This window comes from Felis catus, chromosome B3, assembly GCF_018350175.1.
Source record: "Felis catus isolate Fca126 chromosome B3, F.catus_Fca126_mat1.0, whole genome shotgun sequence".
Classification (NCBI taxonomy): domain Eukaryota; kingdom Metazoa; phylum Chordata; class Mammalia; order Carnivora; family Felidae; genus Felis; species Felis catus.
This window is the reverse complement of record NC_058373.1, coordinates 87473091-87990628: the sequence shown is the minus strand read 5'-3', so window position 1 is coordinate 87990628 and position 517538 is coordinate 87473091. Positions and strand designations below refer to the sequence as shown.

The window sequence follows — 517538 nt, the reverse complement described above, 5'->3', positions numbered from 1 at the left end:
GCTCAAAAGACATACGAAAAAATTTAATTAAAAACAAAATATGGGGGCGCCTGTGTGGCTCAGTTGGTTAAGCATCTGGCTTCGGCTCAGGTCATGATCTCACAGTTCGTGGGTTCAGGTCCTGCGTCAGGCCCTCTGACAGCTCAAAGCCGGGAACCTGCTTCGGATTGTGTCTTCTTTTCTCCTTGCCCCTCCCCTTGCTTGTGCTCTGTCTTTCAAAAATAAAAAAATGTTAAAAAAAAAAAAAGCAAGAAATCTTAAAAGCATTTATGAGACCCCAAGGAAACTGCTTTCAACTTAAAGGCAGAAGGTGAAAGAGTTTTTGCAGGGACAAATACCAAACAACTCAAATACTGTATCTGAGAAATGAATCAAAGGAAAAGAAATGAGATCCATAAAAATATCCCTAAAGAGAAGTAAGCATTGTATGCACGATAAAATTGATGTTGTGGATTGTTGGACCAGAAAAGGAAGAAGCCACAGGCACTGAACTTTCCCTTTTAACTTAAAAATCAGGTGCCTTATATATACCATGAGAAATGTTTACATATGTTCATCAAAACACATGGACAAGTATGTTGGTAGTAGCACTGTTCATACTGGCTTCAAACTGTGTGGAAACCACACAAATGCCCATCAAGAATGGAATGGATACACAGATTGTGGAATATGCACAAAGTGGAGTAATGCACAGCAAAAAAAGATAATTACAAACTGCAAAATTAATGAACCTCACAAACCTAATGTTGAACAAATATAAAAGAATCTGTTTATATAAAACATAAAACAGGCAATAACCATTATCCTGATTCCTAACAAAATGCCATGTTCATAGAGTGGAAGACTCAGTGGGGTCGATTCCCAAATTAGTCTGTAGATTCAAAGCAATTCAGTCAAAATCCCAACAATTTTTGTGTGTGTGTGGATATTCAAAGGGTGACGTTGAAATTTATATGAAAAAGCAATAGGCAAGAATACCAGCAGAGTCAAGTAAAGCAAGGTGGAAGAATCTGCTCTATCTGATATTAAGACTTAATATGAAGCTAAGGTATGCAAGACAGTGGTATCAACTCAAGCATAGAATAGACCAATGGAACAGATTAGAGAGCTTAGAAAGAGAACCATGAATATATGGATACTAGATATAAAAGATGGTACTGCAGAGTAATGTAGAAGGCACAAACTTTTCAGTAACTGAGATTGGGCAATTTTACATTCACCTGGAAAAAAGAAATGAGAAATAACCCCAAAATCACAGCATACACAAAAACCAATTCCAGGGAAATAATCGAGTTACATAAGAAAAGGTAACACAGCTTCTTAAAGATAAAATATGAGACTATTTTCTTGACCTTGAAATGAGGAGAGGCACTTAATTTTTTAATTTTTTTTAAATGTTTATTTATTTTTGAGAGAGAGAGAGAGTGGGGAGAGGGCTAGAGACAGGGAGACACAGAATCTGAAGCAGGCTCCAGGCTCTGATCTGTCAGCACTAAGCCTGACACGGGGCTCTAACCCACCAACTGCGAGAGGAGAGGAATTTTAAATAAGACACATAAGGAATTAACCATAAAAATATGGATAAACTTAACTTAATATTATAATCAAGAAATCTTTTTTAAGTTTATTTGATAGAGTGGGGGAGGGGCAGAGAGAATCCCTCTGAGTCCACGTGGACAGGGCCAACAGCACAAAGCCCGATGCAGGGCTCGAACCCATGAACCATGAGATCAAGACCTGAGCCAAAATCAAGTCAGATGCTTAACTGACTGAACCACCCAGGTGCCCTACAAATTTTTTTTTTTTTTAACTTTATATATTTATTTTGAGACAGAGAGCATGAGCAGGGAAGGGACAGAGAGGAGAGATAATCCCAAGCAGGCTCAGTGCTGTCAGCACAGAACCGGATGTGGGGCTCGAAATCATGAAACTGAGAGAGATCATGACCTGAGCCAAAATCAAGAGTCAAGACACTTAACCAACCGAGCCACCCAGGAACCCCTAATCAAGAAATCTTCTTAATCAAAAAAAATACCATTAAAAAAGTGAAAAGCCAAGCTACAAAGTAGAAGATATTTGCAGTGCATATATTCAATAGACTTATTTCCAGAATAAATACAGAACTCTTAAAATCAAGAAGAGACAGTCCCCAAAGAGGATATCTAAAGGTTTTTTCAAAAAATGGAAAACATAACCACATTAGTCATCTAGAAAATCCACATTAAAAAATATGTAACTTGTGACCTAGTGATTACACTCTTTAAATATACCATATATCCATGCATATGTTTACCAAGACATGAATGTTCTATAGCAGACTTGTAAGACCCTAAAATTGAAAACAATCTCAATATCCATATACTGGTGATAGATATTAAGTGACATACAAAAATGAGTCACAGAAACATGTGGGCAAAAGAAGTCAAAATTCAAAATACATTATGATCTCATTTATATAGAGTAAAAAATAGGAGATGAAAAAATAAACCAATGTTGAGAATGCATGAATCACTTTCAAAACTATGAAGGAAAGCAAGTATATGACTACCATAAAGTCAGGATAGCATTGTATAGAAGATAAACTGACACACTGTAAAATTTTGAAATTTGAGCAAACATTGATTTGAATCTGGGCAGCACTAAACTCCTGTCAAGAGCTAGGGGAAAGGCTCTTATAGAGCAGACAGGAAGCAAAGCAAGGAAATTATTTGATTGGCTATAGCTAAAGCAATTACCTTATCTGTGAAAGCCAAGTTGCTGTTTGTGATTGGCTGTCTGTAGGTTTTTCAATTTCCTAACCTTGAGGCACCTCAAGGAATTTACTCTGTTTTAGGTTTTAGTTTGCTGCAGTAGGCTGCCATGGATTAGCACTTCCTTGTTTTTTTTGTTTTTATTTTTTTTTAACGTTTATTTATTTTTGAGACAGAGAGAGACAGAGCATGAAGGGGGGAGGGGCAGAGAGAAAGGGAGACACAGAATCGGAAGCAGGCTCCAGGCTCCGAGCCATCAGCCCAGAGCCCGACACGGGGCTCGAACTCAGGGACCGCGAGATCGTGACCTGAGCTGAAGTCGGACGCTTAACCGACTGCGCCACCCAGGCGCCCCTAGCACTTCCTTGTTTTAGTACGTGGTCATGGTAGGGCAGGAAAGGGAGGGAGAAATCATTGGAAGGGATTCTTGGGTCCTGGCAATGTTCTAGTTCTTCACCTCAGCAATTACATAGGTGTTAGCATTCTGACAATTCATAAAGTTGTATATGGTGTCTGTTAATCTCAATAAAAGAGCAATCTGTTTATCCATGTATGAGTCAGTTACTTAGGAATACATTTCCCAAATGATATCTAAGACCTTTATGGAAAAACATTAAAGGAAACTGAATAATGGAGATATTCATGTTCCGAGTTTGGGTCACTCCTAACCCACTCATATCCACTATCCCCAAACCTGTTCATTCTAGTCCTCATCTCAGCTAATGGCAATTCATTTCTAGTTGTTCAGGTAAAATCTTTACTCATCCTGACTTCTCACAACCACCATAGTCCACCAGCATATCCCCTGGGAAATATCTTTACCCAAAACCTGATGACCACTTTTACAACTTAAACATCTTGGTTTAAGTCATTATATTTTGCCTAATTATTGCAATAGTCTTGTTTCTGTTCCTGCTCTTGGCCCTATTTCATCTTTTCTCAGCACAGCAGCCAGAGTAATTCTGTTAACATAAATTTTATTATCACTTCACCTAAAACTCCCTATAGACTTTAAATGGCCTGTAATGCTTTGTACCAGCTGCTCACCTACCCCCATTACCTCTCTGAAATACTTTACAACCTTTCTCCTTGGTTACTCTGCTCCAGCCATAATGGCTCCTAGCTGCATCTTGGTTCACTGTTTGAAACCAGCATACTTTATGTGCTGGAAGAGACGCAACTAAAGTTGAAAAGACAGATTGAATCACAGAAGCCATGTTAAGGACTTGTCGTAATTTACTTATAAATTGCCTATAATGCACAAGGCCCCATCCTAAGTATTTGAAATAGAGCAGTGGGTTAAAAATTTTAAAAACCTTGTTCTCAAGCGTGCATTCAAGTGAGAAGCAAATAAACCAAAGTCCAATGTTAACTATATAATGGTAAATGTTATGAAAATAAAGCAAGCGGACAGGGATGGCAAGTAGTGATTTTAAGAAAATCAGAGTACTCAAATGGCAATAGGAAGCAGTTGTAGGCATTGGAGTATCATTTTTTGGAAAAGATAATGCTAGGGGACATAAAAATATTTAAGAAATTTTCAGATTTCTCAGGTTTATTTTTTATGAAGTTGCAATCCTCTTCAATGACTTATTAGTACGAAGATCCAACCATGTAATTTGTTTTCTAGGCTAAGTGCTTTAATGGAATTACCTCAAGAAGGAAAACTGGTTAAGACTTTACTCAAGGATTTAAAGTTCTTTTGGGGGGGGGGAGGGGGGGCGGGGTACCTGCGTGGCTCAGTTGGTTAAGCAGCTAACTTCGACTCAGGTCATGATCTCACGGCTTGAGTTCAAGCCCCGTGTCCGGCTCTGTGCTGACAGCTCAGAGCCTGGAGTCTGCTTTGGATTCTGTCTCCCTTTTTCTCTGCCTCCCTTGCTTGCTCTTTCTCAAAAATAAACAATAAAAAAATTTTTTTAAAACGTTTTAAGTAATTGAACCCCAAAACATTTTAATGACTTGTTCTGACAAACACTGGTTCGTATTACTTCACCATATAATCATTAGTAGCTTTACTTTCAAATTTATGTCAATTTATAATTTACTACTTTGGTGGGATTTAACGTAATTACTAAAGTGTATTTGTGTATTTACTGGAGTTCTAGAAATAGTGCATAAATGAGCCCTATTTGGAAATACAACTCACTGAAGATCAATCTTCTATGTGCAAACCTTGGGATTTCAGTTAATCAAGATGTTTCCTAAACAGCTCCTTTGATGTCTCCAAACTAATTTCAGTCCTTAGTCTTGAGCCCTATCCATCTTCTGCTTCTAAATTTTCCATTAACAATAATTTGTAACATCTAACAGGAGGACCCCATTATCTCTTTTCCCTAGAAAACTGTCGTTACTTTTACATTCTTCTTGTATCTTTGTAAGGAACCAATTACATGGTTCTCTGAAAATAAATTCCATATAATTTCACTTCTAAGGACAAAGCATTAATTGGAAACATCAAAAAATCAAAGACACCCCCCCCACCACCAAAAAAAAAAAAAAAATCCTTCAGTTTTAAAAATGAAGTCTTCCAGGGGTACCTGGGTGGCTCAGTCAGTTAAGTGGCTGACTTCAGTTCAGGTCATGACCTCGTGGTTCACAAGTTCAAGTCCCACATTGGGCTCTGTGCTGACAGCCCAGATCCTGGAGCCTGCTTCAGATTCTGTGTCTCCCTCTCTCTCAATAACAAATAATACATTAAAAAAAAAAAAAAACTTCCAATTTAGAAGTGCATATCACTAGTTGTAAAATTTAAAATGGAATTCTTGGGGTGCCTGGGTAGCTTAGTCAGTTAAGTATCTGACTCTGATCTTGCAGTTTGTGAGTTTGAGCCCGCATGGGACTCCACGCTGACCACCTGGAACCTGCTTTGGATTCTGTGGTCTCCCTCTCTCTCTGTCCCTCCCCCTTCTCTCTCTCTCAAAAATAAGCGTTAAAAAAAAAAGAATTTAAAATAGTATTATATATATCAAAATTTAAGATAATTAAAAATTGAAATTCCAAAGATCTTTTTCTCTCCATGCATTACAGCCCCATTACCACTTTCAACAACCGAGCTTAAAGCCAAAATTAATTCCTGAAAAGCATCATGACAAGTGTTCAAATTTTCCAGGTAAAAATGAGTGAAAACTTAATTTTTACAAAGGATCTTAGTACATACAATTATTTTAGATTCATCTAATAAGGATTTTAAGAACCAGGTTACATTTACGGTCATCCCTTCTAAATTTTTACCAACCTTTTCCTTATCATGTTATACAGGATAAAATTTATACTGCATCCCAGAAATTATTAAAACCCCCGGATGAAGTTACTCGGTGGAAACTAGCCCAGGAACGCAGGTAGCTAACTCTGCAGTTTCAAAAGTTCTACTCACTTACTGCTTAATAATTATTCCAAGAAGGGATTTTTTTAGAGTACTTGAATATGTCCTCTCATATTTTTACAGTGCTGGAAATACTTATTGACGTTTTCACTGTCACCATTTACTTGTCAAGGGAAGAAATAATATTCAGTCAAGCCTAATACTAGTCGATGTTATGAACTCAAAGGCCATTTGCAATTAAAGTGCTCTCTTGTGTAAAAGCATCAAAAAGTTAATACAAGTACTAGTCTTAAGCAGTCACACAAGTCTAAGCCACATTTATTTGCACATGTATAGTAATGGCAACAGATACTCCAAATTCATACAAATTGATAAAACAACAAAGTTAATCACTTGGTACACTTGTGTGTTATCTTGCTTACAGATTCAAGTGTAGATGAACTTCCTTCATTCTGTAAACTTTCATACAATACTTAAACAAAAACTCTTGAAAACACATATTGGCATGTTTCAGTTAGAGCCAACACAAAAGTTAAGACAAGACCACAAACTCAAAAACCAAGTTTAGAGTATACTTTTCTACCTCCCTCCCCTACAAAGTGATTATTTTCTTCAATAGATGTATATGCTATATCACACAAGTAGCCATGGAGACAAAAGAATGATGCTCCCATAATCATGAAGAAAATGCCAACCAAATTATACTGTTTTAAGTTATCTACCAAATATATGATTTATATATGAGAAACAGGGGGAAATACTTAGATTAAAATAACAAGGGAGATTAGAAAAAGATAGTAAATGACTTTGAGAACTATGTTCCCCCTGAAAACTGCAAAGATCTGACTTTGACAACTCAAAATAATCATCTAAGGCAAGTAAAAGTGAAGAAACCTTCAAAGACATTCTAATCACGTTCAGTATCTAGTGATAAAAGCTGAAAATGATATCAAGAGGGTATTTATTATACAAGTGTCAACGAGGACATCCCAAAACTAATGAAAGAAATGCACATTTATTTCTACAAAAGCAAAGTATGGTACAGAATTAGAAGGGAACAGACTTAAAGATTTACCTATTAAAATATACAGATTCTTACTGAAGAGTATAGGATTATTTAAAAAAGATGACAAGGGATGTTAATCTTTTTTTATTATTATTATTTTTACATATTTTGGAACCTCACATAATTTTGATAAATAACTCTTACAAAATTATGCAAAAAGTACAAGAATGTCTGGTAAACAAACAGTCTGTATTTTCCAAAAAGATTTTTTACAACATGCAATTCTTAAGGCAGCATCCTCCTTACAAGGAAAGGTAATCCTTTTACTCATCAAGAAATCTTCTGCTGCAAAGAATAGGCTAAGAAAGCCTGGCTTCTTCCATTAACGCCTTTTGTCTTTCCTGTCTGATTTTCGGTCTCTTTCACTTCTTGAAGATCTTTTGCCTGATCGACTACTCTCTGATATAGACCTCTTTCTGTCGGACCGAGAATTCTTATCCTTTGATCCTTTTGTATCTCTACTACTACCACCTTTCGAAGATTTGTGACTTCTTTCTAGTCCTGATGTATCCCTTCGCTTCCGATCCACGCTCCTTCTGTGCTTTCTATCTCTATTATGTCCCCGGCCCCTACTCCGACTTCTACTCTCACTACTACTAGTAGTGCTGCTGCTACTGTCTCTGCTGCTGCTGCCGCTGGTGCTGGAGCTGCTACTGGAACTACTTCGACTGCTACTGCTGCCACTGCTGGAACTGCTTCCACTGCTGCTACTGGTTGAGCTGCTACTGGAACTACTACTGCTACTGCTGCGACTTCTACTCTTGCTGGTTTTATTTCTAGCTCGACCTCTACTTCTGCTCCTAGTTTTGGTTTTGCTCTTGCTCTCTGGATGTACTGTTAAGACTGACTCTACCATCACCTCAGTGAGTTTTACAGATTCCACAGGAAACTCCTTCCTTTCAGGTAGTAAATGCCCTTGCTCCTGAATAACCTGAATTGGTGGCTGTAAAACAGCTAATGGCAAAGTCTCAGGATGAGAAAGAGGCTGAGGTTGGAGTACTGCTTGGGGCTGGGGCTGGGACTGGGGCTGGGGCTGGGACTGGGGCTGGGGCTGGGGCTGGGGCTGGGGCTGGGGCTGGGACTGGGACTGGGACTGGGGCTGGGGCTGGGGCTGGGGCTGGGACTGGGGTTGGGGCTGAGGCTGGGGCTGGGGCTGGGGTTGGGGCTGGGGCTGGGGCTCAGGCTGAAGCTGAGGCTCAGGCTGGGGCTGAGGCTGAGGCTGAGGCAGGGGCTGGAGGTGAGCTACAGGCTCAGGCTGAGGCTCAGATTCTTTCTCTTCTTTCTCCTCAGGCTCATTTTCCATTTCTAGAGCACAGGCATTCTCTTTCATGGGAGAAAGAGATTTACATTCTTTATCTGGCTCAACTTCAAATTCCATTTCTGGCTCCAGTTCTTTGCTAGTTTCATTTTCTGAAGGTTCTACACTTTCAACTTGATTGATTTCCATTACCTCCTGCTCAGTAATTACATTTTTGACACTCTCAACCATCTCTAGCACATCCATAACTTCGTCAGGTTGACTATCCTGCTGCTTCTCACTTTCCCTTATCTCAGTTTCCTCCTCCATCTTGACCTCCATTTCCTGTTTTTGTTCCTCCTCCTCCTGTTCTTTCTCTGCATCACTATGTACTATACCTATTTCCTTTTCCTCTTCCTCTCCTGCTTCCTCTATTTCTACATCATTGTGCTGATTACCTGTCTCCTCCAACTCTTCCTCTCGCTGAGCCACCTTACCCTCTTCTTGTTCCGCCTTCTGTTCTTCATTACGCACCACCTGATGCTCTTTTTCCTTCATTGATTGTCTTCTAGGCCTAGCCTCCATTTTATTTATTTGTTCTGCAAATTCGATGCGTCTACCTTCAAATAAAGCTAAAGGGTAAAAACATACATGTATAAATAATTAAAAATCCTCAAACTCACAATTTGACACTTAGTCACAAACTGTCATCAAGCTTTATCTAAATGTCTTTTTGTAAAGACATAATGACACAAGACTGATTATAGCAAGCAATTACAAATTGACATAAAATGACACAAGCAAAGATCCCCCCAAAAACCTATTATCAGTAGGCAACTACACATTATCCAGCTGATGGAAAAACAAAACAATTTTTTGCCATTTTACTTCATGCTGGATGAGAAATAAATTTTGTTTGAAATACAATCATTTTTATGCTGTCATATCATGCATTAATTTTTCTGATCCCAGAAAAACACTAATCATCTAATCACCATCTCAGCAGTGTCTATCCTTCCATGTGTGCTCTATGGATTACATCAATGTTCACTTTTGTCTTGCTTCATTAGCATTTATATCTGGCTAAAAAGAAATCCTCTCATTCAGACACCTAAGAAATCTATGTAAATACTGCCTAAAACATGGTAAGTTTCAGGTTAAATTCCATCATAAATCAAACACTCCTGCTTCAAACCCATTACGATCTCACAGAATCTTAAAAAAAAAAAAAAAACTACTGATACACAATTACAGGAAACATGTATACGTTGAGTGTATCACCTTATTCGTTAAGAAAATTTCTCTATCTCTACATGTACACTTACCATTCATTTTTCTCTGTGACTCTTCTATTAATTTTTGGGTAGCTGGACACATTCTTCCAGGAATATAGAACAAATGGGGCTTTGTCTTAGTTCTTATATATTTAATTATCTTGGCATTATGCTCATTCCATTCCTCTTGCTAAAGAAAAGGTAAAAGGTCAGGTTTTTGTAAACATGAAGGATTACCAATCTTAGAATTCCAATTCCGAACTACTACTCACCAGCTGCGCAAGCTCAACCTTCTGTTCTAAAAGCCGCAGTTCTGTCTGTTTAGCACGCCTCTCTTCAAACAGTTCTCTCCTCTCATTTTCAACTTGTTTTCTTTCTTCTTCTGCCTGCACTTCAAGTTTTTGTTCAATTTCCTGGCGCCTCTTTTGCTGAAAATAAGCGATAATCTTTAACAACTTATTACATATCGTGATTATATGAAACATTACAATTTTACTAAGTTATCTGTATAGGTTTCATATTTGCAATTCAGGATACCAGCTAATTCAAACTTAGTACTTAGCATTTGAAGCTAATCCCAATTTCTCTTTCATGAAAGGCAGACTGAAGCCTTTCCATTTAAAAATTGAAATGCCATGGACATTAGCCATACTATCAATCACTGTTCCATTTAACATAACTTTTAAATAAGGTTCTTTCATAATTAAGCTAAAAAAGAAGAGCACTATCTTTGTAAGTTATCTTTAGTTATTCTTTCTCCCGAATCAAAGAATGTGACAGAAGGGACATCCTATTTTCGAACATGATGCTTTGAAGCCTTTTATATTCTCTAGGGAAGTTAACATATAAAAGCTATAATAGAACTTTATTAATCTATAACTGAATTGTTATCTCCCTTTCCACCACAGTTCTCCCTTGAGAATAACTTGGGTGTTCAACACCAAGGACACAGTTTTGTAGGTTTAATAAAACAAAAACTTCTAGCAAGATTGCATAGTTAAACAAACTGTGGAAGGCAGGGAATGTTTAGGCTTTTACTTCCAGAGTGCTATGTGGAATTAGCGAACTACAATGCTGATTGAGTTCCACTCCCTTGTTTGAAAGAAAGTACTTTGGGGCCTAAAGAATGACAAGTCTTCTTCAAGACCACAAAATAAGACTGTTGTAGAGCTGGGATCAGAACCTAATTCTCCTGAGTCACAGACCAAGGCTCTTGGCTCTATAAAGAGAAGTTCATTCTGTTACTTCACAGGACCTCAAAAAGAGACCAGCTAAAAATATAACAAATTCAGAACATTTTACAAGTTTTTTTCTCAGCTTCATTTTAGGCTTACAATTCAGTCTCAAGAGCATTTCCACTCTTTTCAAAACATGTAATAAACTACTTTGATAACTTAAAGGAAGCAAAGGAAAATTGTAAATACCCTTTCAGTAGCAACAGTGGATTCTTGTTTAAATTTCTGAAGAGTGCCCATCAACAAGCCAAATATTCGTCGGTTCCTAAAGAACAGAAAGAAAAATTCAATTTCAGTAGGTTCCACTTTTAAGCTCACCATTTCCTAAAAGAAACATACTACAGGCACTTGAACAATTTTTAAAGATAAATTATCCTAAAATTGCATTATTTGACAGGAATTTTCTCACATATAAAAAACTAAAGATACCTTTGCTTTCCCTTTTCATCCATATTTTGATCCTGGATAAGGTCTCTACGTGTGCGTTCTTTGGAGGTAGCTACAACTGAAGACTGCAAAGCTGGCTGCAGGAGAAAACAAATCTCAGTAATTTAACAAGCATATTCAAGGGTGCCACTCCAAAACATACTAAGATGGTATAGAAAGTCTTTTGATCTCAGTTACCTTTTTAACATCATCATCCTCTGGGTCGCTTTCTTGGCGTGATTCTCTTCTTGTCCGACGCTCCCCGCCCAGCCTAACATAGGAGAATTTTAAAGACCAAATTTTAAAATTTGATTTAAGTGCATACCAAGGTCAAGTGATTACTTTTATTATGACTTATTTCTAGAAGTCTCATTTCATCAGTCTCCATCCCATTCTACTCTATCCTCTGGTAGTAAAAGGATAAAATGTGTCACCAATGCTTAGTCCAAATATTGATATCCTGTGTTTCTCAAGTGGTTAAATTTTTATAGTACAAAGCAGAAAAGTGGCACAAACTATTTTCTCAATCTTATTCTTCTCATGATCTTTATTTTGGTAAAATGTCTGTTATTGTTAGTGAAGAACTGAGTTCTGAGGGACATCGGCTTAGTTCAATCAAACGTAAAGGGAACAGAATCAAGGGAAGTGGTATACTGCTCAACTCTAACACAACTGAACAGTATTTATTAAATACTTAAACTTACATGCTACCTCAGAAAAGAGCATACAAGAATGTCTTCGGAACCTTTCCTCCAACGTACCTAGTGACTGCCCCTTCAAGGTCTCTCTGTTTGGCTGGGGGTCCTCCTCCACTATCTGAGAATCCACGCCTGCAATTAAAAACGTGCAACAGAAAACACTTGAAATTTAAGATAAATGATATTTCCCTTTAGCAAGACAATTTGAGTTTTTAAAAAAACCCTTCTAATTATAGCAACCACAAACAAGCATTCACTCCAAGATGCTTTTTAGCACTATTTTAAAAACCACAAAAATAAACCAAGTTTACACATAGCTGGTAGTTAATGTATTCTTCAGTCTCTAGTTTTACATATAAATGAAGTTCCAAGACAAGTACACGGAAAACTACAGCTGATCACAGCTTTAAACAAAACACAAACATTTCTAACATTGACCCTACCACGAATCTTTAGACCAACACTTAATTTAGTATTAAGTCTGTACGATCTTGGCATGTAAATTAAGTCCTAAGAAAATCTTACCTCAGCAATAAACTACCACGTCCTCTACCTCCACCAGGACCAGAAAGGGCCAGCAATCTGGCTTGGATAGGCCTAAAAGATATTTACAAACCAGTAAGAAAACCATGTGGACTTACTTAATGTTACCCCACATTCCACGGATGCGGTACATCATAGAGAAAAACGACCAGAAAGGTTCAAATAACACGGTTTCAAATACACGTGCTTGAAACCAGACAGGAAATACTATTTTAACTCCCTTGTTTTTTACAAAACCAGCATCACAGGAATTATATTTCCCTCATTGCCACTACCCATTAATAAGCTTGGATCAGGCCCGAATTTCGCCAACTCCAAGGAAGCTGCACGTGGGCAAAAGCCTGCGGGGGGAGAGGCGGCGGCCCGCGTCCCAGGAGGGTCTCTGGACCAGCACCAGGCCGGGTAGCCGCCGGATGGGGAAAGGGGCTTTGTGCTGCAGTTCCCGGCCTGCAGGGCCGAGGGCGGGAATCGGCAGCCCAGGCCTTCCAACACGGCAGGAAGCCATCCGGCATGGCTAAGACCCACTTTCCTTCCTCGCGCACCTGAGCCCCGAAACCTACGTCGAGGACCTGGGAGACTCCTCACCTCGTCCAGGACGGGGTTCTCCCGCCTTCCCGGGAACAGGCCTCGATGTTCTAGTCTTCTCAAGGCTGGCCGCCCTTCCCGCCCCCAATTCACCCCAGCTTGCTAGCTATCTCTCGGACCCGGCATTTCTCATCCACCTCTTACCTCACGTCATTCGGATCCCGTCCAGTGAGCTTGCGAATATTCTCATCCACGTTCTTTAGGCTCTCTTTGGCCTTTTCTAGCTGCTCCTGCAAAGTTCTCACCGCGACCGCCATCTTCTCTCTGCAGCAGGCTTCCAGACTGCTCTACAGGCCGCGCCTGGCTGTGTCGCGCTGCGAGACGCGAGAGAACTGACAGCAGGGCCCAGCCAATGACTATAGGCGTTGTTTTTCGGCCTCAACCACTCAGCGTCCGGAAGGGGGAGAAGCTGACGGCCTCTGTGGCTCGGGGCCAATGAAAAGTCTTCTAGGTGGTTGCCTCCCTCCCCAATTAGAAGCGGGTGGTGGGGCCCCACTTCTAGCGCAGAGCAGGGGCGCGTTTGAGAGTTCCTGGGTCCTCGAAGACGCCGGCTCACGGACCTGCTCTTGTGGCGCGGCGCGCAGAGTTTTCCAGCCCTTTTAACCTGTGATATGACGTGCTCTGTATCGTTTTAACCACCTAATCACATCAGTGAGATGGAGGCGAGTCTATTTAACCCTCTCCCCAGTAAATGATCAGATTAGGAAAGGGTGCGGCCATTCTGTTGGTGCGCATGCCCAGAGAGGAGTTGGAGGGGTGGCGCAGTCCTCCCTTCATTGGATTAAACCAAAATGAGGGAAGCAAAAAATGAACATGAAAAATCATTAATCGTAATAGCTAACAATTATTTTGTTCGATACTAAATGAAACGTTTTACATAACTTGTCCCTCACAAACCAAAAGCTTGAATAAGCTGCCTGTTATTACTGATAAGGAAATTGAATCAGTAGATAACTGTATGTCTAGGTCACGCCAGCTGAGAATCAGTGTCTGATCAGACCCTCTGCAAGGGTATACTAGATGAAAATACGGACGAAAAGACTGCAGGTATCTTCTACACCCGGCCTATACAACTGGTTTAAGATGGGGTCTGGAGTAGTGGCCCTATTGTTAGTTGTGTGTGTACGACAGTGTCCTCTAGCTCGTGGTTCTGCTCCGTGTACAGAGCCAACATGAGAACTGTTTTGTTCCAGAAATACATTTACAAATTACAGCTCAGAAAACATTTCCCCAAGAAACAGTGTTATAAATTACCTTGGTTCTCATCGTCTATTAGCCGGGCATCAACCTTGCACCAAGCATTAGACAACACTATTTAACTCTAGTTACCATTTTAATTCGTCTCTTTAAAAGCTCCTATTGAGCATCACCAGTAATCCAGGCTCTGAAGATAAAACCTAGAACAAGATCGCTGTGGTTCCTGCTTCTGTGGAGTTTGTAGGCTCTTCAAGGAGCAAAAATCATTCATGTAACTCATTCACTCATTTAATAAGTATTTGCTGAGCACTTACTATGTGCCAGGCACTTTTCTAGGTACTTTCATAGTGTGCAAAAAGATCTTTGTCTTCAAGGAGCTTGGAGACAGACAATAAACATAAGTAAATTACAAAACATGTTAGAAATGGACAAGTGCTATAGGAAAAAAAAAAAGTAAAACTGGGTAAATGGGATAAGGGTTGATAAATAAGAAATTAATTATGGCTGTAAACATACTTAGTCTCCAATGATCCTTACTACAAGGCTGTGTAATAGATTGAACATGAAGCATAAGATTGTGGTAATAGTAGATCCTAACCACCAAATGTAACAATGTTTACATGGGAAAATGCTTTTATTTTATTTTTTAAATATTTTTTGGGAGAGTGCAAGCGGGGAAGGGACAGAGTGGAGGGGGGAGAGTATCTGGAACAAGCTCTATACTGACAGTAGAGAGTCCAATGTGGGGCTCAAACTCAAGAGCCCTGAGAGATTGTGACTTGAGCTGAAGTCGGATGCTCAACTGACTGAGCCACCCAGGTGCCCCCATGAGAAAATGCTTTTAGAGGCAACCAAAAACATAGGATCTGTTCCTACTTCCATAGGACCTATTACTAGGATTCTAGACAATTCAACAATTGGTGGTGATGAAGGGAGAATGCAGTCAGGACATAAGGGACCTGATTTCATATATGGAAATACTAGTGCTGGAAAAAGTAAGATTATGGTTGCAAAACAATCTTCGAAATTCACTACTATTGTTAAATAACAAAAACTAAACAATAAATTTTAAAGATCTAATTAGCTTTATTAATTGATTCATGAATTGGGCAGCATCCCATCTGGCAAGCAGAGGGGGAGCTCCAAAAGGCTACAAAAAGAGAAAGATTTTTAGAGGCAGGACAAGGAAGTCATAAACAAAAAAAGGATTATTTGAGGTGAGGTCACCTTCCTTTGGGGACAAAAGGGCTTATAAAGTGGCTTACTACATCTATCTTTGGGGGTTAGAGAGGGCCTCTGTGACAGATTACCTTATTGGTGCCGGCCAGAAATATTCGTAACTGACCAGTTAAGACTACATTTCTGGTGGAGGTAAGCTCCAGTTTGGTGAGGGGCCTAACATAAATGACTCCATTTTGGGCCTGTGGTTTTCTTTCTAACAGTGTTTTCAAAGGCTTAGGTGGAATTTTTATGTGATCCTCTAAAAACTGATCCAGGGGCACCTGGGTCGCTCAGTCAGTTAGGCTTCTGACTTGATCTCAGCTCAGGTCTTGATCTCAGGGTCCTGAGTTCAAGCCCTGTGCTGGGCTTTGGACTGGGCAGAAAGACTACTTAAAAAAAAAAAGAAAGAAAGAAAGAAAAAAGCTGCCATAATTCTAATTATGGAACATGATCTTAAATATCTGTGGAAGAATATGGAGAATTGAGAGGTTATTGTTAACAACTTGAGAAAACTCAGTATGTTAATTTGGGGGAAACATTAATTGGGGGAAAAAATCTTCCTTGTGAATTACTAAGTAAAGAAAACAGTCACAGGCTAAGCAACACTTTTAAGCCAGAATTTGCCAAAATTTAAGAGGTGCACATGATCTAGCTATGTATTTGCATCTGTGTAGTAGTTAAATCCCACATCTGCCATAGATTCTTATGAACTACTTCTCACAGTGAAGTTGCTTTTTTTTTCTTCTTCCTCCTTCTCTTCTTTTTTTAATTTGTATTTCTTTTGAGAGAGAGACAGAGAGCATAAGCTGAGGAGGGACAGGAGAGAGACACAGGATCAGAAGCAGGCTCCTGGCTCTGAGCTGTCCGGTACAGAGTCTGGAACCACAAGATCATGACCTGAGCTGAAGTCCCACTAGCCAACTGAGCCACCCAGGTGCCCCTGTATTTTGTTTCAAGTACGTCCTGTTCTTTGCTTACTTCATCCCGTTTGACCCTTATACCCCACTCCCAGTAAACTTCCTTGTGGCCATAATGACTCTAAATCTTTTTGCATACCCAGGCTTAATCCACAATGGATTGGGCTAATTTCTCAATATATCTAAACTTTATAGCCTGAAAAATGATTTATTCTTTTTTTTTTTTTTTTTACAACTTTTCTCCCTATTGAACATGTGGCAAAAATAAAAGCTTTTGATGAAGCTAATTGTCAGTTCTAACACATAGCTAGGTAACACACGGACGGCAGCGGGAGCTCCTTTTGTTTTCTTTTATGCAGCTCCCTCTCTCCCCCCGCCTCCGATATCGTCTGGAGGAGGAACCTTTACCCTATGGGGACGCGAGGAGTTCAGCACGGAAAAGGAACTCTGTGATCATAGAGCTGGCGGAATGCCGGGGTAGAGGCGACCGGAAGTTGGTTTTCGCCCCCCGTCCAGGGGCCGGATAGGGTCTCCGCTGACTCCGTTTGGTTCCGGCTGCTGTCAGATTCCGTCGTTGGGCCTGAGGGCTTGTTGGCCCTGGGGTGGGCTCGCCCCGGTACCGGCCTCACTCTTGTAGCAGCCTTGGGGAAACGGAGCGAATTCCTGGTCTCCTAGCAACCAGGGACCGGCTGTGGACTGAAGGAGCTGCGGCGCCACAGTGCAAATCGCTCAGGCGCTAGCCGGAACCCTTGAGCCCGGCCGAAACGGGAGCCTAAACTCTGCGCTTGGAAGAATAAGCAGGAAATGGCGGACGAGGCGTTGTTTTTGCTTCTACATAACGAGATGGTTTCTGGACTGTACAAGTCCGCGGAGCAGGGGGAGGTGGTGAGTTCTCCCACAGGCCCTTGAGGTCCTTTCGCGGTGACACTTTTTGTTTCTTCTCAGTTCTTTCCTTCAATCCCTGTTCTATCGCCACGCAAAACCTCCCGAAGTGTAGACAAACTGGTCCACCTCCAAGTATCCTAAGACTAGAACCTGTGAGCTGTCTTCAGTCTTTAATCCTCTTCTCTTTCGCATTTTCTGTTTGACACTTTTTTTGGGTCCAGGCCCATATCTGATTCCTGCAGGTCACAATATTTCTTACTTTTAGCCTTGTTGCTACCATGATTTATGGCAGGGTTCATTGCAACGCTGATTTTGGCACCCCTGCTTAATTCTGTCACTTCCAACACTACCACTGGTCATACTTGAGAATCAACCCCTATCCCCTCTCCGTAACCCTCAGTATTCACGCTTCTCGAAGACAGAAGGCTAATGAGATTTAAGATTAAAGGAAAGTTTGCAGGCGTTACTATAATTAGGAAACAAATTTAATTTTAAAAAATGTTATCTAGTGCCCTTATGTGTCAGAGGTGGTTTTGTGTGTTGGGAGTATAGTAATGAACGAAACAGTGACTCCATTTTCCTGGAGGTTACCTCTAATATGTGGGAATCCTCATTCATTCACTGATTCATTCAGAAAATATTTATCAGGTGTATTGTGAGCCTGACACTGTGCTAGATAAGATCATAGTTACTGGGGAATAGGGGTTCAATGAATAATTAATGTATTGGGTAGTAATTAGGAATAGAATCATGGAGTTGTAATGATTATTAAAAATGAGATATTCCTAAGTCATGCTCAAGTCAGAAGCTCTTTGTATAATGCTGCTGATAAAGATGGGTGGAAAGTGGGCAAAAGTAAAGGCACAGATGTATGAAAGAGTGTGGTGTATTTATGCTTAAATATTTCACTGTGACTAAATTGAATGATTGGAGAGTGAGAAGTGTTAAAAGCTGAAGCTGGAAGGAGTCCTGTATGATTAAAGAATTTGACCTTCTCCGTGGAGAATTTTTAAAGAGGGGAAAGACATGGTCCATTTGCATTTTAGGAAGATAATCCCATGTTTAGGTTAGAGAGAGAGGATCTTTGTAGTGAGAAGAGTTGTTAATTCAGGGGTCCAGGCAGGAGATGATGAAGATCTGAATTAAGACAGAAGAAGAGAGAATGGTTTGTAAAATAGGAGGTAGAATCTCAAGGACTCAGTTAAGTATAGGAGTGAAAGCTCAGCGTGGAGTCGGCTTGGGATTTTCTCTGTCTCCCTCTGCTCCTCTCCTCTGCTCATGCATTCTCTCTCTCAAAAAATGAAATAAAATAAGTATATAAATAAATAAGTAAATAAGTAAAATAACATTAAAACAAAATCTTGGGTCATGAGTTCAAGCCCTGTGGATCTGTGCTGAGCATGAAGCTAAATACATAATTAATAAATAAATAAATAAATAAGCAAATAAACAAACTACTTTAAAAATAAATGAATAGGGGCGCCTGGGTGGCACAGTCGGTTAAGCGTCCGACTTCAGCCAGGTCACGATCTCGTGGTCCGTGAGTTCGAGCCCCGCGTCAGGCTCTGGGCTGATGGCTCAGAGCCTGGAGCCTGTTTCCGATTCTGTGTCTCCCTCTCTCTCTGCCCCTCCCCCGTTCATGCTCTGTCTCTCTCTGTCCCAAAAATAAATAAATGTTGAAAAAAAAATTAAAAAAAAAATAAATAAATGAATAAATAAGCAAATACACAAACTACTTTAAAAATAAATGAATAAACTAATAATACCTTTCTTTGCTTATTGCACTTTGTTTATAGTAAGGAATTGAAAGTACATATAAGCCAAAAGGATTTTTAAAAGTTACGTAGCATAGGTGCCTGGCTAGCTCAGTCCATACAGTATGTGATTCCTGATCTCACGGTCCTGAGTTCAAACTTGGGCTTGGAGCCTGGTTAAAAAAAAAAAAAAAAAAAAAAAAATTAGGTGGCTGTGAAGACTAGAATCCATGTTGGAATCTAGGTGTATGACGGTTCATTGTGTTAGTGTCTCTACTTTGAGTGTATTTCAAATTTTTCATAATAAATGTAAAAAAAAGACATGTAATCCTGACATTAAGCTGTAGTTTTTATATACCTTTTCAGAGATGAAGTCATTAAATTCTGAAGTGAAATAAAGGGGGGTGCCTGACTGGCTCAGTTGGTGGAGCACGTGGCTTTTGATCTCCGGGTTCTGGGTTTGAGCCCCACATTAGGTGTAGAGATTGCTTAAATAAATAAAATAAATAAACTTTGAAGTGAAATAAAGGAAAGAACCAGTAGTTTTTACCCTTCAAATCAATGATTTTCAAACTATGCTTGGAGAGGAATTTAATTGTTAAAAATGGCATAATTGGACATTTACCAATTTATGGAGAATAGATTTTTTAAAAGGTTAATAGAGAATAAAATATTCTCAAGTTTAATTTTCTTTAAAAATTTGGTACCCACTAGTGAGCGTTCACAGATGCCAAAGTGAATGAACAAGTAGCAAAATTAGGAGGTATTTACTAGGGCATAATTCAAAAGCTTATGTGATCATAGAATTTGAGAATGTCTACATAAACATAGTTCCTGCTAATCAACATACTCTTGGGTGATTCTACAAAAAAGTATTGTTCCACAAAACTTATGGGTTACTTATTCTACCTGAGCATGCTTGTTTGTTCTCACCTGAACATGTTTTGAAATGAGTTGGAGAATAACAGAAAAACGAATGACTGTGATAGTATATTTGTGTGCAGAGCATTATGGCAGCATAGGACCCAAAGGAGTGTCAAGGAAGGCTTTTGGGAGAATGTGATACTTGAACTGAATTTAAAGGATGTATAGTCTGTGGAACAGCATGTGCGAAGGAGTGGATGCGCATGGAACTCTGGAGTTGCTGCAGAAATTTCAGAGTGGAAGAAGGAGAGATGTTTGTGGATATATGGCTGTTAGTAAATCTGGTTAACCAGGATCATTTAAGGAAAGACACATAATGCCATGCTAAGGAGTTGAACTTTATTTTGAAGAAAGAGGAGAGGGTGTTAAAAGGTTCAGTAGAGAAATAACCTGATTTGTTTTTTAGAAAGTCTATATCAGAAATATAGGAGGTAAATCAAAGGAAGAAAAAACTAGAGACAAAGAGGTAATTTGGAAGGCATTAACTGGAAACCAGTAGGGAAAAGAGAAGGGCTAACTTAAGTAGTAAGGATAGAGAGAGATGGATTTTGAAAGCATGTAGATAATAGGCTTCGTAGGACTGCAGTGCGTGTGGAAGGTTGGGAATAAAGAGGTAAAGTAAATGGCAGTTTTCTGGTTGGGGTAACTAGATGAATAGTGGTTCTTTTAATGAAGTTAAGGAATTTTAGAGGCAGCACAGGATGAGGACATTAAAATAATATCATTTTGAATATGCCTTATTTGAGGAAACTGTGGGATTTCTAGATGGCTCTGTCCCGTGAGGTCTGTACTATAAAAGTACAGATTTAGTTGTCACAACCTCATTAGTAGAATACATGGTTCCTTAAAAAAAAGTTGAGCAAATAATGAGGCCTATGGAAGTTTCCACTTCCACTAAGAAGTGGAAACAGGCTCCATTATATAAATATCCATGCCATCTTGGAGCTGTATTCTAGCAGAGGGTGGGGATAGAGGGACATGGACAATGTGAAATTAGTAAAGTATATAGTATGTTAAATGATGAAAGAAGTTCTTTGGAGACAAATTAAGCAGAGAAATGGGATAGGGCATCAGTTATCACCTACGTGGGGCTGGAACTCACAACCCTGAGATCAAGAGTCATATGCTCTACCCACTGAACCAGCCAGGCACCCTACTTTTAGAGGGCTTTTTAAAACACAGATTACACTGGGTTTCAGAATTTGCAGCTTTTGATGCTAATGTTGCTGGTCTTGGGGCATGCTTTGAGAATCATCAGAATAGAGAATTTCCAAAGGGGAATAATTTAGTTTTAAAGAAGATAGTAAAAAAGAGCCTCACTGATGTGGGTGGGTGGGAGGATGGGTGAAATAGATAAGGATGATTAAGAATATATTTATTGTGGTGAGCACTGAGTAATCTATTAGAATTGTTGAATGATTATATTGTACACCTGAAAAAGTGGGGCGGGGCGGGGGGCTGGGGATGGACCTCATGAGATGGTGACATGTGAGTGAAGACTTGAAGCAAGGGAATTGGTCATGTGGATATCTGGAAGAAGAGTTGCCCATGCAGGAACCCTGAGGTGGGAGCATGCCTGGCATATTCAAGGACAGTAAGAACACTGTAGCTAGAGCCCATGTGAGTGAAGAAAAGTAGAAAGTTGAGACCTGAGGGGTAGAGAAATCTGGATTGTAGAGAACTTTGTAGATGATCCAGAGGATTTTGAGAGTCTTCAGCATAGCGGTAGTATTTACAGTCTGAAGACTGGATGAGATTGTCAAAGAATAAACAAAGCAATTGCATGATTTCTGACATAGGATGGTGGGATCATCAACTAAGACACATTGAGGACTGGAAAGCTTGGATGACTCTAAGAGACATTTTGAAGCCAGGAACAATAGAATTTAATGACTGCCCAAAGGGAGTGACTGGTGGAAAGGTGATACTTTGACTTCATTTCTATAACTGAGGAGAGAAGAATAGTTGAAAAAGGAAAAAAAATGTGTAGAGGGAGTAATTAGGCAGAGGCTTTGGCGTTTCTGAGAAGTAGTAACAGTTCCCTGTTTACCTTATTGCCTTATGAAATGATTAGTACTAAGATAATTGAAATATAACTTATAATTCACTTTTTCTTAGAATATTTTAGTAAAAAAAGTATAAGTACTTTTATATTTTTAGTCAACATCTTAAAACAATTTTTGAATACTGATATTTTGGTATTCTAAAAATATTCAAAACAATTATTTTTTAAAATAGGAAAATGGACGCTGTATTACTAAGCTGGAAAACATGGGGTTTCGAGTGGGACAAGGATTGATAGAAAGGTGAGCAGTATGGATTTGAAAATTTTCTTCCAGGTAGGTTATAAACAAAGATGATCCATTTCAAAAGATTGCATAAAATTTGAAGTACTTTAATTTTAATTTCTAAATTTTATTTATCCTGTGTTCTTTAACTCACAGATTGAAATTTCTCTTTAGTTCTGATGCCATTTTAACTCGGTTAAAACTTTTAATATCAGAAGAAAATATATATTTGTATTTTAGACTTTTTTCCTAAAAACTTTAGTGTACTATCTAAAATCTTGTTGCATTTTTGGGGTGCCTGGGTGGCTCGGTTGAGTGTCCGACTCTTGATTTTGGCTCAGGTCATGATCTCACAGTTTGTGGGTTCAAGCCCCATGTTGGTGCTAGGCTGACAGCGTTGGGTGCGGGGCTGATATCTTGGAGCCTGCTTGGGATTCTCTGTCTCCCTCTCTCTCTGCCCCTTCCTTGCTTGCGCTCTCAAAAATAAATAAGCATTTTTTAAAAGCTTATTAAAATAAATAATAAAATCTTGCTGCCATTTCTACTTAAGGTCTAGTAGGTTCTTTAACCTAAATGGATTTTTGTTTAAATGCAAGGGATGGAAATTCTTTAGAGTCTATGTTAATGTATGTACTAATTTTTCAATTTATAGATCCAGTCTTAAGGTCTTATTCCTTTCTCATTATTTGAATAGCTGAACTCTGGTTATATTTTATATAACAATACCGTGATTATGCCCAGCTTTTTTTTTTTTTTTTTTAATGTGCTAGAATTAATTTTACTTAAAATTGCAGCTTGCTATTAGACTAATTTTCATACTGTAATTGCATAACAGAATGTAAATTGAGATGAGATCTCCTTTGCTTGGTGCTTATCACTTTGTGACCATCAATAAATGTTCAGTGCTGTTCTGGCATTTCAAAATTAGTGAATAATGTGACCCTCCTGCTTTCTTTGGAGGAAAAATACTGATTACTTTTAGTTGATCTTTTTAGGTTTACAAAAGATACTGCCAGGTTCAAGGATGAATTAGATATCATGAAGTTCATTTGTAAAGATTTTTGGACTACAGTATTCAAGAAACAAATCGACAATCTAAGGACAAATCATCAGGTATTTAGGCAAATTAAGGCCTATTTTTTAAAGTCCTTTGACTTAATATAAATGTCCTATTTTAGTTATTATATAAAACTTAAAATAATTTCTAGTCAACTTTGAAATGTTTCTCTTACATGTTATTAATACATCATTTTTTTCTCTAATAGGATACAGTGTATAAGAACAAATAGATAGTTATCAGTAATGATAGCTGTTTCTTTCCCCCAAATAAAAACGTTATCTTAAGTTTTAAAAAGTAGCAGAATGTCAGAATGATAAAGGTTTTAGGATTTGGTTCCTTAGTTATCATTACTTAATGGTGATTATATGTAGAACCACAAATAAATCATGTTTGTCTTTAGAGTAATTTCTGATGTCTAATTTATAGAGCATATTTAAGTAACTCTTGCATTATTTGTTGCATTGTTGGTCATTTTTCTATTAAAATAATTTGTTAAATAAAATTTAATAGATTGGGGCACCTGGGTGGCTCAGTCGGTTAAGCTCCGACTTTAGTTTGGGTCATGATCTCACAGTTTGTGAGTTCGAGCCCCACATCAGGCTCTGTGCTGACATCTCAGAGCCTGGAGTCTGCTTCGGATTCTGTGTGTCTCTCTCCCTGTCCCTCTTCCTCCCTCCTTCTCTCTCACTCTCTCTCTCTCTCTCTCTCTCTATGTCCCTCCCTGACTCACACTCTGTCTCTCTCAAAAATAAGTAAACATTAAAAAAAATTTTAAGAAAAAAAATATAACAGATAAAATTTAATAGATTGCGTGGAAAATTATGCATTTAAATAGATTTATAAAACTCAAGGAAATATTTTAGAGTGGATTTGGCATTTTGATTAAATATTAGAAAATGAAAATAATGTATCTAGTAGTTACCAGTACTTTTCATTTTTTTATATAACAATATTACTGTTACCTTGTAAGTATTGAAATGCTAATGAGAGGAAGTGAATTTGGTTATTGGCTTTCTAGATATGAGCTAATAATATATAACTGTTAATTCCACCTGGACATGTATTTCTGATTCCTTTGAGTTCTTTAAGGGTAGGATCTATCTTTTGTATCTTTGTATCTATAGTATCTTAAATCTTTCAATAAATATTAGCTTTATAAAGTTCTCAACAATTCTTCAGCCTACACACTGCAAAACTCTTTCATTTAAAGAAATTTGACCAATGGAAAGGAGAGTTTTAATAACTTAAAAACTCTTAATTGTTGTGAGGAGAAAATTTTTAAGGACTACAGCATACATTGACTCTGGATGTTTTTTCTGTTTTTGAAACAGGGCATCTATGTACTTCAGGACAACAAATTTCGTCTGCTTACTCAGATGTCTGCAGGAAAACAGTATTTAGAACATGCATCTAAGGTATTTATTGGAATAGAAGATTGGGATTTTCATAGGGAAGAGTATGATGTCAACCACAACAGAGTTTTGAATTTAAAATAAGTTTTAAAGTTGTTGTTTTTCTTGTTTAAGTGCTTTTCTGTGATATAGGAGACAGGTGTTCATCATACTAAAATAATCTGTATTAACCAATAGCTGAGTAGGCTTATGATGACTAATGAAACACTATAACAAAATGCCATTGAAATGTAGATTAATGTTAGATTCTTGAATTTAGCATAGGTGTATCAGAAAAGATAGTCAAACTTATAAAACTGGTATTAACTGTGCAAAACTACTCACCTGAGTTTATATTTATAATATCCTTTAGCTAATTAAAAATTTTTTGAGGGGCGCCTGGGTGGCTCAGTTTGGTTAAGCATCTGACTCTTGATTTTGGCTCAGGTTATGATCTCCCAGTTCATGAGATTGAGCCCTGCATCGGGCTTCGTGCTGTCAGTGCGGAGCTAGCTTGGGATTCTCTCCCTCCCGCTCTCTCTGCCCTCCCCTGCTCGCACCTGCATGTGCACTCTCTCTCTCAAAATAAATAAATAAACTTAAAACAAAAACTTTTCCCTGTTATTAATGTGTTTCTAAGAATACATTTTTTGTATTAAGTATATCTGTGTTTCTGTGTTTTGTCTAGTTTTTGTTTTTCAATCTCAGGTAGGAATCAATAAGTAGATCAGCAGATATATTAAAGCTGACAAGTTTAATGTAAGGGTTCTTTTGAGATGATTAAAATATCTGGGGCAGTATGAGCTATTATTTATCTGTAAACATTTATCTGTATATAAATTATCTAACAACAGCATTATAGTTATAGTGGAAAGAGCATGGAATTGGAACTAAATAAACCTAAATTTTAAACTATGCAATTTACAGTTTTGTGACATTGGATAAGTTATATAACCCCCTTTGGACCTTAATTCCCACATTAATAAAGTTGGTTATAATAGTACCTATATTATTAACAATCTCTAAAGTCCTTTCCAGGTCAAAATTTCATGACTCCAGATTTAATTACTGATCAGTACCCATTTATGTAATTATAACATTATCTATATTATTCATAGATATATTGTGTTATTGGCTGTCATGCAGTACAAACATGTGCATAATCAAAAATTCCTTGGACAGTTTATTTTTTGGTTCCTGTTCTTATCTGGCTTTCTGTGCTGTAGCTCAGCCCCATTCCCTTTTTTTTTGTTTCCATATGACAGAGTTTCCCACATTGGTACTGTTGAGATTCTGAATGGGATAATTCTTTGTTATGGCAGATTGGCTGTAAGTCTTGAACAAATCAAGATTCTTGGTTGTAGAAAGCAGACACCAACTCTGATTGAATAGGGGAAAGAAACATACAGAATTGATGAGAAAGCTCAGAAAGCAGGCAAGAACTGTAGAAGGTTAGGGCAGCCAGAAAGACAGCCCAAGTCACTCCTCAGGCAGGGTCTAGTTAGAGTCCTTTGCACTAACAGACACAAGCCACGTTTGCTGCCTCTAAAACTAATTCTAACCTGTTTCCAGGTTGTTTTTTCACTCATTCTAGATTCAGAGTCTGTGACTGGAGCACCCAAGTCACGTGTCCATGGTTTAGTTGCCAGGAAGCTGGGAACTTGTTTTAACAATCATAATTTTCAATAACTTAAAAAATTCTTCCACTACCTTTTTTTAAACAGCAATGACTTATTAATAGGAAGGCTTGACTCAATGCCATATTTATCAATAGCATTGCTTTCTTAGTAAATCCTTAATATTCTTTACATTTTTCTTCCTTTCAGTATTTGGCATTTACCTGTGGCTTAATCAGAGGTGGCTTATCAAACTTGGGGATAAAAAGTATTGTAACGGCTGAAGTGTCTTCAATGCCTGCCTGTAAGTTGAATTCACATTTCTTAAAAATGTGATTATTTTTAGTGATTATTTTTCAAGTCTGGTGGTTTTTGTTTGTTTGTTTTTGTTAACTTAGAGTTAACTTAGAGGAAATTTAAAATGCTAAAACCATTTTGTTTTACTTTTACCAATTTTAACATTTAATGTAGTAATATGTAGCATCCCTATATTCATATTCAAAGCTTTTAAAATTTATAATGGTAACAATTTAAGAAAGTAGGCTAAAGTAGTCCAAATTTATAAGACAGCTTAAGTGATGATTCTTAACTTTTAAAGGAAAAATTTCTGCATTATTCTTTTAAGATAGCAAATTGCCCTATAGCATTGAAAATGTCTTTTTTAAAAAGTTTTCTAGGGGCACCTGGGTGGCTCAGTCGGTTAAGCGTCCGACTTCGGCTCAGGTCATGATCTCCTGATTCATGAGTTCAAGCCCCACATTGGGCTCTCTGCTGTCAGCGTGGGTCCTCTGTCCCTGTCTCTCTGCCCCTCCCCCGCTCATGCTCTCTCTCTTTCTCTCTCTCTGTCTCAAAAATAAACACTGAAGTTTTCTAGAGTACATCTATTATATATAAAGCTATATAAAGCCAACTAGTCTTTTACTGCTAAACTCCTTTCCAAAGATATTTTCACCAGAGCTACCAACCAATAAAATTGACTTGAGCACCATTGTATTTCCTTTTTATTCACAATGATAATTAGCAGTGAAATACCCAAAAGGTAGGAATCACAAAGAGGAGAAGCAGACACCTATCTATTCACAGAACAAATAATCACCTCATAAAAATGAAATTTGCTTTGTTGAGTATTGTGAAAAGTGTGGAAAGTTGTTTGACATAGCAGGTTTCTCCATTGAAACTACTTTCTAATAGAACAGAAAATTGATGTTTAAGCTTGTTTTCTTTGTACCTAAGTCAAGGAATGATTTTTCATTTTTCTTTTTTTTAGGTAAATTTCAGGTGATGATACAGAAGCTCTAAAACATACTGAAATGCAAGGCAAGGCTTCAACAGTGTAAAGAGATAAATTATTCGTGTATAAAGTATTTCAAGTAGTTGGACATTTGTATTGATACAAGCTATTTGCTAATTTATGTAATGAAAGATGCACTCTTAACCAGGAGTAAGATTGTATTTTATTAATTTAACACAGACCAAGTTAAAGCGGATAAAGACACATTCTACCATAACATAGATTTTACTAAAACTGTTCAGAATGAAAACCTGATTTCAAACAACTAAACCCCAAGATTTAGAATCCTTATTTTAAACATTCATATTTGCGCAGACTGGTATGTATTTAACCACAGATAGAAAAGCAAAACTCAGGGTTTGATAAATTAGCATTAAGAAAAGTATGCATCAGGGGTGCTTGGTTGGCTCAGTTGGTTAAGTGTCTGACTTTGGCTCAGGTCATGATCTCGTGGTTCATGAGGTTAAGCCCTGCGTTAGGCTCTGTGCTCACAGCTCAGAGCCTGGAGCCTGCTTCAGCTTCTGTGTCTCCCTCTCTCTCTGCCCCTCCCCCACTAGCACATGCACACATGCTCTCTCTCTCTCTCTCAAAAATATAAATAAAACATTACGAACTTTTTTTTAATTTAAAAAAGTATGTATCAGAATCATTTCTGTAAAAATGAGCACATTTCAGTTTTGCTTTATGAATTTATTTTAGTTATTTAAGAAAAGCAAACAGTACACTAAATTAAACATTTTTTATTTTATTATAATTTATTTCTATTAAGAATTTTTATGCCTATGAAAATTTTATTATATACATTGTGTATTATGTGTGTGATACATATATATACTGTATCTAACCACCTAAATTGCAAAAAAAGTTCATTTTACTTTAACAGAATTTAGTCCTTAATTTTACTTTTAATAGAATTCAGTCCTTGAGAACTCCATTAATGTAATTAAAGTGTAATATAGATTAGTTTAAATGTGAATTCAGTGACTCCAGGGCCAAAGACTATTAGGCATTTTAGGAAGGAATTTTATACTTAACTCCTGTTACAGTTTTGACTTTCGCCTTTTTTCCCCATGTGTGGAAGGACTGGTGAAGGTTCTAACATCCTTATTTTTATTCCCTAATTACTATTTCCCAAGAGCAGAGGGGTGGATAATTGGCTTAGTCACACCAACATTCATTGGACTATGTCTATTCAGTGGGTTGGGTCAGTGCTCATCTAGTGTGTCTATCATCTCCTCTTCCATCTGATAACCGAGAGAAGACAAGCGTGAAGATGAAAGTCATCACATTGAGGATAGCACGATGCATCAATAGGAAGCACCTTTATTGTGTTTCTGAATTAACCAATCCTGGAACTGCTTTACCTTTGGACTTTTTGTTACATGGGATAATAAATTCCTTATATTGTTCAATCCACTTTTGGTTCTGTATTTTGTTACTTGTAGTCAAAAAGAAGTCTTCTAGCTGAGGCAAGGAGAGAGTTAGTTTATACAAAAAACAATATAGGAGAATTGCATTTCTTTTTCTCTCAGGAAGGGAGGGAAGAGAAGAACTTAAAGGTTTACATGTAAAATGATAAAACCATAAAGTATTAAAGAAGATATTAGTTTTATCATCTTGTAGTAGAGAAGGACTTTTTAAAAAATGTGCAGTGTTATAAAGGAAAATAGTAAAAAAATTAATAACCTCTTCAAATGCTGTTAGGAAAATTGGATATCCACATGCAAGAAAATGAAATTGAATCCTTACTTTACACCATACATAAAAATTTACTCAAAGTGGATTATAGTCTGATACTTAGGACCTGAAACCAAAAAACTCGTAGAACAGAGGAAAAGCTTCATAATGTTGGTCTCAGCAATATTTTCTTGGATTTGACACCAAAAACAAGCAACAAAAGCAAAAACAGACAAATGGCACAACATCAAATTTAAAAGCTGCTATACATAAAGGAAACAGAGTGAAAAGGTAGCCTATCGAATGGGAAAAGTATTTGCAAACCATGTATCTATAGGGGTTAATACCTAAAATATATAAGGAACTCTTATAGCTCAATAGCAAAAAAATAACCCAATTAAAAAATGGACAAAGGACTTAAACATATTTCTCCAACGAAGATACACAAATGGCCAACACGTATATGAAGAGATGCTCAGTATCAGTAATCACCAGTGCAAATTGAAACCGTAATATCACCTCACACCTTTTAGGATGGCATTATCCAAAAAAATTTTTTTGCAAGGATGTGCCCTGTTAGTGGGAATGTAAAATGATATAACTCCTATGGAAAATACTGTGGAATTTCCATTAACAACTAAAACTGGAACTGCTGTATGATGCAGCAATCCTGCTTGTGACTATTCAGAAGATTGAAATCAAGAACTTGAAGAGAGATTTGAACTCTCCTGTCTCTTGTGTTATTCACAATAGCCAAGAGGTAGAAACAACTTGCCCTTTAACAGATGAATGAATAAAGAAAATATGGTATATACATTCAGTGAAATAACATTCAACCTTAACCAAAAGAAGAAAGTCCTGTCATATGCCAGCATGGATGAACCTTAAGGACATGCTTAAGTGAAATAAGCCAGTCACAGAATGACCAAAAAAAAAAAAAAAAAGGTTATCGCTTTTATGAGGTACCCAAAGTAGTCAAATTCATAGAGGCAGAAAGTAGCATGTTGACAGGGCTGGGGAAAGAGAAATTAGGAGTTGTTCAAGGAGTACAGGATTTGTTTTATGCAAGATGAAAAAGTTCTAAGATCTGTATTAACAATGTGCATATAGTTAACAATACTGTAAACAAAAATTTAAGAAGGTAGATTTCATGTTAATGTGTTTTAATTTTTTTACTGCAGACAGAACTGTTGACAAAAATTTTAAAAACTATTTGCATGGCAGAAAACACTATTAAAATGTTAAAATAGGGGAAAATATAGTGCATACCATATTTGCCATAAGTGCACATCCGCCCTTTAAAAGAGCACATCAATGGGGCACCTGGGTGGCTCAGTTAAGTGTCCAACTTTGGCTCAGGTCATGATCTCCCAGTTCCTGTGTTTGAGCCCTGCATCGGGCTCTGTGCTGACAGCTCAGAGCCTGGAGCCTGCTTCAGATTCTGTGTCTCCCTTTCTCTGCCCCTCCCCTTCTTGTGCTTCTCTCTCTTGCAAAAATAAATAAACATTAAAAAAAATAATAAAAGTACATCAATTTAAAACACGGATATCCTTGGGGCGCCTGGGTGGCTCAGTCGGTTAAGCGTCCGACTTCAGCTCAGGTCATGATCTCACGGTCTGGGAGTTCAAGCCCCGCATCGGGCTCTGTGCTGACAGCTCAGAGCCTGGAGCCTGTTTCGGATTCTGTGTCTCCCTCTCTCTCTGACCCTCCCCCATTCATGCTCTGTCTCTCTCTCTCTCAAAAATAAATAAATGTTAATAAAAAAAAAATTAAAAAAAAAAACCACGGATATCCTTTAATGTGGCAATTCCATTTCTATAAATTTAACCTAAGAAAATAAATGAGGGTAAATGTGGTCAAAGGGTATAATCTTGTTATAAGATGAATAAGTTCTAGGGATGTAATGTATAACATGGTGACTATAGTTAACAATACTGTATACTTGAAAATTGCTGGGGATGCCTGGGTGGCTCACTTGGTTAACCATCTGGCTCTTGATCTCAGCTCAGGTCTTGATCTCCAGGGTCATGAGTTCAAGCCCTGTGCTGGGCTTTGCACTGAGCTTGAAGCCTACTTAAAAAAAAAAAAAAAAAAAAAAAAAAGTTGCTAAGAGAGTAGATCTTAAGAGTTCTCACCACACACACAACATTTTGTTAACTGGAGTAAGTGGTGGATGTGTTCACTATTGTAATCATTTTGCAATATATATGCATATTAGTCCAGCACACTCTACACCTTACACTTAAAAGACAATGTTATATGTCAAATATATCTCAAGCTGGGAAAAATGAGTAGGCAAACTTGTATGTATAAGGATTTTCACTAGTTAAGTGTACATTTTTTTAAAATGTGTTATTTATTTTTGAGAGAGTGCAAGCGGGGGTGGGGGCAGAGAGGGACAGAGGATCTCAAGTGGAATTTGCGCTGACAGCAGTCAGCCCAACATAGGGCTAGAACCCATGAACCGCGAGATCATGACCTGAGCCAAAGTTGGACACTCAACCAGTTGAGCCACCCAGGTGCCCCTAGTTAAGTGTTCATTGATGACACTTGATTAAATTATGGTACTGGCATACAAGGAAATACTGTGCTGCTGGTGAAAGGGAGGAACTAGATCAACATATATTTATGTAAATGAATGTTAATTGGTATTAAGAGAAGTTTGTTACAGGATACTGCGCATATAATGTATAAATATACGTGATACTATCAAAAAGACTGGAAAGTTACAAGTAAATTGTATAATAAATGGAGATTTTTACTTTTAGCTTTATATTATTTGAGTTTTAAAGTAATCATCCCACAATCCCTAAGTCAGGAGGGCTAACTAGCAGAGGTCTTTGGTTAGGGAGAAAGACATTATGGAGGGTGCCATCTGGAAAGAGGATTTATTGTACATCAAGATGCCCAGTGCCACAGAGAAGAGACCGTTTACTATGTGGAAGTCAAGCCAGTGATGCAGACCATGAAGTATTTCAGCCATTTGTGCTGAGGAACCATGTAAGCTGTTGTTTTCTCTTTCAAAAGGGGGAACCCATGGGTTATCAGTTATAGATCTGCTAGCAGAAGGAATACTTCTCCAGTCTCACCCAAAGTTGTACTGAGCCTCATCCAAACTGCCCCTTTTGGATAATAACCCCTTCTTTGAAGCAGTTCTTTATTTTATCTATCTATCTATCTATCTATCTATCTATCTTTTGAGAGAGAACACAAGTGGAGGAGGGGCAAAAGGAGAGGGAGAGAATCTTAAGCAGGCTCCACACTCACTGTGAACCTGAGGCTGACCTCAATCTTAAGACTGAGATCATGACCAGAGCTGAAATCAAGAGTAGGATGCTTAACCGACTGAACCATCCAGGTGCCCCTGTAGCAGGAGTTCTTGGGAGGAATGTTGAAGGGGAAAACTCTCAGGACCCATATTTGGGATGGATGGGACAGTGGTGAAAACTCATTTCCTCATAGTATAGGGTTTGTTTGTTTTTTAAACTTTTGGGGGCCAGGGACTCCTATTTGGCAGTGTGTTGATGTTTATGAACTCCTTCTCATAATGTTTTTAATGCACAAATAAAATACATAAGGCTACAAAGGAAACAATTGTACTGATATAATGTTATCAAAAAATTATTTTTTTTGAGAGAGAGCACAAACAGGGGAGGGGCAGAGAGAAAGAATCCTAAGCAGGCTCCGTGCTCAGTGTGGAGCCTGGTGCGGGGCTCAGTCTTATGACTGAGATCATAACCTGAGCTGAAGTCAAGACTTGGGTGCTTAACCACCTGAGCCACCCAGGTGCACTTCAAAGTATTTAAAATGTGATGTAGGGGCGCCTGGGTGGCTCAGTTGGTTAAGTGCTCAACTTTGGCTCAGGTCATGATCTCACAGTTTGAGTTCAAGCCCCGCGTCGGCCTTTGTGCTGACAGCTCAGAGCATGGAGCCTGCTTCAGATTCTGTGTCTTCCTCTTTCTCTGCCCCTCCCCTGCTTGCGCTTTGTCTCTCTCGCTCTCAAAAGTAAGTAAACATTAAAAAAAGTGCGATATATGTGCTTTATGTTAAACAAGGCAATATTTTTAAAATAGAGGCAAGGGATGCCTGGCTGGCTTAGAAGAACATGTGACTCTTGATTGTGAGTTTGAGCCCCATGTTGGGTGTAGAGATTACCAAAGATAATAAACAAACAAACAAACTTAGAAATATATATATATATATAGAGAGAGAGAGAGAGAGAGACAAATTAAAATTAATTTTTATGTGAAGACATCAGAATGACAGCTGTTGTTTAGCTTGCCTAAGAACCTGTGTAGTAGTCTTGTGGCTCAGGTCCTTCCATTTATAGATCAGTCATACCTAGGTAATACCAGAAAGTAATGCAGATATTTGTGAAACCAGAGTGAGAACACACAACTACAATGTTTGGTGTTGGCTTCCAGGCCTATAGTTAGTTGGCACCAGAAGCTATAGGCAGGAAATCTGCAGTCAGACATGATCTAAAGGCAGGTTTTATAACTACTGTATTCTGAACTACTGTGTAAATATTCTGAAACATCTGCAACTACACTTTGATATGAAAACATCTAGGACTTCTGATGCTAACTAACAAAGTCACAGGTATTGATGAATGATACTATGGTTTGTTTCCTATATTTATAACTGAAGGAAATGCTAAGTAAAAGGAGGATAGTAAAAATAGAGATGTAATTTTTTTCCTTTTCAAGTTCATGGGCTCCAGGTTAGAAACCTGCTAAAAGGGATAAAATCATAAGATTGGTGTAAACATTGAGATAATCTGTGTAAATAGCACAGTGCCTATTGTGTGTACATATGGAAATAAAGAATAAAAATATCACACAGAATGTTTTGGTTTATAAGCCTTTTGCAATTAGAAAGTGGCTTAGATTTCAGTATCCTTTTGCATGACTTCATCTTAATTAGAGTCATCAAGGGCCCTTACTGAGTAGCATACCTGTTTTAAAAGAGCAGAAAGTAGAAAAGTGTATCATATGAATGACAAACTATGAGGACAGCATAAAGTGTTTAGTCAGTGGCTTCTACTAACCATAATGACACAGCTTGAGTCCTTGTGTCTAGCAATCAAACCTTGTAACTGGAGATGTCATCAGAACTTTAGTCCATTTGGGCTACTATAACAGAATACTATAGGCTTATAAGAAACAGAAATTTATTTCCCACAGTTCTGGAGGCTGGGAAGGCCAAGATTAAGGGACAAGGAGATTCAGTGTCTGGTGAGTACCTGCTTCCTGGTTCACAGATGTTTTTGCTTGTGTCCTTACTTGGCAGAAGGGCACTAGCTAACTCTCTGGGGTCTTTTTTATAAGGGCACTAATCACATAATGAGGACAGAGTTCTCATAATCTAATAATCACTTCCCAAAGACCCTGCCTCCTAATATCACTTTGAAGGTTATGATTTTAATATATGGATTTTGGGGGGACATAAGTATCCAGTCCACAGCAGGACCCAATATGCAGTGACAAAAGGAAACAAAATCCTAGAGCCAACGTTGCCTGGTGAACTGTTTCAAAGCTCTACCAGAATATAGCTATAGGATGGGAGTTCACTCAGGCCCTTAGACTGATTGCAGAAACTGGAATTGGCACAGTTTTGGGGGTCATCAAATTTTAAGAAACTGGACAGAACCTACAAAAGCTTTTCAAAATGCTCTTTGAAAAATGAGCATTGTGATCAAGTATATTTTGGAAATCCATCCTCTTTTGTAGATCTTTAATGCACATTAATGACATTTTACAGGTTCTGAAAACCTCAATAATCAGCTTAATTTTATTTTATCTAGTACTTGATCACAGTACCATTTTTTTTTTTTTTCAGAAACCCTAATAGCTCACATAAATCAATATTCTGGCGTCATTTGGGAAACTTTTTTTTTACAAATTTGATGGGAATTTGGTAACATATATAGGCAAAATATAATCTTGGCATGAACACAGGTCAACTTGACCTGTCTCAATAATTTCTAAAGCATTTTTCTTTTTTTTTTTTAATGTTTATTTATTTTTTGAGAGAGAGAGAGAGAGAGAGAGAGAGGCAGAGTGTGAGCAAGGGAGGGGCAGAGAGAGAGGGAGACACAGAATCCAAAGCAGGATCCAGGCTCTGAGCTGTCAGCACAGAGCCCAAAGCGGGGCTCAAACTAACAGAGCAGGTAAGGGAGGGGCAGAGAGAGAGGGAGACACAGAATCCAAAGCAGGCTGCAGGCTCTTGATATGTCAGCCCAGAGCCTGACGTGGAGCTCGAACTCACAAATTGTGAGATCATGACCTGGGCCAAAGTCGGAGGCTTAACAGACTAAGCCACCCAGGCACCCCTCTAAAACATTTTTTTATCTTTGTCCCCAGATGCTAGAACTGATAACCTGAACCACTTTTAATCTAATTCGGCCTCTAACTGCTTATTCTGCTAAAAGATACAGATGAAATAATCTTATTGTTAGAAATAGAAATGAAAATAATTTTAATTAAAATATCACAATTTAATAAACATATAATATCCTACTGAACAAAAGAAGTAATCTTTTATGTGGGAAAAAATTATAGGTGCAATCTAATTTACTTTGTCACTGCTCCCATCATAGACATGATTAAACTACCATTTGGTAGCTGTAATTTTCAAAGTACCTCTAAATTTTATATTTTGGGCACCTGAGTGGCTCAGTTGGTTAAGTGTCCAACTTCAGCTCAACTCACAGTCTCATGGCTTGTGGGTTTGAGCCCTGCATCGAGCTCTGTGCTGACAGCTCAGAGCCTGGAGCTGCTTCAGATTCTGTGTCTGCCTCTCTGTGCCCCTCCCCTGCTCATGCTCTCTCTCTCAAAAATAAATAAATGTTACAAATTTTAAAAATAAAAATAAAAAAATTCACATTTAAGATGTGTAATTTTTCAGTAAGCTTAAGACTTTCTTTCTTTAAAAAAAAAATTTTTTTTAACGTTTATTCATTTTTGAGAGACAGAGACAGGGAAGGGCAGAGAAAGAGAGGGAGACAGAATCCAAAGCAGGCTCCAGGCTCTGAGCTTTCAGCACAGAGCCCGATGCGGGGCTTGAACTCACTTAACCAACAGAGCCACCCAAGCGCCCCTGAACTTTAAGGCTTTCTACCTAAGAGTTGGGGAAATTTTTCTCCTCAATTTCTCATTAAAATCAAAGGTACTTTTAATTGTGAAAGGCTTGATAAACACTAAAGCTATATTGGTAGTCTTCTTACTTTATTCTTAGGACATGAGTGGTTTAAAATGTCTTTAACTTTCATTTGTCTCTACACTCCTGAAAAATATCCTATGCCAGATGAGTCCTTATAAACATGAGTTCTCAGTTCACTATTAGAGATTCTGTGGCTTGCTGGAAAATAGAGGTGTAACTAAATTTATACCACTTGTCTTCTGCACACGCAAAATTGCCTTTTTTAATCTAGTCCATAGGAATTCTGTTCTTCTGTGAGCAGCATGTGTAGCAAGATGCTCAGCCACTAGTTATAGAAGAAATGTAAATTAAAAGAATAATTGATATTTCAACTTTATTAAATCAACCCCCAGCCCCTCACCCCCTAAGCATCAAATCAGCAAAAAATGTGAGGCTGTACGCTGGTAACTGGGGTATAGGTTGGAAATCTAAACTCTTTAATGTAGACAGTGCTGGCTCCCTACCCAATATTCACTCTCTTTTCTAACAGAACCCCCATTTTTGGCAGGCCTGACAGTGTTATCAGCTAAAAAATTATACTTTCCAGCTTTTTTTATAATTAGAAAATTTTATAGATTGCTGGCAAATAATACATAAATTGAGGGTTTCTTGTAATGTTTTGCTCCCCTGATATAGACAAGAGGGAGTGGTGCCATTTTATTCTTTCTGGAATCTAGATATGAGGCAAGAGATAAAGCAACCATATCATGACTAGAAAGATGAAAGCTATTAAAATTGATGAAAGAGAAATCTGGACGTAGTCCAGGGCATTTAAGATATCGTAGAGCTGCTTTACCAACCCTGAACTTGTTACACCACAATTATTATGAGAAGCAAAAGTAAATCCCTAATTTTTAAAGCCTCAGTTCAGTTTTCAAATGCAGTATTAACTGATAAACTCATTACTGGCAACCCTACTCTTGGCAACTTCTGGTCAAAGAAAGGAAAAAGTTTTATACATGAAGATATTCATGGTAGCATTTTCTATATGGGATTAACACTGAAAACAGATTAGATACCCAACAATGAGAGTGTTTAAATTATGGTAAAACACAATTTGGATTATTAGGCTATAATTTAAAAATCAGCTAAGATGTAACAAGATTCAAATACAAATTTTCTAGTCAATTTGTAACTCGTGGCAAAACTACTGGTAGCTTGGTCCACAGGTATTTCCAATCCCCTCTTCCTTTCACTCCCCTGTCCCCCCCCCCCCTTTTCCTTTTCTACCTCTTACTGGAAAGACTGGAAAGGCTTACAATTTTGCTTCCCTACCCTTCTCCAAGCTACAGGTGATCCTGTTATACACTGTGGCCAACAGATGAACACAAATCTGCTGTGAATTTCTGGAGAAGGTTTTGCCTTCATGACAAAAGAATCAGATGTGAAAGGCTCTGACTCCTTCCCCCTTTTTTGGTCCTGAGTACAGATACATTGCCTTGAACTGCAGTGGCCATCTTGTTACCACAAGGGAAAGGCCAAAAGATTCTCAGAGACATTGGTATTGTGGGATCAATCATGGAACCAATGCTAATAGCCATCTCCTCTAGCTCCTCTAGACTTCTTGTTGTGTGAGAAAAATAATCCCCTACTGAAAAGCCATTGCTACTTGAATCTGTTAAAGTAGAAAATATTCCTAACCAACAAAGAAATAGATAAAATATACATAAATTATAAGTGATATGAATAAGAGATTTGACAGACAAAATGATGTGTTAAGAAAAAGTATTATTGAAAATGATGTTAAAAAGTTAACAAGTTAAAAAGAGAGTGAGACAGAGCGTGAGCAGGGGAGGGGCAGAGAGAGAGGGAGACACAGAATCTGAAGCAGACTCCGGGCTCTGTGCTAATAGCACAGAGCCTGATGAGGGGCTCTAACCCACGAACTGTGAGATCAGGACCTGAGCCGAAGTTGGGCACTTAACCGACTGAGCCACCCAGGCACCCCAATCAAAATTATCTTAATTCTAACAGTAAGGACATTTATCCATTATCTTTTGTCAAGAGTCAAACAAGATTTTTTTTTTTAATGTTTATTTATTTTGAGAGAGAAATAGAGAGGAGTGGCAGAGAGAGGAAGAAAGAGAATCCCAAGCAGGCTCTATAATGTCAGTGCATAGCCCAATGTGGGGCTTGATCACACAAACTGTGAGGTCACGACCTGAGCCAAAACCAAGAGTTGGACTCAACTGACTGAGCCATCCAGGTGCCCCAAAAAACACATTTACAAGAAAAGTTCATGTGTATATATGTAAAAACACAATGAAACAGCTCCTCTGTACAATTTACCATACAGTTTCTGTACAGGATGCTTCACCAATAAATGGTACTCAATTTGTTTTAAAAGCATGTGATTACAGAAAACTGTTTAAACTATTCATCAAAAACTCGCTGGGATTTTCCAAAGATACTTTGGATATTCAAAGCAATGCAATTTATCTTCTGAATATCAAGTTGAGATGCACAGGTTATGATGAAGATCCTTCAAATAGTGAAGATACTTGAGTTGTCACTGTATATCCTCAGACTCAGGCTGCCTTCATCACCAGTATCTTCCATTCCTGAGAGATCAACTACATCAAGATGGTTCATCAGCTAAATCACGTTGGTCAAAATACCTAATAAAGAATTTAACGTACGTTTAAAAAATGTTAATAGCACTATTTGTAATGGCAAAACACCACAAATAACCCAAATATCCATCAATAAGGGCACTGGTTGAATAAATAACAGTACATCAACACAGTGGAAGACTATGAGGCTTCTGTAAAGAAGGAATGAGGAAAATACCTACACTGCTATAGTGCAGTTTCTAGGATTTAATAAGTGAAAAAAAAAAATGCAAGGTACAGAACAGTATGTTTAGTATGCTACATTTGTGAGCATGTGTACAAATGCAGATATATTTATATATACTTGCTTATACTTTTAAAAAGAAACAATGAACGATAAACCAAAAATTTATAATAAAATGGAAAACTAAGGGGGAGAAAGGCTAAAGACGATAAAGGTGAATTCTAAAATATTTCAAATGTATCTTGAATTAAAATTTTAACTTTGGAATAATGTAAGTATTTTATGTAATTATAAAACAAGATAAAAATAATCAAATGAAACAAAATTGCAGTAGAATGAAATATTTTTTACCTTCACTGGTAATTAAACACAAGTAAATAAAAATAATTTATATCTTTTTATTATGAAAATGGAAATATTTATATTAATTGAAAATGCCCAGTGTTGAATAGGAGATGGGCGGTCTCACTGACACTTTCTGGGAATACAGAAAGGTATGAGTTTCTGGAAGGGAAACTATTAATAAATATCTGTTTTAAAACTACATGCCTGGGTGGCTCAGTCAGTTAAGCATCTGACTCTTGATTTCTGCTCAGGTCATGATCTCACGGGTTGAGTTCAAGACCCACATTGGGCTCCATGCTGACAGTGCAGAGCCTGCTTAGGTTTCTCTTTCTCCCCTCTGCCCAGAGCCTGCTTAGGTTTCTCTTTCTCCCCTCTGCCCCCCCACCTCAAAATAAATAAATAAATAAACTTTAAAAAAAAGTACATGCATAAATAAATAAAACTACATGGCATGCCTATCAACTTACTTCTAGGAGTTTGCCTTCAGGAAATAATAGGATCTTCACTGAAGCATTACTTACAGAGAAAAACTAGAAATATAGGGAATTGTGGGGCACCTGGGTGGGTCAGTCGGCTGAGCGTCTGATTTCAGCTCAGGTCATGATCTCATGGTTTGTGAGTTTAAGCCCCACATCAGGCTCTGTGCTGACAGCTCAGAGCCTGGAGCCTGCTTTGGATTCTCTGTCTCCCTCTCTCTGCCCCTTCCCCACTCACACTCCATCTCTCTCTCAAAAATAAATAAACATTAAAAAAAAATTTAAAAAAATAGGGAATTGCGATACATATAATATTGTTTCTTTACACCTTAATTTACTCTGCTTGAAAATGAAAACAATAGGGGCGCCTGGGTGGCTCAGTCAGTTAAGCGGCCGACTTCGGCTCAGGTCATGATCTCTCGGTCTGTGAGTTCGAGCCCCGCGTCGGGCTCTGTGCTGACAGCTCAGAGCCTGGAGCCTGTTTCAGATTCTGTGTCTCCCTCTCTCTGACCCTCCCCCGTTCATGCTCTGTCTCTCTTGGTCTCAAAAATAAATGTTAAAAAAAAAAAAGAAAATTAAAAAAAAAAAAAAAGAAAATGAAAACAATAGTCTCCATTAATAACACTATTATAAAGCAAGGAGCCAAGGGTTACTTACCTGCTAACCAGGCAGATTAATAAATTCAAAGCAGGAACCCGCTCATCATCTTTGCTGTCCTAAAGGGAAAAAAACAGAAAAATGTAGAGTTCGCCCTAATATTTCTGAAGCAAATTTGCTTTTAAGACGTAAAACATGAAACATTTATTAGATAATAGTAATAATCACACGGCAATAGAAAACCTCAAAGAAAAAGGATAAAACTATAGAATTAATAACCCTTGAGGAACATCTAACATGATCTTTTGAAAAAAGATCCTCAACAGGGAAAAGAAACAGTTGAAGGCTCAAAGGAGAATAACTTGGGAGAGAGATCTTTTCTTGTTCCAAGTAGAGGAGCAAAAAAAAAAAAAAAAAAAAAAAGGAGCCTATATCCTAACTAGACAGTAGTGAAAAAAAATTATATAAAAATGTGTTAAAGAGCTTACAACTGAGGAGTGAAATCCTGGCTTCTAAATTAAAAAAAAAATATATTTTTTTAATGTTTATTTATTTTTGAGAGAGAGAGAGAGAAACAGAGTGTGAGCCGGGGAGGGACAGAGAGAGAGGGAGACATAGAAACTGAAGCAGGCTCCAGGCTCTGAGCTGTCAGCACAGAGCCTGACGCGGGGCTCAAACCCACGAACTGTGAGATCATGACCTGAGCCGAAGTCGGACGCTTAACCACTGAGCCACCCAGGCACCCCTTCTAAATTAAGACATACCAGAGGGGCATCTAGGTGGCTCCATTGGTTGAGCATCTGACTTTGGTTCAGGTCGTGATCTCACGGTTTGTGAGTTCAAGCCCCATGTCGGGCTCTGTACTGACAGCTCAGAGCCTGGAGCCTGCTTCAGATTCTGTGTCCCCCTCTCTCTGCCCCTCCCCCACTTGTGTTCTGTCTCAGTCTCTCAAAAATAAATAAATAAATGTAAAAAAAATAACAGACATACCAGAAACCAGTTCAGGTAAGGGTTCTCAATTGTAAAGAAGGTAGTTGCTGAACTGTATGTTTTATAAAGTGGTCTTACAGAGTATAAAATTTATTCATTCATTCATTCTTCATTTTAAGATTTTTTTAAAATTACTTTTTTAAAGTTTATTTTGGAGAGCTTGTGTGTGCACGAGCAGGAAAAAACGTGGAGAGAGAGGGAGAGAGTCCCAAGTAGGCCCTGTGTTGACAGTGCAGAGCCCCATGTGGGGTTTGATCCACAAACCATGGTGAGATCATGACCTGAGCAGAAATCAAGAGTCAGACACTTAACTGACTGAGCCATCCAGGCACCCCAAGATTTTATTTTGTTAAAGTAATCTCCACACCCAACGTAGGGGCTTAAACTAACGACCCCACAATCAAGGGTCACATGGCCTGCCAACTGAGCCAGCCAGGCGCCCCTGATATTTATTTTTATACATTTCAAGATATAGTCACAATAACCTATTGAGTAATGTTGTAACAGACATATCCCATGTTAATTCAAACTCAGGACAAACTTCCATGGTGTTAGTGTACTCAACTCTATGTGTCAAGTGCTATATGGAACAAAGCTAAATAAAACCTACTACTTGCTAATAGCACAGAAGATGAAATATCTGTATTAACTTTAATGAAAGGAAAAATGTGCTAAGTGCCCGTAAAAAAGATACAAAGTATACTGGGAAAATAGAGGATACAGAGATTCTTCTTAATTGTTAGGATCAGGGAAAGTATCATAGAAAGTAGTGGAATATGAGGCGGCCTGGGTAGCTCAGCTGGTTAAGCGTATGACTTCGGCTCAGGTCATGATCTCAAGGTTTATGAGTTTTAGCCCTGCACTATTAGTGCAGAGCCTGCTTGGGATTCTCCCTTTCTCTCTGCACCTCCCCGGCTTGCACTCTCTCTCTCTCAAAATAAATCGATAAAAACTTAAAAAAAAAAGCAGGAGAATATGAGCCAGATTGTAAAAAGTAAATGGTATTTAGATGCAGAACTAGAAGCCTGAAAAGGCACTTCTGTAGAGGAAATAAATTCTAGGAACAAAACATGGGAAATATTTACTGAGTATTAGTAGCAAGTACATTTGGCTTGGAGTACAGGCCATATAAGTTAGTTTGGGCCATAGCATGGATGTTTAATAAAAATATTTTGGAGTAGTCCGTGGAGAACAAGTATACATTTTGTGGAAGGGAAAGAAGGGATGAAAGAAAAAATTACAAATGGGCTTAATCCAGCATAAAATTTATTTATAATGCTGCAGGCATGAATTAGTTAAGCATATGACTGGAGAAATTCAAAATAATCATTTTGTCAGAGACTGTTAGTTGACCATTCCAGCTTGTGTCCCCTTACTATTTAGCAAATGAAGCTCAGTTTTAGCTAAGGACACTGCCACCAGCTAAAAGTAAACATTTCCAACAGTTCCTTATGGCCATGTGACTAAATTTTGGCTAAATGAGCTATATAGCCAGATGTGCTTGTGGAACCTCTGGGAAACTTTATTAGAGGATACCTTTTCTTCTTTCTAGCTTCCTAAAAGCAAATAATATAGTGGCTGAAGCTCCAGCAGCTGTCCTGGATCATGAGGTGAGCTTGAAGATGGAAGCCACGAAGCAGAACTGAAAGGCCTGGGCTACTGCCATCTTAGATCTGATCTATCCACTTGTAGACTTTCCTTATTTAAATTTTTCTTTTTCTTTAAGTAGGCTCCACACAGAGCCCAATTTGGGGCTTGAACTCATGACCATGAGATCAAGCCTAGAAGGTAGACAATTAACTGATTGAGCTACCCAGGAACCCCTTAATATTTATTTCTTTTAAACTTGATGTAAGTCATCTCTACACTCAATGTGGGGCTTGAATGATGACCCCGAGATCAAGTCACATGCTCTTCAGACTAAGCCAGCCAGGCACCCCCAGACTTCTTTTATCTGAGAAAAAAACAGTTCCATTTTGTTTAACCTGTTATTTTAGGCCTATTTTTATTATGTGCCTAAATCTAACCTCCACTAATAAAATATTCCACATTTTCCTATTTCAATGGGATCCTTTTTATCACCATATAAATTGAAGAGTGCTTTCAATTTGAAATAGTAAGTTGTAACTTACCACTAAGAGTCTTACTTCAGAGCACCTTCTTGCAAGCTGCCGAATCAGTGAATGAGCCTCAGGTAATAAAGGTTTTTCAAGACAAGCCAATAAAGCATAAAGCCACCTTCCCTAAACAGGATTTTAAAAGGTAGTAAGTAGCAAATACTACACTATAAGTTTAACTTAAAAATGTCCAATGTTGTGTCTGGTTATTTGCTATGGATAACTTTATGTAACATTTAACTGTATTATGTTTGGATACAGACAACAAAGGATCATCTAGACAGCCAGCTGATCTCTTTTGTATCCTCTTACTAGAAACACAGAACATCAGACACTTCAAAATACCCTTAGCCCTAAAGAGTTCATTTCAGAGGTTCTTACTATAAATGAAGTCCTAATTCATGACCAGAAAACTACATTAAGGAGTGTGTAAGTCCATGCAAAAATTAAGATACATTTTTTCCTCTTCCGTCCATAGACAGATACATGAATAATTTTATAATTTTATAACTCTGTCCCCTGTGTCTATACAAAGGAACTATACTCTAGATGAAATAATGTTTTGATACTTCTATACTTCTATTAAGTACCATGGCAAATGAAATCTATCCCCATCCTCTTTTAAAATGGTTTTTTCAGACCACTAAAAATAAATAAAATAAAATAGGTTTGTTTTCTTTTCAATTACAAAAGGAATATATACTTAATGCAGAAAAACTGAAGAATACAAAAAGCACAAACAAATAAACCTGCAATCCCACCATTCAGATAAAATTTTTTGCTAAAACTTAAAAAATGTTCATCTTTTTCCTATTTACACATACAACTTTTAAAAGATAAAGTTTTATCATTATTGTAACATTAATAGTGGGGTAATAACATTTTGTTACCATCTCTTTTACTTGCAATACATAATAAATATCTCCCAACATTGTTAAATGGGATTAATGAGGGAATGTTATTAATCTCAACATAGCACTTATATAAATACTCTTTAACCAAGTACTTATCATACTTTCCTATCATAGATGGTTTATTCTTTCTTTCCCCCAAACTCTGTGAGGTTATAATGATAGATATTATACCCCCAGGACTCAGTCTAGAGTTGGAACACAACAGGAGCTTAATTAAAATATTTGTGAAATGAATGTTCCATTTTGGATGCACCAAAACTTACTTAGCCAATTTCCTATTATTGAGCACTTAAGAGGTTTAATTTGTTGCTGTTATATAAAAAATAGTGTGATAAATATCCCTAAAATAAGTTTTAGAGCATTTCTCATTGATTTCTTGGGCTAAATTCCTAGAAATAAAATGGTGGTATCAAAGCGTATGTATGTTCATAAAGGTTTCTGAGATATAACCACTAAATTTTACTCCATAAAAGATGTATCCAATTATATTTCTACCAGCAGTGTATATGACAGAGTTTAATCTGAGCAATACATCACTTTGAAGAAACGTAAAGAATATTAGAACAACGGTTACATAGCAATTTATGCAACAAAAGTAAATTAGCTCCTCAAGCAACCCCAAAATCAATAAAACTTTTTCCTAAACAAAAGATTCACATCTAGGTTTTTTTAAATAAATAGTAAGTGGAATTCTCTTCTATATCAAAAAAGCTATTGTACATTTAAACTTGACTCACATGTTCAGCACCACATTTACTATATATAGCTGGCATTCAGGTATTCAAATGGTGCTTAAACCTCTGATTGTCTAAGATTTATACTGAGAGGTTCCTTTTTTCAAAGGTCAGCAAACAGTGAGCACACTGTGGCAATACTAAAACATAAAACCCACCACAAAATAGCAAAAAATTTTCCTTAATACTTTTATATTTGGATGAAAAATGAGGCTGTATTTCTCAAAAAAATATTAAAGTAATCCCAAGTACAGAAATTTTCAAAAAGAGTTCCATTTTCCTTTTGTTAGTATATGATAAGCAAAATTCATGATCTAGGTTTTTACTTTAAACACTGATATTCTCAATAGGAGTGTTCTGATGGTATGGTTACTTGGATACAGAAATTGAACACTGTTGATTTAAGAGACAGTTACTCAAAGTTAGATTCAAAGGATTAACTAGGTTACAAGTTAGTAAAGCAGTTGTCATTGGTTCAGAAACACTTCGATGGTTCCTCTGGCAAATACAGTTACTTTTTGGTAATATGCTTTCACTAATTAATAGGAAAAGCCAAACTTACCACCCTCTTCAGTGAGTAATCTTTAGAAGTTAAAAAAAAAAAAAATCAAAAAAAATCTTACAGCACAGAGTTAAAAAAATAAAGATTAAAGGAAGAGAAGGAAAACAGGTCATGTAATACTGCTAAAAGGTCACTATCAGACAGAAAGAATTGATACAGAATTTAGAGTTCAATACACAGATGCCAATGAACAAGTAACACGAATATGAACAAAGTTTTCTATTGAAGGTATAGCTAATATACTAATGCATGGGAAAAATATTGTTTCACTGACACTGAAAGAAATATAAATTGTCTTTAATTTGAAATACTACTATAAATTCACTCAATTTGAAAACAGAAATTATAAAATGTTAGATTGAACCATACTGAATTACTGATAATCAAATGTTTTTAAACTACAGAAATAGCAATTGCATATGGTTCCGGAAAAATAGAGTTGCAGGGAAAAGAAATAAGAATCCTTTGCTGATGGCATTCTTAACTAGTTCATTCCTTTTGGAAAGCAATCTGGGAGAGTATTACAAATGCTTATAAAACCTTGACCCAATAATTATATTCTAGCAATATCCTAAGAAATTGACAATTAAAATGAAATTAATATAAATGTTTATAATTTAGTCATGATTGTAAAATATAAGGAAGAACTCAAATGATCATAATGAGAGAATCAAAGTAAACTATAAGGCATTAGGACAATGGAAATTATGTGAATTATATTATCATACGGAAACATATATATGTAATATGAGCTAAAAATTCCAGAATAATACGTTAATTATACTATGTAAAAGACATGTTTGAGCACTGAATCAGAAACAGTGATTTATTTTTTAAATTTTTGTTTATTTTTAATTAAAAACATTTTTTTAATGCTTTTATTTATTTTTGAGAGAGAAGGACAAAGCCCGAGTTTGGGGAAGAGCAGAAAGAGTGGGAGACACAGAATTGGAAGCAGGCTCCAGGCTCTGAGCTGTCAGCACAGAGCCCAATTTGGGGCTCAAACTCATAAACCGTGAGATCATGACCTGAGTGAAAGTCGGACGCTTAACCAACTGAGCCACCCAGGTGCCCCAACAGTGACTTATTTTGATTTATTTTTTAGAAGCAGTGATTTTAAACATTGTTTTCCCCTTAAGAAAAGTACATGTAACATAGCAGAGACTTAAAAGAATAAAATACAAAAACAAAAAATGAAAATCTAGTGATAAAGGATATCACCATCATACTTATGTAAGAGCCTTATCTAAGCCAGTTGGCTGAATGGCAAGCTTAGAAATTTGTACACTATATAATGTTGGTTTATCTGTTTCTCCCAGACAGATTCTAAACTTCTGGAGGGCAAAGATTATATCTTATGCTTTGACAGGGAGCTTTGGAGCCTCAGGTACACTCTTTTACAAATATCTTTAACTATAAAAAATATATGTTTCTAAAAATCAAATCTAGCTTCAAAGGACAATAAAATTTCTTACTAGGGGATTAATGCAGATAATTCATTTATATAATGCCCATCAAACTGACCCCGTTTTTGAAGGTGAAAAATGAGCTGTGAATATAAAACTATAAAGTAGAGGGGCCATTGAAGCGTAGTTGTTAAGAGTATAGCCAGACTGCTGGGGTGTGAATCTCTGTTCTGCTAGTTATGAGATGTGTGATCTTAAGCAAGTTACTGAATCCTTATGTGCTCCAGTTTCCTTATCTGTAAAATGCAAATAACAGCTCATAGGTTACTGGAGGACTCAAGGAGTCACTATATTCAAAGTTCTTAGAGTAATGCCTGGCACATAGTGCTTGGTATTATTGTTGGCATTTACTATTCTTTTGTGGATTGGATTTCATTTGAGAAAATGTATTTCAAACTTTGTTAAGCCAGTCAAAATGGGACCTCCAGACTGGATGCCAGTTTGTGACTGTTTGTTACTACACTGACATGAGATATGTTGCTTCTCTCAGGATATAAATCAACTCTTTAGTTGACTTTTTCTAAGGCAAGTCTTTTTTTTTTTTTTTTTTTTTAATTTTTTTTTTTTCAACGTTTATTTATTTTTGGGACAGAGAGAGACAGAGCATGAACGGGGCAGGGGCAGAGAGAGAGGGAGACACAGAATCGGAAACAGGCTCCAGGCTCTGAGCCATCAGCCCAGAGCCTGACGCGGGGCTCGAACTCACGGACCACGAGATCGTGACCTGGCTGAAGTCGGACGCTTAACCGACTGCGCCACCCAGGCGCCCCAAGGCAAGTCTTTTTCAACAAAAGAAGTAGCATGTTGATTTGCATGCTAGCATAAATTACTAATTTCAGTGCAAACAAACATAGTTTACATCATACACATAATTATACACAGGTATGATACATACACCTATACATAAACATGTTAGTCATATCTCATATATGAAATAAGTATGTATAATTTTGTCTGCATTATTAAAATAAAAAGAAGCAATACTACCAATTCTGGAGTAAAGTCTCTTTCTCCAAACCAATTACTCAGATATTCCAAGACACTAGTTACTGTTGCCTAAAAAAAGGAGAAAGGGGAAGTGGAAGAAATGAATTAGTAATAAAACAAAGACAAGCTCAACATGGGTTTCATTAAGTTTAGTTAGAAAACAACTCTGATATTTAAAATGGTCCCATTCTTTAGACTTCCAGAGAAAATTATGACTGTAGTTAGTAATTGGTTAGGTGGCTCACTCAGTGAGAAGACTTTTTAGACAAATATTCTTATATACTTTCAAGTATCAACATCTTGGTTTAAATCCTAGGATTTAGTTTGTAACTACTAATTTAGTTTACAAATACTCAAAAAATTCCATGTGCTCTTAAAAAAAATCTTTGCATAAATACCTTCAAGTTATTTTCATTAAGTCAAAGTAAAAATATAAAAAAAAAGTTACTGTGGAGAAAGATCTGTTTTAAAGCTATATAGACAGAATTTATTAAACTGTTGAAAATATTCTCTCGCTTATTCAAGTATAGTTGGACACTGAGAATGACTACTACAGCATTTAATGCAAATGATCAAGTAAGTGAAACTGTTAGCCAGTATATGATTTACAACAGCGTATGACCCTTAAAAAAATTTATCTTCCAAGGGCACCTAGTGCTATGTGAAGGCAAAACAATCAAAATTTTTACTTGCTCTTTAAGTATGTAATAGAATTCCTCATCCTAAAAGACTGAAGAACCAAAGTCCATTTTTCTCCCTTTTTGTCTAAGAAATTATTTTATTCTTTTTCTTTTTAATTGTTTTTTTATGCTTAATTTTGAGAGGTAAAGAGAGACAGACCTTAAGCAGGGGAGGGGCAGAAAGAAGGAGACAGAATCCGAGGCAGACTCCAGGCTCTAAGCTGTCAACACAGAGCCCAATGTTGGGCTTGAACTCACTAACTGCTAGATCATGACATGAGCTGAAGTCAGAGGCTTAATCAACTGAGCCACCCAGGCGCCACTGTGTATTTCATAGCAATTTCACCTTCATTTTACTTCAAATCCCAAAATCTAAGACTTATAACTGAAATGTACACAATTGAATAGTTTAGCAAAATGATTTAGCATGAGCTCTGGAATTAGGTCAAACTGGGATTGAATCCCAGTGTTGCCATTAAATTTTGCTGAAAAACCATCTCCAATTTTGTTTCCTAATCCATAAAAGTTGGATATTAATAATAACTCCCCATAAAGGGTTATATTGGTGATTAAATAAGAACTGTTAAAGAGTTTAGGACAGGATCTTACATATTGTAAGTGTTCAATAAATATATTCATAATACTTTCATACACATTGGAAATAAAAGAATAAATACATCCTTATTATGGATTTTACCTGATTCATTCTGCTAACAATACTAAGCAAGGGAGGAAAACCAATCTGAAAGAAAAATGAGACTGAAATTTACTAAATGGTATTATAAAGGAGGTATTGAAAAATGTTTTTCAATTTGACTACATAAATTTAAAGATAATGATTTTAGTAATTAAAATGTTAAAATATGAAATTTCTTAAAATGATAATATGAAAAAATTGATACTATGACAATAACATGTTGTATACACTTTTTCAAAACCTTCAGCTAAAGCTAACATTTTAGGAATTAAAGGTACTTGACTTAGAGTGATTTTTTTTCAAACCTAATCTGATTCAGTTAAAAAAGTACACTGAAGTTTAATGCTGGGATCCCTCATTATGAAAACAGCACTGATTTCTGAGAAAGTTAAGAGGATATGCATTAACTCTGCGCCCTTAAATGGTTCTTTCACATGATGTATTTTACTTGTATATATAAGTAAAATAAATACAATAAATTTTAATAAGTTTTAATTGTCAAATTAAAATACATTTTGAAATGTAACATACATTATGGGTATTACCCAGAAGAACAACAGATTGTGTAAGAAACAGTGTCAAGATAGCTAGCTTATAGATCTGAATTTACTTATACCCCTACCACCGTGTGTAAGAGTGCCTATTTTCCCAACCCTTGTTGACACAGATTATCAAATTTCCTTTGTCAACGTTAGCTGGAAAATAGCAGCTCAGTGGACTTACATTTCTATTACAAGTGAATGCGGGCATCTTCTCATGTAACAGAAATTCATATTTTTCTTTCTGTGAGCTACTTATATCCTTTGCCTTTTCTGTTTTAATTGGGTTCTTAATCTTTTCATGATTTTTGGAGATTTTACATTTTTTGGACCAATTAGTTTTTGTTGTTTTGTGAAGTGTTGTTAACACTTCATCTCCAGAATATGAAATCTACTAAGTATTTTTTTTAGGTTTATTTATTTATTTTGAGAGAGAAAAAAAGAGTGCACGCATGCAAGTGGGGGAAGAATAGAGAGAAAGGGGGAGAGAGAGAATCCCAAGCAGTCTTCCCACTGTCAGGGCAGAGCCTGACGCAGGACTCAAACTCAGGAACCGTGAGATCATGACCTGAGCCACAACCAAGAGTCAAGAGTTGGATGCTTAACCAGTCAAGCCTCTCAGGTGCCCCTGAAATCTACTAAGCATTTTTAAGCATCTGTGTCATGTTTTCCTTTGTTTCCCTGACGACTCAAAACTCATAACCCAGGCTAAAAAAAAGCCCTGGGGGCACCTGAGCGGCTCAAGCATCCGACTTCCACTCAGGTCGTGATCTCACAGTTCTGAGTTTCAGCCCCGCATTGGGCCTTGCACTGAAAGCACAGAGCCCACTTTAGATCCTCTGTCTCCTCTCTTTGCCCCTCCGTTGCTTGCACGCATGTGCACATGTGCGTGGTTCTCTCTCAAAAATAAAAATAAACATTAAAAAGAAAAAACAAAAACCCTGAATTTTATCTAACTCACAAAATTATCACATAGCTAAAACCTAAGAGATAAGAAGCCCACCTAAGAAAGGTCACAGTACACTGTTTCAAAAACTGGGTTGCACATTTTTAAGTTAAAGAGCCACCTAACTAAGTCATAGGTTGGCAAACATTTTCTGTAAAGAGGCAAACAGTAAGTATTTTAGGCTTTGCAGGCCACACACGGTCTCAGTCGCTTAGTATTATAAAAAACAGTCGTAGCTCATTGGCTGCACAAAAACGGGCTGCAGACTAGATTCGGCCTAGGCTGTAGTTTGTGAAGTCTTTATGTTAAATTACACACCAAAATTAGAACACTTTTGTTTTGTGTATCCACATATCACCTACTTGTACATAATCGATTCCAGGACCTTCACTTGTAGCTGGTCCCACAGCCCCTTCAGCACATAACCTTTCACCCAGACAAAATTTTTTCCAGCCTTCTTCATCTTCAGACTTTGGCTAAAAGAAAAAGAAAAAAAAAAAAAAGGAATTTACTTATTTCTATGTATTTTTCTTTTACTGAATAGTAAAAAAAGAAGTGAGGTCCTCTGTATTCCCACAACTTCAACACAAAGATATGGTACCTGTTATGGGCTGAATTTTGTCTCACCAAAATTCGTATGTTGAAGCCCTAACTTCCAGTATCTTAGACTGTGACTGTATCTGGAGACAGGACCTTTATAATGGATTATATTAAAATTTTTTTTTTCAACGTTTATTTATTTTTGGGACAGAGAGAGACAGAGCATGAACGGGGGAAGGGCAGAGAGAGAGGGAGACACAGAATCGGAAACAGGCTCCAGGCTCTGAGCCATCAGCCCGGAGCCCGACGCGGGGCTCGAACTCCCGGACCACGAGATCGTGACCTGGCTGAAGTTGGATGCTTAACCGACTGCGCCACCCAGGCGCCCCATATAATGGATTATATTAAAATCAGGTTCTTAGGGTGGGCTTTCATCCAATCTGACTACTGTCCTTATAAGAGGAAATTCAGACATACGAAGAGGCACTAGAGATGCTTGTGCACATAGGAAAGACCATGTGAGGACACAGCGAGAAGACGGCCATCTGCAAGCCAGAGAGGCCTCAAGAGGAGTCAAACCTACTAACATCTTGATCTGAGACTTCACAGTCTATAGAGCTGTGAGAAAATAAATTACTGTTTGTTAAAACACCCAATCTGGAGTATTTTGTTATGGCAGCTCTAGCAAACTAATACAGTGCCCAAGTGTTACACATTACGTGGGACATGTCTAGTTTGGATCACACTTTAATGGACACTAACAAACAAGAGTAGGCTCAGAAAAGGGTGATAAAGATGGAAACTGGTATGGAAAAAAACACACTAAGGATGTTTATAAGAACAAAGGATGTTTATACCAGGGAAAGAGACAGGATGACGTACTTCACATACCTGGAAGGGCAGTTCAAAGAAAGAATAGGTTTATACTACACCATCAAATGTAGGACCAGTGGGGAGAGGCATTCGGCTCAATGTAACCACATTAAGAAACAATTTTTATTTGTACATATCAACTTGCACATTACTTTGCATAGGTACAGTTTTTCCCCCTGAGGATAAATAGCTTTCATTAGAGTCTCAGGACAGATATGAGACCCCGAAAAGGTCTATTGTACTAAAACAATGTATTTGCCCTTTCCATTATTCCATTAGGTCAGAGACTATTTCTGCTTCAGGTAACACTGAATAATTCCCGGATTATTAACTACAGCAGGTATTTTATAATAAATGATTGAATAGATCAATAAATGTTTATATTTACATAGTTGCTTTAAATGTCAGACTGCTTTAGACATTTTTCATTTCATTATTTACGTAACGATTACTTTTGCCATGATGAACATGTTATTGCTATTAATATTCTACTGTTTTGATGGACCAGAATTTATTCAATCAATTATGTTAGGTCATTTACATTTTTGACAAAATTATGTTGTCATAATGTTACTGATGCAGCTTCTTTTTAAATTAGTAAGCATGTACCCTAAAGTCCTGATGCTGAGCAAGAAAAAAAAAATCTACTCATCTACCCTTCCTCCCCTACCCCCTTTTTACCAGGAGGCCTCACAACGCAGCAAAAGGCTTTATAGCCAAACAAACTTCAATTTGAATTTCAGCTATCCCTTTTATGAGTTAAATGACTGTGGGCAAGTAACGTTAGTTCATTTCACACTTTTCCTAGAGCAGAGCTTTCAATTGGTATGGAGAAGAAAGTAGAGTCTATATAGTGAATCTCTCAGCTTTCAGCTGGTAGTCCAAGGCTATGCAAGCAGCCTCCTCCATTTATCCCAATGTGTCACCATGTAAAAGACATTAGGAAGCACTGCCTATAGGAAGCTTCTAAAACCTGGAATCTACCAGCTACCTGAAACTGTGAGCAAAACTGTGTGCTGGGGCACACAATTTTCTCCTTTGAAGATAAATAACTTGCGTCTGATTCTCAGGAAGAACATGAGACTCCCTAAAACATTAAAAGTATTGTCCTGGAACAATGTATCCATCTCTTCCCCAACTCCCCTTTTTATTCAGTATTCCAGAGAGAACATATTTCCTGAAGAGTTTAAAATTATATCTAAGTTGATAAAGCACAGAAAATACTCCTTTGTAGTATGCATGACGGGCTTTAGCAAAATGTCTGTGGTATGGCACCATTACATCATTGAATCTTTTTGTAAATACTGAAAATATATTTATTTTATTTCTTTAAAAAATATATTTATTTTCTAAAAAAGCAATGTCTAGAAGAACTCTTAAAATTTGTAGAGGCCTAACAATACCTATCCAAAGCCTCTCAAGACGCTATGGATTAAAACTGTCATAAAATAACAGCTTGCATTACTGATTCTATATTTTTAAGACCACCAATATAATGGAATTGTTTCTATTAATGGTCAGTGAAAAGGAACAAAAATAATATAGGTTAAGTAGGTGAATCTTTAAAGACTGGCAATAAATAGGAACCGTCTCAAATAGGTACACATTGTACAACTTAAAGAAACTTACATACCATGGTCACATTACTGTCCAACTGTTGTGATTTCCAGTGACTTCTATGTCTGATCACACTCTGAAGGAAGAAAAGTTAGACAAGTGATCTCCAGTGAATGGATAACTAAAAAGAAATCAGCTGTGCAACATTCTAACAATCCTGAAATTTGGAAAACATGTTTCAAACTGTATTGTCTCTAATAATTATTATTTGGTAATTGATTCATAAATATTTTAACTTCATCCTTCAGAATAATGAATCTTATTTTTACAACTATGGTCTAAGAACAGAAATAAATCTTGATGGAGGAAGGGAGGGAGGGGAGAGAGGTTTAATTTGGTTTAAAAAAATTTTGTTTTTCAACGTTTATTTATTTTTGGGACAGAGAGAGACAGAGCATGAACGGGGCAGGGGCAGAGAGAGAGGGAGACACAGAATCGGAAACAGGCTCCAGGCTCTGAGCCATCAGCCCAGAGCCCGACGCGGGGCTCGAACTCCCGGACCACGAGATCGTGACCTGGCTGAAGTCGGACGCTTAACCGACTGCGCCACCCAGGCGCCCCTAATTTGGTTTAAATAAAGTACACTTACCTGTCGAACAGATGAAAACTGTGCCACTTGTTGTTGTTGCCACTGAAGTGTGGGAGAATATCCTTCAGGAGCAGGCTGGCATCCTGAAAGCTAGAGATCAATTCATAAATATTACAGTAAATGTCAGTGGTATAAGTAGAATCTCATGCCTCTGTAAAGTAAAAGCAGAATCAAGATGAAGAGTAATAAAGTAGATGATGAAGACCATATAAGAAAAATACTATACTTTTTGCACATGCAAAACATAGGCCTTTCACTTTACTATTTATGTTCAAATTTAAACATTAGTAAACGGGGAGCCTGGGTGGTTCAGGCTATGATCTCATGGTTCCTGAGTTTGAGCCCGGAGCCTGGTTTGGATTCTGTGTCTCCCTTTCTTTCTGCCCCTCCCCGACTTGAGCGCACGCGCTCGCTCTCTCTCTCTCTCTCTCTCTCTCTCTCAAACACACATTAAACATTAGGAAATGATCCTTGCATAGTCACTTCAATAAGAGCAATCTGGAATGGTTCATAGTTGAAGTTTCTAAACTAAGAAATATTATATGAGTCCTGAAGATATAATCTAGTCCTATCTTTCTATAATAACAAAACTGTTTGGGGCGCCTGGGTGGTTCAGTTGGTTAAGTGTCTGACTTTAGCTTAGGTCATGATCTTACTGTTTGTGGGTTCGAGCCCCATATCAAGCTCTGTGCCGATAGCTCAGAGCCTGGAGCCTGATTCTGATTTTTTGTCTCCCTCTCTCTCTCTGCCCTTCCCCTGCTCTCCCTCTGTCTCTCTCTCAAAATAAATAAACATTAAAAAAAAACATTAAAAAAATAACAAAACTTTGGAAACAAATAGATACATCACAAATAAAGGATTTTGGTATGGGTAGAATGTTCTCAAATAATTTAAGACACTTGACTTTACAAGGGCTACTTCAGCTTCCTAAGACAGCACAACAGTTCAAAATTAATCACATACTGCCTTGAAATAAAACAGTACGGCCACTTTTTAAAAGCTAAGTATATAAGACCTTCTCTTCCATCAACTAAAAACTTATAAATAGGAATGATATGAAACATTACAGTATCTAAGTTAAAATTTCCTGATTATAAACATCAGATAAAGAAATTACTTAGAACATAAAAGGAAAAGGACTTATCACAATTTACAAACTGCTGCTTTCCTTTGACCTTAGATTAAATAGTAAGTTCCCAAAGAGATCTTCTGTGACTACTTTATCTTGTTACTTATTGGTCATTATACATTTAATTTTCTTCATAGCAAGAGTCACAATATATAATTATTACTTTGCTTGTTTGCTCTCTGCCTTCCTCAGGAGAATGTAAACTCTGCTAGGGTAGGGATTTTTCTGTCTTATTCTCTGTTGTATTCCCAGTGAGCGGCACAACCTAGTTGCTTAATTAAAAAATATGCTGGATATGTGGTGCCTGGATGGCTCAGTCAGTTAAGCGTCTGACTCTTGATTTCAGCTCAGGTCATGATCTTGCAGTTCATGAGTTCAAGCCCCATATCAGGCATGCTTGGGATTCTCTGTCTTCCTCTCTCTCTGCACCTCCCCTGCTTTCTCTCTCTCTCTCAAAATAAATAAACACTTAAAAAAATATTCTGGATAATATAAATGAAAAACATGTTCAAGGTGTTCAAGTAGTTAGAAAAATGTAAGAAACTTGAGTTTCTATTCTTAAAAAACAAAACCCAGTCAAATTCAAAACATGCAAACTATACATAAGATTAAACACCAGTCCAAGAATAATTATGAAGACAACTGGGAAAAGGTTCCCTAAAAATAAAGGATAGTGTAAGTAACCTATTTAAAGAGTCCTTTAGGATTGGATCACCTCCTTAAAATATGATCAGTAAGTCTTCATGAATGCCAGGGTTACTGAAAACCTCTCTGGAAGCAGTAAATGCCAACTGTCCTTTTGGGGAAAAAGTACAAGTTAATGTCTAAAGTCACAGGGAGTAGTCAAATCTTACATATATCATCAGAGATACTGTGGGATACCATAGCATTGATCTTTCAATTCCGGCGGGGGCGGGGGCGGGGGCGGGGAGGAAGAATCCCCTGCTGGGTAATATAACTTACAGAAACATTCACACTTTGCTTCCTTTTCAACTTCTTTGGGTCAATTTGAGCTACCACAACATCTGGGCATTGAGCTGCTTCAATCCTACAAACAAGTAATAAATTCAAGAAATGTGATTACGGCTGTGCTTTGTTCATGTGTAGTAAAACAAGCGATCCATTTCTACAGTTCTTAACGAAATTAGAAAACAAAGTTCAGAATTGCAATTGAAGTACTAAACAATATATTTCTGAAATTAACTGGACTGAAAGCAAGGAATTTAAGAGCACCAAACTTGACACAGGTAAAACTCGCCCATATAAAGATATAATCAAGCGATCCTGATTCGACCCTACCTCGCGAGAGATTGGGGACGGCCACAGAGGCGGGGGCAGAGCGCTTTATCACATTTAGGGGGCAGAGAGGACGACCAGCCCACCCTCAAGGGTCAGATCACTCACTGGACCCGCCTCAAGTATTCCTGAGGCGTGCTCGGGGGTACGGAGGGATCAAAACTTTCTGTCAAGTCGCAGGGCTCCACTGGCAACAGCCGGGGCATCAACTCTTCTACTGCAGACTCTGCTGGTATCCACGCCATGGTTTTTAATCCAGCAGTCCCATCCGGCGCATGCGCCAAATTTAGGTCACGGCGCAGGCGCAGAAGTAGGCACCTTAGGCGCGGAGTTGAGGGAGGCAGGGCTTAGGGGGCGTAATTGTTCTTGAGGAAGCCTGCGGATTGTCCAAAGGTTAAGGTTTCGGTAGCGTAACGAAGACTGTGAATTTCGTTTCTTGCAAAGATGGTTCTGAAGTATTTCTTCCTGTTTCCCTTTGTTGTCTCTTATAAGGCGAGGGTAAAGACTGAGGATTATTAACCTTTATGCATCTGCAGTAATGAGGGATTCTTGAACTTTTTTGAGTTAACGAGCATGTTACTGTAATTACCATTTATTGAGTTCCAGATTCTTTTCTGTTTTAATTTTTTAAAACGTTTATTTATTTTGAGAGAGAGAGAGACAGACAGACAGACAGACAGACAGAATCCGAAGCAGGCTCCAGGCTCTGAGCTGTCAGCACAGAGCCAGATACCCGGCTGGATCTCAGGAACCCCAAGATCGTGACCTGAAGTCCGATGCTCAACCGGCTGAGCCAGCCAGGCGCCCCCAGATTCTTTTTTTTTAATTGTCTTCAAGAAACTTTTTTCTTTCTTTCTTTCTTTCTTTCTTTCTTTCTTTCTTTCTTTCTTTCTTTCTTTCTTTCTTTCCTTCTTTCTCAGCTCTAGATTCTTAAACTCCTGGTAGACACGTCAACTATATTTACTCATATAATTTTTACAGCAGTCTTTTGAAGTAAGTGATATTATCCAGGTTTTGTAGGGGAGGAAATCAATGCAAAGAGGGGTTAAATACTACAACTGTGACTTTCTCCCGAAGAGAAAGAGCCATTTCCAACCCAGATTTATCTGATGCCAAATGAATGAAAAATTAATTTTCCAGAGAAATTTCTTGTGCTTGGTTACTTGAAAGATCACTTTATATTTGTCTGAAATGAATGTTAGTCCTTGAGTAGCCATCACTTTCTTCTTCTTTTTTTTCTAGAAAGATCCTTTGCTTAAATAAAAATAGTGAAAGGATAAAGCTAATGCCAATACTCAAAAGTTGCCACGATTAATCTTAGAGCCAATCTTGTGAGGTAGGTACTGTTATATCTCCATTTTATAGGTGAGGAAACAAGTCAGAAATGGATTAAGTAACTTGTGCTGGGTAACAAATTCCAAGAAACAATGAAAGTATTATATTTCATTCCTTCTAAACAAGCTCTGAGTGAATGCAATTGACTTTTATTTTCTAAGATTTATGTTTATTTTTAAGGTTTTTTTTTTTTTTTTTTAAGACTGCTGTTAGCTTGCAAGCAATTGATTTCTTCTTTTTTTAAATGTTTATTTATTTATGTTGAGAGAAAGAGTGCTTGCACGTGCATGGGAGGGGGAGAGAGAGAGAGAGAGAGAGAGAGAAAATCGCCAGCAGATTCTGTGCTGTCAGTTCAGAGCCTGACGCAGGGGCTCCATCTCACAAACCATGAGATTGTGACCTGAGCCAAAATCAAGAGTCGGACACTCGACTAACAGAGCCACCCAGGTGCTCAAGGCAACTGGTTTCAAAACCAGAGCGCAGCTTTCTCATTTGAAGATAAAGTCAAGACACACTCCTTAGGTTAAGTGCTGAAGAATTTGTACTTCTTTTTTTTTTTTTTTAATTTTTTTTATTTAAATTTCTTTTTCAAATTTTGGGACAGAGAGAGACAGAGCATGAACGGGGGAGGGGCAGAGAGAGAGGGAGACACAGAATCGGAAACAGGCTCCAGGCTCCGGGCCATCAGCCCAGAGCCCGACGCGGGGCTCGAACTCAGGACCGCGAGATCGTAACCTGGCGGAAGTCGGACGCTTAACCGACTGCGCCACTCAAGTGCCCCAAGAATTTGTACTTCTGAACAGTAACTAAACAATTGGGAGACTGGAAACACATTGCTTGGCTGCAGTCAAACTAGAATGTTATTTGGTTAAAAATGTTACTGATTTTGTAGTAACTTTGTATGGTGACAGATGGTAACTACATTTATGGTGGTTAGCATTTCAAAAGAACAACAATTTTTTTTTTTTTTTTTTTTTTTACTGATTTTGTAAGAGACAAACTTAGAGGAAAATGTGGAGACTTCTGTCCCTAAGTGTTTTGGTAATAATCAAGAAAAAATTAGAAACAGTAAGTAATGACTTCATTTCTGGATTTTCTCACAATTTTTTTTTTTTTTTTGAAACTAACTTGTTAGGAATTTCCACTCATTTTTTGGAGAAAAGAACAAGTGATTACCTAGAAGACTAACCACCAGTGGAACAATGCTTAACACTGGACTCACTGTGTAAGTATGTGGCAGAACCACGCATGGAGGAGGAGAATAGCAGAATGGAACAAAGGTTGTCCTGGGAAATAGTTATTTTCCAAAGAAGAGGTGAGTAATTAAGTACGTGAATGAATTGAAATAGTTCTAAATTTTTGTTTTATTTTTGATTGATTGATTGATTTTTTTTTTTTAAGATTTTTTTTTCAACTTTTTTTTTTTTTTTTTTTGGGACAGAGAGAGACAGAGCATGAACAGGGGAGGGGCAGAGAGAGAGGCAGACACAGAATCGGAAACAGGCTCCAGGCTCCAAGCCATCAGCCCAGAGCCCGACGCGGGGCTCGAACTCATGGACGGCGAGATCGTGACCTGGCTGAAGTCGGACGCTTAACTGACTGCGCCACCCAGGCGCCCCTAATTATTTATTTATTTATTTTGAGAGAGAGAGAGAGAGAGAGAGAGAGAGAGAGAGAGAGAGAGAAAGAGAGAAGGAGATAGTGAGCAGGGCATGGGCAGAGAGAGAGGGAGAGAGAATCCCAAGCAGGCTCCACACTGTCAGCACGAAGCCTGATGCAGGGCTTGACCTCACAAATCGTGAGATTATGACCTGAGCAGAAATCAAAAGTCAGACGTTTAACCGACTGAGCCCCCCCAGGGGCCTGTAAAAATTTAAATACATAGGAATGAGTTCATTCAGGAAAGAGGAAAGTAAATTAAAAATTTATAAGAGTTGCTGGGCCTAATAATTAAACTGACATAAGAGTGATTAACAGGAGAAAAGCATTCAAATTTTGTTCAGTATTTCTTACATGTACGTGGGGCGCTTCACAAGAAAAATCAAGACCTAAACGAGTCAGGACTGAAAGCCTATATAATAGGTTGCACAAAGAGTAGTACATTTTGAAAAATGTAACAAGACAAAGGGGTCTGGGCTGGCACAGTTAATTGCGGGAAAGTAGGAAGATAAGAGTTTAGTTTAACAAGGTTTGTTTGTACATGTTTATCTCGGCTTCAAGTCCCCCTGTCTCTGGTGATAGTCCTGCTGGTATAGGAAGGTTACCTTTCACATGAGAGTTTTATTTCCTGCTTTCAGGAAGAAAAAGGAAAAGGAAGGTCAGAAGGTCCTTCTTGCATATGCTTTTTAAAAAAGTGCCTTTAAGGGGGCGCCTGGGTGGCGCAGTCGGTTAAGCGTCTGACTTCAGCCAGGTCACGATCTCGCGGTCCGTGAGTTCGAGCCCCGCGTCAGGCTCTGGGCTGATGGCTCAGAGCCTGGAGCCTGTTTCCGATTCTGTGTCTCCCTCTCTCTCTGCCCCTCCCCCGTTCATGCTCTGTCTCTCTCTGTCCCAAAAATAAATAAACGTTGAAAAAAAAATTTAAAAAAAAAAAGTGCCTTTAAGTGCCAAAGTGGCATATTTGGGGGTGGCATGCTCTGAACCCCTATTCTACTTAGAAGAGGGACATCCTATGAAATTGGTTTGGGGTGCATATTTGGCTTTCTTTGGTTGGTTGATCCTAAATTGAAATCAGGGGAAAATATTAGAAAAGCTGTCAACTGTTAATCAAGTTCTGGGACAATTATTATGAGGTTTTTGTTTGGCTTCCTGGATTGTTGCTAGAGATAGCCATATGACATCCTACAAGTCTGACTTCTAGGCTGCTTTCCCTGGCGGGTTATCGTAGAATAATAGGTTGGTTTCCTGGGATGGTTGCTGCAGATTGTAGGTCAGAGTCCTCTATTTTTATATATATGTGGTCTGGCCGTTGCCCATTTGTATATTCAATCTCAGCAGGTAGAGGAGTTTTTTCAATACCTTATTACTAGAAGAAGTAGGTCATGTTGGAAAAATTGGAAGGAGGTCAATATGGCTAATGCCTAGAAAGTAGGGAGTGAATGGACCTGGACAGGGTTGTGAGAAATGTAGCTGTTTATAGTTACGCATGGGGTACCTTCTTGCTGTGTGCTGGGGGCTATCAATGCCCTCCAACCAAAGACTACCGGAACACTCCTGTAGTCACATGATTATGTGACTAGGGTATGTCTCAGTAAAAGGATGCTAATACTAACTTATTTATCGTAGGATTGGGGCCTTGGTGATTTGGGGATGGTGGAGGAATTGAGGATAGTTTTGAGTCTGACTGCTGCTTAAAAACCTGTGGGTGAATTTTCGCGCCTGACCGTAAGCAGTTAAAAAGGCTTTACCTGGTAGGCTTCACAGGGCAAAACTGCACTCCTGCACCAGCTTGGTGCACAGCCAGTGCACTGCAGTCTCTGAAGGGAGTTGCAGTCAAAGACTCAGTCCCACCTGGCTGGCCTTGCTGTTGTGCATAGTTGCATTCCTAGCCAGGTGTTCCCATTTGGAGGTCTCCTTATCAGGAAACTTACCCACTCTGTCACTATGTAGTACGTTTCCATTCCTGTCACCCTCTCCCCTTCCCCCCTCCCCAGACAATGGCCCTGGTTCCATAAATCTGCAGAAAGCTTTTGTTGGGGACTCCCTCAATAGTGAGATAACCTCCAGGTTTGCACGGATCCACCTGACCCTCAACCAGTGGGAGAGTTGGTTCCATGGGGTAATGGGACAGACTCTTTCGCTTATACAGTCATAGTAAGTAATTAGAGGCTTCACTGTTATTTCCATTTTGGCTCATTTTTGTTTTAATTGCCTACTCTGACATCTGGCAGCTCAATTCTCTCTCCAGCTCATCTAAGCACTTGACAAATTCTGTGATTATGCATCTTAATCATTTCTTATATAGAAGGCAGAATGAAAAAGGGAAGCTAATGCTATAATTGGTAAAGAAATACCAGTCACTCAAAATAGCCAGTTAGGGAGGTATTTGGTCATTTTGTGGTTTGGACAATCTTCCTGATTTGTCTGAGTTCAGACACGTTTACAGAGTTGTCTTGTTTTTGTCTTGATCCTTCAGGGACACTAAGTGACCTTGTCTGATGCTGGTGTGCCGTGAATTGTTTTATATTTAACAGGAGAACAATATGGTCTTGCTGTGGGTGCCAGGACAGCTCCTAAAAACACCTAGGCCCAGTTGATAAAGCCAAGCCAGTTTCAGGCTCTTAGAAGCTGCTTTTCTGGGCGCCTGGGTGGCTCAGTCGGTTAAGCATCAGACTTTGGCTCAGGTCATGATCTCTTAGTTTGTGGGTTCAAGCCCTGCATCGGGCACGGTGCTGACAACTCAGAGCCTGGAGTCTGCTTCAGATTCTGTGTCTCCCGCTCTCTCTGCCCTTCCTCCACTCATGGTCTGTCTCTGTCTCTCTCAAAAATACATAAACATTTTTTAAAAATTAAAAAAAAAAAAGTTCCTTTTCTTTCTCAGGACTAAATGTTCTCTATAGATTATCTCATTTAATCCTTACAATATGTTGTTATCCTAAGTGGCAGGTTACTGTATTTATCTTCACTTTCAGATGAAGACACTATGGAAACTCTGGAAACTCAGGAAAAGTTATGTGACATGCCTAGGTCACCCAACTAGGAAGTGGATGCAGTTGAGATTCTGTTCTGCGTGGTCAGACTTAAGGAGCCTTTGCTCTAAATCCCTATTTTTCACAAGATACAGCTCAATAAAAGTTAGTAGCTAAATAGAGACTTAATGACCAGAGCAGAGAGAGGCATAGAGCCGAGAGAGGCAATGAAAAGATAAATATAAGGAGTGTGTCTTAATATACATCCTCTGGACATGAACAGTCTCTTTATCTCTCTGTCTCTAGGTCTCCATCTCTCATTCTCTTTGAGAATGCTGTCCTCCACCTTTGGGGTACAGATCCACAAAGAAGACTACAAAGCTAACTTGATATCAGAAAATCAAGTCAAGGACTAGTTTAATTATAGAACCTGAAACAAAACCAAAACTTTACTCCTCTTTTAAAGTAAAAATACAGGGGTGCCTGGATGGCTCAGTCGGTTAAGCATCCAACTTTGGCTTAGGTCATGATCTCACGGTTCATGGGTTCAAGCCCCACATCAGGCTCTGTGCTGATAGCTCAGAGCCTGGAGCCTGTTTCAGATTCTGTCTGTCTGTCTGTCTGTCTGTCTCTCTCTCTCTCTGCCCCTCCCCTGCTCACGCTCTGTGTCTCTCTCTCTCTCTCTCAAAAATAAACATTAAAAAAATATTTTTAAGTAAAAATACAAACCCAGCTTCTTCCTTTTGAAGTAGAAGTTCCCTTTTTTTGCTACATGAGTTTTAATAATTTTTATGTTCTTTACTAATCAAAATATAAATATTAGGTAAAAAGAAGGGGCACCTGGCTGGTTCAGTTGGTAGAGCACGTGACTCTTGATCTCAGGGCTGTGAGTTTGAGCTCTGTGTTGAGCATGGAGACTACTTAAAAAAACAGAATAAAATAAAACAAAACAAAAAACAAAATAAAATAAAACAAAACAAAACAAAATAAAATAAAATAAAATAAAATAAAATAAAATAAAATAAAATAAAATAGGGGCACCTGAGTGGCTCAGTGGTTGAGGATCTGACTTCGGTTCAGGTCATGATCTCACAGTTTGTGAGTTTAAGCCCTGCATCAGGCTCTCTGCTGTCAGTGCAGAGCCCGCTTAGGATTCTCCGTCTCCCTTTCTCTCTGCTCCTTCTCTGCCCACGTTCTCTCTCTCAAAGATAAATAAGACATTAAAAAAATAATAAAATAAAATAAAAACCCTGTGTATTTAAAAAGATATCCATTATTTGTTTCTTTGTGTCACTGTAAATGGTTTAAGAGTACATAAAAGTAATAAAGAAGATGTGGTTTATATATACGATGAAATACTACTTGGCAATGGGAAAGAATGAAATCTGGCCATTTGCAGCAATGTGGGTGGAACTAGAGGGTATTGTGCTAAGTGAAATAAGTCAGTCAGAGAAAGACAGATACCATATGTTTTCATTCATATGTGGATCTTGAGAAACTTAACAGAAGATCACGGGGGAAGGGAAGGGAGAAAAAAAGTTACAGAGAGGGAGGGAGGCAAACCACGAGAGACTCTTGAATACAGAGAACAAACTGAGGGTTGATGCCAGGTGGGGGAGAGGGGAAAGTGGTGATGGACATTGAGGAGGGGACTTGTTGGGATGAGCACTAGGTGATGTATAGAAACCAATTTGACAATAAATTATATTAAAAAAAAAAAAAGAGTAGAGCGCACCTGGGTGGCTCAGTTAGTTGAGCGTCTGACTTCGGCTCAGGACATGATCTCAGTTCGTGGGTTCGAGCCCCGCATCAGGCTTTGTGCTGACCGCTTGCTCAGAGCCTGGAGCCTGCTTCAGATTCTGTGTCTCCTTCCCTCTCTGCCCCTCCCCCACTCACGCTTTGTCCCACTCTGTTTCTTAAAAATAAATAAATGTAAAAAAAAAAAAGAGTAGATGAAAGTATTTCCTTTGTTTAGCTTGATTAAATAAAACTCTTAGTAATCATTCTGGAGTTGGTCAGAGTGGCAGAATGAAGTGATGTTGGAGTATAATGCTGGTAGGTCACTCTGTGGAAGAGAAGCACTTGCTGTTTGAACAAGAGCTGGAAAGTTTAAAGGCAAGTCTTGTCAGCCTTTCAAGGTGAAAAGACAGCCATAAAATGAAAACGGTGTTGTAGGTTTTAAATGAACCTCAGCACCTTGACCTGGGATGTGCAATTTAACCTCTCTTATCTTTACATTCATTGTCATGTACAGGGATTAGACCAAATGATCATTAAGGTCTGTTTGAATTTAGAATTCCATAACTCTCCTGTGTAATTTATTAATTAGCCTTATTTAGTATTACTATATCTAATGTGATTGTAGTAATAGTGTGTGCATACTAGAGCACCAGACCCATAATATCCTACATATGGACTTGACACCCTATTGATGCTGAAAATTCAAAGTTAGAACAATCTGATTATTGTTTTTCTAGTGAGTACTACAAAAAGAGTTGGCCAGTGCCATGTAATGTCACCATCTGAACAAATGGAAGAGAATCCATGTTAAAAAAAACCGCAAAGTGCTTCATTTGTACTAGGAAATGGATTAAACCAAAAAGAAAAAGTACAGGTGAAAGCGCCATCTGGTGGTAACCATGTAAAATTCCAAGAAATTTATGATCTATTTCACTTGACTGTCTTTGAAGTTCTGGCTACAATCTTCAGTTTAGAAACATCTGTGGGTTCAGAAGTAGGAAGGAAAATACTGGTTGTTACACATTAACTAGTATTTAAGGTAATTAATGACTGAAAACAAAGTCATAGGGTGTTTAGAATACTTGATCCCAGATAGTCCCTGGAAAAAAAGTTCCAAGATCAAATATCTTTGGGAAATGCATTTAAATCCTGCTCTTAAAGGTTCACAATAAATGTTAGCATATTAAAATCCCTGACAAGTCAAAAGACCAAGTTTTTCATAATTTAACTGTTGTTTCCTAACTTTATTTGACTATAGAACCTCTCTCTCTCTCTTTATTTTATTATTATTTTTTTAAATTTTAGAGAAAGAGAAAGAGAACACATGTGGGAGCATTTGGGGGTGAGGGAGGGGGGAGGGGGCAAAGGGAGAGAGAGAGAATACCATGCAGGCTCCATGCTCATCTCAGAGCCGCATGTGGGGCTTGATCCCAAGACCCTGGTATCATGACCTAAACTGAAATTGAGAGTCAGATACTTAATTGACTGAGCCACCCAGCCACCCCTCCCTGTCTCTTTGTAATATTCTCTGGCATTTTGAAAAATGCCAGTTTGAGGAAGTAATGATCTTAGAGTATTGGCTTTTAACAAAGACTTTTGTTTATTGCAGCATTATTTGCAATGACCTAAATGTCCATTGATAGATGAATGAATAAAGAAGTGTATATATAAGTGTATGTGTGTATATATGACTCAGCCATAAAAAAGAATAAAATATTTCCATTTGCAACAAAATAGATGGATCTAGAGACTACATAATGGTAAGTGAAATAAGCCAGAGAAAGACAAATACTATATGATTTCACTCATTTCATTCATATTTCATTTATATGATTTCACTCATATTTCATTCATATGATTTTCAGAAACAAAACAAATGAACAAAGAAGAAAAGAAACCAAAAGACAGACTCTTAACTATACAGAATAAATTTATGGTTAACAGAGGGGTGGTAGGTGGGGGGATGGGTAATATAGGTGATGAGGCTTGAGTACACTTACTGTGATGAACACTGACTGATGTATAGAATTGTTGTATCATTATATTGTGCCCCTGAAACTAATATGACACTGTATGTTAACTACTACTGGAATTAAAAAAAATGTTTTTAAATAATGAAAATAAAAAGGAATTTTTTGGGGGGCTTATGTCAGGTTTTATATTTTCATAGTCAATTTCAAAACATTAAAGTGATGATTATAATTTATAATTGTTTAGGTTATCATGCTTATTCATGAATATTTAAGGAACAATCATTTTGTGTCAGGATCTGACAAAGTGCTGTAATGAGAGCAAACAATTGCAATCAGTTGCATGTTCGTAAATGTTTAACAAATATCCTTCAGATTCACAGATTAACCTCAAATGCCTTGGTCCAGGAATGTCTATAGTTTAGTTAGAAAGCCAGAGAAGGTTGTTTTAGGAGAGTCTCCCCTTTCTCCAATTCCTAGTCTGACTCTCCTTTCTAAGGAGCTCAAGAAATTTTCCTCTCTCTCTCTTTTTCTCTCTCTTCTTCCTCAACCCAAAACCTCTTAACTTTCAGTATACCAAGAAAAATAGTCTTCACCATTTACAAGCTGGGTCTAATTGACTCTTTTTAATTTTTATATCTTTATATCATTCCATGAATTTATACAAATTAGAGTAAAGGGATATTCAGTAAAGCTGTTATAAAAAGAGTAAAGGGATAATGGAAAACAACTTTATTGAAAATTTAAATAAGTAAGCATAGCAAATACCAATTTTCATTCCATATTTTCCTTTTTTTAAGTTTTTTAAATTTTTATTTTTTCATTTATTGTCAAACTGGTTTCCATACAACATCCAGTGCTCATCCCAACAAGTGCCCTCCTCAATGCCCATCACCCACTTCATATTTTCCTGGTTTTGAAGACATATCCAAAATGGGCAATGTCCTCTGAATGCAACTAACAGCTTATTGCCTGTGATACATGAATCTGGAACATACCTATCTTGTAAACAGTGATTGCAGATTTCAGATGCATCACTACTACATCCTAGCTAATTGTTACTTCTGGTTCTTCATGCATTTGTATCATCGAAACACAGGACTTGAAGAATTTTTTGAGACCTCAAAAGGCTCATAATTTTGTTGAAGAAAGGACAGCCATCTTTGCTCCCTAATTGTAAGACTTTTGTATTTTTGGCTTTATAAGTAATCAACCTAAAGAATTTTTAATTTCTAGGTTATCTATTTCCTTAGATATCATCTTGTATATACATAGCTGCCATTAGCATTTGTCTACTTAAGAATCATATTAAGTAAATTTATCCACATAAACATCATAAAAGATGAAAGAAATACTATAATATGTGTTCTTAACAAAATGAGATGGTCCAGATTTTTGTTGCAAAATATTGTGTAATCAAGTTATCCTTTTGAATGAATAACTGGATGAAAATAACATATTTTTTTGACCTTAGAAATAATGTTAACACGATGATCCTTGAGTTTGAGAAATTCATCTAGGAGATGGTAATCCAAAGATTAACAGTCTAAGATTTCACAGTCATTATCAGGATCTAGATTGCTGTTCTCTGTCTCTTGGCATTCATCTTCCAAATTCTGAATTCTCAACTATATTTATTGAAAACTAAAAACATGTACAAAGGTCTTGAAAAATGCTGCAGTACTGTAGGCATTGCAAAGAGAAAATGCAAGAATGATAGCTTACTCCACTATTGTATCGTCTTGGGTAATTCTATCATTTTTCTGGTTTTCTTATTATTTTAGTCTTTTTAAAAGAAGAGTTGGAATAATTGATGAGTAAATCATTTCATGATGAATTAGCAGAATGTTTCAAGATATAGGAAAAATAAGATCACTAAGATCCCATAATGTATCCTAGATTTACAAGAGTCCAATGGACTCATAAAGCAATTGCAAGTTTTATTCTATTTAAAAAAAAAAAAAAAAGCATCTGACTCTTGCTTTCGGCTCAGGTAATGATCTCATGGTTCGTGGGTTTGAGCCCCATGTTGGGCTCTGTGCTGACAGCATGGAGCCTACTTGGGATTGATACTCTATCGTCTCTCTCTCTGCCTCTCCCCCTTCACTCCCCTCTCAAATAAATAAATTAAAAAAATTATTTTCTGTGTTCTTTGGAAGATCTCTAAGAGAGATTAAAAAGTCATTAAGTATGGATTCTGACATATAGAACTCCAAAAAAAAGAAAATTCCAGAAAACTAAAGTTGGGTCCAGTAGATCTTGATACTGTATCTGATGGTTAAATGCAAACCAGTTCATCTTAAAGTACATAAAAACAGATCTAAATGAATTCATTACCCATCCTAACATCTGTTTCATTGTAACAGGGAACAGAGGCTTTTGTTCAGCTAAGAACAAGGGAGTTATGACTTTTTAGTCTTCACTGAGCTGCATGGTGGCAAGACACATTTCTGGGGACAATGAAATGAATGAAATTACCGAAGGTACTATATTTTGGTTTATTCCTCACTGAATTCCAAGATCCCCATGGATCCTCTCTTCTATGTCTATTGGTTCTTGGATCGTGTTTCTTTTTGTGAATGTCCTTATTCTACTTTTATACCATAGTCCACAGCTGTTTACTTGCTGTGCTTTCAGTCAAGAATCCTCATTAAGGTAGCATCCTGAGCTCACCTTATTTGCAGGCCTATGCTAAATTTTGTGGTTGTTTTTTTTTTTAATTTTTTAGTGTTTATTTTTGACAGAGAGAGAGAGAGAGACAGAGCACGAGTGGGGGAGGGGCAGAGACAGAGGGAGACACAGAATCCAAAGCGGGCTCCAGGCTCTGAGCGGTCAGCACAGAGCCCTACGCAGGGCTCCATCTCACAGACCAGGAGAGCATGACCTGAGCCAAACTCGGACGCTCAACAGACTGAGCCACCCAGGCACCCCTAAATTTTGTTTGATTCCCATTTCCTCCTCAGAATTTTATTCAAATTTGAAAGACAAAGTCATCCTCTTCTACCTTACAAAACAACCTTAGCATACACTTTATAGGCAGAAAATACATGTTTGGTGCACATCTTATTTCTCAACTATAATAAAGAACAAGGATTTGATCTTTTTTCCAACTCCTTAAAATGCTTCGAGGGCTAAGCCTGGCAAGGTTTTAGGTGTAGTCATGTCTGGAATTAATTCCATGAGCAACCTCACTTAGGGATGGGGTGCTTGAGATCCCCAAGCTGTAATGTCTTTCCAACCCGTTTCTGTCTCTCCCATTTTGCTCAGCTCTTCTTTGGGAAAGAGAAGCAGAAAACGCATAAAGATGAATCAGCCAGAGATTGCAGTAGTGGGGAGGAGAGGTGGCCGATGTAGTGTAGGAGGGAAGAGGTAGACTGTCTAGGAATACAAAAATCCAATGTACAGGCCACGGATTTTGGCCTGTTTTGCCTACATCAATATCACTAGCATTGCTACTGTACCTGGCACATTGTAGATGTTCAGTAAATATTTGTTGCACTAAGTGAACAAACGAACTTCTCACTTTGTATTTTTTTGGGGAGATGCGGTTTTGTAGTCCTAGGAATCAACCAGGGCCCTACAGGTGAGGATGTCCTCCTACTGGACGTTGACTGAGCGGCCGCAGAAGGTGCCACTCTGGCCTGCGGCCCTCCGGGAGTGGGGTCGGCCGCGGTTCCTGGGAAAGGATTCAGGCGCTCCAGTTCCGCTGGGGTCCCTAGCCCTCTGGCGTTTCCCAGTCGGGTTCGTCTTGGTTGTCCCCGCCCCTCAGGCTCCGTAGCCTCCCTTCCCTCCAGTCTCTTCTCCTTCCCCACCCTTCACTCGGCTCCGCCCGGGTCCCGCACTCTCACCATTAGTTCCCTCCCCTGGTAGCCCCGCCCCGGCTCCGTCCCCGCCCCTTCCACCTCCCTCCTCTCCCCTCGCGCCCTATACCCGCTCGGTTCTGCCCGGTCCCGCACTCTCCCCTTAAGTTCCCCGGCGCGGCCGCCCCGCCCCGCCAGCCCTTGACGTGGCAGAGGCGGCACCAGCCATGTTGGCCCAGTCGTGTTCTGCGCGGAGGCCGGGGGCGGGGCGGCGCCGGCCCTGATCGAGTGCCACGGCTGCTCCAGCTCGTCGGAAAGGACCGATTTTGCTGGGCGGAGGTTGCAGCCGGCGCGGATCTTGTCTGGGGGCACGGTGGTAGGGACTGACTTCTGGGGCGCCTCCTCCCGGCTCCCTGGAGGGGCCGCGGGCTCTCAGCGGAAAGCGGGGGAGGGGCAGCTGTGCGGCTGTGGGCCGGCGGGAGGGTGGGCCGGGGTCTCCGGGATGGTGCCCGCTCTGCCTTCGTGATACTCGGGAACAGGTTGGACGCGCCTGCTGTGGCGAGCGGGCTCTGGGGGGCAGCCTTGAATCCTGACCCCTTCACCCTGTCACCAACCGCTCTGCTTCGTTTTTCCGGGGCCTGGGGGCCCGGTCCCCTCACCAAGCTCCCTTGGGTAAGGTGCGAAAGATAGAAGTCGGGTGAAAAAAAGGTAGTTCATCATCTCGCCCAGCGCCCACTCCCGCCTCCCGGGCGATCTGCCTTCCTTACTCCAGCCTATCACCGGTTCTGGACCCTTGGGCTTCTTGGTTCTTACCTTGCTGGATCTGAAGTGCCCTAGACTTTGAACCCAGGTGACTTCGTCACCGGTAGTTCGGCCTTGGGAGTCAAAGGGGATAAGGAGAATTAATTGCCAGGTAAAGCTAACGCCTTAGGCCTCAATTACAAGTGGAGTTCAGTTTTCAGATCCGATCAGTCTTTTCTGTTGTGCTAGTGTTTTCTTCCCGTTTTGGTGGGAAGGGAAAAGCATGGTCAATCTACATGTAACCCCTAGGGTATGTTGAATTCACATGAATTTCTTCGACCTCCACCCTGCAAAGCCATGTATACCTAGACAAACTAACTTGGTTAAAAAAAGTTTTAGATTTAAATATACATGTTAAGTCTCCCTTCTCTCTCCTTTTCAGTAGCCTGATTAACATCGTTTTGGAAGTCTGATCATTTTTATTTGACTCATACAATTTTAGAGTTAGAAGGGGCCTTGTAGTTTCTAGCCTAAGCCCCTTATCTTTTTCATGAGAAATTGAAGATCATAGAGGTTAAGCTCTTGTCCAAGATCATACAGCTATGGAAAGCAATTGAAAACACTTTATTGAGGTTTTTACAATTGAAAAGTAGAGAGGCACACTTAATTGTTAAATACATCTGATTGGAAGAAACTCAAATTTTACTTGCAATTGAGGATATTTTTCATTTAGAGTCTATAAAAGTGCTCTAATATTGAAAAATTCCAATTATTTATTGAATAAGTGAAGCTTTTAAAAATACTGTGGGCATGTATTTGATATGCTAGGTTAAAGAGACATTAAGTGTTTTGCTTCTTTGCTTTTAGTTATACCAGGAGAAATTAATTAACCAAAGTAACTCCCACTCACAATAAGTTGTGCTGGGAAATGACACATTTCTTTAGAATGGTCTTTTGTATTTGTACCACTTAAAAAAATATGACTACTATATTAAATCTCCATCCTAATATAGTGTCTGAATCATTTTTATTTGTCTTTAACATAATTTTAGGGGAGAGAGTGCTGATCAAAATGATATTTTATAAAAAGCTAGTTTGTAAAAAGAATTTATTTCAGATATGCCATTGTTGGATATGGGGCCCAGCCTGGCAGGTGTTCTACTAGAAAGCTATCTAGAAATTAACACTAGAAAAAACACTACCTAGAAAATCTAGAATTAGTGATTTTGAAAAGGCACAATACCTACTGTGGAAAGGTGAGGGAAGTCAAGGAGGTGTTGTGCATGGCCATGTCATTGGACCAGTTCAGAAGAAACAGGTGGGACTTTTTAAAAAATAATACTGGAAAGTGAGAATGTATAAAATAAAACAGATGTTATTTAGTGAGCATATATGATCTTAGAGCAGAGAGATTGAAAGGAAAAAGTGAGGAAAAGGAAGTTAATTGTGGACAAAATATCACACAGGTGGTATTTAGTGTGTCATAATAAAAAGTCAGGATGTGGAGTTAAAATCTGGTTATTGTGTGTAAATGTCTTTATGCTAAGTCTCATGGAGCCTTTCTCTACTGGGTTCCTTGATCGAATTAAGTAAGCCCTATTGTCCTAAGATGGTGGTCCTTAGGACCACTTTAGACTCTTAAACATTACTGAGGTTCTAAAAAAAAACGAAAAAGAAAAACCACACGCCTGCCTTAATAGAAGACAGGTGGATTTTCATATCTATTTTTGCAGTCAGTCTATTGTGATATGTTTTTATACTTGAATTGTATGAAAGAAATCTGGCTTCACATAGATATGTAGTTGGAAAAAGGGGTATTTTAATAGCTTTTTCAGATAATTCTGCATATTCTTCTTTAATACTACACTGCAGGGGCACCTAGGTGACTCAGTGGGTTAAGCGTCCGACTCTTGATCTCAGCTCAGGTCTTGATCCCAGCCCTACAAGAGGTTGAGTTCGAGCCCCACGCACACCCAGTGCAGAGCCACTTTAAAAAAAAAGAGAGATACTGCACTACAACTTGATGGTTTTAACTCATAAATCAAGGGTTAATAGCAGTGTGAAATTTGAAATCTTAGAAATGAACTTTTTGCACTCTATTGCATTAAAATTCATTGGTCTGTTCTGCACTTTGAATGGGTCTTTACTCATGCATGGATCTTTACCTGTGCATGATTTTGTAACATCATGAATTGATCATTTGGGAGATTTTGCTTCACTGAGTAAGGTATATTTTCTAAATGTGGACATGGTTCATTATATAATAGAAAAATCACGATAATAACATCACTGATCTCAGAAAAATCTTTACATATTAGCAAGCTGTGAAGCTCATGGTAGTGGACCCAAGGTTTTCAAAAATTTTGATATTTGCTTGAAAACTCAAATTTTTTCATTGTTAATAAATACTGTCAATTATTTTCCAGGTTACAGGCTCACTTCAACATTATTGAGAAAATGTATGCCACATAGCTAACTACTAGTTATGTACCAGTTTTGGAGAATTGAGAAAATAGTCAAAACATTTTTTTGTATTTTTGTGGTTCAGATAAAAAACCCTGATTGGTCTGGTATTTTAATGCTTTTTGGTGATGCATTTTAGATGACATAGATTATACATGCAATTAGGTAATAAACAGAAAACTTCATTTACTTAACATTCTGTAGAAATTATGGGAAGGATTGAATAGTCCCGGAATTTATATTCACATCTGTAACACAGAAGCTATTGCTAATCTGCAGACTATGAAGCAGGCTCCAGGCTCTGAGCTGTCAGCACAGAGCTCGGCACAGGGCTCAAACTCCTGGAACCATGAGATCATGACCTATGCCCAAGTTGGATGCTTAAATGACTGAGCCACTCAGGTGCCCCTGTTTCTCCTTTAAAACTGAGGTGGGGGGGGCGCCTGGGTGGCGGAGTTGGTTAAGCACCCGGCTCTTGATTTCAGCTCAGGTCATGATATCACGGTTTGTGAGATTGAGCCCCATGTGGGGCTCCGCACTGATAACTTGGAGCCTGCTTAGGATTCTCTCTCTCTCTCTCTCTCTCTCTCTCTCTCTCTCTCTGTGTTTCTCTGTGCCCCCTTACCCCCTCCCTGCTTGTACTCTCATGTTGTCTCTTTCAAAATAAATAAATGAATGTGAGAAAAATTAAAAAATAAACAAATAAAACTGAGATTGGCATGTAACACACCTCTGACTATCCCAGATCTTTGTTTTATCATTATTTTTCAACACCCACATTTTCTTGAAAACTCATAGTCTCTCTCTCCAAACTGCCTTCTATATTTAGTTTAAAGATAATCTTTTCTAAACAAATTTAGTTACCTTAGGATTCCTGTTTATCCTTATCAGCCTTTGAAAACTCTGTGTCTGCTTTTGATTAGTGTAAAATTCTCTAGTTGTGTCTGAGATTCTGATAGGAAATAGTGTTTAATTTTTCTTTTTTTTTTTTAAACTGAGGTATGTTTAATATATAACATTCTTATTTCTTTCAAAGAAAAGAAAATTCTTAGCTGCTAAGGTAGTCATATTTGTTGAGCTTCACTTTTTGGAATTTTTATTATCAAATCTTTGAAAAATTTTCTAAAATTAAAATTATTGTATTCAGTATGTTTTTTTCAAATACCTTTTCTTCTCTCAGTTACATTTTAGAATCAGTTCCTTATCCTATTGCTGTTCTTTGCAACTTCACCCTCCATGTTGGCTTTTTTGGCATCCTACCTTCATAATTCTTCAGTTCTTTTTTTTTTTTTTTTTTTTCCAACGTTTATTTATTTTTGGGACAGAGAGAGACAGAGCATGAACGGGGGAGGGGCAGAGAGAGAGGGAGACACAAAATCGGAAACAGGCTCCAAGCTCTGAGCCATCAGCCCAGAGCCCGACGTGGGGCTCGAACTCACGGACCGGACCGCGAGATCGTGACCTGGCGGAAGTCGGACGCTTAACCGACTGCGTCACCCAGGCGCCCCTATAATTCTTCAGTTCTTGATGTCCTTCATCTCTCCTACAAATCTTTTGGCCAGCCACCTAACACTTGAAACTCTCTGTCCTCTCAGAACTGTGTATTTTGCAATTTCCTTCCATCACTGATCACTGCTGAAGTTTGAGATTGTGAGATAGAACTGTTGCCTAGGTAGGAAAGGTGGCATTCTCGACAGGCAGTAAGAGAGTAACAAGATGGAGATGTCTCTTGATACTGGGCCCGAACCAGAGTGGCATCCTCTTCCCCCTGCTAATAAATGTAAATGATTATATTGAAATTGTATATCTCAAATTAGAGTTTAAAATGCGCTCCCACTTTCCAAAATAATAAAAAAAAAATGCCCTCCTAAATTGGAATATTAAAAATATTCTGGGTGAGGGGCACCTGGGTGGCTCAAGTTGGTTGGGTGTCTGATCGGTTCAGGTCATGATCTCATGGCTCATGAGTTCGAGCCCCACATTGGGCTTTCTGCTGTTAGCATGGAGCCCGATTCAGATCTCTGTCCCCTTGTCTCTCTGCACCTCCTCCACTCATGTGCTCTCTCTGTCAAAAATAAACATTTAAAAAAAAATTCTGGCTTAATTTTCTGCAAAAGAAGTTAAATGGCATATAAATCATAGGGAACACCACTTATTAAGCATTTTATTTATTGTGCCACAAATACCCTATATTTGCACAATGAAAAAATTACCTGTCTAAAACAGAAGTATCTAGTTTTAGAAAAATCTTTTTGTTATGCACTGTTAAGCATTCACTTCTAGCAAGTTTAGTAGAAACTTGTCATTTTCTACATACAAAACCATATGAACTTTAGAATTTAATGGTTTCAGTAATCTGTTCATTAGAATAATATAACTTACAAGGCTGATATGGAAAACATAGGATCTAAATTTTCTCCCATTTTTATCTTTGTTTCTTATACACACTTAAATAAATAGGACACATATTTCATTATTATTATTATTTTTTGCTCTGGCTTTTTCAAGAATGAATAAATAAGGATAAAATACCTCTTGCTGGGCTTAAAGAGCATTGGGTTCTGGAGGGTGATTTATTTTTTTTGTTATAAGTGAGGTTATTGTTGCTTGCTAATTTTTTTCCGAGATGAATACTTTTATTTCATTTTGATTTCTTGTGGATTAATATTGCTGAACATGGGAAAAACATTTATTTTAGATTTCCTTACGAGGATTTTTAAACATCTTAAATTTTGTCACAGAAATAAGAATCAGGCTCTACAATGACAACCTATTTGGAATTCATCCAACAAAATGAAGAACGAGATGGAGTCCGATTTAGCTGGAATGTTTGGCCATCAAGTCGACTAGAAGCTACAAGAATGGTTGTTCCCGTAGCAGCCTTATTTACGCCACTGAAGGAGAGACCTGATTTACCACCTATTCAGTATGAACCTGTTCTGTGTAGCAGGACCACTTGCCGTGCAGTTTTGAATCCTTTATGGTAATTAAAATATATTGAAACAATTAATGTGGCAATATAATTTATTTTTATTATTATTATTTTTTTAAGTTTATTTTTTTTAAGTTTATTTTTGACAGAGAGAGAGAGACAGAGCATGAGTGGGGGAGGGGCAGAGAGAGGGAGGCACAGATTCTGAAGCAGGCTCCAAGCTCTGAGCTGTCAGCACAGAGCCTGATGCGGAGCTCGAACTCACGGACCGCGAGATCATGACCTGAGCCGAAGTCGGGCACTCAACTGACTGAGCCACCCAGGCACCCCTGTGGCAATATGATTTAAAAATGTAGTTTCTTGTTCATTTATATAAAAATGTCTTTTTTATTTATAGTTATTTTTTCAAATTAGGATAGTCAAATCCAAAGAGCTGTACAATTGAAGGATATTCTAGGTGTAGTGAGTTGATTACAGACCAAATGTAAAATTGTCACTATATGAACTGTTAGATCCAATCACTAGTATATCTAGATGCTGTGTGTCATTAGACCCATCTCATGTCATTAGAAAAGTCATAATTGATTGGTATGGTGTTTGAATTAAAAATGTTACAACTTCTTATAGCATAAACCAGAATATCTAGAATCTTCCTTTATTCCTCTTTCCATTCTGTCTCCCCACCCAATCCGTTAGCAACTTAGATTGATTCTGCCTCCAGAACATTACTGATTCTGTCTCCTGTATTCAGTTGCTGCTAGTACACTCTACTGTAAGATACACCATCTCTTTACTGGACAATTTCATTACCCACCTAACTGGCCCCCTTGTTTCCATTCTTGTCTTTCAGTAGTTTATTCTCTATCCAGACGCTAGAATGTTACAAATGGATATCAGATTATTAAAATCCTTCAGTTTTGTCTTATTATACTTGGAATGAGAAATCCAAACTGCTAGTTAAGACTTACAAAACCCTATGTGTTATATCATCCATTTCCCTTATTGTTATCTACCTTATACCTTACCCTCTTTCTGATCCTTGAACATACCAAATTTATGCCTATCTTGGAATTTGTATAATAGCTGTATATTCTGCTGGATTACTCTGCCCCTAGATTTTCCTGTGACCTGTTCCTTTTCATTTAGATCAAATTTCAATTGTTTATTTCAGAAGGTCTTCTTTTAAAGTAGCCATCCCAGGGGACCGTGGTGTCTCAGTCTGTCAAGTGTCTGACTCTTGATTTCAGCTCAGGTCATGATCTCGTGGTTCCTAGGTTTGATCCCCACCCCACCCCATTGGGCTCTGCGCTGACAGTACAGAGCCTGCTTGGGATTCTCTCTCTCCCTCTCTCTCTGCCCCTCCCTTTTCTCTCTTTCAAAATAAATAAATCAACTTTAAAAAATAAATAATGTAGTCCTCCCAAACACACTTTCACATCCTGCTTTGTTATCTTTAGTCTCTTATTGTCACTGTCTGAAAGTATCATTTGTATTTTTACATCTACTTTCTTTTTGTATGTCTTTCTGTTCCAGAATAAGCTCCATGATAGCAGGGACCTTTGATCTCTTGTTTACTGCTGTATCACCAGCACCTAGGATAATGGCTGGTACATATTAAGCATTGAATAAATACATTTTTGAATTAAATGAATGCTTTCTAGATCTGAGTGTAGAAATCACTGAATCATTTGAGAAAAATTATTTTTACTGATATTTGCTATATATTAAAAGTAATAATATGTTCATTTAACTGAACATTTGTATATACAGTTAAAAATATGAGTTCTTTTAGAAAGAAGTTAATTTTATTAAAATTAGGATCATTGTACAATGGAACTGAAACATGAGCTCTATTGTATCTTTTCTTAAAACAGTCAAGTGGATTACCGAGCAAAACTCTGGGCTTGCAACTTTTGTTATCAAAGGAATCAGGTAAGAAACCCCCCAATGCAGATGTTAATGCTGTAGTACTGGTCTTAATATGTAGAAAAATGCATATTTTAAAAAAAGATGAAATAATTTTTCATATGATGAAAAATAGTTTTTAGTAGTTAAGTGATCAGAAAATTACTTGCAGTTTAAAATTTCATTCTGGCAAATAATTCATTCAAAATGTTCATTGTTTTCTCTCTGTAGTTTCCACCTACTTACGCTGGTATATCTGAATTGAATCAACCTGCGGAGCTCTTACCTCAGTTTTCTAGCATTGAATATGTAGTTCTGGTAAGAACATAAATCCTTAAGAAAGTCTTAAATATTCAGCGATTTACTTTATACCAATAGAATTGTTAAATTGAGATGACTTAAGGGCATTGTTCCTGATTCCCACATTGAATTGATGGAGCATTTCAGAGATAAGAACTGTCCTATTCAATTTGAACAAGGTAATTTCCCTGTTGTAGTTATTTAACAGGTGGCTAGGATATTGGGTGGTGTGGTGTGATTTGCTATACTGAGTAGATCAATAAACAGTACACTCTCAATGTTGCTGTGTGGTTGGAAGGTCAGTTCACAAATAGTTAAGTTACTATGATGCTAGAACCTGATGATATATCCCCAAGTCTAACTGTTAAAGTTACTTTTGCATTGGTCCTTGTTAAGAAAATCATTTTTCTTCCCTTTCTGGACAGCTTTACTTAGTTGTTTACGTATTTAAGTAGTAAAGTAACGATGTCCTCTGTGATTCTAGTAGAGAAAGCAGAGCATGGTTCACGTGCGCCAGGAAGTAGCTTGTGCAGCCTAGCTAGTTCCCAGTTCTCTTATGGTCTAATTCAGGTTGAGATCTTTATTGTTTTGTTTTTAAGCTTTATAACTACTGTTTCCTTATTTTAGGAGAAATAAATACTTGTTATAAGAAATGAAGCCTTATGCAGTTAAACAGATCAAAGATGAAAGTCTCCTTTATGTAATTATAAATAATGTTTTTAAACTTAATTTTTCCTTTGATATGTCTCATATATCTCTCCGTGCATAGATAACTTCTCTCATTTCTGAAATGATTTTATTAAGATTTCATTGTATGAATGTATTGTAAATTATTTAGTCCTCTACTAATTATCCTTGTATATTGTGCTGACTGTTAATACATTATTTCCTAATTATTACAACATTTTTTAAAAGCGTGGTCCTCAGATGCCTTTGATATTCCTCTATGTGGTTGATACTTGCATGGAAGATGAAGATTTACAAGCCCTGAAAGAATCTATGCAGATGTCATTGAGTCTTTTACCACCTACAGCTTTGGTTGGACTTATTACTTTTGGGAGAATGGTACAGGTTCATGAACTTGGATGTGAGGGCATTTCAAAAAGCTACGTGTTCAGAGGAACAAAAGATTTGTCTGCCAAACAACTGCAGGTAAACAACAAGAATGGTAGTTTCAGCCTTATCTGTGGGCATCACTCCATAAATGTCTATAAATGCCTTCTGGATTTAAGTTTCTAGAAAATATTTTTACTGTGAATGACTAATATAATTGTATTATGACAAAGGCTTTATTTAACGTTGACATCAGTTTTCTTTCATTTGCCCTTGAATTATTGTTATACAGATGGAAGACCCCTCACTTTTTCTTTTTTTAGTTTTTTTTTAAGTTTATTTATTTTTGAGAGAGACAGTTTGTGCACACATGTGAGCAGGGGAGGGGTAGAGAGAGAGGGAGACACAGAATCCAAAGCAGGCTCCAGGCTCTGAGCTGGCAGCACAAAGCCCATCGTGCGGCTCGAACTCATGAGTGGTGAGATCGTGACCTGAGCCGAAGTCAGACGCTTAACCAACAGAGCCACCCAAGTGCCCCAAAGATCCCTCACGTTTAATGGTGAGACTGAAGGTGTTTTGCTAGAGATTTGAAGGGCTAATGGGAGAGTCATGCTGAAGACTGAGGGAAAGCAACCACAGAATATTAGCTTTTGTTTTTTGACATCTCATTTAGGACCTGAACACTCTTACTATGTTTGGCAGGGGGAGGTATTTTAAGTCTTGAGAGTTGTATGTATGTATGAACCAAGCGTACATATTTTTTCATACACTAGGACAACATTTTTATTTTTGGAGTAAATTGAAGCTTTATCTTCCAAGGCAGAGAGGTTATGTGTGACTTACTAGGATCATCTAGGGATATTTTCAATTATATATATATATATATATATATATATATATATATATATATATATATATATATGTTTTGCCCAGAGATTTTGCTAGACCATGGGAAAGTAAGTGAACGTGTGCTTGTTTTGGGAGGCTGTTGAGAGGGTAGGATTGTTCATGTAAGGCATTTGAAAAACTTTATAAATGATTCTGATACAATCTTGATAAGAACAGTTACCCTGGAAGATGGCAGGTAAGTCTTGCATAAAGTAGACAGCTAGGAAGTCAGACTTTGGAGCATCCAGGTATCCCAAATGAAAAGGAAAAGAAGATTTTGAGAACAATATTAAATGATTCTAATTTGAAGCTTAGCAGACTGGGGTAGTAGTGCTGCAGTTAACTGAGATAGAAAGTAGTGGAAGAATTTGCAAGTTTGGATGGGGAGGATGATGAACAGTGAATAAGATCACGAATAAGGTTTGAGGAGGTGAAGAAAATTAGAGTTTGCGCTCTTTCCAGAGGTTTGTTGAAGGTAAGGAAGACAATAGTGTGGGAATTTGAGAGAACCGAGTTAACAGGTTTAGGTTAGGAAGGGAACTTGAATGTGTTTATACATAGAAGGGGAAGAGAGACTAAAGAGGGTGAATTGAAAGCAAGAGTGAGCTGAGCTTTCAGAGGACATGATAGGGATGCCTTCAGGAAGAGAGGAAGCAGAGTACCTTGGAGAGGAGGCTCATCAGTTTCCATGAGACAGGACAGAAAGTGGGTAAGTTTAATCTTTCTGTGCCTTAGTTTTTTTCATCTGTGGAAGAGTTAATAATAGTGTCTACCTTATACAGTGGTCATGAAAATTGAATGGATTGTGCCTGTAACTGTTTGCTATTGTTATTTTGAAGCTACAAACTTATTTAAAGTTCTGTAGTGTTACTTCTGATTGTAGAGTACATTTTACTTGAGTTATGTTATTGCATATGAAACACATAAGATACCTGCTTTTTTGTTGCAGGCAATAAATGCCTACAGACTAAATTTTTTCCTCCATTGAAATGTTTTTATTTTATTTTATTTTATTTTATTTTATTTTATTTTATTTTATTTTATTTTTTTGCCATCTTTATTCAAATATTTCACGGCAGTTATATTAACAATTACAGTAAATGTTCAAAATTCCAGAATCCAAATATGAAATAATTTACTTCAAACTAATGTAAAATGAAGTCAAATGCAAAATGTCAATTTAATACAATTCTGAATTAAACTATAAACTCAAAATAGACTGTAGTTGATGAAGTCTATTTAACCTACAAAGTTGATCAGGAGGTCTCCCAAAGTCTAAATAACTGAATGTACAGAATACTAAAGATGCAGGTATAAGCCCAAATTCAAGCTTACAATGTGATTACAAGTAATTATTATAATAACAGTGGCATTCAGCTATGGAACCTGACACCGAAGATACCTACTGAATAGCACCATAGCTGAACCAGCTTAATCAAAAAATGGGAAGATATTATCACCCCACTCCCTAAAAATAAAATCTAGGAAACCTACAAATACATTGGCATATGAGAGAAATCAAGTCATGAAAGGACATTAAACAAAACTAAATCACAGGTGAGATTCAAGCTGAAAAACACAACTCTACAGCCATTAGTTTCAACCCTAGTGCAGTTCCATCATCTTCAGAAAGTTCCCATGCATTAACTATTGTTGGGCTGCACTGTGATGAAATGTTTTTGTTTTCCTTCTCTATCCATTTGGTTGAAAAGAGCCTGGTCTTTGCTCCCCAAATAGTCCTGAATTCAAATCTGAAACTCTTCTAGTTGTGTAATATTGGGTTGATCTCTGCTTGTTTTCTTATCCTCTGTGGAAAAGGGTAAATAATTCTTACTTTACCAGGTTACTATTCATGCTAAGGGAAATAAGGTAAGAACAGTCAGTATAGTGTTAAGTCTTACAGGGCTTTGTGGCAAACCCTGGCTTAATATCTTGCTGTGCAACTTACTAGTTGTGTAACCTTTAGCAGGTTAAAAACCTTTCTGAGTGTCAGTTTTCATTTATAAAGCAGGGATTAAAAAATATTCTTCATTATTATTCTGTGAAGAAATAGTATATGTGAAGAGTTTAGCACAGAGTCTAGCACGTAGTAAGTTCTTAGGAAAAAGTTGCTCTTCCTGCTAGGAGTGTAGGAAATACAGGATTAGTTCAATAATTTTTTCTTTGCAAATCTTTAGACTTTCTGATTTTCTGTTGTATATACTTTTATTCTGTTACTTCGTGACCAAGATTCAAGAAAACTTCAGTAAAATAACATTATTTTCATGTGTCTAGAGAGGAATTTTGTACACTTAAAAATCAAAACAAAACTGGTTAGGAATTAAGTCAGAAAATTAAGTATAGACATACATATGTATATCTTATAACCCCTTTTATACGATTCCATGTACCTCTCCTTTATAACATTTAATACAATTGTAATTTTATACTTTTTTAGCTAATGATTTTATTAACTGCTGTCTGTTTCACCAGATCTTAATTTCATAAGGTCATGGGCTATATATATATATATATATATATTTTACCATTAGATGCCTGGCACATAGCAGGTACTTGAAATATAGTTGCTCAAAGGGATGGATGAATACAAGTTAAGAAATACAGACATTCATGTGGGGCGCCTGGGTGGCTTAGTCGTTAAGCCTCCGGCTCTTGATTTTAGTTCAGGTCATGACCTTACATTCATGAGACTGAGCCCCATGAGATGAGACCCGTGTCGGGCTCTTTGCTGACAGCACGGAGGCTGCTTGGGATTCTTTCTCCCTCTCTCTCTGCCCCTCCCCTGTTGGCACTGATGTGTGCTCTCTCGCTCTAAATAAATAAGATAAAACTTAAAAGAAGTACAGACATTGATGTTACATAGTAACTTTTTGACTCTTAATTAGAAATAAACTATTTCTGAGCTAGTATCCCTGTTTGCTCATATAGCACCTTATACTTTGTTCTCTTATGCTTGTTATTTCCTTGCATTGTTATTGTTTACCTGAGGGTCTCGCTAACTAGACCTTTTGCATTCTAAGGAAAGAGACTTTATGTTCTTTGTTTTTGTGTTCCTCATACCTAGCACAGCATTTTGCATATGGTAAGTAGTTGATACATCTTTGTAGGAGTACTTAAATGGATATCACAAAAATAATCTCTTTACAGGAAATGCTGGGACTCTCTAAAGTACCCGTGACTCAAGCTACACGTGGTCCTCAGGTACAACAGCCACCTCCTTCCAATAGGTAATTATTAAATATGGCAAAGAGAATTTTACAATTTGTGCAGCTCTTTTAAGCATCCTGTACCCTTAACTGGAACATAGACATTCAGTAATACTATATTGTTATATTTTTAGGAATATAAATACACAGCATTAGTACATCTTCTAAAAAGTTGAGGCAGAATCATGCCACTGAAATGGTTGGTGTCTTATTATTACAGTGTTAAGGACTTTTTTAGTTTTGATATATTCCTGATCTCCTGTTTTTAAGTTCATAAACTAGTTGAAGGCAGCCAAACAAAAGTAGGGCCTAAAAAACTTTTCATTTAGCCTTAGAGGTAGTTTTCCCCACCCCAAACTTACTAATCAGAAGTAGTATTACTAAAATTGAGTTGACATATCTTCTCATAATTATTTCAGTAGCCCTAAGGCTGACTAACTGGTAAATGAAAGACGTAGTCCTGATATAATACTTGGTGTGAGTGTTTCACTTACAGTGGTTGTACTAAAACTTTGGTTGTGGACCAGTAGATAGCATCACCTGGGAACTTGTTTGAGATGCACATTCTTGGGGCCTACCTCAGACCTGCAGAAACAAGACCCTGGAATCTGTTAAAATGAGTCCTCCCACCAATTCTTATGCACACAAAAGTTAGAGAACCATGGGTCTACCATGTATTCAAATTACTTTTTTCTATTTCTAAAAAAGGAAACAGTTTGTTTCTTACAGTCTTACCCATAAACATTTATAAATGACTTTTGATTTAATTTTGTTTTGCAGATTCTTGCAGCCAGTACAGAAAATAGACATGAATCTCACAGATCTTCTGGGAGAACTGCAGCGAGACCCTTGGCCTGTACCACAGGGGAAGAGACCTTTGCGTTCCTCTGGGGTGGCACTTTCCATAGCTGTAGGACTACTTGAGGTAGTGACAATAGCTTTGTTTTGGAATGTAAACGTGTATGTTTGTGTATCAGTTTTATCTACAAGGCAATGTTGAGTGAAAAAATTAGGTCATTAAGACAGCAAATACTTAAAATTTGATCTGTGGTATATTTTTTTTGTGTATAGAGATGCATCTGGAAGGGTGTTTGTTCATCCAAATGTTAACATTGGTAGAATAAGGGGAATTTAGCTTTTAAGTAGAATTTGAAAATTTTACACTACACATACCTTAGCTTTATAATTAGAAAAGAGACTTTTAAAAAAAAGCTTTTTAAAAAATGATATGCTATCAAATTTACAGAAAAGTTGTAAAGAACATTTTTCCCTCTGAACTATTTAAGTTGCTGACATGATGTTCCTAACCACTTGAATACTTTAGTTGTTTCCTATGAATCAGGATATTTTTGTATATAACTACAATATAATTATTAAAATCATAATATTAACACTGATACATTACTATCACCTAGCTTTCAGATCTCATTCAAGTTTTATAGATTATTTCAATAATTTCTTTTACTAAAAAGAATCTTATTAAAAATTTATTTTACTAAAAATACACTCAGAGACATGTATTTAGTGGTATGTCTATTTAGTCTCCTACAGTGTGGAACAGTCCCTCAACTTTTCTTTGACTTTCATGACTTTAATGCTTTGGAAGATTCAGGCCAGTTATTTTATAGACTCTCAAATTACTTTTGTTTTGATATGTCCTCACAATTAGATTCAGGTCTTATAGCAGCAGGACTATCATAGAAATAATGCTGTGTTCTCATTACACCCTGTCAGGTGGCACATGATTTTCATTGGCCCCATTCAAGGTGATATAATCACCATGATCACTTACTAAGATTGTGTCTGCCACATTTTTCCACTGTAAAATTACTCTTATTTCCCCTCCTTTTGTAATCAATAAACATTAGAAAATGAGTCTTTGAAACCAAGCAAATATCCCATTCTGCATAAAACTTTCAGTTTATTTATTTATTAATATCATTATGGAGTTTACATCTCCTTCTTTCTGTGTATAATTACTTTGTTCCACAGTTAATGGTATTTATATAATTATATTAGAAATACTTTGCAATATCCATAAGCAATTGTTGGACAAAAATACAGAGCACATTTTTCAAGTTACATTATAGCTTCAGAAAAGAATGTAAATGATACAGCTTTTGCAATCCTGTCTGTTTTGAGTCCTCAAAATTTCTAGTCTACTGATAGCACTCTTATTTTTCATTTATGTAGTTATTTATTTTAAAAATTCTACCATTTTTCTCATTTCACTTTGGAAGAAGGAAAGGTAGATTGGAATACTCAGTCCATCATCTTAAACTAGAAAGATAAGCCATGCATATGTTTTAAACATAAAAAAGAAAAATAGAATTACAGCAGTAAAACAGGAAGATGTCCCTTTTCTTACTCCTTCTCTACTCCTTCCAGTCTAGGACTGGTTAAGCAGGAGCAGCATCCTTATTTATAGGAATCAGGCTTATAGATTATTTAAAACAAATTTTTTTTAACATTTATTCATTTTTGAGAGACAGAGCATGAGCATGGGAGGGGCAGAGGAAGGGAGACACAGAACCCGAAGCAGGCTCCAGGCTCTGAGCTGACAGTACAGAGCCTGACGTAGGGTTCAAACCCATGAACTGTACATCATGACCTGAGTCGAAGTCAGATGCTTAACCAATTGAGCCACCCAGGCACCCCATATGAATTATTTTAAAGCTAGGAAGGCACTATCATTTAAGATAAGATTTCAAAAGAAAGGTATTCAAATACCATGTGTTTAAATTTCATTTTAAACATTTGATTATTCTTGGATAATTTATGCTTTCTTGTTTTCTAGAAAGAATATATCAGAATTCACTTTTAGAAATATATATCCTTGTATCTTCCTTTAAACTCTTTTGACAAGTTACTTTTTTCTGATAGTGTACTTTTCCCAACACTGGTGCTCGTATCATGATGTTCATTGGCGGTCCAGCCACTCAGGGGCCTGGAATGGTGGTTGGAGATGAATTGAAGACACCTATAAGATCATGGCATGACATTGAAAAAGACAATGCCAAATATGTTAAAAAGGGAACAAAGGTAATTTGGTTAAGTTTTTTGTTTTAATAGAAAAATTTCATTTGATGGAAGAGGAAGAATACACATACTTTATAATAAGAAATCTGATATTGTGAAGTCTGATGCTGTAACTACTGTTCAGAACTGGAGAAATAGTCTCTTTTTTTTTTGATAGTTTAAGTTACAATTTTTCTGGTTGTAAATATTTAAAGACTTAATAGTAGCACCAGTAGGTAGCTCTTTTTTTTTTTTTTTTTTTGTGGTTGTATTTTTTTTTTTTTTTCCCAGTAAGTGTCTCTTTAAAGATTACTCCTGAGAGAAACCCTGTGTGCCTTTTTTCAACGTTTATTTATTTTTGGGACAGAGAGAGACAGAGCATGAACGGCGGAGGGGCAGAGAGAGAGGGAGACACAGAATCGGAAACAGGCTCCAGGCTCTGAGCCATCAGCCCAGAGCCCGACGCGGGGCTTGAACTCACGGACCGCGAGATCGTGACCTGGCTGAAGTCGGACGCTTAACTGACTGTGCCACCCAGGCGCCCCGACTGTGTGCCTTTTTTGATATTCATGTTAAAGAATATCTTTCCTGCTTCAGGAAAAATTTCTTGAATTTTCCAGTTTTTCATTTGTAAGAGGCTTCCTCTAGATATGTATTTTGTTCAGAGGGTGAATAGTCCATCATTGACTTATGAGTTGTTTTCTGTTCATGTAACTTTAGTTTTATTTGAGTTTGTGTTAGTACATTTTCACTTTTGACTATTGGCTCCCTTGAATTGGTTCTGCTGTTAGTGTTCCTTTTTAAAAAAAAAAAATTCTCTGGAGTTTACAATTTTAGTTTAGTTGTACTATATTAACACTTCTTTTTGGTAGTCATAATATTTTTAAAAGTGTAAATAATAACATAATTTTTGTCACTATTACTGGATTTTTTTCCTGCCACCAGATTTCCCTTTTGAGGTTGGAAGTTTTCTTAGAGCTTCAAAAAATGTTTTGTATTTGTTTATCTTACAGCTTTTGTTAGTGTTTTTCTGTATTTTGGTGTTTTTGTTATCTGGGTGTGGACTCAGCCAAGAAAAAGAGTTCTGTGTTCCTCTTCTACTATGTTTATGTATGAAGAGCAAGATATTTGTTATACCTTTTCTCCAAGTTTAGCTTAATTTAGGAGTTTATTAGAATGCCTTAAAAATGTGAAAGTGTCAGACTTATAGAAGTTATTGTATCACTTTATGAGGAGTTTTCTATTATAGAAAATTAGAACATATCACACTTAAATTATTATGGGTTATAGTTTTAGTATTTTTTTAGGCCATTTTGATCTCTTTATGGGAAAAATGATTTATAGGATGGTTGAGTTTATACATTGATTTGATTTGATTTAAAAAATCTTTTGTAGCATTTTGAAGCATTGGCTAATCGAGCTGCTACGACTGGTCATGTTATTGATATCTATGCCTGTGCGTTAGATCAGACAGGTCTCCTGGAGATGAAATGCTGTCCCAACCTTACTGGGTATGTATTTAAATTTTTGTAGTTTTTAGGATTATAGGCTAATAATTAGTTTACAAAATATAGACCAATAATGACAGTTTAGGAAAAACAGCCATCATTCTACCACTCCAGGACAACTCTTAACAGTTTTTGATATTGCTTTCAGTAAAGCTCACTTTACATTTTTTTCTAAAATTCAGTTATAAACGCACAAGTTCTGTTTGAAAAGTTCATCTTGATGTCCTGCAGTCATTGTTTTATTATTGTAGAGCTTTTTGAGCTATAATTCACACACCATAAAATTTACCCATTTAAAGCATACAATTGAATGTGGGTTTTTTTGATCTGTTCACAGGTTGAGGAACCATCACCAAATTTAGTTTTCGAACATTTGCATTACCCCAAGAAGTAACTGTACCCATTAGCAGTCAATGCCCTTTGCGGTTTCCTTCTCCTTCTCTCTCAGCCTAGACCCCTAATCTACTTTCTGTCTATAGATTTACCTTCTCTGGATCTTAGGGAAAAACCATTTCATCTTTCACCATTAAGTATGATGTTTGCCGTGAGTTTTTTTTTTTTTAATTTTTTTTTTTAATGTTTATTTTTGAGAGCGAGAGCAAGCGAGAAAGACAGTGTGTGTCAGGGAGAGGCAGAGAGAAAGGGAGACACAGAATCCGAAGCAGGCTCCAGGCTGTAAGCTGTCAGCAGCTTGACACGGGGCCCGAACTCACGAATTGTGAGATCATTGACCTAAGCTGAAGTCGGACACTTAACCGACTGAGCCACTCAGGCTCCCTGGCTGTGGGTTTTTGTAGATGCCTTGATCAGGTTGAAGGATTTTCTATCCTTAGTTGAGGATTTTGTCATAAAAGGGTGTTAGGTTTGGTTAAATGCTTTTTCTACATCTATTGAGATGATCACATGGTTTTTGTCCTTTTTTTATTAATATGTTGTATTACAGTGATTTTTTTTTTTAATTTTTTTTCAACGTTTTTATTTATTTTTGGGACAGAGACAGAGCATGAACAGGGGAGGGGCAGAGAGAGAGAGGGAGACACAGAATCGGAAACAAGCTCCAGGCTCTGAGCCATCAGCCCAGAGCCTGACGCGGGGCTCAAACTCACGGACCGCGAGATCGTGACCTGGCTGAAGTCGGACGCTTAACCGACTGCGCCACCCAGGCACCCCTACAGTGATTTTTATGTGTTAAACCAACCTTGTATTCCTGGGATGAATCTCATTTGTGAATAATACTTTTTATATATTGCTGGATTTGATTTGTTAATATTTTTTGAGGATTTTGCGTCTATCTTTTTAAGGGATCTTGATCTATAGTTGTTTTATTTTTCTTCTTGTGATGTCTTTGGTATTGGCATCAGGGTAATACCGGATTCATAAAATGAGTTGGGAAGTGTTCCTTCCTCTTGCATTGGTAAGCATTACTTCGGGGATAATTTAAATAGGCTTTAAAAAACTCAATTAGGGGAGCTCCTGGGTGGCTCAGTAGGTTAAGCATCCGACTTCGGCTCAGGTCGTGATCTCATGGTTCATGAGTTCGAGTTCCACATTGGGCTCTGTGCTGACAATGCAGAGGCTGCTTTGGGTCCTCTGTCTCCCTCTCTCTCTGCCCTGCTTACACTCTTTCTCTCTAAAAAATACAGGGGCGCCTGGGTGGCTCAGTCGGTTAAGCGTCCAACTTCAGCTCAGGTCATGATCTCACGGTCCGTGGGTTCTAGCCCCGCGTCCGGCTCTGGGCTCATGGCTCAGAGCCTGGAGCCTGCTTCTGATTCTGTGTCTCCCTCTCTCTCTGCCCCTCCCCCGCTCATGCTCTCTCTCTCTCTGTCTCAAAAATAAATAAACGTTAAAAAAAAATAAAAAAAAAATAAAAAAAAAATACAAAGACATTAAAAAAACTTAATTATGTATGCCAATTCATTTCTCAGGTTTATTTATTTAATTTTATTCATCTAATAAATATTAATGAGCACTTACTATGTATCAAACTGTTCAGGGTATTGGATATACACAATGAACGAAACCTAAAAATTTACCCTCATGGAGCTTATCTTCCAGTGTAGGAGTGTTCAGTGTAATTTTCTATTGAACATGTTCTCTGTGTTGTCCCACTGAAATCTGGTGAGTGTGACTGAGGGACTGAATTTAAAATTTTAATTTTAATTGATTTACATGTAAGTTTTTGTATTTTCTAATTAAAAAAATTTTTTTTAACGTTTATTTATTTTTGAGAGACAGAGATAGAGTGTGAGCAGGGGAGGGATGGAGAGAGAGGATGGACACAGAATCCAAAGCAGGCTCCAGGCTCAGCTGTCAGCACAGAGCCCGATGCAAGGTTTGAATTCATGAACCACGAGATCATGACCTGAGCCAAAGTGGGATGTTTAACTGACTAAACCACACAGGTGCCCCATTTACATGTAAATTTAAATAGCCGCATGTTTGGATACACAATTCTAGTGAGAGGAGATGAGACAAGTAAAGTAGATAGGATGTCAGTAGTTAACATGTTAAGGAGAATAATAATGCAGGAAATGAGGTTTGCAGTTCTAAAGGGGTGAGAGGGAAGGCCTCATTGAAGATGAGGTTTTAGCAGAGACCTAAGGAAATGAGGTAGTGAGCCATATGCATAGATGAAGGAAGAGTGTTCAAACAGAATAGCAAGGGCAAAGTTGAGAACATGCATAGGGCGTTTGAAATATAGCAAAGAGGCCACGGTAGTGGAGTGAGGTGAGTGAGAGGGACAGATTGTGATGGTCTTTTGACTATGGTAAGGGCTTTGGATTTCACTTTTGTTTTTTTACTTTTTTTTAATGTTTATTTATTTTTGAGAGAGACAGAGACAGACCACAAGCGGGGAAGGGGCAGAGAGAGAGGGAGACACAGAATCCAAAGCAGGCTCCAGGCTCCAAGCTGTCAGCACAGAGCCTGACGCGGGGCTCTAACCCACGAACTGTGAGATCATGACCTGAGCCAAAGTCGGATGCTTAACTGAGCCACCCAGGCGCCCCTGGATTTCACTTTGAGTAAGATCAGTAGAGGAGTGATATGATCTGTAATGCTGTAAAAAGGATCATCTGACTCCATTTACCTTCAGTGGTGAATAGGAATGCAGGAATACCAAGTGGTGGCCGAGAAGTGGTTGGGTTTTGGATATATTTAGAAGTAGAAGATTTGCTGATAGATTGGATCAGGGTTTGGGGAAAACTGAAAATCAAAGGAATTTACTGGAAGGATTGAATTGCCTTTTATTGAAATGACTAAGACTGAAAAGAAGAGTATTTGGGGAGAAGATTAGGAGTTTAGTTCTGAACATGTTTGGTTTAAGATGCCAGTTGATATCCATGAGATGTTGAGTAGGCAGTTTGATATTATAACATAGAATACAGAAGATAGATCTGGGCTGGAGACATAAATGTGGGAGTTGTCAGAATATGGTGTGTATGTTTGTTTTTTTTAATGTTTATTTATTTTGAGAGAGATAGAGTATGAGCAGGGGAGGGGCAGAGAGAGAGGGAATCTCTAGCCGGCTCTGCTCTGTCAGCGCAGAGTCAAACATGGGGCTTGATCCCATGAATCGTGAGACCATGACCTGAGTGGAAATCAAGAGTTGGATGCTTACCCAGCTGATCCACCCGGGCACCCCACTGGCGTTTTTTTTAATAGCAGTAAAAATGGATGAGATTGTAAGATTTAGCAATCTAAGAGCAGTGCAAGTTGACTTAGAGTGAACTAGAAAAAGAACAGAGGGGTGCCTGGGTGGCTCCGTTAGGCGTCCGACTTTGGCTCAGGTCCTGATCTCATGGTTTGTGAGTTCAAGCCCTGCGTCTGGCTCTGTGCTGACAGCTCAGAGCCTGGAGCCTGCTTCAGATTCTGTGTCTCCCCCTCTCTCTGCCCCTCCCATGTTCATGCTCTGTCTCTCTCTGTCTCTCAATAATAAATAAACATTAAAAAAAAAAAAAAGAACAGAAAGAGAGGATTGGAAACAGCTGGTAGAGATTACAAGTTCTCAAACTTTCATATGTGCAGATCATCTGGTTATCTTGTTAAAGTACAGATTCTGGATTTGCTGTGCATAGGATGGGACTTGAAATTCTCCTTTTCAGACAAAATCCTTGCTGATAATAATGTTGCTGGACCAAGGGCCACACTGAGTAGTGAGGTTATAGACAGTTATTTCATGGAGGTTGGTTGTGAAAAGGAAAAGATAAGTAGGGTGGTGTAAGTTGTCTTTAATGTAGGATGCATATCACCAGGTATAGTGATAACATAGATCATCATAGATGATGTTTATAAAAGTAGAAAATCTAAAAGAACCTATTTACTAACTGTTGGAATTAATATGTTAAGTTGTCAAGACTTCTAGATCAAGGTCGTTGTACAAAATTCAACTATATTTTTGTATACCAGTGACAAATATAGAGAAAACAACATTTAAAAAGATATATAATATATAATAACATCAGAGATAACATAAATCCAGTATCAAAAATAAAATTACCATTAATTAACTATGCCATATCAGCTTTATTCTTTTGCCTATTTTAATTTTTATTGTATTGTTTGAAAGCTACTTAAAATATTTTAAAAATATGAGCAAATTTATGTAAATGTTTGTATGCATATGAGTTTATGGGTGTATCTATCCACTTTTTGTAGAACAGGAGAAAATTCTACATATCCTTATCCACTTTGCATTTTCACTTATATTCTAGATAGTAGTCTACAGCAGTATATTACCTCATTGTGTGGATGTACCATATTTTACCCAACTAGTCTTTAATAGATGGTCCTCTGGATTGTTTCCAATCTTTTATAACTAGTAATACTGAATACCCTTGTGCATATATTTGCTTTTTGTTTTTGTTGCCAGAATATTTTTGGGATAGATTCCTAATAGTGGGTTGGCTAAAGAGAAACCACAAGTGTAATTTTGTTAGATATTGGCAAATTCCCCTGTGTTGAGGTTGCATCATTTTGCATTCCCACTAGCAGTGTATGAGGGTAACTGTTTCTACAGCCTCACCAACAGAATATGTCATCAGACTGTGATTTTTGCTGATCTATTAGAGAAAAAATGGTACCTCAGAACTGTTTTTATTTGATAGTTAATGTTTTTTAAAACTTAAAAAAATGAGAACAGGTACATGCTTACTAAAAAAATTTGTACAGTACATGTACATAGTGCTTAAAGTGAAAATCGTTCCACAGCATCCTCCTATTCTTCTTCGCTAAGTTTCATGATCCTGTTATGTCTGATGTGATTGATACACACAGACAGTATATGCATATATATACATACACTGGTATATATTTGTTTTCAAGAATGAGAATGTGTGCTGGAGAACTGGGTGGCTGGCATGGAAGAGACACATTTGCTACTGTATACCATTTTGTATCTTTTGAATTTTTGTAGCATGTGGATGTGTTATCTATTTATAAAAAATAATGTTAATAAATTACTGAGAACAAATGCAAGTGTTAGGGGCACTCAGATGCTCTCAGGATTGAGATTATTTGTAGGGTGAAGATATTCTCATATATTTGAGTTTTTAAAATTAATGGTAGTAGAGTACATTTAGAAAGTATCTTTAAAATTTGTTGGTAGTATTGAGAGGTAATTTACTTTTCTGGTTTTAACACATAGGCCCAGTACTTGTGTCACATATATTATTTTTTGTTCTTTCTGTGCAGAGGATACATGGTAATGGGTGACTCTTTCAACACTTCCTTATTCAAGCAGACTTTTCAAAGAGTTTTTACCAAAGATATGCATGGACAGTTTAAAATGGGCTTTGGTGGTACATTAGAAATAAAGGTAAGCATCAAAACTTGACATGTGTGGTATGTTATTAAAAGAAATTTGTAGTCTTGACCATAATATTTAAATATCATTAATCAAATTCAATATAGACTTTAAAAGTAGAGATTTTGTTTACCAGAAAAATGTATCATCATTAAATGTACATGAAATTTTACTTGAGCATTTACAAATAATTATTGAAAAAGGAGATACTATATAGGTAAAATTTCCTTTAACTGCTTTTTCTTTATATAGGATTTAACTTTTTAAGTGTGTTTTTTCTTTTTTAGTGCTGTATTTGCTTCTGTGAGTGCTAGATTTATTTTATTTTGGGAATCAGTAACTGAAGAGAAATCTATTCCATTTGGATAATCAGTAATTGTTTTTTTTTAAATTTTTTTTTTCAACGTTTTTGTTTATTTTTGGGACAGAGAGAGACAGAGTGTGAACAGGGGAGGGGCAGAGAGAGAGGGAGACACAGAATGGGAAACAGGCTCCAGGCTCCGAGCCATCAGCCTAGCCTGACGCGGGGCTCAAACTCACGGACTGCGAGATCGTGACCTGGCTGAAGTCGGACGCTTAACCGACTGCGCCACCCAGGCGCCCCAGTAATTGTTTTTTTGATTAGTAGGTTGTTGATACTATTTACTTCTTTTTTTTTTTTTTTTTTTTTTTTTTAGAGACAGAGAGTGCGTGCGCATGTGTGTACATGTGGGCAGGGGAGGGGCAGAGACAGAGACTCCTAAACAGGTTCCATGCCCAGGACAGAGCCTGATGCAGGGCTCGATCCCACAACCGTGGAATCATGACCTGGCCCTAAGTCAAGAGTCAGGTGCTCAACCAACTGAGCCACCCAGGTTCCCTGATACTGTTCACTTCAAATTTTGATTTAAAAAACCCAAAAGTTTAGTGTTATAAAAGCGTATTACAAAATCATTGACTTTGAACTTCCATTAAATATTTCTTCGTAATCTTTTTATTTTATTGAATGCTTGCTATGTGTATAGCATTAGGCAGGGAAATTATGAGGATCTCAAGGGATATATAAGGCACAGTGCTTCTTAAGAAGAAACTTAAGTCTTGTGGAACCTGCCTAGCTGTCAGTGGAGCATGTAACTCTTGATCTCAGGGTTGTGAGTTCAAGCCCCACATTGGGTGGGAAGCCTACTTTAAAAAAAAAAGAAACTGGGGCACCTGGGTGGCTCGGTCGGTTAAGCATCCGACTTCGGCTCAGGTCATGATCTCGCGGTCCGTGAGTTCGAGCCCCACGTCAGGCTCTGTGCTGACTGCTCAGAGCCTGGAGCTTATTTCAGATTCTGTGTCTCCCCGTCTCTCTGCCCCTCCCCTGTTCATGCTCTGTCTCTCTCTGTCTCAAAAATAAATAAACGTTAAAAAAAATTAAAAAAAAAAAAGAAACTTAGTTTTGATAGATAAAATTAACATTTGTGATAGAATGAAATAACAGTAGATTATAAAAGTCCTGTAAAGGTTTAGGGAAGAAAAATGAATGTATGCAGGACACAATTTATTCTTGGTGATAAAAGGTTTTATAGTGAGTTACAGTGGTTTTGAAAGATGGCAGAATTTAAGTTCGTTGAGGAAAACACATTTTAGTAGGATCCCATATGAGGAAAGGTAAAGAAGTGAGAATCAGCGTGGTATATTTGGGGAAACTTCCCAGTGAGAGTGGATGGTTTGTATTGCAGTGTAAGGGAAATAGTTTTAATTATGTGGTCAGTTGTATTTTGGTGATGCATGTGTAGCCAGAAGAAGCCATTGTAAGTTAATAAAGAATACTGTTTCAGGTAAAATTTGTCTGACAATGGTATTCGGTTTGTCAGGAAGAAGAATCTCGAGTAGGAAAAGTGAATTAGGTTTTCTAATTTTCTTAGATGGAAACTAACAATGGCTTAAATTTTGGTGTCAGAGATTGGAAAGAAACCAATCTTGGTGACAAATTTTCTACAGGAGGAAAAACAGAAGATAGTGTTTAAAGATTAGAATTAGGATGTATGAATTTTGGGTATGGGATTATTTTGAATTGAGGGTGAGATTACCAAATGGAGACTTCCTATGGGCAGCTGGAAATAGAGTATTGAAGTTAGGTCAGGGCTAGATTGTAAATTTGGGAGTTATAAACCTAGAATTGTCCACTGATTTCATTATTGTTATTTTTTTAAGTGTATTTATTTATTTTGATAGAGAGAAAGAGAGAGCAAGTGTATGTACATGCACATGAGCAGAGGAGGGGCAGAGAGAGAGAGAGAGAGAGAGAGAGAGAGAGAGAAACCTAAGCAGGCTCTGCACCGTCAGTGCAGAGCCTGTTGTGAGGCTTGATCCCACGAACCATGAGATCATGACCTGAGCCAAAATCAAGAGTCATGCACTCGACCAACTGAGCCACCAAGGCACCCCTGATTTATTATTATTATTATTATTTTTTTAATTTTTGTTTTTAACCTTTATTTTTGAGACAGAGAGAGACAGAGCATGAACAGGGGAGGGTCAGAGAGAGGGAGACACAGAATCTGAAACAGGCTCCAGGCTCTGAGCTGTCAGCACAGAGCCTAACGTGGAGCGCGAACTCACGGACTGTGAGATCACGACCTGAGCCGAAGTCGGACGCTCAACCGACTGAGCCACCCAGGAGCCCCTATTATTTTTAACATTAGTTTGTTTTCATTAACCTCTGGGTTGTAAATGTGGAAGGGTGTCTTTATTCTTTTTTTTTTTTTTAAAGAGCCAGAGAGAGTGTGAGCATGGGGAGAGGGGCAGAGGGAGGGAGGGAGGGAGGGAGGGAGGGAGGGAGGGAGGGAGAGAGAGAGAGAGAGAGAGAGAGAGAGAGAGAGAGAGAGAGATACTGAGAATCTTAAGTAGTCTCCATACTTAGTGTGGATCCTGACATGGGGCTTGATCCCAGCCGCCCCAGATGTCTTTATTCTTATGTACTTATAGTTGAATGTATATTTGAACTTATCTTTGAGGACACTAAAGTGTTCACTGTATGCTTATTTTGCAGACCTCAAGGGAAATAAAGATTTCAGGAGCTATTGGACCCTGTGTGTCTCTCAATTCTAAAGGACCTTGTGTGTCTGAAAATGTAAGTCACCTTTAATTTACTCTAAAAAGAAAATCTAGTTAATTCGAAGGACAGACCAACAATAGATTTGGAATGACAGCCTATAGTAATCCTTTCAAAATTATTGTGTCGGCTAAGTTTTTCAGTAGAATGTGGTTCCGTTTCCATTAGTATACATCTGTTTGTGGTTGCTCTTTATGCATACTCTTTTTACCATCTACCACTAAATTAAAACCTTGGTGCTGTCACCAGTCTTTTGTTTTTTTATGCCTAAGTTATTCCTTCCCCCAGTGTGCCTAAAAAACCCAACAACTGTGATTTGGAAATTTGGAGACTTCTGAAAGTCAAATCTGAAATTTTTTTTGTTAGTAGGATTTCCAACAAAGTAACCAAATTAGCCAGATTTTAGTTTCAATTCCTTTCTTTTTTGTTACCCATCTAGTGGATGTATAGTACACTTTAAAATGGTAGAATTATGTACCTGTAGAGAGGATGATGGAGCAAATAAGGTGAGTAATCATCTGTAAAGTGTCAGAGTTTAAAAATTAATTTTAAGCAGTTTGCATGGTAAAAATTCTTATCTAAGAAGTTTTTTTGGGAATCAGAGTGTTTGATTTATGGAATTCTGATCTAGAGAACCTGTATTCTATATATGCATATGTTATGTGTTAAGTCAATATCTCTTTATATCAATGAAACAGTTGGATAGAAAGATAGTTGTAATTACTTCATTAAATAGTTTATACTGTTAAAGTCTACAATATTAAGAACTTGTATCAATATTTAGAAAGAATTTCAATTGTTTTATAATTTTGTTGTGTAAAAATTACTTGATTTTATTTCATGATAAGTTTATATGACTTTAAAAATCTTAGACTTTTAACATTCATTAAATTAGTTAGACACCTGAAATTTAGTTTTTCTTACTGGAGTTTTTTCTCCCCTTTTTACCTTAATATATATTATAGTAATAAATTGGGAGCACCTGGCTGGCTCAGTCGGTGGAGCATGTGAATCTTGATCTTGTGGTTGTGAGTTTGAGCCCCACCTTGGGTATAGAGATCTCTTAAAAATAAAATCTTAAAAAATTGTGTTCTCTAGCTTTCAAAAATACTATGTTTTTTTTTTTTTTTTTTTTACAGGAGATAGGAACAGGTGGCACTTGTCAATGGAAGATATGTGGACTCAGTCCCACTACAACCTTAGCCATTTATTTTGAGGTTGTCAATCAGGTATGACTTTTTATCTTGAAGTACTCAATTTAGGCCATAAATATTTCATATTTTTTCTAATAGTAATTATGACCTAGAGCTTATTCTGTTTTGGAATTTTTGTTTGTCATTTTCTGTTTTTCAAGACTAAACTCTTTGGTGAGAGGATAAACTATAATAGAAAGAGATGTTAGGGAAACCTGCAAATTCCCAGCATTGGACAACCCAACTTTTAGTCTCAGTTTTCTTGTTGTTGTTGTTGTTGTTGTTTTAATATAAAATTGAAGACTAAATAAATCTTAAATTCTGTTCTAGCTATGCATTTTTGTAATTAGGCATCTAGCTCCTCCTGGTTGTCACAAGGTATATAATGATACATGAAATCTCTACAAGAAAGTTTAATATGTCAAAATTCATAAAAAAGGATTGGAAGGTAAAGATTGCAGTACTTGAAAAGATTTTTTTTTTCTGCTGCAGGAAGAAGTTATCATATTAAAGAATGATATAATGTACAAATTACTGACTTACATATTAATAGTTTTTAGGCGTAAAATGAACCACAAAGTATTAATAGCCTTCCTAAGACATGTACAGGCATTTTTTTTCTTTAAGCGTCAAAATATGTGAAAAAGAGTTGTTCTTACCAAAAAAAAAAAAAAAAAAAAAAAAAATCAAAAAAGCAAGAATGCTAATTGTCAAAGGTCATGAAGAAAGTTTCTCTTATTGACCACTTGCTATTTCTTTCTGAGGACCATTATTCCATTATTATATACTACTGTTGGGCTTTTCTCATTAATAGTTTTCTGTTAGTCACCTCTTCATCAGGTGATTATTTTCCTAAAAGTTGTGTTTTCATTTTTCGTAGCGAGGGGAGGAGAACTTGCTTCAATTTCTCTTTATCCAATTACTATTAGACAAAATTGCCTTACTTATGCCTTTCTGTATCTCATCATTTCTTTATACTTCTCCCTTCATTTTGTTTCATGTCCCTCTGAATTACATATTACTTGCAATTGATATCATAGCTGGAGTCATGTCTCTATCCTTCATCATTTTCCCCCTTTCCCAGGTCCATTTCTCTTATGTGGCAAATCATAGCTGTTTGGTATGCACTGGAAACAGGCATCCCTCTGGTCGATTTTAGAATGAATTTCATTAATGCTAGGGTAACTATATGATAAGACTGTAATAGATTTTGCTTAGTTTTTACTCTTATTTTTACATAGCATAATGCTCCAATTCCTCAAGGAGGGCGTGGTGCCATCCAGTTTGTGACTCAGTATCAGCATTCAAGTGGACAGAGACGCATCCGAGTGACCACCATTGCTAGGAAGTAAGTTGTATTTTTTAGAGATTTAATTTACGTATCAAAACTATCCTGGGTCATGCTTCCAAACTGGGTTTCTGTTTTGAGTGACATTCATAATTATAAAATGAATATTTATAACTAATAGCATTTTATTTCTTTTTAATTTAGCTTATTTGCCAGAATATTCATTGTTAGGATCTGTAAAGCAATTTAAAAAACTACTCCTAAGACATATTCTTCAAAATAATTCCTTTATTGGGGCACCTGGGTGGTTAAGCATCTGCCTTTGGCTCAGGTCATGATCTCACAGTTTGTGGGTTAGAGCCCTGCGTTGGGCTCTGTGCTGACAGCTTGGAGCCTGGAGCCTGCTTTGGATTCTGTGTCTCCCTCTTTCTCTACCCCTTACCTGCTACACTCTGTCTCTCTGTCTCTGTCTCTGTCTCTCTCTCCAAAATAAATAAACATTAAAAAAAAATTTCCTTTATTTACCATATTTCTCTGAGAGGAGGAGAAATGCTAATAAACATCCTATTATAGGCAATAATAATATGTATATACATACCTCATATAACACAATAATCAATAGCATTACTTTTCAATTGATGATAAAGTTCTTAGCTACTATTATCATTGTATGTTTTTTCAACTCTTATTATAATGTCATTTAATTCATTTACCAAATCTTCATTCAGTGTCTTCTTTGTGGCATAGGTAATTTTGGGGCAGGGTATGGAATGCAAAGGACTTGAACATACTTGGTCTGCTATATGATATGGAAGAGTCCAGTCCTCAACCTCTCTGTAGTGAGGGGACAGTGTTTTTTTCCTTCCAAGTTTTTGGAGACTGATACTTGTAAATACACTAAAAATGCATTACTAGAAAATGAAATTTAAAAAATTCACAATGCAGGTCCCTATTTTTATTATTAGACTTATTAGACAAAAAATTATTTTGTTAAATTGCTTAAAAATTAGTAAACATATAGTCTCAGTTTCTGTTCTTACCACATGGTGAACTGATACTAGGTTTGTATACCACACTTTGAGTAGCACTGGTTGAGACCACAAAAGGTGAAGTCTCTTAACAGTTAATATTATAGGGTAGTATTTTGTGTAACAAAGCCATGTCCTACATTTATTAATGTAGTTAAGTTTCCAAGAGGAAGTGATTAGGCATGACAGATGCCTTTTCTTGTTCGTATCTATATGATGTATTCTCTGAATAAGACATATATTTGGTGACGTGTTCTTGCACAGCATTTGCACAGAGAACAGGTTGAACTGAACCTATAGCCCCTCTGTTTTCTTATAAATAAATTATTTCTCAGCTCCTTTGATAACCCCTCTGTATATATTTGTGACATGTAAAACAAAGGGAAGATCATTTTGGAATAAAATTAGTCAGGAAAGGATTCTTAGATGAGGTGTGTCTAGAAGCAAACCAGTTTTTGGTCTATTTCTGTTTGTCTTGAACTTGATTGTCTGGGTAGGGAAAGTGTTGATCAGTATAAACTTACCTGATTTAAGCATGGGTTAGAAAATGAACACAGAGACATCTGAAGCTCTCATTTTATTGATCTGTATTTATACTCTAGCTTCATTCCTGAAAATCATGAGATTGTTTTGGTGAGTGATGGACATTAGCTTTATGTTTGAACTGAGTATTGGTTGTATGGTCTGTTACTTATCACAGGATTATACGTAGATTTATTTATTGTCCTCCTCTGTTACCTTGCTTTGACTTAAAATCCTGCATCAGTGTCAGGGGAATATATTATTCATTTGAGCTAAATATCCCAGCTGACTAAGCATTCACTTAGATTTGTTAATACTTCACATCAGGAACTTGGAAGTTTGATTCTTGGCAAACATGTCAATTTATTTATGCCCCTCAACACACACACACAGACACACACACCCACATGCACACACACGTGCAACTTAAATTGGACATTCAGAACATTTACTTAAGGAAACAACTGGACATACCAAGTTGAGGGATATTTTACAAAGTTACTGGCTTAGAATTGTCAAAAATGTCTTGGAAGGCAAGAAAAGCATTAGTAACCAGTCCAGATTAAAGGAGACTAAAGAGATGTTACAACTAAAGCCAATATGTGATTCTGGATAAAATCCTGTGTCAGGAAAATATTTGCTATAGAGGATGCCATTGAGACAATTCGAGACATTTGAATATGGTTTATGTATAGGATGATAATATTAAATCCATGTGTAATTTCATGAATTGATAATTAAGGCTATATAAGACTATAAGATACTCTTGTCCTTAAGAGATATATACTGAAGTGTTCACGGGAGAGGGTCATAATATCTCTAACTTAATCTCAAAAAGTTTGGCAAATGAAAAAGTATGTTTATGTATAAAGAAAGAGAGAATGATGGGGCAAATATGTTAAAATGCTATCAATTGATAAATCTAGATGATGGATATATAGGAATTTATTCTACTCATAGCTTTTATGTGTAAAATATTTTTAAAATGAAAAGTTTTAAAAAGTTAGATAACAACCCAGTGAAGAAATGGGCAGGGGACCCAGGCAGGAGCCTGGGTGGCTCAATCGGTTGAGTGTCCAACTCCTGGTTTCCGCTCAGGTCATGATCTCATGGTTCTTGGGTTCAAGCCCTGTGTCAGGCTGTGTGCTGGCAGCATGGGGCCTGATAGGGATTCTCTCTGTCCTTTGTGCCCCTCCTCCTGCTCACACTTTATCTCTTTCATTTCTCTCTCTCAAAATAAATAAACTTAAAAAGGGGGGGTGGTGGGCAGAGGAGTTCCTGGGTGGCTCAGTTGGTTGAACATCTCTGACTCTTGATTTTGGCTCAGGTCATGATCCTAGGGTCATGGGATCCACGACTGATCCACACTGAGTGTAGAGGCTGCTTAAGATTCTTTCTCCTTCTCTGCCTCTCTCCTCCACTCGTGCTCTCTCTCTCTTTCTGGAAAAAAAAAAAAAAGGCAGAAGATATGAATAGACATTTTTCCAAAGAAGACATGCCGATGGCCAATAGAGACATGAAAAGATGCTCAACATCATTCATTATCAGGAAATACAAATCAAAACTATAATGAGATATCACTTTACACCTGTCAGATGGCTAAATTTAACACAGGAAACAACAGATGTTGGTGAGGATGTGGAGAAAGGGGAACCCTCTTACACTGTTTGTGGAAATGCAAACTGGTGCAGACTCTGTGGAAAACAGTATGGAGGTTCCTCAAAAAGTTAAAAATAGAACTACCCTACAGTTGAGAAATTGCTCTACGAGGTATTTACCATGAGGATACAAAAATACTGATTCGAAGGGACACGTGCACCCCGATGTTTATAGCAGCAGTATATACAATAGTCAAATTATGGAAAGAACCCAAATGTCTATTGACTGACAAATGGATACAGATGTGGTGTGTATACATACAGTGGAATATTAGCCATCAAAAAGAATGAAATCTTTCCATTTGCAACAAGATGGATGGAGTTAGAATGTATTATGCTAAGTGACATAAATCAGAGAAAGACAAATACCATATGATTTCACTCATGTGAATTTAAGGAACAAAACAGATGAACATAGAGGGGGGAGAAAGAAAGACAAATCATAAAACAGACTCTTAACTATAGAGAACAAACTGAGGGTTGGTGGAAGGGAGATGGGTGGGGGATGGGCTAAGCGGGTGATAGGCATTAAGGCAGGCACTTGTTGAGATAAGCACTGGGTGTTATATGTAAGTGATGAATCACTAAATCCTACTCCTGAAACTAATATGACACTATATGTTAACTAAATGGAATTTAAATAAAAACGTGAAACAAACAAGAATAGGTAGTCTTTTAAGAGAAAGGGAGTTTCTTGGAGACATTTCATGGGTTTATATATTTTTAAGTTTTTATTTTATTATTAATTTTGAGAAGAGACAGAGACAGCATGAGTGGGGGAGGTCAGAGAGAGGGAGAGAGAGAATCCCAAGCAGGCTCTGCGCTGGTAGCACAGAACCTGGTGTAGGGCCTGAATCCATGAAACTGCGAGATCATGACCTGAGCTGAAACCAAGAGTCGTACACTTAACCACTGAGCCATCCAGGTGCCCCTATATATTTTCAGTTTGCACAGAATTTATGAGGCCATTGTAGAGCTATATATCATGTATGTTTTGGTGCTATTTATGTCATTATGTCTCACCCAAACACCCATCTTTTCAAATTAACTTATCCTATTTTCAATAATCAGCACTTATTTTTTCTTTATTTATTAGTAATATGATTTTAGGGGCCTAGGCGAGTGTACTTGTTTAAGTGAGCCATGTGAAAGTGAAGAACTCAGGTTCCTGAGATACAGTCAAAAGTTACCCTATTTTTCATATAGAAAACAACTTTGACCTGGAAAGTTTCGTTTAAAACTAGTTGTAAGAATTACAGTGAGGAGGGGATATTGGAAATAAGATAGATTTTACAATGTGAACAAACTCTTTAAACTTTATTTTAAGAGCATAATTTTTAATTTATAGCTAAATAAGATTTAATTCGTGAATTTGCATGTGCTTACTTGTCAATGTAGTTAAAATGTCACCTTTATGTTTCAGATTGCAGCAAGAGAATATCATGGTCATCTTAGTTGGGAAAATGCTGATTTAGATAATTTTGGTTTTAGTTCTTTAAATTAAAATTTTTTAATTTTTTAAATTAAAATTTAAAATTTAAAAATTTTTTAAATTAAAATTTAAATTAAATTTTTTAAATTAAAAATTTTTTAAATTAATTTTTTTAATTAAAATTAAAGTTTTTTAAATTAAAATTTAAAAAATAATGTAAACCATTAGTATAACCACCAAGTTTAAATTACTTTAAAAATAATTTCAAAATTGCTGGTTCTTATTCTTTTACTGATTCTCATTCTTTTTTGCCTCTTGCTATTTCTCTAGACTGAGATACTTAACAGTTGCCAGTCATCTGGAAAATATTAAAAAATTATTTGTCTACTTGAAAAAAATTAAAAATAGAGAAAGAAGGAAGAATTTTGAATATGTTACTGCCTAAATCTTGGGGGGATGACTTCTTGCATCTTTGAGTCATGCAAAAGTGGTCTAGCTTTTCAAAAATCTTTAAATTTTTCTAGACTTGCTTAAAGTGAGGTACTTTGGAATTAGAATCAGCTGAAGTATTACAAAACTCTGTGAAACATTAGACAAAAACTGTTGCTGGGTCTCCCCAGGATTAGTTTGACTGGATTGTATTTATAGAACATGTGAATTTAATAGATTACTGCTATTTTATGTGTAATAGCAAATTAATCCCTTAGACTAAAATTTTTACTAACATTTAGCATGGAAGGAAAAGAATACATAGAAACTATAATTGTATCATTTTTTCCATTAATTGAATTAAATACCAATGAGAATATAATTTTTGATAATTTTTAGTTTACAGTTTAGTAAATGAGTTACTTATTTTTGTTATATTTCCATGTTTCTGCCTTTGAAATATTGAAGAAATAAATTTTCTTTTTTTTCCTTTTTAAAAATTTATTTTATTTTATTTTTTTATTTTTAAAATTTTTTACATTTATTTATTTTTGAGAGACAGAGCACAAGTGGGGAGGGGCAGAGAGAGAAGGAGATAGAATCTGAAGCAGGCTCCAGGCTCCGAGCTGTCAACACAGAGCTCGATGCGGGACTCGAACTCACAAACCGTGAGATCATGACCTGAGCCGAAGTTGGGCGCTCAGTCAACTGAGCCACTCAGTCTCCCCCTCTTTTTTTTTTTTTTTTTTTTTAAAAATAAGATAGAGAAAGCAAGTGGGAGAGGGGCAGAGAGAGATGGAGAGAGAGAGAGAGAATCCCAAATGGTCTCTGTACTGCCAGTGCAGAGCCCAATGCAGGCCTTAAACCCACAAACCAGGAGATCATGACCCGAGCCAAAGTCGGAGGCTTAACTTATTGAGCCACCCAAATGCCCTTGAAGAAATACAATTTAAAGTCTGATATAGAGACTTGAGTATCTATGTGCACATGTGCACATTCACACACATACCTGTGCTATTTTATTAGTTGTAAAAATCTTAATGTCTTAAGGAGTGTGTTTGGAGATTTGTCTTTATAATTACTTTAGAGGACTTGGGGTGCCTGGGTGACTACGTCAGTTGGGCATCCCTTCGGCTCAGGTCATGATCTCGCAGTCTGTGAGTTCGAGCCCCATGTCCGGCTCTGCACTGACAGCTCAGAGCCTGGAGCCTACTTCAGATTCTGTCTCCCTCTCCTACCTCTCCTCCACTCACACTCTGTTTCTCTCTCTCAAAAATAAAATAAAAACATAAATAAAATAATTACTTTAGAGGACTTTATTAGGTTTGGATATATTTTTCTGAAAAATAATGCTATACTGAAACTGCTGTTAGTGATTTTTTTTTTTTTTAATTTTTTTTTTTCAACGTTTATTTATTTTTGGGACAGAGAGAGACAGAGCATGAACGGGGGAGGGGCAGAGAGAGAGGGAGACACAGAATCGGAAACAGGCTCCAGGCTCTGAGCCATCAGCCCAGAGCCCGACGCGGGGCTCGAACTCCCGGACCGTGAGATCGTGACCTGGCTGAAGTCGGACGCTTAACCGACTGCGCCACCCAGGCGCCCCTGTTAGTGATTTTTAAAAAAAATTTTTTTTTCAACGTTTTTTATTTATTTTGGGGACAGAGAGAGACAGAGCATGAACGGGGGAGGGGCAGAGAGAGAGGGAGACGCAGAATCGGAAACAAGCTCCAGGCTCTGAGCCATCAGCCCAGAGCCTGACGCGGGGCTCGAACTCCCGGACCGCGAGATCGTGACCTGGCTGAAGTCGGACGCTTAACCGACTGCGCCACCCAGGCGCCCCAATGTTAGTGATTTTTAAAATGTTAATTTTCCAGATGGTGTTGGAATTTTGAAATATTGGAGTAATTTTCTGCATCATTTTAATTTAAATCTGTGTCATAGTCAACTATGATATTGTGAATATAATAATGCAGCGCATTTCTATGCTTTCTTCTTGGCTTTAGCTGGGCGGATGCTCAAACTCAAATCCAAAACATTGCTGCATCTTTTGACCAGGAGGCAGCTGCCATTCTTATGGCCCGGCTGGCAATCTACAGGGCGGAAACAGAGGAAGGACCAGATGTACTTAGATGGCTAGACAGACAGCTCATTCGACTGGTAAGATGGAAACATGGTGCTTTATTCAATCTGTATGTTTTTGTTTGTCATAAGTATTTGTTGCTGATAATCTCTTTCAACATACTTAACACTTTAACTGCAAGACTGTATGAGGGATACCTATTCAACTTGCTGAGAAAGGCAGCTTGAATGAATAGTAAGTACCTTTATGTCTCCAACTGAGCTAAAATACCTTTTTCTTTAAAATGAAAGAGTGACAATCATGTAACCTATTCTTTTTCTTTTTTTTTTTTTTTTTTTTGGTGGGGGGTGCTGGTATCACATTTGTTCCAAATTTGATCCTAAATTATTGTGACTGTTTTTTAGTGCTTATTTGCATATTTTTTCTTCATTGCTATGGTTTTAGTTTTCTGTGTTTATTTAAGAGAAGTTAATTGGGATATAAAAATTATACACTTTAACGTACAAAAATATGGGTAAGTTTTGATTATCTGGATCTATGTTACTAAAGTATGTCTTAGTAAAGTTATTGATAATGATGGTATATTTGGGTTTTTGACACGGCAGGAACCCATTATTTACAGTATGACCTAGAATGCTTAATTAAGTTCTGTTTTTTTTAAAAGTTTTTTAAAAAAAATATTTAATTTTGAGAGAGAAAGCATAAGCAGGGGAGGGGCAGACAGAGAGGGGTACACAGGATCTGTAGTGGGCTCTGTGCTGACAGCAGCGAGCCCAACATAGGGCTTGAGCTCACAGACCATGAGATTATGACTGAAGGTGGACGTGCAACTGACTGAACCATCCAGGTGCCCCAATTAAGTTGTATTTTTTTTTTTTTTTTTTTGAGACAGAGAGGGATAGAGAGCAAGCAGGGGAAGTGCAGAGAGAGAGGGTGAGAGAATCCCAAGCAGGCTCTGTGCTGTCAGCACAAAGCCTAATGTGAGCCTTGATCCCATGAACCATGAGATCATGACCTGAGCTGAGATCAACAGTCAGATGCTTAACTGCCTGAGCCACCTAGGCACCCCAATTAAGTTCTGTTCTTAATACCTCGTTTTTACTCAGCAAACTCTGGCCTATCATTTTAGTCAAACACCCTGTTGAGAACTCTCTCTGCTAAGCTATCAGATTTCTTTTTTTTTTTTTTTTTAACATTTATTATTGAGAGACAGAGAGAGACAAAGCATGGGCAGAGGAGGGGCAGAGAGAGAGGGAGACCCAGAATCTGAAACAGGTTCCAGGCTCTGAGCTGTCAGCACAGAGCCTGACGCAGGGCTCGAACTCACAAACCACAAGATCATGACCTGAGCCGAAGTTGGACGCTTAACTGACTGAGCCACCCAGGCGCCCCTAAGCTATCAGATTTCTGTTTCTAGCAGGAGTTTTTTGTGCTCTTTGTTTAGATTTTTGTGTAGTTTTTAACACATTCTTGAGTGAATTAGTCTTTGTTTAATAAGATCAGAGGGGCGCCTGGGTGGCTCAGTCAGTTAAGCGTCTGACTTTGGCTCAGGTCACGATCTCATGGTCCATGAGTTCGAGTCCTGCATCAGGTTCTGTGCTGACAGCTTGGAGCCTAGAGTCTGCTTCAGATTCTGTCTCCCTCTCGCTCTGCCCCCTCCCCCTCTTGTGCTCTGTCTGTCTCTCTCTCTCTCTCAAAAATAAAACAAAATAAAAAAATAAAATAAAATTTGTCATTAAGTAGCGTCATCCAGAACTTTTTTTTCATTTTAACTTCAAGAGTGTTTTTATACTAGCACCTCTCTGTGAAGAAAACAGTATAACAGCATCAGCATGTCTTTTTAAAAAAATTTTTTTTTTTCAACGTTTATTTATTTTTGGGACAGAGAGACAGAGCATGAACGGGGGAGGGACAGAGAGAGAGGGAGACACAGAATCGGAAACAGGCTCCAGGCTCTGAGCCATCAGCCCAGAGCCCGACGCGGGGCTCGAACTCACAGACCGCGAGATCGTGACCTGGCTGAAGTCGGACGCTTAACCGACTGCTCCACCCAGGCGCCCCCAGCATGTCTTTTTAAAAGAGGTAAAACCTCTCATAGAGTCAACCATCAATTGGACACCATCAGTACAAATACCAACACAGTTCTTCTAAGATGAACCATTGTTTCTAGATGGGAAGATAAAATATTAAATATATTTTGACTTTTGCTAGTTTAGGACAGCAGAAACATTTTCTTGAATTTCACTATCATTTAGCAGTTAGACATGACATTAGTGAAATCAGTTGACTCATCAAACTGAATAGAGAAGCTGTTATATTTTTAAGTGGGCTTCATACCCGATGTTGGGCTTTAACTCACGACCCTGAGGTTGGGAGTCTCATGCTCTACCTTCTGAGCCAGCTAGGCACCCCCTTTCCTGAGCCTTTTCAATGAAGGTGACTTTGTTTTAATAAACACTTTTGTTGTTTGAGAAGAAGGTATTTGACGTAATCAGCACCTTTATTTGCTAAATGGCTGTGATTTGTAGGAAAGTGCTTTTGCATTTTACTAGAACTATTTCTGAATTTGTAGGTTATCAAATATGACATAAAATTTAATAGTACAACTTGGTTATCAGTCCACATAAAACCCACTGATAAGTAGCTTTCATTGTAAATATAGATCTTTTCTGTGTCCTTTGCTGCACGAGTGTAGTGAAATGACTCAGCAGATTATAATTCTTTAGAATTCTTTGTGGGCTTATGTCTAGAGTCTTTTTCTTCTATCTTATACCTGAACTTCAAAATTTGCTGCATTGTTTGACATACTTGTAAAACAGAAATACTATAAAATATAAAACAAAATGGCCTTGTAAAGAACTAAATGAGACAGTTAAACAAAAATTACAAAATTACAAAAACCTAAAATTATAATTCATGTCTGCACATTCTGCAGTTTTATAGCATTACAATGGCAGTGCAGGGCTTTTAGGGATAGAGAATAGATGAGTCATGGCATGCTGAAAATTTTACTCTTCTGTCACACCAGTATAGCTTGTCTCTTCCATTTTTTTTTTTAAAATTTTTTAACATTTATTCATTTTTTAAGAGAGAGAGACAGAATGCAGGCAGGGGAAGGGAAGAGACAGAATCCGAAGCAGGCTCCAGGCTCTGAGCTGTCGGCAACAGAGCCCGATGCGGGGCTTGAATTTGTGAACCTGAGATCATGACCTGAGCCAAAGTCAGACTCTCAACCAACTGAGGCACTCAGGTGCCCCATATCTTCCTGTTTTTAAAAACATATTTATTTTGAGAGAGAGAGAGCATGCATGTAAGCAGGGGAGGGGCAGAGAGAGAGGGAGAGAGAGAATTCCAAGGAGACTCCATGTGAAGTTTGATGCAAGGTTTCATCTCAATCGTGAGAGCATGACTAGAGCCGAAATCAAGAGTCAGACGCTTAAATGATTGAGCCACCTAGGCACCCCTAGCTTGTCTCTTCCTATAATTCAGTTGGCAAATGTGTGTAAGAGAAAATTGGTAGAGGTAATTTGGGAAGGAGAGGCTGGCATTATCAGGCTATCACCCTGCTTTCTGGGCAAAATAGCTTTCACCAGTTATTGGTGGCCTCCCTTGTCTTACATCAAAAACTGGAAATGGAGTTCTCCAAGTGAGCATAGTCCTACTGCATAGTGCCACACAGGACTGTAAGATGGCTAGAAGAAATTGCTAATAGGATTTAGAAAACTGTCCATCATCGTGGCTGGCATTTTATGGTATGCAGAGTTCAAACACCAATTTTTGGCAAAATCACAGTCTCTTATAAACCCCTAGTGACTAAAAGACCCTTATATGTGGTAAATGTGGTGAGAAGGTGATCTTTACATTTTTCTTTGATTGAATATTAGCATACAGTTGAAGTGAAGCTTCAGGTGATGACCAATGAACCTTAGTTATGGAAGCTAAACACTTTTGTACTGATTTCGCACTGCTTAAATTTTAGCTGTAGCAATTATAACAAATAGAGAAGGGGTTAGTAATACCTTTTAGGTACTATACTTTTGTAAATTTTTGCTAATAAAAAAAATCTATGAAATTATATTAAACTTCTTGCCTTAATTTGGCATAGTGAATATAATTTTCTTTTTTTCTTCATGACTCTAATTTTTGCTAAACATAAACATCTTTTGGGGCACCTGGTTGGCTCTATCAGTTAAGTGTTTGACTTAATTTCTGCTCAGGTCATTGCTCTCACGGTAGTGACATCTGAGGCTCTTAGCTAGGCACGGAGCCTGCTTAAGATTCTCTCCCTATGTCCTGTCTCTTTCCTGCATGCAAGCCTGTGTGCATGCATTCTCTCTCAAAAAAATAAAAAAACCCGAAAAACAAAACAAACATCTTTAAAAAAATTTTTTTTAATGTTTATTTTTGAGAGAGACAGAGTGTGTGGTGGGGAGGGGCAGAGAGAGAGGGAGACACAGAATCCAAAGCAGGCTTCAGGCTCCAAGATATCAGCACAGAGCCCGACATGGAGCTTGAACCTGTGAACCGTGAGGTCATGACCTGAGCCAAAGTTGGATGCTTAATTGACTAAGCCACCCAGGTGCCTCGAAACCCAACATCTTTTTAAAAAAGACTGTTTTGTAGATAATGGGGCAATGTATGGCCAGATCGGTGCTGTACCACAATTGCTTCTGACACTTTTACTGTAAGTCTTTGCTTCCCTTTGTCAGCATCACTTAAGACACTGGTATCAACATATGATTTGTTGCATCCATCCTCAGTCTCTTTTTGAGTCCATCTTATTTATGCCCAGCTTCATGGATTTGTTTCTTACCTTTTTTGTTGTTGTTCCTTACATTTTTGACTCCTGACCTTCTCTACTGAGTGACATCCTTTTACAACTTAAACTTGATATTTGACTTTTTTTTTTTTCTCCATTTTAGACTTTTGGTTTACCATTAACAAGTGTTTTGTTAGTTATTTTGAAAATAATTGTATTCAGTTCATCTGATTAGATTTGGCCTAGGAAATGTCTCTTATTTAAGACTCTTGGGACTTTCCTACTAAATGCTACCCCAGCCAAATTTTTTCTTAACATTAGTGTGACAAGGCACTTTAGATGTGTTTTAAAAAAAAATTTTTTTTTTTAACGTTTATTTATCTTTGAGACAGAGAGAGACAGAGCATGAATGGGTGAGGGTCAGAGAGAGGGAGACACAGAATCTGAAACAGGCTCCAGGCTTTGAGCTGTCAGCACAGAGCCTGACGCGGGACTCGAACTCACCACGAGATCATGCCCTGAGCCGAAGTCGGCCGCTTAACCGACTGACCCACCCAGGCACCCCTAGATGTGTTGTTTTTAAAGATGACCACATTTCTGGGGTGCCTGGGTGGCCCAGTCAGTTGAGCGTCCGACTTCAGCTCAGGTCGTGATCTCACGGTCTGTGGGTTTGAGCCCCACGTCAGGCTCTGTGCTGATAGCTCAGAGCCTAGAGCCTGCTTCGGATTCTGTGTCTCCCTCTCTTTGCCCCTCCTCCATTCATGCTCTGTCTCTCTCTGTGTCAAAAATAAATAAACATTAAAAAATTAAAAAAAAAAAAAGATGACCACATTTGTCAGTACCATTTTCTTTTTATTTTTTCTTAATTTTTTTTTAAACGTTTATTTATTTTTGAGACAGAGAGACAGAACATGAATGGGGGAGGGTCAGAGAGAGAAGGAGACACAGAATCCAAAACAGGCTCCAGGCTCTAAGCTGTCAGCACGGAGCCCGACGTGGGGCTCAAACCCAGGAACTGTGCGATCACGACCTGAGCTGAAGTCGGACGCTTAACCGACTGAGCCACCCGGTGCCCCAGTACCATTTTCTTATAGAGGTTAGACTTTGACCATTAGGGTCCTTTTATTTGTATGCCTTTATGCATAAATAATTACTGAATTAAAGACAGAACTAGATATCTTGCAAGTGTTATTTTCCTCAAGAAAATTATATTACTGTTGCTTTATCTGCCTGGTTTTATTAACTCTTGAATAAGTTAGACCATGAATCTTTGATACACTTCCTTTATGCTTCAATCTTTTTTTTTTTTTTCCCATCTATATTTGTATTTTGGTTAGGTTGTATAGGACTGCTCCTCATGATTCCAGTAATTAATGCTAGGGCACTTGATAAATGTTCAAAAAATTTTTAAGAAGTGGGGCACCTGGGTGGCTCAGTCGGTTGAGCGTCCGGTCATGATCTTGTGGTCTGTGAGTTCGAGCGCTACGTCAGGCTCTGTGCTGACAGCTCGGAGCCTGGAGCCTGTTTCAGATTCTGTGTTTCCCTCTCTCTCTGCCCCTCCCCTACTCATGCCCTGTCTCTCTCTCTCTGTCAAAAATAAATAAACTTAAAAAAAATTTTTTTTAAGAAGTAATGCAAAGGGGCGCCTGGGTGGCGCAGTCGGTTAAGCGTCCGACTTCAGCCAGGTCACGTTCTCGCGGTCCGTGAGTTCGAGCCCTGCGTCAAGCTCTGGGCTGATGGCTCAGAGCCTGGAGCCTATTTCCGATTCTGTGTCTCCCTCTCTCTCTGCCCCTCCCCCGTTCATGCTCTGTCTCTCTCTGTCCCAAAAATAAATAAACGTTGAAAAAAAAATTAAAAAAAAAAAAAGAAGTAATGCAAAGATTAGAAATGTATGTATATATATATATATATATATATATTATGCAAGTTTTATATTGTTGTCTGTAGTATAACCTATACAACTTTAATCTATACATATATACTTATACCCGATACATACTTTATTTAGGTTGTATATATAGTTTATACTTTAGGCTATATTTATCAGGAAATAGGTTAATATGCATTTAACCTGGAGGCAGAAGGACTTTTAACATGAAATAAAAAGCAGGAGCATTAAATAAGAATATTAAGAGATGTATTAAAATGACACAAAATCTGTGTAGTAAAAATACCATTAGCAGAATTTAATGCCATCTTTTATGTATGATTTGTATGTAGGACATATTCTTTACATTTGGCAGAATGTGGAAATATTCATGTATATGTGCTCTTATAAATCAATAAGATTTGGGCAAAAAGAGCAAAGGTCATGAGCAAGGAATTAGCAAAAGAGGGAATACAAGTGACCAGTAAACATATGAAAAAATTATCAATCTTATTTATAATCAAAGTTAGAAAATAGAAAAAGACAACAATATTTGTCAAACTGGTAAGAATTAGAAAAACACAGTAATGCTTAAGAATTGGTTAGTATTCAGGGAAACAGCATCATAGCTTGTAGGTTTGAATTGTACAACTTTTATAAACATTTGTATAACCTTATATGTAGAAGGTAGCTGGTGACATATATCAAAAACTTAAAAACTTCTTTTTACCTAGAAATTCTACCACTAAGAATTTATCCTAAAGATCTAACAGGATAAATATATATGCTAATAGTGAGGGATTAGATAAGATTGTTATGGTGTATATTTTAATGTAGTGGAATGCTAGTCAGCTTTTAAAAATGAAATAATAGATTATATTTAGTGATATGAAAAATGGTCAATGGAATAATAGATTATATTTAGTGATTTACAAAATGTTAATAATGCAAGGAAAATTTTGGACATAAGTCTCAAACATGCCCTACTCTGAAAATTAGCCTTGTGGATATCACTGGTTACCCAAGTATAACAACAATGGGCTCCTGGCTGGCTCATTTGGTAGAGCATGTGACTCCTGATCTCGGGTTATGAGTTCGAGCTCCATGTTGGGCATAGAGCTTACTTAAAAGAAAAAAAAAGATTTCTTAGGGCAGCTGGGGTAGCTCAGTCAGTAAGCATCTGACTTTGGCTCAGATCATAATTTCATGGTTTGTGAGTTCAAGTCCCACATCAGGTGAGCTCGAGCCCTGCTTTTGGTGAGCCCCACTTATCTGTCTCTCACTGTCTCTCACTTGTGCCCTCTCTCTCTCTCAAAAAAAAAAAAAAAAAAAAAATCCAAACATTTGAAGATGAGTGGTTACTTCATTGGAGCAATATGTTGTTTGCTTCTCAAATTCAAATGTATTTCTTTAGTTGTAATTATTTTCTTGGTAAGTCTATAAGTAATATTCAAATTTTATCCTATATCAATTATCTGCCTTCTAAAGAGTAATAGCTTTTTAAAAATAGAAAACATATAGGCAAGAGGGTTGTTTAGCTGTGTGCCAGGGAAAATATTGCTAACACATTTTATTTTATTTAGTGTCAGAAATTTGGAGAATATCACAAAGATGATCCAAGCTCCTTCAGATTTTCAGAAACTTTCTCCCTTTACCCTCAGGTGAGTAGATAAAAGGTCCATGTTCTTTTCTTAGTGTTGACAGTAGCATTGGGTCTCATTTTTCCTGTTGTATTTTATTACTCATCTTATAGGACCTGTTGTATTGGGTTATTCTTTTGGTAATGTTGTAAGTTTGGGATAGCTAAGAAATCACTATTGTGCTTGAGTAGTCAGTGAAAAGTATATAGTATTTTTTTTTTTATACCCACCCCTAAATGTATAGTATTTTTATGATGGCCTTGAAAATATTCATCTGTTTGTGGTGAGTAGAAATTTACACTGGAGTCCTAGTGCGGAGTAGAATCAGATGTCAGGCAGATTAACTTTCAACTTTCCATCTAATATAAAGGATCTAATTACAGTAGTACCAAAAGGAAGTAACTTTACTGGTCAGCTAGTCTTACAGAACAATCTGATATACCAGGTAAATAGAAAGAGCTGATTTTATGTATCTTAGGGAAGTTTTTCCATTTGGGTAGTTGAATCTACCTGTCTTATTTTGATCGATATTTAAAAAAGTCTAGGTTGCTTATTTATATGATGAATAGCATAGATAACAATTATTCACCTGAGTTCTGTGTGAAGGGAACTTTAGGAGAATAAAGATGGCTGACATGGATCCTCCTTTCAAGGATCTTTCAGTTTGAAGGGTGTCATTTGAAATATACCTAATGCAGAACAGAAAGAGAGAAATGCTATGAGAGATATGCAAAACTTAAAGGAAATTTAGAGGAATCCTTCCAAGTGAATGTTGTGATACACCTTTATAGAAGAAGAAGCATTTTAGCTCAGTCTGGAATAATGATTATATTGAGATGTGGAAATTTAAATTTTGCCCATGAAAACTTTGCTTAAACCTTCAGCTTTCTTTTCTGAACTACTCTTATTAATATTTTTTTTGAACATTTTTTATTGATCTCTGGTGTAGAAACTTGTTGTTTATGCAGGGAGACTTCCCTAAACCTCTGGTTGCAGGTTTGGAGAACTAGCAAAAGGCAGAGTCTAATTTGTTTTAAAGCAGACAGAACCGTTTCTGATTTGGGAATCCTTAGGCCTATTAGTAGCAGAAACTAATAGGAAAGAGAATGAAGGCATTAGCCTAATAAGTATTTGACTGAAAGCCATACACTTTCCTTTTTCTTCTCTCCTAACTCCAAACCTTCTCTTTAGGCTTTTGAAAGTTGATAGATCTCCCAAGAGATCTGGACATCCCATCTTTTCCCCTCTATTAGAAATAGCAGAGGGCCCAGAAATAATTTTTTTGGGGGGGTTTCAAAGCCTGATGGTCTTCCAAAAGGTGGCATAGCTTACATTTAAAGAAGGTCTTTATTTCTAAAATATTTACCTCCAAATTTACCAATTACACATTTCTGTTAGTAAGGAATGGCTAAAGTGGTGAGGGATGAGAGAGCCTCTCAGTGACTTCTGATCACTGAAAACAGAAAAGGAATGAGAATGTCACTGAGCTGCCTTTGCTGGGAGAGAAGCGTGGACTGAGTCCCAGGCAGGAGCAACACACAAGCACTTGGGCCCTGAGGGCTGAAGGAAGTTGGGAGGAAACTCCAAGACAAATGAGAGTTCTTTGGAGAGCTGATTCTGTTGATTGTATCTGAGACTTTTATTCAGGCCTAACTCTTCCCCTTTTGAGCTCTTTAATATGAGGAGTGGGTAGAAGGAAAGTGAAAGGAGAAAGAAGTAATGAAAAAAAGTCTAGAGAATGTTTCTTAGGGATGAGGAAGAACTTAAAAATGTGAATATATGTAAGTCCTTTTCTTTGTTGTTTTTTTTTTTTTTTTTTTTTTTTTTTTTTTTTTTTTTTTTTTTTTGTCATCGCTGACCCTTCCCAGTACTTTTGGGAGCCCTACAAAAAGTAGAAAATCTGTTAATCTACTTTTACTCTTGGAGTCTTTTGATGGTGGTAAGGAATAGTAATAAAAAAGTTCGGAGTTGTGGCCAAAGACATGAGGAATAAAAACAAAGGATGCTGATAATGCACGATGTAGTATAACTTAGACCAGAACAAGGAGTTTTTTGTTCCTATTTTTGTTTTCCTTTTGAGTCACCTCTTTTACTTTAATTTTTTTATTGTTTTGTATATACATACACACACACACACACACCTACACACATATTTTTAATTAGCTTATTTTTTGAGAGGGAGAGAGTGCACATGTGAGCTGGGGAGAGGGGCAGAGGGAGAGAAAGAGAGAATCCCAAGCAGGCTCCATGCTGCGTGTAGGACACCGTGACCCTGAAAGTATGACCTGAGCCAAAATCAAGAGTTGGACACTCAATGGGGCGCCTGGGTGGCTCGGTCGGTTAAGCGTCTTACTTCTGCTCAGGTCATGATCTCGCGATTCGTCAGTTCGAGCCCCGCGTCAGGCTCTGTGCTGACAGCTCAGAGCCTGGAGCCTGTTTCGGATTCTGTGTCTCCCTCTCTCTCTGCCCCTCCCCCGCTTGTGCTCTGTTTCTCTCTCTCTATATATATATATCAAAAATAAAATGTAAAAAAAAAATAAAAAAAGTTGGACACTCAACTGAGTGTCGTCTTGTTGAATTATATTTTTAAATAACTGATAAAGATCATAGTAAGATTCTGAGGAATACAGTTTAGAATGTTCTTATAACTTGTTTTATTGTGTTAATAGTTATAATCAGATGCTTTTGTAATAGTAAACTGTTGCAATAAAATCAGTAAAACCTATCTCACATGTTTTTTTCTTGTAGTTTATGTTTCATTTAAGAAGATCTCCTTTCTTGCAAGTTTTTAACAATAGTCCTGATGAGAGTTCATATTATCGTCATCATTTTATGCGTCAAGATTTGACTCAGTCTCTAATCATGATTCAGCCTATTCTGTATGCATATTCTTTTAGTGGACCACCAGAGGTAAGAGAAACAGAAAACAAAAATTGGTTGTTGCTGTGATGTGTCATCAAAAAGTGAAAACAATTAAGTTTTTCTTGGAATATAGTTACTACATACAAGAATTTAGTTTAAGAAGTTATGTTACATTATTCATATATTTGCAGATATTTATGAGTGCTTATTATATGCTAGATTGCACTAGGAAATCATTTAAAAAAATAGAAAAATTGAGGTGGAAGAAACTTTTAAGGTCAATTTATGCAGTTATTTGATTGATCAAATTCTGTAGGGTTTATGATTGTTCTCATATCTTTAACAGTGCCCAGAGGTAATGATTCTAGAACCTGTAGCTTATTCCAGGGTTTAGTGTCTGACAGGACATTCTGTCTGAAGAAAGCTTCTTGCTTAAAATGTCATTTTCTTGTAGCCTCTCTTGAACATGAGATACAGTTGATTATAAAGATGTATGCTTAGGTGATGATAAAGTTATCCGTGATAAAGCTATGCCATTCCTAGCAAACTGTCCCACTTATTTTAACCTATTATCAAATAAACAGTTTTTTCTATTTTGTAGCTAATGTCTGTTTTACCACTTAAAAGTATATAATGACTATATATGAAAATAATATTGAAGAATGGTCAGTATAAAGAGGGTATTTATAATATCTCTTGATTCATGATCTCTCGTGATGCCTCTATATACTGTTTTGTAAAAAATAGTTTATAAAACATTCTATTTTGTTACTATAATTTTTTTTAGCAGTTTGTCATAGTTTCTACTTTTCTAGAAAATATAAGGTGTTAATGTGATGGTCTAGTTATTTATTTGGTCTTGTAGTTCTTTGAATCAGGAAAGAAAGTTTTAGAGATTTTGTTTCTAATTTCAGAGTAATATATGTAAATTTAGATACCTGTAAAATGTAGATTACTGTTTAGAAGAAATTTGGAATCCCACCATCCCTATTACCTGCTGCTGTTAAATTCTAACCTTGCCATTTAATCCATGAACGCCATTAGCTTCATTTACTTAAGGCTTTGCTTTTGGAGTTTTCCTCCTTCCTGCATCATCACCTGCTGTTCCTCTGGATCATTCTCATTAACATAGAACCCTAAATAGCACCCACGTTAAAAACCAACAAACAGAACCACCTTTGGCTTCACATTTTTTCTAATTGCCACCTCATTTCTTTGGTCTCAGTTGCAGCTAAACTCAGTAAGTTACCTGAGTAACTGTATGATCTCACCTCACATTCTCTTCTCAACCTAGATTATTCAGATTCTTGTCCCTAACATTACACTGAAACAACTCTTACCAAGCGGCTACCAATGTCCCACATCTTGCCAGAACTCTCAACAGCATTTACCTAATGAGGATTGTCCTTAGAAACCTTTTGTCCTAGGCTTCTCTGACACCTGCAGTACCTACTAGTTTTTCTCCGAATCACTGCCTGTTCCTTCGCCGTCTCCTTTTGCTGACTTCTTCCTTTCAGATCTCTTAAGCATTGGCATGCTCTAGGGCTCTATCTCTGGATTCTTCTCTGTCTTCCTTTCTCTGAGTGATACAGTATAATCACATAGCTTTAATTACCATCTTTATGCATGTGATACCCAAATATATGTCATTAATTGTGGCCACTCCCTTTCATTTTCTATTTAGAACTATTTTTCTGTCTCCAAATTTCCCCTTTCCCAAGCTTTTTGTCTGTCACTCAGTGGGGTCATCACCAGACTTAGGAGTTATCCCTGATTTTCTCTTGGCTTTACTCTGGTTTTCTATTGTTACCTTAGTTGTTGTGATTTCTCAGAAAATTAAAATATACTGTAAGAATTCATGAAAGCAAGTTGTCTTAAGTTGTAAGGTAGAAATTTAAAGTTTTAAAAATATTTTGGAAAGATCTATTTTGTATCTTTAAATAATTTATTTTTCCATCTTCCTCTTCTCTCATTGTTTTCTTCCATTAGCCGGTTCTTCTTGATAGCAGCAGTATTCTTGCAGATCGCATTCTTCTCATGGACACGTTCTTCCAGATTTTGATTTACCATGGTGAGGTAAGATTCCATAGCATTTAAAGCTATGCATGTATGTGCAATAAAGTCTTTTTATTTATGGAAACTTTCCCCTCTTCACTAAATGGCTACTGTTTCCTCTATCATAAACTTTTATTTCCATTTTTATAAAATAGGTTTAAATATGATTTTTCCTACTACAGGTTTTTAGACTTCATTTGCAGTTTACCCACCTGTGGTTATTTTGTCCATTTGTCTACATATGATTCAACAAGTGGATTTTACACAAAGCATAGTATTGTGAAAGTAAGGACATTGATGTAAACATAGGAGTATAATACTTTTGATTTTACCTGAAGACCTCAAGAGGAGAAAAGTCTGCCTTTGTCAGTAGGCAGGCTTTCCCTTTCATTATTTCACATAATCATTTAAAAAGTATTCTGTATGATGTGTATAAAGCACTTTATTCTTAAAAATATTCCACATGATCTAAAAACTCATTTAAAGCATAAGTGAATTAAAATTTATACCTTCTCTTAATTGGAATGGTAAATTATTGAAAAGAGAAGAATATTTGAGTAGTCAGTAAACTTTAATTCAGTTCTGTAGCAGAGGTCTGTTCATTCCTGCACTTACTCACTCAGCAATAATTAAATGCTTTCTCTGTGTAAGAAAGTACTGTTTTCTGGATGCCTTGAAAGAGATTCGTTTTTCATAGACCCACACTCAAACTTCTAGTCTAGAATTATAGTAACTTGTGCAGATTTACTTTTCCAATTGTTTTAGTTGTGATTTTAGATTTGCACTGTAAGAGTAGAGGTGTTACTCAAAATATCCTTTTGAGTAATATTATCTAGACCTTTTAAAAGATTTACTGATTATTGTTTTTAATTGATATCAGTACTAATGTCCTTTAATTTTTAAGAATAATGCCTATTACATGACAGAGTGAAATATTTTGCTTTTGTGTGTGTGTGTGTGTGTGTAATTTTAAGTAGCTTGTTAATGTAATTAAAGGAGAAGTCTGAAATGCACATGACTGTTCCTCTGTTAACTACAAAGATATAAAGTGATGCAGAGTATGTATTGACTGATGCAGTTAAGTTAGAAACCAAACCAAATTTAAATTTTTGGTTGATTTAATCCCATGCTTTTTGGAGCCATTACCTTAATAAAAGAATTGACTCAGATGCTCTTTCCAGGCATATTTATAGTGTTATTGCTATTATTATTAAAGTTTTATGTTTTCATGTCTTGCTAGAATGTAACTCCATTGATAAAGATTTTATAATAGTCGGTGATTAATTTTGAAGTATCTGGGAAGTCTTCTGTTAGCAAATTTTCTGGTTTATTACTTCTTTTTACTTTTAAAGGAGAAGTAACCTCATTTTTCATGTATTTACTCAAAAATACGTAGTATTAATTTAAAACCTGAGATAAATGAAATAATGATCTATAGTTTTCTTATTTTCTGAAGATTAATTCCTTTGTAAAAATCTCTTAAAGATTTTGAATAGGTAAGAAATTAAAAGTAATAATTCCTTTGATTGTTTTAAAATTAGACCATTGCACAGTGGCGCAAGTCAGGATACCAAGACATGCCAGAATATGAAAATTTCCGCCATCTTCTACAAGCCCCGGTGGATGATGCCCAGGAGATTCTTCACTCCAGATTTCCAATGCCAAGATACATTGATACTGAACATGGAGGTAGCCAGGTAAGTACAGTTAATTTGCTTGTTGCTAGTTTTGTAATGAGTTGTTGCTATTTGCCTTCTGACTTTAATTTGAATAGACTGCTTCCCAAAGCAAGTGAAAGAGGGAGGAGATGGATAGGAGGAGGTTTACAAGGGAAAATATGCTTGCTTTTTGCCTTAGCTTTGAGTGCAAAGCAGTGGTTATTGACTCGTTACCTAAAGCTAGCTGTTTCTCCCATCTTCTGCTACCAGCCCAGATTTAATAACAGAGCCAGGATGGTGTTATGGTGGTTTGTCTGCTTTAGCTGAGCAAGAACAGCAAGTTGGAAAATAATTTAGTGTACCTTTTTCAGTGTAATTTTCTTTAATCTGTGTATTTAATGAAAAAGTCTATGAATATGAAGTTTATGGTAACAATTTTTTTGTTTTCTTCATTCTGTCGTTTCAGTTTTCTAGAAAATGTCATGTAATAGGAAAACATTATGATATTACAAAAGGCTTTGTGGTTTTTAGAATTATTAGGATTAAATAAGATACATGTACATATACACATGTACATATATGTGTGCATATAGCCTTTCAGAAGGCTAAGTTGAAGACCCCTTAACATACACTCTTTTTTTTTTTTTTTTAATGTTTATTTATTTCTGAGAGAGAGAAAGTGCAAGCAGGGAAGGGACAGAGAGAGAGGAAGATACAGAATCCAAAGCAGGCAACAGGCTCTGAACTGTCAGCACAGAGCCCAATGTGGGGCTCAAACTCATGAACTGCGAGATCATGACATGAGCCAAAGCTGGACACCCAACTGACTGAGCCACTCAAGAGCCTCCTCCCCTCCGCCTTTTTAAATTTAATTTGAGGTTGAGAGTAAGTGGGGGAAAGGGGCAGAGGGAAAGACAGAGAATCTCAAGCAGGCTTCATGCTCAGCATGGAGCCTGATGTGGAGCTCAATCCCATGAGCCTAGGATCATGACCTGAGCCAAAATCAGGAGTTGGATGCTCAACCTACTGAGCCACCCAGACACCCCCATACACTTTTTTTTTTGTTTTTTAACTTTGTTTTTATTTATTTTGAGAGAGAGAGCAAGCAGGGGAGGGACAGAGAGAGAGAGAAACAGAATCCCAAGCAGGCTCTGTGCTGTCAGCATAGAGTCCGATGTGGGGCTCAGTCTCATAAACCATGAGATCACGACCTGAGTAGAAATCAAGAGTTGGACACTTAACCGACTACGTCACCCAGGTGCCTCAGGTGCCTCTGTACACTCTGAAAACACTTTTTACTTCTCCCTTGTAATTTTGTTAGAATTATAATAAAGTATTTATAAATTATTATAAGTTCGTTTCTCTTCTCCTTAAAGGCAGGGATCTTGCTTCATTTATTGTTGTATCCGTAGTGCCTAGTGCAGTATTATAAAGTAGGTGGTAAATATCAGTAACTATTATTCAGAAATGATAGCAGTTACTTTTAGGATTTTATTATATTTATAATAGGAGCTACCACGTATTGAGAATTTGCAAAGCTGATAGTACTTTACACACCTTATCCCATTGGACCCTCCTAACAATTCTGTTGTTACCTCCATTTTACAGATAATAAAACCAAGACTTAGGTTACTTGTCGCGAAGGAAACACAGTAAATGGAGAAACTGGGATTTGAATCTAGGTGTTCTGACTCTAGAGCCAATTTTCTTGTGTTAAGTTGATTACTCATAGAGTAGAAAATGATTTTGTGTGGTACTAAATTTCAAAAGATAGGACTGCTTGTGTTCTTCCAATATGAAATTATATTCATGCCTGGTTCTCTCATCAATGTCTTACCATCTTACCATGTATAGTGCTATTTTCTGCTTTTATTTTGGTTATTATTTTTACAATGATATGATTTAATAGATAGATGGTTAAAATGTTAGGTAACTTGTCTTATGGAATAGCCTGCAGTTTAAAAAAGTTTGAGAGTCATTGTTTAAAGAATGTGTAGGTCACTTTTTGGAACTTCAAACCTCTGATGATGTTTCAGACCAAGTGTTTAGTAAAATTGACACTAATCTTGTCCTACTTGTTGCACACATAATTTTTATATACTGAATTTTTGACTAATTTATTATTTGTTGTTACGAATGTATGATTTAGAGAGAAGAGGGTATATTTATTTGTAACATGTAGTGGCCTACATATTTCCAAAATTAGTTCATTTTTAAAAAGTTGCCTTTTAATTAAATTTTAGATCACATAATGTATTTGTTTGGCTCATATTAACTAAATCTATTTTTGATGGATGTTATTTCTTCTTTGCTTTTAAGGCCCGTTTCCTGCTTTCAAAAGTCAACCCTTCCCAGACTCATAATAATATGTATGCCTGGGGACAGGTAAGTGTAAATAGTGGATTTGGGAAATTATTTCTTTATGTATTTATAGTTTGTCATTTTAATGAGAACTACACATTTTCCTACATATTTGCTAATGATTTCTGTTGCAAAAGTAATGAAAAAATGAGTAGAAAATCGAATTAAGCATTTGGTGGCACCATAGAAAATAAAAAGTAATTATGTCAAATAGAATTCCTTCATATCCCAAGTTTAGTACTACACCCTTGAGACAAAAAGCAATATAGTGTATAAGATAGGAAGTGATGATTTAAGCTAATACTAGGACATGAACTACAAAAGGGCCACACATAGTAAGTTGGAGAGGTCAGGGATTGTAGTTGAATAAGAGTGGCAAGAAGCCTGGAAATCATTGTTAATATATTTTAATTTTTTTAAATGTCCTACCTCTTGATACAGTATATCAACATTTATTGAGTGTCCAATGTACAGGATTCTGTATTGGTACTTTAGAGTACATAGTGATCATCCTCTTTTTTTTTTTTTTTTTTTTTTTATGTTTCAGGTTCTTATTTAAATTCTAGTTAGTTAACATACAGTGTAATATTTGTTTCAGGAGTAGAATTTAGTGATTCATCGTTTTTATCATCCCTGCTTTTTTTTTTTTTTTTTTTAATGTTTATTTATATTTTGAGAGAGACAGAGACAGAGCGTGAGTTGTGGAGGGGCAGAGAGAGAGGGAGACACAGAGTCTGAAGCAGGCTCCAGGCTCCGAGCTGTCAGCACAGAGCCTGACACGGGGCTTGAACTCACGAGCCATGAGATCATGACCTGAGCCCAAGTCAGACACTTAACCAACTGAGCCACCCAGGTGCCCCCTTGATCATCCCTGCTTTTAAAGAGTTTGTAGTCTAGTATTAGGAAGAGATACATATCTGAGTAATTAAAATACACGAGTCATTATAAGATGTTCTTTTAGAAAGATATAAAATATAGAGGGTTTAGAGAAGGAAGAGAGGAAGAGAGCACATGGTGGCAGCAGGAGACAGTGTGTGATAAGAAAAGAGCTCAGGAGAGGGGACATTTCCTTATAGAATGGTTACTATTTGAAGAAGTAGAAATTGTATGAGGAAGGGAATTCAGGTAGAGGACAGTAAGGTACAGGGACATATAGGGATGAATAGAACAATAAACTGGAAATGTATTGTGCAGTTAAATTGTAGAGGATTTTGAATGCCAGATTGAGTGCTGAGGAGCTGAATCTATTGGTAAGTAATAAAACATTACTAAAGGCTTTTGGGCAGAGGAGCAAATTTGAGTCTTAGAAAATATAGTTGAATCTTAAGATTAATTGAGAACAGTCTGTAGGTTGAAACTATATTTTGAAGTAATCCAAATGAGGGGGATTGAAGGCAAGATAGTGAAAAGGAATAGATTTTGGTGATATTTTAAAAGTGGAACCAGTGAGATTTGCTAGAAGTTGTAGGAAAGTAAAAGTTAGTCTAAGGCAAGATCGCTAAATGCAAAATCTGAATTCTGATTGGATTCTAGATTAGAGAAAACAGCTATAAAGAACATAAATGGGATGATTTGTATCCCATTTGAATATGGACCATATATCAGATACAGGTATAATATTAAATTTCTGGAGTGTGATTCTGCTGTTGTGGTTATATAGGAGGGTGTCCTTGACCTTGGGAGATATATCCTGAAGTGTTTGGGGGTGGGGCACCTGATTGGCTCAGTCGGTTAAGCATCCGACTTTGGCTCAGGTCATGATCTTGCAGTTCATGCATTTGAGTCCCGTGTTGGGGTCTGTGCTGACAGCTTGGAGCCTGGAGCCTGCTTCAGATTCTGTGTTTCTCTCTCTCTCTGCTTCTCCCCTGCTCATACTCTGTGTATCTTTAAAAAATAAATAAACATTTAAAAAAAAACTGGGGGTAAAATATCATGAAGTGTTCAACTTACAGAAATGATTCAACAAAAAAAAAAGGAGAGGAAGAATATATAGAAACAAAGCAAATGTGGCAAAATAAAATGTTAATCAGTGAATTTAGGTAGAATATGTGGGTGTTCATTGTACTTTTTTCTCAACTGTTCTGTAGGTTTGAATGTTTAAAAAATAGTTGAGGGAGGGGCGCCTGGATGGCACAGTTAGGTGTCCAACTTCGGCTCAGGTCACGATTTCGCAGTTTGTGAGTTCGAGTCCTGCGTCGGGCTCTGTGCTGACAGCTCAGAGCCTGGAGCCTGCTTCAGATTCTCCTTCTCTCCTTCTTTCTCCTTCTCTCTCCTTCTCTCTCTTCCTTCTCTCCTTCCCTTCTCCCACTTGTGCTCTGTCTCTCTCTATCAAAAATAAATAAATGTAAAAAATAATTGAGGGAGTACAAGGTAAATGTAGGGTTTTAAGCCTGGGTAACTAGGAGAACATGTGCCAGTAAGTGGGAAGGTAGAGAGAAAACGTTTGATTTTAGGCACGTTGAGTTTGAGGTAACATCTAGATGGCCAAATTGAGCAGGCTGTTAGAAATTTGGGTTTGGTGATGAGGCAAGGATGTGAAAGTTGATCATGGACAAGTTATATTTAAAGTCATCAGTGTTACTTGTCCAAGGAAAGTGCAGAGAGGCAGAGGAAGGATGAGATAAAACCTTGAGGAAGTACAAGTGGTAGGAGTATTTTATAAATAATCACAGAGGTGGGAGGAAAATGAAAAGAATACTATACCATGGCATAATAGGTGAGGGGAGGACTTTATAGAAAAAAGAAGCAAGAGAGTTAACAGATTCTGAGATGCTGCAGATGTTTGAAGGAGGGTGAGGGTAGATGGATTTCAAGGGTCATTTGTGGCCCTGGTAAGCAGTTATTTTATTTTATTTTATTTTATTTTATTTTATTTTATTTTATTTTATTTTATTTTATTTTATTTTATTTATTTTTTTAATGTTTATTTATTTTTGAGAGAGAGACAGAGTGTGAACAGGGGAGGGGCAGAGACAGAGGGAGGCGTAGAATCTGAAGCAGGCTCTAGGCTCTGAGCTGTCAGCACAGAACCAAACGTGGGGCTCAAACTCATGAACTGTGAGATCATGACCTCAGCCCAAGTCGGACATTTAACTGACTGAGCTACCCAGCACCCCTCTGGTAGGCAGTTTTATTTTATTTAAAAAAAAAATTTTTTTTAACGTTTATTTATTTTTGAGACAGAGAGACACAGAGCATGAACGGGGGAGGGTCACAGAGAGAGGGAGACACAGAATCTGAAACAGGCTCCAGGCTCTGAGCTGTCAGCACAGAGCCCGACGCGGGGCTTGAACCCACCGACCGCGAGATCGTGACCTGAGCCGAAGTCAGACGCTTAACCGACTAAGCCACCCAGGCACCCCTCTGGTAGGCAGTTTTAAATAGTGGTTGAGTAGAAGATAGATTGTAAGGAATTAGTGGGTGCTAAAGAAGTGGAGGTTGTAATTGTAAATGGTTCTTTTGCAAATTTAGCCTGATTTTAAGTAATAGGATAGAAGGTTGATTGTTATTAGGGTAAAGGCACGGAGTTTATTTGTAGACTAAGTATAAGATGCTGACAAAATAACAGCTTATAACAGCTTATAGATATTTAAGATCCTCAAAAGCAGATCATGTGATCACAAGCACGATATGGAGTTTCAGCATTGGTAAGGAGGCAGGACATTTATTTCTGCAAAAGCAAATGGTATGAAGGGTGATGACAGAGAAGGACATTGAGGAGAGAAAGCTCACATTGGGTAATTGCCTATTTCTTTTCAGTAATGGTGAATTATTTGCTAAGAGTGAGAAATGCTAGGGGTAAAGAACTAGAAAATAGAAAAGATGTTAAAACAGCTATCAGGAGGGGCGCCTGGGTGTCTCAGTCGGTTAAGCATCAGACTTCGGCTCAGGTCATAATCTCGCAGTCTGTGAGTTCGAGCCCCGTGTCGGGCTCTGTGCTGACAGCTCAGAGCCTGGAGCCAGTTTCAGATTCTGTGTCTCCCTCTCTCTCTGACCCTCCCCCGTTCATGCTCTGTCTCTCTCTGTCTCAAAAAAAAAAAAAAAATAAACGTTAAAAAAACAAAAAACAAACAGCTATACGGAATATAAGAAAGCAACAGCAGGTAAATAAGAAGCTTTTACCGCAGTGAGGGGCCACTTTATTTACTATTAATTTCTGTAGCTTGCTTCCATTATGTTCTTTAGCCATGCTTTATAGTTCAGGCATTGCATCAAAGATGATAGACTTTGGGAGGTGATTTAGCACTTCAGATAAGAAAGATGGACACATTAAAGGGAGTGCAATAATTTAGAGCAATGTTAAATGACTATGAAGTTCAGGCTGGGTAGAAAATAAATGAAGCAGTGATTAGGATGAAGATGCCTTCCGTTTGAATATAGAGGTGCCTCAATATTTTGCCCTCATTTCTCTGCATACACTCTTCTTCTGGGCAATTGCATACATCCTGTGTCTTCAGCTTTCATCTGAGGCTAACTTACAAACCTCTCCCTTTGGTTTGGCCTCACATTGAGCTATAGACTGTTACACATCACTTGAGTTTCCTGTAGACATTTCATAAGCTGTGTGTGCCAACTTGAACTTCTCTTTCATACCATCTTGTTCTGCCTGACTTTCTCATTTTTACAGAGGGCCCCACCATATCTCATTTCCCAAGGCTTGGAACTGTAGTCATTTGCATTTTATTTTCTCCCTTCTGTCTCTAACTATTCACAAATGGTTGGATCTGTTTCCCTTATCTGTTCCCTCCTTTCCCGGTCACTAACTGAGGTCAAGCCCTGTTACTGTTCACATAGACTGTCAGTGCTTCAGCCCTTTTCTTTCCATTTTGGCACTGGCCAGAGTAGTCTCTGTAATGCAGTTCTTGGTCAGAGTACTTCCTAGAAATCTTTAATCTTAAATAACCCCTTATGGAATTACATATAAACTCTTTATAAGACCTTCTTTTGAGGGTCATTTATGGCATAATCCAAATAAGTTTTCCCACTTTTAGCTACTGTTTAGTCTTATTCCACTTTGAATATACTAAGCATGTTACTCTCTGTGTGACTTGTCCCTATCACCACTTGTACACATGGTAGCCATCCATCAAGGCTGAGTTCAAAGTTCACTTACTCCTTGAAATTTTTTCTGTCATTGCATGACTTGATTTGTATACTATCTCTGCCCCTTCATTCCTTATTTTCATCCATTAAAAAAAATTTTTTTTTAACATTTATTCATTTTTGAGAGTGAGAGAGACAGAGCATGAGCAGGGGAGGGGCAGAGAGAGAGGGAGACACAGAATCAGAAGGCTCCAGGCTCCAAGCTGTCGGCACAGGGCCCGATGCGGGGCTCGGACTCATGGACTGCGAGATCATGACCTGAGCCGAAGTCAGACGCTCAACCGACCGAGCCACCCAGGTGCCCCTCATCCATTTCTGATGGGTCTTATCCCTCCCGTTAGATTATAAGTTGCTTGGGAGTAATAGCTATGTCCTTTTAATTTTTGACTTTCCACAGTACTTAAACGTAGCATGTATTGAGTATTACAGATCTGGGCAGGAGAACAGAGATTAGAGTATGGGAGCTTTGTGGAGGTGTTCAGGAGTTAAGGAGCATTTATGATATAGATAAATAAGTTGAATCCATGGTCTAAAAGTTCTGAAAGGTAAGGTTTTTATAGTGAGGACAGGAGCTCACTCTCGGAAGATGTAGAAAGAGTATATAGCACATGAGAGTAAAAAATGTATGCCCATATAATGGATATACATATACATCATCAGTATCACCCTCTACCCCATTCCACTTGCTGTAGAACAAAAAGCCAACTATGACGTGGAATTTTGGAATACAGAATGTACCATAAGTCAGCCTTTCCATTATACTTTAGTTATCTGAGTACTGGTTTTAGTTCTGGATCTCACAACTAAAGAGAAACTTGTTTAGGGAAAAAAGTTGCAAGAAAACAGGAAAGTAGCACCAGTTAATAAAGTTCATGAAAATGGTGATTAATCGTCAATATGGAGAAGGGGAGGTTGAAGGATACTTTAAAATAGTATTTGTCGGGTCCCCTATCAAATGCTCTGAGGGGCCAGGTGACTAACAGATGAGTGAAGCTGTATGAATATAAGAAAATCTGATACTCTCATTGTGAAGAGGCAATACCTGGGGTCAGAGGGCTCATGGGAAGGATACAGAAATCCTTTTCCAAAGGGGGTAACTGTTCCTCCCCTCCAGCTGATTGTTGCCATTCACATAATTTAGTTAACAAAATGTTGTGAGCCCACATTAATGCAGACCAAATAAAATATATCTTTGTAGCTTAATTTCTACATTAAAAAATATAGTTTAGGGGCACCTGGGTGGCTCAGTCAGTTAAGCGTCCAACTTGGAGTCAGGTCATGATCTCACAGTTCATGGGTTTGAGCCCCGCATCTGGCTCTGTGCTGACAGCTCAGAGTCTGGAGCCTGCTTCGGATTCTGTGTCTCCCTCTCTCTCTGCCCCTCCACTGCTCACGCTCTGTCTCCCTCTCTCAAAAATAAACATTTAAAAAAAAATTTTTTTTAATGTAGTTTAGATCATGTAAATAATAACTTGCTTCTTGCTTTTCTGGGTTTAAATTACAACATGGGGGCACCTGGTTGACTCGGTAGAGCATGCGACTCTCGACCTCGGGGTCGTGAGTTCAAGCCCCACATTGGGCATGGAGCCTACTTAAAAAAAAATTACAACATGGAGATGTAGTTGGTAGACTTATAAAGAACTTGTTGAGCCGTTAAACATGGAGAAACATCATTCTGGGCTGGTAGTTGAAACCTCTATAAGTTTTCAAAGTCTTCTCTTTGCCTTTTCTTCCTTGTGTATTACAGAGTTTAATACGTGCTTGATATGCACGGTAAGACTTGGTAAATATTAGTTTTTCTTGTTATCAATGGGGAAAAAAATTAAGTCTCTCCCTAAAGATATTTTAAATAGGAAAGAAAATCTGTTTTAAACTTTGAAGTTTAATTATTCTAGCCTGGAAGCAAAGGCATTAGAGGCATAAATGAGAGCCCTAAGGTCTTTCTTGACCTATGATTTTTGTAAATTATGCTAATATTTTTATAGATATCATAACTAATAAATTGAATCTATGCTGTTTTAGTTACTGTGCTAAGATTTTTATGCAGTCCTATTTAATCATCAAAACACTCTTATGAGGGAGTACTATTAACTGTATTTTTCAGAAGAGGAAAGTGAGGCTTATATAGCTTAAGTAACTTATCCAGGATCACATAGGCAAATTATGGCAGGTCTGGATTTGACTCTAGGCCTTTATGACTGGAGAATCTGAATTTTTAATCATTAAATTAAATTGATGATTGCTATTTAGGAAGTTAACTTGGTAGCCAGGCATTTTACTAAAAATTATACAATCTTACACTTTAGTTTTCTTTTTGTCAGAAATCGAGTCCCCAGTGAGTTTTATCTATGGATGGCCTGAAGAGGGCACCACAGCAACACTGTTTCCCCATTGCTTGTAGTGCTTCATATACTAAATGATATAAAGTTTAGATCTTTCTGCCTGAACCTGGATATATTTTAAGGAGGAAAAAGGCACAGTTGAAAAATTAAGATCAATCAGCTGCAAGTTTTTGATAAGTTTGAGGTGACCGTTACTATTTATAATTTCAAATAAGATCTCTACAGTATATAAATTAGAAAATTGATATATATTTTGCCTTGACCAGGAGAAATAGATCTGAGATTGGGTGAATTGAGGTGGAAAATGTGTAAATTGAAGAAAAATCAGGAATAGTTGCAGAAAGAAAAAATCCAAGAGCTATCAGTTATTACTAGTCTAAGTCATATTTTTGAGACCTTTGCTTCTCTGTGTTAACTGTGAATGTTGAATAAGGAAAGATATTTCAGTGTTATAAAATAATAGGTTTTTCAGAAAAGGTAATAATGATAATAGTTGAAACATGTATTCCTGTTGTGTGTGTCAGGTATTCTGTTTCTTTATACAGTTGAACTTATTTAATCATTATAACAACCATGTGAAATAGGTCCTGTTATTATCCTTATTTTAAATATGAGGAAACTAAGACACAGAGGGGTTAAGTAACTTCCTCAAAGTCATACAGGCAGTAAGTGGCTGAGCAAGGAATTGAGCCCATGCAGTCTGGCTCCAAACTCCAAGCTGTTAATCCCAGTGCTATTGTCTCCCTTCCTTAACAAGTTTTAAAATTCTTATAATTAGCTCATGAAAATACATAATAAAATGGACTTTTCTTTATTCAGCAGAAGTTATGGCAGGTCTGTGGCTATGCCAGACTAGAATTTACAAGAGCTATAAATTTCCATCTTACAGTTGATCCTCACTTGCTGATCTCTGAAAATTACCTAACTACTTTGTTTTAGATTTTTTATATTTACTTATAAATGAGAACTTGAGTGTTAGGTGAAAAATTTAAAAATCCAGATATAAAATCTAGAAAACCTTTTTTAAAAAAATTTTTATTTATTTATTTTGAGAGAGACAGAGAAAGAAAGAGCAAGTGGGGGAGGGGCAGAAAACGAGAATCCCAAGCAAGAATCCTGGGGTTCAATCCCAGGAACTGTGAGATCATGACTTGGGCTGAAATCAAGAGTCAGATAGATTCTCAACTGACTGAGCCACCCAAGCACCCCTAGAAAACCTTTTTCATTATTAGTGGATTGGATTACCAGGGTCATTCTGTCAACACAGTTTTTATTAAAATAAAGGATAGGAATTTTCCCTAACTCCTGTTACTTAGAACCCACAGAGATCAATTAAAGTGACTTGAATGAAAAGTTATAAGAATAGTTTATTTTAAAAATGCTGTGTGGATGCCTGGGTGGCTCAGTCAGTTAAGTGTCTGACTTTGGATCTGGCCATGATCTCACAGTTCATGAGTTTGAGCCTTGCATTGGGCTCTCTGCTGTCAGCACAGAGCCTGCTTCAGATTCTCTGTCCCCTTCTCTGTCTGCCCCTCCCGCACTTGTTCTCTCTTTCCCTCTCTCTCAAAAAAACAAAAATTTAAAAATAAATAAAAATACTGTAAATATTCTTCCTTCCAACTGGCATTTCTGTTAAAATATGTGCAGTTTTTTTTTTTTTTTAAAGTAGGGGGGAGAGGGCCAGAGAGAAAGGGAGAGAGAATTTCAAGCAGACTCCATGCTCAGTGCAGAGCCCAACGTGGGGCTTGATCCTGGGATTCTGGGATCATGACCTGAGCCAAAATCAAGAGTCAGATGCTCAACTGACTGAGCCACCCAGGTGCCCCCAAATATGTGCAATATTATTTTCCTTATTTTTCTTTTTTTTTATTTGAGAGAGAGCTTGTGAGCAGGGGCGAGGGGCAGAGGGAGAGGGAGAACAAGAGAACCTCAAGTAGGCTCCATGTTCAGCACAGAGCCTGACATGGGGCTCTATCCCATGACCCTGGAATTATGACCTGAGCTGAAAGCAAGAGTGGATACTCAACCAGCTGAGCCACCCTGGTGCCCCGAAATATGTGCAATTTTATTTTTTTATTTTTATTTTAGAGAGAAAGCGAGGGAGCACAAGCAGGAGAGAGGGAGAGAGGGGGAAAGAGAGAAGAGAGGGAGGGGGGGGGGAGAGAGAGAGAGAGGGAGAGAGAATCTTGAAAAGGCTGCATGCTGAGTGTGGAGTCCAGTGCGGGGCTCTATCCCATGACCTTGGCCAAAATCAAGAATCAGAAGCCCCAAATCAAGAGTCAGAAGCTCAACCGACTAAGCCACCCAGGTGCCTCTCAAGTGTATTTTAGTAGGCAGCAATAATCTCACCAAGAGAGATTTATTCCTTAGTAGTGATAAAAGCGGCAATACAGTCAAGACAAATGAGCACTTACTTTAGTACTATAAAGATTAAGTTGGGTCTGGAGCTATTCTGATTCTGCGGTGCAGATCTGATGCTGACCACTTACTGGTAATGCAGATTCTGCAAGTGAAAGGACATGGTTCAGAACAAGACTGCCCCCAACTTCAGATGCCAGCTGCAGGTGGGATCCCAGGTTCCCTGTACTTCTGACCAACTAGCTACAGATCTGTGTGTGTGTGTGTGTGTGTGTGCGCGCGCGCGCGTGCGCGTGCGTGTGTGTGTGTGTGTGTGTGTGTGTGTGGTTGTAGGGGGTGGCTTCCCCACAAGCCCCCTCTCAGGTTTGATAATTCCCTAGAACAACTCACAGAACTCAGGAGAGCACTGTTACTTATGATCACAGTTTTATTTTAAAGATTACAAATAAGGATTAGCGAAGAGACCCACAGAGTGAGGTCTGGAAGGGTTCTAGATAGAGCTTTTGTGCTCTTTCTCTGTAGAATCAGGATATGTCTCCCTCCTAGCATTGACAAATTTGTTAAACAGGAAGCTCCACTGAGCTTTGGTATCCAGAGTTACTTGTTTGTTTCTTTACTTCCAGCCAGGATTGATTGAATCTCCAGCTCCCTTCCTCTTTTCCCTCCCTTCACCTCACTTCCCTTCCCTAGAGGTCAGGCTGTCTTAAATCCCCCCACCCCACCCTCTAATCATACTGATCTTTCTGGTGATTGGCCCTCATCCTGAGTTATCTCATCTCAAAGCGTAAACTCAAGTGTGATCTGAGGGCTTATGAATAACAAAGACACTATGTTTTCAAAGACACTATGTTAGGAAATTCCAAGGAATTTCCCTCTCAGGAACCTGGGACTAAGTAAGGCCAGTCAGATTCTGTATTATACAACTGGAGCATAGGCATTATTCTGCTTACAGTGATTTTCTTGTGATTTATTTATTTATTTATTTACTTATTTACATTTTAAAAAATGTTTATTCCTTTATTTTTGAGAGAGAGAGAGAAAGAGAGAGAGTAGAGAGAGTATGAGCACACATGTGCACAAGCCGGGGAGGGGCAGAGAGAGAGAGGGAGACGGGATCCAAAGCAGGCTCTGTGCTGTCAGCACACTCTATGTTAAAACTGCTATGTTTTAATCATAGCAAATATCTTTCTTTTCTTCCAGGAGTCTGGAGCACCTATTCTCACAGATGATGTTAGTTTACAAGTGTTTATGGATCACTTGAAGAAACTTGCTGTGTCAAGTGCTGCTTGAAGTGCTAAACATATTAAGGACACTTAAGATGAAATAATACTTCAATTTCCTTTTTCAGTTTATCTGTGGAAACCAATACAGGTATCTCTCTAGACTCTTTGTATTAGTATGGTTTGAGACATGTGGAAAAATGTTCACATTTGTAGAATAAGCTGGAATATAAGAGCAATAAGAACAAATTTATTTTGCTTGCCACAGTATTATGGCTGGTTTTAGAAATCTGAGGTCTTTATAACTTAATTATGTTAAAGAGTTGAAATAGAGTTGGCCTTGCACTACAGAGACATAACTCATTCGTATATTGCAGAAAAATACAAAGTGGCACTGAATGTCCTTGCTGACTTTTTGAAAACTTGTTTCTTGATTTTAACCAAGTAAGCAAAATCATTGACAGTAATGATAAATGTGAACATTTTTGCCTATTCATTGAAATATATCTGTGATTTTCAAGCACTTATGTATACACCTTTTTCTGTACTTATTCTGTTAAGGCAGATTTATTTTTATGATGATTTGTTTAGGAATTATTTGACTTTATATATGGTAATTTTCATGAAGATAATTTAATGTTTTTGGTCATTTGGAAAAATAGTTTAGAGATGGAAAGTTTTTTGGGGTAACAATCCCACAACTGACAAATGTGAAATTCCCATAAAATACCCAACCTATGTAATGAGACGTGATAAGTTTTTTAAAAAGGGAGATAGAAAATAAACCATTTTGTCAGAATGCGTTTTAGGAAGGCTTTGCAGTAAAATAACTGTCATCACTACTAAAGCAAATTTGGTTTTTACTGCATGGTTATGTTGTTTCCCCTTGTTTTTCTGAGGTAAATTTTACATTATATCCTTCAGTATTTTAACACTATTTTGGGAGTTTACATATTATTTCTTATTTCTGCTTCCATATTGTGAAATGTATTAAGTTCTTACTCAAACAGTATTATATAATATTTTGTTGAATTATATCATGTGGTGATGCTCAGTTTTATTTTGATTTATTCATTAGTATAATTCACTTTTACCTTTTAAAGTTTACTTGTAGCAAATGTTTACATTGCTAAAGCCAGATATGTTTGACAATGAAATTTATATCAAGTACTGCAAATAAAAGGTGGTGCTATGATAAATGCTTGGAAGGACAGTTTGATGATTGTACTTGCATGAACACAATCGTATGATAAAACAGAAACTTAAAAAAAATGTTTATATGTTGTATTCAATTAAATAAATTGCTCTGTTCCATTTTATTTGAATTGAACTGTGCTAGGCCTAAATACCAATAAAATATACTTTTTCCGTGTTTTCCTGCTTATTTCAAAGTCTAATAAAGCCTGAGAAGCCTGATGTAAAATTAGAGCAATTATAAAATCTGCTATGAGTAGATTAAAAAGTATTCATTTTTTAAGAATAGCTTTATTGGGGTATAATTCACACACCCACACAATTCACCCATTTAAAGTGTACAGCTCAGAGGTTTTTAGAATATTCAGAGTTGTGTAATCATCGACCACAGTTATTTTAAATGTTTTTATGTATTTTTGAGGAAGAGAGGAAGAGCACAAACAGGGGAGGGGCAGAGAAAGAGGGAGACGGGGGTGTGAAGCAGACTCTGCAGTGACAGCAGAGAGCCTGATGTGGGAGTCAGACTCACAAGCTGTGAGATCATGACCTGAGCCTAAGACAGATGCTTAACCAACAGAACCACTCAGGTATCCCAACCACCATCAGTTTTCGAGTATTTTCATCCCCCCCAAAGTAGTTGTTTTGGCTATAAGGAAATTGTGTTTTGGAGTTAAACACACTTTTGAAAGCCCCTGTGATGATGATACATGTTTATTTGTGTGGCCCCTTAACTTAAGCTCTTTAAGAATGCATTGTTACTCTCGAATGATAGAAGTCAGTACTTACCCTTTACTTCTAACTCAATTACACAAGCTGAAGCACCTTTGTATTGAAGGGATAAGGGATAAGGAGGAGCAAATGTATCATGCCCTTTCAACTTGACATTTAAAAGAAATAACCTGGGATCTGTTTGTGTCTAATTTAGATATTACTAAATTATTAGCTATTTAACTTGATTGTTGAAGAACGAAATGTTTAACCCTTTTAATGAAATTTAGAGAGAATAAAGAGCATTTGTGAACTCAGCAGCAGCACTGAGAAGCTCCAGTAGGTCCAGAACTATTTTGTATTCACTGTTGAGCCTACTGCCCCCTAGTGGCCTTACCTCTAAAAACAACTTTAGGGGCACCTGGGTGGCTCAGTTGGTTAGGTGACTGACTTTGGCTCAGGTCACGATCCCTCAGTTTGTGAGTTCGAGCCCCGCGTCGGGCTCTGTGCTGACAGCTCGGAGCCTGGAGCCTGCTTCAGATTCTGTGTCTCCCCCTCTCTCTAGCCCTCCCCTGATCACGCTCTGTGTCTGTCTCCCAGTAATAAATAAACATTAAAAAAATTAAAAAACAACTTTAGACCTCATCTGTGTAGTTTTATTTTGTTGTAACAACATAAATTTATTCTTTTGTTGGCTGATTCCAAAAGTGAGCTGACATTTTCTCTATCCAGTTCCCCACTTGATTGATAAACTTGCGTCTTATATTCCCTACCTCCACAGACTGCATCTGAGAATGTGCTTGTCCAGGCCAGAAACCAATGAATCATTACTCTCTACATCATTAGTAACTATATTCACCAGTTCAGCCTCTCTAATAATCCCCCTAATCTATTTACTACTCTCTGTTTTACTGCTGTTCTACCTTCATCGTATCTTACGTGGTTGGGGCAGCAGCCCCCTAACCAGTCTACTTTCCCCAGTCTCCTCCACCCCTCTCTTCAGTTCACCGAAATACAAATCTGATGATGTCATTCCCTTTGCCCTAATAATAAAATCCAAATACTTTGATCCAGTAATATTACATACTACATATCAATTTGTTCCTAGATCTCCTTTAGAAAAATAGCACAAGGGCGCAGATGAAACGATGTGCAGTATTGGAGAGAGGTCTCTAGTTCTACCTAAGCATTAGTCTTAGGTGTAGTGTTTGGGAATTATATAGTGACAAAAGCGAATGCATTTTTCATTAACTGTTACAAATTAAGTGCTGTGGCTTATTGCACTTGGTTTTATTTTAAGTGAAAATAATTTTTCAGTTATTTTTCAAACACCAACAAATTAGGATTATTTGCTTTCTAATGCTCATCTTTCCATTTTATTTTCATTTTCCATGTTTCCGATATACATGCATGCATATTGTTTATACTCCCACATGCTTGATTTGCATTCATCTTGAGCATTTTATCAAGTAATTCAGATGGTTTCTCTTGCTTGCTTTTTAATAGTTTATGTAGTGAAATTAAAACACTTCATCCTTCCTTTCTTTAACAGAAAAACAAAAGTTGATCTAGATTTAATGTATTATTATCTGATGAATATAATAATCACTATACAATACTAGATATGGAATAATGAAGTTACATTACTAAAGAAATTCAGATTTTTTTTCTTTCCCATCTATGGATTATACCGACATAAAGTCCAATAATTTGGGTTGAGGATGTGATACTGGGAAGTTGGGGGTTTTTTCCCTCCTAAGGAAACATTAAAAAAAAAACAAACCCGAAAATATTAAAATGTCTCAAGCATTTGGAAGATGGATGGAGATGTCAATTTTAGGCTTAATCAACATAAAATTAGCTATGTATTTTTAAAAGTTAAGGATAACACAGATCAAACCAATGAAACTTTCAAACCAGATCATGTAGCTTCCAAACCAGTGGAAGAAAAAAAGCAATAAAAGCAATCTGATCATGGGGCACCTGGGTGGCTCAGTCAGTTGGTTAAGTGCCCAACTCTTGGTTTCGGCTCAGGTCATGATCTAACAGTTTGTGGGTTCGAGCTCCATGTCAGGCTCTGTGCGGACAGCTCAGGGCCTGGAGCCTGCTTCAGATTCTCTGTCTCCCTCTCTCTGCCCCTCCCCTGCTTGTGCTCTCTCTCTGTCAAGAATAAATAAACATTTAAAAAAATTAAAGCAATGTGGTAAAAAAAAAAAAAGGCAAGAAAAATGAAGGTAGCAAAGGGAAAGCATGGTAAAAGACAAAGGAAAAAATACTGGATTAATACTTTTTAGTGTATTTTATTAAAATTGAAAAACATTTAATGGTTTTTCACTGTAATGAGCAAAATCATGTACTATTTGAAGATATAATATAGCAAAACTTTCTAAGTAAATTTGATATTTTCACAAATTTCATAAATTCCTAAATTCTTAAAACTTTCTTCGGGATTGATGCTAGCGACTTTCGAAAAGCTTCTTGGTAGAACAATTTCCACTATAGTATGTAAACTAGAAAATTGAAGATAAATTCCTATTACATTTGGTAAAACCCTCTGAAGTTTTTCTTCTTTCACAAAAATGAGAGCAAGTGGCTGAGTGATGGTGCATATTGACATTTGATCCTTTGGTTTCGAAGAAATGTCCAGTTAGTTATAGATCAAGGCATTTGAATATTGCTTACTTCTTTTGACCATGTAGGACAAACATCTGTTACTTTCATGGTGTTCTTTGAAATTTGATTCTTCAGTATAAATGTTTATTTTCTTATATTTTGTTACTGCATATTTGTCTTTTCTACAGTTTCTGTGTGCTGATCTAAAGCTTAGTGTTTGTTTTTTTAATTTTTATTTATTTTCAAGGGAGAGAGAGAGAGAGAGAGAGAGAGAGAGAGAACAAGCAGGGGAGGGGCAGAGAGAGAGAGAGAGGGGACAGAGGATTCAAAGCAGGCTCTGTGCTGACAACAGAGAGCCCGATGTGGGGCTCAAACTCATGAACCATGAGATCATGACCTAAGTAGAAGTCAGGCACTTAATCCAACTGAGCCACCCAGGCACCCCTAAAACTTAGCATTTTAATGTAAATTGTTTAAGCCTGGTTTAGACTGCAACTATTTTGAGTTTTGATTAATGTCATCTAAAACTTTACACCAAGAAAAATTTCTAAATTGTTCCACTGATGTAATGATTTATTTTATTAAAACATTTTTTTCATGTTTATTTATTTCTTTTGAGAGAGAGTGGGGTGAAGGGCAAAGAGGGAGACAGAATTGCAAGCAGGCTCCATGTTGTCAGCACAGAGCCCGATGCAGGTCTTGAACCCATGAACCGTGAGATCATGACCTGAGCAGAAATCAAGAGTCACATGCTTAAGTGACTGAGCCACCCAGGCACCCCAAGAAGCATAATTGTTTAGTTGTTTAATGACCAAGCCATCTAAAATTTTTCTTCTCATGAATTTCAGGGAAGATTAGATGTTATAATCATATATTTACTACCCAGGAATGTAGAAGTAGTTTCAAACTTGAGAAATTGTGGAATTTTGGAGTTCAAAGCTCCACTGAAGTCAAGTCCTACCTCTTTATCCAATTCAAGAAGTCCCTGTCAAAGCCCCAGATTGTTGGTCGTCTGACCTCTGTCAAGTACTTTCAGTGACAAGTAAAACATGATAGCTGTAAATTGCTGAATCCTGCAAATGACTTAACACGTTTAAAGATAATGTTAGTGAATTGGGAACGAATAACATGTCACATACCAAAACAAACCTTGACCAGAATTTGATGGAGAATATTTAAATCTGTTTTATACAACACATTCTGAGGAACTGTGATCATTGACCTATAAAGCCATCCGGCATTCTCTGATATTGTCATTAAAAGAAAGCAGGGCGGCCTATAATGCAGGAGGTGTTTGCCAGTTTAGAAAAACTGCTTCCAAGCAGGACATCGTGCACCCACCTTCTAACAGAGCACTGTGTGTTTTCCAGCCGCAATAACCAGAGTATTTAAGTAAAGAAACGTGCATTGCAGAGCCAAGTGGTGTGAATCTGTTTTCCATAGGAAATGTGGCTTGCTCTCCTGGGGAAAATGCTGTTTTCTGCCCTGGGTCCAGATAATGCTCAGCTGCCTTAACAGGCAGAGCAGTCTCAGAATGATCCTTCTGTATATGTTTAACCTATTCTGGGAACTGCACTGTTTGTTTTGACAAAGTAGGGAGATCCACAGAATCAACAATTTTTGAAGAGGTTAGAGATTTTTTAAAGAATAACAAATTTGGAGATTGCTTTTGAGTTACAGTAAGGATGTCATTTTGAACTGTGATAAGTATACTGATAAAAGAACCTCTAGAAATGAAGGGTTACATTTCACTTTATTTAGTGCATTAGAGCAGATAGTTCCTGTCTTCAAGGCAATTTAAAAATAACTTAATCTGCAAAGGTTTAAACATTAATCTTCATAAAATCCTTGTGAGATGCTGATAGGTCAAATACTTTGCATGTTTGAAAACATCTGTGAAGAAGTAAAATTCAACAGAGATGTATCCTACAGCAGTACTTCCCAAACTTGAACATGCATAGGAATCACCTACAGATAATCAAAATGCAGATTTTGAAGTAGGTCTGAAACTGAGTCTGAGGTTTGGCACTTTTAACAAGTTCCCAAGTGATACCAGTGTTGCTTTCTGGACCACAATTTAAATAGCAAGTTCTGCTAAAAGCAACATTTTCAGCTTCCATACAAAGAAGTCCAACAGTCAGTTGGAAATGTGCATTCTGGAATCAGGAGACTCAGGTTTTGGAACCATAAGCATAGAGTTTGATAGCTGAAGCTATGAAATTAGATGAAGTTCTTTTATTAATTATTTACTAAGTGCTAACAAGGTATGTAGGGAGCACAGGCAGGCAGTCTTCCTCTGTTGAGCATGGATTATGCCATCATGTATGGTCTCTTGCAACGTTTAATTCTAAAATTCTATTTTTAATGAGAACATTAAGCCAACTGATTTATCAAATATATCTTTTTCAGCAAGGAAGTATTTCTATTAGAAAAGCTATCAAGTTACTGAAATATTAATGGTAGTACAATATCATGTGACCAAAGAGAATGTTTTCATTGAATCCCGGGTTTTGATAATACCCAGAATTAGGTTCTGTATTTTAACAGGGGTTTTGAGAAAATAAGATCCTAAGTAATAATCTGTGAAATGGCTTAATTAACAATTGCCTTTAATCATTTTAAGGATGATATGTTCCATTTTTTAGGACCATGAGATAGATTGCTAAGACATGTTATGAAGTGTTCTTAATTAGGTATGTTTATTATGCATGAGGGTAGACATGGATCTTGCCAAAGTTAGAAAAATAAATTTGATAGTCTGAGCAGACTTTAGACCAACAGACTACAGTTTTGTGTATGTTCTTGTCTTCTCATCTTCTCATCTATTTACAGTGAACCTTTTGGATTTACTTATTGAACGTCATACACACATTTGACATGGCTTGTTGTAAATGACTCTAATGATTAGTTTCCATTTGGAGTCTAAAGTCCAGCATGGTTTCAGGGAACTAATGTTTTGTTATTGCAGGTTCTCTGGCAGGAACACTCAGCACCCACTCATAGCACTGTGCGAACTCAGCCTATACCGGTGACGGCTACATCTGCTTCTCCACCTGCACCTTACAGTTTTATTTATTTATTTATTTATTTATTTATTAAAAAAATTTTTTTAAATGTTTTTTCTTCATTTTTGAGACAGAGAGAGACAGAGCGTGAGCAGGGGAGGGGCAGAGAGAGAGGGAGACACAGAATCTGAAGCAGGTTCTAGGCTCTGGGCTGTCAGCACGGGGCTCGAACTCACAAACTGCAAGATCATGACCTGAGCTGAAGTCAGACGTTCAACCGACTGAGCCACCCAGGCGCCCCTACAGTTTTAAGTTAATAGCATTTGTTGTCTGTAAAACTTAAGAATCTGACTGTATCTAACGAAGGAGAGTAACTGAATTGAAAAAACTCTCCACCTTTCTGCAAGACCTTCCATAAAATCATATTTCTGTGGAATGATGTGGGGATTTCTTTTGATTAAATAGATTATGAAGCTGTGATTGTCAGAGATACATTTAAATTTGTCCAGAGAATACTTTTATTTATTAAGAATATAATCACAAAATGTGTTTAATAATGATGTAGCTATGATATATGTTATATATGGCTCAGTTTCTGTCATAGTTAAAACCCACTTACAACTTAAAACCTAAGGTTACCACTACAGAGGAAGAAAACCAAATGTTTTACATAGTGTATGAGACATGTCAGTCACCATGCCTGCTACACCCGAGATGTCCTCCCTCTTACAGCCCTCTGCTGAGTTAAGCAGCCAACCTCAGTCTCTTCCCTAAACAAAGGGATGGGATCAAATTTTCTAAAGGCACTCCTAAAAGTTGAATAGAAAAATCCAGAGAACAGTAGCCATTCTGTAATGAGAAGAAAAATGATAGAAAAGAAACAAAATGTGTGGAACATTAAGGTTAAGATCCATGAAGTCCAGCTGGGGAATGGTTCCTAGATTGCCTTGAATCTTGCAGAATTGCTATTTCTGGAATCCTTTCATCCTGATTCCCAAATGTGCCCTTACAACAAATCCCCATTATGTGAGAAGAATTAAACTTATTGGTGAAACGAAGATCACAGTGACCATGATAAATTTACCTTTTGACCTGATATTGCAAAGAATAGGGATTTGGTATTCATGAAACTAATCAGAGGAACTGAGAGTGTGGCACATTTGGATACAGTCCCAGGAGTCGTAGTGTTTTATCTGCCCATCTGGTTTAGGGGTCTTTCTAACACTATCCAGCAGGATTACTAACTTACAACTTTCTGAAGACAACAAAAGCCTTAATGTCAATGAGTAACAGGAGTTATATATGATTCACTCCACATCTTTGTAACTAGTATATTGAATGAGTAGGATCATGAGCCATAAGTATGAAAGCTACTGTAATTTGTGTCTGCCTGTCCCTTTAAACTTGTTCAGCGTGTGTAGTTTCCCACCCCTCAGCCACCTAATGGAGACTGTAGCTGGCTGATCACTTTTAGGTTACTCCCACCAAATGGACTTAAAGATCACTCTAAGTCATAGACATAGTCCCATTTAACAATGGCTAGGTCCTGTGCTAGGTGGGAAGCATGCATCACCCCATTTATATTTCTGCTTGATGGCCTATCTTACAGCTCACTCTGGGATCTGCTATCTATGTTATCTGGACATCTTCGTCCAAGCCCTTTGTTACGCACCCACAAGAAGAGTATGAATGGTATGCATAAAGAGAATCCCACTGTCAGTCTCTGGTTCTTCTCTCACAGATACTTCTTTTTTTTTAATATTATTTTTTAAATGTTTATTTATTTTTGAGGGAGAGAAAACGCACGAACATGAGTGGGGGAGGGGCAGAAAGAAGGGGAGACACAGAATCTGGAGCAGGCTCCAGGCTCCAAGCTGTTAGCACAGAGCCTGCTGTGGGGCTCAAACCCATGAACTGTGAGATCATGACCTGAGCAGAAGTCGGACACTTAACCAACTAAGCCACCCAGATGCCCCTCTCACAGATACTTCTTAATCAGCATGTCTTGGGAATGGGTCTGTTTTCTGATACATTCTTTGCCCAGATTTTTCTCCTGAGTCCCACCCTCTCAACTCTTCCTCCACACTCTATTTCGTGATATACAGTTCTTATTGTTATTCCTAGTTACAGGATTTGCTTATAAACTGCTCAAAGTAAACCTTAACAGCTGAACCTTCATCAACCAATTCTTTTTTACATTTTTTAAAATGTTTATTTATTTTTGAGAGAGAGGAACAGCATGTAAGTGTGGGAGGGGCAGAGAGAGAGGGAAACACAGAATCTGAAGCAGGCTCCAGGCTCTGAGCTGTCAGCAGAGAGCCCGATGCAGAACTCATGACCTGAGCTGAAGTCGGATGCTTAAGACTGACTGAGCTACCCAGGTTCCCATTCATCAGCCAATTCTAATGAAAGGTTATGCTTGCCTTTAAAATGCTGGGCAAAGCCATCTGCCTGCTTTTCTTGTTAATGAGGAAGGTGACACGAGGCAGCAGCTCTCTGCACAATGTTGTGTGGTTCTGGTCTTTTCTGCCTGCTGGGTCTACTCTACTGGGTGGGGATTCCTTGTGGGCTATAACCACAGGAAGTCCCTCCCTGCTTGGAGTCTGGGTTAAAAATGGACACTTCTTTTCACAACTCAATGACACCATATGTAGCATAAATGTTTCTTGGAAGTTGTAGCTAAAAAGTAACTCAGAGATATTACCATTCAATCACTATATTATATGTAATAGTATGTAGGTTACATAAGCCCTCAGAGATTAGAGATAAAAATGATTTATACAGTAGTGCTTTGTGCTAAAAATATCAGTTGCTGATGATTCTAGAAAGTTATAGAACTAACCTAACAGTCAGATATCTGTAGGGAGGAAGGCATATTTAATATTTGCCTATCAATGAAAGATTTTTTATGTGTTAGAGGACTCATACAATAGAGTATAATTGTCATTTATTTCTGAATCCTGTGACTTCATAAAATTAATAAAGTTTTATTTCTAGCAAGTTCTTTACTATTAAATTTTTAGAAGGATGTGAGACAAAACTTGTCAAGAGACAAAAATGATTCTGTGTTCTTTTTTTCTGTTGAGGAATGTGTCATTACATTTCTCTGTATTATTTTCACTTTCTATTATTTGTGGAATTGCTGAACTAGTTCTTGAATTCAGGGAACACTTTAATTGACTCTGATTTTTTATATTATTAAGCCTTCAGTGAACAAAGGAGAGAATCACTAAAGGAAGAAAATAAATAATAACATAATAAAAACAGCAAAGGGAAGCATTTCAGAGAAACACGTTAGAAAATGCTAAGGATAGGGGAGCCTGTGTGGCTTAGTTGGTTAAGTGTCCGACTTTGGCTCAGGTCAGGATCTCATGGTTTGTGGGTTCAAGCCCTGTGTTTGGCTCTGTGCTGACAGCTCAAAGCCTGGAGCCAACTCCAGATTCTGTGTCTCCCTGTCTCTGCCCGTCCTCTGCTTATGCTCTGTCTCTCAAAAATAAGTAAAAACTTTAAAAAATTAAAGAAAAAGAGAAAGTGCTAATAATAAATTTCAATCGAGGGGAATATTGCTTGGAGTCACTAACACTTTTTAACCTCAGGGGGGCAGTAGCTACTACATAACTGAAAACAAATCATGCTTTAATATCTTCCTCCTGCACTTTAAATTCTGAACTTTTCTAGTTCTTTATGTGATTTTTTTCCTATCAACACCCATGCTTTAGTATTTGTTTTCTGAAAGCTAATACCTACTCCTGTCTGAAATAATTGGACCTCAAAAGTGAAACATAGTTTGTTGAAAGTGTACAAAATTGGAGAGATGACTTTAGTTCCATATCATGCATGGCAAGCTTTCATAATCGGAGTTCCCAGAAGAAAATTATAAATATATGACATTTTTTATTTGCTTTGTAAATCAATTCTTTTAAAAACAGTGATTATGGACTCTATAACACAATAAGAGAGGCTGCATTGATATTGAGGTCACACATTATCCTAGTATCTCCAGATGTGACCATATTTTTGACCTATAATTTCTTGTAGAATATTTAATATTTTGACCATATTTCCATTCTTGTCATAACCTAAATATACATTTAAAGTATGATGATAGTTTTTTTCTTTTTTTTTTTTAATGTTTATTTATTTTTGAGAGACAGACAGAGCACGAGTAGGGGAGGGGCAGAGAGAGGGAGACAGAATCCAAAGCAGGCTCCAGACTCTGAGCTGTCAGCACAGAGCCTGACATGGGGTTCAAACTCACAAACCCTAAGATTGTAGAGGCCAGTCACACACGGAGAGTCGGGACACCGAGACTTTTCTTTCCAGGAAGCAGCTTTATTTGTGCCAGCACAGGCTCATCGGGCTAAGACCCCAAAAGGCTGAGCCCCAAGTGCAGTGGGGTGTTGTCTTTCATACAATTTTTACTCCTTTGTCTCCCAATCAGTCTGAATGGGCAGTCTATGTTACAGAGTCATGAGGAATGCCATGCATGCACACATAGCCAGGTTACCTTCCCTTGTCTTGAGGTTTTCACCACATTCCTTAGGGAGGGGCTCTATCACATTCCCCCCTTTGATGCTCAGATCCCCTATCTTGGGTCAAAGATCATCTTAGTTTAGAGATTTCCATAACATCATCACATGCGTGGCAGTTTTCTTTTTGACAATTACCTCAATAAGGCTGGAGACAGACCATATAACCAGGGGAGCCAGGCAAGGTAGGATTAAGCAAGGCCCCCAAATCAAGAGGATAATACCTGTGGTGGTTTTGAATCCCCTGAGTGTTGAAAACCATCCTCCAAATACCTCCCCGGGGTTCCAACCTTTCCAGGTCTGGACTAGGACATGAGCAACCGTTCGCATTCCATCTGTGATCTCCTCTAAGACTTTTCCTTCATCATCTATCTGTAGGCAGCAGTTGCTCAGATTAAATTTTCCATAAACTCTTCCCTCAGAAGCAAGCAAGCAATCTAAGGCCCAGCAATTTTGATAGATAGCATTGTGCATTTTGGTCTGCTGCTTGGCTAGTAAGTTAAGAGCTCTGGCAGTTTCATCGGGTATAATTTCTGCAACTGCTTGCAGTCTGATTATGTGGTTTAGCGTGTAAATGGGAGTGCAGTAGCCCCAGGAGCAATCCTCTGCCCAGGTGGCAGGGACATAATATTGGATTATATGCTCGGGAGGCCATTCATCATCTTTCCAATCGCCAGTTTGTAGGGCACGTCATTTCCATTGAGTCTCCCTGTCCCCATACACTTGGACTCCCAACTGTTCCCCTCTGGCAAGTGGGAACAGGAAAAAAGATGGACGAATAGTTCTCAGCACACATGACCCTGACCTGAGGGACGTACTGTACGGGCTGTCCTTCCACATATCCAGTATAGTCCACCTGGGGCCCACCACTTGATGGCTGCATTGAAATTGTCCCAAGCCTTTAGAGATCAGAGAAGTTAGACAAGGGGTGGGGATCTGGCTCAAGGAGATCTGGGGAGCCCCACCATTGGGTTTCCCAGACAGTTGAGTTATAAAATCTTTGGCCTAGGCATGTTAAGCTTCCAACATAAATGGTGAACTTTCTTCCCCATTGGGCAAGGCAGTTTTTCCCAATAATTGAGGTTTTGAGGAGCTAAGCCCTGGTAGTAGGACTGGGGTATTCTGTTCCCTTATGTGGTTTGCAAGGATATAATTCTCTAGCCTTCCATGGCCATTGACTTCCCATGTTGGTTCCCCCACATACATAGCAAGAAGAGATCTTCAGAATCTGGGCTATAGTCTCTGCTAGGGCTAGAATCAAGTTCCTTGCTGTGACTGAAATGGGAGGGGGCTACTTCTTATTTCTTCATAGAAGGAGTAGAAGCCTTGATGGGACACGGTTGGATGGGTGGTAATGACTCTCTTGAAATATAGCACAGTCCCTGGGTTTCTCCCTTGCCCATGAATCCAGATGCCAATTCGGGTGCCCCTTTGCCATTTTTAGTCTCCTGGGTTAATGATGGTAAAATTAACAGGTTTACAGGCTTTTGATTGACAACCTGATGTAGTGGTCCCCTTCTTAAGGAGCACTGTTGTGCCTTCTTTTTCCCAAGTAGCCCATGAAACACAGCTTCAGCTGGGGCATAAAAACTCAGGTGTATAGGCACATAAACCGTTTTCCTCACACACGTATTTGTCATTGAGTGGGTATTCCCGCTCCCAATCTAAGCCTCTGCATGGTATATCAAGAGTCCTTGGGCCCTCTATGAAAAGTGCCCACTTTTTTCATATGACAGATGCCTCTGGGCCAATACCTATAACCGCACATACATCAAACAGTATTGATACCAGTCATTTGGGGTTAATAATTTGTGTCTGACTGACCAAAGCCCACCCTCCCCCCACCTTAGGAGGATCGGACTTCCAACCAATCTTCACTAGGGGAGTATTGTGGGTCAAAGCAAGTGTACTGACTCTCCCGTTGGCAGGTAGAATAGGTGGTCTTATTGTGTCTGCAGGTCTCCAGGACTTTTCCTTGGCATGACAAGTGCGTATGATATAGTAAGGTCCAGGTGACTCCCTGGCCTGACCTGGTTATGTGAATACATGCATCACAAGAAGAGGAATCTAGGTCTACAGAAGGGGTCCAGATTAGAAGCAACCAATACCAAATGAAGCATCCTATCTATAAAAGGAAGGTAAGTGCTAACAGAAACCTCTTAGAACACTCCCAGCTAGGTGGGGCGGCCTCTGCCAATCCTATGGCGGAAAGTAGAGCAAGAATCACAATAACAGTGAGACACAGGGGTGGTGGTGCATCACAGTAAGGAAACAGATATAGAAAATAAGGACAGTCTGTTTGTTTCACTGGACCATCGATTCTTCAAGCTTCTGTGTGTAGATTAGTTAGCTTCTGCAGTCACTAAAGCAGGGCTGCAGTCTCCCAGAGCCTCTGGAGTTGCAGATTGCTTCTTCTGTGTGGTCAACTTGCATGGTGTTAATGGATGAGGAATGCACTCCCAGTTTTGAGATGCCAGCTTCACTCTGCTGTGGTGAATCCAGGGACCTACTTTGGCTACATTTACTGCAGTAGGTGTGGACAAAATAATAGTGAACGGGCCTCTCCAGAGGGGTTTTAGGGGTTGGACATTCCACTCCTTCACCTCTACAGCATCTACTGGTTAAAGGCGTGAGCAGCTGTGGTCAGACTCACAGGTAATCACTCCCTAACCCAGTGGTGTAAGGTGGTTAGGGAGAGCCAAGGGCCTGCATCTGTTGCCTTAGGGTTAGATTGCCTATCTCATTTAGATCACCCCTTATGCCCTTGATAATGGGGGGGGGGAGGGCATCCATAAAAGGTTTCATAAGGGGAGAACCCCATCTACTTAGTGGGGCTACACCTGATTCTTAACAAGGTGATTGGCAACATCTGGTCCCAGTGTAGGTGGGTTTCCTGACATAGTTTACTTAATTGTAGCTTCAGGGTTTGGTTCACTCGTTCCACCTTCCGGGAGCTCTGGGGTCAGTATGCCATGTGTAACTTCCAGGTGATCTTTAACCCCTTTGCCACCAGCCACACCACTTCAGCCTCGAATGCTGGCCCGTTATCTGATCCCATAGTGATAGGGATCCCAAACCGAGGAATGGTTTCTTTTTCTTTTTAGTGTTTGTTTTATTTTTGAGAGAGAGAGAGACAAAGAGACAAAGCACGAGTGTTGGGGGGGGGGGCAGGGAGAAAGGAGACACAGAATTGGAAGCAGGCTCCAGGCTCTGAGCTGTCAGCACAGAGCTCGACATGGGTCCTGAACCCACAAACCTCAAGATCATGACTCGAGCTGAAGTCAGAGGCTTAACCAACTGAGCCACCCAGAGGCCCTGAGGAATGATTTCTTTTAGAAGAAGTCGGGCCATTTCATGTGCCTCTTCTGTGCAAGTAGGGAAGGCTTCCACCCACCCTGACAAAGGGCACACAAAGACCAACAGATATTTACAGCTTCAGACCTCGAACTTTCCTCAGGGAAGCTCAGTGAAGTCCACCATCATATTTTCAAATGGGGCTCCCCGGACACTCTGCACCCCAGGGGCACCCTTGGGTCCCTGACGTGGGTTAATCTGGGCACACATTTCACATTGCTCACACACGGCTCAGACAATGCTGGAGAGTTGAGGGATGTAGAAATGTCGGCTCAGTGTAGTCTTGAGAGCTGTCCAGCCAGTATGGGTTTCCTGATGGAACTGCTTGACAAAAGCTGGAGCCAGGGCCTTAGGAATTGCTACTTGGCTGTCTTCAAATTTCCACCATCCACCTGGGAGGTAGCTTCCATTTTCAGTCATAAAACAGGTACTGTCATGTTGTAATTAGGGTCCTATTCTGCCAGTGGACTAGGGAACAGTGCGGCGGCTAAAGCTGCTGATTCTGTTTCTTTGGAGGCTGCAGGCTTTGCCTCTCGGTCTGCCTTATGGTTTCCCTGTGCAGCCGTGGTGTCTCTCCTTTGATCTCCCTGACAATGCAAGACTGCCACTCTTTTAGGGGCCCACACAGTGTCTAAGAGTTCAAGGATTTCCTTATCACATTTTATGTCTTTTTCTCCTGAGTTTATCAGACCCCTCTCTTTATATGTGTGTGGAGGGTGGTGAAGGTATACTTAGAGTCTGTGTATGTATTGACATGTATGCCTGCCACCAGTTGGAGGGCTCAGGTTAGTGCGATGAGCTCTGCCTTCTATGCCAAAGTCCCCTTTGGTAGGGGTTTGGCCCCAATGATAGAATTCAGGGTCACCACCACCCTGCAAGGCATTCTCCCTCTTTCACAAAACTGCTATGTCAGTGAAATACTCAGCGTCAGGGTCCTTGAGGGGCTGGTCCTTCAAGTCTGGTCGGCTGGAGAACACCTTATCCATGACTTCGATGCAGTCATGGTCTGGTTGATCTGGCCTGACAGGCTGTAGGGTTGCAGGGTTTAGGGTTCACTACTTCTAGGTGAATGTGTGGGTTCTCACATAGCATTCCCTGATATCTGATCATCCAGGCATTGGTTAGTCAGTATTGTCCCTTGTATTCCATTGTCAATATTGAATGTGGCATTTGGACTGCCAATTCTTGTCCCATAGATAACTTGTCATCCTCAGACACTAAGAAGGCCATGGCTGCAAGTTCCCATAGGCAGAACAGCCAGCCTTGGGCAACACAGTCAAGCTGCTTGGAGAGATATACCACCGGGTGATGCCATGACCCCAACATCTGGGTTATGACTCCCACTGTGATGCCAGTACATTCATGAACGTACAAGAAGAAAGACGTGGACATGTCTGGGAGCCCGAGACCAGGCGTGTTGGCAAGGGCCCATTTGATCTCTTCAAAGGCCCTTTGCTATACTTGCTGCCATAACAGAGGTTCCCACTCTCCTCCCTTTGTGGCCTCATAAAGGTGTTTTGCCAAGACTGAGAAGTTAGATATCTAGATTCTACAGAAACCTGTGGCCCAGAGAAACTCCTGAACCTGACATCGGGTTGATGGGACCAGGATCAAACAAATGGCCTATTTTCTCTCCAGGCCGAGTAGGCGCTGCCCCTGGGAGAGGTGAAAGCCAAGGTACTTTACTTTCTTTTGACAGAGTTGGGCCTTTTTCCTTGATACCTTATAGCCAGTTTCCCATAGGAGGGTAAGGAGCTGCCTATTTCCTTCCACGCAGTCCTCCTGAGACCTTCCAGATGCAGTAAGTCATCTATGTGCTGAAGCAGGACACAGCCATGTTGATCCACTGGGAAGGCTCTTAGGTCTGAGGCTAATGCAGTGCCAAAAATGGTGGGGTAGTTTTTGAACCTCTGAGACAATCTGGTCCAAGTCAACTGGCTCTTGTCACGATTTTCAGGATTCTCCCCCTGGAAGGTGAAGGTCAGTTGATTCTGGGGGTGGCGGGGGGGAGGGGGCAGGTGGATGCAGAAGAAGGCATCCTTGAGGTCTAGGCATGTGAAGGCAGCTACAGCAGGGATAAGACCCAAGAGAGTGTATGGGTTTGGGACAACCGGGTGCAGGGTGATGGTGGCCTGGTTTATTGGGCGCAGGTCTTGGACTGGGCGATAGTCATCAGTACCTGGTTTCTGGATTGGGAGGAGAGGCGTGTTCCAAGATGATTGAGAGGGTCAGAGGATTCCGTATTTTAGAAGTCTTTCCAGGTGCTTCTGTATCTCCACCTGTGCTTTACAAGGGATGAAATATTGGTTTTGGTGGATTGGCCCTGACCCTGGCTTTAGTTGTACAATTGCTGGAGGTATGTTCCAGGCCAGTGCTGGTGGGTTGTCCTCAGCCCACACCCCCGGTACTCTTCAGAGGGAAGCTCAGGTCCCTGTTGTGGCTCCTCCATGAGACTGTAGAGGTGCCATTCTTCCCCTTGGGGAATTGTGAGAGCCATAATCTTTTCTTCCAGTTTTCTTAGAGTCAGAGCAGCTTGTCTATGGGAGTTGAAAGTTATCTGGGCCTGCAGCTTTCCCAGCAGGTCCTGGCCCATTAAAGCCACGGGGCAGTTGGGGAGGTACAGGAGTTCATGGATGACTTCATGGCCGCCTAAATTGCATCAGTGAGGCAGCAGGAAAGGATGGTGTGTCTGATTGCCCATGGGCCCCACAATGGTGGCTTGTTTCTGTGAGAGGGGGCCCATGGGTTGGGTCATCACCGAGTGACTGCCCCAGTAGCTACCATGAAGTTGATGGGTGGCCTCCCCACATTAATTCAGACCATAGGCTCTTGGGGGCCTTAACAAAATAGAGCCTGGTCTGTGCTATCCCTCCTCATAGTCCTCCATGGTGGCTAGCCCCACAAAATCATCTTCAGGGGCCCCATGAGGCTGTGATGCTGGTTGGTACTGGCCCTGGACCACATGGCCTCTTTCTTTCTTCTTGGGGCCCTGCTGAGAATTACCCAGCCACAGGGGGCACTCAGTTTTCCAGTGGCTCTCCTGATGACAATGAGCACACTGGTTCCGTTCTAACTTTGGTCCTGGGTGAGATGATCCTCCCCAACGTTCCCCTTTTTGGCACCTTTGGGGTGCCTGTCCCTGTGGGGCACCTTTCCAGGAGCATTCTGACTGCTTTACCAAGGCAACAGCTAACAAGTTTGCCTTTTTCTGAATCTTCTTGTGTTCTTGCCTCTGCACTGCCTGATCATGGATGACAAACACCTGAGTTGCTACTTCCAGCGACTGACTGGCATTCATGCCTGTGAAACCCTCTAGCTTTTGCAGCTTGCACTGGATGTCCCCTTCAGCCTGACCTATGAAAGCCACAATGACGATTGGCTGGTTAATGAGTGCCTCTGGATCAAGAGGAGTGTAGAGATGAAATGCCTCACTTAGTCTCTCATAGAACTGGCTCGGGCTCTTCTCAGGTCCCTGGAGCACTTCTGATGTTTTATTCATATTTATGGCCTCCCCCCCCCACCCCGCCTTTCTTCATGCCATTTAGAAGGGTTTCTTGATACTGTTCAGTCCATGTGAGCCCTTCATATGCACTTGAGTCATTTGGGTCCTATTTGGGGCCCTCCCTAGGGAAGTGAGCCTGAGCATAAGCATGAGTGTCTAGTGTCCCAGCTGGGGCATTCTCCTCTAACCATTTTAGAGCCACTTGGGTAATTTGCGGATACTTCTCCATGTTAAAGAGGGTCAGGGGGAGTTGCTGGGAGTCCATTTGAGTAGGTTTATGGGTTTGAATTATGGACTGCATTAATTCAATCATAGCCTGGGGCTTCTCCTATAGGAGGGAGTATGGTGCTTCTAATTTAGGAGGTCCATAGTGGTAAAGGGTTGGTACACAAAAACACTGGACTCCTCGGATCTGGTCTTCCTGATCATAATAGATGGGTCCCCTAGTTTCCCTCAGTGGCATCTGTAGGGCTCCCTGGTGTTGCTGCAGGGAGCGACTGTCTTCCCTGGCCTGATCTTCTAGTTGCCTTCCAGCAGGGGTGTATGCAGTTAGGACCCAGTGAGCCAGTCACGTCCAGAGAGGCTGGTGGTGCTAGAGGAGGCAAGGCCTCAGGACTAGGGGCAGGCTCCGGTGGGGTTTCAGAAGCCGGGGCGGCTGGAGGTGCAGGTGGCAGTGAGGGGTACAGTGGGCAATATGGTGGTGGGGTCCCCTCAGGCTCTCCCCACAGTATGGGTTTTTCAGGTTTTGGCCGGCATTTGGAGGAAGCCGTGACATGAGCCATTATAACTTTACAGTTCTCTTCAATACAGACTTTTAGCCAAGGCGACCAGGATAGGACCAGGTCTTGCCAACAGTCAATATAAGGATATTGGTCAGGGTGGCCTGGATCCCCCACAATGACTCTGAACACTCGGCCAACGAGTTCATTTTCTTTTTTTTCTTTTTTTCTTTTTTTAACTTAAAAAAATTTTTTTTTTTTAAGACAGAGAGAGACAGAGCATGAACAGGGGAAGGGCAGAGAAAGAGGGAGACACAGAATTGGAAGCAGGCTCCAGGCTCTGAGCCATCAGCCCAGAGCCCGATGCGGGACTCGAACTCACGGACGGAGAGATCGTGACCTGAGCTGAAGTCGGACGCTTAAACGACTGAGCCACCCAGGTGCCCCCAATGAGTTCATTTTCAAGTGGGCCTTTGGAAGGCCAGCTTACCAAGAACAATGGCCAATTAATTTCCCAGAATGTCCGGAGCTTTCTGGGAGGTTTTTTTTCACACTATAATCTCCTGAACATCCCTTTTTGAAATTCCTCAACATACACTGTAGGGGAGTCAGTTTACTCTGCTTTCTTCCCCCTAACGGACAACTTACGTGCACAAGAGAGGAAAAGGGGGAAGGGAGGGACTAATTTGGAGCGGACGCACACGCGCTTCGGGCCGTTTCCGGCTGCTCTCCTCTCAGAGGTATTTCAGGTGCCTCTTAGTATTGACGGGTTCAGTATCAAGCCCTGCCTCGGATAGACTGCGCGGGAAGTCTGACACCGCCCTAAGCCATATGAGGTTGCCAGGGAACCGCGGACCAGGACTCAACACTCGCTTCGGCTCACTGGTCAGGTCAGAACTTTTCTGCTGTTGGTTGCATTCACACACAGCCACACAGTGACTCCATCCCGCTGCCCAGTGCCCAGCGCCTTAGCGTTGTGGTTCCGGTTCCCTACTCCGGCAACCCTGGCAGGTGGTCAGGCTCCTCTTCTGCCTCTTAGGGGCAGGTCTGCCCAAACGATCCTGGGTGCTTACCAGTCTGATGGGCGGTGCTCCTTGAGGTGGTTCCTGGGCTTCACTGGGTCCCTTTGTGCACCTGGGTCCTTGCCCCAGTGCGCTGGGAGGGGCTAGTCTACTATGGATCAAGCGGTCTGCTGGCGCCAGGTGATATTGTCTCTCCCGGTGCCCCAAGTTTCATACCCCCGCCACAAGGGAGGTGAAACACCGTCTCCACTTCCGGGGTGAGCCCCCATGAAATGTAGTGGCCGGTCACACAGAGTCGGTACACTGAGGCTTTTCTTTCCGTGCCAACATGGGCTCAGCATGCCAAGACCCCAAAAGGTTGGGCCCCGAGCACAGCGGGGGCAGAGGCAGGGGTTGCCTTTTGTACAATTTTTGCTCCTTTGTCTCCCATATATGGTAACATACAGTCTGAATGGCGGTCTATGTTACAGAGTGGTGAGGAATGTTGCGCACGCGCACATAGCCAGGTTGCCTTCCTTTGTCTTGAGGTTTTCACCACATTCTGTAGGGAGGGGCTCTACCACAAGGTCATGACCTGAACTGAAGTCAGTCGCTTAACCGACTGAGCAACCCAGGCGTCCCATGACCGTCTTTTTTTTTTTTTTTTTTTTATGGAAAAGCACAACAGCCATAATCAGAGGAATTTGTGTCAGAAAGTTATATTTTATAGTGGAAGATCCTAAAATGTTAAAAACTCTTTAACTTGTATTCAGTTTCTGTGCTTGAGTGAATTATCATATGAGTGGAGATCTTCTATGGGGATAAACAGCTTTGGTAAATGTTAGAAATAGTGCATGTTTCAGCTATTTTCTTTTTTTTAATTTTTAGTGTTTATTTATTTTTCAGAGAGAGAGACAGAAGGAGAGAGAGACAGAGTGTAAGCAGGGGAGGAGCAGAGAGAGAGAGAGGGAGACACAGAATCTGAGACAGGCTCCAGGCGCTGAGCGGTCAGCACAGAGCCGGATGCGGGGCTCAAACTCATGAACCCTGAGATCATGACCTGAGCCGAAGTCAGAGGCTTCACCGACTGAGCCACCCAGGCGCCCCTGTTTTAAAGCATTTTAAAGCATTAACTTTTGAGTATTTGCTCTTATTTCCAGTTGAGGTAATCCAAGATAGTTTAGTTTCAGAGATTTTTTTTCTTCTGTTATTTTTTTTAGAAATAATAATCAGATATGTTTTCATCTAGCAAGGAAAAGAAAACAGATATAGTTCATATCTTATTTTATTTTATTTTATTTTATTTTATTTTATTTTATTTTATTTTATTTTATTTTATTTTATTTTTGAGAGTGAGCACGAGTGGAGATGGGCAGAGGGGGAGAGAGAGAGAGAGAGAGAGAGAGAGAGAATATTACAGGCTCCACGCTTACTGTGGGTCCTAACTCCGGGTTCCATCCCAGGACCCTGGGATCATGATCTGGGCTGAAATCAAGAATTGGAAGCTCAACCGACTGAGCCACCCAGCTGCCTCTAGTTCATATCTTGTAAGGAAAAAAAATCAACTGATGTTGACTTTAAGCACAAATGTAGACAGCAAAGTATGGCAGAGTGAGATGTTTAGGGGCATGGACACTACATGGGTTCAAGTCCCAGTTTTGCCACTGCCTGGGTGAATCACCTTGGGCACATTGTGCAGCCTCTCTGGGCCTGCTTCCTCAGCTCTGAGATGGGGACAATCATAGTACCTACCTCATAGGGTTGTGTGAGGATTAAGTGACAGTGCTTGTAATATGCAGTCAGGCCTCCCAAGACAATGATGACAGCCAACACTTACAGGGCATTTAATAAATGCCAGCCAGTGTTCTATGTGCTAAGGATAACCTCTGAGACAGGCACTATTATTATTCCCATTTTGCCAATGAGGAAACTAAGGCACTGAGTGGTTAAATAACTTACTCAAGATCACATAGCTACTTAGTGGTGGACTAGAGAGCCCAGGTGGTTTGCTCCAGAATACTTGCTCTTTTTCTGCCCTATTCCCTGAGGGTGGCTAAAATTCCTGTGGAACTTGCTGGAGGTCAGGGAAGTGTGTTAGTGGAGGTCATTGAGAGGGTTGAACTGTGGGCTGGCCCCAGGCAACTGGAGGCTCTTCACCCCCTCCTTGTCCTTGTAATGTAAATTCCCCCTGCCACCAGCACCCTTCCCTCTTTGTAACACAGCCTTGATAGAGGTTGACTGAATCCAGTCAAGGCAGCTGCAGAAACTTAAGATTCTGGCCAGCAGGTGCAGAGATCTACTTGTCTTAAGGCCGCCCTAGATGAGCCTCCTAAGTAAGTTCCCTTGCGTCCCAGTCCGGAATGGCCTGCCTCTTTTTTCAGTCTCTCCTTGTCCTCTGTGTATGGTGGCAAGTTTACAAACCCACAAAGGGTCATTCGATCATCACAGGCTTCTGGCTGGAAGGATATCCCATTTGGTCTTGGCCATCAACCTTTTCCTAACTGTTGTCTCTATAACGGGTGGGCTGTTTCTCTTGGCGATGCTTGGAGAGACCCTGGTTATGAAGCCCTGCTGACCAGACTCCTACCTGCTCACACTGGTCCTCCAGCCCTTCCCAAACTCAAGCGGGTCCACAGTGGCCACTGGCTGTGGGCCATTGCCGCTGTAAACTGAGATGACCTCTTGCTCAGTGTGCTGGTCTTCAGGTACCTTCTGCACTCTTCGTGAAGGGGTTTGAAACTTCTTGTGGCTCTTTCCAGCTCCTTGCTCATACCCAGGTACTCGCTGTTATCTCTGGCCTTCTCCATACCACTATCTATATAGTCACCTTTAGAACAGAACTCTAGGCAGGAACAAAGACTCAAGCCTCTTTTGACTGGGGATTTACACTTGGATCTCTACTACTTATCCCTTCCACCAAGCACTTTGATGCTGGCTAGAGACACAAGGCCTCACACTCATGTCCTAACTCTGCTTCTTTTACTACTACCCATCTCCTACTTTCCTCTCCCTCTCTTCCGAGGCTCCTGATTTCTTTATTTTTAATGGAGATATTGTCTGTTCCCCCAGTATTATTGCCACTGGCGTTGTCACCACCACTGAGAGTATATAACACAATCCCAGACCCTGGTACTATGTCAGACTTTTCTGCAGGGTGGTAGGCTGGATGTCATCAAGAAGGAGGGCAGATGGGAAGTACTTGTGTTCATCTGTGCAAGACGAGGGATTCTTGGAGGAAGGTAGTAGAAGTGGTAGGACTACCTGGGGATTGGTTGTGGGAGGGAGAGGAGACAGGCAGCCTGTGCTCAGAGTTACCTCACTTCAGCTAGAAGATTTGCACTTCTTTATTTTTTACCAACTTTCCTGAGGTATGTTTGACATGTAAAAATTGTATGTGTTTAAGGTGTGCAACTTGGTGTTTCGATGTATGTATACATTGTGAAATGATCACCACAGTCCAGCTATATAACTTATTCATCATCTCTACCTAGTAACCATTTTGTGTTAGTGTGTGTGGTGAAAAGACTTAAATTGAGATCCTTAGCAAATTTGAAGTATACAATGCAGTTTTGTTGCAGTTTCCTTCTTAACATTTTTTTTAATGTTCTGTTAATATTTTGAGAGAGAGAGTGTGAGCAGAGGAGGAGCAGAAAGAGGGAGACAGAATCTGAAGCAGGCTCTAAGCTCTGGGCTGTCAGCATAGAGCCAGATGCGGGGCTCGAACTCACAAGCTCTGAGATCATGGCCTGAGTTGAAGTCGGAGACTTACCTGACTGAAACACCCAGGTGCCCCATTTTTTCCTTCTCTTTTAAGGCTGATAATTGTTCATTGTGTGTGTAATATATATAATATTGAATGATTATTCAGCCTTAAAAAAAAGAAGGGTCTCCTGCCATTTTCAACAGTATGGATGAAACTGGAAGACATTATGCTAAGTGAAATGAGCAGACACAGAAAGCCAAATATTGCACAATACTGCACACTTTTTTTTTTTTTAAATTTTTTTTTCAACGTTTATTTATTTGTGGGACAGAGAGAGACAGAGCATGAATGGGGGAGGGGCAGAGAAAGAGGGAGACACAGAATCGGAAATAGGCTCCAGGCTCCGAGCCATCAGCCCAGAGCCTGACGCGGGGCTCGAACTCACAGACCGCGAGATCGTGACCTGGCTGAAGTCGGAGGCTTAACCGACTGCGCCACCCAGGCGCCCCTATTTTTTTTTTTTTTTTAAGTTTATTTATTTGGAGAGAGAAAAAGTGTATGTGCAAGTGGGGGAGGGGCAGAGAGAGAGGGAGAGAGAGAGAATCCCAAGCAGTTTCCATGCTGTCAGCATGGAGCCTGAGCAGGGCTCAAACCCATGAACTGCAAGATCATGACCTGAGCCAAAGTTGGACACTTAACTTACTGAGCCACCCAGGTGCCCCACTGCATACTTAGTTTAAAGATACTTTCCCAGTAAAGCCTTTTCTGACTTTCCATGGCTTGCTCCATAGCTACCTGTACACAGTTGCCTATATATATATATTATTTTATTTTATTTTATTTTATTTTATTTTATTTTATTTTATTTTATTTTATTTATTTTATTTATTTTTATTTATTTATTTTTTACTGTGTCTGTCTTTCCCACTAGAATGTGCTGCTGTCCCTATTCAAGGCAGTTATTTTTGCCCAGTTTTTGTATTCCCAGGGCTTATTAGATTGCTTGGCTCATAAAAGGCTATCAAATATTTGTTGAATGAATAAATGAATGAATGAACTAATGAATAGACTTATCAGGGTAGTAGGTGTTATTTTGTGAAGGATTATGGCCAGCCCTTGACACACAAATTCCCTGAGAGGCACAAATGGAAAACACCTGGATCCTGCAATGCAGACAAGGGTATTATCTTAGAGCTGGTGCAACAAGAATGTTGAGGCGTGCAATCTGAACATTAGGGATTGGCATTGGCTTCTTGAGTAGCAAATGGTGTTTCTGGATTTTAATGTGTCTGAGGCATTAACAAATCAGGGAGTCCTCCATTCTATGCTTCTCTGACCTGGTGAGCTAAAATTCCAGTGTGCCACCATGGAAAGCAGGGAAGTAATGGGGAGCTGCATCTAGCCACCTGCATTTTAGACAGATACTCTTTGCACTATTTGCTGTGTTGGGAGTGGACCAAAATAAAAGCAGCTTAAGCTACTTGAAGTCTTCCATCTTGCAAAACCTCAAAATTAAAGCAGGCTTCAATAGTCTAGTCTAATTTGTTATTGTCAGTTTTTTTATGATTTTTGCTAAACTAACTGGTTTGAAACTGTATTTTATTGTTTGATGCAGATTTTCAAAATTTTTAGTCTTGTATTTAAAAAAAAGTTGTCCTATCTCAATTCCTGATCCTCTGAGTACTTCTGTCTTTGCTTGCTGATTAAAATCAACAGAATTTTGTCCATTTTATGGGTTTTTTCAAAGAGCTATCTTTGGGGTTATTTATCAATTCTGTTTTCTTATTCATTACTTTCTTCTTTTATTAATTCCTTTTTTGTGCTTACCCTTGACTTGTTTATTGTTTTCTTATAAATTCTCAGTTCATTTATTTTAATGTTTTCTTGCTTAATATTTAAAGTGTTTATTAATATTTTTGTCTGAGTGTCTCATTGGTGATATCATATCCTTTTATATGTAGTGTTCTCATTTTGGTATCTCTCAATTGATCCTAATCATAGCTTTCATTTTTTTCTTTTACTTGATAGGTTTATAGGAAGTATATATATCTATTATATGTATATCATATCCATGGCATACATTATACCGTATCTCTGGTGTACATATCCATTAACTTGGGCTTACTATGTATTTCTTAAAATATCATCCTTGTTTATTTTTTGCCTACTTGATTTCTCAGGATAGAGACTGTGTCAAAGTCTCCTGCTACTCCTGAGATGCTGAAAGTGTATTCTTGTATTTCTGAACACCTGTTTCCTGTATGTGTTTCAATACAATCCTAGTCAGCATAAAAGATTTGACTGTTATGATGGTATTAAGGATCATGTCACTTATTAATATAACATGATCCTATTTATCCCATGTAAGGCTTTTGGCCTTAAATTCCTCTCTTAATTTGATATTAGTATTTTCATCGTTGCTTCTTTTATATTTGTCTTTGTCTTTCATACATTTTCCTTCCCTTTAACTTTTATCTCTTTATGTCACTTTGTATTAGATAGGGCTCTTAAAGACAATCTGCAACCCATTTGACTATAAGACATTTGGTTTTACTTTTCATCTTGTTTCAAGTTTTATTTTCCTTTTTTTTTGTTTTTTTTCCATTTTCATTATTTTGAAGTATGGATCTCATTTTCTTTGCTTTTTATCTTCCTTTGGAGATACTCACACACATATTTGAATTCTGCTCGTGGTACTTAGTTTCAAAGTTTTTCAAAAGCATTCTGCAACTTACATTTCTCTACCATAAACGAGTAGAACTATATCTTTGATTACCACGGCAGAGTAGTTTCATCTACCTTCCACCTTCTCATTCCTCATTGTCCCTCACCCACCCAGTTTTTCTTAATGGGATCTGGATTTTTACATCTAGATTATTGTAAAAATTTTTCAACGTTTATTTATTTTTGGGACAGAGAGAGACAGAGCATGAACTGGGGAGGGGCAGAGAGAGAGGGAGACACAGAATGGGAAACAGGCTCCAGGCTCTGAGTCATCAGCCCAGAGCCCGACGCGGGGCTCGAACTCACGGACCGCAAGATCGTGACCTGGCTGAAGTCGGACGCTTAACTGACTGCGCCACCCAGGCGCCCCTAAAGTTATGTTTTGATATTGCTTTAGTTTAGTTTTTTTTTTAAACCTATTTCTGCAGTATTTAAATTAAACATAAAAATCCTTTTGTGTTATGATTCCCTCATTTTTAACTTCCTTTTAGGCCTCTTCTCTTGGTTATTTGAAATTTGTCTTCCAATATGTATTTTTTTCCTCTATGTATTTTTTAAAAGAATTATACATGAGTGGGTATATTTTCTGAAATATTTGTTTTATTGCTTTCCCAAGTGTGAGACAACTTGGTTGCACATAAAATTCTTGGATCAAAATGAGTTTCTCCTTAAAAGGTTTAAAAGCTTTTTTCCAATGACCGTTGGCCTTGAATCTTACAGTACATCGTGTTTTAATCCAGAGTTGGGAAAAATAGGTGGTAGTGTGGTGTAATGGTTCAGAGGACTGACAAGAGTACCTCGCAAACAGGGGTTCAAGGCTTCTATTTACCACTTATCTGCCTACTACTTACCAGCGTTAGGATATTGGAAAAGTTAGGTCTTGGTTTTCCCACTAGTGTAAAGAAGGAAACTGATGTTGAGATTAACCTCACAGAGTTACTGTGAGGATTCAGTGAGTTAATTTATATAACAGCCTAGCATCTGTTATCATTTATTTGATTTCCCATTCTGTTTCATTTTGGACTTCTTTTTCTGGGGATATCTGTTGTCTAAATTTCAATGTCTTCTTTCTTTTTCCTCCATGGTCATCATCCCCTCTCTCATTGCTTTCATCTTTGATCTCTACCTCTGTATTTTATGAGTATATAAGTTTGCCTTCATTTTTTTTCTTTTATCATACCTGCCTTTTCTCTCAACCTAGATTGAATTCTGCTAATATGTGTCTAAACCTTTTTAAAGTTGTGAAATATGAACATACAGAAAAGTGTCTACATCCTAAACGTACAGCTTGAGAAATTATAAGAGAACAAAGTGGGTACCAAGTCAGGTTGAGAAAGAATATTATAGCATTCCAGGGTCTCCACACAGGCTTCATCTCAGGCACAGACCCTTTGCTCCTGTCAAATGTCCCATACTTCTTTTTTAATTTTTTAAAAATGTTTATTCATATTTGGGGGGTGGGGGAGAGTGTGTGGGGGAGGGGCAGAGAGAGAGGGAGACACAGAATCTGAAACAGGCTCCAGGCTCTGAGCTGTCAGCACAGAGCCCGATGCAGGGCTCGAACTCACAAACCATGAGATCATAACCTGAGCAGCAGTCAGATCATAAACTGAGCCACCCAGGTGCCCTAGATGTGCCACACTTCTGATCTTAACCACTGCCTTACTTTTGTTTTTTAATAATTTGACTACCTACGTATGCATCCCTAAATATCATAGCATTTCAACTTCTAGGGGCACCTGGGTGGCTCAGTTGGTTGAGAGTCCAACTTTGGCTTGGGTCATGTTCTCGTGGTTGGTGGGTTCAAGTCCCACATCAGGCTTTATGCGGACAATGCAGAGCCAGCTTTGGATTCTTTGTGTCCCTCTTGCTCTCTGCACCTCCCCACTTGCACGTGTGTGTGTGTGTGTGTGTGTGTGTGTGTGTGTGTGTGTACACGGACACGCGCGCCCATGCTCTCTCAAAAATAAGTATTAAAAAATTAAAAAAATGTTTCTGTCTGGCTTCTTCCACAGAGTATGTGATGAGTGCTGTGGTGAGTAGTTTTAGGTTGCTCATTTTCACTTCTGAAGAGTATTCTATTGTTTGTGTGTACTAACATACTATCCCATTTACAGTTGGACAGTGGGTTGTCTTTTTTTGCTAATGCAAGCAATGCTGCTGTAAACATTCTAAAAAACTTAAAAAAATAAAACTGTATATATTTAAGCTATACAATGTGGTGATTTGATATACATTTACATAGTGAAATGATTACTACAGTCAATCTAATTTAACATATCTTCTATACTTACATTTTTTGTATGTGATTACAGCATCTAAAATCTACTCTCTTAGCAAATGTCTGGTATTCAATATAGTATTAACTTGAAGTGTGTATCCTGGTGCCCCTGTGACATTTCTTTGGATAAATATTAGATCTAAGAGAGGGTTTATTGGTCAATAGGGTATGCATATGATTAGCCTAGTAGATATCATCAAACCATTCACCAAACAGTGCTGTGTGCCATAGTGCACATAGTGATTTCCTTAAAATCATTTATCATTTTGCCATCTCATTTCAGCCTGCTCCTTCCTTGTCCCACTTCTTTTCATTAAATCCTGTGTCTTTTTTATGTTTTCCTTAAAAAGCTAATCAGAGTTTGGAAAATTTCTTCTGGAGTATAAAAAGAGTTTATTTTTGGAGGTTAGTTCTTTTTTTCTTCGTCTCTTACATATTGTTCTCTTTTTCTTTATCCTGTGATTTCTTCCCATAGACTCATGTTGGTTTTTCTTCTTTATTTTCCTTGAACAAGGTGAGATGAGTCCAGACTGTATTTATCATCAGACAGGGTGAGTAGGTCCTTTGTTATTTGCACTTCACTCATATCTCCCACAAAAACGTATAGATGTCTTGATATGGTCCAAAGATGTTTTGATATGGTCTCTTTTCCAGAAGAGATAAATGTTTTTAATGGTTTCTTTTTCAGAGAAGGGCAGGTTAATGCACTTGAGCCTTCAACTTTACTTCCCATTTCTTTTTAAAAATTTTTAAATGTTTATTTATTTTTTGAGAGAGAGAGAGAGCGAGACAGACAGGCAGACAGACAGACATACGCAGACAGCAAGCCGGGGAGGGGCAGAGAGAGAGAGAGAGGGAGAGAGAAATCCCAAGCAGGCTCCCCACTGTCCATGCAGAGCCTGATGTGGAGAACTCACGAACTGTGAGATCGTGACCTGAGCCAAAACCAAGAGTCACATGCTCAACTGACTGAGGCAGCCGCTCAGGCGCCCCACCTAACTTCACATTTGTAAGTAGGCATTTGTTTAACTGACACACCATCTATCTCTAATGCTTGATTCTGTGATATATGAAGCATCGTAATACATAAAAACTATCCCCAGCAGTCAAGTTACTATGGCAGAAGCCACCAGCTGCCACCGAACCCGTGATGCATCTTCTTGCAGCTCTGTACGCATACTTATCACCCACAACTTCCTGGCATTTGCAGTCTCTGCTTGGGTAGAGATTTGGGGGAGTAGGGTGGGGAAAGGGAGTATTGGGGTGATATTGTATTTGGCACATGGAGAATCACCTAAGGGAGCATAGAGGGCAGTGACCTTTTTCTCTGGGTTACATTCTTTTGGACTCTGAGTCAGTGAATGGAAAGTGGGGGTGGATAAAAATATCTTTTTTGAGTTTGAGGTGAAGCTCAAGCCCTTGTGGTAATGTGGGGGAGGTGGGTTAATGGTTGGGAAGGGGCCTGGGGGCACCTTCGGGGCAGCCGGTAATCTTTCTATTGATCTGGGTGCTAGTTACACAGATGAGTTTAGTTTGTGAAAATTCAGTATATCATTTAGGATACATGAGCCTTCCTGTATCTATATTACACTTTAATAAAAAAATCTTGTTGCTTGTGTCAATAAAAAATGTGTATTTTTTTTCCCCTAAGTGGCTTCTTTTTCATGATGCAAACCAGAGTATGTGGCATGATGAACAAATAGATTTTTCTATTTGTGCATTTCCAGAAGTCTTGGACTTTGTTTGATTCCACTAAGATTCAGGCACAAGGTTATTGATCACTTAGTTATATGTGTGGTGGGTTTTGTCTTATATTTTCATGGCTATTTCAGTGCAAACATAGGAGCACCTTTATGGGAGGATGTTAACCATATTCCACTTTGGCCTGGGAGGCATAACACATTACACATAATTAGCAAAGTAGAGACACATGAAGGCAACGTATATAGTCTTAAACCTGAACCGTATCAGCTTGAAACATTATAGTAAAGAAGCATTAATATCTGTGAAGAATCAAATCTAAATCTATCTTGTCATTTTATGGGATAATGGTACCAGTTTTAGGATGACTACTGAGATTTTTAAAACTTACCTTTTGAGCTATTTAAACTAATTTTATGTCTCAGCATAAAAGCAGATTGATGACATCTAGTGAATTGACGATGTCAAGATAGACAATCCACGTAATTAAAAATGTATCCTCTTTCACATACCATTAGTATCATATGTACCCTGAGGAGTAAAAACTACTAGTTTTTCCTGCATTAGTTATATTTTTAAATGGACCAGGACAGTGTTTTTCAAACCTGATTGTGTATCAAAATCAGTTTAGGGAGCTTGTAAAAAATCTATACTTAATTGCTGTCACACCCAGACTTACTGAGTGTGGTGTGTAACTGAGATACTGAGATAGTATACCCATGGGTGTGCCTGGATGTGGTATGCATTTTAATGCATTGGACTTGGGTATACGTTTTCTCTTTCTGTTTTTCTAAGACTCTGAAATACTATCCTTATATCTACAACTGGCCCAGAGGGATTGTTGGGTCTGGTCTTCTGGTCCTAAGGGCTCCTTGCATAGACTGTCCTGAAGGGAAAGCAACTGTCTTTCAAGAAGGTGTTGTTGAGGGGCTCCTGGGTGGCTCAATTGGTTGAGTGTCTGACTCTGGATTTTGGCTCAGGTCATGATCCCAGGGTCGTTGGATTGAGCCCCTCATCAGGCTCCATGCTGAGTGTGGAGCCTGCTTAAGATTCTCTCTCCCCCACTCCCTGCTTGCTCGATCTCTCTCCTTAAAAAAACAAAAAAAAACAAAAAGAGGGAGTTGTTGACATTTTGTAACAATTTCAGAGTTGGGATGGATTTTAGGGAAGAGGAGGCAATGTGAGTCCAGTAATATCATGCATAGGGAGCTGAAACTTGAGTGTATGGGGTCATGGAAGAAATCTAAAATCCCATGGAAAACCACTGTTAAAACTGGGGCTGTCGATTACACCTCACTGGCTACAAGTGTCCATGAGGGCAGGTTGATGGAATAGAAACAACAAGGGCATTGTAAGCACAAAGTTTAATATTTGAATCCAAGTTTTTACACTTTATAACTGTTTGACTTTGACCAAGTTAATCTACTTGTCAGAGCTTCAGTTCTTTTCATTAAAAAATGAAGGAAAATAATATCTACCTCATTGGGTTGTTGTTGAGAAAATAAAATGTGAATATGAACATGCCTTGGTATAGGGCCTGGGACATAGAAGGCTCTCAAGAAATATGTTTTTTCTCCTTATCTATGCATTCTCCTTCTTTTCAATCCACTCTTTATGAGTTTTTAAGAATTTTTTCAGATGGAGTGAATGGGATTTAAAATTTTTTTAATTATAATTTTTAATTTTATTTTTAGAGACAGAGAGCACGAACAGGGGAGAGGGGCCGAGGGAGAGAATCTTAATTAGGATCCATACCAAGTACAGAGCCCGATGCAGGGCTCGATCTCATGACTCTGGGATCATGAACTGAGCTGAAATCAAGAGTTGAATGCTCACCTGACTGAGTATCCAGGTACCCTTCCCTAAAAAAATTTTTTTTTAAATTGAGGTATAATTGATATGTAACGTAACAGGTGCATAACATAGTGATTCAGTGTTTGTATACACTGAAATTATCACCACAATAACTCTAGTTACCATCTATCTCCATAAAAGTTATAAAATTTAAATTTAAATTTAAATGTTTTTATTGTGATGAGAACTTTTAAGATTTACTCTTAGCAACTTTCAAATGTGAAATACAGTGTTATTAACTATAGTCACTATGTTGAACATGAAATCCCCAGGACTTATTTATTTTACAACTGGAAATTTGTACCTCTTGTTCCCCATGACCTATTCATTTTACCCTCAACCCCCTTTCTTTCTGACAACAGCTAATCTGTTCTCTGATCTGTGAGTTTTGTTTTGTTTGTTCATTTGTTTTGTTTCTTTTTGAGTTTTTAATGTCTCGTTTGTTGGTATGGTAGTTTTGTAGCAAAAGTAATAAAAAAAAATAATGAATTTCATTCATTCATTCAACAAATATTTTTCAAGTACCTGTTTCAGTTATCCATTATTGTATAACAAATCCCCAAATTTAGTGGCTTAAAACAATAAAAAGCTCAGTTTTCTTATAGTTCTGCAGTATGGGCTCGGTTGCAGAGTTTGATTGATCTTATTGATGGTCACTCCTGTGGCTCACTCAACTTGGTGAGCAGCTGAGGGTTGGACTAATTTGGAACACTGGGATGACAAGGGCCTCCTTCCCTTCAGCAGAGCAGCCCACCTTCTTATATAGTAGCTCAGAACCCCCATGGGCTCAAAAGTAGAAGTTCCAGATCTTCTCAAGGCTTAGACCAGGAATTGACAGTGTCACTTCCAAGTCTCTGATTAGAAGCAATCATGTGGTATATGTCCCAATTAAGTGGACAGGGAAAGTACATAAATGTGTGAATATTGGGTGTTGTGATTCACTGGGAGTTACTGATGTAATAGATTGTCACAATGGCTGTTGCTGTGGTAGATATTGACAAAGGGTCAATGATACGAGGAAACAAAATTGATGTAAAAAGGTTACATTCTAGTTGGAAATGAGGTTAATATAGAAGTACTTATAAATAATACTGAATTAAGGCTATTAAGTCCTTATACAATTGTCAGATCTGTGCTGAGAGAAGAATTCTGTATGGAGATGGAGTGCTTGAGGCAAAGTCATGGATGCACGGTGAGTGAGGTGGATTCTTGAGAGATGGGTAAGAGTTTCTCTAAGAGGAAGGCTGTGTACTTCAACAGTCATTAAGCTCTGTGATAGTTCATACTCCACACCTGGGATGTTTGATGTCCTTTCTGAACAGGTGCTTGGTTTTAGAATCTGTCTAGGCCACCCCCATTCCTCAGATGCCTTCTGGCTTGTTAGGTGGAGCTTAGCTCAGGAGGGAAGGAGACATAGACATATGTGCAGCAAGAGCAAAGAGGATAAAGCTTGACAAAGCAGGGCAGGGATGAAACTACATGTTATTTTCAGGCCGTGCTACCTTCAGGGGGACATGCATTTGTATCTTCTGCAGGGATGGTGCCTGCATTTACATTGTTGGAGTCTTTCAAAGGCACAACAGCTAAGGTTATCTTCCATTCTTAAAATCCTGTTTGCCTCACAAGATAGGATTTTAAGTTTGAAATTCTGTTCTTGCAAAAAGACCAATAGTCTCACTATTGTATAATTGTCTTTATGTGTATTTAAAAATTTCAGGCATATCAAAGATATTTTGAACTCCTAAAGGGCCTGACTTTACACACAAAATCTGTCTTCTTTTCCCCCTTCTTAGTGTGTGGACTTTGGGTGGAGCTGATTTTGACCCCTGTGCCAGAGGTGGTGACCCTGTGACTCAGGGCCGGGCCTCTTACCAATAGCCTCAGGACTTCTTCCAGAACTTTGGGGAAGAGGATCTCTTTTCCTGGGTCTCCAACTGCTAGGATTATACAAAGTACCTTGTGGGGAGAGCTTGCCTGGGAAAGAAACCGCAGAGGGAAAAGCACAGCTGAAGGGATGGAGAAGGAGGCAGAGATCCTGATGACACTGATAGAATGTGTGGACAGAGCTGGCCCTTAATTCTTTCTCCTTCCTCTTATGGGAACCAATGTGGGCCATTTATTAGAATTCGTTCTTGTCAGTGAAAGAGAAGACCATATAGGCCAGGGTGAGTGGAAAGACAGAAAGATGCAGGAGGTCAGAGAAGAGCAAGATCAGAGGCAGCCGATGCGACTGGGAAGATGTAGATGTGGTGGACTTAGCTGGACTCAGGAGGATGGAGATGGATAGGTCTGGTGAATGGAGAGAAAGAAGGGCTGAGGGAAAGGGTGTGAGAAGAGAAGTGTCTTCCATTATTGAAAGACAAACGATCACATGTGAGAAAGAGAGGAATAGGTTAGAGCAATCTCCTAGTAGAGTCAAGTCTTGCAGAAACGGAAGTGAACTAGACTTCCTCTCATCCCAGATATTTATTTATATCTTCAAATAGTTCTTTTTTTTTTTCTAAGTTTGTTTATTTATTTATTTTGAGAGAGGGAGAGAGAGAAAGCAGGGGAGGGGCAGAGAGAGAAGGAGGAGAGAGAGAATCCCAAGCAGGCTCTGTGCTGTCAATGCAGAGCCTGGTCTCGGCTCAAACTCACAAAACGTGAAATCATGACCTGAGCCAAAATCAAGAGTTGGATGCTTAACTGACTGAGTCACCTAGGCGCCCCGTGGTTCTTTTTCTTAATAAAGACGTACTCAGTTTCTCTTAGAATACTATTTGGAGAGAAAAATAAAATGCAAAAAGAGAAAGCAGTTATTAACGAAATCTTCCAAAGAGTAGTTTGGTTAACCACAAAAAGAAAAAAAAAATGCTTTGCTTCCATCTGGGTTAAACAGGGTACCACTTCTGGTTTCAGTGCAGTCAGTTCTCACAGATCCAATAATATCAGATCTGGCCTTTAGCATTTGAAAGGGGAATTTGACCTTTAAGTTTGAAAGGAAATGAGAAACAAAGGGATTACATAATTAAAAATCTGTTTCTGTCTCTTAAAAGCAATTCAATTTAGGTCAGGAGCCAACAGTCTTCCTTTCCTTCTAATTGTTTTACCTTGGCTCCGGGTACCCTGTTCTTGTTTCTCCTGTGAATAGCTCATTAGTGTTGGGCAGATGTTCCCCTTGGGTGCACTGTGTTAATGGGGAAATAATGGAGGCAGCATTGTCATCCAAGAGAAGTTAATATTGGATCCAAAATAGAACGATGAATGAGAACATGTGCCTCCTACATGCCTGTTAGCAGCAAACTCTCAACTGTGGTTTATTTTGTATTTGACCTTGGTAAACCTACCATTAAGAAAGATGAGGTGAAAATATATGAAATGTATGGCTGTATCCTTCTACCCTGGTCATCTTCCTTTTAACATTTGAAAAGAAACGAGGTAGATATATATATATATATATATATAAGAAAAATCATGCAGATGGATATTTGAATATAACTGATATATATATCAAGACTAAACCACTAAACCCATCAGTTAGGCACAATTCTGGGAATACATGATAAGTCACTGAGAAGTACAAGACTAAAAATTTTGTTTTGGACTAGGTAATACAGTTACAAGTTTCAAACATCAAAAAATAAGAGGTTTATCCCAGTCCCCCATCAGCTCAGTTGGTTTTCTCACAGGTGAACACTGTTTTCTTACTTACCCTTGGGATAACTTTTATGCACGTATGCACATATAAACCAATCAAATGTATCTTCTTTATTTCCCCTTCTTTTGTGAACAGTTGGTTGCATACTCTAAATTTTCTGCCTCTTCATTTTGCTTTTTCACTTAATACATGTTGGATATGTAAAAACTGATGATTTTTAAAGTGCACTAGATGTGGACTCTGGAAATTTGTGTACAAATCTTATCACTGTATTTAGGGCTTAATATTGCTTACTTTTAAAAAGTGATACAGTAAAAAGAAATAAGTAAATGCTGGATAACTACTTAAATGATCAATTTCAGCCATAGCTACTCAGTTTTATTTTTGGCAGGTTTTTTTTGTTTGTTTTTTTTGTTTGTTTTTTTGTTTTTTTTGTTTTGTTTTTTTTACTTTTTACCCATGTAAGTCATAGTTCTTATAGAAAAATTAGAAAATAGAAATAAGCAAAGAGAAAGAAATCATCCATAAGTTTTGTCTTTCAAAAATATCCATTTATATCTTGGTGCTTAATCAAATCTTTCTTCCCTTTCCCTTTTTTTCTGTGTATACATACACACATATTCAAAGATACATGCAAACAAACATATTTTAAAAATGAGATCACATTATACTTCTAGTTTTGTAACCTGTTTTTCTTACTTAACAAGTTTCCATGTCAGTGAAAACAGGTCTATCCCATAACTTTAAGTCACAGCAGACTATTTCATTGTATGGATAGTCCATAATGAATATTTAACCAATCCCCTGTGGTTGAAGAGTTCACCAATTTCAAGTGTTTGCTATCATAAATGACTCACATTCTAACATTTTTACAAGCTTAATGCCTTATTGAGAAATTTTCAGATACTTTGCCAAAAGATACTATACCTCTGATCTCTCCTCTCCTCTCTTCTACCCTCCCCTCCATCCCCTCCTGTGTCTCTGTGTCCTTTTTTTTTTTTTTTTTTTTTTTTTGGCAGGGGTGGGGGGTGGGGGAGTTTCCATCAATAAGGTATTTAATTCTGTCCTGGTAAGATAATGGGCCTAAATCAGGGTGGGCAACTGACAAAGAGTGTAAGAGGAGGCTTTAACAGCTGGTGGGAGAAAAGAGAGGTTTCTGCCTCTGTAAACTCTCCATGGGCATTAAGGTGGCATATAGCCCTGCCTCTGCAACGCTTCCCATATAGTATTTTTTTTTTTGTTGTTTATTTATTTTTGAGAGGGAGAGAGAGCTAGCACGAGTGGGGGAAGGGCAGAAAGAGGAGACAGAATCCCAAGCAGGCTCCACACTGTCAGCACAGAGCCCAGTGCAGGGCTCCAACTCATGAACTGCAAGATAATGACCTGAGCTTAACTGACTGAGCCACCCAGGCACCCCTAGTGTTTCTGATATAGTATTTAATACAGGATTTTGGGGGGATATAGTATTTTAATGAGAGTTCACTGGTATCAACACACAGCCATGTGAACTAGATATTTAGCCTCCCAAGGTGACTGCTGTTTCAGCGTGGTGTTCTGTGTGTGTGTGTGTGTGTGTGTGTGTGTGTGTGTGTGTGTGTGTGTTTGCATCAGAGTTTCTGGGCCCAATTCTCCAGGATTTCTCAATTAGTTCACAGTATCTGTGAGCCCAGGATCGCAGAGGAACAAGACAGTCACTGATGATGAGCAGCAGTCAGGGTGCTTTTCGTCCCATTGTGATAACTCTGGTCTTCATCTCCCAAATCATCTGGCCTTAAGTTTCGAGATTTGGGATGTTATTTCAAGCTGCAGGTTGTTAAAGTAAAAAATAAAAAAACCCTTTCTTACCTCCAGTGCAATTAATAGATGTCTTTCTTGTTAAGTAGTTCAAAGTCTTCCATATTTCCTTTTGAAAAAATGAAAGAAGTATTAGGTTACACAAGCCGGAGTGATTGATACTCAAGGCCCTGTCTTTCTAACCATTTTAATGTGGCATAACATTTCCTAAACTACACTGGAGCATGAGAATTCTCTGGGGTCTGATTTTAAAGGTGTTCAGGGCATTCTGATTAGATAGCTTGTGTTTGCTCCTCTGGACCCACTTCCTTTGGCTTTTCTCCATCCAGCTCCAGGTCCCAGGAGGGTGACCTCTATTAACACTTGAAAGAGCTCCTCTTCCTCCTGGCTTCTGGTTGGGTTCAGTCAGTAAGAGGTTGGAGGGAGGGCAATTGGGGTACTTCCCTGCTTAGCTTTCTTCCTGCAGGCCACTGTGAGTGGTGGGAGGTAATAGCTGAGGCTAGTCTCAAGTATTGAACTATCCATTGTGCTTTCCCTGCCACATCTTTGTAAAAAAAAAAAAAAAAAAGTTATGGGTTGAATTGTATCTCCTTAAAGTTATTGAAGTCCTAACCTGTGAATGTAAGACCTTTGGAAATTTGGAAGGTCTTTGGAAATAGGGTCTTTACAGATGATCAAGTTAGATGAGGTCATTAGGGTGGTCCTTATTTCAATGTGACTTATAAAAAAAGGGTAATTTGGACTCAGAAACACACACACACACACAGGGAGAATGCCGTGTGAAGATAAAGGCAGAAATTCGACATAAGCCAAGGAATATCAAAGATGGCCAACAAGCCACCGTCGCTGGAGAGAGGCTTGGAACAGATTCTCCCTCACAGCCCTTAGAAGGAACTCTCCTTCCAGCCTCCAGAATTGTGAGACAATACATCTCTGTTGTTTAAGCCACCCAGTTTGTGATACTTTGTTATAACAGCCCCAGGCAAATAAAACAGGTCCTTTATTAAGTTCTCTTCCAGTTATCCAATTTGTATGTACTGCGTCTTTTATGTGGGGCTCTGATTCTCATCCTATGAGATTTTGAGGTTTTGGCATAGATCAAGGAATCTATATGTTGACACACACCCTAGGTGACCCTTAGGATGAGGTTTGGGGAGTCTGCTGAACTAGATAGGGATATAGGCTTTGAGTCAAACTCACCTGCATTCTGAAACTGGCTCTGTTTCTAGCTGGGTATGCATGAGTACCACTCTGAGCTTCAGTGTCATCTGTAAAGTCCTTATTACTTCTATCTAATTTTGTGCCCTGTTCCCTTTGCTTGTTCTGAACTGGCCACCTGCCCACTTAGAGCAGACATTAAAAATATTTGTATGCAGATGACCTCTACATGTGTATATATAGTTCTAGACTTACTTCACATTTTAGCTACAGTTCTGAATTTCCAGTTGTTCCCTACAAGTCATTGATATCTGGTAATAGCTATTTCCCTAATTATTTTAGTGGGTTTTTGTATCGCTGTCATTAAAAAAAGCAATTATATCATGTGCTATTGTGAATTTAAAAATGTTAATTCAATCTTTTTTAAAACAGGTGGCAGATTATTTGGCAGGTCCAAATAAATAAAACAACCTATTGATTGAATATTTTCATTTACATCTTTCAGTATCACCTCAAACTCAGCATGCTTAAAACTAAACTCTTTAACCTCTTTCCAAATTGACTTCCTTCCTGATTTTTTTGAGATCCTTTAGTTAGTGACACTATTATTTTTTCAGCCAAACGAGTGAGAGCCTTTTAGTATCCTTTGGTTCCCTCTCTTTCCCCATATACCTTCATACCATTAATTATTTAAAAAAAATTTTTTTTTAATATTTATTTATTTTTGAGCAACAGAGTGAGACAAAGCATGAGTGAGGGAGGGGCAGAGAGAGAAGGAGACACAGAATCTGAAGCAGGCTCCAGGCTATGAGCAAGCGGTCAGCACAGAGCCTGATTCGGGGCTCGAATCCATGAACTGTGATATCATGACCTGAGCCGAAGTCGGACTCTCAACTGACTGAGCCACCCAGGTGCCCCCATACCATTAATTATTATGATTCCATTGCCACCAGACTCCTGACTCTTATCCTTTTCCACTTTCTTTAATCACATCTTGGTAGTTTCTCTGAATTCTGCCTCTCTTCCCTCCCAAGCTCCCTGTAGTTTTCTAGAAGAGAAATAGATCTGGAATTCTCTTTAATGACTTTTCCTTTTCCACAGAGTTCCAGCTCTCTGACCTGGTTTTCCAGGTCTTCCTCAGGCTGTCCCCCTACCCACAATTCCAATCTCATTTCTTCTGTTTTCTCACATGCATGTTTTTCTCAGTCAGATTTATCTATTTACTTGTTTCAAGATGCTGTCCTTACTTTCTGTGAAAATAATTCACTGAATTCCTTTAATATCTTCTCTTCCTTTAAGGGTATCTGGAAGGGCTCTTTTTGTAGATGGCCCTGTCCTAGACCTAATGAAGATTTACAGAATGAGGTAAACATGTTCCTTGACCTTGAGAAGCTGTTGGGAAAATGAGGAGAAATGGATAGAGTTCACCTCTTTGCTTTAGCTGTCTTCATGATCAATGTTTGTTTTGACTAAGTCAATTTTATGGAGCCTGGAACTGGTGGTTAAAGACCAGATTGAATACTGCAACCATGTTATGTATGTCCATTTGTATTTTTCAAGTTGGCTGGGCCAGGGGCCATACATTCTGTGTGGTACTATCGCTGGGGTTAAACCTATATATAAGTCATTCTTGAAATGGGTTATTATTCTTCATAAAGATTTTTTTTTCAGTATAAAACAAACACTATGGCTTTATCACAACACAAGAAAACATGAGTCACAAACTTACAGTCCAAAGACAGTGATTATAGACCTAGATAAAGTTTTTTTAAAAATTTTGATGCTGTCATTTATTTTTTTCCACTCACCATAGCAACTAGAAAAAAACATTAAAACAGCAGCAACAAGTCCTGTATTTATCTTTGGGAACTAATTCCAAGTAGAGCTTTTCATTGTTCTTTTTCATAGCACTTGGTTGTTTCTTCATTATTTGCAATACTGTATTTTCTCAATTCTCATTTGTTTCTCTCATGTAAATTTCATAAGGGCAGTGGATGAATTTGTTTTGTTCCTTAGTGAATCCCAAGAGCCCACCACAGTGCCTGACTAGAGTTGGTCTTCTGGAAGTTCCCTACCTCCTTTCTCCTTGTCAGTTGTTTTTAGAAAACTGTAGTAACAAGAGCTTAACTCTGCCGAAATTTTTGTCTCTATCTGAAATAAGGTAGCTTTCTTTATTTTTTTCACCAGGATGCTTACAATCTTACTTGATATTATTTTCAGTTGGTTATTATAGTTTTCTTTTTTATTTACCCTTAAGGGGATGTGTTTGAGGTAGCCTTGCATTTAATTTTTGTATTTCAGTTTTAATATTAAATATTATACTCATAATGCATTTTTTGGAATAATATAAATACTCATTTTTAAAAAGGAATAAACTAATATACTTTGTTTAAAGCTTAAGACATTACATTTTTGTATTAGTCATACATTATGTATACATGTATGTATTAATGTCTTGAGATGGACTCACAGGGGATTGTATCTGCAGTAAAACCCTCAGGGACATGCTGTATATTAGAAATATAATTATACTGCTAAACTACAAGCAAGTGTATTCTTTTTCAATCTAACCAAGTATGGCTCTCAGCTTATAGTTTTCGTTTTGTTTCAAGATGCATTTGTTTCGTAAAGACCTCAAGGAATTATACATAAGAAATGGGTTTATGTTTTGTTGCTAAAGTATGATCAGGCCAAAAATTACATGTATCTTAGTGATGCCAATTTATCTATTCAGGCATTTTTAGTTAGAGAGCATTAGAGTTTCTGAAAAAACCCTTCCAGACGCTATAAAATAGAATTCATCTTAAAAACCATATTGTTGATACCACTGTTCTCACATGTCTTTTACACTTTGCTTACCTGTCATTTACACTATTAACTCCACTGAAGCATGTATGTAAAAAAGCATTTTCTTTTTTTTTTTTTAATTGGGATATAATTGACATACAACATTATATTACAAAAGTGCATTTCCCATATGAAAATCTTGTACTACCACACTAGTAGTCACTTACCTAGTTACTAACATAACATGTGACTCTCACATTGTTTTTCTTGAAAATTAGCTTGATGGATTCATTTTCAAGGATTATCAATAATTTGGGGTGAATTACAAGCTCCCACTGAAATAGGTCTTTATACATTGGAATCTATTTTTCTTGACAAAGAATCTCTCCTTAATGGGCAAGGATTAACAGGTAAGACCACCCAAGACCCCAGATGGATCAGTGTTGCTCAGTGGCTAGAGGCTACTGAACAGCCAAAGATGCACTTGGTTGGCATGAGGAAAACTGCACAAACCTTCCTCTGCCCATCCCTTCTTTAGTTTGGTCCTGATTTTCTATGTTACCTGACACCTGGCAGGCACCCAAATATTTGTCCATTGAATGAGTACATTCAGTAATTAGAGAGGAGCTTTTTAAGTTAATCGTAGACAATAACAAAAAAATAAGTTGGTAGAAACGTGTCCATTAATACTATATACCAGTTACAGTAAAACCTTGATTTGTGAGCATAATTCATTCCTGAAACATGCTTGCAATCCAAAGCACTTGCATATCAAAGTGAATTTGCCCATAAGAAATAATGGAACCTGAGATGATTCATCTCCCCAACCCAAAAATATCCATATAAAAATGATTACAATACCTTAATATAATACAAAATAATAAAGAAAATACAAACTATAAAGAAAAATAAAGAAATTAACCTGCATTTACCTTTGAAAATCTTCTTGGTTGGTGTGAGGGAGAAAAGAGAGAGGAAGGTTATTGTGTAAGATGACTTTGACTATCATTAACAGAATCACTGTTATCTATTGGTTCAATGGAATCTTTTACTGCATGGGCACCATTGTATATGTTTGCATGAATGTTGACTATAGTACAACATTAAATACAGTCATATACTGTATTTAATGAGCTGGCAATAAGGCAGCACAGGAAAGGGTCTATATCTGCAGGCAGCCTGACCTAGAATTGAAGCAAAGCATTCCTAAGCTTACTCTTGTATGGAAAATCAAAGGACTGTCCATAGGTGCTTTGAAGTGACAAAAAATACACTAGTGTCTGTTGTGGGCACCTTCCAACATTCTGAAAAATCACCGATTTCTGCCAAATACCGAGACCCAAGACTGAACGTCTGAACATGAGAGACAATCACCCACAATCCTACAGTGAGAGAGGAAGAGACAGAGAGAGAGAGAGAGAGAGAGAGAGAGAGAGAGAGAGAGAAAGAAAAGAACCATTGGCTCAGTTGTGATCATGCGATGTTCGGTGTCACATACTACTTGTCTTGCAAGACATTGCTTGTTTATCAAGTTAAAATTTATTAGAAATGTTTGCTTGTCTTATAGAACACATGAAGAACAAGTTACTTGCAATCCAAGGTTTTACTCTGTATTCAAATAAGGTGAAGTTGTCTGGAGGCTAAAGGGAGGTGGCATTAATATTTATTTTCTCCGGGTTATTGGAGATACAGTCCAGTAACTGTCAGGGACACGGTGGAAAAAAAATCTAGTGCAAAGAGATGGTGTCAAAGTATTAAAAGGATGTCTCTTTCACTTCCCCTTTCTGCTGCTTTTCATTGGTGCTAACCAGTGATATTGGCAAGGGCCCTGGCATGGGACCCCGATGGCAGTATCTGAGGTATTATCTCGGAGCCTAGCTTGTTGTTATTGATTGTGTAAATTTATTTAATCAGGTAGAATTTATTCCCTAGTATATTTACATAGGTAGTTGTTGAGAAATAATAAATAATTTATCTTACATTTTAAAATGATCAGGATGTAGTGTCTTATTTGCATATGAATTCTGATTATATATTGTGGTGGTTGCCAGGCTTGTCACTGCAACTAACAGCAGTAATCTGGGAAAATATTCTTAGGATTTTAATATTAAACCAAGAAATTAAAACAAAATGATCCCTAGGGCATGAAAAGAGACCCTAATGTCCCCAATGGGTTGGGTATAACATGATTTTTGCTCTTTGACTCTATACATAGCAGTTGCTTAAACAAATGGATGCTGTTTTTATTTCCAAGTGCTCAATTTTATTTATTTATTTATCAAAAAAATTTTTTTAAGTGTACTTATTTTGAGAGTGTGTGTGAGAGAGAAAGAGAGCAAGCAGGGGAGGGGCAGAGAGAGAGAATCCCAAGCAGGATCTGCATCACCAGCACAGAGCTGGATGCAGGGCTTGAACTCATGAACCATGGGATCATGACCCAAGCTGAAATCAACAGTTGGTTGCTTAAACTGATTGAGCCAACCAGGTGTCCCCACGTGCTAAATTTTAAATTGCCTTTGAGCTATACAGTTACAGTCTCAAAAATAATATGGTAAATATTTGTACATTTTAAAAGAATATTAACATTTCTATTTTCTATTTAAGAGAAGGAAATAAAAACAAGCCCCATTACTTGTGGGAGAATTACTCTTTTTTTCTTTAAAGATGTTTTTTGCTTTTTAATGTTTATTTTTGAGAAAGAGATAGAGTGCAAGCAGGAGAGGGGCAGAGAGAGAGGGGGACAGGGGATCAGAAGCAGGCTCCAGGCTGATAGCAGAGAGCCTGACGCAGGGCATGAACTCACGAACCACAAGATCATGACCTGAGCCGAAGTCAGACACTCAACTGACTGTGCCACCCAGGCACTCCTAGAATTACTCTTTGATTACATCAAACACTTTGGGACTGTTTATTAAATTACTATTCAGGCTCTTATTGGTTGGAAGAGGGCAGAGGGATATAGTGCATCATTTTAAAAGAAACCATAGTGACTTTTGATCTTGGGTTGTGCACAATGGTTTACTCTTACTTCACTTGGCTACTGCTGTCATTAGAAGTGCATACTATCTTTTGAGTAAAAAGACAATTATAATCATTTTGATGTATATTGATTTGCCCAGAAGATGTTAATTTTTATTGTAGCCTAGATATTGAGAGGAGAGAATAAACCTGTGGAAATAGAGGTAGTATTTAAAATAAAATTCTTAAATTCACTGATCTCAACTTGTCATTCTTATTTGAGATAATAAAAAGATACCTTAGGGAAGAATGCAGATTCTGACTAATGATTAAATCTGAAGGCAGCACGGGGCAGGGGAGTTTGAAACTCATATCATTTTATTATTGTCAATAGCAGTCACAAAGACTGACAAGAACACCTAATAGATACCTCCTTCAATAAATTTATGAGCTAATCTGAGTTAATCTTTGTAAAATCCCATGAGCCATCTATACCTGGACACTATACCAAGCAATTCATAAGAGGCCACATGGCTTTCTCATAATTAGAAAAGAGTTAGAGCCTGGTGTATTCTATGCAATCATAAAAAAGCCTCAATTCACTCTTCTGTGATTAAAACTCCAAGATATACAGAGAAGGAACAAAAAGCTCTATATTGGAATTCTCCAGCATGTTTAAGAATGAATTGAGTGGCTCAGACCTAAAGCCATCATACACAACATTGATTAATCAAAACACAAATGTGAACAGGTCCCAGGTTGTTAAAAAGAATCTGACAGCACCGAAACTTGGCTGAGAGGATTGGGCACCTTAACTAAATTATGAGGCAGGCAAAGTGTGAGACTCAGTTTCCCTGTCCCCAGAATAAGGCTTTAAGATTTAGATGATCTGATAATTATCTTTTAGGCTTAAAATGCCATGAGGCTATAATTCTAAAATTTAGGGATTGTCTATTTCCTTGTCTCTAAGCTGTCTTTGGAGCACCTCCCTCATCTACTAGTTGTGAGCCTTTTCACCACATCTCAGACCTAACTAAGGGGACTCACTCAGCTGTGTCTCTTACAGGCTCTGTTTTGTTTTGTTTTGTTTTGTTTCCTTCTGTACTCTCTCCTCTCATGTATCCTTCACCTTCAGGACCTCCTAAACCAGCAACCTAATTTGTTCAAATGATTATTCTAATGTGTTACCTCTAACCTGATATATTTGCATTTATAGAGGGATATTTTCAAATGTTCATGCACTTTTTCCCTTATTTTGTTTAGCCCTTGCAGCATTAAGATTAGACAGTGAGGTTGAATCCTATAGTGCCAAGGGAAGGAAGAATACCAAGAAACACAGAGAGAAGAAAAAGATCTCATTGAGTTTCTATCTAGATTGAGCAATGACAACAACAGCACTAGAAACATAGATACAAAATTCCTGGATTTTAATTATTTAATTTAATTTATTTAAACAACAAGTGCTAGTTTCTGCTTCTGGTAATTGCTTAGTAGCCTCTATCAGAATAACCCTTCCACAAATAACTATAAATTTTGCATAAAATAAAAACAACCATCTAAAGACATCAGGAAGCAAACCAAAGTAAGCACATATCGTATGTATTTTATGTGGACTTTTGGAGGAAGGGAGCAGTACTGAGTGGGTTTCCAATTTCTTATAGGTTTCAGTCTGAAGCTAAGTCCCAGTTGTCACAATAGAAAACCAAACATGGATAGAAACCCTATAGCCTGAGTTTAAAGTTTGCGGCAACCACAGCAGTTGAAATGCAAGGGGGTAGTTTTTGAAAAGAGAGAGCTGTGGAGAGGGAGCCCAAATTCTTCCTATCAATTGCCCAAATGTCTGAATGAGCCCTGAATGACACACATGTGGGAAGATTCCAAGCTTCCCAGCCAAGGCTTAAAGAACTGAGCTGAGCTTTCTGAGCTTGAATTCAACCTAGTTAACTTTTTGTGAAATAAACAGACAAATGAAAACAAAACTCTTTGGAGAAACATAACAGAATTCATTTTTTTGATGTTGAAATTGAACAGTATATAAAAATACATAGAACCTCTTTGTGCAACTTAACAAATTGTCCAGTTTAAGAAAGAAGATACTGCTAGTAATTGAGAATCTTTTAGCATGCTCATTCATGATCATAGATCCCTTCCTTCCTCCTAATGGTAAACACTACCTTGATGATTGGTTGTTTCTTTTCTTCTTTTTTTTTTTTTTTTAAATAATTTTACCACCTACTATAAGAGCAATCATACCATAATTACTCTTATACAAGGGCCACAATTACAGGCACACACATTTTTATAGGATGGCATTGCTGAGTCATAGAATATGCATGTCTTTGCCTTTCCTGAATAATATCACAGTATTTTCCAAGTAGTCCTACTAATTTTCATGCCCACCAGTAGTATATGAAGGTTTCTGTTGTTTAAAATCCTTGACAACTCCTTTTTTTGTATCAAATTTTAATTTTCTTGCCAGTAATGCTCACAATATTTTGCAGTCCTCATTCTCAGCTGATGACTGTCCTGTTTCTCTGAGAAAATATAGTTGGAATAGACACGCCACAGCTCACAATTCACAACTTCTACCTCCCCATCTGCATCACTGCCCCTGTACATGCATTTTCTCCTATGCTTATGGAGGAATGGTCTCTGCTGTTAGCTGTAGCAATCATCCCACTTGTGCCCTGGATCCATTCTTTATTATCTATGCAAGGGCATTGAATTCTGTCCTCTTTTTCCTGCATCATCATTTACCCTTGCTCTACGATAGTTTCCATTTCTGTTTCTCCCAACCTAAAATAAATAAAATAGTGGTTAACACAACGGACAGCAACTGCTCCACCTTTCTGCTTTTCTTTACAGCAAAACTATTAAAGAGTTGTCTCTTCTTGTCTTCAATTCCTTACTTCCCATTCTTAAACTCAGTACAGTCAAGCTTTCTTCCCTACTATTTCACCAGAACTTCTCTTGTCAAAGTCACCAACTGATTGCTGGATCGCTAACTCCAGGGTTACTTCTCAGATCTGTCAGCGGTATTTGACATTACTTTCTTTAATTTTCCAGGATACCTTCCAAGTTTCCTCCTACTCCACTGGTTATTCTTTCTTGGTCTCCTTTGCTGGTTCCTGCTCTTCACTCTAATCTCTTAACATTGGATACTCTGGACCTCAGTCCTTGCATTTCACCTTCATTTTTTTTCCCTCTCTGTTGGTGAACTTACCCAGTCTCATGGTTTTAAACAATATAATTAAGCTCATAACGCCCAAATTATATTTCCTTTCTGAATCTGTTCAGGGAACTCCAGATTTGTTTATTCACCTGCTTACTTGACCAATTTTCTTGGATATCTAATAAATCCCTTAACATGCCCAAAAACAGGCTTTTGATTTTTCTTAGAGTTCACATAACATTTGCTTATTGCAAATTAGAAAAAGATGTATCTTTCTCTAGACAGATGCTGCCTGTGTAGGATGCACTGCTTTGGCCTTTTTTGCAGCTTCCCTTATCTTTCTCTTCAAACTGTTCCCACAGGTTTTCATTTCAGATAATAGCGACTCCATCCTTCCTGTTGTTCCAGTCTAATATTTTGCAGTTGTCCTCGACTTTGTTCTTTTTCCCAACCACATCCAATTAACCATTAGTCCTGATGAATATAGAAGGTTGGATAAGGGGGAAGAAAATTCTCGCCAACGGAATAATGTGTCAAGACAGGGAGCCCAAAGAGCAGTAACACATTTGAGGAGGTAGTGTAGCTCTTGAGCCTTGGCAACATTTTTCATGCTATGCCTTTTGCCTGGAATGTCTTCTTTTCCACCTTGCACAGTCCAGTGCATGTTTTACAGCTTAGCTCAGATAGGATCTACTCTATTGGAACTTCTTTAACACTGTCTTTTTCTAATTATTACTCTTTATGTCAGTTTGGTTTTGCCTTTGTTTTCTTATCTGCACAATGGGGATAGTAATATTACTCGATTCATAGAATTTTTATGAGATTAAATTGAGTTAATACTTGTAGGTTGCATAGAACAGTGCTTGGCACATGGTAAATACTAATGCTTTTGATAATGCTGATGATGTCACTGTCTTCCCAGTAGATTGTGTGCTCCTGAGGAGTCAGTGGAGTTACGTGGTTTATCTTTGAATACCCAGCATTTAACATAGTGCTAAGCACTTAGTAGATGATTAATAAATATTTATTGAAGGGGTGGATTCATATTACAAGTCATGCAGATGTGGTTGTGGTTGGATCCACACAGATACATGGAGGCAGCAGTGGTACACTGGAAAAAGGGCTGGAATTAGATTTTGTGGCAAAGTTCTGGCTCAGACTTTACCAGCTGCGTGCATTTGGGCAAACTACTTGGCCTTTCTGAACCTAGTTTCTTCAGCTGAAATTAGGGATAATAATATTTCAGGATATTTAAGAATTATTTGAGATAATGTACATGACAGTACTTGGTAATCTATAGCTCATGATACTGTAAGGTTTTTTGGTATTCACATTTGTAATTCAAGGTATATCTGCTATAATTACAAAGAAATGAGACTTGTATAAGTAAACCAAGTTGTATAAGAAAACCAATCTTGTTATTTTATTATTTTATTTTATTTTATTTTATTTTATTTTATTTTATTTTATTTTTTTGGAGAGAGAGAGAGAGTGTACGAGTGAGAGAGAGGGGCAGAGGAAGAGAGAGAGAATCTCAAGCAGGTGCCACATTCATCATGGAGCCCGATGAGGGACTCCATCTCATGGCCCTATGATCATGACCTGAGCCAAAATCAAGAATCAGATGCTCAACCTACTGAGACACCCAGGCACCCCCAATCCTGTCATTTTATACTTGTCATTGTTATATATGTATGTGGATCTTTTTACTCTTTGTAAGGGAAGGTGATGTGTGGCTAATGATGACTTTTGCAAGTATAATGGAGGTTGTGAGAACATTTTTTTTTTTTAATTTTTTTAATGTTTGTTTTTGACAGAGAGAGAGAGAAACAGAGCATGAGCGGGGGAGGGGCAGAGAGAGAGGGAGACACAGAATCAGAAGCAGGCTCCAGGCTCTGATCTGTCAGCACAGAGCCCGACGCGGGGCTCGAACTCACAGACCGCGAGATCATGACCTGAGCCAAAGTCCGATGCTCAAGCGACTGAGCCACCCAGGCACCCCGGCTGTGAGAACATTTCTATAGTCTGCTCCCAGAACGTTATTTTCTGGCTTGCTTGAGTCCTCACAGTTGAAGTGAACAGCTTTCTGCAATCAGCTTCTTAGTCTTCCTCTGTTTTAGAAAATCAGTTTGTGAAAGAGAATGTATAATCACACAGTATATTGAAACTAATTTGTAGAATTAAATTAAAAAAAATTATGAGTTGGTTAATAGTTTTTTATCAAAATGAATTGCTAGGTGATTAAATCCACACTAAAACCCTTGACATTCAAATAGCTTTCTCTTAGGTGCGTTTTTATCAAGGAGATTGTGTGCAGTGATGAGCAGCCATCAGCGTGAAATGTTAGTCAAACAGAACTCACATCTCTCACTACGGTGGGTTGGCTGTCTGTGCTGATATTTGGCAGAAACTCTTAGCTGTCAGGTCTATTGCAGTCCCTGAGCCAAGAGGGACTGCTCAGTCAAAATTTGTTCTTGCATGTGAAGCTGTATTTTGTCCCATTTATTAAGGGTTTCTTCTGTGTCCCTCTCATAAAAGTACAGAGAAGAACTGTTTTTGTATTCTGCTGCTATCCATTTAAACCAGCCATGCTGAAATGTAAGAAGCCTAGTTTCTTTGTCAGAGCATTGATTACATTTCAGGTCCTGGATATTGGTGATCTGTCTCATCATTTAGTGTTTAGCAACATTGCTGAACCGCTTCGAGGAGCCACGTGCATCATCAGTGGCAGCTGCAGATCTCACAATCATACTGAAGCTTGTGCATAATTGGTTTGATCTGAAAGATGTGACCCAAACTTGACTGCCTTGCAGCTCTGTATTTTATTACTTGTAAACTTATTTTCAGATTAACTGTTGCTACTAACTGTAGCTATGACAGTCTCATGAACATCTCAGTGTTGTTAGAATGACTCTCAGTTAAGATTAATTTATTTCTTGGGGCATGTGGGTGGTTCAGTCGGTTAAGCACCTGACTCTTGATTTCAGCTCTGGTCATGATCTCATGGTTCATGGGATTGAGCCCCGCATCAGGTTCTGTGCTGATAGTGTGGATCCTGCTTGGGAGTCTCCCTCTCTCTCTGACCCTCTCCTGCTTGTGTGCTTTCTCTTTCAAAATAAATAAATAAACTTAAAAAAAAAAAGGGTTAATTTGTTTCTTCATTTTACTCAAATGAATTATATAGAAGGATCTCTATTTTATATAAGAAAACTATATCTAATATGAATGAATATATAGTTTTATTTATTTATCTATATTTTAAAATGTTTATTTAAATTGAGAGAGAGAGGCAAGGGGAGGGGTAGAGAGAGAGAGGGAGAGAGAGAATACCAAGCAGGCTCCATGCTGTCAGCACAGAGCCAGATGTGGAGCTCAATCCCATGAACCATGAGATCATGACCTGAGCTGAAATCAAGAGTCAGATGCTTAACTGACTGAGCCACCTAGGTGCCCCTGTAGTTTTATTTTTTTAGTTGAGCCCAAGTTCTCATATACTCTGAATAATTCAAATCTGTGATTGGGAAAGGCAATTGACTGAATTGTGTCCCCCCAGATTCATATGTTGAGGCCTTAACCCCCAGTGTGACTGCATTTGGAGATAGGGTCTTGAAGAGGGTAATTAAGGTTAAATGAGATCATAAGAGTGGGGCTCTAGTCTGACAGGACTGGTGTCCTTGTGAGAAGAGGAAGAGATACCAGAGCTGTCTTTATCTCTGTGTGCACACAGGAAAAAGTTCTTACGAGGATAGAGTCTGACATGGTGTGCTTAGACAAAGATGAACAGCTTCATGGGCTGGAGACAGGGACATATGAGAGGATGTGGTGGGAGGTGAGAAAGTTAAGTTTGTTTTTTGAATAACTGGATAACCATGAAGGAGCTGGCTACTTGGCTTACTACCTCTTGTATTATAAATCCTGATCATGGAGCAAAAGGAGCAGAAGTGGGAAAATCCTTGGACTTCTTAAGGAGGGTCAGGGCTAATAGTCATATTATATTTGCATCACAAAGGCTATTGGGGTAGCCTCCTCGTAATTAAGACCTGAAAAATTAAGATTCAGGTAAAACATGAAGCATTTCCCACAATCTCTAATAGATGTATTGCTATATAGATATTAGATATGTTTCATTACGTGATTTTTGGCTCCTTGGTTAACAGTATTTGAAAACCAGCTTGAGAGTAATGTTCACAGCACCGCCCAGATGGCTGTATTCATTAATCTTGTTACTGTCAATGAAAGAAGTGCTCATACAGGCAGCTTTGCTGAACCATCGTGAAAATGTTCCTTTTCCATCTTCTTGAACCAGCAGGCTTCAGCATGATGTGTTGACTGATTAATGCTAGTCTAGGCCAAGCCAAAGTCATGTACAAAGCAGCCAGCTCTCCTCTGAATAATCAACTCTTATTTAGAAGGAAATACAAAGTTGTTTAAAATTAAACACTAACGGGAAAGTGGTGACAGATGTTTAATTGGTTGCTTTCTTGTCCCTTCTTAATGTGTGACACGCCCTCATGAGAAAGGTTAGATGGATTGAATGGAAACAGCCACTTAACTATCTGCTCTCACACTCATGATAATATTCACTCCTCATTTCTTTTCAATATGTCCTCATTTTATTTTATTGTATTTTACTTTATTTTACTTGATTTTACTTTACTTTACTTTACTTTTTACTTTACTTTACTTTACAGAGAGCATGCAAGCAGGCAAGAGAGGTGGAGAGAGAGAGAGAAAGAGAGAATCCAGTGGGCTCTGTGTTCAGTGTGGAGGCCGACACAGGGCTTGATCCCATGACCCTTGGATTATGACCTGAGCCAAAATCAACAGTTGGATGCTCAACCAACTGACCCACTCAGGCCCTCATTATAAAATTTATTATATTTTATTTTATATTCTCCATTTCTTATAATTTTTCAGTATCTGATTATAAACAAGGAGTTACTGTCCCCATATATTCATTACTGGTTGGAAAGATAGTTTTGAGTGAACTTTATATTTATCACACAGGAAATGTGGAATGCTGAGCTTGGCCCAACCTTGAGAATTTCAAAGAACTTGTTTCTTTTATTCTAGGCTCTTCAGATACCTTGACTTGCTCACACCAAGGTCTATTGCAAACACACAAGCATCTAGGCACCTTTCATAGAGCTCATATTCTATAGTGTTAATCAAGACCTTCACAAGTTCTCTTCTTGCTTCTACCTTCCATTTCTTTCTTTCTTTCTTCTTTAAGTTTATTTATTTATTTTGAGAGAGAGACAGCGTGAGCAGGGGAGGAGAAGAGAGAGCGGGAGAGGGAGACTCCCAAGCAGGCTTCACACTGTCAGCACAGAGCCTGATGCAGGGCTCGAACTCACAAAACCATGAGATCATGACCTGATCCAAAACCAAGAGTTGGACACTTAACCAACTGAGCCACCCAGGCGCCCATCTACCTTCCATTACTGATCTACCCCCATCTCTGAAACCCACCTTTCTAACTATGCTTTTGGCATAATTTGGTATTTGCTCTCTGGCTTTGTGCAACAGTGGCTGCTAGTAAGGTTACACTCAGATCTTCTGGCTTGCTTTGGAGATGTGTGAACAGAGAAATCAATGTTCTAAAGGTAGCTGCTGAATGGGGGTACATATATACAGTATTGAGCAGAGAACCTGCCACAGGTCATGACATACACTTCAGTGAATGGCAATTTCCTGCCATTTTCTATCCTTAGCATTTTCAGGTATCAGAAGAAGGAGATGACAGGAGGGAAGTTGAGAATTTTAGGCTATTTGCTAGATGGAATCAGAATTGAGAAGGGAGATTTTGGAGTGTAGAGTTAACATTTTTCTCTCTCCTTTGATCCATCATAAGATCTAGTTTCATGTTAGACCTTCCTCATAGGCATGGTGGCTGAGGTTGGGAAACATGGGTTCAAATCCAGATTCACTGGCTGTGTGACCTTGAAAAAATTATTTAATGCCTCTGTGTCTCATCTGTGAAATGGAGATAATAACAGTACCTAACTGAGAATTATTTAGAGGAGTAAAAGGCATCACATGTAAAGCACCTAGAAACAGATCTTGGTGCTTAACAACTGCTTGATCAAATTAGCTATTAGTATTGTTATGATTATTTTGCCGTTCTCCGCAAAAAAGCATCTGGCATTTGGGGTGCCTGGGTGGCTCAGTTAGTTAAGTGTTTGACTTTGGCTCAGGTTATGATCTCACGGTTTGTGGCTTTGAGCCCCACATTGAGCTCTGTGCTGACAATATGGATCCTGGAGTCTGCTTCAGATCCTGTGTCTCCTTCTCTTTCTGCCTCTCCCCCTCACTGTCTCTCTCTTTTGTCTCTCTGTCTCTTTCAGTCTCAAAAATAAAATAAACATTAAAAAATTCTTTTAAAAAGGTATCTGGCATGTAGCAGTGTTATTATTACTAACATTATTATTGTTACCCATATTAGTCACTTCCTATAGGTAGGACATAGATTCAGGGTATAGTTTTGTGCATTTTTAGCCTTATTTAAATGGCACGTGTGTTTGTTCATAAAGACTGCAAACTCGCTCTCATTTGAGCTTTTATTTTTGCCTTTTTCAGAACCACCAGAGGCTGTCTCCTAGACAGGTGAAGTCACTCATCTCTTTGCAGCTGTGTGCTGAGACTTGGCAGCCAGTATGTAAGAGACCCTTGGAGGAGATATGTCTTGTATCAGAATGAAATTTACAACATGATGCCTTGACTACTGATGCTTTGGGCTGACTCACTTTTTTCCTCAGTGACTAACTCCTTTAGTTACTCCTTCCCCTACCTATGGATTGTCTATGTGGATTACTGCTTTCTTGCCTCTGTCTTGCTGTGAATTGTTTGATTCCCGGGTCTGGCCTGATGGAATTTCATCTTCCATTCCTGGGTTCGAGGAATTGGATACTGCTTACCTTGCTGACCTGGAGGCTAGTCCTTGTGTCCTGATTTTTGATTCTTACCTGCCCTTACATTACTGATGACCTCCGAGTCTAAACATCTTCCTGGTTATACTCAACCATCACAACCAGTCCTGCCCAAGAGACAAGAGCCTTTCCTGAAAAATTGGTGTGGCTGACATACACCATGTCAGGTAAGTTTGCATTTGGTAGTTTGTTCTAGAGGATTCCGAGAAAATTCTATGCCTCGCCTCCTATGGTTCATGTGGTGTGGGTCAGTGGGTATTGTTTAACCACAAGTAAAACGTGGGTTTGAATTTCTGTCCTTGAGACTGGATACTTCCACTGTGGGGGTGGGGTCAAAGAACAGTTCAGAGTGATCTGCTGAATCCATACATATTCTTTGTCCCAAATGGCAGGCACTTTTTATTTTGTTTTCTTCAACCACAAATCTGTGTAGCACTGCGTGATTTTCAACTTCTTGAGAGAGTAAGTTTTTGTTTGTGTTACAAACTCAGAGTCCTTGATGACATGTTGACAGGTACTGGAAATGATGGGATTGGAGAGCTGACAGGTGACTCATGCATATGGATGTCTTCTGTGATTATACATAGCAATTTATCTGGGGTTATTTATGGTAGCATTGTCATGGCGATCAATGAGCAGTAAACAAGGCTCTCAAAGCCACAGGCAGGGTTTTTACAGCCTCTGACCAACTGTGTTACCTCCATTTTAAAAAGCAAGTTTGATGATTAGCTTATTGAACTGAAGAGTCTTAATATAATTCTCTTTTTTTCCCATAAAACTTAAAAATCATGATGAGCTACAGAAAGTCTGATGAGATGGAAAAGAACTGAGTTTGTGGTGGAAGCCAGAATTCCAGGCTTCACTGAGTGGTTCTATGACCTCGGACCAGTCACCCATTTTGAGTCTTAGTTTCTCCATTCTTTTTGGGGGCTTAATAGTGTTTGTTCTAGCATAATTCATGAGACTGTTGTAAGGAAGAAATTAAATGATGAATATGAAAGAGTAGTACAGCATGCCCACGAGAAATAAGCCTGCACACAGCATTCTGTGAGAGAGGCTGTGCATCTGGTTCTGCTCATTTTAGGCACCAGAATCTTGACTTCATTGCTCAGGAATCCATATACAGTAATACTTTGAAAGGGAGGTTCTTAGCTTAGATTTTAGGAAGATGACAAAAGGATTCCATGAGAATGATTGAATCTATACTTCCTAATGAAACCATATACACTCGACTCTCCATCAGCTAAATGATGGTAAATTCAATACTATACAGGCTATACAAGGATCCTCTGGCAAATCTAGTTCTTTACACTAAGCAGCTGATAAGACCAATTCCTCAGTGTGTCAAATAAGATGCTGTCAGGTCTGTTCTGCGGGTACCTCTGTTTAGCTATCGTTAGCTGATACCTTCTGTATTCTGATCCTGGTGGAATTGACTGGAAGTTTTCAATTTATCATTTTTTCAGGAATCATTTCTAGTGGCATATTTTTCAATCTCTGATGATGTGATCGATCAAAGGTCACTTTGCTCATTATTTTGATTTAGAAACTGTTTCCTTCTCTGTAAAATGCTGCTTTTCCAAGCTGTGGAAACCCAAGATTTCTGCAAGTTAGTGAGTCTGTAGAAAGGAGGCTTTTAACTAGAGAGACGAAACGTTACCTTGGTGAAGTGGATAAGCTACTGTGTGCTTTCCTCATCCTACATGAAGATGCACCCTGGGTCCTCTGGTTCATATGGGTGGGGGACCTGCCAAGCAGAGGAGCTATGAATTCCCTCACACTCCTATTTGTATTCTCTCCTGTATTTGGGTTCTCCAGAGAATCAGAACCAATGGGATCTCTATCTTTATCTCTAAGTCTATTTCTAAGTCTAAGTCTATCTCTATCTCTATTTCTCTCTCTCTCTCTCTCTCTCTCCCTATCTCTCTCTTTCTCTCTCTATCCTCTCTCTCTCTCTCTCTCTCTGTCAAGATATACCTCAAGCAGAAAGAGAATGAATTAGCTTTTCCTCTAACTTTTTCTTTGATCCACGTCCTCCGTAGATTGAATGATGTCCTACACTAGAGAGGGCCCTCTGCTATACTCAGTTCAACAATTCAAATGCTAATTGCTTCTAGAAACACCTCCACAGACACATCCAGAAATAATGTTCTACCAGCTATCTGGGCATCCCTTAGCCCAGTCAAGCTGACACATAAAAATAACCATCATACCTTCCAGTTCAGTAAGCCACAGCATTACATCCTAAACCCTGCATTGGTCCTGTGGCTGCTCCATAACTTGGGCTTGACTTCTGCAATTTAAAAGTTGGGTTTCTAGTTGAGCCACAGAACTCAGGACTCTTCAACTTTTATTAAAGAGTCCGGATGAGTGCCCTCCCAAGCAGTAGTCCTGGCCCTGACCTTCCACAGTTGCCAATACTGGAAATGGATTTAAAAAACAAACCTCTGCCTGCAGTTCTTTTTCTGACCTGAATTTGCTCTTTTTCCTGCACTGGTCTGTGTATGTCCTCCATGAGGTTAGAGCCTGTGTCTGTTTTTACGCAACATCATTTCCACAGAGTCTATCATGGTACAGAAAAAATAAATGTACAAATGAGTTGGTTACATGAAAATTACAAAAAATCCAGTGAACATATAAAAATATATTAATATTACACTGATAATTAAACACTAATTACAAATCACTTATTAATTAAGTTGCATATAATGTTGTGATTTAATAGAGGTTATTAAACTAGATGACTCGAATTCAGATCTTAGCTCTGACTTAATAGCCGATGACAATTTATTAGCTCTTAAAACTTTGATTTCATAAGTTTCAAATGAAATGATACAGGTAAATGCATAGCAGACCATTTGACAAGTAATAATTTCTCAATGAATGCTAGTTTTAATTTTTGCATTATATCAAACATAGAAAAGAAACACTTTATTTTTCAAAAAAAAGATAAAATACTTAGTAGCAAATTAGTGTGTGTGAAAATTTACATAATCTTTTTGGAGAAAAAAATTGGCAATAAAAATCAAAAGCATTAAAATGTGCTTATTCTTTGATCATATATTTTCATTTTTAGGAATTACTATAACAATAATTAGGCATTTCTAAAAATATGTATGCAAAGAATTTCTGATAACTCTTATTTATAATTATCAAAAGGGGACAATTAAATATTCACCAATAGGTGAATTTTTTAGGTAGGTTTTTAATATTACCAAATACATGTATTTTTAAAAAATGTTTGTTTATTTTTGAGAGAGAGAGAGACAGAGAGACAGAGCACGAGCGGGGGAGGAGCAGAGAGAGAGGGAGACACAGAATCTGAAACAGGCTCCAGGCTCTGAGCTGTCAGCACAGAGCCTGACGCGGGGCTTGAACCCACAAACTGCGAGATCATGACCTGAGCCGAAGCCAGATGCTCAACTGACTGAGCCATCCAGGCGCCCACAGATACATGTATTTTTTAATGGGAAAACCCCCATAAAAGGCCCAGTGGAAAAGCAGACCACAAACAGGAAAAATATGGTACCATCACTACTCAGATGTCCCTTGTAAACGGAATATATCTAAAACCATAGCCCTGATTAAGTGTCCAACTTCGTCTCAGGTCATGATCTCATGGTTTGTGAGTTCAAGCCCCATATGGAGCTCTGTGCTGACAGTGCAGAGCCTGGTTGGGATTCTCTCTCTCCTTCTCTCTCTGCCCCACCCAACTTGTGGGCTCTCTCTCTCTCTGTCTCAAAATAAAAAATTTTTTAAAAAGCCCTACACTTGTGATTGTTTTCAATGTTTTCTTTTCCCAGTGTTCTTATTTCTGTAAGTTACACCATTTAGCTGAAATCCTTTTTCTTCAGAGTACTTACACTCCATATTATATAGTTATTTATTATCCACTTCCATTATCAGTATGTTAGTTTCATGGGAGCAGACATTTTAACTCTTATGTTCATAGTAGTATTGCCAATACCTAGAACAATGACTAGCACATAGTAGGCAATCAATAAATATTTGTTTCTTTAAATTGTTTTTTAATGTTTATTTATTTTTGAGAGAGAGAGAGAGAGACAGAGCATGAGTGGGGGAGGGGCAGAGAGAGAGGGAGACATAGAATCTGGGACAGGCTCCAGGCTCTGAGCTGTCAGCACAGAGCCTGACACGGGGCTTGAACTCACGAGCCGTGAGATCATGACCTGAGCCAAAGTCAGACGTTCAACCGACTGAGCCACCCAGGTGCCCCAATAAATATTTGTCTCTTAATTGCCTGAATGACTACTTAAAATGCATTAACTAGAAAAGGATGACAAAAATGTTACAAGTGATTAAGTCTTGAAGGCAGAATAGTAGTATTTATTTGTTTGTCTGTTTTTTTGCCCTGTCTGCAGACAAACTTATCCCGGGTTCTAGGGCATGTGGCAGCCGTTTGGGTTAGTTACTGGTATAATGGGACTGGGGCTGAATTCGACTTCATTATGGTAATGGTATTATTTTTAGAGCTCTTCTATATTTTGCAATTTTCTGTCTAGTTAGAAGAAATTAAAATTGATATAAAGAGCCTAACTTATAAATCTACTGAAATAATGTACACTATTGTTTTTAATGGTCATGATGAAAAGCAGAGAATGAAACTGAATAGTTTGCTATATCAGGTCTGTATTATTAACATATCAGCGGAAGATCAATCAAATTAATCATAAAAATTGACAGCCAAGAAAATCATTAAGGTCAACTATAATCCCAGTGAAATAACTCCTGAGATGGCAGTGTACTGTTCTTAGAGAAATCTTGCTTCATAAAAACTGAACCAGTACTCTTTTTTTAATTTTTATTTTTATTATTATTTTTTTAATGTTTATTTATTTTTGAGAGAGAGACAGAGCACAAGTGGGAGAGGGACAGAGAGAGAGGGAGACATAGAATCCAAAGCAGGCTCCAGGCTCTGAACTGTCAGCACAGAGCCTGATACGGGCCTTGAACTCGTGAACTGCGAGATCATGATCTAAGCCAAAGTCACACGCTTAACCAACTGAGCCACCCAGGTGGCCCTCTTTTTTTTTTTTTTTTTTTAATGTTTGTTTATTTTTGAGAGAGAGAGAGAGAGAGAGAGCGAGCACGAGCAGGGGAGGGGCAGAGAGAGGAGACACAGGATCTGAGGCAGGCTCCAGGCTGTCAGCACAGAGCCTGACATGGGGCTCAAACTCATGAACTGTGAGATCATGACCTGAGCCAAAGTTGGAGGCTTAATTGATTCCCAAGCACTCCTGAACCAGTACTCTTAAAACAGAATCAAAGATTATTCAAGTTTAGGAAACTTTAGTTCTAAAAACTTCCTTTGTTCAAGTTTATTTATTTTCACCTTAAAGTGAATTCAATTTTTGTTTTTTTGATTTGAGAAAAATAGTTAATGCTCTTTATGAGATTGAAATTTCTGTTATGGTGCATGAGACCAAAACTGTCCTTTGCAGACCTTACATACACCCCACAAAGTATAGGATATTTTTGTAAATTCCTTACCAAAAGCAGTCTTTGCAGCTCTCTTGATATGATAACAACAACAACAAAAAACCAAAGACATCCTCTCATCCTGTTTTCTGTGTTTTCACACTGTTTTCACACTGTATTATAAGTTCCTAGTGGGCTAACAAAATATGATTTTGTTATTAACCTTGGTCAAGTACCATGCACATCTCTATGCTTAACAATGTTACCTTTTTAAAAGAAAAAAATCTCTGAAGCCATGGAGATGGGAAAGAAAGAATAATTTACAAGGAAGAGTGCAAAACAATTTTCCTTTCATAATGCATTATTATTGCATAGTATACCCTGGGGTACTAAATATGAAACAGCTTTGATGATATATGTTTGTTAGTCCAACAGATAATGGCATATCCCTTGCTATACTTAACAAGAGGTACAATTCATTTTGATAGTGTCACTGAAGTAATATTACCTCCAGCATTAGAAACATGATGTTTCTCTGAGCATATGCAATTATTTTGTAGAAATCAAACTACCAAATATGGATATTATGAGATAGTTTCTATCATGTGCCTAGTAGTTTTTAAGATTCAAAAAAAACCTCGTTAAAATGGTGGAAAACGTGCATATTTAGTTATTAGCTAGCATTTGGAAATACAGACTGTAGGTGTTAGTGATAACGCTTGGGGCTAATTTAGGTGCAATTATGGAATTTTTATTACTATTTCTTATTGTTCAGAACACATTTTGTCAAATATTTATAAAACAATTCTAATAGGGCCAAATAGGCTTTATTATTTTATTCCTTCCTTCCTCCCTCCCTCCAACCCTCCCTCCCTCCTTCCCTTCCTTTCTTCCTACATTTCTTCTTTCAGTAGATATTTATGGGACACCTACTATGTCTTAAGTGCTATGCTGGCTTCTGGGAATAGAGTGGGGAACCCAACAAATATGGTCTCTCTTCTTGTGGAACTTACAAAGCAGAAGAAACAATTGTTCATTGATTCAGCGTGTATTTATTGGGCAGCTAATGTGCCAGACACACTGCAACAGTGAAAGCTACAGACAGGGCAATGAGGTGGAAAGCACTTGGTATGTTCCAGGAACAGTAAGGAGGCTGACATAATCAATAGATTGGATTGGAAACAGAAGGGAAGCTGTAGCAGTCATCTAGGTGAGAGATGATGGTGGCTGGAACTAGGGCAGTGGTAGAGCAGATGGGGAGAAGGGAACAAATGTAAAATCCACTTAGGGGTAGAATTGACAGGGATATTCAGAGGGTACCCTCAAAATATTAAGGTCGTTAACTTTGCTGATCCATCAAAGTCTAGTTCACATCTGGTTTTCCATAAATGTATCCCTGATAATTTAGAGCTAAGAAAGACCATTATTCATCACATATGGGATTAGCTTTATGTGCACTGTAATAAGTATATACTAGATTTTGTTTTGTAACACTTATCCACTAGCTTATTAGCTTTTGAAACTTTGTTTTACATAAATAAAATATAAAAAAAGTATAAAATTTATAAATATTTTATTATATAATATATAAAAATATATGTATAAAATATGTATTATATATAAATATATAAATATGCATAAAATATGTAAATGTTTTATTATATATAATTCTAATTATAGTCAACATGGGTCAGTAAACAATTAGGGATTTGGTAATGATGCTCTTCTCCTGGAAATTTATTTATTTATTTATTTTTTAAATTGGAAGTCAGTTCCATTACATCCTGGAACCACTTTTATTTTTTATTTTATTTATTTTTTTTTTCAATATATGAAATTTATTGTGAAATTAGTTTCCATACAACACCCAGTGCTCATCTCCAAAGGTGCCCTCCTCAATACCCATCACCCACCCTCCCCTCCCTCCCACCCCCCATCAGTTTGTTCTCAGTTTTTAAGAGTCTCTTCTGGCACCACTTTTAAAGAGATCGTTTGTCAGGACACAAATCATATAAGAGGAACAGAACTAGGACTTCCGGAGTAAATCATTCTATTTCCTCTACAGCTTTTATCCTGTAAGTCTTTTATTTGGAACTTGGATAAACCATCAGATATCCCTAATATAGTACAGAGTCATAGCACTAAGTAGACTTAAGAAAAAGAGGCTTTATTAACTTCATCTTGCTTTTTGCTTTGTGGGTAGACCTTTATCATAGTTCCTTTGTCCTTGAAATCTTTTTTGGACCTTATTCTATACTTTATGGAAAGTAACAGAAGAATTAGTCCCAAGAATTATGAGCATAATCTCATGAGCTTTCAGCAAGACAGTTTCAAAGTGGGTAATACTGAATTCTCTATTTCAGCAACAACATTTTATCTTCTGTTGAATCTTCATCTCTGTGATTTGCAATGGTAGTCATTATATAATATGATGGAAAAAGAGACATGGCCGGAGATGAGGCCAAAGAGGGATGGATCTTGACAGATTGGAACTAACTTCAAAAGAGGAGAAAATTGATTTGGGGTTGTATCAAGTGTACTTGGAAATAGAGGGTGTAGTCTTTATCCCACGAGTATATGAGTCTTCATATATCACTAAGTCTCTTGGAAAAAAATGGCTACTACTGCAGAAGTGCTTGTCAGGTCAGATTTATCTAACATGGTATTTGTTGCAGACTTTTATTCTTATAGGTCAATGTGGCATATGAATCCATCTTTAGTCTGTGTGTTTTAAGGCCTTATCTCTGTAAAAAAAAATTGGTATTAAGGTGACAAAGTTTGTAGAGCAAGCCTTGGAGAAAGGTATGTGTCATTCAGCTTGATTGTTACTAGAATGTAGATGCAGGACTTCCTATTGTGAGATTAATGAAAATACCACCCGCCATTGCTCACATTACTGGGCAATTTAATCTGTCCATAAGGGAGGGGAGTAAAATTCAAAGAATAGCAAAGAATGCTTAAAAGGATTCATTGGAAATGATGAAACAGTGGGACTTCAAAATGGAATCATAAGGTTAGATCTGTAAGAAATCGTAGATGCCATTTAGTCTTGTCTTTTCATTTTACTGAGAATCATAAATGGGGACAAAATCTCCTTTTCCCCGGAATCATAATCCAGAATCACCTGTTTTGGGACTTCACCGGTAGATCAGAGCTGTGATAAAACTCAGGAAGGGTCATGACTCCCTTTCTCCTCTTCTTTCTGTCACACTGATCTATCTTGAAGTTGAAGCCATTACTTATAAAACTATCTGTAAGGTGCCACTTTATCTGACCTATTTGCACCCTCTCTGCTTTCTGGTGAATTTAATGATCTCACAGAGCCACAGATATAGCAGCTTATGTTGCTTCTTAACTTTGTCATATTATTACTCATTCCTGGAGAATTCCATGCCCTTTCCCCGCCTGTTAGTCTGCAGTCTACTATAGTTGACAGTCTACTCAGCTTGGTCAAATCCCATTTCTGCCACAGAGCTTTCCCTGACTGTTCAGCCATGACAGATTTATGGTTTCTGAATTTCTTAAGTCCTTACAGTTTATAAAAGTGGATCTCAAGTCCAGCTACTTTTTAAAAATCAACTGGGGAGGTTTTATTTTTTAAGATTTGAAATTTTATTTTATTAAAAAATTTTTAATGTTTATTTATTTTTGAGAGAGAGAGAGAGAGAGAGAGAGAGAGAGAGAGAGAGAGAGAGAGAGAGATCGTGAGTGGGGTAGGGGCAGAGAGAGGAGACACAGAATCCGAAGCAGGCTCCAGGCTCTGAGCCATCAGCACAGAGCCTGATGCGGGGCTGAAACCCACAAACCGCGAGATCATGACCTGAGCCGAAGTTGGACGCTCAACCGACTGAGCCACCCAGGTACCCCATGATAAATGTACTCTTAATCCCTTTTACTTATTTCACCCATACCCCCACCACCTGCCTTCTGGCAACCACTAGCTCGTTCTCTGTATTTGAGTCTACTTTTTTGTCTCTTGTTTGCTCATTTGTTTCTTACATTCACATACGAGTAAAATCATATGGTATTTGTCTTTGACTTATTTCATGTAGTATACCCTGTAGGCCCATCCATGTTGTTGCAGGTGGTAGGAGTTCATTCTTTTTTTATGGCTGAGTAATATTCCATTATATCTATATCTATCTGTATCTATATCTATCACATCTTCTTTATTTATCTTTTGATGGTCATTTGGGCCACTTCCATAATTTGGCTATTGTAAATAATTCTGTAATTACCATAGGGGTGGATATCTTTTCAAATTAATGTTTCATATTCTTTGGGTAAATACCTAGTAGTGGTATTACTAGATCAGATGGTAATTCTACTTTTAATTTTTTGAGGAACCTCCATACTGTTTTCCACAGTGGCGGCACCATTTTGCATTTCCACCAACAAACAGTACACAAGGATTCTCTTTTCTCCACATCCTCACCAATAATTGCTGTTTCTTGTGTTTTTGATTTTAGCCATTCTGGCAGGTGTGAGGTGATACCTCATTGTGGTTTTGCTTTGCATTTCCCTGATGATGAGTGATGTTGAGCATCTTTTCATGTGTCTGATGGCTATCTGTATGTCTTTAGAAAAATGTCTATTCTGGTGATCTGCCCATTTTTAATCAGACTATTATTAATTATTATTATTATTATTATTATTATTATTGATTTTTGAGCTGTATAACTTCTTGATATATTTTGGATATTAACCCCTTATCAGATTTATCATTTGTAAATATCTTCTTCCATTCAGTAGGTTGCCTTGTCTTTTTTGTTGACGTAGACCATACTAGTAAAGATGCAGTAAACATTTGCTGAATGAATACACTTGATAACATGCATTTATGAAAGTGAGACTGGGTTAGAAGATTTAAGGAATGACAATAAAAAACTTAAAAAGGAAGAAATGGCTTTAAAGATGAAGAACAATAAGGATAAAATTTGGAAATAGGGTATGTAGTCCATATAGATCAGACATAAGCCCAAAGGCCTTCAACGTTAGCAGACTGCCTAAGAGAGTGAAGTCCAGATAAGACTTTAGTCAGTGACAAGGATTCTGGTGGCCTGGGAAGTATATCCTAGCCTAGAAGTGTTCAGATCCATTATGAAACAATCACAAACCACTGTGCTGGCAAAAACAAAACAAAACAAAACAAAACAAAACAAAACAAAACAAAACAAAACACCACTTCTAAATGTAGAGCAGAATTCTGTTCCTGCTGTCCATTTGCAAGTGATGATACCATACAAATTCTATGGAAATGCAGTTGTAGTCCTTCCAATTACTTTTTTATATGTTAAAATGTGTGGTATAAGTCACAGAAACTGCACTGACCAAGGGAGTTTGGCCTTTTGCGTTCTGGAAGAGTCTCTTCCACTGAACCATCTGTGACTTTGGACCAACTAATTAGCTGTTGTGGGTCTCAAGCCATTCATCCTTTGGCTGTAGATAAAAATGTCACTCCCTGGAGTATAGACAGATATTTTTAACTCTCCAGAGTAAAGGTGCTTATAAAAGTTAAAAATAACTGACATGAGGGGTGCCTGGGTGGCTCAGTCCGTTAAGTGTCTGACTCTTGATTTTGGCTCAGGTCATGATCTCACGGTTCATCTGTTCGAACCCTGTGCTGGACTTTGCATTGACAGTGGGATTCTCTCTTTTCTTTCTTTCTGGCCCTGTGCCCCGTACTTGAGTGCTTCTCTCAAAATAAATAAATAAACTTAAAAAGAACTGATATGGGGGCGCCTGGGTGGCTTAGTCAGTTGAGTGTCCGACTTCGGCTCAGGTCAGGATCTCGCAGTTCGTGAGTTAGAGCCCTGTGTCGGGCTCTGTGCTGACAGCTCAGAGCCTGGAGTCTGTTTTGGATTCTGTGTCTCCCTCTCTCTGCCCCTTTCCCACTCATAAATAAACGTTAAAAAAAAATTAAAAAAACTGATATGATTCTATAGAGCATTTAGACTTCTTAGAAAAAAGTCTCTTTGTATGTGTATTTTATTTCTCCTTCTTTTTTCTGCCTAAAGAAAAGTAGACAAAGCTTCAACCATATCTCTTATTTTAATCCATGTCCTATCCATAAGAAATGCATAATAAATGTATTGATGAATTACCATGCAAGCTGAGAAGCTGCATGCTGGCTTGCTTGAGGATTCAATTAAAATTAAGCAGTATTATTTTGAATAATCAAATGCTGTTCTGAATAAGTAATTCAAGTAAACAAGGCAATTAGTAAAAAGTGATGGTGATGAAGTTGAGTGGGAGCAGTTCTTATATATATATGAAATATAACTTTAATATATGTTTTAAATATAACATCAGAATTGAAAAAATAATAGCTTGTTGGAATGGAAAAGTTTATATTGGAATTAATAATTTCCCCAAACAGCTAAGAAGTCCTTTAAAATTTTTTTTTTTACATTTCATTTATTTTTGAGAGAGAGAGAGAGAGAGAGAGAGAGAGAGACAGAGCACAAGTGGGGGAGGGGCAGAGAGAGGGAGACACAGAATCTGAAGCAGGCTCCAGGCTCCGAGCTGTCAGTACAGAGCCCGATGCGGGGCTCGAACCATGAACCATGAGATCAAGACCTGAGTCGAAGTCAGTTGCTTAACCGACTGAGCCACCCAGGCGCCCAAGAAGTCCTTTTAGTTTGCAGTCAATCTATAACCCTCCTTGATAAAACAGGTTTAATACAGTTTATAATGCTATATTTGATAATAATGTAAAAGACTGTCCCTGTCCAGTAGCCAGGTCTAGAGCTAATATGAAAGTTAGGACTGCGCCTATACCACATTAAACAACTGTATGAAAAACAGTCCAGGAAAGCATTCATGTGATAGCTAAGTAATTTAAACTTCCATTCTCTTCTCCTCTGTCTCTGTTTCTGTTTCTCTCTTTCTCTTTCTTGGAATTGGCTCATGTAATTGTGGAGGTTGGCAGGTCCCAAAACTGCAGGTAGGCTGGCTGGCTGGAGACCCGAGGAAGAGATGATCTGCAATTGAAATCTGAAGGCTGCCTTTTGGCAAATCCCCTCTTCTTTGGGGAGATCAGTATTTTATTTTATTTTATTTTTTATTTTATTTTATTTTATTTTATTTTATTTTATTTTATTTTATTTTATTTTATTTTATTTTATTTTATTTTATTTTATTTTATTTTATTTTATTTTTTATTTTATTTTTTATTTTATTTTAATTTTATTATTAATTAAAAAAATCTGAGTATAGTTGACACATGATGTCACATTAGTTTCAGCTGTACAATATAGTGATTCGATAATTCTGTATGTTATGCTAGGCTCACCACAAGTGTAGCTACCATGTGTCACCATACATGCTATTACCATTTACTATATTTCCTATGATGAACCTTTTATTCCCATGACTTATTCATTCCATAACTAGAAGCCTGTATCTCCCACTCCACTCCACCCATTTTGCCCAATCCTCTACCCTCATCCCTTTGGCAACCACCAGTTTGTTCTCTGTATTCATAGGTCTGGTTCTCCTTTTTGTTTATTCACTTGTTTTGTTTTTTAGATTCCACACATAAGTGAAATTTTAGTATTTGTCTTTCTCTGACTTATTTCACTTATTTCAAATAACCCTCTAGGTCCATGCAGGTCAGTGTTTTCTTTTTTGTTTTTTAAGGACTTCTGCTGACTGGAGACCCATCTACATTATGGAGGGTAATGTGCTTTACTTATAGTCTGCTGATTTAAATATTAATGTCATTAAAAATATCTTCACAGAAACATCTAGAATAACATTTGATGAAATATCTGTGTACTATGGCCTAGCCAAGTTGACACATAAAGTTAACCATCTTAATATGCTATGTATTTTTGTAGCCCTCCTTCAAATCCTTGTTGAAATGAGGTGGGGTATAAAATGTACCTAAAGTTAAACATGGTCTATTTATAGTTATTTCTAAAAGCATTACCTAGTACTACTTTTGGTTTCTTTAAGCCCCACCCTGGCTTGTCTGGGACTGCTATTTCTTTATCACTCTGGCATTGAAGAGCTCTATGCTGCCAGAGAGAAGCAAGCCTCAGTTGGGTGTCAGCACATTGGCTGTCGAGGGTGAAGGAAGAGGGTTTTCAAGGCAGTCACCAGTAGTTTGGGCTCTTACTCATGCTCTCTGGGCATCGGGTGGAAGTGAAAATACCTGACAGGCAAGACTGTTGTGAAGATCAACTACAATTGCCCACCTTGGACATATCCTTTGTTTTGAAATTGCTATTTTCCAACCCTGCATCATAATGTAAAAGTTTACTCCCTAAATGAAGCTGATCTCATCTATAGGAAAAAAGAGATTCTTGGCTTCTGCCTTTTCCTTTTATTGCCACTCTTCGTCTTATGTACCTCTGCTTAAGGAAAAGGGGTCAGTAATTTGGCCACCCCATTGCTGAAATGTTGCCAACTCTTGGTATATGCACAGCATTGTGGAGAACTCCCAAGGCTCCAATTGCTTTATAAAACCTTAAAATCACTCAGTGATGCTTATCAACAGCTAATATTAATGGATAACGATGAAAACCACAGATGTCTTCCCAGAACTGACAGCATAAAATCAATCGAGTCTGAGCGATCTTTCTTTTTTTGTTGTTGTTAGGAAACGTCAAAAAATTATGGAAGTAAAGTAAGCATATTTTTTCAACTTTTATCTTATAAATTTTTTTATATTTTGTAGCATTAAATTATCATGCCTACCTGTTGTACATTAATAATATCAAATGCAATTGGTTGAACTATATTTGAGGAAAATAAAACATCAGAAAAATTTTGAAAATTTTAACACATTTTTAAATTTAAAACTTCATTTATAAATGTTTTTATAAGGCAGCCATAATATTGCTAAATAGGCTGTAGAGAATATGATAGAGTTTTTTGGATTGTGTGGGCACCAACCATTAAACCTTCGGCTTTCACTATGAAAATTAACACTACAGTCTCATCAGACATGCACAGTGAGCTTCAGGTCACTACCCTGCTGGGAGCTGAGAGAGGAATTTGTGGTATACATTCACTGTGGACTCAATAAATGCTCATGGCCATTTTGTTTTTGGTTTTTAGTTGGAGGTGAGAAGTTTTTGCTGAACAGCTTTTGGTTGTTCAGAATCAAACTCCATGTCTGGATAGATAGTAGTAAACATTGTATTCTTGGAAGTTTTCTGTTTAAATTTAACACATGTTTACTGAGCTCTTATTACATACAAAGCTTGATATTCTGGGCTGGAAATATGGATAGGATACAGATCTGTCCTTCAAGGAAGTTAGTATTTCGTGGGAGATAATACATGCATTTTCTTAAAAAAATTTTTTTTAATGTTTATTTATTTTGAGAGAGACAGAGAGAGAGAGAGAGAGAGAGAGAGAGAGAGAGAGAGAGAGAGAGAGAGAGAGAATGAGTGGGGGAGGGTGGAGAGAGAGGGAGACACAGAATCTGAAGCAGGCTCCAGGCTCCAAGCTGTCAGCACAGAGCTTGATGTGGGGCTCGAACTTACTGACCATGAGGTCACAATTCGAGCCGCAGTCAAGGCGCTTAACTGACTGAGCCACCCAGGTGCTCCAAATATTATCTTTTTAAATAGCTAATACCAGAATTATATTTAAGAGAGTGATTACTTTCCATGAAGAAGAATTTACTTATCTGCTTCTGGAAGTATATAAGCTTTTATTCTCAGAGCTGAATGAAAGAGGCTAAGGGTCCCATTGTTCATAGTGCAGAGTTCCAATTTATTCCTCTGTTTTAATTATACTTCAGTGTAGATTTACATGGAGCACAGAGCTCCTCCAGTTCAGCCTGTCCAAAACTAAACCTGTCTGCTGGAAGGAGGGGACCTGGGTCTCTACCCTTAATGCAGAATTTCTATAAAGCCTTCTATTGTTAGCACTGTGCCACACCCCACCTATGAGGCAGGCTTTGTTTCTCATTTTTGAAAATTTCTTGTTCATCTGCTTATCAGCATCCAAGATTTGTTGACAGTATTTATCGTCATTTCCTTTTTCAGGCTCTTTAGTATTTTGGTTTATTAATGTTACTTCCTTTACTTTTATGTTTTGGGCTTTGGGGAAGAAGCAGAGGTAATCACTTGCACAAGGATTGTGTACAATTACCTATGCTTAACCCTGTGAGATCTTTGAACATAGCACTGAGAGACCTGATACCTTTGTGGCATTGCTCCCAGACCACTGCAGATATGGTTCTTGGCATATCTCATTCATGCTATACATTGACCCAATTGGAAGTTTACTATTAAATACCACGTGCCAAATTCCAGGTCTGAAGGACATTACATCACTATGTGGGGATCTATGTGACATTATTATAACCGAATCCAAATCTGTCTGCCTCATGCACAACAAAGTTAATCACTGAGACATCAGATTTGCAGCAAGGAAGGGCTTATTTGAGAGGCAGCCACAGGAGGAAACAGGAGAGCAAGACTCAAATCTGCCTCCCTGAAGGAGAAAAAAGACTTTATAATCATGGGGGTTGCGATTACATACCTATTGAAGAGTGGGGAAATGTGACTAATTGTGAGGAAAGCGCTTGAGCAAGTGTATATGTAACATACATCCCATGTTCACTTTGGTGTGGAGACTTAACATCAGAAAGAAGCAAAATTCAGCTCCTCACCTAGGGAGGTTATCAGAGGACAAGGAGAAGGGGCTATGGGCATTCTCTAAGAGCTGGTATAAACTGGGTGGGGTCTTGGGCTCATTATCTCAGGTAAGGAGTACAGGGCCCTGCTGGCCCATAGGTTGGAACCATATTAGTTGACTTTGAGTCCAGGTTTCTGCAGAGATACTGAGTAGATTTATTAGTGGGGTCCAAAAAGACACAATAGCTGATTAAGCAGAAACAGTTCTCTGGAAAACAAATTTTAAATTTCCTGCTAGTTTACCTCATTAACCTTATGGAACATAGTTTCAGTTCCCCGTAAGTTATGATCATTCTTCAGTCTTGAAGGAATGGGGATGGTGTCCACTCTGCCTGCTTTCCTTATCTCCTCTGGTAAGGTAGGTTTTGGGTAAAGAGCAGTTTTGAAAATCTTAGCTATAAGCAAAATTGCTTTGATGATTAACATGCCTACATACAGGGCTAAGCAGAAGTTCTTAATCGGTAGATCACAGCAGCAAGGGAAATAGAAGCAACGTGCAGCCAGACATGCTAAGTTTCTCCCTGTTACATTATATAGCATAGGGCCTTCCTATATTTGCTAAATACTTGAAGAGCAAAGTTGTATCCCAACTGGGATATAATATCTGAATAAGACATGCAATTAGACTGTAAGGAGTCTAGACTCCAGGTACTCTGCTCGGGGAGCTAAGCACACACACAAGTAATGATAACACAACAAAGGGAATGCTAAGTGCTCTGTAGTAGGTATTGGGAAGGTACTCTGAGAATTCAGGGGAGGGAAAAATTAATTGTGATGGAAAAGACATGAAGATCAGAGATGAGTTGGCATCTGACCTGGAGCAGAAAGATGAATAAAAAGGGCATTTCAGGTGGAGGGGAAAGTATCAAAAAAAGAATTGGAAGCATGAACATTTCAGTATTGCGTTTACCAAATTCCATTGATTGTAAGATGCATCTATTGGAAAATACTCAACAATTTTATATATTAGGAAAAAGCCCAATCCCAATTAATACATTGTATGATTTTTTTCTTCATAATTTTTATTTCATGCTATTAAGAGTGCTTTCAGATTTATGTAATGTAGATTTTATCATATTTTATTCTTGTGCATTTGTAAAAAGGAAAATATAAACAAAATAATATTCCTAATAGGTTTTTAAGTTCAGAATCTGACTCTTCTGAATCACTGTTCCATGTAGAATTGGTAATATCCATGTTCTTCTACACAGTGTTATCCTTGTGCTTTTCAGTGCATCAGTGAACGGGGTGCTCCACTTGTGTCTTTGGAATTTTATTCTAAGCAACTGGACACCTAATCTATACCTCTTGACTTTATTAGGAGGCAGCAAATAGATACCTTGATCTTACCAGAAGTGTTAACTGAATATTTTCTGATAATGACCAGGACTCATACCTTTTATTTAAATGATCCTCATTTAATTTGTTGGCTGAAATGTTGAGGAGTTGCATGTTGTCTGGTCATCCCACTAAGAATAATAACTGAGTTCTTGTATGTGTAGGCAATGACAATTTGCCATGACTGGCCTGGCTGGAAGTGGTTATAAGATGCTGTTGATATAAGGCATACATCCTGACTTTAGAAATGTTAATATATGAAAAAACTAAATTGATGAGGTACAGTACTATGATTTGGCATTAAGAAATCATTTGTGTAATTGAGTAATAGCTATCTCCCTCAGCATTCATAAAGACAGAGTTGTCTTGTTCAACATTAAATGCCTAGAGCCTAGCATGGTGCCAGCTCAAAGCAGATGGGCAATAAATATTTATGGAATAATGAGTAACGGATGGAGAAGGACAATTAGGTCTTTTTGTCTAGAGATACTCTGTCCAATATGGTATTCACTAGTCAGATGTGGCTATTTAAATTTTGATTAATTGAAATGAAATAAACTCAATATTTAGATCTTCAGTTGAACCAGCAATATTTTAAGTAGTCATTAGATACAAATGGCTAGTGGCTACTGTCTTGTATAGTACAGATACAAGACATTTGCTTCATCACAGAAAATTCTTTGGGTAGGTCTGGTCTAGAATATAGGGAACATGAAGGAGAGTATTGGAAAAGGATGGAATGGGATTTTGGAGATAGGTAGTGATCTTGGGAAATTAGACAAAATGAGGCTCAAACAATCAGAACATGAAAATACATACTTGGTATATCCTTAAAACAAGGTGCCTTTTTTAAAAACTGAATTTATCAGGTGCTAGAATACTGCAATTCTCCATGTATCTTCCTAGGCTTTTCTTAGATCCTTCTATATAGCAATAAACAGACAAATAAACTACTATAACTGCCATGTGGCCATGCAGTATTGTAGTTTGTAAATTGCAATCGTCAACTTGTGCTTTCTCCTGTGATTTAGTCAAAAAACTTTTAAAACTTCTTTAGGTAGGGATGCATGTATGGTAGAATATTTAGAATCCTCTGGCCAAGTTAGAGCAAAGAGGGACAGAGTGGAATATTGTGGTTTTGGAAAATTCAGGGAACCCACTGAATATTTGTATCAGGAAAAACACCCAGTCCCTCCCTCCTGAGTAGGGAAAAACCTCTTGTGTCTTTTCCTGTGTCTCTCCTTTACCCTCACACTACTACTGCACTCACAACACTTCTGGGACAAGATGTGTATGGGGTTTTCCCAGACCAAGCAATTCTGTGACACTCACTGGTGTCTTAGAGTTTAACTCAGTTATGATACTATCTATCTCTCTGGACATAACATAAGATCCCACAGGTTGAGAGCTCAGTCCCACAAGACTGCCCTCACTTTAGATGCCAATCTCAAGCCCAGGTTGTCACCTGTGCTTCTGGCCCATTGGCTATACCAGAGATTCTCGTGATCCCCTCCTCAGGTTTGATTAATTTGCTAGAGTGCCTCAAAGAACTCAGGGAAACACTTACCTACATTTACCAGTTTATTAAAGAATATGAAAAAAGCTACAGATAAACAGCCAGATGAAGAGATACGTAGGGTAAGGTCTAGGAGGGTCCTGAGCACAGGAGTTTCTCTCCCCATGGAGTTGGGGTGTGTCACCCTTCCAGTGTAGATGTGTTCACCAACCTGGGAACTCCCCGAAACCTGTGGTATTGGGTTTTAAAAAAAAAATTTTTTTTTTTTAGCATTTATTTGTTTTTGAGACAGACACAGAGCATGAACGGGGGAGGGGCAGAGAGAGAGGGAGACACAGAATCGGAAGCAGGCTCCAGGTTCTGAGCCATCAGCCCAGAGCCCGACGTGGGGCTCGAACTCACGGGCCGTGAGATTGTGACCTGAGCTGAAGTCGGACGCGCAACCGACTGAGCTACCCAGGCGCCCCTGTGGTATTGGGATTTTTATGGAGGCTTCCTCCTGTGTAGCTTCTTGTATTAATTCCGTTTCTAGCCCTGCTGTCCTTTCTGGAGAGGTGGGGAGGAAGAAGGAGCTGAAAATTCCAAGCTTCTGATCAGGCTTGGTATTTATGGTGACCAGCCAGAAGACATCCAAGAGCCCACCCAGATTTGCCTCATTTGAACAAAAATGCTCCTTCAGCTCTTACCACTTAGGAATTTAGAGTAGTTCTATCTTATCTATGGTTTTGCTCTCCATGGCATCAGTTATCTGCATTCAACTGTGGCCCAGAAGCAGATAATCTTCCTTCTGACATATTGTCAGAAGGTCAGTGGTAGCTTAACGCTATGTCATAATGCCTGTGTCATTCACCTCACTTCATCTCACCACGTAGGAATTTTATCATTTCGCTTCATAACAAGATGGAGAAGGGTGAGTATAAGATGTTAATAAGATATTTAGAGAGAGAGGAAGAGATGAAATTCACATAACTATTACAGTATATTGTTTTAATTGTTCTATTTTATTTTCAGTTATTATTAGTATCTTACTGTGCCTAATTTATAAATTAAACTTTATTATAGGCATGTAGGTATGGGAAAAAACATAGTACAGATCTTCCTTGACTTATGGGGTTACGGCTCGATAAATCCATCGTAAGTTGAAAATACTATAACTGAAAATGCGTTTGATATCACCTAACCTAAGGAACATCATAGCTTAGCCCAGCCTAACTTAAATGTGCTCGGAACACTTACGTGTAACATACAATTGGGCAAAATCATCTAAAACAAAGTCTATTTTGTAAGTGTTGAATATCTCATGTAATACATTGAACACTGTGCTTGAAAGTGAAAACCAGAATGGTTGTGTTATTGGTTGTTTGCTCTCGTGATTGTGTGACTGATTGGGAGCTGTGGCTGCTGCTCAGTCATGAAAGAATATTGTACTGTGTATTGCTAGCCCGGGAAAATGTCAAAATTCAAAATTCTAAGTAGAGTTTCTACTGTTTTGCACCATCTTAAAGTAAAAAAAAAAAAAAAAATCCTAAGTCAAACTATTCTAAGTCAGGGACTGTGTGTTCATATAGGGTTCAGTACATCTGCAGTGTCAGGCATTCACTCAGGGTCTTGGAACACATAGCCTGCAGGTGAGAGGGGCTACTGTACAAGGATTTTAGGAGACTATGTCAGGGACAGGGTCAAAAACCAAATATTAGAACAAGAAATGCTCATAGTGCTCTTATTCACTTAGGAAATTTACAAGGGTTTTAGGAGCTTTGTGCCAGGAACTGGATCAGAGACCACTCTATGTATTTTGTCATCTCACAATACTTCTCTGTGTAGAATTAAGATTTACTTTAAAGCTGAATGGTTCTGTAAGTCATTTTTTTGGTGAATGCTGAGCAAATTTATTATTCATTGTTGTTTCTTTATAGATAGAAAACATTCTTTTTCTAAATTAATTATAAAATTAAGACCCGTCTAAAGCTTAGCTAACTTTTTACACCATATACTTTGGAAGATTTTTATCTATTGCATTTCATGGGAATGTTCCTTGTGATAATTTTCATACGGATTGAGGCACCAAATAAAATGAGAATTTCTCTTTTTTGTACTGAGTGGGATGTAATCAATTATGCCATGCGTAGTTCAGCAACGAAATAGCAGGTTTCTCTGAGTTTTTACTTGGGCAGAGCATCAGCCTGACCTTGGGGTTAAGAGCATGAACCATGGAGCCTAGTGGTCTGGGCCAAATCCTGACTCTAGGAGCTGTGTGTCTTTGGATAAATCACTTAACCTCTCTGTGTCTCAGTTTCATTCTCTGTAAAGCGAGCGAGGATGATAACAAAAATACTTCTCTTCCATGATTGTTGTGAAAATTAAATGAATACATATACTCATTAAATTAATTTATTAAACACAATCAATCATGCTTAGAATAGTACCAAGAACAGAGTAAGCACTATTTAAGTATTTGTGATTATTTTCTGATCTCCTTCCAAGTGACTTCTACCAGGTTGTGCTTCCAGGCTGCAGATCATAAGCCCCTGTGGAATGATTGAGTGTCTTTTAGTCCTGTTCTTTTTCATTCCCTTCAGATGAACTTCTATCTACTCTAACCACTATTTCCTATACCCTTTGCAGAGAATCGAGCCTGGAAGTTAGCAGGTTTTATTTTGATGGTTTTCTGTAACAGGATATTATGGCTAACAGTGTAGCTCACTGTTGTTATGGGGGATGGTTTGACATTTGTAAAGTGAGGTACAGGAATATCAGTTAGGAGCCCACATAGTGTCTTTGTCAGAATCAGCCAAACAAAATTCTAGACAACTGGCGTAGATAGGGAAGGACAGAGAATCATCCTGGGCAGGCTTTCCACCTTTCTCTATTTTAGCGTGAGCGGTTATTTACATCCAGAGTACATGGCACTCTGTTGATTTTGTGGGTAAAAATGCTAAAAGGGGAAAAAAATGTGGAGCCGTTTTGTTAGAGATGCTGAATCTAAATTGTACTATCTCCTTGATTTAGTAAGTCTGTCCCTTTTACTTAGTGATTATATAATAAAAACTTGTAAAAATATTTAAAACTTCTGGGTAAAGTTATCTAAACACACATTTCATAAGTTCTTTATCGAAACAGAAAACGTAGTGGTGATTGCCAGAGCCTGGGGGAAGGGTGCTGTACGTTGCAACTGCCAAGTGGATACAGGGTTTTATTTTGGGGTGAGAAAGATGTTTTGAAACTGGATAGAGGTGGTGTTGCACACATTGTGAATGTACTAAGAAGTCACTGAATTGTTCATTATAAAATGGTTAATCTTATGATGTAGGAATTTCACCTCCATAAAAAGAAAGCAAAAAAAAAAAAAAAAAAAAAAAAAAAGAAAGCAAGCAAAAACCCAATCCACAAAATCTTCGAAGTTCCAACTTCCCCAAGCCATGGCCTCACAAAACAGTAGCCCATTTGCTTAAGAAGAACACAGAACATAGCAAAAAGAAGGATTACCTTGTTGTTCTTTAACCTTTAAAATTATTAGGCGTGTTTATTACTTTGCAGGAGCATGACACTGCTAGCTATGAGGCTTTCTGACTGTGGGTTTTTACTGACCTACGGGAGTGTCAACAATCCTGTTCTCTCATGTTATCTGCATAGTTTTCATGCACCTGTGTGTTGTTTGAACTGAATAGAGGATATGTTGATCTTTATAATGATAGATTTCATTGTACTACTATATTCTCTTAAAGTTGGCTTGTGGTACATGGGTTTTAATAACTTTCACTATTCAAAAAATTTTTTTAAATGTTTATTTATATTTGAGAGAGAGGGAAAGAGATGGAGCATGAGGAGGGGGGGCAGAGAGAGAGGGAGACAGAGAATCTGGGGCAGGCTCCGGCTCTGAGCTATCAGCACAGAGTCTGAAGCAGAGCTTGAACTCATAAACTGTGAGATTCTGACCTGAGCTGAAGTCAGATGCCTAACTGACTGAGCCACGCAGGCCACCCCATATCTTTCACTATTCAGATGTTTTGGTTTGGTATTGCTTCTTCCCTCTCTGATGTTATGAGTATCTGTTTGTTTAATATGAAAAATGTATCAATGGCATTTATCCATTTGGTCTGATCAAACAAGGACTCTTCCTGTAGCAATAGACAATTGTGAAGTGGATGTAATATCTAAGCTGAGTTGATGTTGGTGATTTGTATTGGCTCATTTTAATTTATGGGAAGATATAATAGTTCATAGAAAAGATTTTAGCAACTAAATTAAAAAATATAATCTTTTAAAGCCTCATGGCTCTGGATCCCTGGGTCTACCAAATGGGCTACACAGATGAACAGGGTTTTTTTGCAACTTAATGGTCTGTGTTGAAGCTGCAATTTATTGCCTCCTTTTTTCCTATTCAGCTGAAAGTATTTCTGGAAGAGCAACAGGTGTTTTACTAAAGCGTTTGGCCTACTGCCACAGTCCATTTGAAAAAGGGGCTATGAATACTTGAGTGTTAACCTCCTACTCAATTTACATAATCTAGGGTTAAATTTAGCTCTGTCACCTCTTGGCTGTGTGATTTTAACAAGTTACTTAAACCTAATCCTCAGGTACTACAGCTTTAAAATGGTGCTAACATGGGAATGCAAGCTGGTGCAGCCACTCTGGAAAACAGTATGGAGGTTCCCCAAAAAACTAAAAATACAACTACCCTACGACCCAGCAGTTGCACTAGTAGGCATTTATCCACGGGATACAGGTGTGCTGTTTCGAAGAGACACATGCACCCCCATGTTTATAGCAGCACTATCAACAATAGCCAAAGTATGGCAAGAGCCCAAATGTCCATCGATGGATGAATGGATAAAGAAAATGTGGTATATATATACAATGGAGCATTACTCAGCTATCAAAAAGAATGAAATCTCGCCATTTGCAACGACGTGGATGGAACTGGAGGGTATTATGCTAAGTGAAATTAGTCAGAGAAAGATAAAAATCATATGACTTCACTCATATGAGGACTTTAAGAGACAAAACAGGTGAACATAAGGGAAGGGAAACGTATAATGTAAAAATAGGGAGGGGGACAAAACAGAAGAGACTCATAAATATGGAGAACAAACTGAGAGTTACTGGAGGGGTTGTGGGAGGTGGGATGGGCTAAATGGGTAAGGGGAACATCATTGTTGCACTCTATGCTAACTAATTTGGATGAAAATTTTAAAAAATAAAAAACAGAATTAAAAAAAATAAAATGGTGCTAACAGAAGTATCTCAAACACAGGGGTATTGCTCAGATTTCATGCAGTAAGTATAAAGTGCTTAACACAGCATCTGTCAGACAATTAGTGCTCACATTATTGTAGTTGCTGTAGTTATTACTGGTCTACTAAGAAGTAGATCAGTATTCCAGGCCCACCCTGTTGGCCCTTCCCTATTTGGTAAGAGATCTGGACATTTTAGCCTTGGCTGTGAAATATTTGGCACTTACCTAGAAGTCTTTCCCTGTTTCCAAATTAAAGAATTTCGAAAGGTAAGGTGTTATAACTGATCCTTCTTTACAATGTCATTGCTAGCTCAGAGGAACAATTTATTCTAAGTATGCAACTGAAACTAATATAGGCAGTAATCGCATGTATCAGAAGTTAGTCTTATTCTTGTTAGAGAAGAATGGAAGAGGAGGCTTTAAAACTCTGGTTTCTGGAGTTATCAGGTTACTTTTTGCTATTGTCATTTTTCAGCTTTTTAATAGGGGATAGAACTTACAGAAGCCATTTTGTGACCTTGGGGAAGAAAGTCCTATACCAAGAAATGCAGAGCAAAAATATAGAAGGACCTGGGTCCTTGGTGAATACCAGCTCTGTAGAGATTTCCCCCAAGACTGTGGCATGAAATAAGAAAAGCACTTAGATGATTTAGGCATCTTGTACTGAATGCAATCTTTTTTTTTTTTTTAAATGCATTCTTAATATCCTCAGATGTCTTCGAGTTGCATTTGATAGATGCACTGAAGTGGTACAATGGCTTAATTCCATGGAATTACTCTAATGATGGATATATTGCAGAGAAACTTTCTCAGACTTGGTGTCCTTCAACCTTTCATCCTGTAGCTGACTGCTGAAGGATTGAACTAACCCTCTGTCGGTACCAACCCTGTGATTGCCTGTTAACGTAGCTGCATTTCTATGCTGAAGACTAGCTAATGAAACAGGGATTCGGTTATAAAGAGTATGAAAAAGAAAACAATACACATTTTCACGCAAAAAGAATCTTCTTGTGTATTCAAGCAATGTTTTTTATTGAGATATTTAGCTTGGTCAGTAGAAAGTCCAATCCTTTGTGGTTAGGGACATTAAAATTAAGTGTTTCCTTTTGTGACATTTATTTTATGTCACTGGTTCTGTTTCATCAGCTTTTTTCTTTGCACTGCCCAGTATCAGGTCACCATTTTGCTCCAGAGGCCCCATTGTGCTCTATGTGACTTGTGCCCCAGGGTTTGTATTGCAGCACTGATTCTTTTGTGGGAAATGATAGCTTTTGCCTTGAAAACACATATTACAAGGGCTTTTCTTAAAGTAGTTCTCTTCTTTGCTTATAAGGCAACAAAAGTGTCCAATCTAGCATCTGCTGGTTCCACTTACTCAGTATTTTTGGAAATGGTCTGTTTTCTGGCAAGGATGCACATTAATCTTAGTCAAGTGGAGCTTTTTGTATCTAGGCATCTTTAACTCTTTAATCATTTAATCAAATGGTTGGAAAGAGTATTGATTACACCTTCTAGCCTGGAGAAAATTAGGAGTCTATCATGGTTTCTGGTGGGTATTTCTCTTAGAATTGTCTTCCATGCTGCATTTTCGATGCTTTCATTGCCTGTTATTCTACTTCTCATTCTTAAGGTAGACAGATTTGCTATATATTTTATTAGAATAAAATGAGACTCAAGTAACTGAATTTCTAATTATTGTGAAATATTTCTTATTACCTCGTGTGATTTTCTCTTTTTTTCTACAGAGTAATTGCCCTAACTTGTCAAAACTATTGATTCTTTATTAGTGTTCCTTGTCTGTTATTTAACCTTAAATAACATGCATCTTTTCTTGTTCTCTGACAGCAAATTATTCCCCTTGTACAAGCTTTGTTCAGCTTGCATTTAGCTCTTTTTTTTTCTTGTTCCTGCCTTCTATACATCAAGTTAGTGAAGAGCTATTGGAAAGAACATAATGAGTTATACTGGGATTCAATTAGAGGCTATTTAACATGCTATACCTCCCTATTTTGACAAATTTATTGCATGTGCAATAATAAATTATTATTATACAAACGTTAATATGCCATTTTCATATATTTGAAAAGTTAATTTTTATGTTATGGAGAAATCTCAGGGTAGTTCCATTTAGTAAATATTAAAGCTTTTATTGAACGAGTATCTTTTACCTCATAATAAAACTATAATGTTTCCCAGTTGTCATTTTAAAAAAGTCTCAGAAACAAACAAATTGATGGCTTTTTATGTGTGTTTTGTATTAAGAACATTTCAGAACTGCAGCTGAAATCCTCATCTTTTCAAGTTTCATTAATGCTTTAATTTTAATATTCTTCACTGGGCATCACAGTGGACAAGTCTCTGAGTGCTAGGAGACAATTAACAATTTACATTTGTTTAACGAATTTGGAACACAATGCTTTTTTTTTCTTGTGCTGTGGTTATGCAACTTTGAGCTCTATATTTCTTTTTTTTTTTCTTTAACGTTTATTTATTTATTTTGAAAGGGGGCGGGGAGAGGGAGAGAGGGGCAGAGAGAGAGGGAGAGAGAAAATTCCAAGCAGGCTTGCACTGTTGGAGCAGAGCCTGACACGGGCTTGAACTCGCAAACCATGAGATCATGACCTGAGCGTAAGTCAGATACTTAACTGACTGAGCCACCCAGGTGTCCTGAGTTCTATTTTTCATACAACTCATTAATACTTACCATTAGTAGTAGATCCTTTAAAAATAACACATTTTAATTATAAAAGCACATAATTAAAATGCAAACATAATGAAGAAAGATAAAATCTTAATCCTACCACTCAGACATAATGGTAAATTTATTGTGTATCCTTTTTAAACATTTTTTTAAAGTTTATTTATTTATTTTGAGAGAGAGAAAGCAAGTGGGAGCAGGGGAGGGGCAAAAAGAAAGGGAGAGAGAGAATCCCAAGTAGGCTCCATGCTGTCAGCACAGAGCCCAATATGAGACTCGATCCCACCAACGGTGAGATCATGACCTGAGCTGAAACCAAGTCAAACGCTCAACTGACTGAGCCACCCAGGCGCCCCTACTGTATATTCATATAATGTAATATAATATTATTAATATAAAATATGCATATTTTCACAAAGATGAGATTACAGTTTTTTTGTTTTGGATTCATATTTAAACACAGTATACATCTTATCAGTCATTCTTTTTTTAAACGATCATTAAAAATAGGAATTAAAACTTTTTTTATTTCTTTAATAAAAATACATGTTTAATGTAGAAAAATGAAGAAATAATGGAAAAATATACAGGGATACATTTTGGTATTTAGGTTTATATCTTTCTGAGCTTTTAAAAGTATGTATATATATAAATGATGTATTTTAGGTTCTGTTTTATACATATATTTTCAGTAAATTGTGTCTACATTTTTATAACTATAAACATCTAAATCGTAATTTTTGACTGGGCAATAATCGCACTGTATAATGTACCATCATTTATTTACCAAAACCTGTGTTGAATAATAGGTACTTTTTTTTTTTTTTTTTTGCTATTATTCACATTGCCTCAGTTGACCTTGCTGAACATACATGTTTCAACACTTGTTCAATTTCTGCAGGGTAAATTGTAAGGCTTTTGATGGAGAGTGCCAAATTACTCTTAGAAGGGTTGTACCAGCTGACACTCTTTCCAGCGGTCACTGAAGCCTGATTGCACACACTCCATGTGCTGACCATACATCACTGGGTTTTTCAGGCAGAGTTCCTTTGACTGGAAGTAATGGGTACCAGGAAATGGTATGTGTTTGATGTAGCTTCGTTTCAAATCTTGTTTCTGTTGCTCACTAACATGTTTTAAAGCTCTCTGAGCTTCCATTTCCTCATCTGTAAAATGCAGGTAATAACAATATCCATCTCATAGGGTTATTCTGAGGATTAAATGAGATGGTAGATATAAATGCTTTTAGAATTATCTTTGACACATAAAAAGCAGTAAACACACCCTGGCTGTTTTATTACTTACATAGTTAAAATGATGTGGTGATATATTGGTTTGATGTTGTCATCTTGCTGGTTTGTATATTGTGTCCTCTTAATTCAGTTATAGACGAAGAATTTTTTTGTTGTTTGATTCTTATCATCTTAAAAAAAAACATACTATAGTGGCATGGTCAATTAGGTGTCTGACTCAGTTTCAGTTTAGGTCATGGGCTTGAGCCCTGCGAAGGCTCTGCACTGGGAATGGACCCTGCAGAAAATTCTCTCTCCCTTTCTCTCTGCCCCTCCTCCACATGCACAAGCGTGCTCTCTCTCTCTGAAAAAAAAAATAAACACACAAAAAATAAACATAGATTAAAATAAAATCATATTATATATCTGTTTTATTTTCTAAATCTTGTAACAGCTCAAAACAATAAAATTCTGACTTAAGATATGAAATGTAACAATACTGTAAGGAGAAATCCTGCATGCCTTATACAATGAGCTCCTAAGGTTAAACATCTTCAGAAAAGCTAATTAATTCAGGGAAAGAAGAGCAGCTGGAGAGCATTTCCTTTGTAAAATTTTAACAACCATAATAATACTTTATTTGCAGAGTATAACTATGAACTCTAGGATCTAACCCCTCACTCTAAATACCCTGCAGCACTGCAGAACAATATGAGGTAGTTGGAGAGTGCTGAGAAGTAGTCACTGGCAGACTCCTCAGGCACAGAAATTGGTGCAGGTGGGGTGACTGTTTTCACAGCAAATGTAAAACCGAGTCTTTAGTGGAAAATTTCAAAAAGAAACAAAGAATAGTGCCATCCTTGGATGCAATACCGGCAGTAAAATACTTGGTTTTGAGAGTGCCAATCCAGTCTGGGAGAGTGCTCTGTTATCAGGAGTGCTATCTTTGATGTGGACAAAATGGAATACTCCAGAGAGAAAAGCAGCCATGAGAACTGAAGTCCTATCCATCAAGGAAGAGTAGAAGGCTCCTAGAGTGTTCAGCTTGGATAAAGGATTTATGAGAGTCACAATAATTGACTTAAAATAGTTGAGAAATGAGATGTGGCCTGTCTTCTTGGGTGATAACCACACAAATGGACAGAAGTTACAAAGAGGCAGGTTCTGGTGATTCAGGTTCTGTTAGCACTGATAAGGTAAATGGCTTTAAATATTCTTTGAACAGAGCCACACAAGTTATGGTGTGTGTGTGTATGTGCATGTATTTAATATTTATTATTCTAAGGAGGTAATAGATTCAAGAGTTCTGAGGAATTTGTGGATCTAGTAAGTTGCAAGCCTGCTTAATTCATAATTTGTGAACTGTTCAATTTTCTCATTTGAATGCAATCTCTTATTTCCCTAAACACAGGTATATTAGATTCTCCCTCCTCCTCCCTCCCTCCCTCCCTCCCTCCCTCCCTTCTTTCCTTCCTTCCTTTCTTCCTTCCTGCCTTTCTGCTTTCCTTCCAACAGCTTTGGGGACATTGGTAGCGCTCTATTCAATAAATGACAAAGTCTATGCTGAAGTTAGTGCAACTGGCCCAAGGCCCTGGGGTAGAATAGGGGAACCTCTGTAAGCACTTCTTGAGCACATAAGGCTTAAAAAAAGAAAAGAGTATTTACCAACATTACTCATTACCAGCATGTCCTATGGAGACTAAACAAGGAGTTCTGCCTCAGACTGCATCTGGGCAAGCCCAGCACCTAGCACAATGTCCTTGGAAAGTAAACACTCAAGAATATTTAGTGATGAGAAGGATGGGGAGAAAGAGAAAGGTCATGATGATGGCCATTGAGGTGGTGGTGTAATGGTGGTTATTTCATAGTGATGACGATCAAATCACTTTGATTTTATTGTCCCCTTATTTTTGAAAATTTAAGGAGTCAATTTTATGTGTTATGGTAGAATTAGGAAAACTTGGCTAAAAAGCATAATTCCGGAACAAATTTTCAGTTTCCTTTCAAGCAGTAAGTTCTGTGAAAACTCAATCCAGTATTTTATTTGATAGTAGTAGTCAGTTTCACCTTTTTTTTTTTTTTTTGTGAATCTTGTACCCTTGTCAAAAGGGTTTGGGTGTCAAGAATTGGGTAGTGCTTAGAAGTGCTACAGCAGGCCTGACTACAAAAGTTCAAATTGAAGGACCCCGAGAGGTAATGAAACCAGAATTCTGATAAATGAGACACCTTAGTTATCAAACCAAGCAATACCTAGAGCCCCACCCCCACCACCAGTTTCAACACCCAACGAGTTCATTTGTTCCTAGATTCCAACAGGAGCTCAATCAAGGCTAGTTAATTCCATTCTGAATATCTTAGTCCCTGCCCTGAAGAGCAAGTCCATTGTGTCACCTCTGCTTTTCCTTTAGGTTTGCTCTTCCTTTCCTCCCTCCCGGATCATCTTTCCAGGGCCCTCTCTTCCAACACTTTCAAACATGCTCAGAATGTTTAATGCTAGCCATAGCATTAAATATCTTGACCCTAATAGAATTTCATACCCAGAAGTGGAGTGCTGCCCTGAAGACATCTGAAAAAAATGTGACACTGGCTTAAGATTGATTAGTGGGCAGTGAGAATATGACTGGAGGCTGGAAAATGAAGATCCACCTAATACGTTTGGTAAAACACTTGGAAGATAGGTACCTGCACTACCTTGGAAGGTAGACATGTGTCTAAGGAGAGTATTACTCCATGGGGAGAGGTTGGAAAGGAAAATGTTAATGGTGTGTGTTGTTAACTACTGGGTGCATTTGTCAAGGTATTATACAAGAAAGAAATGAGCTCAGGTGTGCAAACAGAGATAAAGGGGCATAGAGAAACACAAGTTTCTCTAACACACTATTTTAAGTTTCTTTAAATAGCTTTCTTTAATCCTCACAAAATCCTATGCAACTTCATTAACTATATTTTACAGATAAGGAAAAAGAGGCCTAGAAAGTAAATAATTTGTCCAAGATTATCTAGTAAGTGGAAGAACTTGGACCTGAAGCCTTGCTATTTACATTCCCAAATTCATCTTCCTAACAATGCATTCTGGTTAACCCCAGAATTCATTAACAACCCTGGCATCTGGAGGTTCCCCAGGTGGCTCAGTTCGGCTCAGTTCGATTAAGCATTTGACATCGGCTCAGGTCATGATCTTGCGGTCCATGAGTTTGAGCCCTGCATTGGGCTCTGTGCTGACAGCTCAGAGCCTGCAGCCTGCTTCCAATTCTGTGTCTCCCTCTCTCTCTGCCCCTCCTCCACTTGTGCTCTCTCTCTCTCTCTCAGAAATAAATAAACATTAAAAAAAATTAAAGATAAACCCCTGGCATCTGAATTACAATATTCCTCTCTACCACTAACTCCTGTCCATTTGGGTATTTTACAATATTCATCTGGAAAATCCCTCCAACTCCATTAGAGTTTTCTTGACATTCTCTATATAGTGACTTTTACCTCCACACCACTACAGGATTTTACCACAAGTTCTCTTATCAACCTTTCTCTACCCTCAAAAAACTATTTAACAGCCAGAATTCCATTTTGCAAGCATAACCACAAAATTTCTTCCCTCCATAAATACCCCATTTCTAATATTTATGCTCTGATCCTCCCAGTTCCCCGCCCCCCCCCCCCCCCCCCCCCGGTCTATCATCCCCCACCTGGCTTCTTTATACTATTTTTTCCCAGTCTATCTAGGACCTATACTATCTAGTGAGTAATTTTAATTACTCTCTCCCCAGAATTTTCAACTCCCTTGCCCTCTGTTTTCTATCGCATCTGTCTATCAAACTTGCAACTCTGGACCAATATAACCATCTGCCTTCTAAACTCATCCGTTGTAGAAAATTGAGCAATTGTGTTCATTGGGAAACTCTAAATTACGGCTTCCAATTATACCAGTTGTGAAGCTATGTGTCCCTCGGCTCCAAATCCATCCTTGTATACTCTGCTGAGAGATATAGGTGTTTCTCCGGGAGCTGGGACCCCGCAAGCTCCATTTTTCCCGTCCTATAATTGATCAGTAATGAACACAATGGAGCTTGGGCATTTACAAACCTTTTTGATACTCCAACTCCTTTCATGGTAATAGATAATCTCATTATTTCATTCCATCATTTTTGAAAATTACACGATAAAGTAATATTGTGAAGTTAAAAATCTTATTTTAGATAAGATTATTAAAGATCGCAGTATCTTTTTTTTTTTTTTTTTTTACTTTTTAAAATTTGAGTACAGTTGACACACAATGTTACATTAGTTTCAGGTGTCCAACTTATTTGACGAGTTTATACATTAGGCCACTGTTCACCACAAGTGTAGCTGCTATCTGCCCCATTACATTGCTATTACAAGTCATGGAGATAAAAAGCACAGCATAAGATTGCAGTATTCCTAATGCACTCTAAATGTAATACATTTAAATGTAACGCTCCGAAAGCATTTAGATGTATTTAGCAAGAAATATATACTGTTCACTTTAAATTGATAGAGTATGGTTTTTCCTTTTTTTTTTTTTTTTTAATTTTTTAAAATGTTTTTATTTATTTTTGAGACAGAGCACAAGTTGGGGAGGGTCAGAGAGAGGGAGACACAGAATCTGAAGCAGGCTTCAGGCTCCAAGCTGTCAGCACAGAGTCCGACGTGGGGCACGAACTCACGGACTGTGAGATCATGACCTGAGCTCAAGTCGGATGCTCAACCGACTGAGCCACCCAGGCGCCCTAGATAGAGTATGGTTTTTCAACAAATAAGTTAAAAATGACATTATTTGTGTTTGACTTTTAGGATAAAAAGATATTTAAATATGGATTAACTTTTAAAAGTTTGAATGAATCTCAAACTTTTAGAAGGGTTGTAAGAATAGGACAAATAACTTTTACCTCCCTACCCTTGCAAGAACAAGACATGATATCCTATCACATTGTTTGGAGGCATCTGAAATGGGAGAAAATGTGTGTGTGTTTTTAAAAATCTGATGTGTGGATTTCTTGCATTCTGTGCTTTAAATGAAAAGCGATTGCTTTATTTTGTATCTTTTTTGTGTTTTGTTTCCATGTGACGAAATGCCAAAATTTCTGCCTGCTATTTTGTAAGCACTTCTCGGCAATGCTGTACAGGTGTGGATGAGCTTTTTTCCAGTGAATTAGAAAGCAAAATTTAATGTAATTGTCACTCTATTTCATCCTCATAACTTTGCTTTTACAGTATTGGAGACGTTTTGAAATTCTAGATAAGAATTTTTATCATATGAATGCAATTTAGAAAACTGAAAAAGATGACTTTGAGGTGAAATTTGAGAATTATTATCACTTTTATACTCTTTAAATTGGGTGTTAATGCTGATGTTCCTTAAACTTCCTGCATTTAACCAATAGTCCATTATAGGTGGAAATCAACCAGTTGGCTAATAAAAATAAAAGTCCTGTGTAACTGTTTAGTGGCAACATGAACTCTGGCAGCTGGCTGTGTTCAGCTGTGTGGGAAACTGGATATGGGTGTGTTCTTTGGATCTCCGCTTACTTGAATCACACTTGGAGGTCCCTCAAAATGCTATTTGAGAAGGGGAAATATTAATTCCTTTCTTAAGTTTTTTTTAAAAAGTCATAATTTAAACATGGCTTTATTGCTTTCAATGACATAAACCCTGTGGAACACTCTGTAAGCCCCTGAATGCCTTTTGGAATCTGAGAAAAAGTATATTTGTGCACAAATGCACAGAGGTTTTGCATATAACTTTAGGAGGTTCATACACGCCAGGTTAAGCCCCTTTAAAAATTTGCTTATAGTTGTGGTATTGTAACTGAGGTTAGAGACTGTAACAAAATGATTAATTCCAAATCAGTAACAGACCAGGGATTCACTTTCATTTTTAGTTTTTTCTTTGAGAAGAGAGTTATGGTAACTGATTTACATTTGAAAACACAGCTTAATTTTGATCACCTTCAAGATGAAAAACCTTTGATTAAAATGTTTCAACCAAAACTATTTCAAAAAAGTGACTTCAAATTGGGCCTTAAGTTTTCTGTTTTACAGCAAGCTGCATAAGTCAGAAAGGGGGCCAAAATTTTGTGCTTTAGGGGCAGTCAGGTTCTGAATGTATGCCTTTGTCTTATGATTTGTGATGGTGAGCATCCTGGCTTTTAATAGTAATAGAGTGATTTGTTGGTTATCCAATTTCAAATGAAAGTGGCTTTTGAATTCTACCTGGTGAGCTGATCAATTTGAGATATACTGAGCAATACGGAGAAAAGGCAGATTTCAGATTTGTCTATAGGGCCATTTGGGCTTTGTATTGAGAGCCATGAGCAAAAACTAGTCCATTTGGGAGTGCCAGTCCAAATTGAAAACTCAGGGAAAAGGCTGATCTCAGCTTAAAAATCAGCAAAGCCAGTTATTGAGTTCAAAGACAGTGAGATAAAAAATAACTAATTATGAAGCCAAGTCTTATGGATTAAATAATTATATAATAAAATGAGCTTTAATTAAAAAGGCATATAATTTTACAGCTCAATAAGCATTAAAAATGTAAAATTTGGTGTGCCTGGGAGGCTCAGTCAGTTAAGCAGCCAACTTTTGATTTTGTCTCAGGTCATGATCTCATGACTTGTGAGATTGAGCCCTGCATTGGCCTCTGGGCTGATAGTGGAGCCTGCTTGGGATTCTGTCTCTTTCTCTCTCTGCCCTTGCTTCCTCAAAATAAATAAATAAACATTAAAAAATGTAAAATGAGCCTATTATTTTAAATAATAAGAATCAGCAATAGATCTATTATGTGCCAAATATTATTCTAGGTTTTTTGCATATATTATCTAATTTTTATGATAGTTTCTCAAGAAAGAATTGGGTTTACCGTTTTATACATGAAGAAACTGAGGCTAAAAATTAAAAACACAAAGCTAGGAGGTGGTACAGCAGGGATTTGAACCCAGAACATGCTGGTGCGACTCCAAACCTAAGTGATTTCCGCTCTCTGGGTTGCCTCTCTATAGGGCCTGAATGGTAAATTCTTGGCATTTGTATTAGAATTAGTCAGGTCAGTATTGTTTGTATTGTATTAGTTAGCTTACAAATCTTAGTGGCTTAACACAGTAGGGATTTATTTCTCATCCATGTAAAGCTCAAAGGAGGAGATGCTCTAGGTCATAGTCATCAGACCCATTTTTTTTTTATTTTTAAACATTTTTATTTATTTTTGAGAGAGAGAGAGAGACAGCACATGAGTGGGGGAGGGGCAGAGAGAGAGGGACACACAGAAGCAGGCTGCAGGCTCTGAGCTGTCAGCACAGAGCCTGATGGGGGGCTCGAATCCACAAACTGTGAGATCATGACCTGAGCTGAAATCGGATACTTAACCAACGAGCCACCCAGGCACCCCCATCAGACCCATGTTGATGGTGGTTCTGCCACCTTCAGCCTGCAACATCTTCTGAGGTTTCTAGAGGTGTTGGTATTGGAGCTGCTAGATTTAGCAAGCTAAAACATAGGAAACTGTTGGAGGAGGTCATCCAGATGACATGACTTCTAGGAATGCACATCCTGTCCACCATTCCCAGAGTGGGAAACTTTCTCAAGGATGCTGCCTGGAGAGACCAATGTGTTAAGACCCTCTGGATGGTATATGTGACCGAATCCAGTCAAGGCCTTTATATGAACTTTTAAGATTCTGGCCCACAGATTTGGACCTCTACTTGTCTTGCAGCTGCCTAAGACAAGCCTGTAAGTTAAGTTCCCTTGTTTATTAAACATACCACCTACCAGTCTGGAGTGTTCTGCATCTTTTTTGGTCTCTTCTTACCCTCTGTGTATGGGGGCCAGTTTGTCAAACAACAGACACCAGTTAAATTTGAATTCCAGGTAAATGAAAAATAACTTCATGGTATAAGTATGTCCCATGCAATATTTGGGACACTTAACATTTTTGGTGCATCTTATTTGCTAAATCTGGCAACCCAAATGTCAATGCCCCAGATATAAGTATGTCCCAAATATTGTATAGGACATGCTCACACTAAAACATTTGCTGTTTTTCTGAAATTCAGGATTAACTGTGTGTCCTCCATTTTATCTGATAACCCTAGTTGACATCAAATAAAAGATGGGGTGGCGGGTGACCATAGAGAATCCCTTCGGAGTTTTTTATGGGCTGGGTCTGAGAGTGACATACATCACTTCTGTCCCTACTCCATTGGTAAGTATTACAGATTCACCTAGATATAAAGGGGGTTAAAAATGTAGTCCCTCAGTGGACATTTACCAGCATCAACATTATGCATGGAAGGATGGCACAAACTGTAGACAGCTTACCATCTCTGCCTTAGCACGTGAGCAGGTGTCACATGTCAGTTTGTAGGTGGGCCTGGGTCTGTACCTAGAGGCAACATATCACAGTGATTGAGCACTTTGTCCTGACAAATCTAGACTTAAACTGCAGGCCAGTTTCTAACTAGCCATAGGGCTTGGGCAAATTTCTTTACCTCTTTGAGCTTCTGTTTCTTCACTGATCAAATGGAAATAATACAGAAGATCCTTAGAGAGTGTTTATGAGGATTAAATCAGATAATCCATGTAAAGTACTTTGTACAATGTCTGGGAGCACATAATAGTAGCTACTTCGTCTGTGAGTCACAAAATAGAAGTATTTGTCAGTCTATTTACTTCATGTCTTTTCTGCTTCTAATCTTTTATGATGGCTAAAAGAAAATAAATATTACTTTTTAAAAATGAATGATAAATAATGAGCATGCATTACTTATCAGATGTAAATATTTACCTAGATAGTCTATTCATGCACACACATACAAATTATTACCCTGACTTGTCACGGCACTGCCTTCTAACTTTTTCTGAGCACGCTTGGTGCTTGGAACTAAAATTATGTCATTCTTCAGAATGATGGGTCTTATGCAGACTTATCTGTCAAGTAGCCAGCTGTGTTATGACAGGTCATTCAGATTCTTTCCCCTCTCACTTTAATTTACTTTCTGGAGAGAGATGGCTGGCAAGGTTTAAGCAAGCATGATAAAGACTAATTAAAGAGTTGTTCCTCAAATCTCCTTGAAATTAGAGGTTGATTCACTGAAATAATTCATATTTCAGAACCTGAAATAAGCAAAACTTTGAATCTTAGCAAGAAAATTGAAGAGCTATATGGATTACCCAATTCTTTGCTGTGGAATTGTGCAATTGAATTTAGAATATAATAGAATTTGTGTTTCCAATAAAATCAGCTCAGAACAGCTTCACATCATAGAACTAAATTAGACCGTAACTCCCTCTAATTAGTTTGGATAGTAATATTTTTAGTCCTTAATCATACCTTTTAGTGAAGAATTCTGAAGTCCTTAGAATAAAGTCTATTGTCCTATATCCTTGGGGGTAGATCTTGAGAGGGGGTAGTTAACATATACAATGATGAGTTATTGGAGCCACTTTATAACTGTTACATTTAAATTTTTGCCAGCTATTGGAGCTACCTTGTCATATTACCCCAGAGTGCAAAGACAATAGAGGGAACATTACCCAGGGGAACCTAAAGAGGTATGAGCCAGGCAGAACTGGATGGTGCAAGCACAGGGACTCACTGGTCTACATTCACCAGTCCCTCCCACTGTTGCCTAGGACATCTGCATGATACCTTTTCTTTTCATTAAATGGACCGGAAAATGGATGTTATGGAGAACCAACAGAAGTGGATAGGGGAGTGGACTACTTAAAATTACTAGAATTGAGTCAGGTGGATTTCGCACAAGTTACCCACTTGATTGCATCAGCCTTCCATTTCATTTTCCAGAATCTAGTTTGTGAGTTTTTTTTTCAATATATGAAATTTATTGTCAAATTGGTTTCCATACAACACCCAGTGCTCATCCCAAAGTGAGTTTTTTTTTTCTTAATTGAAAACTTGTAAGTGTGGTATCATCTAACAGCTCATATATATTCTGAAACATCTTTAATGGTAGAACATGTGATAATGATTAAATATTTCATTTTCTGGAAACTTCATTAAGGTTGTGGATATCCATTGCACAGATATCTCGTGGGGGCAGTAGATGTAAATAGTAGGACAAACGCTTCTCTTAGATAATTTATTTCCTGTATCCACTCTCCCCTACTAAAGAACCAGTCAACATTTAGAGATCAATTCTTCATTATGTGTAAAAGCCTTTGTCACTTTCCTTAGTACAGTCTTCAAATCTGCCTCCCCATGATAGATCCTGTCTTCTAGACTGAGACAAGAAAGGCTATTATTAAGGATAGGATATTAAGGAAAGGATATTATTAGAGTGTCATTGAAGTTTGGTTGTGGCACTTTCGAAAGCAGTGAGGCGATGTGGATATTGTGAGGCGATTGGAACATCCTCAGGGAGATATTTAGATGGAATCTCCGAGGTTATGATTCAAATCAAGGAAAAGAAAAGTGGCACAGAAATTATTCTTTGATTTCTGTTCAGTTTAAATATGAGGACAAGCTTATAGAAAGCATTGTTTACTTTGAAGTTAAAGGCCTGAGTAGAACAATGGGACTTAAATCTCTTAGCAGTGACATTTTCATCGATGACATTAAGAATTTATTGAAAACCTAAAGGGCACATAAAAACAAACTAGGGAAAAGGGGGAAGGGAAGGTATCTGTGGGATAGGGTAAAGAGTATTTTGAGGATGGGAACAGCTTGGATCATGCGGTTAGGGGTTCTTGAGGAGTGGCAATGATCCATACAGATCTACATGGGAATAAAAAGACTGAAAATTAACCAGGTGGCCTTCTTTGTTCCTATTTTCTAAATAAGTTTTATCTTCCAGATATATTTAAGCAGTAGGTAGCCATGTTGAGAAGGGAGGAACCCTGGCTGATAAATGTGCTTAGTCTTTTCTATTTTGTTGTCATTGAAAAGTTGAATTAAACCACAGACTCTGGGCAAACCATTTTAGTATGATTAAAAACATTCATTACATTTCCCTCCTAAAAGCAGCTTCCCTAAAGCACAGAAAAATGTTAAAAATGCATTCGCATTAAACTCTGATTCTTTTTTTAAATTGGAAAACATGAAAGTGCATTAAAATATTTTCCCAGTGAACAGTCATTAGAGTAATAAAGGAACTTGCTGGTGATGAATGTCTAGAGGGAACATGACCTACCTCATCTTTTAGTTTTCTTCTCATAAAAATGACATTTGGTGATAACCCAATTATGATTGCAATACAAAGTTTACAGAAAGTAAAGTCCATGGACACTGAGGTTGACTTGACCTCAAAGTAATAACTCCACAGTTCTACATTTCGTGAAAAGGAGGAAAAAACCTTTAAGTATATGACTACTTAGAACTTTTCCATAAGTTATCTTATATTTTTGTGTTTCCTGTTTCTTTTTGTACCGTTTTATTTCTTGGTAGCACCTTTACTAGAAATCATTCAGGCAAAGAAAGGTTAAGATGTAAAATAGCCAATTTTCCCTCAGGTGTTAAAAGTTCTGATTAAAGTTTTAAGACTGGTAAAGGCTGAAGCTGTTTGCTAAAATAAAATTTGATCTACTCCTAGTCTGTTTCTAGCTATCATTAACATGATGTCCTTATCATCATTATAAATATTTTTGGGGTATTATAACATGTTATTTATATGGCATTTTTTTAGTAACAAAATGAAGTAAGGTGTGGTTGCTGTCCTAATTACAATTCAGCTAGGAACAGTTGTTTACTGTTGGATTTATAAGTGCTATTGGTTAAAGTAATATCAGCTAGTATGAAATAAACCCCTTGAAGGTAATGAATTAACACACTACCTGTTTTTCTTTCTTTCATGTGAAGTCCAAAGTACTTTCTGTGGTAAATAGAATGTCACCACCCCTACCCACAAAGATGCCCATGTCGTAATCCCCACAGTCTGTGAACATGTTACCTTACATGGAAAAGGGATTTTAAAGATGTTATTATGTTAAGGATCTTGAGATGGGAAGATTATCCTGGATTATCTGGGTGGGCCCAGTGTAATCACAAGGGTTATTAAAAGGGAATGAGGGAAGTAGGACAGGCTCAGATGCCATGTGACCAAGAGACTAACATACTGTGCTGCTGGTTTTGAAGATGGAGGATGGGTCCATGAGCCATGCAGTTGGCTTCTAGAAGCTATAAAGGGCAAGAAAATGGAGCCTCCAGAGGGAACATAGCCCTGCTGACCCATTTTAGGACTACAGACTCCAGGAAATTTGGAGAATACATCTGTGTTGTTTGAAGCTGCTAAATTTGTGGTAATTTGTTGCAGTGGCCATGAGAAAATAAAATAGCTTCTATGGTCATTCAGGGAGCCAGTTTCTTTTCTTTTGATGTCTTCACCAGATACTAGGGCCTGGAGTATACTGCATTTAGCCAGTGGGTGAAGAAAGAGAATGAATGAGGGTAGTGGGTGGTTTTTATGGACCAGGATAAGTGGCAAACACAATTTTTGATCACATTCCATTGTATTCACCCATGCAAAGGTGTCATACTAAAATTCTCCCTTCTACTTTATGATTTCCTTATCAGTCTACCACTTTATGTCATTATAGGACATTCCTGTCCATGAAGCTCCTCATGCTAGATATCTGGTACTCATTTTTGATACCTCCTTCTCTCCTCACCTTCCACATCCAATCTCTTACTGAGTCTTAATCATTCTATCTAGCCTCAAATCCATCACTTTTCTCCATCTCCACTTGCCACCATTCTCCTCCAAATAGCCATGTGGCTGCACCCAGTATAGTTGTGCATCTAGGGAGAACATGAAACCTGTTTGGTGATAAGTAGTCTGTTTTTGCCATGGGTGCTAAACTGAGTAATCAGCTAATGGTCATTATCTCTTCCTCATAGCCATTATCTGATATAATTAACATTACTTAGTTTTTCAAAGTGCTGAATATTGTGAGGCGAGAATATGGTGGTTTCCTCATTTTTCATGGGGAGCTAAAGGTCTGTAGTGACCTCAAGCTCTTTGAGATGAAGACAGAAAACAAATAAAAAAATACATTCATGCCTCTAATGGTAAAACAACTTGACTGATACAAGCCAGAAAGCCTGGGGTAGAAGTACACAAATTCAAATAATGATGTTCATAATCTTTATGAGAAATATTTTTGCCTTAATTTCTTAGCACTATTGATGAGCTATGCTGAGCCCTGAACATCAGCCTTGCTTACTGCTTTCTTCAGTGTGGGGGAAATTAACACCATGGGGAACACAGGAGTAGATGTTGTGAGCCTTGAAATATTGCCTTGCTACAATTACCAGATGAGTTTGCTCTGGATACCAGATGGTGCTACCTCATTTGTATTTTTACAAAAGTGCAGTTCTTTTATTTTTTTAAACAAGAAATAGGGATCATATTGGTCCCAGAAAAATGTAAAAATTGTTATATTTTCATACAATCTTGCCTCATCCTCCTATGTCCTATAAGCCTTAATACAACATATATATTTGCATATATATATGAAGATTTTTAAAATAATACTTTGTTTAAAATATTCCTATATTTTTCATGTCACGAAGTAATATGTGCTCATATGAGAACATTCAGAAAATATAGATAAATAAAAAGGCCACTATCCTGATTTAGAAAATGTTAACTATTTGGTGCACATCCTTCTGTAAAAATATATTGATTCATAATTCTCAGGAGCTCAGCTTTTAAAATGTTCTCACCTGTACCCAAGATGCCATAATGAACAAAAGTTCTTTTTAGATTGTATGACCTTATCAAACACTTCTCTCTGCCTCATTATAAGACATTCCTATGCACACAGTTTCTCATGCTAGATCTCTGGTAGTCATTTTCGGTTTCTCCCTCTCCCTCACCTCCCACACCTAATCTGTTGCCAAGTCCTATTGATTCTCCCCATCTTCATTACTTTTCTTCATCTGCATTGCCACCACCTGTTGATTAGCCTATTTCTTCCTTGCTGGAATACTTTTCTTTCTCCATATCCTACCCCTTGCTCTCCCAAGGCTACTTTCTTGTTCATCATCACCTTCCTAATAACTTCTTGCCCTGTAGATTTCATTTTTTGATATCATTTCTTTCAGGAAACGTTTTCTGATAAACATATCCAGACTAGATATGGTATGTCTTCTGTATGGTTTCTTTCTTTTTTTTTTTTATTATGAAATTTATTGTCAAATTGGTTTCCATATAACACCCAGTGCTCATCCCAACAGGTGCCCTAAATACCCATCACCTACCCTTCCCTCCCTCCTACCCCCCCATCATCCCTCAGTTCTCGGTTTTTAGGAGTCTCTTATGTTATGGCTCCCTCCCTCTCTAACCATTTTTTTTTTTTTCTTTCCCTCCCCTATGGTCTTCTAAGTTTCTCAGGATCCACATAGGAGTGAAAACATATGGAATCTATCCTTCTCTGTATGACTTATTTCATTTAGCATAACACTCTCCAGATTCATCCATATTGCTACAAAAGGCCATATTTCATACTTTCTCATTACCACGTAGTACTCCATTGTGTATATAACCACAATTTCTTCATCCATTCATCAGTTGATGGACATTTAGGCTCTTTCCATAATTTGGCTATTGTTGAGAGTGCTGCTATAAACATTGGGGGTACAAGTGCCCCTATGCATCAGTACTCTTGTACCCCTTGGGTAAATTCCTAGCAGTGCTACTCCTGGGTCATAGGGTAGGTCTATTTTTTATTTTTTGAGGAACCTCCACACTGTTTTCCAGAGCGGCTTCACCACTTTGCGTTCCCACCAACAGTGCAAGAGGGTTCCCGTTTCTCCACATCCTCTCCGGCATCTATAGTCTCCTGTTTAGTTCATTTTAGCCACTCTGACTGGCTTGAGGTGATATCTGAGTGTGGTTTTGATTTGTATTTCTCTGTTGAGGAGTGACATTGAGCATCTTTTCATGTGCCTGTTGGCCATCTGGATATCTTCTTTAGAGAAGTGTCTATTCATGTTTTCTGCCCATTTCTTCACTGGGTTATTTGTTTTTCGGGTGGAGTTTGGTGATTTTGGATACTAGCCCTTTGTCTGATATGTCATTTGCAAATATCTTTTCCCATTCTGTTGATTGCCTTTTAGTTTTGTTGATTGTTTCCTTTGCTGTGCAGAAGCTTTTTATCTTCATGAGGTCCCAATAGTTCATTTTTGCTTTTAATTCCCTTGCCTTGGGGATGTGTCAAGTAAGAAATTGCTGTGACTGAGGTCAGAGAGGTTTTTCCCTGCTTTCTCCTCCAGGGTTTTGATGGTTTCCTGCCTCGCATTCAGGTCCTTTATCCATTTTGAGTTTCTTTTTGTGAATGGTGTCAGAAAGTGGTCTAGTTTCATTCTTCTGCATGTTGCTGTCCAGTTCTCCCAGCACCATTTGTTAAAGAGACTGTCTTTCTTCCATTCTTTCCTGCTTTTTTTTTAAATTTTTTTTTAAACGTTTATTTTTGAGACAGGGAGAGACAGAGCATGAACAGGGGAGGGTCAGAGAGAGGGAGACACAGAATATGAAGCAGGCTCCAGGCTCTGAGCTGTCAGCACAGAGCCTGACGCGGGGCTAGAACTCACGGACCGCAAGATCATGACCTGAGCCGAAGTCGGCCACCTAACCGACTGAGCCACCCAGGCGCCCCAATTCTTTCCTGCTTTGTCAAAGATTAGTTGGCCATACTTTTGTGGGTCTAGTTCTGGGGTTTCTATTCTATTCCATTGGTCTATGTGTCTGTTTTTGTGCCAATACCATGCTGTCTTGATGATGACAGCTTTGTAGTAGAGGCTAAAGTCTGGGATTGTGATGCCTCCTGCTTTGGTCTTCTTCTTCAAAATTACTTTGGCTATTCGGGGCCTTTTGTGATTCCATACAAATTTTAGGATTGCTTGTTCTAGCTTTGAGAAGAATGCTGGTGCAATTTTGATTGGGATTGCACTGAATGTGTAGATAGCTTTGAGTAGTATTGACATTTTAACAATATTCTTTCAATCCATGAGCACGGAATGTTTTTCCATTTCTTTATATCTCCTTCAATTTCCTTCATAAGCTTTCTATAGTTTTCAGCATACAGATCTTTTACATCTTTGGTCAGGTTTATTCCTAGGTATTTTATGCTTCTTGGTGCAATTGTGAATGGGATCAGTTTCTTTATTTGTCTTTCTGTTGCTTCATTGTTAGTGTATAAGAATGCAACTGATTTCTGTACATTAATTTTGTAACCTGTGACTTAGCTGAATTCATGTATCAGTTCCAGCAGACTTTTGGTGGAGTCTATCAGGTTTTCCATGTATAGTATCATGTCATCTGCAAAAAGTGAAATCTTGACCACATCTTTGCCAATTTTGATGCCTTTGATTTCCTTTTGTTGTCTGATTGCTGATGCTAGAACCTCCAACACTATGTTAAACAACAGCGATGAGTGTGGAAATCCCTGTCGTGTTCCTGATCTCAGAGAGAAAGCTCTCAGTTTTTCCCTATTGAGGATGATATTAGCTGTGGGCTTTTCATAAAAGGCTTTTATGATGTTTATGTATGTTCTTTCTGTCCCGACTTTCTTGAGGGTTTTTATTAAGAAAGGATGCTGAATTTGTCAAATGCTTTTTCTGCATCAATTGACAGGATCATATAGTTCTTATCTTTTCTTTTATTAATGTGATGTATCACATTGATTTGCAAATGTTGAACCAGCCCTGCAGCCCATGATGAATCCCACTTGATCATGGTGAATAATTCTTTTTATATGCTTTTGAATTTGATTTGCTAGTATCTTATTGAGAATTTTTGCATCCAATATTCATCAGGGATATTGGCCTGTAGTTCTCTTTTTTTGCTGGGTCTCTGTCTGGTTTAGGAATCAAAGTAATGCTGGCTTCATAGAATGAGTCTGGAAGTTTTCCTTCCCTTTCTATTTTTTGGAACAACTTGAGAAGGATAGGTATTATCTCTGTTTTAAATGTCTGGTAGAATTCCCCAGTGCAGCCATATGGTCCTGGACTCTTATTTGTTGGGAGATTTTTGATAACTGATTCAATTTCTTCGCTGGTTATGGGTCTGTTCAAGCTTTCTATTTCTTCCTGTTTGAGTTTTGGAAGTGTGGGGTGTTTAGGAATTTTTCCATTTCTTCCAGGTTATCCAGTTTGTTGGCATATAATTTTTCATAGTATTCCCTGATAATGGCTTGTATTTCTGAGGGATTGGTTGTAATAATTCCGTTTTCATTCATGATTTTATCTATTTGGGTCATCTCCCTTTTCTTTTTGAGAAGCCTGGCTAGAGGTTTATCCATTTTGTTTATTTTTTCAAAAAACCAACTCTTGGTTTCATTGATCTGCTCTACAGTTTTGGTAGATTCCATATTGTTTATTTTTTCTTTGACCTTTATTATTTCTCTTTTTCTGCTGGATTTGGGGTGTCTTTGCTGTTCTGCTTCTATTTCCTTTAGGTGTGCTGTTAGATTTTGTATTTGGGATTTTTCTTGTTTCTTAATTGTTTATTTATTTATTTTTTAATTTTTTTTCAGTTTATTTATTTTTGAGACAGAGAGAGACAGAGCATGAACGGAGGAGGGTCAGAGAGAGAGGGAGACACAGAATCGGAAGCAGGCTCCAGGCTCTGAGCCATCAGCCCAGAGCCCAACGTGGGGCTCGAACTCATGGGCCGCAAGATCGTGACCTGAGCTAAGTCGGACGCTTAACCGACTGAGCCACCCAGGCGCCCCGGGATTTTTCTTGTTTCTTGAGATAGGCCTGAATTGCAATGTATTTTCCTCTCAGGACTGCCTTTGCTGTACCCCAAAGCGTTTGGATTGTTGTATTTTCATTTTCATTTGTTTCCATATATTTTTAAAATCTTCTCTAATTGCCTGGTTGACCCATTCATTCTTTAGTAGGGTGTTCTTTAACCTCCATGCTTTTGGAGGTTTTCCAGACTTTTTCCTGCGGTTGATTTCAAGCTTCATAGCCTTGTGGTCTGAAAGTATGCATGGTATGATCTCAATTCTTGTATACTTATGAAGGGCTGTTTTGTGATCCAGTATGTGATCTATCTTGGAGAATGTTCCATGTGTACTCGAGAAGAAAGTATATTCTGTTGCTTTGGGATGCAGAGTTCTAAATATATCTATCAAGTCCATCTGATCCAGCATATCATTCAGGGCCCTTTTTTCTTTATTGATCCTGTGTCTAGATGATCTATCCAATGTTGTAAGTGGAGTATTAAGGTCCCCTGCAATTACCACATTCTTGTCAATGAGGCTGCTAATGTTTGTGATTGTTTTATATATTTGGGTGTTCCCATATTCACTGCATGGACATTTGTAATTGTTAGCTCTTCCTGATGGATAGAGCCTGTAATGATTATATAATGCCCTTCTTCATCTCTTGTTACAACCTTTAATTTGTAGTCTAGTTTGTGTGATGTAAGTATGGCTACTCCAGCTTTCTTTTGACTTCCAGTAGCATGATAGATAGTTCTTCATCCCCTCACTTTCAATTTGAGCGTGTCCTCAGGTCTAAAATGAGTCTTGTAGACAGCAAATAGATGGGTCTTGTTTTTTTATCCATTCTGATACCCTATGTCTTTTGGTTGGTGCATTTAGTCCATTTACATTCAGTGTTATTATAGAAAAATATGGGTGTAGAGTCATTGTGGTGTCTGTAGGTTTCATGCTTACAGTGATGTCTCTGGTACTTTGTCTCACAGGATCCCCCTTAGGATCTCTTGTAGGGCTGGTTTAGTGGTGATGAATTCCTTCAGTTTTTGTTTGTTTGGGAAGAACTTTATCTCTCCTCCTATTCTAAGTGACAGATTTTCTGGATAAAGGTTTCTCGGCTGCATATTTTTTCTGTTCGTCACATTGAAGATTTCCTGCCATTCCTTTCTGGCCTGCCAAGTTTCAGTAGACAGATCCATCATGAGTCTTATCGGTCTCCCTTTATATGTTAGAACATGTTTATCCCTAGCTGCTTTCAGAATTTTCTCTGTATCCTTGTATTTTGCCAGTTTCACTATGATACATCGTGCAGAAGATGGATTCAAGTTATGTCTGAAGGGAGTTGTCTGTGCCTCTTGGAATTCAATGCCTTTTTCCTTCCCCAGTTCAGGGAAGTTCTCAGCTATGATTTCTTCAAGTACACCTTCAGCACCTTTCCCTCTCTCTTCCTCCTCTGGAATCCCAATATTGCATACATTATTTTGCTTAATTATGTCACTTAGTTCTCTAAGTCTCCTCTCATACTCCTGGATTTTTTTTATCTCTCTTTTTCTCAGGTTCTTCTTTTTCCATAATTTTATCTTCTAGTTCACCCATTCTCTCCTCTGCCTTTTCAATCTGAGCTGTGTTTGCCTCCATTTTATTTTGCGCCTCATTTATAGCATTTTTAGCTCCTCCTGAGTGTTTCTTAGTCCTTTGATCTCTGTAGTAATAGATTCTCTGCTGTCCTCTATACTTTTTTCAAGCCCAGAGATTAATTTTATGACTATTACTATTATTTTAAATTCATTTTCTGCTATATTGCTTAAATCATTTTTGATCAGTTCATTAGCTGTAGTTACTTCCTAGAGTTTCTTTTGAGGAGAATTCTTCCGTTTCAGCATTTTGGATAGTCCCTGGAATGGCATGGAACTGCAGGGCTCTTCCTTTGTGCTGTCTGGAGTAACTTGAGTTGGTGGGTGGGGCCGCAGTCAGATCTGATGTCTGCCTCCAGTCCGCCGCTGGGGGGCCACAGTCAGACTGGTGTGTACCTTATCTTCCCCTCTCCCAGGGGCAGGACTTACTGTGGAGTGCTGTGTCCTCTGTCTGGGCTACTTGCACACTGCCAGGCTTGTGGTGCTGCTTCGATGGGATCTGGCTATTAGCTGGGTGTATCTGCAAGGTGCACAGGGGCGGGTGGGGCAGACTCAACTCGCTTTTCCTTCGGTGGTCCTCTTTGGGTGGGGCCCTGCGGCACCAGGAGGGAGGCAGACCCCTCAGAGGGATGGATGTGCAGAAGCACAGCGTTGGGTGTTTGCATGGTGCAAGCAAGTTCCGTGATGGGAACTAGCTCCCTTTGGGATTTTGGCTGGGGGATGGGCGAGGGAGACGGCGCTTCCCAGCACCTTTGTTCCCCGCCAGGCTGAGCTCTGTCCTCTGGGGCTCAACAACTCTCCCTCCCGCTCTCCGAACAGAGCTGTTGACTTATAACAGTCCAGATGTTAAGTCCCACTGGCTGTCAGAACACACTCCGTCCAGCCCCTCCACTTTGGCAAGCCAGACTCGGGGGCTCTGCCTTGCCTGGTTGGCTGGCTGCCCCTCTGCCGCCCTGGATCCCTCCCACCAGTCCGTGTAGTGCGCACCGCCTCTCCACCCTTTCTACCCTCTTCCGTGGGCCTCTTGTTTATGCTTGGCTCTGGAGGGTCTGTGTTGCTAGTCTTCTGGTGGTTATCGGGGTAGATTAGGTAGATGTGGGTGGAATCTAAGCAATCAGCAGGATGCGGTGAGCCCAGCGTCCTCTTTTGCTACCATCTTCCTCCCAGGAAGTATCCTGTATGGTTTCTTAACACTATATGTATTTCTCTATTATACTGCTTATCACCACGGTCCTGCATTCTGTTCACTTGTCTGTATTCCTCACTGTGTTGCTAGTGCTTAGCAAATGTCTGCCCTTACATGTCATTGATATACATTGTTGAATGGATGGATGCACATAGTAAGAAATGGGAGTAGTTTTGGCCTCTGAGAGCCATATAGATTTTTGAGTAAAGGAGTGATACAGATACACACGACTTTAGAACTGGTAGTATTATAGAAGACAAATTGAGAAGACATGAGATAAACCAAAGAGTATCACTAGGAGATTGTTGCCAGATCTAGAGTGAAGTAATGAGCACATTGACTCTTGTTATTGGGAATAGAAAGGTATGAATACGAGGACCTTCACATGAATAAGCAAAGACCTGCTCTTGGTCACTCTGGGGTTAAATAATACAAATAGAACTGTCAGGGGTCCAGTGGCAATTTCAGGACAAGAGGTGATGGGTACAGGCTGAAATAGACTTCAAGAAAGAAAGCTAGAAGAAGATAACTAAAGGTAGCTCTCCTCTTCCCCACCACCTGCAGTGGAGTCTTAGCTGAACTTAGCTGAACTTAGCAGAACTTCTGGTTTGGTTATGTGAACTTTTTTTTTCCCAGGGGAAGGGGATCTTACTTCCCCTCAGGGAAGTATATCTATTCTCCTAAGAGGTGCTCTTTGGTTTTCTTAGCTTGCATTTTAACGTGGTCTATTTGCAGTAGCAATATAAGAAACAGAACATAACACAATCTGTCATCTAAAAGTTGCAAAACAGAGCCAGGGGGTTAATTTCTGGTGTTTGCAAATACGGAGGAAATACTCCAAAAACAACATATGTATTTGTATGTGGGTCATACAGTGGATCATGATTATAAACAACAACATTTTTGAATAAAAGGAAAAAAAGATGTCAACACAGAGCTGTAATTACTGAGCAATATTTAAAGTTGGCTGACTATATTCAATACATTGCTATATTCAAGTAATATAAATGTATACTTGCATGTTCAATATATTATATTGGTGTATGTGGTGTGTGTATGTAAGAAGTATAAATACTATATGATTCCAGTCGTACATAAATGGGATCTAAAAAAATAAACAAGGGATAGAATCAGAACTGTAAATACAGAGAACAAACTGACGGATGCCAGAAGAGAGGGGGACAGAGGGTTGGGTGAAATAGGTGGAGGGGAGAGGGAGATACAGGCCTCCAGTTATGGAATAAGTCACGGAAGTAAAAAGCAGAGAATAAGGAATACAGTTAATGATATTGTAATAGTGATACAATGGGGCAGACGGTAGCTATACTTGTGGTCAGCACAGCGTAATGTATAAACTTATCAAATCACTGAATTGTACACCTGAAACTCGTGTAACAGTGTGTGTCAACTATACTCGAATTGACAAAAAAATTAAAAAAAAATCTTTGCTCTCAGGGAACTTATACTTTGGATGAGGAGATAAGCTATAGACTTATGGAAGTGTAAATAAAAATATAAGAGCAACTAATTTAATGTATGGGTGTATGATTACTTAAGGCTCTGAGTTCTAGGTAGTATGCAACTCAAGAGGAATTAAATACAGCAGAGGAATTTATTATAAGGAGACAGGAACATATCACAAAAGTAGGAATTCAGGAAAAGGGGCTGGAGAGAATGGGAAAGCCGCTCTTCCTTTCTTTGTCTCCCCGCCTCTCTAGCTAGTCCTACCACTGACTCATTTTCTGAGGTACTCTGTGGTGCTCAGGTTGTCATGTTGCTGACTGGCTCCTTGATTCCAATTCCAAATTTTCAGTTGAAAAACGTGATTATGCTTATTTGTTTGAGCATCCGTCCTTAGTCTAACCAACCATGATTTGCACAACCGTGTAATAGAAAGAGAGCTAGGAGGGCTCAGAGAGGCCATTTTCAGAGAACATGCCCATAATAAGTAAAAGTTTTTTTAGGGGTATCTGTCCTTATTTTACCTCTAGGAGGTTGGCTGAACCATTAGATTCTAACTGGGTAACAGTTTCCAGGGTTATGAAAACAATGAAGACTTGTCATAACAACCCGTGATTTGGTCAGAATTTCTACTTGGTGCTGTAGAGATTTTTCTTTTGAACGGATGTTTGCACATACATTAATCACAGCTATGCCTGGTTGGAATGTCATTCTGCCATCTGTCATATCAGCTAATAGTCACACTTCCTTTCCTGTATTTCAAAGCTTCCTTTGGGAGAAACAAGTCTTTGTAGGGTAGTGTAGGATTATATTTTTGTTAATAAATTAATTTTTATTAAGTAAAACAAAGACAAATCCACCAATAAAGATCAGTCTGTAAATGCTCAGGAGAGCACTGAAATTATGTTACTTATGTGTGGTTCTCTTCCAAATTTAAAAATTATTTGCATTCTCCCTTGTAGAGTTTATTTTAATATGCTGCGCTTTGTAGGAAAATATCACAAAACAGTGGTTCTTCCAAAATATGTTACGTGAAATGAGACAAAATGAACACTATGGTAGTTCAGCATGGAAAGTGTGAACACTGCAGTTGAAACACTGCAGTTCATATGTCTTGAACTGAGCTGTGTGAGAAGATTTTGGATTATTTTTAAAACTATCCTTCACATAATTTTGATAAGGAGGTAATGTGTGCAGTGAAGTGGCATATGTTCAAATTTGCTTTTGAGAAGGATTGATTTACTGATATTATGTTAGTTCCTTAACCGCTTTGCTCATTTATTACTTAAATACACATAGCCAAACTTTTTATCAGGAGAGTTTGTGAGAAATATTGACTATGGTTTTATGTAGGACACACAGGCTACAGTGATTCTTCAGTATTAGGTTAAAACATAGCAAGGCCCATGATTAATGAAAATCAAAGAATTTTTTAGAAACTTCCAATAGGGAATTTAAAAAATAAGAGATGGCTTTCATATCTATATGTTCAGAAATAAAGTCAAGCTACTCTTTTTTCATCTTTAAATGAAAGTTTAATTTTTTTAAATGTTTATTTATTTTTGAAAGAGAGAGAGAGCGCACGCACAAGCTGGGGAGAGGCAGAGGAGAGGGAGACAGAATCTGAAGCAGGCTCCAGGCTCTGATCTGTCAGCACAGAGCCTGACGTGGGGCTTGAACTCACCAGTGGTGACATCATGACCTGAGCTGACATCAGATGCTTAACCACGTGAGTCATCCAGGCACCCCTAAATGAAATCTTAAATTAGTGAAAAGTTGTTAACTATAGGGTTTAAATGTAATTGGGGAATGTAATATGAAAAACATTTTTTATTATGAAAGTCTGAGATGTATGTTGTATACAACTTATACGTTCCTGGGTAGAATGCTCATTCATTCATTTTTGGCCTGACCATAAAAATTCCAAGTGCTTACTGATCTCACAGTAAAAAATGAGAGAAGAGGACTCACAATGAGGTGCCTAGTGTAAAGGAGTGTTTCTTCTTTCCAATGGCTGTCAGGTGAGTGAAGCTGACTGGTCCTGAGCCAGGACTTTGCTATGAAGGTAAGAACTTAGTTTACTACGGCCTCAATGGCAGCAAGTTAGCTCTTTTTGTAGGCTAATAAGGATGTAAGTGGTGTAGCATGTGAGCATATGACCCATCTGCTTTTCAGATCAGTGGGGAGACTTGAACAAGCTGGAGGAACAATTGATAATCTTACTTGGTGTGGAAATCAATGCCTGGAGCCTGAGCCACACTGCATAGCATCTTTCTGGTGTCATTGGGCTACTTGCTGATGGCATCCTTCATTCATTCACACAATGTATTTTTATTCTGAATCTAGCAGTGGCTCAATACATATATGTCAAGTAAGCTGATGTGCATTGATTTAGGATTCTGACCACAGATTTAATCATACCCAAAGCTACCTAAAACAGGGGTAATGGGTAAACAGAAGCCTATGAAAAGACTTCTGAATCTCAAAATTCTGTTGTTGTGTTGTCTAGATTTTACAGTTTAGGTCTGATGCTGACACTAACTTGCCTCGGTTAATTCACAAAACATCTTGCCTCTGTTCACTTCTATGTAGAAACAATTATATTTGTTTTAGTCTTAAAAGATTTGTGATATAGTTATGCTTGAATTGTAATTCATTCTTCATATTGAAAACATATTATATGTAAGACATTTTATTAAATTCTCTGAGGACAAAAAATACACTTAATATAAGGTATGGTCCTTTCTCTCAAGAAGTTTGTGGTCTAATAATGAAATAGAGATGTATAAAAATATACCAATACCTGGCAGAATGTGAAAAATGCATATGTAACAGAATTAAGTTTAGCTATGTGAATTTATAGTTTCATAATGCCATATTTTGGAATAATTTTGAATTTTTTTATGGTTCCTTTAGATGTAGGCTATAAGTAAAGCCTGTGTGTGCACACGAGCATATGTTTACACTACTGTGCAAACAAAAAACATGTTACTATGTTGATTTGCCTTGTTGGATTCCGTGTGTAATCTAGTAGAAGACAGAAGACCTATATGTCAGTCTTTTTCTTCACCTTTCTGTGTGATCTTTGGCTTAACACCAAATATCTCTGGGCATAGATACCTCTCCTGAGTAAAAAAACCGTTCTTTAGTGTGTATGAGTGATCAGGAAAAGTATTTTGGAAATGATAAAGCTACACAGAATAACCCTAAGGGATTATTTTCCTTTGATTTAAGGTATTCTCTCTAATTCTTATGTGAGCATTTAAATATTATGAAGACTAGTTGCTTTATGATGATAAAATGTTATAGTTTGCTTTGTACAGATTAAAAAGCCATAAGTGTTTTTAATTGCCCTTAATTCTCCATGGCATGTTCATTTTCATTCTTAATGGCTCCACATGGCTTAAAATTAATTTGCATCCTTACCCAATGTCATATTATGGCTCTTTGATTACTTGGAGAAATTCTTTGACAAAGCTTAAGATGCACAAAGATTTTCTTTATGTGCATATTAATAACTAATTACAAATGACCCAAATTCTATAATCTTTATACCCTACCTCATTCCCAAAGGATAATAATATATAACTTTCACATAACGACTGAAATACTAGATTCAGTTGAAATAAAATTAATTTTTGTAAATGAAAAGATTTACAAATTCTAGGTCAAGGACAAGTACTCCTTAGTACCCCTCATTTAATGCCTGGATTTGACTTAATGCAAAGTTCTTATGTGAAATGAAGGTACATTACCTTATGCATGGTTCCCTTTGTGCTGCAATCTGACATTCCTGGCTTGCTGGGGAAGGAGCGGGCCAATCTGAGTTTCAGTAGACTTCTTTGTGTGGCTTTATTTTAAAATTGTTACATATGTTTTATGATTTTAGACTCTCTAGAGTAAAACTAATTTTTCTCCTTTACGGAGTCCCACAGACTTAGCAGAAGGCTGGATTATAACATGAAGTCTCATGTCAAATGGGAGAGGGAGCGAGCAGGTGGCTTTGGAGCCGGCTGGGAGAGAAGGCTCCTGGACTTCAGTCTTGAGAGAGGAGGCAGAATGCAGAGGGCCAAGAGTGCTAACAGTCTGTCAAACTCTGGGATAAATTAAAAGCATCTTTTCTTAGTAGGAGTCATCAATTTAGGAGAGGAGCAATTAGATGGTACCAGTATGATATTAAAAAAGCAATTCTCACCCTTAATCTGAGAGTCAAACTAGAGAAGGAGAAAAGTGATATTAAACTAAGCAGCTGGGAATTGTTCAGGAGCAACTCTGTAGGGTAAAAAAAAGATACTCATCTTCTTTTAAGGAAGAGGTTTTCAAGCTTTTTCAACACCAAATTCCTTATTTCCAAGTGGAATCTTACATGGCTTCCCACGTTCCCTCTGAATCCCTTTTATTTAAGAAATAGGTAAATGGAGAGCTGCTGCACTTTGAAGCAGGGATGGGAGCCAAGCTTCATTCGATTTTCATCCCCACAGTGGCCCCTTGGATAACTACTGGAGCTCAAGAGTTGCATAGACCATAGTTTGAGAACCACTACTTCAAGTTATAAAGAAAAAGAAATGTTTAGACATGGGAATTACTGACTATAGAGCTTTGGTCGTTTCATAGCTTCCCTGAACCTCAGTTTTTTTTTTTTTTTATAAATCTATAAGTTGGGAATAATAATACCTACTTCAAATGGTTGTTGTGAGGGTTAAATTAAATGAGCTAATGGATTCAAAGTGCTTAATAAAATGTTTGACACATTGTGATTATTAAATAAATGCATCCATGATGCAGTTCAGCTTCATCAATCAAGACGGTTTTGAACCTTTTCCTTCCAATTGGAATAAACCATCATGTGTCCGTTTTTAAGTTGTTGTCTCTCCCAGCTCCAAACCCCTCATCCTTCTGTACCTTGTTCTGTGGCGCTGAGGCTCAGAGTCTATAAACCACGTTTCAGCTTGATCAGCAGTCTCCATGTCGGGCTCTGCCAACAAGGGGTGCCTGGGAGTCTGGAGGAGGGAGAAGGGACTTGCTCCTTACTGTAGGGTTCATGTGCACTTTCCAGTTTTGCCAGGGTCATTCTTGCCTCACTTTATCCAGGCAGCAGCAGTTGAATCCAGCTTCCAGTTTCTCTGACACTGGCAGGATTAGCCTCATCCAACACCTTCAGAGATGCAAGTGACAGGCAAGCAGTGTCCCTCTTCAGAGGTCTGGGTCCCAGGCACACCAGACCCCTCCAGGCTTCTAAATTTTAACAATTCCCATCCCTCCCCTTTGTTTCTCCAACTCTAGGGGGTGGGTAGTGGCTTCTTGGTAGTTGTTACGTGATACCTTAAAGTTCTCTCTTTGCGTTTTTAGCTGTTCAATACATAGTTAACAGTGACCTATACTGAATTCTCTCTATTAAAAATAACTAGTGTGGTGTCTGTGGCTTAACTGGAACCTGACAGACACTGACACCCACTCCCTCCTCTGTTCCCTTACTGGGATTTGTTTTGTGTCCCAGGTGCCTTCATAATTCACGGGTGCATGAGAGTCTATATATAGAGCTGCCTACTGAATAATTCAACCTGAATATCTCTCTCCAGTTCCCACACTCAATATTTCCCAATCTGGACTCATTATCTTCACTCACTGCAACACCTGAAGTTTCTCCTTTCTCTATATCGGTCAGCAGCATCAATGTGTGCTTTTAAATGAATTGATTGCACAGTGCTCTAAACTTGATCTCTACAGCAATTGAAAATGCTAACAACACCTTGGAACTTCAAGTTACTATACTACCTGAGCCAAATTTTGGTGACAGCGATATATTAACATGATTCATTTTAGAATCTGAATCTTAAAAATCAGAAGAGATGTGCTTGGTTAGGAATTGGGAAACCCAGGTTCGATTCCTTTTACTTCGTATTAAGTTTTACAACTCATTAGTCTTACTTTCTCCCTCGGTAAAATAGGGTTAAAATAATTTCTCCTATATATGTTAAAGAGATATCTGATATATACATGAACATATACATTAGATAATATATCTGCAAGTTATTAAGATGGAGCCAAGCATTGTGCTAAATTTAATATATTTTAAAGACCACCCTCCAATCTAATTATAACAGATGGGCTCAAAGTACTAACTATAAGAAAAGCTTGATCTTTTAGACTATTCCACTTAACATAAAAAAATCCACATCAGTAATATTGACCAAAAGTTGAGAGAGTTTGAATTACACAGTTATTAAATAATTATTTAACATAATTGTGTTTTTTGAGAAGCTATTTCTGTCTTGCATAACTATGTTTGAAAAAAGGAGTCTTTGGTATAAAAAGAATGATGAGGCCACTCATTTTTACTGGCATAGAATTTGAAGGGGTGGGGGGAAAAGTTATTTTATTTCTAATATTGAATGAGTGAAGGGACAGATCAGGTAATGAATTGTAAATTATTTCAGTTTTCATGCTGGATCAATGTTTGCTACCACTGAAATTTTTCTTGACTAATTTTAGTTTTGAGAAAATTAGAATTGATTTACTTGTAATGTAGAATTCAGAATGGAAACAACTAGAAGCTATGCTGAATAATAAACTAAAATATAGATTTCTTGTTCCAATATTTAAAAGACCTCACTTTTGAAGAAACAAAGTGAATGGTGGTTAACCTAATTTCTTATCTAGGTGGGTATGAATGATATCTATAATGTGGCAAGAAAAACTTGATACCCACAATGTGCCCGGACAGAATAAAAAAATTCAATAAAACCCGAATGGATGCCAGATCATTCTACCTTTTAGATACACACAGGAACTGAAATACCATCAAAAGAACTACATTCTGCAGGCAGTGAACCAGTTATTCTTATTGGAGAAACAAATAAACAACTACATAAATGTCTTCTTTGAGTAAATGGGCAGTTGAATTTTGATGATTTAAACAGCTTTTTCCTCAGTTAAAAATGTTATGGAATAAAGTTTTGAGGAAACCATATAAAAATAATAAAAATACATTTTCAGCAGATCCAAGCACTTACTTTCAGATAATGAGATGTTTGGTTTTCTTTATTGAGGTTCAGACTCCATCTGAATTGTCATATCTTGGCCTCTAGAAATTTTCAAATGTGTGAGGATTTCTGAGCATATGTATTCATCCCCTTGTAGCATATTTAGCTATAAAGAAATGCCAGTCATCTAACAAACATTTATGAGATCTGCTGTGTTCTGGAAGCTGTCCTAGGTCCTGGGATGGGGTTGGGGCTAGAAGATAGGGAGGAGATACAAGATGATTAAGGCACCCTCATCAGATTGCATTTGCAATGAAATGTGAGAACACTAGAATTTCATAGCTCACTATGGTTCTTAAGGGAAAAGTGAAAAACAAAATGGAGATAATTAGAGTGGGAGTTTATTGTTTTTCATGTTGGTCACACTCTGACTACAATCCTATTGATTTTATATAAGCCCAACAGAATATGTCTAGAAGCCATAACTTAGAACAGTGTGTATGGATCTGTCCATATGTGATAATACGTCAGTAGCAATTACCAATTCTTCTTCCTTTTTGAGTAAACCTTATGGAAACAGTTAATGCCATTCATGTCATTTGCAGCATGGTAGATGCTGGTGGGTCTCACTACCTGAAGTGAACAGCAACCTTAAGGTCACTGCATGATAGCATGGCTAGTTGGGTTAGAAGTGGTTCTATCCTTACAAAAATACTAATCCAAAGAGATACATACACCTCAATGTTTATAGCAGCATTATCTATGATAGCCAAACTATGGAAGCAGCCCAAGTGTCCACTGATTGATAATGGATAAAGAAGATATGGTTTTGTGTGTGTGTGTGTGTGTGTGTGTGTGTGTGTGTGTGTGTGTGTGTGAGTGAGTGCCACCAGGGAATATTACTCAGCCATAAAAAAGAATGAAATCTTGCCATTTGCAATGACATGGACGGAGTTAGAGAGTATTATGTTAAGCCAAATGAGTCAGTCAGAGAAAGATACTGTATGATTTCACTTCTATGTGGAATTTAAGAAACAAAATTAATGAGCAAAGGGAGAAAAATAAGAGAAAGAGAGAAAAAGCAAGAAACAGACTCTTAGTTATAGTGAACAATCTGATGATTACTAGAAGGGAGGTGGGTGGAGGTATGGGTTAAATAGGTGATGGGGATTAAGGAGTGCACTTGTTTTGATGATCATTGGGTGTTGTATGGAAATGTTGGATCACTATAGTGTACACCTGAAACTAATATTGCATTCTATATTTAACTAATTGGAATTTAAAACCCAAAAACAAACAAACAAAAAATAAGTGGTGCTATCCTGCTCTATTTCTGCTGTAAAGAGTGAGGTTGCTCTTTATTTTATTAATTTTATATACTTATGCTTAAAAATAAAATAAGGAAACCAGAAGCCAGTGTTTGACTTTAGTATGCCTCCCTTGGGGAAACTTTTACTCATTCAGACATCCAACACTAGTCAAGTAGTGAAGCATCATCTCACACAGGGGAAGACACACTGGTACCAAACACTGAGGACATAATGCTGAAAGACTTGGTTCTTACCCTCTGAGAACATGGATTCTAGTGAGAGCTATATATTTACAATGTGGTAAGTGCTTATTGCAGAATGGCTTCTGGACAAGTTGTCTTCTAAGAAGTTACTTAACTCATTTATGTGTTTGACCAAACTCAGCACTCTTTCCACCAGGTGCTTGACAAAGTTGCAAAACAACTAGTTGACTTGGTGGTATAGAGAGATCCACCTCCTGTTTGCCCCTTCTGATCAGGACAGTAAACTTTGAGGGTCAGCCAGTGCACCACCCTGCCAAGATAAAAGCATTTAACAGAAGGCAACTCTGCTGTGTAATCTCTCTCCCTCTCCCCAAACTCCAATTTAGGGGATGTTAGAGGAGGAAGGATTAGAAATAATCTGAGTGGGAGAGCTTTATGTGATCAGGATTCAGACTTCTTCATAATACTCCCCATTTCCTTCCTCCATTCACATACCAGGCTGACTCCTGACTGGTCCTTTTGACCTCAAGGCCATTATTCCTCAGCTGTGGGGTAGAATGAAATAGGCTTATCTCTTATCCATTAATTTCTCTTTAAGACATAGAAAGAGACTAATCGCTCAATAGAGATAGATTAGGTTACCAAAACCAACCTAATTTATTTTTTGTCAAGTCTTGTCCATAGGTTCAGTGTTTTCTCATCAGATTCATATAATGTCAATGTGTCTTTTATTTCTCTTTCAAATAAAATGATATTAATAGTATCTGATGAGAAAAATTTCAAAACACAGACTGACGCTTTCCTTTCCTCACCTCCAAGGTGAGATCGTTATCCAATAGAGCTTTTAAGACATGTCTATACCTTGTTAAAGTAGACTGTAACACATTTGCTATGGTCTGAATGTTTGTCCTTTGTTCCCAAATCATATGCTGAAATCCTAACTCCCAAAGGTGATGGTAAGTGGTGCCTTTGGGAGGTGATTTGGTCATGATGGTGGAGACCTCAAAAGAGACCCGGAGAACTCCCTTGACCTTTCCACCATGCGAGGATACAGAAATTTGCAACTTAGAAGAGAGCCCATACCCAACCTCAATCTCAGGCTTCCATTCCCCAAAACTATGAGAAATAAATTTCTGTTGTTTATAAGCTACGGAGCCTGTGGCATTTTGTTACAATAGCCCAAACAGGTTAAGACAACCTTTCTATTGTAACAGTAATTAGAAACAATCTTGGAATGTATACCTTTATTAAAGTCTTTATCTCTCAGTATTGCAGAATGTGTCTACTTAAGTTTTTTGTCTGTAGACTCTATGCTTCATGAGGGCAGAGACTATGTCCTATGTATCTACATAATTCCAGTGCTTGTTACAGTGTCTAGCACATGGCAGGTTTCAACATTTGTTGAGTGAAGGAGTAGATATTAAAAATTGTTTTCTAGTTATGGAATGGAATTCCGTTGTATGATTTTTGTTTGATGTCCAATTTTGTACAAGTTGTTTCTCTTGTCTGAAAGATCTGATAATGTCATTTTATAATCTTTTGATTAAATCAACTTTACAGCATTTCCTTTCAAATATATCAGCTTATTATTCTGTAGTTCAGTCATCTCTCTCTGGGTAATGAGGAGCTCTGAACTCTAAGGGACAAGAGCTCTACATAATTCAAATGTATTATACTTGAAGCAAAGTTTCTTTCCAGGTTAAAAATTATATTGGATTTTTTTTTTAATCAAGTGAAAGTTAACAGTGACATTCACAGGAGAGTTTTTGTTCCCAATACAAGTCTTTGGCTTTCATTTATTTGTGACCTTTTTTTTTTTTTTTTTAATAACATCAAGTAGATGATGACCCTTTCAATGAGTAACTGGGGAAAAAGAAGTGATGAGGCATACATGAAATGAGTTAATACAGATGGGGTAGGTGATACACTTATGACATTGATATTACCACTGTCGCTCTAAACATAATGATTTGAGGTGACCTATTAGTATTGATGGTATTTACTCACCTACAGGCTCCTAGTAAACATAGAATAGTGAGCCATCAATACCCGTGTGTGAACTTCCTTAGGGAATTTTATTTAAATGGCCAGTTACCATTTACTATATATTGAAATGGTTGCTCATAAGATTTGGAAGAATTTTTTCGCTGTAAAGATAATAAACTTTTTCAGATGATTGCAATGGGCAAATCAAGTTAATTGAATTATACCCTTGGTATTTAATGTCATAGATTAATTTTTATGTGTAAACAATTATTAGGTTTAAAAGTTATTCCCCAAGTTATAAAATGATACCCATTTGGGAAATTTTCCTTGATTAAAAGATCTACTTTTCAGATCAGATAATCAAGGGTGTATTTCATAAACATTAATATTTTTCCAAAGTGACTGGCCACTGAATTTTTCCTCAAGATTCAGAAGAAAAGTAGGAAATTCATAACTCATCCAGTGACTAAGTATGAAAACTGCTATCCATGTAAAATGTATTCTCTTGCTATTATGTCTGTATATCTAGTCTAATGCTAGACATTCATTATGTCAACTCATAGAGAAATGAGTTGTCTCTACTCTGGCTTGGATAATTATATTTAGGTGGAGGAAAGAAGAGAGAATCCTGGGGTTTGTAAGTATTGAGCTAACAGGTAAAGTCTTACTTCCCATTTCTTTTTCAGAGCATGAGAGAAGTTACTGGGATAAAAATAATTCACTAGGAAAGTAAGCATTTTAATAAAAATGCAAATTATTTTAGCATTAGTACTAAACTTCAGATTAGTTAAGTATGGCAGTGATTGATGAAAATGTCGAGTACTGGCAAAAGTGTTAGTAATGGAAAATTTTTTTCAACCTGTCTGCAAGACAACAATGCATTATTACCTAAAAATCATTTCGTTAAAGGTAAACATTTATTTTACTCTCAAGATTCATACTTCATGTAAAGTCAAAGTTGAAAATACGGTAATTAGTCTCAGTGGAATTTGTGTCTCTGCTTTCATAAAGGTCGTCTAAATTTTCCCAGATGTTATGATTAGTTTTCATTATTGCATTTAGCTTATCTTTCTTTCTAGTTCCTCATTTTCTCTTTTCTTATCTTTCCCTGTTTTATCAGAATAAATTCCATTTCTCATGTAAGGACCGAGGAAAGATTAGAATTACTTATAATTGAAAAGTTTGATTTGAACCCATTCTCTCTTTCTCTCTTTGGCTGTGTGCCTCCATTTTCTGCCCGTTCAAAGCTTTGCTCAGGTTACTTTTGTTATTTTCTTTTACACTGAGCTGTTTGGATAAATGAAATCTCAGCCCCGAGTCTTTCAAATATTATTCTTTCAAATATACCTCAAACCTTCTGAACATTGGTCTTTGATCCCTTCATTTCTAAGCTTAATTTGTAACTGCTTTCCTCTTGTACTTTATTATGGATGTTAATGGCATTTTTGAAGTGATTTCACATGAAATTAGGATTATGAATAGAGTATTATGTTGGTAGTTTAGAGTATCCAGACCTTCCTAATTTATGAGACTATTTAAAGTGATTTTTGCAAAGGACATGCTTCAGAAAACTGGTTTATTACAAGATGAAGGACCTACTAGAGCATACTAAGCAGCAAATCATTAGCCTCCCACATACTTAATCCTGTGTGCTAATAGTGGAGTAAAGGAACTTTTGTGGGAGGGAAAATTAATGTCATTTCAAAAGCCTAGACAATATACCCAAAATATTGGGAGATTTCAGAAATGAAAACTGATTCAACATAATGATTGATCCAAACTCTTCTTGGATTAATTTATATTTTTAGGCAATGCCATTCTTGGGTTATAATATTCAAGAAGGCTACTTAATGTTATTTGTTAGTTTTCCCTTTTATTTATTTCCAAACCCATTTACTGCAATTATTAAATAAGGTTTTGTAGACCAGATTTTGTTAAACAAGTACATGTTTATTTTATCCATGTCTTATGATCAAGATCACATTCCAACCCAGCATTTATAACATATTTAAAAATACTTTATGTGAGAAATACTTTGTATTTATTATAAAAGTGTTTTTAAGTTTATTTATTTTGAGAGAGAGAGAAAGAGTGAGGAAGCAGGGGAGGGAAGAGAGAGAATCCTAAATAGGTTCTGCATTGTCAGCACAGAGGCTGATGCAGGGCTCAAACCCACAGACCGAGAGATCATGACCTGAGCTGAAACCAAGTCAGACGCTCAACTGACTGAGCCACCCAGGTGCCCCAACAATTTTAAGTACACGTCAGGGTCCTTATAAAAATGAGTTAATTTGAAGAGAGATTAATGAGGGATTCTTTACCAGGTTTTAGGGAAACCTGGAGGATTGTTTCAATAACCCCAGGCTGGTTATTGTCTCTAGGCCTTGAAGGGTGTGATGTGGAGTCTCTAAGGTGGCCCCCACTGATGCCCACCTCCCAGTAAGTGTGATGTTGATGCCCTTGTGTATTCCTTTCCTCTTAAGTGTGGGCTGAACCTAGTCGTTTGCTTTTGGTATGTTCTATTCAAGAATATACTGAAAGTAATGGAATGTTACTTCTGAGATAAGGTTACAGAAAGACTATCACTTCTGTCTTGCTTGGTGTCTCACTCACTTGCTCTGAGGGAAGATAGCTGCCATAGTTTGAACTTTCTATGGAGATGCCCTCAAGATGAGACTCTGAGAGGTGCCTCAGTCCAACAATCTGTGACACCATATGAGTGAGTGGAGAGTGGATTTTCCCTTACCTGAGCCTTCAGATGAAACCACAGCTTCAGTGGGCACCTTGATTATAGTCTTGTGAGAGACCTTGAGGCAGAAGTGCTCAAAATCTGTGAGATAATAAGTGTTTGCTATTTTAAGCTGCTGAGTTTTGGGGCCACTTGTTATGCAGCTAATACAGGTGCTTAGGGTACAGAGCAATTACTCAAAACAGAGAGGGCTCTGTGGAGATCTCCTGTTAGGAGCTATGGCTTTAAGTCAAGGGTTACATTAAGTTTTTAGGAAATTGGGAGAATAAATGTCCCGACTTCACTTCTTGTCTTTGGGACCTGCTGGAGCTCCCTATTTGCCAGACCCAGTCAGAAGGCAGGAGGCAAAGGAACACTTTGATGAAGTCCACATAGGTCAGCCTCTCATGGCTTGGAGAAGGGGAGAGGGAGGGAAGGGATGATATGGAAGATATGTAGTACATTCAAAGACATGGACTCTTTTGTACTAATCATTCAACCAAAGAAACCATTACTATAAATGCAATTGCAATCCTCTCTGCCCCTCCCTGAGCACAATCTTCTCCCTTCACCCAGAGATAGTCATAATCCTAATTTGGGGGTTTATCATAGCCATGCAAGTGTTCACTATGTCTGTTAATTTAGGTTTCATGATCAGAGTGGACTGCAGTGTCACGGGCATATGGTAGAAAAGTGTTTTATCCTTTAATACTTATATGTTTTTATTTTTGGCATACAGGATTGCTTATCTGTGTGCAAAAAAGGGGTCCTTCTCAACCTATGCTGGCTCAGCTGAAGAATAGCACTGGTCTGTGTTTTGTTTTGTTTTTTGTTTTTTTGTCTACAGCAGGGGTCAACAAGATCCAAAAGATAAATATTTTAGTCTTTGTGGGCTATAAGTTCTCTGTGTGTCAAACTATTCAACTCTGGCATCATGGTGGAAAGCAACTATAGACAATATGAAAGTGAATTGGTATGAGTGTATTTCAATAAAACTTTATGTACAAAATCATATGGCAGGCTGGATTTGGCCCATCAGAAGTATCCTTGGTCTACAGTATTCCTGAAGAAGTGGGATTTCTTGTCAAGAGATGACAGTGGGATTAGTCATCTTAGTGACACATGGGCACTCCGAGGGGGTTAGTTTGATCATGAAATCATAAAAAGGTCATAGTTGCATGAGGTAAGCAGCTCTGCTTAGGGACTCCTCTAAAGGTGGGGAGGGACAGCACCAAAAGAGGGAGGTAGGCCAGAACCTTTAGGAGGAATTGAGCACTGGGAAGGAGGAGGGAATGCATGGAACAGAAAATGTAGTGCTGGCTCGTGTTGAGTCAGTCAGAGTGGGCAGTTTGGAGAGTGTAACAGCACAGCCAACACAGTGCCAATGGGCTGAGGAGGAGTGATCGTATGGGTAGTAGTTTGGGTGAGACATCAGCAATGTGTTCCAGAGCACAGTGGCATTGAGCATGGTGCACTGTGGGCAGCACAGAGTTGAGTGATTCTGTGACCACAGGCAGCAACCACAGCAGTTTAAGGCACCATTAAGCAGACTCCTTGAGAGGCCTGGAGGGGAACGAGCCTGGGAGGGTATGTTTGTGTGTTGGGAGAGGTGGAGGGGATGAAGCTCTGTAGAGATTTTGAGCTATCAAATTGGACCTAAACAACACCTCCTGCACCTAAATGTGCAGGGTAAGTTCACTGTATGAGGTCCTGGGTCACATGAAGATTGTACAAGTGGCTAGTTTATTTTTCCTTACCTGTACTTCCTAATATTTACCTACCCTGTATGCACATTTGCTTCTGTCTTTTCTTTTTAATTCATGGTTCAAAAACTTCTATGAAACACAAATCATAATATATTCTGAAATAAAACAAAGGAGTTCCATAATCAAAGTTTTCTAAACAAAGACATTTCTCTCCAAAAGAAGAACTTAGTTCCTGGCTATAAGATACTAAATTATTTTAGCTTTGTAGCTAATAGCCAGATTGTGAGTTCTTCTGTTGGAGGAAAGTGCTTTGTTTAGAAAAATAGTTTGGCAAGCAGTTGGGAGTAGATTGGCATGGATTGGAAGGGAAAAAGAAATAGTTAAGATGATATGCTTATAAAATAGACTACATAGTTTAAGAGTAGAGAAAAGCCCAGAACAATAGAGAAGAAAGCGAAGGTGGGGGATAAGGAGGAAGAGAGACTAGGCAATGTGTCAGAACTCTGGAATATATATAACAGTGTGGCCAATGAAAAATTCCTGGTGGAGGGATGACTGGGGTACTTTTGCCAATGTCTAATCTTTGACTATAAGTTGTTTGCATTGCTATCATGTAATACTGCTTACCTCTAAAAGCCCTGAGGAAAGTCTTATATTTCTTATTTATTTATTTGATACACTTAAATATTGTGAAATGATTACCATAGTCAGGTTAGTAAACACCTCAATACCTCACATAATTACCAATTCTTTTTCAGGTTCAGAGCCCTTAAGATCTACTCCGTTAGCAACTTTATTCACCTCCCACCCCCACTTTTATTGAGATATAATTACATATAATATTGTATAACTTTAAGGTGTACAACATAATGATTTGACGTACAGTTATATTGTGAAGTTACCACAATAAGTTTAGTTAACATCCATCACCTCAGATAGTTACATAATTTTTTTTCTTGTGATAAAAACTTCTAAGACTGGGACACCTGGGTGGCTCAGTCAGTTAAGTGCCTGACTCTTTTTTTTTTTTTAATGTTTTATTTATTTTTGAGAGAGAGAGAGAGAGACAGAGTGTGAGTAGGACAGGGGCAGAGAGAGAGGGAGACACAGAATCTGAAGCAGGCTCCAGGCTCCGAGCTGTCAGCACAGAGCTGACGCGGGGCTCGAACCCACGAATTGTGAGATCATGACCCCCGCGTCGAACCCACGAACCATGAGATCATGACCTGGGCATGAGATCATGACCTGAGCTGAAGTCTGATGCCCAACCGACGAGCCACCCAGGCGCCCCAATCATCCGACTCTTGATTTCGGCTCAGGTCACGGTCTCATGGTTGGTGAGATTGAGCCCTGTGTTGGGCTCAGTGCTGACAGTAGAGTCTGCTTGGTATTCTCTCTCTTTCCCTCTCTCTGCTCCTTCCCCACTTGTACCTACTTTCTCTCTCTCTCTCTGTCACACACACACACACACACACACACACACACACACACACACACACAAATAAACATTAAAAAAAAAAGAACTTCTAAGGCTACTCTCTTAGGAACTTTCACATATATACTATAGTATTGGTAACTATAGTCACCATGCTGTGTATTAGATCCCCAGAACTTATTCATCTTCTAACTGCAAGTTTGACCAACATCTCTCCATTTCCTGCAACACTCAGCTCTTGATACTCCTTATTTCTATGAGTTGAGCTTTTTAAGATTCTGCATATAAGTGAGAACATACAATATTTGTCTTTCTCTGTCTGACTTATTTCACTTAGCATAATGCACTCAAGATCCATTCACGTTGTTTCAAAAGGCAGGACTTTCTCATGGCAGAATAATATTCCACTGTATATATGCCACATCTTTATCCATTCATCCATTAATGGACACTTAGGTTGTTTCCATGTAAGTCTTGGTTATTGTGAATGATACTCAATAGACATGGGGGGTACAGTTATCTTTTTGTAATAGTGATTTTTTTTTTACCTTTGAATATATATCCAGAGGTAGGATTGGTGGATCATATAGCAATTTTATTTTCAGTTTTTTGAGGAACCTCCCTACTGTGTTCCATAATGGTTATACCAATTCACATTTCTACCAAATGTGCACAAGGGTTCCCTTTTCTCTAGCACCTTGCCAACATGCGTTGTTTCTTGTCTTTCTTTTTTTCTTCTAAGATTTTATTTAAATTCAAGTTAGTTAATATGTAGTGTAGTATTGGTTTCAGAAATAGAATTTAGTGTTTCATTATTTACATATAACACCCAGTGCTCATCCCAACAAGTGCCCTCTGTAATGCCCATCCCCCATTTAGCCCATCCCTTACCCACTCCCCCCAACAGCAGAAATCCTCAGTTTGTTCTCTATTAGTTAAGAGTCTCTCATAGTTTGTTTCCCTCTCTGTTTTAATCTAACTTTATTTTCCGTTCCCTTACCCTATGTTCATCTGTTTTTGTTTCTTACATTCCACATATGAGTGAAATCTTATGTTATTTGTCTTTCTCTGACTGACTTATTTTGCTTAGCATAATACACTCTAGTTCACCCACATTACTGTATATGGCAAGATTTCATTCTTTTTGATGGCTGAGTAATATTCCAGTGTGTGTGTGTGTGTGTGTGTGTGTGTGTGTGTGTGTGTGTGTGTGTACACATACATGTATGCAGACATATCACATCTTTTTTTTTTTAAGTTTATTTATTTATTTTGGGAGAGAGAGAGGAAAGGAGAGAAGAAATCCTAAGCAGTCTTTTTGCTGTCAGTGCAGAGCCCCATGCAGATCTGGATCTCACGAACGATGAGATTATAACCTGAGCTGAAACCAAGAGTGGGGTGCTTAACCCACTGAACCACCCAGACTCCCCTATACTGCATCTTCTTTATCCCTTCATCAGTCAGTGGACATTTGGGTTCTTTCCATAATTTAGCTGTTGTTGATAGTGCTACTATAAACATTGGGGTGCATGTGCCCCTTTGAATCAGTACTTTTGTATCATATGGATAAATACCCAGTAGTGCAATTGCTGGGTCATAGAGTAGTTTTATCAATAACTTTGTGAGAAAACTCTGCACTGTTTTCCAGAGTGACTGTACCAGTTTACATTCTCACCAACAGTGTAAGATGGTTCCCTTTCTTCTCATCCTCGCCAGCATCTGTTGTTTCCTGAGTTATTCATTTTAGCCATTCTGATGGTTGTGAGGTAGTATCTCATTGTGGTTTTGATTTGTAGTTTTGATTTTTATTTCCCTGATGATGAGTGATGTTAAGCATTTTTTCTTGTGTTAGCCATTTGTATGTCTTTTTTAGAGAAGTGTCTATTCATGTCTTCTGCCTGTTTCTTCACTGGATTATTTACATTTTGAGTGTTGAGTTTGATAAGTTCTTTATAGATTTTGGATACTAGCCCTTTATCCAATGGGTCATTTGCAAGTAAATATCTTCTCCCATTCCATTGGTGGCCTTTTAGTTTCGTTGATTGTTTCCCTCATGGTGCACAAGCTTTTTATCTTGATGAGGTCCCAATAGTTCATTTTCACTTTTGTTTCCCTTGCATCCAGAGACCTGTCTAGTAAGGAGTTGCTATAGCTAAGGTCAAAGAAGTTTCTGCCTGTGTTTTCCTCTAGGATTTTGATGGTTTCCTGTCTCACATTTAGGTCTTTCATCCATTTTGAATTTGATTTTGTGTATGGTGTAAGAAGGTGGTCCAGTTTTATTCTTCTGCATGTTGCTGTCCAGTTTTCCCAACACAATTTCCCAACACTCAGCCATTTATTAAAGATACTGTCGTTTTTCCAATGGATATTCCTTCTTGCTTTGTCAAAGATTACTTGGATATATAGTTGTGGGTCCATTTCTGGATCTCCTATTCTGTTCCATTGATCTATGTGTCTGTTTTTGTGCCAGTACCACACTGTCTTGATGATTATGGCTTTGTAATGCAGCTTGAAGTCCAGAATTGTGATGCCTCCTGCTTTGCTTTTCAACATTACTTTGGCTATTCAGGGTCTTTTCTGGTTCCATACAAATTTTAGAAGTGTTCTGGCTCTGTGAAAAATGCTGGTGTTATTTTGAGAGGGATTTCACTGAATATGTACATTGGTTTGGGTAGTATAGACATTTTCACAATATTTGTTCTTCCAATTCATGAGCATGGAATGTTTTTACATTCCTTTGTGTCTTCTTCAATTTCTTTCCAAGTGTTCCATAGTTTTGAGTAGTAGATCTTTTACATCTTTGGTTAGGTTTATTCCTAAGTATCTTACGGTTTTTGGTGCAATTGTAAATGGGATTGATTTCTTGATTTCTCTTTCTGTTGCTTCATTATTGGTGTATAGGAATACAACTGATTTCTGTATGTTGATTTTATATCCTACAACTTTGCCGAATTCATAGATCAGTTCTGGCAATTTTTTGGTGTACTGTTTTGGGTTTTCCATGTAGAATATCATGTTGTCTGTAAAGAGTGAAAGTTTGACTTCTTCCTTGCTGTCTTGGATGCTTTTTATTTCTTTCTGTTGTCTGATTGCTGAGGCTAGGATTTCTAGTACTATGTTGAACAACAACAGTGAGAGCGGATATCCCTGTGGTGTTCCTGGCCTTAGGGGAAAAGCTCTCAGTCTTACCCAATTGAGGATGATATTAGTTGTGGTCTTTTTTATATGGCCTTTATGATGTTGAGGTATGTTCCTTCTAGCCCTACTTTATTGAGGGTTTTTGTTAAGAAACGATGCCATCTTTTATCAAATATTTTTTCTGTATCAATTGAAAGGATAATATGGTTCTTATTCTTTCTTTTTCATGTGGTACATCATGTTAACTGATTTGTGGATATTGAACCACCCCCACAGCCCTGGAATAAATCCCACTTGATCATGGTGAATAATTCTCTTAATATACTGTTGAATTCGATTTGCTAGTATCTGGTTGAGAATTTTTGCATCCATGTGCATCAGGGATATTGGTCTGTAATTCTCCTTTTTATTTATTAAAAAAATTTTTTTAATGTTTACTTATTTTTGAGAGAGAGAGAGAGAGAGAGAGAGAGAGAGAGGCGCAGAGAGACAGAGGGAGATACAGACTCCGAGGCAGGCTCCAGGCTCCCAGCGGTCAGCACAGAGCCTGATGTGGGGCTTGAACTTTCTACTCCAATCTTTCTACTCTAATCTTTATTTATTTCCCTTCTTCTTCTGGTTTTGGGCTATAATTGCTGTTCTTTTTCCAGCTCCTTTAAGTGTAAAGTTAGGTTGTATATTTGAGATTTTTTCTTCCTTTTTTATGAAGGCCTGTGTTGCTATATATTTTCCCTCTTAGGACCATCTTTGCTGAACCCCAAAAGTTTTGGACTGTCATGCTTTCATTTTCATTGGCTTCCATATATTTTTTATTTCTTCTTTAATTTCCTTGCTAATGGGTTAGCAAGGAATCCTTTAGTAGGATGTTCTTTAACCACTATGCATTGGTGGTCTTTCCAAATTTTTTCTTGTGGTTGACTTCAAGTTTCATAGTGTTGTGATCTGTAATTATGCATGGTAAAATCTTAATCTGTTCGTATTTGTTGAGAACTGATTTGTGACCCAGTAGGTGATCTATTCTGGAGAATGTTCCATGCGCACTCGAAAAGAATGTGTATTCTGTTGCTTTAGGGTAAAATGCTCTGAATATATCTGTTAAGTCCTTCTGGTCCAGTGTGTCATTCAAAGCCATTGTTTCCTTGTTGATCTTCTGCTTAGATGATCTGTCCATTGCCGAAAGTGGGGTGTTAAAGTCCCCTACTGTTATTGTATTATTATCAATGAGCTTTTTAAAAGTTTATTATTAAGTGATTTATATATTTGCCTGCTTTCAAATTGAGGGCATAAATATTTACAATTGTTAGATCTTCTAGTTGGATAGACCCTTAATTATGATATAGTGCCATTGTTCAACTCTTGTTAAAGTATTTTGTTTGAAATCTAGTTTGTCTGAGGGGAATCTGGGTGGCTCAGTGGGTCAAGGGTCTGAGTGTAGCTCAGGTCATGATCTCGTGGTTCATGAGTTCAGGCGCTGCATCAGGCTCTGTGCTGACAGCTCAGAGTCTGGAGCCTGTTTGGGATTCTGTGTCTCCCTCTCTGTCTGCCACTCCCCCATTTACGCTCTGTCTTTCTTTCTCTCCTAAAAAAAATAAACATTAAAAAATTTTTTCTTAAAAGTTAAAAAAAATAAAATCTAGTTTGTCTGATAGAAGTGTGGCTACCCCAGCTTTCTTTGGCGTCCATTAGCATGATAAAGGGTTCTCCACCCCCTCACTTTCAATCTAGAGATATCCTTGGGTCTAAAATGAGTCTCTTGTAAGCAGCATATCTATGGGTCTTGTTTTTTTATCCATTCTGATACCCTGTGTCTTTTGGAGTATTAGGTCCATTTACTTTCAGAGTAATTATTGATACATAAGAATTTAGTGCCATTCTATTACCTGTAAAGTCTCTGTTGCTGTAGATTGCCTCTGTTCCTTTTTAGTCTTTGTTGCTTTTGGTCTCTCTCTCCTGCTCAATGGGTCCCCTTTAATAATTCTTGCAGAGCTAGTTTAGTGGTCATGAACTCCTTTAGTTTATGCTTGTGGTAGAAACTATCTCTGTTATTCTGAATGACAGCCTTTCTGGATAAAGTATTCTTGCCTGCATATTTTTCCCATTTAGCACATTGAATATATCATGCCACTCCCTCTGACCTGCCACATTTCTGTGGACAGGTCTGCTGCTAACCTTATGTGTCTACCCTTGTAGATTAAGGACCTTTTGTCCCTAGCTGCTTTCAGAATTCTGTCTTTATTCTTACATTTTGTAAGTTTCGCTATGATATGTCTTGGTGTTGTCCTGTTTTTGTTGATTTTGAGTGGAGTTCTCTGTGCCTCTTGGACTTGAATGCCTATTTTCCTTCCCCACCTTAGGGAAGTTCTCATCTATAATTTGTTCATATAAACCTTCTGCTGTTTCCCTGCTCTTCGTCTTCTGGGACTCCTATGCTATGGATATTATTGTACTTTAAGGAATCACTGATTTTCCCAAGTCTGTATTCATGATCTAATGGTTTTCTTTCACTCTCCTTTCAGCCTCATTATTTTTCCATAATTTTATCTTTCTGTGTCACCTATTCAATTCTCTTCTTCCATCCTCATTGTAATTATATACAGTTGGTTTTATCTCATTACAGCATTTTTTATTTTCGCTTGACTAGTTTTTAGGTCTGTTTTATCTCCACAACAATGATGCCATCTATGCTTTTTAAAGCCCAGCTAGAATTCTTATTACTGTTGTTTTAAATTCTTGTTCAGATATATTACTTACATCTACTCCAGCAAAAGGCACAGACTTCCAAAACCTCAGGATTTCAGCTTTACTATTTGCAAAAATTTGTGATTGTCGGTTCCTCACAATTCCCCCATCAGTGGTTTTGGGGGAGTGCTTTTCTTTTTTCTTTTTTTCTTTTTTTATTTTTTTGTAATATTTATTTATTTTTGAGAGAGACAGAGACAGAGCTTGAGTGGGAGAGGGGCAGAGAGAGAGGGAGACACTGAATCTGAAGCAGGCTCCAGGCTCTAAGCTGTCAGCACAGGGCCCGACGTGGGGCTCAAACTTATGGACCGCGAGATCATGACCTGAGCCGAAGTCAGTCGCCCAACCCACTGAGCCATCCAGGTGCCCTTGGGGGAGTGCTTTTCTTATGTGAACCCAACATGCCACTTTCTTTCCTCCTCTCTCATCTGTGAAAAGGGCTTCAACCCTTCTGCAGCACCGAGGCTTTTCCCTCCCTCAATTCCCCTCTCTGCACCACGTACTTGCCATATTTTCTCCCTCAAATTTTGTAGAATGTTCTCTTAATCCTTAGGTTGATTTCCTAGGTGTTTCAAATGACTTGATGTTTATCTAGCTGTGTTCAAGGGATGAGACTAGCCCAGGGTCCCCTACTATACTGCCATTGTAACTCCTCCTACAAACACTTCTGTCTTTTTGATAATAACCTTTTTAATGGGTGTGAGATGATATCTCATTGTAGTTTTTGATTTGCATATCCCTGATGATTAGTGATGCCAATTATCTTTTCAAGTACCTAGTGGTCATTTGTATGTCTTCTTTGGAAAAAAAAAAAATGTCTGTTTAGGTTCTCTTCCCACTTTTAAAATGGAGGTTTTTTTTGCTACTGAGTTTCTTACATATTTTGGGTATTAACCCCTTATCAGATAGATGGTTTGCAAATATTTTCTTCCATTCCATAGGTTGCCTTTTTATTTTGTTGATTTCTTTTCTATGCAAAAGCTTTTTAGTGTGATGTACTTCTACTTAGTTTTGCTTTTGTTGTCTGTGCTTTTGGTGTCAAATCCTCTCCAGTACATCCAGACTCCTATTTTGTGGTGTACCAGTAGTGTGCTGGAACTTCTCCAGTGGACACTTGGACTTCCTCAAAGGCTGTCTTGTCCACGGATAATTGTCTAAGACAGTGTTTAACAGGGGTTCCTGATGGTGGTGGAGAGGGGCTGAAGCTCGTCATGGTCCCCTGTGGGATTCACAGCCAGGACCAAGGTCTGTATACCTTCTGCCTGATGCATAGGTGGGAAATCTTTTGGCATATGGTGCTGGATCCAACAACTCCCACAAAGGCAGTTTTGTTCATGGATTGATGCTCAAATTGTTACTGTTGAGGGATGCCTTATGTTGCTATATTGCTATTGCTGATGTCACTCTAGGAAAGTTTGATATTTCTATAGAGCCCTGTTTGGTCCTCTTGTGGGAAGTGAAGGGCACTTGAAGATGCGTGGCAAGCCTCATATTCACTCCTCTGCTGATGCCATGAAGAAGAAGAATGTTATATGAAGATGGAGAGGGGTCTAGGAGTTCCAGTGATAATCAGATGTGAAACAAATGTCAGTCCTTGTGAAACTGATGGTTGACCCAGATAAGCAGTGAAGTGTGGCATGGAGCCCTTTTTATCAGATAAACCAGAAGAAGGCAAATATATGATACCTGGTTCTTGATCACATTCACAATGCCTGTTTAAAAATTTTTGAGAAGTCCTACAGTAAAAACAATAATAATAGTGAAACCTGCTTAATATTGTTTAATCTAGAATTTTCCAAATTTATTTGGATCTGTATCCCTTTTCTGATACCCACTAACATCCTATAGGACTAATGTTCTAGGGAACAGACTTTGCCTTTAAAACATTTATCTAGTTGTGATTAAACCTTCAATTAAAAATAATCTTTAAAATATATTTTATTAGAGGTTTTTGAAAGCTACTGATTCCTTTGGAAATCACTTCTAAGAAGACCAGACTTTGAATTAGAAGGGAACATGTACATCATCTTGACAGGAGATTGACAGGGCTTGATAATGGACCAGGAGTGGAGAGTGGGGAAAGAACAGAATCAGCTAGTGCTCAGGCTGCGTTGAGGTGCTGGGCTGATGGTGAAGCATTTCCTGGGATAATGAAGCTTGGAGAAGGGGCAGGTCAGGGCTGGCATTGGGTTAGAGTCAAGCTAAAAAAATCCAGTTTTGAACATGTTGATTTGGGATGTCTATGAGGCCTCCCAATTTGAGATATCAAATAGATAATAAGATATGTGAGCCTTTAATCAGGAGAGCATGGGGCTGGTAGGTTGGCCGGTTGATACTCAGAGGCCTGCGAGAGGATGAATTTGCCTAGTGAGAGAGTCTAGAGATAAAAACAGAAGAGGGCTGAATATTAAGCTCAACATGAATCTGACATTTAAGGGTTTGGTGCAAGAGGTCTTCCTGCAAAGTCCAGAAAGGGAGCCTTGTAAGATAGCAGGAGACAGGAGAAAATGAGTGCATCCAACAGAAAAGGATGTATCAAGAAGGAGGGAGAAGCCAGTAGGATCAAGAGCAGCTGAGAGGTCAAATTAAAAGCAGGGAACAAGAAATGCCATTTAACTTTGTTCTAAATGAGGGACATGCTAAATGATTTAATGCATGTACTTCTTTTTTTTTTTTTTTTAATTTTTTTTTTCAACGTTTATTTATTTTTGGGACAGAGAGAGACAGAGCATGAACGGGGTAGGGGCAGAGAGAGAGGGAGACACAGAATTGGAAACAGGCTCCAGGCTCTGAGCCATCAGCCCAGAGCCTGACGCGGGGCTCGAACTCCTGAACCGCGAGATCATGACCTGGCTGAAGTCGGACGCTTAACCGACTGCGCCACCCAGGCGCCCCTTAATGTATGTACTTCTTACAAAAATTGTGGGAAGAAATTATTCTATAGATGAGGAAACAGAAATTATGTATCATATCCAAGGACAAATGCCCAGTTAGCGGTTACAGGAGTTAAGACCAATGTCTCTATTCTCTAGGCTACTCTTTCTTCAGAGATCTCCATTACAATACTGTGTTTGCATTTTCCTATGGGTGATCAGCAAGTCTTGATAGCTCATATTATAGAGGATTATAATTAACTCTAATTTCTTAGCCTATTGCCTCTACATTTTTGACCTTGTGGTTCCTTGATGGAGGGTGGGAAGAGACAAGATATTTCCTGTAAAGACTTTTTGGGGAAGACTGACTAAATAGTAACTCATTAAAAGAAGGTTATAAAATTTAAATGTAGGTGACTCCATTCTCTATTAACACAGAAAAACTATGCTATGTCATAGTTCATTCTGAAGTTTATTGCCACAAATATTGAATAACACATGTTATGACATGATATTGACATCCCACTTCCACCAAAACTCAGGTACTAGAAAATTTATGCAGTGCTGCCAGTCAAGCCACAGTTCTTCATATAATTCTCAGCAGGTGTTGAAAAACTGATGGACTAAAGCGTAGTCCAAATATTCAATGGTAGCATTGAATATTTGAGCAAGAAGGAGCTCTTTCATGTAGCCACACTATTCTAGAGGTATTTAAAACTTGGTTTAAAAAATGAGTCTGACCTCTTTACATATTTTTCTTATGGGGTCTCAGATACCGCAATATAAATAGTTCTGGGGTGGCCAGATCGACTAGTGTTTGGTACGACTTCCCAGTTTTTTCATAGGTAGGCTGTGAAGTAAACAATTAACAGCTGGTTATTCCTGTGTGTGCAGCATCATTTGATTCGACTGTGAATTGTTCAATTATTTCCCAGATGAATATATTTGGCTGCTAAGCTGTGGATTTTTATAGAATCAATTAACTTAAGATTCTACTACCCAGCAGGCTGAATACCAGGGTATCACTTCAGTTTTGTTTTTATAACAAAAACCTTTTGTTCAAATTTCAGGGAAGGAATATGGAAGAAATGAAATTTTGGCTCTACAACTAGTATGTTAGGATCAATTGTTTTAAAATAGCACAAACTGGCACATAGTGGAAGCTCAATAAATGCAGTGATCAATGCTGCTGATATTAGGGAGAGCTTTTAGCATTTAGATGGCTATCTTCCACTCTCCCTAGGAAAAATACCTCCTGATTTGAGCCGTGCTACTTATGGCTCCCAGATGCAGCTGCTCTCATTCTAGGAGAAGCAATGTAGTACAATATTGGGAGCAAGGATTTTGCAGCCAGACTGGGCTTGAATCTCAGCCTTTTAGAATAGCTATGTGACTTTGGCAAGTTACTTAACCTTTCTGTGTCTCAGTTTCGTCAGCTGTAAAATGAGGATGATGATACTAATAGTTCCCACCTCATAAGGCTGTTATGAGGTTGTTATGTCTGGTACATAATAAATGAAGTCCTGGGGAACTTACAGTCAGTATCCTAGCTTGGAGTTCCTTTATCTCAATTTCATTGTCTGTACCTTCATCCTACATCTGGAGCTTACTCTCCTGGTCACACCTTGGATCTGGTCACCACTAGGAACTCCTCTGCTTTTGAGCCACTGCCTTTTGACCTTTTAGCTGTCTCACTTTCTAAGTTTCATCATGTTCAATTCTTGAATTTGTGAAGACTTCCAGTTCCCTGACATCCCTTTGCCTTCTGAGTAGCATACCACTACTGGATTAATTTTTTCCCTTCCTCCATGTACATCTTTTAAACTTCTCTGGCCAGCACCTTCGACTCTCTTGTCTATCTGCCATGCAGTGTCAAATGTTGGATCAATTCAACAGAGAGTCTTCTCTGGTTTTATTCTTGGGCTGATGAACCTCAATAGAAATCCAGAGCATTGTGGATGGATGTCATCATAAAAAAATTAGGGTTTCCAATCCTAAGCAGACCAGAAAGCCACCAGGTGATTCTTCTAGGTTCTTGTATTCAGCTCGCTTTTCTACTCCCTGTATCATGTTGTTACAACTTTTACAACTTTCATCATGCTTCCTACTCTAGACCTTTCTCCTCACCAGAGCTGAGAGCAATGAACACCCTTAAAACTTCTACCACTGACTTTTCAGAATGGTCTTTGTCTGCACCTGTATTTCTCTTCACTCCCTTCTCTCAGGGTTCAAGATTAGTTCCTCTACTGACATTGTGGATCTCTCCTGCATGTTGAACCTCTTCTTCTCCTCTAATGCTGTTTTAAAAATAAAACCTCAGGACCCTCAGTTCCCCTCTGGCCTTAGGTTTCTTTGTGAAGCCTGGCTGGATTATCTTCAGGTCCTCATCTCCCATTTATTCCTTAGCCTCCTGCAGTTTGAGTTCTCTCGTACTCTACCAGTGATCTTTTTTTTTTTTTTTTTTTAATACTTTGGATTTATTCCTTATCTTACTTCACCTCTCTGCTGCATTGATAAAGACTTCTTTCTTAACACCCTTTCTCATGTGTTCTTTCTCATTTCTGGTTTTCCTCATACCTTCTGGCTGCTGATTTAAAAAGTCCCCCATGGACTCTTATTTCTCTCCCTGCTTCTTAAATGATGGTGCTCAAAAGGGTTCGTTTCCCGTCTTCCCTTCTGACTCACAAGCTCTATCTATATAATGTATTCTACTTAAATTCAATCCATAAATCAAAGATTCCCAATTTTATACCTCTAGTTCCATTCCCAAATTGATCATGTGATTCCCCAGACTAAAACTCAAGCTTATTCTTAGTCATGAATCCAAAGCTCTTTGTGGTCTGCTTACTTCTTTAGCTTTATCTCTTGATACAATTTTATTCTAGCCACATCTAATTCTCCAAGTGCAATGTGCCATCCCACTGCTTTGAATGTCTTTTATACCCTTGTTCACCTAGGATTCCCACCTGTCTGATACAATTTGGCTCAGTTGTCACCTACTTTGTCAAACTCTGACTCCTCTCCTGCTTCTAGATCAATCTGGTAATGCTTCTGTTTTGCAGTATCCTGTTCACATGTCTCGTATATATCCATCCATTGCATGGTAAGTATTAACATGTCTGCTTGTTCTAAGAGAGCATGAGCAGCTTGAGGCAAGAATTTAACTTGTGATTATTTTTAATCATGTCTGTCTATATAGCTCCAATGTTATATAGAGCACAGAGTCAGGTACAGGGTAAGGAAATAAAGATGTTTATTGAACAAACAAATTAGTGGTGCTCCCTATCATTCCAAGTGTTATCACCTGCATCTACTTTGCCCACCATGGCTTGCCACTACCCTTAAGAATACTGGCTGCAGCATTTTCAATGAACTGTAGAGGATCTAAGCACAAAGGGTTTTAAACTTAACTGGGTCTAGAGAATAATTTTGTACACATTTTAGGGAGATGTGTGTATGTTTGTGCAATTAGTCATAAGATACAAGGCCTGTCCATGCACCAAGATTCTGAAAGACATCAAAGGAAGGTTACTGTAGTGAAGGTTAAATTGCTAGCCTAAAGAGAATTAAGCAACAGGTCTAGCAAATTCAGCATAAACACTGTTGGCTTTATCTTCTGATTCTAAATGGTTTCTGTGGGATTTTTTTTTTTTTTTTTTTGGTTGATGTTGACACCTTGAGAAATCTGTGCTTTTTTCTGGGGTAGATGGGCTTCTGAGCTTGTGCATACTGCTGACTTATTGAAGGGGTCAAGGTGCAGGCATGGGCTGGCCATGCCTCTAGCATTAGGGAATTGCGTAGTGCCTTACACATACTTCATGCTCAAAATGTATGTGCTGAGTGAATAAATCAATGAATCCATGAACGTTTTGATGGCACTTGTAAAGAGCAAAGTGTGGTGACAGGTTGTGGCCCATGTTCATGAAAGTTTGGTCCACGTGTGGCCTTTGGCTCGCCTTGATGTAAGTGAGGATTCTTCCCCATAGCAGAGAGCTCTTGAGAGAGCATGACTTTTAACCTCTGGGCTTGCCTTCTAGGAGGGTACAGGTTTTCTCTTGTGTAATCAGGTACAGGCTCATAAAGATAATTGACCACATGTTTTGCCATCTCATGTTCTACAATCTAGGGACAATTCAGTTCCCTTCTTACCTCCTCCTGGCCCATTTCTTTTAGAGAACAGGAATCTCAAGTAATTTAAATGGGGTATTATCTGAAACAGACATCAAATACATTGAGAAAAACACAAAGGAAAATATATTCAGTTTCTAAGATGGTGTCATTAACAATAAAGAAAATAAGCATTTGAAGTAATGCAGTTAGATGAGAGGCTTTGTTTTTATTTAAATAATCCATGTTTTGTCAGATTTTAAAAAATAACCTCTATTCCAATATATCAGAAAAACTGAATATTAGATCACTACAAAGTTTTCCGTCCAGAAAAGCTTGTAAGATTTATTAAAAAAAAAAAACAAGCCAGAAATATTCAGTAATTAAATAAATTCTCGACTGTATTAAGTGACAAGCAAATTTACTAACAGAGGCAATTTACATGGAAATCAGAGAAACAATCAGCCTAACATTGCGTTTCACTATTTTTTTTTAGACAGAAATGATTAAACATGTAAATTCAAATTTAAATTATTCATAACTACAGTAGCGGCAGTATTAGCTTCAAGCATTATTAAAAGGAAATGTTTTAGTAATTTGATAGACCATATATTAAATTTATGATAAATCAAAATGTTTCAAATCTTAATATGAGTTTTAGACCCCAAATACTGCCACCTACCAAGTATTGCCACCAAATATTCTACTGTTATATGGTCTCTATATAAAGTTTCTGAATTTTTAATAACACAGTGAGAAAATTGGAATCTCCCCAGACAGATCTTTCTTTGTGAAGAAATTTTCCAAAAAGGAAAAAAGTCCAGAAGCAAAATTAGTGCTGTCCTATCCATCAAGGTTAATATTTTCATACATCTGTTTTTTGTTTCAAAATTAAGAGCATAGGCTACTTCTGTTCCAGTTATAACCCCAAATAGCTTTGGAAACAAACCCAAGTTTATGTAATAATCCTGAATTAGAACTGTAGTGTCTAGTTGGTTGCCACAGATGCACAGGTGGAGTGTATTCACTCATGTTTGCGGAGTAAAAACTAATCTATTATGAATTTAGCTTAGGAAATAAAAGACTTTACATATTGAACATTAAAAATTTTAACATCATTAATGCCTTTGTCTTGTATCTATCATATGGTCAATGGTCACACGTCCATTCAGATTGCTTTCTAATTAGCACACCAAAAGATTGATTTTGTGTAGTGATCTAATCTTCATTGGGAGATCCTAGCACATCCAGAGGGTATTAATGTTAACTCTTAGCCTTGGGGATTATACTATGTACAAATATAGATGATCATTTTGTTATGCTTAACAAAACTGTTGATGTACAAACTGGCTGAGGGATGAAACTAGCTATAGATTTCAGAGATGTATCAGGTAAATAAATATTTAAGTTGAAAACAGAAGTGTTACTACAGGCAAAATACTCTGATTTGCCAATTAACGATGGTTGTTTTGTGTTACAAAGACATTAAACCTGACATTTCTACTTGTACTGTTCATGCTGACCTGTGTTCATCTGAAATATTCAAGTAATAGATGTCAAAATTTTATTTTTATTTTTTCCTGAACTGAATTATGAGGACAGCAGCTCCTGCTTTGTATTTCCAAATTACAAACCTATGGCTTCACAGGTGAACAAATCAAGTGATGGAATAGTGACAGCTTGGACCTTCGCTGAATTTCTAGAGTGGGAGCTTCCTTTGGTTTATTAGATGGTTTTGTGCTGGCTTGTAGATTGCATTTTGTGCTACTGTGTACTTGAAAGAATGACTATCTTTCTCAACTTGCTTGTTGGCTAACAGGAAGTAGACAAAATTTAACTTAACCAACAAAGTGATTAATTTTAAAGGTTACAGGAAGAACTTTATGTGTGGAATAGTTAGGAATAATAACAGGAAGGAGTTTAGGGGGAAGAGTACAATTCATGATTATGGAGGTATAAGTTTCTTGAGGAAGAGATGATTAACAAAAATAAAAGGCTACACTGGAAGCATAAAAATTTACAGGGTCTCTTACTTTTGAATCAAGCAATAATACTGAAATTTTCTTTACCTAGCCACCTATGGCCCACAGAGCTGAAGAAAGCCATGTAGGAAATTCACACAAGTGTAGCAGGAAAAAAAATCTTGTTCTCTGGGGTGACAAAATGGGACACAGTTCTTGGCTGGCTGTTTTGGGTTAGCAGAATTTGGTGAAAGGAAGTTTGAGCTGCTAGGAAAACCTATGTTTTTTTCTTGAAAAGCTTATTTTTTCCCATGAGAATCCATGAAGTGAAAATTGCTACTTTCACCTACCCTCTACAAAAATATTAATAAATGCCATTCTGTTAAATATTAATTAAAATAGTACTCATTTGGGGGGGCCTGGGTGGCTCGGTCAGTTGAATATCTGACTCTTGATTTTAACTCATGTCATGATCCCAGGGTCGTGGGATTGAGACCTGTGTGGAACCTGCTTGAGATTCTTTCTCTTTCTCTCTCTTTCTCCCTCTGCCCCTTCCCCCACTTGTGCACTTTCTCTAAATTAAAAAAACAAAAACAAAACACTTGTTTGATTCATAAAAGAGTTGAGATAAAGCTCTCACCCTGTCTTTTGGATCTGTTAAAGTATATAGGCAAATTGGATTCTGTAGGGGTTGTTATATTCATTTATTCATTCACTCAGCATTATTTCTTGAAAAGTAGGTACTGGGAATGTCATGATGAGAGACTGTCTGTTTCCTTGGGAACGCACAGTATAAAGGGAGAAGACAGATATATAAACAAAAAATTGAAATACAACGTTAGACCTCTGCTTGAAGTATGTACAAGGCAGTTGGGAATGATTGTCAGGGAATGATTGAAACTTACATTTTTAGAGGAGACTGAGGTATTGACAGTTAAGCTAGATCTTCAAAGTCAAAGTATTTTGCTGGATGAAAAAATGGGCTGGAGATTCTAGGCAGAGTAAAACCCTGGAAACATGGAAAGGCTGATGGGTTAAATGCTGTGACAGGGTCCCTTTCCCCCTTCTTATGGAATTGCTTCTTGAAAGATACATGATTGAAGCAAACCTTTAAATTATGGAATGGGCTTCCATTATGGAAGAGAGCAGGAAGATTTGTCTGGTTATAGGGACCCATCTGGGAGGTTAAAGTTTCACTGGGAACAGCAAGGAGGTACCTAAATATTTGTTGCTTTGAGGTTGTTGAATTTTATTTGCCCAAGTAGAATGGAAGAAAACAGTGCAGGATGATGTCTAGGAAGTAAGGAACGAGGCATTTGGGGAGGGTTTGGGTCCTTAATGGTTTGTGAAAGAGATTATCAGGACCATATCTCTAAAAGAGAAGCAATTCAAATGCCAAACATCCTAGTGTTTACCAGCAGGAGATTTAGTTTGTACTGCAAGGGAGTGTGGACTTACCCCCAGAGCAAATACACAATTGTGTGTGTTTTACTCTGCTGAAGGCTCTTGAAATCAATTTCTAACCCATAAAATAGAAGTTTCCCAAACCAAATCCACTATAAAATTTATCTCTGTGGAAAGGCCATAGCTGTTACAGGAGGGCAGGATGGTAGATCAGGAGGCTTTTCTGTTTAAATATTTAAATAGATTTCTATTTGAACAGCTAAATGAAACCAAACTCACTTTCTTATCTCAATAATTAAAAAGAAAATTGCTGAGCTTTCTTTGCCAAGTGTCCATGCCATTTCCCCCGTCTTGAGCATTCTTAACGTGGTGCCTATGGTTTGGTTCCTTTTTGGACTAACTCAAGCAGTCTTTTAGCAAGCCATACACATTTCCAGAGCAACCGTGGGCCTGACTTCATTGGCTTCTTAATGAAGAACAGACTGGCTTAATGATTAATTGCCACATAAATGGGGCTGAACCGTGCCTCACCCAGCCTGCCCCTCAAGAGGACGGCCTTCTGGGGCTCAGCACATTTCCCGTAATTGGCAGCTATAGATCTGTTTCTCTTAGTGATGCTTGTATCAGAAGGTGCCTCTTTTACTTGCATGAACAGGGCAGTTTTAATCTTGACTTCCGGTTTCGTTTATTAATATTTCCCCTGGTAACATTAGCTGAGTTTTTCTGTCTTCATTTTTTCGTTACCCCACTACTTCCTGATTATTTCAGAAAAATTAGAAAAATACAGATAGAGACATTAAGAGCACCTAAAAATGTTGCCATCTACTTACCAATTACAGTCATTAGCATTCTGATATATTATTCCTGACCTTTCTGCCTACAGATCTGTGCATATAAAATATGTATGTACATAATAGAAATACACTGCAATATATATGAAACTATATCTATATCAGTATCTATACACCTACATGTACACATGAATACACATACTATTTTAACTTAATACATTATTAATGCCTTTCAAGTCAATAAATATACATTTATTTTATGATTTTGTGCAAAGATTGGCACCATCAGTTACTTGAATCTCTTCACTTTTCCCTGGGATCATGGAACTTTGGTGGCGTTAATATGTTCTATTTCTTTGATATAGTTGTGTGGTCCTAGAAAGATTGGAATAAAGCCACTTAAAATTATGGGCATAATAAAAATAATACAAATATTTAAAGCAACTCAGGACCCCTATAAACAGCTATAAAGAAATTTACCAGCCTTTATTTCCTATTGGTTATCTGGCCTATTCTTTACAAACTATAAAATGAAAGTGAACATTTTGCACTACTGGCCTTCTGTAAATAGTTTATGACTGCGTTGTTATCTCCTGTCCAGAGCTACAAGGGTTTAGAACCACCATTTAAAGAAAGGCCAGCCTTGCACAGCAGGTACCATGTATGCGCTTGTTTAAATGGACACCAGCAGAGGGCAGCGCACGTCCAGGACATAACCCACCATAGAAAAGGGCTGCTGAATGAGTGGCAGAGAGCTTTTTAACATTGCTCTAAATGCAAACGGCACACTATTTTAGTGGAACATTATTAGTCACTTTGTGAAATATTTTAAGAATTTAAAGTCATGACATTAGAGGATGGAGGTAATGCAGCAAACTTAAACATTTTGTTCGTTTAATAAACTTTTATTGGTCACGTACAAATGACACACAGTAGAAATCTATATATGAGACCAAATCTCTGCTACAGATCAGTAGGAGATGAAGATGTTGTAATTGTGTCCAAGTGCTACAACAACACTCATGCTGGATGGATTAATTCTATTCTAGAGGAACTCAGAAAAGACCCAACAGAGGAGTTACATTTGAAGAGAGTCTTGAAGGATAGCAGGTGGGGTCAGGGAGGAAGGTATGATGGGGTTAAAATGTTGGGAGCAATGGTAGGTGATTTTGTTTTCTATTACAACAGAATGTAAGCTGGAATTTCCAGAAAAGGATTCCAGATCACAAAAAAACAATAGTGAGAAAGCTGTTATTTGTTAGTGGATTTTATGATATTATTTAGAACAAGTGGCTGAAATGTAATAAATTCATACAATGCAAAAAGCACAATGATATTTATCACCAGCCACCTTCAGGTAATCACCACATTGTCACTATTGCCCTGTCTTCTGGTGGCCTCAATTAGTGAGCCAGTATTTACACATACATATACTGATTACTTGTAGACGTGTGCAGGAAAAGGGAGGTGAAAAATGTGTTTAACTGGTATCTCTCTTCATTGTTCTTAGAGCTGGTGGGCACTTGTCACAACTGATGCTTTAATCAGTGATAAGTTCCTGTGGCCTGTTTCGTGGGTTGATTCACATTCCCTGAGAGCCCATAACACTTTTGGATCTGGATGGGGTCTCGTTTTCCTTTGCCTTTTATCCTAGGGGTTAGCCAATACAACATGCATACAGACTACAGCCTTAAATGTTGACTGACTTTACCTGTAATGCCATGCTCTTTTCTTACAAAAAAGAAAATAATGCTACAGGAAAGGAGGACAATGGAGAATACATGGAGAGACTATAACTAGCTTTTCATGTGACAGGACAATCTTCAGGTTAGACCTGAGTTGTAGCCCAGAGGAATAATTTCTGGAGGAAGACAGTGTAGAACTTTCTACTGAACTACATCTTCCGTGTTTCTAGCCTTTCGAGCCGCTTGTGTAATTAACAAATGTTTATATAGAGTGGTGAAGACATTCAGCCAACTAGCAGAACTTGTGATTGTGATTATTTTATATTAAATCACTCTCTTTCTGCAGCTGCTTTAAGTCTGTATTTTGGGAGGTATTCAACAGATTTCTTAAAGGAACTAGAGTGGTTTGTGTTTATAGAACTTTACTTACATAACGTTCCTTTGTCTTTCTTTTCTTTTCTTTTTGCTTATTTGTATCAGGAAGTGGCTGGCAAGTAGCCAGGTGGCAATATTCTCTTTTGAGTACTCTTTCCCTCATTGGATAGTCACCTGCTATATAGTTATAAATGAAATTTAGGGGATCTTCCTAAGCAAGGCAGAAACCCCAGAAGCCATGCAGAAAAGATGAACATAACTGACCACTGAACTAATTAAGATCAAACCAAACTGCTATTGTAAAGAGCTTCCCCCTCCAAGTGACTCAAAAGATATAAAAGCTATTTCTCTCTCATGTAACATTTCTGAGGCAAGCATTCCAGGTGGGAGGTAGGCTGTGAGTGGACCGTGTGGTCATTCAGGAACTCGGGCTCTTTCCAAGTTGACAAGTCGCAGTGTGCCAGTTATCATTTTATTGCCTTTAAGCTCCACATTCACTTTTAATACATGCTTTCTGGTAGGGAACAGAATTCTTGAGGCATCTTTCCTTTATAGTATGCAAGATGTCAAGCTTTCTCAATAGAGGGTGCTGGAGGGATGTTGCTGGAAACCGGAGTTTTTCCTACAGCTTCTGGTGGCTGCGTGGTGGATGAGCAGTGCGAATGTGAGGATGTCCAGTAGAGTTCTGCCCCAAATGTGCACCCAGAATGAGCAGTACTTTGGCAACCTTACAGCCTCAGCCATGTCCGGTGATGATTTTCCTGAGGCCCACTTAACACCAAAACTTGTTCCTAAAGTCCTTCTGCCCACAGGGGTGCCACAATTCCCTTTGTAGTCTTGTGCCCCAGGTCCCCCCCTCCCCCTTTGCATGCCTATGCCACCAGACCTGTGTTGACTGTCTGTACCTACCTGCACTCTGGAGGGGTGCTTCCTCCTTGTCCAGTGACTGCACACCAGCTCTGGCTTGGCCAAACAAACAAAAGTCTCTGCTGTTTAATGGGCTAAATTAAATGAGGCCTGAACTCCAGCCTTGGGAAAGGAGCCCCTTTCTAAGTTTGGCCTTCACTGGATGCTCTCTCTCAGCTCTTGGGTCCCATATAGTGTTTCCTCATATCATTTATCAGAGTTTAAGAGTTCTTTATATTAAAATTCCCCCTGGACTCTATCTCCTGATTGGATCCTGACTGATACATGTGGCTTTGTCATCTCCTCGGATATTGTCCTCTCCATGCTCAAAACTGGGCTGTCTTGTCCATGTTCAAGTTCCACTTGGTAGAAAGAGGAAGAGAGCATGGAGGGAGCATGGCTAATTTTTTTTTAAAGTTTATTTATTTATTGAGAAAGAGAGAGAGAAAGAGAGAGGGAAAACGAACAAGTAGGGGAAGGGCAGAGAGAGGGAGAGGGAGAATCCCAAGCAGGCTCCATGCTGTCAGTGCAGAGCCCAATGCAGGTCTTGATACCACGAATTGTGAGATCAGGACCTGAACTGAGATCAAGAGTCAGATGCTCAACCAAGTGAGCCACCCAGGCTCACTGGGCATGGCTACTTTTTGAGGCCTAAATCTGGGAAGAGATATACACTACTCCTGTAGACATTACATTGGTGAAAGTTAGTCCCAGGTCACACCGAACTTCAAGGGAAGTACATTCTAGTCACGCATAAAAGAAGGAAGCAGAACAGATTTTGGTAGGCACCTGATAATTCCTATCACAATTATATAAAATTTAAAAATCTATATGGTAGGGGCACCTGGGTGGCTCAGTCAGTTAAGTGTCTGTCTCTCGATTTCAACTCACGTTATGATCTCATGGTCATGAGATAGAGCCCCCTAGCTGGGGATTGGGGTTGTCTCTCTCTCTCTCTCTCTCTCTCTCTCTCTCTCTCTCTCTCTCTCCTTTCCTACTTTCTCTCTCTCTCTCTTTCAAAACAAACAAATAAATAAACATTAAAAAAAACCCCTATATGGCAAAAGACCTCGCAAGCAAAGGTAAAAAAGAACCATAAACTGAGAAGAAAGTTTACATCACATATGGAGATTTGTGGGAGAGTTTTGAGAGATATTAACCAAATGCCCAAAAAAGGGTTAGTATCCTTCAAAGATCTCCCACAAATTGCTTCCAAAAATAAAACTCAAATTAGGAAACTGAAAAGGCTAACCAAACCAATAAAAAAAAGTAGAGGAGGGGCGCCTGGGTGGCGCAGTCGGTTAAACGTCCGACTTCAGCCAGGTCACGATCTCGCGGTCTGTGAGTTCGAGCCCCGCGTCGGGCTCTGGGCTGATGGCTCGGAGCCTGGAGCCTGTTTCCGATTCTGTGTCTCCCTCTCTCTCTGCCCTTACCCCGTTCATGCTCTGTCTCTCTCTGTCCCAAAAAAATAAATAAACGTTGGAAAAAAAAATAAAAAAAAGTAGAGGATAAATACCATACAGAAGATAGTTAACCTCAGGAGTAATTACAAAAGTGCAACCATGAGTTAGAAAGCACAACTACTTTCCACCTATTAGACAAAATTTACACACTAAAAATAGCCAGTAAGAGATTATGCACTCATTTCTTCCTTGTAGAAGTATAAATTATAACATTTTTAAAAAGTAGGCTATATATCTAAAAATAAATCATACAGGTAATTTTTTTACTCAGGAGTCCTATTTTTGGAACTCTGTTCCATTGAAATAAAAACTCCAGTAGATAAGAAGTTTATTGAGGTATTATTTGTAGAAGCAGAAATCTGAAAGTAACTTGCATGGGCTTCAGTAGAGAAATGATTAATTTTTACATCCATACTGTGATATTATTCAGCAGTTAAGAATGAATTCATCTTATGTTTATTGATCTAGAGTTATATCCATGATGTATCTAAAGCTAGTAAAAGTAATATGTATATTACAAAACTAAAAGTAATATGTGAAAGCAAAATACTATGCATAAAAAGATGCCATTTGTGTATAAATAAAAAACCAGGAAGTCCATGCACGTATACCTGTGCTTCAATACATTTCTATGAAAAAAAAGTATGGAAGGATGTATACAGGGCTTTCATGGGGGAAGTAACAGAAGGGTAATAGAGGAAGGATAATTAAAAAATAATTTCAAAAGTATTTGTTTGGCTGCTGATGTGAATCCTTTTCTCCCTCAACTATTTTTGCAAAAGAAAAAGAAAGAAAAAGAAAACTTGCCCCTCAACAGGTGAAGATTTCCACCCTCCCAGCCCCACAAACCACCAAGGCCTAGAGAGAGAGAGACAATCTGAGTTTCACATTTTAGTTGTAAAACTATGATGTGTTTAAGGAATGGTTAGCTTCCCAGAAGTCTGATTCACTGAAGCCCCTGGGTCTTAGGAAAGCAAATCAATACCTGTCTCTCTGCCTTGTTGGTTGGGTTTGTTGATTATGTTGTAGTATATTATTTTGCTGATAAGGAGAAAAATTAAGCATTTTATAAAAGTAGTGGTGAGCTAATTGCAGATCCAGGAATAAAACTCTCAATCTTCAGTCTGCTTTTTGGCCTAAGTTACCTTTTATTTCCGGAATTGTTGTCTTAAACACAGTGTATGTTCTTATAGGTGAAATTGAGATCATCAAAGGAATCCTGAGTCATGAAAGGTACATTTGACATTTTTCTCCTTTTTTTAAGTTAATGTTTATTTATTTTGAGAGAGAGACAGAGTACAAGTAGGGGAGGGGCAGAGAGAAGGACACAGAATCTGAAGCAGGCTCCAGGCTCCCAGAGGTCAGCACAGAGTCTGAAACGTGACTCGAACTCAAGAACTGTGAGATCATGACCTGAGCCGAAGTCAGATGTGTAACTGACTGGGCCACCCAGGTGCCCATTTGACATTCTTTTTCTTGTTATTGTGGTGGTTATAGACTTTCCTGTTTTCTAGAATGAGAAGATGAATTGTTTTGTCAAATTTTTGGCTGTAAGTTGCACACATAATCATAATAAACTTTAGGTCTTACTTGGGTGATAGTTGTTAGAGAAAACCTCTTCATCTGGTGCCAAAGAAGGACAGTTCCAGTTTTGTTTCTTACTTTCATGAACTACTGATACATAGTGATGGTTAAAGGTAGAATAATGCATGGGACGTCTGGGTGGCTCAGTAGGTTAACATCCAACTCTTGGTTTTGGCTCAGGTCATGATCTTGTGGTTCATGGGATCCAGTCCCACATTGGGCTCTGCACTGACAGTATGGAGCCTGCTTGAGATTCTCTCTCTCTCCCCTTCTCTCTCTGCCCTCCCCTGCCCGTGTTCTCTCTGTCTCTCGAAATAATAAATAAATAGTACCTTAATAAAGGTAGTATAATACTTAAGTCTGGGGTGCTGGGAGTGGACTTTCATCAAAAGCGGTATGTGGCTTCCGGGGTGCTGATAATGATGTTATTTCTTGACCTGGGTAGTGTGTTATTGTTCAAATACACATTTATGTTTTATTCATTTTTGCGTATGTGTATTATATAAAAGAAAGAGGAAAGAAGGGAGGGAGGAGGGAACAAATGACAGAAGAAGAAAGGGAATGGTTGGCTTTGACAGGCAAGTGTGACCATAGAGAGAAGTAATGGAGTTAAAAATGTTTGAGAGACAGTGGTTATCATTATGAACATATGAGTAAGCAGTATATGGCAAACATGGGAAAAGGTATTTTTAACCTAAAATATATAGTAGTACTTGATTATCTGTCTTAGCCTGGGGTCTTTAGAAAACAGTCTGAGGCCCAATCTTACATGTTAATAGTTAATTGTGGAGTGCAATGCCAGGATCAGGAGTGAGGGCAGAGAGGTAGTGGCAGGAAAGGAGGGATGGAAAATGCAATGGGACATGTTAATGAGCTGGCCAGAGCTTTGTGATGTGTGCAAAGGATTACTTGGTTTTAGGAGACATCTGCACTGAGGCTGTAGACTAACTGTGCCTCAAATTAGTCTCAGATCAGGGAGAGAAGGAGAAAAAAATATGTGCCAGTTCTCACATTTCATTAGTCAAAGTTCATTCCATGGATATCATCTGCCCTTCTCTTGTATTTTGTGCCTCTTCGTCCCTCCAGCTCTGGCTTGGGAATCTGGATTCAAAACAGCAGGGGCCGCAAAATCTGCATGAACAACAGCCCTAGGGGATGAGCAGATGAAGCAAACACCAGTCTGGGCCTTGCCCGTCTGCCCAGAGTCTACAGACTTCTGAGCCTTGACTGTGTGTGCGTGCGCATGTGTGTGTCTATTTATGAGTGTGTATGTGTACTAAGAAAATCCTCCAGTGTTTGATGCTTCAGGGGCAACAGGGAAACTGATGATGGAAGGCAAGAAGTGAGATGCTCTCAGGTCATACCTATAAGCAATAGTTAGGAACTGGGCAGCTGCTCTTGCAGCCCCGCCAGCCATGTAGGTGGAGTGCCGCAAGGAACACAGCCCCACAACAAATGCAGCAATGAACTTTCTTCTGTTGGAGAGCAAAACTTCCTATTCGTGGCTTTCAATAATGCCGCCAGTGCAAGATGATTTAACTGAGTCACTGGTCGCACTGAGCAGAAAACTTTGCCTGAGCAAACCCAGGGAGGCATATGAGAGGAGTCCAGTACATTATCTGTGTTAAAAACTTAACCTTGCCTTTTTTGTCAGCTATCCAATGCTTTTTTTTGAATAATCTGATATATATTCTAAAAATGCAAATTGATAATAATTTAATAGTGATTTATCCCCACTCACTCTTCCCTCAATTTCCTCCTAAAAGGAAAAATATATGTGATGAAAGTTGTCTTCAATTAGACAATACTTGACTACTTTTTTGTATTAATATCAATAAACGAGAATAATCCTGAATACTTCTGTAACCATTAAAGAAACTGAATCAGTAGTTAAATACCTTCCAATTAAGAAAAGTTCAGGCCCATAAGGCTTTACCTATGATTTCTGTCAAACATTCTAAGCAGGAAATAATTCTAATCTTAAATCAACTATTCCAGAGAACACACAAAGAGCATTTACTTTCCAACTCATTGTGTGCAGGTAGACTAACCTTGATGCCAGAAACAGGCAAACTAAACATATCACTAGGTTTGAGTATTTAGGTGGTAAAACTATATAAAAAAGTAAGGAAGTGGTTATCGTAACAGTCAAGATAATGCTTGACTCTAGGAGGGTAGGAATGGACTTTAATCAGAAAAGGGCATGTTTTGCATGTGTGCTGACAATGATAATGACTTTTGGCAGATTTTTCTTCCTTCACCTCACTTCTAAGTGTAGGGGTTTCCTTACACATTCTCTGGGTGGTCTCTTCTATTTCTAAATGCATATGCCCAGCCCAGATGTCTTTTCTGACCTCTAGACTCTTTTTTTTCTTTTTTTTTCAACGTTTTTTTTTTTTTTTTTTAAATTTTTTTTTGGAACAGAGAGAGACAGAGCATGAGCGGGGGAGGGGCAGAGAGAGAGGGAGACACAGAATCGGAAACAGGCTCCAGGCTCTGAGCCATCAGCCCAGAGCCCGACGCGGGGCTCGAACTCACGGACCGCGAGATTGTGACCTCGTGACCTGGCTGAAGTCGGACGCTTAACCGACTGCGCCACCCAGGCGCCCCTGACCTCTAGACTCTTAAAAAAAATTCAACTGAGTAAATTTTGAAGATCCTGTTGGCTTTATTCAGTGATTCATGAATCAGGCAGCATCCAGTCTACTAGATAGAAAGAAAATCTGAAAAGCTATACAAGGCAAGAGATTATATAGGCAGAAGGGAGAAGGAACAGGGGAGTAATACTAGGCAAAAAAGTAGATTGGTTATTGAAGGATTATTTTCCTCATAGGGGATGTCAGGGGTTTATCGGCCACATGACGTAACTAATGTTTACCAGGCAATCCCTGATCGACTGGTTTAATACTTTATTTCTTTAAAAAAAATTTTTTTTTTAGTTTTTAGTGAGAGAGTGAAAGAGAGTGAGAGACAGCATGTGAGAGAGCATGAGTGGGGGGTGGGGGGGGGGAGAGAGAGAGAGAGAGAGAGAGAGAGAGAGAGAGAGAGAGAATCTTAAGCAAGCTCCACGCTGAGTGTGGCTCGATCCTGTGATCCTAGGATCATGACCTGAGCTGAAATGAAGAGTTGAATGCTCAGCTGACTGAGCCACTCATGTGCCCCTAATATTCCATTTCTAGGAGAGCTGAAACTTAAAATTAAGTCTTGATTCGGTGACTTGGTGCTTAGCATAAGTGACTCTATTTTTGGTCTCTTGTCTTATTTTTAACAACTCACTATGTGAGCACCTTGATGACAGTTTCACAGGCATTCCAAACTTGACATGTCTAAACCTCAACTCTCGATTTCCTCTCCCAAACCTGCTTCTCCTCTGTCTTAGTCAATGGCATTATCTAGCATCTAGCCAGTTGCCCAAGGAATCATTGGGCACATTAGGAATCATTTTTGGTTCCTCCCTCTTTATCACGTCTCTATTCAAATCTGTTGTGAATTCCTGTCAGTTCTATCTCACATATCTCTTGAATATGTCCACTTCTCTCATTTCTTACCTAGATTATTCAAAGATCCTCCTGTTGTGCCTCCTGTCTTCTATCTTCTCACTGAGAATCTAGGGCTTGTCAAGTTCTGTGTTATTTTTTATGCAGCAAGTATGAAAAAATTTTAAGCAAGAAAATTGGATTATAAAATTCTCCAGTTTCCCATTATGCTCAGAAACAGACCCAAGCTCTATACTCTGTGGTATCCTATCAGACACTGCTTAGTCTTGCTCCTGCTGTGTGTGTGTGTGTGTGTGTGTGTGTGTGTGTGTGTGTGTGTGTGTGGTTTGTTTTTGTTTTTGTTTGTGCCTCTTAGTCCCTCATCTGGGACTTTCTCATTTTCTCTCACTTTGCTCCATCTGGAATGATCTTTTCCTTCAGTACCTTGAACATACTGAGGACTTTCTTGACTTAGGGCCTTCTCATCATTTATTTTAGCAGAAAAATATCTCCCCCAGTTCTTTGAAAGATTTGCACTTATCTAAGTTCGGCTGTTTTAGATTCCACAAAAAAATGAGATCATACAGTATTTGCCTTTCTCTGATTTATCTCTCTCACTTAGCACAATGCCCTCAAGGTTCCTCTATGTTATTGCAAAAGGCAGGATTTTCCTTCTTTCTCTTAGCTAAATAATATTCCTTTGTGTATATGAACACAACTTCTTCACCCATTCCTCTGTTAACAGACAATTAGGTCATTTCCGTATTTTAGCTATTGTGAATAATACTGAAATAAATATGGGTGTGTAGATATCTTTTAAATATCCTGTTTTCATTTTCTTTGGATATATACCCAGAAGTGGGATTGCCGGATCATATGGTAGTTCTATTTTTACTTTTTGAGGAACTTCCATACTGTTCTCTATAGTGGCATGCTGTCAGCACAGAGCCTGACACTGCACCGATTTACATTCTCAGCAACAGTGCACAAGGGTTCCTTTTCTCCACATCCTCACCCTCACTGTTATTTCTTGTCTTTTGATATTATCCATTTGACATGTGTGGGGTGATATCTCAGGGTGGTTTTGCTTTGCATTTCCCTAATGATTAGTGATGCTGAGCATCTTTTCATGTACCTGTTGGTCAGAGGCTGTGAGGTTGGGGGAACTGGGGAGACGTTATGAGAGGCTAGAAATTTGCAACTAGAAGGTGAATATATTCTAGAGATCTAGTGGATAGCATACTGGCTATATAGTCAACAATACTGTATTATATACTTCAAAGTTATGTTTTATGTGACATAAGACAGGTGTGAGCTAATGCTTTGGTGGTAATCATATTGCAATAATAAATGTATCAAGTCAACATTGTATGCCTTTAACTTATACAATGCTATATGTCAATTATGTCTTCATTAAAAGCAACAATATTGGCTCTCTCATCCTAAGATCTCAATTTAAATGTCAGCTCCTCAGAGAAAGTTTCCATGCCCACTCTATCTAAAGTAGATACCCCCTACACATTAGTTTCTATCACAGTTTTGTTTTGTTTTGTTTTGTTTTTTTTGGTTGTTGTTTAATCTACTTATTTGTTGTTTTCCTTTATTTTGTCTATAGCCTCCATGCAGGTGTGGGCCATGTATTTTTATTTTTATGCTTATTCCGATGTTAAACAGTGTCTGGTCTATGGTAGGTGCTATTGAACAGTAGAAGCCGATCTGTAACACATTCTTCTTTTGATCAGTAACTTCTGCATCTCTATTAATTTAACAAATGGGAACTTCCAATTTTCTTTTCTTTCTTTTTTTTTCGGTTTATAGAAATAAGAATTTTCAATGGGGACTAGTATAGTTTTCTAGAGAGTATAATTTAACAAGTGTAACTTAGATACCTTAGTGCCTTTAAAAATATTAACTTTGGCCTAGAAATATGAACATTTTAATGTTTATTTATTTATTTTGAGGTGGGAGAGGTAGAGAGAGAGGGAGAGAGAGAATCCCAAGCAGGCTCCCCACTGTCAGCATGGACATGCGGGGTTCGATCTCATGAACCATGAGATCGTGACCTGAGCTGAAATCAAGAGTTGACTGAGCCACCCAGGCGCCCCTGAACTTTTCTTTTTTTTTTTTTATTTATTGTATTTACAATGCTTCTTGTTATATATACTGGCTTAAAATATGTGTACTTGGGGATTTATGCGAGCTCTATTTTTCATTTTGAACCAGAAAGAGCAACAATCTATGGGCCCCCTGTAAGTCTTTAATCTATTTTTCATTGTCAGTAACTCCACCATCTCCAAGATTCCCCTGGACAGATGAGCTGTGCTCAGGGCTTTGGAAAAGGCTTGGCCTGTGGCATAATTGAGACTGTGGCTTGTGGCTTATTCAGCCTCCCATTATGGCTGCTTTCAGATCATCTCAGGGGATCCATACATGTGTGCAACTGAGATGTTATCAAACATATTTTGGGTCTGTTTTTCTTTTCCCATTTTCTCCTTTGCCTTCCCCCTGACCCTCAGTTTAGTGCTATAACAGCCCAGGCCTAGGTAAGAACTGGCTCTGTGCTTGCCTCAGCACACGTATACTGAACTGGCTCTGAGACTTCTCAAGCAAGAATGCAGAATCTTTGTGTAGCTGGAAAAAATTCAGTTTAACTTGGCATCAACCCCTTCTCAAACTCATGTTTTCCCTCAATCCACCTTTCCAACCGTTTTCTTTTAATGATGCCTCGCTTATCTTAGTCAACCAGGCTCAGTTATTTTTCATTTATTCTTTTTATCCCTACACAAAATTAAGTGGAACTATCAATTCTATCTCTACTAAGCTTGCACTTCTGTCTCTTTTGTTCCTTTCCTGCTCCCCCCATAGAATTTTATATTTTACTATTATTGTCATTTCTTGGACTACTGCAGTAATTTCCTAACTGGTATTCACTTTTTTTTTTCAGTTTCTCTCCTTTCCCCCAAGCCACCATACAAACACTGACCAAAAAAAACAAAAACAAAAAACAAAAAAAAAACAAAAAAAAAAACAAAAAAACTTTCTAAGCTTGTATCTGATCAAATCATGTTTTGCCTAAAAGAGGTCAATAGCTCTTTGTTAGTTATGGGTTAAGTGTGAGCTCCTTAGGCTGTCTCCTCATGATGGCATATGTCACATTGTAGTTCTACCTTCTCTATTCCATATATACCTTCAGCACACTAAAATGGGATTTCGTGGTGTTTCCCAAGCATGACCTGCCTTTCTCCCCTGCTCCGCCTTCCTTGTGCAGTCTCTGTCAATTGTCCTCCCCTCTTCTTCCATCATCTCAACTTATTAAAATCTCATCCAGTTGTTAAGGTACAGCTCAAATGTTGCTTGCTTCATGCTACTTTCTACAATTCCCTCAATGCAGCACCATCTCTGTTTCCTGTTCGTAGGCATATTAATTTCCTAGGGTTCCCATAAGAAATTATCCCAAACATGGTGGCTTAACACAGCAGAAGTTTATTGTCTCACTCTTTTGGAGACTTTAAGTCTGAAATCAAGGGGTTGTCAGGGCCACGCCCTCTCTCTCAGGGTCTAAGAGGGGATCCTTCCTTGCCACTTCCTAACTTCTGGTGGTTGCTGGCAATTTTGGTGTTCCTTGGCTTGTGGACACGTCCTCCAATCATCCATGAATCATCCATCATCCGTCAATCACTATTTCTCTGTGTGTTTTTATATTGTCTTCCTTCTATGCATGTGTCTACATCTCTTTTCTTTGAGGACACCAGTCATATTGGTTTAGGGTCTACCCTATCCCAGTATAACCTTATCTTAACTTGTTTACATCTTCAAAGAGCTTATATCCAAATAAGGTCATATTCACAGGCATCAGGAATTAATGCTTCAACATATCTTTTTGGGGACACAATGTAACCAACAACAGTAAGGGCATGTTAGTTCTCATTCTTGGGTTAGTCTTGACTTTGGAGATGCAATGAAGATGCATGCTTTAGACAGGAAACCAGAGTGAGCTCTGTGTAGCTCAGAGCTCTTTAAGCCCAAAGTGTTTTCTAGTTGCATTCTGATGCACAAGGTCGCAGAGTTTGACCTACTCCAAGTCACTGGATGGGAGAGCCAGTTGGCACCCTGTCTAGACTCCAGCAATCTTCACCCACCTTCCTCATCAAGGAGTCTTCAGGTCTGTGGGTATCTAATTAGAACTTGATCTCTCTCTCAAGGCTAAATTGCAAAACCCTCATTTCTGCCTTGTCAGCCAATTTGTCTTCCTTTTCTCTTAGCAACAATATTTTTGTACCAAAATATTGCATGTTTGTGTTGTGTTCGCTTCATGTATTGTTCCAGAAACATTTCTCTGGCCATGATGGAAGTGGAAGTATGCAGAGCTCCAGAGAGCACTTGAGGGTATTCAGAGCAGGGGACCCAGGAGGAGGTGTGGCATGTCACAAATATACTCCTTGGATGTACAGTCCAGGAAAACTGCCTCCTTTAGTATCTTGGCTTTTATCCCGACTCAGATTAACATTCTGAAAGAAAAACAAACTAGATGCACAGTTAGGTGTGTCTTGGGTATCAGAAAGAATTTATTGTTAGTATTCTTTGTTATCCATCTTCAAGAACTATTTGTATACCCCTTCTTACTTTTGAAAACTTGCTGAATAAGACCTAGAATTCTCTTCCTACTACAAAAATGCACAGTTTTATCCTTACATATTCTAGAAAAATTACACAGAAATTGGGGTATAATCATACACAAGTACATGGAAACATTCCAGTAGAAAATGAAAACGTATGTCTGATGAAAACAGCAGGGAACATGTCACTTCTTTATAATAGAAAATTGTTGCAAATAACTAAAAACTGGCTTTCACAAGTGTAAACAATGTACAAGTTCTGTTAAAATCAATGGCTTGCATTTTTTGTTTTCCTGTTCAGTGACAGTTTAACATCAGTTTAAGTTAACTTCCTGCCTATGACAAAAAGAGGAGTCACTTTATTCTGAATTAAGTATTTCCAGTCTCCTCTTTTTGGTACGAATCATTAATATTAAAGTTGCTGTTGACAAAATAAAAGCAGAACCAGGAATGGAATACATTAAAGAAAATGCTATGTTGCACGCATGATGTGGAATACTTAAATAGATGAAATAAAGCTGCTCTTTTGCAAAAAGCTATTCTTCTGTGAAGCTTAGTGCCAGGAAAAGATCAATGTCCTCTATTTTTAGTTGTCTCCATTTTGTGCCTCTAAGGAACAAAGATGCCACACAAGTCTTAATAAAGTGAGATAGTAGACCCAGTGTAGCCGTTTCCGTTTTCTTTTGCACCTCTCCCAGGCAAAATGCCCAAATAAAGACGGCTGACTTTCATATATTTGGGAGGGTAGATGACCTTTTCATAACTATCAGTTGGCTATTCAGAGTTATAGAGACCCCAGATGTAGCCAATGACCTTTATAAAGAAGGGCAGGGGAAGACAAAAAGAAAAAAAAAAGAGGTAGTGTGGCTGTTATACTTTTTCTCAGTAGAAGAAACATAACATAACTAGGTTTTGCAAGGATAATCAAATTCATTATGGGTTCACTGGCAATTCTGTTCTTTTGGAAAAATGGATGATGATGGAGTTAGTTAGGATTAAAGAAGTTCTTTTGAATTCTTAGTTTGAATTCAGCAGCCTGAATTCAGTGCTAGCTTCAGGACTGGAATTCTATGATCAATCATTTTCATTCGTCCTCTTCTGGGACTTAAATTTTACTCTCAGATTTAGTTAAAAGGTACCAGTTTTAACACTATCAAAGGGACTTGAAAATTACTTTGGAGTTTTGGGATCTAATTTAACTGAGAGATAATGGGATCCAAGACTAAAATCTAAGTGAAACTGAACTTTTTATGAGGCATGAGTTCATTTGAAATCCTTTCCTTTTGATTTTCCTGAAAATTAAGGCACCAAAATTAAGTAGAAGAGATCACAGGTGATTCTCTTGTCAAGTTCTTTGATAGAACCTTTGGATTTAAAAAAAGTTGTTGTTTCCTAATACCCCTGTGTGGTAGATGCTGGCAAAATGTTGCCCAAACCTCCTGTCTTTAGGACAAGAGCACTCATTTCCCCAGTTGCTGTGAATGTGGGCAACTGATAATGCTCAGCTGAGTCTCTGGGACTTGCCCTTGGTTGAAGTGAGGTACCTTGGCCAAGGTTTCCCCCCATCCTGGTAGGGAGGGCAACCCACATACAAAGGTTGGTCCACGTGGGATTATAAAGGCTCTGTTTCTTCCCAACACAGGATAACCGCAAAGGGACATTCTAGCTCCAGAAATTCTTGTGGAATTAGCTGAGGCTTTTGTTGAGATTGCTACAAAGTTCATCTTCTTCCTCTGCCCAGTCCTGCCCTTTTCACTCCCCTACAGGTACTGATCCTGAAAGCACATCTCAATAAATCCTTCCCCACCCACCCCCCATTCCCCTAACTCTGTACCTCAGAGTGTTCTTCCTGGAGACCTGATCTGTGGTATCTTCTAAGATTGAATAGCTTCATGCTGCATATGGGAAGGATCAATGTATACTTTCCCCAAATGAGTCTTGAGGTAAGTTTATATCAGCATCATCCTTTAAAATGGTGTGAAGTTCCTACTTGTTAATTTAATACATTATAGAAAGATACCACCTTTAGGGATTATCTTTTGCAGTTTGGTGCCTTAAGGTGTGATACCCTTATCACTTACATAGACTAGTGTTGAAACGAGAGAAATTATAAAAAGGCCATTAACTAAAAGAGTAAACACACAAGCAACAAGCAAAGGAGAGAAAAAGAGCTCAACAGCTTGTCTTATATATAGGAATTCACTTTACTTTTCTACTAAAAATAAAAAAATATTCTAATCTCTATTGCCTTATCTAGACAAATTTCGCTGTTCATAGCTTGGTGACTGGGAACTTCAACACTTAATAAACACTGATACATTTTTTCAAATCTCCACAGAATCTTGATTTTATTCATATAGACAGAACTGGTTTGATGGGATCCGGACTCACATTTGCATAGCCAACATTGTGTGGTGGGGATGCTAGTTTTGATATTCAAGATAAAACATTATGTGGAACCAACACCGCAAAAGTGGAAAAGAGAGATGTTTCAAAACAAAAATTCCTACTCCCTTTCTTCTGTGCATAATTATGCAAATAAAATGATAATCATGGACGGTCCCTTTTATTTTGACCCAGTCCACATTAGCAGTGTGCAATGAAGAATTGAGGCAATTATCTGCACGATCAAAGCAATAGATTATTCTTATCTTTAAAAGACAAATTATCATAATTATCAGTATACTTGTTTCAATTATACAGATTACTCTGTTGATGGAGATCAGGTCAAAAGAAGTTTTTTCTTATATTTTGATTTTCCCACAATCAGAAAAATAGAGAAATGCTATTTCCATTACTGTGATTCACCACAGCACAAGATCAGGTCAGGGAGAAGAAAGAACAATTGTTGGAAAAATACCTAATGTGGACATAAATTCAACGTGTTTAATTAGATGAATTCAGCAACTCACCTTTCTCTCACAAGTACACTTAACATTGCTCTTTCAAGGGGATTTTCCTCATTGGTTTGTATATCTGCTCCTGACTCTTGTCATTTGAAAGAAAAAGTTTTCCTAAACAAACCTCCCCAAATCATGTTTCTCTGGCCACTCCTCTGTCTCTGTTAAAGTTAAATATATATTATGTGTATTGTTATTATTATTTTCATTCCTAAGTATTTAAAAATATATTTGTTGCTATTACAAGAGAAAACTGTTCCTTCATTATCAATTGTTGCTATTTATCTCTGACATATAAGAATACTATTAATATTTGTATGTGTATTTTTATCTGGCTACTTTATCTGGCTATTTATTAAATCCTTCCATTAGTTTCACAAAATTTACACTTCTCTTTTTCCCCCTTTTTAAAATACTATTTCTCATGGATCACCACTATTGACTTCAATGGTTTTTATGATAATGATTCTGAAAATGTATAAGCCTATAACTCAGGATTAGCTCTTTTATCACTATAAACCTAAAGCAATTTAACAAATTAAATACATACTTCTCTTCAGAAAACCAGTAATTTAAAATTAATGTGATGTGGGATTTTTTTTGGCTGAAATTGTTGTTGACAAAATGAACATGTATTTCTAAGGTACAGATTTTATTGATATCAAAAACCTGTACTGCTGTTTGCCATGTGATGACAGTAGGCCACATTTTAAAAAAGTTTTATTATGGTGACCTATTCTTGGACATTGGGTTTTGTCTTTTCTTCTTTGTTTACAAAAAAAAGTAAAAGGAATAAAGGCAGTAATACTATTCAGAACTTAGATAGTAAATGTACTCTGGTTTAAAATAATAAATAATTCAATAAGATGTGCATATACAAATAATCTGACTTATCAAATGTATTTCCTTCAACTAGATAAAGTACTTGAGTCAGTAGAAAGTAGCAGATACCTGTCATTTCTCTGGGTCTTAGGATCCTATAAAAAAACCCTGAAGTAGAGGGATCAGTGAGAAGCTAGGTTTGTTCTAATGGACAGATACGTGTGTGTGTGTGTGTGTGTGTGTGTGTGTGTGTGTGTGTGTGTCTTGTTCACAGTATAAGACTGTTGTTGCTGGCATTATATCTTCATTATGATGATGTTTTATGTCTCTACCTTTAATGGGAAAGATGAGGAACCAAGTCACCAAGCCACAACTCAGGAAGGGAAATATGTCTGGAGTCATTAAGGATCTCCTATTCTGAGACCCGGAGGGGACATTTTAGGATAGGTCACTTGGTGACATTACTATTTCTTTCTTTTGTTCACATACTCAATATATACACCCCCCCCCCCCCCGTGTGAGACTACTTAACTCATAATTAAGTTAAGCACCTGGTGTGAGACTATTTAACTCATAATTAAGTTAAAGCATGTGAGTAGGCTATGGATAACCAAAATAGTTGCAAAAATACTGCAACTATTTTTTTTTTTAAGCACCTGGTGTGAGACTACTTAACTCATAATTAAGTTAAAGCATGTGAGTAGGCTATGGATAACCAAAATAGTTGCAAAAATACTGCATTTAGCCCACAGAAGTCATTCAGCAGCATATGGTACCAGGAGTGGAGTGGGCTATTATAGAATTATCATAGCCTAGGGTGAAATGTCTTTAGGACTTCTCTTGTTAGTGTATTGTACTTGTAGCTGTCTTCCAGGTAATTCAAGATCCTAGTTTGAGAAGCACTGGAACTGTTTCAAACTGCTTCAGTACAAATGTGTTTTTGGATTCCAGGATTAGGTATATTCATTTATTCAGTCAATATTTAGTCCCCACTATGGCTAGGCTAAGAATGGCTTCTAAATGTTGGGGATATAGCAGGGAAGAAAACAAAGTGTCATACCTAATGGAGTTGATAGTGTAGGTAATAAACAAGGAGAATAATATATGTAATATAATTTCAGACAGTGGTAAGTGGTATGAAGAAAATAATACAGAATGAACACCTGAAACTCATGTAACACTGTATATTAGCCATACTAGAATTAAGATAAGATAAAATAAAATAAAATAATAGAATAAAATAAAATAAAATAATATAGGATGAGAGTAGAGAATGACAAAAATAGTGGTTATTATAGTTAAGAGAGATCTTTTTGAAGGGATTGTCTGCTAGCCTTAGTTTTGAGGTAAAGTATGAAAGTTCAGCTTTCTCAAGGTTTTCAGTAGTCATATAGAAAGAATGGAGTGATGTATCAGGACCTGGTAGACATTTAATAAGGGAAATACCTGAACTCTTTTTATGGCTTAAGTTTTATATCTTCTCTATGTGACTCCTTAATTAATGGATGAAGAATATAAACCCTGGGGTGCCTGGGTGGCTCTGTTGGTTAAGCATCTGACTTAGGTCATGACTCAGGTCCTGATCTCATGGTTCATGAGTTCAAGCCCCATGTCGGGCTCTATGCTGACAGTTCAGAGCCTGAAGCCTGCTCCAGATTCTGTTTCTCCCTCTCTCTCTGCCTCTCCCCTGCTCATGCTCTGTCTCTCTCAAAAAATAAACATTAAAAAAATTAAAAAAAAAAGCATCTCTGGTGATTCTTATCAAAAAAAAAAAAAAAAAAAAGAAAAAGAAAAATGTAAACCCTGACGATGACTTGATCATATGCTGTGATAGTAACAGAATTAATATTGGAACAGAGATTCTGAATTTCTTGTGTACTCTGTTGAATCACACTTTGTCCTCTTTATTCTTCTCTTTTGCATTAAGACCATTAAAGTAGTCAATGTCTTTTCTTCTTCTTTCAAATTAAATGATTTTTTTCTCCTATCTTCTCTCAACTTTTCTCTGGGCCATTGTAGAGTGGATGTGGTGCACTGAAATGTGCTGGGCCTTAGGGGTTCCCACCTTTCAGTGTGCTCTCTCATGAAGAACGCTGGGTCAGGAAGACGCTTGGGATAAGGATACGGCAGATGTTTTTGTCCTCAAGTTAGGAGATGTTTTACTTCTACACCCACCAAAAGGTAGATCAGAGTTATGAAGTTAGTTTCAATTTTCAAAGCAATGTCTGCCTGAAACTCACATATTATATATATGAGTGCGGGATATTGTCACATAAAATCAAAGTTTCTACAAAATTGCATTTTGTAATGGTGCTATAACTTATGATATGGGAGTTTTGAGATTCATGGTTTCGAATTCTGTACTGTGCAGCATGAACACATGGATTCAAATGTACCAGGCGGTTCTCATTCCTTTCTAGATTTCCTTCCTCCTCTTAAATCTCAGCACTGCCTTTTCAATACTGATTAGCAGACATCAAATCTCTTGTATCACCTTTTAGTTTGGCCATCACCAATACCTGTCATGGTTATGAATTTTTTATTTTCCAGGACTTCTAGAAAATATTTCCTATAAACAGACAGGATCTTCAGTGTGTTAATGTACTCTCATAATTGCTCCCTTATCCTTTTAGAGAGAAGAGGGTGAAATTGGGCAGTAGAGGAGAATGATAAAATCTCCCTTTAATCTTATTCTCATCTGTTTTTTAAAATGTGTTAATTAAAGGGCAGTATAATACTCATTTAAAGAGAATTGAAAAAGATGTAGTTTTTAAAGTCCATTAATAGAAATGATGCATCTTGGTATTGGATCCTTTTGTGATGTGATTGGGGATGGGGTAGGTAAGGGGAATAATACAGTAAGAGTTGGAAATCTGAGTCAAGCTTTAGAATATAAATATTTTTCTCAACACTATCTTAGAATCTTAGGTTACTCTTTCTGGTAATGATGGTGCAGCCTGGATTAGACTAGTTCTTTTGCAGTTAGCAATTGAACACTGAATAAAATATGAAAAATAGCTATTTAAAGGCATGGGGAACAAAAATCATTGTTGGGGGATTTTAATAATTCTCTTTTGATAATTGTTAGACCAACTAGACAAAAATGAATAAGAATAGAAAAGATATAAAAAAAATTATTAATCAGCATGATCTAATTGATAATTCATTGGATACTTTACCCAACAGTGGCAAGATATTTATTCTTTTCAAAAGGACATGGAATAGTCATCAAGAGAAACCATGTGCTGGACCATAAAATAAATCTCAATGAATCTCAAAAGATTGAAATTTTATAGAGTATATTTTCTGACCACAGTGGATTAATTTAGAAATCAATCGCATTAAGGTATCTGGGACACTCCCCCCCGCCCCTCCATTATTTCAAAATAAAATAGCTCCTTTTAGGTAACCCATGAATCAAAGAAGAAATCACAAGAGAAAATAGAAAATATTTAAAAGTGAACAACTATGAAAATACAATATATCAAAATTTGTGTGATGTGGTTAAAAAATGCCCAGAGAGAGATTTATAGCTTTAAATGCTTGTATTAGAGAAGAAGAAATAAGTTTCTACCTTATGAAGCTATAAAAATAATAGAAAGTGAAACTTGAAGTAAATAGAAAGAAAAATAAGATTAAAATAAAATTAACTAAATCAAAAGTTGGACCATTGAAAAGATTAAGAAAATAAACTTCTAGTAAAACCCATCTAGAAAATGGGAGAAAGAAAACAAAATAATCAATATCAGGAATGAAAAAGGGGATATCACTACAGACATTTCATACCCCAAAAGGATACTATGATAATATGCAAATAGTTTATTTTAGTGGAGTACAATCTCCTGTAACTTTCTGAGAATGATGAGTAAAGGGTAATTTGTTTTTTGAAAACTTACATATTTTAAATCATATTCATGATTATTGATACTTTGGATATGGAATTCCTTAATTGAACACAATTTCCCATCGTATTTAAAAGCATTGCTTCATTTTCTTTTAGCTTTTATTACTATTAAAATTCAATGCTATTCTGATCCTGAACTTTTCTATATGATTTCTTCTAATCTGGAAGCTGTTAGGATCTGGAAGCTATTGGAGAACTAAAGTTACAAAATAATACTCCTTCGCACCAAGTGTAGTCTTTCAGTTTGAAAATCAATTATTGGGGCGCCTGGGTGGCGCAGTCGGTTAAGCGTCCGACTTCAGCCAGGTCACGATCTCGCGGTCCGTGAGTTCGAGCCCCGTGTCAGGCTCTGGGCTGATGGCTAGGAGCCTGGAGCCTGCTTCTGATTCTGTGTCTCCCTCTCTCTCTGCCCCTCCCCCGTTCATGCTCTGTGTCTCTCTGTCCCCAAAATAAATAAATGTTGAAAACAAAATTAAAAAAAAAGAAAATCAATTCCTTCCTTCCTTCCTTCCTTCCTTCCTTCCTTCCTTCCTTCCTTCCTTCCTTCCTTCCTGTTTATTTATTCATTTTGAGAGACAGAGAGAGAGAGCAGGAAGGGGCAGGGAGAGAGAGGAATCCCAAGCAGTCTCCACACCATTAGCACAGAGCTCCACACGGAGCTCAATCTCACAAACTGTGAAGTCATGACCTGAGCGAAAATCAAAAGTTGAACACTTAACTGACTGAGCCACCCAGGTGCCCTAAAAACCAATATTCTAAATTCTTGGAAATTATCTAATTTTTTTGAAAGGTTTTTTCCTGTTTGCATTGTGGATAACTCTTAGTGGTCTACTTCCTATTCATGTTTTCCTTTTCAAACTTTATGAAAGAAATAAACTAAGAAGAATTATCTTTCAGCTTTTTTGTTAAAATTTAAATTTTAATGCTAAAAAATTTTTAACAATGCTTTATTATTCTCCGAATTTTACTTTTGAAATACATAGAATGTCCTCACATTGTTTTATGACTGCTATTCGTCTTTTCTCTGAGATTATTCATAATAAATGGCTTCTTACTCTCTTTGTATTGTTTCTCTTTCCTGAGTTCCATTTTAAAGAAAAAAATGCCTGTTTTGTAGGACTTTGTCTTTCAAATTGAGGGTTTCCTCAAAAAGCTAGCGTTGCTTGCTTTACTATTTGTATTTAACAGTGAGGCATCAAGAAATTGATGGTGACACCACAAAGCTGGCCGGGCTTGTTCATTGGGCAGGGATCTGGTAGTTGATTTGGGGAAAACACCTCCATCTCATATTAGGTCTTTTTCTCTCAAAAAATTCTCCAGAAACAAATTGTCTAATTTCTTGACTCCCAGTATTCTAGGAGTTGATAGCAAGAGGGGAATCATTGGTTTAATTTTTCTAGAGTCAATCTCTAATTTCTTTTTTTTTTTTTTTTTCAATCTCTAATTTCTTGATGAAATAGGATAGGGAAAGTTGTCAGGCTGAATGGCACAGGGGAAGGGATCTGGGAAAATAACTGCTCTCTCAATAGATTTTTAGCCAGTGCTCCTATTTTCAGCCCACTCCTTATCCTCCACCCTCTGTACTAAGCTACTTCTCAAATTCCTTATGCTTTCTGGGATTCTGGAATACCGATTGGCTTACTTCTTACTGGCTTCCCAACTTTCATTTTCTCTGCTTTGCTAAGTCAGTTGCCATTGATCTACCTACTTTCCATCTTCCAAAATTATGATATCTCTTACCTATTTGTATTTTGGTGATATCTTAGGACAGAACAGAAGTAAGCATGGGTACTCAAGCCACTATGTTTGATGAGTGGCCCTCCAAACAAGTTACAAAGAAATTATTACTTCAAAAGCTTCAAGGACCCTTAATTTGCGAATAGATGGTTAAACATTTTGCAATGATAGTGGTGTAGAAATCTTATTTCTCATTGCTTATTTCACCCTCCTTTAAGTACATACTTAAGTAACACTTCTCCCTTTCTACCAGATGTCTAAAGTTCCACCTTCCTTCTTTGGGGATAATTTGCTTTTAGGGTTTGGGGAAAACTGTCCTCACAGGGCAACCAATGGTTAAGGTGCTAGATGGTAATGCAGTGAAATTTTGACCAGATATCAATAAGATCACTTGGTGTCATGGCTGTGTCGTGGTAACAGGACATTAGTGTGGAGTAAGTGCTGAGTAGTATGCCTGAGCAACTCACTTTCTAGTCAGCTTCTGGGCTTAATGGTCCTTTGTCCATCAGCCCACCTCCTGTGAGGCTTTGGTCCTTTATCTTTCTTGAACAACTTCCCTGGGATTATTTCCAGACTCTTCATGTTGTTTTCAACTTACCCACCCCCGCTTCTTCCTTTTATTCTAGAGGTATTCTTTGTTTCTCTAAAAGGTACTTCCTTATTTCTACTGTCTCCTCAAATTAAATTCTCTAGTTCTTAAGCATTTGAACTAATGGCCCCCTGATCTTTAAATCCTTCTAAGAGCTGACAGGATATATGTGTATGCTATTGGCCTCCAAAAGTGAAGAAAACCCATCAGTTAAGCTTCTATCTTGAAACAGTCTGAATGTTTACAGGTTGCCATGAACTTTTGATGACTTAAAACCATGTTACCCACCAAGTCATTTGGAGGTCTTGCCATACACAGTCAGCAATTATTTTTTTTAAGTACTAATTTTGTGCTATGAATTTTGTGCTGTACAGAAGTGAACAGGAAAGAGAGTCCCTTTCCTAAGGGAGCTGGTGTTCTAGTTTGAGAGTTAAACAATAAACACTGAGACCAAAAAAGTATAAAAGAAACATTTTGTTTTCTTATTTCACAATATGTAAGTATATCAGGTCATCATATTGCACACTGTAAACTTATACAATGCTGTATGTCAGTTACATCTCAATGAAACCGGAAACAAGTGTATCAGAGTGGAGGAATTATGTTTTCGATGTGGTAGTTTTTAGAGCAGATTTATGGGCCAGAGATCTTAGAGGAGTGGAAACACAGCTCCGAAAGAGGAAGAATAGAAGATAAATACAGAAGGTGAATATTGTGGCCACAGAGATCCAGCTGAAACCACAGATGCTGACTTCCTATTCAATCACACCAAATAAGATGATGTATATATACATTTTTACCAAATCATATTGCTGACATTTCTTGATGAGAGGAAGAGGAAAGATTGAATCTTTTCCCTATAATAAATCAATCACTAGTAAAATATAAAATGAAGAGCTGGAAAGTTCTTCCAGATAGCATACAAATGTCTTTGCAGGAAAGTGCTTTGCTATTAAATCAATCTGTGCAGTTGGGCCAGGTAATTCTCCTTTCTAAGTTGATTTTGTGGCCAAATTTTCATTATATCTTGAAGGTGGTATGTAAGTAAGACAAATGAAAGACAGGTTTGGATAACGTTAGTATTCTGGCATTATGTTCATTTTATGCAGTTAGATTCTTTTTTCCATTTAAAGACCTATTCTTAATTGTTCGAACATTCATTTTATGTCTTCAGAATTTTATTAGGAAACATTTTTGAGATAGTTTTTTTTACCATGCCATCTTGTCCAAAGTACTTGTGTTGTGTCAGTTTTTCTAACTGTGGTCAGGTGTGATGTGAAATAATTCTTCACAATAATAATGATATTCAGTTCTCTAGTTTATCTTTTTGTATATTTATAATGGGTTTGGTTCATGTGCACTTATCCCTTATTTCTCTCATCCTATGCTATTTTTTAATCACTTACTTCCCAGGGGAGCATCAAAGGAATTATCTTCTGAATCACTTGTGTGATTCAGCAAGGTCAGTTTTGATTTGGTCATCTGGGGACTGTCTATAGAGCCAGCCCAATACTTTAGGCCAATAACTACTTTGTTCTAACAGTAACAAAGGAATTCTATCTGATTGCAGTGTGGAGGAACTCTTTGAGCCAGAAGAAATGCAATGGCTGATAGATGACAGTGCTGATAGATGGCATGGTAAAGGGTCTAATGCATGCCCTCTGTAGAGCAGGGGAGCATGTACTTTTTGAGCACAAGATTTGGAGTCCTAGCAGTTTACACCTGTGCCCAGTCTTTGCCATTCACCAGTTGTGTGACTTTGGGCCAATCCTCTCCGAATCTCAATTTCTTTACTAATAAAACAGAGACTTTAATATGGCTGCTATACCATGCTGCTGTATTTTTTTTTTATATATATGTAAGACACTAGGTGTGTAGGGTAGTATAAAGTAGGAGGACAGGAGGACAAAAATGGAAAGAGATAGATCCTGTCCTAATATTTCCTAGTTTCCACACTTTCACTCAATAATAATGAAGACACTTCAAGGTTATTGGCTAAATGAAATGGGGTTCAAGATAGGTTGGGCAGTATAGCCTAATCAAAAGAAATACAGGAAGACAGTGGGCAGGGCAGTACTGTATAAGCAGTCAGGTAGCAACTTTTTCTTATAGTCTAAATTGGATTTACTAACCTAAATATCTGGATATTTTCAGTACTCTCTTATAAATCAGGTACTTTAATCTATTATTAGTACTTAAAATTTAGGTTAATAAAGGAAAAATCAAACTGGAAAGTTCCAGAGAAAAAAACATTACTTATGGGTTGAAATCAAAGACATAAAATCTTATAATGCATCAGACTCAATAGTCCCTCCCCCCCCCCTTTTTTTTTTTAACAAATCTCTGAAAGGGCTTCTCTTCTGATTTGATGGACCGTTTTTTCCTTTTCCTTCTCTATCTAAGTCTGGCACAGCACTCTGTGGTGTTCAGTGAATATTCATGAAGACCAGTTTCTTCCTAGTGGCAGTACTGCCTGTAGACAGAGAGGTTCACACTGATCACTTGTGATCTATGGGCCAGAATTTTCAAAATCAGCCTGGTTAATTCACAAACTGAAAAATAATATGTTTACACAAAACATTATACTTGTAATAGTCATATCTACAGATCCTTTTCTTTTTCTTTCAAATATTGCAATCACATTTAAAGAACGAATTTCCTGAATAATTAAAGTAGTTCACCTTTTTTACCCTGGATATTTATTAGGAAGTCAGCCTCGTATGCAAAAGGGCTATGTGTTTATTCTTTCCTTTTTTTTTTTATATATGAAATTTATTGACAAATTGGTTTCCATACAACACCCAGTGCTCATCCCAAAAGATGCCCTCCTCAATACCCATCACCCACCCTCTCCTCCCTCCCACCCCCCATCAACCCTCAGTTTGTTCTCAGTTCTTAACAGTCTCTTATGCTTTGGCGCTCTCCCACTCTAACCTCTTTTTTTTTTTTTTTTTTCCTTCCCCTCCCCCATGGGTTCCTGTTAAGTTTCTCAGGATCCACATAAGAGTGAAACCATATGGTATCTGTCTTTCTCTGTATGGCTTATTTCACTTAGCATCACACTCTCCAGTTCCATCCACGTTGCTACAAAAGGCCATATTTCATTTTTTCTCATTGCCACGTAATATTCCATTGTGTATATAAACCACAATTTCTTTATCCATTCATCAGTTGATGGACATTTAGGCTCTTTCCATAATTTGGCTATTGTTGAGAGTGCTGCTATGAACATTGGGGTACAAGTGGCCCTATGCATCAGTACTCCTGTATCCCTTGGGTAAATTCCTAGCAGTGCTATTGCTGGGTCATAGGGTAGGTCTATTTTTAATTTTCTGAGGAACCTCCACACTGCTTTCCAGAGCAGCTGCACCAATTTGCATTCCCACCAGCAGTGCAAGAGGGTTCCCGTTTCTCCACATCCTCTCCAGCATCTATAGTCTCCTGATTTGTTCATTTTGGCCACTCTGACTGGCGTGAGGTGATAGCTCAGTGTGGTTTTGATTTGTATTTCCCTGATGAGGAGCAACGTCAAGCATCTTTTCATGTGCCTGTGGGCCATCTGGACATCTTCTTTAGAGAAATGTCTATTCATGTTTTCTGCCCATTTCTTCACTGGGTTATTTGTTTTTCGGGTGTGGAGTTTGGTGAGCTCTTTATAGATTTTGATACTAGCCCTTTGTCCGATAGGTCATTTGCAAATATCTTTTCCCATTCCGTTGGTTGCCTTTTAGTTTTGTTGGTTGTTTCCTTTGCTGTGCAGAAGCTTTTTATCTTCATAAGGTCCCAGTAATTCACTTTTGCTTTTAATTCCCTTGCCTTCCGGGATGTGTCGAGTAAGAGATTGCTACGGCTGAGGTCAGAGAGGTCTTTTCCTGCTTTCTCCCCTAAGGTTTTGATGGTTTCCTGTGTCACATTTAGGTCCTTTATCCATTTTGAGTTTATTTTTGTGAATGGTGTGAGGAAGTGGTCTAGTTTCAACCTTCTGCATGTTGATGTCCAGTTCTCCCAGCACCATTTGTTAAAGAGGCTGTCTTTTTTCCATTGGATGTTCTTTCCTGCTTTGTCAAAGATGAGTTGGCCATATGTTTGTGGGTCTAGTTCTGGGGTTTCTATTCTATTCCATTGGTCCATGTATCTTTTTTGTGCCAATACCATGCTGTCTTGATGATGACAGCTTTGTAGTAGAGGCTAAAGTCTGGGATTGTGATGCCTCCTGCTTTGGTCTTCTTCTTCAAAATTCCTTTGGCTATTCGGGGCCTTTTGTGGTTCCATATGAATTTTAGGATTGCTTGTTCTAGTTTCGAGAAGAATGCTGGTGCAATTTTGATTGGGATTGCATTGAATGTGTAGATTGCTTTGGGTAGTATTGACATTTTAACAATACTTATTCTTCCAGTCTATGAACACAGAATGTTTTCCCATTTCTTTATATCTTCTTCAATTTCCTTCATAAGCTTTCTATAGTTTTCAGCATACAGATCTTTTACATCTTTGGTCAGGTTTATTCCTAGGTATTTTATGCTTCTTGGTGCAGTTGTGAATGGGATCAGCTTCTTTGTCTTTCTGTTGCTTCATTGTTAGTGTATAAGAATGCAACTGATTTCTGTACATTGATTTTGTATCCTGCAACTTTGCTGAATTCATGTGTCAGTTCAAGCAGACTTTTGGTGGAGTCTATCGGATTTTCCATGTATAATATCATGTCATCTGCAAAAAGCGAAAGCTTGACTTCATCTTTGCCAATTTGGATGCCTTTGATTTCCTTTTGTTGTCTGATTGCTGATGCTAGAACTTCCAGCACTATGTTAAACAGCAGCGGTGAGAGTGGGCATCCTTGTCGTGTTCCTGATCTCAGGGAAAAAGCTCTCAGTTTTTCCCCATTGAGGATGATGTTAGCTGTGGGCTTTTCATAAATGGCTTTTATGATCTTTAAGTATGTTCCTTCTATCCCGACTTTCTCAAGGGTTTTTATTAAGAAAGGGTGCTGGATTTTGTCAAAGGCCTTTTCTGCATCGATTGACAGGATCATATGGTTCTTCTCTTTTTTTTGTTAATATGATGTATCACGTTGATTGATTTGCGAATGTTGAACCAGCCCTGCATCCCAGGAATGAATCCCACTTGATCATGGTGAATCATTCTTTTTATATGCTGTTGAATTCGATTTGCTAGTATCTTATTGAGAATTTTTGCATCCATATTCATCAGGGTATTCTTTCCTAATTTATGGGCCAGTAGAATTCTTAGATTAAGTTTCTTTCAGAACTGTTCACAGTTTAGAAATGGACTTTATACTGGGGTCGGTGGAATCATTGCTGAAGGATCTAGAAGAACTTCATGATGCCAGCGCAACAACTAACAAGATAGTTAAAGCAACAGCTGATTATATAATCCAACAACTTATTTGACATAGTGTAGATATTACGATGCAGAGAATAAAAACTTTCATAATCCAACCATTTAAACCTGAAATTCTAAGCACTGCCTTGGGTTCAGAATGTTCCGACTAGGAAGAGATGGTTCTCTATATCCAGGCTCAGGCACATGAATTTGAAGTAGGCACAAAAAGGGGAAGGTTGAGGGAGAGAAATGGGGAGACTGAGAAAAAGACTGAGTAGGAAATGTGACTGCCAGCAAAACCAGTGTGTCTGGTGAGGTGAGATGTTAATGTCCAACAGATTTCAGATTTCTTAGTGAAACATACTGTTGAAATACAAAGCAAAGAGGTGTGAAACCTGTTGGAATTGACACGCATGAACATTTATAGTTCTTTTAAAAGCGTTCAGTGGTGCCTGGGTGGCTCAGTGGGTTAAGCCTCCGACTTTGGTTCACGTCATGATCTTGCAGTTCATGGGTTTGAGCCCCGCATCCGGCTCTGTGCTGATGGCTCAGATCCTGGAGCCTGCTTCGGATTCTGTGTCTCCCTCTCTCTCTGCCCCTCCCCCGCTCATGCTCTGTCTCTGTCTGTCAAAAAAAAATGAACATTAAAAAAAAAAAGCTGACTTCCTGGAGCAGAAGATGGCGGTGTAGGAGGACTCTGGGCTCACTGTGTCCTGTGGAATACTTAGATTCCACCCACACCTGCCTAAATAACCCAGAAAACAACCAGACGACTAGCAGAACGGATTCTCCAGAGCCAAGCGTAGACGAGAGGCCCACAGAAGAGGGTAGGAAGGGCGGAGGGGCGTGCGGCCCCACGGTCTGGCGGGAGGGAGCTGGGGCGGAGGGGCAGCCCGCCGGCAAAGCAGAGCCCCCAAGTCTGGCTTGCAAAAGTGGAGGGGCCAGACGGAGCGTGTTCTGACAGCGAGCTGTGCTGTCAGGGTTATAAGTTAACAGGTCTGCTCAGAGAGCCGGAGGGAGAGTTGTTGAGCCCCGGACAATAGAGCGAAGCTTGGTGGGGAACAAAGACCCTCGCCAGGGCCATCTCCCTCGCCCATCCTCTAGCCAAAATACCAAAGGGAACCGGTTCCTGTCACGGAACTTGCTCGCACCGGGCAAATACCCAACGCTGTGCTTCTATGGATCCATCCCTCCGGTGGCAGGTCTGACTCCCTCCCTGTGCTGCAGGGCCCCTCCAGAAGCAGATCACGGAAGAAAAAGTTAGCTGAGCCTGCCCCTCCCACCCCTGTGCACATTGCTGATCCACCCCAGCTAATACGCCAGATCCCCAGCACCACAAGCCTGGCAATGTGCAAGTAGCCCAGACGAGCCATGCCACCCCACAGTGAATCCTGTCCCTAGGAGAGGGGAAGAAAAGGTACACACCAGTCTGACTGTGGCCCCGCCCACCAACGCAAGTTATTCAAGACAGCACAGGGGAAGTGCCCCACAGTTCCGCACCACTCCGGGGACTATCCAAAATGACGAAATGGAAGAATTCCCCTCAGAAAAAACCTCCAGGAAATAATGACAGCAAACGAACTGATCAAAAACGATTTAAACAATATAACAGAAAGTGAAAATAGAATAATAGTTATAAAATTAATCGCTGGGCTTGAAAACAGTATAAAGGACAGCAGAGAATCTCTTGCTACAGAGATCAAGGCACTAAGGAACAGCCAGGAGGAGCTAAAAATACTATTAATGAGCTGCAACATAAAATGGAGATGACCACAACTCGGATTGAAGAGGCAGAGGAGAGAATAGGTGAACTAGAAGATAAAATTATGGAAAAAGAAGCTGAGAAAAAGAGAGATAAAAAATCCAGGAGTATTAGGGGAAAATTGGAGAACTAAGTGATGCATTGAAGAGAAATAATCTATGTATAATTGGTATTCCAGAGGAGGAAGAGAAAGGGAAAGGTGCTGAAGGTGTACTTGAAGAAATCATAGCTGAGAACTTCCATGATACGGGGAAGGAAAAAGGCATCGAAATCCAAGAGGCACAGAGAACTCCCTTCAGACGTAACTTGAATCGATCTTCTGCACGACATATCATAGTGAAACTGGCATAATACAAGGATACAGAGAAAATTCTGAAAACTAGCTAGGGATAAACATGCTCTAACATATAAAGGGAGACCCATAAGACTAGTGACGGATCTCTCTACTGAAACTTGGCAGGCCAGAAAGGAATGGCAGGTAATCTTCAATGTGATGAACAGAAAAAATACGCAGCCAAGAATCCTCTATCCAGCAAATCTGTCGTTTAAAATAGAAGGCGAGATAAAGGTCTTCCCAAACAAACAAAAACTGAAGGAATTCATCACCACTAAACCAGCCCTACAAGGGATCCTAGGGGGATCCTGTGAGACAAAGTACCAGAGACATCACTGTAAGCACGAAACCTACAGACATCACAAGGACTCTAAACCCATATCTTTCTATAATAACACTGAATGTAAATGGACTAAATGCACCAACCAAAAGACATAGGGTATCAGAATGGATAAAAAAACAAGACCCATCTATTTGCTGTCTACAAGAGACTCATTTTGGACCTGAGGACACTTTCAGATTGAAAGTGAGGGAATGGAGAACTATTTATCATGCTACTGGAAGTCAAAAGAAAGCTGGAGTAGCCATACTTATATCAGACAAACTAGACTTTAAAGGTTGTAATAAGAGATGAAGAAGGGCATTATATAATAATTACAGGGTCTGTCCATCAAGAAGAACTAACAATTATAAATGTCTATTCGCCGAATACAGGAGCCCTCAAATATTATAAAACAATTACTCACAAACATAAGCAACCTTATTGACAAGAATGTGGTAATTGCAGGGGACTTTAATACTCCACTTACAACAATGGATAGATCATCTAGACACATGGTCAATAAAGAAACAAGGGCCACAAATGATACATTGGATCAGATGGACTTGACAGATATATTTAGAACTCTGCATCCCAAAGCAACAGAATATACTTTCTTCTTGAGTGCACATGGAACATTCTCCAAGATAGATCACATACTGGGTCACAAAACAGCCTTTCATAAGTTTACAAGAATTGAGATCATACCATGCATACTTTCGGACCACAATGCTATGAAGCTTGAAATCAACCACAGGAAAAAGTCTGGAAAACCTCCAAAAGCATGGAGGTTAAAGAACACCCTAAAAGAATGAATGGGTCAACCAGGCAATTAGAGAAGAAATTTAAAAGTATATGGAAACAAATGAAAATGAAAATACAACAATCTAAATGCTTTGGGGTGCAGTGAAGGCAATCCTGAGAGGAAAATACATTGCAATCCAGGCCTATCTCAAGAAACAAGAAAAATCCCAAATACAAAATCTAATAGCATACCTAAAGGAAATAGAAGCAGAACAGCAAAGACACCCCAAACCCAGCAGAAGAAGAGAAATAATAAAGACCAGAGCAGAAATAAACAATATAGAATCTACAAAAACTGTAGAGCAGAGCAATGAAACCAAGAGTTGGTTTTTTGAAAAAATGAACAAAATGGATAAACCTCTAGCCAGGCTTCTCAAAAAGAAAAGGGAGATGACCCAAATAGATGAAATCATGAATGAAAATGGAATTATTACAACCAATCCCTCCGATATACAAGCAATTAGCAGGGAATACTATGAGAAATTATATGCCAACAAACTGGACAACCTGGAAGAAATGGAGAAATTCCTAAACACCGACACACTTCCAAAACTCAACCTGGAGGAAATAGAAAGCTTGAACAGACCCATAACCAGCAAAGAAATTGAATCAGTTATCAAAAATCTCCCAACAAATAAGAGTCCAGCACCAGATGGCTTCCCTGGGGAATTCTACCAGACATTTAAAGCAGAGATAATACCTATCCTTCTCAAGTTGTTCCAAAAAATAGAAAGGGAAGAAAAACTTCCAGACTCATTCTATGAAGCTAGCATTACTTTGATTCCTAAACCAGACAGAGACCCAGCAAAAAAAGAGAACTACAGGCCAATATCCCTGATGAATATGGATGCAAAAATTCTCAATAAGATACTAGCAAATCGAATTCAACAGCTTATAAAAAGAATTATTCACCATGATCAAGTGGGATTCATTCCTGGGATGCAGGGCTGGTTCAACATTCGCAAATCAATCAATGTGATACATCACATTAATAAAAGAAAAGATAAGAACCATATGATCCTGTCAATCGATGCAGAAAAAGCATTTGACAAAATTCAGCATCCTTTCTTAATAAAAACCCTCGAGAAAGTTGGGATAGAAGGAATATACTTAAACATCATAAAAGTCATTTATGAGAAGTCCACAGCTAATATCATCCTCAATGGGGAAAAACTGAGAGCTTTCTCCCTGAGATCAGGAACACGACAGGGATGTCAGTCTCACCACTGTTGTTTAACATAGTGTTGGAAGTTCTAGCATCAGCAATCAGACAACAAAAGGAAATCAAAGGCATCAAAATTGGCAAAGATGAAGTCAAGCTTTCACTTTTTGCAGATGACATGATACTATACATGGAAAACCCGATAGACTCCATCAAAAGTCTGCTAGAACTGATACATGAATTCAGCTAAGTCGCAGGACACAAAATTAATGTGCAGAAATCAGTTACATTCTTATACACTAATAATGAAGCAACAGAAAGACAAATAAAGAAACTGATCCCATTCACAAGTGCACCAAGAAGCATAAAATACCTAGGAATAAATCTAATCAAAGATGTAGAAGATCTGTATGCTGAAAATTATAGAAAGCTTATGAAGGAAATTGAAGAAGATATAAAGAAATGGAAAAACATTCTGTGTTCATGGGTTGGGAGAATAAATATTGTCAAAATGTCAATCCTATGCAAAGCTATCTACACATTCAATGCAATCCCAATCAAAATTGCACCAGCATTCTTCTCGAAACTAGAACAAGCAATCCTAAAATTCATATGGAACCACAAAAGGCCCCGAATAGCCAAAGGAATTTTGAAGAAGAAGACCAAAGCAGGAGGCATCACAATCCCAGACTTTAGCCTCTACTACAAAGCTGTCATCATCAAGACAGCATGGTATTGGCACAAAAAAGATACATGGACCAATGGAATAGAATAGAAACCCCAGAACTAGACCCACAAACATATGGCCAACTAATCTTTGACAAAGCAGGAAAGAATATCCAATGGAAAAAAGGCAGTCTCTTTAACAAATGGTGCTGGGAGAACTGGACATCAACATGCAGAAGGATGAAACTAGACCACTTTCTTACACCATTCACAAAAATTACCTCAAAATGGATAAAGGACTTGAATGTGAGGCAGGAAACCATCAAAACCCTAGAGGAGAAAGCATGAAAAAACCTCTCTGACCTCAGCCGCAGCAATTTCTTACTTGACACATCCCGGAAGGCAAGGGCATTAAAAGCAAAAGTGAACTTTTGGGACCTCATGAACATAAAAAGCTTCTGCACAGCAAAGGAAACAATCAACAAAACTAAAAGGCAACCAACGGAATGGGAAAAGATATTTGCAAATGACCTATCGGACAAAGGGCTAGTATCCAAAATCTATAAAGAGCTCACCAAACTCCACACCCGAAAAACAAATAATCCAGTGAAGAAATGGGCAGAAAACATGAATAGACATTTCTCTAAAGAAGATGTCCAGATGGCCCACAGGCACATGAAAAGATGCTCGACGTCGCTCCTCATCAGGGAAATACAAATCAAAACCACACTCAGGTATCACCTCACGCCAGTCAGAGTGGCCAAAATGAACAAATCAGGAGACTGTAGATGCTGCAGAGGATGGGAGAAATGGGAACCCTCTTGCACTGTTGGTGGGAATGCAAACTGGTGCAGCCACTCTGGAAAACAGTGTGGAGGTTCCTGAAAACAATTAAAAATAGATTTACCCTATGACCCAGCAATAGCAATCCCTAGGAATTACCCAAGGGAGACAGGAGTACTGATGCATAGGGGCACTTTTACCCCAACATTTATAGCAGCACTCTCAATAATAGCCAAATTGTGGAAAGAGCCTGAATGTCCATCAACTGATGAATGTATAAAGAAATTGTGGTTTATATATACAGTGGAGTACTGCGTGGCAATGAGGAGGAATGAAATATGGCCTTTTGTAGTAACGTGGATGGAACTGGAGAGTGTGATGCTAAGTGAAATAAGCCATACAGAGAAAGACAGATACCATATGTTTTCATTCTTATGTGGATCCTGAGAAATTTAACAGAAACCCATAGGGGAGGGGAAGGAAAAAAAAAAGAGGTTAGAGTGGGAGAGAGCCAAAGCATAAGAGACTCTTAAAAACTGAGAACAAACTGAGGGTTGATGGGGGGTGGGAGGGAGGGAAGGGTAGGTGATGGGTATTGAAGAGGGCATCTTTGGGATGAGCACTGGGAATCTAATTTGGGAAACCAAATTGGGAAACCAATTTGACAATAAATTTCATACATTAAAAAATAGAAAAAAAATAAAAAAAAAAAGCTTTCAAAATATCCTACTTTCCTTGGCTTTTGAATTTTAAGTGTGTGTGTTTGTGTGTGTGTGTGTGTGTGTATGTGCATTGACCGGGGCCAGGTGGTTCGGGAGGCTTTGTCAATAAGTTTCTAATTCTTTAATTATAAACAAAACCACACCAGAGTAATATGTTTTAATTAGAAATCTAGAACCAGAGAGGGTTATCTCAGGAAAGTGTTTATTTTCATGTCTGCAGAGCTCATAGTAAAAAGATCTTATCATTGGAGAAAACAGTGAAATAAAGAGTGTGACAGAAGTATCTAAGAGACAGTAGATACCTTGAGTAAGAAGAAGTTTGGAGAAAGTTCTCCAAATCAAAGTTGATGGTTGTTTGCAAAATATATCTTGAAAACAAATTCTGTTAATATCGGGTTGGGAGATTTTATGGCATTTCTCAGATAATAGGGTGAAAGAAATGTATTACCAGTCTCTGATTAAAATAGTGTAGCTTGTAGTTATTTTTACAGTAACCTGCTTTTACAAGTTGCAAGGGGAAAGTGAACTCACTGATTTAAGTCTGATTTTGTAATAATAAAAAAAAACATATGTTGTAAGCAATGCAGAGAATAATATAACACCCATGTTTTGCAGAGAATGCTGCAATATTGTTGCGAACATCTCTTCTACTGTCTAAAGGTCTTTAGGGTAATTCCTAGAAGTTTAATTGTGTCCTAGGGTATAAGCATCTCCAAGTTTAGTAGAGATTGTCCACTGCATTTGAAAGAAGTAATGCCAATTTATACTCCCACCACCAGCAGTGTTTGGAAGACTGAGAGATCCTCTTTCCTCACATCTTTGTCAACACCTGGCTGGCATTTATTCTTTTAGCAACTGTTTATTGAGTAGCTAATGTGGTGGTATAGCAATAAAATAGTCCTTCTCCTCATGGAGCCTTCATCCCATGGGAAAGAGACAGACACTCTACAAATGTTTGCAGGTGGTTATAAGTAAATAAGGTAAGAGATAGCAAATATAAGGATGGGATGGGAGGGGTATGGTGAGCTTTATTAGATCAGGCAAATCTTCCTAGATGAAATGACATTTAATCAGGAACGTAATTGAAATGGGGAAGCAAGTCATGTGGATATATGGGGGAATAGGGGTAGGGGAAATAGTAAGTGCAAAGGCCCTGAGGTGGGAGGATCCTTGTCTTTAAAATTTTTGTCAGTCTTAGGGCACCTGGGTGGCTCAGTAGGCTAAGCATCCAACTTCAGCTCAGGTCATGATCTCATGGTTCATGAGTTTGAGCCCTGGGTTAGGTTCTGTGCTGACAGCTTAGAGTCTGGAGCCTGGAGCCTGCTTTAGATTCTGTGTCTCCCTCTCTTCTGTTTCTTTCTCTCTCAAAAATAAATAAACATTAAAAAAAATTAAAATTTTTGTCAGTCTCATAAGGTATGAGATAGTATCCTGTTATTTTGATGTGCGTTTCCCTTATTATAAGGTTATTGATCATTCAGTTTCTTCTTCTCTGTGTAGCCAGTTTCATTTTTCATTTTTTCTTGTTGGTCAGTAGAATTTCTTTAGATATTTTAGATACTATTTATCAGTTTCCTGTGTTTTGCACATCTTTTAAAAATAATTAAAATTATTATTTCTTTGCATAGGCCATACAATCAAAAGAGTTTCTAGTAATTTGTTTCTGGAAACACACAAATCCCTATAAAGCAAACTTAAACATAGGAGGCAGTGTTTATAGTAGAAAACCTCTTGGGTATAGAAAAAGTTAATCACCTTAATAATTCTTGGACAAACCAGTAATGAAAAGAATTTGTTTTTGAAAAAAAATCTGAATTATTTGGAAAATTTTCTTAATTCTCTACTTATAAATTACTTGTATATCCACATCCTTAGAAAGAGTTTAGTCACAATTATTTAGATCAGCACAAACAGAAATACAATGTGAGCCATAAATGGAAGCCACAGATGCAATTAAAAATTCTCCTAGAGTCACATTAAAAAAGGTAAAGGGGTGTTTGGGTGGCTCAGTCAGTTAAGCATCGGACTTCAGCTCAAGTCATCATCTCGCAGTTTGTGAGTTGAAGCCTGCGTTGGGCTCTGTACTGACAGCTCAGAGCCTAGAGCCTGCTTCCGATTCAGTGTCCACCTTTCTGCCCCTACCCTACTTGCACTCCACTCTCTCTGTCTCTGTCTCTGTCAAAAATAAACATTAAAAAAAAAAAGGTAAAAAGAAACAGGTAAACTTCAATTTAGTTATTTATATCTTTTATTGAACTCAGCATATTAAAAATGTTTGATTTCAGCTTATGATCACTTTAAAAGTTGTTGAAATATTTTATATTACTTAAAAAATACTAATTCTTTTAAATCTGATATGAATTTAGTTACAGCATATTTCAGTTGGGATTAACTACATTTGAAAAGCTCAATAGCCACATGAGGTCGATGCCTACTGTATTGGACAGTGTTGCTCTGTATCACTTGACATGATACAGTGCCCTCTACCCCAGTTGTCTATGAAGTTGTATAGATCTAAAAGCCCAGAGCTTAACAGGATTCCAAAGTAGCTAGGTTAATATTTTCTCCTTGTAAGGAGTGATACATACTGCTACTCCAAAAAAAGGATTTGAAATTTGAACTGTTTTAACACTGCTGGATAAAAGTGGTGCTTGCCAAGAAAACCAAAAAAATACAGTCTGTTTTGAAAAACGTTTCTATGATATCATTTGTAAAATTAGCAAAGAATAAAGTGAAAGATTGCTTTAAGGACTAGAATATACAGATGGCCAATAAGCACATGAATAGATGCTTAACATCACTAATCATTAGGGAAATGCAAATCAAACCACAATGAGATACCACTTCACACCCATTAGGATGGCTGTTATTTAAAAAAACAAAACAAAACAACCAAACCCAGAAAACAAGTGTTAACAAGGATGTTGAGAAATTGGATCTCTTGTGCACTGCTGTTGGAATGTAAAATGTTGCAGCTGCTGTGGAGAACAGTATGGCAGTTAACCAAAATTTAAAAATAGAATTACTATAAGATGTAGCAATTCTACTTCTGGGTATATGCCCAAAAGAATTGAAAGTGGGATCTCAAAGGGATATGTGTGCACCGTGTTCAGAGTGGCTTTGTTCACAGTGATCAGAAGCTGGAAGCAGCCTAAGTGTCCACCAGCAGCTGAATGGATGAACGAAATGTGATACATACACCTGATGGAATATTACTCAGCCTTAAAAAGGATGGAGATTCTGACACATGCTATAACATTGATAACCGTGAGGTCATTATGCTAAGTGATGTAAGCTGATCACGAAAGGACAAATGCTGTATGATTTTACACATATGAGATACTTAGAGTAGTCAAATTCATAGGGACAGAAAGTAAAATGGTGGTTATCGGGGCTGAGGAGAGGGGGAAATGGGAAGATACTGTCAAATGGGTACATAATTCCAGTTTTGCAAGATGAAAACCATTCTGTGGATAAATGGTTTGAGATGGTTGCATAACAATATGAATGTACTTAATGCCAGTGAACTGTACACTTTTAAAAAAATGGTTAAATGGTAAATTTTAGGTTATGTATATTTTACCACAATTAAAATAAGTAAATTTTTAAAAAGTACAAGGTTTCTTTGAAAGCAGTCTGCATTACTATCTTTTGTCTGTTCTTTATTTTCTTTTTCCTCCATTAAAACTTATTATCCTCGGGGCGCCTGGGTGGCTCAGTCGGTTGAGCGTCCGACTTCGGCTCAGGTCACGATCTCCCGGTCCGCGAGTTCGAGCCCCGCGTTGGGCTCTGGGCTGATGGCTTGGAGCCTGGAGCTTGCTTCCGATTCTGTGTCTCCCTCTCTCTCTGCCCCTCCCCCGTTCATGCTGTGTCTCTCTCTGTCTCAAAAATAAATAAACGTTAAAAAAAAAATTAAAAAAAAATTATCCTCATTTTCTTCTTTTTAAAAGTTTTTTATTTTTTTTATTTTGAGAGAGAGAGAGAGGCAGAGGTAGAGAGGGAGAGAGAGAATTCCAAACAGGCTCTGCTGTGTCAGTGCAGAGCCCAACGTGGGGTCCAAACCCAGGAACCTTGAGACCATGACCTGAGCAGAAACCAAGAGATAGACACTTTACCGACTGAGCCACCCAGGTGCCCCTTAATTATCCTCATTTTCTTTTTTTTTTTTTTTTTTTAATATTTTTATTTTTGAGACAGAGAGAGACAGAGCATGAGCAGGGGAGGGGCAGAGATAGAGGGAGACACAGAATCTGAAGCAGGCTCCAGGCTCTGAGCTGTCAGCACAGAGCCCCACGTGGGGCTCAAACTCATGAGCTGTGAGATCACGACCTGAACTGAAGTTGGATGCTTAACCAACTGAGCCACCCATGCGCCCCAACCTCATTTTCTTAATCCATTGGTCAGTCAATGCTATTTCATATGAAAAGGGGTTACTCCTAGAAAATTCTAGGCTTCTTTCCAATAATTCATATAACAAAGTATAAATAGAAAGTCTTGTTGAAAACATACACATAAAGACTTACATTCTTTTAGCATCTTTACTGGAATTACTGTTTGCCTCACACGAGCAACTTACAGGATTTCAAAAGAGATAAATTATATAGATTTAAAAAACGTAGAAGTAACAACATACTAATAACTGATTTTTTTTCTCTTCTCGCTATTTTTAGACCATAATTTTGGTAACTTGAAATAATTATCTGATATTTAATAAGAGGTATGGTTTTGTTTTCTAGCTTATACGTTCTTTGGTAACATACATTCACATTTTCTTTTTTAGGTCCTGAATTTCCCTGAAAGTTCCCCTTATTTCATGAAGAACTTGATTTAAATCTTGGTTCTTACTCTACTTGGTCAATTACATACTCAGGTAACACTGGGATTTAGAGCCCTCTTATAAAACATTCTGAAAAGTCCAGATTTTTACTGTGTGGCTCAGAGAAGTTTCATAAAATTTAAAGCAAACATGTAAAGGTTAAACATTTATAGGTGCTCTCTGTTTTAAACAAATTTCACTATAACTTCTAACACGAGTAAGTACAAAACAAGTTAATTTTTTATCCCTCATGCTTCTTTAAAATATACTCTCTGAGGTGCCTGGGTGGCTCAGTCGTTAAGCATCTGACTTTGGCTCAGGTCATTATCTCAAGGTTCATGAGTTTGAGTCCCACATTGGGTGAGCAAGAGCCCTGCCTTGGGTGAGCCTGCTTCTCTCTTTCTCTCTCTCTCTCCTTCCCTCCCTCTAAGGATTCTCTTTATGCCCCTTGCTCACTTGCACTCACCCCCCTCAAAAAATAAAAATAAAATGAAATATACTCTCTGGAAGTGGATTTCCTCCTAAGGGTGAAATCTGAGCAGGCCCTAAAACTTTTCTTGTGACTTTAAATAATAAAAAGTCCTAGAGTTACATTAAGCTCCAGATAGTCTCAATTCAGAAAATGGAATGCCCAATGTCCCAATAATTTTCAGAATTCTTAATGTGATTTAATATAAATTCTTTTCCCTCCCCCTGGAAGGACCTAAGGCAGCTGCTGAGGATAGAGGACAGGAAGCTTTTTACTTTCTTAGATAACATCCTTTCCATTTGCTAGTTTTGGAGTGGGGAGGGTGGAGGGGTGGGAGGATCTGGATGTTCCTTCTTGTACAGACAGTGGAACAGGATGGTGGTGTGTTGTAGTGTAAGAGTCTGATGGTGATTTTGACTGTAATATAAGTGCCCGACACTAAGCTTTTGGTTGCCTAGGCATCCACTTCAAAGACCTTCAGCTCAGATAAACACAATACCAACCACACAACCAGATGCAGAACCAGGCCGTCTCACCGATGAAGTCCCTCTTTCTGGAAAGCGCTGGTTGATCTGGATAACTGACCATTTGACTGCTTGTCTTTCCCTTTCTGCTTTTTATTTTATTTTAATCTTTTTAAATCTTTATTTTTGCTAGAGACAGAGAGAGGTAGGGGCAGAGAGAGAGGGAGACCCAGAATCTGAAGCAGGCTCCAGGCTCTCAGCTGTCAGCACAGAGACCAATGTGGGGCTCACTCACGAACCACGAGATCATGCCCTGAACTGAAGTTGGCCACTTAACTGACTGAGCCACCGAGGTGCCCCTCCCTTTCTGCTTTTTAATTCCACTCTTTATATATATATATATATATATATATATATATATATATATATATATATATAATTTTTTTTAAATATGAAATTTATTGTCAAATTGATTTCCATACAACACCTAGTGCTCATCCCAACAGGTGCTCTCCTCAGTGCCCATCACCCTCTTTCCCCTCCCTCCCACCCCCCATCAACCCTCAGTTTATTCTCAGTTTTTAAGAGTCTCTTATGGTTTGCCTCCTGCCCTCTCTGTAACTTTTTTTCCCCCTTCACCTCCCCATGGTCTTCTGTGAAAACATATGGTATATGTCTTCCTCTGTATGACTTATTTCACTTAGCATAACACTCTCCAGTTCCATCCTCGTTGCTACAAAAGGCCGTATTTCATTCTTTCTCATTGCTAAGTAGTATTCCATTGTATATATAAACCACAACTTCTTTATCCATTCATCAGTTGATGGACATTTAGGCTCGTTCCATAATTTGGCTCTTGTTGAAAGTACTACTATAAACGTTGGGGTACAAGTGCCCCTATGTATCAGCACTCCTGTATCCCTTGGGTAAATTCCTAGCAGTGCTATTGCTGGGTCATAGGGTAGATCTGTTTTTAATATTTTGAGGAACCTCCACACTGTTTTCCAGAGCAGCTGCACCACTTTGCATTACCACCAACAGTGCAAGATGGTTCCCATTTCTCCACATCCTCTCCAGCATCTATGGTCTCCTGATGTGTTCATTTTAGTCACTCTGACTGGAGTGAGGTGGTATCTCAAGTGTGGTTTTGATTTGTATTTTCCGGATGAGGAGTGACATTGAGCATCTTTTCGTGTTGGCCATACGGATGTCTTCTTTAGAGAGGTGTTTATTCATGTCTTCTGCCCATTTCTTCACTGGATTATTTGTTTTCCGGGTGTGGAGTTTGGTGAGTTCTTTATAGATTTTGGATCCTAACCCTTTGTCTGATATGTCATTTGCAAATATCTTTTCTCATTCTGTCAGTTGCCTTTTAGTTTTGTTGATTGTTTCCTTTGCTGTGCAGAAGCTTTTTATCTTCATGAGGTCCCAATAGTTCATTTTTGCTTTTAATGTCCTTGCCTCTGGGGATGTGTCAAGTAAGAAATTGCTGCGGTTGAGGTCAGAGAGGTTTTTTTCCTGCTTTCTCCCCTAGGGTTTTGATGGTTTCCTGCCTCACATTCAGGTTCTTATTCCATTTTGAGTTTATTTTTGTGAATGGTGTAAGAAAGTGGTCTAGTTTCATTCTTGTGCATGTTGCTGTCCTGTTGTCCCAGCACCGTTTGTTAAAGAGACTGTCTTTTTTCCATTGGACATTCTTTCCTGTTTTGTCACAGATTAGTTGGCCATACTTTTGTGGGTCCATTTCTGGGGTCTCTATTCTATTCCATTGGTCTATGTCTCTGGTTTTTTGTGGCAATACCATGCTGTCTTGATTACAGCTTTGTAGTAGAGGCTAAAGTCTGGGATTGTGATGCCTCCTGCTTTGGTTTTCATCTTCAAAATTAATCTGGCTATTTGGGGTCTTTTGTGGTTCCATACAAATCTCAGGATTTCTTGTTCTAGCTTCGAGAAGAGTGCTGGTGCAATTTTGATTGGGATTGCATTGAATGTGTAGGTAGCTTTGGGTAGTGTTGACATTTTAACAATATTCTCCCAACCCATGAACACAGAATGTTTTTCCATTTCTTTGTATCTTCTTCAATTTCCTTCATAAGCTTTCTATAGTTCTCAGCATACAGATCTTTTACATCTTTGGTTAGGTTTATTCCTAGGTATTTTATGCTTCTTGGTGCAATTGTGAATGGGATCAGTTTCTTTATTTGTCTTTCTGTTGCTTCATTATTAGTGTATAAGAATGCAACTGATTTTTGCACATTGATTTTGTGTCCTGCGACTTAGCTGAATTCATGTATCAGTTCCAGCAGACTTTTGGTGGAGTCTATCAGGTTCCATGTATAGTATCATGTCATCTGCAAAAAGTGAAATCTTGACTTCATCTTTGCCAATTTTGATGCCTTTGATTTCCTTTTGTTGTCTGATTGCTGATGCTAGAACTTCCAACACTATGTTAAACAATAGCATGAGAGTGGACATACCTGTCGTGTTCCTGATCTCAGGGAGAAAGCTCTCAGTTTTTCCCCATTGAGGATGATGTTATCTGTGGGCTTTTCATAAATGGCTTTTATGATGTTTAAGTATGTTCTTTCTATCCCAACTTTTCGAAGGTTTTTATTAAGAAAGGATGCTGAATTTTGTCAAATGCTTTTTCTGCATCAATTGACAGGATCATATGGTTCTTATCTTTTCTTCTATTAATGTGATGTATCACATTGATTGATTTGCAAATATTGAACAAGCCCTGCAGCCCAGGAATAAATCCTACTTGATCATGGTGAATAATTCTTTTTATATGCTGTTGAATTCGATTTGCTAGTATCTTGTTGAGAATTTTTGCATCCATATTCATCAGGGATATTGGCCTGTAGTTCTCTTTTTTTGCTGGGTCTCTGTCTGGTTTAGGAATCAAAGTAATGCTGGCTTCATAGAATGAGTCTGGAAGTTTTCCTTCCCTTTCTATTTTTTGGAACAACTTGAGAAGGATAGGTATTATCTCTGTTTAAAATATCTGGTAGAATTCCCCAGTGCAGCCATCTGGTGCTGGACTCTTATTTGTTGGGAGATTTTTGATAACTGATTCAATTTCTTTGCTGGTTATGGGTCTGTTCAAATTTTCTATTTCTTCCTGTTTGAGATTTGGAAGTGTGTGGGTGGTTCACAGTTTGTCCATTTCTTCCAGGTTGTCCAATTTGTTGGCATATAATTTTTCATAGTATTCCCTGATAATTGCTTGTATTTCGGAGGGATTGGTTGTAATAATTCCATTTTCATTCATGATTTCATCTATTTGGGTCATCTCCCTTTTCTTTTTGAGAAGCCTGGCTAGAGGTTTATCCATTTTGTTCATTTTTTCAAAAAACCAACTCTTGGTTTCATTGATCTGCTCTACAGTTTTTGTAGATTCTATGTTGTTTATTTCTGCTCTGGTCTTTATTATTTCTCTTCTTCTGCTGGGTTTGGGGTGTCTTTGCTGTTCGGCTTCTATTTCCTTTAGGTGTGCTGTTAGATTTTGTATTTGGGATTTTTCTTGTTTCTTGAGATAGGCCTGGATTGCAATGTATTTTCCTCTCAGGATTGCCTTGGCTGCATCCCAAAGCATTTGGATTGTTGTGTTTTCATTTTCATTTGTTTCCATATTTTTTTAAAATTTCTTCTCTTAGTTTCTTAGGACAAATTCCTAATATCTAATTGCCTGGTTGACCCATTCATTCTTTAGTAGGGTTCTTTAACCTTCATGCTTTTGGAGGTTTTCCAGACTTTTTCCTATGGGTGATTTCAAGTTTCATAGCATTGTGGTCTGAAAGTGTGCATGGTATGATCTCAGTTATTTTATACTTATGAAGGGCTGTTTTGTGACCCAGTATGTGATCTCTTGGAGAATGTTCCACGTGCACTCGAGAAGAAAGTATATTCTGTTGCTTTGGGATATAGAGTTCTAAATATATCTATCAAGTCCATCTGATCCAATATATCATTCAGGGCCCTTGTTTCTTCATTGATTCTCTGTCTAGATGATCTATCCATTGTTGTAAGTGGAGTATTAAAGTCCCCTGCAATTACCACATTCTTATCAATAAGGTTGCTTATGTTGTGAGTAATTGTTTTATATATTTGGGGGCTCCTGTATTCAGTGCATAGACATTTATAATTGTTAGCTCTTCCTGAAGGATAGACCCTGTAATTATTACATAATTATCTTCATCTCTTGTTACAGCCTTTAATTTAAAGTCTAGTTTGTCTGATATAAGTATGATTACTCCATCTTTCTCTTGACTTCCAGTAGCATGATAGGTAATTCTCCATCCCCTCACTTTCAATCTGAAGGTGTCCTTAGGTGTAAAATGAGTCTCTTACAGACAGCAAATAGATGGTCTTGTTTTTTATACATTCTGATACCCTGTGTCTTTTGGTTCGAGCATTTAGTCCATTTACATTCAGTGTTTTTATAGAAAGATATGGGTTTAGAGTCACTGTGATGTTTGTAGGTTTCATGCTTGTAGTGATGTCTCTGGTATTTTGTGTTCCTTGCAACATTTCACTCACAGAATCCTCCTTAGGTTCTCTTGTAGGGTTGGTTTAGTGGTGATGAATTCCTTCAATTTTTGTTTTTTGGGAAAATCTTTACTTCTCCTTCTATTCTGACTTGCTGGAAAAAGGATTCTTGGCCGCATATTTTTTCTGTTCATCACATTGAAGGTTTCTTGCCATTCCTTTCTGGCCTGCCAACTTTCAGTAGATAGGTTTGCTACTACCCTTATGTGTCTACCTTTGTATGTTAGGGCCTATTTATCGCTAGCTGCTTTCAGAATTCTCTCTTTATCCTTGTATTTTGCCAGTTTAACTATGATATGTTGTGCAGAAGATCAATTCAAGTTTCGTCTGTAGGGAGTTCTCTGTGCCTCTTGGATTTCAATGCCTGTTTCCTCCCCCAGATCAGGGAAGTTCTCAGCTGTGATTTGTTCAAGTACACCTTCAGCCCCTTTCTCTCTCTCTTCTTCTTCTGGAATTCCTATGATACGGATATTGTTTTGTTTGATTGCATCACTTAGTTCTCTAATTCTCTCCTCATACTCCTGGATTTTTTTTTATCTCTCTTTCTCAGTTTCCTCTTTTTGCATAATTTTATGTTCTAATTCACCTTTTCTCTCCTCTGCCTCTTCAATCTGTCCTATGGCCACCTCCATTTTATTTTGCACTTCATTTATAGTATTTTTTAATTCATCATGACTATTTTTTAGTCCCTTGATCTCTGTAACAATAGATCTTCTGCTGTCCTCTATGCTTTTTTCAAGCTCAGCGATTAATTTTATGACTCTTATTCTAAATTATTGTTCTGTTATATTGCTTAAATCAGTTTTGATCAATTTGTTAGTTGTCGCTACTTCCTAGAGTTTCTTTTGAGGAGAATTCTTCTGTTTCATCATTTTGTGTAGTCCCTGCGGTAGCTCCAAACTGCAGGGCACTTCTCCTGTGCTGTCCGGAGAAACTTGTGTTGGTGGGCGAGGCCCCAGTCAGACCTGATGTCTGTCCCCAGCCCACTGCTCGGGCCATAGTGAGAGTGGTGTGTACCTTATCATCCCCTCTCCCAGGGGCAGGACTCACTGTGGAGTGGTGTGGCCACTGTCTGGGCTGCTTGTATACTGCCAGGCTTGTGGTGCTGCTTCGATGGGATCCGGCCAGGGGTGTATTAGACAGGGTAGTCTAGCTAGCTTTGCCCTCGGTGGTCCCCTTGGAGGGGCCCTGCAGCACTGGGAGGGGGGCAGGCCTGTTGGAGGGATGGATCCACAGAAGCACAGCATTGGGCGTTTGTGCGGTGCAGGCAAGTTTGGTGATGGGAACTGGTTCCCTTTGGAATTTTGGCTCGGTGATGGGAGAGGGAAATGGCTCTTGCCAGTGCCTTTGTTCCCCCGCCAAGCTCTGTCCTTCTGGGACTCAACAACTTTGCCTTCTGTAGGCCCCAGGGCGTTTTTCAAACTGTGGTGCCAGCTGGTATCCCTGTGGGCTCTTTGTCCCGCAGTCTTTTTAGAGGGAGGACATGGCATCCTCTTGCCCTGCCCTCCCTGCTCTCTGAGAGCAGAGGTGTTGACTTTTAACATTCTAGTTGTTAAGTCCCGCTGGCTATCAGAACTCATGCAGTCCGGCCCCTCGGGTTTTGCAGGCCACACCTCGGGGGCTCTGCCTTGCCTGGCAGGCTGCCCCTCCACCACCCCGGCTCCCTCCCGCCAGTCTGTGTAGCATGTACCACCTCTCCGCCCTGCCTACCCTCTTCATGGGCCGCTTGTCTACCCTTGGCTCTTGAGAGTCTGTTCTGCCAGTCTTCCAGTGGTTTTCTGGGTTATTTAGGCAGATGTGGGTAGAATCTAAGCCATCAGCAGGAGGAGATGAGCCCAGCGTCCTCCTATGCCACCATCTTCCCAGCAGTCTCTCTTCCACTCTTATATTTTAAATTTACCAGTAAAGAATGAACCCGTGAAACTCTAGGCACTCTACCCTTGAACCCAGTGAAGGCAGAACTTCAGGTCTGTGCTTTCTCTTTCTCTTTCCCATGATGACCTCCCTGTGTGACCCTGGCCCTGGCATACTGTGTTCCTTCCAAGACCTGTTTTTTTTTTTTTTTTTTTTTTAAGTTCTCTGGTGGATGTTGCTGAAGTAGGTCTTGCAGTCATAAGAGCCACAAAGTAGTGTGGGCCCTGGTGAGTGCTCCAGACTTTTCTAGCTGATAGCATTTCTTTTCTTTCTTTTCTTTTTTTAATGTTTTATTTATTTTTGAGAGAGACAGAGCAGGCATGAGGAGGAGCAGAGAGAGAGAGAGAGAGAGAGACAGAATCTGAAGCAGACTTCAGGCTCTGAGCTGTCAGCACAGAGCCCAATGCGGGGATCAAACTCAGGAGCCTTGAGATCATGACCTGAGCCCAAGTCACAGCTTCACCGACTGATCCCCCCAGGTGCCCCCTAGCTGAAAGCATTTCTATTGATAGGCTGAGACCAACTGAAAACTTGTGCTCTCTATGCCCAGCAAGCATTTAAAGCTGCTCCTGTGGACAGGTTTGCAAGCACTTGTAGCCTCCCTTGTGGGGCCCTCTGGCTCTGGATGCCAGGATGACCATCTCTCCGGCCCGTAGTTCTCAGGCAGGAGGGACTACCCCTCAGGCGGCCCCTCCCTTTAAGACCCCAACAGCTGTCTCATTGCCCCTCCTTTCAGGGTAGGGTTTTCTTGGGTGAGATTCAAAGAAGTGCAGACTGTTTCATCAGAATGGTCCACATCTAGTCCATAGGAGCTGGTCCCACGTTCTTAGACCCACTGGGGGAAGGCAGAGCTGTTTTTTTTCTAGATCTGCTAAGTAGCAGATCTTCACTTTCCTGTAACCAACGTTGGGCCAGCTTGTCACTCCTTGTCTACACATTTTCTGTTAGCAGCGCCACTGTGTTTCCCAACAAAACAACAAAATGACAGTATTTTGTCATAGCAAAGACTGGTAAGGCCACAAATCACTTTTTTGTATGTGATTAATTATAATTAACACAATAAAGACAAGGACTTTAAGGTAATTTCATAGTGAGATTTACCTTAATTACAAATATCTAGGACTCTCTTTAGTATGAGTTGGCAGATAAATAAATTATTTAGATGAATCCATTTAGAGAATAGGTGATTTCTATAAAACTGTCCGTATTAAGCTGGTGTCCCACTTTGTTTTTTTGTTTTTGTTTTTACATTTTATTTATTTTTGAGAGAGAGAGAGAGACAGAGCGCACAAGTGGGGGAGAGGCAGAGAGAGAAGGAGACACAGAATCTGAAGCAGGCTCCAGGATTTGAGCTGTCAGCACATAGCCTGACACGGGGCTCGAACCCATGAATCCTGAGATCATGACCTGAGCTGAAGTTGGACGCCCAACCGACTGAGTCACCCAGGGGCCCCCCACTTTGGTTTTAAATGTGCCAAGATGTTCATCTCCTAATTCCTCAGGTGGCCAGGGGAGACCTGGTACATATTTTATCATCTGTGTGTGTTCTAAAAAATGTAGAAAGACCCTGTGTTATACTTCATATTAATGAAAGAGACATTAACATGAGGGTTGAAAATAAATTAAAAAAAAAAATCAAACTTAGAGAAATTTTATTATGGGCTTTGGGCATGCAAATTGCTATTAGTAATTTCTATGATAAGTGATATCTACTGTCAACTCCTTATAAATGTCAGCAATTAACAGTGCATATTATATGCTTTTGTCATTTCCAAAGCTGACTGGTCTATACTTGTTTTGAAAATATGTCACTATTTGAAGACTTTTTAGGAAGGGAGTATAATTTGTCAGCATCAATCATTTCCAGATTTCCAGGATTTTATGTGACAGGTCTTGCAGTGCTGGCCAAAGTTTAAAGTCTCTTATTTGATGCCACATAAACTCACTCACATAGATGATTAGTAATGATCAAGTACTTTTGCTAAATCTGGGTTTATAAGCATTTGCATGCATATTATCTCATCTGGTCATGTTTCTATATTAAGTATTGGGCTAACTTTCAGCAACAATGTACAGTTAAATTAAAATTTATTTATATTTTATGGAAATGAAATCTATCTTCATCTTGCTCATGATGGTGTACATAAAATATATTTCTTCCCTTGACATTTGTTTGTGCAAAGAGATGGAAAAGGTAATGACTAAGTGTAATCAAAGTGTCTGTGTCTTCCAGTAGATCAAGCATAGGAAAAATTTTTATTTTTTAATTTACTGTTCTATTAAAAACAACTCTACATTTCTTTTACCATGGAGACCAGTGAATTACCCTGCTGGAACCCAGACCTGATTCTGATAACAATATTTAATCAGGGCTGTGAAGTCGAAAATATTCTTTCCTACCTGATTCTTCTAAGGAGATTGAAGGATTATCTGACCTCCTGTAAAATTTTAGAGAGGGGTAGAGCTCCAGAGTCAGTGATTTGGTTCTCATTAAGATTTCCTAAAAATCACGAAAGGTGGAGAATCCACTAAGCTTGGTTTGTTCATTTTCCCTTCTGATTCATTACTTCCTGAGAGAAACTTGGCTAAACAGATGGACAGAAATCACAAACCTCTGTTAGATAGAATGCTTTGAAAGTAAAAGCAAACATAGATTTCCATTTCCTTTATATTCTCAAGAGTGGCATAGAGTTTTGATGCACAAAGAAGGCTAAAATGATGTTTGTTGATTGAATGAACTAAATTTTGTGAATCCTAAGTATGCTGTTGTTAAATGATAGACACATAATGAGGTACCCTGGGTAGCATCATCGTGACATCAAATATTTCCTAAATCATGCCATTTAACTTAAAGAAATGTTTTGATGCTTTTTGAAAATGCAATTAAAGAAGTATAATTTGTGTACATGCTGATATAGATTAACATCAGTAAAAACTTTTAAATTACATTCAGTAAACCATTGCTCTATATTGTTTTCCTCAGAATGCAATAAAGATTACCTTCTTCAATTTTAACACTTATTCATTGTGTAAAGTTATGAAGTCGAAATAATTCAGCTTGGAATGTACTGGAGGCTTCACAGTTACTCTTCGGTGGTCCAAAGAGATAGTGTGAAAAAGATACCAGAAACCTAGTTCTTATTAATCAGCAATTGCATTTTCACACGTTCCTGATAGAGGGCAGCAAGAAAATTCAGAACGTGGATGACTTCTTAACATGTGTATATGAGTCATGAAGTGAAAAATATTGAAGGTTTAATGAAAGCTACGTTTACTCAGAAAGGTGTAACAATAGTTACCATCTTTCTCATAGAGTCATTAGGTTCTTAATGGCACAGAAGGCAGGTCTGGTTTTCTAGTATGGTTTCATACTTGGGAGCGCTTATCAAAATGATTGTGTCTCACTGAAGTGTTAACTTTATTTACAGGGGAAATAGGTGACACAGATGAGTTTCCCCCAGAAACTGACCCTGAAACATTTACAGGCATTCCAACATTTATTGGAAAGTGATCTGAGCATCAACAGCCATGGGGTAGTGAGGAGGCTGGGTGGAGTAGAAGGAAAAGGATCACTCCAATGTGGTTGTGTGATGGTTATTGATTTATTTTTTTAATTTGCATCCAAGTTAGTTAGCATATAGTACAATATGGTTTCAGGAATAGATTCCAGAAATTCATCCCCTATGTATAACACTCAGTGCTCATCCCAACAAGTGTCTTCCTTAATACCCCTTACCCATTTAGCCCATCCATCCTCCCACAACCCCTCCAGCAACCCTCAGTTTGTTCTCTATATTTAAGAATCTCTTATGTTTTGTCCCCTTCCCTGTTTTTATATTACTTTTGCTTCCCTTCCCCTATGTTCATCTGTTTGGTATCTTAAATTCTACATGTGAGTGAAATCACATGATATTTGTCTTTCTCTGACTAATCTCACTTAACATAATACCCACTAGTTCCATCCATGTTGTTGCAAATGATAAGATTTCATTCCTTTTGATTGCCAAGTAATACTCCACTGTGTATATATGCCACATCTTCTTTATCCATTCATCTGTCAATGGACATTTGGGCTCTTTCCATACTTTGGCCGTTGTTGATAGTGCTGCTGTAAACATTGGGGTGCATGTGTCCCTTCGAAACAGCACACCTGTATCCCTTGGATAAATACCTGGTAGTGCCATTGCTGGGTCATAGGCTCATTCTATTTTTAACTTTTTGAGGAACCTCCATACTGTTTTCCAGAGTGGCCGCACCAGTTTGCATTCCCACCAGTGGTGCAAAAGAGATCTTCTCCGCATCCTCGCCAACATCTGTTGTTGCCTGAATTGTTACTTTTAGCCATTCTGACTGGTGTGAGGTGGTATCTCATTGTGGTTTTGATTTGTATTTCCCTGATGATGAGTGATATTGAGCATATTTTCATGTATGTGTTAGCCATCTGGATGTCTTCTTTGGAGAAGTGTCTATTCATGTCTTTTGCCCATTTCTTCACTGGGTTATTTGGTTTTTTTTGGGTGTTGAGTTTGATAAGTTCTTTATAGATTTTGGGTACTAACCCTTTGGGTAAAGGATACTTACCCCTTTACCCAAAGGGTTAGTATCCAAAATATCTTCTTCCATTCTGTTGGTTGCCTTTTAGTTTTGCTGATTGTTTACTTCGCTGTGCGGAAGCTTTGTGATGGTTAATTTTATGCATCAACTTGACTGGACCATGGGGTGTCCAGATACTTGGCTAAATATTATTTCTGATTGTGTCTGTGAAGGTGTTTCTGGGTGAGATAACACTTGAATGATGGACTCAGTAAGGCAGGCAGATTACCCTTCCCAATGTGGGTGGATATCATCCATTCCAATGGAGACATGAGTAGAAGAAAAGATGGAGGGAGAATTTATTTCTTTTCTGCCTGTTTGAGCTGTCATAGTGGACTTATGCCATCAGTCCGCAATTACCATCAGCTCCCCCGGTTCTTAGGCCTTTGGCCTGGGGACTGAATTACACCACAGCTTATCTGTGTCTGCAGCTTGACAATGGCAGATCCAGGAACTTCTTGGCCTCTGAAATCATGTGAGCCAATTCCTCATAATATATTGTCATCTCTTTCTCTCTCTCATCTATTGGGTCTGTTTCTCTGCAGAACAGTGACTGAAACAAGTTGCAACGGGAGCCTCAGTTGACCCCACAGACAGTCCTGGAGCAAGGATGGTCCTCTAGAATTGGCCCAAATTCAGACACAGAAATTGGGCCATTATACCTCTGGGGAGGAGACATGATTTTGGGTGGGGTGGCTTTCTTTAGTGAGAGCAAGTCCAGAAAAGGGACTTTGTTGTAAGTACTTCAGTCCTAGAGTGGGGACCCAGGTGTCACACTGCAAGTCTACTACTGTAGGTAACCCTTCACAGTCAGTAATTCAAAAAACCTCAGCATATCATCTTTTGCAATCCTGTTGGAATTCAAATTTGGATTTCTAGAGATACAGACCCCCTTTCAATGGCTATTAGGTATGTCTTGATCATATGCTTTTTGTTTGGCATTATGCCATATATAATAATAAATAAGACCTATGACTTTCCCTGGGATGTTGACAATGTATTAGAGGAAGGGGAGTCTTCAGTGGTGGAATACTGAGCATTTCGGTAGACTTAGGGTAAGGATGGACTCATTTCCATTATGGAAGACTTGGTTGTCAGTGCTTCCCATATCCCACTACATAGATGGTTAACCCACTCTTCTTATTCTTAATGTTATCTCTGATGCTTTCATAGAAATGAAATATGTCTCTTTTGAACCCTATGAACTAGCAGACAGTTTTAACAACTAATGCTTCTCTAGAATTTTTCAGTTTATAAGGTACAACATCCCTTTGTCATTATTTGAAAATACGAAAACAGAGGCCCACAGAGGTTATATGATTTGCTCAGGTTCTACCACTAGAAAATGATGGACCTAGCATTTGCTCTTTTATTTCCCTGTATGACTCTGGTCACCTTGTGGGACTGCCAAGGAACCAAAAAAGGCCACTTACTGAGCCCATAACCACCAACCAGGTGAATCCTTCTTTTCAAGACAGCTGGCTAGTTTTCCTGGGCTATTGCAGTATTTAGTCCTATTATGAGAAAGATTGTTAGAATTTCTTTCCTTATCTTCTTAATTGAAGTATATTTTCTTTGGATGTATTTTTTAGATTAAAAGATTTATTCATACCTACTCTATTCCCCATGTTTTATTTACCTTTTTTTACAAAGTCTTATTTTCCAATATTGTAGCTTTTACCATACCCTGTTTTTTCTCTTAAAGCATGAAGATCAAACTCGAGGCCACAAGTTTTATTTTTTTACTTATAACCTTATAAAGGAAAAACCATTATCAAATATGGTTGAAAAAAATTATGGTCTTAAAAACTTTTTATTTTGAGGTATTACAGATTCATAGGCATTTGCAAGAAATAGTACAGAGTGCACTTACCCAGTCTTCCTCAGTGGTAATACCTTGTGTACCTAATAGTACAATATCACAGCCAAGTTTACCTTCTATAACTTACGTATTATGTTCTTGCTAAAAAATCCTTTTTTTTGTATTATGTGGCTAATTTATTCGGTAGTTAGAGGCAATAGAATGATTATGGGCTTTCGAGTCAGAAATAAGTTTGAGTCTGAAATCACCATTTGCAAGTTAGAAAAGTTGGTTCACTTTAATTTCCTGTTTTGTACAGTTGGTGTCAAAGAAGGATCAGTGAAGTATTGTATGTAAAATCCCTTTGTCAATCCTAAGGACCTATGCCAGTGATTGCTTTTATTGGTATATTATTGCATGCTGTGTTTGTGGGCCACACAGACAACAATTTCTTGCCCATTGTTTTAACAAGAAAACATTAAATAAAATTCTTTACATGATTTCTTTCAAAGCCATGCTGGTTATTACCTATTACCTTGTGCTTTTTTTTTTTTTTTGTTTAAAAATTTTTTTTAATGCTTATTTACGTATTTTTGAGAGACAGTGAGAGACAGAGAGAGAGAGAGTGCAAGCAGGGGAAGGACAGGGAGACAGGATGACACAGAATCAGAAGCAGGCTCCAGGCTCTGAGCTGTCAGTACAGAGCCTGATGGGGGGCTTAAACCCACAAACCATGAGATCATGACCTGAAGTTGGACGCTTAACCGACTGAGCCACCCAGGTGCCCCAGCTTGTGCTTTTTTCTGTTTTATCAATCAATTATAAAAAAAAGTATTTGGAGGAAGTAACAAAGAGTCAAAGTTAAGATCACTATTTTGCAATTTTCAGAGTTGTTTCTCTCTCTCTTTTTTTTTAAAAGATGAATAAGACATTTTTCCTTTTAAATAATCAAGGAAACCTCTTCATCTATACAGGTGGTCTTAGGTGACATAATTGGCCATTGATTTAGACATTTATCCTTAAATAGTATCTCTTATGTGAAGACCATATGATAAATATGTATCATCTCCCTATTAGCTAAGTTTATGCTGTTTGTGTGTTACAGGTTTGTTTTTACCAAAAGGACATTAAATTTTATAATAGAGGATGATGTTTCTTTTTGAATTACCTGTTATGTGGGTCCGAAGCAGATATGTAACACATCTTCAGAATTTTGCAAGGATATGGAACTTCTTGGCTTGTCCTTTTTTTTTTTTTTTTTTTTTTTTTTTTTTGTACTAACCTTACTATTCATGGCACCAATTTACTTTTCTACCCACATTTTCTTTTTATCTCCATTTCTTGCTTGCTTGCTTGCTTTATCTTGTATTTTTAAAGCCTCCTTAAATCTTTTATGGGGCAAGGTAGGGTCTACATAAATGAATAATATCAGAGTCTTAACTTCATCCCATGAAGATGTACAGACTACTCACTGTAACTGGATATGTTAGGTGTTGCCTGTGCATAGGAATTTAGTATTGTTCAAACTTGTCCACAGAGAGTTTAAAATTCATGTGCCTTAAATTGATTTTATTAAATTGATGCCCTAAAAATTCTCTCAAAGGAAATACATGTTTTTAACAGCTGTTACAAATAAGATAGCTAATTGTTGATAATGATATTATGGAAAGTAAGTAATTATGTTAAAGTATTATAATGCAATTTCACAATGCAAGAGGCTCAGCTCTATGGTAGCAAATAATAAAACTTAAAAGTATGAAGCAAACACTGAAAGATTTGTTGATTTTATGTGTTTGAACAATCAAGTTTGCCACGCACTGTTGCCATAGCGACCAAGCTGTCTATATGAAGTAAGCAACTAAATTTCATTGCTCCTTGGTGTAAAAATAGCCGTTGTTAATGGTTCTTGTCTGTGTTGGAGTGCATAATAAAAAAATAAAACATACCCCCCCACCCCCACATACACCTTTATGCAAATCCCAAGCAGAAGTCAATGGTCAGTGAGAGTGAGCAACCTTTCCAGTATTCCTGGGGCTGAAGGCTTTTCCAGCACATGAGATTTTCATTGCTAAAACCAGGGCAGTCCTGGGGAAGCTGGGATGACTGATCATCCTACCAGCCCTTGTCCGTAGTTAGAATCACAGTTTGCCCACAGGTGTACTTCATTTTGTGAAATAGAGTTAAGTTTTGAGCAGGAAAATAACACGATGAAATGTTTTGGGGGATGATATCATGTAGCCTATAGGAAGGAAAGTCTGGAGGCAGGGAGACCAGCTGGAAGGCTATTGCAGCAGCCCAAATATGAGGTAATTGGATCTAAAGTGAACTCTTACCTAAATAAATGTGCTATGTCACACACTGGTGTGTGATTATAAAATAAAGCTACACTTCCATTTTCTAACTAACATTTGGATGGGAGAAGGCCCCATTAACTTGATCGGATGTCCCCAAAAGTTGCTTCACATAGGCCTACAAGTCAGCCTATTGGATGCCACGTGACACCTATTCACACTGTCCTGGTGCTCACTGTCCAAGCCTACTACCTACCTGCAGAAGTGCTGTGCCACTGCCAATCATAAGATGCCAGTGCGCATGCTGAGTACTACCTTTGGGTTCTTCCAGAGCCATTGCTTCTTGGAGTCTTGAGCACTGGTTTGTAGAGTAGCCTGCTGTTCAGTTCTGGGCCACGCTTGGTCACTGACCAGTACAACTCTGCTGTGCCAGAGTTTCATAAAATCCCCAACTTCCTTCTCCAAAGGGGTCCCAAAGCCAATTCAAGAGAATAGGTGAGGATCAGATGCCATTCTATCCCTTCTGGGCTCTTGCCTTTCTTCCAACCCTTCTCTAATAAGACTCTTCCCTCCTCTCTGTTTATAAAGCCAAAGCTCTCAAAAACATCAGGAAGGGCAAACCAGTTAGAGTGGGAGGAAGGAAAAGGCAGACATGAGACATTGTTTACAATTTGGGAACAATAGCTCAGTCTGCCAGGATTGCTCTGCTTCCCAGACATCATTAAAGGTAGAGTGGCATTTTGGTTGGTGCTTCTCATGACCAGCAACATAGATACTGTGGGGTGGCATTGGGATATATTTTTGTAGCAACTCCTTTTTAAGAAATACACATCACCCCCTAATTCACCACCACCAAATATGAGCTCTGGTGTGGGTTAAGAATCCAAGGGCTGAATAAACATACAGCATAGGGAATATACTAAATGGTATTGTAAAAAGTGTTATACAACACTTTGTATATGACAGATGGTAGTTACGCAGTGGCAAGCCTAGCAAATGTATACATTAGTATGTTGCATACCTGGACCTAACGTAACATTGTTCCTCAACTATACTTCAAATAAAAAAAAGGAGACTCCAGGGACTCTAAGAAAGAAAGTGTTGCCTTTTATAGATTAGAAATAGAAGTAGTCTGGGACAGATTTACTCTGTTCTCTTCACCCACTGTAGATATTTGCTTTTCCTTTTGCATCATGCCTTGCCCTTGGAATTTGTCTGTTATGTTGCTGATATTTTTAATGGCATCTCCTTCTCCTCTCTATCAGTGCTCCCTTTTCCACTCTAGCAGGATGGGGCCAGCTCCTTATGTCTTTAGGTCCCAGTCCGCAAGGAAGTGAAAAATAGTGGTTAAGGCCCTGGGTGCAGACTGCCTGGTCATACATCCTGATATCTAACTTTCAGTGTCTTGATTTCCTAATCTTTAAAACAAGAATTAAAACTAGCAACTTCTTGGGCACCTGGGTGGCTCAGTCACTTAAGCGTCTGACTTTTGGTTTTGGCTCAGGTCATGATCTCACAGTTCCTGAGATCCAGCCCCGTTTTGGGCTCTGTGCTGACAGCATGGAGCCTGCTTGGTATTCTCTCTCTCTCCCTCTCTCTCTGCCCCTTGTGGATGCCCATGCTTTCTCTCAAAATAAATACATAAACGTAAAAAAAAAATAGCGACTTCTTAATTGGGCCATAAATAAATTACAATGTGTAGAGCAATTAGAGCAGTGTCTAGGCATAGTTAGCACTATGTGTTTGTTATTGCTTTTGAGCCAGTGAGGAGCTATGCAGTTTACATGCGGCAGAGACCAGTTACTGTGCCATAGATTTTGTGAGCCATAGATTTTGCAACAAGTTAGCAAACAATGTCTTCTTTTGAGTGGAAACATTGGGGTCTTTAGCAGGGATGGCTACAGCTGACGGTATGCAGGAGTGGTTTTTGTGTTACGTTTTGTCATCGCCTTTTGATTAGAAACACATGATGAACAAGTAAGAAACCCCTCTATTCTTCATTTAACAGCACCATGCTCTAATACTGAATAAATGAGACAAAAATTTCAGATTCTATAAATCAAATAAAGTAAAATTTTCAGTTCTCCAAAATCACAATTTTGGCATAAAACCCAGATATCCTAAAGCCTTACTTTTTGTGTGGGTACAAAAGAAATTCACATTATATAATCAGTAATTATATAATATAATTCACAAAAAAATAGTATTATAACATATTTCAATATAAGATAGTCATTAAATTAAAATGATATACTACAAATAAGAGTTCACATCAATGTCTTAAGTGCTGCTGGCAACATAGCCTCCTTTCAGTACAGGATGTCTAGCTCTATGCAAAGTGTCTTTTCTCAAAGTGCCTCTCATGGGTTTATGAACAAGTTTCCTCATGTTTTTCTTTTTTTATTAATTTTTTAAAATGTTTATTTATTTTGAGAGAGAGAGAGGGGGCGGGGGCAGGGGCACAGAGAGAGAGAGGGAGATACTGAATCAGAAGCAGGCTCCAGGCTCTGAGCTTTCAGCACACAGCCCAACATGGGGCTGGAACTCATGAATCCCGAGATCGTGACCTGAGCCGAAGTCAGACGTTCAACAGACTAAGCCAACCAGGAGCCCCTCTCATGTTTTTCAACTCATTAATATTTGCTATTCTGAAGGCATTTGAAACAATGTTTTATCCTTTTCCTTGCCCCACTGTCTTTCCTAAGAGAAATAGCACCCATGCCAGGAGTGCTGGCTTTTTGGCATTCCCAAACATTCAAATTCTTACAGTTGGAGAACAGCAGCAATGTCCCTTATGCTGGGGACACTGGATGTCAGTGTTGTCACTGGGTGGAAGCCATGCAGTGGCCAAAACAGAACAGGCGAGAAGTATAGCCATGCACAGAGGAAAGGCTGCTTTAATAGGGGAGATCCCTGGAGGCTCTCCTAAGGGGCTGCGAACCTTTGAATTGCATGCTGTATTCGGCTGGCTATTCTCTTCTTTCCCCAGCTGTTTCCATGCAACATGAGTATTTAGCATACTCAAATGAAGGGTGAAGAGAAAGCTCTAAATTTACTCAAGAATGGCCACCTAGGCTGTTCCTTCCTTAGGTCTAATTTAAAACTATCACATATCTCCACCATTAGAGTTGTTGTTAGTTCTTCAGTGAGTCCATTTATGTCCTAGTTAATCCCAGGGGGGAGATGTTCATGATATGGAGACAGTTTTTCCTTTTCCTGATAACCAGTTTGCACTTAATTCTTCTTAACTTCTTCTCATTCTTTCTATTTAAAATCTTTGTGGTGTTTACAGTTCACAGAAAGAGTCCTCGTAAGCTGTTCTTTCCTCAGGCAAACCAAATGTGTTAAATGACGTTATTTTTCACACAAACATCAATTCTCTTTTCCAAATTACTTTTGATGTTCTCATTGGGGCTTTGGGCAAACTGTATATTGAGGTATACCTCCACTTTACAAAATAGATGTATTTCTGAAGAGTGTGTTCAGAATTTTCAAATTGAATTCCACTGTTCCATTGACTGAGTTATGAAATTAGAATTGTGTTTCCCTGGGGGTGGAGGGAAATTCCATAATGGTCTTAATTAAAACTCTTGTTAGAGAAAAGGTGTACATCAAGGTTAGTTTCGTGTTATTGTACTGCGATGTTTCCTGGGAGTGTTAGTCTCAGTGGTGGTATATTTTGAGATTTCACAATAAAACCGGGGTGTCTCTAAACATTATGGCCCTTTGGCATAGAAGAAAGGCTTGGCTGCTGCAGCTATTTTCAGGACAGCGGCTGAGCAAGGGACTAGTTGCCATAACCGTTGGCCTCTGGCCCAGGGAAGATGGTACCAATGACCGTGGCCGCCTTTATGAATGCCAGTCAGGCACGGCGACTGCATATTTTGGATTTTTGAGGACAGCTGAATCTTAAATATTGCCTCTGTGGGAATACTTAGGCTTTCTACTATTGTTTTACTTTTGGGTTCTGAGAGATGTTAACAGTATAAATGTGAGAAAATGACACCACCGAGAAGTGAATAATATTTATTCATCAGTCTAGAGAATGTAGATATGATTTTCCCATAACTTTATTAATGTAGTTTTAGTAAATTTTATATCTAGTTGATTGAGTTTTGTTACCAAGAGACTGACTGTTTATTTCTCTTGTGTGTATATGAAAAGAGAAGAAGTAACTATATACTCAGGCACAGAAGAGAAGCAGACAGGAGGGAAACATCACAACCACTGATAGAAGTGAGAGGAAAAACTGAGTTTAGGGAACATTCTTGCTGGAAGTGCTAGATGGGAACAAGAAAAAAAAAGTGGCTGCTACTTTTCTATAAGTAACTTTCTAGTTACATTTCTCCTCATCTAACTTTTAGTATTCCACATTGGTATTATTTTCCTTTTATTCATCATTTTTGTTTTCAGTTTCCTTGTTCTCTGCCACATATGTACCCTCCTCAACTAATAGCCTTTCTGAGGGCTTGTTCGGGTTGAGTTGGAGACATTTCACCTTTCTGTATTTTATGTTTTATACTTATGAGGGGTCTTAGGCACATATTCCTGAGTATGGTCTGTGAAATTTCTGAGAAACCTTCTAGGGATAAAATAGCGATCGCTGAAGGAAAATGAAAAAGGAAAGTCTAGATGGTAAAGGGGTGACTTGGTTTGGAAAGCAGAAACCTGATGATAAGCGAAAGGGAAATAAACAAGAAATTCTAGTAGTTTGAGCCATTCATAATGGCAGTGAGTCTGACTCTGAATGGACATAGAGAAGGCTCAGAATAATCTCCCTCACTCAACTGCTGTGGGACCTCACATGCCATCAAGACAGACTGGTCCTATGGATTCATTCCATGGGCATCGTAATTTAAAATGCGGAGTTCATGGTGTGCCTGCGTGGCTCAGTTGGTTGAGCATCAAGTCATGATCTCACTGTTTGTGGGTTCAAGCCCCACGTCGGGCTCTGTGCTGACAACGCAGAGCCTGGAGCCTGCTTCCGATTCTGTGTCTCCCTCTCTCTCTCTGACCCTCCCCCACTTGTGCCCTTTCACTCTCTCTCATAGATAAATAAACAAATATTAAAAAAAAAAAAAATAAGGGGCGCCTGGGTGGCGCAGTCGGTTAAGCGTCCGACTTCAGCCAGGTCACGATCTCGCGGTCCGGGAGTTCGAGCCCCGCGTCAGGCTCTGGGCTGATGGCTCAGAGCCTGGAGCCTGTTTCCGATTCTGTGTCTCCCTCTCTCTCTGCCCCTCCCCCGTTCATGCTGTGTCTCTCTCTGTCCCAAAAATAAATAAATGTTAAAAAAAAATAAAAAAATAAAAAAAAATGCAGAGTTCTTACATGGCTGGCTCTTACCAAGAAGACAGCCATCATAAAACACCATTTAGCAAGAAGTAGTATGTTAGGGTTATTCCTTTTAGGTACATAGGATCTGGGCACTGAAGGAAATGAAGGTTGTTTTTTTTTTTTAAGTTTATTTTTTATTTTGAATGAGAGAGAAAGCACATAAGCAGAGGAGGGGGAGAGAGAAAGAGAGAGAAGAATCCCAAGCAGGCTCTGAACTGTCAGTGCAGAGTGACTGTCAGTGCCCTATGGGGGCAAAACCTTTATCTATTTTGTTTATAGCTGTTTCCTCAGGGTCTGTCATGTAATAGGTTTTCAATAAATATTTGTTGAGTGAATAAATAAATGCAATTTTAAAATCTACAAAACTTGGACTGTACTGAACATGTGTTCTGTTTTATAGCATTATATTTTATAAGCTACTTTTGCATAATATAGCATGAACATTTTTTAATACATTAAGCATTCTTCTACAGCATAGCATTTTATTTTAAGGATGCAATTTATTGCATTTAGTGGATGTGTCATAGTGTATTTAACCCCTATTATTTCTAATATTTTGATTACTATCTGAATAATATTATAATGAGCATCATCACCCTTAAACTCAATGGAGACGTTGGCCGAGTATATCTTGCTCAATATTCTATCCCAGGTGCCTAGAAAATACTTATCAATTGAGTGAATGTATAAATAAGTACATAGAAAATATCTGACTCATTTTTATTGTTTCCTAAGGTAAAAACTTAGAAGTTGAATTGCTGGTTTTATATTTTCATTTTGTCAAACCAATTAATATTGTAAATATTAATAATAATTATTAATATATAATATTAATTAGTGATACAAATGATTAATTAATAATAAGTGTCCTCTTGAAAGTGGTCACTTCGTGTTTACACTGGCGGTTATGAGGGCCTACTACTTTGTCAAAAAATGTTCAACAGGTAAAACTTGCAATTTAATTGATGACATATTTTAATTTGCATTATTGCATACCCAGAGAAGTTACATTTTTAACATTTATTGGCCATTTGCACTGCTTCTTTAATCTCCTGTTCTTGTCCCTTGATGTTTCAGACATGGTTAAAAGTCTAGTAATGAGGTCTGGTCCTGCCATTCACTAGCTGTTTTGTTTTCGTAAGTCACTTAGCTTCTCTGAACTTCTATTTCCTAACTGTAATGTGGGAAGAATGATGGTGCCTGCCTTATTGGGGCTCCACTGTGCAGTTGGCAAGGTATCTGGGCTCGAGTCAGCTTCGTGCTTATGGTACTGTCCTAACCTTTTTGTACAGCCCAGGAGAGTTGAGTTGTGAAGGAAAAAAAATTTTCTTCCTGGGGTTGTGGTAAGGGGTAAATGAGAAAAGGCATGTAAAATACATAGCACAGTGTCTGGTATAGAGTAAGTGCTAATAAATGGAGCTCCTGTTGCTGTTACTTTATCTTTGTGTTACACTGTGCTGTTCTGGGGGAGATAATCATGTTTCCCGTATCTCTGGAATCCCGGGGCCTAACAGAGTGCCTGGGATACTTGTAACTATTAGTAGTGCCTTAGCTGCTCAATGTTTGTTATAAGATGAAAGACTGTGTAAAACCTTTGGTAACAATGAGACTCTTGTCTTAGCTAATGTTTCTGTCTCTTATTTAGCTACCTGTTCATCTGGTTTAGAGTATCTGCCTTGTCTTCAAGCCTGCTTGCTCTTCCAAATCTTGACCTCGGGTTAGCCAGGTTATGGTGTAACAGTTTCATACTGCCAAACAGAATCTTCAGACCTGAGTTTTCCTAGAGAGTTATGAGCTATTGCTGCCGATGAGCTGTCTAAACGGAGAGTCAATAGAGCTGTCGTTTCATCTATTTTTTTCTGTCTCAAAGGTATTTCATTACACATAGCTTCTCTAAAAATATCTTTACTATATTTTATTTAATCACCTGGGGAACACCCAGGAGAAAATAGAATTGTATTTATCCATAAATAACCAGGAGAGGGTCTTCTTTAGAAGTAAAGTGCTCTAAGGGGACTGATAACTGATGGCATTTTCTTTGCCTCTCCAGATATCCTTTAGAGAGATGCCCTAGAGAGATGTATGATGAAGTATGAATAACATGGAAAAAAAAAAGAAACCCAAAGCCCTCAAAGGTGCTTTGAAAAATAAGTAGAGAGAGGACCTAAATTCATGAAATCGAATGTTCCATTAAAATATTTTCCTCTCCCTATTGCCATTACCCATTTAATTTCACTGTGGGCTGGTCTTTTGGGGTTTCTGAAGGTCTCAGTTTAATTTGAGACTTTGCTATGGAACCAACTAGCAAAAAAAGAAAGCCCAGCACAATGAATGCTCTGACTGCACTAATTATATTTATTGATTCCGTGTTGAAATGGTGGTCAAGCTTCCTTTTGGGAAATACTTACTTGATGGGAGAGTTCACATTTAGAGTTGACATTCCTGAATTAACATAACTACGGCTGAAATAATTTTTCTTTTTTATCATTCTTTGCCATGCCTTACTTAATCACTAAATGTTGTCTGCTCTGAGCAACCTTGATAGATGAGGGAACACGCTAGTAAATAACAGATATATTTGTAGTGCTTGCCAAATAAAAAAGAAATGCATCTTTGCCATTGCAATGTAACTGGAACAGATGTGTGAATATTTTAAAACATGGTTGATGTTGTAAATTAAGATTTTGGTCATTAGAATAAATTAAAATTTCTACCTAATCAGTTTATGATGTGGTAGAAAACAGTGTTGTTCACATGGTAACCCTCTTGACAAGTCACCAGCCATCTGGAGAAAAAACAAACACCCCTCTCCAATTAATTATTAAGATGTTTAAAAAAATATTCATTATAGAAATATTTTGTATTCAAAAGAATAATACATAAATTCTGTAATGAAGTAACGTTTACTCTAACACAGGAAATTCCTAACATAGGAAATAAACTTACTGTAAAATGGTACAGAAAATAATAGCGCAAAAGAACCCGAGTTGTTTGTCTTATTAATTAGCTGATTTATATGTAACATGCCTGGTTTCAAAAAAAGTTTTAAGAGTATAAAATGACACATTTAAACACCGAAATCAGATAGCTTTTTAAAAGTGATGAAATAGGGGTAAAAGAAGAAAGAAAATGTCTGAAAGTAGCATGAAAACTTCTGGTAAGAGGCACACATTAAAAGTGTGTTGTCCAGTTTTTTGTGAGAGGTGGGTCACAAACTGAGCGCTAAACTTTCTAGTAGCCAAGCTGAGGGAAACATCGTTAGTTACAAGATTCACAGTGTTTACAAGATGAAAATCAAACATGTTGTCCTGGAAAAGTGTAACTATTCCTGAAATGGAGCCCAGAGAGAATTTTCCCCAATTGATCCTCATGAGAGGATCATGCATAATTAGGGAACAAGATTTCACCTTCAAAAATATCCTTGCATTAAATACAGGGACACATTTCTTAAGTTATCCCTCATATAGGCCAAAGGCATCAGGCTGATGTACAAGTACCAGGCTTGCACAGGCCATGTCCAATGTGATGAGACTGTAGCAGTGGGGTGCAGGGTCCTGAGGCCACCAGAGGTGGGGCTATGTGTGTGGGGAAAAGCTTCAGTTCTCCTTGTGAGGTGTGATTGTGCAGTGCTTCCTATATTAAGACAGGCTTAAACTGAGCACTGAAATCAGAGTAGGAACACCATATGTAGACAGCCTGGTATGCTATTTTATAACACATTCAAATGATGAAATATTCATTTTGCTTTAGCTTTCTCATATTATTTTAGGTAAATATTCCTTTCAAAATAGCATTTATTCTTTTTTTGAAATTAAAAAAAATACACCGCTAGTTAAACATGTAAAAAGATAAAAGTATAAAATAAAAAATAAAAGTCACCCAGAAATAAAAATGGTTAGTGTATTCATATATTTTCTTCCAGGTTTTTGTTTGTACATTATGTATGTACATGTGTCTTTCAAAATTGAGATCATACTGTATGTATAATTTTGCATCCTTTTAAACATAACATTATATTTTTTCTCCTGAGTAATTAACATTAAAAAAAAGCTTTAAATAGCTGCATATTATGTACATTTTAGTTCATTATAATCATTTAGGTTGTTTCTACTTTTTCCTAATTAAAAGTATGCTTCAGTAAACATTCTTATACAAAATTGTTTGGATAACTTTTGATTACTTCAAAGTTTTGCTAGATATATAATTATTGAGTTAAATAATATAAATATTTTCCAATCATTTGGTAACTAAATATCAAATTGAAGTGTTTTTAGTTTACATAAAACTTGTGTACATATATATTTATATATACACATACACACATACATACATACATTCACTAAGTTATATTTGCATATTTGGGAATTTATTATATTCTTATAATAATCAAATGTATTTATTCGTAAAGCCAGATTTTTTTTTTTTTTTTTTTTTACAGAATAGAAAAGCTATCAGTAGTCCCCCACCTTATCTGTGGGGGATACATTCCAAGACATCCAAGAGATGCCTGGAACTGTGGTTAGTACAAAACCATATAATATACTATGTTTTTTCTTATCCAGGCATGCGTATGATAAAGTTCAGTTTATGCATTAGACACAGTAAGGGATTAACAATAATAAAATAGAACAATTATAATAATATACTGTAATAGAAATTATGTGAATGTGCTTTCTCAAAATATCTTATTGTACTGTACTCATTCTTTTTGCGATGATGTGAGATGATAAAATGCATATGTGATCAGATGAAGTGAGATATATAATGTAGGTATTGTGACATACAGTGAGTCTACTCAGGACACATCAGAAGGAGGATCACGGAGACACAGCATCTGAAGCAAGCTTCAGGCTTTGAGCTGTCAGCACAGAGCCTGACGCGGGACATGAAACTGCGAGATCATGACCTGAGCCTAAGCTGGACACTCAACCGACTGAGCCACCCAGGTGCCCCTGGTGTTAACTTTTTATTATTAATATTTTGTCTTCTAAATAGTAGAGCTATGGATGAATTATAAAGTACCCCTTGGGGGAATGGAATTGCATAACAGATAGGAGTTGGTCTGCATAATAGATTTTCAAGGTGATCTAACAGCAAGAGAAAAACAATCTCTTCCAAGACGGCCCTGAAAGGATCCTAGCACCTTTCAGGCAAACTGTTGACGGGCAGTAATGATGGAAGCTTCATTTGGCAAGTCCAGGTGGTGATAATCCTTATGAAGAGAAATGATGAAATAAGGCAAATGAATGGTTCAGCTAAGTACACATTTTCACTTCACATACTGCATTAGCACAGCAAAACCAATTTAATTCCTTGCACTAATGTATCTTATATACTTCCACAAATTTTATTTCAGTTTTTACATGAAGGCACATATTGAAAGAGAAATTTTGCTCCTTGGACATAATCAAAACTTATGAAATAGCAATGTCCTGAAGTTTGCCTATATATAATGCTTTCTTTGGTTCTTTGCCAGAGGTGGCTTCATAGGGGAGGTCACTTCACATGAGGTCCTCCTCCTGGTTCTCCAGGATAAGAAAGTGCTACATCTAAGAATTCTGCTCAAGAGTCAAGAGAGGTAAATAGTAAAGTTCACTTCTTGGGGTGCCGGAGTGGCAGGTCAGTTAAGTGTCTGACTTTGGCTCAGATCATGATCTCGTGGTTCATGGGTTCAAGCCCCGCATCAGGTTCTGTGATGACAGCTCGGGGCCTGGAGCCTGTTTCAGATTCTGTTTATCCCTCCTCTACTCGTGCTCTGTCTCTCTCTGTCTCAAAAATAAATAAACATTAAAAAAAAAATTAAAATAATAAAGTTCATTTCTGCACCATTGATCCCAAAAGGCTTTGAAAGTGGGAGTATTAAATATTTTGAAGGGAAAGTGAGGCTGTGGATGAGGACTCAGATTCTTTTTTAAAAATTTTTTAAACATTTATTTATTTTTTGATAGAGATAGAGTGTGAGCAGGGAAGGGGCAGAGAGAGAGGGAGACACAGAATCTGAAGCAGGCTCCAGGCTCTGAGCTGTCAGCATAGAGCTCCATGTGGGGCTCAACTCATGAACTGTGAGATCATGACCAGAGCCAAAGTCGGACGCCCAACTGACTGAGTCATCTAGGTGCCCTGAGGACTCAGATCTTAAAGAATCTTGATCCATCAGATATTTATCACCTTGGAATAAAACCTGTTTCTATCCTCAGAATTTGGAACATAATTGCTTTCAGCTTGAGAAGTCCTTCAGGATACAGTTTTTTTCTTAGTCTTCTATGCAAATATTTTCCAGTCAGACAAGGGGAAGAGTCTATTATCTGTACAAATTTAATTATAACAATACATTTTCAATAGTGTGTTAACACTTAATAAAAATATTAGCATATGAGGAAATAAAAATCCATCCAGAATATCTCTCTGATCATGTATAAATGATATTAACATACGGTATTTCTCTAAATGCAAACTTATTGGACAGCTTCCCAGAGGGAATTTATAGCCCAATGATTTCAGTGCGTGAACTCATTAGAGCATGGCCCATTACCTACTGTGCAGTGGAAAAGCCAGCTACAAATATCCCCACCCTAAGTCCATTAGGAGCAGAGTTTTAGTCTGAATTGCCTTTACAGCAAAGGCTGTTACTGAATCTAGTGATCTCAACTCAATGAACTGCTAGTGTGTTCCTGTCCCTCCAGGGAGCTGTGCATTAGAATTGTGTGAGGTCTGCCTGTTCATGCTTCAGGTCTGCTTGGCAATTAATGCCAATGCATGTGAGTTGATGCTTTACCTAGTTCTTAAGAAGGATGATTTTTCCTCTCTCAGTGAGTTCCACTTTCTCCAGTAAAGCCTGGGATTTCACATCTGGGTAAATCCATACATATACTTTAATTTTGTTTGTAATGCATTGATCCTTTCTTGTGGGAGTCAAGCCATTGTTTTATTTGCAAGAAGAAACATTTGTTTGAAAAAAAATCCTCTGTTTTAAGGGGGCATACACAAGATGTTGTTGTTTTTAAATAATTTAGTATCTTTTAATGTCATTTTCTACCTTTTGCTTTGGTGCATCCTTGTGATATTGTATTTATTGCTATGGTCAAAAGTCATATCAAATTAACATAAATTTTCCAAGTATGTACAATGTATTCAGAGTTTCCGGGGCATTGGAAGTCAGGTTGCTTCCTTTGGAGAGCTGGTAATTGAATTAACGAGGGTAGAAAAGAATAACATATATCTACAACACTAGAAACTCCTCTGTAATCAAATACTGGGTTATGTATACACTTACGTATTGTAAGAGAATAGAGATTGTCAGCTGGTGGAGCAGATCAGAGAGAACACAGTGTGCTGGGTGAAGGGAACAGTTGATCAGGGTGGGATGAGAATGGAAGGGGGTGCACCTTGGGTGAGAAACGCATGTAGAGTTGGTAAGGCTTTCAGCACCAGGATCGAAGAGTTTGGTTTTGATTCTAAAATAGTAGGAATATATTATAGGAATTAGGAGGAATATAGTAGGAATTAGGGAGATATTAGGTTTTAGGAAGATATATATGGCAGTGTTGTGTAGATACAATTTATAGAGGGAGAACATAAAGGCAGCGTGAAATTTAAAAATTCATTATTCATCTATCTAATGGTCTTTTTAAGGTGTCCTAATTTGCCATTTGGTTTATTGTGTAATCAGTTTTATGTAGGGTAAAAATATTCATTAGGCTTAGATATTTCAGAGTCTGATGATTGGACTTATTGCTTTGATTATTGCTTGAGGTTGTCTATAATAATTGTCAAAGTTGATCTATCATACTCTATATTCATCACTTTAACATCATATTTATGATTTTACCAGCACTTATTATTTTAAAGAATCTTCGATGGTTTACACTTGCTTGTGAGTGAATTTTGAGAGATTTCTGGAATCGTTAAGAAACTGTGTAAGTCAGCATAGGCTAAGTTTGCTGAAGTAACAAACAACCGCCAAATCTCATTGGCTTAACATCATAAAATTTTATTTCTGGTAAGTGTTTATTTATGCTAAATGTCTATTGTGAGTCATTGCAATGGCTGCAGTCACTTGCAGCCCTTATCTCAATATGTTCTTCCATATTTGCCAAGGCAGGAAAAAAGGAACTTGGCAAATTATGTACAGTTTCTTAAGGCTAAAGGGATACATGTAATTTTTAGTCACATTTTGTTGGCCAAGGTAAATGACCTAACTCTGCATAACTTCAAAGAAGTAGGGAAGTGCTATGCTATCATATGCTCAAAATAGGGGAAAATAGGGCATGTGTGAACATCTCTAATGACCACCACAGGGATATAACCCCTTTTCAAAGCACTCATGAGCATAGGTCTAGAAAGAATAATATCTTTCAAATGAAATTATTCTACTGAGAATTATTTCATCCACTGCTTAGGTCTATAAGCTCATAGGCCCAGAGCAAATTAGAATTTTAATGTAAATGGACAAGGTGACCCACAACAGGAGTAGAATATGATTCTCTGTTATGAATTGGTAAGTGTGAGGAAAGATTGTAAAAACTTCTTGTCATGGAGGTTCAGTATTAGATGTATACTTGTATTCTGTACATTTTTAATGTGAACTTTAGATGGTAAAACAGTTGGTATAATATATAAAAGTCATAAACATGCTATTTATGCCTATATACAGATGCATATATTATGTAGCTAACAACTGAGGGATGAATAATCAGTGATGGTGGCTCATGGTGACTATGGGTTTGTATACAGTTAACTTATATCCTGGATGACCTCTGAGAGCACAGCATGTGTATTTTTAAAGTTTTAAGTTAGAGCATTAGAATATTAGAATAGGAACCATATTTAAATTTATTCCATAATCTTTCAGTTATATGCAACATATGATTTACCATTCCTGCATAACATTTAAACTTTATCTGTTGTATCTTGAAGTTTCAAATTCCATGAAAAATCATTTTATTTGATGAAATTAGCGTGGTCCATAAGGGCTGGCTCAGAAAACAATCCAAGTGGTAGACATTCCTGACTGGTAGTGTCAGTCCCTTCATCTCCAATCAGTGTTGTGTGTTTCAATTCTTTGCATCCTTAGGAGTAGCTACTTCTCAGGAAGCTCCTTGAAACCTTCTATGAGCGCATGCAGTCGTTTGAGTGGGAGCATCTGCTAATGGGTTTGAAGTATAAACTTGTGATTTTTAGCAATTGTTTGCATATACCAAGATAGTGTAAAATATGACCTGTTTCTTTGATATGCTTTGGGTAGCCTTAAGATGTATGCTTAAATTTTTAGGAGTTAGGATTACAGTTGCCAAAGTACTATTGCTGGGGGTGGAAGAGAAAACATGGCCCTTCAAGATGGTATATAGAGGTAGCAATTGTTATTGTTCTTTTTTGTTTTTTTTAACTTTTATTTATTTTTGAAAGAGAGAGAGAGAGCAAATAGGGAGGAGGCAGAGAGAGAGGGAGACACAGAATCCGAAGCAGGCTCCAGGCTCTGAGCTGTCAGCACAGAGCCCGACATGGGGCTCGAACCCACAAACCATGAGATCATGACCTGAGCCGAAGTTGGACACTTAACCGACCAAACCACCCAGGCGCCCAGCAATTGTTATTGTTCTAATGTCAGTACATTGATATTAATAATACTAATCTCAGCGTGAGTCATTCTGTTTTGTTAACAGTAATTATGTTGGTAATGTTTATAATAGTTATGAGTTAATAAATGGTAATTGCATTGTCTATTGTATAATAAGTATTAAAAGATAATTTTATGACAAGTTTCAGAAGGAAACTGAAATATAAAATTGTGAGTTAATAACTATTAAGGATGTAAAATAAAGGGTGTTTGGATGGGTAATATATCTTATTTCGGCTTCCCTATTTTAATCTGACTAAAAATGATTGTCAGATATTGAGTAATCAGTAGACACAAAGGTATCCTAGAGTTACTGAAAACTGCAAAACATCAGTAACACCAAAAAGGACCCAATGTTATGTTATTGGTACCTTCAGTGTTTTATTTGAGCTGAAGAACTGAGATTTCAGACATTTAAGTATAACACTGTTACCTAGACTTTTCAGATTCTTCATAAGGGACTTAGGAAAATGGTTATTTTTCAGAATTGTTTAATCAACTTGAAATCTGGTGTGTTCTGTATACTTTCACAAGATCTATTAGTAATGACAACCAAATAATACATATATCTGCATAAGTATGCACACATAAGGGTGAAATGTTTTCAATCAATTTATGTTAATATAGCAAAATTGATTTTCTCCTGGAGATTTTAAACTACAAGAGGTACCAGTCTGTTTTGATGGCTTTCAGATATGCATCACAGTATGGTCTTCTGCTGTACTTTTTTTTCCTCCTAGGTTATCATCATGAGGACTCATCTCAAGGGGTCTTCTACTGATGATCTCAGCTCTTGCCCTCTGCTTATTCCCCTTTCCAGATTTCTTTCATCCTCCTAGGATGTAAGGCTTTTCTGGTAAGTTGCTTTATTTTCATTCTCTCTCAATTCACTGATATTCCTTATAAGAAGGCAATTCAGTGTATGCTGATATTTTCATGAGGGAGTGGGTGGGGCACAGAAGCCCAGGCATGTCGTAGTGCTCACAATAGGTTTGCTACCCTATCCTCTATCATATACATCCATAAAAATGGGATAGGTAAGGGGGCACCTGGGTGGCTCAGTCAGTTAAGTGTCCAACTTCGGCTCAGGTCATGATCTCATGGTTCGTGGGTTCAAGCCCCACACGTCGGGCTCTGTGCTGACAGCTCAGAGCCTGGAGCCTGCTTCAGATTCTGTGTCTCCCTCTCTCTCTGCTCCTCCCTCACTCATGGGCTGTCTCTCTCTCAAAAATAAATAAACATTAAAAAAAAATTTAAAAAATTGGGATAGGTAAGGAAGAGAGGTGTTAAAGTAACTAGATTAGGCCCGAGACAAACTTGCTTATGCTAAACCCCATGTCAATAAACCAAAACATTTTTCTTAGCTCTCCCAGAAAAGGAAGACCTAAGTCAAATGATCAGTACTTGCCTCTTCAACCCATTACCTGATCTGGCTCCAAAACTTGCCTTTGCTCTTTATAAAGAAAGTTACCCTTTTTTAACCAAACAGCAAAGCCTTGTATAATTTCCTTGTTCCTGCTCACGTTGGTTTATAAAAATTTCTCGCCTGTACAGCTCTTAAGTGCTTCTTTCTCTCAGCTACATTGGATGCTGCCTGATTCATGAGTCATTGAATAAAAGCCCATAAAATCAGTATATTGTGGAAAAACTTTCTTTTAACAGAAGCAAGGACTTGGAAGTGTTGTAGGTGGAGTAGGGACAACCAAGGACATGGAAGTGAAATCAAGATGGTCCAGAATGAGGGAATACTAGGTCACACTCCTTTTCTGTATTTTTCCAGTTAAGGAAATACATCATCTTACTGTATCACATATATTAAGGCTGAGTCTACTTACATTCAAGCAGAATATTGAGGCACTTATGCAGATGATTTAAACCAAAAAGAAAAAATTCTCCCTGTTTACTTGGATTTTCTAGATAGTGCAGGCAAACAGGTATTTTAGGTCATGAATTATGCAGAAAATATCTTCAACTCATCATTATATTTTTTCCCTGAGCTTTTCACAAATGTAAAAGGAATAGAAATATGTGTCAGAGATTTAGATTTCTTTTAGATTTATGTCTTAATATTTGAGCTCTCACCTAATTTCCTCTGGAGATATCATGGTTTTTTACGGTTTTATACCCTGAACACATAGTCATTTGTTTATTTTCTTTGGTGTCTGATGTTTGTTGTACACTTTGGGAAACCCCTTTCACATTCAGGAAGATCACTGGTCACTTATCAATCTAAAAAGAGGCAATATTTACATTCTTTAACATTTGTATTCTATACTTAAAGCTTTTTCTTTTACGGAAGTGTACCTTAGTGATTAGATACAATGTCAGGGAAGTCTAGACCATTCTAGGTGTTATTCAGGTAATGGGTTTGGACAAATGTATAATGACATATATTCATCATTAAAATATCACACAAAGTATTTTCACTGCCCTACAAATTCTTGATGCTCTGCCTATGTGTATATCCATCCCCTCCTCTGCTCCTGTCAATCACCAGTCTTACTGTTAACTGTGTCTTCATGGTTTTGCTTTAATATGTATGAATCTTAGTTACATAATATGAAGTGAGAAAAAGTCCTAAAAATTACACACAAAATGATACTCATTTTAATAAAGTTGAAAACAATTAAAATAAGGAAAAATGGAATTTTAGGAGTACATATAAATGCAATACCCTTATATAAAAGGGAAGCTTGGGAATGAGGAATATGTGATTCAGGATGATAGCTACCTTTGGTAGGAATCTGGGGATTGGGCTATGTTGGTACCATAGAGTTGATATAGGTTAATGTCAAGGTCCTAGCTTTGGTTATGGGTGGTAGATTTATAGGTACTTATTGCCTTATTAAAACTAATCAACTAACTAGAAGTGGGGATAAAAGGACAACTTCTAGTATAATTTAAAAAGTTCTCTTAATAAAGACCTGAGAAGATTTTTCTCTCAGATTGTAAAATCTGAGCTTATAAAATATTTGTTTTTGTTTTTTAAAAACAAAATAATATTAACTCAGGGCACCTGGGTGGCTCAGTCGGTTGAGCATCCGACTTCAGCTCCTGTCATTATCTCACATCTCATGGGTTCAAGCCCCAGGTAGGATTCTGTGCTGACAGCTTAGAGCCTGGAGCCTGCTTCAGATTCTATGTCTTCCTCTCTCTCTGCCCCTCCCCCACTCTTGCTCTGTCTCTCTTTCTCTCAAAAATAAATAAACATTAAAATTTGTTACAAAATTCTGTCAACTCCAAGAATTGTCTAACTGATTGCATGTTCTTTGTTTTGGCTCCTAGAAAGCTAAGAGTCAAATTTACAGGACACCCTTGGCAGTTGTACAGGAACTTATGGTATACGTTTTGGTGTCTAAGTTGTATCCTGATTTCATATTATTATTTTACATAGTTTCTCTTAGTTGTGATTTTTTTTGTCTATTTAGAAAATACCATCTTGGGGGGTATATTTTTTATATGAGCTGCCATAAATCCCCCTCAGCTAGGCAGAGGATATAAATAAATGAAAGTGGGTTTCCCTGTTTTTGGACAGTATCCAGCATCTATTGCTTAAGAATGAGAGTGATATCTGATAATGAGTTGACACATTATTCCAAGGTATTAGTGTTTATTGTGTTTTAGTTTGTTGGAAAGGAAGTGGTATATTTGTTAGGATCCATCTGGTGGAAATCTATTAAATACAGGTGTTTTTTTTTTAACGTTTATTTATTTTTGAGACACAGAGAGAGAGACAGAGCATGAACGGGGGAGGGGCAGAGAGAGAGGGAGACACAGAATCGGAAACAGGCTCCAGGCTCCGAGCCATCAGCCCAGAGCCCGACGCGGGGCTCGAACTCACGGACCGCGAGATCGTGACCTGAGCTGAAGTCGGACGCTTAACCGACTGAGCCAATACAGGTTTTTTATAATAATTTTAAGTAGCTCTCTGGAATATCCATCATTCTGTGAAAGTCATCTCTTAGTTGTACTTAGTTATATAGGTTTTAAGTTAAGCAGAGCAAATTAAACACTAACCTCAGAAAATGGTGTGAGACATTCAAGACTTGAGAAGTAGAATTGTCTCTTTCCAGGGCTGGCATATGGTCATGGACAAAGCCAAGATTTAAGTTATAGGAATAAAGTTTCGTTGAGTCTGGACTGCTGGTCCATTGAGAATAGACTCGACTATGTGTAGGAGAATATTTTCCACCCAGTCTCATCAGAGAACTGAATTGTCCAGGGTTGCTTTGTTTTAATGGTTCCCACCAAAAAGTTTTTAACTGTCTTGACTCAGAGCCACTTTGTACAAAATTAAGAAAACTAACACCTCCCGTTACATTATATTTAAAAAAGTGTTTTGGAGTAAAGTTGCTAATAGGCAATATTGTGTTCACATTCTTTGAGAAATTTATGTTTTGGAAAAAATGATTTGTAAAAATTTGCTAATGATCAGTTATAATTTGTCCACTGAATATGGTATCTTCAAAATCAGTGAATAAAATTTTTCTCTTTGATATATCCTTATAACCTTATTTTCATTTGTAATAAAAGAATTTAGCTATTTCTTGAGTTTCTCAGTCGTTTGGCATTAAACAACATTAATTGGAATGATAATTCTTAAAACAAGTAGAAGCATAGTTTTAGCTTTAAATAAACCATAGAGTTTTAGGAGATAATTTCCTCTAAGGTGTTTATATTAAGGAAAAAGTAAAAGTTTAGATGTCCATTTCTACCTCATTAGCATAATATATCAGAAACCCAGTGTAGAAAGAAGAAAACATTTCTCTAGATTCTAACATGTAAATTCCTGGCATTTCAAGACACAACTGATAAAGATTGGTTGAGAACATGTTGCTAACTAGACTAAAACTACAAGTAGTATCATGTGTCTTTTTAAAATATGTTTTATTCATTAAAACATTTTTTTAAATTTATTTTTGAGAGAGTGCAAGCTGGGGAGGGGCAGAGTGAGAGGGACAGAGGATCTGAAGTGGGGTCCGTGCTGACAGCAGAGAGCCCGATTTGGGGTTGACCTCACAAACCCTGAGATCATGACGTGAGCCAAAGTTGAACGCTCAACTGACTGAGCCACCCAGGGACCCTTATAAGTAGTATCATTTGAAATATATTTAGTTTTGTTTCTACACATTGCCATAGATGGTACCACAGGTATTTTATTTTAAAATTTTCTCTTTTTAAAGTATTTTAAAATACTTTTTATAGGTGAGGCAATATGGCAGGTGTAGTAATGAATATAAAGATGAGTAAAATATAATTCTTGTTCTTAAAGAGAGCACAATTTAGTAATAGGGGTAAGACAAACATACACGAGTATATCACAAGGATCTAGTGGCATAAGAGAAGTATAAGGTAGAAGGGTTTATCTCCAGTTTTGCTAATTATGAATAAGGTGGGCTGGATAAGGTGGGCTTATTCCTGGTTTGCTTGGGATAGTCCTAGTTTCTATCTATAACTGTATATAAGGCACCACTCTAATCTCAAAGACATTCCAGCTTGTAAGAAAAATCCTATGGTTATTCTGTTTATGGATACAGCCACATTAAAGACTGGCTTTGACGATTGGATAGGATTTCAACAGATGGAGATCTATACTATGGGTACCCTGGAGATGAACTGATTCATTCATATCTGGAAGGGTATAGACTTCAGGGAGAATGCCAAAGAAAGTGTTGCTTGGGCTGAGTGTTGAAGATGATTAGGCATTCATTGTGGGCAATGTGAAGGAGGCAACATCAGGAAAAGCACAGAGATAGGAAATGCATGTCATATCTAGAGAAGTGCAAGTAATGGATATTAATAGGTAAGTAGTGAGAAATGAACCTGAGAAAGTGGTGAGAGGCCAGGCCTTGAAGGGTTTGCATACTTGCAGGGAACTGGGACTTTATCATGGAAGCAAGGAAGGTAGTGATGGTGAGTGTCATTAAAAACTTCAGTCCAGAGAGGGTCATACTGAAGTTCGCATCCAAAAATGTGGTGGCAACATAGAAGAGAGATTGGAAATGTATGAGTTTGGAGACATTAGGACCAATTAAAAGACCTTAACAACAGTCACAGTAAGAAAGGATTAAGGTCTGAACCAAGATAATGACAATAGAAATCAAGCCATACATCAAAAGATAATATAGAAAATATATTTCTTAAGAGATTTCTCTTAGCTCTTGACCTGCATATAATTTTGCTTTTAAAATTAATTATATTTAAACAAACTTCAAGCTTCAAAACATCAAGAACTGTATAAATTTAGTTTGAATTCATGAATTTAGAAAAATAAACCTCATTTTTGTTGACGATAATGGAATTCATTTTGCCATGCCAATAAATTTAAGAAACTGTATCATTCAATGTCTTGTTCTTCATTACCAGCATGGGAAAACATAATAAATTATGTTCCTAAATTCATCCCTCATTTAACAAACACCTGTTTATCTATACATGGAAAGTGAAGTTTAGAATTATAATAATATTTGTATAATTTAGGATGGAAAACACCTAGATATTTTGGATGAAAACAGAAGTTTTGGGTTTGAACTGGTTGGATAGCATCAATTATCCCGTTTATTTTGTGTACAGTCACAGCCTAAGAGTACAGGCTAATAAAATGGGCCTTTAAATGAAACATGCTTTGATGGGAAACGCCTTGGGATCTTGTCTATTTCTTATGTCTTCTACCTGATAAATAGCTCCATATAGTACATGGGTAGAAGGAAGAATAAAACTGCATTTTCTTAACTACTCAGAGGCCATAAAAGTTTTGATATGTTCTTTTGGTTGATCCTAAAGCTGTAATACCCTTCGAGCTCTGGATGACTCATAAAAGTGCACTATAACCTTAGATTTGTACTTTCTTGATCTGCCTTTAACCAAATGGCTTGATTGCCTTTTAAATTGCTTCTTCATGACTACACTACAACTAAGCAGCCATTTGCTCTTTGTAGGATCTCAAAGAAAAAAAGCTATATGATATACGCAACACGTGAATTGTGGAATCAAAGCAATTACTGAATAATTGAAGATAATAAACATTCTTACTGAAATATCTGGATATTTAAAGAAAGAGAAGCCCTTTTCTGCTGACCTGAATTATCTGAATGATTCTTGTTAGTCTTTAAATTTTGTTGGTGTGCCTAGACACAACATAATGCTCCCTCAATGGTTTACTTTAATCTTATTTCCAAATCTCATTCATTGCTGTCTGACCATCTTAACTTCCTCATGGGACATAGGTTGTTATAAGCCTAAGATGCTGTGACTTTCCTCACCAATCTTAGGTTTTGACAATGCTTATTGAATTCTTTTTAACCTAAACGTCATTTTAATCTTATTCAAATGTCCCAGGACTTGATTTAATTATTCATGCAGTCACTTCATTTAAACAATATAAAGTTAATTGAAAAAAGCCTCACCTAAAGGGGGTAAAAAAAGCACAGAAAGTATAATAATATATACTCTTTACTGAGTATGTTTTTTATGCAGGGCTTTTTACATGAGTTATCCAAAGTAATCTTTATAGCAAGATAGGTACCACTATTACCATTTTATGTTGAGAGAGCAAAGACTCTTGCAACAGAGACTGAACCTATGACCTAGCTTGTTTTGACACTCTGCACTCCCATACACTAGACTGTACCCCAGGCAGACTTTGGAATCTATGAGAGGTGATGAAGGCTGGTTTAAAAATGTAGCTCGTGCAGTTTGTCTTATACAATCATTTTCTTGAGAAGCTTCTGTTCTGTTAATCATTCACTTATTCCAATGTATCGTCAAAAGATACATAATAAACGTTCAGTTCTGCAATGGCAAATATGGAAGGATTGTCATTTGACCCTCTCATATACCACACATAGAATTTTGTGGGATGGCTCTTGAAGTGTTTGTCTAGCAGGTTGGCCATGCGAAAGAACACTGGCTCTTATTATTTCAAAAATGGAAATAGGAAGAACCACAGGTTTCTCTAACCATTCTTTTCTCCCTTCTTATAACGGGGTCTCTTAAGTGTTTATTGGGCTCTTACTAGGATTCTAATACCTTGCCCCAAATTGCCCTATCAATAACCAACACACTGTGGAAATCTTGGAGATAATTTAAAAAATCAAATTCAGTCAGAAGCTCGCTATATAACATTTTTCCTCTCTTGTGTCTCAGAGTAGATTAATTATCAATTCAGCACTGAAAAAGATACCAGAAACTTGCCTTAATAAATATTCTGGTCCTGTTTACTGGACAGTAGATACATAAGCATTTTGGAAAAGACTTAACTGATGCACAGGACCATGAGGTATTAGTTTTTTAATGGGAGAGTTAGCACCAATACTGAAAAACATGACCAGAATCTTGACTTTAAAAAATATTGATTTTGGTCAGATTGAAGAGAGTTGATTAGACCATGACTAGTTGTCAGTATCATAAATCAGGTTTGCACTAACCCTTATTTTTTAACGGTTGCTGAGTGGATTAACATTACAGAAGTGGAAAAAATTGAGGTGTAAATAACACAGTGGAGTTTGGAAGGAATTTGTCTTGATACATACAAATATGTGGACTTAATATTTATTTCTTTAACCTTATCCTACATATAGTTCCCAGATCCATTTCAAATATTAGTTGTGGCCTGGGTGTCTGCTCTATAAAATGATAAATGTGAGTCAAATTAGCTCATTATTGCTTTCATTTTCTCCAGGCAGAGCAGCTCTTGACTGTTTATAGTTTTGAAAATTAAATATAGTTTTTATATCCCACCACAAAACCTACTCATTTTTTAGGATGATCCTACAGGATTGTTTTTATCTAATTGGAAAATTTTAGACTAGGAAGTCTTCTTTGTAACTTATATAAACTTGTAACTTATGTAAGTTAGAAGTCTTTGTAACCCGTGTAAGAATAAAGGGGAGCAAAGAGCTGAAGATATTTGAAGATGGTCATAGAAGGTGAAGAGACTGGAGTTAGCATTATTAAAAAGGAAACTGTCATTACTGTGGCCAGGAACACAGACTTAACTATGGAGAGCCAAAAGAATCACTTACAGTTTTCATCGTGTATGTTTTGTGTTGAATTGCTCCTTAGTTTAAGAGTAGATATCAAATAATAATAATAATAATAATAATAATAATAATAAAAATATTCACGGTGGGTTCTGTTTCAGACATCAAAGAATGATAATGATGATGATAATAATAATAAAATGGTAAATACTGTGTGTTCTTTGCCAGGCATATTTCTTTTTATTTTCCATTAAAAATTTTTAATTCCAGTATACTTAACATACAGTTTTATATTAGTTTCAGGTGGACAGTATAGTGATTCAACAATTCTATACATTACTCAGTGCTCATTGACATAAATGTACTCTTTAATCCCTTTCATCTATTTCATCCACCCCCTACCCACCTCCCCTTTGGTAACCATCTGATTGTTCTCTATAGTCAAGAGTCTGTTTTTTGTTTTTCTCTCTCTTTTTTCCCCTTTGTTCATTTTATTTCTTAAATTCCACATATGAGTGAAATAATATTGTTTTTGTCTTTCTCTAACTTATTTTGCTTAGCGTTATACTTTCTAGATCCATCCATGTTGTTGCAAGTGACAACATATATATATATGTATATATATATATATATATATACACACACACACACATATATATACACACACACACACACATATATACATATATATAGATAGATACACACACACACACACACACACACACACACACACACATATATATATATATATATATATATATATATATGGCACCTCTTCTTTATCCATTCATCTTTTTATGGATACTTGGGTTGCTTCCATAGTTTGGCTATTGTAAATAATGCTGCAATAAACATAGGGGTACATATATATCCTCAAATTAGTGTTTTCATTCTATGGGTAAATACCCAGTAGTGCAATTACTGGATCATAGGGTGGTTCTATTTTTTAATTTTTTGAGGAACCTACATACTGTTTTCTGCAGTGGCTGTATCAGTTTGCATTCCTACCAACATTGCAAAGTGTTCTTTTTCCTCCACATCCTCACCGACACTTGTTGTTTCTTGTGATTTTTATTTTAGCCATTCTGACAGATAAGAGATAATATCTCATTATCCTTTTGATTTGCACTTTCCTGATGATGAGTGATGTTGAGCATCTTTTCATGTGTCTGTTGGCTATCTGTATATCTTCTTTGGAGAAATGTCTTTTCATGTCTTCTGCTCATTTTGAATTGGATTCTTTGTTGTTGTTGTTGTTGTTGAGTTGTATAAGTTCTTTATATATATTTTGGATACTAACCCTTTGTCAGCTGTGTCATTTGCAAATATCTTTTTCCATTCATTAAATTGTCTTTTAGTTTTCTTTGTTGTTTTCTTCACTGTGCAAAGGATTTTTATTTTGATACAGTCCCAATAGTTTGCTTTTGCTTTTGTTTCTCTTGCCTCAGGAGATCTATCTAGAAAGATGTTGCTGCAGCCAATGTCAGAGACATTTTTGCCTGTGTTCTCTTTTAGGATTTTTATGGTTTCGGATCTTACATTTAGCTCCTTAATCCACTGTGAGTTTATTTTTGTGTATAGTATATGAAAGTGGTCCAGTTTCATTCATGTGTAGCTGTCCAGTTTTCCCAACACCATTTGCTGAAAAGACTGTCTTTTTTCCGTAGGATATTCTTTCCTGCTTTGTCAAAGATTAACTAACCATATAATTGTGGGTTTATTTATGGGCTTTCTATTCTGTTCTATTGGTCAATGTGTCTAATTTTGTGCCAGTACCATACTATTTTGATTACCACCACTTTGTAATATAACTTGACATCTAGAATTGTGATGCTTCCAGTTTTATTTTTCTTTTTTAATATTGCTTTTTTTTTTTGGCTATTCAGGATCTTTTGTGGGTCCATACAAATTTTAGGATTGTTTGTTCTAGCTCTGTGAAAAATACTGTTGGTATTTTGATAGGAATCGCATTAAATCTGTAGATTACTTTGGGTAGAATAGACATTTTGACAGTATTCTTTCAACCCATGAACATGGTATGTCTTTCTGTAATTTTGTGTCATCTTCAATGTCTTTCATCAGTGTTTTATAGTTTTGAGTACAGGTCCTTCACCTCTTTGGTTAAGTTTATTCTTAGGTATTTTATTATTTTTGGTTCAATTGGAGTTGTTTTCTTAATTTCTCTTTCTCCTGCATCACTGCTAGTGATTAGAAATGCAGTGGATTTCTATACATTAATTTTTTATCTTGAAAATTTACTTAATTCATTTGTCAGTTCTAGTAGTTTTTTGGTGGAATCCTTAAAGTTTTCTCTCCATAGTATCATGTCATGTGCAAATAGTAAAAGTTTTACTTCTTCGTTATCAATCTGGATGCCCTTTATTTCTTTTTGTTGTCTGATAGCTATGGCTAGGACTTCCACTACTATATTGACTAAAAGTGGTGAGAGTAGATATCCCCATCTTGTTCCTGACAATAGAGGAAAAGTTCTCAATTTTTCCCCATTTAGGATGATATTAGCTGTGTATATGGCCTTTTGTATATGGCTTCTATTGTGTTGAGGTGTGTTCTCTCTAATCCTATTTTTTTGAAGGTTTTTGTTATGAATGGGTGTTGTACTTTGTCAAATGCTATTTCTGTATTGAAATGTTCCATTGAAATGATCATGTGTTTTTTATCCTTTCTCTTTGATGTGATATATCATGTTGATTGATTTGGGAATATTGAACCACTCTTTCATTTTAGGAATAAATCCCACTTGATTAGGATTAATAATTTTGAAAATATATTGTAGAATTTGGTTTGATGATATTTTGTTGAGGATTTTTGCATCTATGTTCATCAGGGATATTAGCCTTTTCTTGTGGTGTCTTTATCTGGTTTTGTTATCAGGGCAATACTGGCCTCATAGAATGAATTTGGAAGTTTTACTTCCTTTTTTATTTTTTAAAATAGTTTGATCAGAATAGGTATTAACTCTTTATTTATTTATTTTTTTTAATTTTTTTTTTCAACGTTTATTTTATTTTTTTGGGACAGAGAGAGACAGAGCATGAACGGGGGAGGGGCAGAGAGAGAGGGAGACACAGAATCGGAAACAGGCTCCAGGCTCTGAGCCATCAGCCCACAGCCCGACGCGGGGCTCGAACTCAGGGACCGCGAGATCGTGACCTGGTTGAAGTCGGACACTTAACCGACTGCGCCACCCAGGCGCCCCAGGTATTAACTCTTTAAATGTTTGGTAGAATTCACCTGTGAATCCATCTGGTGCTGGACTTTTGTTTGTTGGGAGTTTTTTGATTACTGGTTCAATTCATTGCTGGTAATTAATCTGTTCAAATTTTCTATTTCTTTAGTTTTGGTAGGTTTCATTTTCTAGGAATTTATCCATTTGTTATAGGTTGGAATTGTTGGAATATAATTTTTCATAGTATATTCTTATAATCCTTTGTATTTCTGTGGTGTAAGTTGTTATTTCTCCTCTTTCACTTCTGATTTTGTTTGAGTCCTCTTGCTCACTGTCTCTTTTTTATGAGTCTGGCTAAAGATATATCAATTTTATGGATTTTTCAAAGAACTAGCTCCTGGTTTCATTGATCTGTTCTATTGGTTTTTTAAAAAACCAAAGTCACTGTTTCCTTATTGATTTTCTGATTATTTACTTATTATTTTATTTTTACTTTTATTTTTGAGAGAGAGAGAGAGAGAGAGAGAGGGAGAGAGAATGGTGGGTGGTGGGGTGGGCAGAGGGAGAAAGAGAGAATCTTAAGCAGGCTCCATGTTGAGTGTGGAGCCTGATGTGGGGCTTGATCCCACAAACTGGGATCATGACTTGAGATGAAATCAAGAGTCGTATGCTCAGTTGACTGAGCCACCCAGGAACCCATGATTTTCTGTTTAGATGATCTGTCCATTGATGTTAGTGGGGCATTAAAGTCCCGTACTATTATTGTATTAGTATAAATCACTTCTTTTATGTTTGTTATCAGCCCTTTTGTGTATTTGGATGCTCCCATATTGGATGCACAAATACTTACAAGTGTTATATACTCTTGTTGGATTGTATCCTTTATTATTATGTAGTGTCCTTCTTTGTCTCTTGTTATAGTTTTTATTTTAAAGCCTATTTTGTTTGATATAAGTATTGCTTCTCTGGCTTTCTTTTGACATCCATTTGCATGATAAATATGTCTCCATTCCCGTACTTTCAATCTGTATGTTTCTTTAGATGTGAGGTGAGTCTTTTGTAGGCAGCATATAGAGGGTCTTGTTTGTTATCCATTCCATCACCCTATGTCTTTTGATTGGAGCATTTAGTACACTTACATTCAAGGTAATTATTGATAAGTATCTATTTATTGCCATTTTGTTACTTGTTTTGTGGTGTGTTTTGTTGTTCTTCTCTGATCCTTTCTTCTCTTTATCTCTCTTTCATGGTTTGAGGACTTTCTTTAGTGATATATTAGGATTCCTTTCTCTATTTTTTACACATGTATTACTGGCTTTTGATTTATAGTTACTATTAGGTTTGTATTTAACATCTGCATATAGCAGTCTATATTGACTTCTCAAGTTTAAGATAGTTAACTTAAGATCGTTGTTTAAGTTTGAACCCATTCTTTACTCCTCTCCACCCCACATTTTAGGGATATGCTGTTATGCTTTACATCCTTTTATTTTGTGAGTCTCTTGACTGATTTTTACAGTTATACTTAATTTTATTTCTTTTGTGCTTCCTATTTTTCTTACTTTTACTTATGGTCTCTCCTTCCACCCACACTCCCTTTTAACATTTTATGGCTCGTTTAGTGGTCATGGACTCCTTTAGCTTTTGTTTGTCTGGGAAACTCTTTATCTCTCCTATTCTGAATGATAGCCTTGCTGGATAGAGTATTCTTGGCTGCTAGTTTTTCCCTTTTAGCACTTTGAATATATAATGCCACTCCCTTCTGGCCTGCAAAGTTTCTTCTGAGAAGTCTGCTAATAGCCTTATGGGGGTTTCCCCTGTATGTAACTGTCTTCTTTTTTACTGCTGCTTTTAAAATTCTCTCTTTATCACAAATTTTTTGCCATTTTAACTACTAAGTGTCTCAGTGTGGACCTCCTTGGGTTGATTTTGTTGGATGCTCTCTGTACCTCCTGGATCTGGATATCTGTTTCCTCCTTTAGATTAGGAAAGTTTTCAGTTATTATTTCTTCATATAAATTTTCTACTCCCTTTTCTCTCTCTTCTCCTTCTGGGATCCCTATAATGTGAATGTTATTATGCTTGTTGGACTTGCTGAGTTCCCTATTTTCATTTGGTATATATATTTTTTTCTTTCACCTGTTCAGAACAGCTTGATTACTTTCCATTACTCTGTCCTTCAGGTTGCTAATTCATTCCTCTGCTTCCTCTGGCAAAGATTTATTCCATCTGGTATATTTTTAATTTCATTTATTGTGTTGTTCATCTCTAATTGGTTCTTTTTTTATGTTTTTTAATCTCTGATAAGAGTCTTGCTGATTTCTTCCACTCTTAAGTTCATTGAGTATCTTTATGAGCATTACTTTAAATTCTCTATCAGGTATACTACTTATCTCCATTTCACTTAGGTCTCTTGCTGTGGTTTTGTCCTGTACTTTCATTTGGGACATATTATTCTGTCTACTCATTTTGTCTGACTTTTTGTGTCTGTTTCTCTGTTTTAGGAAAGTTTGCTATGTCTCCTGCTCTCGAAACTAATGGCCTTAGGAAGAAGAGGTCCTATAGTGCCCTGAAGTACAATGTCCCCTGTTCCACCAGAACTTGGCCTTTAGGAATGCCCTCTATGTGTGTTGTATGCACCCTTCTTTTGTATCTTGGCCACTTTTTCCTTCAGTCCAGTCATCTGTGCTGCCTCTCTGCCTGTTGTGGGCAGTAGCAGTGTTTTGTCTGTGTGGTGTTAGTGGACCAGTCTGAGGTTGTCTTGGTCTGGAATTGAGTCAGACTGGGCATTTGCCAGAGATGTAGTAGCATGAAGCTGCCAGGCACGTTGCTTGTGTTGTCCACTGAGAAGTTTTCATTGATGGGCAAGGCTTGTATTCAGATATGTTTGTGCTCATTTCACTGCTAGGGCTGCCATTTGATTGTTGTGTGTGGTTATCTTCCCCATACCCCAGGGAATGGGTCACTTGGAGTGGTTCTGGTGCCTGTTGGAGCTGGTTGCACACTGCCAGGCTTGTGGCACCACTTTGAATGGGGTCTGGCCAAGGGCATATTGGAAGGAACATGCTGCTGCTGGGACCAGCTGATTTTAGCACAGTGCATGCCACAGCACTGGGGTCAGCCTGAAAAAATCTGCAAAGCCTACATGAGTGTGATGCACAATTTTAACAAGGTATTTTGTTAAATATCTGGTGAATGATGGCACTGAACTGGTTCCTGCAGATGAACTAGTGTTTATTCTGGTGGTGGGGGGTTGGGGGTGGGAGGGAGATCATACTTGCCAACTGCTTTGTTCCTGGATGGGTCTTCCTGTGATTCTTGCCTCTCTGGGACATGTTCTGAAAAGAATAAACTACTCTCCCTTTCATGTGTTTTCCAAGTGCTGCTTCTACACTGTATCTGTGAAGCTGTTTTTTGTGCTATCTCTTTAAGGATGGGGACTCAGTTTCCTCTTGCCCTCCAGGCTCTCCCAGAGCTGAGCCCTCTTGATTTTCAAAATTACAGGTTTTAAGTACTGCTGGTTATAAGAACTCATGAAATTTAGCTCCTTTTGCTTTTAAAGCCAAATGTTATGAGTATTCATGTTCCTTGTGTGGGCTCCCCAGTGTGATAGCTCTTTGACCCCTTCTCTTTGTCTGTGGCTTCTTCCCACCTGCCCCCCTCCCCCATGGCCTTGATCTGTTTAGCTTTCCACCACATCTCAGCGCTTCTTACCCTCTTCATTGTGGCCTCTTCTCTACATTTAATTGTGTGTGGGAACTAAGTTTAAGAATTCTGTACACTTGCACCGATGGGTTAACAAGGCTTAGGGTGGAAAGCTACCACAGGGTAAAAGCGCCTAAGCTTAGTCATAAGGTAAAACAAGGCTTAGGGCGGAAAGCTGTCTCCACAGGATGAAAGTGTCCAAGACAGTTAGAGGCGGAATGCCGCTACGGGGCGAAAGCACCCAAGGTTAGCTAGTGAAAAGGGTGCTTTGTTAGCCTTTGAGGCAGCGTGCTCCAGCAATCTTACACTTTGGAGATAACAGCTACTTGGCTGTAATTGCCCACAGAGAAACACTGTCCATCTGGCGTCTGAGGCCAATATATCATTGTGGTTTAATCTCAGCTTCTAATGCCACTTGCCCCCTAAACCCTTTGCTTCATACACACACACAAATTAATGGTCACTGTCTTATTGTTTTCTTCTGCATGTTCACCATGTATGTAAAACCTTGAGAGCTCAATAAAAACAGAGACAAAACCCCTGTTTGGGGCTCTTGTCTCCTCCCGGACATTAGCTTCTCTTGTATTTAATTCTGTATCTGCTCTCTAGCTGGACAAGAGAGAAGTCCAGACTCAAAGTCTGTGACAGTTGTGGAGTTTGTTCTGCCAGTCTTTGGATAATTTTTTGGGTTATTTATGCTGATGAGTGTCATCTAGTTGTATCTATGAGACAAGGTGAGCTAAGGGTCCTCTTACTCCACCATCTTCCCAGCCTCCTGCCAAATATATTTCTAAGCCCTTTACTAATATTACCTATTAGGTAGGAACCATTATCATCCCAACTTCACAGATGAATATATATAAGGCATAGAAAACCTAAGTAAATTATCAAAGAGCATAAAAATTAGTTGATTCACCATCAAAATTCAGGCTTTTGAGTCTACAATTTGTATTTGTAACCTGTAAGTGTTAACTGTGAAGAAGACCAATTTTCATGTTAGTTTCTCTTCTCAGTGCACCTTTTGTAGAGGTGACCCCGTTAATAGCTTCCTATGGTTTCTGTTTCAAGTTTTGACTTTTATGTTTACTACCATGTTCTTTTCTCCTTACTTACCAGCTTGCCTCCTTTTTCTGTTTGCCAGTCATCAGGGAGAACGTGTGGGTTTTTCTGGTCCCAGGAGGGAGTGTGATCTGACTCCAGCAGACTTCATAGTACATTGCAGTATACTAGCATCTTTATGGGCAAGTTCATGGACTCTTCCCCTCATGAATAGCAATGTGACCTTCCTGTCTGAATCAAGGATGTATGTATGATCCTAGATAATCCTGTTTATTTTTTTAAATTGAAGTATAAGTGACGTATAACATTATATTAGTTTCAGTGTACAACGTAATGATTTGATATTTGCATACACCGTGAAATGATCACTACATTAAGTTTAGTTACCATCTGTCACCATGCAAAGTTACAATTTTTTTCCTTGCGGTGAGAACTTTTAATATTTATTCTCTTGGCAACTTTCAAGTATGCACTACAGTACTATTGACTATAGTCACTGTGTTGTATATTACATATCCATGGCTTATTTATATTATAACTGGAAGTTTGTAACTTTTGACCCCCTTCACCCGTTTTGCTCACCTCCCTTAACCCCACTCACCTCTAGTAACCACCATTCTGTTCTCTGTATCTATGAATTTTTTGGCTTTATTTTGTTTGTTCATTTGTTTTATTTTTGATTCCACATATAAATGAAATGATATAGAATTGTCTTCCTCTGACTTATTTCACCTTGCTTAATGTCCTCAAGGTTCATCCATGTTGTAGCAAATGGCAGGATTCCCTTCTTTTTTTTATGGGTGAATACTATTCTATTGTGTATACACAGAACATTTCCTTTGTCCATTCATCCATCGATGGATGTTTAGCTTTCATAACTTGGCAGTTGTAAATTATGCCGCAATGAACATAGCAGTGTACATATCATTTTAAATTAGTGTCTTCATTTTCTTTGGATAAATACTTAGTACTGGCATTGCTGTATCACATAGTAGTTCCATTTTTAAATTTTTGAGGGAACTCCATACTCTTCCATAATGGCTGCACTAATTTACATGCCACCAATAGCGCATAAGGGTCTTCCTTTCTCCACAGCTTTGCCAACACTTGTTATTTCTTATCTTTTTGGTATTAGCCATGATAACAGGTGTGAGGTGGTACTTCATTGTGATTTTGATTTGCATTTCTTTGATGTTTAGCGATTTTGATCATCTTCTCATGTACCTGTTAGTCATCTTTATGTGTTCTTTGGAAAAATGTCTATTCAAATCCTTTGCCTAATTTTTAATTGAGTTCTTTGTGTTTTTTTGCTATTGAGTAATATGAGTTCTTTGTGTATTTTGAATATTAACCCCTTATTGGGTATATGATTTATAAATATTTCTCCCTTTTAGTAGGTTCTTTTAATTTTGTTGATGGCTTTCTTTGCTGTGTAGTTTGATATAGTCCTATTTGTTTATTTTACATTTGCTGCCTTTGCTTATTGGAGTCAGATCCAAAAAAAAAAAAATCATTGCCAAGACTGATGTCAGGGGAGCTTATTGTCTGTTTTCTGCAAGAGGTTTTATGGTTTCAGGTCTTATATTCAAGTCTTCAATCCATTTTGAGTTAATTTTGTGTATGGTGTAAAACAGTAGTCTAACTTCTTTTCTTTTCTTTTTCTTTTCTTTTCTTTTCTTTTCTTTTCTTTTCTTTTCTTTTCTTTTCTTTTCTTTTCTTTTCTTTTCTTTTTTCTTTCTTCCCCCCCCCTTTTTTTTTTTGCATGTGACTGTCCAATCTTTCCAGTACCAGTTATTGAAGAGTCTCTTCTTTCCCCATTTCCCTCCTTTATTGTAAATTAGTTGAGCAGAGAATCATGGACTTATTTTGGAAACTCTATTTTGTTCCATTAATCTATGTGTTTATGTTTATACCAATACCAAACTATTTTGATTACTGTGCATTTTTAGTATAGTTTGCAATCAGGGAGCATATGTCTCCAGCATTGTTTTTATTTCTTAAAATTGCTTTGGCTCTTTGGAGTCTTTTGTGGTTCCATACAAATTTTAGGATAGTTTCTTCCAGTTCTGTGAAAAATGTCATTGGAATTTTGATGGGGATTGTATTGACTCTATAGATTGCTTTGAGTAGTATGAACATTTTAACAGTATTAATACTTCCAATCTATGAGAATGGGATATCTTTCCATTTATTTGTTTCATCTTCAATTTCATCAATATCTTATAGTTTTCAGTGTATAGATCTTTCATCTTCCTGATTAAATTTATTCCTAAGTGTTTTATTATTTTTGATATAATTGTAATGGGATCATTAAAAAATTTTTTCTTTCTGATACTTTGTAGTTAGTGTATAGAAACTCAACATATTTTGGTTGGTTGGCTCAGTTGGTTAAGCATCTGATTTTAGCTCAGGTCATGATCTCGTGCTTTGTGGGTTCAAGCCCCACATCGGGCTCTGTGCTGACAGCTCAGAGCCTGGAGCCTGCTCCAGATTCTGTGTCTCCCTGTCTTTCTACCCCTCCCCTGCTCGCATTCTGTCTCCCTCTCTCTCAAAACTAAGAAAGAAAGAAAGAAAGAAAGAAAGAAAGAAAGAAAGAAAGAAAGAAAGAAAGAAAGAAAGAAAGAAAGAAAGGAAGGAAAGAAAGAAACTCAACAAATTTTTGTATATTGATTTCAAACCCTACAACTTTGTGGAATTTATTTATTAGTTCTAACAGACTTTTGGTAGAATCTGTGTGGTTTTCTATATATAAAATCATGTTATCTCCAAATAGTGACAGTTTTACTTTTTCCTGTCCAAATGGTATGCCTTTTATTTCTTTTTCTTGACTAATTTCTCTGGCTAGGACTTAATACCATGTTAAATTTCTCTGGCTAGGATTTCTAATACTGTACTGAATACTATGGGGAGAGTGGGTATCCTTGTCTGCTTCCTGTTCTTAGGAAGAAAGCTTTCAGCTTTTCACTATTGGGTATGATGAAAACTGTGGACTTGTCATATTTGGTCTCCATTACATTGAGGTACAGTCCGTCTATATTCACTTTGTTTAGAGTTTTTATCATAACTGGCTATTGAATTTTGTCAAATGCTTTTCCTGAATCTATGGATGTAATTATATGATTTAAAAAAAATTTTTTTTAACGTTTATTTTATTTTTGAGACAGAGAGAGACAGAGCATGAACAGGGGAGGGGCAGAGAGAGAGGGAGACACAGAATCTGAAACAGGCTCCAGGCTCTGAGCTGTCAGCACAGAGCCCGACGCGGGGCTCGAACTCACGGACCATGAGATCATGACCTGAGCCGAAGTCCAACGCTTAACCGACCAAGCCACCCAGGCACCCCTGATTTTTATCTTTCATTTTGTTAATGTGGTGTATCATGTTGATTGATCTGTGAAGTGTTGACCCATCCTTGCATCTCTAGAATAAATTTCACTGGATTGTGAAATCTAATCCTTTCAGTGCAACATTGAATTCAGTTTGCAAATACTTTATTGAAGAGTTTGCTTCTATGTTCATCACAGTTACTGGCCTGTAATTTTCTGCTTCTTCCTCTTTTTTTCTCCTTCCTTCCTCCTTTCTTTCCCCTTCTCCTCCCCCTCCCCTCTCTTCCCCCTCCCCTCTCCTCCCTCCTCCCCTCCCCTCCCTCCTCCCCTCCCCTCCCCTCCCCTCCCCTCCCCTCCCCTCCCCTCTATTCTCTCCTCTCCTCCTCTACTCTCCTCTGTTCTGTAGTGCCCTTCTCTGGTTTTGGTATCAGGGTGATGCTGCACTTGTAATGAGTCTGGAAGCATTCCATTGTCTTCTATTTCTTGGAAGAATTTGAGAAGGATAGGCATTAAATCTTTGAATCCTTGGTAGAATTCACCACTGAACTCATCTAGTCCTGAGCTTTTATTTGTTGAGAATTTTTTGATTTTTGATTTGATTGCCTTAGCAGTAGTCAGTCTATTCAGATTAAAAAAAATTCTTTTTCCTGATTCAGTGTTGGGAGATCATATGTTTCTAGAAATTTATGCATGTCTTCTAGATTATCTGATTTATTGGTATATACTTGTTTATGGTAATCTCCTATAATAATTTGTATTTTTGTGGTATCAGTTGTAACTTCTCTTTTAAATCTGATTTTATTTATTTGAAGCTTCTCTTTTTTTTCTTGGTTGTGTTTACCTTTTTGAAGAACCAGGTTTTAATTTTATTGATCTTTTCTATTGTCTTTTAGTCTCTATTTCATTTATTCCCACTCTGATCTTTATTACTTTCTTTTTTCTACTAGCTTTGGGCTTTGTTCTTTTTTTTCTAGATTTTTAGGTATAAAGTTAGATTGTTTATTTGAGATTTTTCTTGTTTCTTGAGGTAGGCCTCTGTTGCTTTGAACTTCTCTATTAGAACTGCTTTTGGTGTGTCCCATGGATTTTAATATGTTAGATTTCAATTTTTGTTTGTTTCCAGGTATTTAAAAATTTTTTCCTTTGATATTTTTGAGAACCATTGGTTGTAGCATATTGTTTAACCTACACATTTTTTTTCTAGTTTTCTTCTTATAGTTGAGTTTTAGTGTCATACCACTATGGTTAGAAAAGATAATTGGTCTGACTTCAATCTTTAATTTATTGAAACATGTTCCATGGAGAATGTTCCATGTACACTTGGAATACAAATGTGTCTTCTGTAGCATTAGATGGAATGTTCTGAATATATCTATTAAGTTTATCTGGTGTAATGTTTCATTTAAGACTAATGTTTTCTTACTGACTTTCTGTCTGGATGACCTTTCTATTGATGCAAGTAGAGTGCTAAAGTCCCCTATTCTTATCATACTGCTTTCAATTTCTCCTTTTAGGTCTGTTAATATTCGTTTTATATATTTTGATGCTATGTTGGGTGCGTATATATTTATAAATGTTACATCTTCTTGTAGCATTGATTTATCTTTATGTAATACCGTTCTTTCTCTTTTATTGCAGTCTTTGTTTTAAAGCCTATTTTGTCTTATATAAGTATAGCTACCCTAATTTTCTTTTCATTTCCATTTGCGTGGAAAGCTTTTTCCATCCCTTCACTTTCACTCTGGGTGTGTTCTTGCATTTGAAGTGAGTTTCTTGTAGGCGGCATGTAGACAAGTCTTGTTGTTTTTTTGTTGTTGTTTTGTTTTAAGTCCATTTAACTATCCTATGTCTTTTGATTGGAGAATTTAGTCCATTTACAGTTAAAGTAATTATTGATAGTTACATAGTTACTAGCATTTTGTTATATATTTTCTGGCTGTTTTTTGCAGTTCCTCCTGTTTCTTTCTTCTTTTTTTTTGCTCTCTTCCCTTGTGGTTTGATGACTTTGTTTACTTTTTCAAATTCCTTTCTCATTTTCTTTTCTGAATCTACTGTAGGTTTTTGCTTTGTGCTTACCATGAGGCTCACATTTAGCATCCTATATATACAGTACATATACCAGTGATATTTTTACTTTTTATGTTTATCACTTTTACCAGTGATATTTTTACTTTTTATGTTTTCTTGTTATTAATTAGTGTTATTTCTTTTCAGCTTAAGGTAGTTTAACATTTCCTGTAAGGCTGGTTTAGTGGTGATGAACTTCTTTAGCTTTTGCTTGTCTGGGAAACTCTATCTCCCCTTCAATTCTGAATTATAACCTTACTAGGAAGAATATTCGTGGAATGTTTTTCCTTTCATTGTTATAAATATATCATGTAACACCCTTCTTACTTGCAAAATATTGCTGAAAAATTAGCTGCCAGTTTTATGGGGTTTCCTTTATATATAACACATTGTTTTTTACTTGCTGCTTTTAATAGTCTCTCTTTTTGTTCAATTTTGACATTTTAAATTATAATGTGTCTTGGTGTGGATCTCTTTGAGTTCATCTTATTTGGAATTCTCTGGAATTAGACTTGGGTGTCTTTGTTCTTCTCCAGGTTAGGTACATTTTCATCCATTATTTCTTCAAATAAGTTTTTGACCCCTTTTCTCTTCCTTCTCCTTCTGGGAGCCCTATGATGTGAATGTTAGTATGCTTGATATTTCCCACTGGTCCTTTAAGCTATCTTCATTTTTTAAAATTCTTCTTTCTTTTTGTTGCTCTGTTTGGGTGAGCTCCATGGGCCCTGTCTTCCAGATTACCAATCTATTCTGCTTCATCCAATCTGCTCTTGAAGCCCTCTACTGTATTTTTTAGTTCATTTATTTTATTCTTCAGTTTTGTGACTTCTGTTTGGTACTTTCTTATATATTCCATCTCTCTGTTGATATTTCTAATGTATTAATCTAGTTTCTTTTTTTAAGTTTATTTTTTATTTTATTTTAAGAGAGAGATAGTAAGCAAGTAGGGGAAGGGCAGAGAGAGAGGGAGACAGAATCTCAAGCAGGGTCTGCACTATCAGTGCAGAGCCTGATGTGGGTCACAAACCCATGAACTGTGAAATTATGACCTGAGCTGAAATTAAGAGTCAGATGCTCAACCAACTGAGCCACCCACATGCCCCCTCATCTATTCTTTTTCCAAGTTCAGTGAGCATCTCTATGACTATTACTTTGAACTCTATGAGGTAGATTACTTATCTCTTTTTCATTAAGATTTTCCCTGAGATTTTATCTTGCTTATTTATTTGAAACATACTCCTCTATTTCCTCACAATGATTAACTTCTTTTTCCTGGACCTTAGCTTAGATATTTTGGGGGCTCCTCCCTATAGTGCAGGTCCCAAGGGTTAGAATGCCTGCTATGGGACATGAACCCCTTGTCCTCAGGGAGAAGCTCCTGCTTTCTGAGATCCCTCTTGATTGTGGGTTTGCTGCACTGAGTGGGGTTTTGGCAAGATTGTAGCTGTTCTTCTCTTACCTATCTTGATGTGGCCCTTTTATTCTTTGTTGTAGAGTAACTAGGCCCTGTTCACTAGTTTATAGGGTTTTTGTTTTTTTTTTAATTTGTTTTAATGTTTATTATTTATTTTTGAGAGAGAGAGTGCAAGTGGAGGAAGGGCAGAGAGAGAGGGAGACAGAGAATCTGAAGCAGGCTTCAGTCTCTGAGCTGTGAGCGCAGTCTGATGCAGGGCTTGAACCCATGAACCACGAGATCATGACTGAGCTGAAGTCAGACAATTAACCCACTGAGCCACCCAGGTGCCCTTATAGGTATTTTTGAGAGGGAATTTTTCCATATGTAGCCATAGATTTGTTATGTCTGTAGGAGGAATTGAATTCAGGATATTTCTATGTTATCATTTGGACCTCACATTTCTTTATCTTTATTCCCTTTTGAGATTATTAAGGTTTAATTTTATTATGAGAGTGCAGTAAATACAACTTGCAAAATTTTGGGGATTGTACAGCTTTTGGCAGTAAAAGTAAAATATGCCTTAAGAGTGACTTCCTTAGCACAAATGATAATCATGACAGATGCTGATTCTTTCCAAGGACAGAAGCTGAAACCTAAATACAGTTTTCATTAAAACCTAAAGCATTTCACACAGCCCACCCATGCCCTGAAAAATGCAGACCAACTATTGAACATTTATAAGCTAGGAAAAGGGAAATAACATTCAGAAGCCTCTAATGAGAGTGTGTATGGTGATCCATCTGTAAATATGGCTTGTGTACAGTATAATCGCTTGGATTTGGAAGGAAAAGAAGGATTATTTACAGGCCTTTCTTTGCAGATGGTGCATGGCCGGCAAACGGATGTATTCGCATGCTATTCAGGCTATGACTTCATTAGGTCCATGTTTTTATGACAATAGGTTTGGAGCCATCTGAAGGCTATGATGAAAACAATAGCAAATTCATTTTGAAAAAAGTATGTGTTACCATATCCAATTGATGATTCCTTAATTTTGAGAATTTTCACTTGTAAATATCAATAAGAGACATGCTCCTGTTATTGCCTAATGCCCCCCCCCCCCCAACCCTTTTCGGAACTTGTTTAGTGAAGGTTATGTTCTGTAGCCCCAGCATTTCAGAAACTTGAAATCAGTGATGCGTCATGTCACTGCAGGGTTGAACAGAGTTGTAGCTCTCCGAAGTCAGTAATAACTCTGAAGCCAAAGGATGCCTTTTGAAAGGCACAAATTCTGGCCCAGAGGTGTTGGTGGGGAGATCAGATAGAGGGGATCATTTAAATAAAAGTGGGAAGACTGTAGGGAAATTGCATTCCAGATGGAAGTTGAAGGGAAGGAGAAACACCATGAAGGAAAGATCTCTGGATTGATGGTTCAGGTTTAACTGTAATTAGCTGCAAGAAAATGTCAGTTACCCTCTGTGAACTCTCTTAAAAAAAAGTGATAATAATCTGCTTATTTCAGAGGTTTGTTATGGGGACAAAATGGGTTGGTACTTTATGAAGGGGGTATTGAAATACTTTCTCATTAAATTCAGTGTGCATGAGATTGTACTAAGCACTTCAGGGGATGAAACTGAATAATACTTGGACTCTCACTTGAAGCTTATCAGGTAGATAAAATAAGCATCTAAATAAAAACAACTAGTAGGCTGCAAAATCAGTAAATTGTTTTATGTAAGTTAAAGATTGATTTTCACCATTTAAGACAGGATGCCTCTAGAGCAGTGACTCTTAAATCTGGTTGTGCATTATAATTACCAGGGAGTTTTTAAAACATACCAATGCCCAGGCCCCAGTGCCAGAAATTTTGATTTAATTAGTCTGATATACCCTGCCTCCCTCTCCTGCACATTTTCATTGTTAAAAAAAGTGCCCCGGGTGTTTTTAGTACTCCATGCTTCTCAAACTTCAGCTTCGTCAGAATTGCCTAGAGGGCCTGTTAAAATCTCAGATTGCTGAGCCCCTCCCCAGATATTCTGATTCACTAGATCTGAGGACAGGGGTGAGAATTAACATTTCTTGCTATATGGATTGTCTGCGGATCGTACTTCAGAGCCAACATGGGCTTTTGATTTTACTATGTATGCAGTCCATACATTTATTTCTTCAGGCTGAAGAACATATGTGGACACAAAAGTTCATCTTTTGGTCAAACAATAAGAATAGTTTTATTAGTGGGAAAATTAACACTGTGTGGTTAAATGAATGCAGTTATCACTTGATCAGAGAGATAAACTCACTGACAAAAACATGTCTTTGTACAAAGGATGCTTGCTTCCAAATGTGCTAGTATGAGATTATCCTTTATGAAGAGAAGGCATTATTGAGTGGACACCTGGTAAGTAATGGCATGTTCAACAAAACAGATTTTGAAAAAAAATTTAGATTTGGAAGGCAATTCAGAATTTTTTTTTTCTGGAAATGTCTTCCTAAGCAACAGAACGAATGATTCACCTTTCCAAATCCTTGTGTATCAGAATAGCTAAAGCAACACAGCATAATTTTCAGAAATAGAACCCTATTAAACTTTCACAGCCCATGTGAGATGCCAGTGAGAAAATGTGCAAAATTGATCATCGTGTCTTTATTACTTGAAGAAGGATAGAAGGGCACTCAAGGTTGATTTGAGTGTTAAAATGTATGAATTGTCTATTTCCCAAAGAGTGTAAATCCTAAATGTCCATGAACAGCAGTTATGAGAGACTCTAGGGCTCCAGTCACCTTGAAATTAGGAAAATGAGAAATTTGCCTTGCTGATTTCTTCCTGAGGATGGATAGTTGAGAGCTGAGACTGTGCAGATGTGTGGATGGAATGACATCAGTGACTGGGGAGATCTCATACTATCCTATTTTATCATCTTTTTTCATCTTAAATATGTTTTATGAATAAAAGACACGAGGCTTTTTGACAGTCATTCTTTTTTCTTGTCATGCTCCACCAATCACAGATTGGGAAAAAGGGGGGGGGGTTAAATACCTATTAAAGTCAAAATAAAGGGGAATTTCAGTAGAAAATATTTATATCTGATTAACTTCATTTTATATACAAAAAATAAAGGCAACGATGTATGTACTTGCCTTTATGGAATAGATAAACTCTAAGTAAGATTTTGTAGACTTTTGTTTCTCCATTTAGAGCTGGGTGGGTGGAGCATCTGTAGTCTTTCCAGACCTGCATCATATTAGTTCAAGATGACACTGTTTAGGGCAAGTGTATTATTAAGGATGACTGGAGATAGCTTAATAGGATATAAATGAAGATTGTGTTATATTAGAAGGCAAGCTCTGTAATACAGATTATGTGGTCTATAATGTTCAAAAAGCCTTTAAAAATACACTTAAGACAAAAAAGAAGACTACAGAAATTATCAAACAAATACTAAAGTGGCATCACAGGTACAGTCATGTTTTATCTCTCTAGCAAGTTTATAATGAGAAAGAACTAGCAGCAACAAAGTCCTATTTTTAAATAGGGGCTTTAAAAATACTTGAAAATCTCCTTTTCTGGGTTTGGTGGATACTGAATCAGACAAGTGGAGATAATAGTAATACATGTGAAGTTTGGCAGACCCTAGTAGGTCTTTATTCCTCAGACCTGGATCACTTTCTTAAGCTCGTATGTATGATTGCTGCCTTGCCAGTGTCTGGTTAATTCTGTTTGTGGGCAATTGAATTAAATGTTCTAACACCCAAAGTTTACTACAGCTCTACATTCCGTGTTTTGATTAATGGTGGCATGATTCTTGCTGCTTAAGCCCCAAACTTGATAATCTTAAAGGACTATCCCTCCTTTATCTCCTTCAAATGGCCAGTAGATTCTGTTAGATTCTACTCAAATGTCTCTTGAAGCTGTTACCATTATTCTTTCTTTAAAAATATTAATTTTGTTAAATTTAAACATACAGGAAAGTAGAAGGAAGGCAAATAATAATGATTCATCCTATCTTGTTCTCATTCATCTCCACCACTTTACCTTGTTTCCATCATCCTTCTCCTGGATTATTCCAATAGCCTCCTCATTCTCTCTGTTTCTACCCTTGCTTCTTATGTTCTGTTTTAGATTATTTTAAGATATGTCACTTCAAATAATTTCTTGTTCAAAATCCTCTAAACTTATCACACTCTGAGTAAAAACCAAACTGCTTGTAGACCCCACAAGTTTCTTTACGACAGTCCTACTCTCCTTTCCATCCTTTCTCAACCCCTGTGACCTCAACTCCTCTATCCATGCCTCTGGGCCTTGTTTGTGGTCTTGGAAGATGCCAATCATGCCCTGCCTTAACGTCTTTGTTCTGGCTGCTCTTTTTGTCTGGTGTACTTCTTCTTTAGATATCTCCATGGCTTTCTCCCTCCCTTTCTTATCATGAGGACTTCTCTGGCCATCCTCTCTGACCCTCCCCATAGAGCATTTTGTACCACCCTTGCCTGGAATGAACATATAATTAGTCATCCCAAATAGGATACTTAAAAAAATATTTTAGGGGCGCCTGGGTGGCGCAGTCGGTTAAGCGTCCGACTTCAGCCAGGTCACGATCTCACGATCCGTGAGTTCGAGCCCTGCGTCGGGCTCTGGGCTGATGGCTCAGAGCCTGGAGCCTGTTTCCAATTCTGTGTCTCCCTCTCTCTCTGACCCTCCCCGGTTCATGCTTTGTCTCTCTCTGTCCCAAAAATAAATAAACGTTGAAAAAAAAATTAAAAAAAAATATTTTAGAATACTAGATGTTTTAATGGGTTAAAAATCCAGTTTGTAGGAAGATTTTTAATGCTAATGATTTTGGTTGCTCTTCCCCCTGCTGCCACCCCTTTCCCTTATTCCTTTCTCTCCCCCTATTCCCTTTTTCCTTTTCAGATTTTTATTTAAATTCCAGTTAATTAACCTACAGTGCAATATTGGTTTCAGGAGTAGAATTTAGTGATTCATTACTTACATACAATACCCAGTGCTCATCCCAACAAGTGCCCTCCTTAATGCTCATCATCCATGTAGCCCATCTCCCACTCTCCTCCCTCCATCAACCCTCAGTTTGTTCTCAGTCTTTAAGAGTCTCTTATGATTTCTTTCCCTCTCTGTCTTTTTCTTCCCCCCTCCATAAGTTCATCTGTTTTGTTTCTTAAATTCCAGTATGAGTGAAATCATATGGTATTTGTCTTTCTCTGACTCACTTCACTTAACATAATATACTCTAGCTCCATCCATGTTATTGCAAATGGCAAGATTTCCTTCTTTAAGATGGCTGACTAAGATGGTCTATATATATATATATATATATACACCACCTCTTCTTTTTCTGTTTATCAGTTGATGGACACTTGGGCTATTTCCATAATTTGGCTATTGTAGATAATATTGCTATAAATGTAGGGGTGTATGTATTTCTTTGAAGTAATATTTTTGTATTCTTTGACAAATGCCCAGTGGTGCAGTTGTTGGATCATAAGATAACTTTCTGGGTATCTTCCATACTGTTTTCCAGAGTGGCTGTACCAGTTTGCATTCTCACCACCAACAAGAGTGTTCTCCTTTCTCCACATCCTCACCAACACCTGTTGTTTCTTGTGTTGTTGATTTTAGCCATTCTGACAGTTTATGGTTTTGATTTTCATTTCCCTGATGATGAGTGATGTTGAGCATCTTTTCATGTGTCTCTTGGCCATCTGTATGTCTTCTCTGGAAAAGTATTCATGTCTTCTGCCCATTTTTAATTAGATTATTCATTTTTCAAATGAATAAGTTTTTTATATATTTTGGATATTAACCCTTTACCAGATATGTCATTTGCATATATCTTCTACAATTCTGTAGGTTGCCCTTTAGTTTTGTTGATTGTTTCCTTCACTTTGGGAAGCTTTTTATTTTGATGAAGTCCCAATAGCTTGTTTGTTTATTTATTTACAGTTTATTTATTTTGAGAGAGAGCACACACATAAGGGGGGGGAGGGACAGAGAGAGGGAGAGAGAGAATCCCAAGTAGGCTCCACACTGTCAGCATAGAGCCTGATGTGTGGCTCAATCTCACAAACCATGAGATCATGACCTGAGCCGAAATCAAGCTGGACGCTTAACTGAATGAGCTACCCAGGCACCCCTCTGATAGTTAATTTTTGCTTTTGTTTCCTTTGCCTCAGGAGACACATCTAGAAAAATGTTGCCACGGCTTATGTCAGAGACATTTCTGCCTGTGTTCTCTAGGATTTTGATGGTTTCATATCTTACATTTAGTTCTTTAATCCATTTTGAGTTTATTTTTGTGTATGGTGTAAGAAAGTGTTCCAATTTCATTCTTTTGCCGGTAGCTGTCCAGTTTTCCCAACACCATTTATTGAAGAGATTGTCTTTTTTCCATTGGGTATTCTTTCCTGCTTCATTAAAGTTTGATCAACCATATAGTTATGGATTTATTTCTGGGTTTTCTATTCTGTTCCATTGACCTATGTGTCTATTTTTGTGCCAGTATCATATTGTCTCAATGATTACACCTTTCTAATATAGCTTGAGGTTAGAATTGTGATGCCTCCAGCTTTGCTTTTCTTTTTCAAGATTACTTTGGCTATTTGGTGTCTTTTGTGGTCCTGCAAAAAATTTAGAATTGTTTATTCTACTAATGCGAAAAATACTGTTGGTTTTTTTTTATAGGGATTGCATTAAATTTTTAAAAATTTAAATTTTTTTTTACAGAGATTGCTTTGAGTAATATACACATTTTAACAATATTTGTTCTTCTATTCCATGAGCATGGAATATCTTTCCACTTGTTTTTGTAGTCTACAATACCTTTCATCAATGCTTTATAGTTTTCAGAGTACAGGTCTTTTATCTCTGGTTAGGTTTATTCTTAGGTATCTTATTTTTGGTACAATTATAAATGGGATTGATTTTTAAATTTCTCTTTCCGCTGCTTCATTATTGTTGTATAGAAATGCAACAGATATCTGTATGTTGATTTGTATCCTGTGAATACTGAATTCATTCATCAATTCTAGTGGGTTTTTCATGGAGTCTTTTGGGTTTTCTACATATGGTATCGTGTCATGTGCGTACAGTGAAAGTTTTATTTCTTTTTTGTTGATTTGAATGACTTTTATTTCTTATTGTTGTCTGATTGCTGTGGCTAAGACTTCCAGTGCTATGTTAAATAATGGTGGTGGAAATGGAAATCCTTGTCTTATTCCTGACCATAGAGGGAAAGCTCTTAATTTTTTTTCCCATTTAGGATGATATTGGCTGTAGGTTTTTCATATATGGCCTTTATTATGTTGAGGTATGTTCCCTCTGAACTTACTTTTTTGACAGTTTTTATCATAAATTGATGTTTATTTGTCAAATGCTTTTCCTGCGTTTATTGAAATTATCATACAGTTCTTATCCCTTCTTTTACTAATGTAGTGTATCACATTGACTGATTTGTGAATATTGAGCCAGCCTGGCAATCCAAGAATAAATCCCACTTGTTTGTGGTGAATGCTTTTTAAAATATATTGTTGGATTTAGTTTGTTAGTATTTTTTGATGATTTTTTTGCATCCATGTTCATAAAGGATATTTACCTGTAGTTCTCTTTTTCAATGGAGTCTTTATCTGGTTTGGTTTCAGGATAATGCTGGCCTCATAGAATGAATTTGGAAGTTTTCCTTCCTTTTCTATTTTTTTGGAATAGTTTGACAATAGTAAGTATTATCTCTTTAAATATTTGGTAAAATTGACCCGTGAATCCATTTGGTGCTGGACTTTTGTTTTTTGGGAGATTTTTGATTACTGATGCAATTTATTTGCTGGTTATCAGTCTGTTCAAGTTTTCTATTTCTTCCTGTTCTACTTTTGGTAGTTTATGTTTCTAGGAATTTATCATTTTTTTCCAGGTTCAATTTGATGGCATATCATTTTTCATAATATTCTTTTATAATTGTTGGTATTTATGTGGTGTTAGTTGCTATTTCTCCTCTTTCATTTACCATTTTATTTATTTGGATGCTTTTTCTTTTCTTTTTGTTAAGTCTGGCTGGAGGTTTACCAGTTGTTTTTAATGTTTAAAGAACCAGCTCTTGGTTTCATTGATCTGTTCTACATGGTTTTGTTTTTTGTTTTTTTGGTTTTTTTTAGTTTCTATATCATTTAGTTCTGCCCATCTTTGTTGGTTGTTCTTTTTCTAGTTCCTTTAGATGTAAGGTTAGGTTGTTTATTTGAGATTTTCTTTGCTTCTTGAGGTAGTTCTGTATTACTATATACTTCTCTCTTAAAGATCAGTTTTGCTGTATCCCAGAGGTTTTAGATGATTGTGTTTTCATTTTCATTTATTTCCATGCATTTTTAAATTTCTTCTTTGAGTTCTTGGTTGATCAGTTCACTGTTTAGTAGCATGTTGTTTAACTTCCATGTATTTGTGGTCTTTCCAAATTTTTCTTTTGGTTGACTTCTAGTTTCATAGTACTGTAGTCAGAAGCGGTGCATGGTATGATTTCAGTCTTTTAGTATTTGTTGAGGCCTATTTTGTGAGCAAATATGTGATCTACTCTGGAGAATGGTCTGTGTACACTTGAAAAGAATGTGTATTCTGCTATTGGGGGATGGAATGGTCTGAAAATATCTGTTAAGTCTATCTGTTCTAGAGTGTCATAAACCCATTGTTTCCTAGTTGATTTTCTGTTTAGATGATCTGCCCACTGATATAAGTGTGGTGTTACATCCCCTACTATTATTGTGTTATTATAAACTACTTCCTTTATGTTTATTATTAAGTACTTTATGTATTTGAGTACTCCCATGCTTGGTGCATAAATATTTGAAATTATATAATCTTTTTTGGATTGTTCCCTTTATGATTATATTTTGCCCTTCTTTGTCTCTTTTTACAATCTATGTTTTAAAGTCTAGTTTGTCTGATATAAATATTGCTACTCTGGCTTTCTTTTGACATCCATTTGCTTGACAAATATATCTTTACCCCCTCACTTTCAATCTGCATGTATTTTTAGGTCTAAAATGAGTCTCTTGTAGGCAGCATATAGATGGATCTCTTCTTGATCCATTCCATCACCCCATGTCTTTTGATTGGAGCATTTAGCCCATTTACATTTAAAGTACTTATTGATAGATATGTTTTTATTGCCATTCTATTACCTGTTTTGTCATTGTTTCTGGAGGTTTTCCCTGATCCTTTCTTGCCTTTGTCAATTTTAATCTCTCCTTTCCATTCAAAGAGTTTTCTTTAATATTTCTTGCAGGACTGGTTTAGTGGTCATGAACTCCTTTAGCTTTGGTTTGTCTGAGAAACTTTTTATCTCTCCTTCTATTCTGAATGAGAGCCTTGTTGGATTGAGTATTCTTGGCTGAATTTTTCCTATTCATCACTTTGAATATATCTGGTCACTCCCTTCTGGCTTGCCATGTTTCTATTGAGAAATCCCCAGCTACCTTTATGTAAGTTAAGGATTTCTTTTGTATTGATTCTTTTAAGATCTTTTTCTTTATCACTATATTTTGCAAGTTTTATTACAATATGTCTTGGTGTCGGCCTACTTTTGTTGTTTTGATGAGAGTTTTCTGTGCCTCATGAATCTGGATGTCTGTTTCCTTCCTCAGATTAGGGAATTTTTCTGCTAATATTTCTTGAAATAAATTTTCTGCCCTCCTTTATTTCTCTTCTTTTTCTGGGACTCCTATAATACGAATATTATTACGTGTGATGGAGTTATTGAGTTCTCTAAGTCTATTCTTGTGTTGCATAATTTTCCTTTCTCTCTTTTGTTCAGCTTCTTTATTTTCCAGTATTTTATCTTCCAGGTCACTAATTTGTTCCTCTGGTTCTTCCAGCCTATTATTCACTGCATCAAGCCTGTTTCCAGTTTCATTTATTGCATTCTTCATCTTTGATTCTTAACTTTTTTGTCTCTGTAGTAAGGGTCTCACTGATCTTTTCTATTCTTTTCTCAAGTCTTGTGAGTGTCCTCATGATTGTTGTTTTAAATTCTTCATCAGACATGTTACTTATATCTGTTTTATTTAAATCTCTGGCCTTGGCCCTATCTTGTTATTTTATTTGGTGTATGTTCCTCCATCTTGGTATTTTGTTTAAGTCTGTGCCTTCTTCTTTGTGTTAGAGAAGCCAGTTATATCTCCTGCTCCTGAATGCAATGGCCTTATAAAGAGAAGGTCATGTGGTGCCCAGGGCTTGGAACTTCAGGGAGCATCTTTGGTTTGTGCTATGTTGTTGTGTTCTGGCCACTTTACCCTAAGGGTAGTCCTCTGCAGAGGCTCTTCTTGCCTGCTATGGGCAGTGTTTGGTCCCTGGCTGGAATGTAGTGAATTTTAACTAGGTGTGCTCTGGTCTGTTTGTGAAATGATACCTGACACCAACTCCACCAGAACTGAGGCCCTGCAGAACACTCTTGTCAGGAGATGTGGTGTTGGCAGAGGTTTGTGCTGGTCTTTCGGGGGAAGGGTCTGACTTGCTGTAACTGAGGCAAGCTTGTGAAGACTGAGAAAGAAAACTGAGAAGAGCAGTTCTTCCAGAGTACAGGGAGGTGGGGTTTGGTGTAAGCAAGTTAGGCAGCCAGTGTCTGTCCTGCAGTTTACTTCAGGTGGCTCTGTATTTATTCTGAGGGGCAGGGGAGGGAAATGGCTCCAGCCAGCTCCTTTGTTTCCATAGAGGCATCTTAATGAACACTGCCTCTCAGGGATGCACTCTGAGAAAGCAGATAATCTCCCCTCTGTGTGCCCGAGATGTTCTTCAAATTGCTGTTTCCATGCCATCTGCCCCCTGCATTGTTTGCCTGCCTTCTTTCCAGGAGTGGCGCAGTTTCCTTAAGGTTCCATCCCAGAAAGCTGAATGACCTTTAAAACTCCAGGTTTTAACCCCCACTGGTTGCAAGAACTCATGAAATACATACCTCCCAAGTTCCAAGCGAATGACTTAGGGGAGCATTCTCCTTGTGCATTTCCCTGTGTGTTTCTCTCTCTCTTGCCCTTCTCTACAACTGTGGCTCTCTCCCCTCTGCAGCACCTGCAATCTATTTCTTCCCCAAACTACATCTCTGTACTTCCTACCTTCCTTTATGTGGCCTCTTCTCTCTTTTTAATTGTGGAGTTTGTTTTGCCATTCTTCAGATCTATTTCTGGGGCATATAGGGTGACTTGATAGTTATCTAGTTGTTTTCATGGGACGAGGTGAGCCTAGGGTCCTCCTCCTCTCCTGCCATTTCCCAAATGCCCCCAATAAAAATTTTAAAATAAATGGCTGAATAAATCTTTATTCTCAAGATTCAGAACTAGTCATTGCTAACATCTTGGCATATTAGTTTTAATTTTTGTGAAAATGATAAATATGCATTATCAAATCAATGCTGGAAAGTACCCAAAACAAAACCCTAAGTCACATCTAGAAATTCCTATTTAGTAAACATTCTTGATATCTTACATGAAGATAGATAGAAGGATAGAAGATAGAAAAGCAGAACTTTAATAAAAATGAAATCATATTACTGATATCTTCCAAATAATATTTTGTTAATTTTGTTTGAATTTAAAGGTAGAAAATAAATGAGTAAAAATAATTGTTGCAAGTCAAATACATATTTCTTTAACATAGGGAGATTTTATTCTTAAATTATCTCTTTAAGACGGAAAGAAAAAAAAAGAATTTTTAGAACATTAGAGGTTGGAGTCATTTTTTAAAAACTTTATGCTTTATTTTTTTTATTTTTATTTAAAAAAATTTTTGTAATGTTTATTTATTTTTGAGAGAGAGAGAATGCGAGCAGAAGAGGGGTAGAGAGAGGGAGACACAGAATCCGAAGCAGGCTTCAGGCCCTGAGCTGTCAGCACAGAGCCCAATGCGGGGCTGGAACTCACAAACTGTGAGATCATGACCTGAGCTGAAGTCCGACGCTCAACCGACTGAGCCACCCAGGCGCCCCAGAAACTTTGTACTTTAATTTCCTGCTTTGAAAGATGAAACAATTAGTATTCTAATAGTCTTTATTACTCCTTCCCCTCCCTTCTGAGTTTTGTTTTTTATATTGCAGTTTTTGCATGGAACAGAGATAATGATTATAATTCCCATAGTTGTTTAGTATTGGTTTTATATTTAAGTTGATTCAGTCACACTACCAGTCTCTTTATTACAGCTTCTTTATTCCAAAGATCTTTATATCTATCCATCTTCTAATTGGCTAGATTTCACTGTGTGGCAAACTTTTTTTTTTAATGTTTATTTATTTTGAAAGGAAGAGAGATAGCACGAGTGGGGGGAGGGGCGGAGAGCAAGGGAGAGAGAGAATCGCAAGCTGGCTTCATGCTGTCAGCACAGAGCCTGAGGTGGGACTCAATCCCATGAACCATGCGATCGTGACGTGAGCTGAAATCAAGGACGGATGCTTAACCGACTGAGCCACCCAGGTGTCCCTGTGTGGCAAACTTTTAAAGACATGCTCATGGCTACTGCATTATTTGAGTTATATTTTTAAAATTTATAAAATATTATTTTATAATGTATATTTTTATGTTACACTCTCTTACTGAACTTATACACAGTACTTCCTTGTCTTCTGGCATTTAATATTCCAGCAGCAACCTGACATCTTTTCCCCTGTGAAGATGATCCACCCCACCCCACCTTTTGTTTGCCTGATGGTGAAGGGGTTTTTCTCTTGAAGTTCAAACCTTAACTGAATTTGTTTTAGAGTGGCATGTTTTGTTTTAAAATTTCCTGGAACACAGTGTGTTCTTTTTGTTCTGTGGACTCAGTTGTTTCCCCATTTCTAGGAAATGTTCTAATCTAACCTTTGGATGCATCTTCTGCTTTATGTGCTGAGTTCAATTTTGACACATTATCCTTGTGTTGGTTCATTTTTCTACTCCATTTCTATTAGATTTTGCCTAATAGTTTTATAGTTTTTTCTCTTAGACTTCACTGTGATTATCTTATGCCTTTTTCTATGTTAACTAATATGATTTTCAGCAGTGTGTACCCTGTTACTTGTTTCAAATTTAATTATCTCTTTTCATCTGTTTTATCAACTAGTGTTTGGGTACTTTTTTATTGATATTTTTGCTTTATGTGTGAAACAACTGTCCTATTTTTCTTCTATTCTTTGAATTATGCTTTTCTTATATCTTGGTTTCTTTCTTTGGATTTTGCATTCCTGTTCCTTGCTGTAAGAAGTTTGCATAGTATCCATGCCATTTCTTTTTACCTTTCTCAAGCTTGGTGCTCTGACTAGACAGTCTGTTTACTCTGATAAGGTACAAGTGACTTGATCCTTTTCCCAGAATATCTTGAAAGCATTTATTTCTTTTTTCCTCTCCAGACATAGTGAAAGGTATGATATATCATCCCTTTCTGTCATCTGAGGGGATGGCAAGGAAGGGAGAAAACTCAGCATTCTTAGAATGCTCAGGCTCTCTTCTTTCTCCTAATAGAGTGTTAAATGCCATGAAACAGGGTTTATCTCCTTTCCTGGCAGGGGATGTCTCATACTAGAGGTTTTGGGTCACTTTTACATTTAGTGAATAGCTCTGGAGCCTTCACTTCCAAAAGAACATTAGCACCATTTCTAATTTTCCTAGTTTCATTCATTTCTTCCCAGCAGTGGTTTCCATAATATCTTAGAAAAAGAAACTGGATAAGTATACCCTGAATTTGTGGGCACAATGAAGACATGCTACCTTATATGTGCCTTTTGCTCCAGTCAACACCTAACTTCTTGCTGGAAGCGATTGTATTTTCTTCTTATCTGTATGCTTCCACAAATTATTTTTTTCTCTCTCTTCCTCTGCCCCTCCTTTGCCATTTCCTTCTGTCAGCGACTTTTACTTAGTTTTAAATACAGAGCTCAAATGCAATAATTTCTTTGAAATTTATATATTTCTTTTTCTGCATTCCTATAGAGGTAACATATGGATTTTATCACATTAAATTATCACATATGTTTTCATATTCTTTTCCATACTAAATTCTGATCTTCCACTCCCTACAGAAGTGTACTTAATAATTGCTTATGAAGTAGGTAGAATAATTGTGTGTGAAATAGATGCGGAACATCTAGCAGAATGGAGTATTTTCTAATGTCTTAAGTGTTGAAATATATATTTAAAAAATCAATTGCGATAGCAAAGTACCTTAGTTTATTGGGCATTATTCTCAGCCTCCATCTTAATGTCACAACCACCTTGAATAAGTATTTATTGTACACGCCTTGGTGTGGCAGATCAGAACCTCTAAAAATAAAGAGGTTCCCAGATAGAGAACATATTTTCTATTATCCTTGCCATGTCTTTTAGGTCGATTGTCACTTTCTCAAGAGGCATTTATAGGGCAAATGAAATAATACCACCTTGTACCAGGACCTTCAAGGCAAGTTTCTGTGATTCACTTGGTTTGGCCACAGTGCTTGCTTACTAATGACTGTGAGAAAACATTTCTAGAGAATGGAGGAGCTCTGTGGCTCCTTGACACAAGCTATAATACAATATTTGAAATTTTATTCTTCCATCTCTTCTCCTATGAACAACATAATTAAATACTTATTTCCATTTTTAAAATTCCAGTACAATTAACATATAGTGTTCTACCAATTTCAGGTGTACAATATATGGATTCAACAATTGTGTACATTGCTCAGTGCTCATCACAATAGGTACACTCTTAATCGCCTTCATCTATTCCACCTATACCCCTATCTACCTGCCCTATGGTAACCATAAGTTTGTTGTCTATAGTTGAGTCTGTTTTTTTTTGTTTGCCTTTGTTTTTCTTTGTTCATTTGTTTAGTTTCTAAAATTCCACATATAAGTGAAATCATATGGTATTTGTCTTTCTATGATTGACTTATTTCACTTAGCCTTATACCCTCTAGATCCATCCATGTTTTTGCAAATGGCAGGACTTCATTCTTTTTCATGGCTGAGTGATATTCCATTGTCTGTGTATCACATCTTCTTTATCCATTCATTTTTTCACGGACACTTGTACTGCTTCCATAATTTGACTATTGTAAATAATGCTGCAGTAAACAAAGGGGTGCATATCTTTTTGAATTAGGGTTTTCATACTCCTTGTGTAAATACCTAGTAGTGGAATTACTGGATCATATGATAATTGTATTTTTTATTTTTTGAGGAGCCTCCATAGTGTTGTCCACAGTGGTTGTGCTAGTTTGCATTCCCACCAACAGTGCATGAGGTTTCCTTTTTTCCTACATCCTCAACACTTGTTGCTTCATGAGGTTTTAATTTTAGCCATTCTGACAGGTGTGAGATGATATCTCATTGTAGTTTTGATTTGCAGTTCCCTCCTGATTTGTGGTGTTGAGCAGTTTTTTCATTTGTCTGTTGGCTATCTATTTGTCTTCTTTGGAGAAATGCCTATGTCTTCTGCAAAAGTTTTTAATTATTTATTTCTGTGTGTGTGTTGGGGGTGAGTTGAGTTGTTTAAGTTCTTTATATATTTTGGATACTAACCCTTTTTGGGCTATGTCATTTGCAAATATCTTCTCCCATTCAGTAGGTTGTCTTTTAGTGTGCTAAAATAAAGTCCCAATAGTTTATTTTTGCTTTTGTTTCCCTTGCCTCAGGAGACATACTTAGAAAAATATTGCTACGGCTGATGTCAGAGACATTTCTGCCTGTGTTCTCCTTTAGGATTTTGATGGTTTCCTGTGTCACATTTAAGTCTTTAATCCATTTTGAGTTTATTTTTGTGTATGGTGTAAGAAAGTGGTCCAGTTTCATTGTTTTGTCTGTAGCTGTCCAGTTTTCCCAACATCATTTATTGTAGAGACTGTCTTTTCCATTGCATATTCCTACCAATTTTGTCATAGATTAATTGACTATATAATTGTGAGTTTATTTCTGGGTTTTCTATTCTGTTCTGTTGATCTATGTGTCTATTTTTGTGCCGGTATCATACTGTTTTGGTTACTGCAGCTTTGTAGTATGTCTTGAAGTCTGGGATTGTGATACCTCCAGTTTTGTTCTTCTTTTTGAGGTTCCCCTGGCTATTTTGGATCTTTGGTTGTTCCATACAAATCTTAGGATTGTTTTTTTCCAGTTCTTGAAAAATGCTGTTGGTATCTTAAAAGGGATTGCATTAAATCTGTAGATCACTTTGGGTGTTTGCACATTTTAACAATATTTGTTCTCCCAATCCACATGCATGAAACATCTTTCCATTTGTGTTGTCTTCAGTTTGTTTCATCAATATTTTATAGTTTTCAGAGTACAGGTCTTGCACCTCCTTGGTTATCTTTCCATTTTTTTAAAAATGAAATTACTCATTGGAATCTTTCTGAAACAACTACAATGAAAAAAGAAGATATATGAAACAATTACTGCATTACTGAAATATGAAATTATTTCCTGCAAGGCCTTTTGGTTATCAGAGAAGAATGTAAATTTTAAAAATACAGTTAAAAAGAGATCCTTTGTACATGGAATGAAGTGACACTCAACTTAGAGGAAAGGATATTTTTACAAATAAATAAACTGAAAAAAAACAATTGAAAGATTTTTGCAACAACATGGATGGAACTAGAGTGTATTATGCTATGCGAAATAACTCAAAGACAAATATATGATTTCACTCATGTGGAATTTAAGAAACAAAACAGATGAACATAGGGGAAAGGAAGCAAAAATAAGATAAAAACAGAGAGAGAGACACACACAAAACATAAGAGACTCTTAAATACAGAGAACAAACTGATGGTTGCTGGCAGGGTATTGAGTGGGTGGGGGGATGGGGATGGGCTAAACGGGTGATGGGCACTAAGGAGGACACTTATTGGGATGAGCACTGGGTGTTATAGGTGTTATGTATCACTAACGTCTATTCCAGAAATCATCATTACACTATATGTTGAACAACTTGGATTTAAATTTTGAAACAGGATATTTTAATTTTTTATTATTTATTTATTTAAAATGTTTATTTTTGATATATATAGAGAGAGTGGTGGAAGGACAGAGAGAGAGGGAGACAGAGGATCTGAAGTGGGCTCTGCACTGACAGCAGAGAGCCCGATGTGGGGCTCAAACTCATGAACTTTACATCGTGACCTCAGCCGAAGTTGGATGCTTAACCAACTGAACCACCCAGGTGCCTGAGTAAGGGATATTTTTAGGAGAAAATAGTCATTTCCATCATTCTGTGATGTGCAGGGCCACAATGTTAGACCACAAAAGACACTGGACTTAAATTTGATCACTAATGGGTAATTAGTATAATGTTTCTTTATTTTAATTGGAAAGTTCTTGTACTCTGATGACATTATTTAATGATTATCTATAAAAGGTAAAGGTGAGCTTCACTTAAAAAATCTGACCTTAAAAAATCAAAGCAACAACAAAAGTCTGACTTAGATCAACCAGCAGACACTACTGTGACATGCAATTGTATATAAGCTAATTTTTTTTCTAGAAAATGCTTATAGAACATAAAAATTTGATGTATTTGAATTGCATACATAAAAGAACTAGATCAAGGACACAAAATAAAACTGTGTTTCCCACAGTAAAGTGAGTAGAACTGTATTTGTTATCTTTATATAATTAATGTAGTAAAAATTAGCTTAAGGGTTTGAGTTATAAATTTTGACTGCTGTGTGGATTAGACTAGCAATTACCAAACTTGATTCAAATCCTCATATCTTTTGGGCTATGGAGATAGCCTAAGATCAAAGTGCATAAATATTTTGATTAAGCCAGTTTCCCTAATGATATCTGGAGCAATTATTTTCCTAACAGTGTAAAAAAAAAACACTTAAAACTTAACTTTTCTGATAACATAAAATATCTTAAGTGAGCCAACATTGTAACTCAGTAACACTTGTTTTTAGGCATCAATTTGGGCTACCTTTCAGATAAAACTAAGCAAGACTGATGTGTAAGTTTACTTCTTTGTTGTAAATTTGTTTGTCATAAATGTGCTACTTGATATTCAACCCAGTATTTACACTGCAATCTTTAGGAGCCAGTTAGATTCATCAATAGCTTTCATTTCTCTAGAACATCCTCACATGAAGACTAGAATGCTATTTACAGAGTAGTTTCTGCTGACTAATAACTTTGCTGTAACAGATGTCATGAAGATAAACTTAACGAGTCTTAAGTAGCCGACATTGGTTGTGTAGTAAAATGCCGTTTGGTGTCATGCAAGTGAATTTCCATTTGGAGATCTGATTTCTAAACTTTTTATTAATTCACCTTACTAGTTTAAGACTTTCTATCTTTTATTAAAAGGGTCCCATGCTTTTTTATGTCATGTTTAATGGACTGCATAGTTTTTGGCTTTTAGTTTAACCATTTTGGGAATAAAAAAAAGAATGGTTTCTTATTGTAGAAACAAGGAACTAAAGAAACCTGCTAGGCCTTAAAACACATAGTTTCTTCAGTCTCTGACACTGTGCTTCCATATGGATGTCATATTACTCACCCTGAATGTGTTATTTGCTGCTCACATCTGATTTATATATCTATGGAAGTTGGGCATGTTCCCACCACAGCCATGAATAATCAAAATTGTGAAAATTTAGCCAATAGCGTCAAGCTGTTTGGTTATACAAGCAAGGGTAAAAGAGACTTTGAAACAAATAAGCTTTTTTATTATCACATTAAATATGTATGTTGTAACATAAAATATCTCAAGGTTTTACAATGTACATACACAAGGCCCTGAAGATGTCTTTTTATATAGTACAAAACCTCATAAACTGTTCATCTGACCAAAGGATATCCATCTTCCCTTTGTGGTCCAGGGAGAGAACTGAGTGTAAGGTCGTGTATAATGCAAATGGTTCTTTCCTCAAGGCATTGTTCTCTGAAATAGTTCACCTAAATGGCTGCTTCATTTATGTAGTCACTGTATTTTCTTTGATGGATCATGATGACACTGAGATGCTCTGGGAAGGATGAGGACATTATGGCAGAACAGTTTAACAAATGTAGAAACTTCTCTATCACATAATGGATACTGGATTCAGGCTGTGTCTACATGCTTAGAACAATCTGTATGTTTTGATTAACTCGTTCAGGGGAATTGGAAATTCACCTTCATCCCAACACATTAAGACGAAAAAGACCTCTTTTCAGAAAGTCAAGAAATACTGGTTTCTTTGTGCATTTAGACAGAGCCTTGGCCTACCAAAGATATTAAACACTTTTCTCATTTCTTTAGAGCAATCTATGAAATAATGTTTTATAGGTATTTTATTCTGAAGATCAGTTGAAATTTGATTTAACAACTTTCAATACTACTTTTAATTAGGTTTAAATTAGAATTTTAGTTATAGATAATAGGGAAAAAGTGTCAAAATTAGTTTATGTCCCAATGGTAGCTGCTACCACTCATTGCAAAATTAAAATCACCTAAAACAGGACAATGTCCATCTGTCTGATTTAGCCAAACTATAAGAAAGGGGTTAAAAGAATAAAGGCCATTACTTTTACCTGGAAGCTGGTCTGATTTTTCCCTAATCCTGTGATAGTTTTAATTCTGTGATTATTCATAGATGGGGGTAAAGGAAGATGATAAAGCTGGAAAAAGAATAAGATAGTAACGGACTTGGGGTGCCTGGGTGGCTCAGCCAACTAAGTGGCCAACTCTGCTTTTGGCTCACTCAGGTTATGATCTCATGTTTCGTGAGATTGAGCCCTGTGTCAGGCTCTGTGCTGACAGTGCAGAGCTTGCTTGGAATTTTCTCTCTCTCTCTTTCTCTCTCTCCCCCTTTGACCTTCTCCTTGCTCACACACACTCTCTCTCTCAAAATAGATAAATAAACTTAAAAAGATAATAATGGTCTAATTCTATTAGAAGACATACAAAAGAAAAGTGTTTATTGTTTCTTTAAGTAATGTCTGATGACCAACTTGACTGATTACTTACCTCTTTCCCTGGCTGTAGTCCCAGCACTGAGTTGGCTAAATTTGAGTAATTGTTTTGTTACATAAACATTGTCTATAAGAAAGTTAATGTTTGAGGATAAAAAAAGATGTAATTCCAGTGTATTTTAGCATGTTTACATCCACAAATATGCCTTTATAAACAGCATATAAAATTCCTTTGCCTGTGTTTTGATTGTTCAAAAAGGGCCTACATACTTACTTGTGTCATCAACATTATGTTTTTAAGATTTATCCTTGTTGATATATGTTACTTTTACTCTTTCTTAAGGAAAGGGTTAAAAAAAAAAAAAGAAGAAGAATCAGTGCTTCTTTTCTGGAAACTTACATGCCAAAATTCCTATCTCATTCTGATGGCCACTTTCTCATTGTCTGTGTAATGAAACAGTGGCTAAGGTCAGTTAATTCATTGGGGAAAACAGTCAAATTGTTTGGAAGAACCAGAGAAAAAGCTGCAGCAGGCCTTGGCATTCTGTACTCAGGGCAAGTTTGTCCACTCCTGTCTGTTGCCACTTCTCCACATCTTCAGTTTGCTTGTTGTTCTAATCTCCCATTTGGGTTCCATAACTCACCACCTGTTACTGATGGGCAAGTTTGTTTTAGGCTAGTTGTAGCCTTATTAGCATAGGAAGAGTTCTCCTCCTTATTCTGTGCCCTAATTTGGGACTCAGGGGAGGTTCAGGGACTCCTGGGCATCCTCTAACCCTGTGATTCCCATCCATTCTGCTTTTGAATTCTTACCCCAATGTGAAGTACCAGTCACTTGGAGTCATACAATAATTGTTGGCAAAGTAGTTTTGTTATGGGTAGCCTGATATTTCTGTCTTTCTTATCAATTCCTCAATGTAAGCCAACTTTAACTGAACATTTTTTGCATCTGAAAATCAAATCAAGAGAAAGAATGAAGCAGATGACCTAAATGAGATGGGTATAAAGCACCTAGCAGTGCGTGGCATGTAAAAAGCTTAAGAAATGACAGCTATTAGGAAGATCTAAGTAAAGTCAAACGGTAGAGTTTATTTCCAAGTTTCATTTTTTTTATACTTCCAGCTTGGCTTTAGGATAATAAAGAAAGCCAGGACATTTTATTTTGTTTAGGTTAATAAAAAAAGGGGCACTGTTTTCTGACTCATTGCTCTCTCTTCCCTTTTTATTGGAGGCAAACAGGAGACCTGAGAACACTGAACCACTAAGTTCAAAGGACAGAGTGGGCAAGACGCAGAGTCAGAAGCGGGGAAGGAAACTGATTTCCTCTCTACAAAATCATGGTGAGTCCCATGACAGAGAGAGTCACCAATGGCAACTACTGTTTTGAGAAGAAAAAATATTGCTGGGGAATAAATTATGTAAGGAAAATTTGTCCTTGATTTTCTTTTCAAAAATGTGTGAGGGATAGAAACACACTGTAAATACAATAAGTTTAACTCATATTCTATGGTTTATTCTTTAAAGAACAAATATCATCTGGGACCAGGTATAGAAAAAGAATTCATTTTCATAACTATCACAAAATTTTGTTATAATTGCATACTTTCCAAGTGACCTTTAAGTTATGATAATGTTTGAAGTTGGCTTTCCCAATGGATGCGTTGCAATTATAAGGCGATAGTTATAATAGCTTAGGTCACAGGTGGAATAATTGAATATCATTAACAATGACATTTGATTATGTTACTTCATTTTTTTCCCAATGATATGTCAGGTTCCTCGTGAAACCAGAGACCATAGGGATTCATTATTGCTAGGGTTGATGGTATTGCAATTTTATAACCATGTAATAAATTAGCATTTAATACTGAGAGATTTCATCATAAACTCAGAAGATTGCTTTTGTTTTAAAGAAGACTTTAGCAAGGAGAGGCAAAAAAAAAAAAAAAGCATTTAGAAAATTCAGGAGATAAAGATGCTATCCAAGCAAATGGATCTTGGATCTTTGCAATCATTTGGTCTGTCAGAATATCACTCTCTGGGAAAAGAAACAGGGGGCGGGGGAAGGGAGGGATTAAATGTCAAAAATTACTGAGTCAAAATTCTTATGACTTCACCCATTTTGTACTTCTCTGTTTCTAGTTTTTTCACATATTTCTCTCTCCATTGTGGTTATTCTTGTTCTTTTCTAGCTCATTTCCTACACTAAAAGATGTCATAAAGTTCTATATAGAAGCAGAATTTTCTCAGAAATGCAGATTTGCATGAATATGAAAGAAAAAACATATTTATCACATCTTTCTTATTTGATTCAAAGATTATTTTATTAGGTCAGGTGTGGTTTGGGTTAGGACCTTCATAGACTGGTTGTGTGTGTGTGTGTGTGTGTGTGTGTGTGTGTGTGTGTGTGTGTGTTTTCTTTTTTTTTTCACAAAAATATTTACTAAGATCGCATGTTGACATACCATTGTTGGAATTGCAGATTTTGACTTGCCTATCAACCAGAGTCTATTTTGGGGGGAGAGGTGTTGTTTCTATTTAAAATGAAGGGAACATGTGAATCAGGTTAAAATGGCTAGTGTGTGTATGTATGTGTGTGTGTATACAGGCCTACCTCAGAGATACTGTGGGTTCAATTCCAGACAACTGCAATAAAGCAAATATTGCAATTGAGTCAAATGGAGTTTTTAGTTTCCTAGTGCCTATAGAGCTATGTTTGTACCATATTGTAGTCTATTAAGTGTATAACAGCATTATGTCTAAAAGAACAGTGTACATACCTTAGTTAAGAAATACTTATTGATAAAACATGCTGAATCTGAGCTGTTGGTTAGTGTCAGTCTTTTTGCTGGTGCAGGATTTTGCCTCAGTGTTGGTGGCTGCTGACTGATCAGGGTGGTTGTTGCTGGAGGTTGGGATGGCTGTGACAATTTCTTAAAATAAGACAGTACTAAAATCTGCTGCGTTGACTGACTCTTGCTTTCACAAATGATTTTTGTTTATGTTTATTTATTTTTGAGAGAGAGAATGAGACAGAGTGTAAGGGGGGGGGGGAAGGGCAGACAGAGAGGGAGACTCAGAATCTGAAGCAGGCTCCAGGCTCTGAGCTGTCGGCACAGAGCCCGACATGGGGCTCCAACCCACGAAATGTGAGATCATGACCTGAGCCGAAGTCAGACACTTAACCAACTGAGCCACCCCGGACCCCCACACCAATTTCTATGTAGCTTGTGAGGCTGTTAGATAGCATTTTACCCAAAGTGAAACTTCTTTCAAAACTAGGGTTAATTCTCTCAAACCCTACCACTGCTTTGTCAACTAAGTTTATGTCATATTCTAAATCCTCTGTTGTCATTTCCACAATCGTCACAGCATCTTCACCAGGAGTAGATTCCATTTCAAAAAATTTAGTGGCCATTGTAGGGTTATTAATTGGCCTAGTTTCAGAATTGTTGTGTTTTAGGGAATAGAGAGGCCTGAGGAGAGGGAACGAGATGGGGGAATAGATGGTTGGTGGAGCAGTTAAAACACACACAACATTTATTGATTAATTTTCCATCTTATATGGGCACAGTTCATGGTGCCCCAAAATAATTATAATAGTGATGTCAAAGATCACTGATCACAGATCACCATAATAAACATAACAATAATGAAAAAGCTTGAAATATTGTGAGAATTACCCAAACATGACACAGAGACATGAAATGAGCAAATGGTGTTGTGAAAATGGCACCGATGGGGGCTCCTGGGTGGCTCAGTCGCTTAAGCGTCCGACTTCAGCCCAGTTCATGATCTCACAGTTCATGGGTTCTAGCCCTGCATCAGGCTCTGTGCTGACTGCTCAGAGCCTGGAGCCTGCCTCCAATTCTGTGTCTCCCTCTCTCTCTGCACCATCCCCCCCCACCCCCGCTCATGATCTCTCTCTCTCTCGCTCTCTCTCAAAAATAAACATTAAATAAATATGGCACCAATTGACTTGCTCCATACAAGTTGTTACAAACTAGTTTGTAAAAATCTTCACTTTAAAGAAAAATGCAATAAAACAAGGCTATGTCTGTATTACTGTTTTCAGCATTATATGAACCAACATCTTGCTGTAGTGAAGGTTTTGGAGTTTATCCTTGATGAAACGTGAAATTTCTGACTTTATGGAGGCAATTACAGAATGCTTTGCATTATTGTTAAATCTAATGCTTTAATATAGAACAATTTCTCAATCTTTTACTACATACTTGTAATTCGTTTTCCTTAACAAAAAAAAAAAAGGGGGAAAAAGTCAGTGTCATCACATATGTGAGTGAATATATAATGTGACATTTTACATTTTATTTATTGGCATTTAGTCCTCTGAAAAGCCTGCTTAATTTGCTATTAAATGAAGATGGGCTGTTTCCAGAACAGCCACAACATTGTATTGCTCTAATAAGGCTTCACAGTTGTCTTATCAAGAGCAAGTTGTTAGGGGGATTTATATACATATGGAAATGTCAGTTATAGTGTTCTGATGTTTCCATGAATGTTTACTACTCTAATCATTAGTCAGTGGTTGCTTTTGGTTAGGATTAAGTCTTTAATAACACCAAAAAAATTTAGATGAAATCTTGATGAATTTGATAGTAATTGCTTATGATTCTTTCTTTTGGAATTGTGGGGTTTGACTTTTTTTGCATACTTGTCTAATGGTCCACAGTTTTAATTTTTATGGCAGATATATTCACTTCTATTATTAGTTTGAGCACCATATTAAAACCAGTTAATTATGTTGATTTTAAAATGAATTTTAAGAGTGTGAAGTTAGCTATGTTTATATCTATATGAAGCCACATTTTTAAGCATGTTGTTATCTGACCTTGACTAACTGACACCACGTAAAGATGAGGGTGATTCTGAAGTAAAATCTTAAGAGGTCATAGAAGTGACTAAGTTGGCTACCTGTAGATGTAGGCTCAAAGCCATTTTTATCTACACCAATGGGCATTTTTAAGGTAGCAGAAGACTGGGACTGCATTTCCAGAATGTGTGCGCCTTGATTGTGGGAACACAGTTCTCATAGTAACTTTAAATATCTCTATTTCCAGGGGACCCCTGGGTGACTCAGTCAGTTAAGTGCCAGCTTCAGCTCAGGTCATGATCTCATGGCTCGTTGAGTTTGATCCTCGAGTTGGGCTCTGTGCTGACAGCCCAGAGCCTGGAGCCTGCTTTGGATTCTGTGTCTCCCTCTCGCTCTGTCCCTCTCCTTGTGCTCTCTCTCTCTCGAAAATAAATAAACATTAACAAAATTTAAATATCTCTATTTCCAACAGATATTTGTACCAAGATAGAGAAGGCATTAAAATATTTTTACAATGTTTTTTCACTTGTTCATTTTAAACTGCAATTCTTAACAATTTAGGGAGAAAGAGAGAAAAAGACAAATAGGAGTGGTACAATTCAAATACTAGTAAATATGGTGTTTTGAGCATGTAGGTAGTTTTCTGGAAATATACATTTGTATTTTTTAAAACACTTTGCCAAAATTGCTGTTATCTATCAATGTGTCTATCTGTCATCCATCTCTGTTGCTCAACTGTGTGGATACACATTGCAGACATTATGACACTTCACCCCTAAATAACTTCAGCATCCATCTTATATACCATAATGCCATTGTCACACCTAAGATGATTAATAGTAATTCAGTAATATCATTTAATAAACATTTTAATTCAAATTTCTGCAATTATTTCCATAATGTCTTTTAGAACTGAAACAAATATTTTGATATAACATTTTGTCAAGTGAATTAAGTTCTCATATCCATATGTCATAATTATATTTTCTCAAAATAGTCATTGACCATTGAATAGGCTTGAATTTCCATGGCCCCAAGCCACCAACTGAACCCACTAGAATAATTTGCTAGAGTGAGAAATGCTAACTGCCAGAATGAAGAATGTTAATCAGCAACCAGCCTGACTATGATTTCCAAGGTACTAATCACTTGGAAAAGTTGCCTCTCATTGGCTCACTCTACAGATAATTACTAATTGAAAAGCAGCTAGAATAGTAAGAAGGTGTATTAGCATGTTAATAGGTCTTTGTGTCCAAAGGCTTTGGATTATAAATTATAAAGACTACATTAGCCAGATGGACAGGATTAATTAGCATGCTGATATTACCTGGCATCCTATGGTGGTTGAGGGTAAACAAAGTGACCATAACCATTTTGGCATAGTTTATTTTTTATTAAATTGCTTGCTTTGGTAGTTAGGAATAGAGTTTTATTCTGTAGTTGGAACAATGACTGAGTCAGTAATTCTGTATATTAATAACTGGCAAAGCATTTTATCCTTTTGTACCTTGGCTAAAATCAATCTTCATGTGCTTCAATTTCCTCCATTTCTAATAAGTGTAATGGCCACCATTGATTTAATGGTTTAGCCATTAATTTAACCATTTAATCTCTTCATGCAATAGTTTCATCATCTATAATATAAATAGGCCAAACCAGAAATTCTCTAAGTTTCTTTCCAGATTTGAAATTTTATGAGACCATGTAGATTCATGACCAGTAACAGATCTGGAATAGGAGGAAAAGTATGCTAAAAGCAAATGTGTTTCATTATGGCAACTGAAACCGGTAATTCCGAATGAAAACAACCTATAAAAAATTTACTAGGGATGATTTTATATTTCCCAAGTCGTGCATCTACCTTATTGGCCTCCTTAGTGGATATTCTGCCCAAGTAGGTAGATGAGTATTCTTTTTTTGCTTTCCTAGAACTGTTATTTCTACACAGATACTGTGGGAGTCCTGGACAGGACAGAAGGAGAGATTCCTGTCTCCGCTCATCAGGGAGCATGGAACACTCCTGAGCTCAATAGGAGGAAGTGATATTGTTTGCAGATTTCTTTTTTTTTTAATGTTTATTTATTTTTTTTAATATATGAAATTTATTGTCAAATTGGTTTCCATACAACACCCAGTGCTCATCCCAAAAGATGCCCTCTTCAATGCCCATCACTTACCCTTCCCTCCCTCCCACCCCCCCATCAACCCTCAGTTTGTTCTCAGTTTTTAAGAGTCTCTTATGCTTTGGCTCTCTCCCACTCTAACCTCATTTTTTTTTTTCCTTCCCCTCCCCCATGGGTTTCTGTTAAATTTCTCAGGATCCACATAAGAGTGAAAACATATGGTATCTGTCTTTCTCTGTATGGCTTATTTCACTTAGCATCACACTCTCTGGTTCCATCCACGTTGCTACAAAGGGCCATATTTCATTCTTTCTCATTGCCACGTAGTATTTCATTATGTATGTAAACCACAATTTCTTTTTCCATTCATCAGTTGATGGACATTTAGGCTTTTTCCACAATTTGGCTATTGTTGAGAGTTATTTGCAGATTTCTTTATCCCAGTGGTTTCAGTTGTACTAAAGTAAAACTGTTTGACAGAGTAAAATCTTTCTGCAATTGTGACATGAAGAGTCCAATTTGTGTTACGAGAATCCTTTCCTCAAATGTGTATGTAGCTTTGATCAGAGTTATTTCTACTATTGAACATAACGACAATAACATTTTAAAAAAAAATTTTTTTTTCAACGTTTTTATTTATTTTTGGGACAGAGAGAGACAGAGCATGTGAGGGAGGGGCAGAGAGAGAGGGAGACACAGAATCGGAAACAGGCTCCAGGCTCTGAGCCATCAGCCCAGAGCCTGACGCGGGGCTCAAACTCACGGACCGCGAGATCGTGACCTGGCTGAAGTCGGACGCTTAACCGACTGCGCCACCCAGGCGCCCCAACGACAATAACATTTAATGAACACTGTTTGACATAGGGCTAAGTGCTTTACAAAGATTATTAGTATATTATAATTAATCCTCACAAAAACATCATGACATTGCACTCTTAATAGCCTCATCTAATAGGTGAAGAAACTACAGTGTCGACAGTTTAGGCCAGTCAATAAAGTTAAGGGGCAGAGCTAGAATTTAAACCTAGGGCATGTTTTCAAAGTGCTTATTGCTATTACTGATTCCATGCCTCAGGTTACAGAAGCGTTGAAGTCTTTGCTCAGAAGCAAATACAGCTCCATGACTCCTAGAAGAGACGTAAAGGGATCTGAAAATCCTGACAGTTTTCCTTTGTCTTCCTTGCTTTTTATTATTCCTGTTGCTTGCAACATATGCCTTAGCAGCTTCTTAACTTCCCTAGTGGGATAGTTGGCAGTTTGGTCGTAGAACGGCTTAAGAAGTGGGGGGATGCCTGTCAAGGTCCTTTTAGTTCTGAATGTCTTTAACTCACCCACCCCACATAGCACACATTTGGGTTGTGATTCATACTTTAGTGTCAGCATTTAGCCTAATCTCGGTGTGATGCCCCTGACTTGTCACTTTGATGTTCAATGGTTAATAGGTGACATTGATAAGACATGTTTAAAAATCAAGTGTGTTGATGTGTTAACTTTTGTGGACAGTCCATGTTTCTCTTTTTCAATGAGGTAAGGAACACCACTGATTATGACCTGATGGGTTAGTAATTCAATATTATACTCCTGCCATGTTTTGTTGGTTCCCCAAAGCACTTTTCTCTCTGCTTTGGCTAACAGTGACTTAATAGGTAGCACAACAATTAAATAGCAGAATTCAATTGCAGCTTTCAGTGTTATTTAAAAGGCTTTTTTTCTTCTCAATAAAAATTTACCTAATCACGTGAAAAAAAGGAGGGAGTTTGAGAATTATATTTAAATAGTTATTCTGATATTATATTAGTGGTATGTCCATAAAATAGATGGGACTTCAATGTTTATCTCAGTCAAAAAACTCTAGGATCAGTCCCCAACATGGCTCTGATCCCATTGCCATATAACACTGATAACCTTGTGCATTAGTTGGTTCTAGCTACTATAACAGAAGACTGGGTGGCTAAAAGAACAGAAATTTATTTCTCACAGTTTTGGAGGCTGGGAAGTCCAAGATCAAAGTGCTGGTGTCTGGTGAGGCTCTGCTTTGTGGTTTGTACTTGGCCATATTCTTTTTTTTTTTTTTTTTTTAATTTTTTAAAAATGTTTATTTAATTTTAAAAACTTTTTTTTAATGTTTATTTATTTTTGAGACAGAGAGCATGAATGGGGGAGGGTCAGAGAGAGAGGGAGACCCAGAATCTGAAGCAGGCTCCAGGCTCTGAGCTGTCAGTACAGAGCCTGATGTGGGGCTCGAGTTTGTGGACCATGAGATCATGAGCTGAGCCGAAGTTGGACGCTTAACCGACTGAGCCACCCAGGCACCCCTAATGTTTATTTATTTTTGAAGGATAGAGAGAGACAGAGTGTGAACAGGGGAGGGGCAGAGAGAGAGGGAGGCAAAGAATTGGAGGCAGGCTCCAGTTGTCAGGCTCTGGGCTGTCAGCACAGAGCCCATTATGGGGCTCTAACTCACAAGCTGTGAGATCATGACCTGAGCCGAAATCAGATGCCCAACCGACTGAGCCACCCAGGCACTCCTGTAATGGGCCATATTCTTATACGTATCCTCACATGGTGGAGAACAGGAAGGAAGCAAGCTCCCTCATGTTTCTTCTTGTAAGGGCACTTATCCCATCATGAAGGTTCCATCCTCATGACTTAATCACCTCCCAACGGCCCCACCTCCTGAGACTTTCCCATTGGGGGTTAGGACTTCAATATATGAATTTGGAAGGGAACACAAACATACAACCCTGGTTAATTCATCTGGTTAATAATTATTAGTAATAATGATGGCTAACATGTATCAAATGCCTGTGTCCCAGGCGGTGGGCCAAAGATTTAACAAGTACTATCTTACTTAATCTTTAAATAAGATTAAACGATGAGATAAATTCTAAATCCTTGTTAGGGGTCCCTAGTTGGTTGAGCATCTGACTTTGGCTCAGGTCATGACCTCTTAGTTCGTGAGTTCAAGTCCTGCATTGGGCTTGCTGCTGTCACCATGGAGCCCGCTTTGGACCTCTGTCCACCTCTGCCCCCCTGCCCCTCTCCCACTCACACTCTCGCTTTCTCAAAAATAAACATTAAAAAAATATAAAAATAAAAATTCCTTGTTAGAAGGAAAATTATAATTAATACATAGAGTGTATTAATACATATTAATGAATAGTATTGAATGAGTGAATAGTAAAGAACTTAAAATGAAAATCAACCTCACCTGCTATTTCTTTCTACTCTACGTTCCACTCTCTCTCTCCAGGGGCAACCTCTTTTAATTGTTTCTAATTCTTTGGTTATTTATCTTAAAACTTTAGGCATATGATAATTATTATGTGTAACAAATTTCTTGGGCTCTAAATTGTATTATTTCATTTATATGAAATGTCCAGAATAAGCAAATCCATAGACAGAGAGCAGATTTAGTGGTTACCGGGGCTGGGGGAGGGGGAGATTGGAGCGTGACTGCCTGACTACCTAATGGATATGGGGTTTCTTTTCCAGGTGATGAAAATTAGATAGTGTGATGGTTGCACAACATTGTGAATGTACTCAAAGCTATGAACTGTGTAACTAAAACGGCTAAAATAGTGAAATTTAGGTTATGTGAATGTTGCCTCAAAATATTAGGTGGCACTTGGGGTGCCTGGGTGGCTCAACATTTGTCTTCAGCTCAGGTCATGATCTCGTGGTTAGTGGGTTCAAGCTCTGCATCAGGCCCTCTGCTGACAGATCAGAGTCTGGGGTCTGCTTTGGATTCTGTGTCTAACTCTCTCTCTGACCCTTGCCCACTCTCTCTCTGTCTCTGAAAAATGAATAAATGTTAAAAATTTTTTTTAAAAAATAGGTGGCTCTCTGATTAGAAAGTCACCTACATTATCCTTTAAATTATCAATGTTTAATATTTATATTATTATTTTTAAATTTTATCATTTTTCTTTTACAGTTGAAAAAATTGAGGCAAAAAGAGGTTAACTTTCCCAACATTACACAAATAGTAAACCTGAATTTGACCCCAAGTAGTGTAACTGCAACAGCCTGTACAAATAGCCACTATTCAATACTTCTTTCCAAGATGGCAGTTTGGGTGGCTGAAAGTATATAAGTGGAAAGGAAATCAGACTGAGATTGACTGTTGATTGCTCTTGCAGTTGTGTAGAGATGGAAAACTTTCTCATACATGGAACTTTTACCTACAAAATGTTATTCTTTCATACCAGCAGGATCACCCTAATATCATTAGACTGAAAACAGGAGCACTGTAAACAGAAGCCCACCAGTAGATTGAAGAAATGCTATTAAATCGAGTTAGGGATTTATTAAAGTAGAATCAATAACGTTTGGTGCATGAAGGGTTACAGTAGCTTCCTTCTAACATCTGTTTAAAGAAGTCATTTGAGAATTAAGCAGTTACAGGTTACTATTACATTTATACATGTCCTTAACTGCAAATAGTATGGGTTAACTGCATTCTGTTGGTTATCTTAGCAACCAAAGATGTACAATTGATTGGTGGTATTGACTGAATGTGTCTAATAAGTAGCTGGAAGTAAGGTGTCTCTGTTCTGTTTTCAAAAGTGATAGAAATAGCCTCACCTTTTATAATTGCCAAGGAAGGGTGTGGAAAAAGAGAACCATCCTTTCCTTCTAAGACCAGAGAAACAGTACTAGGAAATGGGTCCAATATCACCAAAGTCACAGAGTACTTAAGCAAGGAGTGGAAGCAGTGTCTCAGAAAGGGAGTGTGTTTTTCAAAAATGTTCCTGTACCTTAGCCCTGTTTTTCTCTCGGTTTCACTGTTTTATTAAACAGTCAGTAATTTGACAAGCAAATATTTATTAAGTATTAAATAGACTCCTACAGTGAAATCACTGAGCTCAGTTTTGTGGGAACAACACAGGTGTAGAACATGTATCTACCCTTGAGAAGTTTATAGTCAATCAGATTGGCAGATGCAATGTACATACAACATGAAACTTCTAGGGTCTTTTATTCAATGTAGAATTTAACTGAGATCTATAATCTGTAATGCAGGTGACAAATGCTAAGAGAATCTAGAAACACTTTTTTTTTTTTTGCTATTAGCAGAGAAGATAGTTTCTTGTTTTTCCTTCCAAGTTAAAATACGTCCCCTTACTAGATTCCTTCTCCTGTATCAGTACACCATTTGAGAGGAAATTGTGGCATAGTTTTTAGGACTATGAGTATGCATGGGGTTTGGGCCCAATTTCTGTCTTACACTAGATCTTGACCATTAAATTACTTAGTTTCATTAATAATTACTAAGTTACTTAACTTCATTAATCATTAAATGTGAGATTTCTTATTTGTGAAACAAAATAATGAGAGTTACCTCATGGAGTTTTTGTGAGGATTAGAGGAGATAATGTAAAGCACTTAGCACATTACCTAATACATGATAAACATTCAGTGATAGCTTTTACTGTGGTTAATAATGATTACATCGAAGAAATTCATAAAAATGGATTACTCCTAAATCTAACTTCAAAACTCAGCAATTGATATCATTTTGTTGTATTCTAGTCTCTGACTATATATTTGTATATAGTCATGTGTATAAATTGTTTCTTAAAAACATGATTGTAATTTCTCCATTAGCTCAAAATGTTGATCTTGCCAATGGCAAAATTTCATCTAATGTACTTCCTCAGCCCTTTGTGTACAATGGGAATTGAATAATTATTTGTTGACAAAATAAGTCCTCTCTTTAAACTTTTTTTTAATGTTTATTTATTTCTTGAGAGAGAGAGACAGACAGAGAGATAGAACATGAGCAGGGGAGGGGCAGAGAGAGAGGGAGACACAGAATCCAAAGCAGTCTCTAGGTTCCGAGCTGTCATCACCGAACCCAATGTAGGGCTTGAACTCGGGAACCACAAGATCATGACCTGAGCTGAAGTCAGATGCTTAACTGACTGAGCAACCCAGGAGCACCAGTAATCCTCTCTTGACTCTGTAATGTTTAGTTTCCTTTAGCTCTCCCCTGCTTTCACAGATAAACATCCTGAGGTGAACCTGTGATTGATTTCTGGTCTTATTAAGTTTGTCATGAATTCCTTATCCCTAATTCTTTTTCAAAAAGATTGTTTTAAGTTTACTTATTTATTTTCAGAGAGACAGAGGCAACGTGAGCAGGGGAAGGGCAGAGAGAGAGAGAGAGAGAGAGAGAGAGAGAGAGAGAGAGAGAGAATGAATGAATGAATCCCAAGCAGGCTCTGCACTATCAGAGAAACTGTCAGATCATGACCTAAGCTGAAACCAAGAGTCAGATGCTTAACCGACTGAGCCATCCAGGTGCCCCTCCTTGCCCCTAATTCTGAAGGACAAGTTCAGTCCTTACCTTCTTATTTCCTTGGAGCAATGTGGGTGCTGTTAACTCCTCCCTCCTGGAAATATACACTCTGGGTTTTATTGTCACGTCTCCTTCCTCCAATCTTAACCTTCTCCAGGGCCTTCTCTACTTTTACAGTCAAGTGACTGTAATGGGATAAATTGCATGCCCCTCTAAATTGTTGTGTTGAAATCCTAACCCATAGTACCTCGGAATGTGACTGTATTTGGAGATAGTCTTTAATGAAGTAATTAAGTTAAAATGAGGTCATTAGGATGGGCCCTAATCCTACTTGACTGGTGTTCTTATAAGAAGAACAGGCAAGGGGGTGCCTGGGTGGCTGAGTCGGTTAAATGTCCAACTTCACCTCAGGTCATGGTCTCATGGTTTGTGGGTTTGAGTACTGTGTCGGGCTCTGTGGTGACAGCTCAGGGCCTGGAGCCTACTTCAGATTCTGTGTCTCCCCCTCTCTCTGCCCATCCCATGCACATGCTCTGTCTCTCTCTCTCAATAATAAATAAACATTAAAAAAAAAAAAGAACAGGCAAGCACAGAAGGAAGTCCACGTGAAGACAGAGGGAGAAGACAGCCATCTGTAAGTCAAGCAGAGAGAACTTGGAAGAAATCAGTCTTACTGCCACCTTATTCTTGGACTTCTAACTTCTAGAACTGTAAGAAAATAGATTTCTGTTATAGAAGTCACCTAGTCTGTTGTACTTGGTTGGTTATGGCAGCTTTAGCAGACTAATGCAGTGACCTTCCACACAGTGAATCTGATTGTGTCACTCCCCAGCTTAAAGCTTTAACTATTCTCTATTAAGCTATAGCTCAGTACCAGTGTTCTTTCAATAAATTACTCAGCATTGCTGACCTGGGGCTTCCCAGTCTCACTACACACATACATCTTAGTGCTCCAACCATCCTGCAGTGTTCTAGATACTCAGCGTTCCTTTTATCCAACACACTCCTGCTCCTCATGCTCCCACGTGTTCTCTTGGCTAGCTCTGTGGATCCTTCAGTCTTAGCTTGGAGAAGGCTTCTTCCCAAGCCCTGCTGTGTTCTCCCAGCCCTTCATTTACTTCCATCTAGCACTTACCATACCGCTACAGTTGCCTGGCTACCTGTTAATATCACCCCTAGGATGTAAACTTCAGGAAGGCAGGGAAAAACATGCTCTTCACTTGTATCTCCAGAGACTGTTTGAGTTCCTGGCATACAGTAGGGTCTCAAGATTTTCTGAATGAATAGACGAGAACTTATTGCTTAGCAGAAAGTTATTTTCCTAATTCTGATGGCTAGCTTAATAACATGGGGTATGAATACAAATATTAAAGTTAGCTTAATTCCGGGGTGCCTGGGTGGCTCAGTTGTGTTGAGCGTCTGACTTTGGCTCAGGTCATGATCTTGCGGTCCTGTCCATGGGTTTAGGCCCTGCGTCAGGCTCTGTGCTGACAGCTATGAGCCTGAAGCCTGCTTCGGATTCTGTGTCTTCCCACCCCCCCCCCCCCCCGCCTCTCCCTTGCTCATTTTCTGTGTCTCTCTGAAAATAACTAAACATTAAAAATTTTTTTTTTAAAGTTACCTTAATTCTGCAGATCTGTCTTGAAAATTGTCTATTACAGAAGATACTTATTCTTTCAGCAAGTGACTCTTTCAGCAACTTGGCATTAGAAGTTTGGCACCGCACGCCTTTCAGAGGTGAAGTATAAATTTGCCACTTTGCCTATTTCTGTTGGTAAACTTCTTAACCTCAGACCTCTTCGTTCTGTGAGGTACCAGCAACTGCAAGAAAAATTAAAAATAGATATCATATATGTCTAAAATATTGTTTTATTATATTTCCTTCCTCCTCCCACCATTTCTTTCTTCCTTCCTGTTTTCCTTCCTTCCTTCCTTTTTTTCTTCCTTCCTTCCCTCTCCATTCCTCTCCCTTTATCTGTTTTATGTAGAATCCAGTCAAAAAAGAATCTGATATAAATGTGTTATTTTGGATGTGACCAACTCACCTTCTAAAACTACATAAATGGGGGCACATTAAGGAAATGAGTCCAAAAATGTTTGGTTTTCATATGGCAAATTTAACTGGTATTTTGAGCACCTGAGGAATCAACAACCAGTGTTTTTATTGGTGAAAGAGTGGGTTGATTTGCACTTAAGAAAACCCTGGAAGGGGGCTTTTGTGAACACCAATTTTGTAAAAGTCCTTGAAGCCCAGGTAACGTGACTCTTTCAGCAACTTGGCATTAGAAGTTTGGCACCGCATGCCTTTCAGAGGTGAAGAGGGCTCCGCATTAGGAATAACTGCCTGGGTTTAAAGAAATCGTTTTGGTTCTGGCAGTGGGCCCAAATGAGACGTAATTTCATCCACTATTGATTAACATGTTTATAGTTAAAACTGATTTTCTGTAACAAGCAGCAGAAATTCAGCTCAGGGTTTTTGGGTGGAATATATGTGCATATATTTAAACCTCCAGGCACAGTCAACATTTAAATTTTTTTAAGCATCCCACACATTGAGGATATTCATAAGCATCTAATAAAAGGGAATCAAAATTAGAATTAGCAAAAATATACAGACCACTGACATATTTTACATTAAAAAAAAATAGAGACCCCAAGTAAACTCCATAGTATCACAGGTTACTTAACACTTTTTTGAATTAGCAATAAAAAAAGGGAAAGAAAATAAAGAGTATCAGGAAAAATCAAACTGTTCTCTTTAATTGGAAATTAAGACAAAAGCCAAAACACCAACCTCTAAAATCTCTTTAAAAATACTCTTCTATTTATGAAAAAAATCTGGCTAGCTGAATTTTCTTTGATTTATTTTCTTGACCATGCTTGACTTATGATACCTATAAAACCTGACACGTGCTTTGGTGTTGGTTGTGTTCCCAAAGCAGAATTGTATCAGGGCGCGATGCTATAGCGCTCTGTAGTTACTATTATCAAATGCTGAATCTCATTTTAGCTATGATAAAAGGCCCCTAGTATTAAAACACTGGGTTTATAGATGATAGATGAAAAATGTATTTTTCAAACCATGGCCTTTGTGGTAGAACATGACTTGCTTACTATGGAAATATCTCCAGCTGCCTAGAAACGTTGCCTAGCAACCCCTGGAAACACAGAAAATCTAATATCATCCCTGAGTTGCTTGTGGGTAAAGGGATTATTAAAAATATCAGTTAGAAAAAAAGGACTACCAAGTTTGTTCTTGGGCACCACAACAACTAATACTTCCACGTTTAATAGTGCCTCTGTGCCCCTCTCCCACAGAATTTCAAGCACTTTGTGTGTGTTCCCCCATGAATGCTCTTGTTTCTAAGTCTCAACAGTGCAGAAAGGAGGTCATTTGAAAGGTCACGCCCTTGCCATCAGAGGATTCAGTTCTCCTTCCCCTAGCCCTCAGACCCCTTGCTGCTCTCTGCTTCAGTGAACAGCCAGCTTTAGTCGCTGCCTATTCCCACAGCCTCCAGCTTCCTTCAGACCAGGCGATTTCTGGGTGGACTACAAGTGATTTGTAGTTGGCTGCTGCCTTGACTCTGTTCTGCTGCTCAGCCAAGGCTGGGGGCAGTTTGTTCCTGGAGGAGCACCCTACGGTCCTGCCCTCTGGTCCACTGCCCTTGCTTCTGCCCACACGTTCCACTTAAGTGATGGCACGAAGCTTGGGGAGGCTCTTGCCTTTACAGCAGGAAGATATGTGTTCTGTGTTGTAAGTAGAGTAAAATGCCTGACTGGGCTCTGGCTTTACTCTGTTCAAAGTCCCCATTCTGTTCATAGGATTAGAAGATTGAGTTTGATAAATGTATTGATGGATTTTTGTGTGTGACAGTAAATGAATCTTCTGAAATTCATTTGAACAAATGAGTTGTATATAAACTGAAACTGAGTATGGCTTTGAGTATGAATATTTTCTCCTGGGCAACTTTCAAAAGCCCTTCTCCATGAGAATTTAAAGTGTCTTTTTTTTTGGGGGGGGGGGACAGAGAGAGTGTGTGAGCAGGGGAGAGGGGCAGAGAGAGAGGGAATCTTAAGCAGGCTTCATGCTCTCTGTGCTATCATTTGATTTTTTATAACTGTCTCTGAGAGGGATAGTGTTATGTCCATTTTATATCCATAGAAACTGATGCTCAGGAAGAAAGATGATTTGTTCAAGGTAGTAAGGGAAAGAGGTGTTCTTGAACCCAGTTTTCTGGTTTTCAGTTCAGTGTGCTTGTCAATAGGCACTTAGGACAAGGCTTGTCTATAGGAGAAAGTGCATAAGTGAACAGTGTGAATGAAGGTCCTTGCATTGAGAGGGCTGTACTGAAATCACGTGTATGATTTGGGGGGGAAATCACAACTTCTGTGGACATGAATTTCTTCATTTGTTGTGTCAGGAATTAAGCCAAATCATGTTTAAACTTTAAAATTCTTTAAAAAATGTTTTTTAATGTTTATTTTTTGAGAGAAAGAGCAAGAGCAGGGGAGGGGCAAAGAGAGAGCGAGAGCGAGAGAGAGAGAGAGGGAGGGAAACAGAGAGTATGAAGTAGGCTCCAGGCTCTGAGCTGTCAGCACAGAGCCCAATGTGGGGTTTGAACTCACGAACTGTGAGATGATGACTCAAACCAAAGCTGGATGCTTAACCGAGTGAGCCACCTAGATGCCCCTAAATTTAAAAATTCTTAATAAAGAATGAAAATAGCTTGGATAAAGCCACAAACTAGTTTCCATTGCTGTGAAAAACTTCCAAAGAATTAGTGATGGTGCATGGATGATTAATTGAGGAGGCAATTCCTGGTTTCAGGATCAGTCTTCATTTAATTTCTCTTCTGCTGGAGAACTAATTTTACTTTTTTGGCAAAAGCCTGAAAGAGTGGGAATATCAGTCCCAATGTCCTATTAATTTAATGTTGAGTGCTTACCATTGTCTTACCCCGAGCTAAGCACCTCACATACATTACTGGGTTAACCATTTCACCAACCCTGAGGAGGGGTTGGTATTCATTTTACAGATGGCAAAGTTGTTCAGTTTGCCCAGAGTTACACAGAAGAAAGCTTCAGAACCAAGCTGAAGCCAGGCCGGCCTGCTGCCATTCTGGGCTTTTTAATCACAGTACTTCACTGTCTCCAGCACATGGCTCTGAGGGGGACACTGTAACTGACCCATTAACAAAGAGGCCTTCATTTTAAGAATTCATTTGGGCTCAGTTTCTTTGCAGTTAGGATGGATTATGCATGAATTTACATGTATTTGACTGTATACCATCAGGACCTAAACAATATTATATTCCTTCCTTTCTCTTCCCAAACTTCCCCTAACTGAAGTGGACTTTCTCCCTGGACATACACACCCTTACATATATGCTATTAATAAGTAATACCTTGACATGGGCCCATGCATAGATGACAAGATTATATTTTATTCCTCTACTGGTCACCTGAACTAGGAGCCTGCTTATATCAGTTTTGGCTCATTCAAAGATGACTCATTGTAGTTTCAGGAAATCCTTAAGCCAAATGACTTTTACTAGATCACCAAAGCCCAGGGTTTCTAACAATATGGCCCATGGACCTCTACGTCACAGTCACTTGAAGGTGTTTTTATTAGTTGGATTTCTGAGTACTACACCTAAACCTAACGAGTCATAACCTTTGAGAAGGTGGAACCCTGGAAAATGCATTTTTTGGTTAAAATTTATATTTATTTTTTGTTTTTTTAAACAAGTTTTTAATTACAGTTAGTTAACCTAGTTTGGTATTAGTTTCAGGTGTACAATATAGTGATTCAGCAATTCCATACATCACCAGGTGCTCATCATAGCAGGTGCACTTCTTAGTCCCCATCACGTATTTCACCCATCCCCGTACCCACCTCCTTTCTGGTAACCATTGGTTTGTTCACTATAATTAAGAGTATGTTTCTTGGTTTCTCTCTCTTTTTCTCTCTCTTTGCTTATTTGTTTCTTAAATTCCACATATGAGTGAAATCATAGGGTATTTATCTTTCTCTGACTTAGTTCACTTAGCAGTATACTCTCTGGCTCCATCCATGTTGCTGCAAATGGCAAGATTTCATTCTTTTTATGGCTGAATAATATTATGGCTGAATACACACACACACACTACACACTACATCTTCTTTATCCATTCATCAATCAGTGGACACTTGGGCTGCTTCCATAATTTGGCTATTGTAAATAATGCTGCAGTAAACATAGGGGTGATTTTGTCTCTTTGAATTAGTGCTTTTGCATTCTTTGGGTAAATACCCAGTGTGTGATTATTGGATTGTAGGGTAGTTCTATTTTTAACTTTTTGAGGAAACTTCATACTGTTTTCCAGAGGGGCTGTACCAGTTTGCATTTCCACCAACCGTGCAATAAGGGTTCTTCTTTCTCCACATCCTTGCCAACATCTGTTGTTCCCTGTGTTGTTGATTTTAGATATTCTGACAGGTGCTATCTCATTGTAGTTTTGATTTGCATGGAAACTGTATTCTTAACAAACTGCTGCCCAGGGGACTCCTGAGCACACTGAAGCTTGAGAATCCCTGAGGGGCAGGCATCTTAGGCCTTTCAAAAAATTTATTGCATACATGATGCCTGCTCCCTTACTTCTCCATTTCACATCTTCCCTCCTTTCTACCTAGAGGGAAAATCTTAAGGGCCTCCTGACTCTTTCCTTCATTTATCTCTTGCTTTCTGCTGCTACCACTTCTTGCAGCCTCCTTCCTTCCCCTCATGTTAGGAAGAACCACAGTTATTCAGAGAAGAGTTATTGCTTCCTTGAATATTTGCAAAGTTTACACAGTACTTATGTATCTTTCAACTTGGTAATTGTCCAATACAGTCATTGAAGAGGTGCTGTGCATACTTCACACGCCGCTGAATTTCAATTTCACAGAAATCATCAGTCATTCTCCCTTCTGGGCTGGTTGTTTGCATCTCTGTCACCGAAAGTCACCAGACCTTGAATGTGAACACTCAAGGAAGAAGGTGTTCCGTCAACGTTGCTAGATGGAGTACAGGTCTGTCAAATTGGCCTCTCAATCTTTTTCTACTCATTTCTTTTCTTCCCCCTTTACTCTCCAACTCCCATAGGCACTATCCTTATTCATCCATGAATAACTCCTTTCTTGCATGCTTTCTCCAACCCTTCTGATATCCATGGTAACCAGGCCAGGTCTAGAACATACGCCACAAAGAGGTCTGCTTATGAGAGCCCTTGGAAGGACTAGAATTTCTATAGTCTTATAATCTCTGTGTGTGACTGTTTACATAGAAAGAAGTAGGCAACTTATGATGTACAGGGCCCTGCTCTTCTGCCATCATTTTGGTTTAATCATTTCATCTCTGGTTTCACTCAAAATGCTCATGCCTTGTAGGGTTGAGCTGGCTATTCAAAAACACTGGGGCATTAGTCTCTTTCTATCTGTTCAACAACGTAAATAGCATGTTGTAGAGTGTGTTCTTACAGTTCCTTTAGACTCTTCTGGTAGGTGGGGGTGGTATAGGGAAGGGTACTGAGAGCAACTTGGACACGTTGATTTTTTTTCTTCCTCTGGAGCATCCCAGTGAGGAGTCACTTAGGAGAGAAATTTGATTAATTTAACTTAATTTTACAGTTATTCCATCTCAAAACACTTATTAATATAGGGTTCTGTGGAACATAATCCTGTGGAATTCTCTGGGAGATGTAGCTGAAGAACCAAGGGATTTTGTTATTTAACTGGTAGATTAACCATCATTGTTGTTTCTTTGGATCTACTCCTGGGCATTTGCATGTCTGTCAGAGGACAGATAGAAGAAGAAAGGTTAAACCAACACGGCTTACAAATGGCTAACAAGCTTTTACAATTCACTTCTTAATCCAGGATCCATTTTTTACCTCATCCTGACAATCATCTATCATGTTGTATTACCTTTCCAACCATCACCCCTCCTGTGTTTCTGAACATTTTTTCTGCTCTAGCCACCTGCTGCTTCATGTTTTCTCTCCTTTATGACCTTACTTATGCTATTACCATGTTTAGAATGGCCCTTGTTTTCATCTGTCTCTTTATAAATCTTTTCCTGACTGACACCTCCCCTTCGTCTGCTTGCTTAGCCAATGAATTCATTGAATGCATGCCAATTGAATGCTTATTGTGTGAAAGACTAGGTTGGGCCCTCATGATACAGTAATAATGAAGATAGACCTGGTCTCTGTTATTACAGAGATGTGATTCTCTATCTTCTGAATCCCACCTCACTTTGCTTATACTGCCCTTACAGCAAGTGCTTTGCTTCTTTTCATAATTTTTATTTTGAAACAATTTCAAATTTATAGAAAAAGTTAAATAGTATAAGTGGCTCAAGTATATCCTTCACCCAGAAACTCCATTTTAATTTCCCTTATGACAATGGGATACGATCAAAGACTGTATTTTACATCTACTTGTCATGTTTCTCAAATCTTCAACCATTTGAGAACAGTTCTTCAGTCTTTCTATGACTTTCTATGATCTTGAAGAATTTAGAAGATTATAAGCCAATTTGGGTGTATTTGATATTTCTTTATGATAAAACCCAAAATTTTGGGCCAGAATTTCACAGAAGTGATGCTGTGTTCTCATTTTATCTTATCTGGTGACAGTTGCTTGTCGACTTGTCTTATTGCTCTTGTTAACTTTTGATCCTTTAGTAAAGATGATGTCTTCCAGGTTTTTCCACTGTAAAGGTGTCTTTCCCTTTGTAATAAGATATTCTGTGGAGAGACACCCATCCCACATTTAAATATCTACCAGTTTTAACATCTATTGATGTGTCTTGCCAGAAATAATTATTACTCTAATGGTGGGCAAATGGTGCACAAATAATCAATTAATTTTCTAATTTCACTGTTTACTAGTTGGCATTCTATAGTATGTAAGTTTGTGTGTCTGTGCACATGCATGTATTTATATTAGTGTATACTCAGAGGATTACCTTTTATTCAATGAGTTATAACTCATTACAATCATTATTTATTTTGGATCTCAAATTGTTTGTTTGTTTTAATGGAGGAGTGACATTTAAAAGTCAAATCTATGCTTTGTGTACTTTATTGTGGCTCAGATGTTGTTGATCCTAGTTCCTCTTAGTGGACAGAGGGAGGAAACCTATACAAGTGTATATATATATATATATGTATATATATATATATATATATATATATATATATATATATACACACGTGCCCATATATATTATATATATGCATACATATATATACCCCCTACACACATATACACACATTTACAACTCTATAGATTTCTCTTTATTTCTAGATATAAATTAAAAACTGTGTGTCCCCTGATACCTTCAATTCCAATCTAATACTGTAGGGATTATTCCTGCTTCCCCCTTTTCATATTTGTACCTTCTCTGACAATGAAAGGCTTGGCCCCCATTATCCTCCATATATTTACTTATTTACTAAATTTCCCAATCTTCTGACCTTAGTGGGCTCCCATCCTGCTCTGAGTGTCTGCTTGTGTGGACCTTGGCTGTCACTAGACTGCCTTCTAGCTTTCCTGCCAGGCTCACAGCTTGGGCTCATCACATGGGACAAGGAGAGGGGGTAAAAAAAAAAGTGCTTTTTAAAAAAGTGACATCTTGAAAAATTGTAAAATTTATCTCTACCTATCTCTTTTTCATACATAGATAGATAGAGATATAGATACAGATATAGATATATGTAAACTTGTTACTTTCCTCTAAAGTCCGTAAGTAAAAATGATGACTGTATTTGAGCAAACATGTTTTATAGACTTTTTTTTTTTTTATAAAAAAGGGTTAGTTTGCCTTTTTGGCTTAAAACCAAAGAATACTACTTAGAGTCATTTGCACACATGTTTTATTCCTACCCCAGGACTCTAAGCTCCTTAAGGTCAGAGGCTGGCTTCTGTCTGTTATTAAGTCAATGGAACACCTTGCACAGTGTCTAGAGTGGGACATGTGTTTGATTTGTTTTTAAAAAAAATTTTTTTTAATGTTTATTTTTAAGAGAGACAGAGACAGAATGCAAGTGGGTTAGGGGCAGAGAGAGGGAGACACAGAATCCGAAGCAGGCTCCAGGCTCTGAGCCGTCAGCACAGAGCCTGATGTGGGGCTCGATCCCACAGAGCTGTGAGATCATTACCTGAGCTTAAGTCAGGCGCTCAACCGACTGAGGCACCCAGGTGCCCCATGATTTGTTAAATTAATTACTTTCCTTCTCTCGGAACTGATCAGCTATTTTGCAGCATTGATTGAACTTATCATCCCAACATTGCATACAGGTTGCTTCAGTCTACACAAATATCTCACCTGCAATGTCTTAGGAACTGTGTGGGGAATGCAGAGCTCAGAAGTTTATGCACTAGAAAATCTTTTATAAAGTGAAGAATGCCTGGAAAGGAAAGGAAAACAGGAAAAATTGGTGTGGATGTAACAAAGGAGGCATGGTAGAGACGCTTAGTTACATAAAATTATTGGGGATATTTACTTTTTCTAGCATATGAAATTCTATGCAGTGAATAGATTCTGTTTAAAATAAAAATAATTAAGGGAGATAGGTGCAAAATTTTTATATTTGAAATTGTAACATGGAATAATAGTACATTGTAAAAGGTAAGTTTTAAGCTTAAGAATAGACTTGTTTGAGGTATAATTTCACACTGTTGGCATCGTGACTGGTGTGTGGTAGTCCTTACCAGACTTTGAGTACCTGCTTATACTATGTTCAAGTTAACAACAACTTTAGGCTCCCACTTGATTGTGGGACTGTGGCTGCCAATCAGTTGTAATTCTTATTGCCACTGCCATCTTAAAATGAATTCAGGAAGGGTCTATTTTCACCCCTCTCCTGGCCTAATACATTAGACTTTGGATCCACTTAATTTATAGTCTAGTTGGGATAGATTAAAGAAATGATGACTGATATCTGGTAACATATCAGCCAGGGTTAAAATGCAATTTTCAGTTCATTAAACTCCACAGAAAAGGTCAACCTTAATAATAATATAATCTACTAAGATAGGTTCTCAAGTCTTCTGGTAGGCTAGCTTGTGACAGAGATGTACACATTTGAGAAAAGATGACCTCATTATGCTTAAAAATCGTGTGTGTGTGTGTGTGTGTGTGTGTGTGTGTGTGTGTGTGTATGTGTGTGTGTAGAGAGAGAGAGAGAGTCAACTTGAGATTTACTTGAAAAGACTCATTTAGAAACAAGTTTAGCCTAAACAAAATATAAATTGATTTTCTTCTTTTTACTGGCATTAGTGGGACACTCTGGAATTGAAGATGGAGGCTGATCTGGTCTGTAGGATTGTAAAAGATGCATTTAACTCATGGTGTTCATGACATTATGGGAGTAGGCAGCACATTTCAAGTCCTGCTTACAAGCATAAGCTTTCTCAGAAAGTTATATATGTGAAATGTCTCTCTACAATATAATAGCACTTCCCAATCTCTCCCAATTCAGCCTTTTCAATTACCATGGGAACTCACATCTTATAATAAACAGTGGTGATCACTGTCCACTAAAGGGGAGAAGTAAGCTGTAGGTTTGTCCTCAGTTGTCTTTTGTAGTGCTCCTAAATTTTCTCCTGGATTCTTTTTTTCTTTCTTTTTGCCTTTTGAAGTCTTTTATTTTTTGTTTTTTTTTCAAGTTTTTATTTAAATTCCAGATAGATAACATATAGTGTAATATTAGTTTCAGGTGTAGAATTTAGTAATTCATCACTTATGAATATCACCCAGTGCTCATCACAAGTGCCCTCCTTAATACCCATCACCCATTTAGCCCACTCTCCCCCATCCACCTCCCCTCCAACAGCCTTTTCCTGGGTTCTTAACATGCTGGGATACAAAACCTGGACTGTTGAGCATTTAAAATTCTCTATCTGGATTAGTGCCCAAGAAAAAGTATTCACTTCAATGTATAGTATTCAACATTAAAGATATGATTTAAAACTAGGTTAATTTAGTTGTGAAAAGAATGTTCTTTTAGTGTGAAACAGATGTAGATTGTAATCTTGGCTCTGCTACTTTCTAAGCAAGTTTCTTTACCTAAGTCTCAGTTTTCTTGTCAATCAATTCAGGATATTAATACCACAAAGAATGGATGTAAAGATCATATGTGATAATATCTACAAAATGTTTTACACAATGCGTGATATAGAATAAGCATTTAGAAGTAATCGCAATTATTATAATTATATACATGTTTGTGGAAGAAAAGGAATTTCAATTTTTATTTTCGGCTCATACCCCATTCTCCAAATGAGACTGTAAGTGTTTAACTCAAAGTATTATACAAGTTATTACAGGGCAAATAATAAGCTGATATACAAAGATACAGGAAGTGAGTGGTATCAACTAATCAGTTTAAAAGGGGCCAGGAGAGGAGAGGGATGCAGGGAAAGAGCGAAGTGGGTTTAGAATATGTACTGCTTTCCTTTTTCCTTGATTTTAGATGAACAGTAGAGCTGTCCCCTTTCAATTGAAGTGACCTCTTATGGGCCTCCTTTGAAACCTTCACAGGATTCACAGGGATTCTTCAGGATTACCATTTTAAAGCTAAAGTAATCCTAATTACTAAAAAATAAAACACAACTAAACAATCCTGAACAGAAGTCTTCCGTGTACTGTGAAGAATATCATGTTTTGATACTCAGATCACTCATTTCATTTAAAGTTCCTCTGAGTTTGGGTCCTGGGATACCTGGCTCAAAGGATCAAGCAAAATCAAACTGATGCTTTCAACATGCTTTCTCTTACTGCTTTTAAAAAAGTACCTTCCTCTGGTTATAAATAAGAGATCATTTATAATTGTAATAATATTAAGAACATGGTTGGAGTATGCAATTTTGGTCAAACTGATGCCTGATAATTGAAAAAACTATCAGAGCATTTCCTTATGGTGTCACAGTTTAAAATTTACACACTAAAAAGTCTATTGAGTAGAAATCTTAGACACAGTAGATGATAATGTTAAAAACAAGTTATTGAAAGAGGCTATGAATCAATGTACTCTAACCAAGGCCATACTTGTTAGTAGGTCTGTTGGTGGCTCAAGAGGGATTTTGAATATGCCCATATATTCTCACAAGGCCAGACATTTCGTATGTCCTCTACATCTCCATGTTTCCATTTAAACCACACATCCAGCTCCTCAGAATAGGGTGTGTCTTACAGAGATCACACAAGGAAAGGTGTAATTGACCAAAAAGTATGTTGTGTCTCTTCCTGGGCATCCTGTAGCTCTTGTAACATCTCATGTCCTTTTACTAAAGAAAGAAATATTTCATTGTGATCAATACTAGTGTACTCATTCACATAATAGAAGTAGATAGCATTCAGATATAAAATGTGTATCTCTGGAATTGTAAAGGGAGAAGGAAAATCAGAGAAATACAGTGTCTTGAAATTCAAGAGGAGAGACTATTTTGAGAAGGAGGTGATAGTCAATAATACTAAGTACAGTCTTGGAAAGTGAAAGTCAAGAAAGGAAAGTGAAGGTCAAGAAAAAGCTACTAGATTTGGTGAAGTCATTGATGACCTTGAGGAATTTCAGAAGAAAAATGGTTTGGAAAGTCTGAAATTATTTTCTTAATGTTTTTTTTTTGTTTTGTTTTGTTTTTGAGAGAGAGTGAGAGAGCGAGAGAGCGAGGGAGAGGTAGAGAAAGAGAGGAAGACACAGAATCTGAAGCAGGCTCCATCCTCTGTAGCTGTAAACACAGAACCTGATGTGGGGCTCAAACTCATGAACTGTGATATAATTACCTGAGCTGAAGTCAGATGCTCAACTGACTGAGCCACCCAGGTGCCCCTAGAAAGTCTGAGTTTTAAAAATGAATGTGGGGTGTTAGTGGTGGGTTATGACAGAAATTTAAAGGTGTATGAGTCAGAACAGAAGCACTGTAAGTAGAATATTCTTTAAATAACTTTGTGAAAGGAAGGCTACATTAAATATGTTGCTGGAAAGATCCGTAGTAGCATCAAGAAAAGGCAATTACACCTGTGTATCTTTGAATACATGGGGGCTCATACCTGTGAAAGAAGAGGTTGCAGATTTTGAGAAGGGAATGTTTGGATATAAGAACTAGATCCTCTGGGAGTAAGGAATGAATCTCATTTTATACTTCCTAAACATTGAAAATAGTATCAGCATTTATTGGAATGGTGATATGATATAGGCTTTGTAAAATGATACCAGTTATGCAGAAGTCTTTTTCCCACAATTTATGACTAGAAATCAATGCTGACAGTCTTGAGTATGACCTATTCTACAAAGTTTTCTGGTTAGAAACACTTTTTTAAGCAGAACGTAGGCTAATAGAAAGGACTTGTCAAAGTTTTAGGTTATATTAGTTCACTGAGGTTGGGGTGGTTATGGATAGTTTACATCAACTTGTCATACACTGGTACCCAAATATAGTAAACACTCCCATCAGAGCACAGAACTTAAAAATGGTGCCATAAATGGCAATTCTAGGTTGTTAGTGAGGAGTTATTGCTGCTCCCAACATCCCAGTTCTACTCTTTCATTCTAAAGGGCAAATGAGTTCTGAGAGTATTTATGTTCTATTCAGATTAACTAATTGAGATTTTGGCCTTTTTCTCTAGTTGCCTATTCCTTTACTTAAAATTAATTTGTTACAAGGCACAGTGAGTTAATTAGTATGATTAGCTCCCTCATCTCTATGCTTGCATTTTTAAGAACCTTAAAGGCAAGGTACTGCTTACACAGATGATTATTTGCAGGTAGTTAATTCTTGAGTTATTGTCTTGGGATGGGCATTATCATATTATTAGCATGTCTTTCATATTTCCTGATTCTTTTGGAAGAAGCGTCTCATTTTTACATCTCATTTTAGAACTTTTATTGTCAGTAAATATTAACAGTAAGCTTCTGATCTGTCAACAACATTTTTGTGAAACCCTGCAGAGATGGTTGGCATAGGAAGAACCTGAAGCCACCTCTTCCCATGGCCACAACAGATTTACAGCTACATATGGAATAATTTCCTCTGAACAAAATCTTGAAAAATAGATGGAAAATGAAGAAAATCTTGAAAAATATCCTCCACAACAAAGGATAAAAGGGCTGCATTGAGATAGGTAGAAGAGGCAGAAACCCCCTTGCCCACATGGTGACCCACAACTGGGAGGGATCTTAAAAATAATGGAATTTTTCTCTGAGGAGCAAGGGGTTTCTGCACACATAAGGTACCCCGACCCTTGGGTCCTGCACTGGAGAGATAAGCCACCAAAATGTAAAACCAATGGAGGTGATGTCCAGGAGACCATAGAACTTGAGGGAATAGAGAACCTACTCTGACAGAGCTCCCATGCAGTCTAAGTCACCTTAGGTCCAGTGCAAAATCAGCAGTCTAAAAATGCCAGACCATGTGTGAAGTTGACTCACTTACTAATCTTAAAGTGGGTGCTAAAGAGAGGCAGGAATCTGTTGGGACTCTCTCCAGGCATGGAAGCACTGTTAGGTGCCATTTTTGCCATCTCATGCTACCTTGCTAATGCCAATGCTGGCAGGTGCCATTTGGCAATCTCCCTTTAACCTGCTAGCACAGGCGGGAGCTCTCTACCCCTTGTGCTGCAGCCATGTCACAGCTGGCGAGGCACCCTACCCCTTCCAGGCTGTGATTGTGACACCCCAGGAGCTGGAAGGCACATGCAACCCACACAGGGGAGGCCCTGGAGCACTTGGCTCCAGTGGGCAGTGAAGATTGCACTTCTCAACCCCACAGGTCATCTCCTGCATAAGGCCACTTTTTCAAGACTCGGAGAGGAAAGTATTTTGCCTAACACATAGAAATGAATACAGAGAATCAGGCAAAAGGAAGAGTAGAGGAATATGTTCCAAATGAAGAATAAGATAAAATGTCAGAGAAAGACCTTATGAAACAGAAGTAAGTAGTCTACCTGATAGAGAGTTCAAAGTAAAGGTCATATAGATGCTTTCCAAACTAGGGAGAAGAATGTGTGCATACAGTGAGAACTTCAACAAAAAAATAGAAAATATAAGAAAGTACCAAATAGAAGTCATAGAGCTGAAGAATATAATAACTAAACTGGCAAATATGCTAGAAGAGTTCAATAGATGACTAGATGTAGATGAAGCAGAAGAATGAATCATCAAGCTGGAAAACAAAATAATAGAACTTACCCAGACAGAATGGCAAAAAGAAAAGAATTAAAGAAATTGGAGTACCTTAAGGACATGGGACAACATCAAGCAGGAATACATCCGCATTATAGGGATCCCAGAGGGAGAAGAGAGAGACAAAGGGACAGAAAACTTATTTGAAGAAATAATGGCTGAAAACTTCCCTAATCTGGGGATGAAAACAGGCATCCAGGTTCTGGAAGCCCAGAGAGTTCCAAATAATATGAACCCAAAGAGTTCCAACGAAAGACACATATAATAAAATGTCAGAAGTTAAAGATAATCTTCAAAGCTGCAAACAAACATAAAACGTGTTACATACAAGGGAAGCCCTATAAGGCTTGAAAGTCAGCAGATTTTCAACAGAAACTTTCAAGGCCAGAAAGTAGTGGCATGATATATTCAAAGTACTGAAAGGAAAAAGCTTTCGACCAAGAATACTTACACCAGCAAGTTTATAGAGAATGGAAGGAAGAATTTTGTAGATAAACAAGAGATAAAGAAGTTCATCACCATTAAACCTCTTTAAGGTGAAAAGAAATGATAATAATGACAAGAAAACATACCAAAATAAAATTATCACTGGAAAAGGTAAATATGGAATAAAAGTAGTAGATTAATCACTTATAAAGTTACTATGAAGGTTAAAAGACAAAAATAGTAAAATTACTAAAACTACAATAATTAGTTAAAAGGTACTTAAAAAGATGTAAAATATGACATCAAATCTATAAAACATGGTGGAGGAATAAAAAGTTAGAGTTTTGGAATGTATTCGAATTTAAATTGCTATCAGTTAAAATTGACCATTATATATGTGATATTATATGTGAACCTCACAGTAACCACAGCAAAAATTTACAGTAAATAAACAAAAGAAAATGAGAAAGTAATCTAAACATAGCACTAAAGAGAGTTATCAAACCACAAAGGTAGACATCAGGAGAGGAAAGGAACAGAGAGGAACTACATAAACAGCCAGAAAAAAATTAATAAAATGGCAATAAGCACATATCAGTAATTACTTTAAATGTAAATAGACTAAAATCTCCAATCAAAATTGGAGAATGGACTGAATGGACTAAAAAAAACCCAACAAAACTCATCTATATGTTGGCCACAAAAGACTCACTTCAGAAGTAAGGACATACCCAGACGGAAATCGAAGAGATTGGAAAAGATATCCCATATAAATGGAAACAAAAAGAGAATTGGAGTAACTCTACTCATATCACCCAAAATAAAATAAAGACTGTAATAAAAGGGAAAGAGGGGTAGCCTCATCAATAAATGGTGCTGGGAAAACTGGACAGCGACATGCAAAAGAATGACGTTGGGCTACTATCTTACACATATATAAAAATCAACTCAAAATGGATTAAAAACTTGAATGTGAGATCCCGAACAATAAAACTCCTAATAGAAAAAAAGGTGGCAAGTTCCTTGATGTCCATCGTAGTCCTGTTTTTTGAATCTTACTCCAAAGGCAAGGGCAACAAAAGCAAAAATAAGTGAATAGGACTACATTGAACTAAAAAACTTCTGCACAGTGAAGGAAAATATCAAGATAAAAAGGAAACCTACTGAATGGAAAATGATATTTGCAAATGATATCTCTGATAAGGGGTTAATATTTAGCATATCTAAAGAGTTCATATAACTCAATAACAAAAAAAACCCAAACAATCTGATTAAAATACAAACAGATAATCTGAATAGACATTTTTCCAAAGATGACCAACAGATGACCAACAGGCATGTGAAATGATGCGCCATTTCACTAATCATTAGGGACCTGCAAATCAAAACCATAGTGAGGTACCACCTCTCAGCTGTTACTATTATCAAAAAGACAAGAATTGGAGAGGATGAGTAGAAAAGGGAGCCGGTGTGCACTGTTAAATGAGTGTAAATTGGTACAACCACAATGGAAAACAGAACAGAGGTTCCTCAAAAAATTAAAAATAGAGCTACGATATGATTCAGCAATTCCACTTGTGGGTATCCATCAGAAGAAAACAAAAACACTAATTCAAAAAGATATGCACATTCATGTTTTTTTGCAGCATTATTTACAATAGCCAAAATACAAAAATAATCTTAGTGTTCATCAATAGGTGAATGGATAAAGAAGATATGGTACCCCCCCCACACACACACACAACCAATGGGATAGTACTCAGCCATGAAAAAAGAATGAAATCTTGTCATTTGCAACAACATGAATGGGCCTTGAAGGTATTATGCTAAGTGAAATAAGTCAGACAGAGGAAGACAAATACTGCATAATTTCACTTATAAGTGGAATCTAGAAAACAAAGGAAGCAAACAAACAAACAAAAAACCAAACCAAATGCAGACTTACAGAGAACAGAGTGATGGTTGCCACAAGGGAGGAGGCTGGGGGCAAAATTGGTGAAAGGGGATCAAGAAGTACAGACTTCCAGTTATAAAATAAATAAGTCATGGAGATATAATGTATACCGTAGAAAATACAGTCAATAATATTGTGTTAACTCTGTATGGTGACAAGTGGTAACTAGACTTATGGTGGTGATTATTTCACAATGTATGTAAGTGTTGAATCACTGTGTTGTACACATGAAACTAATATATGGTTGTATGTTAGTTACACTTGAATAAAAAAAAGCCCCCAACATTTGTGTTATATACTATCAAAATATGAGATTACAAATTCCAAAGGATTTGATTTCCTATACATAGGCTTAGGGAAGTAGTGGCAGTCAGCGTTTTCAGTCATGATGTTGCAATCATAATGAATAATCGATGAATGTACTTGTGCCTGTTGAAATTTGATGCCAAGCAGAAAAGTGCACCACTAGGTGACACTCTGATCTTAAAACATGAACCAACTAATGACAATTACAAAAATGACAATGAAACTGACATCAATAGATTATTTATGGTACAATGGAGGAAGTTAGTGTGAATTTAATATTGTAAATCTGGGACATCAATTTTTAGGCTCAGTGAGGATTTTTGTTCACAAATAATTTTTTTTAGATGCTATACAGATGCTTTGTATTAGTTGACAATACTAAATCATTCTCCATATCAGCAAATTTGGAAATACTGCTAACTTTCATGAAGGAGAAAGGTATAGTTTGATTAGTCTAGGATAGGGAGCCATCAATTTAGCATTGATATCAACTTTTACTACCACACTGGGAAGGGTATTTAAATGTTCTTTTCTGGCTTGATTACCCATAAAGAGATAATAAGCTTCTCTGCCTCTCAGGAATGTTATAAGGAAGAGTTGGTTAAAATGTGCAGTGTCCTGATGGCTATAACTATTAAATATTGTGTAAAGCAATGCAATAATAGTAAAATCAATAAAATGCTTGAATGGAGTTGTTTGGTGATCAAGCCTACAAATTAAAATATCAGTAATGTGTGGTAGATAAAAGTTGTCTCTGTACAGAGTGTTTCCATACAAAGAAGGCAAAGAAAATTTCCCTGAATTGATATTTGGCTTTAAATATAGTTACTGTTTCATAAAAACCTACTTGATGACCAGACTAATCTAATTGACCTAGGATTTGTGGTGGGAGAGCTGTGAGGGGCTCTCTTCACCCAGAAGACTTCTGTGGAAGAAATCCTTGATATTAATCATCAACAAAGCCTAAGCTAATTAATGTATGTGCTTGGAAGTCTGTACCTTTCATAAGCATCTCAGAGAAATCCATGACACAAAGAAAGGTTATACCCACTGATTATGGATGATAGTGGCAATAGCTAGCATCTTATCCAAGGGTCTAATTTTAGGCAAAATGCAGTAAAATGTACATCAAAAACACTATAAAGTGTAGGAAAGTGACAAAAGTTCCACCTCAGATCTGAATAGGAATTTTGGTCATTATATGAATTGCATATGTGGTTCTATATAAAAAAAGGTGCCAAGGATTCTTGCTTCTTTTTAAAAACTATTTTTAGAATCATATCTTCCTTCAAGTGCTGCCTTTTTTGTTTCTGCCTATTCATTCTCAGAATTGTAGTCCATTTTCCTCTAGCTTTTCAGGAAGCAAGAGCTTGTGTATGACCTTTGAACCAAGTCTCTCTGCCTATCATAGTCATAATGTATTCTTCTATTATATATGGGCCAGTGGGAGAACTGCAGTTCGAATAATTCTTCTTGGCCTGGAAAGATTTCCAGGGAGAATGAATGAAGAGAGAAGATATGAATATTGGGGAATAGGCAGAACTCGCGAACTCAGTTAAAATGAAGAGACATTGTCTCCTGGAGGCCTGTGTTGGGACAGTCACAATGCAGTATGGGTAAATGAATTGGCTACATTCCCAGCCTAAAGGGAATCGGAACTTTCTCCAGTTATGGCTGGATCATGTATTGAGACACATCTAAGGGAAAATTCATACTTTCTGATTCACTGACACTGAAAAAAATGAATGCTTCCATACTATGGTAACTAAGAAACTTTGGTTGTCATCTCTATTCACATTTGAGTAAGATACTGCTCTATGACTGCCTTTAGGTTGTTCAGCGAGTTAGTTTGAGGGACCAAACTGCTGCTTCTGACTCTCTCCTGCTCAGGTGGAACAACTTTCTTGTGCTTCTTCTTATTAGGTGACTCAGCTTTCCCTCTCCTGGGCTTTTCTTCTATTATGAGCTCCAACACAGAAGAGAATTACTGGATCTGTGTGGTCCTTGGCACCTAATTATTTTCCTGTCTCTCATGCTGCTCTGATATATCTGGGTTTCCTAACATGTTTAATCACAGTTTTACTGTGAATTTAATTTACTTACATCTTACTGTTTTTTAATCAACCAAAGATTTAAAATGTAGATAATAATAGCATGTACGTACTGTACTTCAGATTATAATTTAAGAGAGTATATTCACCTATATGATTAAATTATCATTAATCTTAATGAAAATAACAATAACAGAAACACATACTTAACTTGAATTGACTACATGCCAGGTACTATGCTAAGCACTTTACATATATTTACTAATGTGATCACCACAAGAAACATATGAAGAAGATACTATTAGGGATAGAATTTAGATATAATCCAGTATTTAAAAAAGAGAAGCAAACACCTAGATATATATTTAGGAATAGCACCTTTAGTTTGAGCTGCTGTATTTCCTTATTTAGACTCTCAAGTTAAGGTCCTCTGGGTTTGCAACTGTCAGTTTATAGCTGACGATTATCTCACCTGGTTTGTCACAACCAGAAAGTGACATAAATTGCAAACAGTTTATTAAAAAATCAGGCTTTAGGAAGCAAACTTCAACACCTGGAATGACATTTGTCTAATGAGTAAGGAAAAGAGGACTTGAGAGTCTTGATGAGAAAAAAATAAATTAAGTGCAAAAGTAAATACAGTTAGCTCTGAAATGGGAAAAATCTACCTTGTAGTTAGTAGCCTTGGAAATGTCTAATAAGTATCACAGGATAACCTGTGAAAAAAGTGTGACACATTCTCTGACCCCCTGAAAAGTGTATATGTGTGTGTGTATATATATATATATATATATATATATATATATATGTGTGTGTGTGTGTGTGTGTATACATACACACTTTTTTGTATATACATGTATATATGTATATATGCATATGTATATATGTATATATACACACATATATACATATATATACACACATATATACATATATATACACACATATACATATATATATATATATATATATATATATATATATATATATAAAGAAGGGAATGGGCGTATAGAATGAAAAGGGAGGGGATACAGGTAAAAAAGGCTTAAGCTCAGTTATAAGGCTACCAGAATGCCAGAGAACTTCTAGTATAGCATTAATCTCTACTGTAGACTAATTGTAGGGGAAGGAAAGGAGGGAACTCAACATAATATTTGAATATAGTAATAGTTCCTGGATGTTCAAGAGCTATGGTAGTGCTCAAGAGCCACAGTATTCAATTAATGAAAACTCTTTTTTTGAGTGATGTTTTCACTTTATTTCACCTATATTATTTTATTTTATTTTATTTTATTTTATTTTATTTTATTTTATTTTATTTTATTTTATTTTTATTAGAGAGAGAGAGAGAGCAAGCTTATGTGTACTGGGGAGATGGGAAGATGGGGAGAGAGAGAGAGAGAGAGAGAGAGAGAGAGAGAGAGAGAGAGAGAATATCCCAAGCAGGTTCCATGCTCATTGTAGAGCCTGACGTGGGGCTTGATCTCACTACCCTGGAATCATGACCTGGGCTGAAATCAAGGGTCAGATGCTCAACAAACTGAGCCACCCAGGCGTCCCTATTTCACTACTTTTAAAAGAAGGTAAAGAAATCAGAGAGAGCTGAGATAAAAAACACAAGGTTTATTCACGAATTCATTTGTTCAACCTACTTTTTCTGCCACACATTGTGTTTGGTATTGGTGATATAGCAACAAACCCTTAGGGAACTTACATAGTATGTGGAGTTCATGGAGTTGCCATGAACTGAAATGGAAAAACTACAAGAGGGGAATGTTTGATTTGAAGTGGGGAGAAAATTAGGGGCCTGGTTTTGAGGATGCTTAGTTTGAAATTTCAGTTAGATGTCTAAGTGGAGATGTTGACCAAAGTCAGATATATGAATCTTGAGTTTAGGGGAAAGCCTATGCAGAAGATATAAACCTGGGAGTTTTTGTATTCATCAGTACTGTTTACCAAATATTTCCATTTCCCCTTCTAATATGGCTTTATGTTAGACTAGTATTTTTCTGCTCATGGTGATCATATGACTTTCTCTGACCAATTGAAATAGAGTCGAAGTATGGGTGATATGTGTTACTTCTGGATTGAAGCTATAACAGTCAATGTACAATTTGCCACAGCAACTGGAAATGCTCCAATGGTAGCTGCTTTATCAACTAGTGTCCCAAAGAGAGGACAATGTGGAGCAGACTCCCAGGCAAACTGCAATCAATGGGTAATATGGATAAGAAAGTTTATTAAGCTACTGACATTTGTGAGGCTGCGGTTGTTACCACAGCATAACCTACCTTATTCCGACTTGAATAGGAATCATGATAGGTAGGTGTAGATAGATATAGAGAGATAACAGGAAAGGGAATTTCCAGGCAAGTAAGCCTGGGAGCACTCCAGCCTTAAAAGGAGGAAGCAGCCAAAAGACTGAGAAGAAGCATTTGGGAAGTGTGGTGTCCTGGAAGTCAAAGTGATTCCCATTGTAAATATCATTGGAGAGTTTGGCAAGAAAAATTTTGAGGGAGCAATCTGCAAAAACATAATCTGGGTTTACATGAAAGCAGGAAGAAGGAAATTGAATAGAGCAAGTATATTCCTCTGTTGCAAGTTGTTGGGTGGGGTGACAGGTGGAGAGGGAAAGTAGGATCATGAGTGCTTTTTAAAAAAGATAGAAATACTGCATGACGAGTACAGATGGGAAAAATTAATGATGTAGGAGGGAGGAAAGATTATGGGAGTGCTATACTTGGAACAGAAGAGATGGCATGAGATCTAGTGCTCAAATAGAAGGGTCAGCTTTGTTGGGAAACTGGTGGTTATGAATTTAAAGTGAGATCAGTCAGCACAATTATGTGTTTTTCTTCATACTCATTCAGCTGTGTGGTTGCATGTGTAGACTAGATGAATAATTGGATTCAATCAGGCTTGGAAATGACTGACTTGATTACCATTTTAAAGTATATTAGTTGTTCTCAGTGTTTGTGGGAAATCAAATAAGAGGAATGGGTTTTAATAAAAGCAAACCCAGCCAACTAACCAACTGCTGTTGTCTCCACCCCCATCCTGAGATATTTTAGAGAAGACATTCATGGCCATTTAGAACCAAACAACAACAGCAGCCATGAAATTTTATTCCTGAAGAAGGTTGGATGATTTCTCTTTTAGCTGATCTTCAGTAAGAGAGCAAATATTCTCTGTTACAGATCCTTAAGAAAAGTGAGAAATTAGAGTCGACAATCCAAATACCAGCTGATGCTAATTGTTTTCCAATAGGAAATAGGTCTCTGTGTCTTAGTTACTTTTATTCCTTGCATATTAATCACTTTGTGTCAGTAGGCCTCTAAGAGGGCATTAAATAATGAGATAGTAATACAAACAAGGGGTTTTGAGCTCAACTCCAGCTAAGTTATTGGCACATGTTTTATATGGCATCTGTATGGGAACTCCATAATGAGTGAGATTAAGGCAATGAAGTGAGAAAATGAAAAATTCATCCAGGAGGTAAATGTCCATGGCCAAATTTCCAGTCTTCATATACATATATAACAACTTAGCATCAATGAGTTGGTTGCAGTAGTTATAACAGGCCTTTGCAAGGAATTTTAGGTTAGAAGAGGATTTGAGTTTATTATAAAGTGGAGTGTTACGATGTTTTCTTCAACTTGTTGGGGTTTCTGAGCCAGTCCCTCTGATGAGGGGAGGAGACATGACTGAAATTAGGATATCTGGGAATAGTTGGCTATTCCAGCACAGAGGCCAGCTGTGCCACACCTGTTCAGAGCAATGGGCTATTTATATGAGACGATACCAGGCAGAGAATGCTGGGAGAACATTGTTGAAACCATGCAAAGCCAAATGTTTCAAATGTGTCTTTGAGAATGGCTCATTTAATAATGATGATAAAACATGCTTACGATAGGATGTTAAGTGAAATAAACTAGGTAGCAATTTTATGTATAATATGCTTTCAACTGTTTTTTAAAAGGCATATAAAAAAAAGCCTGGGAGGAGATGTATGTTAACAGGTTTGTCTTTGCGTGATTGAAGCCTGGAGCATTAAATATATTGGGACAAATCTTGGTCAGACACTTAGGAGTATTAAAAGTAAAAATTATTTCTGTGTTTATTTCCTTTTTGATTGCATATTTTGTTTGTATTATAGTCTGTACACATGCAGTCTGCTAATAGTGATTTAGTATATGGTTATTGCCTCCAGTACTGTATTAATGATGGCAGGATATAAGTATTTAGATATAAATACCGTGAGTTCTGTTCAGAAACCTGAAGATATATGTTTGTATAACATGTAACATATTTATTGAACAAGTGTTATGTGTCACATACTCAACTAGGCATTGGATATATCAGATAATAACTAACCTCATGAACTTTGCAGTCTAATGGAAGGTATATTAGTTTCTATGGCTGCATAAGAAATTACAATACACTTAGAGGCTTAAAACACTTTTATTATCTAACAGATTCTGTAGTCAGGATAGTGGCACAGATGAGCAGGATCTATGAGCCAGGCTGTGTTCTCATATAGATGCTGACCTGGGAAAGAATCTTCTTTCAAGCTCACTTGATTCGTTGACAGAATGATTTCCTTGCAGCTGTATGATTGAGGGTGCTAGTATCTAACTTTCTGTTAGCTGGAGGCCAGCTCAATTCTTAGAGGCTGCCCTCAACTCTTTGCCATGTGGGCCTCCCAACATAGACAGTTCTGAGCCAGCTAAGGAGAGAGAATCTCTAGAGTGAGTCTGCTAGCAAGATGGAGTTGTATATAATGTAACATAATTACAGGAGTGCCATCTCATCCTCTTTGCAGGTCCTGGTGGTTAGAAGACAGCCACAGTTCCTATAAATAGTTAGCCACTGCTGTTTGCTATTGGGAGCTTATTCTGCTGGGAACACCTTGTAGAATCCACTTCAGAATTGACTGTAGCTGATGTTCAAGGTCAGTCATGGTTTGCCATATGGGGGGAGAACTCTCACTTCAAACGGTGTAGATGATTCATTTCAGAATGACCTAGTAGGTTCTCAAAGGCATGTCTCCTGGGGCAGCAGAGAAGCCCAGGGTGGAAAGACATAGCTACCTAGAGCAGCTGAAGTCAGGTGTTGTCAGGTTACAGATGTGCAATGCTGGTTACCACAGCGATGGCTGGAGTTAAAAATGTGGGTCCGCAGGGTGTGAGTTGGGGACAAGTGTTTGATGCACACAGCCAGTGAGAGGCAGAGCTGGTGGTTCAGCCTTTCAGACTTCACTGTCCCCAGCTGCCATATCACCATCTCCTGCACTTTAACAAATACCTTTTTCATATGCACTGCATTTCTTTTTTGCACTGAAATTCTCCATTTAATTTTCATTGCTTTTAGTAAAACTATTTACAGCAGTGCCTCTCAGAATTTAATGTGCATACAAATCACCTGGGGATCTTGGTAAATGCAGATTTTGACTCAGAACATTGAGATATGGACTTCTAGTCTGCATTTCTAAAAGGCTCCCAGGGGATGTGGATGCTGCTGGTCTGGAGACCACACTGTGAGGAGCAAGGTCATAAGGTAAGAACCTAAATGAAAAGGGATGATTAGGTTGTACATTTGAATGAAATGAATAAAAGACAGGTGTTGTGATGCACCTTGAAGCTGCTGACTCAACTTCCAGCAGAGCCTTTGTCAAACTTACTTGCTTTCTTTGTGGCCTGAAGGTTTATAAGACCCTCTAAATGTATTTTGAATGATGATTTGAATAATACTGTTATATAAAACCTTCTCCCAAAGCAGTTCAAAGTGCTTTTTATAATGTTAGCCATCTGGTCATTGCTTTCTGAGGGTACTAATCTCCTTCTAGGAAAACACTAATAATATACTAGTAATGTGAAAAATCAAATACATACTCCCCACAGAACGTCATTTTCTTGCTCTGCAAGTACATTCTCATTACAAACTGCATTCCCTAAACCAAAATAGCAATATTATGAGGGTGCACTGGGCCTATTGTAGTTTTGTCTCTACTTCCTAACGGGACAGATAGGGAATTTCAAAGTCCTGCATCATCTGCTAAGAAGTTTTGTTCTGGGGACGCTGTGTTTACTATTGACTGATTCAGTTTGATTAGATTTTCATTCATAGTATCCGCAATTTCAAAGAAGAAATAAATGAAGTAATCTCAGAGATCCTATCATACATTTATGTAGTTCTGTAAAGGATGTGATTAACTTTTGCAGTATGGTTTATGAAGAAGCACTTTGAAAGGAAATACGTAAAAGCATACTTCCAAGGTTTTCAGCTAAATTGAGATTTGATGTTGTAATATGATAGAGCAGATAAGGCATGGACTTGAAACAGAGCCTTAACAAAGCCATCATAGGGATGATGGTTTTTAAAAATTACTTTGATACTTTTTCTTCTCTGGGGCTTATTACGTGTTCACTTAGTGTTTAATATGCATCTATTGAGCATCCATGGTGAGCACTGACCTATCCCTAGGCTTGCAGTGGGAGACAAAATAGTTACCAACCTCATGGAAGTTACACTTGAGGGGAAGGCAGGCATAAAACAAATAGCTACACAAATACATATATGATTACTCACTGTGGTAAGTGCTACGAAAGGCAGTCCCTGGGTAGAGTCATAAGGGCAAAAGAGAGTTCATCACATTTGAAGAATTAAAAAAGCCAAGTGCTGCTAGAGCATAGTCAATGAAAGTAGCAGTGAATACTTACATAATGTGTGCAAGGTACCAGGCATGGTGCAGAAGCCTTACAGGCCATAACACATTAAGGCCTTACTACTACCTTATAAAGTCAGTACCACTCTCCTCATTTCCTATATCAGAGGCACAGAGAGGGTTAAGCGAGTTGCCCAGTGTTTCATGGGTGGAATGTTTGAACCCAGAAGGTCTTCATCACTGTCCAGCATTGCCTCAGTGCAGAGAAAAGGGGGCAGGGCCCAGCTTGGCAGCTTGATGTTCCCCTCTCTTAATATAATGTGCAGCTTCAACGTTTTAATCACCATGTGAAAGAACAGGAGGTTAACTGACTTATTGAAATACAAATGACAGTGACATAAAATAATAATGGTTTACTATATCATAAGATAACTTATAGCCCCGGTAAGTAAACTCTAAAAATGCATAGCCATCTTATCATTTCTAAAAAATTCTCCATGAGGGGTGACCTGAAGAGGCAAATAGCCATAAACTATATTCACATCTCGGCATGGGTGATTCAGGTCTTCATTTTCTGACTATGATATTAATATGCCCTTTCTGTAATTCATGGAGGATATATTAACTAATAATCCAAGGAGGAGACCTATATCTCCTTTGTATTTTCTATGGCAGGACAATGCAGCAAGAGTGTAGATGTCATGGTAGGATATGAAAAAAATGGAAGTTTATATGATTACTTTTTGTCATTCTGAGTAGATCAGCTTTGCTATGGGTTTAAGTTTTAAATAATGAATCACTATAAACTTAAAAACACTTACTAAAATTTTCATTTAATTTTCTATTTATTTCATATACATTTCCCAATGTGGAAACCAAGCCCTGGGATATATTATTGCTGTCATAGTTCTGTAAGTGACAACGCAGTGGAAGAGAACACAGCAGACACCAGGCCGCTTCTTATCATACCAAGTCATCCAGAAGGCTCCAAGCAGTTGGAGTGTCTGATGAGAAACTTGGAAAAGGATAGATAAGGCATTCTTAAGTCATAGTCTATGCTTTTCAGGGCTTTGCTTTTTGTGGCTGAGTTTTAACAAATGTCATGGTTCATTGTGGCAGGAAGAAAGGAAAAAACATAAGTAAATCACAAGCCGGGTAATATGTCTTCGAGAAGCTAAAAGTTGCCCATTTGGAGTTTTGATTATCAAAAAGTGATGGGAGTCTTGGAGTAATGTCACTTGAATTTTCCCCTTTCAGGATGGGAAACAAGGCTGAGGCATCAAATGAATTTCCTGAGGTCATGTATCAAGCTGGTAGCAGCAGAGCAAAAGCTAGAGCTCAGCACTCCCGACTCAGGCTGTGCACTTGGGGCAGGCATGTGTATGAGACATTGTGCTTTAGGGTTTCCTCTGACAAGGGCATGGAATTAGAAATACAGTATGAATTTTTTAAGGAGTACATACACCCAGAGAACACAGATATTCCAAAACTTGTGTACCTGGTTTATGAAGCAAAGATAAGGTATGATACTGGGATAACATATGAACAATACCCTACTGTTGGTCTTAAAAATAATAGAACATCTTAACCTTGATGACACCCATGGTCCTTTTCTTTGACCTAACCAGTCTTTCTAAAGACTAAAACACCTTACAAATAGTTTTCACATGTGAAAAATATTAGGGTCATTTCATAAATTCATTATGTCCTGATTTACTCTTGGCCATTAGATGTCTCCTCTTTCCTGTGAGAACCCAGAATGATCCTCTACTGGTGTACTCCTGTGTGAAGCCCACTCAGGTCCCCGCTAGAGCTATGACAAACAAGAGACTGAGGTAGCAAGGTTTGTGCAGGATTCAGGGAATAAGGGTATCTGCTTTTTATTATTGCGTTGAGTCTGAAATCATAAGCAATGTCAGCGATAAAATCTTTTCCTTGATGAGGTTGACTGCAATGCTCCCTCCACCTGTGTGTACTACTGCTCTGGGGAACTATGAACAAACTAAATCCAAGGGCAGGGAAGGGGGGCGGAATTTTCGCCTGGATAATAACATTTGCTTCTCTTCTAATCTTCAGACCTTCATGCAGAATATCCATGAAAATCAAGTAAACAGTGAATTGTACTAATATGAGAAATAATTAAGATTGTCTGCTACAAGTCAAATGTTAATGAAAAAAGTAAATTGTAACTAAAAAGCTTTCCTTTATACAATAGAAAAGTAGATATATAATGGAAAACAATCAATTGCAAAGTAATAGAAATTATAAAATATCTAGAAATAAATTTTATCCCAAATGCATAGATATATATGAAAAAAACTATAAAACTACTGAATTACCACATTAAAAAAATTTTTTTAATGTTTATTTATTTTTGAGAGAGAGAGAGAGAGAGAGAGAGAGAGACAGAGTGCAAGCCGGGGAGGGGCAGAGAGAAATGGAGACACAGAATCCAAAGCAGGCTCCAGGCTCTGAGTTGTCAGCACAGAGCCCGACATGGGGCTTGAACTCATGAATGGTGAGATCATGACCTGAGCTGAAGTCAGACGCTTAATCCACTGAACCACCCAGGCACCCTAGGCATACCATATTCTTGGTTGAAAAGATATTTCTTTCTTCTAATTTAGTCTATCAGTTTAATGAAATTCCAATAAAAGTCCAATAGAATTTAAAAGATTTCCTTTTAATTTGACCTTGGATATGATAATAACCTCTTTGGACTTTAGTGTAAGACTAAAGTGATCAATGTTTAAGACATTTCGGAATTATGAATAATGGCCTTAAAATGCTCATATATTTTAACTCAGTAATTTCACTTGTAAGAGTTTATATTAGGTAAGTAATTGGGAGAGGACCATAAATCTCCATGTCTAAGAATGTTTGTTAAAGTTTTATAAAAAAAAATTGGCAAAACACAATGAGGTATTTAGCTTAAGCACATTTTGGCATGAACATAAAGTGAAGTATTACATAATTATTAAAACCTCTATTTCAAATACTAATTAATGGAAAAAATAAATGTAAAATTACATTAAGTATTTCCATTAAAGTACACACATACATATGCAAAGAACATCTGTAGGTCAAGAAAATATATAGAAATGTTTCTAGTAGCTATCTCAGGATGGTGATGTTGTAAGGTGTGGGTTCAAATCTCACGTGCCAGCTGTGAGATCCTGGCTTAATGGTACTGTTACTTGAAGTCTTAATTTCCTCATATGTAAAAGGAATAAAATGTTTTTGTGAAGGTTGAAGTAGTTAATATATGTGAAGCTTAGCATTTACCAGGTGCTCACTAAATGGTGTTTAATATCAATAATACTATAGATTTCTGTATTTTATAAGCCTACTTTTATTATTTAAAAGCCTGAGATATATTTGATGTATAGCATTATGTAAGTTTAAGGTATACAGTGTATTATTTTGATGCATTTATATATTGCAGTATGATTAACACTGTAGCATTGGTTAACACCTTTAACATGTCACCTAATTATCATTTCATTTCGTTGCAAGAAAATTTAATATCTAGTCTCTTAGCAACTTTGAAATATATAATACAGTATTATTGACTATAATCACAATGGTGTGTGTTAAATCTCCAGAACTTACTCATTTTCTAACTGCAAGTTTGTACCCTTTGACCAACATCTACCCATCACCCCCTGCTCCCTAGCCACCATTCAACCCTCTGTTTTTAGGAGTTTGGCTTTTCTAGATTCCACATATAAGTGAGATGATACAGTTTTATCTTTTTCTGTCTGATTTATTTCTTTTAGCATAATGCCTTCCAGGTCTGTCCATGCTGTCACATTTAAACATTGCAGATTTATTAATTTCATGATCAGAAACGAATGATGAATATTACACATTTTCAAAAGAGAACATTCAGAAAGTTCAGGCAAAATGAAAAACCAATTGCGAGAAGAATTGGGAAATGAGCAGAAAACACAAAATAGACCCCATGATGTAGGAGCCTTAAGTGTACCAATTTAAAAGGGAAATAATATTTATTGAGTTATTTTTCTGTGCTTTGGGTATTGTGTATGTATAATTCAGTTTAGTTTTTGATATCACCCCGTGAGACAGGTACTATTCTTATCATCGTTCTACAGATGAAGAAACTGAGGTACAGAAAATTTAATGCATCCAAGGGTGTAGAGCAGCAGAGTGGGGCTATGAAGCAGTTTATATCAGCTTAACTACTGGTATAGTTAACTACTGATATAGTTAACTACTGATAGTACAGGCAGACTACTTTCTCAAGGTTGAATTCTGCGTGATTCATGTAGTATAAGAGCAAATGAATTGCTTAGGATAAGCACAACAATTCTTGATTCTGAGACAAGAAATACATTTCTCCTGAATGGTCTCATGCTGTTGACACTGCTCAATTCCATGATGAACATCCTCAAAAATACCCTTACAGCAGACATACTGACAAGTTTCATAGGACTGTTTATTATAATGTCCTTCAATGTGATCCTCTGGCCTTGCATTTAAGCCCAATTCACTATAAAACAAACAAACAAACAAACAAACAAACAAACAAAAAAGGCTTTTTGTTTTATAAGAGTCCATAAGAAGAGAGTGGACTGGACTTGCATTTAAGCCCAATTCACTATAAAACAAACAAACAAACAAAAAAACAAACAAAAAAGGCTTTTTGTTTTAGAAGAGTCCATAAGAGGAGAGTGGACTGGACTGATTGATGGAGGGATACTGACACACTGAGATATCATTAAAATAATTCTCTTTTGTACTGAAAAATCTTCAAAATAACTTAGAGGAGTTAAAAATGTTATGGCTTTGCCATATAGTTGAAACTCAAACAGGACTTTAAAGGGGCAAGAAATCTCCCAAGACATAGGAATAAGATCACAATTAGTTTCTACTGTTCTTCAACAATTTTGTTATGAGAAAGATTCAAAATGTAAGATGTTGACTGAAATAACTTATAAAAAATTGCATGTAGTTGTGAACTTGGAAATTATCTTGTTGATTTGCAATTGGAAAAATGATATTCATTAATTTGGGATAGCATATTGAATAATTAATTCAGTTGTCATACATAGAGTTTAGGTCTTTGTCACAAGTTGTCACTCTCCAGAAGCAGACCTTGAGATGGAGTTTGGGTTCAAGATGTGAAAGCAATGGGGATGTAGCAGGATTGTTCACATTGGGGCAAAATGGCCTGACATTTATACACATGCCTTGCTCAGCTTCTGGATGTGAGTTGCCCTGGGAAGGGTGTGATCTGGGGAGAAGCAGCTCTCCCAGCTGAGGCCGATCCTGAGGGAGCTGGCCCTGGGCGCACTCTGTTGACTGCATGTCCCGCAACTGGGCATCAAATCTTCCCTTTAAAGAGGATCTGAGTAATTAATTTCCATCCCCATACACATATGATAAAGAGTTCTCTAGCCTATTTAAAGAGATAATGGAACATTAGATTTTTGCATAAGTTTTGAATCTGAGGTAGGAAGTGACCTTGAAAAATTTGGGCCTTATTATGTCTGCTTTATAACTGTAGCCGATAATCTATTTCTTTAATCTCTTGATACACATTCAAGCTGAATGAAGAATCTTGCTTGTTGTAGCTACCTAGAAGAATGTGGTTGATTTGTAGTGTGATTAGCAGGTGTCTCAGTCAGCTTGGGCTGCCATAACAAAATGCCATAGACTGAGTGGCTTAAACAACATACACTTATTTCTTATATTTCTAGAGGCTAGGAAGTCTAAGATCTAGGTTTTGGTGAGGTAGTCTTCACTCTGCGGCCTCTTCTCTTGTCTTGTATGTAGCCGCCTTATCTTGCTGTGTGCTTATGGTGTCTTTCCTCAAAGTATATGCATGAGAATGAGAGAGAGAGACAGAGAGAGAGAGAGAGAGAGAGAGAGATTACTCCCTTCCTCTTTTTATAAGGCCACCAGTCCTTTTGAATTAGGACCCCACCCTTATCCTTAATAACCTCCTAAAGACCTTATCTCCAAATACAGTCACGGTGGAGATTAGGGCTTCAACATATCAGTATAGGAGGGACACAATTCAGTCCATAACAGTTGGTAAGCATTAGAAGAGCAATGCTTAGAACAGGGTAAGCAAACTTTTTTGGACCGTGGGCCAATAAACAGCCACTGGCCCATTTTGTGTGGCCCATGAGCTTGGAATGATTTTCCTATTTCTAAAAGATTACAAACAGATAATACCCCCAAAGAATAGTGTGATGGGCACTGTATTTGACTCACATAGCTTAAAATATTTACTGTCTTGGGGCGCCTGGGTGGCTCAGTCGGTTAAGCGTCAGACTTCAGCTCAGGTCCTGATCTCGCGGTCCGTGAGTTTGAGCCCCGCGTCGGGCTCTGTGCTGACAGCTCAGAGCCTGGAGCCTGCTTCAGATTCTGTGTCTCCCCCTCTCTCTGCCCCTCCCCCATTCATGCTCTGTCTCTCTCTGTCTCAAAAATAAAACATTAAAAAAATTAAAAAAAAATATTTACTGTCTTATTCTTTACAGAAAGTCTGCCAATCCCTGGCCTAGAATCATGACCAGACTTACTTTCAGATATTCTGGACCTAGTTTCTGCAGCTCAAAAAGTGAGAACTAGAAATTATTTTTATTGCATTCCTTAAAAGGAAGGGGTTACTCTGTATATCAGTTGAACAGGAATTATTTCGTAATTGGACAATCAGAGTGAGAGAGTCAACCCAGATGAGGCCTTTTAAATTGGTTTTCTAGTCACTTAGGGCTTTTTATTCTCTCTGTTCTGGAGAATGATGCCACATACACTTGATATGACAGATATGATATGATGTGATATGATATCATTTGATGTGATAGAGACAGCTTGGAAGGTCTGGTTAGGGAGAATGCTCAAACCAAATTGGGTTCCTAGGAGATTGGTAATAATGAGTGACAGGAATGTCAATGAGTGATGGAAGTTTAGATGATACTAGAGTAGGGAGTGTAGATGGTAGTCTAGTTAGGACACCAAGAAAAGAGGGAAGACACGAGATGAGAAACTATTGATCGTGCTGTGGCTAATAATTTCAGAAACCCAGATATTTCTTCGTGCTTTGGGTCAACTATTTTGGTGAAATTTTGCTTTGTTCCTTTGAGTCAGTGAAAAGTTACTGGAAAATTATAGGCCATTCACATTCAAAAGGCTTTACCTTGTTGGCCACAAATGGTCTGTGCTACATCGGTCTTCAGGATGTCCAGTCTCTAACACTTTGCTATCCTGGAAGAAATAAATAATATTTAAAGGATAATTGGGATTCTCTAATACAGAAAAAGAGTAACAGTCCAAATGATCTGTGACTGATGGTCCAGTCCAAATGATAATCTGTGACTGATGGTATAGTTGTAGACTGGGCCACGAAATCAAGGATGAATTAATTCATCTATAAATTCAAGGCATACTCAACAGAGGCATAATTTCAAATCTAGTATGTTTAAAGTACACATCTTTTAAAATTTTTCAGTTATAATTCCTATTTATTTTTTAGGTTATGAAAGCAACCAGGAATTCGAGACATTGACTACAACTTAGCTGAACAAGAACTTCAGTCTTGTAAAAATGTTATTTTCTTCATGGTAGAATTGACATTGTTACAGCTTTGAGTTTCATACGGTTTCACTGAACTTAAACTTGTTTAAGCTGAAATCCCCGTTGCCTGACAACCCCATAAGTGCATGCTGGGTGTTGACTATTTGGAGAGAACTCCTTACTTGATCATTTGGTTCAGTGACCTGTGTTATATATATTTTTTCTCTTCTCATGCCTTATTACCCATTTAAAATACTTTCATTAGAACAGAGAACTGTGTACATTTTGTTCTTGGGTTTTTACTCAGCTAGACTCAACTACCTCCTCCTAGAGAAAATTTCACACAAAGGAAAATGAAAACTAGCAGAAGTTTTATTTATAAACTGATATATATATATATATATATATATATATATATATATATATATATATATATATATATATATATTTTTTTTTTTTACCAGCTGGATTGCAAGGGCATTCACACAAAACGTACACATTTCTTTCTACATTAGTTATGCCAAAGTGAAGGTGCCAGAAAAGAAGCCAGCATAAACTTTCAAAATAGGGGAAAATTTACTGAATATTAAAGGTCATCTGGCAGCCTGAAGAGTTGCATAGAAAAGGTCAGGTCCTATAAGATGCAGAATGTAGAGGGTACATGCAGCTGTCCAGGTGTTTTGCCTTTAAGGATGGCAGACAGCAGACAAGGTTAACGTAAAAGACAATATATCTTGAATGTTTTGCCAGAAGAACAAACTTACCCCTATTATGTTTGTTGAACATAATAGGACTGGAAAGAGCTTTTCTAACTGGAATGTGGTCAACCATGGTGGGAGAGGAAAATGTGGTGCTCACAGTAGATGCTGCCATGCATCCTCAGCTATTTTCTTCTAACTAAAGGAAATGGCAGGTTATGAGTTCTACAACAAACAAAATCACAGGAGAGTAAAGGCTTATCATTAGCAGAAATGTCTGGTCAGTGAGAATGCAAGCTGGTGCAGCCACTCTGGAAAACAGTTTGGGGGTTCCTCAAAAAACTAAAAATAGAACTACCCTATGACCCAACAATTCCACTGCTAGGCATTTATCCACAGGATACAGGTGTGCTGTTTTGAAGGGACACATGCCCCCCCCCCATGTTTATAGCAGCACTATCAACAATAGCCAAAGTATGGAAAGAGCCCAAGTGTCCATCGATGGATGAATGGGTAAAGAAGATGTGGTATATATATATATACAATGGAGTATTACTCGGCAATCAAAAAGAATGAAATCTTGCCATTTGCAACGACGTGGATGGAACTGGAGGGTATTATGCTAAGTGAAATTAGAGAAAGACAAAAATCATATGACTTCAGAAAAAGACAAATATATGGCTTCACCCATATGAGGACTTTAAGGACAAAAGAGATGAACATAAGGGAAGGGAAACAAAAATAACATAAAAACAGGGATGGGGACAAAACAGAAGAGATTCATAAATATGGAGAACAAACTGAGGGTTGCTGGAGGGGTTGTGGGAGGGGGGATGGGCTAAATGGGTAAGGGGAATTAAGGAATCTACTCCTGAAATCATTGTTTCATTATATGCTAACTAATCTGGATGTAAATTAAAAAAAAAAAAAAAAAAAAGAAATGTCTGGTCAGGGGTTTTGGTTCTTAAAAAAAATTAGAGTATAATTTTAAAATATTGTATCCTGTGTTGGCTCAGATAAATTTTTGGTTAAGTTTTCCTTTTTTTTTTTTTTTTTTTTTTTTTTTTTATGTAAGCAATTCTCAATTGTCCATGATATTGTGGTCAGGGAAAACATGGGTAACAAATCCAAGGACAGGAAATTTTTAGTCCTTAATAGGCCCCATTAATTCTGTATCCTCCAGCATTAACCTATGACCTTCACCTGGTGATGACTGTTTCATTTCTTTTTTACTTCTTTGTTCATTAAAGATTCTTGTGGATAATGAAATAGAAGAACAGGGACAGAAGGCCTCCATGATTAATCAATGAACTGGGTAAACAGTCCTCACAACTGAGAATTTATTAGGTAGTGAAATACTGTATTTTAAGTACTGACTATCCAATTTTTAAGCCCTAACCTTGTTTTAGAGCCTCAGCCTTTAATTTTTCTAGCAAGTTGGTACTTGGACAATATAAATTCTTAGTCCTACCCAAGGAGAGGCTATTATTTCAAATCATGCAATACATTTCATGAAAGTACACATTAGTTTTAGTTTTTTAAGGGAAACAACTAGTGCCATTCCCCTCCTCCTTCATTAGGGAGATAATTACTGAGGTATCTTTTATGTCTAATGTACTGTCTACAAAATAGGTAATGAAGTTTCAGTGTCTACCAATTTGCAGAAGAGTACCTGCCACGCCTTGCATGGGGTTTGTATGCATTTACATGCATTTAACAATTTAAAAAAGGAAAGGCTCCACCAAAAAATTGGTAGAACTGATGCATGAATTTAGTAAATTTTCAAAAAAACTAACATACAGAAATCTGTTACATTTCTATACACCAATAATGAAGCAGCAGAAAGAAAAATCAAGGAAGCAATCCCATTTAATTACATCAAACCCATAAGATACCCAGGAATAAATCTAAAAAGGTGAAAGACCTGTATTTTGAAAACTATAAAATGATGGAAGAAACTGAAGATGACACACAAAAAATGGAAAAACATTCATGCTCATGGATTGGAAGAACAAATATTATTAAAATGTCTATACTACCCAAAACAATCTATATATTAAATGCAATCCCTATTAAAATACCAACAGCATTTTTCACAGAGCTAGAACAAACAATCCTAAAATTTGTGTGGAATCATTAAAAGAACCCTTAAAGCCACAGCAACCTTGAAAAAAAAAAAAAGCTGGAGGCGTCATAATTCTGGACTTCAAGTTATATTACAAAGCTGTAATCATCAACACAGTATGGTACTGGCATAAAAAAAACAGACTCATAGAACAATGGAACAGAATAGAAAACCCAGAAATCGACCCACAACTATATGATCAACTAATCTTTGACACAGCAGGAAAGAATATCCAATGGGAAAAAAGAGTCTCTCCAACAAACGGCTTTGGGAAAACTTGAAGCAACATGGAAACAAACCGGACCACTTTCTTATACCATACACAAAAATAAGTTCAAAATGAATTAAAGACCTAAATGTGAGACAGGGAACCAGTAAAATCTTAGAGGAAAACCATTAAAATCCTAGAATCCTAACTTCTTTGACATCAGTTGAAGTACCTTCTTATTAGATAATGTCTCCTGAGGCAAGGGAAACAAAAAAATAAACTATTGGGACTTCAGCAAATAAAAAGCTTCTGCACAGTGAAGGAAATAAGCTACAAAACTTAAAGGTAACTACAGAAAGGAGAAGATATTTGCAAATGACATATGAAGGGTTAGTATCCAAAATCTAAAAAGAACTTACCAAACTCAGCCAAAAACAAATAATCCAGTAAAAAATGGGAAGAGATATGAAAAGATATTTTTCCAAAGAAGATATACAGATGTCCAACAGACATCTGAAAAGATGCTCAACATCCCTCATTATCAGGGCCATACACATCAAAACTACAATGAAATATCACCTCACACCTGTCAGAATGGCTAAAATTAGCAACACGGGAAACGAGATGTTGGTGAGGTTGTGGAGAAAGGGGAACCCTCTTACACTGTTGGCGGGAATGCAAACTGGTGCAGCCACTCTGGAAAACAGTATAGAGGTTCCTCAAAAAATTAAAAATAGTACTACATCATGATCCAGCAATTGTACCACTAGGTATTTACCCAAAGGATATAAAAATACTAATTTAAAGGGATACATGCATCTTGATGTTCATAATGGCATTATCAATAATAGCCAAATAATGGAAAGAGTCCAAATGTCCATCAGCTGATGAATGGATAAAGAAGATATGGCACACACACAAACACACACCCAATGGACTATTACTCAGCCATCAAAAGAATGAAATCTTGCCATTTGCAGTGACGTGGATGGAGCTAGAGAGTATTGTGCTAAGTGAAGTAAGAGAAAAGCAAATACATATGATATCCCTCATATGTGGAATTTAAGAAACAAAAAAAAAATGAGCAAAGGGGAAAAAAGAGAGAGGCAAACCAAGAAACAGACTCTTAACTATAGAGAACAAACTGATGGTTATCTGAAGGCATGTGAGTGGGGAGATGAGTTAAACAGGTGATGGGGATCAAGGAGTGCACTTGTCATGAGCTCTGGGTGTTGTCTGGAGGTACTGAATCACTAAATTGTACACCTGAAACTAATATTATACTATGAGTTAACTAACTGGAAATTGAATAAAAAGCTAAAAAATATGAAGCGAAATAAGCACAGTAAAAAAAACCCAGTTACTGCTATGGCTAAAAAAAGCAATAAAAAAGGAAACAGTGGTTATTATGTCTAAATTTTTGTGGAATTTAAACAGCTTAGCTATAAAATGATTAAAATGAAGTGTCCTTGGAGCACTAGTTAAAAATATTAATTGGTAATAATTTTTATTTACTAGTACTGCCTTTGGAGTAGTTTGTTCTAGACTCTTCAGTATGACAGGTGCTACAATATGTCATCCTCATCTTTTAGACCATGAGCAAATGTCTGCTGTCACCTACAAATGAGTTTTTTCAACTTTAGTGAGATTCTCCTGAAAGCGACTTCTAGGGTTCTTGGTACTTGTGTACAGAATAGTGCACCAACTTAATGATTGTGTGTTCTAAATCCAGCTGATTTGAAACTCATTGTTGTATGAAAAACTGCATTGGATGGACTCCTATGTTTGTAGCTGCTCCTGCCTATTTTGGTACAATTATAATCATGAGTTCTGGGTCCTTTTGAGCTGGTGTCTTTACGATTTGAATTTTAAGTGTACTAAACTGACTGCTACTTTCTTAAAAATTTTTTTTTAATTCTTTATTTTTGAGAGAGAGAGAGAGAGAGAGAGAGAGAGACAGAGACAGTGTGTGGGTGGGGAAGGAACAGAGAGAAAGGGAGACACAGAATCCGAAGCAGGATCCAAGCTCTGAGCTGTCAGCACAAAGCCCAACACGGGGCTTGAACTCATGAACCACAAGATCATGACCTGAGCCGAAGTCAGACGCTTAACTGACTGAGCCACCCAGGTGCCCCTTTACTTCTACTTTCTGATGAAATAGTTATGCCGACTAGAATCAGTTTACATTAGACAGTCCATAGAGAATGTGTTGTTATCCTGCAAAAAAATTATACTTGCCTTAACATCAGAAGTATGTTCTCCACTAATGTGACTGTCAAAATTTTGGAATAAAGATAAAATGTAGAGGTGAATGAATATAGTTTCTCAGATCTTTGAGCCTGAGTGACATTTACAGAGCCTACTCCCCATTTCAAGAAGTTGAGGAGGGGAATTCAACTGCTCCAAACTAATAGTAATACTCCCTTAACATTTATAATCCTGGCACTTGCTACTCAAATATCAAGGACATTTAAATTGGCATTATTTTGGTTTCTAAATTAAAGAGGAAGTAATTTATGAATTTCTCTCTTGGGCTTTTTTTTTTCTTTCAAAAACCACATAGAAAGGTAGAAAGAATTCTATAATGAACCCCCATATACATCTCATCCAATTAAAACCGTATTAAACCCGTGGGTGAGTTTGTTTTACCCATCCTGGGTTATTTTGAAGCAAATTCCAGACATAAATTAATTTCTTTTTTTTTTCATTTTTTTTTTAACGTTTATTCATTATTGAGACAGAGAGAGACAGAGCATGAATGGGGGAAGGTCAGAGAGAGAGAGGGAGACACAGAATCTGAAACAGGCTCCAGGCTCTGAGCTGTCAGCACAGAGCCTGATGCGGGGCTTGAACTCACGGACCGCGAGATCAGGACCTGAGCCACCCAGGTGCCCCAATTTCATTTTTTTAAGTACTGAAATGTGTATGTCTAAAAACCCCTTCCTATTTTAATATGAAAGAGGAGCGACAGGTTATCAGTTCTAAAAAAAACCTAAGGAAGTGTTTATCATTAACATGTTTTTATTTCTCTTGGGTAAATGTAAATGCACATTAGTGGGATTCCTGAATTTTATGGTTAGCATATGTATAACTTTGTAAGAAACTTACAGATCTTTTCTAAATGAATGCAGCATTTTGCATATTCACCAGCAATGTTGAAAAGTCCCATTTGCTTCACATATAGGTCAATCCATTAGTATTGTACAGAAATGCAACGGGTTTTTGTATTTTACCTTGTACCCTAAAACTTTGCTAAATTTATTAGTTCTAACAGTTTTTTTGGTGGTCTTTAGGCTTTTCTATACATAATATCATGCCATCTTCAAAGAGTGACAATTTTCATCTTCCTTTTCAATTTGGGTGGCTTTTATTTCTTTTTCTGCTTAATTGCCGTGGCTAGGACTTCCAATACCATGTTGAATAAAAGTGGGGAGAGTGGGCATTTTTGTCTTGTTCCTGATCAGAGAGGAAAAGCTTTTGGCTTTTCACCATTGAGTATGATTTAGCTGTAGACTTGTCATGCATGGCCTTTATTATGTTGAGGTATGTTCCCTTTATACCCACTTTATTGAGAGTTTTTATCATAAATGGCTCTTGAATTTTGTCACATGCTTTTCCCACATCTGTTGAGATCCTCATGATTTTTATCCTTCATTGTGTTAATGTGGTATATCACATTGGTTAATTTTCAAATGTACCATCCTTGCATCCCTGGAACAAATCCTTCTTGGTGTAGGATGCTTTTACTCTATTGGTGGTTTGCATTCTTAAATTTATTCTAAGTAAGAATTGTGCACAAAACAGGCATATTATTTTCACACAAAAACTGGCACCGCAATAAAAATATTTAACACTTTTGCCATGAAACTCCAAAGATATTTGAAAAACTTCTCAAGATGTTTACTTTAAGTCACTGGATTCTTTAATATCTGTAGTCCATGCTTGCTCAATTATAATTTATAAAGTATATTACAATTATATTGCTCATTATACTATCCATTATGCTTATTATATATTTAAAACTTTTCTGAAAATTTTACGTTCTCCAAAAAATAACTTTTAAGTAACTTACGTAGCTCTCAGCAGTACTACTATAAAACCAAAATTGTGTTTTCAAATAGCAAGTACTCAAGCCACACCATTTCTGATTACAGATGTAATGAGCATTCAGTTTTACAAATGGCTCTCTTTCACTCCTTGCTCCTATTTTAATATGCCAACCATCACTGATATCCCAGAGTTTTCCTGTAACAGATTCATCCATAGCTTTGGGCAATCATTCTTCCTGTTTACAATTTCCAAAGTACTTTCCTGGACACAACTTCTGTCTCAGGTGAAGAGGCTAAATATTAAGCTGAAGTCTGGGCACTTTCTACTGGGGTTTTGAAAAAAGCCCATCATGACACCAAAGTCAAAAGTGTTTTGACCAACAGTGGAATATATATGAATCTACTGAGATTAGTCTGTGAAATACCAGCGTGTAATATGTTGACAGTAACATCTGTGCCTTCTAAACCATGGGCTAGTTCTCTGGCTAAAAAAAAAAAAAAAAAAAAAAAAAAAAAAAAAAAAAAAAAAAAAAAAAAAAAATGTTAGCCAGTTTGCTCCAACTATAAGAAAAGTTGTTTTTTTTTTTTATTTTAATGTTCATTTATTTTTGTGAGAGAGGGAGAGAGAGAGAGAGAGAGAGAGAGAGAGAGAGAGAGAAGAGGGGAGGGGCAGAGAGAGAGAGACAGAGGTCCCAAATGTGCTTTGCAATCACGGCAGAGAGCCTAATTGGGCTGAAACTGAAATTGACCGATGCTTAACTGACTTCAGCCACCCAGGCACCCCAACAAAGTCTTTATTTAGTTTTGCTGACTTTTCAAGTCTTCGTAGTTGATGTCTCCATATTTATAAGGTTTGGAAAAAACTACCACAATTCTTCTTGGAGCTGACCTTTTGAGGAATCCAAGGAGAAGATTTGTGAGTAGGAAGTGCCCCAGATGGTTCACTGCAAACTGTGTCTCAAACTCATCTTTGGTCTTCATATATGAGCAATGGAAGATCCCTGCATTGTTGATTTAAGACGTCCAGTCGAGGCTCTTCCTGGAGCATCCCCTGACAGAAAACATGCACCGAGTGCAGCCAGGCCAGGTCCAGCTCCTTGACCACCAGCTCCCAAGCCTCATGACCTTGCCAGCACCGGCTAGGAGCCTGGTTTGGCAGAGCTCTTGGTGGAGTTGATCTGCCGCCTCCTGGGCTTGCTGGTGTAGATGCAAGTTTGCCGCTGCTCACAACCACCCATGCCCCTAGGCACAGCATTTCGCCACATGATCAGCACAGCCTTCCAGTGCATGAGGTCAGAGTCCTTGCCTCTGTGCAGCCACTGGAAACTGGGCCCCACCCAGTGTGGCCAGGAGGGCTGCTACTATAGCCACTGGGCCGAGGGGGCACCGGTCCCAGAGCAGGACTTGCTCTTTCAATGTATTGTGGACCTGGGTTTGTTTTTACCTGGTGAAGATTTTTGGATTATGTTTATTGGGGATATTGGCCTGAAATTTTCTTCTCTTGTGGTGTCCTTGTCTGGCTCAGGTATGAGAGTAATTCTGACCGCATAAAATGAGTTTGGAAATATTCCCCCTGGTTCTGTTTTTTGGGAAGTTTGAGGATTGGTGTTAGTTTTTCTTTAAATGTTTGGTAGAACTCATTAGTGAATCCATCTTGTCCTGGCTTTCTGTTTGTTGAGATGTTTTTGATTACTGATTTAATCTCTTGACTAGTAATCAGTCTATTCAGATTTTCTATTTCTTTATGTGATAGTCTTGGTAGATTGTATGTTTCTAGGAATTTATCCATGTCTTCTAGGTTGTCAGATTTGTTGACATATAATTGTTGTTGGGAATATTTCTTGTGTTGAAATTTTCTGATATTGATGTAACCATGCTAGTGTTTTCCTGATACATCTTTTTTCATACTTTGGCCTTAAATTTTCTATGTTTAACTTTTTTATATTTCTTTTTGTTTTGTTTATTTTGAGAGAGAGAGAGAGAGAGAGAGAGAGAGAGAGAATGAATGAATGAATGAATGAATATGAGTAGAGGAAGGGCAGAGAGAGAGGGAGAGAGAGAATCCCAAGCAGGCTTCTGCTGTCATCAAGGAGAGCCTCACTTGGGGCTCGATCCCACCAACCCTTAGATCGTAACCTGAACCAAAATCAAGAGTCAGAGGCTCAACCAACTGAGCCCCCCAGGTACCCCTAACGTATATTTCTTATGACCAACATATAGTTGACTTCTATTTTCATGCAATCTGACAATCTTTGCATTTTGATTAGAGTGTTTAGGCCACTTAAAATTAATATATTTATTAATACAATGAGTATATATCTACCAATTTGTAATTTTTTTATTTGTCCCATCTGGTTTTTGTTCATTTCCCCCCTTTTTATGCCCTCATTTGAACTGAATATTTTAAATGATTCTTTTTTTCTTCACCATTGTCTCAGTTATGCTGCTTGTTTATTTTTCCTGTGGTTGATCTAGGGTATACAATGTATATCTTTATCTTAGCATAGCCAACCTTCAAATATTGTTATGCCCTCAATATAAAGAACCTCACAAGAGTATATTTCCATTTACTCCCTCATCTCTCTTGTACTATTATTGTCTTACGTTTTACTTCTACATATGCTGTAAACTCCACTGTACGTTGTTATTAACTTTGCTTTTAAGAGTCAGTTGTCTTTTAAGGTGACTAAAAATGACAAATAGGGGCGCCTGGGTGGCGTAGTCGGTTAAGCGTCCGACTTCAGCCAGGTCACGATCTCGCGGTCCGTGAGTTCGAGCCCCGCGTCAGGCTCTGGGCTGACGGCTCAGAGCCTGGAGCCTGCTTCCGATTCTGTGTCTCCCTCTCTCTGCCCCTCCCCCGTTCATGCTCTGTCTCTCTCTGTCCCAAAAATAAATAAACGTTGAAAAAATTAAAAAAAAAATGACAAATAAATTTTGAAAATATTTGCTCACATACTTAGCATTTCAGATTCTCTTTATTTCTTTTTGTAGGTTTAAATTTCTAAATAGCATTCTTCTCCTTTAGCCTAAATAATTTTGTTAATATTTCTTGTAGTGCATGTCTGCTGGCAATGAAACCCATCAACTTTTGTTTGTTGGAATTGTTTGTTTTGTCTTTCCTTTTGAAAGATATTTTTCCTGTTTTTTGTTTTGTTTTGTTGTTTTTTGCTTTTTTTGTTTTTTGCTTTCAGCACTTTAAAAATTTATTTATGGCTTCTAGAGTTTCTTATGGGACATTTTCAGTCAATCTTAACTATATTCCTCTGGATACAATGTGCCTTTTTTATGACTACATTTAATATTTTTTCTTTATTACGGATTTTGAGCAATTTGAGTGTGATCTTCTTTGGTGTGGTTTACGATTTACGATTCTTTTTCCTAGAATATGTTGAACAGCTTGGATCTATGAATATATGTCAAAACCATATGTGAAATGGTTTGAGACCTTACCCAACTTGCAAACTAGTAGAGTTCCAAGGAGTACTTTATTATTCACAGCACAGGTATTAGGTAGAGTATGAGCATTCTCCTTAGTTCTAGTTCTCACACTGGTGATGTGATGCAGTCCAGGAGACATCTGAATATTCAAGTAAGTAGTGTTATAGACAAGGTCCCTAAGCTTAGGTAACCCAAATCTTTATAATGAGCAGGAAGCATGCCTTTCCTTTGCACTAGAGAGTGGTAATATCTCTACCTTCTAAGACTGTAAGCAAACCTACCTTTTTGTCTAGAGGGAGACAGTCTATCTTCTAAGGTTGTTTGCTATGCAAACATCTTTCAAAACAATTCAGAACAAAGATAGCATCTCTGGTTGTAATGTAGGAATGTGAGAGACCCAGGGACAATTATTTCCCTATGATATATAGTTTTAATCAATTTTGGAAATTTTCCAGATAATGTTTTTTAAAATATTTTTTTCTGATGCCCTATTCCTTTTAGAACTACAATTAGATAAATTTTAGAATGCCTGATGTTTCTCCACATGTCATTTTGGCTGTGTTATTTTATTTTCAGTCTGTTTGTACTCTGTGATTTATTTTGGGTAATTCCTATTTCTATCTTTTCAAGTTTACCAGTCTTTTCTTCTGCAATATCTAATATATTATCAGTCTCTTACACTGTAGTTTTTATTGTAGAGATTTTTTTGTAATCTCTAAAATTTCTATTTGGCTGTATTTTATATCTTACATTTATGTCTCCATAATATGCATGTTTCTTTCTACCTTCTGGAACATTTAGAATATATTTATAGTAAGGGTTTTAAGACTTTTATCAGTTAATTCCATCATTTCTGTCATTTATGACTATTTCAATTGGTTGATTTTTTTTTTCCCCTGGTTATTGCTCAGATGTTTCTGCTTCTTTGCTTGCCTCATAATTTTTGATTGGATGCTAAACATTGTGAATTTTACATTCTGGAGTCCTAGATATTATTTCATCCCTTTAGGTAGTGTTGGACTTTTTTTTCTGACATGCAGTTATTTGGAATCAATTTGGCCTTTCTTTGGCTTGATTTTAAGTTGGTTAGAATGGGTCAAGAGCAGTGTTTAGTCTAGGATTATTTTCACTTCACTAGTTAATGTGATACCCTCAAGAGAATTTTATCTGATGCCAATGTATTGTGAGGTCTTTCCACTGTGGCTGGTGGGAATATAAACAATTCCTGGCCCTAGTGAATTTTGGTTTGTTACTTTCCATTGGTTCTTTTACCACTCTCATCTTCTTATTCATATATGTATGTATGTATGTTCATGTGTGTGTGTGTGTGTGTGTGTGTGTGTGTGTGTTTAGATTCAAAGGAATTGGATCACTCTGTGTATTTCTGAGTTTCTCTCTCTCTGTAGCTTTTTTCTCTATGACTGTGCCTCAGAAGCTGTAACTGCCTTGGCTTCTCTGGACTCTGATCGCTATCTCTTCAACTCATAAAGGCTGTAGGGCTTTATCTGGGTTCTCCCTCCCTGCAGGACATGAACAATTAGGCAGTGACCTGGGGGCAATGGTAGGGCTAACCTCATTTGTTACTTCACTCTTAAAGATAACTACTCTTCACTATCTATTGTCTAATATCTAAAAATTACTATTTTATATAGTTAATCTGCTTGTTTATGTTAGAAGGGAAAATCAAATCCTTTTTACTTTATTATGTTTGGAGGCAGAAGTTTGTCATTCCTTCTTAATTTATTAGCTCGGATAATTCTAAAAGAGTAAACTCCTTTCATCAACTTGGTTATCCTGAGTATAGTCTATATATAAAAGGTTAGATTCTTTACTCATTTACAAAATGACACGTTTCTTAGTACATCCTAAAGGACAGAAGTGGGTTTTTTAAGGATTATGTATTCATAATAATAGCTTTGATGTTTTAATATTGAAGTTGTTATTATCATGGATGTTCAAATTATCTCTTCTTTCACCAGTGCTAGACTCTTCAGTTTGATGCTTGTATCCTTTTGACACAATGTAATAGTCTTTGAATACTATCTTGCTTTTCTGTTATGACAAAATCCAATGTAGATGCTAAGAGACTCCTTGATTCCTTCAATCATATCTCCATGAATTTTATCTCGTCTGGAACTACTCATATAAGAACAATTTGGAGATGGACAAAACTGCCATCATTATAGATAATTATTCCACATGTTCTGAAAGTGACAATACATTACAATCTATCAAGTTCTGAAAAATGGCTGGGATATTACACAAATCAAAGGGCATCATTAGGTAATGAAATCATACAACTTTGGATAATTCAGATATGGGTTATTTTTTGGAAAAAAGGAATAAGAAAAATGGAACTCAAGATAAAACTGAATGGAAAGATGATTATAGAGGGACTGGGAAGAGTGGCAGAAACATAGTTTGAAGGAATGAAATTAAAAGCAGATATATAATGCAAAGGGTATGTTTAAAATGGTAGGCAGATGAGGCACCTGGGTGGCTCATTTGGTTAAAACATCCAACTTAGGCTGAAGTCATTCATGATCTCACAGTTCGTGAGTTCAAGCCCTGCATCAGGCCCTGTGTTGACAGCTTGGAGCCTTGAAGCCCGCTTCAGATTCTGTGTCTCCCTCTCTCTTTGCCATACTCCTCTCACACTCTGTCTCTGTCTCTATCTCTCTCTCAAAAATAATAAATAAACATTAAATAAAATAAAATGGGGGTAGAAGGCAGAGCCTGAGGGTCCCCAAGGCACTGGATGGAGCTCTTAGCAGGAGGAAGCCATAACTGTACTTGGGAAACCTCATTATATTCATGATGGCACCATAATAAGTGGATTTGGGTAAATGAGGCTGATGATGAGTGACGTGAAGTTACATTAATCTGACCAATGTTTCTTTATTATAGATCTCCAACCAATACAGAGACAGAACATTCTTCTTTGATAATCAAGGTGTTCTCTGAATGGTGTTAGAATTTTGTTCCTCTAATTTCCCCTTTTATAATGCGCTGTTCAGTCCTTTTATGATAGCACACTCTTTCTTCACGCAAGGCACCACATAATTAATAAGGTTAAATGGCTAGAATCACAATTTTGTCGCATTTCCTTGAATTTATACCTTTATACTTAGGCTTTTGGATGCACTTGAAACTGTCAGTCTGAGATTGAGAATCTCTTGGATGGTGTTGTTGGTAGAGATGACGTCTTATCATTTAAATTTGATTCTTTTATTTTTTTTTAAATCAGGTATAATTGACATAAAATTATTTCAGTTTCAAGTATACAACATAATGACTTAATATTTGTGTATACTGTAAAATGATCAACACAGGAAGTCTAGTTAACATCCATCATCATACATAATTAGTTTTTCTTCTTGTGATGAGTCCATTTAAGATCTGATCTCCTAGCTACTTTTAAATATGCAATACGGTATTGTTAGGTATAGTCACCATACTATACCTTACATCCCCATGATTTATTCATTTTATAACTGAAAATGTATAACTTTTGGTCCCCTTCACCTGTTTTGTCCATTCCCCATCCCCACCACTGGTCTGTGGTCTATATCTGTGAGCTCACTTTTTGTTTTGTTTTGTTTTGTTTTTTCTTTAGATTCCACATATAAGTGAGATCACATGGTATTTTTCTTTTTTTGTCTGACTTATTTCACTTAGCATAAGGCTCCCAAGGTCCATTCATGTTATCACAAATGGCAGGATTTCTTTTTTATTTTTATGGCTGACTGATATTCCTTTCTCTCTCTCTCTCTCTATATATATATATATACATACATACATACATACATACCACCATTTCATTCATTCATTCATTCATTCATTCATTCATTCATTCATCAGTGGACACTTAGGTTGCTTCCATATCTTGGTTATTGTAAATAATACTACAGTGAACATGGGGGTGCATATATCTTTTCAAATTAGTGTTATTATTTTCTTCAGAAAATACCCAGATGTAGAATTGCTGGGTCATATGATAGTTTTCTTTTTATTTTTTTGAGGAACTTCTGTAATGTTGCAGTTTAATTCTTCCTAATTGCACTCTCTGGTGGTAACTTAAACTTCAGATTAGGGATTAACACTTTCTGTTCTATATACCTTCATTATAGATATTTATAGGGTTTCTGAGAGTCAAATAAATAAATATTTATAGAGTATATACTGTTTCAACTTAATTCTGATACAAGCCTAAATGGAATCCATGTTGTAAACATCAATTATGTTTTATTGATTTTATTTTATTATAACACTTAGCTTTGTTCATAATTTCCTGATTGTGTTTTGATTTTTATGTATTACCTTTGCCAAATAGGTATACTATATGGTATACTTTCACTCTTTATATTTTATTTTTTCTCAGTATTGGAAAATTAATTGAAAAAGGAAAGCTAAAGTAGCTAAGAAGGCATTTTATGTGTTTTTTTTTTCTGTATTACTTTTCTTTTGGCTATTATATTGCTTAATACTTCAAGCGTTCTTCCATAAACAGACAATGATTATAAAGTAAGCCCATTTAACAACATGAATTTAAAATTCTGAGCCAAAGGTTGACTCCCCTTATTTTTAGCCATATATATATTTTTTTTATCACATTACATTACTACATTTCTATTATTTGAATATATGGCTTTTCCTCCCATTTATGCTTTCCTTTGAGGATAGAAGTCTTACTTCAATTATAACAATTTAGGTGCATAGAATGCCTACTCATGGTACATATTATGGTAAGCATTTATAAAGATTATTTTATTTAATTCTTGCAGCAACCTCATAAAGATAGGTATTTTTATGATACTTAACAGATGTGAACATTTAGGATTAAAGCACTCTTGTAACTTTCCCAAAAATACACAGTTGGTGTCAAACCTGGGTTCTCTGATAGCAGAATTCATAATGTTATTGACTACGCTTGTGATAGGAATATTAGTGGGAGTGATAACACTTGTAGTTAAGCACTTATGGATTAAGTGTATAGATAGATAAGTGGATGAATAGAGATGTATTTAGATATAGACAGCAAGAGAGAGAGAAAGAAAGAGAGAGAGAGATTATCATTATGCTTTTAAATGAGTCTTGGAACTTGCTGTTTGTAGCATTTACTTGGGGCACTGCATCAGTTTCTGATTTATGAATTCGCATACATGACATTGTCTACCATTTGATTATACTTTCGTTTGAGGACAGGAGTCTTACTTTAATTGTAACAACTTAGGTGCCTACTCCTTCTTACTTTTAAAAGTTTAATTGAAAGCTGCTTGTAATGCTGAGGAAAGCCTGATGTACATAGACACTGAAATCCTCCACATTCACAGAGAGACTGTATTTAAAAAAATAAATATATTAGTGAATTTGTAAAAAGTGAAATGATGCCATTTCTTTTAAATCATGGCTAATCTGGAAAATTGTTATATAACCATGCCTTTTAAATATTCAGTTTTTATATATCATCTATCATATTAACATAAACATAAAAATCATTCTAGAAAGATATACAGCAGGTTATTAACAGTGGTTATTGCTAAGTGGAGGGACTAAGGATGTTTTCACTTTCTTTTCTTTTTTTTCCTAAGTAAACACAATGGATATGTATTGGTACAGTTGTAGGAAGAAAAAACAATAGAAGTTATTCTATATTTTATTTTATTTATTTATTTTTAAGTTTTTAAATTTACTTTGAGAGAGAGTAAGTACAAGGTTGGGAAGAGGAGCAGAGAGAAGGAGAGACAGAATCTCATGCAGGCTCTGTGCCATCAGCGCACAGCCCTATGTGGGCTCGAACTCAAGAACAATGAGATCCTGACCTGAGCTGAGATCAAGAGTCGAACACTTAATTGACTGTGGCACCCAGGCACCCTGAAGTTATTCTTTATTTTAAAGAACCATCCACATTATACATGATCCTTCACTCTGGCAGAGAAATTCAGGGCTGACCCTGTAGAGGTCATGGTTGGGGCTGGGACCATTTGGTGAGTGCAGTACTTGCTTAAGTGCAAGACTTAAAGGCAGGCCAGAAAACTCAGTAATGAAGATAATAAATAAATAAATAAATAAATAAACAAACAAACAAATAAATAAATAAATAAATAAATTTTATTTAAATATATTTTTTATTTTATATTTAAATATATTATTATATTTATATATGTATATAATGGAAGTATAGCTGACGCACAATGTTACATGAGTTTCAGGCGTACAGCATAGCGATTTAACAAGTCTGCATGTTATGCTACTGTTACCACTAGCATAGTTACTCAGATGACAATATTTTAAAAATCAAAATTAACACAGAAAACTACAATGTACAAAGTATCAGTATGTTAAATAAAGGCAGGTTCACACAGGGCTGGCATTAGGGTGAGGTGGGTGGGTTGAATTGTGCAATTGTGGTATGGGACCCGGTGTTTATGATGCATGTTTATCTCAGAGCTTTCTGTGACTTGTGTTTCTTTAGGGCAAGAAAATTATACACTTAATTTCCAGGAATCATTCTTGGGCTGGACATGGCTCTACAGTGTTTATTAATGTACCAAAAATAATATTCTCTGAGTTTCCTGTAGTTCTGCCCTTGGTAGACTGGAGGTGTTTTAGAAACTGACTGTGGAGTAACTTGGCTGGTTATTTCTTAGCATATATAAAATACTGTTCCTCAAGCAATTTTTCAATGAACAAATCACTTTATAATAGCTTTGTACAAAATCATTTTTTGTGAAAGGAGAGAATAAGGGGCACTAAAAAAAAAGCATTTTGAAAGAGATACACGTGACTGAGCAGTACATATTGAAGTGGTCTTCAGGGAGTTCATGTTTTGTCTGTCTCTTTAGTGCTTTTAAACGGAGATGACAAAATAGACCCCATTCTCCATTTTCTGAGGTAAACATATTTAGTGGTTTTTGAGCAACAGAGGATTCTGATCTTTAAGGAGAAATCAATATGGTGCTCCTGTAGAAACTGCTTTCTGATGCAAAGAGAAGAACCCTAAATAGCTAGAGTTTTCATTTGGAAGGAAGACCGGTGGAGGAAAAAAATCATGAAAGAAGGTGAGAATTCACGTTTCAAGGATAATCTTTAGATTAATTTTTAAAATCTTAACTGTATGAAAATTTCCCCAGTCACATCACCATGGAGGTATCTATATTCTTGAACAGGTATAGGTTATTTAGAAGTTATCATTTTCTTTCTTTTTATTCAGAGTTTATTCTTTTCTGAGCAGAACACCAAAATGACGTCTTTTCTGATGTTATTTGACACATGAGAAAAACTACAAAGTGAAAAATACTGCAAGTTACCCTTGCCAAATAACAACAAAGAATTTTTGATTAAGATACGTATACAACCTAAGTGTCCATCAGTGGATGAATGGATAAAGAAGATGTTATATATACGAACAATGGAGTACTAAGCCACAAAAAAAGAAGGGAGTCTTGAAATTTGCAACAACACGTATAGACCTTGGGGGCACTAAAGTAAGTGAAAATGTCAGACGAAGACAAATACTGTATGATTTCACTTGTATGTGAAATCTAAAAAACAAAACAAGTGGCCAAACAAAATAAAACTCATAGATTCAGAGAACAGAATGGGGGGTGCTGGTTATCAGAGGGGAAGGAGGTTAAAGGATGGGTAAAAAAGGGTGAAGGGGGTCAATGGTGATGGATGGTAACTATTATGGTGATCACTTTGTAATGCATGCAAGTATCAAATTATTATGTTGTACACCTGAAACTAATAAAATGTTATATACCAGTTTTACCTCAGTTAAAAAAGAATTTTTGGTTAGAAATCCCTTTCCTATAATAAAATGAAAACCTGGATTTATTTTAATAATAATTTTTACAACTCAGTACTCCCGTGATAATCTGTCAGCAACATGAGACTGCCAGTTTAGTAATTCAAAGGTTGTTTCTGTTAATTAGTTTTACAACTGGATGGCTTGACTCTCTTGCTGCCATACGAAAACTAGCAGAGATGAATATGTTATGCCTAACAAAATAAATAACTCTGCCGAATTTGAAAAATGGACTCAATTTGTCTTCTCTGTTTTCAGTGGCAGATGCGAGATGACAGCTAAATGAGTGATCAGTCCATTTAAGAGGAAAATGTATATCAATATTGCCATCCATTGCCATCGAACACACATACATAATTTGATAGGCTGGCATACTTCTGTAGGCAAGCGATATAAATGCCACTAAAATTATGGTAATCTTGATGTATGGTGAGGAACTTTGAGCCCTTGATCATTCATTTATCTAAGTACTGGAGATACTTACAAATAACTTCCGGGGAGATTTTGGGCCTTGCCTTTGGACACTTTCTTACTCCCCTTCTATTCAAGACCTCTTTGGCAGGGTCTTCAACTATCCTCAGGCCAGGTGACTGTTAAAGCCACAGAGAAGGCATCACTTCCAGGTCCTTTCAGCCAATGTGAACACACACTCTCTCCTGTTCAACTTTCATTTACCCTGTACAGATTTATTGAAAGCTTGTGTCATGCAAGGATCTACACTGGGGGATAAGGCCATGTGAGTGAACAAAGGACTGTCAAATCTCATTTGAGAGAAAAGGAATTTATAGGAAAACATACAGACTGTGTATTCTTTGATAACAGTGATTCCAAGTCATTTTTGGAGTGACAAACCCCTCTGAGAATCTGATAAATCTACATAGGCATTGTTCCCTGAAAAATTCTGATGTGCACAAACTGAACTGAATTTCGCATTCAGCTTTTTGTACATAATTTTTCAGTGAGGGTGAGATGTGAGGGTATGGTCTCCAGTTCAAGAAATGCTGCTGTAGCTGTCCTCCTATCCATCTATTCAGGAGCAGACCACTTGGCCTTTAGGCCACCTGTCTTCTTGTGAAATTCTTTTTTTTTTTAATCTTATTTTTAAAAAATTAAAAAAAATTTCCAGTTTTATTGACACAGAACTGACATACAGCACTGTGTAAGTTTAAGCTGCGCAGCATAATGGTTTAATTTACACGTATTGTGAAATGATTATCACAGTGGGTTTAGTTAACACCTGTCACCTCATACAGATACAATAAAAAGAGAATGTAAAAAAAGCAAAAATTTTTTTCCTTGTGATGAGAATTCTTAGGACTTACTCTCTTAACAGTGTTCCCATGTAGCCTACAGCAGTGTTAGCTATAGTCACCATGCTGTACGTTATATCCCTAGTACTTATTTATCTTATAAGTGGAAATTTATACCTTTTGACCACCTTCCTCCAATTAATTCCCCCTCCCCCATTCCCCACCTTTTGTAACCATGAGTCTAATCTCCTTTTCTATGAGTTTTGTCTTTTTTAGATCCCACATATAAGTGAGATCATAAGTATTTGTTGTCTCTGACTTATTTCACTTAGCATAATGCCCTCAATGTCCATCCACATTTTTGCAAATGGCAGGATCTTCTTGTTTTTTGCTTTTTGCTTTTGTTTTTTTAAATGACTGAATACTTTATAGCTGAGTTACTCTATAATGTTTTGCTGGCATGGGATACCATAACTTTGATGGACACTGACAACCCACACTGTGAAACTGATATTATGCCTACTGGACAGGTGTCTCTGAACACTGCTCACTGTAGTTAAACTGTTGTTTTATTAGGAGCACCGGATAAATGTTTCTTCAGAACTACTACTACAAACATTTGCTTTTTGGGCAACTGGATTGATTTGTAATTATAGACATGGTGAATAAAAGCCCTTAGGCTTACAGAAACTACTAAAATAACCCATTCACAGAAGTGATGAAATAGCTAGAATCAGGGACAAAAACATCTGTCTGTCTTCTCCCTAGCAGAGCACTGGACATCTTCATCGCAGAATTGGACCCTAGAGCTTAGACACTCTATGGAAGAGAGAATGTCCTGAGTAGTATCCAGGGCTCCGGATGACCAGCAGTAGATCTGACAGTCAGGATTGTACTAGTGACTTTATTGTCACAATAGTTTGGTTAAAAATGTTATCTTTTTGTACAAAAGATGTTGTTGGGATTGTTACTTTTGCTTTTAGAAAACCATAACAATGAAAAGTCATTGTGTGCATGTGTGTGTGTGTGTGTGTGTGTGTGTGTGTGTGTGTGTATGTGTGTGTGCAATATATCAAATAGTAAACTAAGGTCTAAAATCCCATATTCCAGGGTTCTGAACTCTGGCTGCACCTGGCTGGAATTACTGGGTTAAACATACACAGGGCTTGGCCCCACATCCAGGAGATTCTGATGTGTATCTATGGTTGAGAACCACTGTCTGGGTTAGCTGAAGAACCTGTCCAAAGCCACTTCAGGAATATATTGGTTCTTTTAGATAAAAGAAGATCCTTGATATTCCATATATTGGTAATGAGTGGTAATTCACTGACCATGGAAAAATGTCTTGAAAATATTTTAGCCAGTATGTATGTGAGAGAAGAGAGGAATAGCTTGGTATGGTAGGAATATCATAGGATTTGAACCTGAGTTTGATTAATATTCGAATCTCCTTCTACCTAGCTAAGTAATCTTAGCCGCCTCTGAATTCAGCTACTTCTTCTGCAAAATGAAAATATTAGCACCTCATTTACTGAGTATCACTGTCAAATGGGGGAGCTTTGTCAGCTACAAAGCAGTCTGCTAACACACAGAGAAGGCGGCCATGTGAAGACAGAGGCAGGGCCTGGAGCTATGCTGTCACAAACCACAGAACACCAGGAGCCACAGCACGGATAGAAGAGGCAAGGGAAGGGCTTTCTCCTCTAGAATGTGGCCCTGGAAAGCCTTGATTTTGGGCTTGTGACATACAGAACTGTGAGAGAGTAAGTTTCTTTTGCTTAAAGACACCTGGCTTGGAATAATTTGTTATGGCAGTCCTAGGAAATGAACACACAGCTCAGTAGGAGAGCCTCTGGGAGGGGTGGTGGTCAGTGCAGGATGACTGTTCCTGAAGGACAGGCTGCTTTGGGGTCTGACTCCTTACTTCTCCCAGTTTCTTCTTTTCCTCTGCTTTTGGACTCAGAGTTTTCCACCTGATTTCCATGGGAGCAGGCGGTAGCGCTCTTATGTTGCTGTTGTGGTTGGGGGCAAACCTACAATGATGGGAGGAAACACAGGCACCATGTGTAGGTTTTGTCTGTGAGGCCCAAATCACTTAAGACATGGAGTAATTTAAAAACACACAGGCATGAGAACTAACAAGTGCTGGTGAAGGTTGTTCTGTGCTTAACTGTAAAAATAAATAAGGCTGGTTTGCCATTGGGAGTATCATTGGCACACGAAGAATTAATATAATAATGTGCTTAAAAAGTGTCTTGTAATTGTGTTTGCACTATTGATTTGCTTAGTAAATTATTTTGGAAAGATGGTCCAAACTTCAGTCCCAACCTGGTTAACTTATGGGAGTCTAATTTAGTTGATTCTAAATTGTTGACATTTTATTGTACACAAATGCAAATCATATATTTGCTTATCTGCTTGCACTCAACTTTATTGTAGGTCATATAAATAGAATAAATTAAGAGAAAATACCTAGGGACAAAGAATTATGTGCTTATATATACTGATATGTGGCCAAACTGAAGAGTCATTTTTGCTAACCTGAAATTTTTAAATCCTTTTTTGTCTTTAGGGGAAATGTATAGCTCTAGTTACTAATTAGAATGCTCCTTACTGTATATTTTTAATGTTAAGTTATTCTGTTTTAGACGTGTTCCACATTATAAGTGATTACATTTTTTTAAAAAGCAGACATAATCCTAAGTAAATAATCAGAACATCCCTGGAAGAGTGAGGTCTTCCTTCTGTTTCTCTGTGACATTCTGTGAACATTTAGGGGCTATCTCTACAATGCAAATAATCCCTTGGGCAGTAGGTCCTTTTATCTGTAGGAAAAGGGAATTCTGAAGCTCTTTCCCATGTTTATACAGAACTTTTAATGTCTCTCTGTAAGGGGAAAAGTATAAATGACTTTTTAATAGCTTTATTATTATTATTACCTTTAAAATATATTATGACAATTCCTCTTTGCTTTTTTTAGTAAGGCAATTTTTGTCATCTGCCTTCTTGTTTTTATTCTTTCATTTTATTGTCCTTGATATTCCACTGCTTTTTTGACACCTGACAACTTTTTTTTAGTTTGGTCCTTGCTGAATTAAAACTGAGCTCTATGAATTAAGATCATTGTTCATAGAGTGGGTAATAGATGGATGGTAGATAGATAGAAAAAGATGCATAGAGGTAGGATTTCTTTTTTGATGATGTAAGGTTTTATTTGCGGGGGTCTTTTTTCCCCACTGAATCAGATAATATAGTCTCTATTATGAGAGTTGCCCATTAGTCACTCTGTTTACTTTATGGATTCAATTTGGTAAGACAGAGATAACATGTAGTAGTGCTACCTCACTGAATGTGCTTTATGAAACATGAGCTCAACTATGTCTTAGCTGAGCTGTAGTGTGTGGATCAAGGTCCATTAATCAATCTAGAAAATATTAATTAAGCCTCAGACTTGTCACTTTGTTTAAATCAACAACACAAGATGAGGCTTAAATATGCAGAGGCCTGTAACTGGTGAGAGATTGTGAGACAAACGTCTTGTATCATTTGAAGTTAAAGTTCACCGGAAAACACAGTAGATTAAAGTGACAGAGTAGATTAAAGGCTGGCTTTAGTGGAGGTGGGGGGGGGGGAGATTAGAAAATTTGATTTCTACAGATTTTTGGAAACAAGCTTTTGAATAGTTGTGAAATAAAGTTATAGCTTTCTTTTAGCTTTATATGGCTAAATTACAATGTAAGAGTTCTTGAAAAGTCTTATAAAGCAACAAGACCCTTGAGTACCTCACATATTTTTTTTTTCCCCAGGGAGGCCTAAAGACTCAATTGACCTTAATAAAGAACTCTACAGAGACAAACAATAGGAATATAGGAGGTAAGGGAGTGACTCCTGTTGGATACTCGCTTAAGGCTTCTAACTTGGATGGATGAATGATTTCAACTGTCTCTCATTCTGCCAGATGCCAAGGTTGTGCACATCTAGGAGAATGCCCCAGGCTGCAGTGAGGTAGATTGTCTTCAGATGGAGCAAGTCAGAGCAGCTTAATAGCTATATTTATATTCCAGACAGGCCACACTCTTTATGTTGATTCCATCATCTGTGGTATTGCTCATTCTACTTCCTCTATCTTCAGTGTTCCATATGAGTGGTTCTCAAAGCATGGTTGCTAGATCAGCAGTATGAGCACAATTTGGGAATTTGTTAAAAATGCAAATTCCTGTGCCTCACCTCACATCTACTGAATGTGAAACTCTGGGGTGGACCCAGCAATCTGTGTTTTAACAAGCCCTTCAGGAAATATTGATCCATGCTAGTTTGAGACCCATGGATCTTAACTATCCTCTGCCTAATTTACTTTCAAGACTTGATCAGATCTTTCCCTTTTCTTAGAAGATATTATGCATGTCATATACAGCATATATTATACATCATCTAACAAAATACCTTATGCATCAAAAGTACTTGATAAGTAGTTGTCCCGTGAGTGCTCAGTACTTCTGCAGAGTTTTTGAAAGAAAGGAGAATGTCTTAGTCCTACTGTCTAGCACACTGCTTGCCAACATGCTCCCAATTGCCTCTGTCTACCACTAGAAGTGCTCTAGTGTTTTTGTGTGCAAAATTACAGGTGTTCCACAAATAGCAGTAAAATAAAACCTGCCCTAAGGGAGCCACAAGTAGAATGTGCCAGCCACCTACAAAACAGTTAAACTACAGTGTGTGCAAGTGATGTGTTTGTAAAGAGCATTCTTCCAGAATTTCTCAGTGGAGTCAATCATAATTATTTTATATCCTTTTCCTCATAAATATCTGTGTTTCTCTCTGATCACATGTTCCAAAGTTTGGTTCAGAAAATACAATGACTATAGTCATAATGAAGCTAATGAAATAAGGGCAATAGGGGTGTAGAGAAATTAGGATTTTAATATAATCAAATCTGTAAACTGAAGACAAGACACAAACCATTCAGGTGTTTTGGGTTGGATAGGAGTGGGGCAGTTGATTTATAGTTTGGAGGGCTGTGGGATCCTTTCAGCTTAATAACAATTTTTAAGGTAAAGTCAAATGTAGTTGGGTGATAAGAGTCTGGTTTGAAGTCCCAACACTTCCATGTATTTGGTATATAAACTTTAACTTATTTATTTTTCTGTGAACCACATATAAAATAAAAATATTAACATTCAGGTCAGACTCTAAGAATTTTCTAATATTCGGCCTTTTTGACCTATGAAAATGGAAATTTCACATGACTCAAACCAATATCTGGCTCAAAGAATTGTCATGAGGATTTAGTGAAGTCAATATGTAGAGTTCCTGGTACATAGTGGGTGCTCAATAAATATTAGATCTAGTCTCCTCATATGAAAGTGACTGGCACACGGTGTTCAATAGATATTTATAAAGAAAACAATCACAAGAGAGAGCCATCTTCACAATCTAAATATAAAGCCAGTCTTTGATTGTCACTCTAACGGGCACTTCCATGCTAAGTAACTGTCTCCATACTCATTACTAAATTATTTTCCAGAATATTCATAGTTTGGAAGGGGTCTATTTTTTATCCAATATTTACTACTTTTGTGGGCATTAAAAATGTGATATTTTTATGCATATTTTCATTATTTAAAGTATTCATAATTTAGTGTTGGCATTTGTCTTGAAATGGATTTTGAATTGCATAAAACACTTAGCTTCTATTGTGCTTTGGTTCAAGCAGGGAGAAAAACAACTTAAGGCAGTCAGCCTTTGGTATATTAAAAAACATTATTCATGCTTTCGTTTAGGCTCTCCTGCATATCACAAAACCTGAGAAATGACTCAAGACTGGCTTTAACCCCTCAGTAACAGTTATGTTTCCACTGTGGAGCATCTTTGAGAGTCAGGGGATTGTCAAATGTATGTCAGTGGAGTACATTCCACATTGATTGAAATTTGGTCTCCAAATACCGGCAAATAATGAATAGTCAGTTTTCAAGGAGAAGGCAAGAAATAGTGATAATGCTATATAGAAAACAGTATCAAAATATAGGACAAGCTGCATGTTTAGAAAATAAAGCACAAAAAGAATTTGACCTGTTGCAGGTTTTTGTTCTCAAAAAAAAAAAAAAAAAAAAAAAGAAAATAGTCATTGTAGCATTATTATCCTTGGGTGTCAGCATTGACCATGGGGGCTAGAAAACCTTTCCATCTTTAATCTTTATCTTCAAGTCAGGGTTGTGTTAGATTTTCCACAGCTCAGAGAAAACATCTAATGCTGGGTCAGAAGATCATGTAACTACTTAATGTTGCCAGCAGAAACCATCCAGATGGTATCATGCCTGCCATTTGCTTAGGCAGTGGTTCTTAAAACTGTTTCTGTCTTTTCATTTCTTTCCTTTCTCAACCAACATAAAAAAATTGTCGGAGGAAGGTATGCAGTGTCCTTTTGCCTATTTCTCTTCTGATTCATCCTTCTTCCCCAGATGGAAATTGCAAAAAAGTTTCTGTGATTGGGAAGGCATAGCATCTTGGGATGTCATACTCTTTCTTTTTGAAAAATTTGTTTTGCTTCTAACCAGAAGAAGGTAGAAGGTACAGGTATGGTGGAAAGAACATAAAACCAGGTAGCTTCACTGATTCCTGATGGTTTCACTGATAAAATAAGGGGGTTTGGATTACCTTATGAATATATGAATAAATATTTCATGAAGCCTTTGCCTGCTCCAACAGTTCATATTAAAAGCTAACTCTCTCTTAAAGGAAAGAGAAACATTGCTCTTTTCAATGAACTTCCTTGCTGTGACTCTGGAGACATCACCTTTTTTTTTTTTTTTTTTTTTTTTTTAGCAGCCAAGGATGCTCTCAGCATAAAATGTTTACAACCTGACTCTAACCAAGACACATGAGTAGACACATGAGTAGAGCACTAGATTTTATGTTCCTTTTGTACCCTTAGTACCTGATATATAAAAAAATATAAAATATATAAATTTCTGCTGAACAAATTTTTGCTGAAGGGAAGTCAGAAAATCTGTGTCCTATTGTTGGAATGAACTAACTGTGAAACTGTAGCCAGGTCACTAGAGCTCCCTGGGCTCTATGGTGAGGAGGTAATTCCAGGTGACCCCTGAGATCTTTCCTAGCTTTAAAGTCTGTGAACCTGGATTCCAAAACAAATTGCTCTCTGAAAGCACTGTTTATACTTTTCAGAAACTTTCACATTTTGAACACTTGTGTAACAGAAAACAGTTATGGTTAAGTATGAAAGTTTAAAGTGGTTGCAGTTGGAGCACCAATAATGGTTAATCAGACTAACCAACTCTCACCTGGAATCTCACAGGACATGAGGACTATGCCACTTACTTTGTTTCCTTTTTGAGTAGCTGAGCTGGTGCAGGGAAAGGAGTAAGAAAAGTAGGGGTAAGGGGTAAACTGTAGTGGTGTTCAGCCTCGGGCAGCTGGAAAAACTAAGTGTGAAGGCAGAGCCTGGCCCAGGGTGGGACAAGAAGTCAGAGAAAAGAACAGGATACCTCTGATGGATTTGGCCAAAGACAAAGGCCCAGAGACATGCATCACATGTGCCCATTGGCTGGTTACTTTTTCCTGTGGGTCGGTGGCCACTAATTCTTAGCAGTCATGGCCTAGTTGTTTACGCTTTCTCTATTTGAGTCCCAGGTCTTTGGGAGAATTTTCCAGTTCTGTATGTTTCAATGTTTTCATCTTGTTTAATTTTTTTTTTTAACGTTTATTTATTTTTGAGACAGAGAGAGACAGAGCATGAACGGGGGAGGGTCAGAGAGAGGGAGACACAGAATCTGAAACAGGCTCCGGGCTCCGAGCTGTCAGCACAGAGCCCGACGTGGGGCTCGAACTCACGGACCGCGAATCATGACCTGAGCCGAAGTCGGCGGCTTAACCGACTGAGCCACCCAGGCACCCCAATGTTTTCATCTTTAAATGGGTAATAATAATGGGGATTACATGACAATCCATGCAAAAATCTGTGTGCAATGAATGTTAGCCTATTAATATTAATAAACATCAATGCATTAGCTATTATTTTTATTACTGCTACCACCACTCATTCATTAGAAGAGATAGACCAGCTCACTGCCTAAAGGGGAAATAAGAGGTGTGCTAAGAAGATAATTCCTGCTATGATCACTGAAAACCTCCTTATCTCTCTCTAAAAATAAAGCCCTCACCTCTTATGTGACTTTAATTCCATTTTTATAGTAACTCATTCTCTTGAGCAAAGCATTGCCCTCTTGCTGTGGTCCTCTCTTAAAGTGGAAATATTCACTGGGGCAGCGTATTAGGTCCCTAAAATCTCACTATGGAACAATATGTAGAATTTCTGTTCTGTATGACAGGAGGGAGAGAGAGGGAGAGAAAGAGGGAAAGAGAGAGAGAATGGGTTAGAATAATAAAGGGAAAAAGTGCTTGGTTCTAAAATGGCAAAGGGTTCTAAAATGGCAAATGGAGGTGAGTAGGAAGACTAAGAGGAAAACAGGAACCATGAAGGACAATTACCCCCTATTTCAGAGTTCTGTCCAGCAGAGTGTGCTCTACTCACCAACTGTGAAAATTTAGATACAGGATCATTTGTGGTTCTGATAAGGATATCCTGGGAGCTTTAGGATTTTTATATCCAAAATTGAATCTTCATCTATAACATCACCATATTTTCAAAAAAAATTCTGCAAACTATATTTTGGTGGTATCTCCAGTCTTCTATTTCTCTTTTATGTTTAACAGAGACACAATGGGGCTTGTTGGATATAGTTCTAATAGTAAAACAGGCTATAAAAGATAAAAAAGATGGAGACTAAAACATCACCCGGGGAACTCTGAAAAAGATCATATGATTATAGGATCCTGCAGAATTAAGAAAACTCTTGAGAATGATTAGTTCTAGTCATAGGAATTATAGAAATATGGATACTGGCTAAGAAAGAAGCTATGTAGAATATCTAGGAAGATAAGATCAGAATGGAAATTCTTTATATGAGAAATTGTATTAAAATAAAATTTAAATTGATTAAAATCAAAGTCAGTACATTATGAAGCTACATACAACCATTAACAATTTAAAAGCTAGCTCTTGGTATAGAGGGTAGTCATTGATCTCCCTTTTTTTAGCATCACCTTCACACTCAAGAAAGCATATGTTTTTCCATTTGTTAAACTCTTCATGGCTCCCTCTTATACAGCTCTCGGTCCATTTCCTCCAGGAGACTTTTCTTCATACCACTGTACATGGGTATTCCTCTCACTTTTGATTCTCCTAAGCCCTTCCTGTTGGGGCCATTTCATGGATACTGACTTTTTATATCTATACCTGTCATTCTTGTGTATGACTTATCTCCTCATCAGTATTATAAAGTATTTGAGAGGAAGAATTACAAATACCTGTGTATCCCATACACTGTCTTTTTCTGTGATGTGGACAAAATAAATACTCAAGTAATATTTGTGGTTGAGTAATTTAGTTCTTGTAGGGAAGAAAATTTATGATTATGAACCCAATTTAAAAGAAATTTGTCTATTTGGAATTGGTGATTTGAAAGTAAGGAGTGTCACCATATTGACCAAACAATTGCTAGTGATTAATCAAAGTACAAGTATATCAATGAAAAAAATTTCATTTTAAGGCAAAGTCAGTAAGGTAATATTAGAATCCATTGGTTTATGCATCATTATTATGCTTGCACTGTTTATTCCATTTTCTTTCAACTAGAAAATTCTATTGATGTCAATGGATTGGGATTTCCAAAATACAAAAAATTATAGACATGATTATTTATTTTTAAGGGACATTTTAATAAAAATTTATTTGTAAAAATTCTCAGAATCCTAAGCAAATGCTTTTAGACTTAAGATGTAGTTTATGACTCTTTCTCTTAAAACCTGACTTTATTCCACACAATCCAGGGTTGTTTTCTGATTATTGTTGGTTAGTGTCTAATATTCCCCTAGATGTCCTAGAATTGGAGAGTTGATTTTAAACAAGTGTCATAAGTACCAGGCAAGTTATTGCAGCCAAGGAAAGGTGCACCAAATTAGGGGAATTGAATTGTGTGTGTAGTCTGGACCATTCTGCACAGATGGTGCCTGCCTGGGCCCTGATGTGGCTCTGTTTGCTCCATTTTGAAGTGAAACTTAGGGGAGCCTAAGACTATCTGAGGTCTTAAGTGAAGAAACTTTACCTAAGGGGGTGGGCTTAACATTCTGACGTGGAATAGAGGGGAGAACATGAGGCCCACCTACTCCCCAGCAGCACAGCTGGGCAAACAAATTTGGCTTTATACATGTAATTGCCCCCATGGAGTGTGGCAACATGGACACTTTCCCCCCTGACCTCACCATTTTGCCTTTTCCTAAAGGACTTATGAAATATAGGATTCTCAGGTAGCAACAACTGCAAGAGTAAACATTGAGTGGAGGAGAAATACAGCATACATGAATTTATAGTGGTAAAGCTTTTCTCCTTTTCTATTTTGATGGAAATTTTGTATTGGACTTCTGGAACAAATTACCTGCTGATTTATATTTTAAAGTTTATAAAACTTCATATCCCTTTGAAGCATTATTTTCCTGTGGTGATGACATCTCAATTGACTCCAACTCTAAATTCATTGTGACCTTCAATTAATTACAGTACTTCTCCTTACACCCATTTGTATTTAGTGTTCTTCCACTATGACAGCATCTATCGCAGTTTTTCAAAGCATCCAAATCAGAGTAGGGGAAGGAGTTCTATCTCCTACAGTTGCTCAGTGAGCCTCTAGCACTTATTCACCATGCCCCCAGCTGTACTGAGATAAAATTGACATTTAATGTGTAAGTTTTAAGTGTGAAACATGATGATTTGGTACATGAATATATTGCAAAATGATAACCACAATAGAATTAGTTATTGTGGGATTTTTCCAATATCCAGGATATGGAAACAACCTAAATACCCATTGATGAATGAATGGATTAAAAAAGGTGTGAGGGGCGCCTGGGTGGCTCAGTCGGTTGAGTGTCCGACCTCAGCTCAGGTCATGATCTCACAGCTCTTGAGTTTGAGCCCTGCATCGGGCTCTGTGCTGACAGCTCGGAGCCTGGAGCCTGCTTTGGATTCTGCGTCTCCCTCTCTCTCTGCCCCTAACCCACTTGCATTCTGTCTCTGTCTCTCTTGAAAAATAAACATTAAAAAAAATTTTTTTAAAAGGTGTGATTTTATATATATATAAATATATTTATATGTATATAATATATATAATATATTATATATTATATATATATATATATATATATAATTGAGCCATAAGAAAGAAGGAAATTCTGGGGCACTTGGGTGGCTCGGTTGGTTGAGCATCCAACTTCGGCTCAGGTTATGATCTCGTGTTTGTGATTTCGAGCCCCACATCTGGTTCACTGCTGTCAGTATGTCAGTACAGAGCCCATTTTGGATCCTCCGTCCCCCTCTCTCTGCTCCTCCACTGCGTGTGCTCTCCCAAAAATAAATATTAAAAAAAAAAAAAGGAAATTCTGCATTTGTGATAATATGGATAGACCTCAAGAACACTATATTAAGTGAAATTAGCCAGATAGAGAAAGAAAAATAAAAAGCCAAACTCAGACCCCCAACACTTCTTTAGCCTCCTGGAAGTACAATTTATTGCCAAGCCTCTTTACCTTCCCTACCTGTCTCCCAGGGTAGACACCAACAGATTCTCCAGCATGCTTTGTTTCCACCTCCTAAAGAAAGCAGAACAATGCCCTTTCTAAATTTTCCAAATAACTGATACTACGTATCTCATGCTTAATATCTTTCTATTTGTTGACATTCATATTTTATTTAAATAATTTGAAAAAATTTAATTGAAACAAGTATGATAAGTTTGGAACTCTGTATAATGTTTAACTTTTTAAAAGAATTCTTATTTATTTGTATATTTGTATATTTATATGTATACTGATACATAAGAGACAAAAAATCATTACAAATCAGGTAATACATAGGAAAGTGGGGTAGTATGTAAGTCCGAAGTATAGTAATAAGATATTGTTGGCCCCCATGAATATAAATATTACTTTCTGTAGAAATTTGCATATTTGATGCATTTAAAATACCAGGTTGATTACAAGGACCATCTAAAATATGACACAAATTAGTCTAAAACATGATATAGTATTTTAATAAACATTTATTAAATATCATGTGCTGAGTACTGTGTTAGGAACTATGTATATTTATTTTATTTATTTATTTAATTAATTTTTTTATTATATGAAATTTATTGTCAAATTAGTTTCCATACAACACCCAGTGCTCATCCCAAAAGATGCCCACTTCAATGCCCATCACCTACCCTCCCCTCCCTCCCACCCCCCATCAACCCTCAGTTCTCAGTTTTTAAGAGTCTCTTATGCTTTGGCTCTCTCTCCCACTCTAACCTCTTTTTGTTTCTTTTTTTTTCCTTCCCCTCCCCCATGGGTTTCTGTTAAGTTTCTCAGCATCCACAAAAGAGTGAAAACATACGGTATCTGTCTTTCTCTGTATGGCTTATTTCACTTAGCATAACACTCTCCAGTTCCATCCATGTTGCTACAAAGGGCCATATTTCATTCTTTCTCGTTGCCACGTAGTACTCCATTGTATATATAAACCACAATTTCTTTATCCATTCATCAGTTGATGGACATTTAGGCTTTTTCCACAATTTGGCTATTGTTGAGAGTGCTGCTATAAACATTGGGGTACAAGTGCCCCTCTGCATCAGTACTCCTGTATCCCTTGGGTAAATTCCTAGCAGTGCTACTTCTGGGTCATAGGGTAGGTCTATTTTTAATTTTTTGAGGAACCTCCACACTGTTTTCCAGAGTGGCTGCACCAGTTTGCATTCCCACCAACAGTGCAAGAGGGTTCCCGTTTCTCCACATCCTCTCCGGCATCTATAGTCTCCTGATTTGTTCATTTTGGCCACTCTGACTGGCGTGAGGTGATATCTGAGTGTGGTTTTGATTTGTATTTCCCTGATGAGGAGCGACGTTGAGCATCTTTTCATGTGCCTGTTGGCCATCTGGATGTCTTCTTTAGAGAAATGTCTATTCATGTTTTCTGCCCATTTCTTCACTGGATTATTTGTTTTCCGGGTGTGGAGTTTGGTGAGCTCTTTAAGATTTTGGATACTAGCCCTTTGTCTGATATGTCATTTGTAAATATCTTTTCCCATTCCGTTGGTTGCCTTTTAGTTTTGTTGATTGTTTCCTTTGCTGTGCAGAAGCTTTTTATCTTCATGAGGTCCCAATAGTTTATTTTTGCTTTCAATGCCCTTGTCTTTGGGGATGTGTCGAGTAAGAAATTGCTGCGGCTGAGGTCAGAGAGGTCTTTTCCTGCTTTCTCCTCTAGGGTTTTGATGGTTTCCTGTCTCACATTTAGGTCCTTAATCCATTTTGAGTTAATTTTTGTGAATGGCGTAAGAAAGTGGTCTAGTTTCATTCTTCTGCGTGTTGCTGTCCAGTTCTCCCAGCACCATTTGTTAAAGAGACTGTCTTTTTTCCATTGGATATTTTTTTCTGCTTTGTCAACGATTAGTTGGCCATACTTTTGTGGGTCTAGTTCTGCGGTTTCTATTCTCTTCCATTGGTCTATGGGTCTTTTTTGTGCCAATACCATGCTGTCTTGATGATGACAGCTTTGTAGTAGAGGCTAAAGTCTGGGATTGTGATGCCTCCTGCTTTGGTCTTCTTCAAAATTACTTTGGCTATTCGGGGCCTTTTGTGGTTCCATATGAATTTTAGGATTGCTTGTTCTAGCTTTGAGAAGAATGCTGGTGCAATTTTGATTGGGATTGCATTGAATGTGTAGATAGCTTTGGGTAGGATTGACATTTTGACAATATTTATTCTCCCAACCCATGAGCACGGAATGTTTTTCCATTTCTTTATATCTTCTTCAATTTCCTTCATAAGCTTTCTATAGTTTTCAGCATACAGATCTGTTACATCTTTGGTTAGATTTATTCCTAGGTATTTTATGCTTCTTGGTGCACTTGTGAATGGGATCAGTTTCTTTATTTGTCTTTCTGTTGCTTCATTATTAGTGTATAAGAATGCAACTGATTTCTGTACATTGATTTTGTATCCTGCGACTTAGCTGAATTCATGTATCAGTTCTAGCAGACTTTTGGTGGAGTCTGTCGGATTTTCCATGTATAATATCATGTCATCTGCAAAAAGTGAAAGCTTGACTTCATCTTTGCCAATTTTGATGCCTTTGATTTCCTTTTGTTGTCTAATTGCTGATGCTAGCACTTCCAACACTATGTTAAACAAAGCAGTGAGAGTGGACATCCCTGTTGTGTTCCTGCTCTCGGGGGAAAGCTCTCAGTTTTTCACCATTGAGGTTGATATTAGCTGTGGGCTTTTCATAATTGACTTGTATGATGTTTAAGTATGTTTCTTCTACCCCGACTTTCTCGAGGGTTTTTATAAGAAAGGATGCTGAATTTTGTCAAATGCTTTTTCTGCATCGATTGACAGGATCATATGGTTCTTATCTTTTCTTTTATTAATGTGATATATCACATTGATTGATTTGCGAATGTTGAACCAGCCCTGCAGCCCAGGAATGAATCCCACTTGATCATGGTGAATAATTCTTTTTATAAGCTGTTGAATTCGATTTGCTAGTATCTTATTGAGAATGTTTGCATCCATATTCATCAAAGATATTGGCCTGTAGTTCTCCTTTTTTACTGGGTCTCTGTCTGGTTTAGGAATCAAAGTAATGGTGGCTTCATAGAATGAATCTGGAAGTTTTCCTTTCCTTTCTGTTTTGGAATATCTTGAGAAGGATAGGTATTATCTTTAAATGTCTGGTAGAATTCCCCAGGGAAGCCATCTGGTCCTGGACTCTTATTTGTTGGGAGATTTTTAATAACTGATTCAATTTCTTCGCTGGTTATGGGTGTGTTCAAGCTTTCTGTTTCCTCCTGTTTGAGTTTTGGAAGTGTGTGGGTGTTTAGGAATTATTCCGTTTCTTCCAGGTTGTCCAGTTTGTTGGCAAATAATTTTTCATAGTATTCCCTGATAATTGCTTGTATTTCTGAGGGATTGGTTGTAATAATTCCATTTCATTCATGATTTTATCTATTTGGGTCCTGTCCCTTTTCTTTTTGTGAAGCCTGGCTAGAGGTTTATCCATTTTGTTTATTATTTCAAAGAACCAACTCTTGGTTTCATTGCTCTGCTCTACAGTTTTTGTAGATTCTATATTGTTTATTTCTGCTCTGATCTTTATTATTTCTCTTCTTCTGCTGGGTTTGGGTTGTCTTTGCTGCTCTGCTTCTATTTCCTTTAGGTGTGCTGTTAGATTTTGTATTTGGGATTTTTCTTGTTTCTTGAGATAGGCCTGGATTGCAATGTATTTTCCTCTCAGGATTGCCTTCGCTGCACCCCAAAGCGTTTGGATTGTATTTTCATTTTCATTTGTTTCCATATAGTTTTTAATTTCTTCTCTAATTGCCTGGTTGACCCATTCATTCTTTAGTAGGGTGTTCTTTAACCTCCATGCTTTTGGAGGTTTTTCAGACTTTTTCCTGTGGTTGATTTCAAGCTTCATAATATTGTGGTCTGAAAGTATGCATGGTATGATCTCAATTCTTGTATACTTATGAAGGGCTGTTTTGTGACCCAGTATGTGATCTATCTTGGAGAATGTTCTATGTGCGCTCAAGAAGAAAGTATATTCTGTTGCTTTGGGATGCAGAGTTCTAAATATATCTGTCAAGTCCATCTGATCCAATGTATCATTCAGGGCCCTTGTTTCTTTATTGACCATGTGTCTAGATGATCTATCCATTGCTGTGAGTGGGGTGTTAAAGTTCCCTGCAATTACTACACTCTTATCAGTAAGGTTGCTTATGTTTGTGATTAATTGTTTTATATATTTGGGGGCTCCCGTATTCGGCGCATAGACATTTATAATTGTTAGTTCTTCTTAATGGATAGACCCTGTAATTATTATACAATGCCCTTCTTCATCTCTTGTTACAGCCTTTAATTTAAAGTCTAGTTTGTCTGATGTAAGTATGGCTACTCCAGCTTTCTTTTGACTTCCAGTAGCATAATAAATAGTTCTTCATCCCCTCACTTTCAATTTGAGGTTGTCCTCAGGTCTAAAATGAGTCTTGTAGACAGCAAATAGATGGGTCTTGTTTTTTTATCCATTCTGATACCCTATGTCTTTTGGTTGGCGCATTTAATCCATTTACATTCAGTGTTATTATAGAAAGATATGGGTTTAGAGTCCTTGTGATGTCTGTAGGTTTCATGCTTGTAGCGATGTCTCTGGTACTTTGTCTCACAGGATCCCCCTTAGGATCTCTTGTAGGGCTGGTTTAGTGGTGACGAATTCCTTCTGTTTTTGTTTGTTTGGGAAGGCCTTTGTCTCTCCTTCTATTCTAATTAACAGACTTGCTGGATAAAGGATTCTCGGCTGCATATTTTTTCTGTTTGTCACATTGAAGATTTCCTGCCATTCCTTTCTGGCCTGCCAAGTTTCAGTAAGAGATCGGTCATGTGTCTTATAGGTCTCCCTTTATATGTTAGAGCATGTTTATCCCTAGCTGCTTTCAGAATTTTGTCTTTATCCTTGTATTTTGCCAGTTTCACTATGATATGTTGTGCAGAAGATCGATTCAAGTTACGTCTGAAGGGAGTTCTCTGTGCCTTTTGGATTTTAATGCCTTTTTCCTTCCCCAGATCAGGGCAGTTCTCAGCTATGATTTCTTCAAGTACACCTTCAGCACCTTTCCCTCTCTCTTCCTCCTCTTGAATACCAATTATGTGTAGATTATTTCTCTTTAGTGCATCACTTAGTTTTCTATTTTTCCCCTAATACTCCTGAATTTTTTTATCTCTCTTTTTCTTAGCTTCTTTTTCCATAATTTTATCTTCTAGTTCACCTATTCTCTCCTCTGCCTCTTCAGTCCGAGCTGTGGTCGTCTCCATTTTCTTTTGCAGCTCATTAATAGCATCTTTTAGCTCCTCCTGGCTGTTCCTTAGTCCCTTGATCTCTGTAGCAATAGATTCTCTGCTGTCCTTTATACTGTTTTCAAGCCCAGCGATTAATTTTATAACTATTATTCTAAATTCACTTTCTGTTATATTGGTTAAATCGTTTTTGATCAGTTCATTAGCTGTTGTTATTTCCTGGAGGTTTTTTTGAGGGGAATTCTTCTGTTTTGTCATTTTGGTTAATCCCTGGAGTGGTGCGGAACTGAGGGGTACTTCCCCTGTGTACTTCCCCTGTGCTGTCTTGAATAACTTGCGTTGGTGGGCAGGGCCGCAGTCAGACATGGAACTATGTATATTTAAAAAATAATCATACATGGTGTCTGCTCTTAAGACCTCACAGTCCAGTCAGGACTCAGTGGGGCAGATTTAACCATTTTAGGGTAACAAAGTAGGAGTTCTAAAGAGACTCCTCCTCATAAATCTCTGGGATTCTTTATGTTGAGATCCCTCTTTTTTAAAAGCAAACTGAACGCACCACAGTATATGTATCCATTCACCTACTGAAGGGCATCTTGGCTGCTTCCAAGTTTTGGCAGTTATGAATAAAGCTGCTATAAACATCTGTGTACAGATTTTTATGTGTACATAAGTTTTCAACTTTTTTGGATAACTACCAAGGAATGTGAATGCTAGACTGTATGGTAAAGTTTGTTTAGTTTTGTAAGAAATAGCCTGCCTGCCAAAGTGTCTGTGTAGTTTTGCATTCCCATCAGCAATGAATGAGAGTTCCTGTTGTATCACATTCTCTCCAGTATTTTCTGCTGTCAGTGCTTTGGATTTTAGGAGGAAAAGATGGGGGAAAGAGGGAAATTTTAATGTCAGAATCAAGAGGATTTACTGATAGATTAGATGTGAGGTGTGAGGAGTCAAGGATAACTGCAAGATATATATTTTTTCCCCTGAGGAGATAGGATAGAATAATTGTATGTACTGAAATGGAAAACTGTTGGAAACAGGTGGTCTTGGGAGAAGTCCAAGAGTTTGCCTTTGGATGTGTTAAATTTGAGATCCTGGGTATATATCTAATGAATATGTTGAGATACAGGGTAGGCCATGTTGATGTGGTATTCAGGGAAGAGATTTTGGAAAGAGCTATAAATTTGGGAGTCATTGTTCTTGTGGACAGTATTTGACGCCATAAAACTAGATGATATCGCCAATAGAGTTTCTGTAGATAGAAACAAGATGCTTAAGAAGCCTAGGACATCCCATTGGACAGTAGTTGGGGAGATTTGCAAGAAATAGCAAAGGAGATTTTGAGGAAGTGGCTATGGATATAGGGGGAAAGCTAGGAATGTGCCGATTCTAGAACTAAGTGAAGAAAATGTTTCTCAGAGAAGGGAGTAATCAATAATGTCAAACTCTTATGATAATTCAGGTAAGATGAGAACTGATAATGGCTGGTTGGACTTAGCAACATGGGGGTCATGGCTGAAAAGATGGTGGGGATAAAAGTATGATTTGGAATGAGTTCAAGAGAGATTGGGATGAGATGAATTGGAAACAGCAAGTATACACAACTCCTTTGAGGTATTTTCTGAAAAGGGTAGAAGAGCAATGAAATGGTAGCTCGAGGAGAAAGTGATATGAGAGATGGAGATGGGGAGAGTGTCTATTTTAGATACAGAAATAATGGTGTTTGTCTACATATGGATATGGAAAAGTAGAGAGGAAAGACTTGACAGTGCAGGGGAAGGAGGAAAGAATTCCTAGAGAAATGTCCTTGAGTAGGTAAGAGGGGATGGGATTGAGTATACAAGTGAAAGATCAGCTTTGATCCAAGTAGGCACAGTTCATTCATAAAGGCACCAGAAGGAAAGGCAGGGCTAGAAGCAATGGTTGAGTAGACATGTTAGGACATGTTAGAATTTTGTAGAAGTTCTCTTCGGACCACTTCTATTTTCTCATTAAGAGCCAAGGTTATCTAATCTTATTATCTGATGAGAGTGAGGAAGGGAGTGGTGTTAGAGATTTGAGAAGTAGGAGACGGTATATATTAGCGACTATTCTGGGGAGCGACTATTCTGGGGAAATGCAGTAGGGTTCCTGGGCTAAACTGTGAACTCACTTGAGGTTATTAATTATGAATTTAAAAAGAGACCAGTCAGCATTTGGAACATTCAATGCAGTTTATCTTCATACACATGTAGTTATTTATTTAGGTGCAGATGAGTAGCAGATGGAAAGTTAGATCTAAGCAGGATTGAGGTTTGCCAAATAGGTACAACAAAATGACAGAAGACCAGAAGAGCTGAGAGTATATATACCAGAGTGATTATAATGTTGAACGTTGGAATAGAACTTGGATATTAACTGACTGGGTGGCTCAGTCAGTTAAGCATCTGGCTCTTGGTTTTAGCTCAGTTCATGATCTCAGTGTTCCATGAGTTTGAGCCCTGCATCAGGTTCCTCACTGACAGTGGAGCCTGCTTGGAATTATCTCTCACCCTCTCTCTCTGACCACCCCCCTCTCAAAATAAATGTATAAACTTAAAAAACAAGTTGTATATATTGGGAAGTGAGGATATGAAGGGAATAAGGGACAGAAAAAGGTGGAAGACCAATGAATGGATTCTAGGTCCTGCCGGGGTTGTCATTAATAAGCTGCTATTAAATGACTAGTCTGGCTAGCTAGCTACTCTATGGATACTGGCACAAAAATAAACACCACAGCTTGTAGAATTGTAAGTTGGCCTGACCGGTGAGATAATATAATATGTATGAGGTGAAAGGGTAGTACAGAGAAAAGAATTACCAAAGTCAGGCTCTAAGGGTAAGGTTTTCAAACATAAGACTGGTTGATCTCAACAACCTCAACACTATCAGGTTCCGCTTGCAGACCCATAGTAATCAGGATAAATGTCCTTCATCTCATTAGAGCTAATCTTTTGGAGAGCTAAACCCACAAATACCTATCTAGTGTTACTGAACACAAGGCATTTTGCTAGGCTCTGTGATGAATATGAAGCTATAAGGAATTCCAAGTCCCTACCCAAGGAATTTTCAATCTAAGTTATTGTGGAATGGATCTTTTTCCCTTCCCTCCTTCCTTCCCCATTTTTTGTCCCTGAAGCCATCTGGTGGAAGTGTTCAGGAGAAAAAAAGTCTAGAAATATCAAAGCAAACTTCTGAGAAATTCATTGATTCTAAGCACTACTTACTAAGTGCTTTACTACATACCAGCAATTTTGCCAGGCGTTGATATCCAGAGAGGGGACATACCTGTGAAGCTGACATTATTAAATGAGATGGTAAGAGAGGAGTAGTAGGTAAATCTGACTGGTAACATCAAGGAAGGTCTCAAAGTGGAGGTGACTTGAGTTGAATCATTAAAGCTGACTAGAGTTTGTGCTTATGCATAAATGAGAGAACTAGTCCATTCTGCTATTTTCTGTTGTTTTGACTGAGAAAAACCCCCTCTTTCTGTTAAAATCATCCTCACATTCTGCCCTTTTTAATTCCATCCTCTCATCTTCCTAAAGACCTGCTGATGGCTTGAGTTCTTCCATATGCAAGTTTCTACCTCTAAAAAAACCATAGTTTTAAATAACATTTATTTAACTGTTATTAAAGTAATATTATTTATATGGTTTATGTTAGCTCTCATTCTGTTTTTCTTTTTTATTAGCAGCATGTGAACTTCATACCTCTTCATCACATGGTTTTGCTTTGTTTTGTTTTGTTTTGGTGTTACCCTATGTGAGAGCAAACTAGCAAAATAGTATCTTAAAGCTGCTACAGCTCTTGGATGTTGTTTTACATATGAACAAATAGTTTTGGAAGAGTGAAGTCATTTATAACCTTACTTCCTGACTTTTACAGGTAAATTAAAGTTTATGTCACACACTTTAGTTTTGAATTGTCCTGAAATTAGTCACTATCAGAACAGTCTTTTTTTTTTTTTTTAATTGATGTAATATTCCCCTGTATACTTTTAGGGCATGAAAAATCTTAAGATATTTCACAATGGGAGATTAGCTATGACCAATATCATGTCTCCCAAATCTACTTTTGATTCCATAGACACTAGTTCACTCCTTTCTTGGTGGAGGAAGCATTTCTGTCCATCCCAACCCATTTTGCTGCTGTTCTCGCACTTCCATTTTATTCTCCTCCTGTGGATATGGGTGGAGTTGATGTTGAAGTTTACCTTTTTTTTTTTCTTTTTCCAAATGTGAACTAGGTGTGGATAAGGTCTCAACTCAAATGTTCTTTGAAGGAGAAAATACATTTTCCCTGCCAGAAGATGTTATTAAGAGATTAAATAAATCCAAAAAGTGTATTTCATTTAATAAAAAATGTATTTAGCTTATAAAAGAAATGTATGCATTTGTATTATGCACTATAGAAAATAGATGGCACAAGTAGCTCTGGGAGGATATTTGATCATTCTTCTTCGACTACATAAAACTCCGTAAATGAGTGACAAGCAGCTGGTGTCTCATTATCTCCAACACAGAGTCTTGAATGCAGTCTGCAAGCCTTTGAATAGTCTGTTTTTGTATCTAAGTGAAAAACTTTTGAGCTCAGCCTTTTTCCTCTTCTTTTTTGCATAGACATATTACTGGGCTGTATTAACATTGAAAATCCAATTGATTCTTATCTGTATACTTATAAAAATTCTCACTTTTGGAATAAGGACATGTATTTCACACTGTGGATTTAAAGTCACAGTAAATAATATATGAGTAAGAATTTGAAAAATGGAGACAATAGTGAATATGTGTATAAGAGACTTAGGCAAATTAATTATTGCAGAAGTTTTTCTGATGGGTATTTTATGGGTTTTTGGGTATCAGGGATTAGGCCCATTAAGTGTGGGGTCCATGCCTTACTCAATACCTGACTTCTTATTCTTCCACACATACCTTTGTATAGACAGCATCTAGAACCATGCCCATTTTGAAGGAATTTCATTAAATTTGTTGAATGAAAATAATTTTAGTTAAATTCACATTACTTTTGAACTTTTATTGTATTAGATTCTTATGGTTAATCTTCTCATGCATCATGAAACATGCTTATACTTAAATTTATGATGACTACGTAGCTTAAAATTTAAGTTAATTCTGTTTTTGATATAATGTAGTCTTTTAATAAGAGTGTCAATTATATGCATTTCCAAATATAGCTTAGATTTCATAATTCTGTAAGACTTTACATATAAATAAATATGCAAATAATTCCTGACATGCTCCAGTACTAATGGAGGAGCTGAATACTAAAGATTTACAATGATATTCACATAAATAGCATCAGTTCTATCCCATGCTGTATTAGTCATTTGGGGCTGCCATAATAAAATACTATAGACTGGGTGGCTTAAACAACAGGAACATATTTCTCACAGTTTTGGAGGCTGAGAAGTCCAAGATCAAGGAGCTGGACAATTCACTTCTTCCTGTTGAGGGCTCTTCCTGGCTTTTAGGCAGCTGCCTCCTTTTTGTGTCTTCATATGACCTTTTCTTGATGAATACTCTCTTTCTTTTGAGAGAGAGAGAGAGAGAGAGAGAGAATGAATGAGTGTGAGCTCTTTGGTGTTTCTTCCTATAAGAGTACTAATCTCATCATGAGTTCCCATCCTTATAGCCTTTTCCAATCCTAATTACTTTCCAGAGATACCATCTCCAAATACCATCACAACTGGGGGCTGGGGCTTCCACATATAAACTTGGAGGGGGGGAGCACAAACATTTAGTCTGTAACACATGCAGAACACATTTCTGGCTCGTTACTGCTTATATTTAGCCACTATCCCCACTCCTTCAAGTCAGCTTCTTTTTTGATGTTTTTTATTCTTATTTTATTTTATTTTATTTTATTTTATTTATTTATTTTTTTTTTACTTTATTTTAGAGAGAGCACAAGTATGGGAGAGGGGCAGAGGGAGTGAGAGAGAGAGAATATCTTAAGCAGGCTCCATGCTCAGCATGGTGGGGAGATGCTCGATGGGGGACTCGATCCCACAGCCTTGGGATCATGACCTGGGTGGAAATCAAGAGTTGGATGCTCAACTGACTGAGCCACCCAGGCACCCTTATTATTTTTCTAAATTTTATTTCCAGTATAGTTAACATACAGTGATATATTAGTTATAATATAGTTGTTCAAAAATTCCATACATCACTCAGTGCTCATCACAAGTGCACTCCTTCATCCCCACCACTTATTGTGCCCATCCTCCAACAACCTCCCCTCTGGTAACCACCAGTTTGTTATCTACAGTTAAGAGTCTGTTTCCTGACTTGTCTTTCTCTCTTTTTTTATTTTGCTCATTTGTTTCTTAAATTCCACATGAGTGAAATAATATAGTATTTGTCTTTCTCTGAGTGACTTATTTTACCTAGCTCTATTTCTCTAGCTTCATCCATGTCATTGCAAATGGCAAGATTTCATTCTTTTTTTGTGGATGAGTAATATTCCATTTTGTGTGTGTGTATGTGTGTGTGTGTGTGTGTGTGTGTGTGTGTATATATATATATATATATATATATATATATATATATCTCAATCTCACCTCTTCTTTATCCATTCATCTATTGATGGACATTTGAGCTGTTTCTGTAATTTGGTTATTATAAATAATGTTTTTATAAACTTAGGGGTGCATGTATCCATTTGAATTAGTAGTTTTGTATTCTTTGGGTAAATACCCAGTAGTGTGATTACTGGAATGTAGGGTAGTTCAAATTTTAGCTTCTTGAGGAAACTCCATACTGTTTTCCAGAGTGGCTACACCAGTTTGCATTCTGACCAACAGTGCATGAGTGTTCCTTTCTCTCTACATCCTTGACAACACTTGTTTCTTATGCTTTTGACTGTAGCCATTCAGAAGGTGTGAGGTGCTGTCTCATTGTGGTTTTGATTTGCATTTCCCCATTATAAGTGATGAGCATCTTTTCATGTGTCTGTTGACAATCTGGATTTCTTTTGTGGAGAATTGTCTGTTCATGTATTTTGCCCATTTTTTAAATTGGATTATTTGTTTTTTTCTGTTGAGCTGTATAAGTCCTTTATATATTTTGGATACTAACCCTTTATTAGATAAGTTATTTACAAATATTTTCTCTCATTCAGTAGGTTGCCTTTTTTAGTTATTTTTGTTATTATTTATTTGTTTATTTGTTATTTAGTTATTTAGTTATTATTGTTTCCTTTTCTGTGCAGAAGCCTTTTATTTTGATGTAGTCCCAATAGTTTATTTTTGCTTTTATTTCCCTTTCCTCAGGAGACATACATAGAAAAATGTTGGTATGGCTGATGTGAGAGGCATTTCTGCTTGTGTTCTCTTCTAGGATATTGGTGGTTTCAGGTTTCATGTTGAGGTCTTTAATTAATTTTGAGTTTATTTTTGTGTATGGTGTAAGAAAGTGGTTCAGTTCATTGTTTTGCATGTAGCTGTCCAGTTTTCCCAATACCATTTGTTGAAGAGACTGTCTTTTTCCCATTAGATATTCTTTCCTACTTGTTGAAGATTAATTGAGCATATAATTGTGGGTTTATTTCTGCATTTTCTATTCTGTTCCATTGATCTATGTGTCTATTTTTATGCCATTACCATACTGTTTTGATTACTACAGCTTTGTAATGTAACTTGAAGTCCAGATTTTTTATGCCTCCAGCTTTGCTTTTCTTTTTCAAGAATGTTTTGGCTATTCTGGGTATTTTGTGGGTCCATATAAAATTTATGGTTGTTTGTTTTAGTTCTGTGAAAAATATTGTTGGTATTTTGATAGGGGTTGCATTAAATGTGTAGATTGCTTTGGGTACTATTGATATTTTAACAATATTTTTTCTTCCAATCCATGAGCATGGATTGTTTTTACATTTCTTTGTGTCATCTTGTTTCAAGTCAGCTTCTTTTGATTGGAATTCTTGCTGATCCAAAAGATGAGCTAAGAAAAACAAATAATTGGTGAGTGAGAAGAGCAAAATAAGCACAGTGGTAGAATGAATGAAGTAAGACCAGTTAGGAGTAGAACCAATGAAGCAGTCAGAATGTTATTATTTTTACCACCGAAAAAAAATTGAAAGTAAAAGACGAAAGCATATAAGGCTTAGTCAGACAAAGAATGATAATTGGTGTACTGAAGTGATATTGAGATGCCTGCCAGGGGACTTCTGGAGCAGCCTGTCTACCTGTCCACCGAGGTAGAAGCCAGTCCTGGGGTTGGTGGTTGTGGGTACCCATGGCACTTCTCTGGGAATATGTCAGAGATGTGTGGGGTGTGGGTGCTAGGAGGGGTCTGCTCATAAAGGATCCCCAATGTGTGTCTCTGTATGGTTGTTCACTGGTTATGGTACTCACGATACCCAGTAGCTGCCTTGTTTAAATAGTTCAGGCAGATGAAACCTAGAAAGCTTCTTCTTAAAGCCCTCAGGTCACTCTGTCTGGAGAATGAAAACAGCTCATTAGCTCAAATATTTAACCCTGGCTCTGAAGTGATGACATGGACATTGAAATCCTGAAGTGTGGCTTCAGGGATGTACAGCCTCATTCAGTGGGGGGAAATAGTAATATGACAATAGAGTTAGTGCAGCAATGTTCCCACTAGATAAAACCTCTTTGTCACTCCTGATAGACCCTCTAGATGTCATAAGACACTAGAATACCATTTCTAGGGCAATTTGTCAAACAAGATTTAAGTTTTCTTTCCTAAAAGTATTTGCACAAGTTATGGTACCAGGGAAGGCCAACCATAGGACAAGGATCAAAGAATGAAGTTAGTGAGTCCTACCCTTGGGGTTCTTCCTGGAGCTAGTCTTTTTCCATTTGATCGCTCTGTTTCTGGAACTCAAAGCCTTCAGTGGTAGTTAGAAAAAGCTACTGATGATTTAGTTGCTATGCTATTATCCATACTAATAATACCTCTGTTAATGGGTGATTCTTTAGGTCAGGAATCATGTATTTTTCACCAGTGTATCTTTTTTTTTTTTTTTTTTTAACATTTATTTATTTTTGGGACAGAGAGAGACAGAGCATGAACGGGGGAGGGGCAGAAAGCGAGGGAGACACAGAATCGGAAACAGGCTCCAGGCTCTGAGCCATCAGCCCAGAGCCTGACGCGGGGCTCGAACTCCTGGACCGCGAGATCGTGACCTGGCTGAAGTCGGACGCTTAACCGACTGTGCCACCCAGGCGCCCCAGAAGATGAGGAAACTAAGACACAGAGGGGAGGGTATGGACGTAGCCGCTAATAGGTGTGAAGTCAGGTATTAACATTAGGCCTCATGGCTCTCTCTTAATTCTTTTGCAGTGCTGTTTCCTTTGTGCTATGCTACTTCCAAGGCTGCCACTGGCCCTTTTGTGCAAATGAGAAAGAAGTTTGTCTTTCTTAATAATAAGAAATATTACAAACATACAACCAGTTTTTAGGACTTACGAAAATTGAATTATCAAACATAAAATAATAGATGTTTTGAATTGTTAATAAAACTTTGGAAAAATAGCCACTGGGATATAAAATTATTTCTAAAATATACATCTTGCTTTCATTGAAATTAAATTATTTATGACAGATAGAATGCTTACTTTCTCCAATATCTCCTTTCCTATAGAAAGGGTTCCTAGACTTGTGTGACATCTCTTTTGTGACATTATAGGCCATAATGAGTTTATAGCTTTTAAGTATAAGATATTTTCTCCACTGGTGACTAATATTGAAAAAGTTAAATATGTCCTAAAGTATTTGTATGTGTGTCTTGCAGAAAGTGTATTATTTTATACACACATTTGATTTTTGAGATTTTATTCTTCTCTGCATAATAACTTTTTTTTTTTAAGTTCTTTTTTTTTTTTTCAACGTTTATTTTATTTTTGGGACAGAGAGAGACAAAGCATGAACGGGGGAGGGGCAGAGAGAGAGGGAGACACAGATCGGAAACAGGCTCCAGGCTCTGAGCCATCAGCCCAGAGCCTGACGCGGGGCTCGAACTCCCGGACCGCGAGATCGTGACCTGGCTGAAGTCGGATGCTTAACCGACTGTGCCACCCAGGCGCCCCTCTGCATAATAACTTTTAATGAACAGTGTGATTATGCTGTTGTAGAACTTTAAAAATATTATGGTAAGAACATTTAACATGAGATGTACCTTCTTAACAGATTTTTACGTGTACAGCAGAGTAATAAAGGTTGTACAGCAGATCTCTAGAACTTAATCATCTTGCATAACTGAAGCTTTATACCTGTTGAATAAAAACTTCCTACTCCCCCCATCCCTGGCCCTTGGCAACCATTCTGTGGTCTGTTTATAGATGTGGGACTATTTTAGAATCCTCATAGAAGTGGAATCATGCAGTATTTGTCCTTCTATGACTGGCTTATTTCACTTAGCATAATGTTCTCAAATGGCAATGATTTTCTTTTTCTTTCTTTTTTTTGGCTGAATAATATTCCACTGTATGCATATACCACATTTTCTTTATCTGTTCATCCATCAGTAGGCATTTAAGTTGTTTTCACATTTTGGCTATTCTGAATAATGCTGCAGTGTGCATGGAAGTGCAAATGTTTCTTCTAGATCCTAATTTAAAAATCTTTTGATAAAAACTTAGAAGTGGAATTGCTGGGTCATATGGTAGTTGTATTTTTAATTTTTTGAGGAATCTCTATACTGTTTTTCACATTGGCTGCACCATTTTGCTTTCCCACCAACAGTGTAAAAAGGTTCCAATTTCTCCATATTCTCACCATTTACTATCTTTGTTTTTTTGTAATAGCCCTCCTGCCAAGTGTGAGGTGATAGCTCATTGTGGTTTTACTTTGCATTTCAGTGATGATCAAGGAAATGTAATACTTCAATGAGAAATATAACTGATTTTTCAAGACAACTTAAACTTAATGATATCATAACAATGTCTTATTCCTTACTATGGTCATCAGTCCATATAAATCATAAATTTTTACAAAGTTGTAGTAATTGACATTCATCATAATTTTCAAATTATATATGTTATCTGGGAAAGTACTTCTCAAACTGTAGTGTGTATTCAAGTCATCTGGAGATCATGTTAAAATGCAGATTACAATTCAGTAGGTCTGGTGGGACCCAAGTGTCTATAGTCTAACAATCTCCCAGGTAATGGTGATGTTGCTTGTCTATGGTCTATACTTGGAGTATCAAATATCTAGAACAATGAAAGGCCATGATATTCCTCATTATCGTAAGTCTTTCTTTCAAAGACAATATTAGTATATTCAACAAAGGAAAAAATTGGTTTTGAAATTTAGTTTTGGGTCATATACAGACTGATAAATTTATAAGTGGATGAAATCTTCCTCCTCTTTCTGGTAATTCAGTGTTGGAGAAGTTGGTGTCAATCAAGAAACTGCAATTGATTTCATACCAATGGTATAATTTTAGTAAACAACATTACTTCATGTTTCTTCACAGAATTTCTTATTCCCTTTGACTTTTTCAGGATACTATTGATTGAATTTTGGCTTCTGTACATTTTGCATATAGCAGTAAGTGATATCTATGTAGCAGGAGGCTGCAGTACTTCAATCGTAGTTAATTTTTGTACTGCCAGTTTTTCATAACAAAAAATAATCAATTGCCATATTAGTGGATGATTACATAGTAATCTCTACTATTTGTCTAAGGAACACTGGCTTTGTATATTATTAAAGGGAAATGAATATTTGCTTTACACAGTGATTTATATAATCCTAAATGTATTTGTAGACTTACGTTCACAATTCAGAAATACTAGTACACGAGTAACAGATAATATGAACTATACAGGTTTACATTTAACTTGTGCACTAATACCAATACAGGACTTTAAAAACTTTTTTTAAATGTTTACTTATTTTTGAGAGAGAGAGAGAGAGAGAGAGAGAGAGAGAGAGAGAGAGAGAGAATGGGGGAGAGGCAGAGAGAGAGAGGGAGACATAGAATCTGAAACAGGCTCAAGGCTCTGAGATGTCAGCACAGAACCCGATTTGGGGCTTGAACCCACAAACCATGAGATCATGACCTGAGCTGTAGTCAGACACTTAACTGATTGAGCCACACAGGTGCCCCAAGGACTTTTTGCTCACATCTTTAGATATATATCTATCAGTACACTAGGCAGAAGTATAATTCTTTTTGTAAAAACACAGGTTATTTTAGATGTTTGACCAACAAGGCCTTTTGATTATTGAACTCATTTGTCCATTGTTAGAGAAGAATGGTGACAACATACTGATTTCATCTGAACAAGATACAGACCTGCTATATGTTAGAAAACTGTCATAATAAATAGAAAAAATGCCCATGTTTTGAATCAATAATGTTATAATCAAAATTTGACAATAGTTCAAAATGGCAAAGCTGCCTATGAGGTGAATTTTGCCTCTTGAATATGGAGTCCCTGTAAAAGTGCCTAAATGAACAACCCTGTGTGGCAGCCCTGGATGCTTTCCTCAGCCTGCTTCATCCCTCATGTTGTCCCATACTGAGACTCCAGTTGTACTGGTTCCAGCTCTCCCACCTTCTCCGCTTTCCAAATTAACCCCAAGAAGCCAGTTGTAGAGAACAGTTAGTTACCACAAGCAATAATAATAAAATCCATTTGGGTTTCTACATGGAGGCCTCTCAGAGAGGGAGTTGGTGTTTTTAGGTCCTCCATCCACAGAGTTTGTATGTCAGCTCTTGAGCAGAAAGAAACTCTTGAGCAGGTTTTTGCATGGTGGTCATTGCATTTAACTGTCTGTTTTAGATAGCAGAAAGAGATCTGCATGTTAGGCTCCCTGGATTTATCCCATCACAAGAGCAGATCCTACCACCACCCAGTATTCTATACAAAGGAAGTCAGACACAGAGTTCTTCCTTGCCTAAGGGCCATATTCCATCTTCATTTCCACATTACCTTGACTAGAAATGCAAGTGCATGATAGAAGAGTTGTGTCTGAAAGGGACGTGTGGAATCACCAAGCACAACCTCCTCTCCAGTGCAGGAATCCCCTTGCTAGCTCCATTGATCACCTACCTTCTATCTCAGAGTTTCCAGTGATGGGTGGCTTAGTAGCCCATTTCATTTCAGCTCCTTTCAGGAGCCCAGGTCTAATTATTAGAAATAGTCTCCATATATCAGGTTCCCTTAATTATCAGTTAATTAGTTATTTCCTTATAACTTCATTTATTCAGATGATTTTTTTTTCTGGAACAGCATAGACTTTGTTCTTCTTCAAGCTTATTTACAAAATTGATATTAAAGTCCACATATAGCTATAATGAATTGTATAGTAGTAGAATACAGGCTTATAGAATTTTAAAATTAGAAGAAATTATATAATAATTTATACTTGATTTTCTTCATTTATTCCTTTTTCACAGATATTTAAGTATACTTTAAATCTCTTGCATCCTTTAAATATTGCAAGAAAATCTCTTCTAGCATGTAAGATAAGAGCTGAAATGCTATCAGATATCACTGAAAATAAAGGCTCTATAGAATGTAACTGATTGTATAGAAATGCTCAAGGTCATTTAGTCTAATTAACAGTAAAGTCAATCAATACCTACTGAATGTTAGTGGATGCCCATGGAAATAATTAAGCAAATTGTCTTCAGGGAATCCATGTTTCAGACTTCTTTTCCAATTTGCCATGCTCTGTCCAAGGCTGCCTTTCCCCCTCCTCTTTATAGTTCTTTTTATGTTTTCACTTGAGATCTATAAAGATCCAGTTGGAATTTAAATTGTAATGATTTCTTGTGGGAGCTTTTCTTCTTTCCCTTTAGCCAGGCCCATTTTTTTTTTTTTTTCTTTATTAAAAGAGTTAGGCTTAGCTTGAGTAAATCATGATCGCTGAGGTCTTCCAGCCTACTAACAGGGGCAAAATGAGGGTGTATGCTGGCTGGTAGTTTTGAAGGCAAGTTGCGTATGGGTGGGCCATGCTGCTGAGGACTGCTATATGCTGGATGTCTGTCTGATAAATTTGGGCCCGTTCTTCTCCTCGGTTATTTTTGGTGGGGAGGATTATTGACAGTATAAAAGAAGGACAATCTCAACATAGCCATAGGGGCCATGAATATGCTCAGAACACTCTTTCCAGAGGACACACAGAGATACCAAGTCCTGAGGTATTACTCCTAGTTTTCCCAAAAAGTTCTATCTACCTCTGAAATGTATAATCTAGAATAATTCTCATGAGACATTTAATAGGAAAGTTGGAATCATAGTGAAAGGAAATACTCATGATTCTACAGTTCCTTTGATACTCCTTCCTTTCAGCTATCTGTGCCTGTATACAGAAGCATAAGCAACAAATACTAAGCAAATTGCTATGGAGGATTCTTGCAGGGAAATTATCAAGCTAAGACAAAATACCTACCTTCTAGTAATTTATAACTTAATTGAAAGAATTATGTGCAAAAAATTCTTCAGGCTCAATATACTTTTTTTGAAAAAGCAAAAAAAGTGGGGGTGTGTAGTGGTAGTTATATCAAAGGAAGTTATATGTGCATTACAAAAAAATATTTTGAATAGTACCAGTTGTCAACATTTTGTCTCATTAACTAACTCTATCAATCACCTAAGTGTTCTGATGGTGCCATTTTTTGATACCTCTATTTTTCAGGTGGTCTTTTTCTCCTGAAATGATGCCTGAAGTCAGATCCATATGTTCTGTTTACGGTTCAGAAATGTTGATCACTATTAATTCACAGGAGAGATCAGGATGGTTTTTGTCTTAGTTAAAAAAGTGAGTTATGTTAGAAAAACAGCATAGAAAAATAAGAAAATACAAATGAGTAAAAAAGGTCCAACTGCCAGAACAACTGAATACTCAAATATGCTTCCTCTTCCACCTGTGTCCCATCTGAATGTAGCCCAAGAGAAAGTCCTAGTCCTAGATATGACAGCACAACTGAGGGGTTATCACCATACAATTCTAATCACCCTGGGGCCTGGCTGTTGTCTGACCAGCGCGGGATCCACTTTCAGAATCACATCTTGAAGAGCTTACTTTCTAGAATCATTGCTTTTTCTTCATTAATTTTCTCTAGCGTTTTTGTTTTGTAATTCATTGATATCTGTTGTTATATTTCTTACACGCCTTTCCTTCTGCTTAGGATGTAATTTGCTCTTCTTTTAATAGTTTATTAATGTGATATTTTTTTAGTTGCAATATATTTTTTTCTTTTCAAGTTTTTATTTAAATTCTAGTCAACATATATGGTAAAATTGGTTTCAGGTGTAGAGTTTAGTGATTCATCACTTATATATAACATCCAGTGCTCATCACAAGTGCCCTCCATAATACTTCTCACCCATTTAGCCCATCCCCCACCTTCCTCCTTCCATCAACCCTCAGTTTGTTCTTTATAGTTGTGAGTCTTTTAGGGTTTGCTTCTCTCTCTCTCTTTTTTCTTTCCCATATGTTCATTTATTTTGTTTCTTAAATTCCACATATTAGTGAAATCTATTAACATGAAATCTTATATCATGGGTTTTAAATCATTCTTGTTTTCTAACATAAGCACATATTTTCTCCCTCTAAACAATTCAGTATGTTCCACAAATTTGGGTATGTTGTATTTTTAAATTTTTCATTCAATTCAAAATGAACTGTTTTTTTTGTGGGTTCCCTTTGACTCATAGCTTACTTATAAATATTTTGTTTAATATCTAAATACTTGGAGATTTCCAGAAATTGCATTATTAAAATTTCTAGTTTAATTCTGTCAGAAAAATACTTTGTATGGTTTCAGTCTTCTAATATTTTTAAGACATTATGGTAGATAATATTGTTTATTTTTATTTTTTATTGTTAAAGCATATGCAATTAAACAGAATGTTAATCTGTTATTTATGGGTGTATTTTTCTATAAATATTAATTAGGTCAAGTTGGTTCATAGTAACATTCAAATCTTCTACATCTTTGCTCATTTGCCATTTATTTTACTATAATTAAGAGATGACTAGTGAAATTTACTATTTTAATTTGGATTTATCTCTGTTTTCTGGAAGTTCTATCTATTTTTGTTTCATAAATTTTTAAGCTCTGTTATTATATGCATAAACATTTAGGACTATTCCATTCTGTTATAATATGAAAAGTATTGCTTTATCCCTGGTATTACTTTCTTTTCTGAAGTCTACTTTTCTGATATTAGTATAGTCGTGCTACTTTTCTTATGACTAATTTTTGCATGTAATATTTTTTCCATCCTTGTAATTTTATTTATTTATTTTTATTATTTTATTTTTAGAGAGAAAACTCATGAGTGGGGGAGAGGGGCAGAGGGAGAGAGGGAATCTTAAACAGGCTCCATGCTCAGTGCAGAGCCCAATGCAGGGTTCGATCCCACAACCCTGAGATCATGACCTGAGCCAAAATCAAGAGTTAGATGCTCAACCAACTGAGCCACAAAGGCACCCATCCTTGTTAGTTGAATCTATTATCATCTCTATATTTAAATTGGCTTCACACATATATCATATAGTTAAGGCTTAATTTTCTAGCCAGTTGAACAATATCTTCCTTTCAATTCAGTATTTAGAACATTTGCATTTAATATAACTAGTTAGAGGGCTGGTTTTAAAAATTACCACTTTGCTACTTGTTTTCTATTTGTCTTCTCTGATCTTTGTTCATTTTTTCTGGTGTCTAAGCTTTCCTTTGGATTCGTTGAATTTTTAAAAAATTTTTAGAATATCAGTCTCTTAGATAAATCTTTATTTTTATATTCCAATGCTTGCTCTAGAGATTACAATATATGTCTTTAATTTATTACAGTTTACTTTCAAATACCGTTTATTTTTGCTTTAAAGTGTCCATGACCTTTTAAAGGTATTTAAAAATGAGATAAAGTATATTTTTATTTACTTATATTTATCATTTGGCACTCTTTATTCCTTTGTGTAGAGTTAAATTTTCCTAATTTTCCTTTTGCTTAAAGAACTTTCTTTAACACTTCTGACAGGGCAAGTGCTAGGGATAAAGTCTCTCAAGAGTTACTTTTCTGAAAAGTATTTGCCTTTATTTTTATAAGACTTCTTTTCTGGGTGAAAAATTCTGGTGATAAGTTTTTTTCCCCCTTTTGATATTTTAATGTCTCTTCATTCAGATAGTTTTTGATAAATTCATAGGTTCAGATAGTTTTTGGTAAGTATGCTGTCATTTCAATCTTTGTTCCTTTATGCATAGTGAGTCTTTCTTCCTTCTAGCTGATTTTAGGATTTTTATCAATGGGTATTTTACAATTTGATTCTGATATGCCGTGGTATTTCTTTCCTCATATTTCTTTTGGTTGGCATTCAATGAGCTTGGATCTGTGGGTTTATACAGTTTTTCATCAAATTAAATGAGATCATTGTTTTGTTTTATTTTATTTTCACTGCCCTTCATCTTGTACTGCAGTTACAAACATATTAGAATATTGTTCCACAGATCACTGAGTTTTTAAAAAAATATATATATAATTTTTAAGTAATCTCTGTACCTAACGTGGGGCTTGAACTTACAGCCCCAAGATCAAGAGTCACATGCCGTACTTACTAAGCCAGTCAGGTACCCCCAGATCACTGATTTTAATTTTTTTTTTCTCCGTGTTCATTTTGGATAGTTTCTATGGCTCTGTCCTCAAATATGTTGGTCTTTTCTTTTGCAGTATCTAATATGATATTAATTCCATCCAGTTATTGTTATTATTGTTATTCCATCTAGTTACTATATTCGATCAGATATATTTTTCATCTCTAAAAGTTTGGTTCTTTTTTTATATCTTCCATTTCTCTCCTCAGCATGCTCACATTTTCTCTCCCTTTTTGGAATATGAAGCATTTTAACATCTTTGTCCACTTGTTCTATTATCTCTGTTTTTAAGTCTTTTTCTATTGACTGGTATTTCCTCTTATTAAAAGTTATAGTTTCCTGCTTTTTGAATATCTGATAATTTTTTTATTGGATGCCAGACATTGTAAATTGTACATTTCTGGTGTTGGATTTTGTTTTCCTTTTAATAGTACTGGATTTTATTTTGATGTGCAATACAGTTACCTTGTATCAGTTGAAATGTTTAGAAGTTTGCTTTTAATTTCAGTTGAAATGTTTAGAAGTTTGCTTTTAATTTTATTAGGCTTTTAATCTATGACTGGTATTACCCCACCTAGATAATAAACTTCTGAAAATTTTATCTGATGCCTCATCTATTATAAAGTCTTTCCACTCTGCCTGGTAGGAACACAAACTATTCCCAGCTTGGTACGCTTAGGAAGTTGTTCCAACTGCTTGCTTCCTGGGGCTTTTCCTCAGCCACAGACTCAAAAGGACCCCTCTGCAGATTGCTAGAGCTCTCTTTTTGTGTAGCTCCCCCCTCTCCTGTACCCTGATCTACAAATTCTGGTTGTCTTGATTTTACTGAGCTTTTTTCTCTGTCTCCTCAACTTAGCAAGACTTGCTGGCTCAATGTGGAGTCCCTCCCCTCACAGCTCCCTTCTGCAGCCTGGTAACTCCCAGGTATAACTTGGGCAATAGTAATGCTCATCTTGCTTGTTACTCTCCTTTCGTGGATCATAGTCCTGTCCTGCTTTTTTTTTCCAGTGTCTGAAGATTGCCATTTCATTTATTTTGTCTGATTTTTTAGTTGTTTATGATATGAAGATGAATCTGGTCTGTGTTATTCCATCTTGGCTACTAGCACAATCTGTATTGTTGTTTGTAGAAATATATAGCTTTGATAAATTCTGCTGATTAGAGAATACACTCTATATTACTTCAGTATTTTGAAAGTGTTAAGGTTTGTTTTAGAGCCTATATGGCTTTTGTCTCTGAGCTATCAATTATTGAAAAGATTGTTATGTTCAGAATATTATTATGAATTTATCTATTTCTCCTTATCATCCTTTAATGCTTTACTTTCTAAACTTAGAGTTTATGTTATTAGAGTTATTAGAATTATGTTATTAGTTTTTAGGAAATTTAATATTGCTATTTTTTCCTGGTGGATTGAAACTTTTAAAATGTGAATGGCCATTTTTATGACCAGTGATGCTTTTTGCCTTAAAGCCTATTTTGTCTACTATTAATATAACTTTTTGTTTTCATAGCATATCTTTTTAAATTCTTTTTACTTTCAACCATGTGCTATATGTTTTAGATAATTCTTTTATATATGTATATATTTAATATATTTCTCTCTGATATGCTACTTTTTACATTTTAATTGGAACAGTTAGCCCATTTATATTAAATGTAATTACTGATATATTAAATTTTAAGCTAGTGTTTTAATGTGCTTTCTTTATTCTACTTGTTCTGTATTTCTTTTTTTCTCCTTTTTGACTTTATTTTTAAGTGCTAATTATCTTATTATAAAATTTTATATAAAATAAGAATTAATATAAATGCAAAGTATATCAATTCAAGTAAACTTATATAGTGCCAAACAAGGTATTAATATTTAAGATGAAAAGTAAAAAAGAAAAACCTTTCACCTTATATGTAATTATTCATGTTTTAGATGTTGTTGCTTGCTGGAATGTCACTTTTTTCTTAGATTTAAAATGATGAGTTCTATTAAACTTAAGTATGCTATGAAATATTAAATTGTATTTATGAAATCACAAATGAAAACAGGTTATAAAACTTAAGAATTTACAAGTAAGCACAACTAATTACTGAAATCTTTTCCATATTTAAAAACTCTAAAAATATAGGATATTAAATATGTCTGGAAATAACTAGCCAAACACCAAGTTTCTTAAAACTCAGCTTTTAAGAGGGTATTACAGCATAAATAGAATGTGAAATAAATAGAAGTTTCCATGTATGAACAAGTTTTATGAATTACTTTTAAAAACAAAGAAGCTGCAACTCCTCAGACTGTTCTTATTCAATGCTACAACTTAAAAGGATTTTTTTAACACCCTCAAGGGAAAAAAACACCCTTAAATTTCTTTTAATGTTAAAATTACAAAGAGTTTTATTTTTTTGAGTTTATAGAAATTTATATTCAAAAGCTTCTAGAGAAGAATCTCTAATATTACTGTATTTTTTTCATTGAAATGTAAATAATTATATCTGGGGATCACTATTAGCTGTTAAAAGAAAGTTAACAGTGTCTGGAAAATTCCCCAAAGGGCTCAGGCTTTAGCCTTTACAAATAAGCTCTTAAAACTATTGTTCCGAAGAAAAGTGTACACTGCTAGACTACTTTACTCAAAGTTCCTGTTCATTTAAAGTGAGATTTTTGTAGTCACTTCGTGATGAACCATTTTTATTTGGGTCACATGTTTTTTTTTTTTTTTTTCTTCAACGTTTTTTATTTATTTTTGGGACAGAGAGAGACAGAGCATGAACGGGGGAGGGGCAGAGAGAGAGGGAGACACAGAATCGGAAACAGGCTCCAGGCTCCTAGCCATCAGCCCAGAACCTGACGCGGAGCTCGAACTCACGGACCGCGAGATCGTTGGGTCACATTTCTAAACATAGATAGATGCCAGGCAGGGAAGTAAATACCTGTTTACATCTAAATTATTTCCAACTAGTGAATTGGGGTTTTATTTATTTAACTTGTCAAAGTTGACTCGGCAATGTATGGATTGTTTTTCTAAAATTGTCACTTCATAGAAACATCTGTCACTTCATAAAAATGACTTTAATTTGACTAATGTGCACTAAAACTATAATCAAACCCAAAATCTCACTTTGACAAGTAATCATCCTATTACAAAAGTGACTCACAAATTTGCGTTTTTTTTCCTCCATTTCTGGTAAAAACTAGAAAACATTAAAAAATATGTAATGCATAGCATGACTCTCTCAAAAAATTACTGTCTTAGAAGTGCACAATGAAAATATGTTAGAAATATCTCTTCTAGGAAAATAGCTATATGAAAAATAATTGTGTATGTTTTTTGTATTATTTCTTGTCGAAGACTTTTTTTTTTTAATGTTTATTTATTTTTGAGACAGAGGGAGACAGAGCATGAACGGGGGAGGGTCAGAGAGAGAGAGGGAGACACAGAATCCGAAACAGGCTCCAGGCTCCGAGCTGTCAGCACAGAGCCCGACACAGGGCTCAAACTCACAGACTGCAAGATCATGACCTGAGCCGAAGTCAGACGCTCAACCGACTGAGCCACCCAGGCGCCCCTGTCAAAGACTTTTTTGTGCAATTCTACTACAATTTCAAATTCAACTTTCAATAATCTAGAAGATGAAAAGGATGAGCATTTTATCATTATCCACTCATTTTTAGGCAGTGAAATTTTAAAGGCCATCTCACATACAGTAGAAACAGAGCTGAAACTGTAGAATATTGACATAAGACAAAAGACCGACATAACAAAGTTCGAGGAGATTTTGATGACAAAAGCAAGTAGTCATGTGATCAACATAAATTGGTGGTAAAAGATTAATTGAAGTCTTTGGTTGTGATCACAAAGAAAAACCCAGAATAAATATTGCAGACTAGAAAGAATCTGAGGCTGTTCCTCACGAGTCGTACTGCATAGGAATCTGCTCCTTTGGGATGTCACAAGCCTGTTGTTAGATGCACAAATCAGTCTGAATTCTTAATTTCATTTGCTAACTATCTTTAACTTTCTTGATTCTCCTATGAGTGTAGCAAAGCAATTTGGTGAAGAATTCTGCCACCAGACTTTCTCTGTGTTGCTTCTTCATGTAACTCTTTGTCATTAAATCTTCCATCTCTTCCAAAAGAACTTAATTTCCTGCTGCTGCCAGCTCACATTTTCCATCTTTACTTTCTGAGGAATTAAAATCAGGAGGAGAATTGCCAGGGTCTCCCAGGGAGTCCCTATATCTGCTTTTCATTTTCAGGGTATAAGAAATGCCGATCTTGAATGTAATATGCTTACCATAATAAGTTTGTTGAAATGGTCCATGAATCAATTGGGACATTCTACAAATCCTCATAGAACCTATGTATTTAAAAATGTAAAGAGAGTCTGAATGCTTGCTTTCCCCAGCAAATTTATTTGGTATCAATTCTGATAGCTGGAGACCATGGTGGCCTCAGATGCTTAGTAGAGAACCTTTGGCCAGGCAAGTTATCTTTTTGTTCTGTGGACTCACAACTTTCATACTTCTTGCCTTGGAACTGATTTTCTTAATCATTACTTTGTTTTGCTCTTTTCCTATCTTTAGTGTTCATCTCAGAAGTTAAAAATGTATCCTTGGCTTATCAATGTCTAATATTAATTGATAACTTTACTCTTCTCCTGGTTAGTACAAGGAGCTTAAAACATTTGACTACATTTTCATTATTCCCAATACAGATGTATTTTTGATGAGTCGATATTTATTGAGATTTACTTACATGTTTGCGACTTTCTTCTCTCTTTATTCTTTTTGAAGATCCCCTTGATCTTCTCCAGTGATTATTTCCCCTTTTTCTGGAAAAATCCTTTGCAAATTCCTGTGGGTCTCCTAAAGGTAATTTTTTTCAATTGTTTATTCATCTGAAATGTCTTTATTTTTTTATGGTTACAAATTCTAGATTAGCAGTTTATTTCTGACTTCTGCTGCTACTGTTAAGAAGTCACCTGTCAGTCTATTACTCCCTTGAAGGCAAGTTGCTCTATCTGCTTAAAAAAATTTTTTTTATTTTATTCAGTTTAACTATGATGTGTTTAGGTATGGATTTCCTTTTATTTATCCTGAGTGGTATTTATTGGAATTCTTACATCTGAAGATTGGTGTTTTCATCAGTTTGGGGGAATTGTAAGCCCGAGTCTCCACAAATATTGCCAGTGTCCATTCTTTCTTCTTCGTCTAGATGCCAGAACTTAGAATTTCTCATGGAATTCTTGTATTTTTAGATTCTGTTCCATGGTTTCTACCTTTTATGCTGCTTTCATGCTACATTCTCGAAAGTGTGTTCTGACCTATTTTCAGTTCACTGTCTCTTCAGCTCTTTAATATGTTGTTAAAATTCTCATTAAATTCTTAATTTTGTTTGTGAAAATTTTCAGTTCTAGAATTTCAATTTGTTTCTTTTTCAAATCTGTAAAGTCACTTTTTGTAATTGGCAGTTTCCTACTGAAATTTTTAGAGCTTACTTTTCCTTGAAAATGGTAAGCATAGTTTTTTTTAATTTAAATTTTAGTTAGTTAACATACAGTGCAATATTGGGTTCAGGAGTAGAATTCAGTGATTCGTCACTTATATACAACACTCAGTGCTTATCACAAGTGTCCTCTTTAGTACTTATCACCCATCTAGCCCATCTCCCAACCTCTTCCCTCCATCAAGGCTCAGTTTGTTCTATATCATTATGAGTCTCTTGTGGTTTATTTCTCTCTCTTTTCTTCCCCCTCTTCCCATATGTTCATCTTTTTTGTTTCTTAAATTCCACGTGAGTGAAATCATATGGGATTTGTCTTTCTCTGATTGATTTCGCTTAGCATAATACATTCTAGCTCTATCCATGTCATTGCAAATGGCAAGATTACATCTTTTTGATGGCTGAGTGTTGTTCCATTGTATATATATGAAAATGGTGAGCATAGTTTAACTGTGTCTGATACCTATCATTATTTTGATTATTATTTAAAAAATTTTTTAAAAAACATTTATTAATTTTTGAGAGACAGAGAGGAGCATGGGTGGGGGAGGGGCAAAGAGAGGGAGACAGAGATTCTGAAGCAGGCTCCAGGCTCTGAGCTGTCAGCACAGAACCCAACCTGGGGCTTGAACCCATGGACCGTGAGATCATGACCTGACATGGACCACGAGATCATGACCTGAGCTGAAATCAGATGTTTAACCGACTGAGCCACCTAGGTGCCCCTATTTTGATTATTTTTTATCACTGCTGGTTCTCTTTCATGATCTTTTTTTCTCTTCATGCTTTAATGAGTGCTGGACATTGTGTTTGAAACAGTGTTTGCTGGAATAATATGAGATTCAGGTTGACATTTTCTTCCTCTAAAGCAGGGTACTAACAATGTAGGGTATACTTGCAAGCTCACAGCCTCAGATTTCATAGGATACTGAGATTTAAAAATGGAGTCTACCATCTAGACAAAGGCTGGTTTATTTTTGTTTTACCACTATTCTTAGGGTATAGCCATTTAGGGTCCCAAGTCCCTGTGTTGGGTGGGCCTGGAACTCTGACCACCTCCCTATGACTAAGAGACTAATGAAAGCTACCTCCTTTAGACTAGCAACTGCTCAGAGAGAAAACCTTTCCCAAGCCTTGGAGTTTTGTTCTGTAATTCTTTATCATCTTGATATATCTTTGATATTTTAAAGAAAAATTTTAATAATATCTTTAATCAAGATTATATATGTATATTTTCTGAATGTGGTTGGCTTTAGTTAGTCTTTCATTACCCAAAACAAAAATTTTATGCATCCATTCTATTTTCTTGGTATCCATTTCTCTCCCTCCTTCTCTCTTTTTCTTTCTCTTTTGAAATATTTATAGAGTACTTTTTTTCAAAAGATAAACCTTCAGAATTGTTGTATGCCATTCTTTTGCTTTCATATTTGATTAGTAGTTTGATTACATATAGAATTGTTTTGAAGTCATTTTATATTAGACTTTTGAAGGCATGATTTCACTGTTTTCAGCACTTATCACTGATGAGAAAACTAGCACCATTATGGTTTTTGTTTGTATATATGTACAGGAGGTCTCCTGTTTCCTAGGAAAATCAGCACCAGAAATGTCCATGTAATGCAAATCTATTTACATTGGATTGTTTGGAGGTACTGTTTTCTGATAAAAATGAATGGTAGCATGATATGGCATCTCCCAAGTTTTAGTTCACTTTCCAGATTAATCATGAAGATAGTAATATCTGCAGAAGTATTTTAAGACTTTTCTCCAGGAACCTGTCTTCGATTCTTTGATTTACTTTAAAATGATTCTCCTTGGAAAATCCTTTCCTGTTATTTTCCTGGTTGATTTTCTCCTCATCCATTATTAACTGATCTGACCCTACTAATCCTCATTTAGCAATAGCTTTGTTAATGATTCAAGAAGCAACCCAAAACTTTCATCAACTTGATGAAATCTAACATTTTTTTGGGATTTTGCATTTACTTTAAAATCAATTATGCTATATATGAATTATCATACATTTATTAAAATATTTATTTTATCATATATTTATTAAAAATGCAATAAAAGACTGGCCAAAATGGACTGTGATGTGATTGATGAGGACAGATGTCAGAGTGACAGGGGGATAGGTGGGTATTTGAGTCAGGACTCATTTTATAAATGGCCAGTCCGTTAATGATATTTTTGAGGCATGACTGTGCTTCCTCTGAGATCTCATGGCTGTAAGAATGCAGGTAGTGAACCTATCAGACATCAAGGACCTTACGTAAATTGTTTCCATAGCCCTTTCCTGGAAGCTTCTAGGATAGTCTCTATCTTTGGTGTTTTACAAACTTTTATATGTATATTTCTATTTCTAGGTATTTGTCTTTTCCATTCATTGTGCTCAGTACCTACTTTCAGTTTGAAACCAGGTGTCTTCAATGCTGGGATGTTTGCCTCTGCTTTTATTTTATCTGGCAATATGATCCACTAATTGCCATCTTCTAGAAATTTTAATAAATCTCTGGTCTGCAGATGACTCTCTTCTCTTTTTGGTGCTCTTATGAGTTTGCTATCTTTTGTATCTCTTTACTGTAATTTTTACAGGAATTTTGTTAATAGTCTACCATATAGAACAGAAGCTTCAGTATCATTTAAATCAGATGCAGAGCACTTTATTCAATGGAAATAGCTACATCAATCTATTTTCATCTATCCATCTATACCAACTCACTATTAATATATATTAGGCTGTTGATGATTTTTTAAAATTTATTTGTTTTTTAATTAACATCCAAGTTAGTTAGCATTTAGTGCAACAATGATTTCAGGAGTAGATTCCTTAATGGCCCTTACCCATTTAGCCCATCCCTCTTCCTACAACCCCTCCAGCAATCCTTTGTTCTCTATATTTAAGAATCTTTTATGTTTTGTCCCCCTCCTTGTTTTTATATTATTTTTGCTTCCTTTCCCTTATGTTCATCTGTTTTGTATCTTAATTCATAAGTCATATGATATTGTCTTTCTCTGACTAATTTTGCTTAGCATAATAGCCTCTAGTTCCACCCACATAGTTGCAAATGGCAACATTTCATTCTTTTTGATTGCCAAGTAACACTCCAATGTATATATATACACCACATCTTCTTTATCCCTTCATCCATCGATGGACATTTAGTCTCTTTCCACACTTTGGCTATTGTCAATAGTGCTGCTATAAACATTGGGATGCGTGTGCCCCTTCGAAACAGCACACCTGTATCACTTGGATAAATACCTAGTGGTGCCTTTGCTGGGTCATAGGGTAGTTCTATTTTTAATATTTTGAGGAACTTTCATACTGTTTTCCAGAGTGGCTGCACCAGTTTGCATTCCCAAAGATATTTTTTAAATGCTGTCCATAATTTTTGATATTTCTGATTTAAAAATCTCCCTTTTCTCTGGATGCACATAGAAATTACCACAAATAAAATACTATTTTATCTTGAATAAATTTGTGTTCTATATCAGATAAATATTTCATTCTTTTTGAATGTGACAACCATTTGAGGACCAATTAAGAGAGAATGGCTGTTTTGAGGGCCACATAATGAGAAAATTCAGTGTAAAGGCTTTTGACAGCCAGTCTGAAGAAATATGAAAATTCAGAGATAGGCCTCCACATTCCAGCACAATGCAAAGTAGACCCAGCAAAGAGAATATGGCAACTGCTGATACTGAGAAGCCCACACACTAAAAGCAACCAAATTTTCCCAGCGTTAGGATTAGGCAGTCATCCTGAAGAACAGTTGAAATAGGAGCAAAGAGAAACATTCTCTGTTAGGGGAAATTGAAGTCAAAGGTCAGCCAAAGAAATTTTTGGTTGCCTATTTGGAAAGAGACACACTTTAGGACATTATGGATGGATAAAATATTTTGAATATGAGCCCTAAGTCTATTATGCCACACAATCTAAAATTTGCTCACTTTCAAAATGTTCTTTTTTTTTCTCAAAAGGTTCTTTTTTAAATCATTGATTGGCACGGCAGAAAGATGAGACTGCAAATATATGTTGTTTTCATGGTAAGGTCATAGTGGTGCTAATTACTAAGCTACTGAAATCCTTACTAAACAAGTAACATTCAGAGCTCATATATTTAAAAAATAGCACCAGGGCCTATAGAAGGGCTTCTCAATGAGATATGGACATGAATCCTGCAGATAGCACCTGTTTCTTTAAACACTCCACTGCTCCAAATCAGAAGGGTGGATATAGTGAACTTCAGGCTGTGGCTGGGCTCTTTCTCCCAGGAGGGGAACTCGATGTGTGTGCCAGAGCAAGGAATGGCCAAGATTCTTTTTTGTCACAGATGGTCACAGCTGAACTGTGGTTTATAGAGAAGCTTTTGTTAAAAGGTGAAAATTATCACTGTAATTTAATCATTAAAATTATTAAAATGAGCATAACTCCAACTTTAATTTTAACTCCCTCCCTCCCCCAACTTTATAGCTTTAATGGTTCTCCTGACCAGTAACAGGTAATTCTGCTAATTTGTTAGGAAGGTAACTTTTTGAGCCTAGCTTCTTTTCCTTGAACCAGTGCTAAGCTACTTGGAGATTTTCTATTGACGAGCTGACTCAGGAGCGGAAAGATCTCTAAAGCTACTCTGAGTCCAATGGCATGAGGTGGAGTAAAAGAACGCTGGGCTAGGAGTCAAAAGTTCTAGGTCTAATCTTGGCTTAGTTGCATTCTACCTCATCTGTAAAATGGGATTAATAGTGCTAGCTCTGCCTACCTACAAGATTGTGAAGAATAAATAGGGCTACAATGTGTGTATTGACTTTTTTTATATATACTTGAAAATTTCTGGTATCCCATTTTGAGAAAGAGGAGGAAAATGCCTTTTCATCCTCTTCTCCATTGATAGTTTCTTAGGTATATTAGTTGGCTCAGACTACCATAACAAAATATCACGGATAGGGTGACTTAAACAACAGAAATTTACTTTCTAAGAGTTTTGGATGCTAGAGGTCCACGATCAAGGTTCCAGCCAATTCAGTTTCTGGTGAGAGTCCTTTTTCAAGTTTGTAGTTGGCCACCTTCTTATGTCCTCACATGCCTTTCATTTTCTATGCTTTCTGGTGTCTCTTCTTATAAGGACACTAATTCTATCACATCAGGGCCTTACCCCATGACCTTATTTAATCTTAATTACTTCCTTACTCTGAATACAATTACACTCAGTGTTAGGGCTTCAGCATATGAATTTTGGTGTGTGGGGGGAAACAGACTTTTAATTCACAACATTAAGAAAGATTACATTGATCCAGACCTATGGAGTCTCCATCTGTGGGATCACAAATACCAGGTCTCAGATGAGGACTCAATGGAGAAAAAAAGGACCTTGAGCTAAAGATTTTCTTTCCAGAACGTCTCAACTGTATCTTCCATGAAGACTTTTCCATTTTTGGATGGAAAAATACTTAAATTTTGAGATTTCACTGGCCAATATTTTTTTAAGTTTATTCATTTAGCTTGAGAGAGAGAGAGAGAGAGAGAGAGAGAGAGAAAAGCTCGTGTGCAAGCAGGGTAGGGGCAGAGAGAGGGGGAGAGAGAAAATCTCAAGCAGGTTCCTCTCTTTGAGTGCAGAATGAGTGCATGTGGGGCTCTATCTCACAACTGTGAAATCATGACCTGAGCTGATATCAAGAGTCAGATGCTTGATCTCGGGCTCTTTGCTGACAGCTCAGAGCCTGGAACCTGCTTCAGATTCTGTGTCTCCTTCTCTCTCACTGCCTCTCATGCTCTCTCTCTCTCTGTCAAAATAAATAAACATCAAAAAAAATTGTAAGAAAAGGGGTGCCTGGGTGGCTCAGTTGGTTAAGTGTCCAACTTTGGCTTAGGTCATGATCTCACAGTTGTGAGCCCATGTTGGGCTCTGGCTGACAGCTCAGAGCCTGGAACCTGCTTCAGATTCTGTGTCTCCTTCTCTCTCACTGCCTCTCATGCTCTCTCTCTCTCTCTCTGTCAAAATAAATAAACATCAAAAAAAATTGTAAGAAAAGGGGTGCCTGGGTGGCTCAGTTGGTTAAGTGTCCAACTTTGGCTCAGGTCATGATCTCACAGTTGTGAGCCCATGTTGGGCTCTGGCTGACAGCTCAGAGCCTGGAGCCTGCTTCAGATTCTGTGTCTGCCCCTCTCTCTGCCTCTCATGTTCTGTCTCTCTCTCTCTCTCAAAATAAATAAACATTAAAAAAATTTTTTTTCTAAAAGAGTCAGATGCTTAACCGACTAAGCCACTCAGGTGTCCCATTGCCAAGTATTTTCATGTAACTTTGGACATCATCAAAAGTTTTGATGAAATATTGGATTTAGGATATCTACTCTAGAGAGCCTTAGCACTTAATTGTTTTTATTTATTTATTAAAAAAAATTTTAATGTTTATTTATTTTTGAGAGAGACAGAGACAGAATGCAAGTGGGTTAGGAGTAGAGAGAGGGAGACACAGAATCTGAAGCAGGCTCCAGGCTCCAAGCTGTCAGCACAGAGCCCAACACGGGGCTTGAACTCATGAGCTGTGAGATCATGACCTGAGCTGAAGTCGGTTGCTCAACCGACTGAGCCACCCAGGCGCACCTTAATTGTTTTTATTGATTGTCCCACTGAAAATTTCTTAAAATAACATCAATACCCACTTTAAGTTTGTAGAACCTATGCTGTAAAGTCTGAGAGGGAAATAATGCCATTTTAAAATTTTAATCAGAATAAGGAGACCATCTAAAACACTAGAGAAAAATTAATTCTTTAGAACTAGGAGGATAAAGAAACACTATAAATGATGTATGTTGGAAAGATGCATCCTTTTAGCCTAGTTATTTGGCATTTATGTTGATACTTTGCATACTATACGTAGGATCCTGGGCTGGGTTAGTGGCAGTGCTCTGTGTCCTGCCCTAGGGAACTGTTAACAGGGAGGACATCCTGAGGTGGTGGCATCCCTGAAAGAACAGTGGTTCCAGGAGCACGGGGCATTAATAAATCAGGAGGTACTCATTTTCACAGATGTTTGCCAATAGGCACGAGGGTCCTTGTACTTAGCTTAAATTCAGGGCAGGTCCTTGTCTTTGGGAGGAGAACAGTTCTAGGTGACTTTGTCTACTAGGTAGGTTAACCAGGTAGGGAGTTGGGCAAAGAGAACAATGCAGAAGCTCAGTGGCCAGAACTGGGGTACAGGGTCAAGTGAGAGTAGGGTGACCTGCTTCTAAGATCGGGAAAGTTAAGAATTTTGAATGGTTCCTGGAGAGGTAGAGGGTGATGTTAGGAGTTCAGGTTTATTTAAAGGTATTTCTCCTGTTGCTCCCTAGCTAATGTTTAGTTTTCTTCCCAGTTTCTGGGCTGGAAGCCTGATGTAAGTGAGCCTCAAGTGACAGAGCTATATTTTTTTGGAGAGACCTTTCAACAGCTTTTAAATAATTTTGTAATTTTAGGTGAAGACTCTGAGCACTAATGATTTATTCAGGCTCACAAAGCATTTCTAAGGAGCAGAGTCAGAATTAGAAGACAAATGTATTTTTTCCTAATGGAAAATATTAGAAAATGATCACATAGAGACAGACAATTTTTGCTGCACAACGTGTTACTCAGTCTGGTGAACATTCTTTTAGTGTTTCTGAAACAGGATGTTAAAAGAAACTCTGTCTTGGTTTTTGCTGAGGCCTCAAAAGCTGAGAACAAAACTATATTTGCTTAACATCCTCGTATTCCAGAGTGAAATGTTAGGACACCTGTATTAGACATGCCAAGGATGTGGTCATCTAGGGTATGAAAGCACTGAGTAGAAAAATACGAATTGGTGGGTGCCTGAGGTTCTCTCTACCTTCCGCTCATCATGGAGGAGGATGACCAAGTGCTTTCTTTCTTTCTTTTTTAGTGTTTATTTATTTTGAGAGAGGGAGAGCGTGCACACACAAAACAGAGCAGGGGAAAGGCAGAGAGAGAGAGAGAGAGAGAGAGAGAGAGAGAGAGAGAGAGAGAGAAAATCCCAAGCAGGCTCCTTGCTGTCAGCACAGAACCCAATATGGAGCTCGATCTCATGAACCATGAGATCATGACCTGAGCCGAAATCCAGTTGGTAGCTTAACCCACTGAGCCACCCAGGCTCCCCATGGCCAAGTGCTTTCTGTTTACCCCAAGCCTGTTGGAGGCAGAGCCTGACATGAAGAGTTGGGGGCCCAGTGGATTGGTATCTTCCTCAGGTCTACGAGCTCTAAGGATGAGAAGTCACTGGGTTATGTGTGTGGGAAAACTGTACTTCTACCAATAGCAGGGGTGGTGGTGTTTCCCTGAGGACCATGCAGAAGAAAACACCATTAGAGCAAGTCTGGAAGGGGGTTACAGATGGTGGTAGTGGTGGGTGGCTGCTGGTAAGCTTTCAACAAGATAGTCTGTGTGGGGTGGATCACCAGAGCCTCAGGGCTGAGGTTGGGTTTGGAAGAGGCTGGTGGAAACATAGGTATCACTTCTGTCCTGGGATATGCAATGGGAGGCTTCCGGTAAGGGGTGGGGCATGGTGAGTTTCTGAGAAACCCACAGAAGTACCTTGTGAGTGTAAACATCTACCAACCTCAGAGAACAGCCCTCCACACCTGTTCTCCCCACTCCCCGGGGGTCAGAAGCCACAGATGGGAGCGGGGAGTAGAAGGGCACGGTGAGGAATTGAAGCAGGTGCCAGCAACCACCCTTTCCTCCCTCACTGCAGACTTCCTGGGCTGCATCAGGCTCAAAGTAGGGACATTTTAAAGGATGTTCAGGGTTTGGTTATTGTCTTGCACTACACATTTCAGATACTGAAAGAGAAATTTCTTTTGGCTGAAAGTGACCTGAGGAATTTTTAGTATTTGAGAGTAGTCAGAAAAAAAAAATATGAGATTTTCTTGAGATTTCATCCTCGGGCAGAGGAAGAACTAGCCCAAAGAGCAACTTTAATGCAGTGTGTGTGTGTGTGTGTGTGTGTGTGTGTGTGTGTGTGTGTAGGGAGAGGGCAAAGGATAATAGTAGTAGAAATCTGTTTGTATGCTATGATACAATACTCAATCAAGTAAATGGTTTTACTTTTGTAGTGTCCTAGATAAAATCCATCTAATACCCACCAAGTTACCTAGTTCTTACAGATAAAATAACCTGCCTGTCACTAGTATGTAAGCATCTTGAGCATCAATTTGGTGGCTTTTTCTCTAACACATAATGTCTGTCATATAATAGATACATACAATGTCTGTCATATAATAGATACTCTATAAATATTTTTGTCTGAGTAGCTGCTTGGAGGTAGTATCAATTACTGCTTAATAGTTAGATTCTGGATTCAGAGAAACCTGGGTTCAAATCACAGCTCCACCATTTTCTAGCTCTAAATTTAAAAAATTCAGAGAATTTTTAAAAGATTCTCTGTATCTTAGATTCCTGTACTTAATATAGATATAATAGTTCTACCTCACTAGGTTTTTTTTTTCAGAATTACATGAAATAATGTAATAGGAGATAAGCACATGGTCTGACTCATTAAGTGCTCAATACATAACAGATGTAGCTTATTATATTTTGTAAATTGTTGCTGCATGCATTGTATTACCCTCTCATAAAGAGCTTATACTCTGCACATATATTGTTGGTTTGAATTGAATTTTAGCCAAAAGAAACATGCTGCTTTTAAGAGGCAATGAAAATAATCCATCCCCCCTTTTGGTTCCCCCTTCCCATGTGTTTTAACCATATTATCTGGGTTGAGATAGGGGAGGACAGAACAGATCAAGAAAGAAAAAACCAGGAAGAGTTTTATAGTTTGTTGTACTCACAGTTCTCTGGGGAGAACACAGCATACAACACAAGGCCACTCAGGGGAAGCACCAATCAGGCAGGAGGCAGGAGGAGAGAGAGGAACTATGGGTAAGTGCCTCTATCTTCGTTTCTGAGGGAAGGAAAAGGCCAGGCAGGGCAAACAGGTTTAGGTTTGGCTGATTTGAATACTTATGGTGCGGTCTGGGACTTAGGGGCTGGCCCTGGTTGTAGGTGCCTGGCCCTTGGGCAATTAGAGCAGGTGTATAGTAGCCCAGAGTGTGGCGGCTGATCTGGAAGGTGGTTGGGGATGTGGACTTAATTAGCTGCTTAAGAAGGGGAAATGACCAGACTCTGGTCGGGTTCTCAAAACTGGGTCAAGACAGTGTTTAAAAATCTATATTCTATTACATAGAGTCAAATATTAGCAGGGACTGAGGCTGAGGTTTTCACTAGGTAGGAGAATCTGTCATGTGCACACTGTAAATACTAAGTGCTGCAGATGCTCTCTGCCAGACCAAGCTGTGAGCAGCCTAATGCTATTATCCTCAATTCTCTTAATGTGTGAAAATTTTAGCCTAAGGGGAAACCAAAAGCATTATTGCTATTTAATATTTGCTTAGCATAGCATATTGGGGGAATGTTTCAGAATATCTTATGAATGACTCCCTAAGTACCTGAAAGTTGTGACCATGGCTATTTATGCATATTTGTTGACTTTTTTTTTCTCTTAAAACCATTGGATTTGGGTAAACCATAGATTGGCCCATAAATATTGAGCCTCTTAGTTTTTCAACTCAGAGTCTCTCTACTGCCCTGCTAGAATATATATCCCTGAGAAATGGGGGCATTGAGGAAACATAGAGAGACTATTATACACTGTTTTGCTTTTTGTTTCTTTGTTTTGATTTTTGGAGTAGAAAGGAGAACAAAAGGAGTCAGATGTGGGGAGTGAAAAGTTTAACACACTGTATAGATTTGTAGTATTTACTGACTACAGTAGAAAACATCAGTTTTCTTGCCTATTATTTAAAAATAGATCTCCGAATGTGTCTCCCACATTCCTGTGATGAATAACAACCACATTAGTATTCTAAAGAAAATCCTGGTTATTAGATTTCTATAGTAAAGAATTGTTTCGAAAGACCTTACTTTACATTTTAAGACTATTTGCAATCTTGATACATTTTTATGTTACTGGCATCAAAATATTTTTAGTTCAACTGCCCACAGTTGGGAATAAACCTAGATTCTATCTTAAATATACATACTATATAAACATCTGATTATATAGCCAGTGTAAAGATACGGTCTATGGTTTTTACACAAACCATGGAAAGAAGGAAATGCAAATATTATGAGACCTATCTTACAAGCTTCCTGGCACCAGACATATATGTCAAGCTCATTCATATAAAAAAATGTATTTCATTTAAAAACTTAAGGTCACTAAGTAAATACAGTTTCAGTAAGCAAACAATTCAGATAAAAATTTATACATTTGCAAATACACTTACCTTCCAAATGAAAACTTAGAATGAGCTGCAGGAGTAGTTGTAATAACATATATAGTCTGTATATTCGTAGAGAACATTTTATTCATAAGATACGAAACACTGAATGACTCATGGAATATAAAAAGAATGCTAACAGAAGTCTTTTGCTAGATGTTACAGACCATGTGACCTTGGGCGGACTGACCTCTCTGGGGTTCAAGTTTATCAGCTGAAAAAGAGGGGGGTATATTAACTAATTCCTAAGGTTTCTTTATTACAAATGGCCGTGATTTCTTTTTTGCAACTTATTTCTCATTTAGGAAGAAAGTAGGTAAAATGCAAGGTATAAAATATGAATTACAGTGTATAATAGGAAATAATGAACTTTGTCTTGGTATGTTCTTTTTTTTTTTCAAATAGCTTTGTTGAAGTTCAATTGATATACGATAAAGTGTATATATTTAAGGTGTGTTGTTGGCAAAGTTTTGAAGTTTGTATACTTCTGTGAAATCAGCACCCCACATTTCCTCAGGCCTTTGGTATAGCCCCTCATTTCTTCCCCTCCTTTTCCTTCTCCTGCTTTGTACCCAGGCAACCATTAATCTACTTTCTGTTCCTATAGTTTGGTTAGCATTGGATAGAATTTTATATAAATGAGATCCTACAGTATGTACACTTTTTTTTTTTGGTCTCGCTTCTGTTACACAGCATAATTATTTTGAGAATCACTCATGTTATTGCATTTATCAATTGTGTAACCCTTTATATTGCTGAGTATTATTCCATTGTAAGAATGTGACCATCCATTCACCGACTGATTTACATTTGCATTGTTTTCAGTTTTTATCTATAACAGAGGACAAAGTTGTTATGAACATTCCTGTAGTCTCCATATGGACATATGCGCTTTTTTTGGGTAGCTATCTAGACGGAATGGTTGGATCTCGTGGTAGATGTCTATTTAAGTGTTAAGAAACCACAAAACTGTTTTCTGAAGTGATTGTACCATTTTATATTCCTACCAGTAGTATATGAGAGTTCCAGTTTTTCTACATCCTCACCAATGACTGGTGTGGTCATTTATCTAAATTTTAGCCACTCCAGGGGCACCTGGGTGGCTCAGTCACTTGAGCATCCGACTTCAGCTCAGGTCATGATCTCACAGTTCGTGGGTTCGAGCCCTGCATCGGGCTCTGTGCTGACAGCTCAGAGCCTGGAGCCTGCTTCAGATTCTGTCTGTCTGTCTCTCTCTCTCTGCCCCTTCCCAGCTCACGCTCTGTCTCTGTCTCTCTCTCTCTCTCAAAAATAAATAAACATTAAAAAAAATTAAATTTTAGCCACCCTAGTGGGTGTAAGGTGGTATCTCATTGTGGTTTTCATTTGCGTTTTCCTAATGACTTACGATGATGAGCATCTTTTTATGTGCTTATTTGGCCTCTATATATCTTCTGTATTGAAGTGTCTGTTCAGGTTTTTTCCTTCCGTTTGCAATTGGATTTTTTTCTTGGTATTGAGTTTTTGGAATATATATTCTTTATATATTGTAGCTATTCTTACTTTTTATTGAGTTTTTGGAATATATATTCTTTATATATTGTAGCTATTCTTACTTTTAAGACTTGTTAGGTGGGATCAGAGCACCCAGTCTTGGACTAATTATCCCCCAATACTGAGGTGAGACCCTTCTGTACTCTATACTCAGTTCCCTGTGAGTCATAAGGTTTTCCTGTGTGGTTGGTGGAAACAGGCACTATTGGACCCGTGTGAAAACCTGGCACCATTACCTATAATTGTTTACAGTCATTCTTTCCTTGGCCTTGGGTAATCTTTGCAAGAACATGTATTGATCAGTAGTCAGCTGAAAACTTGAGAGACTCTTGTAGGCCTCTGAGTTCACTTTTATGCAGTTTTTTCCTTTCTGGAACTCTGTCCTGAGAATTCTAGCTGCTTTGTTCTGAACTCAAGGAGTCTGTTGGGCACTTTTTGGTTTCCCCCTCCCTGCAGCATGGTTGGAAACTCAGTACAATACACTGGAACAATTTTGGGGCTCACCTTGTTTGCTTCCTTGGAGATCACTGTCATTTGTTATCTGATATCTGATGCCTTGAAAATGGCTTTTACGTGTGTTTTTTTCCCTTTCTTTCTTTCTTTCTTTCTTTCTTTCTTTCTTTCTTTCTTTCTTTCTCTTTCTTTTTTTTTGCTGCTTCAAGAGAAAGATAAATTTAGTCCCGTTTACTCCATTTGGCCATAACTGGAGTAACCTTAAAATTATTTTTTCTTTGAAGTTTTCACAAAGTCTAAATGTGAGCCACTGGCCATTTGGGAACTGTATTTGCTTGCTCGTAATCTCACTATTGTTAACATTTTGGTGTCTATTTCTCTAGTTCTCTTTTGATTCTCTTTTTCTTAAACAACTTTATTGAAATATAATTCACCCATTTTATTATATTCACCCATTTAATTATACAATTCAGTGGTTTTTAATATAGTCATAGAGATGTGCATCCATCACCATAGTCAATTTTAGAATATTTTTATCACTGCAACAAAAACTTCAAACCCTTTATCTTTCACTGGTGACTCCCCTCCATCCCAGTTCTAAGCAACCACTTTTAGATTTGCCTATTGCATATACTTTATGTAAGTGGAATCCTATAATATTTGGTCTCTTGTGGTTGACTTCTTTCATTTAACATAATGCTTTTAAACTTCATCCATGCTGTAGCATGTAGCAGTACTTCATTCTTTTTTATGGCCAAATAATATTCTATTGTGTGGAAATAGCAAAAATTTTAAATGTACTCATCTGTTGGTGGATATTTGGATTGTTTCTACCTTTTGGCTATTGTGAATATGGCTGCTCTGAACATCATGCACATGGATTTGTTTGAGTATCTGTTTTTAATTATTTGGTATATTTCTATGAGTGGAACTGCTGGGTTGTACGGTAATTCTATGTTTAGCTTTTTGGTGTGCTGTCAAACTGATTTCCACAGTAGCTGCATTATTTCATATTTACACCAGCAATGTACAAGTGTTCCAATTTCTCTACATTCTTGTAAACACTTTGTTATTTTTCATGTTTAAAAATTTATATATAGGCATCTTACCGGGCATGAGGTGGATTCTCATTGTGGTTTTGGTCAGCATCCCCCCAGTTACTAATGATGTTAAACATCCTTTTATGTATTTGATGGTTATTTGTATATCTTTGAAAAAAATGTCTATTCAGGTTCTTTGCCCATTTTTTAATCAAGTTGTTTGTTATTGAGTTGTAAGAGTTCTTTCAGTATTCTGGATACTAAATTATTTTCAGATATATGACGTACAAAAATTGTCTTGCATTCTGTGGATTGTCTTTTCACTTTTGTGACAGTATCCTTTGATGTACAAAAGTTTTAAAAATTTGATGAAATCCAACTTACTGTTTTTTTTAAATTGCTTCTGCTTTTGGTGTCATATCTCAGAAAATGTTGCCAAATTTAACCCATAAAGATTCACCTTTACGTTTTCTTCTAATAATTTTAAAGCTTGAGTTCTTATATTTAGGCTTTTGATCTATCTTGATTCAATATTTGAAAGTGCCTTGAGGTAAGGGTCCAACTGTATTCTTTTGTATATGGCTATCCAGATGTCCTAGAACACTTTGTTGAGAAGGCTAGTCTTTCCCCATTGAATGATCTTGCTACCTTTGTTGAAAATGAGGTGACCATAGACATATGGGTTCATTTCTGGGCTCTAAATTCTATTTCAATGGTCTATATGTCTAGTTTTATGCTAGTACCATACCATACTAAGTTTTGAAATTGAGAAGTATGAGTCCTCCTACTTTGTTCTTTTTCAAAATTGTTTTGGGTATTCTGGGTTCCTTGAAATCCCATATTAATATTAGAATCAATTTGCCAATTTTGACAAAGGAGTCAGTTGACATTTTAATAGGGATTGCATTAAATCTGTAGGTCAATTTGAGGAATAGTGTCATCTAAAAAACACTAAGTTTCTAATTCATGAACATGTGATGATTTTCTGTTCATTTAAATCTTCTTTAATTTTTTCAATAATGTTTTATAGTTTTTAGCATAGGTTTTGTATTTTTACTAAATTCATTCCTAAACATTTTATTCTTTTTTTAAAAGTTAATTTTCAGATTGCTCATTGCAAGTATATAGAAATATAACTGATTTTTGTATATTGATTTTATATCTTGCAAACTGCCTGAACTTTTGGTGGATTGCTTAGATTTTCTATATACAGGATGATGTTAATTGTGAGTAGAGATAGTTTTACTTCTTTTTCAATATGAATAAATTTTATTTATTCATTTATTTTTGCCTAATTGCCCTGTCTAGATGTTGCATAGAAGTGGTGAAAGCAGACATTCTTACCTTGTAGGTTTAAGATTTTATTTTTAAGTAATCTCTACACCCAATGTGGGGCTCGAACTTACAGCCCCAATATCAAGAGTTGCATACTGTACTCACTGATTCAGCCAGGTGCTTCTCTTATCTTGTTCTTCATCTTAGAAGGAAAATGTCCAGTTTTTCACCATTAAGAATTATGTTAGCTGTAGGTTTTGTTTATTATTATTATTTTTTTTTTATAGATGCCTTTTATCAGGTTGTGGAAGTTCCCTTCTATTTCTAGTTTGTTGAATGTATCCATCATGAAAGTGTATTGAGTTTAATCAAATTCTTTTCTACTTTCTATTGAGATGACCATGTGGTTTTTGTTTTTTGTTATATTGATAGACTGTATTACATTAATTGTTTTTCAGATGACATCTTTGTCTGGTTTTGATACCAGGGTAATTCTGGTGTCATAAAATGAGTTGGACAGTACTTTCTCTGCTTCTAATTTTTAGAAGACTTTGTGAAGTATTAATATTCATTTTTCTTTAAATGTTTAGTAAAATTCAGCAGCCATCTGAGACTGGCTTTTATTTGTAGATAACTTTTTGTTTACTAATCAGTCTCTTTACTTGTTACAGGTTTATTTATAATATCTATTTTTCTTGAATCAGTTTTGACAGTTTGTGTCTTTCTAGAAATTTATCATTTTCATCTAAGTTATCTAATTTATGCCTTGCAGTTGCCCATGGTATTCCTTTATAATCCTTTTCATTTCTTTTTTTAAGTTTACTTATTTTGAGAGATTGAGAGAGAGAGAGAGAGAGAGAGAATCTCAAGCAGGCTCTGTAGCTGAAATCAACAGTCAGATGCCACCCAGGTGCCCCGCCTTTTCATTTCTTTTAAGTTGATTGTAATGTCTGCTTTTATTTCTGATTCTAGTAATTTGAGTCTTTTCTATTTTAGTCAGTTTAGCTAAAATTTTCTCAAATTTGTTGTCTCTCTTTTCAAACAAAAATAATTTAATCTGTATATTCTTATGTTTGTGTGTATGTGTGTGTTTTACATTTAACTTTTTAATCCAACTGGGATTCATTTCAGTATATGATATAGGGAAGGAATCTCACTTTTTATTGTAAAATAGTTAACCAATGATTCCAGTACCTCTTGCTGAATAATTTATCTATCTCTAATGATTTGAAATACCACCTAATCATACACTGAGTTTTTACATACACTGTGGATTATTTCTAGGCTTTCTCTTCTTTTGTGTAATCATATCTACCAATTCTTATGATGGATAGCACGCTGCTTTTAATTCTTATTATTTTAGCATTTATAAAAACCTCTAGTAATTAGAAAAAACTTCCCTCTCACTATTTCGTAGACATTTTTGTTAGCTATTTCTGTCCATTTATATTCCAGCTAATCATTAGAATCACTTTGTCACATCACCTCTCTTCTCTCTACACCCCCTTCCCCAAATTTCCTTTGGCAGTTTATTTGATCTGAAATAAATTCATATACTACTCTGAGAAAGGTTGACATTTTAAAATATTGAAGGTACATGTTGTAGGTGCTTTCCTTCCCTTTGACCTATTTTTAGTGTTGCTGACCAGTAGATTCCTGAGCTTCTTCAAGTGGAACTATGGAACTATCCTTGGCCATTTCCTTATTTCTCAGGTCTTCTCTTTCTTCTTCCCTTCTGTCTCTGTTAGGACTTTATTCTAAACAATCCCTTATTAACCTCTCTTTCCCCACACTGCTTCTCACCGTTAGAAAAATTATCTTTATCTATTTTTTTTCTTAGAAGCTCTGGGGACTGTCAGTTGCTTAATTCAACCAAATAGGTCTTTACTCTGAATTTAAAAATGTCTTCAACTGTCATCTAGAATCTCACTCCCCCCAAGCCCACATGTTTTTCCCAGCCCCTCCACTCACATTTGGATTCCTCTCCTACTCCTTCTTGGTTTCTAACTTCTACTTCAGCAAAACAAAAGTATTATATTTCTTTACTTTAGCAAAGCAAAATTCAGTGACATATATAATTCACCAAACGCTCATCTACAGAAGATCATACAGACACACTGTTGTGCAGTATTTATTACTTAGTATCTTCCATAAAAATTCATATCCTCTTCTTCTTCTGACCCTTGCTCAAAATACACTTGAGAGAAGACGTATGTCCATTTTAATGCTACTCCAGTCATTCCTGAAGCTTTTTTGTGGTGATATTATTTAGTTGTAATTGATTATACAGAGATGCCTTGTTTAAAAAAGTACAGTGTACAAACATTTATAATATATATAAGATTATGATTACTTGTATAAATTTGATTCACCATTGGATTCATTTAAATGTTAGCTTATATGTTTTGGAAGCTATAAAAATTTAAACTGGGAACTATTGTTTCCAACAGTGTGAAATCTCTATGTACTTATAAATCAATAATTACAAATAAATAAAATGGATTGCTTCAAACACATGGAAGAATATAAACCTTAGTATAATTTAAAACATACATGAAATTTATTATTTAATGCTTTGAAATTATATCTTCTTTACAAAGCTATTCTTGGGTGTTCATATTTTTCAAATACCTACTGTGGATACAGTTTTTAAAAATCTTTCTATAAATTCAGTCCATGAGGGAAAATGGATTAAAATCATTATGCCATTAGAGGACTCCCTCACCTAAATTCACCCACCCTGGACATTAACATAATGAATGCAGAAGACAATATGAACAGAGAGGGATCTTTTTCACCCTTTGGGAATCAGAGACTTCTAGTAGAGGACACTTATATTGAGTCTTGAAGCAGGAATAGAAGTTAACTAGACAGTGGGGTGAGAGAGGCGAGCATTCCAAAAGTAGCAAGGGATATATATGCAGAAACCTGAGAGAATGTGACAAATGTGAGAAATTACTAATATTCAGTATTGCTGGAACAAAGGATGCCTATGGGATTATGGGGAGATAAGACCAGAAAGTTGAGCTGAGACCAAGTCATGACAAGCTTTGGCCTTTATTCTTTAGGCAATGGGAAATTGCTTTCAATGTATATCGTGAAGGAAATATTCCTATCAGTATATTACACAGTTCTTATCAGTATATTATGATGCTCCTATCAGTATATTATAAAGGAAAAAAACTAAAATACTGCTTCTTTTATAATGGTCAAGGCAACCTAAAAAAAAACAACAAAGCACTAGCTTCCTCTTATGAAAAGAGTATCAGCATATCAGGTTCACAACTAACTTCTTTCTGAGTTTCTTAGATTTTGTTTTTTTGTAAAGTACTTTTATCTTGTTTTCAAAGATCCAAAGTATAGAATTGTTTACTTGTTTCTAGCAGCTATATTTTTGCCTTCACAGATTGTCCCTGTCTTTGAATGTGCCTTTTGAAATGGTGTTTTCCAATTTGATTCTCAGGAGTAAGGCCTCAAGCGTGAAAAACATGATTTTTTTTTTTTCTTAGAAGCAAGCGAGCTTTCCTTCTTTCCTGATGTACACAGATGGTTTCAGGATGTATCAATGCTGAAAGCCATTTACAGTCAAAAGATTTTTTTGATCTTTGGCAAGCCCTAGAGGGAAGAGGAGATTAATGTCACATGTCATTCCCAACATCAGACTGGAGGAAGGGTTAGTAACTACAATGAATGTTGAGTCTTAAGTTTAAGAGAAGCTTGCACCTTCGGCAATATCTGTGCAGTATGGCAGTGATGACTGAGAAAACATGCAGGACTTCTAGGAGGGGCTGGGAGGCACACTGCTTGCCTTGGGATTCAGTGGGAAAGGAGGGGTGGCTGTTCCCCAATTTTTTAAATCAATGAAACTTTAAAAAGTTACTTTGTATAATTGTAGTTATTTCCTGAGGGATTTTGTTGTTGTTGTTGTTATTGGTGGTGGTGGTGGTGCTTTGTTTTGGCTGCAAAATCAAAAAGACTAAAATAATGGAGTTATGAGGAAGGAGCTC

General features: G+C 37.6%; 4 protein-coding genes and 3 long non-coding RNA genes across 19 annotated transcripts; 4 read left to right on the top strand and 3 right to left on the bottom strand.

The window, feature by feature from the left end:
* Positions 1-6372: 6372 nt before the first annotated feature.
* Positions 6373-13542, bottom strand: PNN (pinin, desmosome associated protein). The gene is made up of 9 exons (XM_011283207.4): positions 13281-13542; positions 12534-12605; positions 12072-12140; positions 11509-11581; positions 11314-11408; positions 11074-11149; positions 9922-10077; positions 9701-9839; positions 6373-9007 (listed from the first exon to the last, which is right to left on the bottom strand). The coding sequence occupies exons 1-9, from the start codon at positions 13391-13393 to the stop codon at positions 7461-7463; spliced, it is 2340 nt and encodes a 779-aa protein (XP_011281509.3). The 5' UTR covers positions 13394-13542; the 3' UTR covers positions 6373-7460.
* Positions 13543-13654: 112 nt separating this feature from the next.
* TRAPPC6B (trafficking protein particle complex subunit 6B) lies at positions 13655-27824 on the top strand. 2 transcript variants are annotated; one of them, XM_019832952.3, is made up of 6 exons: positions 13655-13798; positions 22273-22340; positions 23318-23435; positions 24714-24797; positions 26600-26693; positions 27657-27824. In XM_019832952.3, exons 1-6 carry the CDS (start codon positions 13793-13795, stop codon positions 27686-27688), a joined length of 402 nt encoding a protein of 133 aa, XP_019688511.1. In that variant the 5' UTR covers positions 13655-13792; the 3' UTR covers positions 27689-27824. The 2 variants fall into 2 exon arrangements, with proteins under 2 accessions (XP_019688511.1, XP_003987645.2); XM_003987596.6 differs by lacking the exon at positions 13655-13798 and adding an exon at positions 16884-17356.
* Positions 27825-38792: 10968 nt separating this feature from the next.
* Positions 38793-57748, bottom strand: GEMIN2 (gem nuclear organelle associated protein 2). 4 transcript variants are annotated; one of them, XM_006932840.3, is made up of 10 exons: positions 57559-57747; positions 57118-57202; positions 55026-55115; positions 54453-54512; positions 51769-51882; positions 49922-49966; positions 48545-48613; positions 43897-44007; positions 40835-40893; positions 38793-39178 (listed from the first exon to the last, which is right to left on the bottom strand). In XM_006932840.3, exons 1-10 carry the CDS (start codon positions 57693-57695, stop codon positions 39139-39141), a joined length of 810 nt encoding a protein of 269 aa, XP_006932902.1. In that variant the 5' UTR covers positions 57696-57747; the 3' UTR covers positions 38793-39138. The 4 variants fall into 4 exon arrangements, with proteins under 4 accessions (XP_006932902.1, XP_044915779.1, XP_044915778.1 ...); XM_045059844.1 differs by lacking the exon at positions 43897-44007 and having other exon boundaries at positions 57559-57748; XM_045059843.1 differs by lacking the exon at positions 49922-49966 and having other exon boundaries at positions 57559-57748.
* A 38-nt stretch (positions 57749-57786) lies between these two features.
* Positions 57787-66814, top strand: LOC109500814. The gene is made up of 4 exons (XR_002158587.3): positions 57787-57948; positions 58693-58786; positions 59921-60100; positions 66760-66814. It is a non-coding gene; the product is annotated as an uncharacterized LOC109500814 (long non-coding RNA).
* A 2672-nt stretch (positions 66815-69486) lies between these two features.
* On the top strand, positions 69487-137046 carry SEC23A (SEC23 homolog A, COPII coat complex component). Of its 6 annotated transcripts, none has more exons than XM_045059839.1 (20): positions 69487-69603; positions 76866-77107; positions 78931-78988; positions 79193-79279; positions 80177-80413; positions 84350-84429; positions 85189-85333; positions 87292-87450; positions 88822-88937; positions 94626-94749; positions 97754-97834; positions 98956-99045; positions 100251-100357; positions 107373-107526; positions 115659-115736; positions 118464-118625; positions 120567-120653; positions 122174-122329; positions 124610-124675; positions 135655-137046. In XM_045059839.1, the coding sequence occupies exons 2-20, from the start codon at positions 76887-76889 to the stop codon at positions 135742-135744; spliced, it is 2298 nt and encodes a 765-aa protein (XP_044915774.1). In that variant the 5' UTR covers positions 69487-69603; positions 76866-76886; the 3' UTR covers positions 135745-137046. The 6 variants fall into 6 exon arrangements, with proteins under 6 accessions (XP_044915774.1, XP_044915775.1, XP_011281505.1 ...); XM_045059840.1 differs by lacking the exon at positions 69487-69603 and adding an exon at positions 71110-71259; XM_011283203.4 differs by lacking the exon at positions 69487-69603 and adding an exon at positions 71111-71296.
* Positions 137047-155882: 18836 nt separating this feature from the next.
* On the top strand, positions 155883-463961 carry LOC123386055. Of its 4 annotated transcripts, none has more exons than XR_006599546.1 (5): positions 155883-156188; positions 190648-191164; positions 315183-315272; positions 346992-347107; positions 391082-391793. It is a non-coding gene; the product is annotated as an uncharacterized LOC123386055 (long non-coding RNA). The 4 variants fall into 4 exon arrangements; XR_006599548.1 differs by lacking the exon at positions 315183-315272 and adding an exon at positions 461648-463961 and having other exon boundaries at positions 155887-156188; positions 391082-391190; XR_006599547.1 differs by lacking the exon at positions 315183-315272 and adding an exon at positions 428880-432880 and having other exon boundaries at positions 155887-156188; positions 391082-391190.
* Positions 463962-469363: 5402 nt separating this feature from the next.
* On the bottom strand, positions 469364-497691 carry LOC123386054. The gene is made up of 3 exons (XR_006599544.1): positions 497170-497691; positions 480239-480374; positions 469364-469565 (listed from the first exon to the last, which is right to left on the bottom strand). It is a non-coding gene; the product is annotated as an uncharacterized LOC123386054 (long non-coding RNA).
* Between the last annotated feature and the right edge of the window lie 19847 nt (positions 497692-517538).

What these genes read in the sequence shown, in the direction of transcription:
- PNN (XM_011283207.4), bottom strand. Translation starts at nt 13,393, where the DNA reads ATGGCGGTCGCGGTGAGAACTTTGCAGGAGCAGCTAGAAAAGGCCAAA. An exon ending in CGTGGTAGTTTATTGCTGAG is followed by an intron (nt 12,141 to 12,533) that starts GTAAGATTTTCT and finishes TTTTAATTGCAG; the next exon opens with GCGTGGATTCTCAGATAGTG. An exon ending in CCACTGTTGCTACTGAAAGG is followed by an intron (nt 10,078 to 11,073) that starts GTATTTACAATT and finishes GCTTATTTTCAG; the next exon opens with CAAAAGAGGCGCCAGGAAAT.
- SEC23A (XM_045059839.1), top strand. Translation starts at nt 76,887, where the DNA reads ATGACAACCTATTTGGAATTCATCCAACAAAATGAAGAACGAGATGGA. An exon ending in ATGTTAAAAAGGGAACAAAG is followed by an intron (nt 87,451 to 88,821) that starts GTAATTTGGTTA and finishes AATCTTTTGTAG; the next exon opens with CATTTTGAAGCATTGGCTAA. An exon ending in TTTTGATTTACCATGGTGAG is followed by an intron (nt 120,654 to 122,173) that starts GTAAGATTCCAT and finishes TTTTAAAATTAG; the next exon opens with ACCATTGCACAGTGGCGCAA.
- TRAPPC6B (XM_003987596.6), top strand. Translation starts at nt 17,276, where the DNA reads ATGGCGGACGAGGCGTTGTTTTTGCTTCTACATAACGAGATGGTTTCT. An exon ending in GGACAAGGATTGATAGAAAG is followed by an intron (nt 22,341 to 23,317) that starts GTGAGCAGTATG and finishes TGATCTTTTTAG; the next exon opens with GTTTACAAAAGATACTGCCA. An exon ending in ATTTAGAACATGCATCTAAG is followed by an intron (nt 24,798 to 26,599) that starts GTATTTATTGGA and finishes TCTTCCTTTCAG; the next exon opens with TATTTGGCATTTACCTGTGG.
- GEMIN2 (XM_006932840.3), bottom strand. Translation starts at nt 57,695, where the DNA reads ATGGCGTGGATACCAGCAGAGTCTGCAGTAGAAGAGTTGATGCCCCGG. An exon ending in GAATACTTGAGGCGGGTCCA is followed by an intron (nt 57,203 to 57,558) that starts GTGAGTGATCTG and finishes ACTTGTTTGTAG; the next exon opens with GATTGAAGCAGCTCAATGCC. An exon ending in CTGAAGTAAGACTCTTAGTG is followed by an intron (nt 40,894 to 43,896) that starts GTAAGTTACAAC and finishes TTTTCCCTTTAG; the next exon opens with GACAGCAAAGATGATGAGCG.